General features: G+C 37.3%; 2 protein-coding genes and 1 long non-coding RNA gene across 4 annotated transcripts; 2 read left to right on the top strand and 1 right to left on the bottom strand.

The window, feature by feature from the left end:
• The first annotated feature begins 61,225 nt into the window (after nt 1-61,225).
• Nucleotides 61,226-412,360, top strand: LOC5576812 (pyrokinin-1 receptor). Of its 2 annotated transcripts, XM_021838769.1 has the most exons (7): nt 61,226-62,028; nt 156,140-156,197; nt 236,541-236,572; nt 314,264-315,316; nt 335,838-336,058; nt 401,695-401,815; nt 410,864-412,360. In XM_021838769.1, exons 4-7 carry the CDS (start codon nt 314,425-314,427, stop codon nt 411,676-411,678), a joined length of 2,049 nt encoding a protein of 682 aa, XP_021694461.1. In that variant the 5' UTR covers nt 61,226-62,028; nt 156,140-156,197; nt 236,541-236,572; nt 314,264-314,424; the 3' UTR covers nt 411,679-412,360. The 2 variants fall into 2 exon arrangements, with proteins under 2 accessions (XP_021694461.1, XP_021694462.1); XM_021838770.1 differs by lacking the exon at nt 236,541-236,572.
• A 21,716-nt stretch (nt 412,361-434,076) lies between these two features.
• On the bottom strand, nt 434,077-546,131 carry LOC23687468 (pyrokinin-1 receptor). Its single transcript, XM_021838768.1, has 7 exons — nt 545,284-546,131; nt 502,171-502,309; nt 489,891-490,002; nt 480,506-480,712; nt 456,013-456,340; nt 436,087-436,298; nt 434,077-435,823 (listed from the first exon to the last, which is right to left on the bottom strand). Exons 1-7 carry the CDS (start codon nt 545,693-545,695, stop codon nt 435,794-435,796), a joined length of 1,440 nt encoding a protein of 479 aa, XP_021694460.1. The 5' UTR covers nt 545,696-546,131; the 3' UTR covers nt 434,077-435,793.
• On the top strand, nt 444,916-445,267 carry LOC110674714. Its single transcript, XR_002499122.1, has 2 exons — nt 444,916-444,995; nt 445,063-445,267. It is a non-coding gene; the product is annotated as an uncharacterized LOC110674714 (long non-coding RNA).
• Nucleotides 546,132-546,930: the final 799 nt, after the last annotated feature.

Here is a 546,930-nt window from a genome sequence, read left to right as displayed (position 1 = left end):
GACACCAACAAGTCATGCTTACGTTTTAGAAACGCGGTGAAAACTACTGTTGACATATTGCATCCATAATTGGTACACCTACCCTAATTAGTTTTCTAAGGGTCGAGTGGTTTCTTTCTGATTATTGTCATGCTTACTGCAGAATTTTTTTAAATTATCATAATAACACGATATAGGTAAAGTTTTCAATACTGTACTTTAGTTGGCACTATGTGTTGCATGTTATCCCACACCAGGGGTAGCAATAAAAATGTACATTTTTCGTCTCTCCTGATCCCAGAAAACTAAATACTGGTAAAAATAATACCGCAAGATATTCTTTATGTGGCGATCAGGATACCAGATAATTTTTGTCTCATCTGAATCCTCAAATTTTACATCCATATAGCTTTGAAGTTGAAAATTGTTGCAAGTTACCCCGTTTGACGGTACATGGAAATTGATTTTCTATTGTTTTTAATATGGGATAATGGTTTCCACATGTTTCTGTTAATAGACGGACACTCTGTAGATTTTCCATAAAATTATGGGTCACTCTAATATTCTTGCAATGTAACATGAAATGAATATAGTTCATCCAGATGAACACATGCAACGTGTGCTGTGCGCAAAATCCTTGTTGGTTACATGTTTCGAAGCTTCCTTGTAATGACTTCCAGCTGAGAAATTTCAGTAGCCCGCCAAACGCGTGAACGTTTGGCTTGAATCAAGGACCACGCGTCTGGGTGACTGTTCGTTACCAATTGCAACCACTTTCAGACCGCATTTCCAGCATTACCAAGAACTGCAAAAACATTCAATCATACTGGTAATTGACAAAAGTCAAACCTTCCGAAGAAAGTTATCAATTACAACGGGAAACCACACACTTGCGTGGGCTGAACGAAGAGAAGAAAAAATTGGATCAACTCTTATCGTTTCTCCGGATCATCAATTAGTGAGCTTTTTTTTTTGGTTCGGGAAATTCGACGTGCGTGACCGAACGCATTGCAATCGAATGTGGGATTGATTTTTTCGCAGCAAGTCCCTTCCAACAAGCCCTGACGTTGAACAGAAGGTTCGCCTGTGCCTTCTTTACAACTTGATACTTTGGGTTAAGACACACATCACACAGAGCGGAGCATGACTTTCATTGAGAGTTTGAAAAATGTATTATCTGGGATTAGGTGTGGGATGTGCGGAAAATAGTTTGTGATAATACCGGCTAGTAACGGTATGATAAATGATTTCAACTATATGATATGGCTCAAAGTGTTCCTTCAGGCTAGTGGAAGAAAAAGGGGGCAATGTATTCATCTTCATTCACATTCCATTAATATGATGCTTTTTGACACTGTTTTATGAGGCATGATATGTGCTCTTTGAATTGAGTGTTTTTGTGCCGGATGCTTCTCTCTCTCGTAGCCATTTCCGTTTCTGTTTAAATATGTTCACAAATGGAAAGGAAATACTATGGATGTATTTTAGTTTAACATCGGATGTAGCATAGAACATCAAAAGCGAAAAAGGATTGATATTTGAGAAACCACCCGTCGCTGTTTTACATCCTCTTCTTAAAGGCTTTATAAAAACTCATTAGTAGAAAAAACCTAACGGCGATGGATTTTGGTTTCAAGGATTTGACATCCTCGAATTTTGTAGTGTGCATGAATTAGTAGTGATTGTAGTTTTTTTTTGTGCATTTCTACTACTACTTACACTACTCACAAATAGTTTTTACGGGTTATCTTCCAAGAATCACCATTCATGAATCGTACTAGATTTTGTTCCATTAAGGTGGAGATGAATCGAAGCCAAACCTTAAATTTTCAAGAGCACAAATCTGGAGAACCAAATATCCGCTTGAGCTGAAAACTTAATCGATTGGTCACTAGCTGATGGTGACCAATCGATTAAGTTTTCAGCTTTAACGGGTGTTCGGTTCTCCAGATTTGTGCTCTTGAAAATTTGAATTCTGACTTCGATTTATCTTCACCTTAGTTTCTTTAAGAAACCCTCAAAGAACTGCTTCAAAAATTCTTCCAAAAAAATCTTTTAAAATTTCTTTAGAAATGCTTTTAACCCTTTGGGGCCTGATTTTTTCCAAGAACTATTATACAGTTTTTTGAACGCCTTTCAAAAGTTTTGGTGCTCAAAATGCTAAAGATAACAAGAAATGATGACAAATATTTTTTTGGGAGGTGCTAGGTCTTTCAAACTGCTCTTGAATCTAACTTGTCGGGATGTTCAGTACAAAAGATCTACAACGCGATGAGAGTCAGGATTTAGTGGTAATAAATTAATAACCACGAAACGAAGCACTTCCGAAACATGGTGTATTGGACAAAGTTTCCAGTCATAATTGGCGACATCTATTGGAAAGCATCCATAAATTATGTCACGTAAAAATATACTATTTTCAACCCCCCTGCTTTTCACCTTTTGTTTGAGAACAATTTGTGAAAACGTCAGTAGAGTCTAAATGCGTAAACGAGTAGAAACACGTTTTGAATATATGTGTTTGTCGACGAATCGTCTTCTTTTTTCTTGGCATATCGTTCCCACTGGGAGGAAGCTGGCTTCTCAGCTTAGTGTTAGTTTAGCACTTCCACATTTATTACCTGAGATCTTTCTCAGCTAATGACCTTTTTGCATGGATATATCGTGTGGCAGGCATGCGCCCATACTCTGTGCCCAAGGAAGTCAAGATTCTTTCCTTTACGAAAAGATCCGGTAATCGTCATACAAATCTCGTGCTCTACTTCTTTTTTGCAATCGTGCAACACGACTATCCGTGTAGAGGCGTCACTACTGTACTGTCACAGACAAACAGACGTAACACTCTTGAGAAGCTCATGGTACATGCGTTTAACGATGAATTTGAATTCCATTTGACCGACGCGATCGTTCCACCAGAGGCGCTAGTGTTCGACCGCTTTGACTTTTGATAGTGTACACGTTGCTGAATGATGCGAACAAAACTTACAGGCAATTCGTGTAGTAGTGTGCGTGTTAGGTAAACGTCAACTAAAAATCCATCATGGCAGACAGTGCTTCGCGCGGTTCTTGCAACAGATGGCAGTGTGGACTATAAGACTATCCATGAGGACACTTCGCGATTGGGTTGACAGCTCAAAGTGCAAGCACAGTGAACACTAAACTTACCGAAATTTCGTTAAGCGTCATCAGTGCTTACCAATCTCCTTTGTTCCCCAAGCGATGATTGTCAAAAATTCATGGTAAACAAAAAAATTTAGCTGATCACAGCTGTCTCATGGATTGCATTATTGTCAGTTAAGCACTTGGTACACTCTTTGCCAAGGGTGCAAATTTTTCCACACGCATAAGCTAACACTTCAATGGAAGCTTGCGCAGTGACGACATTATTTATCTCCACCTCTTTCTCTCATTCGGCGTCGCTCCGTATAGCCGAGAGGCTTTAGAAGTTTCACGACACTCTCACCCAAATCTAGTTGAAAGTCTTGCATAGGGCACTTGGTGGCTTTGTTTAGGTGCTAAAAGGCTCCATTTTATTCGGCTGGAAAATGCATCGTAGTGCGTTTTTCGTTTCAAACCGTTTCCCAGCCGAATGAATTACAAGGCTTCAAGCAAATAAAACAAATGATTTAAAACGTGTAAAAAAACTTGGTTTTTTTATTACAAAACTCCAATACATATCAGAAGAGGAAGTGTGGTTTGGAAACGTTTCAGATGATTCGAGGTTGAGTGTGTGTTGTAGTTTTGAATAGCGTCAAAACTTGGAGGCACCAAAGGGCTAAAGAAGAACTATCCCTGAAGCATTCTCTGAAGGTGTTACTGAAAAATCCTTATAAACGAATCATTCTATTGAGATTTACTCCTCTTTATTGCTCCTCAGCTTAGTGTTCTTTGAGTACTTCCACAGTGTGGCAGGCACGAAGATAAAGGGTGTCCACGATGAAATTGCCACACACAAAATTGATTCGCAAAATTCGAGTTTTCATCCGATTGCTACAAATTTTCAGGGATTGAGAAATAACTATTAAACTTCATTTTACAATTTTACTCGTATTTTTTTAACAGTCCATACGGAAATGCCCGCACCTTGGCCTTAACCCCGGCCATGAGATTCTGCACAACCTGTGAATCAACCGTTTTTTGCATGTAAATAAAATACGAGTAAAATGATAAAATGAAGTTTAATAGTTATTTCTCAATCCCTGAAGTTTTGATGGCAATCGGATGAAAACTAGAATTTTGCGAATCAATTTTGTGTGGCAATTTCATCGTGGACACCCTTTACTCTATGCCCAAGGCAGTCAAGAATATTTTCATTACGAAAAGATCCTGGACCGACCGGGAATCGAACCCGGAACCCTCAGCATGGTCATGATGAATACCCGCATCTTTACAGCTTCGGCTATGGGGGCCCTATATAACCTGGTAGATTATATAACTGAACTCTATTTAGCGAAAAAAAACACTGCCACAAGGGCAGATTTGAAGTTCTGAGCTCCAGGATAGTTTGGAAAAGCTTTTGAGATTCTCAGATGTCAATAGATTCCGTTTGAGTTGAAAATATTATTATTTGCAGCGTTGCCAGATCTACGGAAATTTCCGTAGATCTACGGAATTGAGCACTTTCTACGGATCCGTAAGATGATTCTACGGAAAATGTATATTTTCTACAGAAAGCTACGGAAATTCTCATTATTCTACGGTAATTTACGGATTTTTCCAACGGAAATCTACGGAATTGCAATGCCGGGGATCTCTCCCCCCGCTTATCACTTTTCGTCTACGGAATGATTTCCAAAGAAATCTGGCATCGCTGATTATTTCTAGCGCAAGCAACTACTGCTATAAATTTCGAGAATTGAGCTTCGGGATAGTCTGAACGTCGTAGAATATCCCAGGACATGAAAAGGCATGTGAAGCAGCGTTTTTTCTTGACATAATAGGTATGTATTACCAAGTACGAACATTCAATTGTATTTACAAAAGGCATTTTAAGCTACTTTTATACTAATTATTCTATTTGTCAGACTTCTGCATGTTCAGGATGTTCTAGGTTGCCAAGTAGGACATTAAGGCATACACCTAAAATTTTTCCCTGACAGGGAAGTATATTTGCAAGGACTTTTCCGAAGACAGTAAATTTTATTCATTGGTTCTTTTTATACAGCCATTTTCCGACTGCGGTCATAAATGACCGTGCCGGCCCCAAAGGGAAAACTTTGATCATTTTAGCGAGAAAAGTTACTGGAACAAGGGTAGACCTGAAGTTCTGAACTCCAGGGTAAATTGGAAGGCCTGGAATATCACCAACGTTCCTTGAAGTAGCCAATTGGTCTGTGAGAAGGTTCAGTGAACATGGTAGATTATATAACTTCACTCAGTTTAGAAGGAAATATTACTGGAAAAACAGTAGACCTGAAGTTCTGAAGTCCTGGGGAAATTTTGAAGGATCTGCAATACCTCAATCGTTCCTTGAAACAGCATATTGATCCATGAGAAGGTTCAGTCAACATAGTAGATTATATAACTTCACTCCGTTTAGAAAGAAAAATTACTGGAACAAGGGAAGACCTGTAGTTCTGAACTCCAGGGTAATTTGGAGGGCCTGGAATACTCCAAACGTTCCTTGAAATATCTTTTTGATTCGTGAGAAAGCTCAGTGAACATTAAATAACTTCATCGTTTAGTAAGAAAAATTACTAGAACAATTGTAGATCTGAATTTCTGAACTCCGGGGTAATCTGGGTGGCTCGGAATACCCCAAACGTTCCTTGAAACAGCTAATTGATCCGTGAGAAAATTCAGTGAACATGTTAGATTTTATAACTTCACTCAGTTTAGCGAGATAAATTACTTGAACAAGTGCAGACCTGAAGTTCTGAACTCCAGAATAATTTGCAGGGCCTGGAATATCCCAAACGTTCCTTGAAAGAGCTTATTGATCCATGAGATGGTTTAGTGAGCATGTTAGATTATATAACATCGCTCAGTTTAGTGAGATAAATTACTGAAACAAATGTAAACCTGAAGTTACGAGCACAAGGGTAATTTGGAGTGCCTAGAATGTTGGGCAGAGGTGGACACACCACAACGCAGAACAGGGTCAACCGAAGCGGAACGCGGAACCAGGATTTCGGTAGGAAAGAAACAACTACAAATCAACTATACTGTACGCAAGAGAACTTTAATACACACGTCTGAACGGATCGAACATCACATTACGAATGAATGGCAAACTTTCCATTCTCCCTTTCTTCCTTCTATTTGACGCGCTCGCCGCCTGCCCTACCGGCGCATGCGTCATTCGCCATTCTCTACACATCAGTGTTGCCGCTTTGCTTACGAGGCACAACCATTGCATACTCCAACACTCCTCCTCAATGTTGTCCTCGTACTCGTCCGCATCCTCTCTGCCTTTCTTGCTGGGTCAAACTCCTCCTGCTTCAAGCATCGACAACGTAATCTACCAACCGGCCGGGTCGGACTCCTCGATTGCTCCTCCTGGATCGTCTAACTTCTCTCCAGTTATCAGCATCCGAATCTGATCCTCCACTTTGGGACTCCGCAACTTGCAACGGCTCCACTTCCTCGCTTGAAGTGTCCGCATCGAAGTATTCTTCTTCTTCACGTTCTTCGGCTCTATTCGGCTTCTTCTCCGAATACCAGCTCACCACACTGACTAGTGAACTTCTTCCCTTCGTTGTCTTCTTCTCGCCAATTATCGGCCGCTGGCCCTCCACTTTCTTCTCAACTTTCGCTAGCTTCAGCTGATACAACGGCCCCGACTTTTCACATACGACCACTCTCTTACCGGATGCATTGCAAATGTCGCAACCATCCTTCTTAAATTTCACCGAAAACGCTTTCGACGTCAGTCTGTCCACGGAAACCAGTCCACTCTTCAACGACGGAACGTACAACACGTTGGTAAGCTTCACCTCAACTCTGCTTCCATTTCCGTCCTCACCGTGCACTACACCTTCGCCACAACCAGCGGCGGTAACCACTTTACCGTTCGCCAACACTACACTTGGGCCTTTTTCTTCCTTCAGTGACTTGAAAAAGTTCCTGTCGCCCGTCATGTGCCGACTCGCTCCACTGTCAATGTACCAGCACTTTCGCTGATCCACTCCAGCCATAAAACACACACTGGCACCACAATTTTCGTTCTTCACTTGCTTCGCATTTTGATTCACACGCACTCTGTCGTTCGGCGTCTTCTTCTCTTCGCACTCACTTTCTAGCTCCTGCTTCGCTAGCAAAAACGAACGACAGTTGCGACGCAAATGACCGGGTTTATCACAAAAGTAGCATTTCCTCACTGGCGCTCTATTGCCGAGTCCACCCACGCTTTGCACTTCGTTTCGCACTACCACACTTTTCAACGCTTTCGTTTCACACATTTCACCGGAACGCTCTCTCCGACGTTCAAACTCATCGATCAGCTTCGATTTCACGAGCTGCATCGTTATATCCGCATCGGCACGACTCTCTAGGGCCGTCACCAATGTTCCGTAGGAGTCGGGCAAGCTACGCAGGATCATCGCAATCCGCAGCGACTCTTCCAGCGGTTGCCCCGCATTCGACAAACGATCGAATAAATCCTCCAACGCTACCAAATGGCACTCGAGATCACCACCTTCCACGAAATTTAAACTGCAAAGCTTCTTTAACAAAGACACACGAGACGTGACCGTGTTCTTCTCGTGGTAAGCTTTCAAACCATCCCAGAAAGCTTTCGCACTGTCCGCTTCTTTCACCAAACCGAACTGATTGTCTTCGATACACAATCCGATAGTGGCACGAGCTTTCCGATCGTCTTTCGTCCACTGATCGGTCACTACAGCCGGTCTCGCATCACCGACTACATACCACAGCTCCTCCCTGGTCAAGAGCATCTCCATCCGGAACTTCCATATTTGCCAGTTCTGATTGTTCAGTCTGGCAAACGCAAACTTATTCACATCCGCCATTTTGTCCACGCAAAATCACCACTGCGGAGAAACACACATACACTCACACACGGCGTGATCACTTTCGTTCTCTCGGAACCTTTTTCCTACGCAATCCGGAACTTTCCCTTCGGCACTGCTGGGCCAATAACCTGTTGGGCAGAGGTGGACACACCACAACGCAGAACAGGGTCAACCGAAGCGGAACGCGGAACCAGGATTTCGGTAGGAAAGAAACAACTACAAATCAACTATACTGTACGCAAGAGAACTTTAATACACACGTCTGAACGGATCGAACATCACATTACGAATGAATGGCAAACTTTCCATTCTCCCTTTCTTCCTTCTATTTGACGCGCTCGCCGCCTGCCCTACCGGCGCATGCGTCATTCGCCATTCTCTACACATCAGTGTTGCCGCTTTGCTTACGAGGCACAACCATTGCATACTCCAACATAGAATACCCCAAACGTTCCTTGAATTAGCCTATTGATCCGTGACAAGGTTCAGTAAACTTGGTAAGTTATATATCTTTACTCCGTTTAGCAAGAAAAAATACTGGAATAAGTGGAGGCCTGAAGTTCTGAACTCCAGGGTAATTTGGAGCACCTATAATATCCCAAACGTTCCTTGAAACAGCCTATTGATGCATGAGAAGGTTTAGTGAACAGGACAGATTTTATAAATTCACTCAGTTTAGCAAGATAAATTTCTGGAGTAAGTGTAGCCCTGAAGTTCTGAACTCCAGGGTAATTTGGAGGGCCCGGAATACTCCAAACGTTCTTTAAAACATCCTATTGATACGTGTGAAAGTTCAGTGAACATGGTAGATTATATAACTTCACCCAGTTTAGCAAGAAATACTACTGGAATAAATGTAGACATGAAATTCAGATTTCCAGGGGAATTTGGAGGGCCTGGAATACCTTAAACGTTTCTTGAAGTAGCCTTTTGATCCGTGACAAGGTTAAGTAAACATTGTAGATTATATAACTTCACTCAGTTTAGCGAGAATAACTACTGGAACAAGTGTAGACCTGAAGTTCTGAACTCCAGGGTAATTTGGAGAGCCTGGAATATCCCAAATGTTCCTTGAAATAGCTCTTGAGATTCTCAGAGGTTGGTAGATTCTATTTGAATTTGTAATGTTATTGTTTTTAACCCAAACAATTACTGTTACGGTTGTAGATTTCAAAGAGTGTGCTTCAGGACAGTTTGGACGTCCTAGAACATCCCAGGAGCAAAGCAAGTGAAATAGTGTTTTCGTTAGAAGAGTAATTCTGTATTATCTAGCCTGAACATCATTTATGTTCACAAACAGCATTTCACGCTTCGTATGTACTTATAGCTCAACTTCAGGATGTTCAGGATGTTCTTGGTTGTCAATTAGGTCATAAAGGCATATACTTCATATTTTTCTCTGATAAAAGAGTATATTTGGGACAACTTTGCCGAAGACAGTATATACATTTGTTCATTGGTTCTTTTTTTACAGCCTTTTTTGTACTGCGGTCATATATGACCGCGCCTGCCCCAAAGGGTTAAAACACAATATGCAATTGAAATAACTTTGCTAGCATTCATCTAATTGAAACCATCTTCTTCTTCTTGGCATTACAGATCCTGCTTCTCAACTTAGTGTTCGAGGAGCACTTTCACAGTTATTGAATAAGAGCTTTCTTTTCCAAAGTTACCATTTTCGCATTCATATATCGTGTGACAGGTACGATGATACTCTATGCCAGGGAAGTCAAGAAAATTTGCATCACGAAAAGATCCTGGACCGACCGGGAATCGAACCCAGAGGATTATAACCACTCGGCTAAGGAAGGCCCCCGGTTATGCTTTTATGCCGCTATATTCCGATTTTGATTCATGTCTGGACTCCAGACTCTAGAGCAAGTTGCATTTATATAAACTTCCAAATTGACGCAAAAATGTTCTGTGGAGCCTTTCTTTTTTTTTATTCGTGTCACATTAATCAATTATTATTTAATTGCAACAATAAATAAATCTAACTAAAAGTTACAGTCACTCTCCCTTACTTGATATTTCGAATCTCCATATCGAGTTAGAGAACCAAAGTAAAAGTTGGTTTCCATGGCTACCTCGATAGTCACTTGGATCGCAGTAGCACTGATTTTGTGTTCCTTAACTCGATATCTCCCTAATTCGATACTCCCTTCAATAGCGCGTTATGGAGAGTTGACTGTATACAATGAATACTACAACAAAATACCCAACGACTTGGCGCATGTAAAAATAGGATTGAAAATGTTGCGCTAATACGTTATCGAGGGTAAGAATCAACGACAGGTCCGGTGCAATCCTCTGAGACCAATAATCGTTAACAACCAGCTTAGGTTTCCTCTACACTCACTCGTACGGTAAATGCAAACTCTCGTTCGGTGTAGGAAATTGGCACTCGAATGCCTTCCAATAAACATTTGCTTTGCCATGGTTAAAGAACAAATTTCAACCCCCACAAGCACCTAATTATGGGTTCAATTTCAGCTGGCCCATGCTTCATTTCAAGAGAAAGCTCAACGGAGAACCCAGCTCTATGGGAACGATTGGAGAAATACAGGACTGAACCGAAGTTAACTGCTTTTCGGTAGTCGGCGAAAGCAATAAAATTTAATACGCACAACATATTGTGGTGAGGCGCCCGGGTTTTTCGAACATTTAGAAACAACTGCCAGACTAAGTTTCCGAAAATACAGTGAGAACCGTTTAACGTTTAACTTCCAAATTGGAACTTGTTCAAGAACTCTCCCATCCAACATCCCTTACAATTCCGTTCCTCTTGGAAAATTCTCGTCAAAGTTCAACAGCCACGATGAGGCATTTGTTGATTCGAAACAGGCAACGCTTGACGGTCCAAAGAAATAATAAATACACTAATCGAAATTTCATCTGCGTTTAAATTCTGCACACGAAGCTTGATTCCTTTCCCGCCTTTTTCTAATGGTTGACCCAAACTGAAAAGCTGCTTTCCAGCACTATACTGTGTATATGGTGGCTGGCCTTCCTGTGTGTCAACCATAGAAGGAAAAAGAATACGACGAAAAAATACTCTCACCATCCGGACCACTCTCGGGGAGTGTATCTCTACCGCAGGATTACACCGGTTCTAATCTTTTTCGCAAATTTATGGTTCCTCGCTTTGGTCCAAACCGGAGTATAAGAAGGATATGGCCTGTGACGATGGACGAGTCCACATCAGCTCCCTAAAGTGCTTTCAGCGGTGTTATACGCATTTCGGTTCATCCGCTGTTGCTTATCGAAAAGAAAAACTTTTCGAAAGTAAAGTCACGACATGGCTCGCCCGATCAAAACTCAAGTCGAACAGTTTAAATCATCCCATGGCGCAGATATATCAGGAAAAAAGGGCGTTGAAAAATGGTGTTGAAGATCTTTGGTACTTAATTACTGTCCATTTTTCTGTATCCTTAGTTTTGTTAAAAAAAAACATTTTCATATATTTATCCCTATATAAATTTTTGCGAAAATTTCATATGTTAGGCTAAAATTTATGTAAAACCATGAGTTGCACTGCAGCTCTCGTAACGCAACGCTGATATAATCCTATCAATAGCACAGAAGAAATTTTTCACAACTTTCAAACACCAACCAATAGCTATTTTTGTTTTTAAATAAAATCAAATCAAAAACGCAAAGTAAATGAGCTTCCGCGACAAGAAGCCATCGAAGCATGCTTTGATGTAACGGACCTTAAATGGTGCAAAAGGAAAATGGAACAGGAAAAAATGTCAGTCATATCATGGCACGCGCCTCGTTAACTCTTTCGGCTAAATTAACAATTCAGTATCTCGTTAATTACTGAGCGAATACCTTAGAGCCAAAAAAAAAAAACGCCCTGGTATGTCTTCCAAATTTAATTAGAATCCAACAGCGATAAGAAATTTTCTTCATACTTGAAACTTATACATTGGTAATTGGAGTAAAATGATTAATCCTTACCTGAATCATTTCAATCCTTAAATGAGGGGCTGTCCATTAACCACGTGATCTTTTTTTTTGGATTTCGGATTTTAATAGTTTACCATCTTATGGGGACTAGGGCAACGTTCCCTTAGTTGAGGTAGCTCCAATAGTGGAGATGGTGTGTTTTAACATGTTTTGCAGTAATAAATGTCTATGTGAAATTTTCCTATGGTGTACGATGTGCAGATGAAGCAAACAATCGAAAAATATCCATGGAATTTCATCTTAAAATTATTTAAAACAATTATTTTGCTTAACATTTCTGCTCTTTTGCACTTATACTGCCCTTAAAAGCATAACTGTCCCATATAGATTTTCGTACCACCACCTTTTTGCATCAAAACATTCATGATATAATGTATACTTTATTACCCATATAAAAAATACCACATTTTGTTGGAAAATGTTGTGAAAAAATATGAAGTTGGCGCAGTCCCATCACGGAGAAAAGTCTTGAGTGATTGACGTAGCTTTTCCGATAGTTATTTTAACATGCCTGGATATGATTGTTACAAGCATATTATCGGTACTTCTAAACAGACAGTATGGTTTGCCAAATCGCTTTTGCTTTTGTTTCTGTCTTCCATCACATGAATTTTTTAATAATATTATTGTTGAATTAGCTTTCTGCACATTATTACCTTGAAACGTTATGAGCTGTACCGCGAAAAACCGCAGTTTGCCAACAAGCGATGTTGCAGTAGATGTAAGTTAATGCGCTCTCAGTCTAAAGATAGTGGTTTGAATTCCTGCTCCCATATTTATTTACATTTTGTCGCATTTTTGCAATGTCGATAAACAAGATTCGTGCCGGTTTTGACAACACAACATCAACAATAATACCATTGTCATGATTGTATATTAATATTGTGTCAATCATATCTATGGTTGATTCAATTATTTTGTACAGTTCAACCAATCATACCAAATAGTTAAACCAAGCATAGATATTGTTGAATCAATTTTAATGTATGGTTGACTGAAATCAAATGTAAAATATGATTGATCTACCAGCAAATATGATTGACTGAACAATTCTTTTTTCTCCGTGTTTTGTGCATGAATTGATTTTTCGTTCGATTTTTGTCATTTTTTATGAAATGCGAAAATGTGTTTTAATCAGTTACGCGCTTTTTCCATGTTAGTCCAATGTTTGAGATCTGGGCTCACAGTGACAGTTCGTGACAGCGGAATCCCGGCTCACTGTGACGAACAAAAATTTTGTATTGGTTTCTCCCTCCCAGGCGAATACCATCTTTACAGGGTTGTTGTCCGGCATTCTTGCAACATGCCCTGCTCAGCGTATCCTTCCAGCTTTAGCTACCTTCACGATACTGGGTTCGCCGTAGAGTTGAGCGAGCTCATGGTTCATCCTTCGCCGTTCTCCTGTACGCCGCCGAAGAGCGTCCTTAGCACTCGGCGTTCGAAAACCCCAAGAGCTTGCAAGTCCTCCTCGAGCATAGTCCACGCCTCATGCCCATAGAGGACTACCGGTCTAAATGGAACCGAGGCGATAATTGACCGCGGAGTTCCAAAGTTTTTTTTTCGAAAATCACTGAAAAGAATTCTCGATTACTTTTTCAAATCGACGTAAGTAACTTTTATACAATTTTGAGAAACTTAAATAAGAAGAATCACAACCTTTCTTCTTAAACTGTTTTAAAATGAATCCCCTTTTTAACATTTTTTTACCGTTACATCGCTTTAATTTTGCATGCAATCAGCACTCGTTAAAACTCAAGGTAGCGGCGGAAGTAGCGGTTAGGTTGCGAAAGTGGAGAATCTTAGGCGGCATCCATAAATTACGTAACGCTCTAGAGGGAGGGGGGAGTAGGCTCAAGCGTTACGGCTCATACAAAAATTTGAAAATTTTCATACAAAAAGCGTTACGGAGGGGGGGGAGGTGTTCAAAAATTTTCAATTTTAGCGTTCCGTAATAAATGGACGCTGCCTTACTTTCGTCGTTTTGTAAATCCGAAAATTAGACGTTCTAAAAGTGAAAAATCGAGTTGGTTTAGAGCGGAACGTGTAGAATTTCGTCTGCGAAACACGTAGGATTGATAAAGTAAGTTTGTTAACTTTTCTGAATAAGTCTTCGAGAATTAGTGTTTTGCAAATAAAATTTTTAGTGGATTCTAGAAATGAGTCAAGGAGATTTTTTTCTTAAAATTTTGAAGAGATTACTAGCGTTTGAAAAAAAAAACTGAGCTAGAAGAGGATTTTTGGCGGATTCCTGAAGAAGTCTAGTTTGGATTACTAATCCGTGATCTATAACAAAGTACCTGTGATCCCTAATGAGATTTTGTATGAGTTACTGCAGATTTACAGTGAATTCTTCCTGCCATTCACCATCGTATTTCTTGTGAGACCCCTAATGAGTTCATGGAGAGCTTTTCGATGGATACATAGAAGGCAATGCGTTCCTGGAAAAATGTTGTTTTTTCGGGTCATCGTTTATGTCATAATGATCTTGGACTCAACGAAAATTGCACCATATCAAGAATTTGTCTAGTAACCAGCTATGGACCATTTCTATCGCATAATTTAAGCATTCTTCGTAGAGGATGGGTTGGCCGTTATAAACAATTATTGATTTATGGAACAATGATCTGAATTTATACACACAGTATAATTCCAAAATCCTTTAGAATTTCTTATGAATTTTATTATGTGCTAGTCATTCTCTGTATTTTGGCCTTTTAGATTGAAAATAAATACTATTAGGTTATTTCTACCACGTCCTTATTTCCTTCCGCGAATTCAAAAGCATAGTGCAATTTTTAAACATATAATCTGGATTGATACATAACAAATGATAACAAAAACATGGGGTAACATTACAACACTTTAAGTCCTGGCAATTCATGAAAATTTGTGTAAAACATCTTCATTGTTGGTATTTTAAGCTTTCAATAACTCTATAATATCTGTTTTTCCAAAACCTTTTCAAAATTCAAAACGTTTTTAATCCACTGTATTTTTTTTTTCTATTTTTTTACTTAGATAGTACCTACTTAAATACAGTCCTAAAAATTTGAACATTTATATGATGAATCAAAGAAACTTGCAAATGTTTCTTTATTAGGTACTTAATATTTGACATCCAAATGCAAACAGCTGGATAATCTACGAAATCCTTATATAAGTAAGTGATTAGATTCAAACAATCCTTTACTCAGTTAAATTGATTATTTATGGAACTGCACTAGTTTTGCCACTATTATCCAACATTTGACAATGTTAAATACCGAATAGATGAAAATGAATTTGTAACACTGTACCCTAGCTTAAACAAATCTCTAAATTCTACCTAACGGTAAAAAGTCTCGATTGTTCAGAAAAGAGAAAGCCAGATCGACCTTGAAATCTATAAATCTATTGTACCTTTTTATGTATTACTAATCTACGCCTAATTATCGTAATACTAATACTAACTCATATGCTACCCTATAAAAGTGAACCCCAATCCATGAAATACAGCCAGTCTTGTTAAACCTACCACCCAGTGTACAACGAATCTAGTGCGAATCCGAAAACCCGCGTGTGCTGAAGTCCCCAAGTCTCTGTGTCTGCCGTTTGTTCCAGTCCACCTTGAGCTTCGAAGGCCGGTCCGCAATTTTTTTTTTTTTTTTTTTTTTTTTTTTTTTTTTTTTTTTTTTTTTTTTTATATCTTTTATTCATTTCTTATATCTAGGTGTTCTGTGTTATTAGACAACACTATCATCCTAATTTGGTAAAATAAATTTAAGATTTAATTAACATTTTGTTAACAACATATTACATTTCATTTGCCGTAGCAGTTCAGTTTTTTTACAGGTGAGTTGATTTCACCTGCTTATAAGAGAAAAAAAACGTTTTTAATATACTTAACCTAACTTAACCTAAACATATAACGCATTAATCGTGGCAATAGAAGATTGTAACGATTTTTGCCTGAAATTATTTATTATTTTATTTGACATTTGTTCCAATGTTTCAACATTGGATATTCTATGTAACTCATTGGTACTATACCAGGGAGGAAGCCTCAGAATCATTTTCAAAATTTTATTTTGAATTCTCTGCAGAGCTTTCTTCCTGGTATTACAACAGCTAGTCCATATTGGTACAGCATACAACATGGCTGGCCTGAAAATTTGTTTGAATATCAAAAGCTTGTTCTTAAGACAAAGTTTTGATTTTCTATTAATAAGTGGATAGAGACATTTTACATATTTATTACATTTGGCTTGAATGCCCTCAATGTGATTTTTGAAAGTTAAATTCTTATCTAGCATGAGCCCTAGATACTTAACTTCATCTGATCAATTTATTGGAACCCCTCTCATTGTGACAACATGTCTACTTGAAGGTTTCAAATAAAGAGCTTTTGGTTTATGTGGGAATATTATTAGTTGAGTTTTGGAAGCATTAGGAGAAATCTTCCATTTTTGCAAGTATGAAGAAAAAATATCCAAACTTTTTTACAATCGACTACAGATGACACGCAAGCTTCGTCCTTTGGCGGAGAGGCCTGTGTCATCCGCAAACAAAGATTTTTGACATCCCTGAGGTAGCTCAGGTAAGTCAGATGTGAAAATATTGTATAATATTGGTCCCAAAATGCTGCCTTGAGGAACACCAGCTCTTACAGGAAGTCGTTCAGATCTGGAGTTCTGATAATTAACCTGAAGTGTACGATTTGACAGATAACTTTGAATTATTCTAACAATGTATGTTGGAAAATTAAAGTTTTTTAATTTTACAATCAAACCTTCATGCCAAACACTGTCGAATGCTTTTTCTATGTCTAGAAGAGCAAGACCAGTAGAATAGCCTTCAGATTTGTTGGAACGGATCAAATTTGTTACACGTAAAAGTTGATGAGTGGTCGAATGTCCATGGCGGAATCCGAACTGTTCATTGGCAAAAACTGAATTTTCGTTGATGTGGGCCATCATTCTGTTCAAAATAACATTTTCAAAAAGTTTACTGATGGAGGAAAGCAAACTGATTGGACGATAGCTAGAAGCTTCTGCAGGATTTTTGTCTGGTTTTAAAATTGGAACAACCTTAGCATTTTTCCATTTGTCAGGAAAATATGCTAATTGAAAACATTTGTTAAATATATCAACTAAAAATGATAAGCTACTTTCTGGAAGTTTCTTGATGAGGATGTAGAAAATTCCATCATCGCCAGGAGCTTTCATGTTTTTGATTTTTTTAATAATAGTTCTCACTTCTTCCAAATCAGTCTCCCAGGCATTTTCGAAACTGTTCTCTTGATTGAGAATATTTTCGAACTCCTGAGTAACTTCATTTTCAATTGGACTAGTAAGTCCTAAATTAAAATTGTGCGCACTTTCAAACTGCATAGCAAGTTTTTGAGCTTTTTCGCAATTAGTTAGTAATAATCTGTTTTCCTCTTTCAATGCCGGTATTGGCTTCTGAGGTTTTTTCAAGATTTTAGATAATTTCCAAAAGGGCTTAGAGCCAGGGTCCAATTGAGAAATTTTATTTTCAAAATTTTTGTTTCTTAATTGAGCAAAACGCTTTTTGATTTCTTTCTGCAAATTCTGCCATATAATTTTCATAGCAGGATCGCGAGTGCGTTGAAATTGCCTTCTCCTCACGTTTTTAAGACGGATCAAAAGTTTAAGATCATCGTCTATAATCACGGATTCAAATTTTACTTCACATTTTGGAATTGCAATGCTCCGGGCTTCAACAATGGAATTTGTTAAAGTTTCAAGAGCATTGTCAATATCAAGTTTAGTTTCTAAAGAAATGTTAACATCAAGATTAGAGTCAACATACGTTGTATATATATTCCAGTCAGCTCGTAAATAATTGAAAGTGGAGCTGATAGGATTGAGAATCGCTTCTTGGGATATTTGAAATGTAACAGGGACATGATCAGAATCAAAATCAGCATGAGTAATCAGTTGGCTACAAAGATGACTAGAGTCGGTTAAGACCAAATCAATCGTAGATGGATTTCTAGAAGAGGAAAAACATGTGGGGCTATCAGGGTATTGAATTGAGAAATATCCTGAAGAGCACTCATCAAATAAAATTCTGCCGTTGGAATTACTTTGAGAATTATTCCATGACCGATGTTTGGCATTAAAGTCACCAATGACAAAAAATTTTGACTTATTGCGAGTCAATTTTCGCAAGTCAGTTTGGAACAAATTAACTTGCTGTCCAGAGCATTGAAAAGGCAAATAGGCAGCTATGAAAGTATATTTACCAAACTGTGTTTCAACAGAAACACCCAAAGTTTCAAAAACTTTAGTTTCAAATGACGAAAACAGTTGATGTTTTATACGCCAATGAATGATGATTGCAACTCCCCCACATGCCCCATCAAGTCGATCATTACGATAAACAAAAAAGTTAGGATCTCTTTTGAGTTTAGATCCAGGTTTTAAATACGTTTCGGTAATAACTGCTATATGCACGTTATTAACCGTAAGAAAATTAAACATCTCGTCCTCTTTACCATTCAGAGAACGAGCATTCCAATTTAAAATATTTAAATTATTATTTGGATCCATTAGAAAAACGTAATCCAATAACAATTTGATTTGTAAATTTTACACCTACTTGGACTGCTTCAGTCATAGTGGTGGCTTTGAACATTGCATCAATCATTAGATTCAATTGTTCAGTTAGAAAATTAAAATCAGAGGCAGACATGTCATGTGATTTCCCATTGGAATTTCCGGTAGACGAAGAAGCGGAGTTACCTGTGGCGGTAGGGTTTTTTCCATTTGATTTGAAACAAGTATAATGGGTACTCATCGTACGAATAGGGGAGGAGTTCAAATTTCCTGCTACGATATCGGCAAAGGATTTTCCGTGGGTTTTTCAAAATTGAAAGATTCGAACGGCTATCCGACTGTGGCGTGTGTACTTTCGGAGAAGGCACTAGTCTCAACGGTGTCTGATGTAAGAATCTCTCGTATATTTCATTTCAAATGGTTTTTATAAAGTTACATAGTTTAGTTTGCTTCACCTATACATAGAAGTTTGCTTATATCTAGAATTTGTCAGAGAAGTTTGGAGCTTACATGGAACGAAGGAAAAGGTTTTGAAAACATGTACTAGGCGATGTTTTAACAACTCGCCGCTTCGGATTTCAATTGGTCATAAACATTAAACGTTGCGTCGTCTGTTACGCATATGGTGCGGAAGAGACATAGACGTAATGGTAATGTTTGTAAATTGAGTAAGGGTGAAAAGACACATTCAGCATTGTTCTACTTTTACCAGATGTGGGTCGAAGCAGAAGAATGTCAAGTGTGTTCTGTAATTTATTGTTTTGCTAGAAAGTAGGTTTCGTATTCTTGGCAAAGCAAAGAGTGCTTGCCCTGGAGGATTCATGTGTTGATATATTGATAGCAGAATGGGTGAATGAAGATGCAGAGATGCCACACCTTCCCCCTAAGAGAAAAATGATTGAGTATCGCGAGATCATTTTAGTTTTTTTAAAATTCAAGCTCCAAAAATCTTTGCATTTATAAAAGTTTTATAATGAATATAGTAATTGATTGGTATGTATTTAATAACTATAAATGTTGATTTAAAATTGAGTTTAGTAGTTGAAAATATACTATTCTATGCTTACTTAAGGAAAAAAATTGTTTTCTGTTTTATTTGAATTTAACTAATTTATTTTTGTGGATTGTGTAATATTGATTTTTGTTATCGTCAAATATCGTTACATTTGGATGATTTATCTCTGTTACTTTATATGGACCTTTATAAATTTTATCGAGTTTTGACCTATTCTCATTTTCTATCATAACATAATCTCCTTTTTTGATTGACGATGCTTTTGCAATATTTTCTTGGTTTTGTTGTCTTTTAAGTTTTGCTTTGTTAATTAATTCTTGTGTTCTCTGTGCTGCAGTTTTCATTTTGAATTTCAGTTCTGAGTAGTATTGTTCATAATTATATATTGGTTCAATTTCTTTAGGATTTTTTAGATTATTTGGTAGCGTTGCTGTTCTTCCAAATATAAGTTCAAATGGTGTATATGGAAAATCAGAGTGAGGAGTCGTGTTGTAACAAAATGCATAATAAGACAACCAATCATCCCAATCATTATGTGACTCATTGACAAATTGTCTTACAAACTCATTTAGACAACGATGATTTCTCTCTAGACTACCAATTGTTTCTGGATGATACGGAGTTGAAAAATTATGTGTAATTTGTAACATTTGATTGATATTATTGAAAACTTCGTTTTTATACTCAGTTCCTTGATCCGTTCGTATAATGGATGGAGAACCATAAATTAAAATGCAGTTTTCAATAAATGCTTTAGCTAATGTTTCAGCCTGTTTATCTGGAATCGGTTTGACTATAATATACTTTGAAAAGTCGCATTGAATAGTTAATGCGTATCTATTACCTGAGTTTGATTTAGTAAATGGACCGATAGTGTCCATAGCTATTATTGAAAACGGTTTCTGGGGAGTTGAAGTAATTTCAAATTTTTCATAAGTTTTGGAAGAATGTTTATTTTGTTTACATTTAATGCAATTATTAATGTAATTTTTAATTGTATTTTTCATGTTGGGCCAAATATAAAAATTTTCAGTTTTTTGTATAGTCTGTTTATACCAGTATGTCCACCAATTGCGGAATCATGATTTTCTTGTATAATTTTCGCGATTTCATTTTTGTTGTCAACCTCTTGCTGGGGTTCATATAGTAAAATTTGTATAAAACGAAGATGTTGGTTGCATGCTCTTTTAAATTCGTTTATACTCATCATTTTAAAAATTGTACTGGATAACGCTAGAGCTATCCGTGTAATTTTTAACTTGTGCGCTTTTTCATCAATTTTCGTTAAGAGTTTACCTAGGGTTTCCTTCATTTTGTTGATTTTCAGAGGAATAAATGGCGCTCGAGCCAACTCCTTATTGAATTTTTGTTCATAATTTTGCACATTATACCATGGTTTTTAATATTAGACGTCTTTTCGATGGTAAGTTTGGGTAATTCGTATATCTCGTTGATGTTAAGTGATTCAAAAATTTTGAGTTGATCAGGCTCATCATCTAGAATCACATTTGTTTGTTGTTCATTACTTAATTGTTGAACCTTTTGTTTTTTCTGTGCTCTCGTTTCGACTCTTAAAATTTGTAAATTTTTTAATGTTTCAGAATCTATATTGATTCTAGATAACGCGTCGGCACCTACGTTGGTTTTGCCTTGTACATACTGAACTTCGAAATCATATTCTTCGAGTTCTAAACGCATCCTGGTTAATTTTGACGATGGATTCCTCATAGAAAACAGATACACTAACGGTCTGTGATCCGTTTTAACGAGAAATTTTCTTCCATATAAATATGGTCTAAAATGTGTAATTGCCCAATGGATTGCAGTTAATTCCTGCTCAATAGTAGACTTGTTAGATTCACCTTTTGTAAACGCTTTGCTGGCGTATGCAATAGGTAAATCGACATCATCATACTTTTGTGCTAGTATTGCACCGCATGCCACTTTAGAGGCATCAGTTATTAAGATAAATTGTTTCTTGAAATTTGGAAACTGTAAAATTTGTGGTGATAAGAGTTGGGATTTAAGTGTTTCAAATGCTGTTTTACATTCAGTTGACCAGTTAAATTTTACATTTTTTCTTAATAATTTGTTTAAAGGATGTGCTATTTCAGCAAAGTTTTGAATAAATCGTCTATAATAATTGCAAAACGCTACGAAACGTCTTACATCATCAGTATTTGACGGTGTTGGATATTTTTCAATAGTAAAATATTTTGAAGGGTCAGGTGAAATACCTTTATCCGTAATATGATGTCCTAAATAAGTGACATCACTACTAAAAAAATGACATTTCGATGGGTTTAATTTCAAATTATACTGTCTAAGTTTTTCAAAAACCATAGTTAAATTTTTCAAATGATGATTTATTGAACATCCCACCACAATAATATCATCGATATATAGAAACGCACACTCTGGTGGTAAACCACTCAGAGCGATTGTCATCATTCGTTGGAAGCTATTGGGTGATATATTCAACCCAAAAGGTAAACGATTAAATTCGTAATGTCCTGAAGAACTAGAAAATGCGGTATATTTTTTTGAATTTTCATCTAGCTCAATTTGATGAAATCCTGACATAAGGTCAAGCGTTGTAAAATATTTCGCTCTGCCCAAATTGTCAAGAATTTCATCGATACGCGGAAGTGGAAATTTATCCGCAATTATTTTCTTGTTTAGTTGGCGAAAATCTATCACCAACCTCCATTTCTTTTCGTCAGAGTTAGATTTTTTCGGTACCAACAGAATTGGTGAATTGTATGGAGATACCGAAGGTTGTATAATTTTTTCATTAAGCATTTTATCAATCTGTTTGTCAACTTCAATTTTATGAGCCTCTGGTATGCGATAATTTTTTATGTAAACAGGGCTTTCATCTTCCATAGTTATTTTTTGTTTGTAAAAATTATTCGTACTTAGAGAATCATTCTCTAGAGCAAAAATATCGTTATAAGTTGTGCACAGTTTCACTAATTGTGGTTTAATATCATCTGATACTTGTGTTAGATTCAATTCTTCTTTCAATTTAACGACTCTGTTTTTATTACTTTTTCGGGTGATTTTATTATTAACTTTTTCAAATTCACTCGAATCTAAAATTTTGATATTTGATAATACATCATTCATTGAAATTTTTTCAGAACAATTATTGACGTTCATTATGTTTATATATTGAGTATCTTTATCTATTAATCCGTTAGAGTAAAATACTCCTGGTTTAATTTGCTTTGAAAGTACAACACTTTCTTTGGTGACATTTATTAAGTTTATTTGTTTAATAATTTGACATCGAGGGGGTATAATGAAATGGTCGTTGTATTTATCTTGAATTGGTATCTCGAATTTTTCATGATTATATTCAAATGTTAAAAGCCATGTTTTGAGACATATATTACATTCATAATTAATTAGAAAATCACGGCCAAGAATTCCATCAGCAAAAATAGGAAAGTCTTTAGTGACCGCTTGAAATGTATGTGGTATTTGAACGTTGTTTAAAAGAATATTCGTATATGTACATCCGATGGTCTCAAGTTTTCCATCCGTCACTCCATTAATAATACAATTCTGTTTTATATATATATTGGTAAGATGTTTCAATACGTTCTCCTTAATTAATGAAACATCAGCTCCGGTGTCAACAATTAATGTGACAGGTTTTTCACACATTTCTAATTTTAGTGTTACAAAATTTGAATAGTTAATATTGCAATTATATACATTCATTGGTTGTTTGTGCGTTGCACTTGCTGTATTGGATTTGTTGCTTGGTGTCGGGTTTCCCCTTGTTGGTTCATTGGCACGGCACAGCTGGCCTGGGGAGTTGCAGCTGGCCCGCGCCCGTTTTCCGTAGAGTAAACATTACGATCGTTGCGATCAGTGTTGCAGTTATGGTTGTTATTATTGTTGTTACTACGCCAGTGACCATTTGGTTGGTGGCTGTAGTGACCTTGCTGAGTATGGTTAAAATTCTGCCTTCTAGAAAAACTCTGTCGATCATCATTTCGACCTTCATATCTATGACCATACTGCTGATGTCGCGAACTTGACCTACCTTGGCTATTTGGATTGAAACGTTGGTTTGAGTACCTGTTGCCAAACCTTTTTTGGTTGTATGGTGCATTTCTGCTCATCCAAGTCTCATTAGACTGACTCGGTTTGTTTGCATTTCGGTTTGCTGCACATTACATTGGCTTCGCATGTGGGGTTCACTTCGTGTATTTTGTTTATTGCTTCGGCCAGCTGGTTGAATGTTCCAGCTTGTAAAATGAGAGCCGTCTTTTCATTTTTCAGGCCAGAAGCCATGTGTTTAATAGCTTCTTTTGTAGATAACTCTTTTGCTACGTCATTTGGAATCTTTTTTGAAATATAGGCGTTTTCAAGTTGAGTCGCAAGTGATTCAATTTCCGTTGTGAATGTTGCTAAATCAGTTTTTTGTTTAGTCGCGATCATTTTTGAAATTATTGTTTCGGGTGGTGTAACCGTTACCACTGCTTTAAGTTTGGTTTTTAACTCTTGTAAATCTGCTGGCTTCACAACAAATGTGTGTCGTGCTCTGCCACTTAATTTGGTTAAAATAACGTTTATAATGGTAGCTCGGTTTGCATCGGTTACCAAAGTTTCTATGACTTCTAAAGCATCAATTGTACTATCTAGTTTGTCCATTGATCCATCATAAGAAGGCATCAATGTACTCACCGTTTTGATTATTTCAACATTGGCCATCGTAAAAGTTTTCCTGAATCTCACTACACTAAATACAAGAATGGCATAAGTTTTAAATTTGCTAGATGTTGTGGAAGTTACTAACATCTGATGCAACTGCAAATAAATTGCGCTAGAAATTTCCTTTGCTTTCTTGTTAATTTTATTAAAGGTTTCGATATCCAAATCTGTCTCCAAAATTGTTAATATATCACTTATATTATCATGTGCTTCCTTAGTTTCTTTTAATTTATTCAAAATTGTGCTCCTTGTGTAAATTCTATTTTTCGGCTTTTTTAATAAATTATTTCTAATATTCTTTAGTATTGAGAATTCAAATTCTATCTGTTCCATTTATTTGTATGTATTCATGTTGTTCATATTCATCGACCTATTTTTCGCAAAACGAATTAAACACTTTAAATAATGATTTTGTACATTAAATGAAAATCCACACTTAGTTCAGAAACAAAAAAAAAATCATGTTCATTCATATCTCATGTATCAATAAAATCGTATTTAGTTTCACTTTTCTTCACTCCTTCCATGCGCTTCTTGGTCTCATCGCGCTTTGCGCTGGGTTTAATTTTCCTTTTATTTACCTTTTCGTCGCTGCTGCTGCTACTCAGTGTCGTTCATTTCTGGTGCTGCACACTGCATTCCGCCTCCGCTGCTATTCATGGATTGGTACTGCTGCTCGATTAATATTTTTAATTTTGGGTATTTTACCCTTTTTTATCACTGTTCAGCTTAAGCTGGAATGTTCAATGTTCACGGAATTGTTTTTCTTAAACCACCTCCATCACTTTTGGTTTACACTACCACCGAATTGTTCAATCTTACTTCTTTGCGAGTTGTTCGCTCTATCTTGGCTTTCATAAATTTGCCGTGGAGACGCAAAGCTCCGTATACTACGGCTAATGCCAATAAACCTACCGCTACACCAGCGATAACTTTGATCTCTACCGAGTTCATCGATTGTTGCACGTAGGTGTCCCCGAAAAGCCACGACATTTTGCAAGTGTATTTTTGAAGTTTATACTTTGCACTTTAACTTCGCACTTAAACTTCGCACTTTAACTTCGCGCTTTAACTTCGTACTTCGGTTTCAATCTAACGTGACTACTATCTTCTGAAATCTGACGTGACTGGATTTAAACTTAGATTCTACTAATTTACCATCAAGACTGTCGACGGTTCGCCATGTGGCGTGTGTACTTTCGGAGAAGGCACTAGTCTCAACGGTGTCTGATGTAAGAATCTCTCGTATATTTCATTTCAAATGGTTTTTATAAAGTTACATAGTTTAGTTTGCTTCACCTATACATAGAAGTTTGCTTATATCTAGAATTTGTCAGAGAAGTTTGGAGCTTACATGGAACGAAGGAAAAGGTTTTGAAAACATGTACTAGGCGATGTTTTAACAACTCGCCGCTTCGGATTTCAATTGGTCATAAACATTAAACGTTGCGTCGTCTGTTACGCATATGGTGCGGAAGAGACATAGACGTAATGGTAATGTTTGTAAATTGAGTAAGGGTGAAAAGACACATTCAGCATTGTTCTACTTTTACCAGATGTGGGTCGAAGCAGAAGAATGTCAAGTGTGTTCTGTAATTTATTGTTTTGCTAGAAAGTAGGTTTCGTATTCTTGGCAAAGCAAAGAGTGCTTGCCCTGGAGGATTCATGTGTTGATATATTGATAGCAGAATGGGTGAATGAAGATGCAGAGATGCCACACGACGGAATAAAATTAGTTTGTGAATGAGCATGATTATGATCTTCCTGATGGGTATGATTCCTAATCAAGCGATCGTTAACTGAAAAATGGGTATTGTTCGATACTCTACCAGGCAAATTCCGGAAACGACCGTTATCGTAACGGATATTATCTTTCATCTGCCTGGCATGAGCCTCAATGACTCTCTTGCGTGAAGGGCAATTCCAAAAAGTTGACTTATGATTAGCCCCGCAATTAGAGCATATGAACTTGGTGGTATCTTCCTTCACTGGACAGACGTCCTTGGCGTGAGAAGAACCTCCGCAAATAATGCATTTAGCATCCATGCGACAATTTTTTGTACCATGACCCCACTTTTGGCACCGACGGCACTGAGTGGGGTTCTGGTAATTTCCTCCAGGTTTCTGGAAATGTTCCCATGTCACACGGACATCAAACAAAAGTTTTGCTTTTTCTAAAGCTTTAATATTATTTAGTTCTTTTTTGTTAAAGTGAACTAAATAAAATTCTTGAGAAAGCCCTTTCCGAACAATGCCAGATTGGGTTATCTTTTTCATAATGATTACTTGGACTGGGGAAAATCCAAGTATATCATTTATTCCATTTTTGATCTCTTCAGGTGATTTATAGTCACTTGAGAGACCTTTCTAAAAGACCGGCGCAACACAAAACGAAACCAAGAAGGACAACTTTACCGAGGGCTCCGGACGAGAGAAAGGAAAACACGTTTGTACTCGTAGGTAGTCAAACTCGAAGTGAAGTATTTATTGTCAAAAGCGGAAATACAGAAACGCATAGAAATGAAGTGTTGCCAGAAGGGCTGCATGCATGGTGTAGTCGGTTGCGTTATTGAACACGGTTAACACCCCCCTTCAAGCCGATACACCTAGCAATTCACGTAATTTTTCAAATTGTACTCTAGTAAGACCTTTGGTCATAATGTCCGCCATTTGTTCTTCTGATGCTACATATTTCAAACGAACTGTTCTTCTCTGCACTTCATCTTGTACGAAACGGTAGCGCACGTCGATGTGCTTCAAGCGTTTCGTCATCTTGTCGTCTTCCGCCACGGTGATACAAGCTTGATTATCTTCGTGGATAACCGTAGGACCATCAACGTCTTGCTGGAAGTCCTTTAGCAGCATCCTCAACCAGATCGCCTCCTTTACCGCGCCGCTCAAAGAGATGAATTCGGCCTCAGCAGACGAAAGGGCCACTGTCTTCTGCTTTTGCGCTGTCCAAGATACGGTCGACTTGTAAACCTGGAACACGAATCCGGATTGGGATTTACGATCCCCTGTGTCGCCGGCCCAGTCCGAGTCGGCATATCCTTCTACCAATGCACTGCCTTCGTTGCGTCTGAAGACCAGTTTGTAATCGAGGGTTCCTTTTATGTACCGCAGTATACGCTTTGCATGGTTCCAATGCTCGTCACTGGCGCAGCTTTGAAAGGCACTGTAGTAGTTGACAGCTGCTGAGATATCGGGGCGTGACGTAACTGCTACATAACTCAGGCAGCCGATGAGTTCACGGTAGGGCTTGGTAGTGCACTTGCTTTGGTTGGTACATTTCTCCAGCTTCAAGTTAGCCTCCAATGGTGTCTGTTTCGGTTTACAATCGGCCATACCAAATCGGTCCAAAAGTCGCTGCAGGTATCGCCTCTGATCGATCTCCATGATGCCTTCATCCTGTCGCCGCACGATTGTCAATCCCAGAAACGTACGCACCTCCCCAATATCGGTCATTTCGAATTCGGCCTTCAACTTTCCCTTTAGCTTGGCGATTACGTTCAGTGAATGACAAGCGATAAGTATGTCGTCCACATAAATAATTAGGAATACCGATTGGCCAGCGATTGTTGCAATATACAGACAGTTGTCGATCTCGCTGCGCCGGAATCCAAAGGTCGTAATGAATTCATGGAATCGGGAATTCCAGGCTCGAGAGGCCTGTTTAAGCCCGTATAAAGACTTCTGTAACTTCGCTACCAGGCCGCCAGAATCGAATTCTTTCGGTAAGCGCATGTAGAGTTCTTGATCCAAGTGGCCATTTAAGAACGCAGTCTTTACATCAAGTTGATGCAGATGCATTCGCTCTTGATTTGCAATGGCCAGTAACACCCGCAGAGTTGTCAACCCAGCCACAGGGGAATAGGTGCTGTCATAATCAAATCCCTTGCGCTGGGAAAACCCTCGCGCAACTAATCGCGCTTTATAGCGATCGATTCCTCCTACATCGTTATGCTTGATCTTAAAGATCCATTTACTATCGATAAGATTCTTACCTGGTGGTAGCGAAGTCAGAATCCACGTCTTATTTTTGATTAGGGAGGCCATCTCGTCCGCGATGGCAGCTTGCCATTCCGGCCAATCGATCCGCTTGCGGAGCTCTTCCACAGAACTGGGGATATCCTCGACGAAGTTTTCGGCACACAACGCGGTTTCGGCTAATTCATAGCAGTCGAACCACGCCGGCTGTCGCCGAACTCGATCACTCCTCCTCACATCCGCTGGTTGTTGGTTTTCCTGTTCCGAATCCGAATCTTCTTCCAAACCAGCCGCATCCACTGGTTCCACCGTATTCCGGTTCACCAAATCGTCACAAACAAGTTCAACCACTTTAGGAACACTTTTCTTCTCTTCCAATTTCTTGTCACAGTACAGGGAGTCCTCATCAAACACTATGTCCCTTCCGACCACGATCTTCTTCTTCTCGGCATCCCAAAGGCGATAGCCATTCACAGTATATCCCACATGGTATAACTTTTTGCACTTCGGATCTAACTTTGCTCTTCGCTCTTTCGGAATGTGGAGATACGCTGTGCTTCCGAAAATCCTCAGCTTTGATACGTCCGGCTTGCGACCATTCCAGAGCTCGAACGGCGTTTTGTTTTCGACCACAGCTGACGTTGGGCAGCGGTTCGTTATGTACGTGGCGGTGTAGGTTGCTTCACCCCACATTTCTTTCCCAAAACCACTCTCCACCAGAAGCGCCCTGGCCCGTTCCATCAGCGTACGATTTAGGCGCTCCGCCACGCCATTCTGTTGCGGCGTGTACGGCACTGTCAGTTGCATTTCGATTCCTTTTTCCCGGCAAAACGCACGCATCTCTTCGTTAACGTATTCGCCGCCATTGTCCGTTCGGAGCTTCGCGATCTGCGTACCGAAATGCGACGTCACTAGCGCTTCGTATTCGCGAAAACGATCGATCACTTCATCTTTTGTTGCCATTAAGTAAATAACGGAAAAATGCGAGAAATCGTCTGTAAATGAGACAAAGAACCGTTTTCCGTTCCACGTATGAGGCGTAATCGGTCCACAAACGTCACTGTGGATCAGTTCTAAAACCCGCGACGAACGCCGTTCATCCACCGATCCAAACGGTAGCCTCTCGATTTTTCCGGACAAGCACGGTTCACACACCACCGCGTCCGCGTCGAATTTTGTCAGCGTCAATCCATTCACCATGTCGAAGCGCACTAGTTCGCGAAGGCTGTCGCAGCCTACGTGGCCGTATCGTTGATGCCATAACACAGCATTTCGCGACACTTTTCCCGTCACTAGAGCCGATCCCATTTCACTACGCTTACAGAAGATGTTTAACTCATACAGCTTGCCTTGCAACTGTCCATCAGCCACCACAGTGTCGTTTCGCAGAATCTCAGCCTTTTCACCATCAAAACACACTCGCAGTCCCGATTTTGCAATTCGTTTCACTGAAAATAAGTTGCAGCTCAGGCGGGGCAAGTACAAAACGTTCTTTGCCTCGCACTTTTTCACCATCTCGCCCACCACCGCGTACATCGTGACGTCACCACAATACTCGGCAGACACTTTCTGTCCATTCGCGACGACGATTTCGACCGGCGGGTCGAGCTTTCGCATCGATGAAAAGTATTTCGCATCACACAGCATGTGTTCGGTCGCGCCGGAGTCAAGAAACCAACCAACACGCACAAACTCATCGTTTTCGGCTGTCAGAAAAGCAATTTCGGGTTTGTCCTCTTCTTTTCCCACGTTCGCTTTTTGACTGTTCACATCTCTCTTCGCGTTCGGGTTGTTTTGGTGATTCGCTTTCGGCTGTACGTTCGCGCGATCGAGCTGACGACACTCGGCCTTTCGGTGGCCCACTTTCCCGCACTGGTAGCATTTCATTCTTTTCTTCTGTCCATGTTTGCTCGCCATCGCCACGCCGCTCTCACTACCACAAGCATCGTCCACTGCACACACATTTTTTCGCTTCATGTCGACATCTAACAGGCGCTTTTTCACAAAATCCATGGTGATGTCTCCCGGGAGCGTCTCGATGGCTGTGACGACGGAGTCAAATGACGCTGGCAGCGTTACCAGCAAATGGCATACCGCGTCCGCCTCCTCCACCGTAGCCCCGCTTCCCTTTAGTTCGCGAATTAACTTATCGAAGCGCAGCAAATGGTCCGCCATGCTCGTGCCTGCTCCCTCGACATATTTCAATGTCAGGAGCTGTTTGCGTAGAAATAATTGTCCGGCGACCCCGCGTCGTTCGAAGACGCTTCTCAACTTGTCCCAAATCAGTTTCGGCGTAGGGCAATCTTTTATTAGTTCTAACTGATTGTCACTGATTGCCTGAACAATTATTGACTTGCACTTCTTCTCTTTCACTCTCCACTCGGCGATTTTCCTTTCTTTTTCGGCACGCACCACCGCCGTATCGCTTGCCTCAACGCGAAACTCGTCGATTTCCGCCACTTCCCGCTGGAGACATTCGAGCAAATCGTGCATGTCCAAAACCGTCTCCAAGCGGAATTTCCAATTGTGGAAACCACTTCCGTCGAACGCGATAATCTTCGTCTTGTCATCCATTGCTGGGCCCATAACCTAAAAGACCGGCGCAACACAAAACGAAACCAAGAAGGACAACTTTACCGAGGGCTCCGGACGAGAGAAAGGAAAACACGTTTGTACTCGTAGGTAGTCAAACTCGAAGTGAAGTATTTATTGTCAAAAGCGGAAATACAGAAACGCATAGAAATGAAGTGTTGCCAGAAGGGCTGCATGCATGGTGTAGTCGGTTGCGTTATTGAACACGGTTAACACTTTCAAGACAACTTTGAACAAACGTTCAGTTTTGTCGTCATAAGTAAAAAATTTGTGCTTCTTCTCTTCAAGATGTTTGAGAAGAAGCTCACGATCTTTAAGAGTTTCCGGCAAAACGCGACAGTCTCCTTTCTTTGCGATTTGGAAGGAAACCTTGATTCCCCTAATGGAGTTCAAGATCTCCTGCCTAAATCCCCCAAATTCGGAACAACTGACCACGATAGGCGGCACTCTTTGCTTCCTCACTTGAATCAAAGAGCCTGGACTAGAGGCTGCTTCGATTTGGTGTTCGGAAAATTTGTCTAGAGCATCGAACTGATTGCTCATTTCGATACAATTATTCATTTCACCCTTGGAAGAAAGTTCGCATTTCGGGCAAAGCATTCGTCCTTTCTTCCATTCTTGCCACGTGTAGTGACAGTTTTAAAACCCACTTTTTTGGAAGGAAGTAGTGAATTCAGAGATTCACCCTTCCTTTTGTTTGTTGTTGATACCATGTTTAGTTAATAAACGAAAGAAGACGTGACCTTCAAGAGGTTTTTCCCCAAGACGGTATCCAAGAAGGATTACCACCGCTAGCTTTCGCCAACGGGTCCAACGAAAAATCGAAGGCACGGGTCCAAACAAGGATCGTAAAGGGATCAATAGTAGAAAAAATAGTACTGAAAAGTACTGTTTTAGTAGCACTGAAAAGTACCGTTTTTAATTTTAGCATTGAAAAGTACTGTTTTTGTAGCACTGAAAAGTACTGTTTTATTGCTTTAGGTAGTTTTTAAGAAAACTTCCAAGAGCAGAGAGAACTCGTGTACGCACAGCACGAAGGTACGATGCGCACTGAGATTTACAGTGAATTGTTCCTGCCATTCACCAGCGTATTTCTTGTGAGATTCTTAATGAGTTCATGGAGAACTTTTCGATGGATGAATAGAAGGCAAAGTCGTTTAAGTATTTTTGGGCAGATTTTGTTTATTTCTTGAAAATCTTCTTGGCAAAATCTTTGGTGCATTGCTGGAAAAATGCTTGTTTGGAGTAATGTCATTATTTTTTGCAAACAATAATTCTTTTTTTTCGGGTCATCGTTTATGTCATAATGATCTTGGACCCAACAAAAATTGCACCAGATCAAGAATTTGTCCAGGAAACATGCATGGACCATTTCTATCGCATAATTTAAGCATTCTTCGTAGAGGATGGGTTGACCGTTATAAACATTATTGATTTATGGAACAATGATCTGAATTTATACACACAGTATAATTCCAAAATCCTTCAGAATTGAATTTTATTGAATGCTAGTCATTCTCTGTATTTTGGCCTTTTAGATTAAAAATAAACACTATTAGATTAAACTGACACTTATATTGAGCTGTTCGGTAATCCAATCCGCATGGTTATTAAATTAATTAACTATTAGATTATTTCTACCACGTCCTTATTTCCTTCCGCGAATTCAAAAGCATAGTGCAATTTTCAAACATATAATCTGGATTGATACATAACGAATGATAACAAAAACATGGTCTAAGTCCTGAACACTTTAAGTCCTGACAATTCATGAAAAGTTGTGTATTTTATTGTTGGTCTTTTAAGCTTTTAATAACTCTATAATATCTGTTTTTCCATTTTTCAAAATTCAAAACATTTTTAACATACAGTATTTTTTATTATTTTACTTAGATAGTACCTACTTAAATACAGTCCTAAAAGTTTGAACATTTATATGATGGAACAAAAAATCTTGCAAATGTATCTGTATTATCGTTATCCGGGGGTAAATTGATCACAGAGGCGAATTTGATCAAGTCGGTACCAAAAACATTTCCTCCCAAGGATGCTGAAGGTTTCGTTGGCACCACAGACATTCCATGTTTTCTAGTTTACAGATGTCTAATGATGATTTTGAACTACCGTAAAACGGGGTAACTTTGATAGTTTTTTCGAAGAAAACTTCAATATTTATGCATTATGTTTCAAAGAATTACAATTTATATTTTTAAAACAAGTATTAACATCCTAGCTATCGATTGCACTTGATAGATTGCCAAAAAATTTATTCTGAATGGATCTATAACTTTACATATAATCGAAAGTCGGTTTTCTGTTTTGGGGTATTTTTGATAATGGAGTATAAATCGAACAAAATTGAATGAATTACGGAACATTTATAGGGCGTTGCATACCTCTAGGCGTTTAACGCTATATGTGAATTTCTGACTTAGATTACAAATATGGTCCCAGTTTGTAAAAATGGTTTTCGCTAAGAGATTTGAGATCGAATTCATGTTCTACTATAAATAGGCTGTCAAGGATAAGTGACGAACTTATTATGACTTCATCAAACAGTGATTCTAGAACAGATTGTTTGTAAGCGTTGCAAAAATGCTAAAATCTTATACATTTTCAATATTTGCATATAAATCCTCAAATACACTTGATTCCAACGAAAATAGCTTTGACATGAAGTGTCATACTAACACTGTTTACTTTTGCATTCGTTTTGATTAATTGATTAACAGCAACTTCGTGATTTTGTTTAATATGTTGTGGGTCTCGCAATATCAAAGTTACCCGCATTATCAAAGTTACCCCGTTTTACGGTATTCCATTTTTATTAGGATAAGTTTTGCATACAAATATTTACACTTTTTGAAGATGTATTAATACTGTTGAAATTGTCGGTACTAAACAAGCCGCTGGTGCTAAGCCTACATGTAGTCATTGTGTATATAAAATGTGGTATGTGGCATACTTGAGATGAACTACTGAACTCATTTTTGATATCATACAGCATACCATAATTTCGGGTGAAATTGATCATTATTTCCGGTTGCCCTTGTCTGTTTTCCAAAATGTTGATAATGCCGAACAACTAAGGACTGTTCATTTAAAAAGTGGACACCTAAATATTAGCATTTTGGTGTAAAAATTCCATAAAAACAAATAAAATTTTGTTTCAGTGTGATCTCAAGAGTTTGTTTTGACAGCAGACAAAAGTTGACATTAAAAAATTATAAATTCTAAACGATGGGTCGAATCAGGAGGGTGGCAAGAGCCAATAATTACCAACCCAACATCAATTCAACATGGCATCCAGTGTTCTTGTTTTGATTATTTTGGGATGGACAAAACAAAGTTTTTATGGGTAGGAGACATCAATGATACCTCACTGGTGCGTAAAACAATAAACAAAATTATGAACAAATGAAAAGCGTATTAATATACGACGATTTAATGCGATATGTTTAATTGCCAGAATCTAGCACTAGCCGCATACTCGAAAATCAGGAGCAAGGTTAGGGCAAACCGAACAGAAAGTGGGTACCAAAACGCGAAGTACCAAAACGATGTGAGGAAGAGCCGAAATGTATGCAGGATGAAAGTCGTGTCAGTCCCCTGGGTCGAATTGACATGGCGACTCCCAATTTTTTTCTGCACAAATGGTGTACAGAAAAACTGCCGTTCCGAGATTTGGCTTAAATCGCGAAGTGTCCAAATTGAATTTTTTCAAAGCTGTGGCTAAAACAGATATTCCTGACGACGTACGATACATCCCAACAGAAAAATTTGGGAAAAACAACCCCCTGAAAAAAGCTCTAGTTCTTGAAGCCTGCCACCTTTGTTGTGGCGCTAGTGATTTTTAAGCTCTGTTCATGTCACGCTGCTTGCGGAAGCGTCAAATTTCGCCTGACAAATTTAATGAAATCAATGTTTTGGTTAACAAAAAATGCAATGCAAAGGACAACTATACAAATTAATCTATATATTGCGCAATACTATACATACTGGCTCAGAAGCTTTGAAGCATAATGGAACTAAATAAGTAATTAAGCTAAGTATGCTGTTCCGCTCAAGAAAAGTAATAATTTCGATTACTTTTCTGTTGAAGTGCATACTTCGCTTAACAATGCTCATATATTTGAAAATAGAGACTGTCATCATACTAGCCAAGGTGTTTTTTTTTCTATAAATGGACCAATGGACCGATGCACGAGTTCACTATTTGACGTTTGAGCGGTGCCTCATTATTTACGTGACCATGGCAACTAGTGAATACGGCACCGCTCAAACGTCAAATTAGTGAATTCGTGCATCGGTCCATGCACGAGTTCATTAATTTGACGTTTGAGCGGTGCCGAATTCACTCGTTGCCATTGGCCAGGGGAAGTGGTTCACCCAGAGTGAATTTATAGCGGAGAAAAAGTAGATTTTGTATGAAAATTGACAGGAAAATGAATGACAAGTTCATTCACTTCTCCTGACCTATGGTTACGTAAATAACACGGCACCGCTCAAACGTCAGGTAGTTAGCTCGTGCATCGGTCCATTATGTTTCTTGTTTTTTGGGAAGGATCACGGAGTATGTAACAATCCATACACGGAGAAATCAGACTACCCAAAAAAAAATCTTTTTACTCAAATTTGGGTAAACTGCATTTAGTATTTCCCCACGGTTGGGTTGTTTTGCCTCTCTCTCAACAGCAATATAGTCAAAAACAGAGAGAGACGCACCGAACCAGCGTCGAAGTTCAATGGAATAAGCCAAATTTAGGTTCTTCCGAGTTTACCTAACGTTAAGTTGTTTTAACCCATCACGGAGACTTCGAAAGCTAACGCTGCGTAGATTTTTTTTGCACTGAGTTGTTTGTTTTGCCGCTGTTAAATGGAAACAATCTAAAGATAGGTATATATCAGTTTACCCAAATTTGGGTTATCCCACGGAAGAGCCGAATCAGGTCCGTCCCACTCGGGCTCAGATTGGGTACCACTTCAAGTACTGCATTTGATCCCTCGGTAGTGCAAAAGGTACCCAAGTTTGACAGATCGCAGTACACTTTTCACGGCATTCTAGATTACCTTATGAGCCATGAAATTTTGGGAGACTGCAAGGGACATGGAGGTCTTTAATGTGTCTTTGGCCGAATTGCGTCAAAAGAAGTCAAAGTTGGGTTGATTTGTGGCTCCATGTATAAGGCAATCTGACGTTCAATCTCTTTTCTCTTTCATGCACTCGCACGCTATGGATTGTTTTCATACGGAAACCGTTTCCGTATGAAAACAACAAACAAAAAATTCCATTTGATCTTAGTGCTGGAAAGTGAAGGGTGCGATAGCTTTTTAAAATCCGTACAAATCTTATGACAAAGTTGAAGGTTGAAAATTACTGATTTTTGCGCGACGTAATTAATGAACGTACCCAAACTTTCAAACAATTGCTAACAATAGAAATCTGTAAGAGGCCCAATAACCATACACACTTCAACGGTTTCGCCAAAAACCCAACAGCTGATATCTCGGTAAAAATTTGACGATTCTCGGTAAAACTTTTACCGAGATCTCGGTAAACGTTCACCGAATCTCGGTAACATTCGCCGAGATCTCGGCAAACAATTTGGATTGCCGAAATCTCGGTAAAATAAGTACCGAGATTCGGCGTTAAAAATTACCGAATTCTCAGCTGTTGGGTTCTCGGCGAAAAATTTTACTGAGGTCGGTGAAATAATTTAAGTGTGTAGTGGTGGACACGCAGCTAGATCCCGATAAAATTCAGAAAGAGGACTTCGCTCAATTTCCTCTTCTTTATCAACGAACTTAAGGTAACACACGATAGACTCATCTTGGCATCCATGAACAATCTATGTTCAAACTATCGTTGAAAAGAAAGATTTTCTGTTTTATATCATATCGGTCATTTGGTGATCTATCGGATCATATGCTTGCTAACAACAGGCATGTTGATACACTTTCAGTTCATCTCTGTCCGGTAGAACCGATATCACATCCCCAAAACTACAAAATTGATCATCATTTATGGATAGCAAACAGTTGCACCTTAAGCACCGCCAACACATTTTTAATCGGAAGGATTTTGGCGGGCTCGAACTGAATAATCCTCCACTGTGATGAAACTTCATCCGTCGACGTGATGTAGGACTGTTTTCAAAAACAGTCGAGATAAAAGCCGAGCCGGCAGAGCAATGACAGTTAGTTCGTTCAAAACTTCGCTTCGGAAGTCCGACCGGCGAAATCCAGATTGGTGTTGCGAAGTCAATATTAACTGTGCTGGTAGGAGTGATATTAGATAACGAAATTGGCGACACCTCTTAATAGAAACCTCAATATTACAACAATAGTAATACATTCTACTTCCTCTTCCTCTTGCATTACCATATACACTGCAGCGAATTAAAAAGAAAACCGATCTCATATCCAGGGATGCCAAGTCAATTTTTGAAAAATCTGGAAGATTTTGGAAATTTGTCTGGAAAAGTCTGGATCGTTTATGTCGTACATGCAGAACCTTACAAATTATTTACAAAACCTTACAAATTCATTTAAAATTTTATCTGGATCTTCCAGATTTTTGTAAAATGGGGCCTCAAAAATCTGGAATATTCCAGACAAATCTGGAAGGTTGGCAACGCTGCTCATATCATTCACAACTTCCTCGACCCTTCTAATATGTACTTAGACGCGTACGCTTCCGCAACGGATTTTGGGTTGTTTGCAGCTTAAAGCACCAGCTGTCAAATCAGCACCTTCTCCAGCACCAAATTTTTGGCTTCACTCCAATTGGGTCCTAAAATTTTTAATGAAATCTTGTTTTATTCAATAACACGAAAGAGCATCTCACTGCAACTACTTTAGCAATTTTTCCCGCTCAAATAACGGCTATATCATGTTTAAAATTTAATTTAAAAATTGGGTCCATAAATGAACCTTGACACTTAAGATCATGTTTGACGTTCGCTTAGTCGACAAAAACACCACAGGGGTTTTAGCTTTAACACTGGGGTTGTTCCTATCTGACATTTCGGAAGGGACACGGAAAACAAAATGCACCCAAAATTTGAGTTTAAACCAAGGGGTGTGACAAAATCTAAAAAAATGTTTTTTGGACTCAAATCAACGGAAAACATTAGAAAATTGAGTAAACATGTGTTATTGGCCTAAACTTAAGCGTTTGGCACTAAAATTGGGACAGGGCCTTAGGACCCTATTGTTCAGTCCTGCACGCTAAGATCAGTTTACCCATAAATAGGTAGTTGATTCACCCATTTATGTGTATCTCCACCGGATACGGTGGAGATACGTTCCTTGGGGCCCGCTAGATGGAATGAGGCGATAGTTGGATGTTCCCTAATTGGGATAAACTCCAACTAAAGAGCAAGCGTATGTCAATGTCGTTATGTTTAACTGTCCTTATAATTTTTAATAAAATGAGTACAGCATGTATTTATAATATTGTAACTAGTTTGTTCAATATCTTTATTATCGAAAATCAACAAATAAAAGAGAAATGAAGTACTCATATTTGGGTATTTTTGCCATAATTTCGCTCAAAATCAAATACCCATTTATGGGTTTAAAGAGTTTACTTATTTATGGGTAAAACCCACTTTACCCATAAAATGAGTGTGTGCACTTTTTGACGATTATGGGTAAACTTTACCCATATTTGGGTAGACTGATCTTAGCGTGTGTGGGGAAAAATGATTTGGTATGGCAAGCAATTTGCGCAAATTGCTCCTGCGGTATGAAAGTACTACATATTTCACGACGGGTTCAATCAACGGCGAAAATTACAGAACTGAATGCATTAAAAAATGGCTTCTGCCCATCTACTGAAGGCATACCATGCCTCCATTGTTTTTGCCAGACCTAGCATCGGCTCACTATGTTTCAGCTACTTTGGAGACGCTCAAGAAGGAATAAGTCGAATTTGTAGAAAAATGATCGAATCCATCAAATTGCTCAGAACTACGCCTCATTGAAATATATTGGGCAATAATCAAACGGCATCTTAAGAAGGATGGAAGAGAAGCAAGCTTCATCGATTTTTCAAGAAAATGTGGTCAGCAGTTCAAAAAGCAGTTCGAAAAGTTCCGAAAAAAGTTGTGCAGAATTTTATGGGAGGTATCAAAGAAAAGTAAGAGCATTCTCCAGCAATGCTCAATAAATGTTCAATTTTATGTGAATTTGATCGAAATTACGTTGATTTCCATGTATTTTAGGTAAACTCATGAATTTGTTAGAAAATAAACAGTTTACTGTAAAATGAAATACTTAAATGAACAGTCCTTAGGTATATGGAAACAAGTACGACGGTGAGATTCATTAGCTCGTGTACCGAAATTTTCTAACAAATGTGATTTTAGTGCGAAAAATCATCTCCACAATAAAAAATCGGTGGATTCCGTTTCGGGGTGAAATTGATCACTTGTTAATACGATTATTGTTAGTTTTTAAAACAACTCTATATACTGAAATTGAGTATTCTGAATCCGAATATGCTTGCCAAATTCTTAGCAATACAATGTTCTTAGAAATATTGAATGATTAAATTTGAACTGAATTATAAAACTTTTTATTCTCAGATTCATTTTTGATACTAATAAGAGAGTCATCGCGAGATGTATTTCTTTCCGTATTAGTCTACGTACGTACTTCACTAGCGATGCATAAACTATCAACTGAATTGCGCTAGGATGAATGAGCTTACGAATGAATGGATACAAAAGAAAAAGAATTAATGGTCTGCAATAGGACCACTCTGAAAGCTTCCTTGAGCGTTAGACGACTAAAAGCTCGTTCGTGCATTATAATGAAAGCTAGTCTACATTATATTTGAGATACCCGATTAAAAATGAATAATTAATTTTAACAATTGTACTAAATTGGGGGTTTCTCTTACTTATGGTTATTCTAGTTAATAATAAAACTCGATTCTATCAGCCCTAAATTTATAACCCTATCCATCCGCGAAATTGATTCCTACGTCAGAAATTCCAGCTTGTCGGAAAAAGTTCTTGAAAAGCTCATGGAGTGTCCCTTTAAAAGATAAAGGATAAGATTAATTACACATTTTTTGTACCCTTGACTACAAATTCCGGTCCAAGCTGAATCCTGTTTGATAGTCTGCCCAGCTGCCGAACGTGATAAAGTTACACACACGTATTCTCACCATCAAACTTTTTACTCTCTGTAAAACCTGTTATGCTGGCTGAAACGAACTAATGATTTATTCCTAGTGGGGTGTTTTAAAGGATGATGTCCGGAATTAAAAGCACAGTTTGATTCCAAAGTAGCTAATCCTAACCAGCACCCACCTGGCATGGTACATGAATTGCGACCCATTCACAACATTTTAGCCTGCCCACGCAATAAGCCTCAACACTGCCATTCATGGCGAGTATAAGATAACAAATCATTGCTGGAATAATCAACCCTTGGTACGACCCTCCCCCAGGATTGGCCCACATCTATTTCCAATTGGTCACGGTTCGTTTAAAAGGACGATATATTGCAACAACGGAAACGTGCGGGCGGGCGGAGGATTCGCACGCTGAGTTTGGGAAATTTTCTGAATTACAGCCCTGCTCTTTTGGGACTTTTCTTTGGAAGAGTCTAAAGTTTAAGTAAATTTACGGAAGGAATATAAACATCAATGCACAGGCCGGACTCGTTTCAGTGCTTTTCACTAGAAAAAAAGCTCTACGATCATTTTTAAAAGTGAGAAACCCTTCTCAGGACGTGTTTGAATTTGGGATAAATGATCTACTTCGTTCGTGCTTTGTACGACAAGCGTATTTTTGCTATTAACGTTGTTCTAATTAACATGAGCGTAGCGAGTGTGGTGTATTTCGCTACAAGAATTGATCTTTTGATTGAATTTTTCATTGAACCATCGCTGTTCTTTTGGGACTGTCCCAAATACATTTTTGGCCGCAGGGTGCTCTGTGGTCGATAAAAGTCTTTCGCTAGTGACTTGAAAATTCTCCTATTAAAATGGGCCACCTTACTGTGGCTAGTTAATCAAATTACGAACACTATTATCTGATTGACCATTTCCTATCTCAATGGTACTGATTATCAACTCAACGCCCAAACATAGAATGATTCGAGTGCGCCATCCGACACCATTGGGGTCATCTATGTAAATGCTTCGCAAAATAGTGTTTCCGTTAAATGCCTGTTACAATACCAAACCACGATAGCTCATAACTGTACACAATATTCCAATCGATGTCGATCAGAGCGGAGTAGGTATTTGAAGGAGGTTACACCTCGTCGGCTCTTTCGGATTCGAACTGTAGTGAATGGAATTAGGGTAACCAATATATTTTGGACCCCTCTTTATTTTGGACCCCCTGGCCTATTTTGCTGTAAATTTACCAGTTTAAATCGAAAGAACAACTCAATTCGCATGCCATTTGGAAAGATAAGACTATTCCGCACTTGCATCAACCGTTTGTACATAGAAAATGTGTTAATTTTATCTGAAATTATTTTAATTTATTCGGTTCATCCATGAAACCGTTACAACACGTTACACACATAAATTAAAGCCGTCAGAAATTTTTCAAATGTAAACAAAAACTTTTTTCAAATTTCTGAACTAAAGGCGTAGAATTTCTTCGGTTTTCCATTGTCAATCGATTGATTAGACTATGGGCAAGCATATTATACAACCAGTGTCATGAACTTTGTCGCCAAGCAATAAAAATAGCCGGGGGTCCAAAATATATACTTTGAGGGTCCAAAATGTATTGGTGTGTCCAAAATAATGAAAAACAGTGCTTCACAATTCAATTATTTTCGATGTTTTTTGGACCCTACATGACCGTTTGTGCATTTTTATCTCGTAGAGGAAGTTTTTCTCTTCATGTTGGCATGTTCTTTGACTTGGTAACGCTGTGCAATTAATTAATTGGGACAAAAAACTAAAATCACTTCCTTAGGGGGTCCAAAATACGACCGTTACCCTACTTTTCGTGTAAATATCTAGCGGTAAACAGACGGACGGTTCGACCCATGCACTGCACACATTAATAGATTTGTTGACGTCCGGTGTGCTGGGATGGCCACTCTGCTCGATTGAGTAACTTTATTTAATTGACACCAACGGCCATACGTTTGTGAAGTCATCCTTTGTAAACGGGAACCGTATTGTATGAGAGCGCAACCATTCGGCGTGTATCGAACTCCAGTTTCAGATGGAATCAGTTTGATGGGAAACGAAACAGCAAAAAGTGAAGCATAAAAAGACGTGGCATGACACATGGTCAATATTGTAATAATTGCATTCATTGTCAAAGGGAAATTTACAGGACAGAAACAGAAATCAGTTAGTTTTTTTAAATGAGTTTGATTTACAGGAGCTTTTTATGACCATTCATAATTAATTATGACAAAACGATTCAAAAAAGAAAAAAGGGGGTTAATTGTGGATGTCAAATTTATGAGCGATACACCATATTGAGGAGAGATTCATCCATTTTTTGTGGAATATATCTATAGTCGATATTTGCATTAACAATTGATGTTAATTATTCCCTTATTTAGTGTAAAAAAAGGCTTTTAAAATTGATTCTGCTTGTGTATCTGAAGGCTTATACTCTAAACATGACTCCAATGCATCGTTCGTTTCCAAACATTGGCTTTTGCAACCCTACTATATATAGCGAGCAGACGAAACGTAAAGGAGTCACAACCATTCCTCTTTAGTTCCCCTGTATATAGTCTGAGAATTCTTATGAAAAACTTGATAAATTTGAGAATTCTCTTCTCTTGGCTATTATCGCATAGAATACGTACGTAATGTTAATATTAGCTAATGAATGCTTTTCCTGAATATCAAATCATATGAAAATCCTGATAAAGTGGGACATTTGGGTGAAATGGACTTAATAACGACCCATGCGGTCAAGTCTATCTCCTGCGTTCACACCTTTATATTCCTATCGTCTAAAAACGTTATTTCAATACGATCACGATCAAAACGATCAATTGATGGAACATACACTTCGTAGCTGCTACTCCGTGATCAATCAGGATAGAGAGTTTTCATGCCCGGGAACATTTCCTGGGAATTGAGATTTCCCGGGAAACGATTTTCTGATCCCGGGATTCCAGTATTTCCTTTAGCTTTATAAAAAAAGAAATTACTATCTATTTTCAACCAAAAACCATCGCACAATTTACTTATCATATAATTTTAACTAATGAACTTACTACATCACTTGTTATAAATCTCTACGTCAAGCCAAGAGTCGGGCTAATGGTGAATGCGTCGAAAACAAAGTACATGCTGGTTGGCGGAACTGAGCGCGACAGGGCCCGCCTAGGAAGCAGTGTTACGATAGACGGGGATACCTTCGAGGTGGTGGACGAGTTCGTCTACCTCGGATCCTTGTTGACGGCTGACAACAATGTTAGTCGGGAAATACGAAGGCGCATCATCAGCGGAAGTCGTGCCTACTATGGGCTCCAGAAGGAACTGCGGTCAAGAAAGATTCACCCCCGCACCAAATGTACGATGTACAAAACGCTCATAAGACCGGTAGTTCTCTACGGGCATGAGGCGTGGACTATGCTCGAGGAGGACTTGCAAGCTCTTGGGGTTTTCGAACGCCGAGTGCTAAGGACGATCCTCGGCGGCGTACAGGAGAACGGCGTGTGGCGGCGAAGGATGAACCACGAGCTCGCTCAACTCTACGGCGAACCCAGTATCGTGAAGGTAGCTAAAGCTGGAAGGATACGCTGGGCAGGGCATGTTACAAGAATGCCGGACAACAACCCTGTAAAGATGGTGTTCGCTACGAATCCGGTCGGAACAAGAAGGCGTGGGGCGCAGCGAGCTAGGTGGATTGACAAGGTGCACCAGGACCTGGAGAGCGTGGGTCACAGTCGAGGATGGAGAGAAGCGGCCATGAACCGAGTGAATAGACCATTTCCGTCAGACCTTACCCCCTATTTTTATATTTTTCTTTGAAAGACGATTATTTTTAATGATTATTGACGCTTTCAGATCTAATTTATATGCACTCCTGATTTTATTGTAAATTTTTGAAAATTCGAGAATTTACCACATTTTGAGTAGTGCGGCACAGTTGTTTCAACCCTGTGGGTAAACAAAGTGGAGATTTTCCCACAACTTTCAAAACCCCTGCGCTGAGTGTTTGTAGATATGACGAAATGTCAATGTCAAATCAAGCACACGAGACGACACGACAAAATGGAGAAATCTGAGAGAAATCTGAGGTCCGATGGGCAAGCTTCGTTGTAAATGAAGCCCATCCTTTACTATTGTACTTATAACAAAAACTTTTACCGGAAGACGACTGCTAATAGACCGTTTTAAGCTTAGCAAGTGATGGAATTCTCCTTGGAAGCATTTCTGCAACGCTGCGGAAGGTTTTCTACAAGAGGGGCATATTGGCCGGTTTGTTTTGAAACGTCAAGAATTGGACCGTTTGCAGATTTTTCGGGGAGACCTACGAGAGTGGTAAAATGGGGAAGTATGTATAATCCATTGGTCATATGGTTCCGGAACAGCTTGACGACATAAGCAGCAGATATCAAACGGTAGGGTAAACAGGTATAGGCCCCCCTAAGGAAAAACTGCTCTATCGCAGTGGCAAATCCATTACTTATACAGTTTTTGGTGTCAAAGTGTTATTTACTTAGTTAATCATGCTTTGCATGCAACTTTCTCTTGCCAGGTAGCTTCTAAAGCGAGTACAAGACGTTATCTGCAAACGGTCCAATTCTTGACGTTTCAAAACAAACCGGCCAATATGCCCCTCTTGTAGAAAACCTTCCGCAGCGTTGCAGAAATGCTTCCAAGGAGAATTCCATCACTTGCTAAGCTTAAAACGGTCTATTAGCAGTCGTCTTCCGGTAAAAGTTTTTGTTATAAGTACAATAGTAAAGGATGGGCTTCATTTACAACGAAGCTTGCCCATCGGACCTCAGATTTCTCTCAGATTTCTCCATTTTGTCGTGTCGTCTCGTGTGCTTGATTTGACATTGACATTTCGTCATATCTACAAACACTCAGCGCAGGGGTTTTGAAAGTTGTGGGAAAATCTCCACTTTGTTTACCCACAGGGTTGAAACAACTGTGCCGCACTACTCAAAATGTGGTAAATTCTCGAATTTTCAAAAATTTACAATAAAATCAGGAGTGCATATAAATTAGATCTGAAAGCGTCAATAATCATTAAAAATAATCGTCTTTTGAAGAAAAATATAAAAATAGGGGGTAAGGTCTGACGGAAATGGTCTATTGGCGAATTATTGTTGGCGAGGCTAATTACGGAATGAACAGTGCAATCACAGGCTTGCAAAGAGTATTGAATAGGGTGGCAACTGATTTTGATTTTAATGTGTCCCGTGATTTGCTTCTCTATAGGTTTTCTAACTCTTTAAGGTAGACAGTAAGATTGTGTTTTTTTTTTATTGTTTTAATGTTAATGGAAACAATTAATACATCATTGGGGCTAGGAGCCTGTTGATGTCCAAATAAATAAATAAATAAAAAAATAAATAAATAAATAAGTAAATATTTCGATGCTGATTTTTTGTTTTTGTAATGAAATAGTTATTCATAAAATAGATATCGTTTTTGACGAATTTTGCTCTATAAAATAAAGGAATTTCAAGGGATCTTTTCTCTGAATTCAGTAGGCTTATAAAGTTTTCATGGATGCAACAGCCACAATTTTTAATATAAAGACTCTAGTTGGATTAAGAATAAACTCCACGAGGACTTTTGCTTAATGTTATAAACTTTGTTGTTTTGAAGTCTAGCGTTTGAAATGAAGCTATCATTTCATTATCAACGCCAGAAGCATGAATAAATTACTCACAAATAACCAACAAATTTACTGGTATAAAATACATATAGGGTCGATGAAGCCGCATGACTAAGAACAAGTATTCGAATAAAATCGAAAAATAAAGCCAGTGGCATTGTTTTTACGTCTGAAAGCTTTTTATCACGGTTTTATAAAAAAAAACACAAAAAATACGAAAACAATTTTTTTTTGTGTTTATTGTCGCTTGTGCTACTACAGCCTATAATACAAAACAAAATACAAATCAAAACCGTGTTTTAAAAAACTTTTACATTTTTGCTTTTAAAAGTGGATCAAAAGTGTAACCGTTCGGCGGAAATGCTCGAGGTGTTGTGACAACCGGTGGCTTTAGCGCCACTCTCGAATCCGAGAGACCACCGGCCGATTTTTATTTGCCCGACTACTGATGACCTTTAACCTCAGGGGTCCTCGAACGGTCGCTGGCTCAAACTCAAATTCAAAGCGCAAACCTAAGAAAGACTAGCTTTTCCCCCTACGGACAACAAACCCATTGAAACTCGTTCAACCCTCTGGTCTCAACAGAAAAACTAAAAATGAGAATGAAAATCGAAGTAATAACGGAACGTAAACTTAGAGCAATTGGAATGACTTTCTTGCACCTTAACGGAAACGGAATAAATAAAAACGTAAACTACTCGATTTTCGTAAAACATCACAATTAATTCATTAGTTTATTGACTTCGGGTTGGACTTTAGCTTGGGTTTAGACGGGATAGCAATTTACTAGATCATGGCCATGTCTAACTCCTACACATACCAGCGCAGGATTTTTCTTCGTCGACTTGTTGCTCGTTGCCAGGAACCTCGGCGATGGCGGCGGGAACGTTAGTAGCGATGGCGACGAGAACCTCCGTTGAAATGGCGGCGAAGGGGAACAATTCGCCGTCGCTGCCTGATTAGCTTGCAGCGGAGTCCGTGCTGGTATGGCCGAAATTAGAGTTGCGAAGTGGGTGGCGGCTGGACGGATGGCCTCCGATTTCTTCCGGAGAGCGATTCGCTACGACGGATGTCGTGCGGCCCGGGAATTGACCGTCTTCCTCCGGACAAAGGTTAACGTACCTTCGTGCGGCCTCGCGTATTGCGCTCTGACCGCCCGTGATGAAATGCACCCTTACCGTTGGATCTGGTCCGGAATCGTGGTGCGCAATTGGCGACGCAACGCACGATCCGCGCTCTCCAATACTGTGGTCCGTTGGAATTGACGTAAGGGGACCTCCGTCGATTGATTGGCGATCGACGGTCTTTCTTCGCTTCACTTTCTGGCGAAACACCACACTCCGTTTAGCTACCCTTAAGGGCGGGCCTTGACGGTTGCACGGACTCAAGAAACTCCACAAAATACTCTTCGTCGACTCCGGTCGACTCACGAACTCCAGCCCTACCCAAAAAGCGCTAAGCGCTGGAAAGTCCAACACGAAATTGACTTTAGTACACTAAATTTTAACAAAAATCGAGTATTTTAATAGAAATTACCTTTTTTGGGTGTAAACTGAAATAAAATTCCACAAGTCGCGAATGTCGGACGCACCGACTATAAACGAATCACTAAAGAACAAACAAATAATACAAAAAACGTTAAGTACAACAAAAAGAGACATCACTCCAATCACTTTAACTACCTTTACTTGAAAACGTTTGTACAAATGGTCACTAAAAGAAATTAAAAATTACAACTTGACCTAAACTCGCGAAAACTTCTGGAAACCAGCCGATTTGGAAGCGAAATGACCGAGTCTCAGTTTTTTAACAGACAAGAAACCTACTTACATAAAGAGCCTATTCTTTAATCTTTTTACGCCCAAATTAAATTTGAAATGGCGAGAGTTCGCGCCTTCGGTAAACGAACAAGCTAAACGAATAAAAACATTACAAAGGTTTCCACATCACTAAACATTAGGGTGCCAATGAAAATCGATTTTTCGAATTTCAAAAAATGGTAGTGCTCAAAAGTTTTGTCTCCTCGAAAAAAGTCCCCATGCAAAATTTGAGCTCATTCGGACTTCATTAAGTGGACCCCCAAAGCGGTCAAAGTTTGGCTTTTTTGACCCATGAAAAATCTCCAAAGGGGGGGTACATGAAATTTCCGAAATCGAATTTTTTTTTTGATGCCAGATGTCTTAGAAATGCATGAAACGTCGAGATCTGGTGTTATTTGGAAAAAAAATTTTTGAAAAAAATCGACCTTTTGGGACTTAGTAAATTTTTGAGTTGGGGGAGTGAATTGAAATTGAAATGAACGATTTGAATTCAATTGCTGAGAAATTCACGGCAATAGTATTGAAACATATCCTATATCATTGTTGGTCACTGAAAGCATATTATATGTCATATTTCATTAGGGTGGTTCATTTACTTTCCATTATGGTGGTCCTTTTTGTTAAAAAATAAAAAAATGGAATTTTAGTTGAATATTGAAGACAATAGTATTGGAACATCTCTCACATTATCGTAAGCCATTTTCTACATTTAATATGTGGTATTTTATTAGGGTGGTTCACTTAATTTCCATTAGGGTGGGCCTTTCTGTCGAAAAATCATAATTTGAATGGGATATTAAAAACAATAATATTTTATCACCTCTTTCATCATCGTAGGGCATTTCCTTCATTAGATTCGTGATATATTATTAGGGTGGCTCACTTATTTTCCATTGGTGTTTGCCGAAAATTAAAAAAAATCAAGAAATTTTGAATTTGATCCTTTTAGTATTTTAACACCTCTTTTATAATCGTAGGCCATTGTCTTCATTTTTGTTTAGAGAGGCTTTAAATTCCTCTGAATTCATGCGCCTCTAGTTCGATTTGATATGCGACATCATCGTAGGACACTGTTAACATATTTCATTAGGGAGTTTCTCTCATATTCCATTAGGGTGCATCATTTTTCGTACAGTTTGAAACCATGATTTCTCGCAAAAGTCTCGTCCACTTTCTCGTCCAAATTTCATGTACCCCCCCCCTTTGGAGATTTTTCATGGGTCAAAAAAGCCAAACTTTGACCGCTTTGGGGGTCCACTTAATGAAGTCCGAATGAGCTCAAATTTTGCATGGGGACTTTTTTCGAGGAGACAAAACTTTTGAGCACTACCATTTTTTGAAATTCGTTGGCAAAATTTTTCCCATACATTCCATTGGCACCCTACTACACATATCCCATACTGGGTGACGTCAATTTAGTACATTTAGTCAAGACACAAACCTTATCGATACTTTACGTAACACTGAGCTCAATCAAATTCAAATTCAAGTGATTTTGCTTAAAAAGATAAAAACGTCAAAAGTTCACAAACTTTTCACTATATTTTTTCAAGAAAAAACGTAAAACGTTACAAAAGCTTTTGATTGATATAAAAAAGGTTCTAATTGAATTAATCATTTTGTTTTTTGAAAAGTAGTTTTTCTTAGTAGTGCTACTATAGGAACAGTAGGTTTCCTATAGATGAAAGGGAGCTTAAATTATAAGCAAAACTATATTTCGATATTTTTTTGACAAAATCAAGTTGTATATCAATGGTACTTAGGTAAATGGTTCCTGAGCTTCATGTTAAAAATGTTTTGCAACAATTTGTAGTACAACGGCCGTAAAAAGCTACTAGTGCGACTATAGGGGACTGCCTACTAAGGGAACACCGACCGCACACGAAATACGAATAATTTGAAAAATAAAATTCCACCAAATTTGCTTTATTTTCACGTTTTTCAGAAATTCCCGCGAAATCAAATCCTGGGAAATTTGAAAACTACAGGATAGTGATATTGGACAGAGAACCACTCAGATGAAGCTTGGGTTTTAGCTTTTTTTTCAATCTTTAATGTACAATCACACTGCCCTTGATATTTCTCGATTGATAACGACGCCGGCCACGTCCTTATGTCCACCGGGGAGAGGAAGGAAGTCCGGAAATCCGGAGAATCTCTTGCATTTCCCACAGCTACCTTGGAAGTAGGAGTGTTTTGTTAGTGATGGATGAGGTATTCGACCGTATGGATACCACTGTGGTAAGCGGTTAAGTCGATATATTCAATTCTAGCGATACATAGAACTGATGATGTTTGCGCCATAATGACGCAGAGGGATAGAGAAAGACAGCTTTTAGGAGTGTCACAAATATGTGAAAGGGACGGGCCTGAGAATGAACCCACGATATTCTGCTTGCAAAACAGAAGCGATAGCCGTAAAACCACCAACCCCATAATCTAAAAACGTTATTTCAATAGCTCATAAATAGTTTCCCTGCATATAATATTAAAATGAGCTTGATACCGATCCGTGCCGTCAGTTTTAATGCATGCCCTTTTATAGACTTTTATAGCTTAGAGAAGGTCAATACTTGTCAATAGCTAATAAACGGTTTCCTTCCATATACTAGATTTATCATAGTATCATGTGAATAACCTGATAAAAATGTGGAAATTGGGTGAAATGGGCATGATAACGATCCGTGGTCACTTCCAACTCCTGCACTCACATCTTTATATTTCTATCGTAAAAAAAAACGTTATTTCAATAACGCATTCCCAGTAGGGTGCGGCTTATTTTCCAAAAGATCTTAAAACCGAACATTCGTGTGCTCTTCTGAATTCACATCACCTAAAAAGAGAAACTTCAAAATTTGAGCCAAAAATTTTAACATTTAGAGGTGACGCAAGCGACGTGAAGGTGAGTTTTCATGTTATAAAAATGACCTTCAGTGAAGCACACATAACTTGGTTGTTTTCCAACCAATTTTTAAACTTTCAGCATCATTCTCTTCAAATTAAACCAATTTTTTCAAAACCTTTTTTTTCAGAAAAATGTGTTGTATGACCAAACAAAAATTGCACCAAAAACATGTAAAAAGATTTGGAATTTGTTGAGTCCTTATGAAGCTATGGACAAACAAAGATGATTTTTTAAGTAAAATGAGGACACATTTGGAGAAAATTATTTTTAACTTAGACTAGTTTTTTTTTTCAAATTTGATGTTTTACAAAGCTATCATGAATTTAATCATAAAGATAATGGTAATAAAAATTTCAAAATATGTTACAAAATAACGAAGTTATGGTGACTACACTGAAGGCCATTTTAATAACTTAAAAATTCACCTTCAAGACGCTTGCGCCACCTCTAAATCTTAATATTTTTAGCTAAAACTTTGAGGTTTCTCTTTTTAATGTGATTTGAATTCATGAGAGCACACGAATTTTTGATTTTGAGAACTTTTGAAAAATAAGCCGCACCCCAATACCCAGTTTCCCAGCATATGAGGTGAGAAATCCTATCAAAAACCTAATAAAAATGGAAAATTTGAATAAAATCGACATGAAAACAATCCGTGTGGTCATCAGAACCACTTTGATTCAATTCCTTAGACAGTTTTACATAGGCTTCAGGTCTTTTCTCAAGGATTACGCGTTGCGTTCACATGATACAGAATTCTTCGTCGGTTTGGTACCTTTTTTGCCAGTGTGCACCGGTTTGGTCCAAATGTTTGGACTATGCTAAAAATTGGAGCTTGCACCGCTGTTGCTTGTTCCAATTTTATTTTATACGAGTTTTCTGGTCTATTGTTTTGGAACAGGCTTACTGCCTGGTGTATTTTTGGTCGGAATGCTGTTCCAAATCTGCTTTGACACACGTTTGTTCACCAGTTTGGATATTTTTCTTTGTAACAGCCACCATCTCTGGTTCCTACTCATTTGAGGCAACCATTTTCCATTGCTTTTAAAAACAATATTATTTATTCCTAGGGGAAACTTGGTAGTCTACGAAACTAATTACTCCTAAAGAAACAGGAGCTGTTTCAGGAATTCTACCGAAGTTCCTCCAATGTGTCTAACAGGATTTCCACCATAAATTCCGGGGATTTGCTGCAGGAATTCTTTCGGGGATTTCATTTTGAAATACCTCCAGGCATTTTCTCTAGAAATTCCTTCTGGGATTTTTTTCAGAGAATTCATCCCGGAATTTCCTCCAGGAATTTCTCTGGAGATTCACACTAGAGTTTCTCCGAGAATCGCTCCGGATGAAAAAACCGAATTTAGTACTATACCATTTAATTCCACTAGAGTTTGTATCCTTGCGTATTTCGACCTTAACTGTAGGGCCGTCTTCAGTGTCGTGTACTAGACTCGACATGAAGAAAACCATCGTATGCACACATTCCTCTGGAGATTTTTTCCAAAAATTTCTCTGAAGATTTCCTCCAAGAACTCCTCTGGAGATTTTATCCAGGAATGTTTCAGGAGATTTCCAAGAATTCCACCGGAGTTTTTATCCAGGAATTCCTTTGGAAATTTCGTCAAGGAATTCGTTACGAAATTCCTTCGTGGATTTTGTTCAGAAATTTAGAGATTTTTTAAATTTATGCCGAGATTTTCTACAGGAACTTCTCTGAGGATTTGCACCAACAATTTCTCAGGCGATTTCCTTCTGGAATTCCTCCAAGGATTCCCTCGGGTATTTCAAGAATTTCTGCGGGGATATCCCTCATGAACTCATCCGGTGATTTTCTCCAGGAATTCTTTCGGAATTCCTCTAGAAATTCCACCAGGAACTCTTTCAATTTTTTGCCGAGATTTCTCTCGGAGCTCCGCCGGGAATTCTTTCGGATTTCCTCCATGGATCGTCCAGAAATTCCTCGGAGTTCTTCCAGGAATGCCCTTGGAGATCCCTCAAAAAATTCTCAGAAGTGTCTTCGGAATTTTCTCCATAGTTTCTTCAGGAATTTCTCCGGTGCTTCTCAAGAAAAAAAAATCCACAGTTTCTCCAGAAAATCTTCGAGGGTTCCTCCAGGAATTCTTTTAGGAGATCCTCTTAGATTTTCTGAGAAGTTCCTCCAAAACTTTCATCTGACTTCCTTGAAGAATTCCTTAGTCTATCTCCTAAGTCGTTATCCTTCCGGAAATTTCTACGAAACGTTCCACTACGCAGAGATGACAAGGCAAGATGCCACGTATTCCTAAATCCGCTAGAAATTCCTCCATGAATTCATTCTTCTGTTTTGCCAGGAGCTCCTTCGTAAATTTCACGATATTTTTCAATGAGCATTCCGGTAGTTCTTACGTGAATTTCCACAGATACACCACAAAGATTATCTGTAGGGATTTGTCCAGAAACCTCCCCTGAGATTTTTTCTTCAATTTTTACAGAACATTGTATCGTGCCAATAAAATAAAACACCCATTCCCGATGGTAAGCAAGCAAAAAAAAATAATTTTATCATCGCTCTCTCTTGGAGGATCTCATTCGCTACTCTTATTTATCAAACTTGTTACAACATGCGATACATTGCTGATCATGGACTGCTACCGATGGGATGTTTTTTTCGCTTGCTTTGATCGTGCTTAAAACCTGATTGATAAAGAATTTTGCAATGCCTACTTGTCATACACAGCATTAGCGTGGTGGTATTCGATTTCGGTGAATCGCTTGACAACAGAAAGATTAACCATCCGGCTGTCGCTCGATTGGCTACCGCTAGAACCAGCCTGTCGTTGTGTGCGATAGACGCAATTTTTCGACATCTTCGTTGCAAATAAAAATGCCGTGGTATAAAAAAAGTTCCAAAAGTTCAAAGTTTTCCTTTGCAACTCCTGTACAAAATCACTGATTCTGTCAAATCTTATACTGAGATGTTTCGCTGAAAAATCTACTAGGAATACCTCCGTAAATTCCTTCAAATAGTTTATCCATAAACTTTATTTCAAATTCTTCCACGGAAGACTATAAACCATTCTATAAGCAGCGCTGTTAATTATCCTAAAATCATTCACCGCTTGAGAAAAGATTGTAAATAATCACTTATCTTTCGTTTATCTTTCGATACTTTCTTGAGTAACATTCTAGAGAAAAAAAAAGGTAAATTCTAGGAATTCTTGAAAAATTGAAGAATTCTTATACGTTTCTTATGATTTCTGAAATTTCATCAGGAACTCGTCCACAAATTTTCAAAGTAATGAAAAAAAAAAATTCTGTAAATCTTTGGCAATGTTAAAAAAAAACTGTCAATATTTTCGCGTTAATTTTCTACAGTTCCTATTACAATAATTAAAAATAGTTCCTTTAAAAAAAATTGTTGGAGTTTCTGCTAGTACGAAAAAAAAAATTTCTACGTCAATCTGTTCGTCATAGTATCATTAAATTTCGGAGTTCATGCAAAACTTTATATATGATAGAAACAAAACCCTTCAGTAAAATATTCCTTATAATGCCAATGACTATTAATTACAAAAGACTAAGAAAAAAGAACAAGATTTTTTGTTGTTTATTTTACAAAAACCACAAGTTTTTCCGTTAAGGTAATTTTTCAGAAAGTGTCTGAAATTCTACAGTGAACTCTTGATATTTCCGACGTGAATTTTTCGAATTCAGTTACGTCGAAATTATCAACCAAATTTGTTAAGAAGTTCTCCAATACTTTTTTTTTGTATGTTTTACTCTAGTAATTAGATATGGAGTGGAATTTTTCATGCAGTCCTTGAAGAGGTTCAGAGAGATTGTCTGAAAAATTTGTTAATGGGATCTGCCAATAAACTTCAGTAAAACCTTAACGGTACATTTAGAAAAAAAAAAACTGTTGGAGAACTTTTTGAAGAAGTGTTGGAAAGAATTCCTGCTTGGTAATTTGGAAGACAATTTCGGTAAGCAATCTTTAGTAATTCCAGAAAATCTTAAACAAATTATTGAGGAATAACTGGATGTTATATCAAACTAACAATTGGAATTTATATGTTCTGGTAAAAATTGATTTAATAATAACTACTTATCCCGTGAATGATTTCCGTGGGAATCCCAAGAGAAACTCAGTGAAAACTTGTGTAGCAGCGAAAAAGCGCTGAAAAAGTACGGAAACAATTCATGAAGAAATCACCGTAGGAATTTTCGCATATGGTTGAATACCTGAAAAGTTCGTATAGGAATCACATGGGACATTCCTCGTGAGTTGCTTGGAAGAAAAGTATTTTACTGGATTCAACAAAGTATGAATATATTCCGTAGTGAACATTGTGACATCGTGAATATTGCGTCCGATATTACTTCTGTAAAACAATAATTTGCTAGGCCCCTCTAAGCTCCTTTCAGCAAAAAAAAAGTAAGAGGTTGTTTTCAAGATACGACCGCCAAGTTGACGTTGGATAACGTTAGCCTCTTCTATTTCCTGGCTTGAGACCGTCAAGAACTTATGGAAGATTTCTACTGCTAAAAATCCAATTGATTCTCACACTATTTGTTGCATATCAATTCTGATTTATTATAGACATTGTGTGTTATTATTTTGTGTTAATACAAAATAATCACTTTACATGTATTCAAAAGCTTGGGCCATTATATTGAAGAATTGATTTTTCAGTGTATACTTAATCATTGTTAATTTGGAGCAATTAATTCAAAATAACTCTTTTCCATTGATTTTGGGTTACGTAATATTTGAATCATTCCTTAACAATAGAAAGTATAGAAAGAATGCGGTAAACACATTAGCAAATATTACACAAATAACTCTCTAGTACACATTTGTTGGCCCTGAAAAGGGCCGATTGAACTGTGAGAATCGAGTAACACGGACACATTTTGCCAGGGAACATGTTGAAATCCTCCTCGCCCGATGGGGTTTGCGGTGGGGATGACGATGGGCGCTTCAACAAGCGGCTTTGGTCGATTTTCTTCTGCTATCTCGTACTTGCCTTTGCGCCCCGATTCCTTCAGGGCCAATTCTGGAAGCGCGAGTCCATTCAGGAATCTTGAGCGATTTCACAATCCGGACGCTGGATTTGCCGCCGCTTGATGATCAACAGCTGGCCTTTGGTAGCGAGGAGCTGAGCAGGTTTGGAGGAGCTCTTACCAGCTCGAAAGCGAAAACAGAATGAAACTGAATTCAACGAATCGCCGCCGCAAATCAACCTTGCGTCTTCCTCTTCCGACGACACAAATTGAACTGTGACGCGGGTGCAAACGAAAAGCGAAAATGACTTGCCCGACCGTGTTCACAGTCCGAGCGCAAAAAGAAGACTGAGGGAAGAAGCAGGGTGCGGTGCGCTTTTATAGAGGGAAGCGGAATCCAAAAATGTGCTTGGACGTGATTGGTTAGATAAGAAAGGGGTCAACGTTTTACGATTTTTCAATAGTTTGTTGCTAATAATCAACATTGGCGTAGGAACAGGGGGGGGGGGCAGGGGGGGCAGGGGGGCCTGGCCCCCTCCAGAATGCTCTAGGCCCCCCCCAGACATTTTTTAGGATATCATATATGAAATAAAAAAAAATAATTCAAAGGAACGTGTTTAATATAGGCAGATATAACCATGTTGACCAACATGAAATGTATTTATGGTAACTTTATGTCACATTATGCTAAGAGGCGTGGCGAGACTCGAACCCACAATCCCCATGCATATTTCAAAGATATCTTACTAACCACAAACAAGTCATCGTTTATTTTCTGATTTAAGAACATCGCAAAAAACTACGGAAAATGCATCTTGGAATTCGATAGAACATTTGGAGTTCCTCAAGGAGAACAATAATCCTTTTAACTTTAATTTTCTATAATTTTGTAGCGGAATTTTTCGAAAATTGTTCTCTCGAATCTATTGAAGGGATGCTAAGGAATTTCTGATGGACATTCTATCATGAATCATATCACATTTTACTTCTAGGAATTCCACAAAGTACTGCTTAAATAATTGTACCGGATATATTTTGGAAAACTCTTCTTTGTATTGCTTTGAATATTATTCCAAATCCCACAAAGAATTCTTTCTCAAATATTATCAGAACGTCCACCAGAAAGTGTATCAGTGTAGTGTATTCCTAGGTTTCTACTAAATTCATTCAAGGATTTTCATCAAAAGCTCTAAAGATTTTCTTCTGAAAATTGTTCCAGAAACTTTACTACAAACTTAAGAGTTTTTTTCCACTTTTTATCTCAACAATAGATTTTGCTAAAAATCTCTAAAAAATCCTCTAGATACAACTTTATGATTTTCTCAGGTACAACGTTATAACTTCTTCCGAATACTTTTGTAAGAATAGTACATGTTAGAAGTTCAAATTTTTATTTAGAAAAATTATTATTCCAGGTTTTTTGCCGGACTATGAGAAATTTCTTAATTAATTATGACAAAAATAATGAAAAACAATTTATAATATGTTCATTAAAACAAAATTTATCAAAAACATTTTTTTCTTTTATATCGAAAGAATGTATCTATTAGTAACATTTAAATAACAATGTTTCTTAGAAAACTTATTGAAAATGTGATAAAAATTACCAGTAGATCCTTGTATATTTTTATCTTAAATGGTAATGGAATCTTCTTATCGGAACGTTTGGCAAAATAATTAAAGTAAATGGAGTTTCTACTAGAATTCACAGATATACTTATGAAGGCATTCAGAGAGAAATTTGTGAACATCTTCTTTGAGATGTTTAAGAATTTCTCACAGCGTTTCTTAGCAGAAACATAATAATAATCCAAGCATTTGGTTTAATGAGGTTCATTTAAAATTGACATGATAATAATCTGGGAATCATGTACAACATTTCTTCAGGCATTATACCAGGAATAACATAATTCTGTTGCAAATTACTTTTAATCATAATTCCTGTAGAAATCACAAAAATATTGTATTATTTCTTAATATAATACCTGAAATCAATCCAGAAAAAAGCTCTGTAGAAATATCGGGAATTATTAATAGAATGACTCTTAGATAAATTCCAGAAAAAAAAAATCATAGAATTTCTGTAGTACTAGAGTAGTGTTTCAAAGAACAACCGAATTAATTTATTTATTTAAAAAGGGGTGTATTCCTGATGAATTCCCAAAAGACATTGATGAAGGATCTCAAGAATAAATTGTTACTTTCTTGGAATCAAATGATCCATGTATTTATAGCAGAAACTCTAGGGAAAATTGTGCAAATATTCATAGTTCGGAAGATCAACCTAAACAACGCAGAATTTTTATCAAATGTTCATGGTAGAAGCAATACTGAAATCTACTTGAGATTTAATGTATTATTCACTTAATTAACTTAAGGAAATAAAGGAGTAATATATGACAAAATTTTCAGGATAATCTGTAGAAACATTTTAAGAAAATAAATGAATTCTCTTGGAAGATTCTTAGAACAAAATTCTGCAAGATTCCCTATAGAAATTTCTTAATAAATATCAGCAACAATTATTGGAGTATTCCTGCATGAATTCTAGGAAAGATTTCTACGAGCTGGTTCTGGAAAACCGTGTAACTCGTAAACTTTCAAAAAACCTACATCAGACCTAAAGAGGTTTTCCAGAAGATAATTTTTGAAGAACTACTAATTAAATTTCTGAACATTTCTAGTTTGCTACATGCTTAGAGGTATTCCAGAAATACATGAGAGAATTCCTAAAGAATATCTTGGAAAACGTTATGAATCAAACAAAACAAAGTAGGAAAGATACATTAAAGAAGTACCTAGCGGAATTTTCAAAAGACAAATAATCAGAGATAAAGGAACTGTTGGAAGAATACTCCGAAGGAAGTTAGTTGAGGAAACCAAGATCATTCAACTTAAATAAAAGTAACGTTGTCCATAATCATAACTCAAATTTATCAAGACCGCTAAATGTGCTCAGCGAATTGGAATACTTTTACATCCATTCAGATCATAAAAAAGAACAATTACTAAAAATCCATGGAAAATACGAGATTTTTTAAAACTATGATTATTGCGACGTATATAACATTTGTGACATCAGAACATGCTGGCCCCCCCCCCAAGGCCCCCTCCAGAAAAAAATCCTAGCTACGCCAATGATAATCAATAGTGTCCTCCATTTGAATCGACGCGTAGATAAATTTCCAATCGATTCATGGATGAATATTGAAAATCTATCGATAAATGACTGAGTTATTAGCGGTCAAATCCTGACCATTTTTCGTTACACACTCAATCTTTTTCTGTTCTCAATCTCAATTATCTGTTCGGTAATATTTTTTACGGTGTTGGCACTGTAAATTACAACAAAATACCTAACTTTCAGCTTTTTTATTCGGACTCACTGATGTTCAGCAAAATATTTATCACTTTACTGAATTCGGTAGCCAGTTTAGCTGATCGTTCAGTGATATTCTAAAAATATCGTACAAACTCAGTGAGTTTAAAAAGTCAGTAAAATCAAAGTACTGGATTTCAGTGATAATTATTTTTTACCGACTTTTTTCGTTAAAGTGCAAAGAAAACAAAATAGCGCGAGAGAGAATTTGACACAAAAACAATTATGGATAGATTCTGAATTAGAAGTTGGTATGTGCGAGACTGATGAGCTGCTTCCAAATGAAAAGCAGTTTTAGTTCCTGAATGCTGATTCCTGTGGGCCCGGTGCAAGGTAAGGAATTGATTATCGGCAGTATATTGTTATCTATTAAGATAATAGACACCGAGTATTCATTGAGGTAAGAAGCCGGGATGTTCCCGGCACAACCTATGACAAACAATTTGTTGCCGATTTTGAATTCCTTTCAGAAGTAACGAGTTTCTACATATAAAATCATGATGGAAATGGTTTGGATGTTCAGGGTGATGAATTGGGATTTTGACCAACAAAAATATGGAATGAAAAAGGGGACTCTGCTCAAAAGCTGAAAAAATCAGCAAATTATGGTAAACAAATAAATTTTATTTACCGAAAAATCCAATACATGGCTGCAGAAAGATTTACTGACTAAACCAGCATTTTTAATGACAGCTCGAGAATCTTGTCGATTTACGGAGTTTTCAGTTCTTATAGAAATTACCGAGAAAACTCTGCTGTTCAAAAACCCAGTAAAATTTTACCGACTTCGGTAATAAAATCTTAGTGTGTACATGCTCAATTTTTAGTTTTTCTGAATTGTACCACCATATGTTGCCAAAAGACGTTATCCAACGTAAAAAAAATCCAAGCTACGCCAATGACTACCTCGATGGCTTCTTGGATCGCATTTGGACTAGTTTTGTGTTCTACAGTCGACACTCCCTTACTCTATATTCTGTATATCGATATCGAGTTAGAGAACCATAGTAAAAGTTGTTTTTATGGATAACTCGATGATCCATTGGATTGCAGTTGCACTGGTTTTATGTTCTGAAACTCCCTACCTCCCGAACTCGATGGCCCTTCCAACATAGAATTATGGAGAATTTTCTGTTTTAAAACATTCTTGGTGAAACTGCTAAAATACTCTGTTTAACGGATTTTCACTCCATTACATGGCAGTAACCTGCGATTTCTCGACTTTTTGATGAATTCCTCGCATATGAATGACAGAAAAGCAATTTAGTAGTCTGGTTGCTGTTTTAATTATAGTCAACTCTCCATAACTCGATTTGAAGCCACCTGGAAGGGAGAAACCAGTACAAAATTTCTCTACGTCACAGTGAGCCGAGATTTTGCTGTCACGAACTGTCACTGTGAGCCTAGACCTTAAACAATGGACAAACATGATAAAAGCGCGTAATTCATCAAAACTTATTTTCGCATTTTATAGAATGTGACAAAAGTAATGCCACGGTAGCACTTTTTACTCTGATTGAATATAAAATATTCAAATACTCATAATTTTACTTTTTCCAATAAAAACGAAAATTAACTGCATAGAAAACTTTGGCCCTTTTTCCATATTTGTCCAGAAAGATCGAAGGTACACAACAAAAGAAAACTAGCGATTTTCATCAAGTCTGCCTTGATTGTCGTTGGCAAGTTGGAGTTTTCTTGCAGTTTGAAATAACTTTGTGTCATGTTTTGTGTGTAGTATCGGTGCCTCCCTCCCAGGAAGGGACCATAGAGTTGGTGAGGTAGTGAACCTTAGAACAAAAAACCAGTGGAACTGCGATCCAAGGGACCATCGAAATAACCATGAAAACCAACTTTTACTATGGTTCTCTAACTTGATATCGAAATACAAAATATCGAGTGAAGGACAGTTGACTGTAATTTACAATTTGTTACTATGCCAAGTTATGAGTTTATGAATCTTTTAGACTATTCTACTACTACTTGCCATACGAAATAGTAAATCACTGTTCCTCAATGGTCCATTAATACCGAGATTGGCATGCGTCGATCCGAATGTGGGAATAACGTTCGGGTAGTCCCATCCCATCGAGCTAGCGGTTAGTGCGTGTGAATTGATATATCACATGACAAATGCCGATTCATCGCTGAGGCAACCCTCCATTAATTACGCAGGGCGAGGGTAGGTTTACTGCCGTGGACAGCTCATTAGAATAGCAAGCCGTGTCGTGGGACAAATATGTTGCAGAGGGTAGTATGGGGGGGATTAAGGGGGGTCACGTATTTTTAGACTAGTTACAACGCATTTCTTCAAATGGCAAGCACGAGTAGGAATATTGTGATGGGGGGGTTTTTGGAAATATAATCTATTTGAGCCGTTTGGAGATGATCCGCATGTTCATGCAACATCCACTTGTTGCACGACTGCTTGGATGGCCTTCGAATGAACACCCGGCAAGAGCGTCTCGGTCGGTCACTTGTTTCGCGCCTGCTTCGATTGGCGGCGGCAGTAAACGTAACAAGCTACAAGCGGTTCCTTCGACCACCAGGAGCTAGCATTTTAGTGATACGTTGGCAATCTAGCGTTAAACAAGTTGTGTGTCTCTCGTATCCATTCGGCGTGCTCGATAGCAATGCGGCTGATATTGTTTGGGTTGGATCCAGTTAGTAGTCATTAGTCTTTCGCTGTCATCGTTGCGGTGTCGACGCTGAACAAGATTCCTCATCTAACGAAATTAGTGGCGCACGCTTTCTGCAGCAGATGCCTCTCGGCTCGACGTGTCCGTTCTTCGAATCGTGCGTTTGGTGTCGGCGTTGTGTTTGTTGCATTGACGAGTCAGTTATGGGCAATTAAATTATAATACGCCAATAAAAGTGGATCATCATTAGAAGAGTATGCAGTAGACAGTGGCTGACGGGACTGCCTATCCAATCTTCGCGCGCTTATTGGAAAACGTGTCACGGGTATTCATATGCGTGTTAGATTGATGTCCGGAGGAAGTGGCTTATGAATTCACGCTGAGTGGCAGTATTAATCATACTCAATTTGTAACAGCGAAGGGAGTAAGGAAGGATAAACGTGTCAGTTGTGAAACATGTGAAGGGAAGATTTTGATTTGAAACAAGTGGAAGTGTGACCTCTTAGAAACGAAATTCAACCACCCTCAAATCGACGCAACTGGATGGAATGAATTTTCGTAAATTGTGTGATGTAGTTAGGCATTCGTGGCTATATTAAATTAAGACTTCAAGGATTACTCTCTCACAACACAAGTGAATGACAAGATGAGATGGACCACTTTGTTTGGACAGCCGTTCTAAAGTAAGTATGGCCCATTTCGGTTTTGATCTTTTTTCCCATACCTGAGAGTCTTCATCATAAATCAATCATTGGACCGTGATTCCTTGCTGGATAAACAAACCAACGACGCCATTGGAAGAGTTGCATCGCATACACGGTCACCCATTCCACTTGAATTCAATTAGCAATGTCAAGTGCCGCGGCATTTGATGCATAACAGAGCTCCGCTTAAAGATGGACATTCGATAGCGGTGGTAATTTTAAACGAAAATTTGAATATGATTGGCAAGTCAATTGTCGTAGGAGTCCTAGAATGTTGTGCCTTCTTAGTAGTAGGCTAGAATTACGGCTCGCTAAAAATAAGTTGGTGATTTTTGAAATCGGTGGGAGACATGCGTTCGTCAATAACCCAATATTTTCAGAAGAGAGTGCCTACGCATATGGAAATGTAGTGGATAATGAACCGATTGTTTGTTTTTCTTTTCAAAAAATTGTACCAGTGAGATCATTAATAAGTGTTTTCAGAGACCAGATTTTTTCAAGAATATTGATAGTAATCTGCAAGATAGATGACTGCTCTTCTTAAGTCTCAAATATGAAGCTTTTGCTTATTGAATATTTTGAGTAGAAATCTGAGAAATTATCGTTTCGCATAATGCATTCTATACAGTGTATTCTGCGATTTTTTAAATTTGGCATCTATTGATCTATACTGATATATTTTCGTTGCCGTACTGTAATATACACACTTAATTTAGCCCAGTTTTTGTTCAGTGGTTGCGGTTATGAGAGATAAAAAAATCTTCAGCACGAAAGAATTGCATCAATAAACTATTATGTACTCATGTAAATAGCTCAAGTGGCGCTTATTTTAAAACCTTACTTAAGTAAGAGAAATTTCTCATGGATACATATATTGCCTTCTTCAAGAAAAATGAAATAATGAACGCATGTGTCATTCCATTTGTTGGCAGAGTTATGGTGAAATCTTTTCCATTCCGGTCTGGAACATCTACTGGAGTGCGTCATGTTTTCAATATTTTTCTATGGTAAAGCAGATGATGGATTTATGGCTTCTTCTTAAGATTCTCGATGGGGTCTGTGCATAATCCTTGGAAGAACACATTTCTGGAGCTTTCCCATCTAAACTCTTCTTAGATTTTTGGAGAATTACTTAAATGATTCTGATTGAAAGATTTCTTGAAAATATTGAAGAATTTTCTCAGAAATCTGACCATGATTTTGTTTTTAAAACCTGTCAAGGACTTTCACAAGTATTTTTCTTTTGAACATCCTTCAAGGATTTCTTAAGAAGTCTGTCAAAAATATCCTACATTTTTATAAGAACTTCGTCAAGGATTGTCATTATAATTCATCAACAAATGTCATCAATTCGTCAAAGATTTTTCAATGAATTTATTCAAAAAACCATTGAGGATTTTTTCAAGTATTAGTTAACTCATATTACCTTCGAAGATTTCCACAGAAATCCGTTATAATATTTTTAGCAACACCGTCAAAAGATTCTTCATAAATTCGTCCAGCATTTCCTAAGCAATCCATATCTTTCACAAATATGTCAATGATTTCCAAATTAATCCGTCATAGATTATCTCTGAATCGATGAAGGATTTCTTTAGACATTTTCAATGCATTCCTTTTGATTATCTTCAAGGGCTACTCCAGAAACCAATAAAGTGTTTCCACAGAAATCCTCCCAGTATTTCCTCAGGAATTTTTTTATGCAATTTTTAAGGAAATCTACCGAGGATATTTTCTTAAGTCCTTCGAAGTATTTATCGGATGTTTTTAAAAGACTTCTTCGAAACCCATCAACAATTTATTCAGATGGACAACTCTCATTTCTTCAGAAATCGTGAAGGATTTTCACAGAGATCCATACAAATCTGTTAAAGATTTCCACAACATTATTTCGTATATTTCTTCCGGAATCTGTCAATGATTTCCACAGAAATCAGTTGAAAAAAATTGTTTAGATTTGTTCCATCAAGGATTTTCCTAGAAACCCCTCTAATATTTCTTCAGTGTTTCGTCAAAAATTTCCACAGAAATCAGTCAAAAAGTTCTTCAGAAATCCGTTAAGGTTCTCCGAAGAATCTGTTACGAATGTTGCAGAAACTGGTCAAGTATTTTCATGGAATGATTCATCAATGGTATTCTCATAAATTCGACAGGAAATTTCTCAGAAATTTTATTAGGATAACCGTCAAGAATCTGGGGCCTTCCTTAGCCGAGTGGAAATTTCATCGAGAGTTCCAATGGCGATTTTTTTGTTTTGTAGCTTTACCAGCGATTTCCGTAGTGTTTGCTTTAAGCAATTCTCCAACGATTCTGCCAGAAATTGCTACACGAATTTTTCTTGGGGTTATTCTTAAAATTTGGAACTTTTCCGTGAATTAATGAATAATTTCAACCAGGGATTCCTTATGAAGTATGTTCAGTAATTTGATTCGATGCGCTCAACTGCCTGATGAACACTAACGAAGTCCTGCATTTCATTCAGGAATCACTCTTGCAGTATCTTCCAACGATTTCTCAGTAATTTCTCAAGTAAATTGTCCATGGATTCTACTGAAGCTCATTTTTAAAATTTCTCGAAGAATATTACCCAACCTACAGAAAATCCGCCGGATATTATCCAGGGTTTCATTGCAATTAGAGATGGGCAAATTGGTCCAATTTTAGGAGCGAACCGTAGGTGACTCACTCACAAAAGTGAATCGACTCTTTTGATCGATTTAGTGACAAAAAAAAAATGAAAAATGAATCATGAAAATAAAACTAACATAACATGACGATTTCTAACTGATTTATTTTTTATATACGAAGCTACTACAGATATTTATATATGGTTAGTGCATTTGATTATGATAATTATAGCTGAAAAATGTCATCCCTGGTGATTTTTAAACTCCATTCCAAAAATTACAGTGCTAGTGAATCGTGACTCTTTTGAAAAGAATCGTGATTCGTTCACTCATTTTTGAGAGTCGGCTCTTTTGAACGATTCGTAAGTGAGTTGCCCATCTCTAATTGCAATCATTGAATCATAAAATTCATTTCGAGAGTACTGAGGACTACTTACTGAAATTCCTGGAAGAGTCTTTAACAGTTGAGTTTTTAAAGGTATTCGAAAATTAATAAACCAGTGAATTTAGAATGACTCCGACATACTTTACTTGATCAGTCACATACATAAAGGTCGAATCCCAACGCGGGTTCGTCTTTCCGTAAAATGAACAATAGATGTTTTATTCAGATTTGGAAGCTGGAAAATCATCCACAAAAAGGATGATGCGATTCCCCCTTGGGGGCATCCGCTAACAATTTCCGAATCGCAGCTTGACGCAATGTCGATAATAGATGTCGGTTTTTGAGCATTTGGTAAATCCAATTGGTAATCAGTGTAGGCAACCCATGGCTTCGTTCAGTTTCCACTATGGCATCGAAAGACACGTTATCAAAGGCACCCTCAAGGTGCGGCATATTTTTCAAATGTCCTCAAAAAAAAAAAATAAAACAAATTTTTTATGAATATAAGAAGAGAAACCTCAAAGAACACCAAATTTGTCTAAAATCAAAACTAGTTTCAACTAAAAGTTTCACTCCAAATTTTTCTTCATACTTAAAAAATATCTTTGTTTGACCATAACTTCATGAATACTCAACCGATTCCAAATATTTTTGCATTGTTTTGAAAACTATTTAATTGTTTTCAAACATCTACATCACATTTCACTAAAAATTGTTTCGAACAAGTTATCCAACAAAAACTGCACAAAAACATGATTTTTTAGCTTAGCTTAGCTTAGCTTAGACTGACTACACATATCAATGGTTGCTATTCCGTGATTGACCGAAGTCAGTGAAAATGCACAAAGAATCAACTAGAAGTTCGGCTGGGATTGGCCATAATCTTCTTCAGTGTGCATAATTCAGTGCCTCTATTTATACAGGGTCAATAACGGCGCCGGCCACGTCCTTGCAGTCAGGTGGGATTGGGGGAAGGAATGTTAGTGTGTAACCTTTGCTTTTTGGAGACCGTGTTTGCCTCTGCATCTCCACAAAGGTTACTGGGAGGGATGTTTGTTAATGGGGAGGATCATTGGGTCATATGATTCACTTTGATAAGCGATTAGACCATGATAAACAATGATTTGTGAGATATATACATGCTTATACGTAAATATAATATTTTCATTTGATATGAACAATTTCTATGTAGAGGAAAATTATGCCGACACTTGAGGTGACGAACCATTCAAAGTTTGTTGAACAAATACCTAAATGTAATATTCCTACAGCTGTCAGGACGAAAGCATGTGTTATTATATTTTACTCATTTGAAAAGAAACAAAAAACTCGATTAGTTGGGACATCATAGAACACTCTTATTCTTATGCCGACACTTACAGTGGCGAATCATCCAAAGTTTGTTGAATAAAGTGAACCTTTCGCAAGTCTACACTTGTAGTGTCGAACCATTCAAAGTTTTTTTTAATTACAAAAATAAAGGTATATAAGAGGTGTTCTGAAAAAAAAAAATGTTAAACATAAATAAATCATGAATCAGAGTTTGTGTCGACAGTGACGAACCATCCATAGTTTGTTGAAAAATCATATTTACATCCCACCATTGTAACGATTGAATGTGCAGTCATACATATTTTATAGATTAGAAATAGTAGCATGAAACGAGCTCACCAATTGATCCGTTATCCTTGACTGAGCAGCCACAATCCACTTTCGGCTTCACTCGTTTGCTCGGCTATAAAAAAGCGCTCAGGAAAAAAAAATAAGCGCGCGACCCAAAAAGAATAAAAAAAAAACTGTTCGGGCTTTCTTGACGCACTGCCCAGGAGCAAGCGTCAAGGTCGAAGGATCAAACAGAACTAACCGATCGCGGCACTTTTTCAGTTACTCCAACCGAACTCACCGATCACGCCACTTTTTCACTTACTAGACCGACGCGCGACATGTTTGATCCTGCCCTCGTCGCTTGCCCCGGGAAAAGCAAGTGTCAAGGTCGAAAGATCAAACAGAACTCTGCACAAAAACATGATTTTTTAACGAAAAACGACAGTTTTTTTTTCTAAATTTTGTCAGTTAAACAAAATTTTTAAAGCTGAAGCTGGTTTTCCTCATTTGGCAAACCTTTGAAAAGGACTTTGCAACAATTTTTAAATAATCTTGAAACAAAAATGTCTTTGCTCATGTTAAAAAATATATGCACTATTCAACTCGTAATTAAAACAAGATGCTTTAAAGGTTAAAATTTTATAGGAAACATGTTATTTTCGGCGAAAAAACTTAAATAACCCAAAAAGTTGGATTTTCTTATTAAAACATATTTATTTTAGAATAGTTTTTGTTAAAAAAAACTAAGTCAAAACCATTTTTTAGAAAAACGTGTTGTATAAACAGTTTGGAAAGAACTAAGTTTGCTTAAAAAAAATGTCAAAAAAAAAAAAAAAAAATGAAAACGGGTGAGTATTTATGAAGTTATGGTCAAACAAATATGAATTTTTGAGTAAAATGAAGAAACAATTGGAGAAAACTTCTTTTAACTTAGACTAGTTTCGATGCTAGATAAATTTGATGTTGCACAAAGTTTTCATAAATTTATTTTTTAAGATAATGATGTTAAAAGTTTCAAAATTGCTTAGAAATTAACGAAAATATGGTGACTTCACTGAAGGCCATTTTTTATAACTTGAAAATTCACCTTCAAGACGCTTACGCCACCTCTAAATCTTAATATTTTTGGCTTCTTCGAAGTTTCTCTTCTTATGTGATTTAAATTCATAAGAGCACACGAATTTTTGGTTTTAAGAACTTTTGAAAAATAAGCCGCACCCCAATGCACAAGGTGACTTTATAAAATGGACAGTCCTAACTTACATTAGATTAATCTTTAAATTCTTCGAAGAAGAAATTGCTGAAGCTTTCCCAATGAGAACTCCTTGAACGACCTCGAGGGCAGAAATAACTTAGCCATATTTGTCCGATATCAAAACCCACCAGTAATCTGTGAAGATATTTTCAGGAATTCGTCAAAAGTTTTCCAAAAGATCTGCTAAGGATTTCGCAAAGAGTCCATTGTATATCTCCACAAAATATACAATGGTTATCCAGAATTCTTCAGAAATACGTTAAAAATTTGCTTGAAAGTCCGCCATGGAATACTTCAAAGAATTCATGTGAGATTTGTTTTGCAGAAATCCAAAAATGAGTTCCTCAGGAATTCATTCTACAGAACCCTTTCAAAGAATTCCTCAGATACCTGTCAAATGTTCCTTCACAAGTTTTTCAATTTTTGTCATAAATTGTTGTTTTTCTAATGGATGATTTCAGAAACCTGTCAAGAACTTTCTCAACAACTTCTCAAGCGTTTTTTTTTTTAATTCATAAAGGAATTTTCCAAAGATCTGTTAAATTTTATTTATTTTTTCTTAAGAATTCTGACAAAAACTTCCTCGTAAATTCAATTTTCTTTACCATTCACCAAGGGTTTCCTCAGAATTTTTGTTACAGATATCCGTCAATTTAAATTTAAAATTTCTAAGAATTTTTCAGGGATCCGTGAAATATTTCTTCAAAGTTTCATCAAAAATTTCTATTGAAATTAGTTTAGTATTTCCATAGAAATTTCAAAGATCCGTCAAGACACAATTCGAATTCAAGGAATTGTTGAAATTCTTCACAGTTTTGGAGGCATCATAAATCCATCAAACATTTTCCTAGAAAGATATTGAGCATTACCCAGAACATCCATCGAAGTTTTCCACAGTGGCCTCGAGTGTTTCCCCAGTAATCCGCCTTTCATTGTCACTCAAATCCTTAATGATTTTTTAAATGTTCATCAATTTTTTTCTTAGCAATTCTTTGAAGAATCTGTCTAGAATTTCCTCAGAAATACGTCATCTTTTTCCACAGGAATAAGTCAAACATATCCTTTAAAATCCCTATTTTTTTTTAAAGAATTTCTTTAGAATTTCCGTGATATTTTTTTCAGGTTACCGTCCAATATTTCTTCAGAATTTTGTTGAGCATTTGCTTACAAATAATTTTCTCATAGTTTTGCTACTTTTCCCCGAATGTCGTTTCCCCGAACGGCAGTTTCCCCTAATAGCCCATTTTCCCGAAATGTTTTTGGTAATCATAATAGTCATAACTATACGCATTTCAGGGGTTGGATGGTCCGGTCATATGATATGTGACATCTTTGGCAATAGGTGTTTGGTCGACAATGATCAAATATCTCCTTCTTTCACGGGTAGAAATCAGAATCCAAAAACAAGATTATGACTCATGATATCATGATTCCAGCGTGTTTTCGTCTTATGAAAATACACCATGATTTGGACTCATGATATCATGAGTCAGATTGCCGTAACGCAACACATGCGTTAGGTTTTTGTAGCTGATTGCTCGGAATCATGATTCAAATGCCAAAAATTTTGAGTCGCGCATCCGTTTATGATCGACAAAATAAAAAAAAAGTTAAAAATAGCAAACATTGAGATTCGAGCCAAGAACCTTCCGATTGTGAGCCACGTACTCTATCACTCAACTACTTCGTCATCTTGAATTCAGTGTGATCGATACGAATGAGATGAAGCAAAGTGCGCCGCTTAATGTTTTCACACTGGATGTTACGCTTATGAGGAATCATGATTATGACTCCAGGAACCATGATTTGTGATCCTGATATTATGACCTAACCAATTTATGAATTTCATGATTTGTAAATCATGGTGTGGGGATCAGATTTTTATCCGTGTTGAAGTGCTTATCGTTACATTGTCATTGTAGGCGACGTTTGCACATTTTTGAACTGCATCATTTTTCGAGGAATCAGGTCATTCGGAGAAACGGGTCATTCGGAGAAATGGCATTCGGGAAAAAGGGTCGTTTGAGGAACTGGCTTTCGGGGAAAGTGACACAATCTTTTCTCATAAATATGTCAAAGATCCACATTAATCCATCTCCGATTCTCTCAGAAGGAGCTTATAAAGATAATAGTCAACAATTTCCTTTAAAACCTGCCAAGAATTACCTTAGCAATCTGTTTAGCATTTATTTAGGGATTCATCAATTTTTTTTCAGATACTCTTCGAGGATTTTCTCATAAATTCGTCAAGTGTTTACTTCAAAGGCCATCGGCGAATTTCACAGAAATCAATCGAAAATCTGTTAAGGATTTGCTCAGAAATCTGTAGAATATTCGCTCACCAATCCACCAAGGGTTTCTTCAAGGATTTCTTCAGAAATTCGTAAAGGATTTCCTCAAGAACCCATCAAGGATTTCTTAAGAATTTCACAAATTCATTAGAGATTTCAACTGAGAACTATCAATCAAGGTGTTCCACAGGAATTCATCCACGATTTCCTCAAATATCTTTGCAAATAATCTTCAAGGTTTTCTTCAGCAATTCACAGGAAACCTGTCGCGGATTTTCTAAGAATTATCATTACAATTTATTCAATGATTTCCTCAGAAATTCGTTATTGATTTTTGATGGAATCCGTCAAGGATATTCCTAAATAAAATATCTAGGATTTTTTCGAAAATGTCTTCAATAGTCCATTAAAGATTAACTCAGAAAGCCTTTTGTTGATTTTTTTGTGAGAATCTTCAGAGGAATATATGGAAAACTTTATGCAGGAATGCTTAAAAAAAGCATGAGGTAGATGGTTCGTTTGAAAAAGAAAAAATACTCGTTAGAAAATGTTTCAGGATTTCGAGAAAACCTGGGAAAACCATCTGGAGAAATCCCTGAAGAGACATAAAGATAAACCCTTGGAGAAGTTTGAAATAAATTTTTAGATTCTATTGGCAAAATCACTGAAAGGGCTCCTTAAGAAAATTCCAGTGGGTTTCATAGGAGGATTACTTAATTAATAATTCTTCTTCTTTTCGGCGTAACCGGGATAGAGCATCTTTCTCAGCCTAGTGCTCTTTGAGCACTTCCACAGTAATTAACGGAAAGCTTCCTTAATTAATTGAAAATGTTTGCATTCGTACATCATGGCATGGCGGAAGATGCCATGATGTACGAATGTACGATGTACATCATGACGGCCTCAGAAAGCCAAGAAAATCTACAATCTGTAATAAATCTATTGTATAGAAAATTAAAAAATGCATAGGTATGAATGAATGTTGCGTTACAGTACAATACTTCCTAAAAAGTAGGAAGGTTCAAACTTCGAGAGTGAATCTACCCCAAAGTATAATATTTTTTTGTGTAAAAATGATTTGTTCGATGCGGCAAACTCTTGAATTCTATTGCTTTTTCAATTTTTTTCCAGGTTTTGAATATTCTTGTATTTTCTTAGTTACTTCCTATTGAACTTTCAAAATTTCGAAAATATTTATCTTTTGAATTTTTCCATATCTTATTTATTTATTATAATTTGAATTATTTTTGCTTAGCCATAGAAAGAGTTGAGAAAATGAAACTCTCTTCCCATGATCAAATCATAAATTTGATTAGAAAAGTTCGCGTATTCAGCTGGCATACAATTTCTGAACCGGCACAAGGGTTGCTGCTGTTGCGACTGCTGCATCCATGAGATTCATTCTGAATATGCTTCAGAACGCACTGATCCAGCTATTTCAGTGTTCATCCACCCACTCTGGGGAAAATCCCTTTTGCTTGGCATAAAACAGCTTTAAAGAAAAGAAGCATAAAATTGAGCATCGGGAAGGTTTACATTGATGTTGTTTTACCTTACCCGAAGCGAAGCACGGTGGTCTGAAAAGTTATGAAATCACTCAGAAACGATTCCTCGGCTGGGAATTGAATAAATGAATAAAAACATATTGATTCATTGACTTTTTATTTTGGGGCAATTCAGACCAAAGCTGATTCATCCCTGAACAATAAAAACATAGTTATTCGTCGCATTTGGTTAAAGGCAACAATTAATTATGGAGGCAGATAACTTCAAAATTACAACCTTATACATAATCGTAACAAGTTGCAAAATAAATATATTTCGTATTGGATACATACGATGAGTACTGAAACAAAAAAGAGCTTTGCAACTACGATAATTGTCTTTATAGTTGAAGTGTTTCAAGGAGCATCACTCCTATTTTTATTCAAAATCCTTCACCTGAGTACTATTTTTTCATCACCATTATGAAACAGTGCTGAAAAGTAGCCCTGTTGGTAGGAAAAGTAGGCCTATATGTTGTTTATGTTTATCTCTTGATAAAATATAGAGTGATATGTGACGGAATCGAGCAAAGTTTTTTTTTTTTTAATTTCGTTGCTTATAACCCTACTTTTCTTCAATAAATTGAACAACATAACGGCCTACATTCCCTATTATTATTACAGCTTTCCTTGGCTAAGAAAACGCGCAACTAGGAAACAATCTTAAAATGAAGGCCGCTGGATTAAAATTCAAATTCAATCTAGTCAGGATCTGTTTTAGTTGAAATTGACAACTTCCGAGTAACTTTTCTAAAAATTGAAATACAATGAATGTACTGTCAATTTCGGCTTAACTTTTCAAGTAGGCTGAGCTACGAAAATGGTTGCGAAAAGTCCTTACTTTGCGTCAAAAACGCAAGCAGCAATTCTTTAGTAAACACGTGTCTAAAGTTTGCAAACAGACAAGATAGCTCCATTTGCTCCATTGACAAGTGACGTCAGTAATTATCCTAAGAGAAGCGGTGTACCTACACGCAATCAAACTTTTTTACACGAGTGCTTGCCGTTGTTGATGTCATGGTCTGTCTCTTGGGAAACCGAAGAAATGAGCATCGAAGTAGGCACTCATCACTTAAAAAGTTTCACATCAGATTAAATCAGATCAATTACGGAAACATTTCCATCGAAACGTCTGAATTTAATGTGAGTTAGACTCATATTGAGGGATATTTTTTCAAGACGCTTTTTTTCTACGTTTCTCGATTTGCTTAATGCATGCCTTAAATGGTTAGCATTTGTTAGTGTATTTGTATCACAGAATGCTGAGAAGAAAGTTCTTTTTCAGTTTGCATGAAATACCAGGCAAGGAGAAAAGTAGACAACATACAAAAATATGTTGTAAGGTACATCTTCGTCCGCAAGCGAAGAGGCTGCTCATGCCTACTGAGTTGTTGCAATTGCAAAACATGGCTCATCAGGTGATTCTTTGAAAAGCCCCAAATTCGAGTAAATAGAGCGTCCTCCAGATACAACGCTCGACAAAACCCATTGAAAATAATTGCTACACAATTGCTCATACTTCAGTCAGAAGTATGAGCAAAAACCACCAACAATGTTATTTTTTCGGCTCATGGACGACACGGTTCTAGGAAACCGTGGCTCAAATAGCGATAGTAGCCAATGGTTTACGGAAGAAAGAGAATTACTTCCACTCACTTTGTGTGATTCCGCGGAAATAATTCCAGCTACCTCTCGAAAATTTCTCCCTCCCGAATTTTTTGGTGTTATTTTACTTTTTCTCTTCAGGCGCGGAGATAAGAAAAAAAAACACAAAACAAAACTTGAAAATGTTCTTGCAGCCTGCTATGATTAAAAAAAAAATTGCCACAGATGCGAAAATTTCCAGTTGGATTTCAGCCAATAACTGTAGAAGTACTCATATACTGTTGAGAAGCATGCTTTGATCCAGTTGGGACATAATGCCAGACATAATAGAAGAAGGACAACATAAAAAAAAAACTATACATAACCTTATTCTGGAAGCGTAACATATAGTCAAACCTACTAAGTTTTGTTCACAGCACATTGCGGAACATACCTCATTAGATAATTCTTTCAAAACTAGAGTAGATGAAGCGTCTACCATGCCACCGCTGACTCGAGTATGAGCAAAAAGCATTCACAATACTATTTTTCGGCTCATGGAGCGGATACAGTTCTAGGTAACAGTGGCCCACAGGAATGTTTGGCCGAAATGCGATAGTTTCCAGTGGTTTACAGAAGAAAGAGATTTGGTTTCGCGGAAGCAATTTCAGCACACAAAATTTAGCTCGGAATTCCATCTCCCTCCCTGATTAATTCTGTTTAATCTTTACCTCTTCTTACCAGGTGAATGGCAAAGGCTGATAAAATCTAGCATAATTACCTATTTAATTGTGTTGCTGTTGTAGAAAAAAAAATTGCTGAATCTAATGCTGTTTTCAGAAATATTCCAGCACGTTAAAATTTGATGCTACAGGTCGCCAAAGTTGTATAAAATACTGGTTTCAAAAGACAATTTACACCGTCTTTAGCACATAGGCTGCACAGACTGAACGATCACTAACATTAGGCAACGGACCACACGAAACACCCAGTAGTCCAGTGATGAATTTTTCGTTTAGACGAAAAGTTTCCACCGACTGGAGTGGGAATCGAACCCACACTTCGTGGCACAATACGCCTAGACGACTGACGCCGCTAACCGCAAGGCCACGAAGCCCATTTAATTTGAGTTTCAATGGGGCTCTGCACTGTTTTGATTTTGTATGGCATTTTGACGTTTACTGGCCTTGTTGTTTACTAATTTCATGGAAGAGTGAAAGAGATGGACTGATTTTTGTGCAGAGCCCCATTGTACGAAAAAATTTAGATTCAATCAACAATTTCAACCTGAGAGAGAGAAGACGAGAAAGGTCACTGACAGTTGGCATGTTTTCTTGCCTTCTTTGACTTCTTCCTTTAATTGTTGGGTTGTGCACAATGGTCAGATGAACTTATTTTGTTCAAAATTATTCACATCTTGTTGTTCACTATAAAAAACATGAGAATATAATAAAAATCGATAGCAGTTTGACAACACACAACCATATTTAGGTATTCAGTTTTTTTTAAATGTAAAATCGTAGAAACACCTAGATTCTTTTTTTACGTTGTAGCAGAGTATAGAAACAAACAGTTTATTTCGCAGTACTCATTTACAATGATTTATTATTCACCAATCTTCCTGTCACATCTCTCGGGCATGGCCTACTCTATCTCATGACACAACGCTATACTACATCTCTCCTTTTCTCTATAATTTGAAAACAATAGCAAAACGTAATAGATAACAATGGGAATAAGCTAGCTTCAATAGTCCTCAGTGATATTTTCTTCATAATGTACAAAAATCCGTAATAAATTGTGTTTGAAGATTTGTTGTTCGAATCACTGTTGATCTCCGCCAGAAACATCTTATTTTACCATCCTCATCTGTTTCCTTATATTTCCATCGTCTTTGATTTCTAAGGCGTACCTCAACACGGTTCATGTTTGTTTGATACCTAAATAAAAATATATTAAAATCTGTTTTTAAATAATATTTAAGTTATCAATAGCATACTTAGCTACATTCTGACATCTCGTTTTTCTTATAACATTCAATAGTGAAACATACTTTTTGTATTCACCACCAATATTACCAACCAAACCTTTCCTTTAATCGGTCTACGATTCTTTCTTGAGCTTTCGTCCATTATTCTTTCTTGAATGTTATGATATTCCTTTCAATTTAAGTTTAACATTTCAGGCTCCATTCAACTTCAGGAACTAAAGAAAAATAATTTAAAGATATAAATATGATGTTAAAAGACATAGTAGATGTGGCTGTAGTTCTACTACCATAGTATCACAAGGTTTTTTTTTTTTAATAAAAATTGCAAATGTAAGAGTTTCAATAATTTCGTGGTATACTGGACTTTCAAATGAACCAAGGCAAGCCACCTACAATTCTCGAAAACCTATTCTAACAGACTCAAGTCAAAAAAGTATATAAACTTACTTTATCGATTCTACGTGTTTCGCAGACGAAATTCTACACGTTGCGCTCTGAACCAACTCGATTTTTCACTTTTAAAACGTTTAATTTCCGGATTTACAAAACGACGAAAGTAAGATTCTCAACTTTCGCAACCTAACCACTACTTTCGCCGCCCCGCTGTATGGAGAGACAAAGTGACTTAACCACGAATCAAAACAAAACACTACTTGAGCCGATTTTACACTGGTAGAAAAACGTCGAAAGTAACTGAATAAATCGGCTTATCATTTTGTAATATTTTTTTTGTGGGAAATAACAGGAACTCCCTAGTTTTTGAACGCGAGCTTAATGTATGCAAAATTTAAGCGATGTACACGGCGAAAAAAAAATTAAAAAGTTGATTAATTTTAAAACAGTTTTAAAAGACAGGTTGTGATTCTTCTGAATTAATTTTCTCAAAACCATATGAAAGTTACTTACGTCGATTTGAAAAAGTAATCGAGAATTGGACTTTTCTATTGCATAATGAAACCTTTTGTTTTCATTGCACATCCCTTTACCGTAGATGGACCGAAGACATTCTTCCTTCATCTCATAGTAGACTGGATTGCCAAATGGACTGAGATGGATCTCCTACATCTGGTCTTTCATAGAACAGACTGAAACATTTTGTTTTCTTTGCATATCCGTCAGGATTTGAACCAATAATCTTTTGACTGAGAGCCACGTTCTCAACACACAATCGTGTTTTTCTAGAAACGGGCCGGATGATTCGTTTTATTCCTTCTGTCATCTTTTGAACAGGTCCGAATTTCTACGACATGGACCAGGATTTTTTTTATCCTCTTCATTTCTTATGGAGAAGTAGACCAGAATCATTTTTAATGTTCTCTTTACTCTCTACTTTTTTTTTCTAAGAGCGGACCGGACGATTTGTTTTACTCCTTCATTTCATTTCAGAAATGGGCCGAATATCCACAATCTCCCTTCGTTCTTGTTACAGAAACGGACCAGGTTTTCTATCCTCTTCGTTTCTTACGGAGAAGTAGACCGGAATTACTTGATGTATTCCCTTTACTCTCTACTTATCAACAAGGATTTGGAACTACGCTTATCTATCCAAAACATATGGATTTTACCAATTATTACATGCTGATTATTTTAGGTGTAGACTGTTCATTATATTCCTTCATTTCATTCTAGAAATGGACCGAATGTTCCTTTTTTTTTTACTCTGTCTTCATAGTTCCTTTGATCAACTTGAGATTTTTCATTTAAATCCGACTCATCTGCCGTGAATCGCTGTATTTTCTATTCAGATTTAATATTTAATTTTGTTTAACATATGTGTTTGCATAAATTCATTAGACTACAGTGTTTGTTCCGCTTGCACATCATTGAGTTTTTCTGCAACTATAGTTTAGTCTTTTGACAAACTTATAATTCAATTTGCTTTGAGCTATCAATACTCCTAATTGAAAGCTTTTTTTTATTAACATTATTAAATCTAGTTTAAACTTTAAACATTTACTCCACTTTCCTGAAAATTTATATTTTATAAGTCCAAAAACTACAGATACTTGAGGAAAACTAAACATAAAAACTGAAATGTTTAATTTAAGACAAATGATCTGTCCGTTGGACTACAAACTTTTAAATCCATGACATTTATAAATTATTATTATCATTATATCAAAACCATTTAATTTACTGTGTACTCTTATTTGTGATTCTGCATTCCCAATTAATTTTGACCTGTCTCTTCAACTTAATGACATTTATTTATTAAGTGCCGTGCTCTTTTTGTCTGCTATTGCATAAATATCTATAACGTATGACACGCACGATAATAAATAATGCCCAAAAAGTATAGACTTTTCATACACAACTTCTTGTGATGAATATACAATTTAGCATCCATTCAATCAATTTAAGATGTGGACCACTGGTTAAAAATTACTAATTAAATATCGTCAATGAAAATCTTGCTGGATAATAGACCATTTTTATCAAACCTTACGTCCATTTATTTTTCTTCAGCAGACGATTATTTTAAATAACTTTTGAAGCATTAAAATTTTATTTATATGCATTTCTGATTTTCTTACATTTTTTTTAAATAGTGATTTCACCACATTATGAGCTACACATCGTAGTACGGCACAGTAGTTTCCACCCTAAAGATAATATCAAATCAAATGAATACTTTTACTAAATAAAGAACATGTTGCTCCAGAAAGATAATAATAATTACATTTATTCAAAATGAAAACAATATAAAGTTTATATAAATATACAATTGTTATTAAATTTATCTGCAAGTTCGATCATTACAGCAATCAGATCACTATGTATGGATTTTTTTTCATATGCTTGTAATAAAAGGACAGTCAGACTAAAAATAGCTCCTTGCCAAAGGTAGTAAAATCAAGAATTTGAAGCACAGAAAACACTATAAACACACTATTCCTCTATACTTAAGAAATAAAATCATTACTATTCTGATTAGTTATCCTATTTTCAAGAAATTTGTGACTGAGCGTAGAGAGTTCAATCATTGGAATGCAAATTTCGATATCGCCGTTGGGCTCTAAGTGGTACAAGCTAAATATTAGAGAAGTTATTTTCTGTACTATTTTGTTGTTGTACTGTTGGTATTTCAGAATGATTTAAACAGTCAATACCTTATGGAAAATTCATTATGGCAAATATTGTTCCAGGAACATCTTTATGAAATACTTTTTTTTTAAAATTAGATCAAAGTAGCTCTGACTAACCCAGTACCCATCTATAAACACTGTATTTTCTTTACACATGCTGTCAAACAAAAAGTATCTAGCAAGTTTTGATAACATACAAATAACAAGTTTTAACGACACACAATCTACACAGTTAACTCATTGTCAGTTGGCTCCTCATACATCCTCACGATGTTTTTTTTTTAATTAAATTTGAATCGTGTTTCTGTATTTCGTACTGTCACGATTTTCTCTTCATATTGTATTGACATTATCTTACCAGAATCCTTACGCTTCTGTCCAACCAATCAAAACTGTAGATTCACTTGGTTCGATCTGTTGAACCATTCAAACCGGGATATAAAACTTAAACTCGATCATAGCTTGATCTTTCTTCTCCATAAAACCGTCCTCAAATTCAATCCTTCTTCTCCATAAAACCGTCCTCTTGATTGTTCTTTAAATTAGGATACATCTTCTCGTAGTACTGTATACACTTTTATCATCGTTTTCTGCACTTTTCGTCAACAATTATCGCATGAAAGTAAACCGAGGAACTCTTTTTTTTTTTAATCTTCGTCGCCAATGTAGCAGAGTATAGAAACAAACAGTTTATTTCGCAGTACTCATTTACAATGATTTATTATTCACCAATCTTCCTGTCACATCTCTCGGGCATGGCCTACTCTATCTCATGACACAACACTATACTACATACGTTTACTTGAATTTTGATGGCTTTGCAGGTTCTGCCCTTCGAATGTGCGGGTTTTCCAGTGACAGTAAGTGACAGGTTCCTGATTTTGCCCCATTACCCCGAATGCCATTTCCCCGAATGACATCACCCCGAATGCTATTTCCTCGAATTTACAATAACCTTGACATTATGACATTGATGACAATTCCTCATGGTATTTGGATGGTATTAATGGCATTCGGGGTAATGGTATTCAGGATAATGGGGTAGAATCCTCCATACATAATTCTTCGTATCTCATATACGGCGAAACGCAATACTTTGCTAAATCATCAAAAAATAACTTATAAGCATAGAGAGTAATATAAACATTGTTGATAAGTATGAATCGTTTAACACTTGAAGTTTGAATTCTATGACAAATTAAGTAAATAAATTGCCATACAAGCTTGTAAACTTGCATACAAGTTGGCTGAAATCGTCAAATTCTGCATTTTCAACAGCCAATATCTACAAAAACTAGGCATGCTATGATATTTTTGATAACGACAATAGATTCAGCAATCCTAAATTAAGTAAATAGCGAAATTTTAGTGCTTGAGACAAAATTTCGTCCCGTAGTGTCATTATGCACTTCATTAAAGTGGCTTTTACTTGTTCGGTGGTTCAGCTCTTAAAATTCAAAATATTATGATTCTCCATGAACTTGAAGAGACTTTAGGAAGAAAATGAAAAAAATACGGTGTTCTATTTTATTTTAGGATTTTTGCTCGCTGATAAAACATATTATTGAAATACAATAGGTTTAATTGTAGCAATACCATATTTACCATTTATGTACCGTCAAGCTACCATTCGCCGTGCATTTAAGAAAAATTTGCTGTTCAAAAAATTATATAACACTTCCAAATAATTTGAAGCGTACTAGAATCAGAGTTGCTTAATATCAATCATATCAGCTGATGGCTGATGGTCTAAAACTATCAATATCACTTGCGAGCTATCAATATCATTTTGATTTGACAACCAACAGCAGTGATGCGACATCGCACTCTAGATCAAAATCACTGCAGAATGAGTGATCACGTGGTCATTATCCATGCTATTAATGTTTTTCAGTGACCAACACATAGTTTCAATCTATCTGCAACACTTACGAAAATATCGTACTGATAAATTGCCATTTTATCTGCTTCATTTAAAGCTAAACTTAATCCATCAGTGATATCCATAGTCTATCGCCATCAATGTACTGGTGATGGAGTAGACAGCATGATGTTGATGTGATATGGAATGATCCGATTTGTATAGCAGTCGGCCTGTACAAATCAGCAAATTTTAAGCATTGATAGTGACATCGAGCAACTCTGACTAGAATACCACTACGTAGCGTGCAATTATATAATAATTCAGGGAAAAATCTAAAACTAGTGATGCATAACAAAAATTATGTTTGAAAATGTCATGTTAAGGTTTTTTGCGTCATGATTTCATTTTGTATCTCGAAGAAACGTTGTGGATGGAGCAACTATGTTGCTAGTAGTGTGCGCACTAATTTTTAAGAGTATTCAAATCTTCATTTACAATAAGACTAAAAAAAGTTTAAAAATTGGCTAGATAATTGTTTTTTCATTAAAATTGTTTTAGGAGGTTTGACTGTATTGTCCAACCAAACCATTCCATATTCACTCAAAAACTAAATATGAAGTAGTTTAATGATGACATAACAAAAAATCTAACATTACTGAATAATTTCATGCCTTTTACACTAATGTACGGTAATAGGAACCATATAAATTGAAAAAGTTCCATTCACCGTGCATTTGGGTTTCGACTGAAACACAAAAAAAATTCTAATTTGCATAAAATCTTAATGCTCATACGATGAAATGCATCTTACCAATAGTATCCACAGTGAAAACTTGTTGATATTTTGAAACCTTTCATACTCTATCGTTTAAATTAAATATGTGATTTTTTTGCGTTTTTACTAAGAGTGTAGAAAAATCTCATTATCAAACAGAATTCACATGATTCTGACTACATAAACTAGGTTTTTCTAAATGTTTTGTGACAAAAACTACTTCGTTTCATCAGTTTTATCTTATATTGCTGACAATAGAATAATTTGTGAAAGTTGTATGAATTTTCTGTAGGGATTTGTATATATGCACGGTGAATGGACGCCGCACGGTGACTGGTGACTTGTATTATGGATCTTTATGTATCTTTACAATAAATTTTTGGATAATTTTCGGTCCATACTTCAGTTCAAAACAATATCGAATAATATATAAATCTGCAATCTTCTTTACCTCATCTTCATCATCATGTTTCGGCAAAGATATTCAGCAGATTCATGGTTATCTTGAGGTAAAAAATATTATTGAAAATTTAACCGCTAGGTGACGATAGTGGCCAATTTTCTTGGATTGTCTGTATCTTAAGATCCTAATTAGCTAGAAAGTTAATGCTTTTAGCAAAGCTGTTAAGCAGAATTAGGGCTAAAAAGCCGTTTAGAGTCTGAATGAGAATCTATCCTATAGATGGCGCTAGTAATAAATTTTCTTCAATAGGGTCCTAAAATGTTTAACGAAATCTTGTTTTTATTTAATAACACAAAAGAGCATGTTACTGCAACGACTTTAGCATTTTTTCCCGCTCAAATAACGGCTATATCATATTTAAACTTTAGTTTAAAAATTGCGTCCATAAATGAACCTTGACACTTTTGATCATGTTAGTCGGCAAAAACACCACAGGTGTTTTAGTTTTAACACTGGGGTTGTTCCTATCTGACATTTTGGAAGGGACACGGAAAACAAAATACACCCAAATTTTGAGTTTAAGCCAAGGGGTGTGACAAAATCTTAAATAAATCTAAAACAATTTTGTTGGAGTTAACAAACGAAAAACATTTAAAAATTGAGTAAACATGTGTTTTTGGCTTAAACTTAAGCGTTTGGCGCTAAAATTGGGACAGGGCTTTAGGACCCTATTGTCTATATCTTAAGATCCTTTTTAGCTAGAAGGTTGGTGTCTTCGGCAAATCTTCTCGGCTATATTCAACTGTCTTCGGCCAAGTTGTTCAACAGATTAAGTGCTACTTGTGGTGGAGAGTCTGATTAGAAACACATCCACTAGGTAATACAATAATAGTAATACATTACAATACTGTAATACAATGCTAGTAATGCAAGTAATATATTTTCTTCAATCATATTGGTCTCAAGATTCTAAAACACACAGCTAAAATATGTTGTAAATTTCAATTTATTTTCATGCACATTTTTGGAGCATCAAAATAAACTGAAATGTCACCGACAAATCGCTTATTTTTCAATAGAGTGCACTTTAAGCTTACACGATCATGTAACATTCAAGCATCTTTAGTGGGCTTCGTGGCCGAGCGGTTAGTGTCGTCAGGCAGTGAGCGCATCGGGTCATGGGGTGTGGGTTTGATTCCCGCTTCAGCCATTGAAACTTTTCGTCAGAAATGTTTCGCGGCTGTGCCACTGGAGCATGCTTGTCCGTTGTCTAGTGTTAAGTTACAGTCTGTGCAGCTAAATGGCTGAAGACGGTGTCCGCGTCTTTTTTAATTAAACGTGATGCTGTAACAATAGATGAATTTGAATTACTTCTACTATACTCTTCTGGTTACGTTACATTGAAATCTAAATATTTTATCTGTGAGGGCTATCTGGCTATGAAAAGTTTGACTGAGAATTCAACCACTAGATAACGCTAGTAGCGAATTGAGGGATAAACCGAGAGATAGCGCTACAGTCATCTCTACAAAACTTTATATTCAGAACCTTTTTATGGAACCATATTGAAAGACGGTTTTCATGGCTTTCATTATAATCTCTTCAAGTGCAGTTGCATGGATTTTGTATATCTAACCCTCAATCTGATGAATATCATTCCCGAAGGAATCAATCTTCTAGCTGATAAAGTAAAGCGCCACTTAGCGGATGAATTTCCAATTCTTCATCGCTAGATAGCGCTTGATATGCTGAACAGCTTTGTCTAAGACACCAACCTTCTAGCTGAAAAGGATCTTTAGATACAGACAATTGAAGAAAATTTGTTACTAGCGCAATCTTTCGTATAAATTCACATTCAGACTCGTCACCGCCATATAGCCCTATAACTTCGACGAAGACACCAACCTTCTAGCTGATAAGGATTTTGAGGTGGTACAGAATGAAGATTTGGTTTACTAGTGCCACCTGGTGGAATATTTTCTTTGCCGAAGACATCAACATTCGAGCTGATAAGGGTCTTGAGATACAAACAATTAAACACCACCTAGCGGATAAATTCAATTCATTTCAATTTGATTTTTCATTTCCAGATAGGTAGTGCCAAATTTGCTGTACATCTTTGCCGTAGACACCAACCTGCAAGATGATAAGGATCTTGAGGTATAATAGATTATTTTTACTAGCGCCTCCTAGCGGATGAATATCCAATCAGACTCTTCATCGCAGATAGCTCTTGATATACTGAACAGCTTTGCCGAAGACACCAACCTGCTAGCTGATAAGAATCTTGAGATACAGACAATTGAAGAAAAAATGTTACTAATGCCACCTAGCGGGAAAATTCTCAATCAGGCCCTTCATCGCCAGACAGCCCTTGATTTGCTTAACAGTTTTGCCGAAGATACCATCCTTCTAGCTGGTAAGGATCTTGAGATAATCAAATTTGTCACTAGTGCCACCTAGCGGATGAATTCTCAATCAGATATCTCATAGCCCTTGATATGCTGAACAAGTTTGTTGAAAACACCAAACTTCTAGCTCCCAGGGATGTTGATATATCCGTTTGAAACCAATTCAGGACCCCTCGTGTCCACGCTTTTTCTGTTACCTAGACCTACCTAGGGTCGGGAGGAATGTCTCACCCAAGGATTGTGAGACCAAGTAACCACATTTAATGAATTCTGATAAGAATCTTAAAAGGGCTTCTAATGAAATCTCTTGAAGGTTTCCGATAAGAATCCTGGAAGGAATCTGTTCAGAAAGAATTCTGATGAAGATGAAGATTGTGAAGAGAATTCAGCAATATTCTAATCACAATGCTGGAAGGATTTCAGTAAGAATCCTGGAAGGGTTTTGATTAGAATTCTGGAAGGATTTCGATTAAAATCCTCGATGGATTCTGTTGCGAATACTGGACAGTTTTGGATAAGAATCCTTGAAGTATTCATTTGCGAATATTCAAAGGATTCCGATGAGAATCTTAGATTAATTCTGATAAGTATCTTGGAAGGATTCTGTTGAGAATTCTCAATGGACCCTGTAGAGATTGCTCGAAGCATTCTGTAGAGAATCCTCGAAGCATTCTGTAGAAAATCCTAGAAGGATTCTGAAGAAAATCTTGAAACAAGTGTGATTAGAATCCTCGGAAGAGTATTCTGAAGATAAATTTAGAACGGTGAGATGGGAATCCTGGAACGATTCTGATAAGATTCCTGTAACGATTCTGATAAGAATTCGGCATCGATGCTGATGAAATTCTGGATGGATTCTGATGAGAATCGTGAGAGGATATTGATGAGAGAATCCTGAAAATCATTAAAATCTTGAGAGGATTCTGATGAGAATCCTCGAAATTTCCCATCGAATCCAAAGATTATGGCTAAACAGTTTTGATGAAAATCTAGAGACGAGTCTGATGTGAGCAAACCTGGAAGGTATTTTTTTCTAATTTGCCAATAGCAAGACAAAATTGAGCATGAGCATGAGCATAGATAACCGTACAATTTGTAGTTGCTACTCCGTGATTGACCAGAGCAATCGAAGTTACACAGAGATTTAATGAATGGGGCCCGTCCTTACGGTCACACCTAACCGGATTCGCGATATTATTCGATTAACGCACTGTACGCCAAACCAGTGTTCGACACGGCCACCTAACGCGATCTGCGACACTATTATATAGTGCTACAGTGAGAGGCAAAATAAAGTGCCCACCTTACCAGTTTTCGAATTTCTCTCATTGATTTGGTTCAAATTAAAGTTAACACACCTAAATCTTTTGTGATATTTTATTTTTGATGTTCTTTTAAAGTTGCACTTACGAAATTTTGATAAAAAAAAGAATTTTACTTAAAGAAAAAGAAAATCAATTTGTATTGAAAAAAAAGTAGTGACAAAAATAAGTGCCCACTTCCTTCTTGGCCCCAGAAAAGATGATTTAAGAAAAATAAAAAGCAATTTAATAGTTAATGTGTCCTCCTTTGGCCTTAAGGACTTGCTGGAGGCTCTTCGGCATGCTTTTCACCAGGTTTTGTAGGTGTTGTGGATCTAGTTCTTCCCAGGCGCGCTCCAAGGCTTCAAAATAATTATTTTTGTTGGTAACACCAGTTTTTTCAACCCTGGCATCGAGAATCGCCCACAAATTCTCGATGGGGTTGAGGTCTGGGCTTTGTGGAGGCCATTCCAGCGGTTTAATCCGACAAGACCGGAAAAAAGACTTGGTCTTCTTTCCAGTATGCTTCGGGTCGTTGTTCTAGAGAAATATGAATTTCTCTTCAAGGCCCGTCTGGATCAGCGAAACCTCCAGATTTTCCAGCAAGATGTTAATGTAGGAATCTGCCATCATTATTCCGTCGATTTTCACGAGGTTTTCTACTCCACTCCATGAAAAACACCCCCAGACCATCACATTTCCTCCTCCATGCTTCACCGTTCCTTGGATGTGGTGCTCTGCATCACACACGAGCCCGCCGCTCTCGGTTAGACAGCTCGAGCTTCAGGAGCGCCACATCCAAGGAACGGTGACGCATGGAAGTGTGATGTGATGAAATGTGATGGTCTGGGGGTGTTTTTCATGGAGTGGAGTAGGAAGCGTCGTGAAAATCGACGGAATAATGACGGCAGATTCCTACATTAACATCTTGCTGGAAAATCTGGAGGTTTCGCTGATCCAGACGGGCCTTGAAGAGAAATTCATATTTCTCTAGAACAACGACCCGAAGCATACTGGAAAGAAGACCAAGTCTTTCTTCCGGTCTTGTCGGATTAAACCGCTGGAATGGCCTCCACAAAGCCCAGACCTCAACCCCATCGAGAATTTGTGGGCGATTCTCGATGCTAGGGTTGAAAAAACTGGTGTTACCAACAAAAATAATTATTTTGAAGCCTTGGAGCGCGCCTGGGAAGAACTAGATCCACAACACCTACAAAACCTGGTGAAAAGCATGCCGAAGAGCCTCCAGCAAGTCCTTAAGGCCAAAGGAGGACACATTAACTATTAAATTGCTTTTTATTTTTCTTAAATCATCTTTTCTGGGGCCAAGAAGGAAGTGGGCACTTATTTTTGTCACTACTTTTTTTTCAATACAAATTGATTTTCTTTTTCTTTAAGTAAAATTCTTTTTTTAATCAAAATTTCGTAAGTGCAACTTTAAAAGAACATCAAAAATAAAATATCACAAAAGATTTAGGTGTGTTAACTTTAATTTGAACCAAATCAATTAGAGAAATTCGAAAACTGGTAAGGTGGGCACTTTATTTTGCCTCTCACTGTACGTGAGCGATGCGCAACACGATTGATCCTGACCGCATCACCCGTCCCCGCAGGAGCAAGCGACACGGCCAAAGGATCACACACTGCTGCCAATAGCAAGACAAAATTGAAGTTTAATTGTATTTAAAATCAACAATGCATGTTGTGGAAAACAGCAGAAACATAATGGAATTTATTAATGCAACAACAATTTTGAATCGGGATACTGAATCCAAGCTCTTATACTCTGTTCACAAGGAAGGCCAACAACAATGGAGGGTGCGTTTACTTTCCACGAACCCATTCTCAACGGTTCCATTTCACCCTTTCCATCTTCCTGGAAATGAAACGATTGCTCGCGTTTCGATTCGTGTACATTTTATAAATTTTACACCATCACGCTTATTTATCAATGCGTAATTTGATTGCAGTGAAATATTTAATTATGATGTTCGACTTTACAATTTTCACCGTGGCAGTGAGCCTACAGATATCAGTGATAAAAATGCATTCGCAGAAATGTCCAGGTTGAAAAAGCACACGAATAGAACAAAATAGTGTTTGGTATTTTTGGACTTCTGAAATAACGTAAATAATATGAGCCTCTATAAGCAATGGTGACAGACAGATAGACGGGCATAATTGCTCTTCTAGACTACATTACACGTGAGCATTAGAAGACACTATTAAAGTGACAGACATTGAACTTGACAAGGATCCCAGAAGTCTCAATTATTGCCTCCATAATTCCCGAAAACAGGTATAAGAAATCAGTTTTAGCTTGAACGTAGGAGAGTCAAAAATGAATTAAAATAAGCCATGAAACGTTAAAACATGTTACTCTTCCGTTAGCATATCAAACCCTCAGCATTTAATCAGTTCGGATATGCGGTGTCCCATAAATAATGCATGGAATTTTTTTTGTGACGATAATTAATGCGAGCTAAAATTTCTGAATCAGTTTTGGGTACATTAGAGTAACGTTTTGGATAAAAAAATAGAAGCTTTGAAAGTAAATATTTTACAAAACAGTTCACGATGGTTCAAAAAGTGAAACAAGGAATCTAAATTTGAAGCTTCACCATTAATTTTTATATAAAAATTGATAACAGCTTTTTGCTTAGTCTTATTTTTAAATTAGAGTTTTCCACATTTTCATACTTGTTGAAATAAAAGTACGCTTTCTTTGGTTAACTTACACTACACATTATGTTAAGCTAATTCATCAAAATAAAGTTTTTAAAAACTTAATTTTCTGTGGCTCTTAAATTGACAGCTTTAGAACATTCCCATTATTAGTAGTATAGAGCGGTTCCACGCGAAATCGTCCATAAAATGCTGAAATCTGACATGTACCATTCCGATTTGGATGAAACTGCGCAGATGTATTAAGTATATGAGACGAAAATTATCTCATATAATTGGGGATCGTTTAGAATAGAGAGTAACTTCTGATAAGGGCGTATGTATTTTTGGCACCACCATTTAAAAAAAATGTACCTCGGAAACCGTTTGTTATAGAGAAATAGTGTCTGAGAAGAGATGGTAGACAATCAAATAGGCTTTGTAAAAAAAATATACACTGAAAAAAAAAAGTTATTTTCATGAAAAAATCGAAATTAAACCTTAAAACACAAATTGCAAAAAATAGGTATCTTCGATTTTTTTCAAATTTATTCTGTAAAATTTCAATGTAAAACCAGATGTTTTAGGCACAGTTTCAACATGGTGCAATCTAAAATAAAAAAGTTTTTCTAAGAGCAACTTTTGGTGCATTTCTGAAAATTCAATTTCTGGCCGTAGAAAAGACGTTTTGATGCTGTAATATGATTCTTCATCCAAAAACAATTCAAAATGCTAATAACAATGATCTTGCTAAAACTAGCCGTTTTCTAGATATTTAGGATTCAATTATACTTACTTACTTATTTGGCTTTACATCAATTATCTTGATAAAGCCTCGCCAACAATATTTCGCCAATTCCCTCGGTTCATGGCCGCTTCTCTCCATCCTCGCCTGTGACCCACGCTCTCCAGGTCCTGGTGTACCTGATCAATCCACCTAGCTCGCTGCGCCCCACGCCTTCTTGTTCCGACAGGATTCGTGGCGAACACCATCTTTACAGGGTTGTTGTCCGGCATTCTTGCAACATGCCCTGCCCAGCGTATCCTTCCAGCTTTAGCTACCTTCACGATACTGGGTTCGCCGTAGAGTTGAGCGAGCTCGTGGTTCATCCTTCGCCGCCACACGCCGTTCTCCTGCACGCCGCCGAAGATCGTCCTTAGCACTCGGCGTTCGAAAACCCCAAGAGCTTGCAAGTCCTCCTCGAGCATAGTCCACGCCTCATGCCCATAGAGGACTACCGGTCTTATGAGCGTTTTGTACATCGTGCATTTGGTGCGGGGGTGAATCTTTCTTGACCGCAGTTTCTTCTGGAGCCCATAGTAGGCACGACTTCCGCTGATGATGCGCCTTCGTATTTCCCGACTAACATTGTTGTCAGCCGTCAACAAGGATCCGAGGTAGACGAACTCGTCCACCACCTCGAAGGTATCCCCGTCTATCGTAACACTGCTTCCTAGGCGGGTCCTGTCGCGCTCAGTTCCGCCAACCAGCATGTACTTTGTTTTCGACGCATTCACCATTAGCCCGACTCTTGTTGATTCGCGTTTCAGGCGGGTGAACAAATCTGCCACCGTTTCAAATTTTCTCCCAATAATATCCATGTCGTCCGCGAAGCAAACAAATTGTCCGGATCTCGTGAAAATCGTACCTCGACTGTTAAGTCCGGCTCTCCACATGACACCTTCAAGCGCAATATTGAACAACAGGCACGAAAGTCCATCGCCTTGTCGTAGTCCCCGCCAAGACTCGAACGAACTGGAGTGTTCGCCCGAGATCTTCACGCAGTTTTGCACACCGTCCATCGTTGCTCTGATCAATCTTGTGAGCTTCCCGGGAAAGCTGTTCTCGTCCATGATTTTCCATAGCTCTATGCGGTCGATACTATCGTATGCCGCCTTGAAATCGATGAACAAATGGTGCGTAGGGACCTGGTACTCACGGCATTTCTGGAGGATTTGCCGCACGGAAAAGATCTGGTCCGTTGTCGAGCGGCCGTCGATGAAACCTGCCTGATAACTTCCCACGAACTCGTTTGCTATAGGTGATAGACGACGGAAGAGAATCTGGGATAGCACTTTATAGGCGGCGTTTAGGATGGTGATTGCACGATAATTTTCACACTCCAGTTTGTCGCCCTTTTTGTAGATAGGGCATATAACGCCTTGCTTCCACTCCTCCGGTAGCTGTTCCGTTTCCCAGATTCTGACTATCAGCCGATGCAGACAAGCGGCCAACCTGTCCGGGCCCATCTTGATGAGTTCGGCTCCGATACCATCCTTGCCAGCGGCTTTGTTGTTCTTGAGCTGTTGAATGGCATCCTTAACTTCCCCCATCGTGGGAGCTGGTTGATTTCCGCTATCCGCTGTGCTGACGTAGCCATCGCCTTCGCTGTTCTGACCTTCTGTGCCTGTGTTCTCTGCGCCATTCAGGTGTTCATCGTAGTGCTGCTTCCACCTTTCGATCACCTCGCGTCCGTCCGTCAAGATGCTCCCATCCTTATCCCGGCACATCTCAGCTCGCGGCACGAAGCCTTTGCGGGATGTGTTGAGCTTCTGATAGAACTTCCGCGTTTCTTGAGAACGGTACAGCAACTCCATCTCTTGGCACTCCACCTCTTCCAGGCGGCGCTTTTTGTCCCGGAATAGGCGGGTTTGCTGTTTCCGCTTCAGTCTGTATCGTTCCACGTTTTGCCGCGTACCATGCTGCAGCATTGCAGCCCGCGCTGCATTCTTCTCCTCTAAAACCTCTTGGCACTCCTCGTCGAACCAATCGTTTCTTGAGCTCCGTTCCACATATCCGACAACGCTTTCGGCAGCGTCGTTAATGGCTGCTTTGACTGTCCTCCAGCAGTCCTCAAGAGGGGCCCTATCGAGCTCGCCCTCATCCGGCAACGCTGCCTCAAGATGCTGCGCTTACGCATTGGCGACATTCGGTTGTTTCAGCCGCTCGAGATTGTACCGGGGCGGGCGTCGGTACCGTACATTGTTGATGACGGATAGTTTTGGGCGCAGTTTCACCATCACCAGGTAGTGGTCGGAGTCAATGTTGGCGCCACGATAGGTTCTGAGGTCGGTTATGTCGGAGAAGTGCCGTCCATCGATCAAAACGTGGTCGATTTGCGATTCTGTCTGCTGAGGTGATCTCCAGGTGTACCGATACGGGAGGCTGTGTTGGAAATAGGTGCTACGAATGGCCATGTTCTTGGAGGCGGCAAAATCTATCAGTCGTAGGCCGTTCTCGTTCGTCAGCCGGTGGGCGCTGAACTTTCCAATCGTCGGTCTGAACTCCTCCTCCTGGCCAACCTGAGCATTCAAATCTCCTATGATGATCTTGACGTCGTGGCTTGGGCAGCGGTCGTACTCGCGTTCGAGCTGCGCGTAAAATGCGTCCTTGTCATCATCAGTGCTTCCGGAGTGTGGGCTATGCACGTTGATTATGCTGAAGTTAAAGAATCGGCCTTTGATTCTTAACTTGCACATTCGTTCATTGATCGGCCACCACCCGATCACGCGCCTTTGCATATCACCCATCACTATAAAAGCTGTTCCCAGCTCGCGTGTGTTGCCGCAGCTCTGGTAGATGGTATGATTACCTCTAAACGTTCGCACCAATGCTCCTGTCCAGCATACCTCCTGCAGCGCTACGATGTCGAAACCGCGGGTCTTCAGTACATCGGAGAGTATGCGAGTACTTCCAATGAAGTTGAGAGATTTGCAGTTCCACGTACCGAGTTTCCAATCGCTAGTCCATTTTCGTCGCTGTGGTCTTTGCCGATTGTTCCGGTCCGTATTCTCTCGTTGACGTTCCTGTGCTGATGTGTTTTTACGGCTGGCTCGCAGGGCCTGACACCAACCCCCTAGATTTCCGGAGGACCATTCCCCCTAAATGTTCGGAGGGCCATAGTGCGCAGTTTAGCTTAGAGTCCTTCTCTGGTACTCGGACGATGATCAGCCGCCCCTGACATGGGGAACAGACGCTGTTGTGAGCCGCTCCTAACGTGGAGTACAGACGCTCCAGGTTTGCAAAAGCAAACCCCCCCTTCCCTGTCAGCATACGACCAAAGTTCCCACCGGGGGTTGGTTACCCGATCTTCCCCAAGGTTACTCGTACCCCGGCCAGTACCACGAGGAGGTGGGGATCTTCTTCTTCTTCTGTCGGGTGTGGGATCACTGCGTCCATTTTTTAGGACTATTGTGATATACCCTATTACTCTATGTACACAATGTTTTCCAGTAGCAAATGTGCCTCCGGAATACTTTGCGCATTTGACTGAACTTTGAACCATCTGCCATTGATGGGCAGAAGTCCTAGGTTGCAGTGTTGTAGTTCCCCCAATCTGGCGTGATCAGCCTAATAAAGCTAACCACCTCCCTGGGGGATGCGTTCCAAATATCAGCTGGCTGTAAGTAGTGCTTGCCAAATATTTTGAACCTACGATGGATGTGTGCACTGCAAGAGCAGAGAAGGTGTTGTGAGGTTTCGTCCGTCTCGTCACAGAAACGGCAATTTGTGTTTTGGACGACACCGATCTTGTATAAGTGGTATCTGCTTGGGCAGTGACCAGTTATTAGACCGATGTATGTTCTGAGATCCCTTTTGTTGAGACCTATAAGTTTTTGTGTTTGTGTCGTGTTTATTGTTACGAACCTTTTGGACTGATTCGCATTGGAAACTGTATTCCAATTTGATTGAATTTGACCGAACAACCAGTTGTTCAATTCCGTGTGTAGTGCAGAGTTTGAAATGCCAAGGAATGGCTCTGGACCAATGAACATATTGGTTGATCCATTCCTTGCTAGCTGATCGGCAATTGCATTCCCACACAAGTTTTGAGTTGCAAGTGAAAGCCTTCAAAGATTGAAGCGCTGCTTGACTATCAGAGAAAATACAGATGGTGGCATGTCTGTAATTTCTTTTCAGACACAGCTGCGCACATTCCTTGATTGCATAGACTTCTGCTTGAAATACTGTAGGCCACTGTCCAAGAGAGACAGAGATTTTGGTTTTCGGTCCGTATACTCCAGACCCTGTCAAATTATTCATTTTTGAACCATCTGTGTAGAATTTAATAGATCCCGGTGAAATGGTGGGTCCACCTCCTTCCCATTCCTCACGAGAAGGGGGGGATAGGAGTTGCTGGGCAAGAGGCTAAGGACCGCACAAAGGGGTCTATTTTATTCCTGCAGGTACGCGAGGTACCAATGGTACGCCATGCCCAGCCATTTACCGCGCCAGGATTCAATTATATTAATATCATAAAACTTAAGAAAATACGCCCGTTTCATAAGTTACTCCTAGGGGGGTCTGTAGCCTTGAGGTTACGCTTCCGCTTCATATGCGGAAGGTCATGGGTTCGATTCCCGTGTTTAAACGTCAAACGCGAACAAAAACGATGCGAGCGCTATGAGTGGTGGATTGGCCAACTACCATATTTTTGAATCGACCGTTAAAAAGGTGGTCGATGGACAATGATGAGAGTGTGACGTCTGTTTGTCTGTGATTGAATCCTAAATATCTTGAAAACGGGTAGTTCTAGGAAGATCATTGTTATTAGCATTTTGAATTGTTTTTGGGTGAAGAATCATATTACAGCATCAAAACGTCTTTTCTACGGCCAGAAATTGAAAAAAAAAGTTGCTCTTAGAAAAACATTTTTATTTTAGATTACACCATGTTGAAACTGTGCTTAAAACATCTGGTTTTACATTGAAATTTTACAGAAAAAAATTTAAAAAATCGAAGATACCTATTTTTTGCAATTTGTGTTTTAAGGTTTAATTTCGATTTTTTCATGAAAATAAAAGTATTTTTTTTTCAGTAAATATTTTTTTTACAAAGCTTATTTGATTGTCTACCATCTCTCCTCAGACACTATTTCTCTATAACAAACGGTTTCCGAGGTACATTTTTTTTAAATGGTGATGCTAAAAATACTTACGCCCTTATCAGAAGTTACTCTTGATTTTAAATGGTCTCTCCACCAATGGAAAAACCTTATCCAGCTTTTTAAAAGCGCTAATGGCTGCCGCCAATAGGCTCGCTTTCTGGTAGGGATTGGTCGATTTGACGTTTGGCTTAGGTCGTTTTATATTGAGCCTACCCAAGCCAAACGTCAAATCGACTAATCCCTACTAGAAAGTGAGCCTGTTGGCGGCAGCCATTAGCGCTCGTAAAAAGCTGGATTCTATTATTTCGAAACTATGTGCAAAATTCCATTTGAATCCAAGGTAGTCGAGTTTCATCGTTTACCGATTTGGCGTGGAACCGCTCTATAAATCTTAATTTTGACACCAATGGTCTTTTTTCTTTTGCACTATGGTCGATCAGGTGGCCCATAACCGAAAAATAATATTTATAATGGTTTTCGCGTTCGTTGTTCTCACAAGTGGCATATGTGTTATTAGTAACAAAACTTGTTAGTTCGCTAAAGGCCATATTCAAAAGTTGATTTCGAAAACTTCGAATGATAACGCAAATCAAATTTGTATGACAAAACTCATAAATATGAGATTAGAAGGACACAATATTTTTGGCCGCCAGTTTATATCGAAACTGCCCATAGTGTCTTGGACTACCTCCTCACTGGGACAGAGCTTGCTTCTCAGCTTAGTGTTCTAAGAGCACTTCCACAGTTATTAACTGAGAGCTTTCTTGGCCAAAGTTGCCATTTTGCATTTGTATATAGTGTGAAAGGTATGCGAAGTTATTCTATGCGCACAAGGAAGCTAAGAAAAAGGGTATTTTCGGCAGCACTAACATATCGTCCTTGTTAAAGTTTATCTACGGAACAAGAGTTACCTTCAATGTACTCAATATATTCCTTGAACTATAATCTTCCGTGTAAACCTCATCTTTCACAAAAATATGATATAACTTGGATTTTATCATTGAATGTAATAAATGCTTACGAAAGTATCGTCATTCGTGAGCTGCCGAATAAAACAACACAAGAACAGCTTAAGAAAAACTCACCACTTTGAAAGGTCCAATTCTCCGCTCCAATACCAATTTGTCACAAAAGCTACGCAACGATCACTCATGCACTATTCAACTTTTGATTTGTCTATATAGCACTCGAAAATACTGAATTTTTATGTTGCAAATTACAAATTAATATTATTGCACTTTGCTTTCCTCGGCAATCACTTTTTATTACGGGAATAGGTTGCCAGAAAACCATATTCAATTGCGGTGTATTTTTTATTCACACTTTAAATTCATTGAAAAAATCGAACACAACTAATAAATTCATTGGAATTAGGCTACAAAGCATGCATTGGTAATAATTGAGCCTTTCAATACTTTCCTTATCTGAAGATTGTAGCACATAAACTTCAATATACTGAGAAACATATAAAATATACGTCTTTCAATAGGTAAACTATTTTGGCAACACTCCTGTTGTTCTACAGGCAATCAGAGGATGATGTTTTTGTGTCAAGTCATAAGTGCATTGATTTGCAAAGGGCCTATTCTGATTTTCTCATACACTGAGAACAATATGAACGTAAAAAAAATGTAAAAATGGCTTGTGGAATTTTCAATTTCGCGTTACTTTTTCGCGATTTTTGCGCATATACAGTAGGGTGCGGCTTATTTTTCAAAAGTTCTCAAAACCAAAAATTCGTGTGCTCTTTTAAATTCAAATCAAGAGAATCCTCAAAGTTTGAGCCAAAAATATTAAGATTTATTTATTTATTTTATTTTTTTTTTACATGCAAAGATATTGACCGTGATAATTATATTTTGAATTTGTTTATCGGCATATCGGTCTATTTTGCTCGAAGTAAGAGGGAGCACCTTACGGTACCTATCCATCTAGTATTCATTGCTTTTTTCTCCATGCTCCCTCTTACTTCGAGCAAAATAGACCGATATGCCGATAAACAAATTCAAAAAAAAAAAAAAAAAAATATATATATATATATATATATATATATATATATATATATATTTATTTATTCACCGTCTTTGACTACAGGTCACACAGACTGAAAACTTAATATTATGTACTTTACTTAACCCTCTAATACCCAAATTTTTATTTTCGAACTAAATATCATTTTTCGTTATCTAAAATCGTTCTAAACACGTTTTGGGCAATGATTTATTTTTATTCGCAAATCTATGAATTTTGGTTTTTGATTTTTATAATTTTTATTTTTGAACATCCCTATTCTTTTATATTTTTTTCTTGAAGCCTCTCCTGAGCACTGATTTTTGGCAATAATAAAAAATCACATTTTTACGGTACTTTTGAAAATATTAATTTTTAATTTTTTTTTCGAAGCATGTTTTATTTTACGTGTAACTAACGGAAAAGCATATTTGAAATTATTTCAATACCATCAGGCTCTTCTTCTGTGATAGATTGATTGTAGAAAAATATTAGAGTTACGATTTTTTATATTACACGTTAAATTAACCCCAGGCATTTGTAGGTTATACAAGAATACAATTTTTCAAACATTTTTCAAAAATACAAAAAAGTTTCAAAAGTCATAAAGAACTTCCCTAATATGCGTGTTATGAACCAAGGTTTAAGTTAAAAATGAAATCATTTTTATTTTCGAGCTACAAAATAATACACAAATTTGCAAAGTGTACCCCGTCTAAAGGCGGGGTTGGGTATTAGAGGGTTAAATTCTATCTCTTATCCTATCAACAATTTAGGGTTGGCGCATGCGTCTTGTAGGTGAATTTTCATGTTATAAAAAATGGCCTTCAGTGAAGTCACCATAACTTCGGTTATTTATCACCAATTTCAAATCTTTTAGCATCATTATTTTCAAAATTAAATGTATGAAAACTTTGTAGAACATCAAATTTGTCATAAATCGAAATAAAAGTAGTTTTCTCGAAATTTTTCTTCATTTTACTGGAAAATTCATATTTGTTTGACCATAACTTCATAAATACTCAACCTATTTCAAATATTTGTACAGTCGAAGCTTGTTATAACGACATGGCAAAGGAGCGTCGTAATAGAGAAATATCGTTATAGAGAATAGTGATAACATTAAAATCTTTTTCAAGGGAACGAAAAATGTCGCTATAGGGAGTTATTGTCGCTATTAAAGTGATCGTTATACATGTTTTTGAAGCAAAAAATAGTTTGTTTTTCATACTGTTCATACAAAACATGTTTCTAAAAATGGTTTTGGCTTAGTTTTGTAACAAAAATTACCCTAAAACATGATTTTTTAAAGAATTTCTTTGGATTATTTATGTTTTTTTCACCAAAAATTACATTTTTCCTATAAAACTTGTGTTTATAAAGCATTTTGTTTTAATTACGAGTTGAATAGTGCATATATTGTTTTTAACATGAGCAAAAATATTATTGTTTCAAAATTATTTAAAAATTGTTGACAAGTCCTTTTCAAAGGTTTATCAAATGAGGAAAACCAGTTTCACCTGTAAAAATATTGTTAAACTGACAAAAATTTAAAAAAAAACTGACGTTTTTCGTTAGGAAATCATGGTTTTGTGCAGTTTTTGTTGAATAACTTGGTCAAATCTTTTTTTTAGTAAAATGTGTTGAATGAAAAGTATGAAATTAATTAAGTAAGCTTCTAAACCATGCAAAAAGATTTGGAATCGGTTGAGTATTCATGAAGTTATGGTCAAACAAAGATATTATTCTAGTAAAATGAGGAACCATTTGGAGTTAACTACTTTTTATTGAAACTAGTTTTGATTTACCACAAATTTGATATTCTACAAAGTTTTCATAAATTTAGTTTTTAAGATAATGGTGCTGAAAGTTTTAAAATTGGTTAAAAATTACCGAAGTTTTGGTGACTTCACTAAAGGCCATTTTTTTGTAATTTGAAAATTTACCTTCAAGACGCTTACCCCCTTCTAAATCTTAATATTTTTGGCCTAAACTTTGAGGTTTCTCTTCTAATATGATTCGAATTAATAAGAGTACAAGAATTGTTGGTTTTGAGAGGTTAAGAGAAAAAATAAGCCGCACCCCAATAAACAGTAGTGTGAGTAGCGAATAGGGGCATGCATGTAACCCATTCAAACGCAACTCTGAAATTCAAGTAATCCGATAATCGTGTTTCGTGGATTTTTCTTGCAGAGCACAATATTATGAATCAATTAACCATGACGTCACGCTGCAACTTGTAGGCTGGATTCAATTTTTACAGCCGAAATGCTGCCATAGTGAGATTGAATACAAAAAATATTCGATAAAATAAATTAAGACGAAATTAGGCAGCGTCCATTTATGACATAACGTTAAAATGTACAATTTACGACCTTTCCCCCTCCGCAACGGTCTTTGCATGAAAAAAATAAATTTTGTGTTTGAGCCGCAACGTTTGAGCCTACTCCCCTACCCCTAGAGTGTTACGTAGTTTGTGGACGGTGCATTAGTCTGCATAAATTTAGTGGCGTTGTGTATTCAATTTGACTCTCTGCTGTTCTATTTATTACTGCAATTCTGTTCTCAGTGTAGTCTGTATTTTTCTGCATTGGCCCTTTTAACGAGTAGAACATAATGAGTGACGTTTAATTTCAGGATTTGTCAACAAATACGAAATGTTACCAATACATAAACTAGTTTTTGCGCAGTTTTGGATTGCCGAAGTGAACATTTTTGTTGCCGACAATAGTAATTGCATTGCCGATAAAAGAACAAGTGCCTCGTGATTTTGGTGAGGAAAAATATAAGATAAAGAGAAAAAAATAGTGTTTTGTGTATAATAATTAACAAATGAAGAGTGCTCAAGTGTAGTTAAGGTGTCTGCTGCTAATTGTTGTGCTCTATTGTTGCGTAAAATTGCCCTCTTAAAAGTTCAGCTGCTTAGACTGCCGACAATACGTAAGTTCCCCTATCTCGATTTTTTTTTAAATAAAATTCAGATTCATTTCTGATACTTTTCTCCCTTCGAAGTGTCTTGAATAGGCAATGAAAATCTAAGAATGATTGAATTTACTCATCGTAGTTACTTACAATGATTGTCATAGGAATTAACCTAAGAAAACTCGTCGTTGATAACTGTGGAAGGTCTTATCAGAAAATGAAGTTGATATGCAGGCTCTGTACCAGTTGAATGTAACGCCAGAAAAAAAAATAGATAATCATTGCTACTAAAGACCGAATCCTCTGCATTTTTATAAGTGTGAAAGGAGAGGGATAGTTAGTTTGAAAATTATAATGTGGTAACCTGTATGTAATATCATGTTATAAAATCCATCACTTTTGGACGAACATTATTTGGGGTATTTTGCGTAAGATGACGTCGGTTATAAGATTTCATGTGGATTTCATATTGTATAAAAAGCATAAAAATGGTTCAATACGGTTGTTTTGCGCCACAGCATATTTGTCTTGAATTTGATGCTGCGGAGGACTTATATGTACGACTCGTTGTCTTGCTGAGCCGGTGCATCACATCGAAGAAGCCAGTACGGGGCACTAGCAATGATAGTTATTGCATTGCTTTCTTCGTGCTATCCTTTGTGAAAGACGACTCCTGCTATGGGAAACGGAAACAGGAGTACTAGACTGGCTCGGTTAAGTATGGGCGGAACATTGACACAGGGCTCATTTTTATATTATTTTTGGCGTTACGTTCCCACTGGGACGAAATCTGCTTCTCAGCTAAATGTTCTATGAGAACTTCCACATTTATTAACTAAGAGCGTATATTGCCCAGAAAAATCAAATAAATTTCCATTACAAAAAGATCCTGGACCGACCTACGAAAGGTCTAAAGGACAAAAGATCGAAAATGTTTTGCCTGATGGGAGATCATTATTTATTTGGATACAATTCTTCGACCTTTTGGTCCTTCTTTTTTGTCAAGAAATTATTGCTCGAATCTAAATACCTTGAGAAGTCCGCAGCTGATAAGTAGAGCCGATATCGTAACGTCGGTAACGCCTGCCGTGCAAATCAAATTGAGCTGTCACTTTTTCCGTGCGGAAAAATGTTCAGCTCAATTATTTCGCATGTAGGGGAATTCGGGGTAAAACCGACACCCTAAGCTTATTGATAAAATTTATGTACTTTCGCTTGTTAAATGAACCTAAAATTGTTCTAGAATAACATATTGGGTATAAATCTATCAATCCTTGCGATCGCTGGATGATATATTAAGGTTATATAGTGATTTAAATCAAATTGATATTTCATCATTTTTAGGTGAGACGATTGAGTGTGCGGGTAAGATCGACACCCTGTTGGGGTAAAACCGACACATGCACTTTGAGTAGAATTTATACGTTGTGAACATCACCATCACATGGCATATTAAAAAGCATGCTTTAAACATGACTTTCGACTTTTATGACCCCATTTTCTAAAGGATTATACACATATTACGTAAATTATTGAGGAGATGACAAAGATCTACTAAATATATGTGAAAATTTTAAAATGTTCCATGCTAAGATTATAAAGTTGGGGTGAATACATGGATATGATTAATTGGTGTTCATGGAATGTTTACGAAGATGAAGTTGTGGCGAATGATTGGTTTCAAAAATAAATACTGTTTTATTTTTACAAGACAGAAAAGTGTAATTATTTTTAGTTATTTAAAACTGTCGAACCTCATGGTTTGTAACAGTAAGATTAATTTATGTAAAAACATTTCAAATTCTATTAATTCTTTAATTTCAAATGAGAAAAATTTCTTCAAGCTTTATCTTGTAAGATTAAACGTGAAAAATAGAAATATTTCATTTAATACTTAATGATAGCTTGTGGCAAGTCATATAGTGCCATATTTTACTTGTTAGCAAGTTCGCCATCCATGAACTTCACTGGAATTCAAAAATAAAGACTCATATAAACTAAAGAGGAAGTCTTCCGACAAGAAAGATTTCCTGAAGTAAGATTATTAAGCGAAAAAAGGTGTCGATTTTACCCCAAATGAAAGTGTCGATCTTACCCCGAGTGGACATTTATTCTTCAATAACGTTTTCAGCTGTCGAAAACCCAAAAAACAAATTCTCCTTCATGTTGTATGAACGTAATAATAGTAAATGATGATGTAGACGCAGAACAAATAATGACATTTTAAAAATTTTACATCCGAAGTAGTTAAAGAATAACAGCGAAATATTGCAACTGCTGTTGCTTCTATGTTATCCAATATGATTTTGTTGTTTATTTTGGCAGTTTATTGGTAGCGTCAGTTTTAATGTCATCCAAAACACAACATCTTACAAGTAAAGATAGAGTGTGGTGGAAGCTGCATGAAAATCTGCTCAAAACATAGTAAATCAAAGGGTGTCGATCTTACCCACAGTGTCGGTTTTACCCTGATTTCCCCTATAAGTGACATTTCGCTCCTAGGAGATGAGCTGTCAGAATTACTTGGGTAATAATCAGATTTTTTTCTTGAGCGCTTTTCTTGTCTGCTGCGGGCTACGATTTTTGAAATAAATCGACCTTTAGTTCCTTCTTTTCTCCTAGTCGAAATTTTGTCCTTTCGACGTTTTGTTTTTCACACTTTTGTCATAGATTCCAGTGGAGACGTAATGCCATGAAGAAGAAAGTTCGATCGACTTTTCAAAAAGATAATCGGATAATAGGCAAAACAGCCTTTGCTTTTGACTATCTACAGCTCATTAATCTTGGGCATATATGAATAAATCAATGAAATTTTTCACCATTAACAAGTAGAAAGAAATTTGATAGCTCAACTATACCTGTGTTGAGTGTCAAAAAGGTCGGTTTGCAAAGACTCTTCCCCCTTTCCACATTATAGTCTAGAACTGTTTTCTTAACGTTGCGTGTTTTTACAATCTTGACTTTAAACAAAAAAAGGCAAAAAAATGATTTTATGTTTTTAACAAATTGTTATTCACGACATTCAAGTTTCGCATCATTGCCTTCTGCTTTAGGCATGATAATTTTTCTTTACATTGTATCCGTATCTGAAATGCAAAAATCGGTAATTGGGCTTGATTCTAATCTGTTGCTTTCTCCTTACCAGAGAGGAATTGGAAGCATACCTTCAAATTTTATCGCGCTGTCATCTAGTTCAATACATTTGTGATGAAAGTTTTTGAAACGTCAACGATGGGGTAAAGTTCTTAACAGAACTTGTCTCGAACATTCACCTTTGGGGATTTTTTTGAAAGGTCTCAGATTTTCATGAAACTTTTTCCACAGGCAGGGCTCATCAATATATGAATAAAAAAAATTGAGAAAAATTCAGGGTCGCCTATTTTCCGGAAAACTCAGTCGAAATTTTTTTGTTTTCTCCTGACACTACTTACTTTGAAAAATCATAACTCAAGAACGAAACATCGTAAAAACAAAGTTTTTTTTATGAAAATGAAAGCAAATTTTCTAAGAAATAGAAAAAAATGTTAACTGGAAAAAGTTTTCCACAAAATTTTCCACCGTTGAGAAAATTCGTAAAGAAAAGCCGGAAAAACTATGCTCCAACTCGTGGAAAATTTTCAAAAAATATTTTTGAGAAGGTAATTTCATAAGCTTTAATCGCTGAAATTTTTGAAATGGTATTTTTTTCGTTTTTGAGTTATGGCCAATTTTGTAAAAAATGTGCAAATGTGCCATTTTGAGCCTTTTCTTTAAAAAATCATAGCTCAAGAAGAAGCATTGCAGAAATAAAGTTTTTTTTATGAAAATGAAAGCAAATTTTCTAAGGAATAGAAAAAAACGTTAACTGGAAAAAGTTTTCCACAAAATTTTCCACCGTTGAGAAAATTCGTGAAGAAAGCTGAAAAACTACGCTCCAACTCGAGGAACATTTTCAAAAAAATATTTTTGAGAAGATAATTTCATAAGCTTTAATCGCTGAAATTCTTGAAATGGTATTATTTTTCGTTTTTGAGTTATGGTCAATTTTGTAAAAAATGTGCAAATGTGCCATTTTGAGCTTTTTCTTTGAAAAATCACAACTCAAGAAAGAAGCATCGTAGAAAAAAAGACTTTTTTTTATGAAAATGAAAGCAAATTTTCTCAGGAATAAAAAAAAAATATTAACTGGAAACAGTTTTCCACAAAATTTTCCACCGTTGAGAAAATTCGTAAGGAAAAGCCGGAAAAACTATGTTCCAATTAGTGGAAAACTTTCAAAAATATATTTTTGTGAAGGTAATTTCATAAGCCTTAATCGCTTAAATTTTTTTGAAAATTTTCCACGGGTTGGAGCATAGTTTTTCCGGTTTTTCTTTACGAATTTTCTCAACGGTGGAAAGTTTTGTGAAAAACTTTTTCCAGTTAACATTTTTTTTTTCTATTCCTTAGAAAATTTGCTTTCATTTTCATAAAAAAACTTTGTTTCTACGATGCTTCGTTCTTGAGTTATGATTTTTCAAAGTAAGTAGTGTCAGGGGAAAACAAAAAATTTCCAACTGAGTTTTCCGGGAAAATAGGCGACCCTGAATTTTCCTAAATTTTTTTTTATTCATATAATGATGAGCCCTGCCTGTGGAAAAAGTTTCATGAAAATCTGAGACCTTTCGGCCCAAACCCGTACGGAAATAAAAAAATCCCCATTAACACGGTACTTTTTCCACGGATTCCAGAATTAACACGATTTATTTTTACATAGTTTCCAGAATAAGCACGGTTTTTTTGCGCGGATTTTTTTTGCACGGCACGGGGGACCGTGTAAAAAAAGACCTTAGTGTGCATAAACTGATAGAGATCAATGAAGTACCGTAATCCGGGGTAACATTGATCATTTTTTTGAATATTTCTTAAACAATTCATTTGAAAATGCATATGTTGTAAGTTTTATATTTTTAAAACTAGTACGGACATCCATTGCTCGTGTCTATATACTGTGTTTTGTTTTCTGGATGTTAAAAGCAAATTAAAAAAAAAAAATGTTTTAAGTGATTTTGCAATTTAGTTGATATGGGGTAACATTGATCACCCATGATAACAACGTTCGGTAATACTGAAAATATCATTACTTACTGAAATCATGGTCCCTGAAGCCGAATACGAAGACCAAACACTTACAGGACATTTGCTTTTTGAGTTATTTCAAACTTAAAAACACCTTGAATTATGGAAAACGCCCAAATGTAGGCAATTTCCTGAGGAATTTCTGCATTCATCATAGTAGTTTGTGAATTATGCTTAACCGAACATATTTATGAAAGTTTGGACAATAGAATCGTTTTCAGCGATGTCATTTCCAATAAAAACTGCATTTCTCCTGATCATATCGTTTTCAGAACTCATGTGAAACATGATTGTTTGAATGTGTCAATCATAATCATGAAAATCATTGTTCCCAAAAGTATGAAAAATTTACGCATGAACACAACTCAATTTTCGCAAAAACCGTAACGTTTATTAGTTCATGAATAGAAGAAAGGGAATCACCATCCAGGCATTGAAAATATTTCATCGATTAATTTTGATTCGAACTTTTTACGAGGAGGGTCACTGCGATCAATGTTGCCCCGCTGATCAATGATACCCCGGTTTACGGTACTGATTTTACCGAAATAAATTTGACAATATTTGAATTTCAAGGATTAAAATTACAAAAAGTTGTGAGATAATGATCAATTTGCCCCCGGATTACGGTACCGTAAATTCGGGTGAAATTGATCACCGTGTTACGCGATTTTGTTTCTTACAAATAATGCACGAAATTTGTACAACCTATTGCAAATGAACATTGTTTGTCTCAAATATTGTCGAATTGTGTGTAGTTAAGTTTTTTTTTGTGTCAAAGAATGTTTATTTCTATGAAAATAATGTAAAATTGCAGAATCATGTTTGGTGTGATGTTGATAGACATCCATAAACTTCTAGTTCTGAACAAGAATTTGGACATGCTGTTAGTCTGAAAGTTTGTAAGGATGCCTAAAAAATATATATCCTTAAATCAGGTTTTACCCTAGAAAAATCGTACCAATTTGCTCATTTTGATGAAATAATTGAATTTCTGTTGACTGTTAGGAAAATCCTTTGGAAATTGCTTACATTTAGGCGTTATCCTCAGTATTCTTGAAATTTTATGATTGATTATTTACAAATATATAGCCTTGTTAAGAATTTGGCAAGCATATTTGATTCAGAAGGCCCAAATTTAGTATGTAGAGTTGATTTCAAAACTAACAATAATCTAATTGACAAGTGATCAATTTCACCCGGAAATGGGATCCCTCGATTTTTTATTTAAGAGATGATTTTTAGCACTAACATCAGATTTGTTAGAAAATTTAGGTACATGAGAAAATGATGTTCATCATCGTACTTGTTTTGCTGCATTTAGTTATATGGAATTGATATAACGATTTGTGGCAAAATATGAATTAGGTAAGTTTGGTATTGATTAATCGTCAGATGTGTGGTTATGAGAAATTATTATAATTGTTAGCTTTTTGCCCCCTTTCTGGATTTTTCGCCCCCCAAATTCTGTTTACCAATTTTTGCCCCCTTGAGCATGAAAATCGCCCCCAGGGAAGCAAATTCGCCCACTTTGGAAATCACTGATTTAAAGAATCAAACTTCTTCCTCAAAAATTTTTTATTTATATTATTATTTATTTATATCCACCTAAAAAAACAACCGGTAACTTCGATTAAGGTGTGGCCCATTTATAATTGGATCATACACTAATTTGGATATAAAAAAATGAATTCTGTTTCAACTCAAATGTTGCTTTTCATGTAAGCTTCGAAGGAAAACTAATAAAAAAATATTCATCCCCTTTCACAAGAAATTTCCGGAACACGATTAACTAATTGGCGCACAGTATTTTCATCATTTTTGACACGTTCATCCCATTTAGTTTACAGTTCGTCAATGTTTTGGTGATACTTCCATTCGCTCCATAATAGCCCAATATATCTAAATTGCGTATCAATTAGGTGAGTATCACCCATCATGAAAGACATTTTTGAATTCCGTCAGCACTTGATCAAACAGTTTCAAGGTATGGAATCTGGCCACACATTGCTCTAATTGTGTTCCCTATTTGATTGTCTGCAGACTTTGTATGATCGGAGGCCAAAAATCCGAAGTCGAATCCATTGTACGGTACTGCTTGCAGCACCAAACTTTTTGGCCAACATAGCGGTCCGACATGTTTGGATTTGATTCAATTGTCCTGATTTTAATCCGTAGCTGACGGTGGTTCCTGGTCATTTGGCCGAATGCCATTTGGCCGAATGCCGTTTGGCCGAACGCCATTTGGCCGAAAGGATCATTTGGCCGAATTCCGTTTGGCCGAAATAGGAAATAATAGTAAATTACTGCTCTCGAATCGTGTTAATTAAATTATTTCATAATTCTAGTAATTGCAAATTTTGGCTTCTTCTTTTCACAACGGAGAAACTGTAAGCATTTTCCACGTAATTGTTCACCGAATCAATCGGTTTACTGCTATGCGCAAGTAACGGTGCAGAGCTCAGTTCACACTTTGCAATATTAAAATTGGAGGAGAAACAGAAAGAACAGCCTATGATCAAAAGAAAGAAACATCTCTTATGAAAATTTAAGCAAATGCTATGCAAACAATTTCATATTAGTAACTACAAAGAACTGCGGATGATTTAAAGAAGGTAAAATACCCAATTAAAATATAAGCTGAATTATTAGTTACGAAACTCTAAAGAATAGCCTATGCTTAAAAGAAGGAAAAACTTCTAATGAAATCATTAAAAAGCTGGAACCCTATCATACCGTTGGTAGCCCCAGATGAAACAACCATGAGCTTTGAGTCTAGATGCAATGAATGGAGTTCACAACTTCGTCCTTAATTAACGGAATAATTGTATCGTTCTCTTGGAGTACTTATATAGTGACAAACATGACGTCCCGTCACATAATTAAAGTCAATTAATTAGCTGATCATTTATTGGGTAATACCTAAGAATCTTACACATAAGTGTTGCAGTAATTTGATTTTTTGTTCGTATTTTGGCCAAACGGCATTCGGCCAAACGATCCGTTCGTCCAAATGGCATTCGGCCAAATGGCGTTCGGCCAAACGGCATTCGGCCAAACGACCCGTTCGTCCAAATGGCATTCGGCCAAATGGCGTTCGGCCATACGGCATTCGGCCAAATGGCCGAACACCCTGACGGTGCACAGTAACTGCCAGACACTTGCTTTGTGCCTTGCGATCCGTCGGAATAGTTTCTTCGTACTTATTCAGTACAAGCCACACAGTTTTTCTTGAAAAACATAACATTTTGGTAATTTCTATTACTGATCAAGATGGGATTTCCAAATTTTTGTGCGCAATTATTTCCCTTCTCTCTTCTTACATGTTGAATTTCTTAGAAGTGCGTTTGAACTAAGCTGCGAAAAAAATCATGTGACGTTATTATTGTTATAGAGCACACATAGACGGTTCAGCTTCTAAATTCATCCACTAGAGTCTTTGTAAGAACCAAACGGGATTCAAAAAAAAAAAAAGAGTTTTTATATTATATAAAAAAATACAATGTATCACTACAAAAAATATTGGAAAGCATCACATTTTTATCAGAAAAATTTCAATAACCTTTGAACAAAAATGGAAATTATCCTAGACATCAACAATCTTTTTCCATGAAAGTTTACATATCATCAACCAAATGCTTTAAGTCATTTGATGCGATGGGTTTGAATTTTGCTGACCATAACATAATACAAGACATAACAAAATATATGATTACGTTTTGTTCCATATTAGGGAAAGCCATGATTATTGTCCTTCGAAATTCCAACTCGACAATCTACACTATTCTACGGATGCCTGTGAAGTTTCAACAAGTGAACAATTCGGTAGTCTGTATCAACGTAGCGCAGTTAATTTTCACAGGGTTCGTTAGTTCTGTTCCAAAATTACAGTGATTTAGTCTACTGAACTGTTCAACTGTTGATGATTGAACGGTGATGAGCTAGCTGTATGTGGTAAAAATCATACAAATAAATAAACAAAAGTTTAACTCTTCAGATGAAATGTAATGGATTTCGTAAAATGAGGTAATTTAATCAGACTTTTTCCTTCTCATCTCACAATTCAAAAATTAAATTTTGGTGTGATTTGCGTGAATTGCTGAGCAGGGTGTTCTGCGAGGGTCTAAACAATCGAGTGTGTTTAACGCGCGTCTTCGAAGTGTTGAAATTGATTTGTGAGTGCTTAGTCAATAATGCATTAGCAGTTAGTGAGCTCGTTTCATTTTTTTTTTCAAATGAGTGGAGTATAATAACACATGTTATTAGTGTGGGTTAGTAAAATAACTAAATGTAATAAATTTATTCGATAGCATCCAAGTTTCATGGGCAAATTGAAATGCTGACTATAGACAGTATATAATGAATTGAAATTGCCTCTCCCGTCCGTTACCTGAAGAAAGAGATTTGAGAATAATTTCTGGTGTTTAAACAAAATATATGCAGTCTTCAATATTCGAGAATCGTGATTTATGCTGGTCACTTATTGAGACAGGTGGGTAGTAGGAAAACTTGATTTGTTAAATATATTTTAGACAGTTGCAAATACCTCTAAATATTTTTGAAGATATCGGGGAACATTTAAAATAGCTAAATATTTTATATGAGAAATGATCTTGGGATTGAACTTATCATATTATCTTAGTAATCACAAGTAGCAGCCATTGGATTAGAGATCCTGGTTACATTTGTAATATTATCTACAAACAAAATTTGATTTTGAAAAGATAAACTGAAAATTATTACTGAAACTAGTCTTTAAACATGCTTTTAAGCGATCAAAGGATTCTGAGAAAAGCGAATTGCGATCTGCCAAGCTTTGGTATCGTTTGAGCGAAAGTACTAGAAAATGTACTTAGTTTGAACCCGACTACTACGTCTTCTTATCGTCTTTGCGCATATCCCATACAAAATTTGAAGTTTAATGCACCTGATAACAGAGCAACACGAATGAGTTGCAACTTTGAAAGAATTTTAGTTTTACCTCAAGGCATATATCTATGAAGTTCACCGTTGAGTTTTACAACGCTTTTGTTTGTTTTCAAACCAGTCTATCGGGCATATAACAAACATATTTGCATATTGCCACATGTAAATAGAATATTATGGTTGATGCCGGGGGTTGGAATTAGCAATTTACATAGTTTTAGTGTTGTGTCAGAACCGTGGCTCTAAGCCAGAACGTCGTCGTCCTGTTTTGTGGCACTGACCGCGGGTCCTCCGATCCGGCCAAATGTAAATTAGTTTAGCTCTATTATTCGGCCAGATTTACCCAGATGGATTCGCTTTAACACCAGCGGGAATTAATTTTCCGGCAAAGTCAGGCACGTGCCAATCCCATACATCATATTATGTACTTGTTTGCTCATTTGGCCAATCATCGCTGCATGGTTTATAGTCTAGCGTCCCGAGGAGGAAAGAATAACTCGAAATAATTTATGCATACCATATTTTGGTATCATACCATAATTAGGTATTGTTCAGTTGTCAATACCTCATTTTGGTATTATAATGGTATTTGAAAAATATGTTTAAAATACTTCATTTTGGTATTCGATAGGTATTGAGGACTGCTAGAGGTATTGAACTATTATTGAAAAAACATCACTTTTATATGAAAATCCATCACGTATGGTAATACAACACCTGATCTAATTATCAGCTTGGTATTTGTAGAAGGTATGCAGAAGGTATTATTTGAGGTATTTTACCTCTTATACAGTGCTCATTCATACCTGATTCAGGTTGTAAGTATTGGAAATTATCTGGTATGGAATACCTCAATTCGGTATTCAGTAGTTATTTTCTTCTGCTCGGGGTGGGACAACAAGGATTCAGGGGCACGTTCGACGCCACGATGGAATGCAGAAACGTGTCCCCATTATTTCAATAATCTGCAGAAAATTGTGTTGAGTTAGCGGTATTTGGAGTAATCTTCAAAGGAGTGGTTGAACAATGAACTGATACTAATTCGAACACGCACGAAACCAAACATTTACACGAGTTTTTGTCGGATGAAATACTGCATACATGAACGAACCACATTAATCGTGACCAACAGGAGCATCTCAATGCGACGGTTTGCAGAGATTTCATTTACACAGGAATGAATCATATTTTTCAGAAAAATCTTCACGGTCCTATAGTTTACATCCTAACATGCCCTTGGAAATAAATTTTAGCTTGGGACTAAAAAGTATGAAAAATGTGAAGTTTCGATAAAAAATCGAATATATTTTGTTCAGTTTAGTTCTTACATTTACCCGAATTAAAGTACGATTTTGTTTTCCATTCTAATTTTTAAGTAAGCTGTTACAATTCTGGTTTATTCCATGCAACGTATACCTTGTGTTTGCACTGTATTCTTTATTTTTCTCAAAAACGCTAACTTTGGCATTATCATCAATGAAACTACAAAATATCTTGGTCTGGTAGTACAGGAATATCTTGATATAAGTGTTTGCTACTGTTCTACACCTGCTGATTTTTTTTTGCAATTCCGTTGTATGTTAGCCTATTTTTTTATCTAAAGAATGAAGAACATAACGGCATACTTTTCCCACCAACAAAACAGTACTGAAAAGTGTAACTTTACAGCACTATTTTGAAACGTTGCATACTTCAAGTCTGTAAGGGCATCTCCAAAGTCAGTTGATAATTGTTTTCATGATTAATGATTGATTTCTAATTGCCTAATGATCAAATGTCCGAAAGTATGCACTAGATACAGATAAACATTATCAACGCTAAAATCTTTTGACTCTACTATAACTTCGTTTTAGCAAATTAAGCACAAATCGACATAAAATTTATGATCAATCAATAACGCCCTGGCGTTCCAATGAACACTCTGATAATTTTAATGAAATTGATGTCTGACAGTCGCTTGGATGCTTGTTGATTCTGTTTCTTGGGTTGAAGTTTGTGCTTGATTATGTATGTTCGTGAGCAGTATGCTCTTGCTAGCGCATATGGAGTTTCATAGATTATGGGAAAATTATTTTCCGGTCATGTTTGTCTGTGTGTGTTTACATTGGGTGGTTACATTCCTTCACGAGGTTTTCAATTACCGGAACGTTAATGGCATCGTCTCTACATCATATGGTGTTTTCACACGCTGTTGCAATAGTTTCGTGAGCGAGGGTTACTATAAAAGGATTTCACGTTTTTTATACTAGTATCGAAAAAAAAAAGTCATATTATCCTGAGACGAAACTCGCGGAGAAGGTCTCCTTTATCTATGATTGCTGAGTTTTTTCTTATTCCACTCTGTGTTTTCATGCGCAAGCCGTTCAAACTCTCACATGAACATCGCAGCAAAAAAATATTGCGTTTGCATCACACCGAAGCATAAACAGCCTTTTGAGTGATTAGAAATAACTAATCTTGTGATTACATTTATCAGCATCTTTAGAAAAACTGCTCCGCTGACTGAGCATTTGAATAACAGTTTATTTTGAATACAATACTTTTCACTTTTTCAGCCTTAAAAACGACGGGCTGCATTTGACGTTTCGTGACAGCGAAATCTGGGCTGCATATGATGTTGATATTTTTCCTCTTCGCGAGTCTCTTTCAGATATTATCTATTGGTAGGTACATACAACGCTCTGATCACAAATCAATTGCCAATCTCAACAATTACCAATAAGTATGACCGTTGACATCGATATATATTCTAATTGAAGAGACCGCATAGCACAGCACTGCTGTGGGGTTTCCCTCTTCCCGTCATCATCCGCCGTATATTTTCCACATCGACAATTAACATTAATGAACCTGACGATTGAAGCGCTTTACCGGCTTGTAGGTAATTGTTTAGATTCCATTACATGGCGCAGCGTACGCGTGCTACAGCATGCTGTTGCTGTAGGGTTGTAATCAGCCTGCTGTGATTAAGACCGGCCGTAGACAGTGGGGAACGTATGCTGTTCACATGTGTGGAGATTTAGAGCTTATCCGAGATTGTTTAATTACCGTTTGTGAATGCAGATTTCAAACCTGTTTGTTCATAAATCAATTAGTGGCGAGGAGTATCTGCGATGAGAAGGATACAAACAAATAACAAAGTTAGGGGCCTTTTGTGGAAACCGATATTGTCTATAGTCAGTGTCGAACACGGTAGGCTGATACAGTCCATATTTCCATACATCGTGCTCTCCATAAGTCGATATTTCTATAACTCGATACCTCCACTAGTCGATGTCACGTGAGAGGTAAATTTCTCTCCATAACTCGATATCTATTTCAAAATCCTTCTTATTTTGGGAAATTTGGTCTAATTCTTGTTTTGAGGTGAATAAATACTTGAAAGTTGTAATAAAAGTTGAAAAACATGAAAATAAAAACAAAATATTGGCGGTAAATATAACGTGATTTTTCTAGCATTTAGAAAAAAGTTTTCAAATAATATTTTATGAAATATTATCAACAAAATAATATTGCTTTTTCACAAAAGCGGTGATATATGTATTAGAAATACAAGAATTTGTTCCTTCGATTTTCCGATTTTTTGTGCCGGTATATTCTATAACTCGATAATTCTATAAGTCGATGATCCCTTGAATATCGAATTATGGAGAGTCGACTGTATATTTCAGAAGGCTTCGCAGTCGACTCCTCATGGAGCCTCTGTACGTGCCATAAATTCTTTTGTTCTTTTGACTTTTACTGTGCGCCGTGTGTTGGTGCTGTCTCGCTCTCTCTGACGGGCAACTTGAACACAGAGCGCACAGTAAAAGTCAAACGTTTTATAGCGTGCATAGGCTCATAGGTATTCAGTTACACTGAGTGACAATATGACTAAAAGAGTCCTGTTGAGCAAATCTCTGGTCGACAGTTGTTTTTGATGAGTTACTTTGATCCATTCGACCCTTAAAAAGCTATGAACTGTCCTTTGTTCGTTCTGATAAATGTCTAGTTTATTTTTATGCAACACTTTACATTAGATCCAGCGATACATTGGTGTATCTAGTATTTTTAACGTATATCAATCAATTTGAATCTCTACATTGATTGTCAGAAGATTTGTTCTAGCATAAACATCTGTTATCTGTGCTTAAACTATTCATTCATAGCCATCGCTAGCACCAGAAACGGACAAGGAACCGTTTCTCTACGCCACCATTCTTCCATAATTATAGCACACCTTTCCTGACGCCTACACTGAAACGAATTTGATTGTAGAAACTACTAAATGCATGGTAAAATTAAGAACTGCACCAACGATTTTCAACCGACTACATTAATCTGTTAACTCTACCAATACATAGTCAACATTACTACATAAGAAAATATATTCTGTTTATTTAACCAGAGTTGTAGTATTTATGACTAGAAACCAGTGGCGCGGGAAGTGGGTAGGACAGGTAGGACATGTACTACGCACGAAAATACCGTAAAATCGGGTGTAATTGATCAGAAGGGTGAAATTGATCATCGTATCACACGATTTTATTTATTCGTAATGGAGCACAAATATCAATGTAAGCTGCAGTAAATGAACGTTGCTTGTCGTAACTATTGTTGAAATGTGTGTTGTGAAGTTTTTTGCGTTAAAGAATGTTTATTAGTATGAAAATAACGTAAAATTTCAAAATCATGCACGGTGCAGTATTGACAAACACCTATGAACTTCTTTTTATAAGCAAGGATTTGAACATGGTATTAACCTGAAAGTTTGTGAGGATGCTTGAGATATATCCCCAAACCAAATTTCATTACCAAAACTTGTACCAATTAGCTCATATGGTTGAAATAATTGAATTTCTGTTAGATATAATTGAATTCCTTAGGAAATTGCATACATTTAGGCGTTTTCCACGTAATTCTTGAAATTTGACTTTTCGTTATTTATATAAATATTGCATTGTTAAGAATTTGACAAGCATATTCGGACTCAGGGAGCTCAAATTTATCATATAGAGTTGTTTCGGAAACTAACAATAATGACATTGACAAGTGATCAATTTCACCCCGAAATGAGATCCTCTGATTTTTTTTATTTTAGAGGTATTTGTTAACACTAAAATGACATTTGTTAGAAAATATCGGTACTTGAGTCGATGAGGTTCACCTTCGTACTTGTTTTCCTGCATTTAGTTGTTTGGCATTGTTAACATCATAGAAAACATACTAGAAAAATCGTGAAAAATGATCAATTTCACCCGATATTACGGTACCTGGGTAGGACAGTCAAAGGATTGTCCTACTTACGATTTTACAAAAAAAATTAGATCAGTGGAAAGCTTGAAAAATAAATTAAATCATTTATCATCTGATTTTTCAAGCATATTAAGTTTGTCCAGAAAAATTTTGCGATTACCCAGGATATTTTCAGTGCATAGAAAAAAGAAACTACACTAACTCATAGAATTTTTGCTGTTTATCCATTTGTTATCTGGAAATAGATACAGACATTAGAACAACCTCAGCGGTTGTAAAGGCAAGCTTTTGACATAGTTTTGTGGCATTTGTTTAATAAAGTTGTATTAAAAATGATATACATATAAAGAATATGAAAGAATGTTTTTTTAATGGATGATAACGAAAGTTAGGTTTCATTGTAGACAGTTGGTCTCTTTTTCAATGCAAGGCACGAAAAAGTCTCTATTTTTCAATGGAAGGTTTCTAAAGTATCTATTTTAACCAAAATGGTCTGTAAAGTCTCTGTTTCCTTATTCTGAATCCTGATGTTAAATTGTACAGGCTCCAAAAACATTCGGAGATTATAACGGGTTCAACAGGAATTTTGTCTCAGATTCCCCGAAGAAAAGCAGCAGGAATTGTCATAGTGATTTTATTAAGTATACTTTCAAGGTCTCTTACAGGGATCTATCAAGAAATACTTTTTGAAATTTTGCTACTGATTCTCCCAGTGATTTTTCAAAGGATGCTTAGAAAAATATCTCTAGAATTTGATCCAGAAAATCCATGAGAACTTCAAAGCTCTTACCTCCAGTATCTTTCTAAGGTATTAGTTTTTTTTTTGCAAAACTATCCTAGAAGTTCCACCAGACATTGCTCACTAATCCTTCAACCGAATTCTCCAATTGTTACTCTAGGAGATTGTCCTCAAGATATCTACAGAATTTCTTTTAAGAAAATTCATAAAGGTTTAGTCCAGAGTATTTGAAAATAAAATATCAAGGGCTTTTTACACAAGAAACCCTGCAAGAAATCATTTTGTGGATTCTTTCAAGAATTCATCTACGTTTTCTCTCAGAAATCGGAAATTCATTCGAACAGCAAGTTTTGCCAAGCATGTATCAAAAATTTTCTCAAAAAATCCCATGTCCAATGTTTTTCTAGAAATTTCTTTAGAAGATTCTGAGAAATGCTATCCCGAGATTCGATTGATTTTTTTCGATTATCTTTTCAAATTATCTAGGAAAACTTCTAAAACTCAAGAGCCCAGGAGTTATTTCAGAAAACCTAGTCCATTAAAGGAAACTTTGAAGCTTACCCAAGTTTCATCGGATTTATTTTCCAGAAAAAAATCCTATGCATTTCCCTGGATACATTCCTTGAGAAAATCTGGAAGGATTTCTGTAGAAATCTTAGCTGAAATCTCTGGAGCAATTGTTGAAATGCCTATTTGAAGATTTGTATAAATCCTGAAAAACAATTTTAACGGAAATCCCTAGAAATGTCTTGTGTGTTTCTTGAATATTGGAGGATGTCCCAGGGAAATCGATAAAATCATGGAGGAGTTAGGTCCTTCTTCAAAAAATTTGGAGGAATTCAGATGGATCCTGAAATAATCTTTGGAGAATTTAAGTTTCTATGGTTCTCCTTGAAAAAATCCATGTTATATTATTGAGTTATCCTAAATATAATTCTTGGATAAATATCCTACAACAATTCGTGGAGATATTCCTTGGAAAATAATCACTAGATGAACTACTTTATTAGTTTCCGGAGTAATATCTGAATATTTGGGAAAATATCTGAAACAAATTTTGATGAATTTCTATAGTAATACTTGTCGTAATGTCACGAGGAATTCTCAAAAAAAAAAGTATTAGATCTTAAACAAATACCTGCTCTGATGCTATGAAGAATTAAACTCTTATCTACTGGCTTCTATTAGTTTTGTTTTGTTTTTTTTTTGGTTACTGTTTGGTCCCTTCTCGGCCTCTTTTTGGTTCTTTTATGATCTCTTATTTTCCGTCAAGAGGTCTTCAACTTCCTATTTTTAACGCACTCAGTCGCTACCAGCCCTGCCAAACGAGCTTTCGAAATCAAGCCAGTCTTCTAAGAATTATATTGTTACTTCTGTTTAGCGAAAAACTCATCTGAAAATATCGTTAGAACGCTTGCAAACAGTAGAATTTTCTCAACTCAACCCAAAACCGACCATAATGTCACTTATACCCTTTGCGTTTGAGCCCCTCAAAATTTAATATAGTAATTTTCAACTTCCAGTTCAGTTATTTTTATTTTGTTTCACAGTATTTGCTAACGTATGTCCTACCCATGATTTTGAACGTGGACGCGCCTCTGTAGAAACATTCTAGATTTAAGTAGATGAAAAAAACGAATTTAGTACTATACCATTTAATTCCACTAGAGTCTGTATCCTTTGACAGATACGCGTATTTCGACCTCAACTGTAAGGCCGTCTTCAGTGTCGTGTACTTGACTCAACTTCTAGTACACGACACTGAAGACGGCCTTACAGTTGAGGTCGAAATACGCGTATCTGTCAAAGGATACAAACTCTAGTGGAATTAAATGGTATAGTACTAAATTCGTTTTTTTCATCTACTTATAGGTATTCTACTAAACAGCTCGAAGATTTATTATCATCATTCTAGATTTGTCAACTTTGGCATTATACTTTTGACCACACTGTGTTGTACGGTGGGATTGAAATACAATGCTTTGTATTGGATGCTACTATACTATGCACATAGTCACATTTACTGCACTGCTCAGTAATTTTTTACCAGATTATAGTAAACTTAACAGATTTTTGTAGTCGGTTGAAAATCGTTGATGCAGTTCTTAATTGTACCATGGATTCGGTAGATTGTACAACAAAATTTGTTTGCGTTTAATACATGAGCCTGTGTATGCTATAAAACTTTCGACTTTTACTGTGCGCCCTGTTTTCAAGTTCCCCGTGAGAGAGAGCGAGATAACACCAACACACGGCGCACAGTAAAAGTCAAAAGAAGAAAATAATTTATGGCACGTACAGAGGCTCATAAGCAATCTGATAGCCAAAAGCAAACCTCTCTGCCATGCCTTAACCCCGCCCTTTACACTTTCGCATGAGCTGGCTTATATTCAGTCGGACTCCACGGTCTACACCGTGTTGATTCGAATTGCTCGGACGCTTTGAATCCCGGACACCAGTCTAAATTCACCAAAAAAATACTCATTAAGGTTACTTCTAGGAATGCAGAATGTAGAAGACGTCATAATGATGGACCCCGAAAAAACGAAATTTGGTCCGGAAATACAGAAATTACTACACCACAGACAAAAAGACGTAACACTGACAAAATTTCCATCGCCCACTCATTTAACAATCATTTCAAATTCGCTTTGTTACAAATCTCATAACCAGAGGCGCGCGCATAGTTTTTCCTCGCGTTTGACGTTTCACACTACCGCTATCTGCCGGTCTTGTTGCACGAAACACCTTTTCGTGCAGTTTGTTCACCAAATGATGATGATGTAAACAGGGCGATGGATATTGAAGAATTTGTAGGCGGGGCTATAAATGTCAACGCGAAAATGTATGTATATATACAGTTTGACACTTATGTACCCAGCATATTTCTGAGAGAGACCAGTGACATTCGTCTTCTATAGTTTTGTATCTCTTTTCTTTGGTCAAAATGTTTTTCGTGTTTCATTAGATTTGGTTATATTTAAATTCACGAATATTCAGATTGAGCCATTAAGGGTGCAAGTCGTTAGGCCCTGAGAGAGACTCGCGAAGAGGAAAAATATCAACGTCATATGCAGCCCAGATTCCCCTCTCACGAAACGTCAAATGCAGCACACCGTTTTTATGGCTGAAAAAGTGAAAAGTATTGTGTTCAAAGTAAATTGTTATTGAAAACCTCAGTCAGCGGAGCAGTTTTTTCCAAAGTTGCTGATAAATCTAAGCAGAAGATTAATTATTTCTAATGTCTGCTACGTTTGCTGGCATGCAATTTCACTCAAACGGCTATTTATGATTCTATGTTATGCAAACTCAATCATTTTTTGCTGAGAGGTTCATGTGAGGATTTGAACAGCTTGCGCATAATCGGTATAAACACAAAGTGGAATAATAAAAAAACTCAGCAATCACAGAAAAAGAACACCGTCTTCGCGAGTCTCGTCTCAGGTTAGGCCTAAAGGGTCGTTAGACCGAAATAACATTTGACCATTTAGTACTTTTTCCAACGGCCAACATATTCATCAGTGTTTTTTTCCTTCTTTTAATCAAAGGCTGTTCTTATTAGTTATATATATCACAAAGGTTATTGAACTATCGCCCATTTTCAGCCTAATGACCCTTTCGGCCTAACGGCGTTAGGCCTAATGGCCTTCTGCTTTTAACGGCATTCGGCCTAACGACATTCGGCCTAACGGGATAGAGCTATCGATACAGGTCGGACTCGATTATCCGGAGACTCGATTATCCGGTGACTCGATTATCCGGGATTCGATTATCCGGAATTTGGTTTTTTGATGTTCTTGTTTTCCCTTTTTTTGAATAAATCTGAGATAATTTGATATTGCAATATAAAATATGAATGGATTTGCAGTTTTCAACGTTTACGTTTTTGAGAAAAGGGGGGTTTGAAAAAATGGTTTTCTGTGTATGCTCAATGTATTTTTTTCTTGTGAAGACCCCTACTGTTCCTAGAAATAATTTCTGGCTACGCTACCGCATCATATAAATAAAACAACAAAGAATGATAATATTTAAGTTCTGTTATCGAGGATTTTATTTTTTTTCTTAGTGATTCGATTATCCGGAGGATTCTATTATCCGGAGTGAAAAAAAATCAATACTCCGAATAATCGAGTCCGACCTGTACTTCTAATAAGAATCTATTCATAGGTATTTTTTGTAATAAATACGAAAAAACAAATAATAAGAAAGTAGAGTAAAGTGAGTCGAAAGTTGTTTTTTTTTTTCAAAAAAATTTTACCTCAGTTCAATACAAATTTTATGGTGTAATGGTGATTAAATCACCATTACTCCATAAAATTTGTATGCTATTCAAGTAAGGAACTTTCATTCAAGTATTATAGAAATCATTTGAGATTTGGAAAAGTTATAGCGATTTGTTTTCTGACGTGAAAGTTGTAATTTTTCGGTCAAATGGAAATTATGAAAACAACAATATGAAAATAAATTAATATTATATTATTTTTATGTAAGAGCTTTCTGAAAATCTCCTCAATAAAGCTATAATAATAATAATAATGTAAGAGCTTAGCTAAGTCTATCTTAAGAATGCTTTGCGATGTATTAGTTTTTGCATAAAGGTTTGGCAACCAATTTTGGCCCATAGTGGGGCAAATTTCGACCCTTATATTATCTCCCGAAAACAAACCTAGTACTGTAAAACGGGGTAACTTTGGTAATGCGGGTAACTTTGATAGTGCGAGACCCACAACATATTGAACGAAATAACGAAGTTTCTGTTAATCAGTTAAGCAAAACGAATGCAAAAATAAAGAGTGTTAGTATGACACTTCATGTTAAAGCTATTTTCGTTGGAATCAAGTGCATTTGAGGATTTATATGCAAATATTGAAAATTTACAAGATTTTAGCATTTTTGCAACGCTTACAAACAATCTGTTCTACGACCACTATTTAATAAAGTCATAATGTGTTCGTCACTTATCCTTGACAGCCTTGTTATAGTAAAACATGAATTTGGTCTCAAATCTCTTAGCGAAACCCATTTTCACAAACTGGGACCATTTTTGTAGTACAAGTCAGAAATTTCCATGTAGCGTTAAACGCCTAGAGGTATGCAACGCCCTTTAAATGTTCCGTAATGCATTCAATTTTGTTCGATTTATACTCCATTATCAAAGTTACCCCAAAACAGAAAACCGACATTCGATTATATGAATTCAGAATTAATCTTTTGGCAATCTATCAACTGCAATCGGTAGCTAGGATGTCAGTACTTGTCTTAAAAATATAAATTGTAATTCTTTGAAACAAAATGCATAAATATTGAAGTTTTCTTCGAAAAAACTATCAAAGTTACCCCGTTTTACCCCTTTAAATTTAGCGAAATATTTGGCAGTGTGAAAAAAGTCACCAATATTTAACATTTTAAAACAATTTTATAACTAAAAATCAGCAAAGATTTTGACACAATTTTGTTCAGCAACATTGTAGCAAATATGGCGAAGGTAATTCTACTTTTACCATTTAAGTTTTAGATTTTATTCTGATGAAAAATGATTATACTACCAAGGTCGGGCTGTTGCCCCACCTTACTCTAAGTATGTCTTAATATTATGTAAAATAGTGTAAAGTTTGTCGACATTTGTTGTGTCTAATCGTCCATAGTTTGTTCAATAAATACATAAGGCTTATAAGCTTCGAGAAGGGCAGCAAGCGGGTTCAGTTTTCGATACGCCGGAGTAAAAGTTTGTTTTTTTTTCGATTTTCGGGCAGTGTGCTTCGAGAAAGCCAGTAAACGGACTCGGTTTTTGCTTCGTCGGAGCGGAATTTTCTTGGTTTTTGGGTTTTCGCGCTTCGAGAAGGCCAGCAAGTGGGTTCAGTTTTCGCTTCGCCAGAGTGGAAGATTCTTTTTTTTGGTTTTCGGACAGTGTGCTTCGAGAGACTAGCAAGCGAACTCGGTTTTCGCTTCGCCGGAGTGAAAGATTGATTTTTTTCGGCTTTCGAGCAGTGCGCTTCGAGAGGTCAACAAGCGAACTCGATTTTCGCTTCGCCAGAGTGATTTTTTTTCGGTTTTCGGACAGTGCGCTTCGAGGGGCCAGCAAGCGAACTCGGTTTTCGCTTCGCCGGAGTGAAAGATAGTTTTTTTTTCGGTATCCGAGCAGTGCGCTTCGACAGATCAGCAAGCGTACTTGATTTTCGCTTCGCCAGAGTGATTTTTTTTTCGGTTTCGCCGGAGTGAAAGTTTGTTTTTTTTCTCGGTTTTCGGGCAGTGCGCTTCGAGAAGACCAGAACGCGAATTTGGCTTTCGCTTCGCCGGAGTGAAACTTTGATTTTTTTTCGCTTTTTGGGTAGTACGTTTCGAGAAGACCAGCAAGAGGGTTCAATTTTCGCTTCGCCAGAGTGGAAGATTCTTTTTTTTCGGTTTTCGGGCAGTGCGCTTCGTGAAGGCCAGCAAGCGGATTCGGTTTTCGCTTCGCCGGAGTTAAGTTTTGTTTTTTTATCGGTTTTCGGGCAGCGCTTCGGCGTCTATTCATGTTTTTGTTTTGTGCCATTAGAGCGATTTTTTGCATGAAAAGCAAACGTGTATTTTTTTCCGTCTTCAGTTTGATTTCTTTCTCAGTTAATCTGTATGCTGTAAGTGAAGATAAAAATGGATTGTGGCTGCTCAGTCAGGTAAGGAGGATCAATTGATGAGCTCGTACCATGATTTAATTTCAAATCTTTAAATATATATTACAGCACATTTGATCGCTACAACAGTGGGACGTAAACATGAATTTTCAACGAACTTTGAATGATTCGTTACTGTGAGTATCAGCATAAACTCTTATTCATGAATTATGTTTGTTTTAATTTTTTTTCAAAACATCCTATACTTGCAAAAGGTTATCTTTATTTAACAAACTTTGAATGGTTCATCACTGGAAGTCAGTGCTGGATTTGGGCTTCGGGGGCCTGGGTCAGATCTCATGAAGGGGGCCCCTTTATACAAAATTCAGCACGTTTTGGGATTCCACAAACTAACGCATTGAATTTGAATTTTGAACGAGATGGTCGGTCCAAACATATGAGGGGCCCAAATTCAAAGTAGTGTTAGTCACAATTTCGTTTGTTAGCTATATACATTGATAAACTCGACTGGTTTTAAGCTTTCCAATAATGTTTTGATGTGATTTTTGCGTCCAAAGGGAAAAATATAACAATTACTAGGAGATTGGCTTCTATATAATTTGTTTGGAGTTAATTATATCTTAACATCTTCAAAGCCGTTTTTTCCAAAGCTCCTTTTGTTTCTAATCAGAACAAGTTTCCAGTTTTTCTCTGGTTGCCGCATTCTCTGAAAAAAAAAAAAGTATTGACAGTAGGGGAAAAGCACCAATTTTCGGCCCATTCATACGATTTTGACCTACTTCGAATGAAAGTCCGAAATTTGGCACAGATATCCTGTAGGTCGAAAATTAGTGATTTTCCGCTACTAGCAAAAGTAAGGTATCGAGTTACAGACAGTGCTGGGAATGGTAATAGTAGTAGGCTTGAATTTTTGCGAAAATCACGTGGCTCTCCAGTACAGTAGTTCCAAAAACGTGAATCTCATCAAGTAGCCTATGTTGGGTGCACGAATTTTCTAAATCATGAGTGTCATTGAAGGCTCCAAATGCGGGAAATGCAGCGGGAAATAGAACATTTTTCTACAGTAATTCAGGGTTGCCCTTAGCAACGGGTGTTTTGCTATTTTCAAGGCTTTTTGCCTACAGCAGCGATGGGCGTGAGTTTCACTAGCTTCGCTGACTGTGATTGGCTTTGCTTGGCTACTGTAGAGTGAATTTCAAGATTTTTCCCAACCCTGGTTACAGAACACATAACCAGTGCAACTGCAATCCAAAGGACCATCAAGTTAGCCATGAAAAACAACTTTTACTATGGTTCTCTAACTCGATATCGAGATACGGAATGTCGAGTAAGGCAGAGTTAACTGTAGCTTCAAATTAGATTTGTAAATTAATTCTCAAATACTATGCAAATAGGGTAGGTGTACCAGTTATGGACATAGTGGTTCCCTATTCCGCCATACGTAATTACTTCAATGTTTTCAAATTTTGAAAATTTTTGTGTTTTGTTGTAGTTAGATTTAAGATATATCTTGATGTTAAATCATTCAAAAAATTTAAAATGTGAAAGTTTTCTAAATTTTACATATGGCCAAATAGGGAACCGCTATGGCCATAACTGGTTCACTTTCCCTATGTCTAAATACTTAAACTCCACCCATTTTGAAAAAAAATGTCAAAATTTTGATACTTTGATATTTTGTAAACAGAAAAAATATTGAAATTTGAAAATTTTGTCATTTTTTCAAAATAATTTATTTTTATTAGCTTCCAAACTCTTGAAAATAAATTCATAAATTTTCTATAAATCAAATTTCAAGTTATTTATGAGACGTAGTGCACGTTAGAAGCTGTCATACAGTTCACTAAACTTGACCATTTTTGTATGAAAATATTAATTATATTCAAATTTTACTGTAAGCCTTTACTGAATTCGAAGAAAACTTCATCAACTACGGAATAAAAAAAAAAGTATTTAAAATAAGAATTTTCCTAACGCTTCAAGTTTCTGATAGAAATGCAAATATGTTTAAATTTTATAGTTCTGATAGGAACCAGATAAACTCTTTGAATTAAGCAGTGCTTTCCAGGTTTAGCCGTATTTCTTCTGACCCTGCAAAAACGTTAAGCGCATTTTCAATTCAAATATTTTTTGAAAACTAATTAGAGTAGAATTTAGAAGATTTTGGCCTAATATTCATATTTTGTGTAATATATTGAAGCATGATAATTGACCAAACCATGCTGTGAGATTAGGTAAAGAAAAAAAAAATTACTCAAGTATTGGAAAGTTAACTTTACGTTAGAATAATATGTCCAAACGACAAAAGAGAAATCATTGTAAGGTGTTTCAAAATGTTTTTTGTTCTTAATTTTGATTCCTCGGGGGGCCCCCTTCATGGGGGGGGCCCGGGGCATTTGCCCCCTTGGCACCCCCCTCAATTCCGGGCCTGCTGGAAGTGTCGGCATGAGAGTGTTCTGTGATAGTCCAGCCAATCACGTTTTTTCATATGAGTTAAATTTGTTAAGACATGCTTTTTTCCTGACAGCTATACCAATGTTGCGTTTAACTATTTGTTCAACAAATTTTGAATGGCGCCGTTATTGACCTTGTTAAAATAGATGCACTGAATTATGCACACTGAAGAAGATTATGGTCCAATCCCAGCCGAAATCCTAGCTGATTCTTTGTGCATCCCCGACTAGCATATCAAAATCGTATCAAAATTGAGATATAATTATCTGCCGTTAATGACAATTAGATATGTTGTATTATTTTTCCAATGATTCATAACATGATTATATCAGAACGTGTTACAATTCATTTTTTTCCTATTTCTCATCTCAATAGGCTGTTTTTCATCACGCTAATCTGCCATGAAACGGCCTTCTTTCCTGCATTGAGTTATGCAGTGCGGTAATAGTAATTACGCAAATAAAACCAGTTGCGCGATGAATGTTACGCAATCCCTTTTCATTACACAACTGTTTTGAGTTGCGTAATGAATCATTACATAACAATTTCCAGTAATTGCAAAATAATGGTGAATGTAGCCTCAAGTGGTGGTCTTCTACGAAAGTACAAAAAGTGTTGTACAATGTTTTACAGCATTCGTTGTAAATATCCAACTCGGCGAGCCTCGTTTCAAAGCACTGGATCCGTCATCGTTATCATCGAAACTTCAAGAGCAGTATTTTTGTTCGATACTAAAAATTATTCGATGAATATGTGGTCACGCAGTGAATACCTTTTCGCGTAAATTTTATTGATTCTGATCGAAAAAAAATGCTTTTGAAAATTCCGAAATCAATGACGGATTCTGCCTCCTTAAGGTTTTGTAGACATACAAATGTAGAAAAACCTAATCAGCTCCCATAAAGAGTAGCCAATGATGTAAAAGCACAGAGTACACTGCCTAATACACATAAGGTAGTACTTCCCAAACTGTGCGCCGCGGCAACCTGGTGCGCCATAGCACTTCAGATAAAATAAAATGGTAAGGCTTGTTTAAAGAAACCGGTCTTCGACGAATTTGAAGCAGATTCTAGTCGTTTTCATCGACTATCATTTGAACTTCAACTCGTTTTAAGAATTCGAGGCCGTGCGGAGTGTCGTCAAGCATTATGCTGAGGAGTGTTACTTCGATTCCTACTTCAGTCCGGAAAACTTTTTGTGAGGAACTTTTTCTGATTGTGTCACAGGGAGTTGTGTTTGATCCTTCGACCTTGACGCTTGCTCCTGCGTGGGCCGGCGATGAGGGCAGGATCAAACATGTCGCGCGTCGGTCGAGTGAAAGTGAAAAAGTGGCGTGATCGCTTAGTTGTGTTTGATCCTTCGACCTTGACGCTTGCTCCTGCGGGGGCCGGCGATGAGGGCAGGATCAAACATGTCGAGTAAAGTGAAAAAGTGCCGCGTTCGATAAGTTCTTTTTGATCTTTCGACGTTGACGCTTGCTCCTTGGCAGTGCGTCAAGAAAGCCCGAATAGTCGTCAGTTGTTTTCCCTCTCGGGTCGCGCGCCTATTTTCTCTGTGTGTTTTTATATAGCCGAGCAAACGAGTGAAGCTGAAAGTGGATTGTTGCTGCTCAAGGATGACGGATCAATTGGTGAGCTCGTTTCATGCTACTATATCTAATCTATAAAATATGTATGATTGCACCTTTAATTTTCAACAAACTATGAAAGGTTCGTCACTGTGAGTGTCGACATAAACTCTGATTCAAAAATTATTTACGTCCAATTTTTTTTTTCTCAAAACATCTTTTTCCTTTTACTTTTATTTTTGTAATTAGAAAAAAACTTTGAATGGTTCGACACTACGAGTGTAGACTTGCGAAAGGTTCACTTTATTCAACAAACTTTGATAAGTTCGTCACCTCAAGTGTCGGCATAATTTTTCCCTACATAGATATTGTTCACACCAAATGAAAATATTTTATTTACATATAAGCATATTTATAGCTCACAAATAATTATTTATCATGGTCTAATCACTTATCAAAGTGAATCCTGTGACCCAACGATCCTTCCCATTAACAAACATCCCTCCCAGTAACCTTTGTGGAGATGCAGAGGCAAACACGGTCTCCAAATAGCAAAGGTTACACACTAACATTCCTTCCCCCAATCCCACCTGACTGCAAGGACGTGGCCGGCGCCGTTATTGACCATGTATAAAAAGAGGCACTGAATTATGCACACTGAAGAAGATTATGGCCAATCCCAGCCGATCTTCTAGTTGATTCTTTGTGCATTTTCACTGACCTCGGTCAATCACGGAATAGCAACCATTGATATGTGTAGTCAGTCTAAGCTAAGCTAAGCTAGGCTAAGGAACTTTTTCTGATTGTGTCACAGGGCGTTGCATGCTGGTCCGTTGTCTAAAATGGTGCTTTTTTCAAGGGATAAAATCGTCCACTGAAAGCGTTAAAGTGTTGGTGTCTTTAAAAGATGCAAATATAATTACTGCATTTATTTGATTGACTCAAAATATAGCCTTCGAGACTATTTTTGCTCCGATTGCTTGTTTGAAAAATATAAAATGTAAAATTGTTTTTGCTACAAAGAAATTAAAAACAGAGGTAATAACTGCAGATTTACAAGACATTTTATTAGAGTTACAAAAATAACACATCTGTAATTTTTTGATATAATATACAATTTTATTTTGTCTTCTGAATGCCGTCAAAAGATATTTTTTGCAATTCCGTTGCAAATCAATCAACTTTTCATTGAGAAGTTGGTCAACATAACGGCCTACTTTTCCTACTGAAAAAACAGTGCTGAAAAGTGCTACTTTTCAGCACTCTTTTCGGTGCTGAAAAGTAGCACTTTTCAGTACTGTTTTGGTAGGCATCAACCGAACGTCCCAGTCCCTTCATGCCATTTGTGCTTATTTGCGCGGCGTGAGAGTCGAGACGAGTCGTTCTTACCTCGGGTGATGTGAGGCGACTAATGGGAGCGAGTCGACAATTGTCCCTCTTTCGACTCGTCTCGCCTCACATGCCGCGCAGAATAAGCATAATTGCATCTGATTCTAGATCCGTTGTGCGATCTCATTCCGACAGGGGCAATGGACAGCCACGTGTTCAGTTTTTTGGGATTCCAGGCCACCCCCCTCCCCCTCGCGATCATTTGTTAATACACAAAATTATAAAATTTGTATGAACCGTGATCATTGGCCAGACCTTCCCTCTTCCAGTGAATGACCACGTGATTTATGGCTGGCGATTCTGATTTGGAATCGAATAGTCAAACAATTGTAGTCAGCTGCTGTTTGTGCTGTCTTACCTGACATCGATGGGAGCGTGAAAACTTGTGACATTCATGGGTAGGTACTACTGTATCACAGCCTACGTGATTGAAGAATATTGAATTGATACTACGCATGGATGTGTGCCCATGTAGGTTCTCTTGAAATGATTGTTTGTGCTTTTACAGTTCATCCAGCTGAAATGGCATTTTTCGAAATAGCAAAAAATGTTGTAGGCAACTCGTTGCAAAACTCGATTTTTTCAAATAACTATTTTATGTTTACCCCAATCAGAGATATTCACAATCAAAGTAGGCATGTTTTTTTTAGAGAAAAACAACAATAATTCCCAAACAGAAGGAGATAGCGAGTTCCTTCACTCACCAAATTACGCATTTTTCAAAGCTCCAAAAGTGTTTCATAGACTACTTTGATGAGAAATTTGAATTGAAAACTCTAGAGCCAGAAAACCAGTTTTGTTCGGACCACTCTTTGTCACCGTAGGAAAATAGCTCTAAATCGGTCAATTTAAGAGATACAAATAAACTTTTTTCGGTAAAGCTTGAAATTGAATGGTCTACAACTTTGCTGAAGCATGTATAATATAATTTCTACAAATAAAAAGTAAGAGGTTGTTTCCGAGATACGACCGCCAAGTTGACGTTGGATAACGTTAGCTTCTTCTATTTCCTGATTTAGGACCGTCACGAACTTATGAAAGATTTACCTAGAAATCTAAAAATCTAATCAATTTCCAAACTATTTGTTGCATGTCAATTCTGATCTATTATGGATATTGAGTGTTATTATTTGGTTGGTTCGGTTAACACTTCAACACCGATAGAACCGGTCGATGGAAGAAGAAGCATGGGCGGTAACTTTTGCTCTCCAAATAAACAGAGAAAGAGTTTTGGGTGATCTGTTTGTTGTATGAAAATGATGTCCGTAATAGGGAATGCATCACCAAACTCGCAACTAATCAATGATCATGACTGCGATAATTGACAAGAAAATTATGAATGAAATGGATCACTTGGGAAATGCGACCGTTCCTTATGAATAATCCCAGAGATAATCATATTCTTTAGTCCTTACATTTAATAGATGGAAATAATATCCTTAGGGGTCATCCATTTATTACATAAAGGTTCATGGGGGGAGGGGGTTTCAGATTTCTCACGCGCTATGCAATTTATATTTTAATTTATTTTTATTTCTATACAAAAATCAAAGGGGGCTGTGTACAAGACCCGATTGCATGACGTTAACTACGCTGCGTCCTCGGAAACAGCCTCAAATAGCCGTATTGTCAATTATTCGTAATTAATCAATTATTGTATGATGGAATGAGATGAATTAAGAGATTATAGCAAGTATGTGGTAAACACATTAGGGAATATTATACAAATAACTCTTTAAAACACATTTGTTGGCTCTGAAAAGGGCCGATTGAATTGTTGAATTTGCGTAACACGGACACATTTTGACGGCGCACTGGTTTCAATCCTCCTCGCCCGATGAGATTTGCGGTGCGGATGACGATGTGCGCTTCAACAAGCGGCTTTGGTCGATTTTCTTCTGCCATCTCGTACAACAACTTGCCTCTGGTGGCGAGGAGCTGAGCAGGTTTGGAGGAGCTCTTACCAGCTCGAAAGCGAAAACAGAATGAAACCAGATTCAACGAGGGAGGGATGTTTTATACCCTTAGAATAGCAGATGATGCTCCTCCTTTCATATTCTTCGTTTTCTTATCTGGGAAATAGGCTATATGAAACTGATGTCTGGGTAAGGGATGTACAGATTAGCATTATGCTGTTATTGCAACCCGACGGCACTGCAGCAGCATCCTCGGAAACAGCTTCAAATTGCCATATTGTCAATTATTCGTAATAAATCAATTATTGTATGATGCTATGAGATGAATTAAGAGATTATAGCAAGTATGTGGTAAACACATTAGGGAATATTATACAAATAACTCTTTAAAACACATTTGTTGGCTCTCAAAAGGGCCGATTGAGTTGTTGAATTTGCGTAACACGGGCACATTTTGACGGCGCACTGGTTTCAATCCTCCTCGCCTGATGAGATTTGCGGTGCGGATGACGATGTGCGCTTCAACAAGCGGCTTTCGTCGATTTTATTCAGCCATCTCGAACAAATTAGGGAATATTACACAATCAACTCTTTAAAACACATTTGTTGGCTCTGAAAAGGGCCGATTGAATTGTTGAATTTGCGTAACACGGACACATTTTGACGGCGCACTGGTTTCAATCCTTCTCGCCCGATGAGATTTGCGGTGCGGATGACGATGTGCGCTTCAACAAGCGGCTTTGGTCGATTTTCTTCTGCCATCTTGTACAACAGCTTGCCTCTGGTGGCGAGGAGCTGAGCAGGTTTGGAGGAGCTCTTACCAGCTCGAAAGCGAAAACAGAATGAAACCAGATTCAACGAGGGAGAGATGTTTTATACCCTTAGAATAGCAGATGATGCTCCTCCTTTCATATTCTTCGTTTTCTTATCTGAGAAATAGGCTATATGAAACTGATGTCTGGGTAAGGGATGTACAGATTAGCATTATGCTGTTATTGCAACCCGACGGCACTGCAGCAGTATCCTCGGAAACAGCTTCAAATTGCCGTATTGTCAATTATTCGTAATAAATCAATTATTTTATGATGCTATGAGATGAATTAAGAGATTATAGCAAGTATGTGGTAAACACATTAGGGAATATTGTACAAATAACTCTTTAAAACACATTTGTTGGCTCCGGAAAGGGCCGATTGAATTGTTGAATTTGCGTAACACGGACACATTTTGGCGGCTTTGGTCGATTTTCTTCAGCCATCTCGAACAAATTAAAGAATATTACACAATCAACTCTTTAAAACACATTTGTTGGCTCTGAAAAGTGCCGATTGAATTGTTGAATTTGCGTAACACAGACACACTTTGACGGCGCACTGGTTGCAATCCTCCTCGCCCGATGAGATTTGCGGTGCGGATGACGATGTGCGCTTCAACAAGCGGCTTTGGTCGATTTTCTTCAGCCATCTCGTTCAAATTAGGGAATATTACACGGACGGTGACGGCTGTGCCGCTCGATCTAATGAACCAGAATGACCGCGCTAGCCTCCCGCATGGCAATGACAGCGGAGCACTGGCTGGTAGCGACGATTTCTGGCCGAAAACGATTATGCTGGCTGGTGCACTCAAATGAGCGGCTTCAGTTGCTGCGGCTCCGAAATGCGTGGTTCTTCGGTTCTAATGCGTGTTGTATTCGCGTCCTATTGAAAACTGAACTGAGGAAGCGAATGACTCTCGAAATTTGCTTGCCGACCGTGTTCACAGTCTGACGGCAAAAAGAAGAATGAGGGAAGAAGCAGGGTGCGGTGCGCTTTTATAGTGGGAAGCGGAACCGAAAAATGTGCTTGAACGTGATTGGTTAGATAAGAAAGGGGTCAACGTTTTACGATATTTCAATAGTTTGTTGCTAATAATCAATAGTGTCCTCCATTTGGATCGACGCGTAGATAAATTTCCAATCGATTCATGGATAAATATTGAAAATCTATCGATAAATGACTGAGTTATTAGCGGTCAAAACCTGACCATTTTTCGTTACATGCTAAATTTTTCGTTTTTCTGAATTGTACCCCCATATGTTGCCGTAAGACGTTATCCAACGTCAAAAAGTTAGAAAGAAATTTCTATGAAAATGTGGTCCATTGTAGTGCATTGGTAATACTTGGATATTTTTTAAGGTGAGCAAAAAAAAAATTGATTCAACATTTTCAGTTCAGAAAACACTCATTTTTGATGACACATTTTCCAATGTCAAATCCTACTTTTTATTTATGTTTCGAAAACGGAAGCTTCTCTTTTAATATTTTTTTCTTATCTAATTCCTCTCCTCGCATCGATATTGATAAGATTCAAAAATCTAAGTACAGTTTAAAAAATTGTATGAGTATTAATGAACAAAAAAAAATTATCAAAAAAATGGAGTGTGCAGGATACTTTCAAGAAACTTATCAATCGTTCACAACAAAAGAAACAGGAGAGTTCGGCGTTTGTGCATTCGTAGTAATTTTTTTTTAGTGAAAATTATTTTTTTTATCGCCAGTGAGTGTTGAAGTAGAATACTCATTTATTAGAAAAGAAGTTCTTATATTTGTGTGAGTCGTAGAAGAAGCATATTTGTGTGAGTAGATTTTCACTCTATAATGTTAGCGTTTTGGCTGATATTAGGCTGAATATTGTGCCATTTAAAAGTGACTTGGTTTTTCAGTTTTGTTAAAGAAGCATTTGTTGTTATCATATAAAAAGTTTGTATAGATAGTGAAACGTCTTTACAGTGTATCTGCAGAGAAAAAGATCAACTATCCGAAGAAACTAAAACTGAGCAAAGAAAAAGTGTTTCTCATCGGTCAAGATTTGTGAAATCGAAGCCTTCGCACGATAAAGAAGAGCAGCATTCGAGTAAGGCTTCTTTTACATTTCACTAGCTGAAAAAGGGTAGCTCCGGCAGCTACAATGGATGAACTTTCCATGAAGACATGCTCTGACATTCGGTGAGAACTTTCCTTTTATCATTCTACTTTATAGCATTTGAAAGTGTTAGTTGTATCGTTAGCAAAACCATTTATTTTTATTATTCCGCATTTCAGTTCGTTTCATGCTTGTGATAACATAAATTTGTATCATGGCAATGTTTCATTTATTTAATCACTAAACAAACTATGGATGGTTCGTCATTGTAAGTGTCGACATAAGGCCTTATTCCTGTTTTAAAAATTTTGAGCTACACGAGCATATCCAGCTTTTTACGAGCGCTAATGGCCGCCACAAATAAGCTCGCTTTCTGGTAGGGCCTAGGCGATCTGACATGTGGCTTGGGTCGTTTGATAGCAAATCGAAATGATCGATCAAAAACTTATCGATTAGTTGTCAAACGACCCAACCCAAATATCAGATCGCTTCGGATCCGAGGAAAACAGCAGAAACCTGTCAGGGAAGTGTTGGTGGGCCTTGATATTGAATATATGAATATTATCTAACTGTTTTTGAAGCGTATCAATATCCGAGTTTGATTGTCGTTCGTTCAACGTCTTTCTTTTCCCCCTTCAAATTGTCCTTTTCTCGTCGTGTCTTCCACAAACCGTTTTTGTTTAGATTCGTTACAGATCTGGACATCCTGTCCCTTCAAGCTTCATCAGATTAGTAGTTTAAGTAGCTTAAGAAATCCCAAAAAATCCTTTCCTTTCATGTTGTACAAATGTATTCCCTGACCTTAAAACTTCCTCAAACTAACATAGTTTTTAAAATAAAATTTGGAAATGTAAACAATGTAAAAAAAGAAAAGATTTCGGCTCTGTTATGCCCTACGGCGCCCGAGCCTGCCAAATAAACGAGATAAGTAAAAAAAAGTATTTTGGACAGGCCGTTACGCGTATTTAATTTGGCCATTTACGGCTAAATCAAATGGAAGTGGCTGCATTATATACGTGTAACGCTCTGTCCAAAATACATGAAAGACCCTCATAATCCCAAAGTCATTTTAGTGTTGTTGTGTCCATATAATGCTTTCATTCTTCTGCTAATGAAGTAAGGAAAGTACAAAAAAATCTTATACATAAGAAAGTCCTCTCTCTTCAGTTTATTGTGCCGGTGCGCCGCGTTATTCCCAAAACATTGCAGAAAGTTTGGGAACCTCTGAAAGTTTGGGAAACCAAACCTCAAATTTCTAAGAGCACAAATCTAAATAACTTGACAACCATTGGCGCTGAAAGTTTGATCGATTGGTTACCACCAGCGAGTGACCAGTGAATTGAAATTTGAGCGTAAACGTTTATCTGGTTCTCTACATTTGTGCACTTGAAAGTTAGAAGTTTGACTTCGATGCATCTTCACCACAATTCGAAACCATTGTGATAATTGAAGTAAATAACCCACTCTCGTTTAGCCTCATTCTTGTTACTGCAGAAGGCATCGAAAGAAGGGCATATTACTGTGGGAGGTATTCACTCCCCAGGTTCTGTTTCCATTAATTCCAATCATTCATCACACCATTAATTAGGGGTCACCTCTGTGGTGAAGTATTACCATCGGAACAGACGATCTGTAGTGTTATTCTTAGCCTATTGATACAACCGCTAAGAACAATACACAGCTGTCTATGTGTAGCTAACTTTGATGAATAACTTCCTGTGTGTCCAAACAGGCGCTTGAATGTGGACAGTTTTCTGGAAGTAATGATAAGACGGATAGCTTACTAAATTAAGCACATTTCTTCGAAAAAGTTTCAGCTCTACTACACACATGCAAGGAAGTGTATAAACAGCATGACAAAGTTTAGCACTTTATATGGAAATCAACTGACACTGCAATTATTTTGGAAACAACAGGAAACAACCACACTTCAGTTGGCGAAATAAACTGTTAACTATTCCATGTGTAGAGGTGATGTGGTCTCAATTAAGATAGATTGACTATGGTAAGCATCTTTCCGTTCCGTTCATTTTGCTTACCAAGCCTTCTGTCGTCCTCCTTTTTTTATGTTCAACAGTACGAGTACCTATTCGATTTTATAGCATCCCAGTCTCATTGGCAAAGTTTCGATGATAGAAAAGGGGTGGAAAGTTGGAGAGCTTGGGACCGAGTTTATTTAGAAGTTAAATTTTCCGTTCAAACGAATCACTCGGGTCATTGTCATCCTTTTGCTTCCTGGTCATTATACTTCAATTTTAGGGTGACGTGATATTTAATTGACATCTCCATTATACTTGTTTTGTGTTCTATCCCTGGCAATGATATGTCCAGAGCAGGAATGAACCCAAAATCCAGGGGACCCACTACAGGGCACTTCACCGCGGTGGCACGTTTTCCCATTATTTACATCTTAAGCCCTGGGACCGGCAAGAAAGCGATAAGTGTCCACATCGAAAAAGAAACGGTGATCAGTTGTAGAAAAATGGATTCTTTTTTTGCTCCGTCCAGTGGACGTAAATTGAATGCGAGATCCATTGGATTATGTTTTTCTCGCAGCAGCAGAAAGCGAAGCTTTGGACTGAACAAACAGAAATACAAAAATATGCAAGTTCTAAGAATGGGACGATAGGGCGAGATGAGGTTTACCGTAGAAGTCGGGCGGAGTTAATGGGACAAGTGCTAAATCGTGGGGAAAGAAATGCTCTCTGGTACCATATAGTTCGGATTGCTTCATCGTTGCTCATGGCTTTTGAATCCCAGCATAGAGTTCGCATCCGTCTCGGACTAATTGATGTTACTCAGCACATCCAAACTTACTAACTGGAAGCTGTCAGCTGAATGGGATACTTTGCATAAATTTTTTTGCACTTCTTATATTTTCATCCTCAGAACAATTTGTTGGAATTTAAATTGAATTGGATGGTCTTTTGAAATATCTTTGTTGGACGTTCTCCCGTAACGGTGATTGGGGTATTATCTTGCTGCAATATGTCTCAATTGTAACCAGAGACTTGCTTCAATGAGCACAAATAGCTATTGAGTGGATTTTACATTTTGTGAAAACAGCTCGTTCTGTTCTGTCTTCGGTTTTGCACACTTGGGTGGTGGGATGTAATGAAGCACCTTAGCAGCAGATTATGCCGTCTCTACCTGAGCAACGGATTTGATTTCATGGGCTGCGCATGTGCTTTTCTTCTGAGCTTCCAAGGAAACGCAATGTCCATTTTTATTATTCACACACGACTGGTCTCTGTGATCCGACGACACCCTTCGACACCACACCAGCAGTTATCCGCTTTACTCTAATCTATCCTTAATTGATAGCCCACAGAGTGGCCGCTTCGTCGCTTCCCAGCGCCTTAATGGGAACACCAGACTGAGTTGTTTGACCTTCGGCGAGTAGATTATCCGGGCATCAACAGTTAATCATCAGCTTGAGGAGCATCGTTTGATTTCAATTTGCAGACGATCGTCTTACAAGGAAAACAGGCGACTTGTTTGGAAAACATTTTTCTCATTTGCATAATTTAATCGTAACGGGCGTCCATGAGAGGCAAGCACTTTACCCCGGAGCTGGGCGTTATCGTCCGGTTAACACATTTTCTTGCGGAGACACTGGGGCAAACTGGAATGCTTCATGTGGTTGCTGAAATATCTAATTTTTTATGAGGAATTGTGTTGAATCTAATATGTAAGAGGAATCGTTTCGGAGAACATAATGCAGAGTTACATAAAAAATCGAACTTCTTAAATTTGATAATCTTCGTCTAATTTTTATAACTATACGTTTCCATAGAAACGTATTAACCCGTATATGCCTAAGTGAAAGAAAGTATACTAATACTCACACCACTCAGTAAAAATTTAACGGATTTCAACTATGTTTTGTTAGTACACTCGTATACATATATATAGTTTCTAGAAGTGGTTAAAGGAACTCGGGAATGTTCCTGTGGCCGTAGTTATTCCGGTGGGTCGCTGGGTCAGGTCGGGTGAGAAGGGTACTGTGCTTCTGCGCCTTGTGGGTAGTCAAATTTCAAGGCACAGATAATTTTCGGAATCAGTTATAATGTGGTCACTAGGGTAAAAGCACCGGTTTTGGCAAGCCTCAGAGAAAATGTCAATAAAAATTAAATGGGTAGCCGTTTTTACATTACAAATATGTCAAATGCAAGCTTTCAATCCATACTATGTGTGTAAAATATCAAAACTGAGCTAAAACCATATTTTCGCTTTGAAAATCCTGTTGTTCAATACAGGCCGACGGAACCAGTTTCGGCCAGAGTTTTAACTTCGGTTCCTAAATTGGCTAATCGCATTGATTTCTCATGAGAGTGGCCAAATTAGGAGTGTCCTGGCCAAATTAGGTGTATGGGAGTTAAAATTATAAGGAAAATTGATTGTTTTTCTTATGTTTTGAATCAATTTGGACTAGTAAATGAATGTAGCTCTATCATATGAATGTGATCTACTGAGCACAAAAGGTTTAATGCTGATTGGCTATGTAAAACGGTGTATAACCCACTATGGCTACAACTGGCGTATGGAAAAAAACCGGTGCTTCTACCCTATGTCGTGGAATTTTAAGGTGAAGGTTTATTGAGCACGTAAACATAATGTTGCCACCCACTCGAGCCACCCGCTAAACCACCCTCTCGAGCCACCCAACACGGCGGAGCACAATGTTATGTGCGTCGGCCAAAAATAAATCATCATGTTCCATGTATACCTCCACCTACAGAATTATGTAAGCAGTATTACTTGCACACGTATCATACAAATGTCGATATGAATTCTTCAACAACTTCCTTAAAGCTCAAAATCACAATTTATTTCATTTGGTAGTGGAAACATGTTTTTTGACTAAAATTATAAGCATTTTTCACACCATGCGTGTGTTGTTTACTTTTTTTGGCAGTTCAGTTTTCTCCTCTCTTCTCTCGCTTCTCACGGACGGAGAAAGTTGACATCAGTATGCATTTGAATTCTACAGTCAATTGTACTGTATAATATCTAATATTCATTTTTGCTGATAAATTGCGTCGTACATTATTTTTCTCTTGCTTAAACATGTTTTGCAACACTTGTGATATTGTACACCTTCTGAGTGTTATGAAATTGTAAAATTCGTGGTTGTAGCAAGTGTATGAATATCCAAACAATTTTAAATCCAAACATAAAAACTGACATCACTTCCAATCAGTGAGAGCTGCGCATCCGATTCATAAACAATGTTGGCCCAGTGAATTTGTATTCCGGTGTTATTTTTCGAGCACAAATCAGTGAACTTAAGTGTTTTATTGCTCCCAGAAGCATTACGCTAGAAAACAGGCAACAGTGGTGCTCCTGGCGGGTAGAATAGATCAAAGTAATCCAGGCTACTATGTTCTACAGCATAACAGCAGTGTTGCTCTGAAAGTAATTAAATGATCATCTCAGCATGATTTAGACTTTGTTATCAATAATAGCAAATTATCCTTACGTCCAATCAATATGTAGTCTTCGGCAAAGATGTAGCTGGGAAGATTTCACATGAGTAGAGTTTGTTCACTTTTCCATAAATTATTATTACGAGCAGTTAGAGGACTGAACACAAAAGGTTTGTCTTTTCCATAGTAATTTCCATAGAAACTTCAAATGGCCTGTGCACAACCAATTTTTTTCCAAATAACTTCAAATTTCAGGAGAATGATTTTCATCATAATTGACACCGTTTAAGCATAGGGGAGCAAAAACTTCAAAATTTGCATCAGTCTAGTATTACATGCATCGCATCAGATTTTTGAATTGTCACGGTGAGTAGAAATACCATGAAAAGTGAATTTTAGAACGGGCACCGAAAAGACTTCAAACAACAACACGGTGCGTGAAGAAGAAGTGATTCGATAGTGCGTGATAACACAAATCACAGCAATAACTACTTGTTTGCATTTAAAAACAGGTAATTTGTGTAAAACACATTAAAGAATACTTTCAGTTAAGAAACCACCGCTCTACAATAAGGTTAGTAACTTCAAATAATCATTTTTTGTGATCGCTCTCCAAAACACTGTGACAAGCGTGGGAGGAGGGAGTGGAAAGTGAAGGGGGAAGTAAGGTGTCATATTAGAGGCCATTTTGGTACCCAAGGAGATATGTCCTTAAGAAAAACGCATCAGCGTAACCCTTTTGAGAAATCATTGAATTGGATTGCCATGTGTCCTGCATTTAAATGATCCTACAAATTACCATTTTCTGGTCCTCGGGACGCCTTAAATTTACGATAAAGTGATCAATTTATATCTAAACATCTGTGCCAAGCTTATTGGAACGCATTTTGGTGAACTATTATGGTTGATCTCTAGTTTTCGAGTATTGAAAACGTTTAATGTCCCTCAAAACTTTAGCTGGTTCTTCATAGTATAGCATAGCATAGACTGACTGTACATGTCAATGGTTGCTACTCCGTGATTGATCGGAACTGGTAAGAATTGCACTTTGATCCAAATGAATAAACGATGGGAGGGTCCGCTTATTATCGAAGTACAATTTTAGCAGATCTAATATTATTAATCAATAATGGCGCCGGCCAAGTCCTTTGTTTGGAGATGTTTTTGGTGGAAAATTTAAAAAATACGTCAACATCCATAATGCCGAACTATTCAAAATATGTTTTTAGTAATGTTAAGTAATGTTAAGATTCCAAAGTTACTTTTATAGATCACTATAATACAATTATCAACAAGGCAAACAAGATGTTAGCATTTATAAAACGATTTAGCTATTATTTTCACGATCCATACACTATAAAAACATTATACATAACCTATGTGCGTTCAATTTTAGAATACTGTAGCAAAGTTTGGTCACCATTTTCATCAACCCATGAAAATCGTATAGAATCAGTTCAAAAACAATTTCTGTTGTTCGCACTTCGAAAATTAGGTTGGACAAGGTTACCCCTACCATCTTATGAAGTACGATGCATGCTAATTAATATTCACACATTGAAGAAACGTCGCGAATTTGCAATGGTCTCGTTCGTAAACGATATAGTTTCGCATCGTATTGACTCGATGACACTTTTGTCAAAATTAAATTTTTATGCTCCTTCAAGACAACTGCGAAGCCGTAGTATTTTTTATACAAACCATCACCGCACAAATCATGCCAAATTTGAGCCTTTAAATCAAATAATGTCTGTTTACAATAAACATTGCGAAACCATTGACTTTACTATGACGAAATCGGAACTAAAACAAAAATTTATGTCATATCAAAATTCGAACTAGATTAAGAAAATAACGTTCTCAAACTATATAATATTAAGTTTAAAATTGTAACAAAATGGTCTACTTCTGATTGACGACATGAAATAAATAAAGAGACAATATATGTATATTGAAATTAGGGGAAATGGTGGAAAGATGAATAGGGGTGGTAAAATGAACACCGTGCGTTTTATCGAGAAAAAACAAATTTGATTGAATTTTTATCACGCACGGACGATTAAGAGCATAAATCGGAGTATTCGGGTTGATACGGAGGTCAATTGAAATAAAAATGTCAACGAAAACTTAAATTTTAGAAAACCACGTTTGAAAATTAGAACTGACGTAATTTTTAGCTCGGGAGTCTTGAGGTTTTTCAGTGAGGTCAATGTCGTTATGATATGATGTCAAATCTGATACCGTCGGACGGGGCTTTTGATTCCAGGGGCTACTTTGGACACTCACCTTTTGTATTTATTAGCAGCGTAAATATTAATCTGAGCAATTTTGTGTCTTCAGCACTTTTATTGATCAATGTATGCTCTACCATTAGGCATGATTTTTTCTTGGAACAACATCAACAATAACAGGATAAACAAGAAAACATTTCAAAAAAGCCCGAATAAATATTCACAAGGTAAGGGTAAGGGTGACTATACAAACATTGTTTGAATTTCACCCATGTCGTGGAAACTTATTGGGAGCATCACAAAACTATCAAATCCTCATGTTTCATGAAAATCTTGTGATTTGTTTTGCTTAAAATTGTTGTTTTATTAAAATAATTGATCAAAGGTCTTATTTTTGCGACTTTTATTTTATTATAATGTTTTGGTTTGTGTTATTTACCACATAAAAAAAAAAAATAAATGTTTGTAAAAGTTATTAGACATAAAACACACAAATTTCAATACGTACCAATGTCAAATTCACAACATAATCTCTAAAAAACTATGTTTCGTCATATTTTACATGAATTTGTAGTACAAAACAGTTGCATCCTTCAAATGCTTAAATTAACCTACTCTTAAGCCAGCTCTAAGCTACTAAGAAGCTTAAAGCATATTACAAAAGCAAACTTAATTCTTTACGATTTTGCTAAACTTTACTTCATAGATTGCGTTTTTAATGAAAATTACTTACTGGTAATAAATTAGTTACCGGTATTAATGTGATCATTCAACATATTGTTCACATAACAGTAAGAAAAGAAAAAATAAAGAGTTTTTGTACATAACTCATTTATCATCGCAGTACCTAGTAGTTACGTCGTTCGTTTATGTCAACTTGAAAATCGAGCATTCGTAAATGATAGTTCCATTTAAGTGGAAGATGAAAATTTAAGTTTCTTACTGCAAACTGAGAATAGTGAATGGCATGTTTCGTTGAAATTTGTTATATATGTGTAATTGATTCTAGCTTTGCAATTTTCTACATTAAGTTTATCAATGAACAACTTTCCATAACATCACAGTGGACGACAATCTATTGAATCAGTTTGAAAGTTATAAGGAAAAATCATTTCATTAGCAAATTGTGAAAATTTTTTTGTCTTGAAGGACACACTTTTTTCGCTATTCAAGCATTTTTGTTATTTCTTGATCGATTGGCCTCATATTTTGCACATTTGTTACGTACATATACAACTTAAATATAGGCAAAAATTATCAACATCTATCCATAATTCTAAGAGTTACAAATCCTCAAAGTTAAAGAATGTGGAAATAGTGTCAAAAGAAGCCCCGTTTGACGGTACCTGTAGATTTCTTTTTGAATGGGTAACAATCATTAACGGATATATTTTCGGCAATGCAACGAAAATTTTCAAAAATATTTGTTTTTCTCACGTTTTCTGCATGATGTTCATTTTACCACCAACAGCTGTTCATTTCCTTCCTTAGCCGGGTGGTTAGAGTCCGCGGCTACTAAGCAAAGCCATGCTGAAGGTGTCTGGGTTCGATTCTCGGTCGGTCCAGGATCTTTTCGTAATGGAAATTTCCTTGACTTCCCTGGGCATAGAGTATCATCGTACCTTCCACACGATACACGAATGCGAAAATGGCAACTTTGGCAAAGAAAGCTCTCAGTTAATAACTGTTAAAGTGCTGATTGAACACTAAGCTGAGAAGCAGCTTTATCTCAGTGAGGACGTAATGCCAAGAAAAAGAAGAAGCTGATCATTTTACCCACATCTGGCGATGAAAAATCTTATTGAGAATTCATCCGCTAGGTGGCAGTAGTGACAAATTTGATTCATTCATCTGTATCTCAATATCCTTATTAGCTAGAAGGTTGGCGTTTTCGGCAAAGCTGTTCAGCAATTCATGGACAATCTGGCGGAAAAGAGTCTTATTGAGGATTTTCTCGCTAGGTGGCGCTAGTGACAAATTTTCTCGAATTGTCTGTATCTCAAGATTCTTAACAGATAGAATGTTGGTGTCTTCGGCAAAGCTATTGAGCAGTTCAAGGGCTATCTAGTAGTGAAAAGTCTGAGAAAAGCAGTTTTTCTCGGCCGAATTGTCTGAAATATTGCAATAAAAAACACTTCAATACGACGCACATTGTGGTCAAATATGAGCTCAGTACAATCACACGACGCGACGCGAGACAGGACACAACACTTATGGTTCTTACAAACGTTAAAAGGACATATAAATTACCTTTTTTTAAATGTTAAAAAAAAGGTAATTTATATGTCCTTTTAACGTTTGTAAGAACCATAAGTGTTGTGTCCTGTCTCGCGTCGCGTGGTGTGATTGTGATATAGTTCTTACGTTGCACAAAACCCAAAATAATGGATGAGCTCAGTAGCTTTCAAAAAACCCCACTGCCGAAGTGAATCAAAACGCTTTCCAGCTGATCTTGCTTCCTTGTAACTCTCTCTGTTCAGCCTATAAAAACACTATAAAATATATTCTTAAATCGTAAGTTTGGTAAAATGGATTCGTGCATTTTTTTTCATTCAAAGCATTAAAGCTCTGTTAATTCGTACCGTTTGAACAAATGATTGGTACATTGTGTTTCAATGTTAGTTCTCAATACGGAATAAATGAATTTCGATTAGAAAATGTTTGAATAGTACAATATAATACATGTTCGTTTTAATTTAGAGACTGAATTTCATGACATACACGTTATGAAACTGTTTGCAGGAAACAACGAATTATTTCCTAGTTTACAGTGGAGAAAAGATTCTTAACCAGAACGAATTTTGACCCTGCTTTACAGCTGTACGCAAAATAGACACAAGGTTGAAATATGATAGATTGTGAATTAATTTAATATAGTTTAGGGTTAAAGTCACGGGAGCATCTTGACAGACGAACGTGAGTAGAACGGTAATAATCAGTGAGTCAAGAACTAGTCAGGTTCGAGAAAAAATTGGGTCATGAGAATGATTTGAAAATTAATCAAATGAGTAATAAATGTGGCTGTGGGTGATTCAAAAGAGAGACAAAGGTTAGTCGAAAGTGTGTAGATTAGTGCGAAACAAGTGATTTGGATATAAGTCGAATGTTAGCTAAAAAAGAGCTTTAGCTTCTAAAATTTATAAAAATAGTGATCAAAACCGTCAGCACGTAAAACACGTAGAATCTAGAAGCTGATATAAAAACGGTATGTTATTTCATCTATCTAACCCCTCGCTCATCTAGAACAATTCCCTACTCTGTTCGTTCTGGCTTGGGGGAAAGCTTGCTGCGATCAGCAGGGCTGGTAGGTCATGCGGATGGAAAGAATACATTTGAATGCTTATCGGGCTGCGATAGGAACGACCAATTAGTTGGCTCATTTATTAGCCGCACAGCACATGCATGACCCAGCGAAGGAGAAATTGATTCTGTCGGTGACCCCGACCATTGAGTACAGGCAATGAAGATTGTTTTGCGAGGTACAGCGAGTAAAAGTACTGCAAGAATCTTGCTAGGTTATGGCCTCGTTCCTTTTATAGGCGTGTATGTTGTAAAAAGTTGCGATCTCCCCCTGGTTGCCTAGAAAAGTTTCGTGACAGTAAAACTGCGTGTCAACCGGTTCGAAAAGTTTGCCAACAACAAACACAGTAGGCGGACCCTGTTGGAGGTCGAGTTAAAACGGTACGATGAGCTAAATTTTCAAGTCGGAGGAAGCTGCTCCGTATTTACACAGTTGGCTTTGGCAATGTTCTTGTTCCGCTACGATAAAGTTTGTTAGCTTTCTCTTTGAATTGTGTTTTGAGAAGGTAATCTAGATAAGTTTCGCCTAATCAAATTCTAGCTTTACTGGTGCGTGATGAATGATACTGAATCACAAACGATTCTTGCATTTAATGCGATATACTGAAATACTAACTTGTTCTTTATTGCAATATAATGATCCTAATGTAGTTTTCAAACCTGTACTTGTTCTGTCATGTGATGAAAGTTTTGGATGTAGAAAGGTTCTTTTTGGGTTAGTAATAACTTCAAGAACGATATTTTATCCCAGGTTTAGGACGTGAGCAGCATGTGTTCTATCTACTAACCCAACGTTATTAACTGAGACGTAAAATGAGGTGTCATGGAATGAGTGAAAAGTTCAAACTGAATTTCATGGATGCTCTGCTGAATAAATAATTAAACAGCAGGCAGTCTGACCTTTCTTCTGATAGCTTCATTGAAATGCCAACAGCAAATGTTGACGATTCGATGGAGGAGTTTTTGAGATACATGATAATGGAAATGGGCGATACCGATTAAAAAGAACGATGCAACAGAAACAAAAAGAGAAATGGATGTTTAGTTTAGTCCTAAGTCTAAAAAAAATCGATGCTTCAAGATATAAGTATATTTGAATCACTTTGGATCGCGTTCCGCGTATCTGCCAAATTTCAAATTACTTAAATTCTTTAGAATTGGATTTCCACTTCTCGATATAGAATCATAATAAGAAAGCTCTGTTCGTATCTCTGTCACTGACTTCATCTGTATATTTAAAACTCTTTAGCTCTATATTCCTATATTTCTATATCTATATATCTCTATATCTCTATATTTCTATACTTTAATATCTCCTTATATCTACTTATATCCATTAAAGGTACTTTATTTCTTCACTTTACCTAATTAAGTATCCTTTGCAAAATCAGAATTTGCAGAATCGCTCTATAATTATACTTGCTGCAAAAATTAAGTATGTCGAGCGCTTGGAAAGCAGCAAAACTCTTAACGAAAAAAAAAACTCTATAGTTTCTACTTTCTTGGCAGCTTCATTTGCTCAACCCCTGGTGAAAACGTTTCCATTATTGGGTGAGTAGAGCAATTTAATTTGGGGCGTCCAAATGAACGAAAAAAAAGTGCGCAAAAACAACTAGTTTGCTTTACTTCAGACAATATTCTGGTCATGTTCCTCCATATGATGATGATGCCCATCCGAGTTTGCCGAACCTTGCGATTCAAATTTCCACAAGATTGGTCCCCACCACGTGTACAAATGCATTTTTGTGTTCCATGATAGGTATACTAAAAGGAACGATTTCATTGAATCAAATTTCAAAAGCTTTCCTCCAGCAGTTGTTGATCAATCATCAAAGTGTTGCTTTTTATCGTCAACCCAAGCTCCGGCACAGTTTGGTGCTGGGTAAAGTAATTCGATTTTGCCTTTCTCATCCACTCATGCACGTGCCGGTGATGGGTATTTCCTCATATGAGAGCTGAATTCTCGGTGGAATCAGGCCGGCGGCAAGTGTGATGTAGGAGTTCTATATTTCCCTAATAGCAAACAAATTGGAGCGAAGGGTCCTAGACACAATTGAATAAAAACAAAACTGTGGGGAGGGTTGATAAATGATTGTGAAGCCGGTATATTCCAAGTAGCTTTTTGTGATTTCTTGAATTTCATTTTCCGTCTCAATGGACTTTGATTTTTGATTTGAGATTGTTTGAAACCCAGCAGTACTATGAAATCTCTCAGTCTGTTTCTCTGGAAGCCTTCTTCAGCCGAAATTATAGCCATCAGACAAATTACAGAATTACGACTCACACAGCAGTCGCCTACTTCAAGTGAACAGTTGGAAATCTGACATAAGTTGAATCGATACGAATTTTCCACCCGTCTGTTATTCATATGTGTTCAAATGAGGAGAAAGAGGTAGTTTTGTTTCAAATTCTAGTGTTGGTTATTGCTGAATGATGAACCGTTTTCTCTTTTTGGGCACAGTCTCTAAGATATACCGCTTTCATTTGTATTTTTTATCCTTTACGTTCCACAATATTCCATTTCACTTTGCTCTGTTTCATGAGTTCAGGACGTTCGAACCATTTTAAATTCAAAGATCTGCATTTCAGCGATGTGCAACCGGTTCGCGTTGCTCTAAAGCAACTATTCGTTTTCAGACGAGGATGGATTACCAACTGGTGAGCTCGTTCCATGCTTATGTTAACACGTTTTATCGTTGCAACGTTACGTTTATGTTATGTTCAAAATAACTTTGAATGGTTAGTCACTACAAGTGGCAACATAAACTTTCATTCCTGTTTCATATAATGTAAAATCGTAATCGGTGCCTTCCTTAGCCGAGTGGTTAGAGTCCGCGGCTACAAAGCAAAGCCATGCTGAAGGTGTCTGGGTTCGATTCCCGGTCGGTCCAGGATCTTTTCGTAATGGAAATTTCCTTGACTTTCCTGGGCGTAGAGTATAATCGTACCTGCCACACGATATACAAATGCGAAAATGGCAACTCTGGCAAAGAAAGTTTTCAGTTAATAACTGTGGAAGTGCTCATGAGAACACTAAGCTGAGAAGCAGGTTCTGTCCCAGTAAGGACGTTAATGCCAAGAAGAAGAAGATAATTTAAATACACACATACCTTTCTGTTCTTATCGTTGCTAAAAATAACATTTGAAAAGTTGGACATTATGAATCTCAATGTGCTTTTTTAATTTTCTATCAACGTATCTTCCTCAAAAGACAACATCGCAAAGCTAGTTTTTAGTAAGAGCCGCATTTTTCCTCCTTATCCATGGGGACTGGGCTTTGGACTGGACTTTGGACTGGACTTTGGACTGGACTTTGGACTGGACTTTGGACTGGACTTTGGACTGGACTTTGGACTGGACTTTGGACTGGACTTTGGACTGGACTTGGACTGGACTTTGGACTGGGTTTTGGACCGGACTTTAGACTGGACTTTGAATTGGATTTTGGACTGGAATTTGGCCTTAGATTTGGACTAGAATTAAGACTAGACTTTGGACTGGACTTTGGACTGCACTTTAAACTGGACTTTGAATTGGAATTTGGACTGTAATTTGGCCTAAGATTTGGACTAGACTTAAGACTAGACTTTGGACTGGACATTGGACTGGACTTTGAATTGGACCTTGGACTAGAATTTGGCCTTAGATTTGAACTGGACTTAAGACTAGACTTTGGACTGGACTTTGGACTGGGTTTTGGACCGGACTTTAGACTGGACTTCAGACTGAGATTTTGACTAGACTTTCGACTGGACGTTATACAGCATTTTGCATTGGACTTTGAACTGCAAATTTCGACTTAACTTTGGACAGGAATTTGGACTGAACTTTAGACCAAACTTAGGCTAGACTTCGGACTGGACTTCAGATTGGGAATTTGACTGGACTTTAGACAGGATTTGGACTTTGGACTGGAATTTGGCCTTGACTTTAGACTAGAATTTGAACAGAACTTTTGACCGAAATTAGGCTGAACTTCGAACTGAGATTTTGACTAGACTTAAGACTTGACTTTTTATTAGACTTTGGCTGGACTTTGGACTGAAGTTTGTATTGGACTTCGGACTGGACTTTCGACTGGACTTTAGGCTGGATTTTGGACTGGACTTTAGACCAATCTTAGGCTAGATTTCGGACTGGACTTCATACTGAGATTTTGACTGCACTTTAGACATGATTTGGATTGGACTTTGAACTGGAATTTGGCCTTGACTCAAGACTAGAATTTGAACAGAACTTTAGACCGAACTTAGGCTGGACTTTGGACTGGACTTAGGATTGGACTTTGAGCTGAGTTTTGGATTGGACTTTGGATTGGACTTTGGACTAGATTTTGGACTGGACTTTGGACTGGATTTTGGATCATACTTTGGACTGGACTTTGGACTGAACATTGGACTGGACTTTGGACTGGCCTTTGGACTGGACTTTGGACTGGACTTTTGAATGGACTTTTGACTGGACTTTTGATTGGACTTTGTACTGGACTTTGAACTGGACTTTTGACTGGACTTTGGACTTGACTTTAGACTGGTCTTTGAACTGTACTTCAAATTGGAATTTGGACTGGTTTTTATCGTTACTAAAAATAACCTTTGAAAACAGAGGCGCGTCCACGTTCGCAACCATGGGTAGGACAAACGTTGGCAAATATTTTTGCATAGTGAAGCAAAGAAAAATGTTAACCCCGAACTGGAAATTGAAAGTTACATTTTGGTCGACTTTGAGTTGAGTTAAGGAAATTGTACTGTTTTCCAGCGTTTTAATGATATTATCATGCGATTTTTTCGCTCAACAGAAAAAAAAACACATAAATCTTAGAAGACTGCCTAGTTTTTTTTAAACAAAATCTAATGAAAGAATAAGAATTTGATTATTCATAGCAAGTATGTATTTTCTTATGATTTTCTCTAGCAATTTCATCAGAAATTTATTCATGTATTTGCCCAAACATTCAGATCTCCGGAAATTTAAAAAAAATATATATTTAGTGATTATTTTCTAATGATTTTTTTCACGAATTTTCCCATGGAATTTCTCCAAGAATTATATGAAAGATACTTTAAAAATTCAACATGGATTTTCCAAGAGAAACTACAGAAATTGAAATTCTTCGAAGATTATTTCAAAAATCATCTGAATTCCTCCAAAATTCATTTGCTATATTTTTAAAGAAAGTCCTAACTCCTCCAAGATTTTATTCATCGATTTCCCTGGGACATCTTCTAATATTCCCGGTCAAACATCTTCTAAATTTCAATCAATAGCGTCACCAGAAATTTCTATGAATTTCCTTTAAAATTGTTTTTTTTTAGGATTTACATAAGATTTCTCTAAAGATATCTTCAGCATTTGCTCCAGAGATTCCATCTAAGATTTGTAAATAAATTTATCCAGTAATTCGTTGAGATTTTCTTAAGTAAAGGCTGGTTTGCTGATGACAAGAAAAGTAATCGTTTATTTCAATGCGTGGAAAATTTACTTCCAAATATGTTCAAGAAAATCACATTTCTTTGATCGCTATATGCAGTTTAGAAGAAATGTCATTTCAAATAGGCCTCTCAGTAGGAAATTTCTTGACCCATCCAGTCAAAGGATTTCTTTACTATTCTTGAGCAAAACAGCATACTTAGCTACTTCTTGAAAGTTTTTTTTTCAAGAATTTTTTCAGGAATGTTTCTAGGGAAATGCCTAGGATTTTTTTCTGGAAAATAAATCCGTGTGTTATTTTTTAAAGTAAGTCCTAGAATAACCTCTGTTGAAACTGGGATAAGTTTTAAAGTCACCTTTAATGAACAAGGTTCTCTGAAATAACTTCTGGGGAAGATCAGAAAGATTTCCTAAATAATTTGCCAAGATAATCGAATAAAAATTGAATATCGGGATGCCCGATATTTTCAAAAGAAATTTTTCGAAAAACAGACAGAATCTCTATAGAAATGTATGTAGGAATAATCGAAAGAAATATTGAGAAATTTGCTGCAGTATTAACTGGTGGGAAAATTTAAACAAACTTTTGAAGATTGCATTGAAATTTCATGAGAAACTTTTTAATAAATGCTTGGTAAAATTGGTGGTTTTAAGAACCCGTCAAGGAATTTTCGATTTCTGAGAGAAAACGTGGATGAATTTTTAAAATAATCTATATGAACAGGCGAAGGAGTTCTTGCAAAGTTTTTTGAAAAAAAAAAAAAAAAACCCTTGAGCTATTGTTTGTAAACCCTGTGGACTAAACTTTTATTATTGTCCTCGAAAGAAATTCTGTAGAAATCTATGGAAGATCAACTGGCGAATTCGGTTGAAGGATTAGTGAAAAAGTATCTGGAGAGAATTCTAGAATAGTTTTGGAAAAAAATCATAGTAATTCCCGAGGAAATTACTGGATATAGTAGTTATGGAGTTCTTATGGATTTCCTGGATCAAATTCTAGAGAAATTCTTTTTAGCATCTGTGGTAACCGATACTCGCCGGCTCAATTTCGGGAGTATGTTTTTTCGCGGGTGTTCGTCGCAAAATCCATTAACAAACTGAACCTCCAGCCGAACATTATTCAACCTCACAACAGCTTCGAAAAAGACACACATACATACTCATCCCGCACCAACCATCAGCGCTGTTTCATTCGCAGCCATAGATCGTTGCACGCTTGACCTAACCTCGAAACTCCATATAAAAAAAATGTCAACAATTCCAGCAGTGAATGTCAACTCCATATAAAAAAAATCTAAACAATTCCAGCAGTGAGTGTCAAAGAGCAGGACAGTCAATTGAGCGTGATGAAAGAGGGACAGAGAAGGAGAATTTTTCGTGACGTCACCATGCACTCTTCTATCTGCCGAACATCTTTCATTTTCTCTCACTTTATCATTCACGGCTATGCATACAGGTACAGCGTTTGACTGAACACGCAGCTCATTCTCGTTTTTACCAATACAAACGAAGGCTACGTCGATTCAAATCGAAAAGCTTTTGCCAGATGCAAAGCTCATCATGAGCTATTAACATTTGAAAACACTGAAACAAACAAGACTATCATTTTTACCTTTTCAGAAATGTACGAGAAAATACGATTTATCCAAATCTCGTAACGCAGACTCTGTACACCACAATCGCTCCCTTCTCTACTCTCAAAATGAAGCAAATTGTAAATGCAATCGAATTTGAAACTTGTTTTTATTCCATATTAGATCCAAATGAAATAATTATTCTATTTCAAAGCCCATTCAAATTCAATGAAAAGTTGAACAAAATATTATTTTATCCAAATTAATTATGATTTCAGTCCAAATTCAATTTGTTTTGGATAAACCTTATTCAAACCATATTCTATCAAATCCAATAAGTATTCAACGCTACCCAAATTTAATCAAAATTTATTCCATTCGAATCTATTCAAAAACATCTATATCATATCTAAATGCAATCAAAATCTGATTTCTATCTTATTGATATCTAGCCCACATACAAATATAAATCAAAGTGTAAATCCAATCCATACCAAGCTAATCTAATAAAAATTCCAGCCATATCCAATCTCAATTCAAATCTATTCCAAATCCAGTCCTCATTCAATCCAAATTTAATCAAAGGAATTTGATTCTATCAATATCTTATCTATGATGATGATGATGATGATGATTATTTAGCCACCATCAGCGCAAGGATTACCTATCAATATCTTATCTATATCCATATTCCATTTGCATATAAGCCAAAACGAATCTAAATCCCAAAGCAATGCATATCTAATGCACATTCAATATTAATCCAATTTGACTCTCATTCTACGCCAATTAAAATATAATTTTATGTAAATCCAATCCAAATCTAACTCAATAAAGTTAAATTTCTTTAAAAAGTAACCTGATTCCAATCTACACCCAATCCTACTCCAAAAACAATCCCAAACCGAATCTCACTTTAATCCAATCCTTCAACCAAAATCCAATCAAATTCAAAACAACAAAATGTTATTCAATCCGAATTGTATCTTAATTCAATTCGAATCGCAATCCATTTCAAATTTAATATCAATTCAATAAAATATTCATTACAAATCATATTCACATCCAACATGAATTCATTGATATCTGAGTCTTATCCAAATGATGTCCCAAATCCATATTAAAATCCAATTCACATCTATCCCAAATGCAATCGTAATCCAAATTATATTATAAACAATTATCCAATTCAAAGCTAAATCCCATCATCAAAAAATAAATCCATTCCAACCAAATATTTTTTAAATAAAAACGAAGTCAGAAACTTATACCCATTTGAGCAAATTCAATGCAAATCTAATCCTAAACAATCCAAGCCGAATCGCATCCAAATCCAAATATACTTATGTCATTATCTAATAACATAATAGTAATACAATTCAATCCGATCCAAATATAAGCAAAATTTAATTCATATTTTTCCAAACCCATCACAAACTCTATCAAATCCAAATTGACACAATCCAAATTATATTCATATCCAAGTCGAATCTGTAACCAAATCCAATCCGGATGCATTCAAATAAAATCCTATACATATTCAAAGGTAATCCAAATCCGATTCAAAATCAAATTCATCCATGTTCAAATCTAAATCTAACCCAAACCAATACAGTCCAACACAACCAATCCAATCCGATGCAAATTCAATTCAACATCAATGGAAATCCTATTTGAAACAAATACAAATCGAATTCATATTAGAACCTTTTTCAATCTAAATTCAAGCAAATGTATTCTATCCGATTCACACCCAATCGATTCAAATTGAAATCGAATCTTATTTAAATCTTATCAAAATCCTACCAATTATCTATCTATGCTTCCCAAAATGGCCGTTTAGGTTATTTAAAATATCAATTCAATCAAATCTGAGTCTTTTTGAAATAAATTTCAAATGGAATCCAAATCAAATCTAACCCATATCGTATTCAATTAAAATAAAATCCATATCGGAATCCAACCCACATCTAATTTCAATTCTAATTTAATCCAATCTACACTCAATTCCAATAAAATTGTATACAATCCATAAGCTAATTTAATTTGAACTCGATATTATCCAATGCAAATTCGATCAAAATCCAATCCAAATCAAGCTCAAATCCAAAGAATTATCAATCCGAATCTAATCCAAATCATGTCATTATCCAAATCATGTCATTATCCAAATCATGTCATTATCCAAATCAAGTACCGTCTAATCCAAATCAAATCCAATCCACATCTGATCCAAATGCAATATAATCCAATTCGAATCCAATCCAATGTAAATCCAATCAAAATTGAAACCAATCCTTATTTTAATTCCATCCATATTAAAATCCAATCTATATTCCAACAGTCAAAATCCGAATTCCAAATCAAATCCAAATTTATTTATTATCCAACGAAATGCAATCCAATGTGAATTCAATCTAACTTCAATCAAAATCAAATCTGAACCTTATTGAATGTGAATCCAAACCATATTAGAATCTTACCAATTCGAATCAATTCTAAGGCAATCTAAAACCAATGCAAATCCAAATCTAAACCTTTTTGAATCCAAATCCAATCAGAATTATCAATACTATCTGAATTATTTCGAATCGAATTTTAATACAATCTTATCCAAATAATATCAGAATCCAATCATACAATCCGAATTCAATCTAAATCCAGTTCAATTTCAAATTCAAGTTTATCCAAATTTTGCCCAGTTTGGGGACGGACCTGGTGTAGTGGTTAGAACACACGCCTCTCACGCCGAGGACCTGGGATCGAATCCCATCCCCGAGATAGTCACCTAAAATTTCAGTGACGACTTCCTTCGGAAGGGAAGTAAAGCCGTTGGTCCCGAGATGAACTAGCCCTGGGCTAAAAATCTCGTTAATAAAGATAGAAAAAAAAAAAAATTGCCCAGTTTAATGCAAATTTAATCCAATAGAGATCTAATCCATATCGAGATCCAATCTACATCTACTTCAAATACAACGTAATCCAATCAAAATTCAACCTGTCCAAACCCGAATACAAACAAAATTAAAGTTTATTAGAATTCAATCCAATAGAATCAATTACGATACGAATTTTATTTCTAATTTGAGCCTTATTCGATCTGAATCCAATTAAAATTATCAATACTTTCCAAATCCTTTTGAATCAATCTATAAACGAATATGATTCAAATCATATCAGAATCCTACCAATTCGAATACAATACGAATCAAATCTAAATCCAGTGCAAAATCAAATCCCAGCTAATTTAAATTTAGTCCAATCTAATGCAAATTGAATCCAATCCAGATCTAATCCATATAGAAATCAAACCATATAAGAATCTTACCAATTCGAATCAATTCCAATGCAATCTAAAACCAATGCAAATCCAAATCTGAACCTTTTTGAATCCAAATCCAATCAGAACTATCAATACGATTTAAATCCTTTCGAACGAAATTATAATACAATCTTATCCAAATAAAATCAGAATCCAATCATGCAACCTGAATTTAATCTAAATCCAGTTCAAAATCAAATTCAAGCTAATCCAAATTTAGTCAAGTTCAATGCAAATTGAGTCCGAGATCTAAATACAAATCGAAATCCAATCCACATCTACTCCAAATACAACGTAATCCAATCAAAATTCAACCTGTCCAAATCCGAATACAATCAAAATTAAAGTTCATTAGAATCCAATCTAATAGAATCAATTACGAAGTGAATTTCATTTCTAATCCGAGCCTTATTCGATTTAAATCCAATCAGAATTATCAATACGATCCAAATCCTTCAAAATCAATGCTTATTCAATCCAACTTAATCAAAATCCAATCTTAATTCAGGAACATCAATCTATATTCGATTCTCAATCAATCAAACTATAATCATAACTTATCCAAATCACACATGATTTCGATCAAAATCCATTCCAATCCAAATCTAAATCCAATCCGATTCCAATTCAGAACAAAAACCCGATTCAAATCCAATTCAAATCAACTTTCAAACTAATTTCCACTTGGAATCCCAGTTCAGTTTTCAAATAACAATCGCTCCAAAAATTACACTCCGTTGCTTTAGTATAAAATATAGTTGTCAGAAAATTGTTCACGCTGCATTCATACAACGTCCCGTTCCATTCAGATATAAATAACGATATCTAATCGTCTGTTAGAATTTTAACAGGAGACCTGTCGCTCCGAAAAAATTTAACGTCTCGAAGACCTGTCGCTTCGGAACATCATACCTCGGAGACCTGTCGCTCCGGATAATACTTACACGAAGACCTGTCGCTTCGGAATTTTGCATTCGAGACCTGTCGCTCCGGAGAAAATAACATCGAAGACCTGTCGCTTCGGAAAATTTATTGTTGGAGACCTGTCGCTCCAGAAAAATCAACACCGGAAACCTGTCGTTCCGGGAAAGATTATTTGGAAATCCGTGGTTCCAAATAAGTTGAATTTGGGAGTCCTGCCGCTCCACATAAAGTGCCATTTTTATCACAAAATACCTACCGATTTACGCCATTGTGGTAACCGATACTCGCCGGCTCAATTTCGGGAGTATGTTTTTTCGCGGGTGTTCGTCGCAGAATCCGTTAACAAACTGAACCTCCAGCCGAACATTATTCAACCTCACAACAGCTTCGAAAAAGACACACATACATACTCATCCCGCACCAACCATCAGCGCTGTTTCATTCGCAGCCATAGATCGTTGCACGCTTGACCTAACCTCGAAACTCCATATAAAAAAATGTCAACAATTCCAGCAGTGAATGTCAAAGAGCAGGACAGTCAATTGAGCGTGATGAAAGAGGGACAGAGAAGGAGAATTTTTCGTGACGTCACCATGCACTCTTCTATCTGCCGAACATCTTTCATTTTCTCTCACTTTATCATTCACGGCTATGCATACAGGTACAGCGTTTGACTGAACACGCAGCTCATTCTCGTTTTTACCAATACAAACGAAAGCTACGTCGATTCAAATCGAAAAGCTTTTGCCAGATGCAAAGCTCATCATGAGCTATTAACATTTGAAAACACTGAAACAAACAAGACTATCATTTTTACCTTTTCAGAAATGTACGAGAAAATACGATTTATCCAAATCTCGTAACGCAGACTCTGTACACCACAGCATCCTTTGAAAAATCGCATGAAGAATTTCTGGGAGATTCGATGGAAAAATTTCTAGAAGTATTTCTCAAGAGATCCCTGTAGGAAACCCTGAAAGTATACTAAAAAGTATACTATGATAAATCCTACCGCTTTTCTTCGGGGAATCTAAGACGCAATTCTTGAAGAGTCTGTTAAACCTGTTATAGTCTCCGAAGGTTTCTTGGTGCCTGTGCAATTTTTCATAAGGATTCAATACAAGCAGAATAAGAAAAAAGATACTTTAGAGACTATTTTCGATTGAATAGATACTTTAGAGATCTTCCTTTAAAAATACACAGACTTTTTAGAGATTTGCAATAAAACAGAGACCAAGTCTCTAAAAAGAAACCTCATTCCAGTGCTGCCTTTGGCATTACTCATTAGATCAACTTTTGTTATCGTTCATTGAAAAATATGAATATCCTTTTTATATATATCCTTTTTAAAACCCTTATTTAATAAAATAATATAACAAAAAATAGGCCAAATTGCTTGCCTTTGCAACCTGTGAGGTTTCTAATTTCCTCATCTATTTCTAGATCATAAATGGATGAACAGCAAAAATTCAGTGAATTTGTGTAGTTTTTTTTTGTTTACGTCGAAAGTGCAAAGCTGGCTAATCGCAAAAGTTTTCAGGAGAAACTAAAGATGTTTGAAAAATGTTTCATATTGCAGATATTCCATTAAATACCTTATCGTATCTTACGACGTTGGTTGAGTTTTATGTATATTGGCGCGGTTCGCCACCGTCAGAACCACAACGATCCTGTTGTGAGTGAAAAGTGAGCTTTTTTCACCAGTGTTGTACAAAATACAACAGCGCGACGATTGAAGTGTTAAGTTAATTTCAATCTTTCTGCTGAACTTGTTTATTTTAATCGTGGGTAGGACAATCCTTTGACTGTCCTACCCAGGTGTTATCGTGCGTAGGACATGTCCTACCTGTCCTACCCACTTCCCGCGCCACTGTTTGAAAAGTTGGACATTATGAATGTCAATGAGTTTTTTTAATTTTTTATCAACGTATCTTCCTCGCAACAACAACGCAAAGCTAGTTTTTTTTTTTGTAAAAGCCGTATTTTTCCTCCATATCCATGGATCGCATCACCGACCAAAGGTGACTCCCAGAACATTCCGCTCCCTCACTAACATCCTTTCCGTGGCGATTGTGGAGATGCAGAGGTATTAGCGGTCTCTAGAAGCAACAATCATTACACCCTAACATTCCTTTCCCATCCCAACGGACTGTAAGGATTTGGTCAGCGCCGTTACTGATCAAAAATATGAGATCTGCTTAAATGTGCACTTCGAGAATAAGCGGAAAGTTCTATCTTTTATTCATTTGGATCGAAGTGCAATTCTTACCAGTTCAAATCAATCAAGGAGTAGAATCGATTGTCATGTAGTCTATGCTATGCTTTAGGCTTAGGGGGTTAAATCCAAAGAGAGATCTGTGTAATTTTGCTTAGTAGCAAAGTTGTGTACTTTCACAATTATAAATGCACTCTAATTATATAAGTTTTTTTTCTTTTTCAGATGGATTGTTTATCATCACTTGGACGTTCTAATTCTGTTGTATTGACGTTGTATTGAGGTTTGTATAACATTCTTAAAAACTAGACATCTCAAAAAGAACAACCATTCATACATATTTATAGGAATTCTAGCTTTCTTCAGGGAACAACATTAACTTTACTTTGTGATATCTCGTGAAATTTCATAATGATTATTATTTTATATTTTTTGGCTTTGCCGACTGGCTTGCTCATCCCCCTTTCGATCGCTGCTCTCTAGTCAATTCCAGCATTGATAGTGCGTGTTTCCTATCAGGCGAACGGCCAGGCAACTGACTTCAAACGCTTTTCGTGGTCAATTAGATTGCTGTGACTTGCAGCTGAATTACGTGAAGCTTTTAGGCACCATCAGGAAAGTCCTTGAAGGCTTGACGTCAGTTTGAGAACGCTGCACTAACACACTCAAGAGGACTTCAGAAACCGACTATTCTCGGCTCTAATAATGGCAAACTGTATTGGGTGGCCTCCAGTATATTTGTATCGCATTATCATATGACTACAAGATTAATCGTCTCCATGTCTGCAAACATTAACATCAACATCCCATACAGACCATCTGGGACAACCTCCCACAAACTTATTCGTTTTCCAAGAGCATATAGGCGTGTGAGGTAAGATGTCTTCGGGAGATTATAAAACTAATCTTTATCATCAGTAACAGTACGTATCATATTAGCACTTAAATTTTAAAACTTTTGATTCGATTTTATAGAAGGTTCACTTTCAACAATATTTTTTTTTCGAGTAACTGAAGCTTATCGAATTCCACACCATCACACACAAAATGTAAACACAATTTTGACTTCTGAAAGACCGACCTGTTTAGTGGTCTTTCTGACAGCTAGATGAGTTTAATTAATGGTTTCACGGTGTCTCTGGTAGAAAACATTAATATAAAAAAATCAGTATCGCTGAAACACCCACCAAATGAAAGCTTAGGCTTTCCCCTTTCATTTGAGACCGGTTTGGAAATGTTCTATCGGGGGGTCCTGAACATTTTTTTTTATTTTAGTAAGAGATACGTACCATAGGTGATCTTCTTCCACCAATAGTATGATACAATGAATCGCTTGTACCATATGATGACAACTCAATCGAACCGTAGAAGGCCATGACAAATATTTCTGGACAAACATTTGAAAAGGGCTGGAGAGGTCTTGAGCCTTTTTTTTTTCAGAAACGTTGCTGTTGATCCCTTTTTAGCTCGCCCATGCAAACTAACACCACTATCAGAAAGATTAGTGTTAGTTCTTCCTGATACTAGTATTAGTGAACGTGATCGAGTTGAATTGGGCTCAACAGCATCTTACAAAGCCATTGTTCACCAATGTCGATGTGCCATTTTTAAATGTTTGTCCAGATTTCCATAAACAAGCTTGTTTTTGTGGCAGTGTTGCTGTTCAGTTGATTATAAATTTAGTAAATAGTAAAATTGTATATTTTTAATCAAAATTAATTTATTTATATAAAACTAAAATGGTTGTAAATAGTATTTAAAATTTTCAATAAAAAAAATGTTTAGAGATTTAAAAGATTTTCAATAAATAACCCTTATTTAGATTCAGTTGTATGCTACCGTCTTAAAATTCAAAAATATTTCCATAAGTGGCGGCGTGGCATTGAATGAATCAAATTGTTGTTGTTCGTGAGAGACTTTAACCCGAAGGTCATTCGTCTCTTCTTCAAATGAATAAAAACAAAGCACAGCTGATGCCTGCGATTATCACACCGCAACAAAATGAGCAGTTCAACTTGAATGTTGAAGCAGTTCAACGCACAAATACAAAATGAAATAAAACATGATTGTTGTGTGCTCAAATCAAAATATCCGATGTTACTATAACTGAAACAAAATGACAGAAATGAATGTCCAATGTAACAATTGTTGAAACAGAACGACCTATGTGATTTATCCTATGTACATTTATTTGGTCAAAACGTCCTATCTGATGTTTTTATAGTTTTCAGTGTAATTTCCAAATAAATTGACAAAATTTCATTTCATACGTTGAACTCTATTACACTGCTTCCCTCTACAAGCAACACAGTGGGGAAAAATTGTTTCATTTTGATACAGTTTCAAAATATATTTTCACAACCTTCAAGCTCGATTTACTCGAAATGTGTGAATTGTTAGATAGGCCGTTTTGAAAAGTTACGCGAGAATTCATTGTTTTGGGTCAACATTTTGGTTTGCTGATTAGAGGTATGCCTGTCAATAATTACAATACCGTCGTTGGGGGTGACAATGGGTCAAAAAGGGATATGTGCTATTTATTTTTTGAATAACTATCGCAATTTCACTCCAATAAACTTCAAATTTGGTGTGTATGTACTTTGATGGTACAATAACAACTGTTCAAAAAATTAAAGAAAAATATTTATTCACAGCGGCACAACAAGTGAATGAAAAATGACCCAATCTCACCCCATAGAGGGGGTGACATTGGGTCACTGCAATTGAAATAACTTGTTTTTGAGAATATGATTTCAAAACCATTCACAACTGAAAAATATTGACAAAAACGATGCAAACAAGACAAAAAAATATCTAAGATGTTTCACAAGTATGATAAACCCACTTAAAAGAAAGATTATACTGAAAATTGAAGAGCTATGAGAAAAAATATGTAAACCCAACATTTATCGTCAAGTTTACATAAATTTTCTTGGGTTTTCCCTTAAACTGTCTTCAAAGTCTCATCCCCATTGCTATAAAGCCCATCCAGTTTCCCCAAAGGTGTACTGAAACAGTGATTATTTTAAACCTTCGCAAATAGTTAAATTTCGGTGCGACATTCCACGATCAATAAATTTCAGGCAGAAGTTGACGTCATAATCCCAGTATTTCAGCGTTCCAACTCATTTGTACTTCCGTGAGATGTTTCTATAATATGAAAACACTGATAAATAATCAAATATAAAAAAAAACACCCTTTTGATAAAAATTTACGATGTTGCTGCGCATGAAACACAGTTGCTGGTTTGAGAAGTTGTCAAAATGCGTTGTATTGTTATTCAATGCACGGAATACCCAAGTAGACTTGTTTGATGTTTCAGAGATGCTGTATTTAGAAGGAATTAACACATCTTAATGAAAAAAGAGAACACCCGGCACCGTTAAATGTCAAAAAAGTGGACTTGGAATTTCATTTACTATCGTTCTTGCTTGACCCAATCTCACCCCCATTTTCAATGTTTAAGACATCGTACCGAAAAAAAATATTTTTTTGTGGGAAAATCAAACAGATTCCGGAAAATACCTGTGATGTGTAATGAAAAGACTTTCAACATTCTACTAATACAACGATAGAGGCTAGAGTACATGCGTGATACTTTGTACAGGAGAAATTTAATGTTGTAAATTTGATCTAGTTTCAACATGCAAGTTTATTGATGTAGCACACAAAAACTACTATTTCTAAAAATGTTTATTGTTATGAATTATGTGTTATAATATGTTCCCTAACATATGTATTATTTATTTTAGTAATATCAGCGTTATTAGCTGAAATATTTCACAAAACATATTTTTCCGTTTTGACCCAATCTCACCCCCTAGACCCATTGTCACCCCCATCGACGGTAAATATATCCCAATTTCACACCTATTAATAAATATATATTTAAGCTTCACTCTGTAAGGAGACCTGAAATATGAAACCAAAAAGCCACGTGTTTGTTCTCAACAAGTTCCCAACCAGATCTTTATAGATTCGCGCCGAATCCACCTGATCTAGTACTGAATTTGAGTGCTAGACTATTGTAGTAGTGCTATAATTGAGTAGCATATAATTTAATTTTCATACGTTGTAGTAGCTGGCTAGGTTTCGTAAAATTAAGATTTGTAGAATAAAATCATTCCAAGTTTAGCTTCCAAACCAAAAGGTATTCCTAAATTGTATCCAAATTAAGTTAAAAGTGAATAAAGTGAAATTCCAAGTGTGAATAGTTCCAAATCCAGCTTTAAAAGAAGTCCAGAAAAGTTGTAGTTCCAAAGTTATTTGCCCAATAAAATTTAGTTCAAAGTGTTGGAAATTTGATAAGTGAAGAGAAAGAAGACGCCTAGTGGCTGTTAGCGACACCTCCGTGAGCTTTGTGCTAGTGCTTTCGCCGGTATTACCGTTTCCCGCCGAGCATATTGGCTACTTGACAGCAAGTGGCCGTTTTTCTCTACCGTTCCAATTCCAACGGAAATCGCGAACCTGCCCCAACACCACGAATACAATCGTTCGAAGATTTGCGTATTGTGTTTAAAGAATATGTTGCAACCGTTATCAGCAATAGTGATTGATATTTTTGAACAGCAAATTTTTCACGACATCAGGATTAAAGTTTGGTATTGTCCTACAAAAATATATCGAGCTTGCACGTTTATTCGTTCAGTAACCAATTCAAACTTTTGAATATAGCATTGTATAAATATAAATACAATTTAAAATCTACCACTCGAAGCATGTAATGATGTGAGAACAACAATCTCACCAAAACTAAAGGCAAAACTTGGTAGACACAGTAGTGTAAAAAGTAAGTGCCAATGAGCCATTTTACGAGACGTTTCGGAACAGCTGATCGCCGCAACGGCGTCAATTGACAGGAGACCTGGGATTAAATCCAGCGTGATTTTCAACAACGCCTCATCTTACCAAACGTAGACATGGAGAAAATGACAAAAATGAGATCCAAAAATGTTCGTTACTGCAACATTACACCTAGTTATTGTATCAGCTACCTCTTTGTTACCCATATTGCACATAAAAAATCACTTTTGTGATCAGAAATATTTTAATAATTTTTCTCCATTTAAGTTTTCGCCTGGATGAAAAGCTACGCTAGAGATGCGCACAGTCATCAACCATCATCATCGCGAAAACTGACGACGATGATTGAAAAATCCCAGGTCTCCTGTCATTTGACCAGGCTTCGTAAAATGGCTTATTGAATTGGTTGGTTGTCAAATCTACATGGTTTACCACCCAATGTACAGCATAAAAAAAACCATTTGTTCGCTGATGACTTGTTTTTGATTTAAAAAAAATTTGATTTGAGCACCAGATGAACGTTGCAGTTGAGCAGCTGTCGATAATGCAGAAACTGAATTAAAACCTGTTTTGGAAGTAAAATGGGATCCAAGTTTGCTTGCAATTGAAATTTATCATACTATTCTGTAAATTATCAATTTTCAATGAAAAAATGCATTTCAGGCGCTTGATCATTTTGATCAGGTACATAAAAGTTGTTTTCAAAGGAGTCTGGATTGATTGTGTAGTTCTTGATTTTGCAGAAAAGGTTGAGAACTTTTTAAAAACGTGGATTGCTCTCCCAATAGCTGGAAGTACCACATTGGCGCTATCATATCCCGGAGTTTTGTAAAATCACAGGAAGTGGTTTGAGCAAATACGGAAAACAAGCCAGTGAAACCGTGCATTTCGATCTTCAAGTTGCATGGAATCATGTTAAGGTTCCGGAGAACTCCGAAGCATGTGATCGACAGCATCTTTGAGCTTTAGTAATGTACAATAGTGAACATTTGTAGGCCGTATTAACCGTATTTACTGTATCGATATGTCGTGTTTATAATTGGTTTAAATAGAATGGTATAATGGTAAATCCTTTTTATTAATTGGTTGACTATTCGTAGTAAATTTTCTCCTGGCTACTTAGATAAGCATGCAAGAAAATGACTATGTGAATCATAATTTAGAAATCAGTACTGAAAAAAACGACATTCTACTATTTTGAAAAAAATGTTCAGGACCCCCCGATAGATAATTTCCAAACAGGTCTCAAATTAAAGGGAAAAGCCTAAGCTTTCATTTGGTGGATGTTTTAGCGATACTGATTTTTTTTTATATTAATTTTGTTCTACCAGAGACACCGTGGTTTCACTTTTCTAATCGGCTGTCCGGAATTAAAAACAATGTGTCTGGAATTTGAAGCAAAACGGAGGTAATGTCCCGAATAAGAATCACGAATAGGCCAGACATTTTTCTTTATTTAAGATTATTGTAGTTGTGGAATCTACACCCAACATTCGTAAGTTTAAATATTGCGTAGCTTGTTAACGCTAAGGTATCATACAGAATAATTGAACGCTGCCATTTTTTTTAAAGCTGATATCTTGCATTGAAATGCATAAATTGGATGCAGAATTCGTTATTACTGAAGTGTCAATATGACCAAAACAATAAGAAGGAACATATTTCAAGGCTATCAAAATGTGCAGCAAAGTTACTGGAGGTGATTATGAGCATATTTTTGTGGAAGATAGTCATGCCAAAACGGTTTATGGACAAAAGGTCGAACAAATTCGTTCAGAATTGCTCAAGTGGTGAACAGTGCATCGACATGACCCTTGGACTCAGACCCTTATCTACCCGGAACCACCTTACAGTAGCAGAAGTAGCCTAGGCAAACTGCTTCTCCTAGCCGACTTAAACAATGTTTCAAGGGACCAGCCTCGGCAGGGATAAACCTCTACAGCAAGGCTGCCCAACGTACGGCCCGCGGGCCGCATCCGGCCCGCGACCTCATTTTGTGCGGCCCGCGGAGGGTTCGAAGATTCTTCCCGTTGGCCCGTTGAATATTCTACCATCCCGAAATTAGAACATACTAAACCTTTTAATTTTCAATTTAGTTTCAACCTAAACTTTTGGTACAGTAATTATTTAAATTGTTTTGTTATTAAACCTTCTTAGATACTAAATTTATTCAAATTCTAAATCTAAAATTATGGGTGTTAAACAATGTTTCTACCTGGCTTCTTTCGACATTCATTATTTGACATTCATCCTTGACGGGATTATAAGAAAGGCAGGATTTTTTGAGAATTCTGGACACGACTTTCACGGATAACATTGACAAGATTCTCACAGAATGTTTACCAGGATTCCATAACCAGAATTTTCAACGAATTTAGGGGTCTATTTTGTAAATCGAATAGAATCATGTGACTCATCTGTAGTCACTGTCGATCAAAGCAAGCATGCATATTTCAGATGTCACCCGTCGACTTCCAGTCACATTGAGTGACAACAGTCGAAAAACTCGAATGACAGAGTTGAGTTGAGCGAATATTTCGGTCGACAGTGACTCCAGTCGAGTCATTTTGATCGACTCGACTTATAAAATAGGGCCCTTAATACATAGGTTTGCAAAATCCTGGGCACGATTGCAACATAAAGTATGTAACATTTTGCCAGAAAACTAAACGAATTTACAATTAATTTATAAGCAGGTTAATTTTGAAATAATTTTAGGCATTTTCAAATATTTCTAGATAGCATTTCAAAATGATTATTGAGTAAGATTCTGAAGGAAACCTAGGCACGAAAGTTGTAAAATCTTGGACATTCTGATCAAAAATTTCGTAAAAGTTTAATCAGAATTTTAGCACATTTCTGCTTATGCTAATAATATTAGGTCTGACAGAATTTGGAGTACGATTCTAAAAAACAATCCTAGATATTACTTCCACAGGATCCAAAATTTCTGGGCTAGATTCTTCAAAATATTCTGTACTAGATTATTATATAATTTTGAAAGGGACTCTCACAATGTCCAGCAGCAATTATCTTTTTATCGATTGCTTCAAATGAAATTTACTCCATTCACTGAATTTCGTCGGGTTTTATGACCTTAATTTACTGGCTTCTGTTGGACTGCATGGGAATATTTGTGCGTTTAAAAATGTGGCCCGCGACACAAACTTATTCTTGCGATTTGGCCCGCGGTTTAAAAAGGTTGGGCAGGCCTGCTCTACAGCCACCTCTTGGGCGGTGCGCCATATGTGCTGCAATTCTAGCATTATGTTAGTGATAGCTGTAGTTACTACATTCCAGCACTCGGCATCCGTACACATTCTCTCTATTATATTCTCGGGGAACATAGCCCCTCCACATGTAGTGAGCATGCGATCTCTCACAACAATGAAACGCGGGCAATCGAACACGACATGCTCCGTGGTTTCATCCACACCAACACATGCAGGAGATTCTGAGTACCCGAACCTAGGTACTGTCTACAGCAACCATGTCCTGACAGAAACTGCGTCAGGTGGAAGTTCACTTCCCCATGGTTTTTTATAAACCAATCTTACACATTTGGTATTAGCCGATGGGTCTATCTACCTTTAGTAGAATCCCATTCGTGCTGCTAACCTCTGAGCATTGCCTCTTTACATGCGCTGCTGACTCCTCTGGTACCTCTTTGGTTGATGCATTCAACATCTTCCTTGATGATGAGCATGATGGGCATCATCCCGGCTATGATGCACACGGCTTCTTTAGAAACCGTTCGGTATGCGCTTGCTACCGTTAAGCACATGATCCTATAAGTGCTTTCAAACAGCTTTAGGTTTCTGCTCGTCCTAAGCGCCTTTGACCAGATTGGTCATCCGTACTCCATTATGAATAGTGCCACGCCTGCCAGGAGCTTGCGTTTGCTGGCAATTACAGCAGAGATGTTAGACATCATCCTCGATAGCGCCGCTATAGCCGTAGATGCCCTTTCACAGGCTTATACAACGTGGCTAGCGAAGCTGAGCTTGTCATCGATCATTACCCCAAGATGCCTTGGGGATCGCTTGGACTCTATGGTGCCGCCACTTACCGAGATAAGCGCCCATTGCTCGGACGTGCGGTTGTTGACCACCACCACCTCAGACTTGTAACGGGCCAATTCTAGTTTCCTAGACTTCATCCATTTCTCAACTATGGACATAGAGTGCGCTGCTGTGAACTCTAGTTCCTCCATCGCTTCGCCATAGACCACTAAGGTGATGTCGTCGACGAAGCCAACAATCTTAACACCTGTTGGAAAGGGCAGCCTCAGTACATCATCGTACATCGCATTCCATAACAGCGGGCCCAGGATTAAACCTTGAGGTAGTCCGGCGGTAATTCGAACCCTTTTCTGCCCCTCCTCTGTGTCATACAGTACAATCCTATCCTCAAAATAGCTTTCTAGAAGCTTACACAACTGCACCGGTACCTTGAGGCGGTGAAGTGCGTGGGCTATCACTTTCCAGCTTGCGCTGCTGAATGCATTCTTCACATCCAGAGTGACAAGCGCGCATTAGCGGATGTCTCTGCTTTTATGCTCGATTGCCACCTCAGCTGCCTGAACGACCAACATGGTAGAGTAGGGTGGGGCTTATTTCCAAAAATCTTTCGTAGTCAGGATTTAAAATGTGGAAAATGATCATCGGTCCCAAAATAACATCCTGTGAAAAAATGAGAATTTTTGGTGAAGGTTTAGAGGTGGCGCAAAGGGCGTATGTGCAGTTTTCCCATTTTAGTGAACTCTGAAAAATTTTGGTATGCTTTTCAGCTTGTTTTGGTGATTTTAGGACCCTTAAGGGCAAAAACTCACCACAAAATTGCGATATCTCCACTCCTTTAGATGATATTTGACGGAATAAATTTTATGCATGCGATTTTTGGCCCTTGAATAGGTTACAATGACTGATTACTATGAACCCGAATGAGAACAGCTGGGGAGGATTCCTATCCTTGTAGAATGGAACAAAGAGCAAAGAAGAATGATAGAAAGAACAAAGAACACAGAAGAATATAAGGTGGGGTGGGTTAAACAGGGGGGAGGGTATAACTGATGATATTATATTAGAATCAACTATAGAGCCGTGAAAATATCTCGGTTGGATGTATGAGATGTGATTATATGCAAGTTTTACACTTATTTAGTATTTTAGAATGTGCGTTTGATATAACTCCAGCAATTGCTTTTATAATCTGAAAGAAATTACAGAGGGGCCCAAATCCATACAGGTTCAAAATCCGGACAAACGAAAATGCAGATGAAGTTCAATACATTGTTCTACATCTGTATTTGAAATCGATGTGTATAAACAACAGCAGAAGGAAAAAAAAATCGGCAGTCAAAATTCAAATTAGTGCACGAGCTTCTATAGGGTGCAGAGATAAAGCACTTCAGGTTGAAAACCTCTCAAATAAAACCAAAATTAAGTCGTCACAGTTCTGAAACATATTTTTTAGGACAGAGCTATGAAGGAATTTTCACAGGATTTCCTATGTATATATAAATAATTATATAAATTAGGCTGATACAAATATTAATTTTCTTTTATGTCCGAGACCACTTGGAAGGTACGAGGGGGGGGGGGGGGATAAAAATAAATAAGGAACAAAAAAATAAAAATGAAAAAAAAGTTATTTTTTCTAATTTTTATTTTTAACGATAGTTGTTAAACTTTTTCGAATCGTCATCTGGATCATTATTTTACCTGATTTTTACTCTAAAATTTAAAAACACCTAACTGATGTCAAAAAAATGATGAATCTTTTTTTTTCTCCCCTTCAAAATTTTCGGATTTTTGAAGGGGGAGGGGGGGGGGTTGACATAAAAGAAAATTAATATTTGTATCAGCCTTAGTTATGAATGTAATAGATACTGCGTGAGGCTGAATTTCCAGGATGTAAATTTTGCAACGGTCCCTTTCGATGTATTGCTATCATCATTCAGAAAAAAAAACAACCAAACAATTATTGAACTAAAGCAGTAAAGTGACGTGAATTTATCTATATCTACCAGGAGAATAATGATGAAACTTCGCATGGAATTAAGGACATTTTAGCCGTTATTGAAATTTTTCCATAAAGTCCAATAAAGTTGCAATAAGTTCCAATAAAATCGTTTACATAGGTCAAAAACTAGATATGGTTAAAAAATTGGTGCTCTTCCCCTACTTGAAGAAAAATTGTTCGAAATATTTCTGAAGTAGGTAATATTAAATAGAAGTCAAGGGGTCGGACCTGGTGTAGTGGTTAAAACACACACCTTTCACGCTCAGGATCTGGGATCGAATCCCATCCCCGAGAAAAAAAAAATGAAAAAAATGAGGTCAATAAATATAATCATCGTTTTCTAGATTCCTCAGTTACGCTCAAGACATCACTAGTTTCACCCTCCCACCTGTTTAACCCACCCCACCTTATATTCTTCTGTGTTCTTTGTTCTTTCTCTCATTCTTCTTTGCTCATTGTTCCATTCTACTAGCATAGGAATTCTCCCCAGCTATTCATATGCTAATTCGGGTTCATATTAATCAGCCAGCGTAACCTATTCAAGGGCCAAAAATCGCATGCATAAAATTTATTCCGTCAAATATCATCTAAAGGAGTGGAGATATCGCAATTTTGAGGTGATTTTTTGCCCTTAAGGGTCTTAAAATCACCAAAACAAGCTGAAAAGCATACCAAATTTTTTCAGAGTTCACTAAAATGGGAAAACTGCACTTACGCCCTTTGCGCCACCTTTAAACCTTCACCAAAAATTCTCATTTTTTCACAGGATGTTGTTTTGGGACCGATGATCATTTTCCACTTTGTAAATCCTGACTACGGAAGATTTTTGGAAATAAGCCCCACCCTAATGGTAGAGTCCAGAGTAGATTCACCTTTCCTGAATCCAAATTGGTTGTTGGACAGGCCGTCTGCACCTTTCGTATACGGTACTAGCCTGTTGAGGATCAACCTCTCCAATAACTTGCCCGTCGTATCTAGTAGACAGATAGGTCTATACGCCGGTCAGTCACCTGGTGGTTTCTCCACCTTTGATAATAGCATCAAATTCTGTCGGTTCCATACATCTGGGAGGATTTTTTGATCTATGCTGCGTTGCATCGTGATTCTGAACATGTCCGGAACCGCATTCACTGCCGCTTTTAAGGCAGCATTCGGGATACCAGTGGGTCCCGATGCCTTATTTGACGCGAATGGTTTCACGACTTCTGCTAGCTCATAACCCTCGCCACTGCTTCTCTTTTATCTTCCGCATACTCCTTTATCTTCCGCATCGATCGCAGCAACTCGGGTGACTTCTCTTTGGGGCTCTATTGCACCTTTAGTCTTAGCCATTACCACTGCGTGACTCCACGGACTCGAGTTGGCACTCTGGCATTGACTATCAAAGCATTCCCATTTTCGACTCTCGATTTCCTTTTTGAGACCTAACTTTGCCACTCTGAATGCTGCACCACGTTCTTCTCTTTGTGCTTCTGTGCGTGCGCGTTGCATTCTTCGTCTAGTCCGAAGGCAGATTGCTCGAAGATTTGCAATTGATTCACACCACCAGTACACCGGCGGACTGTTCTCTCTAGAAGATTCCTTTCTCGGCATGGAAGCATCACAGAGTGTCCAGAGTGTTCCATTCGCGCCTCAAGGCTTCAGTGAATACTTCGCCGTCGAAGCGCTCTGTTTCGGGGTAATGGTACACTCGGGATAATGGGGTAGAATCATGAGTATAACCTTCATCAACGCGACAGTTCATGGTAAGGCATGAAAGGCAAAATTAGCTTGTGAATTGGGATCCTGGCACGTGAACTACGGAATATCGACATGATTAGCACTGCTCAATGACATAGGAGAAACGATTGATTCGATGAAAAGAATCAAAAAGTGACAGAAGGGAGCAGCCTCCAGTCTTGGGAACTGTGACCACAATTCACCACAGTTCATCGATTCTGCCATTCCACCAAAACACAAAGCAGCAGCAGCATCAATACCATCAGGCGTTGCGCTGCCAACGGTTCACACACTGCTTGACTGTTTTTGTCTCTCCACTATGACCATTTTCGGGCAGCCATTCCAAGCTGAATGATTGAAAAAAGTGTTAAATCATTCAATCGCTAATATTTCGCTTGTGTTTTCAACTAATTGAAATCTATTAGCTCTAACAGAAAGACCACAATCATTCCGTTACGATACATATAAACAAGTTCAATTTCATACTGCCTTTATCGAGCAAAAATGCAAAACCCCGAAAACCGCAAAAATCGTGTCACCACTGTGCTCGAGTCATTTCGCATTCGGGGTTGAAAAACGTTAGGAAGAAGAAGATTACATTTTTGAAGAGCCGTGACATTTTTTTGTTTTGAACCGTCATGGTTTGCTTTGGATTCTGATGGTCGTGTAGAAAGATGTAAATGTAGAGGCGGTAAATGTTTGCTCCAGTACTTTTCTCATCCCTGGCCTATGCATTAGGTACTTCTGATAGTATGAAAGGGCGAAAACATGCCAACAGGTTATTGACTGGCTTCATACGAGCAAATGGGATACATTTAATTTCATTTGCTGTTCACTCTCGAAATTTAATCGTTGTATCATTTGAGACGCAAATTTGATGTGAATAAGGTTTCGATCATAAAATACGTAACGCTTTTATAAGGACATGAAATTAGAATACAATGTCCATCACTCTCAAAATTAGTTGTTTTAAATGAAAAAAAAAAATGAAATACGTAAACTTCATTTATGGTTTTACACAATTTTGGCATTTTGGCAAATATCAAAATTATTTTTATGATATAAAAATACTTAATTTACGCTTCTTTGGATCATTACGCAACAAATGAATAATCCCTGTGACCATATCTATTGTTTGAATGGTTAAATACTAGTCAGTAAACAATTTTTTTTCATCTTTATTAACGTGTTTTTTAACAGTAGTAAGAAAACTTAATCTAATCTAATCTAATCTAATCTAAGCGCTTGCACAGCCAATATGAAAAGCATCCTGGAAATACCTAAAATTATTCAGATATTTTCTTGTCAGTATTAATATTTGCAGAATATCAGCGATATGATACAAATATTAAAATGGCCAGGCCCACTGTGCAGACTTTGGGGTTGAAGACAATCGAAACAATCATGACAATTAGGTTATCCACGCTTGAATAAACTAATAGACAAAAAAAATTTCAATTCAGGAAAAGAAGAAACGGGGACAACCGTACCAACCGTTTCAATTCAGGGTTAATGTTAATATCGTTGGGAGGGGCGTTGCTAAGAAAGTTAATGCACACTCCATTGTTGTTCTCCTGGGTTGGGACATAGGCATTTCCTTCCAGGACATGGGCTCAAGAGCCTTGGTTAAAGCGCCTTTGCTCGCTCTCTGAAACTAGGTTAAAACTTATGTTGTCCCTTTCCCGCAATAAAGGAACCAAATATAAATCTTGATTCATCTGACCAAATATGAGACCATGTGTGCAATTTGAACAAAAGTTGAGTATTAAAAACGATCTCACCAAATTTCAGTAGTACAGTCAGGTTTCCTATTAGACACATGGTTGGGGGGCGTAATAGGAATCTGCGTTATAGGAGACCCAGGGCTTATGGGATTTCATCACTTTGGGGGTGTTGTTGAATATCTCATATGCCAAAAGAGATAGCACAGTACTGTCTTCGGCGAAGTTTCAGTGCTAAGTACGATCTACCTTTAGGAGTTGAGGATCTTTTAGTTGAGTACTTGGCCGGTAGGGGCGATTTTTCTGATTTGCACTATATGAACCATGAGGGATAAGAATGCACAATTTTGTAATATATGATATCTCTAGATCCTGATGTTTTGGAAGGTTGGTGTCTTCGGAAGAGTTGTTCAGTAGCTCAAGGGCTGACATGCGGTGGTCATTCTGATACGGAATTACGCCACCAGGTGGCGCTAGTGAGCATGGAATTTTTGTTTTGCGCATAGCTCAGTTGCCTCACCACTAGAGAGATGGCGTCTTCGGCAAAGTTGCTCAGTATCACAAGGGCTAACATTATCAGAGCCGAAAGTTCTGAAATGTTGCCAGTAGGCGGCGCTAATGGGCATGGAAATTTTGTTTCGCGCATAGCTCAGTAGCCTGAACACTTAGAAAGATGGCGTCTTCGGCAAAGTTGCTAAGTATCACAAGGGCTAACATTATTTGAGCAGAAAGTTTCGAAATTTTGCCACAAGGCGGCGCTACTGAGCAAAGAATTTTTGTTTCACGGATAGCTCAGTAGCCTGACCACTTGGAGAGATGGCGTCTTCGGCAAAGCTGATCAGTATCACAAGGGCTAACATTATTTGAGCCGAAAGTTCCGAAATTTTGCCACTGAGCGGCGCTAGTGAGCAAAACATTTTTGATTCTCGGATAGCTCAGTTGCCTGAACACTTAGAAAGATGGCGCCTTCGGCAAAATTGCTCAGTATCACAAGGGCTAACATTATTTGAGCCGAAAGTTTCGAAATTTTGCCACTAGACGGCACTAGTGAGCAAAGAATTTTTGTTTCGCGGATAGCTCAGTAGCCTGACCACTTAGAAAGATGGCGTCTTAGGTAAAGTTGCTCAGTATCACAAGGGCTAACATTATTTGAGCAGAAAGTTTCGAAATTTTGCCACTAGGCGGTGCTAGTGAGCAAAGAATTTTTGTTTCACGGATAGCTCAGTGTATTGGCGGTTTCAACACACACAATACAGATAGAGTTGCAAGAATCGGCTAGAAATTACACTGAAGAGTCATTAAAAGATAACAAATTTAAAACAAGAGGTCAAAATAGTGATGAGGATAAAGTTTTGAGTGAACTACGGGATAAGTCGGTATACTATGTAAAAGCGGACAAGGGCAATGCAGTGGTTATTTTGGATAAAGATGATTATGATAATCAAATGAACGAAAAAATAACCACTGGTCCCTATAGGCATTTTAGAGTCGATCCACTTCCCACAATGGTGAGACATGTAGAAAAAACTTTAAAAGAATGTAAGCCACTTCTTGGAGATAACACTAGTCGCCTCAAAGTTTCTAATCCAGTTCTACCAAGAATTAAAGGATTGTCAAAAATTCACAAACCAGGCAATGAAATGAGAGAAATTATATCAGCAGAAGGGTCTCCTACACATAAACTTGCAAAGTGGCTGGTTAAGGAATTCCAATCCATGCCCAAACCTTTTGAAAGCCGTTCAGTTAACAATACTCAGGAGTTTGCAAGCCAACTTCAGGCTTCTGGCTATATTCAAGATGATGAAATTATGGTTTCTTTTGATGTTAAAGCATTATTTCCTAGTGTGACAGTTAAAGAAGCCATAAACCTTTTGGAAGAATGGCTACTTAACCAACACAATGAGTCAAATTGGAAAAACAAAGTTCGGTATTACATCAAATTAACCCGACTTTGTATGGAAGAAAACTATTTTAGCTTCCGTGGTAATTTTTATAAACAGACAAAAGGTGCACCTATGGGTAATCCATTGTCTCCGTTTTTGAGCGAGTTGTTTATGGCCAATTTTGAAAGCATATCAAAAAGGATTATTTGCCAAAAATTTTAGAAGCAATTAACAGTATCCACAAAGATATAAAATTTACCCATGAAGAGGAAAAGGATAATAAACTACCTTTTTTGGATTTGCTAATTACTAGGGAATCGTCTCACTTTGAATTTGAAATTTACCGGAAACCAACTAATACTATGCGAGTTATTCCGAGTACTTCCAACCACACTTATCAACATAAAATAGTGGCTTTTCATCATATGATACATAGAATGCAAACCCTTCCTTTAAGTAAAATTGGAAAATCAAAAGAACTGGATTATATTTTTGAGACGGCTACGCTTAACGGATATAGGAATAGTACAATACAAGCAGTAGTAGATAAGAGGGCATGGGATAAATATAGGAAAAGTATGACAACACTTACTGCCGAAAAAGAGGATTTAAAAAGAGTAGCGGTGAATTTTGATACCAAGATTACACAGCCTTTGGCTAAGAAATTTCGAAAGCTTAAATCTAGATTAGGATCAACAAAGGATAAAATTAATAAACTGAATAGAACAGGAGTCTATAAAATTGCATGCCCCCATTGTAATAAAATCTATATAGGACAAACAAAACGAACTCTAGAAATAAGATTCAAAGAACATATTGCTGAGGTAAAAAAAGCGGGCAAGGAATTAGAAAAGGGATTAGCGTATGATTTTAAATCAAAAGTGGCTGAACATGTTTTCCAGGATTGACATCAAATGACAAGCGATAACATAGACATCGTACGAAGCGTATCTTCATCTTGGAAACTAGACGTCGCTGAAAGTTTAGAAATTTACAAACAAAAGCCTTCACTACTTCTTAATAGGGATCAAGGAAACGGACAGTCAAGGCTGTTTAAGTTTGTACCTAAGAAATATAAACGAGCTTGAATCCATAGGTAGATAGTTAGGGATTTGTATAGTTATTATTATCCCCCCTTTTCAATTTTTGACCAAGACATGACAGGTATACTCCTGTAAAAAATTTTCGTAGGGAGATTGATTGTGTAGGTACTTATCTGGTGTTAGTATTTAAGGTAGAGAGATGCGACGATTTCTTCAGTGGATACGAGTAACTGACACTGAAGAAGACTGCAAGTGGTAGTCGAAATACGCGTATCTGTCATTTAGGAGCGGAATTAACACGGTACTCCATCTACTTTTAAGTTTATCTATTTGAGATTCTGCTCAGAGGATTCGAACATTCATTAAAGAGATTCGCCTCTAATAAATCCCTGATACTGCCGGTAGAGCCACAACTCTTCTGAAACGATTCGTGGGCAATAGCCTTATTGCGAAAGATAATTACTTTGCAAGTGCTCACAGTAAACTAAGCTGATCTGAGAAGCTGGCTCCAAAAGGACATAACGCCATCGAGAAGAATATAACATTCTGTGATATGGTTGATGCAAAACATCGATATCAGATTTCACGAGTAAATTTAAGCTTGCTTGAGCGCCATGGTGAAATAAATGCTCCTAATTGGATGTTTTCGGAAAGAAAATGCCATTTTCCATTAGGATAATAAATTGAATGCAAATACACATTTTGAACGGGAGCAGCAACACAAGCTCGTCTCCTTCTTGGTATTACATCCCCACTAGAACAGATCCTGCTTCTCAGCTGAGTGTTTAGGATTACTTCCACAGTTATTAGATCAGAGCTTTCTTTGCCAAAGTTGTCATTTTCGCATTGCTATATGTTCAGGGCTGTCAAGGAAATTTCCATTACTAAAAGATCCTGGACTGACCGGGAATCGAACCCAGACTTCTTCCAGCATGGCTTTTCTTTGTAGCCACGAACATTACCACTAGGCTAAGGAAGGCCCCAACACAAGCTCGCCCTAAGCGTCGAATTAAATTTGTTTTTGCGTGATTGCATCCATTACACAGCGCAACAAAAATGACATTTTTGCGCCCCTCAAGGATCAAATTAAGTGTCTCTGATTGATTTGGGGTTGCTGAATCTGATGCCGTTCTCAAGAATTTCCCAGCACGTCACAATTTTTAGCTATAGGTCGCTAAAGTTGTATAATATATTGGTTTTATTGATGTTTACTTAAAATTTGAAGTATATTTTATCAAACTTTTTTATGATCTTATCCACCAAGCATGCAAAAGAGGACTTAAACTTTCGTTTTAGATATATTTTGGTTGAAATTTCACTATTCAATTTAGATTAAACCGGTTTTTTTCAACATGCTTGCAGTCTCCATACTAAATTCTTCGTTTCTCTTATATGGCAAAATACAAAACTTTTCTAAACCATCGAAATTCGCATCAAAAGTATTATAAACTTTGATGATAGGTATTGTGGAGATTCAGTATTTAACCGGAGAAGGAATCACCCTCCACGTGATGCTCACACAACTTACCCAGACAAGTGACAGTTCGCAAGTGCCAGAGAGAATATGGTTAATGGACCAGAACGCTTGCTGCGATCAATTATATTGCCACTTCCCAACACAGTGCAATCTATGCCTCACATTCTCCCTCTGCTGCAAAGAAATTAATGTTAGTTTTCGATTAATGATAAACAAAAAAAATGTTACAAACAATGACAATCTGCTTTTTAGAACTGGTTATCCCTAATCACTGTACACTATGTAAACTTGTCTAGCGTTGCACATTTTTGGCAAGCTGTAGCTCAATAACACCGTGAATCGTCCCACGTAACTCGTAAATGCCCTAATTATTTTATTCATAGGCAATTATGTTGAATTTTTATTTTGTTCTGCAATTTTCTTCTTAGAGTTTTTTTTATATATTTATTTATTTTTTAAGCATCGAAATTTTACTTATCAAGATCCGCTTTGGATTAATAGCTCTATTTATTGCTCCATGTTCTGTCCTACAGGCTGGCTATACTTCCATGTTTACTGTTTTGTAATCTGTTTATTACGTGACGTAATGCATTTACAATCAAGTCGTCGAATTTTATTCAATGTGTACAAATAATATTACAGACTTGTCTAGGAAACAGGATATATAAAATCTCTGATACCGTCAGTGGGCAATATTTTTTGCATAACAGAGTGTAATCGGCATGTAACAAAATAAAACAAACTACTACAATAGCTTATTTTGCTTCACATATTTTAAAAACATTACATATTTACATTATATTCCAATTTGACAGTTACACACAGTGACGCGAAATGATAATCTTTGTTTCATTTTCCTTTCCCGGATTTTGCCGGGATTCATCTTTCTCTATGGCGAGCAGAAACAACAATATTTTGTCAATACAGTATTTGCTCAAAGCAAAATGACAAAAATGTAAAATTCTGACATTTATTCAGTGCGATGTTTCCGAAGCTCATCTTTTTTCCACGACACAAACCGAAATATTCGAAAATTATCATTTCTCGCTAGCGGAAATCAGAGCTCATTTTTACTAAAGGCAATACCAAGCTGTACTGTACAGAATCTGATATTTATTTTTTTTTGTTAACGGATATTTTCGGGACATGGTTTTGTGTGACACTGAATTAACACCGTTATGGCACTTGGTTCCTTGTACTCTCATGATAGTCATTAACCGACAGAATATATGAAAGTGACATCCGATTGCATATTAAACATCTAAGTAGGCATGCTAAAACTTCAACGCCTCACTCATCCAGTAACGTAAGACCAGAATGGGAAGTTTATCGTGGAACTTTCACTTGCCAGCAATGATTGTTCTCAATTTGTTACCTTGCTGGGGCTGTGCATCCCCCAGAACGAACAACATACTGCACGCTTCCGTACTGTCATTTGCATATAGTAAAACAACAGATTTGTCCATTCTCGCTTCTCGTCAGCGGACATTGCCAGGGTTCGTCTTCTCCTCTGCTAGCAAACAACACACTATGACTTTCTTTCTGACATTTGCGCTAAGCAAAACAACAGAATCGCCAATTTTTGCTTATCGTTAGCGGACATTGCCAGAGCTTCTCATTCCTACTGGCAAACAACACGCTGCAAGCTATTTTTCTGATATTTGCATTGAGCAAATCAACAGAGTCTACAATTTTAGCTTCTCGTCAGTGGACATTTCCAGTGCTCTGACAAACAACACACTGTCAGCTATCGTTCTGACATTTGCTAGAGCAAAACAACAGAATCGACTGGAATTGTTTTTTTTTCATGCTGCTGTTTTCTCCGTTACGTTCTTTATACCAACTCCTGCACTGTAGATTCTCCGCTCGGCTTCCACACAAGAACGCCAATATTCTTCTTTCCACGAACATCAATCAGCTGCAGATACTATCAGCTATCACTTTCATCGAGCACCAAGACGTAGCTTCCAGATTCACCAGTATGGGCTTCTTTAAAAAAAAAAAAATATTTCTTGCATACACGCTGCAGTGATTCGTCCTGTAAAAAAAATAATGTCAGGTAACTTTTCCGCAAAATCGTGGAAATCTGGCTGGATCGCCAATATGGAGATTCAGTATTTAACCGGAGAAGGAATCACCCTCCACGTGATGCTCACACAACTTACCCAGACAAGTGACAGTTCGCAAGTGCCAGAGAGAATATGGTTAATGCACCAGAACGCTTGCTGCGATCAATTATATTGCCACTTCCCAACACAGTGCAATCTATGCCTCACAAGTATTGTTATACACATAAAGTTTGAATTCTGTGGCAAATCAAGCAAATAAATTGCCTTACAAGCTGGCAAACTTGCATGCAAGTTGGCTGAAATAGTCAATTTTTGCATTTACAACAACCAATATCTCAAAAACTAGACGACCTATGATATTTTTGTAAACGGCAATGGATTCAGCAACTCTTAATTAAGTAAATAGAGATATTTTGATGCTGGAGACAAAAACGTGTTCCGCAATGTTATGGTTTTCAATAGTTTTCAAAAATTGCTTTCAATCTTAAAGAATACTCTAGTCAGTTTATAAACCAGGGTAGTCTGTTGATCAATTGAACCATAACATGTGTTGATTTTGCTGTACAATGAATGACATTTCCAAGCTTAATAGTTGTGGAAACATATAACTGCCTTTCCTTCATATGTTAAGACATATTTAACCTACATTTAAACAAGACGTGCAAGCTCCATTGAATAACTGTACTTTGTTTCTCATCACACAGCTATTTCATTTATCTTGCAGCTTATGTTACACGTGCCCTGCACGTTCTTGTTCGGAAAATTGTTTTGTATAGCCTATGCAATACAAAAAGCAAGCACGTGCATTGCCATATGCCAGATGAACTCACTTTCATTAAAAATAACAAGAATCGAGTAAAAATCTCGGTAATCCTGCCAAACACTTGAAAGTAGTAATGGGCAAAACATCGAATCGTTACCAACGATAAACTTATTAAGGCAAGAAAATTCCATGGAAATAAAAGCAACGCCATACGCATATAATTTTTTTTTTTTCGATATAAAAAGCTTATCAGATCAGAAGGAAAACCGTGCGTCGCGTCGGTATGCTAATGCCGCCCAGTTCTACGGATGAAAACCGTTTGGCACCGTAAAAGACCCCGCGACGAAGGCAACACCACGGAACGAAATCAATTTTTACTCCCTGAGGCCTTTTTCTCGTCAACGTCGTCGTTACGTTTCGTTTGCGACTCGACTCACGAAAAACTTCGAACCTTTTGAGCAGTAAAGCACACACACAAAGCAAAAACAGGAAACAAGAAACTTCAAAACAAAATTAAATGTCACAACATTTGTCAGCACGCGAATTCGGCGCTAAGACTTTTTATTCGCAGAACCCACGGTAACAGAAACCAGACGCCCCGGAGAAGACAAGTGGCAGATTGGAGTTGTTTGTCGTTGATGAACTTGGCGCTCGCTCGGTTCCACTAGGGAGGTGGGAATTCCAATCAATAGGCAATAGGGAATGAAATAAAGTTCCTAATCTGAAATACCGGTCTCAATTAGAGAAAGTGAAGTAAGTGAATAAACATCAACGACATTACCGAGAATTTGATATCGATATCGTCACTAAATGTTTCTCAGCCATCATCGTCTATGCGAAGGAAATGAAATTCGCACGTTCTACTCATGGGGAGGAACAAACTTTCAGTATACGGATAAATATCATTTGCAGACGATTGACTGACGAATATTTGCACAGGTTTCCTAGAATCAGATCTTATTGGGTTTTCTTAGAATAATAAATGTCACGTAGCTTTTAAACTATTTTAAAAAAGAATTTTATTAGTGCATTTATTTTAGACATAGACGATATTTTGTAGAAATAAATACGTAAATAAATAAATAAATAAATAAATACGCTCGAAATAAATACGCAATACTATAAGGGCAACCATGTGAATAATAAATAGGTTTGTTTATTTCAAGTGAAACAGCTCGGAATCCAACTTCAAAGGAAGAAATCTCCCGAAAGAAGCAACAACGGTTTTACTTTTTTTTTATTCAAGCTTTGTGCACTAGCAAAAAGCTTAAAATAAGAAGATCGTGTTCGTCAGTTTACTGTTTCTTCACTTGGCTTGAGTGGAAGTATAATTGGGCTTTTGTGCAGTAAGCATGTTTTACTGCATTTCAAATTAAACCATCAACAATTCCACTAAGTACTTCAATGGACGTTCATTCAAGAATAACTTATGAAATTCTTCTCAGAATTCTATTAAGACTTTGAAATAGATTCCTACTAGAAAACTGTGAGAAAGTCATTCGCAACATTTCCGACTATATGACATTTGCATTTCCAAAAATGGTGATTTTCTGATATTTTTCCAGTTAATTTTCCAGATGGGCGAGATATCATTTCACCCCCCTCAATAATTTTCTATATAAGATCTAAAGATCTAAAGATTACAGTTGAGATTGAACCCTCTACCAGCAACATCGTTTTTACTACAACATATATTTAAATCGCAATATTTTTTCTGTTTTCAATATTTTTCACAAGTTCTCAAAAAAACTATTTCGATATGTCGATATTGATCATTGTTCATCTGTAAATAGATTACAGGTAACAGAACTTTTCTCATAATCGGTTTTCAAGAGTCTGTTGTGAAAAAATGAAGCCAATTGGACCGTTTCGGGTAATGAACATGCTTGTTTCTGGTATTACTCTGGCCATATTAAAAATCCTTAAAACTTCAAAAACATAATTTTCCCACTCGTTAAAAGTTCGAATGGTGCTTCTGCTTATTACATTTATAAGCTAATGCAAATTTAGGTTTTCGCGGAAATTGCGTTTCGTTCATGCGTAAATTTTGCAACTTTTTGAATTAATGGATTATTTCATTATAGATGACTACCGAAGATTCATGTCTCACACAATATCTGCAAATGGTATGTGCAAGGAAAATACGATTGTTACTAAAATAGCATCGCTGAAAACGATTCCGTTGTCAAATCTTTCATATGTTTATTCAATTAGGCAACATTAACGAACTACTTTTAAGAATGCAGAATTTCCTTAGGAAATTGCCTAAATTTAGGCGTTTTGCGCGGATCAAAGTGATTTTACTTTTGAAATAACTCATAAGGTAAATGACTTGTAAAAGCTTGGTCTTCATATTCGGCTTCAGGGGCCGTGATTTAAGTAAGCAACAACATTTTCAATATTACCCAACGTTGTTTACATAGGTGGTCAATGTTACCTCATATCAGCTAAATAAAAAAAATCACCTAAAACATTTATTTAAACATACTTAAACCATTTGAAAACCAAACTACAGTAGTTACGAGCGGTGAGTGTCAGTACTTGTTTTGAAAATATAAAACATGCGGCATTTGCATTTTCAAATAAAAAAAAAGTAAATATCCCAAAAACTGAATATTGTTACCCCGGATTACGGTATTTAAAAATAGAAGAGGAATTCATGTAAAATTTAACCCTCACTTTCCAAAGTTAGCCTCGAAGCTTAATACTTTAAATGAACTCGAGAAAAACTGAATTAGGTGATTATTGTGCCATAGTAATTAGAGAAAGAGTTTATACGTATTACAATAATTTAGATATTACTCAGCATTCGAAGTTTCCAAAACAATCGTATCACCAAAAACCAGGGTTGGGAAGCCTACTACTATTACCATTCCCAGCACTGCTAAAAACTAACAATAACCATTTATTTTAAATGTATTTTTTTTTTTATTTGGAATAGAAATAATCGATTGATATCGTAGAGATAAAAGGGTTCAAGCGTAGTCCGCGAATGAATGTCTGACGCATTTGATAAAATTTCTAGAAAGACTCTTGACACTCCATTTCCTAATTATTTTCTGAACTAGTTTCTTGGTTTCTGTAGGCATAACTCCTGAGGAAGTTTCTGACAAATTTGATAAATAATTTTTGGTTGAAATTTCAGAGAAGTTTTAACCTACTTTCATGAGGAGTTTTAGGCTACTTTTTATTAAGCTACCTCCAAAATATAAGTCAAAGATCCATTCCGACTATTCTCTGTTAAGAAAATGGAAACCAAATTTAGCACTTAACAATTTGATTCCACAAACTTTAGTGGAATTAAATGCCATCCCGACTAAGGGTACATAACAAAATTATATCAGCATATGTTATTATGTTATAAGTTTTTTTTCGAACATAGGTTGTTACAAACTTGATGCAGGATGTTGTTAAAATAACTAAAATTATAAAAAAGTGTATGAATAGTAACATAAACATAACAAAATGTGTTTTGATTCCATCAAAAACATATCAAACCAAGTTATAATGTTTGATACAAAGTATCAAAATTATAATACTGTTTGATATACGATAATATTGTATATTATTGAAATGCATAACTATCTATTTATTTTGTTATAAAGTTGTTAAAAATGAAGAGAAAAATATCTTATAGGGAAATAAAACACATTATGTTATATTTCTGTTTTATTATGTTCTATGGATAACGGAGCCTAACAAAATTATATCATAATATGATATGCATATCATATTCTGATAAAATTTTATTATATTTTTGTTACAAGCCTCTAGTCGGGATAGTACTGAACATGTTTTTTTTTCTTGTAGGTATTCTAAGATACATTATTCATCGTTTATTTTTGCAGAAATTTCTTCGAAATAAGCTCAGGAATTATGCCGATATTTCAAGTTCAAACCTTCACCAGAACTTTTAAGAACTTTTAAAAGGTATCTATCTGTGTCAATGTCAAACCATTCAAAGGTTATTTTTATTAATTGCAATAAAATTAATAAAAAAACAGATACGTGTACACTCCCGTGCAAAAGTTTGGGTTCACTCCCTCAAAAACATACAAAAGTGTTCTGTCCATATCTCTGTGATTACACGTCCAATTGAAACTCTTTAAGCCGCATTTGAAAGGCAAAGAGTTATTTTTACTTCGTATGTATTTTTCCAAAAACATTTTTTGATTTTTTTTATATTAAATTTGATTTTTTATACTAATTTATACTTGAAGTTGTGACATTTTTCAAAAAACACACTGAAAAATCATATCTAATTTCCTCAGCATTGGATCAACCAAAATTTTAAATCAAAGTATCATTAGAATCGTAATCTTATATTCTTTGAAGAGACCCCGCGAAATTTTGGCGGAAAAATCAGGAAAGTATTCAAAATCAATTAAACAGTCAGTCAAGTCATCGCGCAAAAGTTTGGGTTCACCCCTCAGTATGATGCAAATCGTGCAAACGTTTGGGTTCACCTGAGCCGCACGCACATCATTTTTGTCAATATCTCTCTGCCATTTTTCAACCGATTTTAATAGTTTAAAGCTTTTTGGAGCGCAAATAATAGCGCGTACATGATTGGTTTGAGATTTCACAGATTTAAGTTAGTTCAGGTGAACCCAAACTTTTGCACGATACACCATACTGAGGGGCGAACCCAAACTTTTGCACGATGACTTGACTGACTGTTTCATTGATTTTGAATACTTTTCAGATTTTTTCGCAAAAATTTCGTGAGTGCACTTCAAAGAACATAAGATAACGATTCTAATAACACCTTGCTTTAAAATTTTGGTCGATTCAATGCTGAGGAAATTAGCTATGTTTTTTTCAATGTGTTTTTGGAAAAATGTCACAACTTTAAATAAAAATTTAGTATACAAAATTCAAAAAATGTTTTTGGAAAAATACATACGAGGTAAGAATAACTCTTTGCCTTTCGAATGCGGCTCAGAGAGCTTCATTTGGACGTGTAGTCATACAGATTTGACTGAACACTTTTGTATGTTTTTGAGGGGGTGAACCCAAACTTTTGTACGGGAGTGTACCTATACGTCAAGAAAAACTTCCCAATTCAACGATTTTTCTAACATCAAACTCCATGAGTTCATGAAGGTCGCTAATCACTTACGCTCCTCGTTTAACAAATCATGCACTTTCAAGACAGATATTCTCCGAGCACTTCCAGGAAAATTGACGACACAGGGTTGCCTGTAAGGCAAAACAGTTCAATGATAGGAACCGTTCCCATGAGTACACGGCCAAATCGGAGCACCGAAAATAAATCGTAATCAAAAACGAGAAGGCCCAGGTTCCCATTTCACCGGCTCATGGCAAAAACTTTGAGTATAAAATTTCCTTTGATGAGAAATCCGTCAACCAGTGTGATAAGTTGGTGAAATTGGGTACACGGCGTAGGTAGAATTTCCTCGCCTACCTTCTTGATGGGGTTACGTGCAGATTTCTTCTCTGAAATGGTTGTTTCGCGATGGAAAAATGTCTAAATTCTGTGAAATTTATGAGCGGTGCCTAAGTAGATCATTTTTTACTCCAACATGAGCTACGCTACTTGTTTTCTTGGAAGTACAAGCGACAATTTCATAAGGCGATAGCGTAAATTTTCGCAATTAACTAAAATTTTTTGAGTTAATGTCAACCATTCTATGATCTGATTAACACTGGTGTCGCGTAAAAAAGAGCTTATTTTGATTGGAAAATTAAAACTGGCTCATCGTTCAATCATCCCACTCCGTCTGTGAATATTCTCTGACACAAACCTACAAAACGAACAAAGTTTCATTTCCGTTCATCTCTCTCGCAGATTGTCTGTATAGAAAAAAGGCTGATAAATAAAATTACATTGAATAAAAGATGGATATCGCCGATGACTCATTAATCCTAATTTATCGGCTTGTCGGAGTGAGCGTTCTTGCCAGTGCAAATGCCACTCTCGAACAGTAATTTAAATGCCATGAATAATAAATCGACGGGAAAATAATCGCTATTGTTTCGGAAGCTGCAAGAAAAAGGGTGGAGATAGTCAGGGCAAATACAGATTTATCCTTTTTTATCTCGCGCGTAATCCGTGAGACCGTTCCGGTTAGTACACAATCGGACAGTACAAAGCAGGAGAAAGTGGGAAAAATCATAAAATTGAAGTCTGTGTGCGAAGCCGAAACAAATCACAGGCTGCAAATTATAAGGGGTTCCTTAGATGAAAGTTCAAGTTAATGTTAAGAAAAAAAGTTATTCCACTATTAACAAGGGGATGTCCATCATTAAAGATTGTTTTCACTACACGCTCGGAATTTCCACTTATTTTCACTTAGTGCGAGCTCAGTTTTTTTTTCTCACTCATTACCAAGCCTCACAATATAATCCACTTTAAGGGTGGTAGTAATTAGTGAAAGAACAAAATAATTAGTTCCCTCTGAATGAAAAAAGTAAATTCATTGATTATATGTTTTCGAGCGTGTACATATAAAAATCACGAAAAAGAGTGTCTGTTTGTCTGCGGTGGAATCAAACTCAACAAAAAGTTGTGATCAGCAAACATTTTGTTGCATTAGAATTTCGGAATGCTTTAAATGGGGTTAACATTTCTATGGCAATTTGGAGAGCTCTTACCCAGCTTACACGTGAGAAATGCAATAACGTGTTACCGCCTCGTGAGCTTATGATTTCTTCGAACGGAGCGTAACAATTATGAGCTTATGCTATCATGATTGTTTTCCACCGACGCCGCAATCCGATATTAATTCAATCTACAGCGATGGCCTCGGGGGGAAGCTGTCGTTATCATTCTCATTTCCATATTTCCCGAGGGTGGTGTACTTCACAAACAGTTATGCTGCAGTTTAATTGGGGAATTCGAGGAATGCTTTTATTTCATTGTTTACTCTTGTGTCTGAAAATATGCCAGACTATTTTGTTACGGGAGGACTAACAAATTTGAGGTAGGAATTGAAAATCTTGTAAAGAGTTATGCAGAGATCTCTCCATTTCTCTTTACTGTAAGGATCAACGTGTGGAGCAGGAGTTAGCGTGATAAAGTTTGAAAATTAATAAAAAGTATCGACTTAATATAAAGTAAGTCGAATCGTCATAATCAATCTGATTACAAGAACATGCGCACCTATATAATAGGGCTTATTTCAATATTATAATTCCCTTTTCAAGTGATTGAGACATTAAGAGTGTTAATTAATTGTAGACCTATTGTTCCTATACTAGCAATACTAAGAGAAATATTTTTTTATTATACAAAAAAATTAAAGAATTAACAATCACAAGCTATTGATCCATAATTTAAAGAAAATATATAATTTTAACAATATACAACTGTATGTATGTAAACATACGATTTTGATATGTGATTTAAGTATGAAGCTAGAAACAGAAATAAAAAATAGTGCTATGTGATCCTGAAGTGGCACAAGCTATATTGTATACGAATATTTGTTCTTAGCTATGCGCCTATTGGTTCACCGCTCCTAAATGCAATCAAGTTTCATAACTTGTTCTCCCAGTGCCGTTATTTATTTCACACTGTTGCATTGTTAATTATAGGAACCCATCATCGCTGATTTCCCTGTCAATATTTTCGTAACGATTGATTCTCAGAATTTCTGAAAAGCACCATGGACCGAGGGAATTGAAGGTCTTCCCTGGCAGGTGTAGCTTAATGCTATTACCGCGTAGAAGCAATAAATAAGATGCGTTTATCAGAGCATCGTGCAATTTTGATGGCGTCGAGAGTTGCAGGCTTGCCCCCAGAATTTGCGGAGCGCGTGGAGCTTCGATATATATATGTACATATTTCAACAACGAATCCGGTGGTACTTGGAGCATATAGGAAAAGTTGAGTCTGTTTCGGGAAACGGAAATTAGTAATCTAAGCGTAACTCGTATGTTAGCTGGGGTTCCGTTGAAACATTTGCTTTTCTGTTCAACAATTTGGGGAACAGGAACCAAAATAAACAAAGTTCATTTATTTTCATTGCCTGTATATTAGGCAGTAGCTTGAGAAATTCTCGCTTCAATTCATTTTTTAGATTTCGATTGAGTTCCATAGCGATTCTGCACAAAAATTATCTCGATCACTGCAAGTGTAGTAAAACATACCATACTTTCAAAGTTAATATGAGATTTTGTTTGGTAAAACTTACCTTTGCAAAATAAAAATCGCCAGAGGTCACCAATTACACAGCGCAACAAAAAAAAAAAAGCTTTACTAATGCACTATTATAGTCGAAATAGAGCAAGAATGGAGAGAATCTCTCATTGTTACATAATTCTTTTAGAAATGTTACGGGAAAATTCTGCCTTGCGAAACTATCGGTTATTTAAACAAAGCGATATTTTTGAAACGTTATCATATAGTGGATTTTCCCCATTATCGTGAGAGTGAGTTAAAATTCAGAATCTTGGTCTCCCCTGATAGCACCAATATAAAATCGTCAACGTATGGCTAGTGTAATGATTCGAGTGGAAACATTAAAAAACCACAGAAGGGAAATGCCAAAGAACTCATCTTTTTTTTAAGATTTCACCAACAGTGCTCTAGTAATAATAGAGCATTTCTCAAAAATTTTAAAGCAGTTTTCTTCCAATTCGTCAACAAATCACGATAAACACGAACGTCCTTTTATCGTTATTAACAAAATGAAGAAACGGATGTTGTTATTTCTCTAGATTGTTGTCCATTCGAACGAAAACTGCCTTTTTTGTTTTTGCGAATGCAGGATTCTTAATAAAAGCTTTAAACTTTGAAGGTATATTAATGTCAATTATCGAAATTCGATGATTCTGGTAAGTTGATAGTTATTATTATTGGGAAACGCTGATTTAAGGTGCTAAAAATTGAATGAATATTTCGGGTGAACACTCCAGTTCGTTCGAATTTCGCTGGGGTCTTCGACAGAGAGATGAATTTTTGGGGCTGCTGTTCAACATTGTGCTTGAGAGGGTCATGCGGAGAACTGGGTTCAAAAACTGAGGTACAATTTTTACAAGATTCATTCAATTTGTTTGCATCACATATTCGACAGATATCAGTGTTCATAATATCTTCCAACGATCTTTCAGCTGCACTAATGTGACAACATGTGATAGAGTATGGAAGTTTTTCCTTCTATCCAGGTGCTCGTACGCATAACTTTGTTTGATACGTTATCGGTGTCTTCGTTTAGCTTTGGGATCTATGAGTTCTTCTCATACTAAAAGTTCTAGCGAGCGTTCCTTTTTTAACGATTAGGTTCTATAAGATTGGGAATTGGTTTTAATTTGCAAAGAAATAATGAATCCTCTTATTATTATAAACTTTGAAAAACTTTTATGATTAATGTTACAGTCCAGACGAATGCGATGTAATCAATTTTTACAGGTCGATATGTATTTTCATCAGTTTAACAATGATAATGATTCATATGACATTTCCATGAAACAAGAAATAAATAAATAATTATTAGGGTTATTTTTAGACTAATGTCAAATCATTAGAGTAAAGTGGAGCAAAAGTTCGACCTTAGTGGTATAATCAAAGTTTGCGGAAAAACAAAAGCAATTAAAACAAAATAAATACCATACAGTGAACTTTCAACATATTGATTATGATTTTGTTGAACAAACTTATATCAAAATATTTACCAATTTTAAGTTATAACAGTTTCAAAATTGATTGTCTTAAACGAACTGCTGGCCCACCGGTGGGGAATGAGTTCGAACCTAGTTCGAACGCCTGGGCATTTGAACTGGTTATGTAGCTGTAGCCAGCAAGGTCGACGGAGGAGTGATCCTCTAGCCAAGTCTCACTCAGTGCAAGGAATTCTACACTGGTCAGAATTTGGTCTGTAGAAATATCCATTGCATGAGCATTTATGCTCTGTACTTTGATACTCATCAATGTGCAGGTAGGGCCGCTATGATCCAGTATTTCACGCAGTTCGTCTCCAAGCGTCCGTAATCGATGATTGCCCAAGCGCTGCAGCTCGTTCCTCAAGTCAACCATCTTGGGAGAATTGCTGCTTGAGGCGTGATGGAACTTGAAAGAATTGGTAGAGTTTGTCAAAAATAGTCCTTGCAGTGAAGTAACCCGCGACAAATCAACATATACTAATTGCTGATCCTGCCTTTTGTCATAGTCGTACACGACCTCGGGGAAAGTTCCACCTTGCGACTTATTAATAGTAAAAGTGCCCGTGCTAACTACCGGAAACTGTATGCGTTTGCATTTGATTATGCCGCTCAGTTTGATACTAAAATAATAATTCTCTATACAGAAGTGAAATTGGAATTTCAAAACCAAGAGGCGTTACGTTGGCATGAAATATTTTAAACTCTTATAACTTTTTGCTGGCTTATCGAATTTCAAAACACAAGGCATAAAAGGGCCATGTCGTTTACTTACTGAATCCCACATACCTGCCCAAATAGTTTAATAACTGTTTTAAAAAAGAACGTTGAATTCAAGCAAATCTATAAGTAGGGGTGCTAGAGAAAATTGTTGTTGTTGTTTGAGAGGGACTTTAACCCGAAGGTCATTCGCCCCTTTGCTAGAGAAAAGTTGACGTCATTTGCTTTTCACTCTCCGCTTGGATCGCATCTCAGCAGGGCGTGCTTCTCAGGCACAGACATCGACAGCGATGGACCCCCCGTTTGTCATGGTTCGCTCAAATCAAACTGTTGAGCGACCGAGAGAAGATGCCGTCCGAAGCCAAAGCCAACACCACTGCCGCCGCCAAGAAGAAGAGGAAGCAGTCCACAGAAGAATGAGATGGTTGTGGCCGCCATCGCAGTCCTAAACAGAGACTGTGGCTGGTATCCACGAGAAAAGAGGAGAAAAAGAAGGCAGTTCCTCAGCAAAACCTCACCAAGTTTCAAAGACCACCGTGACCCCGAAGAAGCCGCCACCGCAAACCTCATCGGGCGAGGAGGATTTCAACCAGTGCGCCGTCAAAATGTGTCCGTGTGACTCGAATTCAACATTTCAATCGGCCCTTTTCAGAGCCAACAAATGTGTTCTAAAGAGTTATTCGTGCAATATTTCCTAATATGTTTACCACATACTTGCTATAATCTCTTAATTCATCTCGTAGCATCATACAATATCTGATTTATTACGAATAATTGACAATACGACAATTTGAGGATGTGCAGTGCCGTCGGGATGCAATAACAGCATAATGCTCATCTTGTAGATCCCTTGCCAAGACATCAATTTTATATAGCCTATTTCCTATTTAGCTTATTTCTTCGCTTCCTGATCTGGAAAATAGGCTATATGACAACCACAGGGATTAAGTCGAAATCTGGAAACGTAGCTCAATTTTGAGCAAACAAAATCGAAGATTGGCAGCATTTCAGATCAGCCGATCATGAAGCTTCTTGTAGTGATGCCTAACGGGATTGTATCTTGTCTTTTCAAAAGGATTCTAAATATGTCGCAATTTTATAACATGTGATAATTTTTCTAATCAAAGTGTTACCATAAAATATGGAACATCAAAGACGCTGTTGGAAATGCCGCTCTATTTTATAATCGTTGCGAAATGTTGAGCTCTCAACCCGACGGCACTGCAGCAGCGTCCGCGAATACAGTCTCAAATTGTAGAGTCATAAATTATTCATAACAAATGAAATTTTGTATGAAGCCGTGAAATTGATTTAGGAATATAAGAAGTCATGAATATCTTTCTTTTAACTCTTTTCCACAAATGTTATGACTCTGAAAAGAATCGATGGCTTTGTTAGCTTCGATGTTGTTACAGATAAATAACACTGCTCGGACCAGCAAAACTCAGGGGGTTTCTGGTATTTGTTCCTAACGGGATAGCTTCTTGACCACCAATGATGATTTCATCACGAGTCGAAATTTTGAAGCGCGGGTCAACAGCTCCTCGGCCGATGAAATTTGCGGCGGCGATGACGATGGTTGGGTGAACGCAAACAAGCGGTGAACCACAAAGCGAGAATGACTCGTCCGACCGTGTTCACAATTCGACCCCAAATTCACCTGTAGACTGCTTTCTCTTCTTCTTCTTGGCGGCGACAGTGGACGGCATCTTCTCTCGCTCGCTTGACAGTTTGATTTGAGCGAAGCAAGACAAACGGGGGCGTCCTTCGCTATCGATGTCTGTGCCTGAGAAGCACGCCTGGTCAGAGCAAGCCGATCTGTCGCTTGCTGAGATGCGAACCAATCGGAGAGTGAAAAGCAAATGACGTCAAATTTTCTCTAGCCACCCTTATTTATAGATTTGCTTGAAATCAACGTTCTCTTTAAAAACAGTTAATTAACTATTTGAACAGGTATGTGGGATTCAGTAAGTAAACGACATGAACCTTTGATGTCTTGTCTTTCGATTGAGGTGCTTATCAAGAAATTTCGTTAAGCCAGCGAAAAGTTATAAACGTTTAAAATATTTCATGCCAACGTAACGCTCTTGGTTTTGAAATTCCAATTTCACTCCTGTATAGAGAAGAAAGACGTAGTTCTTCGTCAAAATCATACAGTGAAACCTCCATGAGTCGATATTGAAGGGACCCTCGACTCATGGAAATATCAAGTCATGGAACAGCAATCCTTTGGAAAGCTGTTTGAAGGGACCATCATAGTAACCATGAAATTTTGTTTCCAGTATGGTTCCATGAGTCGATATCGAGTCATGGAACATCGACTCATGGAGGGATCACTGTATTTAATTTCCGCAGCATTGGATCGACCAAAATTTTAAATCAAAGTGTCATTAGAATCGTAATCTTATATTCTTTGAAGAGCACTCACGAAATTTTGGCGGAAAAATCTGACAAATATTCAAAATCAATGAAACAGTCATTCAAGTCATCGTGCAAAAGTATGGGTTCACCCCTCAGTATGGTGTATCGTGGGAGGATCAAAGTGTGCCGTGCTGAAAGTTGGACGCGAAAATTTTTCGCAGCCGTCAAAAATTATTATTTTGTCCTTGATTTGCATATCTTCAATTTAATAGTATAATTATATGCTATTGTTAATTTCATTAAAGTTATAGTGGAAAGAAGTGAAATAGTGACTTGAGTGTCGTGCACCGGGATTCAGCTGCATTTTGACTACCGTAGTCTATACGACGATTCATATTTTTCCGTCCGGAAGCCACTGACGGCACATTCACGGGTAGAAATCAGAATCCAAAAACAAGATTATGACTGATGATATAATGATTCCAGCGTGTTTTCGTCTTATGAAAATACACCATGATTTGGACTCATGATATCATGAGTCAGATTGCCGTAACGCAACACACGCGTTAGGTTTTTGTAGCTGATTGCTCGGAATCATGATTTAAATGCCAGCATTTAGTCGCGCATCCGTTTATGATCGACAAAATAAAAAAAAAGTTAAAAATAGCATGCATTAAGATTCGACTCAAGAACCTTCCGATTGTGAGCCACGTACTCTACCACTCAACCGCTTCGTCATCTTGAATTAAGAGTGATCGATACGAATGTGATGAAGCCAGGCTTCTGGCACCACAATACCACACCATGGGAAAAAAACGAGCCACCATCTTCGGTTCCCACTAGGAAGTGGTTCCCCAAGACAGTGCAATGTTAGTAAACAAATAGTCGTTTCGGGACAAACAATCTAGAATGGCGAAAAAGAAGTGTGGGGAAAATGTATTTAATACTACTTTATGGTGGTTTAAACAGACACAAACGCTTGAAATATTTGATTCTGAACAAAAACGTTTTTTTATGATGAGCCTCGAAAACAGTTTGGTGAAATGGAAAATTATTATTGATACGATTTGGCCGAAGTGAGTAATTACTCTTGAGTTTGATGCTCACTACAAAACCATGGCTACTTAGCAGTGGGCTGGATGAAGCAAAGTGCGCCGCTTAATGTTTTCACACTGGATGTTACGCTTATGAGGAATCATGATTATGACTCCAGCAACCATGATTTGTGATCCTGATATTATGACCTAACCAATTTATGAATTTCATGATTTGTAAATCATGGTATGGGGATCAGATTTTTATCCGTGTTATTTCAACAAATCCGGTGAGTTTGTTCCATATTTGTATGAATTTTGCATTATTATAGAAATAGGGTCGATATGCGAACGTTAAACGTTTAGTTTTCACAGAACTGAATATGTGTTGTAGTCTCGCGATCGGTTTTATTTAATTTGTTTTCTCTTTTTTCGCTCATTTGCGGAGATCAGATTTTTTAGGTAAGGACGCATTATCGGATAATTGTTATTATACTAGTATTTTGTCCGCGGATTCAAAACGCGTTGTTTTTTTTTATTATAATTATTTTGCTTATTTCTATGACACGATGACCCTAGAGGGATCGGTTCTGCTTGCATTCACTTCTGAGCAGAAAGAATGTAAAATCTAATAATCATTATAAATCATTAAACATATGTTTTGTCTCTTGATTGCCAGCATTCAAAAGATTAATTCTACAACACTTAAACCACAAATGCCCTGGATCCATCGCTAGCTTTATAGGCGAATCCAATGACCTTTTACCCCTCCCAACCTCCACCTCCGTAGCACTTATGAGGGTGTCGCTGAGTCGGTGGCCTCTCATTAAGTAAGTGCTACATGAACAACCGTCAGCAACTAGACGAGCAGTTGGGAAGAATCAACGTTGCTGGAGACGTCGACAGCCTGTGGGACCCTATCCACGAAGCTGTGATAACAACGGCGCGGGAAGTGATCGGCACTGGTCAACGACGAAGACGAAACGGCTGGTTCGATGAAGAGTGCCAGAGGGTGACAGACATGAAGAATGTCGCCAGAAGCCGTATGCTCGTGGCCGGTACCCGACAGAACAGAGAGCGGTACAGGGCAGCGAGAACCGAAGAAAAGTAAACCGGAATGGTATGCGGAGATTCTATGCAACGGTCAATGGTGCGCGGCACAATACCGTACCAGTGCCCGCCATGTGCAATGATCGAGAAGGAAATTTGCTGACCGATAAAACGGCGGTGGCTGCCAGGTGGAAGGAGCACTTTCAGCAATTGTTGAACGGTGAGAATGGAAATGTAGCGAGGAACAGGATGAACATAGATGATGACGATCAAGCTGTGGACCCACCAACCATAGGAGAGGTTAAAAAGGCTATCAGCGAGCGGAAGAACTATAAGGCTGCTGGGAAGGACGAGATCCCGGTCGAACTTCTCAAGCACGGAAGCGAGCAGCTTTACCACTCGATCCACCGAGTACTTCTGAAAGTATGGGAGGACGAAGAATTGCCCACCGGCTGGTTGGATGGCCTCATCCGCCCAATCTACAAGAAAGGGCACAGACCGGAGTGGGTCAATTACAGAGGAATTACCCTGCTGAATTCGGCGTACAAAATTCTGTCGCGCATCCTGTTTAACAGACTGAGACCGCTCGAAGAGTCCTTCGTCGGCGAATACCAAGCTGGTTTTCGTGAGGGCCGTTCGACAACGGACCAGATGTTTAGCTTGCGAATGATCCTAGACAAATTCCAGGAGTATAACTTACAGACTCACCATCTGTTTATTGATTTCAAGGCGGCGTACGACTCAGTGAAAAGAAATGAGCTTTGGCAGATAATGTCTGAAAATGGTTTTCCGGCGAAACTAATTAGGCTGACACGTGCTACGCTGGATGGTTCAAAATCAAGTGTTCGGATCGCAGAAGAGGTGTCAACCTCGTTCGTGACGTTAGACGGATTGAAGCAGGGAGACGCACTTTCGAATTTACTGTTCAACATTGCCCTCGAGGGTGCTATTAGGAGATCTGGCGTGCAGAGAAATGGCACTATTGTCACAAGGTCGCACATGCTCCTTGGATTTGCGGACTATATAGATCTAATTGGAATCGATCGCAGGTCAGTGGAAGAGGCCTTCGTGCCTTTGAAGAGGGAGACAGCGAGGATAGGCCTGACCATTAATTCTACCAAAACGAAGTACATGGTTGCAGGTAGAGATAGAGTCAGGCATGGTGGTGTAGGTGCTGAGGTAGTGTTTGATGGGGATGTGTTTGAAATTGTTGAAGAATTTGTTTACCTTGGAACACTTGTGACATGTGACAACGACGTTTCTCGCGAAGTGAAAAGACGTGTTACGGCTGCGAATAGGGCCTTTTACGGACTACGTAACCAGCTTAGGTCCCGCAGCTTACAAACGGAAACAAAATTCGCCCTGTATAAAACAATGATTCTCCCGGTGGCTCTCTACGGGCACGAAGCGTGGACGCTGAAAGAGTCAGACCGGAAAGCTCTCGGTGTTTTCGAGCGTAAAGTACTGCGGACAATACTCGATGGGAAACTCGAAAATGGTGTGTGGCGCATACGCATGAATCACGAGTTGTATCAAGTGTACAAAGATGCGAATATTATCAAGCGTGTAAAATACGGCAGACTTCAGTGGGCTGGTCACTTAGTGCGAATGTCGGAAGAAAGAATTGCGAAAATAATATTCAGCAAGGAACCAGGTAGAGGTCGGCGGCTTCGGGGAAGACCACTGATACGCTGGCACTACGCAGTGGAAGAGGACCTGGCGACCCTAAACGTTCGGGGCAACTGGAGAAGTTTTGCCCAAGACCGACGAAGATGGAGCTCTACAATACGCCCGGCAACGGCGTGACGCTACGCTGTAGCCATCAAGGTATCAAGGTAGGTACATGAACTCCTTCCCCAATCACAAGTTACGGTAAAGATGGGCGTGGCCAGGAATAGCAATATCCATGCTTTTGGTAATATTGTTCATGATTGGACCAAGGTTTACTCCCCAGCCTTGTTCCTGAAAGCAGTCTGGATGAGATTATCAAATGAAACATGAATGTTGCTAGTATCCAGTCTACGAAGTATACCGTAACTACGCTAACCCCTCAGTATGGTGTATCGTGCAAAAGTTTGGTTACACCTGAACTTACTTAAAACACGAAAAATCTATGAAATCTCAAACCAATCATGTACGCGCCATTATTTGCGCTCGAAAAAGCTTTAAACTATTAAAATCGGTTTAAAAATGGCAGAGTTAATGACAAACATGATGTGCGTACGGCTCAGGTGAACCCAAACTTTTGCACGATGACTTGAATGACTGTTTCATTGATTTTGAATACTTTTCATATTTTTCCGCCAAAATTTCGTGAGTGCTCTTCAAAGAATATAAGATTACGATTCTAATGACACTTTGATTGAAAATTTTGGTCGATCCAATGCTGAGGAAATTAAATATGATTTTTCAGTGTGTTTTTTTTTGAAAAATGTCACAACTTTAAGTAAAAATTTAAAATACAAAATTCAAAAATTTGTTTTGGAAAAATACATACGAAGTAAGAATAACTCTTTGCCTTTCGAATGCGGCTTAGAGAGCTTTAATTGGACGTGTAGTTACAGAGATTGGACTGAACACTTGTGTATGTTTTTGAGGGGGTGAACCCAAACTTTTGCACGGGAGTGTAAGTTGAGTTATTTTTCTAATACACGTTTCTGATCGGAAGGCTACTCTAAAACTAAAAATTGATTTAATACAAAATTTTCTGTTTTTTTTTCGATGATAAATCTTTCAACGGCAATCGATGATTGAGATATCAGAGATTATAAATTTCCGAGCTGTTTATCAGTACAATTTCAAAAAATATAAAAAGAGAAGTAGAGTCAAGTTAAAAAAATGTTTTGATTTTTCTCTGATCATAACAGTATTTACAATCTTAGCCGAAGCTTATAGTAATTCACAAAAAACGCACTTTACACTCCAAGGTGAATAAATCAGTTATTAGCCGGACGTCAAGAATCATACTTCAGTATGATCACTATTCTATTTTTAGCTACAACAACGATTGAAAGCAATCCTCTTATACTCTCAATGGCAGCCAATGCTACCGTGAACTCTGGGCTGGACCAGCGCAGACCGATATGTTTTTTTTTTCTTAGCATTGTTTGTCTTCGGACACTTTGCATAATGAGGTGGCTCATTGCAGACGTTGAGATAGTTGTACCTCCCATTACCAAATCGACGTGTAGAGGGTAGTTTGATTGGAGATTTCCGACATTGGTCAGCGATACCGGTCGATGTGGCCCCTAGTATTATGGTAAAAAATTAGAAAACTTTTGCACGCGACTCAAATTTTGAACACCGACTGAAAACAGCAGTAGCTGACCCGGCGTAAAGTGGCTGTGTTAGCCCGTTTCGTAGGGTAGGGCGGGGTAAGATGATTATATTGTTTATGATCACGGAATCGAATTTTACTTTATATATTGGTAGTTAAATGTCCCTTGCTTCAACAACGAAATTAGTTAACGTTTCTAGAGCATTGTCAACATCAAGTTACGTTTGCAAAGAAATTTTAACATCAAGATTACAATCGATGTATGATCCATATGTATTCCAGTCGGCTCGTAAATAATTGAAAGTGGAGCTGATAGGATTGAGAATCGCTCAATGGGATATTTGAAATGTAACAGGGACATGGTCAGAACCGAAATCAGCCTGAGTAACCAGTTGGCTACGAAGATGAGTTTAGTCGGTTAAGGTGAAGATAAGTCGAAGCAAAACCTCAAATTTTCGAGGGCACAAATCTGGAGAACCAAACATCCTTTTAAGCTGAAAACTTAATCGATTGGTCACTAGCTGCTGGTGATCAATCGATTCAGTTTTCAGCTCAAACGGGTGTTCGGTTCTCCAGATTTGTGCTCTTGGAAATTTGAGGTTTGGCTTCGATTCATCTTCACCTTAAGACGAAACCAATCGTAGAACGGTTTCTAGAAGATGAGGAACAAGTAGGGCTATCAGGGTATTGAATTAAGAAATATTCTGAGGAGCACTCATCAAAGAAAATTCTGCCGTTTGAATTGCTTTATGAATTGTGCCATGACCGATGTTTTCCATTAAAGTCATCAATGACAAAAAAATGTGAATTTTTGCGAGTCAATTTCCGTAATTTGAATTTGAATTTGCTGCCCAATGCATTACCCAGACAACCAAAATGTACGTATAACCAAATCACCTTTTGCTTTATGCGATGCTTATATGTGCAAAGTTTCACGTATAAGATGTCGCGAAAAGGCCTTATGCGTACAAAAGTGGAGGCGATTTACGTACATATTTTATATGATGAAACATAACATGCAATGCGAGTGTGTAGATTTTCTTGCGAATTGGTCTATACTCTTATGCGACTTTATTTATGATAACAAAGTTTATTTGACAGCTGCTACGGATTGATCCGACTTACTTTGTAAAACTATGCGGAACAAAACGAAATGTACATATGAACTCATAAAATAGCGTTTTATGCGAGGAAACTCATCGATCAAACGATTTCACCCATCATTTAGTGCGGGAGTGATGCAGATTGTACAAATAAATGACTTTAGTCGTATACTGCTATGCGACTTCTGGTTGTCTGGGTAACCTTTCAGGCGTCGCGCGGTTCGCGGTGTTGTTGTGAATGAAAAACGAGCTTTTTTCACTAGTGTTGTACAAAATACAACAGCGCGACGACTGAAGTGTTAAGAAGCCAAAAAGTCAGCTATGAAAGTATATTTATAAGTAGTTTAAGCTGTGTTTCAACAAAAACACCCAAAGATTCAAAAACTTTGGTTTCAAATGACGAAAAAAGTTGACGTTCCACAATATTTATCCAATCAGTGGCAAAACTAAGGGGTGGCCATCTTGCCCCGTCGTACTCTAAGTGCTCCCAAGTCCGGAGTCCATTTATGCTGTACACACATTGTTGCTTTCGTGGCTGGTGCTAAAACAGAAAATTACCCTCTTACCTATGCGGGTGCGGAGCAGATTTCTCGATTACCAGCGTCAATGTTTGACTGCTCAGAAGTCGTCTGTAGGCGGTTGGTTGGTTGGTAGGTAGGTAATGGCAAATCTCGATGGGACGCCGCGTCGTCGGGACTGCTGACCGGTGGAATCCATCCATATACGTTCTTTCTCAAAGACAGGGTGGAAAAACATTTCAATAAACATAAAAATAAAATTGGCGTGGGGCTTTGTGACAGTAACGACAGAATTTCCTCCGGGCCCGACTCGTGTTACTCACGTTGGTTGGGATGATTCAACTATTGCGTGCTAGAATGGTTTGCGTATAAATAGACTTGACGTGGAAATATTAGCCCTTTCATGACTTTTGGTCTGGTTGTTCGACTGTTGGCAGTGTTGATCCTGATGTCAAAACATGGAAACGGAACATTAGTTTGATGTACTGATGGACGTTTTGATGTTACAGAATAACGATAGGTGATACGAGCCATTCCGAAGAAGAGAGGGAGGACAAAACCACATAGCTTTATTGCATTTGTGAAAAGTACACACGTGGAATATTATCTGGAAGTAATTTTTATGAAATCGATTTTAGACCGGCAAGAGTACAAGGTTTTGAGTTCAAGAATGGGATAGCGTTGTTAAGGGTGCTTTTACAAGTAAGATGTAACTCTGTGATCCGATATCATGTCTAAATTTCGGAATATCTCTGTTGATTTGGAATAAAGTAATAATAATAATAATAATAGTTCATTTATGTATCTTATGATAATTTACAAGTTTACAAATTCATACATTCTTCATCTTATACTAAAACTATTTTTCACCCATTCAGAACATTTTCTTCTAAATTCTTGAATCGATCTTGCGTTTTTTACATCCAATGGTAGCTGATTATAAATTCGTATTCCGTTATAGTATATCGATTTTTGGTTCGTAGACATTGTGAAGGGTACAACACGCAAATCATAAATTCGTCTCGTTCTATGTTGGTGTATATTTCTTCCTCTTACAATAATATCATTGAGGTAGTTTGGTAACTTATTGTTCGTCAATTTGTAAATGAGCAAAAAAACCATAAAATATTATACGCTGCTTAATAGATTGCCACTGTAGTGTATCTAACATTGTTTGGATTGGAGTATATCTATCACAGTTAAGAATTAATCGCATAAATTTATTTTGAAGTTTCTGTAGTCTCCTCAGATGTATATCACTCGCCAGAAAAAGAACAGATGAACAGTAATCTATATGAGGCGCAATTAAAGACTTATACAAAAACAATTTACTCCAAAATGTAAGCTGACTTTTCAGACGTACTAACATACCATATTTTCTTGCCACTTTTTTCACTACATTATCAATATGTTCTTTGAAGGTTAGTCTATCGTCAATATAAACACCTAGATACTTGAATACATTTACTCTTTCTATTTCCAATCCGTCGATTTCTAATTTTGTTTCGTCAAGTTCTATTTGCTTTTTATTCGTTATAATCATCAATTTGGTTTTTTGCACATTTAATTTCAATTTTTTAAATTTTAGCCAGTTGGTCAATGTTAAAAAATCCGCTCTTAGTTTTCTAACTGCTGATAAAGGATCCTTGTCACCAATGAATAAAACAGTGTCGTCTGCAAACAGGTTAATATCACAATACTTGACAGCCTTTTTCATGTCATTTATATACAGAATGAATAATAATGGTCCAAGGACACTACCTTGTGGTACTCCTAAAGGAACTACTCTGGGCAATGAATTTGATCCGTTATATTGGCATATTTGTGTCCGACTCGATAAATATGGTTCAAACCAACTTAGGACTTTTCCTGCAACACCATATCTACGCAAAGTGTTTAACATGATAGGTCGTGAAATTGTTTCGAATGCTCGTTTAAGATCCAGAAACAACACAATTATTAACTTTTTTTCTTCGATCATCCTTTTCCATTTGTACAAAAGTAAATTAGCAGCTGATTCGCAAGAGTGGTTTTGTCTAAACCCAGATTGTTCTTCAATTAATATCTTTTGACTTTTCAAATAATCCAACAACTGATTTTTTACGATGACTTCCAACACTTTTTCATAGATGGGTAGCATATTAATTGGTCTATATTCTTCCGCATTAGTTGTTCCAGGTATTTTCGGAATTGATGCAACAACTGATTGTTTCCAATTTTGTGGGCATTTGCCAATTTCGAGACTTTCATTAACAATGTTTAGTAAATATTCGCCAGTTACCTCAAACGAGTCCTTCAGTACTTGAAGATTCACGTTTTCAACACCAGATGAGTTACCTATGCTATATACTACTTTTCTGAGATCAACCAGAGAAATCTGTCGAAATACACTCAATTGATCTGATAAATGTTCATTTTGATCATTATAGGTATCAGGAACGTTTATTGCAAATTTCATTACCATCTTCTACGCTTGACCCATTGAAACTTATACAATTAGCTGAATTCTCTTTATTTTTCCATAATTTTTTAAGCGTCTTCCATAGCTGTTTACTATTGCCTCTATTTTAATTTATCTGTTTTTGAGTGTATTCTGCCTTCGCCTTTCTAAGAGAATTAGAATATTCATTCCTCAGTATAGTATAATTTTGCCATTCAACATCATCCCAACTTTGGCTTGCTATTTTATAAGCTACATCTCTTGAATGTTTCAGTTTTTTTAGTTCTATTGTATACCATTTCTTTCGGGATCGACATTTAATCTTTCTCACTATAACAAGTTCGTTCACGCTTTCCTTAAGAACAGTAGCTAAAACGTCAGCTTTTTCATCTAACAATCTTGCACTTTCATGAGACATTTTTTTTCTCAGCAATGCTAGTAATGCATCTTTAGAATAATTTCTCCAGCATTTTATTGTCAAAACATCTTCAACACATCCATCATTCTGACCAAGATCAATTCGCAATGTTTCATGATCAGATATTTTGCTGTTTTCTTCAATTGAAACTTTAACATCGTCATTATTACAAAAAACTAAATCTATCATCGTTTCGGACTGTCTTGTACGTCTTGTTGCATCTTCTACTCTCTGATTCAAATTGAAACACTGTGTAATGTTGCGCAGGCTCTCACTGTCATTTGGGTCCTTCCAATTTATATTGAAGTCTCTCGCAATCAAGTTCATCTGATTATCGTCTAGAGTATTTTCTAACCAATTTAGTTCCAAATATTCTAAAAATTCATTTATATTGCCATTTGGGGAACGATAGAGCAAACCATATACTCCTACTTTTAGTCCTTTGACTATCTTAACTGCTAAGAACCAATTCATTCCTTTCACCAAATTATTGATTTCATGAAATTTTATAGAGTCATGAATATACATCATAACTCCACCAGTGTGTCTCGAAATTGAATAACAGCAACAAATTTTGTAATTTCTTATGCTAAATGCCGCAATATCTATATCAGTTGTCAAGTGTGTTTCAGTAAGCATAACCAATTTTGGTTTCTTGGAATCTACAAGAAGTTCCAATTCGTCAAAATGTAACTACACATTCCAGCAATATTCAACAAAATAATGTCCGCTACATCCTTTGATTGCTATTTATTATAATCAATATACTGTTTTGATAGTCTTAAGCTTCTCAAGTAAATTGGACACTCAGAGCTCCATGCAGTATGATTAACATCTAGTCTTGTTTTCCTGTCCTTATTTGAAACTGCGCAGTTTATACATTTTTCTTGTTCAGATGAACACTCTTTTATATCATGATTCCCGGCACACCTTGTGCAATGTAAACCATTTTTACAATCTTGTGATTTGTGAGCGTAACCACAACATTTGAAACAACGAAATATATCAACACTTTCTGTGACTCTGCAACTATCAAAATCGATGTAAAGTCTTCCTTTACGCATAATTTGCTCAAAAGTACTTGAGTCAGATTCACAAATAAGCGTGAATTCCGTATAAACACCCTTGCTTCAGTATCTTCAAAATTTTCAAAAATTGAACATTTTCAATGTTGTTCTGATTTTTTAAAATATTTCTCAGCTCATCAGAATCATATTCGTCTTCAACACCAATAATTTTAAACCTTGGTCTTTTTGGTTGCTCAATTGCTGCCATATAGTTTTCTCCCAGTTCATTTCTTACTTTGTCTAATAGCCCTTCGGCTTCATTTTTTGTTCCACATTCAACCACAATTGATCCATTCATGCCATTTCGCACACTCTTGATACCCATTTGGGACGGATTAATTTTATTTCTTACCTCTTTTTTTGTTTGCTGATTAGTTTGCTGTACCGCCGGTTTAATTCGCACCATACAGTCCAGTGTTTTTTGGGAACTTTTTCCTCTTGCGTCACTTTGAACGTTTTCCGCATTATTCATTTGCTCATGACCTTTGCCACCAGTTTTGGGGGTTGAAATATCATTTCTCTGTCGAACACGACCTGAACGTAGTACAGATTCATTCGCACTTATTCGTCTATTCCTTTTCGCTAGCGATGCATAACTAATTAATGACGTTCCTCTACTACCAGCTAGGCCTTCGCCCGGAGTGGTAACATCAGAAATTATAACATCTTGATTTTCGGCTCTAAGACATTTATCTTCCGAGCTCACTAAATTAGTAAATTGTACTCTAATATTTTCTTGTATGAACACTTTTAAGCTTTCCTCGCTCTTTTTTATTGCGTCACAAACATTGTTTCTTTCGCAATCTGATTCAATTCTTTCCACACGGATCTTAATCTCATTGATTGCCCGCAGTATTTCTTCACATTTCCCCGACATTGTATTGAGGCACACTTGTTTTTTTCTACAGTCGTGGCACATATACTTCAAGGAAACATTTTCACGTAAAGAAGTTGCTTGCACATTAGTTAAATCCGCACATTTCGCGTGTAGTACTTGACCGCATCCACCAAAACAGAAAACTCGATCATTCACTGCATTTATCACTTTCGCACAAACAGTACACTGGATAGACATTTTTGATGCGTGCTCTCTGTATTGTATTGTTGCACGGCCAACGGCCGCTTTGTTCTGTAGGCACTTTCAGTTGAAAGCGAATCGTAATTTCACTACCGCGATGAAATTAAATTGATGATAATTCACTTCACTTTGCGTGTACTCCGACGTAATGTACACCATTCAACTGGATTTTGCTCACAACGTCTTATGATGTATGATTTATTACGCATTGATTAATATTTCACAGGTTTAGATTAAGGTTTATTCGGCTGATAATTTCACGTCTGCACACTGCGATAGTAGTAGAACGAAGTGATAAAGTACAATATTGACCTACATTAATCCTGGGATGGCCTGTGCTTTAAAATTTGTTAATTGTTTCCTACCGTATCCACTTGTCATTGATGTGGTTTGAGAGGTGTACAATAATCCTCAACTAAGCAGGATTGTTGTGACACGATGTTAACAATGAAAATTTTTCTCAGCGCACATCGTACCCTCGTGCTGTGCGTACTCAATTATTGTCTGCTCTAGGAAATCTTTTAAAATTACATAAAGCAATAAAACAATACTTCTCAGTGCTACAAAAACCGTACTTTTCGTTTCTATTTTTCCTATTGATCCCTTTTAGATCCTTGTTCGGACCCTTGAAACGGGCGTCTGATCGTCGTTTCATAGATATCCCTAAATTTCAAATAATTTCGCGCCTATTAGGTAGGCAACCAAGTGTACGTGCTCGAATCAGGGTCTCGTGAAAATGTTTCATAGCCGAAATTATTCAGCCGATCAATAGGAAGAAAATCGGAAATAAAAACAACATTTTCAAGAAGGTTTTGGACCGGAATTAAAAAGAAATTTCTGAAAATCAGAGGTCTGAAGGTCTGGACAAGATCTTTACCAGTTCTGTCCAGTTCAGACCGCAGAAGAATAAAGTTATAAAGTGAATTTATTTCAAGTGTTTAAAACCTATTTAGTATATTGCTAGTAATGTTAGATTGAAAAGCAACAAGGAAAAGTTTATAAATTTAATTTATTTTAAAAGCTATTTACAGAAATAAGTTGAGGGTTAAAACCAGTTCATCTAAAATCGTGAGTGAAGTTGTTCGGAAAAATTATTGATTTTAAGCACATTAAAAAAGGAAACCGAATTACAAATATGAAAGCTAATTAATAATTTCTGTAGGAAAAGTACGTGAGTGTGAACCTTCAAAACTATTAAAGAAAACTAGCTGAAAAGTGAAAAGCAGTAACGTGAGGTAAATTCAGGAAAAATCATTTGGTGTGTTGGGGGTTATTAGTGTTTATTTCATAGTCACCGCATGTAACCGCCCCAGACAACCAAAAGTCGCATGAAAGTTCACGCAATAACTCGTTTATTTATACAAAATACATCAAACCTGCAAAAACCGGTAGAAAAAATCGTCAGATTGATGAGTTTCCTCGCATGAAACGCTTTTTTTCTGAGTTCAATTGTACATTTTGTTTTGTCTCGCACACTCGCACACAAAGTAAGTCGAATCAATCCGTAGCAGCTGTCAAATCGACATTTGTTATCATAGTTTAAGTCGCATAAGATCACATGCTAGTTCGGTGGAATATTTATACACTTGCATTGAATGATATTATTCTTCACATAATATATGTACGTATATCGCCTCCACTTTTGTATGTAGAAAGCCTTTTCGCGACATCTTATAAGTGAAATTTTGCACATGCAAAGCCTCCAGGTGATGTCGTTATACGTACGTTTTGGTTGTCTGGGGCGTAGAGCATTGGGGATGTGGATTAGCCTCGGAGCTTTGGAGAGGAGGAGAGCTGCCAAACAACCTCGCCTAGTGCACGAGCAGTTCTTGCACATGACGTTCTCAGTATTGGTTTTATTGTTGATTTAATTCATCTGACAGCAACAGTCTACATCATTCCTAGTCGTGCACTCGCCGAGTAAACCCGCTTTAGTTTTTGCTCCGTAACGCGATTTGAAGCATTTTTTCCCACACCGTTGTGGTTTTTTTGCTGGAAGAAAAGTGTCGTTACCTAACGTGCACCGCAGGAAGAAGCCATCCTCAGCATAGTTCTGTGGATGGACTTTTCATCTAGTGCGAGTTGGAACCAAATTTGCCAAATTACCAAAATTGGCAATCACTTTGGTACACACGGGTCGCTGTTACCTTCAGTCATCGCAGTTCAACGAGACATCGGTACACAAGCGAGATCGAAGGTCATCACCGTCATCGTCATCATCATCACCATTGCACATTGGTCCCAAAGCCATATCTAGGAAGACAAAAATGATTGCGCCTAAATCGTCAATTTTAGATATATGGTGTCTTCGGCAAAGTTTCTCCATATTTTTCAGACATTTTTTTCAAAAATGACTAGTAGATTCACTGAGTAGAAATAAGTGGCGACAATCTTATTTTAATATGGTTTTTACATTGCCATAATAAGAAATACCTCTTTTGTAACAGCGGTATAAATAATCTAATTCCAGCTTCATTTTCGCAAAATTTACAAGTAGAAAGTAGGCGTTGTGAAGCATTGCATTTGCCACCGAAAAGTGAATCATGTAGGAGACTGTAATAGAAGCCTAAGGTAACTTTACTTTTCAATATTCACTATAAAATGACTGTGGAAAGTAAGACGCTGAGATCGATCATTAGGGTACACTTGCTTGTTTCGAAAAATTGTTGAACAGACAAGGAAAGCGACTTTTTTCTTCAAGGATATATGAACGTAATGACCAATAAATACTTTTAACAACAACAAATTAAATTAACTAGAACTACTACTAAACAGCCTAATTTTGTTAAAACTTGACGACAATTGACATTTAAGACTCTAATCTAACGTAAAAGACAGGAGTAATCAGAATAGCACTTGAATGACAAATTATTCAAAACCATTTCGACTAAACAGTATTAGTAATGACACTACTACACTACTATTTCAAACAAATTCTGATGGAGCTGCTGATTTTCACAATGCTTCCTTTTCTCAGAAGCAAGGGAATATGGGTACTTTTCAAAAACTACCACGTCACAATACTAATAAAAAAGCAGTGTTCATGTGGGCGCCATTGCCTAGTCCGTCTGAGTATTGGTCCTGGTAGAGGGGAAACTTGGCAAAAGCCAGACCGAGGGTTCAGCCTTGACAAGTTAAGCTGTCAGGCAGCTCCAACTAAATACCACAAAAAAAAAAATGATTGATGCAATGTTCTAAACCACCACTATGACTGGAAAAAAATCAAGTTGGTGTAAAATTTACTAATTTATTTATTTATTTATTTATTTATTTGTTTCTAACCTTCATCGGACGTAAAGTCCTTATGAAGCCTGGCAGGGAAAAGCCTATTTGAGCTGGCCACATCGTTTGACTTGCTCAAATAGGCATAAAAACCCCACATCTTTTAAAGAGAAAAAATACAACATAAAACTAAGAACAAATAACTTACAGTACAACAAACAAATAGTTCTTAAATTCTAACAATAATCAGTTTTGTGCTATAAAAAGAATAAAAACATTGTAATTTGATTAATTTTTCGGTGTTTCGTTAACGGTTCATTTCCCGAAGCCTTCGTTTGAAACGTTCAGCAGAAGCGTTGAAGTCGAACAACTCGTACACTCCGTTAAACGTTGCTGCCATAAATCTTATAGGATCATGTGAGCCATAGCCTGTGTTTCTGGATTCCAACATTAGGAAACCACGTTGTCGTAGCACCCGCGTTGGAGCATGTATATTAATGCGGTTCAGTATTTCAGGAGAGTCCAACTCTCCTAACAAGATTTTTGCAATGAATACAGCCTGTGAATTATTCCTTCTTTGCTCAAGCGTCTCGATACCTAGCAATCTGCAGCGGTCTTCGTACCTTGGCAGATTCGTAGGATCATGCCATGGAAGGCTACGTAGGGCGTATCTCACAAACTTTCGTTGAACAGCTTCGATCCTAGAGATCCATGTTGATTGATACGGGCACCATACAATAACATTCGATTCCAGAATAGACCGAACAAGTGCACAATACAGAGATCGTGAACACAGAGGGTCGTGAAACTCGTCAGCTATTTTAAACATAAACCCGAGCTGCCGATTAGCTCTGGAGATCACATCGTTATAATGCACCCGAAATGTTAAGGCAGTATCTAATGTTACGCCTAAGTCACGAACCTCGGTTACACGTGTTAGAGGTTGATCAGCGATGGAATAGTCAAAAGTGATGGGCGTTCGCTTACGATGGAACGATATAACATGACATTTTTGTAGACTCACTGTTAACAAGCTACTGTTGCACCAGTCGACGAAGTGATTAATGGACTGTTGAAGATGAAGACAGTCTTGGAGACAGTTGATAATCATGTATAACTTCACATCATCTGCATAGAACAAACGGCATCCGGGTGGTAGCACACTAGAAAGCTCGTTGATGAATATGGAGAACAGCAGAGGACCCAAGTTGCTCCCTTGTGGCACTCCGGACAAATTGGAAAACGGTTCGGATGAGTCTAATCCAATTTTAACTGTGAGTTGACGATCCGTGAGGTATGATTTGAACCAGTGAACGAGATCACGTGAGACGCCAAGTTTCTCAAGTCGAGCGAGTAGTATCCCATGGTCCACACGATCGAAGGCGGATTTCAGGTCCGTATATACTGCATCTATTTGCGACCCAGAGTCCAAGTTACATAGGCAGAATGAAACAAACTGGACAAGATTTGTGGCAGTTGATCTTTTAGGAAAAAACCCATGTTGATCTGGGGTGATGTAGTTTTTGCAAGAAGCAAACAACATGTCATTCATGATAATCTCGAAAATCTTGGAGCAGGCACACAGTGATGTTATACCGCGGTAATTTTCAACATTGCGCTTGTCATCCTTTTTGTGCACTGGAAACATTTCAGACGACTTCCAACTGGTAGGAAATTTGCCCTGCCGCAATGAGGCATTGAATATCGATGTCAACGGTTGGATCAAGGCATCGCTGCACTTCTTGAAAATGCACGACGGAATTCCGTCTGGGCTGACATAAGAGAGCTTAAGCTTCAAGATTGCAGTCTGCACATGTTCGGTCGTTATTTGGAACCGTTCCATTTGAAAAGCATTTTCCGGTGTATCTCTGCATGCCATTTCAATCTGTGAGGCGGAAGATACGAAATTGTTGAACGCACTTTTGAAATGGGACGCAAACAGGTTACATTTTTCCCTTGCAGAGCTTCCTACTTCGGTTTTCAAATGCATCTCAACGGGTAGGCCTTTTTCTTTGCGTTTTGAGTTGACAAACTTCCAAAATTGCTTAGGATTTCTTCGCAGATTTTGTTGTGTTCGTTGAGTATATCGCTTGTAGAGGAACCGACTGTAAATTCGATACTGATAGCTAGCTCGGTTGAACAACTGTTTACTAACGGGGCACTGATTCCTACGGTACCTGCGTTGTAATTTTGATCTAACCTGCTTCAATCGTCGCAAGTGAGAATTCCCCCATGGAGGTTTTAAGGATGGTCTACGTAAAGGAATGTGTTCAGCCATGGCGCTGCGTAATTCGCGGGAAAAAATCTGGACCGCTTCATCGACTACTGTATCAAAGTCAACGGCCGCCCAATTAATTGACGCTAGTGCTTCAGCTAAACCTGAATAGTTTGCTCTGAGAAAGTCCAAGCTAGGAGGATCCAGCGAATCGTCAAATTCAGGTTTCGTTAGACCTAGTTCTATTACAAACGGGGGGTGATCTGCATCCAACGTGGAAAGAGGATCGGCGATTTCGGATAAGGTGCAATTTCCTAGTGATGTCTCATTCACTAGGGCAAGATCCAAAAGGCGGTTGTTCCTATTAAATATTGTGTTGATTTGTGTCAACCCGTGGAGATTGAAGCCATCAAGAAGCGAAGCGCATGCTGGAGAAATGTGCGACCGCAATACGTCAACTTTAGGAGGATCGTCGGTGTGTAAATCCCAAACAAGGCCCGATTGATTATAGTCACCGAGCAGAATAGCGTGATCGTTGGTTTGACAGTGAGACAGAAGGGCTCCAATAGATTCAACATGATTGTCAACACTGTCCAAGTCTGATTTGCGATCTGGTGGCAAGTATATAACCCCCACACTCATTGAAAAATTCGTGAATTTTAGCTTGACCCAAAGTTGCTCGAGAGAATCAACAATTGGCGTTGAGTCAGCAGCGCTATTAATGTGACGTGCAACAGCAATTAAAACTCCTCCACCACGAGATTTACGACTGTTTCGTGCATTACGATCGTTTCGAAATACAGTATATGCATCCCCGAAGATCTGCGTCGAAAGAATCGGGTCGGAAAGCCACGTTTCAGTTAAAACGATTACATCGTAATTGGTTGCGGAGATGGCTACAAATACATCGTCGATTTTCGTGCGCAAGCCTCGTACGTTCTGGTAGTACACGGTTAATTTCGCATTATCGTAGATTGTTCGACTGCTCGAAGAAATATTTGCTGATCCCGACGTCGAAACAGAATGAGTGCAGGTTTCTGTATTCTGGGCAGTGCATTCCGGAAAAATTGCAGTAGATGAGGAGCGCGGACAATGGCCTAGGGTTGTTGAGGAGCGATGCGTAGATGTATAGACGATTCGGTTCGGACTAGCATTAGGATCTTGTACCATTGATGTGCTGGAATTCGGAAGGCTTTCAAGCAGTGGACGTTCCGTATGAAATGTGTACTTGCCTGTGATTAACGGTTGGAAGACCCCGACACCATCCTCGACCACAGGGCCAGAACGACTACGATGGCTGGAACAATCAGGAAGCGCGACTGTGTCGGGAGGACTAGGGGCTTCCATGATGCTACAGGCAGTGCGTTCTGGGATGACAGCAGTAGATGAAGGTGATGTTGAATGGTTTGGTGATTTCAAATGCTGTAGTAACGCTTGTAAGACCGGATCAGAGATTGCGATTGCATCTTGGGCCAACGGTGTACTAGAAGTCGAAAGGCTATCACGCGGTGGAAATTCATTGCAAATAGAATACTTGCCTGTGATAAACGGTTGGAAGACCCCGACACCTTCCTCAACCACAGGGCCAGAACGACTACGATGGCAGGAACAATCTAGCAGCGCGACTGGGTCGGGAGGACTAGGGGCTTCCATGATGCTACAGGCAGTGCGTTCTGGGTTGAAAACGGAAGCAGGTACATGTGGATCTAGGGATGACATTATCGACCTCCCCCGCCGGATTGGCTGTTGCTCGCAGTAATTCGTAACACACGGCGATTGCTGTTTAAAGAATTGTCGAATTCCCGGAAGAAGATGTTGTCAGGCCACGTGTCCATAGATAAAGCAATTTCCTTAAGCGCCTTGCTCACACCCACTTTGAAGGTAACATAAGATAATGTTGCTGGATCCTTGTCCTTCGGAACAAGTCTTACAACTTTCGGTTGTGCGTCAGTGCCCATATCCATACATTCTCTCACGAGGTTGACGATGTCATTTTCGGAAGTGCTCGGATGGAAGGCCGAAAGATAAATCCACAGCAGAACCTCGGGGGGTGCAACCGTCTTAACAAGTTCGGATGCAGTTTTAGTTCCACGGATATTACATGGCTTTGCATTAGGCTGATTCATTGGTCCATCGTCGCGTATTCGTTTTGGCGTATTCGGAACCGGTAATGTGTCAGCAATCCATCGCCGAGGTGCACGCAAGGACGGAGTGAGCGATTTGGATTCAAATTTGGTCGTAAGTGCATTAACGACTTCTTTCAGACCACAAATATCATCCTTAAGTGATTGAAGAGTAACGTTGTCATGTGCAATATCGTGATTACAGTGATGAGCAAATCTTTTTTGAATGCCGTCATTAGACAACGTATCGGCACATCCGTCGCAAAACCAGAATAGGTTTTTCCTGTGAGCTTCCAATGCTTCATGCGAAAGATCCAACCTAACACATAGCATATGATAAGAGTTCCCACAGAAACCACGGCAGGTAACTCCGTCATCATCTGAAATGACTTTTTGGCAAATGTTGCAGGCCATATTCCGAACCAACGTAATGACTATTACGGCAACAGAAATGTTCGAAGGATCTTCACTGTACGATGGAAAAATGAAAACGCCTTTGGATATGCAGCAAGTTGAACTCAGGCACAGTCGAAGCTTTTAAGCACGGGATGGATCGATGAAATTTTGCATACGAGTCGTTGTAATAAAGCAACACCGATGCAGTCAATACTAGTTGACTTTGTTGACACCACAATAAATTATTTTAAAACTACTTTTAAGCAGCAAACACACTATTATCACTATGAACTCCAATAAATCGTCAAAGAAAACTCACGAAACAATTGATCGATCAACAAAAAAACAATTTAAAATCAATCTAAAACTGATAAAAAACGCTTGCGTTTTACATTTACCAAGTCGTGCTCATGCATAAACAAGCCACACGGAAAAAAAAAAATTAAAAGAAAAAAAATAATATAAAAATAATAAAATTTGTTCCAATGGATAGGTGATGTGAAGAGATCACGAAAGCTCAGCTAATCATCGATATCATGGGACTCCCTGTTGAAACGCTATAATAATAGCAAGCAGCTGAGGAAGCGGCAGGTGCAGGATATCTTCAAGCTACTAACTCTATCCAAGGAATCTGGAGCTGACCTACGCATCCTAGTGGAAGATTTCGGAAGCATCGTGCAGACTCTTGGTCAGGTCGTGTAACCGAACGAATACAAGGATCTGATATTTGTCAACATGCTCACAGCACTATTGGACCGGGTCACACGAAGGGGGTGGGAGGAAGTGTCATCTTCGAAAGAGCAGGACACTCTCGAGGATTTATTCGAAATTTTACGACGTCGAATCCAGGTTTTGAGTCTTCCACGAAAATCCACCGACACTAGGGGAGTCACGTCGAAGTCACGTACTCAACTCATGAAGGCTAGCTACAGCTCATCCTAAGCATCTAGGGGACGCTCACAGTGCTTCGTCCCTTAGACAAAAGTAATAAAATCAACTTTCATATTCGTACGAAACAAGTTGGCCATGATGGCCATACGATAGCTTGAAGATTAAGGTTTTGCAGGGTCAGGGCATTGAAGACCAGAAATATTCAAATATGCGTTCAGCCAGAGTGGACCAAGTGAAAATCTAGAGTACCGACCAAAATATACTGGTCCAATAAGCGGGTTCTAGCACATTCCATACATACACCATAGAACTACCATAAACTTCTATCGGACTCTGAAATTGACTCAAAAAATGCAATAATCAATCAGTTCATTGCTTTTCAACACTTGGTCCGCTCTGTCTGCACAGAAATTGTTGCAATTTCTGACCACCCATCCAAATATGGTAAATGGTCAAAAATCAAATTCAAATGCATCGAACTAAGTAAAATTTATAAATTTCTATTGATGGATAAGTAGAAGAATCATTCGATGTCGAGAAATCTGACAAATCCCTTGAAATGTTTTTCATTTCCTCGCTTTCCTCAGCGCGCTGATCATTTTCGATGATATGGTTATAAGCACTTGGTCCACTCTGACTGCATACTTTTATCGATTTTTATTGATCATCCAAAGTAAATTTGTTACATATCTCTCGCAGTTTACAGCATTTTTGAAATCTGATCAAAGTGAAACGGATGTAAGGTAATTTCGCATCTAATGTGAGAATAGTCCAATTTTCTCAAATTTTGTACTTGGTCCCCTCTGACTTAACGCCGACCAATTGATACCTGTTATCTATCTCTCTGATGGCATACAGCCTGCAGAACCAGCCTAATAGCAATTTGATTCAGTTTTTTGTCAATTTAATTGCCTTATTGTTCGTGGTCTCTATGTGTCACAATTCAAGCATACAATTGATTTTGGACATAGAGGTCATGCACAAATTACGTCACGCTCCAAGGGGGGGGGGGGGTCAAGCCAAGCGTGACAAGCCTTACAAATTTTTCAGAGGGCTCATACAAAAAACGTTACATAGGAGGGGGTGGGGGGGTGTTGTCAAAAAAAGTTGAAATTTAGCGTGACATAATTTGTGTACCGTCCCATATATGTAAGCTCCATCCTATGACACATCCAACGGTAAATATGAGCGCCTACATTGTTTACAAGAATCACGCTTGAGTAAATCCGGGCTTGAAAATAAACGAAGAACTGCATTTATTTGCGCTGTTCATACTGGGAACAGAATGGTATCGCCTAACGTTTGTACTCGATAGAATTTCTAGAAACAAGGTTTTTAAACCTTTGTTTTCCTATGTATTCAAAGAAGGAAAACTGCCTATTTGAGATTCACTTGTGCCTCGACATAAAGAAAATTCAAATCAAAATCAATTAAACAACTCCAAACATCTGGTACATGACGAATCGGACTAGAATGATGATATCTTCCTTCGGTAGTGCTTCTTAAATGATTAAACTGATTGAAGCCCATTTATGCAAACAGATACAATTCTACACACATATGGACTGACGGTTCACTACAGAATGTGGGTCAAAATGGAAGCAAACAGCCGACTGGGGATTGGTTCCTATCACATAATCTCATCTGGAGATAGAAACTGAGTAAGCTATCGTCATCGGAGGAAATCCAAATCCTGGGAATGGCATTCCGTTCTGCATTCCAACCTTGTCGATAGATATGGAACCCTTTGGGCGGCATATTACTGCCCCTGAGGGCGCACAGAAGGCAATCGGGGTCCGATTATAAACTATGTAACGAAAAATTCTGTGATTGCATGCTCGTTCTACACTAGGAAGTAGAAATCATGAGTGGTCAATGAGTGAGAAAATCTTTATTGATATTGAATAAATTCAGACCATTCTGCAATCTGAAATTTATTACTTCAATACGTGGTTTATGAACATCACACAACTGGAATTGCTTTGCACTCTTGATTCTGATTGGGATTCATCTGAGAAATGAGCTCCTAATCTTGATAAGAGTGTTTTTACGATGCTGGTGTCACTCGCTCGCATTCAAAGGGCGGCAAATAGTGAAAGACCATAAGTAAATTCGAAAAAAAGAGAAATATCTCCATGTCGGCTGCAGGGGTTTTATGTCGAGATATAATTTGCGTTGAATTTCTTTGCCTTGATGTTGTTCATTTTATTGACACCCGTTGAAGTGATGGCGCCCCGGTTGGCATAAAACGTTAGCCTTACGGAAATTCGTCATGTGTGTGTATGATTGACATTAAAAAAAAGCTTCCGAACAAGAACCGGAAGCTATCGGAAGAGAGCTATTTTTATTAGTAAGCAAAGGCATCAACTGTGGCTTTGACTTTGCTGCCAGAGGCAAATGGGTTCGAAGCGAGGTTTTTAAAGCGAATTCTCGACTTCCATCACACTCAAATTCGGAAATCGACCTCGGTAAACGGATCGCTGAGAATCCGGAAGCTGATTAAAATAAATTGCCTGAATCTCGGTAAACACCGAATCTCGATCACATTCGCATACAGATCTCGAAAAATAATTCCCGGTTACGCAGGTCTAGGACGAATCTAGGTCGGTATTGAAAATTACCTAATGCTGAGCTGTTGGGTTCTTTGGCGGTACGTTTTCTGAGATCGTTGCGACCCCAGACAACCAGAAATCGCATGAAAGTTCACTTTATAACTCGTTTATTCATACTAATTACATGAAACCCGCAAAACACCGTGGATAAACTCGTCAGATTGATTAGTTTCCTCGCATAAAACACTTCTTTTCTGAGTTCATTTGTACATTTCGTTTCATCTCGTACACTCGTACAAAGTAAGTCGAATCAATCCGTAGCAGCTGTCAAATCAACATTTGTTATCATAAGTTAAGTCGCAGAAGATCACAGGTTAGTTCGGTAGAATATTTATACACTCGCATTGTATGTTATTATTCATCACATAATATATGCACGCATATCGCCTCCACTTTTGTACGTAGAAGGTCTTTTCGCGACATCTTATAAGTGAAATTTTGCACATATAAAGCCTCCAGGTGATTTCGTTATACGTACATTTTGGTTGTCTGGGACAATTTTACAATAAACTGTGCCCTCCGTAATGATCTTTTTAAGCTTAGGGATTTCTTGAAGCATAGGTCAAAACTGTAGAATGGTATGAAATATTTTACATTTAGAAACTCAATTGTGGTTCTAAATGGGTCCGCTATGCACTTTCGGAGATTTATAAACGTTTCCTATCAGCTATAAATAAGATTAAAGAGGTTTCTAATAATTTTAAAATATTTCATAAAGGCTTATCATATGTTCCCAAAAGTTTTCAAGATTTTCATTGGATTTTTAAGAGTGCCTATCAAGGTTTTCATTGGATTTTGAAGGGAAGAAGTATTTGAAAGATTTTTGAGGGTTACTAAGGGGCTTCTGGTGGTTCTCAAACGGTTTGAAGAGGTTAGCAGAGGTACCCTGATGTTCCAAAGTGTTTCCATATTTCCAGGCATAACCCAGTACTATAAATCTTCCTGATGATACTTAATAAGTTTTAGATGATTTTGAAAAGTTTCAAAAAGTTACAAGCAGTGCATAGCCCCGAGAGACATTATAAGGGAAATTTGATTTCATGGAAAATGCTTTTTAATTTCCTGAAGTTCCCAAATTTTATTTGAAGTTGTGTTTCTATGAAGAATTGACCAACCATTTGCAAACAGTAGCCATCGCATAACTTGCTTTTGCTGATACATGAACCAGAGACCTTGCTAGATTTTAAAATATCACACAAATGACCTTGAAGTTTGTATGGAGAAATTTGATTTACTTTGCATGAGTTTACTGGTCGAAACCAAATGTGCGAATGAAAGTAACGTTTCATCTAATCTAATCTAATCTAATCTAAGCGCTTGCACAGCCAATATTAAAAAGTATCCTGGAAATATCTTAACTAATTAAGATATTTTCTTGTCAGTATTAATATTTGCAGAATATCGGCAATATGATACAAATATTAAAATGGCCAGGCCCACTGTGCAGACTTTGGGGTTGAAGGCAAATGAAAAAAAATATGACTATTAGGTTATTCACGCATGAATAAACCGATAGGCAAAACAATTTCAATTCATGAAAGGAAGAAACGGGGACAACCGTACCAACCGTTTCGATTCAGGGTTATAGGTAAAATCGTTGGAAGTGGCGTTGCTAAGAAAGTTAATGCACACTCCATTGTTGAAATCCTCGGGTCCTGGCTCTAGAGCCTTGGTTTAAGCGCCTTTGCTCGCTCTCTGAAACGAGATGAATATTTATTTTGCCCCTTACCCCTTTTAAGAAACCGCTATACAGGAGTTGTTTCCCATGAATTCATGTGTGCAATTTGACCCAAAATTATAATATTGAGTATTCAAAACGATGTCATCAGATTTCATGTGCCGACGTTAGTTGTTTTTACTCCTGGATCGTGCATCCCGCTGTAATCGCCAATGCTTGCTAGTTGCGCTTTAACAATCAACGGTGGTGGTCAGCAAATGCATCATTTTTCGTTTCTGGTCGCCTTGGGTTTTTGGTGCATTGTCCCGTCATCTATAGATTATATATATTTATATATCCGGACGCCAAGACCGACACTAAACTTTACTTCTTGATGGTCCACCGCAAGCCAAAGTCACTTCCTCCAACTGAACTCAGGCACATTATTGGAAGTTCACCCTTTTTTTTAATTTCAGCAATATCGCTTGGAAAATCTTCTCAGCAAGAACACTACTGCTTGATGCACACACACTAATGAACGTAAAACATGCAGTAATTACTTATTATAAAATAACTGTAAATTCTTGAATTTGACGCACGGATTTTTTCACGCCCTTCGTTTACCATAGCACACTTCGATCTCCGCGAATGAAAGTAACGTTTCATGCGAGAAAACTTATCAATTAAAAGATTTCTGCCACCATGATGTACGGTTGTGATGCAAATTGTGAAATTAAACGACTTTTACGTAAAATCTTATACGACTTCTTTTTCGTTAAGAAACATTAAAGTTATATATATTGTTCAGCATGTACCTTCTTGTTTTTCGATAACTTGTTTGATGTTTCAAAAAGAGTCCACTTAGTTTTAAATTCGAAAAATATGAACAATTCAAACGGAAACAGATTGGAGGAAGTTCGAAAATTTGACCAGTAATTTTATCCTATTAGCATATTATATAACAAGTTCATATAGTTCCTCAAAAGATTCCTAAGTTAGATTCCTCCAACACTTCTTCCACAAATAAATCACATACAAAGATAAATTCGTCAGACAGCCCCCATGTAAAATTACACATCAGTCTTCTCCCGTTTTCTCGGATATCCCGAAGACTTTCCCAAACTTTTTCATCGCACTATCAACGCACATCCTTGTCGAGTACAACTGTGAAAAAGTTACGTCAATCCGTTAATCCACTTTCAAGCCATTTCGTGACATACAAACACCATTCCATTTTTATTTATATAGATTCATCCAGGATTTGTTTTTAGTTTTTCCTCCTTTTTAGTTTTTAGATTATGTATTCTATGGTGCTGTAGTATGTCAGGCCGAAGTATTTTAGGCCGAAGTTTGTTAGGCTGAAGTACGTTAGGCCGGATGAGTGATATGTCAATTGGCATAAAGTCGTTTAGCATAGAGCCGTTTGGCATAAAGTTGTTTGGCATTAAACCTTTGGCATAATGGTCGTTTAGCACAATAATCATTTGGCATAATGAGTCTGAAACCAAGGATTTCTTAAGATGACATTCGTTTTAAAGTTTCTATTGAATCCCTCTGAAGACATCAGGCTTATTGTGATTCAAAATGGTGCTTTTTTCAACAGTCATATGCTCTTGAATAAACTGAAGCATTTTCGGAAAGTTATTGCCAATAGTATTTTATCATTCATCTAGAGATTACCCTTCTTTTGAGTTTCGGAATTGGAATCATTTTTGCACTGAAGATTTTGCTATGTTTAGCACAAATTTACCCTTCTTTCAAATGTTTTTGTGGATGTTCTTTCTAAATATGATGTAACTATAATAATAGGTATAGAAACAGTTGATTTTAAATAAAAGTGAATTTCAGTAGATGAAAAAAAACGAATTTAGTACTATACCATTTAATTCCACTAGAGTTTGTATCCTTTGACAGATACGCGTATTTCGACCTCAACTGTAAGGCCGTCTTCAGTGTCGTGTACTAGACTCGACCCTAATACACGACACTGAAGACGGCCTTACAGTTGAGGTCGAAATACGCGTATCTGTCAAAGGATACAAACTCTAGTGGAATTAAATGGTATAGTACTAAATTCGGTTTTTTCATCTACTTATAGGTATTCTACTAAACAGCTCGAAGATTTATTATCAGTGAATTTCACCTTTCTTCAAACATAAGCTGTTCTTTGGAGCTATATATTTCAGATTTTTATTTGTTTCCAGCTGATATAAGGGCGGCAGTTGAAAATATCTTAATAGCTTAAGTTATCATCGTAACGAGAAATCGATTACTGTAGTTACTTCGATGATTCTGAATGCAACTTTTTATGTCTTTTCGTTTTACGATGCCGCAATAATTTTTGGCGCCCAATCTCCTATTGTTTAAATCACAAATTTTGACTGTTCTTTATATTAATACTGTTATAAGATAAAATTTAGTAAAGCCAAATGTTAATCATTTTTATATTTTGCTGTTTTTTCAATAATTGCAAGCCGTGTTAGAATGATCATTACTTTAGAACCTGATAATTTTTCTACATATTATAAAAGCAAACATCATGATCTTGATAATTTAGAGATATGCTGGAAAATATTATTTCAATCACAAATTTTCCCTTCTTTCGATGGTTCCGGGTCATTTGGCTGAACGCCGTTTGGCCGAACGCCATTTGACCGAAAACCATTTGGCCGAATGCCGTTTGGCCGAAGATGAAAACAATTATCAACTACAGTTGGCGTGCATTTATGATGAACTTCAAAATTGAATTTTAAAGAACAGCTTATTCATAAAGAAGAATATATCATCATTGTCATAAAAAACTAACCTCTTCAGTGTTAGTTCAAGAAACAGTCAGAGCTGGAAGAAGATTATCCTCAATGTGTGCAACTATTCACATATCTACTAGCAGCTGGCAGAAGAGGGTTTTCTCATTGCATTTGTTATTAACTTTCTACAGGAACTAAGACAGTTTACGACTTATTCGTCTTTCTGCAGGATCGGTTTGCTTCGACTCCTCAATTATTGTACTTAGTAAGTTATGTCATAGTTACAGTCAACTTTCCATAATTCGATATTCAAGGGACCATTGACTTATAGAATTATCGAGTTATGGAATATACCGACACAAAGCAAGTGAAAAGTTTATCGTTTTGAACAATAAATTCAAAAACTAACAGTTATATTCACAATTTCTATTACCTTTAACATTTGTTAAGGCGTCTCAATGAACAATAATATAAGTAACATGTAAGCAAAGAAAATTTTATTCTTGTTACTCGAATTTTCTTCTGTTTAGTTATGTTTGTTGAAATGATTCGACAACATTATAACTGTAACATTTCCAATGTTAGTTCTTACATCATGGGACAGCAATTGCGTTTCTGCTCTGTAGAATTTACACCGCTCGTTATTTGTCAAGAAAATCGGATATGACGTCGAATAACTCTTCGGGAGAAATCAAACGGAATACTTCAATAAAGTATTTAAAATTTTTTTATGTGGATACGCCTATATACCATTTTTATATTTTAAACTAGCTTTACATAGACATTCCACGAGATTTACGTGCGTTTTCTTATATTGGAAGTTTTCAATCAATGTCTTCCTGTTAATCGGCTGTCCAAAGTAAACATATTGATATCGTTATATTTGGCAACCTTTTTTAGAGAAGTTCCATGATAATAGCTTTTAACACTTTGAGTATAGTGTTTCTTGAATTATCAGCACGCTATGATAATTGTGCTATGATAATTGCGAACCTTGTATCCTTGTAGTTACCTAAGGAGAAAACACAAATTCAATCTTAAATAAGAAACTTTTCACTTGCCCCACGTGATTGGAAAATTGACGGTGTTTCAATTTAGTTATTTTTAGTTCTATGTCGAAATAATTCTGAACCTTTTTTATTGCAGTTTGAAACTGTCAGAGGGGACAACTTAAAAGTGGTACAGAAAATTATTTTCCGCAACTTTTTTCCGCTGAAAATATTAAAATAAGATTGCACGCCGCCAACTTGTTACGGAGTTATATTTAACAGGTTAACCATCTTTCGCTCTATTATGCAATAATGGTTAAAAAATCTCAGGAATCTCTTACCTATCGTAATGTTCTGAATGGCCTCGAAGGTTTACACATGAGTTTAAAACGTTAATTCACATATTTAGTAAAATATGCAAATTATTTTCACTTACCCCATTTACCCACTTGCCCCGCGGTATCTTATAGAAATATCGATTTATGGAGAGCGCGATGTATGGGAATGTGAAGAGATCGAAAAATCCATCGAGTTATAGAGTATATCGAATTAAAGAACATCGAGTTGTGGAGAGTCAACTGTATTTTTTTTCTTAGCAATTAAATTAACCACATAATACGAAATTTTGGTTTATTCTTATCACAATGGATAAACAGTGAGCTTAGTAGAGTGTTAACTGTTTCACGCAAGCAAGCCTTAATTCCAACAATTGTGATCATTTGTCTTGAAAGATCAGTATTTGGTCAAAAAAAAGGGAAAATTCCCTATGAAAATATAAGCAAGAGTAATGCAAATAATCGTCATATTGGTGTTACTACAAAGAACTGCCGATGGTTTAAAGTAGGTATAATTCCCATTTAATATATAAGCAAAATTGCCAATAGTTATGATATCAGTAGAACTCGAAATAATAGCCTATGTTATTACGGTTGTTAAGAAAATTTTCCGTTTTGCGGTAGCCGCCGAGTTCTACCGCAGCTGTCAAAGTTCTACCGCAGGCTTCGAAATCATTCTGTCATTGAAGCAAACAATTCAATCATAGTATGCTTGAAAGAGAAAGTGCTATGAAAAACACCAACAAACAACAATCATCAAAACGGTATCCAAGGTATCATTGAAGCCTACTGATGATTTACCAGTGCAAATCAGTCATGTGACAGCTGCGGTAGCTTTCCGTTGAACCGTAAAACGGAAAGTTTTCTCTGAAATTGCAATAAACAGAAGGAAAAATTTTGCATGAAATCATTGACAATCACTTTAAATTTCAGCACACCACATAACGTATAGACGAACCTATCATCTGCCTAGAATCTTGACGCGATGTGTGGAGTTCACAACTTTACCTGAATTAACAAGTCGATCAACAAACATGACGTCCCATCCCATCACAGTTATTGGGTCGCTCTAATTAGATATTTCTTTGGTTTGTAATTCGACCAAACGGCATTCGGCCAAACGACCCGTTCGGCCAGATGGCATTCGGCCAAATGGCGTTCAAAACTCTTTCTGACATACAGTCCAGGATTCTTTCAAAATCAACACCAACAACTGCTCCAAGAATCAAGTATTACCTTTAGATCATCAAAATTTCTCCAGAGGTTCATATAAGAGCTTATCTGTAAATTTCTTTAGAAACTGCAAGAAGTTATTTTTTTGGGAGGTCACCTTAGAATTCCTTTGACCATAACATGGAAGATTTCTTCGGAATTTTCTCAAGGATTTCCGAAAAATCTATCCAAAAGTTTCTTCAGAAAATTCTTTTCAAAATGCAACAGAAATTCTTTCACGAAGTAGGTCATGGATCAGTTCAGGGTTTTTTCTAAGATTGTCTCTTGCAAAAACTTATGGAAGACCAGAAAAAAATGATATTTGGAAGTGTTCTTCGAAATATTCATAGATCAATTATAATTATAAAAATAAAACTCGAAGAGTGCAAAAGCTGCAGTCCTGAAAAAAATATCAATTTTTGTTTCAATTATTTTAGAAAAACTTCGTTTTCTTCTTTGTTACTTCTGATTGAATTCTTGAAGCTCTCGGATGTTTTAAAATATCGGATATCTCTATATGAATTAAGAATTTTCCAGGAACTTTTCCGTGAAATCCTTGAAATACGTCTAGGGAGAATTTTTTTTATGAAATTCTTGGATATATGTTTGATGGAATCACAGAGGAATATCTGGAAAAATGATTACAGGAATTGTTATATGATGTTATATATGTGACACCTGGAGTGATTTCTAAAAAAAATTCTAGAGTAAATTCTTGGAGAATCCCTGTCTGGAGATGTTCTCAGTGAAATTTCTGGTTTGGTGTGAATTGTTTTAACATCCCTTTTTGCATTGCTGGATGAAATTCTTAAAGATTTCTGGGAGAAGTCCTCTAAGGTTTTTCTGAATAAACTTTTGAATTGTCGCAGGTTGCATTTCATCGAGGATTTCCAGAGAAAATTTTAGAGGAAATGCATAAAGAAATTTCTTAAACAACATGTAGAAGAATCACACAAGGTCGTATCTTAGACTTATATATGAGGGAATCTCTCCATACTTCTTAATATGTACTTTGCTAAAATTACTTAAATTATTTATTATGCCGTATAAAAAAAAGTTTTGTCGAAAAATTAACAAACAAAGAAATTTTTGTTTATATTTCATAGAATTTTTCGGATAAAATCAAGGGTAAACTTCTTGAAAAAAATTTTCACCACCCTCTACGGTATATGACTTAGCAATTTATTATTGTAACAGGAATACGAAGAATATGGATTTTGGGCATTTATACAAATCAATGTTAGGCCAGGGCTGATCCAATCGGCATTATAATTCAGGTTTTAAATACTTCCCTTAAGGGGGCAGGATTCGTCATTGATTTCGGAATTTTCAAAAGCAGTTTTCTTGTTCAAAATTCAGACAATTTACAGGAAAATGTGTTCACTGTATTCTATTCTTCAACCGAAACACAGTGAACATATTTTCATCGAATTAGTTTTGTTTTCGCAGATTCGATGATGACGATGATTACGATGTGGGAGCGTTGAACGTTAAAAGAATAATCCATTAAATTATAAATCAAAGCTATGAACGTCAATCACACTCGTGTGGGACACATCGTTCGGAACGACCCATATCGATTGTCCAAGTGCACTTTAACGATGATTCAAGTACTGTCGATAACAATTCGGTCACTTACTGCATTCTAAACCCACACTGGAAATGGGTTTCACATCAAAGTTAAGAACCAATCATAGTTTTATCGTGATGTGTGCCGAGGCAACGATGGTCTCCCAACTTCCAACAAAGCGTGCATTTCAATTCTCGACCGATAAGAAAAACAGTAGAAAATCATTACCACGTTTTGCAAGTTGGTACCGTGAGACGGGCGTGGAAAATGGTAAACCGAAGAAGGATTTTTTTCTCCTTTCTTTTGCCTACCGAGTCCGAGGGTGGGTGTTTGACATTTTAGATGAGTTGTTGTTTTCCCGATATTGTTATTACGGTTATGTCGTAAAACGTTATGTAAGGATTCAAGCGCGGCAATATAAACTGGGAGGGTGTTCCGATGTGCACTGAAAAGGCAGCGATAATTTCGCACACTGGGGGGTGGAGCCGCTATAAGACGCAGAATGAACCATGGTCAACATGGAAAACGTACATTGTAAAACACACATCACTCACAGTAAACTTATCTGAATAACAAGTGAGTAAGAGCAGCGGTTACTTTCCTTCACTTAGTTTAGTGGAGAAAGCTGGCATTGAACAATGAAAAACGTCAAAGTTTGATGGGGAAAACTTCAGTTTGTAACGGTCGTTTAGCTGGACAAGAAGTGAGGGTAAGGAGAATGGATGGACGGACAGGTGTCTTCAATACAGTTGTTCTCAGGAGTGAGGTCGACGTTTTTGGGAAATGAAGCCACATTCGGTGCTTTGGAGATATCAGCATAAACGTTTTATGGGTCGATCTCGGAGAATGAGACTTTAGTAATGTGTTTTTAGTGTTGATGGTCGTCGTTTTTACTTTGATTGGTACAGTCCAGCAGCTTAAAATTCGGTTTATGGAAATCGAATTGAATCGTTATTTATACGTATAGAAGCTGTGAAAAAGTATCTGGTATCTTATAGGACACTTGACTGTAATTCACCAAGCCAAGCGGCTATGTTGTAATTATCGAAAGTTTATTAAAATACATATGCTATAAAAATCATTAAAGTTTATCTTTATAGCTTCCAGTATCTAAAAATGCTTCAAAATCGTATTAGAAAAATGTTGCATATGACCGTCTTTTTACTAAAAATAACACACACTTAGAAAATATCACCGACTCCGGTAATTTTTTTACCGAAATATAAATCGCTGAGCGCTCGGTAATGCTTTCGGTAAAGTTAAGATTAATAAATAATATGTAACTTCAATCGACACACAGCTGTCAAAAATTTACAGCATGTTCAGAATTTTCAAATTATCATTTGTTCGGTAAAGCATTGAGCTTATTGAACCGAAATACGGTAAAAACTTACAGTCTACGGCGAATCTAAACTATTTACAGTTTTTTTTTGTAATAAAGCGACGATTTCGGTAAAAGTGGAGGAATATTGTTTTGATTTTTTTTTTATTCATTTAAGTTTCTAGTCTAAATCTAGTCTGCATTACCGAAACCTCAGTTGAATATTTATTTACAGTATGGTTTCGGTAAGAAAATTTACCTAACAACGAGAAAAATCTAAGTGTGTATGACATATTTTCTGGAAATGTTTCGAAGAGAAAAATTAGTGAGAAAAATTACACCAAATACAAATAATTAATTTGTCTACTGTCAATCATTATATCAAGCCACAGATCACGAGGTTCTAGATCACTTCCAGTTATTACTTACACTCTCGTGCAAAAGTTTGAAGTCATTACCCTCATGTACAGTGCACTATATATCTCATTCAAATTATTAAATTTTTTAATGCATTCATCAGCTGCAGGCTAAGAAATTGATTAGCCAAAGTACGAAAATCAAATTTTCAGCTTGGCAAATTGGATGAAAATTATATTTTTGTCTAGATTTTCACTCTTTGATCAACTTATGTTCTAATAAAATTCAAATGTGCTGCTCCATTTTAAGTGGTAGAATTTATCAAACTCAACTCTAATACAAAGCATTTTTTATTTCGACCTCTATACTATCATCAGATACTTCGGTGGGGGGCAAGTTTCGTACTGTTTTTGGGAAAGCCCGTTATCATGTCGGCTGCTGAAAGTTATATTTCTTGTACACATTTGTGCGTTCTGCAACAAATATCCTATTTTTAAATTAAATTGTCTTTAATGATTTTATACACACGTTCGTGTTCTTATCTTGGCGCTATCAATTGGAACACATTTTTTACAATCAAGAACATTTTATGCCGTGACGAAAACTAAAAAACTGCTCCAGTTGAACGACATTTCTGCGCGAGGCAAGTGATTTTCGTAATATAGCATCGATGAACGCACAAACAACGTTTAGTTGACGAAAACATATAAAAAATTATACTATTCATGTAGTGATTTAAGTTTAGTTAGGCAGACACAAGGAGTGAACCAACGTTTAAAATAGTCAAAAGATCAAGGGAAAGAGGCTGTCCGAGAAAAATTTAACTAGTAAAGTGATTGCTGCAGCTCAAACCACAGACATCTTAAATCAGATAACAAAACTACAAACTTTGCTAACATTCAAATGTTATATTCATCACAGAACACGCATGTGTTTCTAAAAGCATGATAAATAAAGTTGATTTGAAAGTTTTGCATTTTTTCTTTCATTAATTGCATGTTTTGCCACCTGCTCGGGAGATTCATGAGTGTCCGGATTTAAGGACAAGACAAGCTTCATTGTTTATTTTATTTTTTATGGTAAAATCTTAAATTTTATTTTATAAAAAGACGTTCATTAATTCTGAATGAAACCTATTTAAAGCGTATTCTAAACATTTGTATAGGTTGGCGCGGGTCTATGAACCATTGCACGAGTTCACTAATTTGAAATTTGAGCGGTGCCGTATTCACTCGTTGTCATGGTCACATAAATAATACGGCTCCGCTCAAACGTCAAATAATGAACTCGTGCTTTGGTCCATTCGGTTTGCGCGTTATTTGATTCATGCAAGCAAGAGTTTGAACTATGTGCACTGAAATCTACCCATATTTTAAACAAAAACCGGTGAGATCTTTACATGATTATATGTCTATTATTCTAAGTATTTTGGGTTTGGCTGGGACCACCAGGGCACCCGAATGAAGCGATTTTGACAAGGGGATTGAGACTGGTTCCTCTCTGTTGTTAACATTTCGTGGTTTGAGGGTGGGCTCTTCGACCCCATTAATTGGGAATATTTTGCCAATCGAGGGCTTGATTTTATAGTTGTTCGTTGGAGATTCTCTCTTCCTGACGCGGGTGTCGTGCAAATGTCTCTGCTTATCCATTTTTGGCATACAGGAGACTGACTGCTTACAAACAACAGTACAATCTTGATCAAATCGCTTTTCACATTATTCCAGTGCAGATGCCTTGCTACAATAGATGTAGAACCAAATCATCATCATAATCATCATATTGAACAGATAATTAATAGTCCAATTGAAATTTTTAAGCTTTTTGCTGAGCTTCGTTTTTTTCTTGAATCATGGGTAGGGGATGATTCAAATATTACGTAACGCAATAATTGTCTATTTTTGACCTCTTCCCTCCTCCACGTAATAGCTTTTGTATGGAAAATTTAAAATTTTTGAATGGACCGTAACACTACGGAAGACCCCTTCCCTCCCTCTATTGCGTTACGTAATATTTGAACGATACCTAGGACAACCCTGTGACTGTCCGACCAAAACGTCGGCAAATCATGGACATATGGTATGAGAACGTTTGAATGGACCAATAATGCATCTCTGCGAAAAAATGCCAATAAATTTTAAAGAATAAAAGAAGGGAAAATACTTATTGAAATATTATCAGCTCAGTGCAAATAATTATTGGAACAGTATTACTTAAAAGAATAATGCCCTATAAATGTTCGTAATTCATTAAATTTTGTTTGAATTATGCTCCATTATCAGAGTTACCCCAAAACAGATAACCGACTTTCGATTATACGAAAAATTATATACACTCCCGTGCATTAGTTTGGGTTCACCCCCTAAAAAACATGCAAAAGTATTCAGTCCATATCTCTGTGATTACACGTCCAATTGAAACTCTTTAAGCCGCATTCGAAAGGCAAACAATTATTCTTACTTCGTATGTATTTTTCAAAAAACATTCTTCAAACTTTGTATACTAAATTTGTACTTAAAATTGTGACGCTCAATAGTGTTGGACCCGTTGAATCTGTTGCATGCTCCTTGTGGGCGAGCGGTGGAATCCGGATCCATTGTGTCCGATTTGCGTTTCGCGGAAGAAAAAAAACGAAGTGTGCCGGTGGGAGAGTAAGTGAAAAGTGCCGCGATCGGTTAGGGATGGTACACAAATTATGTCACGCTAAATTTCAGCTTTTTTGACCCCCCCCCCCTTTGTCACGTTTTTGTATGAGTCCTCCGACATTTTTGTAAGGCTTGTTACGCTTGGCTTGGCCCCCTCCCCCCCCCTCCCTCGGAGCGTGACGTAATTTGTGCATGATCCCTTAGTTCTGTTTGATCTTTCGACCTTGACGCTTGCTCCTACGGGGGCCAGCGACGAGGGCAGGATCAAACATATCGCGCGTCGGTCTAGTAAGTGAAAAAGTGGCGTGATCGGTTAGTTCTTTTTGATCCTTTGACCTTGACGCTTGCTGCTGGGCAGTGCGTCAAGAAAGCTAAGTTTTTTTTTCCTTTTCGGGTCGCGCGCCTTTTTTTTTCTGAGTGCTTTTATATAGCCGAGCAAACGGCTGAGAGTGGATTGTGGCTGCACAGTGAAGGATAAAGGATCAATTGGTGAGCTCGTTTCATGCTACTATTTCTAATCTATAAAATATGTATGACTGCACATTTAATCGTTACAATTGTGGGACGTAAATATGAATTTTCAACAAACTATGAATTGTTCGTCACTGTGAGTGTCGACACAAACTCTGATTCATGAATTATTTATGTTTCACATTTTTTTTTTATTTTCAGAAAACCCCTTTTTACCTTTATTTTTGTAATTAAAAAAAAACTTTGAATGGTTCGACACTACAAGTGTAGACTTGCGAAAAGTTCACTTTATTCAACAAACTTTGGATGGTTCGCCACTGTATGTGTCGGCATAAGAATAAGAGTGTTCTATGATGTTCCAACCAATCAAGTTTTTTGTTTCTTTTCAAATAAGTAAAATATAATAACACATGCTTTCGTCCTGACAGCTGTAGGAATGTTACATTTAGGTATTTGTTCAACAAACTTTGAATGGTTCGTCACCTAAAGTATCGGCATAATTTTCCACTACATAGAAATTGTTCATATCAAATGAAAATATTATATTTACAAATAAGCATGTATATATCTCACAAATCATTATTTATTATGGTCTAATCGCTTATCAAAGTGAATCCTGTGACCCAACGATCCTTCCCATTAACAAACATCCCTCCCAGTAACTTTTGTGGAGATGCAGAGGCAAACACGGTCTCCAAATAGTAAAGGTTACACACTAACATTCCATCCCCCAATCCCACCTGACTGCAAGGACGTGGCCGGCGCCGTTATTGACCCTGTATAAATAGAGGCACTGAATTATGCACATTGAAGAAGATTACGGCCAATCCCAGCCAAACTTCTAGTTGATTCTTTGTGCATTTTCACTGACTTCGGTCAATCACGGAATAGCAACCATTGATATGTGTAGTCAGTCTAAGCTAAGCTAAGCTAAGCTAAGCTAAGCTAAATTTGTACTTAAAATTGTGACATTTTTCAAAAAAACACACTGAAAAAACATTACTGATTTCCTCAACATTGGATCGACCAAAATTTTAAATCAAAGTGTCATTAAACGATTTTAATGACACTTTGGTTTAAAATTTTAGTCGACCCAATGCTGAGGAAATTAGATGTTTTTGGAAAAATACATACGAAGTAAAAAAAAACTCTTTGCTTTTCGAATGCGGCCTAAAGAGTTTCAATTAGACGTGTAATCACAGAGATATGGACAGAGCACTTTTGTATGTTTTTGAGGAGGTGAACCTAAACTTTTGCACGGGAGTGTATCCATTCAAAATAAATCTGTCGACAACCTATCAACTGTAATCAATATCTATGATGCCAGTACTTCTAATCTAAGCGCTTACACAGCCAATATTGAAAAGCATCATGGAAATACTGGAAATGGATCATTGATGGTAGTTTTTGCAAGTGCTCAGCGCATCAAAACAAAGGCGCCACTGTATATGGGATTTATCATTGTGACAGCATTGCTGTTCTGTCAAATACACAAGGCTACGGTGGCGCTATCTATGCTTTTCATAGCGGCCGTTTTGGTTATTTTAATGATCCATTATTTCAGTATTTAATTGTCAGCATTAATATTTGCAGCATATCGTCAATATGTTACAAATATTAAAATGGCCAGGCCCACTGTGCAGACTTCAACATTTGTAAAAAAATTTACGCAGCTAGTTAAATTAACTTCAATGATAGTTTCAAACTATGTCGGAAGGATCTCACTCATTATACTAATACTTCCCAATACGTTCGGTAGACGTTCTGGCCGACAAATGGTTAGTATTTACGCATTCTTATTTTGCGCTGCTGATCAGAACAAACTCACCAAATCCCTTTTTCGAAAATCCTCTGCAATCTGTCGCTCCTCTAATAATAAACAATAGCGTGAGTCGTAACTTAGCACTGCCCATCAAAATGCACGCACTGCAGTTCGTAATCCATGCTGAACCGAGTATCCACAAACCAAAAAAAAAATTAATTTTCAAATCAACACGCACGGGAGATAAAAAAAAACGAGTCGTGCGAAACGAATTCAATTGATGGTGCCATCAAAGAGCACTCTCGAGTAAAACGCAAGCAAATCAAAGAAAAAACTTCACAAAACATCTTCAGATATAATCTCCAAAAAACAAAAAAAAAAAACATCTATCACTTTGAAACAAATTTTTCCATTGAACATATGCACGCGGTGTAGCACTGCCGAATATAATTTTCCCCAGTGGAACGGAAAAAAAAACGCGGAAGAAATAACGTGACACAAAATTCTATCTAGGATGCCAGTACTTGTTTTAAAAATAAAAATTCTTTGAAACAGCATGCATAAATATTCAAGTTTTCTTGGCAAAAACTTCGAGTCATGAATATATTTCAGTATGTAGCATACATTACGATTTTTTTTTCGGGGAAATAGTATATTCTCGGGGAAATTAAATTCGGAAAAATGGTTTTCGGGAAAATGTCGGACAATCGCATCAACATACAGCCATTCCATGAAAACCCGAACTAGTGGGTCACCGAATTTGCTATTTTGTTCCTTATCCGAAATAAGGATACACGTGTTTTTGGATTGTTTGATTAGGGCAACCCCCCGCGAAGTGACAGATAACGCAATTTTCACGTACCTACTTTCAACTTAAACAATGGGGCCATCCACCGCTGCCGGCACAATTTTTCACTATGGCAGATCGAAATTTTGTTTCGTTGTTGACGGGTGCAAAACAACGAATGGAATGAAATGAAATAAGGGCGAGTCTGATTTTCGTCTGCCAAAGGCAATAAATTTAATAAAATCATCAAGTTTAAGCACCAAATGAACTTAAGAGCGTACCAATTCGTTCGATGAAAAGATTAAATGACGTGTTAGTGCTTTGTTTTATGGAAAAGTAATCTATAAGAAATTACTTACAATACAGCCTAACTGATTTGTGGATCGCTTTTATGCCCTTAAAAGAAAGCGCTGGCCGTAACATAAATAAAATACAATATTGTGGGCCTCGTGGCCGTGCGGTTAGTGTCGTTAGGCATTTAAACGCATCGTGTCATTGGGTGTGGGTTCGATTTCCGCTTCAGCCATTGAAACTTTTCGTCAGGAATGTTTCTTGACTGTGCCACTGGAGCATCCTTATCCATTGTCAAGTGTTAAGTTCCATTCCGTACAGCTAAATGGCTGAAGACGGTGTCCTTATCTTTTTATTTGAGATCGAATCAAGTCGAAAAGTGATATTTTTTTATTTGCAGTTTTTTTCTATGCGGATTAGAACACTTTTTCTCATACTCACCACCAGAGGTCTAAGTTTCAATCAAATAAGCCTATGAACTAATATACGATGACGTCACGCTGCAACTTTCAGCGTGAAGAAAACCTTTACTGCGTGCGATGTATACATAAAAATAAACGATTTCGTTGCACATTCATCCACGCATTGTTCATCCGGTGAACATTCGTGTTGGCGTGTATGTCATTTTAGGTAAACATATTTAGATCGGAAAAAAACAACATGAAAAGAAGACCGTGGATAAATCCATTGGATGAACTATCCAGCTTTTTAAAAACGGTAATAGCCACCAAAAGTTAGCTTACTTTCTGGTAGCGATCCAACATACAGTATGGCCCATAAAAAAATGCGAAAATCGTCATATCATGTGTTATGGTAGTTTTTACATAGAAAATGTGAATGAAACAAAAAAAATATTCATTACTTGTATTGTTTAATCTATTTAGACTCAGCTTTTTGCTTTGGACAAGATTTTTATCTATTACATTCACCTTACCAGAGAGGAATTGGAAGCATACCTTCAAATTTTATCATGCGGACGTCGAGTTCAATATCTGTGTGATGAAAGCTTCTAAAGCATCAACGATGACGTGAGATTCTTCACAGGCCTTGTCTCCAGCAAACGCCCATATCATATGATAGAATTGGTTCATAACTGGGTACTTGGAGACTTAAACATATTTTCGAAAAAACGGCTCATTTCGGAGAGCTTTGATTGAATCTTCATATAAGTGTGATAAGCGGCTCCGTTTTGCTCAAAACCTATGAGCTAGTATTGATATACGTTGTCTCTAATCGAAGGAACAATTTTCATCCTCAAAAATCTGTTATAGGCCTCCGTATTTATTTTTCATTCAACCTTAACAAAAAATAAAGGCATATCAAACCTATAAGACGCAACTGCCCTCAAAACTACGACCCTGGCAAAATATTTTATTGTGATCATGAAAAACACGTTCTCTAAGAACTCCTCTATCCTCTGATACCAAACAAACTAAAATTTTCAACAATAAAGTGTGATTTTTGGAGGTGGAAAGTTTATCACCAGAGTATACGACAATCAGACGCTGTTTCTAGCTTTGGGTGGACAAAACCTTTTAATCTATTTGCTTTATTGCATTATTTAGGACAGTATGAAAAATATGACAAAAATTGTCCTGGATAGCGAAGTTGTGTCAGAACATACTACAATAATCAGAAATTACATTCACTATTAGAAACAATGAAAATATCGCTTGTGGATACTATACTCACATTCGAACAATTTTCGCATTTTTTTATGGGCCATACTGTATTGACGTTTGGCTTTGGTCCGGTCAATTGACTTATCCACCGGTGTGAAAAATTCACTCGGTTAACCCGTATAGGCCTGAGTGAAAGAAAAATTACTAAAACTCTCACCGCTCAGCGAATACTAAACGGATTTCAATTATGTTTTGGCAGTATACTCGTACACATATCTAGTTTAAAAAGGTGGTCAAAGAATCTCGGGAATGTTCCTGTGGCTGGAATTATTGCGGTGAATCTCTGGGTCAGGTCAGGTGACAAGGGTTTTGTGCTTCTGTGCCCCTGGAGGAAGGCAAATTTCAAGTCACAGATAATTTCTAGAATCGGCTATAATGTGGCCACTATATCAAGAAGTTTTAAGTAAAACGCATCAGCGTAAACCTTCTGATAATCGATTTAATTTAATAATTATGTCAACTGCATTTAATTGATCCTACAAATGACCATTTTCGGGTCCTCGGGATGCCTAAAATTTATGATAAAGTGCACAACTTGTATCTTAACATCTGTGTCAAACTTATGGGAATGCATTTTAGTGAACTGTTATGTTCGATCTATTCTTTTAGAGATTTGAAACGGTTTAATACCTAACAAATCTAGAGCCGGTTCTTCAGGACATTAAGCCCGAGTGGCCGCATCTGGTTCACTCTAAATGGTGCAAAACTATTAATTTATTATGCTGAATATCAGATCTTAATGATTTATGCAAAATAAAATAAATGTAATTGGAAATAAATAATGATTATTTAGAATGTCCCAAAAAATCGCCTTTTTCTACCCGACTTGACCCAGTGACCCACCGCAATAACTCCGGCTACAGGAGTATTCTCGAGTTTCTCCGGCCATTTCTAGAATTTAGATATGTGGGCCAGTATACTTACAAAAAAATATTTAAATCCGTTAAGTATTCGCTGAGTTTTAAGGGTTTTAGTATTTTTGCTTTCACTCAGGCCTATACGGGTTAAAGAATTTTGACACTTTAACGGGTCACGTAGATGGTTTCCACGTGTTTCGGTCAAGTGTCAAAATTCTTGGACTGAGTAAATTTAGTGCACCGGTGGATAAGTCCATATCAAGCGACCCAAGTCAAACGTCAGATCACTAGATCCCTTTTTGTAAAAGTGGGCTAATTATTGGTGATATTAGCGTTCGTAAAAGCGGGATACTTCATCCAATAAGCTTATCTGATTGAAACTTAGACATCTGGCGGTGAGTATGAGAAAAAAAGTGTCCATATCCGCAAAAGAAAATGTACTGCGAGTTGATATGATCTCAGATTGGTTTCAAGCTTATAACTACAGTCAATTTCCCATAAATTGATGATTATCGTAAATATCTAAGAGATGATTCAAATATTACGTAACGAAGAAATTTGCCAATTTAAACCCCCTTCCTCCCTGAAGTAACAGGTTTTATATGGAAAATTTCAATTTATTGTATGGACCGAAACACTACAAAATATCCCTAACCTCCCCTTGTTGTGTTACGTAATATTTGAACGATCCCTAATAAGTTTGTCTTGCTTTGAATTGACAAGTGGTCAAAAAATAATTTCGTAAACAAAAGAACGGTTACTATAAGCACCTTCAGCATGCGGACCACATCACACCACTATTCAAAACTCGCTCGTGGGCCATACAAAATCTTCCCGATGACCATACAAATCCTTTTAGAGAATCGCTGTTTGGTGATCACTCGTTTATAATGATGTTACAAATGCCAAACAAAAAATGTAAAACTATTTGTATGTACATCAAGCATAATTCTAGTTTACGTCCTATTTTGAGCACACTCCATGATTTCATTGAGTTTGACAGTACCACGGACCAAAATTTTTCGGTACATTGACGTTGTACTGCAGCTGTCATGATGCTCCCGGGTTGGATTAGGGTGACCATTTCCGAAATAGGGTGACCATTTCCGAAATACGGTGACCAGAAAAATCGCCAATTTGCACAATTATTATTTGAAAAAAAAAAACCATAACTTTTGAACCGCTTGACATATTTTCAATTTTATTGGACGAAATGAAAGCCGAGGGTTTTTGACTTTTCATGAAAAATATAAAATTTCACAGAAATTCTTTTTTACGTTACAAAATATAACAAAAATATTCGTTTTTCTGTGTTTTGAAGGCCACTGGACAAAAAGGGCTATTGCTGTTCTCATTTTTTCTTGAAAGTTCAGAAAATGGTACGTTTACTGTCAAATTTTCAACGATGTACGTATTTTAGTTTTTGAGATATTTTTTTTTTGAAAATAAAAAATCAGTCATTTTGTATTGGCACACACTGTAGGTCTCAGCGCATTAGATTTTTTTTTATTTTTTAAAAATCATTACTTTTGAACAGTTTAACCGATTTCCAATCTTTTTTATGGAATGAAAGCATTTCAACTTTTCAGAAGAAATATAAAACTCGGAAATTTTTTTACAAGAAAAAAATATAAAAATTTCTAGTTTTCTTTATTTTTTTCATGTAAAAAAGTAATTCGGTTTCACTTGGTACATATCGGTGTACTGTTCGAACTGTTTCTGAACAATCAGTTCAATAACCACCCATCCTTGACACCTTCTATGCTATCGTTAAAAGATTTCTTTCGTAGATTGATGGAATTTAGAAAGCGTGATTCTTTGAGCTTTTTACAAGGTCTATACCCAGCCCAATAGGGTCGGTGTTCCCTTAGTGGACAGTCCCCTATAGTCGCACTAGTGGCTTTTTACGGCCCTTTTGCTATAAATCTTTTCAAAACATTTTTTGACATGAAGGTCAGAAACTATTTATCGAAGTACCATTGACACACTGCTTGATTTTCTTCAAAAAATGATCGAAATTATTAGTTTTGCTTAAAATTTTAGCTCCCTTGCGCCTATAGTAAACCTATAGTAGGCTTACTGAGAGAAGCTATTTTTTATTATACAAAATAATTGATGAATTAAGATCTTTTTTGCATCAAACGAAAGCTTTTGATCCACACTTTGTAGGATAAATATAAAAGTTGTATAAAAATACGGTTTTGATAAGTATTTTGTCAACGCCGTGATGCTAGTGCTACTATAGGAACAAAAATGAGAAATAGTGCTACTATAGGCACATGTATTCCTATAGCGGCAGACGCGCTAATAAATACAAACATTTAAGTTTTCGCAGGTTTCATATTTTTTCCACAATACCAAGATAAAAAGCTTTCAGATGATGTAAAAATAATAACGTAATATTTTTCGATTTTATACGAAGTTTTGTTCTTAGCTATGCGGTTATTGGCACATCGACCCAACATCTAGTAATATCATACAATTCGCTTCCTTTTGTTTCTGAGCTCTATGTACGGAATCAACTTTTCGCGATGTTTTCGATTCTACGCGATAAGCGGTAATCAAACGAGAAACACCTCTTCCAACAAAGTCTATTGAAAATTAATAAGATGCTTTGTGCCTTACTCCATTCCATTCTACTTCATGCCTACACTATGGGCGATCAGGTGGCGAAAAATCGAAAAAAAATGACTTGTTTTGATAAGTTTTTCTTGTAAACTTCTATTAAGATATTCCTGGAATATCAGGGCAAGATATTATATAGTTTTATTGTATGTTAAAGTTCGAGTTTTCAAGAAAAATAAAGAATTCAGTGCAAATATAAGGTATACATTGAATAGAATATACTGCATAATCGTAATATTTTATGCAGATCTTTATACACTGTGTGAAAGCTTATTCAAAAGGCTATCTTAGAAAAATAAAATGAAATAAAAAATCGTACTTTAGGTCGGATAAATGCGGGGAGTGCACTGTAAAAATATATTTGATTTTTTGTTGAAATTTTAAAAAATCCATACTTTTTTGTCCCAAGTTGTCCCAGGCTAAAATTAATTTCCAAGGATACTTTGAGATGTAAACTAAAGGATCGTGAAGAATTAAGCTGCACAAATTCGCACTTTTTTAATTTAGGGCTTCTTGAATTTTTCCAATATTTTTGACCATTTTCTTTAAAAAACAGCTACAAAATAATTCAATATGGCTAAATCATTCATCTAATTATTTATATGTAAGTTCTTATATTTATAATGGTTTGCACAACGTTAATCGCATAAATGGCTTATACGCATCATTAATAACAAAACTCATTATTTCGCTATGAGCCATTTTCAAAAGTTAGTCATGAAAACATGTTTTTGAAAATAAAACATCAAATTTGTATCACAAAACTCATAAATACGACATGAGATGGAAAAAATATTTTTGGCCGCCTGTCTGTATGGAAACTGCCCATAGTGGCCTATTAGCTTTCTCAAAAGATGTGGCCCTCACCCGTGTCGTTTCAGCTATTTAGCCTTCGCTGATTAAAGCTTCATCTCCGCAGCGTATTGTTGGAGTGTGCTGCGATATGGGACTGAATTGTAAAGTGAACAGCCCAATCGACATTTTGGCGTCGCGTCATTCAATACCATTCATTAACCGGGTTATCGAACGCTTTCGATATAGATTTCAGTGCACGAATTTGACCTTGTTTGGGCGAAGCTGATCGTATGCATATGTGAATGACAGATTGCTCATGCAATTAATTTGAATCGTTACTGGGCAACTTATTATATCTCATTTATTTTTAGTACTTGCAATCATGAGGAAAAAAACAGGTCTTGCAGGTTTTTTCGTTTCTCAGCATTGTGTGCCGCTATGGCGGGAGAAATCACCATTTAATTGGTATACCTACCCGTCCGAACAATTACCGGATGCTTTGCGCGCCAATCTGAGAGATAAATGTTGTCAGGTATCTGAGGGACGTTTATGAGAAGTGGTCTTCGTTGAGATGAGATGGGAATCACACTTCGGCCGGCGGCGGTTTAATCCACAGAATTATTGAAAAATGTGAAGTGTTATGAATTTCATTGTAATTCAAAACAACAAGTGAATTCGTCTGCGATAGTTTTCATGAGCAATTTTATTTATTACAAAAAACGAGTGATTTTAATCACTCACAACGTTTAATTGATGTGTTTTTTTTTTCTATTTGAACTACGTCCATTTATTTAGTTGTCAGACTTGCACGTTTGATTTCAAATCTCAAACTATGGCGATCAATATTTAATGCTTTTTTATTCTTCCATTTCAGGTCAAATAAATGTTTTGGCAGATGGTCATTAGGTAATTAGAAAAAAAAAACTTTCTTCAAATATTCAACAAAGAACTGCTATCACAAATCTAAAGAGGGATTCCACGGAGGCATGCAAGTCGATTCTGATCGACCATTTCAAAAATATCTGAAACTTTGCACAGTTTTTCAGTTCCATCTAAATCGTCATTTTCCGATATCGAATCTTCAAGTTGAGTCACGACTAACTTTTCAAAATTCGTTCGATTGTTAGACACCTAAAGAAACAAAGTTAGACAACTAAATAAAGATTCCAAAAAAAATACACACAGTAAAAAAAAATTTTTTGCATTAAAAAACATCATTTTTGTCACAAAAACTCACAAAAACAAATATCTCAAAACCCTATCGGAATACCAACGTAATTTTTTGAGGGAAAACGGTCCATTATATTAGCTATCTACCATAAAAATTTGGTGATGGTAAGCCAATAAACAAAAAAGTTATGACATTTCAAATATTTCACAAATTTGACACTTAGTGAATTTTTTTTTCATTGTTAATTTTTTTTAGGACCGCAGTTTGTTGCTGAATTTTTTGTTAAGGGTACCACATGAGGTTAACAAGTTGTTTTCATGATATTTTATTTAATTATTCATAACTATTATAGCATCTATTAGAAAGTTAGACGCGATCCAGTGTTGTGATCTAAAGTCTTGATAGTGTCATATTTTTTATTGTACGTAACTGAAGAAAAATTCTCTCAATAGTGTTGAAACCTTTTGATAAAAGAAACCTATAAGAAATCTAATATTGAATACAAAAGCTACAAAAAAAAAATTTCTATACAGGTGTACGACTAGTTTACCTGCAAAAAGTTTACCTGCAAAAAGTTTACCTCGTGGTCTATTCAAGACGCCATTGATGAGTTCAAAACCAATAGAAATACAGCAAAAGAGGCAAAACAATTCAAAAATAACTCTCTTGCAACCAAAAATGCTAGGTCGAGTACTTCATTAACAGATGAGACAAAAGAAAAAATAATTCAATATTTTGAAGACGATGAAGTAAGTAGAGCTATGCCTGGCCAAAAAGATTATGTATCTGTAAAAAAAGATGTAAAGCGTCAAGCAATCCAAAAACGATTAATGATGACTACTTTGAAAGAAGCGTATACGCGCTTCAAGGAAATTAACGAAAATATTAAGGTAGGTTTTTCCTCATTTGCAAGCCTTCGTCCAAGGCAATGCAAGCTTCTATCCAATTCAGGAATACATAATGTTTGTGTGTGCACAACACACGAAAATATTAACCTAATCTTACATAGTTTGAAAAGAATCAATTTATCAAAGGATATTAAAATGTTAACTGATAGTCTTTTGTGTGAAAATACAACATCAAATTGCTATCTACGATCTTGTTCGGATTGTCCAGATTCTTTATCATTGGAAAATACTTTATTCGCTGAGTTTGAAGAAAATTAAATTGATCAGTTATCATTTGAGCAATGGGTGACCACGGATAGGTGTGACCTAGAAACTATTGTAAAACCTGTAGATGAGTTTGTGTCATTTTTTTGCTTGAAATTAGAAAGTTTAATTCCTCACGACTTTATTAAAACAGAGCAATCCCGCTTTTTAAAAAAATACGAAAAATACATTACAAGATGGTGAATTTTTAGTCATTTGTGATTTTTCTGAAAACTATAGCTTTGTATTGCAAGATGAAGTGCAGTCCCATCACTGGAACGTACAACAAGCTACAATTCATCCATTAGTTATTTATTTCAATGGAAGTACGCAAATTGAACATTTTAGTTTTATTGTAATTTCCGAAGATTTAAGACACGACTCAGTATCTGTAAATTTGTTCATTGCCAAAATGATTAACTTTTTACGCGTTGATAAGGATAAATAAATCAGAAAGATATATTTCATGTCTGATGGAGCAGCATCGCAGTACAAAAACCGTAAGAATTTTTCGAGCCTATGTCAATTTAAATCAAAGTACGGAATTGATGCAGAATGGCATTTCTTTGCTACGTCACATGGCAAAGGTCCTTGTGATGCTATTGGAGGAACCATAAAGCGCATGGCCACAACAGCAAGTTTAGCCAAAGAACGTGAGCATCCAATTAAAACTGCAAAAGAACTATTTGATTTGGCGAATCGCAGAAAAGAAGAAGATTTAACAAAATTATCATTTTGTTTTACTACTACTGAAGAGTACGAATTAACGGCATCAGAGCTCAGCGAGCAATATAATAACGCGAAAACGATCCAAGGAACCCAAAAATTTCACTGTTTCATTCCATTGTCAGAAAATAAAATTAAAGCAAAACTATACTCGAACTGTACTGATAATGATGCAAAAGTGTTCGATATTGTAAAAAAAATTGAATAACAATAAATAAATAAATAAGTATTAATAAAATGTTTTCATGATCTCATAACGCATACCCAAATCCAAAACTTTTAAAGTTTTTATATAACATTTAGAAACTCATCGATCATACTCTAAGAAAAAATTTCCTGGTAAAAAAAATCTATTTTCGTGTAACCTGTTAATTCATTTTAATTTATACATATATACATATACATATAATATTTATACATATACATAATATTTATACATATAATATACATAATACTAATGAATACATGAAATCGACTTGTTTAATTCACGCAAGGCCCTTAACAATAAAATCAGCAACAAACTGCGGTTCCCGTAATAATTTACACCGAAAAAAAAAAATGTTTTTTCTACTAAATGTGAAAATTGTGACATGTTTGAAATGTCATAACTTTTTTGTTTATTGGTTTACCATCACCAAATTTTTATGGTAGATAGCTAATATAATGGACCGTTTTCCTCCAAAAAATTACGTTGGTATTCCGATAGAGTTTTGAGATATTTGAGTTTTTGTGTCAAAAATTATGTTTTTTAATGCAAAAAAAATTTTTTTTTACTTTGTGTATTTTTTTTGGAATCTTTATTTAGTTGTCTAACTTTGTTTCTTTAGTTGTCTAACAATCGAACGAACCGTTTTTGCTGTGCAGCTTTTTGAATATTTTTGAAACATTTTCACATACACCCTTTTGAAAAGTTAGTCGTGACTCAACTTGAAGATTTGATATTGGAAAATGACCATTTAGATGGAACTGGAAAACTGTGCAAAGTTTCAGCTCAATAGAAAAAAATGAATTAAAAAATTTACCAAATTTTGGTACTGTTGCTTGGAATCACTCTAAATGCAAATTTATATAAATATGTAATTCAAAATTTTCATTCCAAACGTAGCACAAAAGCACACAAGTTCTGAATTTGATTACAATGGCTTCATTGAAAGTCATTGGTGAAAGCTTATCCAACGAACATTGAAGTAAGGTAACTGTAAATTACACCTTTGTATCAAAGTATTCTGCATTTGGAAGAATCAACAAACGAAGTTATAGTTTTTTTAAGAACACAAGAAAGCTCAACAATCTGCTAGGGCGTTTCATAAGAAAAGATGAAAACTAAACCCTTAGTCAAAGAGTAGGTGATAATAAACGTCTTTCATGTCCAGTTGAGAAAACCTTTTCCTCATTTAGTTTCCAACGAGTTCTGCTCGATAGGGGCTTTCCTTTGCCGAGTGGTTAGAGTAAGCGGCCACAAAGCAAAGTCATGCTGAAGATGTCTGGGTTCGATTCCCGGTCGGTCCAAGATCTTTTCGTAATGAAAATTTCCTTGAATTCCCTGGGCATAGAGTACACGATATACGATTGTGAAAATGGTAACTTTGGCAAAGAAAGCTCTCTGTTAATAACTGTGGAAGTGCTCATTGAACACTAAGCTGAGAAGCAGGCTCTGTCCTATTAAAGATATAAGACCAGGAAGAAGAAGACGAGTTCTTCTCGGTCACAGGTAGTGGGGTTGTTTCACGAAGTATTGCTCTGTTGAAACAGTTGAGAGTTCAACTTCAATATTGTGTGTGAGTACAATTCATCGCCCACTAAACCGGCAGTGTTTTTATGGAAAATCTTATTTCCAACTATTCATTATTGTTAAGTTGCAAATAATTTTAGCCCTAGAAATGGAAGATTGATAGCTCTATTGTCCAGACAGCGACCATTTCTTGGATGCTTGTTCACACTTATATCCCGAGGACAAGTTGAGCATTTAATTTCAATATTGTACCAAATCTTCAAAGTCATTAATGAAAGCATTATTATTATGTTGCAAACTTGCAACAAACACAAAAAGAAGATCGGGCATGCAGGTTTACTATTTCTACGGACTACTAGTTTTTAAATCATGATCAAGGCATGAGTCTGAAACTGTTATGACATCTTCAGATTCCGGGTCGTGTGGCTTATAGGCTATAATAAACGACGAATATGCACTTTACTCACTTGGAAACTGTTTCTTCAAATTATGTATGGAAATACAAACTTTAACTTTTACTACCTTTTACAAGTAAATGGTCGATAGAAATCGAAGATATCAGATCAGTAAGAAATATAAAAAAATCTGAGAAGTTACTTCTGAAAGAGGTTACAGATTATTTTGAACAAACATTTGACTTGTGGGATTCGAACCCACGACCTTCAGCTTGATCTTGCTGAACAGCTAATTCAATTGGATCAAAAATCTAAAAAAAAAAATCTAAAAGGGGTTCAAAATTTATTATCGTTTTTGTTGTAGTTGGTTTAAAATATATGTCGTAGTGCTCAATGAAACATTTTTGTGAAACATTTCAAAGCGTTACTGACAGCGAACTTTGTGATTTTATATTATGATAACAAATATGGATATAAATACATAAATCTAATACAATTGAGTTAGTTTTCTGTTATGTCTTACTGAGCGGGATGGTTAGGGAATCTTACTACCAACGCACCTCGTTGTTTCTCAGTTTGCTTTGAATTAACCAGAAATGTGCGTTAGCGTAGATAACTTTGAATTATTCAAACAGCGCAGCGGTAATTGGAAAATCAAAGTTTTTTAATTTAACAATCATACTGCCATGTCCAACACTGTAGAGCGTATTCTCCATATCAGAAGAGCAAGACCAAACTTATTCGATCGAATCCATTTTATTACACGCCAAAGTTGGTGAGTGGTCCAGTGCCCTCGTCACAATCTAAACTGTTCATTGGCAAAAATTGAATTTTAATTGGCGTGAACTATCATTCTATTTAACTTGGGTGATTAAAATACGGTTATATACAGGGGAAACAACATTGAAAACGGTATCCGATAAAGTTTTCGCTGACAAGTGCATCTAAAAGTATCTGCATAATACTAAGCCTGAAGGGCACATGTGCAAAAACTATATGACCAATAGAATGAGTTATTTCGTTTTCCGATAGGAAACCCACCTCCAGAAGTGATTTGAATATTCAATGGAAAACGAGTTTGTGAACTTCTTAGACGTTTTTTTTATCACATATGAGACTAACTTGCGATTTACAGCAGTTCTCGTCGCCTTTTCGGTCGCCTATGGTATCTAAAATGTGTTTTGCGTGATCATTCAAAGCGCAAGATGAATTCGATTGTAGTGTTGATTCATTCAGTGATACTACCCAGAACTCCGTACAGGAATTTCTTCAGTCCGGGATTCCTAGAGGGTTTTCTTATTGTAATTCTTAAAGGAATTCAGAGTTTCCGAACATTAAATCGAAGCAGTCTCTAGACGGGGTTGGTGGTCAAATGGCTACCGCTTCTGCATCATAAGCAGAAGGTCATGGGTTCAATCCCAGGCCCGTCTCTTTTCGCGTATTTTGTAGTTGTACCTTCCATTTGCTTCTATCTACCACTCTTAAAAAATCACAGTTTTTATCCCGTCTTTTCTAGGCAACATGAATAGCGCCGCTCTGGTGAGTCAAAAGCCAACTAATATGCAACGTTCTCCTAGTGACCACCAGATGTTGAGGTATTAATTTATGACATTCACGCTTGAAAAAGGTACACAGCTCAAACGGGGATGTTCGATATTGCCAATCATCTCTAAGTGGCATAAAATGTGAGAAAAAGGATAAAAAACCAGCACATGAACATTTTTTAGTATGTATAAAATTTACTCAAATTTTGTGTTGTCGAGCTCACTTCTGTGTAACAATTTTTAAGAGTGGTTGTTTTGATTTCTTCAGCTTTTCGTTTTTTGATTGCACGATGAGTTAAATTTAGCTGAATATAATGTTTACGCGCTTTTGACTCAACAGATGGCAGTAGTGTTACTTGGATAACGTGTCGTCGGCAAAATATATGGCAAAATAAAGAGTCGATCATCTTTTTCTTCTTAACCATCTTTGATTTGCTAGAACCCGAGACGGACAGAAATAAACCGTTTCCTTACGCTTCCATTCTTTCATCATTATAGCACGCCTTTCCTTACGCCTGATACATAGGCAGTCTGCTAACTAAACCAGCAAGCCTCTCTGCCATAAAAAATACCCTACCCCTTCACCCTTCCCACATGAACTGGCGTAGACGCAATGGCATATACGGTCTACCGTAGGAGCCAGTTGAATGCATCATCAATTCCTTCCCCTTCCCCTCATTGGTCTGCATTCTGACGTGGCAGGCACCATTATCGCCTTAAAATAGAAGACCACCAGCACTTGGAAAATTATTGATGTTTTTAAAACTCTTCCTTCAGTAGAAGAGTAAAGGATACCAACACACAAGTTGTTCATAAAAAATAGGTTTTTTCATGCGAAAAATAATGCTTAACTTTGACGAATAGTTTTTCTTTTGAGTTTTTGGAACAACTATTTAGTTCTTCATCCAAAAGTGTAAGTTTTTATATTTTCATAACATTGTAGAATACTAGTTGAACGATGCACAGAAAACCGATTACGATATTATCAAAAATTAATAAAGATATAGCATAAACAAAGTGTCCACTTTTTAAAATGAACAGTCCTTATGTAGGTGTTCATTCAACCATTCCTCCCCATTCCCAGTATTCGCAAGGACGTGGCCAGAACGGCCCTCGACTATTGGAGAATGCGTCATTCTTGCCTAAGAAGCAGGGATTAGTCCCAAATCTCTGGCTTTGGTAACGGACGAGAAGCAGGCAACCCTCATACAACAACGATCTAGGACTGTACCACCTCGGAAATAGTGCGAATTGCTCAATGCTCATGCTAACTCTTAAAGATCGCGAACTTCTTCTCAAACATCTTGAAGAGAAGAAGCACATTTTTTACTTATGACGACAAAACTGAACGTTTGTTCAAAGTTATTTTGAAAGGTCTCTCAAGCGACGAAAATGGAATGAATGATTTACTTGGATTTTCCCCAGTCCACGTAATCATTATGAAAAAGAGAGGGTGGTTACTCTACACCAGGCCTGCCCAACATTTTTGGCTCTTTTTCAACATAACAGATTGGTGCGATTGGTGTCACAAGAATAGACCGATATGAACAAAATAAGTTGTGCCTTCAGAACGCAACGGTGCGCCAAGTGCGCCAGGCTTGCTTTAATTGTGCATACTATGAAAACTCAATAAACTTAATGAAAACGGTCTCAGCAAACACTGACATTGGAATTTTCTTTTTGTTGGTCTCCGGTTTTAAACTTTGAGCTACTATACTGCCGTGAATCGCAAGTCAGTCCCATCTGTAAAAAGTAGGCACTGAGAAAATGGGCTGTAATGTTTCTGAACTCGTTTTCCATACGAATATTCAAAAGTTTCTAGAAAATTGGAACGTGTTCAAATCTCAATGAAAATTTCACAATTTGATTATCACTACGATATCTTTCCGAGAAAAATAAAAAGATGCTCAAAAAACGCTTCATTTTTGGGATACACGGTGCAAAAATCTGGTGGGACTGATATGCGATTACTTTTCATGATGGGACAATTTGACTTGGTGTTTTTCGTAATTTTTCCGAGCAAAACATAGGGTATTGTCGGCAGCCTAAGCAGCTGAACTTTTAAGAGGGCAATTTTACGCAACAATAGAGCACAACAATTAGCAGGAGGCACCTGAATTACACTTGAGCACTCTTCATTTATTGTCAGCAATAAAAATGTTCACTTCGGCAATCCAAAACTGCGCAAAAACTAGTTTATGTATTGGTAACATTTCGTATTTGTTGACAAATCCTGAAATTAAACGTCACTTATTATGTTCTACTCGTTGAAAGGGCCAATGCAAAAAAATACAGACTACACTGAGAACAGAATTGCAGTTATAAATAGAATAGCAGAGAGTCAAATTGAATACACAACGTCACTAAATTTATGCAGACCAAATTACGTAACGCTCTAGGGGGAGGGGGCGTTGGCTCAAACGTTGCGGCTTGAACACAAAATTGTTTTTTTTGTTTTTCATGTAAAGACCGTTGCGGAGAGGGGAATGGTCGAAAATTGTACATTTTAACGTTATGTCATAAATGGACGCTGCCGAATTTGGTTTTTATTAATTTTATCGAATATTGAGTACAACTCAATCTCACTTTGGCAGCATTCCGGTTGTAAAACTTGCCATGTCATGGTTATAAACTTGCAACAAGTGTGAATCCAACCTAGAAGTTGCAGCGTGACGTCATGGTTAATTGATTCATAATATTGTGCTCTGCAAGAAAAATCCTCGGAACACGATTATCGGATTACTTGAATTTCAGAGTTGCGTTTGAATGGGTTACATTCTTCTTCTTCTTGGCATTTAGTCCTACACACAGCCTGCTTCTCAGCTTAGTGTTCTTCACTTCCACAGTTTTTAATTGAGACCTTTTTTTGCCTAAGTTGCCATTCGTATGTCGTGTGGCAGGTACGAAGAATACTCTATGAAATTTCCATTACGAAAAGATCCTGGACCGACCGGGAATCGAACCCAGACGTTTTCAGCATGGCTTTGCTTTGTAGCCGGGGACTCTATCCACTCGGCTAAGAAAGGCCCCGCACATGCATGCCCCTATTCACTACTCACACTACTAGGGGCGGCTTATTTTTCAAAAGCTCTCAAAACCAGAATTGCATGTGCTCTTATGAATTTGAATCATATTAAAAAAGAAACCTCAAAGTTTGAGCCAAAAATATTAAGATTTAGAGAGGACGCAAGTGCCTTGAAAGTTAATTTTCAAGTTATAAAAAATGGCCTTCAGTAAAGTCACCAAAACTTCGGTAATTTCTAACCAATTTTGAATCTTTTAGCACCATTATCTTAAAAATTAAATTAAAAGTTTTCATAAACTTTGTAGAACATCAAATTTGTATAAAATCAAAACTAGTTTCAATAAAAAGTAGTTTACTCCAAATGTTTCCTCATTTTACTAAAAAATATCTTTGTTTGACCATAACTTCATGAATACTTAATCGCTTCCAAATCTTTGTGCATGGTTTAGAAGCTTACTTAATTGTTTTCAAACTTTTCATACGCCACATATCACTAAAAAAATTTTTTGACCAAGTTTAAAAGACAGACATCGACAGACATGCTTCCAGAGGACGATTTGCCCTTTGAAGGAAGCACCACACTAGGCAACGGACTAGCATGCAACGCCCAGTGGCACAGTCGAAAAACTCTCCTGACGAAAAGTTTTCCGGACTGAAGCGGGAATCGAACCCGCACCCCTTGACTCGATGCGGCCAAATGCTTGGTAACACTAACCGCACGGCCACGAAGCCCACTAAGTTATTCAACAAAAACTGCACAAAAACATGTTTTTTTTAACGAAAAACGCCAGTTTTTTTTTAAATTTTTGTCAGTTAAAAAATATTTTAAAGCTGAAACTGGTTTTCCTCATTTGTTAAACCTTTGAAAAGGACTTGTCAGCAATTTTAAAATAATTTTGAAACAATAATAGTTTTGCTCATGTTAAAAAATATATGCACTTTTCAACTCGTAATTAAAACAAAATGCTTCATAAACACAACTTTTATAGGAAAAATGTAATTTTTGGCGAAAAACCTAAATAATCCAAAGAAACTGGATTTTTTCTTTTAACAAATCATGTTTTTGGGTAGTTTTTGTTACAAAACTATGCCAAAACCATTTCTTAGAAAAATGTGTTGTATGAACAGTATGGAACTATTTTTTGCTTCAAAAACATGTATGTACAAATCTTTGAAATCGGTTGAGTATTTATGAAGTTATGGTCAAACATAGGGTAGGTGTACCAGTTATGGCCATAGTGGTTCCCTATTTCGCCATACATGATATCTTGAATGCCTTCACATTTTGAAAAATCTTTTGTGTTTTAGCAGTAAGATAAAGGATAAATCTTGATGTTAAAACATTCAGAAAGATAAAAAATGTAAAAGTTATCCATATTTTGCATATGGCCAAATAGGGAACCACTATGGCCATAACTGGTATACTTTCCCTATATGAATTTTTCAGTAAAATGAAGACAAATTTCGAGAAAATTACTTTTGACAAAGACTTGTTTCGATTTAAGACAAATTTGATGTTCTACAAAGTTTTCATAAATTTAATTGTGAAAATAATGATGCTAAAAGTATCAAAATCGGTTAGAAATAACCGAAGTTATGGTGACTTCACTTAAGGCCATTTTTTATAATTTGAAAATTCACCTTCAAGGCGCTTGCACCACCCCTAAATCTTAATATTTTTGGCTCAAACGTTGAGATTTCTCTTCTAATATGAATTGAATTCATAATAGCACATGAAATTTTGGGTTTGAGAACTTTTGAAAAATAAGCGGCACCCTAGCGTCTATGCGCAAAAAATCGCTAAAAGGTAACGCGAAATTGAAAATTGTACAGACTTCAGAGAAAGCCTCAGAAACTAGAACAAGACTATTCAACAGGGTCATCGATAATTCGCCTCAGATTTCCAGGCTTCCGAATTCTAACTCACTCTCACGATAATGGATTTATCCCTCACAGCAATTTTCAGCGATTAGCTGCCTTGCGATTTTATCCGTCCACAAAACAAAGCGAAAATAGATAATTGCACATTTCCGCAGCTGTGAGAAGTTTGTTTTCTCTTTCTCCGATCGATGGAGAACTTTTCCTGTATGCATCGCCACAAGTAGCAGTCCTTTCGTCAAGTTGGTGTGGTAGCATGGTTAGCGTGCACGCATCGCGGTTGTTTTTAGCAATGTTCTAGGTTCGAATCCCGTCACCGGCACTAGTTTTTGTTTATCCACATAGTGATAATTCTCGGGAGCAGTTGGTGAGCGAAAATATGATGGAGTGAAAAATATATTATCCCCGGAGTGGAGTGATTTTCGATTATCCACCATCGTAGCTCCAGGGAAAATTAGTGTGAGCGATAAAAGATGTTCTCGTGAGGAAGCGAAAAAAGCATTCTCCTTAAGTGCGAAAAATCGTAGATTTCGCATCATTAATACGAAAATTCAGAACCCTGCAGATTTCTAGAAAAGACCTTCATAAATTATCCTAATTGGAACACTTTCAAGAACTCCTACAGGGATCTTTTAAGAAATTCATCTAAAAGATGTTTCAAAGGGCGCTTAGAGGGATTGGGGAAATTGGGAAAATAAATCTTTAAGACTCACGTGCTTGTTTTTGTATTGTATTTATTATCCGGGTAACACTCTCCGAAAATGGTTCGAGTATAGTCCTAGACACTGAGGAATCAGCCATCACGCCTAGACTTACACGAGCTCCGAAATTGGCACCGTTGCTTACTGCAAATGCTGACGGGATCTTTGTAGTCGAGCGCGCGGAGTTGACTGTCAACATGGTTGACAGAAGGGATTGCAGTGCCGGGTCGGATGAATGTACATAATCTGATGGACGTGATCAACAGTGCTGCCAACTACCACACAGTTCGATCAGCTAATTCGGATCGAAATCCAAACATTGCCAGTTTTTTTTACGTTAATATTATTCTCAGTGTATGAGAAAATCAGAATAGGCCCTTTGCAAATCAATTCCCTTTTGATTTGACACAAAAACATCATCCTCTGATTGCCTGTAAAACAACAGGAGTGTTGCCAAAATAGTTAACCTATTGAAAGACGTATATTTTATATGTTTCTCAGTATATTGAAGTTTATGCGGTACAATCTTCAGATAAGGAAAGAATTGAAAGGCTCAATTATTACCCGTGCATGTTTTGTTGCCTAATTCCAATGAATTAATTAGTTGTGTTCGATTTTTCAATGAATTTAAATTGTGAATAAAAAAACACACCGCAATTGAATATGGTTTCCTGACAACCTATTTCCATAATAAAAAGTGATTGCCGAGGAAAGCAAAGTGCATTAATTTTAATTTGTGATTTAAAGCATAAAAATTCAGTATTTTCGAGTGTTTATAGACAACTCAAATGTTTAATAGTGCATGAGTGATCGGTGCGTAGCTTTTGTGACAAATTGGTATTGGATCGGAGAATTGAACCTTTCAAAGTGGTGAGTTTTTCTTAAGCTGTTCTTGTGTTGTTTTATTCGGCAGCTCACGAATGACAATAATTTCGTAAGCATTTATTTCATTCAATGATAAAACCCATGCTATATAATATTTTTGTGAAAGATGAGGTTTACATGGAGAATTATAGTTCAAGGAATACATTGAGTACATTGAAGGTAACTCTTGTTCCGTAGGTAAATTTTAACAAGGACGATAAGTTAGTGCTGCCGAAAATGCCCTCAGGGTGCCGAAGCCATTATTTACCCTATTATCTCATTAGTGCAGCTGAAAGAGCATTGGAAGATATGCTGAAAATTGAAAACTGAACTCAACTCAATTTTGACGAAAATGCAGATGGCATTAACTAGCGATTCACGGCAGTATAGGAGTTGAATTTGTAAAATTTTTGGCTTTTAGTTAACCTTATTGTTTTTTATATGTAACCTCAATAATTTTTAGGAATCAAAAACAAATCGTTTTGCATTTGTCGTCAAAGTCTTGTGTGATTAACGATATTAAAGTGAGACTGCAATTCGAAATGGATGATGAAAAAATCAGTTTAAATTATGTGGGCTATTTCTGATGTTGCTTTTTTTTATTTACTAAATAGTTTATTAGGCTCATTGGAAGACCTTAACGGAGCCGATTTTTCATGTTAGTTGTTTACAATCTATTTACACATAGTATTTTTGTTAGTTCTTTGCACAAAATGAACAAAAATGTTGTATTATTATTATAAGAACAGTTTACAGTTGAATTTTTGACTTTTTAATGAAGTTATTAATGATTTGCATATAGATGGTATCCATATTTCCCAAAACATCTCTGATGGGTTGTGGAGCTCGATTTTCTCGTTCCAATTGTTGTAACAGGGATGGTCTTGTCTCTTCGAATTTCTCACATTGCCAAATAGTGTGATCAATGTATTCATAGCTCTGGGAACAATCGCAAAGGTTGGAGTTGACTATGTTTACTCTGAAAAGAGATGCTTTTAAAGTATAATGGTTCGATACTAGGCGAGACATATTTTTTACGAACAGTCTATTGCACTGTAATGTTGAAAACCAAGAAGAAAGACTAACTTTGGGTAGAATACTGTAACAGTATCTACCTAGTTCACTATTAGACCAACTATCTTGCCAAGACGACAAAGCTGTCTGTCTTATGATTGCATAAAAATCGCGAGCTTCTGGGCAATGTTGATACACATCACCATTTCGGGCTCCTTGCTTTGCAAGAGCATCAGCAAATTCATTGCCCTCAATCCCGCAATGTGACGGAACCCACATAAATGTGATCGTATATTGGCATTTGGCAAGCCATGCCACGGTTTCCTTTATGTACAATGCAATTAGACTTGTTTTCGTAGTTACTCGAATATTTTTTAGGATTTCTATTGAGCTTAAGCTATCGGAGCAAATGAGGTATTTTTTGGGTGGAAGATATTTGATATAATCTACTGTAAATTTTATGGCTAACATTTCCGCTTTATAGATTGAACACGGCAACTCTAACTGAAAGCTTGCTTCGAAGTTACAATTGTAGACTCCGAATCCACAGTTATCAACTCCTAAAGAGCCATCCGTGAAAAACATCTCCTCTGCGTTAATGTTTGATAAATTCTCAAGGTATGCTTGTTTAGCTTGACATGGTAGTAACGGTTTCGGCAAATCCGCCAGATTTTGGACTAACGACGTATTGACGTCGATTTAAAGGGGCGAACTGGCAGGCACTTCATAATCATAAAAATTGTCCGAGCTAGGGGAAGTTGGCAACACAAGACATTCTCGGTACGATCGAAGGAAATTTGGCTGTGGGTGTATTCTGAACAGTTCATCTAATTGGATCATCACTCTAGAAGATGTTATGAGACGATTGGCTAAATACCTGCAATTCAATTCTAGAAACCGAATGCGGAAGGACACCAGCTATCACTTCAACCGACTGAGTATGAGTAGAATTCAGCAAACCCAAGCATATCCTCAGGGACTTGAACTGAATCCGTTCGAGTTTGATGAAATGGGATTTGGCAAAAATAAAAGAGCCGTATTCAATTACTGATAGGATAGTCGTTTTGTTCAATTTTATCATATCCGACGGGTGAGCTCCCCACCATGTCCCTGCTATGGTACGTAGAAAGTTTATTCTTCGTTGACATTTTCGAACAACATATTAGACATGAATTCTCCAATCGATGAATCGAACCATAAACCGAGATATTTATAACAGAGGCGTTGGGTTATTCGAAGGTCATACAGATGTAACTGTAGTGGCGACAATGTTCGTTTATTGGAGAATTCCACGATTTCCGTTTTTGAAGCAGAAAATTCCAATCCGAGGTTTTGTGCCTATATTGCGAGGTTATTTAAAGAGGTCTGAAGAATTCCTTCCGAAAATTTTACATCTTTAGCAGTAGCCCATAAACATGCATCATCAGCGTATTGTACTAAAACACATCCGCTTTCAATGCTGCTATCTATATCACTAGTGTAGAGATTGTAAAGCAGAGGGCTTAGAGAAGATCCTTGTGTTAATCCTAGACATGAGTTGCGGACATGTTTAACTTGAGAGTTCAGAGTTAGAAATGCATGACTTTCAGCGACAAGAGGTTGAACAAAAAATCAGCTGACTGAACTGGAACTCCAAGTTTGCATAGCTTGTGACATAGAATGTCAATTAGCACTGAATCGTACGCCATCAAGGAAAACTGCAGTCAATGCTTGTTTGGATCGAAATGCTATTTGAATTTCAGTAGCTAATAATGCTTGGCAATCTCTAGTACTTTTTGCGTGGCGAAAACCATATTGCGTCGGAGAAAGTAGTTGATTTTTTTCAGCCCAAACTTCTAGTCGAACGGGGATCATTTTTTCGAGAATTTTACGAGTGCAGGATAGCAAACCTATTGGACGATACGACTGTGATATAGCGGGGTCTTAACCAGCTTTGAGTATAGCAACAACCTTAATATTCCTCCAGGCTACTGGAATGGATTTGTTTTTGAAGATCCAGTTGTATGAACAAAGGAGGAGCTCTTTAGCAGGAGTAGGTAGATTTTTCAATAGAGAGAATTTGATTCTATCCATGCCAGGTGCAGAATTATTACACGATACAAGAGCGTTTTCTAAATCTGTGATGCTTAAATCCTCTACTAGATCCATTGAAACCGTATCATTTTCAATGAATAACGGCGGTTGAGTAGACACAAAACAAGGGCTAACGTTTTCAGCAAACCGATCAGCAAACGATCCAACTCAAATCAAATTCTCGAATATCCGAAGGACTTGGATTAAAGTTCCTCAGCCTACGCGCTGTTTGCCATAAAATAGGCATGGCAGTATCTTTGGTCAGAGATTCTACGAACTGCTTCCAAAAATTACGTTTCTTATTTTTGAAAATCATTTTACTTTTGGCCTCTAACTTTTTATAATTCAAGAAATCTTGCATCAATCCAAACTTTCGGAACATTTTGAAGGCATCTGACCTCTGCTTGACAATATCAGTACACTCTTGGTCCCACCAAATTGTGGGAGCCTTAGTTTTGGAAATTGACGAACGGATTGGCTTAGTTTGCGAGTTTTCGGCTGCCATTAAAATCAAGTTTGTTAGAAATCCGTGCAAATCCGGTTCCTGTACTGAAACGTTTTCAATTTCTGTTAAAATTATCGAGGAGTATTTGGACCAATCAATATGTTTTGTCAGGTCATACGGAACCACTTGTTCCCTTTTAGATTTTGTACTAAATGATATGTGGATCAGCAGATGGTCGCTACCAGCAGGATCATCAACAACATCCCAGACACAACTTAACCCTCTAATACCCAAATTTTTATTTTCGATTTAAATATTATTTTTCGTTATCTAAAATCATTCTAAACACGTTTTGGGCATTTATTTAATTTTATTCGCAAATTTTTAAATTTTGGTTTTTGGTTGGTTGGTTGGTTTGACTTTATTAACGAGATTTTTAGCCCTAGGCTAGTTCATCTCGGGACCAACGGCTTTACTTCCCTTCCGAAGGAAGTCGTCACTATAACTTTTTACGTCATAAGTGACTATGTCGGGGATGGGATTCGATCCCAAGTCCTCGGCGTGAGAGGCGAGTGTTCTAACCACTACACCAGGTCCGTCCCCAAATTTTTTTTTTTTTTTTTTTTTTGGTTTTTGATTTTTATAATTTTTATTTTTTTTTTTTTGAACATCCCTAGCTTTTTTCATTTTTTCTTGAAGCCTTTTCTAGTTGTTGATTTTTGGCAATAATAAAAATTTTAATTGTTACGGTATTTTGAAAAATATTAAATTTTTAATTTTTTTTCGGAGCATATTTTATTTTCCGTGTAACTAACGGAAAAACAGGTTTGAAATAATTTTAACACCACCAGGCTCTTCGTTTGTGATAGGATAATCGTAGAAAAATATAAAAGGTACGATTTTTTATATTACACGTTAAATGAAGCCCAGGCATTTGTAGGTTATATAAGAATGCAATTTTTCAAACACTTTCTAAAAATACAAAAAAGTTTCAAAAGTCATAAAAAACTATTCCTATATGCGTGTTATGAGTCAAGGTATAAGCCAAAAATAAAATCATTTTGATTTCCGAGCTACGAAAAAATACACAAAATTCCAAAGTGTACCCCGTCTAAAGGCGGGGTTGGGTATTAGAGGGTTAAAGACAAATTCGATGAGCACAGTGAAAGGTCGACTCTACTGTTACAAGATGGAGAACAGGCTATCCGAGTTACTTTCCCTGTGTTTAACACTGATAGGCGAAATTCGTCTAATATGTCGTAGATCATATTAGCTCTACTGTCATCTCTATCCTCCCCCCACGCACAACCATGGGAGTTAAAATCTCCGAGTAGAAATACAGGATGAGAAAGTTTGCTGACTAACGTTCTTAAGACACTAGGTATCAGTCTAGCTGATGGAGGAATATACAGGGAAGCGATTGAAAACACCATATTGTCAATCTCAATTTCAGCCGCAACCACTTCGATTGGATTAACATTTGGTAGATCTATACGACGAAATGAATAACAGTTCTTTATACCCAACATAACACCTCCAGCTCAGATATCTCGATCGTTCCGAAGAATATTGTAGTTCTGTAGATAAAAATTCAAATCCGGAGTAAGCAACATTTAGCTTAAGTAAGAAACACCTTAGATTTGCTATTTTTGACAGAATACTTCTGCAATTCCACTGGAATACGGAAAAATTTTGGTTTAGAAGTGAGTTAGCCATCGATAGATACTAACAGTCCAAGGAGTGGCCACGATGAAATCAGTTTTTTTCAGAAGGATGTTCAATGTGGAGCTGGCCACTCCAGGGAGGTTAGGAAAATCAGATTCTTTGTATTGAAACTCAGGAGGTTTCCGGGAGGGTTGTGACAGACGAGAGGTGGATGGAAAATCAAGAAACGGTGGGTGCGAGCTAACGGATTGATGTTGTTGTCGCGAAGCCAACGGTGCTACACATGGTTGATGATTGGAAGATTTGCTAGTTGGAACATTCATTACATTTTGAGACGACAGAATGGAATCTGGCTGATGATCGGAGGGTTTGATTCTCTTTGATTTTTTTGTTCGGGTTAACTTTTTGCGTTTCAAGGATTCCGAACGGCTACCTACTGACTCATTTTCATCAATGTCTGACAGTTCACTGAGCGACGCATACGGGTTGTCATGACAGAAGTCGGAGTTAGGCAAATTACCGACTGTTTCAGCATAACTGAGTTTGGATTTTTGTCAGATTCGTGCTGTGGTAAATTGGGCACGTTTTTTGTAAGCAGAGCAATCGCGGTTCGATTCATGGCTCTTTTTACAATGGAGGCAGATGTTTTCTTGGATTGGACATGTGACATCGTGATTAGATTTTCCACAATTCCCACAACGTGCTTTGTTCGCACAGAGTGGTTCCGTGTGGCCATACCGTTTGCATTTGTTGCAAAGCATAGGCTTCGGAGAATAGATTCGAACGGGGATCAAGACATTTCTGATTTCGAGAAAGTCCGGCAAGATTGTTCCTTCGAACGTCACCCGGATAGAATAGGAGGGCTTGAACAATTTTCCTTTTTCATCATCAGATGCAATGGCTAGCTGATTGCATTCCAAAACTGGAACCGAAGGGATACGAGGGTCTTTGAATTTGCCAACACCTTCATCCTTAAGGTACGACAGATCCATATCAGCCTGCTGAATCACGCCATCGATCTCCACTAAATTGCATGGAACATTAGAGTGCAAATTGCAAATTTTTAAATTTTGGCTCCCCTATGCTTAAACGATTTCAATTATGGTAAATAGCATCCTACCAAAATTTGAAGTGATTCTGAAGAAATTTGACTGAGCACACGCCATTTTAAGTTTATATGGAGATTACTATGGAAAACGTCAACCTTTTGTGTTCAGCCCCCTATCTGGCCGTCATAATATTTTATGGAAAAGTGAACAAACTCTACTCATACGAAATTCTTTCAGCTACAACTTTGCCGAAGACCACATTTCGATTGGACGTCAGGATAAATTGCTATTCATAATCATAAAGTGGGTTTGCATTTTGCGTGCTTAACCAACTGCTCTGCAGGCAACAGTGGTGCTCCTGGCGGGTAGAATAGATCAAAGTAATCCAGGCTACTATGTTCTACAGCAAAAAAGCAGTGTTGCTCTGTAAGTAATTGAACGATCATCTCAGCATGATTAAGACTTTGTTATCAAGAATAACAAATTATCCTTACGTCCCATCGAAATGTGGTGTTCGGCAAAGTTGTAGCTGGGAAGATTCCACATAAGATGAGTGTGTTCACTTTTCCATAGATTATCATGACGAGCAGTTAGAGGACTGAACACAAAAGGTTTGCCTTTTCCATAGTTATTTCCATATAAACTTCAAATAGCGTGTGCACAACCAAATTTCTTCCGAATCACTTCAAATTTTGGGAGGATCATTTTCATCATAATTGACATCGTTTAGGCATAGGGGAGCAAACATTTCAAAATTTGCATCAGTCTAATGGAACATATACTCGATAGAGGCGAGACAAACGTTCATTAAGAGCAACATTATTTGCTTCTTCACGATTGGTCAGCACAACGCGGACCTTGCTGAAACCAATCTTTCGGACTTCCTTTACAGTCTTGAAATTACTGTAAAGCTATGCAGAAATCAACAACACGTTAAGCGGTTTATCTTTTTGCCGGAGGAACACTTCATATGGACCTTTTGCTGATGCTGGATAGCAAGGATGGCGGGAAGCAGTAGGCTGAGGATCTGTGCCAATCAGTTGAGAATCGGCTACTGATGGATGATCGGAAGACATTTCTTCGATGATTGGTGGCATCTGAGAGGAAGACTCCTCATTTCCAACCATATTTTGCTACCGAAACCAATAACACCGCACGGAGTTCGAAAGCAGAATAAAGGCTAAACACAACCGATTCGATCGAGAGTTGAAGAGCGACTGCTGATGTTGCTTTTGTCAATGCATCGATTATTTTGATTTTCCCAATTTTCCAATGATTTAACAAAAAAAGTACAATTGTTATTGCGTATTTATTTGTGATCATAATTTATTTGTAATAATTTTACTATAAAAAAAATCATGGCTTCCACATTTCACGGTTTCATCCAAGAAATAAAAAAAGTTCCATCGTTTTTCGAAATCCTCCTCAAAATCAACTTTGCAAAAATCTCAAATTCTCATTTTTATGCTAGAGTTTTTTGACGGCATGAATGTGAGCGAGTGATTTTGCATCAAAACCTCATATGTGCGTTTGACAAAGCAGATCTCAAATAAGTTTGCTCTCGTGTGAGAACTGAGATTTGAGTGTGAGTCTACCAAAACTGCTAAAGAAAGGCTCATTAGTCTACCAAACCAACACTGCTCATAATAGGCTCATAATTAAAAAGCGTTTCCATCAATATCATAGATAATTTGTAGCCAAGATAGTTTGACAATACGATCCAGAAAACATATAAGAGTTTGAAGAATAGTACAAACTGAATTAAGAAAAAGGGATTTCGATTTTATTTCATAAATCATGTTTCACTTATGCTAGCTCTGAGTTTCGCACTGAATTAAGCTGCCGTGAAAACATGGAACTTTTCATTGCTGTTTATCGTACGTTGAAGATATGGCCCAAAAACTGTTATTAGGTCCGAATTGGACCATGCTCTCCTACGAAATCAACACTTCCCTCTTTTTACGTTGATTGAGGAAACATTTGGGAACCATGCTATGGAATGGAAATAGAAAAAAGTTATTGTTGAATGGAAAACTATGCCTACCCTCAGGCTATTTTTGTGGCGCTTCCAGCGTCACTATCGGCTGTCCATTCAGATTTTTGCACGGTCGGCTGTTCTACGCCATGCTGACTATCCAAAAAGCATGTGTAACTGAAAATTATCGCAACATCAATCCACCCGGTGTTGCGTGACAGCGAAATGTTTTACAGCATGCCGAATGTCGTATCTCCTCCGGAAGCGAATGAACTCGTGAATCTGTGTGAGACGCTGCATAACTGACCGGGTCAAGGGTAGCTAGAGAAGACGACGCCGCGCCGTGCGTGATGCTTGTTTGGTGTCGCGTGGACCATTGAGCACTTCGCCGTCACTGAACTATGCCTACATGGGTATTACATATTTATAGATGCTGGTTTGGCTGTTAGGTTTTTTTTTTGTTGCCACAGTATCGGGCGCGAAACGAACGATATATTGGAACAGTGTCGCTTCATGTTGCGAAAGCAGACGACCGCAGCGGAGGTGTATTAGCAAATGAATTTAGCAATTTAATCAAGTGAGAGAATTGAAACCAATCGTCTGTTTATAGTAGAACAGATCACAATGGTCATCAAAATTATTAGCAAGTAGGTTATTAATTGACCAAATGGACTGATTTGTTCTTAAGCTTTGGTTTGCTTAGTTAGTTTTGGAACTCGGCCTTGAGAGTTTGATATGGAATTTCAAAACTACAAATCTGAAAGACAAGTTTTGTTATGGAAACGGGAGATTTAAACGGATTTGATACACCATGGAGCCTTCTAACGTAGAAATAAAATTTACTTGTTTCCGTTTATATTCAACTAATTAGTAGACTGATTTCAAATCTGACGCTGCTGCACTAATAGCCTTATCTAGTAATCTGTATACAATCGCAAACTACAGTTGCAACTTTAGTTTGCGAGTGCAAGTTTCCCTTTGGTGGTGCTAATGTGAACTCAACCATTTCATGGTACGATGTTCAGCTGATGGCTTAGGAGTGATAAAATTTAATACACACCGCAAAACTTGCACTGCAAAATGGTACAAGACAAAGCAATGCAATGTGTTTGTCCTCCGCGATGTGATGACAAATGACTGCGGGAGATGATGAAACGCTAACATGGATGGCTGGTTTTATAGTACAAGTTACATACATACAATCGACGGTTGTGTCGCTTAGAAATAAGTTTTAAACAGTCGTCAAATAAATTGACCGTTTTTAATTCAAACTCAACGCGCAAAAGTCAAGAAACTGATGATTTCTCATCTTTACCGAATCCTTTTTACCCGCGACATACAGTATCGAACAATAAAAAAAATGCACCAAAGCCGTTACCATAACAAAGTGGCTTACTTCGGGAATAGCCATCATTCATCATTTCTGAACCGATTCATTTCGTTTATTCTGAAAGCATAAACCAGTGAAAAATTTTTGTGCGCTAGATGCTGATTCGGAAATTGAAGATACGCGTTGAACTTTGACGATAAAAAAGGTACCAAGCCGCAAGTCACAAAACATATAACCAAGTAAGCCATGGAAGGTGGCTTCCAGTGTTTTATCAACGGAGGAGAAACTTTTGGGCATAGTAAGCGTAGAGTTGTAGCATCGCATACTTCGATTCCGCTCTCTATGGAAATTCATTATACGTTTTTGTGGCTTGAACAATTGAATCTTGGGCGATGCTGAAAGTTTGAAAGAGGCCAATCTGGGTGGCAATAATGTTTTATATTCTGTTTATTTTATCATTTAATTCAATAGTTTTCCTATAAGTGTTTTCAAATTTTCAAATGATTTGTTATTTCTCATAGCAAAATAAAATGAATAGGTCAAGAAACGACGGAGATACTTAATCGTACGTCAACATAATTTTGAGTTGATGGAGAAGAAGATGTCTTCATTTGCAGCCATTGCAAAAATGCCTACTGTAGCCATGGCTAAGTTCTTTTCGCTCAACACTCACACATCTTTCAGATGGTACTGTACCATATCGAATTGATATGAAGTTTTTACAGCATTTCGAATACGCTGCCGGTTGAACTTCCAGCAAAATCATATTAGTTTTTAAATGTCAGATCATTTAAGAGTTTAATTTGAATTCAGCACGGTACCTTCAAGCTCGTCAATCACATATACATGAACCGTGGCCAACATGATTTTGACATTTTTGGAAATCTGACAATTTTGGGTTGTGCGCGTTAACTTACAACTACTCATTAACGTGGGTTTAAGCTGGGTAAGGCGCATAATAACGAAATTTATTTTAGTGTGCTATTGCTAAAAAAATACACGATTTCTAGAAATACGCAAGTAAATGAGTAAACAATTGTGTAAGCCACTAAATGAAAGGAGAAATTATCTTTAACGTGTTTTTGTTGTGAGCTACGGCGAAATCGTCTTTTGATTCCTCCTGGAATTCAGACATAAAAACAATAGAAGATTAGATGACAACGAAGGCCAACTATGATGTTCCCTGCAGAGTGCTTAAACCAAGTCGCTATATTTGGGCCAAGTTTACGTCCAGGTTATATTGTATGTTACACCGACGCTTTAAATATGGACTACAAGACTGGATCTAGAGTTTTCGGCCAAGGTATCAGCAAGGTAATCGCTATGAGGCACAGTCCAACTGTATTCATATTCTTTCTCTGAAACAAATTTCCAGTAGGAACGAAGTTACATTGAACTGGATGCTCGGCCATTGTGGTATTGAGATTGTTGTTCTTTTATGACAATTTTGTTGTTCTTCTATGACAAAACATTTCCTAAGAATCGAGATAGGCGATTACTTTTCTTTTCAGGTACATAAACCCCATCAGGATGAAACTGAACAATTGGGAAATGTCCATGGTAGAATCCAATTGAAATGCCACAGAAACAACCAAGCAAGCGAAAAGATTCATAATACCCAGTCTAGCAAAGCCTCTGCTATTCTAAATCCTAATATAAGAAATCTTACGGTAATACCGTGTTGATTCATATTACGGGCACTTCAAGCCTCAGTGAGGTATAACTCGTCGAGAAGCATACGGAATAAATCATTCTGTATCGTTTTTAAGTATTGTTAAGCATTCAAAAGTTTCAAATGGTGAGTGAAGATTTTGATACCGCATCATGAGTAATCTTCCATATAAATAAAAATGGAATGGAGTTTATATGTCATTAAGTGGCTTGAGAACGGGGAAACGAATTTAAATAATTCCTTCACTGTTGCATTGTTCAAGGGCGATGTGTTTGTAAAGAATATTTTTTGTGGAAATCCACCGAGAAAGCTGCATGAAAGAGTAATTGAAATAGTATTCGAATAGTAAATAATTTAAAACAGCCGAACTATAGAATCAAAAGAGTTGTCGAATTTGTACGTTTTGTAAGAGGATTTTTGCATAGTCTGCTGCAAAGCCTACTGTGCAGTGCAACGTTTGCCGGGTCAACTATTTTGGTATAAATACAAATGTGTGGCCTTTTCATGATTCTTATTCTGGATGTACCCTTTTTTTTTGGCTCAAATGATTGATACTTTGATTTGAATTCAGGTCTGCTCATGTAAATCGTAAACTAGAAAAAAAAAAAATCAAATCATTGACTTAAATCACCAAGCCATTGGAAAGACGTTCAAGGCAGTTGGGCTATCTAATTTTTTATAGATTTCTATGGAAAGTGTTTTGAAGGGGGACTTTTGACCAGCAAATGTTGAAACATTTCGTTTGAAATATTTCCCATACAAAGTAGGGTCTACGGAATTTGAATCAGAGCGGTTTCTGGGCTGATGATCGGTCACTGCCCAACGATTCCGGGTTCTTTGGCCGAATGCTTTTCAGCCGAAAGGGTCATTTGGACGAATGCCATTTGGGAAACTTTGAATAGCATCCCAGAAATAAGATGTGAAGCTAATATATCGTCAAGGGTGGTACGAGCCGTACGTTATGATTGAAACTGTGTAGCGTGCGACTGTGAGTCTTCTGGGAGAACTACACCCCTGCCTAATTTAACATTACTACCGACCAGTTTAGGCAGATCAGTGTATAATGCTTATGATTATTCTAACATCATCAATTGAAAGAATAACCAATTCTTAAAGAAGGTAAAATCTCTTGTGAAAAGACTTGAATTCATAATGCCAACAATCCTGTCACAGTTTTGATCATAATATAAGCTTATGATAAAAAAAAATAAAAAATATCTAAAAAAATAATAAAATAAATATCTATCTTACTGTATATCCTTTACAAACCACCGGTGTTTATTTTTATTATAATAAATATTATAAATAATCAGTAATCACTTTAATTTTTAATCCATTTTGGAAGACTTGGCCACATACTGGCTTGTCCCAAATACCCGGTTCCCTGATGGAAATAGCCATTATATTGGCGATTTTGAAACGTACCTTGCTACATATCAATCTTCATGAATTTGCAAATCAAGTTTAAAGATGGTTCAAACATCTTTGGATGAATTGACCGCATGTTGGATTGTTCAAGATAGCCAGTTCCCTGAGGGAAATGCCCACTGAATTGGCGATTCTGAAACCTAACTGATAAAGTATCTAATTTCATGACTTCCTAAATCAAGGCTAAAGAAGTATGATTCATACGTTTTCGGATGACTTGTTCACATGCCAGATTGTTTTGGATACCCTGATCCTCAGAGGAAGTGGCCATTATATTGGTGGTTCTGAGACTTATCTTGCGAAAAATCCACCTTCATAAATTTGCAAATCAAGTATGAACAAGAATATTTCTTTAAGTTCAGGATGACCTGACCACATACTGGGTTAATCCGGATAACTAGTTTGCGACCAAATCCAAAGAAAGGTAAGATAATGTGAAGATATGTGTCGTAAATTCGGAGTTAAATATTTGCTCCACAGAACAACCTTGAAATGGCAGATGAGTTTGTGACAAGCCTGCAGCTAGAAGTGTCGATATAGCAATTAATCACCTTTACTAAATCTTAATAACTCTCTAACTTACTCATCTACTTTTTCTTTCTTTAACTCATACATTTTCTCATTATCTCACGTACAGAATATTTGGCTTTCCATTCCAAAGTATAAAATCATATTTCCTCACTTGTCTACATGTGGCTCCGTTTGACTTATGTCACTTGAGTCGTCATCATGTACCTCAACATAGTCTAGAGGATATAAATCCTCTACATTCGGTACCATGTATACGTAAAAATGGTCATCAGTACCCTTAGTACATAATAGATCACTACTATTTGTGGGACTGTTGTGCGTAGAAATTAATCCAAAACCCCGTTTTTTTTGGCATAACAGTCCTACTTTGAATTTCGTTGCAAAATTTACTTTTTCCCATAATACACACTCTTGATTCTAGTGAACACGCTATACTTCATACTATTGCATAAATTTCTTTAAGATTTATCACAAACTTGGCCAATACGACACATTAATGTGCTATAATCTTATCTCGGTTGCATTTTGGAACGTGGGACAATTATGCGTATAACGGCAGTACACTTTTCGACCCTTATGAAGATTTATGGAAAGGAATAAAAAAGTTTCACGAGAATAGAGTGAGTATGGACTGTAGTAGATTTGGTAGATCAAAAGGACCTGAACTCCAGGACGATTTGGATGACTTCCAATATCCAGTATCTTCTCAAAATTTGTGGACACGTCTGCCAAGGCTAAATGAGTGCTGTAAACCAGAAAACGTAGACATCACTGTCTATACACTTTTTTTTTAATGAAAACATTTCGTTTTCAAATGATAAATGAGTTCTAAAAGGAAGTTCATGTGATTATCACTCTATCTGACCCAGAGATGTTCTGGAATAACTTTGTCAACAGTACTCCGAAAATATACTGTCCTTTTATTCATGAAATTACATCTAATAGTGAAGTAATCCTCAAATAACGTCACAACTTTAAACTACAATCGTTAAGCTCCCATCCATAATTATACTTTTAGTGAGAAATTCTTGAAGCATTTATGGAACAATCAGATTTTGTTGAAGCATAAAAGGTATTATTTCGTCAGGAAATGCGTGTTTTTTCTCGAAATATAATGAAAGTTAAAATCATATTTCACTGATGGATTAGATCGCCAAAAAGTTTGATAAATCATACTCTAAATTTCATGTAAACATCAATAAAAACAGTGTTTTTCACAACTTTGGCAACCTGTAGCTAAAAACTGTGGTGCGCAGGAACATTTCTGAGAGCGGCATCGGATACAGAAACTCCAAATCTACTGCACGGAGAAAACGGAAAACCCATATTTGAGTATTTTGTAACTTATTTTTGAGTTATTTTCTCTCCCCATTTTTTTCGCTCCTTCTATTGTTGCCAGAGAGTGAAGAGCAAAACAACCCAAAAACCGAACCTTTGTGCGTTACCTCAAATTTGAGTAAGTGGCATAGTACTGGAAGTTGAGTTATTTGATCTGCAGGTTGAGTGAAAAGAACTTAGCCAGTAGGGATTTTTTTGCATGGCTGCAAATGAAAACAACTTCTACCCCATCAACTCAAAATAAGGTTAACGCACGAACCCCTGCACTCAGGCAAAAATACTATGAATATTCATTATTTTCCCTTATGTTTATTAGCCACAAGAAATCGGTAAGTATTTCATTGATTTACCTTATGAATTGATCTGAATTATGCCAATGTGGTGTCTTGATTATTTCATTAAACAGCATTATGAGCATTCCTTCTATCAGTAATATAAACTACATTACTTTTTTCTGTCACAAATTATTATTTCATTATTCGTTTTTATATTTAGTCGACAATAAATCTCATTCAGAGTATTAACAGAAATGTCAATGCTTTTATCTACTTATTATTAGACAAAATTTACTTTAACGATCAGCTAACGTGTGGAAATCGAATTTTAAAATGTTTTGCCGTGTTGCGAGCATCAGCAAACTACTATTGCACTTCAAGCTGCGACGCTACGAGGAATGAAAATCCAATTTTACACGTTGGTTAAGCCTAATACAAAAAAGATATTGAATAAATTGGCAATGGAATTATTCGTACTACAACCATTACTCTCCGTTTATTAAAATCTACATTTCCATTTTTTTTTTTGGATTGCCGCGTTTGTACATTGCCGAACTTCCTCAACGGTGGCGGTGATTTCATGCTACAAATTTTCATAATAACAACCTTATGAGTTTTTCACATTAGTGACAGCCATGTGAATCGTAAGGCTGCCTTATGAAATGGATCAATGGTAATGAAGTGGAACATGCTTCGCAATTATGGTTTTCATCGAACTAATATGAAATCCATAATAGCCTTATGAAATATGGTATCATTAAGAAAATGACTAATGACGGCAATGGAAATCATAAGGCGTGCAATGATATTTGTAAAAGTTTATTATATTTAACTATTTTCTCAATTATGATTATCATTTCAACGGTATGAAATCCATATAAGCCTTCTAAAATAGGTTTTTATAGATGTTTCAATGCTTCATAAGGGAACATTAACCCTCTAATACCCAACCCCGCCTTTAGACGGGGTACACTTTGGAATTTTGTGTATTTTTTCGTAGCTCGGAAATCAAAATTATTTTATTTTTGGCTTAAACCTTGACTCATAACACGCATATAAGAAAAGTTTAAAGATGACTTTTGAAACTTTGTTGTATTTTTGAAAATTGTTTGAAAAATTGTATTCTTATATAACCTATAAATGCCCGAGGTTAATTTAACGTGTAATATAGAAAATCATACTTTTTATACTTTTCTACGATCGACCTATCACAAAAGAGCCTGGTGGTATCAAAATAATTTCAAACCTTTTTTTCCGTTAGTTACACGGAAAATAAAATACGCTCCGAAAAAAAAAAAATTAAATTTAATATTTTTAAAAGCACCGCAAAATTTTAAATTTTTATTATTGCCAAAAATAAACAACCAGAAAAGGCTTCAAGAAAAAATGAAAAAAACTAGGGATGTTCAAAAATAAAAATTATAAAAATCAAAAACAAAAATTCAAAAATTCACGAATAAAAATAAATAATTACCCAGAACGTGTTTAGAACAATTTTAGATAACGAAAACTAATATTTAAATCGAAAATAAAAATTTGGGTATTAGAGGGTTAATGAAATTTGTTATTTAATTTGTCTGAGTGTGGAATTGAGTGGAATAAACTTACTTTTGAGAACTTCATTTTCTCCGTGTAGAGATACATAATTTGATCCTTGAGACACGCAAACATGTCTTTTTTGTTACGCTGTGTTATTTGATTGACTGCTTATATTTTTAATGTTTGATTTGATTTCGTTTGTCAAATTAATCATGTCCACCACACAGTGTGGACTATTCCGTACCCATTAGCCACGTGGTATATGAACGGCCACAATGTTGTTCAAGTATATCTAATGACACATTCCAGCGTAACGCGACACCACGAGGAACCGACTTTCATTAACAAATGAGGCCTGTTCTCTGAAATATGCCTTGTGACCATGTGATTAAACAGGTATTATATTATGCATATTAAATGTACTTGATGTTGTGACATTCATTTTGAAACTTTACACTGTATATATCTTCTATATAAATAAAAATGGAGTGGTGTTTGTATGTCACGAAATGGCTTCCGAACGGGTCAACCGATTTGAATGATTATTTTTTCGTTTTGTTCGTCAAGTGTTCCGACGTGTTTGTGTGCATAAAAATCCCAGGATATTCACCGGGAAAGTCGAAAAAACGAGCGTGAACGGAACTGTCATTTTGTATGGGACGATCCATAGCGTTTTTCAACAGCCTACTTGATGGCAAGACGAAGTTTGCCGGGACCACTAGTGGTAAATAAAAGCAGTTGCTTTTCGTAACGCGACATCATCGCTGAAATGCACTTTTTCAAACATCACTCTGTAATCGCCTATATCTACTCTGCTATAATTTTTACAATCCGGGTTTGTTCTAGGCAATCCTTCTATGTATTGATAAGAACCAGAGTGTGACTTCAAACTGCAAGGAAATATTGAATAATTACAGAATCTCATTGATTTCATTTTATGTGCGCCGCGTTACGTTCACCATCCAACAGGGTTCTGCAAATGGTGTCGCGCAAAAATCATTTTTTATTTTTATTGAACAAATCGGTCATGTTGTATTCTGGTTTCGAAAAAAATTATATGTAGTATTGTTTTTTGTTTAATACATCCGATATTTTGCCTCACAGTGGAGTAATCTGATCCGAAACTGGACAAAATTAATTAACTGTTTCCGTGAAAAATGTTGTGCTTAAAAGCGTAGATGGCGCTTGAGGTTACCATAGAAATGTGATTTAATTCTTTGCAATAATATTTCGATGTGTCTGTTAAGTATTTTGAGAATGTTTCCGGTGCAGTACCTTCGGATGGCGGAGCAATAATCTTTAATTTTGGCACATGGTAGAGTGATTGAATTTGACTGTGAAATAAAATGAGTAAACCTTCCAACAATGTACTTCGAAAAGTATACTTTCGGACAAGGCGACAGGCAGACGCTTATGGTTGTCAGAACTAGCCGAAATTCAATATCACAGTGGAGTTAATGGATCTGAAAAATGGGCAAAATTATTCAAAAGTTTCAATAAAGTATTTTAAGAATATTGTTTCAAAAATTAGTAGAATACCATACTGCCGTTATACGCATAATTGTCCCATGTTACTTTTTGTGCATTTTGAGTTTTTGTCATCAAACAAAAATTAACTTTGTTCGGAAACTCAATGAAAAACAAGCCAAGTCAATTTGTCCCATTGTTGAATTTCCACGCATAACTGTCCCACTACTGTATTTCTACGCATAACTGTCACACTATACAATTCTCTGCGCTGAACTCGAGCAAAATATTCTGTCGACAGTTTTGAATGAGATGGTGTTTGAGAAAATCGTTTTGAACATCTTCTTACGTTGGCTTTACATCCCATGTGGAACAAAACCCGTTTTATGTGTTTGTATTATCGGGATGCATTCATCATTCATGCGAGCTTGACGTCAAATTTGATTGAAATTTTCAATATCAAAATATTATTTCCCATTCGTTTTTCAATGAATTTCAGTGTTGATCACAAAATTCTTCTAGTTTATGGAACCGCGGTCATCGATTAGAAATTTACCGTAATTTTGGATACTTCACGGGAAGTACTGAAATAATCCCATTTGAAGAATCAGTAATCACTTTAATTTCGAGTCCATGGCTTGCGACAAATCAAATTCATGATTTAGCATACCAAGTCTAAATAAAAATAGTTCGACCGTTATTGGATGACTTGGCCGCATGCTGGGTTGTTCCGGATACCGGTTCACTGGTGGAAGTAGCCATCATATTGGCGAATCTGAAACCTGGCTTGCGACATATCAATTCATGCATTTGCAAATCAAGTCTAAAGGTGGTTCAAATGTATTTGAATGACTTGACCATATGTCGGATTGTTCCGAATTCCCAGTTCCCTGGGGGAATAGCCACTAAACTGTCGGTTCTGAAACCTAGCGGACAACATTAAACTTCATAAATTCTCAAATCAAGGCTAAAGAAGTGTAAATCAAACGTTCTTGGATGACTTGATAACATGCCAGGTTGGATACCTTGTTCTCCAGAAGAAGTGGCCTTTATATTGGCGGTTCTGAGACTTGCGACATATCAAACATGATGAATTTGCAAATGCAAAGAGGTTTTGGATGACCTAGCCACATACTGGGTTATTCCGGACAACTGAATCTTCGGTGAAAGTGGCAAATATGTTGGCGGTTCTAAAACTTAGTTTGCGATGTATCAAATATCATAATTTTGCAAACCAAGTCCAAAGATATGTCAAATCGTGTGAAGATTTGTGTCGTGAATTTTGAGTTAATTTTTTATTCCAAATAATAACCTTGAACTCGCAGATGAGTTTCTGTCAAGCCTGCAGCTGGAAGAGTCGATGTATGAATTTATTACATCTTATAAACTCTTTAACTTACTCATCCACTCTTTCTTTCACTAAGTCATACATTTTCTCATTATCACACATGCAGAAACCTTTGCTTCCCATCCCATACTATGAAATCATATTTCTTCACTTCCGCACACAAGGCTCCGTATGGCACATGTCACTTGAGCCTTCATAAGGGGCCTTAACGTAGTCTTGAGGATATACGTCCTCTACATTTGGTACAATCTATACGTAAGAACGGTCATCTACAGCAGTATGCTTAGCATATAATTGGTCACTATCAGTGGGACTGTTATGCGTAGAAATTCACCAAAAACCTCGTATTTCTAGGCATAACAGTCCCACTTTGAATTTCGTAGCTAAATTTACTTTATTCCAATAAGTCAAACTCTTGACTCTAAAGAACACGCTATTATTTATACTATTGTAAAGATTTTTTGTTCATTTACCACACACCTGGTCAATAAGAGGCCTAAATGTGTTAAAATCTTTAAATGCGTTTTTTTCGAATGCATATTTTAGAACATGGGACAATTATGCGTATAACGGCAGCATAATAGCTTCCAAATGGTGGATGAAAAATCTGTAGAGCTGTTATACAGTGGGGTAATTGCATTTAGTTTTTGGGTTAAATTTAGTAACCATCCATTTGATAATTTTTGAAGATGATGTTCCCGACTACATTATAGAGGACATTTAGAGTGTAGGTGTTAAGGATTCACTAATTTTGCCGCACAGGGGTGTAACTGAATCTGATATTTGGCCAATCATATTTCAACGTATCTATATAGTATTTTGATGATCATGTTTTTAGTGTGGACGTTTATGATCTCAAAAAAGTAGTCTGAATATCATGGAATTCTGTCGCACAGAAGAGTTAGTAGACCAGATTATTAGGCGAAATTGTGAATATATTTTAACTTATAATATGTCAGGACGATCTAACAATTTCCAAAATGCTCGTTTCCATCAATTATCGAACCAATTGTTTTAGCTTTTATTGAATGAAAATAGTTGTACTAGCTTTAGGTATTGGCGCATTTCGTCTGAAACCTTGCACGTTTTTGTGAGATGCAATTATGTATTTTCTATGTTTTTTTTTTGTAAAAGGCTGATCAAAAAGCTCTGGTTTTTTGTATAATTTTTAGAAGCAACCAAAAATTCATCAGAAAGGTGTCGGTCGGAGAATAAACATATCCTATAGCCTGTATCTATAGCTATAGCCTCACACATGTTAGGGACTACTTGGCTTCAATGGTAAACAATCTCATTCACTGGAAAATCCAAAATATCCATAAACATTATCAATTCTTGAAAATCGTCCTGAATTGCTGCAGTTTTTTGCGAACTTATCAGAATTCCTTATTATATACCCAGTGAACCACGTATCGTATAAGAATGTGCATCCAAAATCACATATTCATGCGTCGAAAATCAGAATTGCACAAGATGCCATATTAAGCGTTATCAATGTCAATATAAGTTGTATATAAATCCCCAATACGATTCATAAACAACAATCTGTGTTGACAACAAAACATGTCGTAAATAGTGCAATATAGAATCACGTTATGTTATATAAACTGACAGATCATATATCAATCCAGTATGCATCGTATGAAATCGCAATAACTTAGCAAAAATTGCCACCCAAACTTTGTCTATCTGCTGACGATGGGCCTCAAAGGACAACAAAGTATGTGTCGCTTGTACATGAAACATGTATTAAAATTGGCAAATAATCACTCTTCGGACAAGTAACCCTTGATGGTACAGTGGTAAGGTGCACGATTCCTGATCCAGAGGTCCCGTGTTCGAGATTCGCTGGAATTTTTTTTTTTATTTTCATCCAAATTTTGTGGCATCGTATATCTGTTCGCAGAAAGTCCGAAAAAGTCGTGCCAAGTACGCATATAGCCTCCACTTTGGTAGGTATATAGCCTTTTCGTGCATTCTATACGACTGAATTGATTCGTATAGAATGATGTATAGCAAAAGTTATACCAACTAAAATGTTGACTGGGTAACGTAATAGATTACCGGAACTGTCCATCGACATAATCCGCAATATTGATCGAAATAATCATCCTAGACTACAGCGCGTTTTTTCAAAAACGTCAAAAATCATAATTATAGAACATCAAGACCACCTTGATTACCAAAATTCATTATTATACAACATAAACGATGGTTTTGACATTCGTAGACAAATGTTAAGACAAAACAACATATATCTAGGTTGATTTTTATGAGATGATCATTTGTACGGATGTTCCGGATCTTTCAGATGCCGTTATTGTGATCACCTAGATCCACGAACAACTCAAACAATCTATTACGTTCTATAATAAGGAATTCTGACGAATTTGCAAATAAAAAACCGCAGCTGTTTTGGATTATTGTCGTGAATTAAACGTTTTTACGGATGTTCCTGATTATCCACCGGAGAACCACGATGTTTACCATCGGAGTCAAATATTCCCCAACATGTAAGAGAGTATCCCTTCACAGCCTGTCTGATAAGATTTGGGTCACTAGCCAACGAGTTCATTAAAAAACCAGAGCTATTTGATCAGCTTTCAGTGAAAATTAAGACAAAATCAGACATACTCACATCTTACAAAAACGGGGAGGGTTCCAGCGGGGTGGAACCAATGCTTTACGCTAGTACAACTATTTCCTTCAAATAAAAGCCAAAAATTTCGAAAATCGGTTGAAGCATGGCTGAGAACGAGCATTTTGAAAATTGTAGTTTTGTATTGGAAATTTACGGTTAAAATTAACGTAACGTGACACCAAAACTTTGCACCTAATGTAACTTTTTGAAGAATGGGTCGATTTTAGATCTTTTTTTTATGGAAACACGTATCTTAACGAGTAGGAAGAGAATCCAAAATATGAGAGTTCTACAAGAAGTATTTATTTTACTATGTCAAAAAAATAGGCGATTTTCGTAACGCGACACCATATCAATGTGACTATTTGAAAAAATACGTTTAAAAAAAAACAATAAATTATTCAAAACAATTAAACCCGCACATAACAATGTCATCAAATACCCTCCTAGTTAACGTATAAGAGAATCATATGACACCTGATAAACTGTGATACAGTACTTTTATAAAAATGTTGTTAAATATCTCAATTTTTCACCAATAGATTATATCAAGTTTATATAACTTGTCAGGTAGGTTCTTCATTGTATTTTCAATCGAATTTATGTTTTTTATATAATTCAACATATTGTCTTTCATTTTCTGCATAGCTTTGGAATTATTTCAGAGTTTGAAATTTTGATATATTGGCGTGGAATGTGTCTAATATGTAAGACACTGTGTATATAGTGAGGATATTTGACTAGTAACTGCTCCATATCCACTTGGTGGTAACTGATAGGGTTTTGCGAATTAGCTCATTGCTCGTTTCGGTATCTAATTTCGTGCATCCAGTCCGTACAATAATAATATTATGATTGGTTACGTTATGTGATGCAAATTGAAGAAGGACACGGTGGAATGAAGCATTGTAGCCTTGGTAAAGTAAACATCAAATACTGGGAATAGTTGTTGGATTGTTAGCCATCTCTTGGAAACATTATGGCATTTGCATTAAAAGCAGAGTTGCTCGCTGTCATTTTCAGCGATAGAAATTTAACAATCTCTTCCAGTCATCACCAGTGGTGTTGAAGTGATATCTTGTAAGTATATCACTGATTTACTATAAACTGATACAGTTGATTGTAAATGGGCATAGTCTGTAAGTTTGTATTTACAGATTCTAGATTCTAGATTTTACAGAAGACCTACAGCGTGACTATTTTTTGCTGTTGTTTGTCTTTTCGAACCGATATTGATAGTTTGTAAGTAATATTGAAATACATAACATCGCTCATACCAGCTGATATGACTGATATTCTACAGTACTGATGGTCATGGTGTTTCGTAGAACTATGAAATGTGTGCTTCAACGCAATTTGTATCTATATATCCACAGTTCTATAGGAAAAGCATACATGCTATTTTCTAGGAAATGAAACGTCAATTCAATTTGAATGAAATTCGAATGGAATTATGTGCTGGGAAGGTGTTGGTGAGTTTCATATATGTTCATATGAGATTGAATGTTCACGCACATACGCACAGAAAGTACACCACGATTCGTCGAATTGATTCCAAATTGGGTATGGAAATCGCCCCTCCGAGCTTTCCATAAGTTGTTTCCTAGATTCCATCAAGCCCCCTCTTCGGCACAGTGCATATTGATGTACGAGAAGGCAAAAAGCATCCGCACCTAAATTCAAGCTGATGAATGCTTTCCTGCATTCATCCTGCTAGCTCATGGGAGATCGTTAGAAAAACGTGAAAACTCACGGGAGTATTCTTCCATAGAACTGTGACAGATGATGGTGAATGCTACCGTAACGTTAGTCGAAATCGATCACTTCTATAGTTCTGACCATTTTCAGACATAGTTTCTGATTAATACGTTTCTAGCGAAATGGAAAACAGGCACAATGCTAGAAAGGATCTCTGGAGAGTGCTTCGTGGAAGTCCAAGCAATCGTATTTTTTCCGTTTCATCGTGGCGTCTGTTTTGCGAGTGCGAAAAGATATTCGTGTTCATCCGAGAGTAGATTACCAACCAGTTAGCTCGTTTCATTTGTGTAATTTTCAAACAAACTATGGACGGTTCGTCATTTCAAATATCGGCGTTAACCCTTATTCTTGTTTTATAAAATTTCATTATACATAGCTTTCTTTTCCTGTCATAACTTAAAAAAACCTTTACATAGTTCTAAATTTTGAATGTCGACGTATATTCTCAATCTTCTACCAATATCTATTGATCGCGAGACAAAAATGCAAAACTAGTTTTAAGTAAAAGTTATATTTTTCCTTCTTGTCCCCGACCAAAGATGACTCCAAGATCTTTTTTCTTTCTTACTAATAAACATCGTTCCCGTGGTGGTTGTAGAAATCCAGAGGTAATCTCGGTCTCTAAAAGCAATAATCATTACACACTAACATTCCTTTCCAATCCTAACTGGATGTAAGGACTTGGCCGGCGCCGTTAAGGCGAAGATGAATCGAAGCCAAACCTCAAATTTTCAAGAGCATGGTTCTGGGGAACCGAACACCCATTTGAGCTGAAAACTTAATCGATTGGTCACCACCAGTGAGTGACCAATCGATTAAGTTTTAAGCTTAAACGGATGTTTGGTTCTCCAGATACGTGCTCTTGAAAATTTGAGGTTTGGCTTCGATTCATCGTCACCTTAAGCGGAAAGTCTCATCCCTTATTCATTTGATCGAAGTGCAATTTTTACCAGTTTCGATAAATCACGCAGTAGCTATGCTTCTAATGATCTGGGGATGAAATTGATCACTCGTTAATATGTTGTTTTTCAAAAAATCGCAAAATTTAGGGAATAATCTTGTCAAGCAATTAGTTCAATAGTTATAGACATATCAAATAATATAACTTATAGAAAAATCACGGAAAACTAGTAACAAGCAACATGTTGCTCAATTCCACCCAAATGCACGGTACCTTGTTCGAGAAGGGAAACCGGAAGTTGCAACATTTCGATCCAATTAAAATTCAAAGATAGATAGTTGAAAAACCTCCAAAAGTTGATTGACGTCCTTTTGCTGATATTGTTCCCCTATTACGCTCGATATTCAGCAGTTCGGTTGAATTCTGGTGCGTTTGTGTCATTCATGGCTATTCACTTCACTTTCAGGTATTATTGCCGTCGTGGCGAGCATTTATTTTAATTGATTTAATGAAAAACTGAAATTGAAACAAAAAAAAAAAAACACTTTATCCTTCATCGCAATATTCGTCATCAATTTGAAGTAGCCGGCGGGAGTAAAATACGAACGGATTCAATTCTATCGCATAATGCTGTATTTGAGTTTCTTCGAATGCCTTTATGTGGGGGTGCATGGTAACTACCGAAACTGCTGATGGGTTGTTTTTTGGTTGATGGATCGTTTTCATCGTCACGGGGTGTATGTTAATACGTAATCAAGTTGAGTGTTGGTTGAGGCTGAACGCTCCAATCCCAGAGCTGGAGAACTGGTGTTGTGGTTGTTTGAAGCAACTAACCGAAGTTCACCCCTTGCACGATGTAATTAGGCTAACTATATTCATGTGCTGCTAATTTAGGAAATTGATTCATTCGTGTGATAACGTTCGATGATGGATGATGATAGGTAACATATAAATGCCAATCATTACTTGTTGAATATGGCGATGATATCACTATTATTCGTCCTTTCCGGCGTTAGTTTTCTATGAACATTTGATTGGGATCATTAAAGCGGCATTTCTACCGAGTCACTTAGAATAGAACATTATTGTCAAACCTGGTCACCTCAATAAGACCTTGATGGTTCCTCTACAAGTAAATAAGCTGGCGAGATACGTTTGTTTGCTTGTGAAGGAAATATCATGATATTAAAATAATATATTTTTTGGTCATTATTCGAGAGGCTTTAAACCTGGTGCCGGTTTACCGTAACATAATTTCTATTCCGAGTAATTCAGTTGAAATCCCGCTTTGATGATCTCAATAAGCTACTCAAAATGCTTTAAGAATTGATTGATTGACTCTTTTTTTTTAAGGCACTCTGTGCTCGTGGCCACTACTGTGTCGGAATCAGTTTATCTGTATCTTCCTTACCGATACAGTTCTATTTTTAACTAATCTATATTTACATCTGTTTTCACTCTCTTCCGCTCTCTTGCTCTCACACCGAGCAGGTAGGAGAGTGCTCTGCTGTTGGTCCAATCGATTTCCATAAGCCATAGTCCATTGCTCTTGCGGTGGTTCGTTTTGCCGTGTTCCTGAGTCGTTTGAGGCTACCTGCCTGCGAAGTGGGTCAGTTTGTCTCAGTCACCATCTGATACAGACGGAGGATGGATGTGTTCCCCTAAGCACGGTCCTCCGTGCGGCGTCTTCTGGTGGCTGGACGGGTTATTTTTTTGGAGGGGCTGGGAATTGAATCCATGACCTTCCGCTTATGAAGCGAAAGCGTAACCTCAAGGCTACGGACCCCCCTGATTGACTCTTTATTAAGGGGAAATTCAGCCCGAGGCTGGTTCATCCCCGTATATAAAGGATGGGGGGGGGGGGTTGATTTGCAGGGATGGAGGAGGAGAGGGAGTTACATTGTATAATTAACAGTGTATGTTGCGGTGTTCTTTGTTTCACTGGTGTCCCAGTAAACACACCATCGTATATAATAGGATATAAGAGTACCCATGTGGAGGCGATATACGTACATATTGCATACAGCCTTATGGCGCATGTACGTATATCGCCACCACATTTGTACTCTTATGCGCTATCGTATACGAGTTTGTGTTTACTGGGGTTGTCGAATGATGTGGAAGTTCCGTATCGAGTTCAAGGTCATAGCAGGGATCGTAACGGTAGGGGATGTGGTGATTTCGTATTCGTTTTCAGGTCCAGGGTCTTAGCAGCGGTCATATTAAGGTGAAGAGTCCAGCCTCTTTCAAAAAGATTATCAGCTGTCGTTCCTTTACCGCGTCATTTTGGAGGGTGCTGTCGATACCGGTGATCTCGTGGATTATTCTTAGGTGCTCCAGGGTAGGACAGTTTATCAGAAAATGATCGACAGTATTTTGTGTCCTGCATGTCTCGCACTGGCGGTGGAAACTGCCCCCTGTGCTATCCATGTCGTGTGTCAGCCGTGTATGTCCCGTACGCAGCCGAGAGAGGACGACCTGCTCCCGGCGAGCAGGTTGGTCTTGCCATGTTGTCGTGGTGTTTTTAATTTTGCGAAGGAATAACCCTCTGTTCCGGTGCCATTCTACGGACCAGGTGACTGACGCTACTTCAACCAGGATTTTACGTCATCACGGGGGATCTTTCTGGATAGTAATGGGCTGTTACGGCCGATGCCAGCGAGTGTGCCGGAGATGCCGCAGTGACCGGGGACCCACATGAATGTGGCTCTAGTAAATGGGCTATCCAAGGCTGCCTGGATATTCTGTATGTAAGGGTGTCCATTGTTCGGGTTAGCAATTGCAGACAGGGCACTGTCGGAGTCGCTGACGACCAGCACCGGATAGTCGCAGGGCGTCGTGATGGCTACAAGTATGGCCGCATCTTCAGCAGAGAAAACGGAGCACTGACCAGGAAGGCAGTGATAGATTTCTGTAGTGCGACTATGAATGCCGAGACCGACCCGCTCCGCTAGTTTGGAGCCGTCGGTGTATCGGACCTCGTGCCAATTGAATTTTCTGTGTAGTACCTCTCTGAAAGCAGTCTGTACTTCCGTGGGGTTGCACTGTCTCCGGATCTGGGGTCTCTTGGCTGACCAGCTTCTGGGTCTGATTCGGTGGAGCCCGGCCACCGGAGGAAGCTGGATGTTGGCCACAGCGTTAAGAGCAGAGTTCGCATTCTCTTCTAGGATGCAAGTCTGCCCATCTTCCTTGGTCCTTTCCAGATAGCAGACGGTGCGGTTTCCGAGGGTCAAAGCGGCTTTATACCGGAAGGTAGCACACCGGCTTCTGCGCAAGCTGAGTCAGCAGGAGTGGAAGGTAGTAGTCCAGAGATCGCACGGATGGTGTTGTAGGTTGGCGCCAGTGTTTTCACTAGATTGTCCTGTGCGCGGCTGGTAATCTCGATTCCGTAGAAGAGGCGACTACAAATTACGGCGTCGGCCACCAGGTGTCGCGTGGCGCGGTCGCTGCGCGTCCGTTTGGATGATATGCTACGGATCAAGTTAACACGGTTTGTACAACTCTCCTTGACCCCGAGAACGTGACTGTGGAAAGAAAGTTTTCGATCAAGCGTCACTCCCAGCACTTTAAGTGTTTTCTTCAAGGCGACCGTCTTTCCGTTGGCCGTTATAGGTGTTTTTGGTGGGCGGTGATTTGAGTTGCAGATGTGAAGTCTTGAGCTCTTTTCGGGCGCGATGTCAAAGCCCGTGTTGCCAGCCCATTTGATGACTGCCGCTTGCATCTTCCGGCGGATTGACCGGGGATGTTTTCCTGTGACCAGGAGCAAGATGTCGTCCGCGTATACCAATATATATACTCCTTTCGGTAGCACCAGAAAGAGCCCACTCATGGCTACGAGGAAGAGTGTAACCGAAATCGCAGAGCCTTGAGGCACTCCGGTCTCCTCCCTCGTGACTTTCGATCGGTGATTTCCTATCAGGACCTCGAAGGTTCGGTTTGTGAGGAAATTCTTTATGAAATTCAATAGGTTTCCGGATACTCCCCATTCTACTAGTTGCTTAAGGATGCTAGGGGCCCAGGCTCGGTTGTATGCCTTGGAAAGGTCGAGGGATACGATTTCCACGTGTTCCTGCGCCTTCATTGCGTCTTCTAGGATACTTCCGAGATTAGTTAGGTAAGTCCCGATACCATACCCTGGGCGAAATGCATGTTGGCGGTACCCTAGTAGGCCATTGGACTCAAGATGCTCCATCAGCCGACGATTTGCCATCCGTTCTGCAATTTTGCATGCACAGCTGGTGAGTGCTATCGGGCGGTAGCTGGTGGTACTGTTAGCCGGTCCGGAACTCTTGGGTATGGGGACTACAAGGCTGTGCTTCCACTCTTCTGGTAGCATGCCCTCAGTCCATTCCTGATTTATTAATTCTAACAGCTTGTTTTTCCACTGTAACTAAGGTGTTTTAGCATTGGGTAACCTAGTTCGTCTGATCCTGCTGACTTGCCCTTGACCCTGCCCATGACGTAATTGAGCTCTGTCATGGAGAAGGGTTGGTTGAAAAGTTGCCCTTGGTCAGGGGGAGTCGGGAAATTTATCACACTTAATTGTGGGTTGGGATAATGCTTTAAAAATGTTGGCGTGTATTTATCGATGGCGGATATCCCATGAAAGTATACCGCGAGGGCATCCGCGATCGTCTGTGGGTCCCGGGTGGTTACTCCGTCGATCTTGAGGGAAAAACCTTTCACTCGGCGTTTGCCCTGAATGCTGTTGATTTTCCTCCATAGCTCCGAAGATGACTGGTCCTCATTTATTGTGTCGAGGAAGTCGGTCCAGGATTTCTCCTTGGCTTCCCTGATGATTTGCCGGCATTCGTTCCGGGCGGCTTGGTAGCATTTTTTGGCTGTCACAAGGTCGGTGTGCTCAGCGGGCAGGTTCTGCTTAGACCTTTTGAAGGCGCGCAGGGCTCTTCTGCGAGTTTTCGTAGCCGTCTTCGTTTCGGGAGACCACCAGTGGAGAGCCCTTCTCCCGAGTTTGGGCTAGTCTTCGGTATGGACTTTTCTGCCGATCCAGTAACTAAGGTTAGGTTAGGTCCGTGATTGAAGTTGGGGGGGTTTGTTCAATACCAGAGTCGATGTCATATTGGAACTGGGCCCAGTCGGCCCGGTCATAGATCCAGCGAGGTCGCCGTGAGGTTTGCGGGCTGATTGATTTGTCGAGTCTAAGCGTAATCGGGTAGTGATCACTTCCTCGGGTATTCGTGTCCACAGACCAAAGGAGGCGACTAGTGATGAAGGTAGAGACAAGAGAAACGTCTATGGCCGTCTCTGTCTGTCCGCGGATGAATGTAGGGGTTCCATCATTCAGAATCGCCAAGTTGTTGCTGCATGCGATGTCGACGACACATTTTCCCCTAGCATTATCGGTTCGACTGCCCCATGCTCGGTGGTGCCCATTGACGTCACCAAGTATCACCATGGGGCTGGGGATCTTGAGTAGGATTGCTTCCAGTTGGTTCCTTAGATCCGGAAGCTTTCCATTCGGGAGGTAGACGGAGACAACCGAAACGGGAAAGGGCCACGGGAGCCGGACCGCGACAATTGGGAGGTCGGTATCGAGATCAATCTCTTCAGTCGTAATGTCCGTAGACACGCCCACTTTACCGGCCTGGTATCTTACCGGTTTGTTTCGAGTTCTGGGGGGGTTTCTACGAAGCGTACATGGATGTTGTGGTATGTGGGACAGTTCCGGTGGAAGTGAATCAGCCACACTACCGTGGCCCCGGCTGATCGTAGTGGTTTCTTTTTCAGTGGTTGTTATCTTGCTATTGATGGAGTTGGTTGAATCCGACGATGTTGTACTCGTTGAAGTTGAACACGAAGATGTTGGACACGAAGAAGTTAAACTCGTAGACAGCATGCAAGTTGTACTCGACGTCAGCTTACCGATTCCATTTCCTTCAATATCCTTAGGGGGACGGGTTTTTACACCCTTGTGCGTCCCTCTTCCAGACCGGTGGGGATGACAAGGGTAGTCCGTCGATTCCGGTACAGAAATGGCTTCCGGTCTATAGGGCCACCGATGTGCTTTTCGACTGACAGACGGAGGAGGAAGAGGTCGGTCAGAATTTGGCCGGAGGTTCCGGACAGCTTCAGGTAGTGAATTTTCCCATAAAGTACCTTCGGGGTCCATAAAGGAGGGTACTAATGTCCCTGTATACTCTCCGTTTCTTTGATTCGTGATTCCGCTGCCGCCACCACCGGGGCCCCATGAGTCCCCTGAGCGGAGGTGGACATGACGCCGCCGGGCCGGAACTAAGATGATCTAAGGATCTCCCAGTCGACCGGCTTGCAGATTCACAGGGAAGATATGTTAGTCGGGAGTACACACTGCGATGACGAAACTTTTCGATAGAGTGCCAAAAAAGGAGTTTGTTCACTGTTTGATATTTTCACACACTCGGGTTATGCAGCCACACACAGTCGTGGGCTTCAATGAATACCACTATGCCTGCGCCAACAACACAATGCGGGAACAATGGGTGATTACCGTGAGATCCCACGCGGGTTTAGCTCTTCCACTGCAGTTTTTGCACTAAATTGCACCGATTTCAACCGGATTTTTAGTGAAATCACTCGTGGGCACTTTTCGCTAAATAAATACAGCGAAAAAGATATCTATTAACGCAAAACACCACTAAAAATTGATGAAGAATACCGAGCGCGTACGCGGTTGTTAGCGGTAACAACAGTATCCCGAACTCGATGAGCTTTAAGAATACAAAAGAAAAAAAAAAACTCATACAGTGCTTCTAATCCATATCCACATTTCAAGCTTCGATGTGGATAGGATGGCTGAGTCATTTTTGCATTTTTTGAGTGGCGTCTACCAAAAAATGTGTGTAAAACATAAACCTAAGTACCGAACAACACAATACTAGAAAACAATTAAATCCTCAATTTGTTTGCTTCTTTGCACCAGCAAAAAGTTGGTGCGTTCTAACATTAATTGTGTGTGTTGGCGCGTTAACCGTGGCCAACTCCGGTCGGGTCGTAGTGGACTGTATTTTTCGGAATGAAAGGAACAACACCACTGATTCTGCTAGTCCACAGTACACTTTATTGCACTACACTACACTACACTGTTCACTAGTTACACTACTGTTCACTATGCTTTCACTTTACTTCACTTGGATCGGTCTAAACTTCGCGGCGGTAGAAACAAGACTGGTTCGACAACGCGAAGGGATCGCGTATTTATAGCACCGCGCCAAGTGATCTAGAAGCACGAGGAAGCTTCTAGAATCACGTGGAATAGTCGCGATGCACGTAGCTCGGTCACTCACTCGTGGAAGGGAACTCACGAGATCATTCGGTAACTCACGGAGTTCATTCGCTCACTGTGGGAACTCTCGACCACAGAGGCGTCGGCAGGGTGGGTCGTGTAAGGGGCTGCACTCGGATGTATTTTAAATCGCACATGTTTACGGCACGTTCCGTACGGAACATACTCCCCCCGGTTGACACGAAGGTTCAACAGTATGGTTTCGGGTTTGTGGTTCTCCATGGTCATTCTCTTCGGCGGGCGGAATCTGGGTCGGATGAGTCGAAATTCTGTCGCATCGCTCTTACTAGGAGAATATTGGACGGGATTCGATGAGCAAAATTTGTTGTTGTCATCCTGTCGACTGGGTATGGTTTCCTTGGAGTCGGTCGGTATTTTCCTTATGGTATGCTGCTCAATCGTTGGAGAGGTCGAACGATCTATAGTGGAGTGCGATGTGTCGGGAACTTGATGGCTCGATGTTGGTGCATATTCCTGTCGGTCGTATTGGTAGAAGTCTAACTCGTTACTCTGGAATTGTCGCTGCTCTGGACTGTTGTTACTCGGTGACTGCAGTGTGTTAGCCGAATTCGCTGTCTGTCGGATGTTCGATCTATGTCCAGTGCGTTGGTCGTTTGGATCGGTTTGAGTATCGTGCTTTCCCTTAACTGATGGACTCGAATCTTGAGTCTGGTACTGTCGTTGGCGGTTGAAATCCTCTAATGTTGTTTTGAAGTGCTTCGGGTGTGGATCGGATGACTTTCGAATTGTGTGCTCAATCAAATGGCTCCTCGGTTGTACGTGATTCGCTACTTCGTGGTTGTCCTGCGGGTTTTCACAATTCATCTTCTTTGGCTTCTCCTGTACTACGGGCGCTAGGTAGTAAAGCTTCGTCCAGTCGGCGCGATATTCATCGACAGCACGGATCGGGTCGTTGAACGGTTGTTGTTGTGGATTCGGACCTCTGGCGGGACTTTTTCCTTGGGCGACTGTCAGGTCTTCGATCGTCGTGCGTACAACATTGTATCGGTCTTCGAAATCGGCGAATACTTCCTCCTGGCGTTGTAGAGCGGTGTCTGGAACGGTCGTTATCACCTTGCTATGTACGGCGCAGAACTCGGCGTAGGCGTCCTCAATGTTTTTCAAATACGTCCTGAGTCGCGGTAGGCTCACCGGATCTTTGGCGGCAGCAAGTGCGCTTTGCACTCGCTCTAGCTTCAGGCTCACGTGAGTTTGGAGGCGTGATAGCGACGAAAACTCCTTCAATGTGTTCGGATCAACGGTTGCCTTCCAATCGGCGTTTGGGTCGATCAAAGCGGCGTCCTGGTTGCTCGGCTTAGTGGATCTCATTTTCGGCGTTAAACTCTGCTGCATAGCGCCTTCTGTTGGAATTCGAAACTCCATTGCGTTGAGATTCATGTCGTGTCGAAATAGTCACTCTGCGCTGGTATTCTTCGGTGTTTGGCGGGTGTCGAACAAACTCACTTTGACGGATACACGTCCTGGTCGAAGCACCACGCAGTCGTGTCGAATAGTCGGGTGATGGTTCGTCCCAGTTACAAGCTTTGGGAAAGTGCCACAAAACGTGTCGGTGATTTGTGTTGGGCAGCGGAACGAATGTCTTCCTCTTGGTGATACACGCCACGATATGGAAATCGGGCAGACGTGTCGGATTATTGGCGGCTGTGAAAACGGATCTACTCTCCTCGGCGAAACACGTCCCGGTATGGGTACCGCGCAAACGTGTCGGATAAATGGGCGGCTTGATTGAATAGCTGGCTCCTCTTGCAGTACACGTTGTGGTCAGAGTACCACGGGAACGTGTCGGATTGGGCGGCAATAGTGAACAACCAACTCCTCTCGAAAATACACGTTTGGGCGCACAGCCAGGCAAACGTGCCGGAAATTCTCGCGATGAGCGGCGGCGTTGGTGGTTGATCACTTCCTCGGGCGGGTGGTACACGTCTTGGTGAGGGCACCAAGCAGACGTGTCGGCTAAACGGTCGGATCCAGTGAACAGCTGGAACACGGTGTGGTACAGGCACCACGGAGCCGTGCGAATAGGGCGGCGATAGTGATCCTCTCCTCTCGGAATGCACGTTTGGGTTCACAACCAGGCAAATGTGCCGGAACTACTCGCGGTGAGTGGCGGTGTTGGTAGATGATCACTTCCTTGGGTCGGTGGTACACGTCTTGGTAAGACCACCAGGCAGACGTGTCGGCGGCGATGACTAGCAGAATCCTCCTTGGAATACACGCTCTGGTCTGGGTCACCACGCAAGCGTGCCGGAATTCTCTCGACGAGCGGCGAATGTGTCGATTCCTTTCCTAAGGGCGGGGGCGGCACTGGATCCGGCTTGAAGGACCACTATGTTGGCGCGTTAACCGTGGCCAACTCCGGTCGGGTCGTAGTGGACTGTATTTTTCGGAATGAAAGGAACAACACCACTGATTCTGCTAGTCCACAGTACACTTTATTGCACTACACTACACTACACTGTTCACTAGTTACACTACTGTTCACTATACTTTCACTTTACTTCACTTGGATCGGTCTAAACTTCGCGGCGGTAGAAACAAGACTGGTTCGACAACGCGAAGGGATCGCGTATTTATAGCACCGCGCCAAGTGATCTAGAAGCACGAGGAAGCTTCTAGAATCACGTGGAATAGTCGCGATGCACGTAGCTCGGTCACTCACTCGTGGAAGGGAACTCACGAGATCATTCGGTAACTCACGGAGTTCATTCGCTCACTGTGGGAACTCTCGACCACAGAGGCGTCGGCAGGGTGGGTCGTGTAAGGGGCTGCACTCGGATGTATTTTAAATCGCACATGTTTACGGCACGTTCCGTACGGAACAGTGTGTTTTATGGGAAATAATGTAAACCACTATTATAATATCCTTTTTCCCCTCTAAGGTTATCATTATGGTTATTTGAAAGGTACAGACGTTATAGTGTTTACTCCTTTCATCGATGACAGTCTTAGAATTACAGTTAAGCCGTAATAAACATCATAGCCCTAGTTATGTAAACTATTGTTATTTCTACCGTACCTACCTTGATATCTTGATGGCTACAGCGTTTTTTTTTCAGGAATTCCTCCAGGAATCCCTCCAGAAGTTCCTTCAGTAATACCTCCAGGAGTTCCTCAAGGAATTTATCCGGGAGTTCCTCAAGGAATTTATCCGGGAGTTCCTACAGGAATTCCTTCAAAAGACCCTTCAGGAAGATCCTCCAAGAATTCCTAGCTCCAATAATTCCTCCAGAAGTGCTTCCTCCAGTAATACCTCCAGGAATCCTTTTAGGAATTTCTCTAGGAACTCCGTCAGAATTTCCCCCAGGAGTTCTTTAAGGAATCCCTCCAGGAGTTTCTTCGGGAATTCATCCAGGAGTTCTCCCAGGTATTCCTCCCAATATTACTCCATATATTCCTCCAGGTGTTCCTCCATGGATTCTTCCTACAGTTCTTCCAGAAATTCCCATGGAATTCCTATAGAAATTTATTCAGAAACTTCTGGAAGCATATTTTGAGTAATATTTGGAGGAACTGATGGAGGAAATCCAGAAGAAAATTCAAGAGGAATTTCGGAAAGAACTCTTGAAGGAATACCTGAAGGAACTCCTAGAGAAATTCCTTGAGGAACTTCTGGAGGTATTTCTGAAGGAACTCTCGGAGGAATTCCTAAAAGAACTCTTGGAAGAATTCCTGAAGGAATTTCTGAAGAGGAATTATTTAAGGAATTTTTGCAGGTATTAATGAAAAAACTCCTGGAAAACCCCTGGATACTGGAGGAATTTCTGAAGGAACTCTAGGAAGAATACCTGAAGAATCTTCTGGAGAAATTTCTAAGGCAACTCTTTTACTTCCTGTGAAAAATCCGGGAGGAATTCCCAAAAAAACTCCTGTTGGAATTTCTGAAGGAACTCCAAGAGAAATTTCTGAAAAGATTCCTGGAGGTATTACCAATGAAACTCTGGTCGAATTATTCGAGATGCTTCTGAAAAACTCTTAGAGGAACTCTTGCAGAAAATCCTGTACGAACGCCTAGAGGAATTCCTTGAGAAACCCCTGGAGGTATTACTAATGGAACTCCTGGAGGGATTCCTGGAGCCACTCCTGGAGGAAGTCATGAAAGAACTCCTGAAGGAATTCCTGTTGGGACTCCTGGATGAATTCTTTAAAGAACTCTTGATGGTATTACTGAAGAAACTCTCGGAGGAATCCCTGAAGGAATTTTTGGAGGGAATGCTGAAGGAATTCCTGGAAGAATTTCTGAACGAACTTCTGGAAGAATTTTTGAAGAAACTCTTGGCGGAATTTTTGAACGAGTCCTGGAGGAAGTCCTGCAGGTATTCCTGAAGGAAGTCCTGAAGGAACTCGTGGAAGAATTTTGAAGAAATCCTGGAGAATTTTCTGAATGAACTCCTGTAGGACTTCCTGAAACAACTTCTAGAGAAATATATGGAGGAATTCCTGAAGAAATACCTGGAGGACTCCTAGAGTAATACCAGGAGAAACTCTTACAGGAATTCTCGGAGAAACTCCTGGAGGTATTACTGAAGAAACTCCTGGATGAATCCCTGGAGGAACTCCTGGAGGTATTACTGAAGGAACTCCTAGATGAATTCCTAGGGGTACTCACGGAATGATTCCTGTAGGAACTCCTGGAAGAATTCCTAAAGGAACTTTTCATGGAATTCTTTAAGGAACTCCTGAAGGTATTACTCAAGGAACTGTCGGAGTAACTCCTGAAAATACTCCTGGAGTTCTCTGGGTTCCTATGAAAATGTTTCCAAATTCTCTTAAAATTATTCATACCAGAACTTCAAAATTAGTATCAATTATAGATTTGAACATAAACATGATCATCTGACAGTTGCGTCGTAGTGTGCGTACTATCTCGTAAATTGCAAAAGTTGTTCTTTTTTTCTTAAAAGACAATCATTATACATATATGATGCCTCCTGTTGATTGCCATTTTCTTACACCAAAATATTAAACTCGTTTCCATTTTTTTTAATTCAATTTTCAATGTCAGTGCCTCTAGGTAAAATTGAAAATTGATATGTGTGCGTGTGCCCAATCTCTTTCTCGTCGCATTCGATATCATAGTCAGATTGGCCTCGTGCTAGCGGAGTTTGTTTTTGTTCGTTTTCGTGCAGATCGGGAATCATTCGGCTGATTTTTTACGACACTGGCTTTAGCTACCACACTTTCTTCATGCTACCTTTTCTTTTTGCGGTGGATTTGCTTTTCTTTGGCCCTCGCTGCGTTGTAACGCTTTCTGTTCTGTTAGATACCGACCACAAGCAACGGCTTCTGTCGACATTCTTCATGTCTGTCACACTCTGGCGCATTTCATCGAACCAGTCGTTTCGTCTTCTGGATTTTGTTTAAAATACGAAGAAATGTTTTCAGTGTATGCTGGAGCACCAAGTGCTCCGCGGAGCACGATCTGAAAACTGCTGCCCTATCCGATAGGCTTAGGTACTTATATCTCAGATATATTATATTAATCAAAGGATGATAACCATAATATATTTCGGACAAACGCCTACAGCCATCGTTAACACCTCCGTGATTGTGCTTTTGGAAAATATCAAACGTGACATGTGTTGTAAAAAATGTAACAGCCGTGGGCTACAATTTATATTTTTGGAATGTGGGTACCGTAAACTGGGATGAAGTTGATCACTTTAGAGCGATTCTGTTCTGTAACTCCTAGAAGAATTCATGTATTATCTTCCAAATATTTTTAATACATGTACTGGTTGGATATCTATCGAATTATACAAACGAAATTTCGACGAACTGTTCTCTTCATAACAAAAACATATTTTAAAAATCAAAAAGTTTGATTTTTGATTCCGGGGTGAAGTTGATCAATTATTGTGATAAGTTTCCTAAGATAAAGAGATATGCTATTCACTAAATTTGGGGTCACTGAATCGGGATCAAGTCTCAAAAATCTTACAACCTAATGATATATCGGTCAATTTTAAATTTGAATGTTGTAAATTGCAGAATACACCACATTAAACGCCTTAAAGTATGCAATTTTCTTTGAAATTAGCAGCTCACGCACAAAAATAAATACATTTTTTTTACTCAGAAAATGATTGTTTATACACAATGCAAATTCATCTTACTCGGTAAGTAGGCCTTGACCTGGCTAAAAGGTTTTTTTCTTCGCTTGTCAATTTTTTTCCCGTTTCAGATTCGAATTTTACGAGGCTTCGATTTATGATTTTGACGAGTTGGTTTGTGGATTTTCCCAGTGTGGTTGCTTGAAGAGTTGCTGTTCAAGTTATTTGAATTCAAGTTTCCACCTTTTTTCCGTCCCTGGAGTTTGGCTCACTGGAAAACCTTGAGTATAATTTTATTTTATTAATTTCTTTCTCTTTTTTTGTTTTCTTTTGTTCATCTCACATTTGATCTTGTTGTAATATTGATCTTTTTGTTTCCGTTATGGAAACTGATGGGGATGAGGGGGGATCAAAAGAGAATTCTGTGCATTCTGCCACCACTTCAATGACCAAATCTTTTCGAGTGAAGGTTTACCCTTCTAGTTTCTCTGGACCCTTTGTTGTCTATTTCAGGAAAAAAAGAGAAACCTATAAATGTGTTGCTTATTTCCTCAGAGATTTATAAAAAGTATAAATCTGTGAAGGAAATTAAAAAAATTTCTCTGGACAAATTAAGAGTAGTTTTTGGATCACGCGATGATGCGAATGCTCTTTTAGAATCCAGATTATTTTTCAATTCCTATCGTGTGTACGCACCTTGTGATGCATGCGAAATAAACGGAATTATTTATGACGAGTTTTTGAACTGTGATGACATAAGAAATCATGGTTCAGGCTTATTTAAGAACAAATCCATTTCTCCGGTTAAGATTTTGAATTGTGTTCGTTTATCTAAATTATTCATTGATGGAAACAATTCAAAATATGTACATTCTAATCGTATCAAGATTACGTTTTCTGGATCTGTACTTCCAGATTATGTAATGGTTGATAATGTTATTTTTCACGTGCGGCTTTATTATCCAAAGCTTATGCACTGTGATCGATGCCTTCTGTTCGGTCACACTTCTAATTTTTGTTCAAACAAGCAAAAATGTTTGAAATGTGGAGAACTTCACGATTCTTCCACTTGAAAAAATCAATCTGAAGTTTGTATTTATTGTAAACATAAACATAATTCTTTAAATGAATGTGTCGTTTATATTGAGAATCAGTCGAAATTTAATCAAAAAATTAAAAACAAAAACGTTATGTCTTATGCTGAAGCTATGAAATCTTCGGATAACATTGCTTCTTTTAACACTTTTGAAATTTTATCAGATGATGATAGTGATGAATGTCAGGAAAATGTTGATAATTATATTTACAAACCTCCTAGTAAGAGAAAAAGAACCACCAATAAAAAGTTCAATAAGCAGAATCATATTTTTGAGCGTCAACCATCTACCTCGTTTGATTTAAATTTCCCCCCTTTGAATAACTCAGCTTCAACTAAAAACATTCCTGGATTTCGTAAAATAGAAGTTGACACATCCAATAATAATAGCCAAAAATCAAACAATTCGCCGAATGAAAGACCTAAGGAAAATTCTGATAATTCAATTCTAGGCATTTTAGAAGAAATAGTTGATTTTTTAGGATTAAATGATTTTTGGAAAAAGTTAATCAAATTGTTTTTACCCATTTTGGCTTCCTTTTTAAATAAGTTGAATTCATTTGGACCCCTCATTTCGTCATTGTTTTCATCGTAATGGCTTCTATAACCATAAATAGCATGAATATTTTACAATGGAATTGCCGTAGTATCATTCCCAAAATTGATAGATTACAAGTGCTTATTAACCGTCATAATATAGATTTGTTTTGTTTAAATGAAACATGGCTAACTCCATCCAAATTCTTTCGCATTCCAAAATTTAATATAATTCGAAGAGATAGGGATTCTTCATATGGAGGAGTACTCATTGGAATTCACGATGATATTGAATTCAAATATTTAGACTTAGCATTGCATTCGCAAATTGAATACGTTGCTATTTCTATAACAAAAAAAATTGCGAGTTTTCTATTATTTGTTTTTATATCCCTCCGAATGCAAGTTTTTCTTTGTCACAAATTAAAAGTATTTTAAATGAAATTCCTCCTCCATTTTACATATTAGGTGATATCAATGCTCATAATTTTGCTTGGGGTAGCGAAAAAACAGATGGTAGAGGTTCATTAATTATGGATTTAATTGATGATTTAAACTTACATATTCTTAATGATGGATCTTTTACTAGGATTGTTGTACCGCCAAATCATCATTCTTGTATTGATTTATCTCTTTGTTCTAATAGTTTGTCAATGAAATCTTCTTGGAAAACTATTGATGATCCTAATGGTAGCGATCATTTACCAATTTTAATTGAAATCCAAAATTCAGGTCGCGGTAATTTATTACATAATTCTCATGTTCCTGACCTTTGCCAAAATGTTAATTGGACAAAATTTTCTGATCTTGTTTCCTTTTCCTTAATTAATATAAATAATCTGGCTTCTCCTATTGAAAATTACAATCATTTTTCAAAATTACTAATTGATTGTTTGCACAAGTCTCAAAATAAAAAAATAATGAATCATAACAAAAAAAAAGCGTCCTTGTGGGATAATGAATGTTCCATAGCTCTAAAAACAAAATCTGATGCTTTTAAAAAATTTCGCAGATCAGGCTCCAGGCATCATTATTTTTTATATTGCAAAGCTGAAGCATTGTTCATAAGACTAACTAAATCCAAGAAGAGAAATTATTGGAAAAATTTTGTTCAAAATCTAGATCAAGAAACATCATTATCTACTTTGTGGTCAGTTGCAAGAAATTTAAGAAACTATGATTCGACTGTTTCTACTGTTTTGGAATATTCTGAAAAATGGATAGACGAGTTTGCATCTAAAATTTGTCCTGATTTTGTTCCCAAATCCATTAAGTTTAAAAATAGAAGTCAAGATCATTTTCCTGAACTTTGTAGTCCGCTTACATTAGCTGAATTTAATTTAGCATTGTCAATTACTAAAAATACTTCTCCAGGAATTGATAATATTAAATTTATTGTTTTGAAAAATTTACCTGATGATGGAAAGCTTCATTTACTTTCAATATATAATGATTTCTTATCTCAAAATATAATTCCCTATGAATGGCGTTTCATCAAAGTCATCAGTATTCTTAAACCTGGTAGAGATCCATCATTAGCTGATAGTAGGAGACCCATTAGTTTGTTATCATGTCTGCGCAAAATTTTAGAAAGAATGGTACTGAATCGTCTAGAATTGTGGGCAGAGAACAATAAATTTTTTTCATCTTCTCAATTTGGATTTAGAAGAGGTCGTGGTACTCGTGACTGTGTTTCACTTTTGGCTTCCCAAATTTAACTTTCGTTTAATAAAAAACAGGATGTAGTTTCCACTTTTCTTGATGTTTCTGGAGCCTATGATTCTGTACTTATTGAATTACTGTTCGAAAAAATGAATTATCTAAATCTACCACATTTAATCTCCAATTTCATTTATAATTTATTTTCTTTTAAAATTATGAATTTTTTTCATAATGGATCCTCAAAATTATCAAGATATAGTTATTTTGGACTTCCGCAAGGATCTTCTTTGAGTCCATTTTTATATAACTTGTTCACCAGGGATATTGCATCAATTATTCCAAATGGTTGTTATTTGCTTCAGTTTGCCGATGATAATGTTATTTCTATTAGCGGCAAAAATAGAGAAGTCATTAGACATTTTATGCAATGTGCTCTGGATAAAATTGATTCATGAGCTCATGAGAATGGATTTTCATTTTCCGTTCAAAAAACTAAATATGTCATATTTTCAAGAAAACATTCAAACATAACCATTGATTTGTACCTCAATGGAATTGAAATTGAACAAGTTGATGAGTATAAATATCTTGGTATATGGTTTGATTCTAAATTGACTGGGAACATTCATATCAAACAAATTCAAAAAACATGTTCGAAAAGAATTAATTTTCTTCGCACAATCACGGGTACTTGGTGGGGTGCAAATCCATCTGATTTAATAACGCTTTATAAAACTACTATCCGTTCAGTTATGGAATATGGTTGCTTTACTTTTGGAAGTGCTGCTCAAACATATTATGTTAAACTTGAAAAAAATCAATTTCGTTGTTTAAGAATTTGTTTGAGACTTATGAATTCAACTCATACTCAATCAACAGAAGTTCTTACTGGTGTTGCTCCACTCAAAATTCGTTTTCAAGAACTAAATTGTAAATTTTTAATGAATTGTTTCTCAACTAATCATCCAATTATCAATATTTTGAAGTCACTATTTGAAATAAACCCGACGAGCAAAATATTGGAACCTTATATTCATTGCTCCACTGAAAATATTGTACCAGTTCCATTGAATGGTTTTTACAATTGTAAAATTGATGTTCATACTTATCAACCATTGATTGACTTGTCTTTGTTTCATGAATTAAAACAATTTCCAAAACATTTACATCCTTATTTTGCCAATATCTTATTTGAGCGTAAATTTGATGGAATCACCCCTGCACAATTTTATTTTACAGATGGTTCGTAAATTCAAGATACCGCGGGTTTCGGAGTATATAATGAATTTTCGGCTCACTTTTTTAAATTGCAAGCTCCTTGTTCTATTTTCTTAGCAGAATTAATCGCTTTATACTTCGCTTGCACCTTAATAAAGGAGTGTCCACCAAATATTTACATTGTTTGTTCTGATAGCTTTAGTTGTCTTCATGCTTTGAACACCATTTCTTTCAATTTAAAAACTCATTATATATTGTTTATGTTGAAAAAACTTTCATTTGAATTACACTCTCAGGGATTTATCATAAAAATAATATGGATCCCTTACCATTGTAAAATTTACGGTAATGAGCAGGCTGATTCATTGGCTAAACTTGGTGTTGCTCGAGGGCTAATTTATAACCGTAACATTTTTCCTTCTGAATATTATCCCAAATTAAAACAATATTCCATTAATAAATGGCAAATGTGTTGGAATTCAAGTGATAAAGGAAGATGGTGTTATTCAATTTGTCCAAAGGTCAGCCTTTTCCGTGGTTTCAGAATATATCAGGTAGTAGAAATTTTATTTGCTCTTTTTCATGACTGATATCGAATCATTATTCATGTAACAGTCATTTATATCGCATCAATATTAAGGATTTGTGTGAGTGTGGAATCTATTATGAAGATATTGATCATATTGTACTTCAATGTTCAAGATACGTTTTACCGAGAAAAAAATTCATTTAACAATATAATCAATTTTGGTCATCCAATTCCTGTTTCAATTCGGGATATATTGGGTTCAAAGCACTACCCTATACTTAAACTTTTATTCCAATTTTTAGTCGATATTTCTTATATTGTTTGATACTCGCTTTTTTTGTATTTTTTTTTATTTTCAGATATAAAGATAGCGTTTGGATGCCTAGATGATGCTTAGAACCCCCCTCCCCCTCATCCCTTTTTTTTTCAAGATATCAATGGTCACTCAAGTCTTGATTATACTGCAGTTTTCGGCTCTGTTATGGTTCTTTTTTGCCGTATGAGCCTATAGTTTAAGTTTTTTTTTTGTTGTTTTGTAACGTTATAAGAAAAGATAAAGAGGTTTTGTGCCTTTTTTTGAAAGATTTCGAAAGGAAATCACTCAAAGGGGCTTTTCCCTCTTTCAAAATTATCAGTAAAAATAAATAAATAAATAATGCAAATTCAAAACTGGATTCACATATCTGGAATGTATTGAACAGTTTATTTAAATGGTGTCTTTATATAGCCTTGTCAATAGTCGATTGTTTGGAGGGGAACGCTTCAACAGTTCATCAAACATTTCCTAACAAGTCTGTTTTTCCATGGTTAATTATCTTGATTGTCAAACCGAATTTAGGATCATCAAGAACAGCCATCAGGTAATACGACGCCACATAAATTATGCTAATTGAAATTGAATTGTAGCTCTCTTGACAGTTTATACATGTGGGTACGTGGATGATCAACTTCTCCCCACTGATCAACTACACCCCGTATTACGGTACTTGACTTTTTCATAATGTGCGGCAATACCCATTTCATCCTACACGCATCCGGAGCCTTAAGCCCAAAGTCATACATCACAAAAATTATGCCTTTTAATTGGTTCATACAATAGATGAGGAACGAGAGCATCAATCTTAAATTCACATTGAATCCACTGACGTAGGAACGGATTAAACGCCGGTACATTATAATCTGTTTATCTGTGTTTGCCAACAATGTTCAATGAATTATATTCTTTCCATGAGTGAATAGACCAGCCCACTCATAGACACTTGCTTTAAAATAAATCATGCAGGCATAATTGCACTGCGAACAGGAACAAATGTTGCAAATAATAGAAAGAAAATCGACCAGTGCATCAACCACCTAATGATACTACTAAGGAGAAGATCTGAACCTGTATCTCAACCGGCTTGTTGAAATGCTAATATGCAAACACGTCTAGACAGATAGGTAGCTTTTTGCTTCAAACTCTCGGTAATGACAATGACATATACACAAACACAAGCCGAACATTGAACGTTCGAACAAGTGGAAGCGACGGTGATTAAGCAAATCTTATCGAAAATATGAGCTTCGGTATTCGTCGGTTAAAGCGCTAATTACCATAAGATCCCTTATAGGAACATCACGCCTATTGCGGCGTGATACTGCATTCCATAGTGTCAAGTGCTCGCTGTTCATTTGCCACGGTTTGATGCTTGCGGAGCCACCCGCAGATCAGCTTTTATTCGAGAATTTGTTTATTATCTTGTAGTCGAATGCCGACAGGACTTCTCTATCAAATTATCCCTCAGTGCTTGTCACACAAGCCATACCTGTGTAGAAGTTTACAATTGCCTTGTTACAGCTAGCAGCGAACAGGTTTCGTTCTAGTTGTGATGTAATGCCAATGAGTAGTGAAATATTCGCCCACGGTTCAAAACAAGTACTCAGATCCGGATAGCGGCTCAACCAACAATTTTTTTGTACAAGCCGGATTCTTCAGATAATTTGAGTGTGCCTCTTCAGTTTTACCACAGTTGAGCGGTCTCAAAATACATACCTACTCATAAGCGAATTAAAACTATTTGTTATTGATTATTCTCGTCCCAGTCAGGTGCGGCGGTGACCATGACGGGTCAAAATGAACAATCGTTCTCGTTATTCACATTCTTCCTGGGATGGCCTTTGGCGATAAAAAGTAGTTACTCTTTGTGAAAAGTCCACACTAGAAGAGGCTTAAAAATATGACGTAACTACTAGGTATAGGATGGCATGATCAGTGTTTTTCAATTTTGTCCCTTCCCCATTTGTACTCACTAGGTGATGAATGAATGTATGCCGTCATTGGATCAACTAGGATTACTGAAAAGATTTATTCCCATTATGTACGAAACAGGGAAATGGATATATTCAACTCTCTGTTCATATATTGACCCACCGGCTTTATTTCGTTATTTGAGCAGGAGGATAAATTCAGTTCTTCGCCAAACAAACGTATGTATGGTTAAAACTCAAATATATGCTTCTTAATTGAAATTCAATAATTTCTAGTTGCTTTTTTTTCTAGTGGATTGTGCTCAAAGCGAGCTAACAATTTATCATTATATATAAAAAAAAACAGAAAACTAGCACTATGCATAAAGAAAAACCACCCATCTTTATCTTGAGGAAATAAACTTCGAAAAAATTTTCGGATTCTCATACAAAAACGATTGGAACCATATGAATAGGTCATTTGTGTAATATTTAATGATGTTGATGAAATTTATCAGAAAAAGACATTTACATTTAATAGGCCTCAACGCAAATAAGGAAAATTTATCCAATGATGATCTCTCGATTTTATCTAAAAATTCCCAATCAACATTAACCTTTACAGTACATGGTGCCGACATAAAAGTTTCTTTATCTGAGCGGTTCCACGGGAAATGACGACTTTTTTTTTCCTAAATTTCATTTTTTTTTTTTATTTGGATGAAATTTTGCACATGCTTTCTTTATGCCCAAAAATGCCTTTTTGCATCATCGGTTCGCCATTTTGACTCTAGCCTTATTTTCGAGAAGAGCCTAAGAAAAGCTATAAGGGTACATCCCTATGAGGTTGTACGAGCTGGTGACGTAGGAACACGTAACAATAAAAAATATATTGCATCCCAACGGCACAGCAGCAGCGTCCTCGGAAACATCCTCAAATTGCAGTATTGTCAATAATTCGTAATAAATCAATTATTGTATGCTGCTATGAGATGAATTAAGAAATTATAGCAAGTACGTGGTAAACACATTAGGGAATATTACACAATTAACTCTTTAAAACACATTTGTTGGCTCTGGAAAGGGCCGATTGAATTGTTGAATTTGCGTAACACGGACACACTTTGACGGCGCACTGGTTGCAATCCTCCTCGCCCGATGAGATTTGCGGTGCGGATGACGATGTACGCTTCAACAAGCGGCTTTGGTTAATTTTCTTCAGCCATCTCGTACAAACAGCTGGCCTCTGGTAGCGTGGAGCTGAGCAGTTTTGGAGGAGCTCTTACCAGCTCGAAAGCGAAAACAGAATGAAACCGAATTCAACGAAGGAGGGATGCTTTATACCCTTAGAATAGCAGGTGATGCTCCTCATTTCAAATTCTTCGTTTCCTTATCTGGGAAATAGGCTATATGAAACTGATGTCTGGGTAAGGGATGTACAAGATTAGCATTATGCTGTTATTGCATCCCGACGGCACTGCAGCAGCGTCCTCGGAAACATCCTCAAATTGCCGTATTGTCAATTATTTGTAATAAATCAATTACTGTATGATGCTATGAGATGAATTAAGAGATTGTAGCAAGTATGTGGTAAACACATTAGGGAATATTACACAAACAACTCTTTAATTTCTTTTCAAAAGCATTCTAAACATGTCGCAATTTTGTTACATGTGATCATTTTCGTAATCGAAGTGTTCTCATAAAATATGGCAAATCAAAGACACTGTCGGAAATTCCACTCTAGTTTACAATCGTTGTGAAATGTTGAGCACTCACCCCGACGGCACTGCAGCAGCGTCCACGAATAGTCAATTATTCATAACAAATTAAATTTTGTATGAAGCTGCGAGATTGATTGAGAAATATAAAATCTAATAAGGTCGGAAATATTATTCCTTCAACTATTTTCCACAAATATGATGGTCCTGACAAGGTCCGATGGCAGATAAATAGCACTACGGGAAGTTATCACTTGAATGCAATGGTCAAACGGGAAAACCTCAACGCAAACAGCAACAGCAACGGGTAGTGGATCCCCGGGCACAAGTCGAAATCTGGAAACGATGCTCACTCTTGGAATCTCGAGCGATTCCGACGCTCGATTAGCAGCAACTCCTCGGATCAGCAACTCAGGCGGCTTCTGGTAATTGGCTCCTAACGGGCTTGCTTCTTGACCGCCGATGCTGAATTTATCACGGGTTGAAATCTGGGAGCGTGGATAAATTTGCGGCGGCGACGACGATGGCTTGGACGCTTCTCCGAGCAGCAGTAGTTTGCCGCTCGGAGAAGCGCCCAAGCCATCGTCATCGCCGCCGCAAATCAATCTTGCGTCTTCCTCTTCCGACGACACAAATTGGACTGTGACGCGGGTGCAAAAGCAAAGCGAGAATGACTCGCCCGACCGTGTTCACAGTCCGACCGCAAAAAGAAGACTGAGGGAAGAAGCAGGGAGCCGTTTGCTTTTATAGTGGGAAACGACACCGTCGAAAAGTGCTCGAACGTGATTGGTTGGATAAGAAAGGGGTCCACTTTTATCAAATTTTCAATAGTTTAACAACAAAATTCACTTATCGGATATATTACTAACGATGCGTAGATACATTTCTGATCGAATGATACTAAAACCGTAATAATTGGTTCATAAACAACTGAGTTATTAACGTTCAAAATCTCCCCTAATTTCGTTACATGTCTCATTTTCCATACTTTTAAAGTGCACCCCAATATAGAAAACAAAGACGTAGTCCTACGTCAAAAATTCCTTAATAATTTTCAAAAAATTATAACTTAGAAACGATTTGTCCGATCAGTTTGGTGTCTTTCGCAAAATTTTAGGTTATTGTTGGGACTATCTGAAAAAAAAAAATATACACTGTATAACATATGTTGTATTTGTTATATTTCGAAAATAAAGCTTAAAAATCAATTTTCTCAAAAATCGTAATTTTGATTTTTTTTTTATGTGTTAAAGTAGACAAAAAATGAAGTCTTTTGCACAGTGGGTCAAGATGGAGAAATCATGGACAAAAAAGTTATGATTTTTTTAACAAAGGTAAATTTTTGAAAATGGTCGTAATAAACTTTTTAAATGTTTTCCAACTCGATTTTATGAAAGTACGCAAAATTCACAACAAAAAAGGTTAACGGGAAAATCAGGCTTACTTTTACCGTTTTAAAGATACAGCTATTTTAATACAAAATTATGATATAATTTTCAATTTTCGGTCATTTTCGAATGTTTTTCGAGGCTCATAAGCCTAGAAATTTGTTCATTGTCTGAAAGAGCAGATAATTTTGACTAAAATGTTTGAAAAAATATTGATTTGATAATTTTTCATGGTATGAGGCGAAATAAAAAATGTGCCCTGTAAAAATGATTTATTTATTTTTTTTAACGAAACACAACTTCAACATTCAACATTGTGATATTTCGATGTGTAATTATCAAGAAAATATGGAACAAAATGTTAAAAGTTAAAATATAACAAAAAAACGAATATAAAGCAATCAATACGTGAAATGCATTTATATCGATTTAAGATAATGAAATATTTCCATTCGAAAACAAAAGCTTTATGAGTAGAGGAGTAACGTGCCCAGTTATCTCACACAAATATACCAGATGTTTTCTTAAAGTTATAACGGGAATTGAACACTGAAATACAAATTGGATTTTCATCCTTTGCTAAACTTCGGTCTAAAAACTGTAAACTCTTAACTAGCTCGGGAACTCACAACGTTTGTTTATGTACCATTCACAAAAATGTGAATCTCATAACCCACAGCTTAAAAAAATACGGTTTATCTAATGAATTAAAAGTGTTTACAGATAGTTTGACATGTGAAAATGCAACAGTAGATTGTTTTTTACGCCGATGTGAAAATTGCATTGACACAACTTCCTTAGAAAAAAAGTTATTAGAAGAAATGGATGAAAAATTTGTTGATGAAATTATTTTTGAACAATGGGGCACAACTGATAGATGCGATATAGAGACGTTCACAAAACAGAAGGAGGAGTTTGTTTCCTTTTTCATTCAAAAGGTAGAAAAAGATACCACATGATTTTATTAAAAAAGAGCAGTCTACATTTTTGAAAAATAAAAAAAAATAACTTGCAGGAAAGAGAATTTGTAGCTATATGTGACTTTTCAGAAAATTACACTGTTGTACTTCAGGGTGAAGATCAAAGTCATCACTGGAATGCGCAGCAAGCAACTATTTATCCATTTGCGATTTATTTTAAGGAAAATGGCATGCTCAATCATTTAAGCTTTGTAGTAATTTCCGAAGATTTGCGGCATGATTCTATATTCGTTAACTTATTTATCTCAAAAATGATTAATTTTATACGCCAAGAAATGCACTTAAATTTGAACAAAATTTATTTCATGTCCGATGGAGCTGCATCACAATATAAAAATAGAAAGAACTTTTCTAGTCTTTGCCAATTTAAGAAAAACTATAGATGTTGAATGGCATTTTTTCGCAACATCGCATGGCAAAGGGCCCTGCGATGCATTAGGGGGAATAATAAAACGCATGGCTACAAGGGCTAGTCTAGCTAAAGAACGTGAACATCCCATCAAAAATGCCAATGAATTATATGATTGGGCTCAAAAGAGAAAGGAGGAGCAACTAACACAAATTTTATTTTCTTATGCAACTACAACAGAGTATGAACATATCAAGGAGCAGCTTAATGAACAATATTCGAAAGCAATAACTATTCAGGGAACACAAAAATACCATTCATTATTTCCAGTTTCCGTAGATAAAATAGAAGTTAGGCAATTTTCAATCTGTAATGAAAGTAAAAAATTGTAAACATTATGAAAAAGTAATAAATTTGAATCAAAATAGGACGCTCCATCATTGTATAAGAACATGAAACAAAATGCTTTCAGAAAAAATCTTTATTTTATCAACACGAAAAACATCCGAAAACAACCAAAAGTTGTGAATTTTCAGTAAATTTAAAATTTAAAATCGCTGTATCTCGGAAACGGTAGCAATAAGCAAAATTTTCACATATAGGGTCAGTGTTCCCTTAGTGGACAGTCCCCTATAGTCGCACTAGTGGCTTTTTACGGCCGTTTGGCTATAAATCTTTTCAAAATATTTTTTGACATGAAAATCAGGAGCTATTCATCTAAGTACCATACACAGCTTGATTTTGTTCAAAAAATGATCGAAATAATTAGTTTTGCTTAAAATTTGAGCTCCCTTGCGCCTATAGTTAACCTATTGTTCCTATAGTAGCACTACTGAGAGAAACCATTTTTTATTATACGAAATAATGAATGAATTAAGTAATTTTTTTACATTAAACGAAAGCTTTTGATCCACACTTTGAAGGAAAAATATAAAAGCTTTGTAAAAATACGGTTTTGATTAGTATTTTGCCAACGCCGTGATGCTAGTGCTACTATAGGAACAGAAATTAGAAACAGTGCTACTATAGGCACATGTATTCCTATAGTGGCACAAGCGATAATAAATGCAAACATATGAGTTTTCGCAGTTTTCATATTTTTCTCACAAAACCAAGATAAAAAGCTTTCAGATGATGTAAAAATAATGACGCTAGCGTTATTTTTAGATTTTATACGAATATTTGTTCTTAGCTATGCGGCTATTGGTACATCGACCCTACCTTTTTTGTTGCAAGTTTTGCGTACTTTCATAAAATTGGGTCGAAAAGCATTCAAAAAGTTTATTTAGACCATATTGAAAAATCAACCTTTTTTATAAAAAAATAATCATAACTTTTTGTCCATGATTTCTCCATTTTGACCCACTGTGCAAAAGACTTTATTTTTGTCTACTTTAAAATGTAAAAAAATAAAAAAAAACGATTTTTGAGAAAATGGATTTTTAAGCATTGTTTTCGAAATAAAAAAAAATATTAAAACATTTTTTTGCAGTGTATATTTTCCAGATAGTTCCAACCTGAGACGAGACTCGCGAAGACGGTCTTCTTTTTCTGTGTTTGCTGAGTTTTTTTCTTATTCCACTTTGTGCATAACAATTATGCGCATGCGCATACTAATTATGCGCATGCGCATACTAATTATGCGCATGCGCATACCAATTATGCGCATGCTGTTCAAATCCTCACATGAACCTCTCAGCAAAAAATGATTAAGTTTGCATCACATCGAATCATAAATAGCCATTTGAGTGAAATTTCATGCCAGCAAACGTAGCAGACATTAGAAATAATTAATCTTCTGCTTAGATTTATCAGCAACTTTGGAAAAAACTGCTCCGCCGACCGAGGTTTTTAATAACAGTTTACTTTAAACACAATACTTTTCACTTTTGCAGCCATAAAAACGGTGGGCTGCATTTGACGTTTCGTGAGAGGGGAATCTGGGCTGCATATGACGTTGATATTTTTCCTCTTCGCGAGTCTCTCTCAGGTTCCAACAATAACCTAAAACTTTGCGGAAGACACCAAACCAATCAGACAAATAGTTTCTAAGTTATAATTTTTTGAAAATTGTTAAGGCTTTTTTTCTTAGGCCCTTCTCAAAAGTAACGCTAGGGTAAAAATGGCAAACCGATGATGCAAATATGCATTTTTGGGTATAAAGAAAGCATATGCCAAATTTCAGCCAAATCAAAAAATACAAAAGTAAACCGACATTCGAATTCAAATGGAACCGCTCAATAGGAATATCTGCTTGTCATTAGAATATTTGTGAACAACTTCCATCTAATTAACAAACCAAAAATGTTTAAAATATTTGTAGAAGAACAATTTTAATATTGAAAACTACTATTTTTCGAAAGATTTTGCAAAGTATCTCACTTTCCCACAGGAAATATATTTATAATTACAATATTGAATATATTTGTAGTTCCGTGGAAAAAATTCTGCTTCGATACTTGAAACGGAGATCAATTCCACCGAACATGACGAATTTTTTTTTAAATTTAATTTTTGTATTTTTTGAATCGCCTGAAAATTTGCATACAGATTCTTTATGACCAAAAATGCCATTCTGCATCTTCAGACCGCCATTTTGAACCTCGCCTTATTTTTGAGAAGGGCGTATCGGAAAATGCATGGCAAATCTTTAAAAAACTGTAACTCGAAAACGGTTTGTCCGATCGATTTGAGATCTTCTACAAAGTTGTAGGTATTGCTTAGGACTATATGAAGAAAAATATGCACGGTAAAAAAAGTTACAGATTATTTTTTATTTCAAAAACAAAATTTTAAAATCGATTTTCTTCAGAAACTAGCTTTGATTTTTTTTATCCTTGGATATGTTTTAGGGGACAACTTATGTGATTTATTGCACAATGTTTCAAAATGGAAGAATTATGGACAAAAAAGTTATGATTTTTTTTTTAAATTCCAGATTTTGAAAAAAATTGAAATAGAGGAAAACAATATTTTTTTATGTGATTATTTGAAAGTACAGAAAAATTGCAATCGAAAAGTACTCAGGTAAATTTTTTCTGGGTCGCATCAATTTCGAGATATACTCATATTTATATAAAATTTTCAAATAAAACAAGTAAAATAGGCCCTTTTCAAACATATTTCGTGTTTCTCCACTCCAGAAATATTTTATTTCGATTGAGTGAATCATAGCTGAATTGTTTATTGTTTGATCAAAACCTATATACTAAAGTATTTAAAAAAGTATGCACGGTAAAAAATATATACGAAATTTTCAAATGAAAATTTGAAGTTCATTGTTCTTAAAAATCGCAAAATAGATGTTTTTAATTTTTGGATATGATTTGCAGCATATTGTTTGTAATTTCTTGCACAATGCCTCAAAACGGAAATATTATGGATAAAAAATAAATTATTTAAAAAAATAAATAAAACGAATTTATGTAAAACGATATTTTTGGTGCGTTTTTTTCGAGTACAGAAAAATAACTATATATTTTTAAATACGAAAAATTTCTATTGAAAAATACTCAAGTAAAATTTAGCTGAGATGCATTACTTCCGAGATATACACGGTAAATCTAAACGTGGCATTAAAAATGTGATTCTATCACAACGGTGTAGCTTTGGTCCCCAGGGCTAAGCCCGGCTAATGGGTAAAGCCCTCTCATCGCGGCAAGATCGTACAACCATAGAGAAGAAGTTTGTTTTTTTTTTGTTTTTTTTTATATATATATATATATATACTGCAATTTTATTTCTTAATTATATCAACTACTTTCTTGTTATCGTCACAGCTCGAAAATTGTCTAACTTCAATTTGTGTTTCAGAGATAGGGATGAACGAGTGATATTTCTGAGTGCCTTGAACTGTGTTTGAAAATAGTTGGTTAAGTTCTTGTGCAATGAAATCATACTCCTCAGTAGTTGAATAACAAAAGAAGATTTGTGTAAGCTGCTCTTCTTTCCGATTTTGAGCCCAATCATATAGTTCCTTAGCATTTTTTATCGGATGTTCACGTTCTTTGGCAAGACTGGCTCTGGTAGCCATACGTTTTAGTGTCCCTCCTATGGCATCGCATGGCCCTTTTCCATGTGATGTTGCAAAAAAATGCTATTCAACTTCTATATCATATTTGATATTAAATTGCCCAAGTGTTGAAAAGTTCTTCCTATTTTTATACTGTGATGCAGCTCCGCCAGACATAAAACATATCTTGTTGACAGTTAATTTGTGATCCAATCGCAAAAAAATCTTTCATTTTAGATATGAATAAGTTGACAGATACAGAATCATGGCGCAAATCTTCTGAAATTACAACAAAACTTAAATGATTGTCCTTGCCATCTTGACGATAATATATTACAAACGGATGCAAAGTAGCTTGCTGAGCATTCCAATGATGGCTTTGAACTTCATCTTGAAGAATAAATGTGTAGTTTTCCAAAAAATCACAAATTACCACAGGTGCTCTTCCAATGCATTTTCTGTACTATCAAATAATCACATAAAAAAATATTGTTTTCCTTTATTTCGATTTTTTTTTCAAAATTTGTAATATTTTATAAAATTATAACTTTGTTGTCCATATTTTTTCCATTATGAAACATTGTGCAATAAATCACATAAGTTGTCCCCTAAAACATGTCCAAAAATGATAAAAATCACAGATGTATTTTCATAGAAAATCGATTTTAATTTTTTTTATTAAAAAAATCTGTCATTATTTTTAACCGTGCATATTTTTTTCCAAATAGTCCTAAACAATACGTACAACAACCGCAAAATATATCAAAAAATTAAAAACATCAATGTTGCGGTTTTTTAAAAACTATAAGCTTCAAATTTTCATTTGGAAATATCGTTTATATTTTTTACCGTGCACTCTTTTTTCAATACTTAAGCATAAATGTTTTGATCAAACGATAAACGATTTAGCTACGATTCGCTCAATTAAAATAATTTTTTTCTGGAATGGAGAAACACGAAATATGCTTGAAAAGGGCCTATTTTTCTTTTTTTATTTGAAAATTTTATATAAATATGAGTATATCTCGAAATTGATGCGACCTAGAAAAAAATTATGGTAGTACTTTTCGATTGCAATTTTTCTGTACTTTCAAATAATCACATAAAAAATTATTGTTTTCCTCTATTTCGATTTTTTTCAAAATCTATAATATTTTAAAAAATCATAACTTTTTTGTCCATAATTCTTCCATTTTGAAACATTGTGCAATAAATCACATAAGTTGTCCCCTAAAGCATATCCAAGAATAAAAAAAATCAAAACTGCGTTTCTGGAGAAAATCGATTTTAAAATTTTGTTTTTGAAATAAAAAATAATCTGTAACTTTTTTTTACCGTGCATATTTTTCTTCATATAGTCCTAAGCAATACCTACAACTTTGTAGAAGATCTCAAATCGATCGGACAAACCGTTTTCGAGTTACAGTTTTTTAAAGATTTGCCATGCATTTTCCGATACGCCCTTCTGAAAAATAAGGCGAGGTTCAAAATGGCGGTCTGAAAGTGCATAATGGCATTTTTGGTCATAAAGAATCTATATGCAAATTTTCAGGCGATTCAAAAAATACAAAAATAATCGGGTTTGCGAAACGGCGTGGAACCGCTCCGGAACAAAACTATACCATGCCAAGGTTGAGCATTTTGTATGAAAATTGACATGCACTGCTATCAGAACTAGAGATGGGCAAAAAGAATCGGAGCCGTTAAAAAGATCCGGATCACTAAAAAGAACGAGTGATCCGTGGCTCATTTTTTGCGAGAGTCGGTTGGTTTGATCAGCACGGATCAGATAAAAGTGACCCGAAAAAAGAACGATCTATTCGAGTCGTTCGTTTCTCGGCTTTAATAATAAAGCCTATAATAAATAAGTATTATAACACTTGACACGTGCCTTGCTTTACGCGTCACGCCGCATCGTGCTCTTTGCGCTCTCAACATAGACAGACAAATTTACCCCGCCCACTTGCACACAGGAAGATGTAAGATAGAGAGAAACAGTGCCCACTTGAATGGCAAGCACATTTTTTGCTTCTTCCTTTTGGTTCGGGTAGAGGAAATCGGAAATGTACGAAGAATAAGAGAGAGAAAGAAAGATACGTAAGGAACGCATGTCACGCAACAGGGATTGAACCGCTATTTTTTGTTCGCTCGGTTCAGTTCGCTCTTTTTTGCGAGCCGTTGAGCCACTGAACCGTTCAAAAGATTTGGTTCACTAAAATGAGTAATTCGGATCGGATCCGTTCATTAAAATGGTCCGTTTTGCCCATCTCTAATCAGAACAGCACATTGCAACGGACAGGTTGTTCTTAAACAAGGACCATTTATCATTCATATACCATCAACTATCTTTTTAGTTTAAGATTAAAAATAATCTGTGCATAAATTGAAAGAACATCTTTATTATGAAAGAAGGCGAAATCTCCGATATCATTGTTATCATATATTACGTCAGCAAATGTTCACTTTAAAGACAGAAGATAAATGGAAAAATATGTTTTAAAGAATACTCTTTATGAACGTGTTGTAAGCTTCAATGTCAATAATTATGAGAGAAATAAGTTTTGGAAAAAAACACGATCAAATAAAGGAAAAATCTCTTTATGAAAATGTAAGCAAGTGCAATACTAATAATTGTTATATCAGTATAAATACAACGAGCTGTAAATTACTTAAAAAGGTAATATTACCAATTAAAATATGAGCGAATTTTTTTCCAATAGTAATAACATTAGCAAAACTCGAAAGAATAGCCTGTGTCCTGATCCTGATAAAATCGTTACAAAATTAAGTTTAGCACACCGTTTGTAATCCACAAAAATGAATTAGCATCTGGATAATTTTTAGTATTTTTAGTCTGCCAAATGGCTTTATTACCTTGAAACAATGACGGTTTACTTAGCCTTGATTGTGTTTGTTTTATGATGCTCTTGCACAAGTTCTTAAGTATTTTTAATAATGCAATTTATTTAAAATTGATTCAATTTATAATCGCCGAAATGCTACGTAAGAATTTTTCCGGGTATATAGCCTTATAGGTTTTCGGAACGTTCTGAAGCGTCTTTGTTGGCGAAAATTATTAACATCGTAACACATTTTACCTGGAGTACTTGGAACCCGAACATCTTATACTTCTTCTTCTTCTTGGTATTAACGTCCACACTAGGACAGAGCCTGCTTCTCAGCTTAGTGTTCTTATTAGCACTTCCACAGTTATTAACTGAGAGCTTTTTTTACCAAAGTTTCCATTTTCGCATTCGTATATCGTGTGGGCAGGTACGATTATACTCGCTGTGCCCAGGGAAATCAAGGAAATTTTTTTTACGAAAAGATTGTGAATCGACCGGGAATCGAACCCAGACACCTTCGGCCGCGGACTCTAACCACTCGGCTAAGGAAGTCCCCAACATATTATACTTGAAACCCTATTCTGAACGCTGAAGAACTTTTTGAACGCAAGACCTTCTAAAGCTGTGCCTGTAGTTGTACAATATTTTGACATTGTTGCTTTAAAAAAATGACTTAATCGATGTCTCTTCACTGTCTCTTCAAAATCTGGTAGACGATATTGTGCAGAAAAGTTAGTAGATCCAAATTTCGGTAATAGCGAATGAATAATGCAACATAGAAAAATTTATAACTAGGGTAAAAGCACCGGTTTTGGCCAGCCTAAGAGAAAATGTCAAAAAAAAAATGCAATGGGAAGCCGTATTTATACTACCAATATGTCAAATGCAAGCTTCCAATCCATATTATGTGTGTAAAATATCAAAACTGAGCTAAAACCATTTTTTTGCCATGAAAATCACGTTGGTCAATATTGGCCAACTGAACCAGTTTCGGCCAGAGATTTAACTTTGATTCCTAAATTGGCCAATCGCATTGATTTCTCATGAGAGTGGCTAAATTAGGAGTGCCCTGGCCAAATTAGGTGCATGGGAGTTAAAATTATAAGGAAAATTAATTGTTTTTCTTGTGTTTTCAATCAATTTGGATGAGTAGATGAATGTAGCTCTATCATATAAATGTGATCTACTGAACACAAAAGGTTTTATGCTGATTGGCTATGTAAAACGGTGTATAATCCACTATGGCTACAATTGGCGTATGGCCAAAACCGGTGCTTCTACCCTACCGCAAAACAAAACATTACATATACTTTGCCATTGGATTAAATGGACAAATTGATGTGGAACTGGCGAAAATCACGTCTTTTCAGTGAGAATCCAACTCATGACTCCCTGTTTACCAGGGTTTATGGACAAAAGGTCGAAAGGACAAAAGGTCGAAAACGATTTGATTGGTGGGAAATTTATTCTACTTTCACGGTGCTCCAATTACCGTTATTATCAAATAAAATATACCATTCAAACGGCAGTCAGCAGTTGATTCCTGATGTTGTTCTGTACCTCTGGGCCGATTTTGAAAAAAATCCTTAGTCAGAATTTTCAGTAACGCCCTTTTGAAGAAATCACATAAAATATGCCATTTTTACTTGTTTAAACAAAGAGATTATACAAAAATAAGTAGTTTTGATTTTTTATCTGGTTTTAGATATTGAAAAACACATTTTCCAAAATCTAGGACACATTTGAAAAGGGTCAATGCTATGTTTAGTTATTACTTATCAACCAATACACGAACAATTATGTCTAACAATCTAACGCCTGATAGTGATTTTAGGAAATTGTCCAAAGCATTTTAATATGAATGAATCATTCTTGGACAGGATATGCTGATACGCCCTTTTGAAGTGTATGGAAAGAATATTGCATGGTGAATTCCGTTTCATCTATAATCAACGGTTAGGTGCATACTTAATCATTACTTCTGTGCGGTTGTTCTTATTTCATTAAATTTAGCAAGTTGCATAAAATTCACACGTACACATATTGTCTAAATTGACATTAGAAAAGGGCCAAAGTATATATGAAATATTTACACATCAATATAGCTGAACAACATTCGAACATAACATATCTGTATCTACATAATTCTATATTCTATTCAATTTTTTTTATTTCTGTTCTATTATAATCTGTTCTATTCTATTCAATTCTACTCTGCTTTAATTTATTCTATTCTGATCCACCCTACTTGTTTTTATACATATTTTTACAAATGCCAATATTCTAATCAACAACTGCGCGCAAAAGAATTGAACGGTACACTTACGATGTTTGTTCGACTTTATAGCGCTAACAGGTCTGTGAAACAGCGCTATGCACAGACTCCGACACCAGCTCATTATGTCAGCCTAGTCCTCGACCAGTCGCATTGCAGAAGCCTTTTACATGAAACTTGGTGATACGATATTTCTAAGATTTTGTCATACTCTGCTCTTCCCAGCTCTCGACAAACTTGTTCAAATTACCTTTAAAACAAGGATCCAGCTCAAATGAAATGCATTTAATACAAAATGCTTCAGTTTCTTAAACTACATAAAAACTATCATATATAAGTTGAAACCCTTATTTGGACTTACTGTGAAATAATAATTCAAATCTTCATTAGGAGTCAGAATCTGTGCAGAGCAATTGTTTACAGAGCAGGGAGCGCTAAAAAGCCGTACAAATATCGAAAGTGTATCATTCAAATCTTTTGCTCGCAGTTGTTAATTAATACAGTGTCCATTTGTAAAAATATGTATAAGAACAAGAAGGGTGGATCAGAGTAGAATAAATTTAAGTAGAGTATAATTGAATAGAATAGAATAGATTAAAACAGAAAAGAATTAAATAGAATGGAATAGAATACAGACGTATAATATAGGTACAGATAAGTGATGTTCGAGAATGTTTCGGTCAACTTTGATACAGTCATTGTTCAGCTATATTGAAAAAAGTATATTTTCATTATATTTTGGTCCTTTTTCAATGTCAGTATAGACAATATGTGTACGTGTAAATTTGGAATCGTTCAAATATTACGTAACGAGGGGGTTCGGTAGTGTTACGATTCATACATTTTCCATACAAAAGCTGTAGCGTGGGGGAGGAAAGGAGGTCTCAAATTGGAAAATTCTGCGTTACATTATATTTTTTCTGTGCAACTTGCTAAATTGAATGAAATAAGAATAACCGCGGCGCGGTAAATGGCTGGGCATGGCGTACCATTGGTACCTCGCGTACCTGCAGGAATAAAATAGACCCCTTTGTGCGGTCCTTAGCCTCTTGCCCAGCAACTCCTATCCCTACCTCCTCGTGGTACTGGCCGGGGTACGAGTAACCTTGGGGAAGATCGGGTAACCAACCCCCGGTGGGAACTTTGGTCGTATGCTGACAGGGAAGGGGGGGGTTTGCTTTTGCAAACCTGGAGCGTCTGTACTCCACGTTAGGAGCGGCTCACAACAGCGTCTGTTCCCCATGTCAGGGGCGGCTGATCATCGTCCGAGTGCCAGAGAAGGACTCTAAGCTAAACTGCGCACTATGGCCCTCCGAAAATTTAGGGGGAATGGTCCTCCGGAAATCTAGGGGGTTGGTGTCAGGCCCTACAAGCCAACCGTAAAAACACATCAGCACAGGAACGTCAACGAGAGAATACGGACCGGAACAATCGGCAAAGACCACAGCGACGAAAATGGACTAGCGATTGGAAACTCGGTACGTGGAACTGCAAATCTCTCAACTTCATTGGAAGTACTCGCATACTCTCCGATGTACTGAAGACCCGCGGTTTCGACATCGTAGCGCTGCAGGAGGTGTGCTGGACAGGAGCATTGGTGCGAACGTTTAGAGGTAATCATACCATCTACCAGAGCTGCGGCAACACACGCGAGCTGGGAACAGCTTTCATAGTGATGGGTGATATGCAAAGGCGCGTGATCGGGTGGTGGCCGATCAATGAACGAATGTGCAAGTTAAGAATCAAAGGCCGATTCTTTAACTTCAGCATAATCAACGTGCATAGCCCACACTCCGGAAGCACTGATGATGACAAGGACGCATTTTACGCGCAGCTCGAACGCGAGTACGACCGCTGCCCAAACCACGACGTCAAGATCATCATAGGAGATTTGAACGCTCAGGTTGGCCAGGAGGAGGAGTTCAGACCGACGATTGGAAAGTTCAGCGCCCACCGGCTGACGAACGAGAACGGCCTACGACTGATAGATTTTGCCGCCTCCAAGAACATGGCCATTCGTAGCACCTATTTCCAGCACAGCCTCCCGTATCGGTACACCTGGAGATCACCTCAGCAGACAGAATCGCAAATCGACCACGTTTTGATCGATGGACGGCACTTCTCCGACATAACCGACGTCAGAACCTATCGTGGCGCCAACATTGACTCCGACCACTACCTGGTGATGGTGAAACTGCGCCCAAAACTATCCGTCATCAACAATGTACGGTACCGACGCCCGCCCCGGTACAATCTCGAGCGGCTGAAACAACCGGATGTCGCCAATGCGTACGCGCAGCATCTTGAGGCAGCGTTGCCGGATGAGGGCGAGCTCGATAGGGCCCCTCTTGAGGACTGCTGGAGGACAGTCAAAGCAGCCATTAACGACGCTGCCGAAAACGTTGTCGGATATGTGGAACGGAGCTCAAGAAACGTTTGGTTCGACGAGGAGTGCCAGGAGGTTTTAGAGGAGAAGAATGCAGCGCGGGCTGCAATGCTGCAGCATGGTACGCGGCAAAACGTGGAACGATACAGACTGAAGCGGAAACAGCAAACCCGCCTATTCCGAGACAAAAAGCGCCGCCTGGAAGAGGTGGAATGCCAAGAGATGGAGTTGCTGTACCGTTCTCAAGAAACGCGGAAGTTCTATCAGAAGCTCAACACATCCCGCAAAGGCTTCGTGCCGCGAGCTGAGATGTGCCGGGATAAGGATGGGAGCATCTTGACGGACGGACGCGAGGTGATCGAAAGGTGGAAGCAGCACTACGATGAACACCTGAATGGCGCAGAGAACACAGGCACAGAAGGTCAGGACAGCGAAGGCGATGGCTACGTCAGCACAGCGGACAGCGGAAATCAACCAGCTCCCACGATGGGGGATGTTAAGGATGCCATTCAACAGCTCAAGAACAACAAAGCCGCTGGCAAGGATGGTATCAGAGCCAAACTCATCAAGATGGGCCCGGACAGGTTGGCCGCTTGTCTGCATCGGCTGATTATCAGAATCTGGGAAACGGAACAGCTACCGGAGGAGTGGAAGCAAGGCGTTATATGCCCTATCTACAAAAAGGGCGACTAACTGGAGTGTTAAAATTATCGTGCAATCACCATCCTAAACGCCGCCTATAAAGTGCTATCCCAGATTCTCTTCCGTCGTCTATCACCTATAGCAAACGAGTTCGTGGGAAGTTATCAAGCAGGTTTCATCGACGGCCGCTCGACAATCCTCCAGAAATGCCGTGAGTACCAGGTCCCTACGCACCATTTGTTCATCGATTTCAAGGCGGCATACGATAGTATCGACCGCATAGAGCTATGGAAAATCATGGACGAGAACAGCTTCCCCGGGAAGCTCACAAGATTGATCAGAGCAACGATGGACGGTGTGCAAAACTGCGTGAAGATCTCTGGCGAACACTCCAGTTCGTTCGAGTCTCGGCGGGGACTACGACAGGGCGACGGACTTTCGTGCCTGTTGTTCAATATTGCGCTTGAAGGTGTCATGCGGAGAGCCGGACTTAACAGTCGAGGCACGATTTTCACGAGATCCGGACAATTTGTTTGCTTCGCGGACGACATGGATATTATTGGGAGAAAATTTGAAACGGTGGCAGATTTGTTCACCCGCCTGAAACGCGAAGCAACAAGAGTCGGGCTAATGGTGAATGCGTCGAAAACAAAGTACATGCTGGTTGGCGGAACTGAGCGCGACAGGGCCCGCCTAGGAAGCAGTGTTACGATAGACGGGGATACCTTCGAGGTGATGGACGAGTTCGTCTACCTCGGATCCTTGTTGACGGCTGACAACAATGTTAGTCGGGAAATACGAAGGCGCATCATCAGCGGAAGTCGTGCCTACTATGGGCTCCAGAAGAAACTGCGGTCAAGAAAGATTCACCCCCGCACCAAATGCACGATGTACAAAACGCTCATAAGACCGGTAGTCCTCTATGGGCATGAGGCGTGGACTATGCTCGAGGAGGACTTGCAAGCTCTTGGGGTTTTCGAACGCCGAGTGCTAAGGACGATCTTCGGCGGCGTGCAGGAGAACGGCGTGTGGCGGCGAAGGATGAACCACGAGCTCGCTCAACTCTACGGCGAACCCAGTATCATGAAGGTAGCTAAAGCTGGAAGGATACGATGGGCAGGGCATGTTGCAAGAATGCCGGACAACAACCCTGTAAAGATGGTGTTCGCCACGAATCCGGTCGGAACAAGAAGGCGTGGGGCGCAGCGAGCTAGGTGGATTGACCAGGTACACCAGGACCTGGAGAGCGTGGGTTACAGTCGAGGATGGAGAGAAGCGGCCATGAACCGAGGGAATTGGCGAAATATTGTTGGCGAGGCTTTATCAAGATAATTGATGTAAAGCCAAATAAGTAATAAGTAAGTAAGTAAGAATAACCGCAAAAGTGTAATGATTATGTATGCACCTAGCTAACCGTTGATTATAGATGGAGCAGAATCCACCATATTGCATATTCCATATTCTTTCCATACATTACAAAAGGGCGTAGCTGCATATCCTGCCCAAGAATTTTTCATACAAATTTGAATGCTTTGGACAATTTCCGAAAATCACTACCAGGCGTTAATTTGGTAGATATCATTTTTCGTGTATTAGCTTATTAGTAATAATTAGACATAGCATTGGCCCTTTTCAAATGTCGGTCGAGAAAAAATTAATTTGTTTTTTAATGTATTGAACCATATAAAAAAATAACACTACAAAATGTTATTAAAATCTCTTTGTTTAAATAAGTTAAAGTGGCATATTTCGTGTGAGTTTTATCATATAAACTTCAAAAGGGCGTAACTCAAAATTCTGACTAACGATTTTTTTCAAATTCGGCCCAGAGGTGCAGAACAACGTCAGTAATCAACTGCCGACTGCCGTTTGGATGGTATATTTTATTTGATAATAACGGTAATTGGAGCACCGTGACTTTGAAAATAGATGTTCGACCTTTTGTCCCTTCTTTTTTTGCTTTTCGACCCTTTGTCCTTTCGAACTTTTGTCCTTCGACCTTCTGTTCTTTCGTTTATTTTTCTTTCGACCTTTTGTCATAGATTCGTTCACTAGATAGGGCGCGTTACCTCTACACCATGAGAGGAGACATGGACGCAAAAGTTAATCTGAATTCGATTTCAGCTCAATAATCAAGTTGTTCCTTTTTCATAATTTTTACATCTCAATCTGTCCAAATTGACTCTTGTGTGCACGAGCTTCAGTTTTTTTTTTCAAGTAACTGCTACAATTAAGCCAAAGGAAAGGACTCAGATAATTACTGTTGACATGCTAATTCTTCTCAAAGCTGAGAAACGTGTTCTGTACGGCTTGGTACGTAGCACCAGAATGAAGTAGAATAAGTAGTAGAACACGCACGTTTTTTCATGAATTGTTGGATTAATTTGTTTTAACGATTTCCAATTGAATGTTATACTCTACCAGTTCAAAACGATAGTATATGCCGTCTATGTTATAGGCTTCGTGGTTGTACGTGTAGTACCGTTATTCGCTTGAGCGATGTGTGGGCATGAGTTCGATTCTTGCTGTATTTGGAGGAAACTTCATGTAAAACAAATACAAATCTAAACTCTATGACAAATCTCCAATTTGTATTTCCTCGTATGATCCGATAACTGGGATAAAAGAGTTATATGAAGACGAATGAAAAAGGGAACTGGTTCATACGGGATAATGGGCCATTGGGTGTAATGGAATTTGGGGTAATGCAATTCGAGATAATGGGTCATTCGGGGTAATATACTTCAGGGTTATGTCTTTCGGAGAAATTAATTGCAGAAAAATGTTCTTGTATCGAAATCTGCACTGGACAACTGGGTGTTCTGTGTATTGTCCGTTATTGAAATGTAAGTGATCGTTCAGTTGGTTAATTCTCTGAATGAATACGGTGTATAGGCTTTCATCTGCCAGGGGGTGTCCATAAATTATTTCACGCAAAATTTGGCCCTTCTCCCTGATTATGCTACTTTTCCCCGAACGCCAGTTCCCAGAATGAACCATTTTCCCGAATACCAGTTGCACGGGTTCACTATTTGACGTTTTAGCGGTGCCGTGTTATTCATGTGACCATGGAAATTAGTGAATTCGGCAACGCTCAAACGTCATATTAATTAACTTGTGCATCGGTCCATGGACAAATGCACGAGTTCACTAATTTGACGTTTCCATGAGCACATAAATAACACGGCTAAAACGTCAAATAGTGAACACGTGCATCGGTTCATAGGGTGATGAACCAGAAAGAACGATAAGCAATCAAAAGAAGATGATATTGGTCATTCTCGACTAAACACTCATTTACAAAAATGCCGAGGTCGGTAAAACTCGAAAAAACCGTCAAGCGAATGAAGAATATCGCATATCAGGTTCGCTGATCACTTTGAAATTAATAAAGCTATGGCAATTTTGAGTGCCAAATGCTTTTCGGAGAAATGGACTATTCGATATTCGGGGAACTGGCGTTTGGGGAAATGACATCAGGTGAACTGAAATTCTGGGAAAAGTAGCACAACCCTCCTCTCTAAGTTTTACGTTTTACCTGCTCTCCTTTAAAAACATGACATAATTTATGGACGACCACATACTACCGTTTCGATCTTCTGCCTGTCTTTCCGCGAAACGTTATAGTGTGAAAATTAACTCTCCTTTAACTTTCCTAGTACAAGGTTCATTATATGTAATACATTTTAATTAAATGCTGTCTTAATTAATAAATTGTCATACATTTCTCTTTTTTTACAGCTAACATGATTTAATGACCGTTGCGTTTCGAATGATTCGTGAAATGTAAATACCGTTGCTTAACAGAGTTTTGTGGTTGTGAATTGGTGGTTCATCGAAATTCAATACCGGTAGCAAAGAACGGCGATGACGTTGTAAAATATACAAAATCGAATTACAAAATGTTCAGTACAAACCTAACCAATGCAGTGAAACCAACGACAATGCAACGAGTGAATGAATCCTTCCTGTCTGTGATAATTAATAGCACCAGTTTGTTAGACTACCCGAGCACACCTGTAGATAGTGCATCGTTCAATTTCAGTGAAACAGAATGGCCCATGGACAACTCGTCGTTCTTCTACGGACCCAAACGGGATCCACTGTATGTAGTGATACCCATGACTATAATATACGTCCTAATTTTCATTACTGGAGTTATCGGTAACATCAGCACATGCATCGTCATATCGAAAAACAAGTCCATGCACACAGCCACCAACTACTACTTGTTCAGTCTTGCGATTTCCGACTTTCTACTGCTAATATCCGGGGTGCCACAGGAAATTTACTTTATCTGGAGCAAGTACCCTTATATATTTGGCGAATTGTTTTGTGTAGCCAGAGGAATCGCAGCGGAAACATCGGCAAATGCCACTGTGCTGACAATTACGGCGTTCACAATCGAGCGATACGTGGCCATATGTCATCCGTTCCTTTCGCACACCATGTCGAAACTTTCCCGGGCCATCCGGTTCATATTTGCCATTTGGCTGGTGGCCATCGTTTCCGCCGTCCCCCAGGCGTTACAGTTCGGCGTAACCAATCAGTCCGGGGTGGACCAGTGTGTGGTGAAGCGAATAATTATTCAGCATTCTTTCGAGCTATCGACGTTTCTATTTTTCTTCGCTCCGATGACGCTGATTACGGTGCTGTACGCTCTGATTGGCCTGAAATTGCGATCTTCCACGTTGATGCAACGCGACGGGACGCTGCAGAGGCGGAGTAACGCATGCCCCAATACCCGGCAGCAAGGAACTAGCCAAGGAACGCGACGGGTCCTGAAAATGCTCGGTACGTAAATAGACTAAGCTTACTAGGTATTAGGGTGGCTCAAATAATCGTTTATGCTCCACACCGCTCTTTTGATTCAAGATTAGATTCTAAGGTCCTTTTAAAATAAGAAATCATTAAAATGAAAATCGAGACAAGACTATAAGTTTCTATGGGTATACTTTCAATCGATTATAGGTTTTGCTCATATGGTCTTGAGGATTACCGTTGTGATAATACTGTCAGATGACTTATTTTTAGCTACAACTGTTTGAACGCCTCTTTTGCCTCCCAACTGCATAGCAAGTTTTTGGGCTTTTCGCTGTTGTGTTATAATATTTGATTTTCCACTCTCAACGCAGGAATAGGAATTTGGGGCGCTTCAATTTTTTTTCAATAAAATACAAAAAGGCAGAGAGTCATTTGGACGGAAGACATTTGGTCGAATGACATTTGGTCGAATGACATTTAGTCAAATGACATTTGTTCGAAAGTACATCTGGACGAAAGGACATTCCGTCGAATGTACATTTGATCGGATATATTTAATTGCCAAAAAAAGCTTATTGAAATTTCGTGGCAAAGAGTCGAGAATAGCATTTTGTCGGTAATACACAAAGTGATTGAATAATTGAAACAAGCATCAGCCATTTTACCAACAATTTATATGCAGTTAGTAAAATGTTGTTATTTAATTTGTTGGACCCTACTTTCCCAACATATTGATCAACCTCTTGCGTTTTTGACGTTTAATGCTGCTTTTTCATTCAGGCTTGTTCTGCGAGTCAAGATAAACTAGTCTTAAATGGAAGCAAGCTGATTTTTATCGCCTTAGTCACGTATTCCCATACTCGATACATGGAATAAGAATAATTTTCTCGTTAAATTATTTATGATCAAACTATTTCGCGGTGTTCTCATCGTAACCATTCAAAGCTACCGCAGAGTTTGCGGTAAAACTCTGTTATTCAGGTCATCGACACCAGCAAAGCCATACATTTGCTTGAAGAGTGTTGTTAAGCTGGAAGTTAGAATAAGCCAATTGGCAATAAATAGAATAATTTATCTTGTTACTGAAACTTAACATTCACTTCGCAATAAAGTTTTTCCTTAAAGCATTTTTTCTGCTTTTCTGACTTATTCTGATTACCATATTCTAAAATCTTACCCACGTCCGTGGGCTGCAAGACCCGGAATTCAAAGAAAGATTTCGAGGGCTCTCTCCGAATGCTATTATCAGATGAAGATCCGCTGTTCGTTACGAATAGCCACGACATTTCAAAAAAGCACTAAACTCAAAAAATCATTTTTTTTTATTAGTATCATTCCAAACATTACATTCATTATTTATTATATCTAGGTGTTCTGTGTTATTAGACAGCACTATCATCCTATTTTGGTAAAACAAATCTAAGATTTTATTAACATTTTGTTAACAACATAATACATTTCATTTGCCGTAGCAGTTCAGATTTTTTACATGTGAGTTGATTTCACCTGCTTATAAGAGAAAAAAAAACGCTTTGAATATACTTAACCTAACTTAACCTAAACATATAACGCATTAATCGTGGCAATAGAAGATTGTAACGATTTTTGCCTGAAATTATTGATTATTTTATTTGACATTTGTTCCAATGTTTCAACATGGGATATTCTATGTAACTCATTGGTACTATACCAGGGAGGAAGCCTCAGAATCATTTTCAAAATTTTATTTTGAATTCTCTGCAGAGCTTTCTTTCTGGTATTACAACAGCTAGTCCATATTGGTACAGCATACAACATGGCTGGCCTGAAAATTTGTTTGAATATCAAAAGCTTGTTCTTAAGACAAAGTTTTGAATTTCTATTAATAAGGGAATAGAGACATTTTACACATTTATTACATTTGGCTTGAATGCCCTCAATGTGATTTTTGAAAGTTAAATTCTTATCTAGCATGAGCCCTAGATACTTAACTTCATCTGACCAATTTATTGGAACCCCTCTCATCGTGACAACATGTCTACTTGAAGGTTTCAAATAAAGAGCTTTTGGTTTATGTGGGAATACTATTAGTTGAGTTTTGGAAGCATTAGGAGAAATCTTCCATTTTTGCAAGTATGAAGAAAAAATATCCAAACTTTTTTGCAATCGACTACAGATGACACGCAGGCTTCGTCCTTTGGCGGAGAGGCCTGTGTCATCCACAAACAAAGATTTTTGACATCCCTGAGGTAGCTCAGGTAAGTCAGATGTGAAAATATTGGTCCCAAAATGCTGCCTTGGGGAACACCAGCTCTTACAGGAAGTCTTTCAGATCTGGAGTTCTGATAATTAACCTGAAGTGTACGATTTGACAGATAACTTTCAATTATTCTAACAATGTGTGTTGGAAAATTAAAGTTTTTCAATTTTACAATCAAACCTTCATGCCAAACACTGTCGAATGCTTTTTCTATGTCTAGAAGAGCAAGACCAGTAGAGTAGCCTTCAGATTTGTTGGAACGGATCAAATTTGTTACACGTAAAAGTTGATGAGTGGTCGAATGTCCATGGCAAAAATTGAATTTTCGTTGATGTGGGCCACCATTCTGTTCAAAATAACCTTTTCAAAAAGTTTACTGATGGAGGAAAGCAAACTGATTGGACGATAGCTAGAAGCTTCTGCAGGATTTTTGTCTGGTTTTAAAATTGGAACAACCTTAGCATTTTTCCATTTGTCAGGAAAATATGCTAATTGAAAACATTTGTTAAATATATCAACTATAAATGATAAGCTACTTTCTGGAAGTTTCTTGATGAGGATGTAGAAAATTCCATCATCGCCAGGAGCTTTCATATTTTTGAATTTTTTAATAATATTTCTCACTTCTTCCAAATTAGTCTCCCAGTCATTTTCGAAAACGTTCTCTTGATTGAGAATATTTTCGAACTCCTGAGTAACTTCATTTTCAATTGGACTAGTAAGTCCTAAATTAAAATTGTGCGCACTTTCAAACTGCATAGCAAGTTTTTGAGCTTTTTCGCAATTAGTTAGTAATAATTTGCTTTCCTCTTTCAATGCCGGTATTGGCTTCTGAGGTTTTTTCAAGATTTTAGATAATTTCCAAAAGGGCTTAGAGCCGGGGTCCAATTGAGAAATTTTATTTTCAAAATTTTTGTTTCTTAAATCTGCAAAACGTTTCTTGATTTCTTTCTGCAAATCCTGCCATATAATTTTCATAGCAGGATCACGAGTGCGTTGAAATTGCCTTCTCCTCACGTTTTTAAGACGGATCAAGAGTTTAAGATCATCGTCTATAATCACGGATTCAAATTTTACTTCACATTTTGGAATTGCAATGTTCCTGGCTTCAACAATGGAATTTGTTAAAGTTTCAAGAGCATTGTCAATATCAATTTTAGTTTCTAAAGAAATGTTAACATCAAGATTAGAGTCAACATACGTTTCATATATATTCCAGTCGGCTCGTAAATAATTGAAAGTGGAGCTGATAGGATTGAGAATCGCTTCATGCGATATTTGAAATGTAACAGGGACATGATCAGAATCAAAATCAGCATGAGTAACTAATTGGCTACAAAGATGACTAGAGTCGGTTAAGATCAAGTCAATCGTAGATGGATTTCTAGAAGAGGAAAAACATGTAGGGCTATCAGGGTATTGAATTGAGAAATATCCTGAAGAGCACTCATCAAATAAAATTCTGCCGTTGGAATTACTTTGAGAATTATTCCATGACCGATGTTTGGCATTAAAGTCACCAATGACAAAAAATTTTGACTTATTGCGAGTCAATTTTCGCAAGTCAGTTTGGAGCAAATTAACTTGCTGTCCAGAGCATTGAAAAGGCAAATAGGCAGCTATGAAAGTATATTTACCAAACTGTGTTTCAACAGAAACACCTAAAGTTTCAAAAACTTTAGTTTCAAATGACGAAAACAGTTGATGTTTTATACGCCTATGAATGATGATTGCAATTCCTCCACATGCCCCATCAAGTCGATCATTACGATAAACAAAAAAGTTAGGATCTTTTTTTAGTTTGGATCCAGGTTTTAAATACGTTTCGGTAATAACTGCTATATGCACGTTATTAGCTGTAAGAAAATTAAACAGCTCGTCCTCTTTACCATTCAGAGAACGAGCATTCCAATTTAAAATATTTAAATTATTATTTGGATCCATTAGAAAAACGTAATCAAATAACAATTTGATTTGTAAATTTTACGCCTACTTGGACTGCTTCAGTCATAGTGGTGGCTTTGAACATTGCATCAATCATTAGATTCAATTGTTCAGTTAGAAAATTAAAATCAGAGGCAGATATATCATCTGATGATTTCCCATTGGTAGACGAAGAAGCGGGGTAGGAGTTACCTGTGGCGGTAGGGTTTTTTCCATTTGATTTGAAACAAGTAGAATGGGTACTCATGGAACGAATAGGGGAAGAGTTCAAATTACCTGCTACGATATCGGCAAAGGATTTACCGTGGGTAGATACATTCGAAATTGAAAGATTCGAACGGCTACCCGACGGATTAAAATTTGTTTGTGAATGAGCATGATTATGATCTTCCTGGTGGGTATGATTCCTAATCAAGCGATCGTTAACTGAAAAATGAGCATTGTTCGATACTCTACCAGGCAAATTCCGGAAACGACCGTTATCGTAACGGATATTATCCTTCATCTGCTTGGCACGAGCCTCAACGACTCTTTTGCGTGAAATGCATTCCCAAAAGTTAGCTTTATGAGGGCCCTTGCAATTGGCGCATTGAAATTTTCTGGTATCTTCTTTCACAGGACAGTCGTCCTTAGCGTGAGAAGAACCTCCGCAAATCATGCATTTAGCATCCATGCGACAATTTTTTGTACCATGACCCCACTTTTGGCACCGACGGCACTGAGTGGGGTTCTGGTAATTTCCTCCAGGTTTCTGGAAATGTTCCCACGTCACACGGACATCGAACATAAGTCTTGCTTTTTTTCTAAAGCTTTAATATTATTTAGTTTTTTTTTGTTAAAGTGAACTAAATAATATTCTTGAGAAAGCCCTTTCCGAACAATGCCAGATTGGGTTCTCTTTTTCATAATGATTACTTGGACTGGGGAAAATCCAAGTAAATCATTTATTCCATTTTTGATCTCTTCAGGTGACTTATAGTCACTTGAGAGACCTTTCAAGACGACTTTGAACAAACGTTCAGTTTTGTCGTCATAAGTAAAAAAAAATGTGCTTCTTCTCTTCAAGATATCTGAGAAGAAGTTCGCGATCTTTAAGAGTTTCCGGCAAAACGCGACAGTCTCCTTTCTTTGCGATTTGGAAGGAAACCTTGATTCCCCTAATGGAGTTCAAGATCTCCTGCCTAAATCCCCCAAATTCGGAACAACTGACCACGATAGGCGGCACTCTTTGCTTCCTCACGTGAATCAAAGAGCCTGGGCTAGAGGCTGCTTCTATTTGGTGTTCGGAAAATTTGTCTAGGGCATCGAACTGATTGCTCATTTCGATACAATTATTCATTTCACCCTTGGAAGAAACTTCGCTTTCCGGGGAAGCGTCCTTTCTTCCATTCTTGCCACGTGTAGTCACAGTTTTAAAACCCACTTTTTTGGAAGAAAGTAGTGAATTCAGAGATTCACCCTTCCTTTTGTTAGTTGTTGATACCATGTTTAGTTAATAAACGAGAAAGACGTGACCTTCGAGAGGTTTTTTCCCTAGACGGTGTCCAAGAAGGATTACCACCGCTAGCTTTCGCCAACGGGTCCAACGAAAAATCGAAGGCACGGGTCCAAACAAGGATCGTAAAGGGATCAAAAGTAGAAAAAATAGTAATGAAAAGTACTGTTTAAGTAGCACTGAAAAGTACCGTTTTTAATTTTAGCACTGAAAAGTACTGTTTGTGTAGCACTGAAAAGTACTGTTTTATTGCTTTGGGTAGTTTTTAAGAAAACTTCCAAGAGCAGAGAGAATTCGTGTACGCACAGCACGAAGGTACGATGCGCACTGGACTCAAAAAATCATCCAAAAGGAGTCTTTGATAGTATTTACACGGAAGTTCTTGAAGAAATCGCTGAAACACTTTCAATTTCGAGAGCTATTCCAGAAACGAATTATGCTGAAAGAATGCATTAAATAATTACTGTGATACATACAGTAGCTGGAAGAATTCTTGAAGATATTTCTGGAAAATTTTCTTAATGTAGAAGAAATCCCCTAAGTATTTGCCTGAACTATTTTAGGTTAATTTTGTAGGAATCCTTGGGGTAACCACTGAAGGAATCCTAATGGGAAATTCTGAAGGAATTTTGGATGGAATTCATCCAGGAATCCGATTGGGGAATTCCTCAAGTAATCCAAATGTAAATTACTGAATGAATCTCTGGGGAAATTCGAGAATTTCTTGAGAGGAATTTTAGATGGAATTCTTACGAAATATGGTGCGGGGGTAAATTTTTCTCGATCGCAGCTTTTTCTGAAGTCCATAGTAGGAAAACCTACGCTGATGAAGCGTCTCCGTAAGGACTGTTGATTTTATAAAGTGAACACTTTTTAACGCTATATCTGTTATTGATAAAATCGTAATCATTTTTCGGTGCATCGTTCAACTATTATTCTACAATGTTATGAAAATATAAGATCTTAAAAAAGGATTTTGGTCGATTCTCCACAACTCGATATTTTATAACTCGATATACTTTATAACTCGATCGATTGTTCGGCTCCTTTAAATTTCCATTCATCGTGCTCTCTGTAAGTCGAAATTTCTATAACTCGTTATAACTCTATAGAGCATTTCCACCGAACATGACGATTTTTTTTTAAATTGAACTTTTGTATTTTTTGAATCACCTGAAAATTTTCATACAGATTCTTTATGACCAAAAATGCCATTTTGCACCTTCAGGCCGCCATTTTGAACCTCGCCTTATTTTTGAGAAGGGCGTATCGGAAGATGCATAGCAAATCTTTAAAAAACTGTAACTCGAAAACGGTTTGTCAGATCGATTTGAGATCTTCTACAAAGTTATAGGTATTGCTTAGGACTATATGGAGAAAAATATGCACGGTAAAAAAAAGTTACAGATTATTTTCCATTTCAAAAACAAAATTTTAAAATCAATTTTCTCCAGAAACGCAGTTTAGATTTTTTTTTATTTTTGGATATGTTTTAGGGGACACTTATGTGATTTATTGCACAATGTTTCAAAATGGAAGAATTATGGACAAAAAAGTTATGATTTTTTAAAAAAATACAGATTTTGAAAAAAAAAATTGAAATAGAGGAAAACAATAATTTTTTATGTGATTACAGGTATGTTCCGTTTTTATCACGTTCCGATTTTGTCACGCTCCGATTTTGTCACGTTCCGATTTCGTCAACAAATTATTCCGTTTTTATCAACACAAAAAAATTGATTTTTTTAAATTCTCAAAATGTTTCGAATATAAACTAAATACTTATTTTGAAGCAAATGAAATGCTTTTATTAGCCACAGAGTTGAATTTTCGTTATTTTGTTAATATTGAGCATCTACGATACATGGTAGATGTCAAGTCATATAGATTTAAAAAGGTTTGACTTCTTCTTATGCAATTATTCAATTTGAGTTTTCAAACGTAGCATGTTCTGTTGGATAAGATTGGCCCATCTTTCAACAATCGAGAGTTGCTCTGACCACGTCCTAGCAACAACGTACTTAAAAGTGTTGCAGAGACCTCTCCATTTTCTTATATAATATGGCTTCAAAGAATTTTCTATGTAAATTTGATAGACATATATACTCCACCTATGGTATGAATTTTTGTATGAAAATAATAATAATTTGTATGGCACTTAAGACACCTCAAATCCTCCGCCTTCCCCCAATTACCGCTTACATGATTAATGGACGATCCCATATATGTTCAGCTCTTTCTGATAAGGGATGCACTTGGGAATTAACTCAATGTTGTGTACAACGGCAAGAGATATGATCAAGTTTATTTTATTCTTAATAAGACTGTCGACCTTGTCATAGTTTGGACATTAACTTCTATCTCTCAAACTCGATAGCATTGCACAAATTATAGTAAACAGCAATTGATTAGATCCTTTTCCAAGGGGTAGAGGAAGAGGTCCAGAAAAACTAAGCAATTTGTAGAATACTTGTTTTGATTAATTATGATTCGTAGTTTACGGCTGATGAGCCGAGTGGAAGTTTGACAACTACCGAAAAACTAAACATTACATATGCATACCAGTATTCTTCCAATGCATTTTCTGTACTAAACACATAAAAAAATATTGTTTTCCTTTATTTCGATTTTTTTTCAAAATTTGTAATATTTTATAAAATTATAACTTTTTTGTCCATAATTCTACTATTATGAAACATTGTGCAATAAATCACATAAGTTGTCCCCTAAAACATGTCCAAACATAATAAAAATCACAGATGCATTTTCATAGAAAATCGATTTTAATTTTTTTTATTAAAAAAAATCTGTCATTATTTTTTACCGTGCATATTTTTTCCAAATAGTCCCAAACAATACCTACAACAACCGCAAAACATATCCAAAAATTTAAAACATCAATTTTGCGGTTTTGAGGAACTACTAGCTTCAAATTTTCATTTGAAAATATCGTTTATTTTTTTTCCGAGCACTCATTTTTCAATACTTAAGCATAAATGTTTTGATCAAACGATAAACAATTTAGCTACGATTCGCTCAATCAAAATAATTTTTTTCTGGAATGGAGAAACACGAAATATGCTTGAAAAGGGCCTATTTTTCTTTTTTTATTTATAATTTTATATAAATATGGGTATATCTCGAAATTGATGCAACCTAGAAAAAGTTTACCTAAGTACTTTTCGATTGCAGTTTCACATAAAAATTATTGTTTTCCTCTATTTCGATTTTTTTTTTCAAAATCTGTAATTTTTAAAAAATCATAACTTTTTTGTCCATAATTCTTCCATTTTGAAACATTGTGCAATAAATCACATAAGTTGTCCCCTAAAACATATCCAAAAATAAAAAAAATCGAAACTGCGTTTCTGGAGAAAATCGATTTTAAAATTTTGTTTCTGAAATAAAAAATAATCTGTAACTTTTTTCACCGTGCATATTTTTCTCCATATAGTCCTAAGCAATACCTACAACTTTGTAGAAGATCTCAAATCGATCGGACAAACCGTTTTCGAGTTACAGTTTTTTAAAGATTTGCCATACATTTTCCGATACGCCCTTCTCAAAAATAAGGCGAGGTTCAAAATGGCGGTCTGAAAGTGCATAATGGCATTTTTGGTCATAAAGAATCTGTATGCAAATTTTCAGGCGATTCAAAAAATAATCGGGTTTGCGAAACGGCGTGGAACCGCTCTATAACGATATTTCTCTCAATAACTCGATGTCTATTTCAAAATCATTCTTCTTCGAGGAATCTTGGTCTAAATCTTGTTCGACGGTGAATGAATAAACTGTGCGAGTTGTATAGAAAGTTGATAAACATGAAAAAAAAGTCAGTAAAACTAAAGTGATTTTTCAAGCATTACGCAAAAAGTTTCCATATAATAGTTTTTAAAATATTATCTACAAAATAATATTGCTTTCTTACAGAAGTGATCATATAAGTATTGGAAAAACAGATTTTTTTCCTTCGATTTTTTTATTTTTTTGTGTCGGTATATTCTATAACATGATAATTCTATTAGTCCATCGACTCCCTTGAATATCGAGTTATGGAGAGTCGACTGGAAATAGCTTTTCCAAAAACTCCTAAGAAATGCTGTTCGTCAAAGTTAAACTTCTTTTTTGTCTAACAAAAACAAATATTTTTATTAACAATCGTTTTATACTCTACAAAAGGTAAAGCTTTAAAAAAAATCAATGATATTCCACCATTTGCTGACACAACATCCTTTTACTTCCAGCAAAAATAAAAGTAAAAAGCGTGGCCAAAATTAGTTTAGATTACTAAATAAACAATATTTGTATAACAGAGAGCGAAATCGTGAGTTTCTTAAGTTTAAATTTTACTCTTGAAGGTAGTTTTACTGAAAAGTATCATTAAGTCTGTTTATTTTACACTAGTGGTCCCGGCAAACTTCGTCTTGCCATCAAGTAGGCTGTTGAAAAATGTCATGGTACCTCCCATACAAAATAGCATATAAGTACTCCCCCGTTTTACCAAATTTTCCGAAAACTTCCCTAAACTTTTTCGTCACACGAACACGTCGGAACCCTTCAAGAAGACAGCAGTGAAAGAATTGTGCAAATTGGTTGTCCCGTTCTCAAGCCATTTCGTGACATACAAACACCGCTCCATTTTTATTTATATAGATATAGATTACACGCTCTCAAGTCATTACTTTTAAAATCAAGTACGCATATTTATCGATCTACAGCAAATTGTAAACATTTTGCTCGTAACATTTCAATCGGATATCTCAGAATAGCATATTATGAAAATAATATGTGGAAAATAAAATCGATTTCATTACAGCAGTGAATTTTGATAATTGTCATTGTGCTTTGAGAGGTCTTCTTAAAATAAAGCATTTGTTTTTATATTATGCTTTAAATGTGACTTGGGCACTTAATAAGCAACACTAAATAAGGCGTAGGTTATTACTTTATTATTAGTACTTCTGTCAGGACGTACTTTAAACCAAGAAAATTTCACTCTTATCAGTTCCCTTTAAAATAAAAATATTTTTCTCTAGAAGAAAAGGTGAAAAATGATTATATGATGTCTTGAAAATTTTTGTTCAAGAAGTAACTTGATATTATTTAGCAGGCTTCTGATGGATAATGCTTTCCAGGAACAGGTCGTTTTTGAAAATAAAAATATTGATTGTCGAATTTTCAAGCCAATTTCATAAGCCAGGGACGCAAACTGGTGGGACACTGGCATTTCCGGCATTTAGCGTCTTCGACAAAGTTTTTGTACAGTCACCCCACAGTTATGGATAGCACACAGATCAGTAGGAAATAAAATGGCAATCGTATTCCCACACTGAACAGAGGAATCATGTAAGATTTATCTGAAATCATACATAGTTTTTTTCCATGTAGTTTTTCACATAACGTTCATCATAATATCACATAGACTTTGGCGAGTTGATTTTGATTAAAATCATCAGTTAAAGCATGTAAATTTGATGTGAAAAACATATATGAATCATAAAACTTTGTCGATGAATTGTATGTGAAACTCAGGTGATAAACAATTGATTTTTTAATGATTTTTATATAAGATTATGATAGATTTTAGGTGAGTTTAGATATGGGGTTTGCTTTAGTAAAACTGAATGAAACAATAATTGTAATTAAAATCCTTTATTGAACAAATAATCTGTATTAATCCTTAAAAGCTAATTACATTCAATCGAATTAAAATTATGCTTTAAACGAAAATATAAATGTTCTTCTATTCTATGTACCGTAATTGGTGGACTACTGAATGCATCGATTGGTATTATTTCAACTAGAGGTAAAGCTTCGTATGCTACATAAGCCATGTAATGGTCGTCAAAAATTCCAGATTTCCACATTCTAGCAACAAAATAATATTGTTCATTTTCCTGCATAATGTCTACTATTTGGAACAAACATAAAATATTACTGACAAACAAAGTTAAAAAATTTCCGCTTCTGTAAGTTGTACCTTTGTAAATTATTTTGTTTGAGATGGCAACATCAAAAGTATTTTTAACGACCATAGGTTTACAAATATTATCATAGTAGCTAATTAGTCGAATATCACTGACAAAGAAATCTCCATAAACTTCATCCTTCATAAAAATACCATTAAGCAAATGATAGGCAAATTGCAAAGAAGCTTTCACACATAAAGTATAACATATATTTTTGCGAGACGACATAATATGTGCATATTGCTTAAAATTTTTGTGCATTGCTTCGTTTCTGAAACACATCATCTTTTCTATTGGTCCAGAACTTCGAATCAAACTTGGGTAATGCACGACAAAATGATGCTTAGGTTTCAAGTCCTTGTTGAACAACCGTTTGTACATTTCATGGTGTATTGCTATAGCTTCTTTAAGATTGTCTATTTCTGCTTCGGTAAAAGATCGTTTGAGACACATATCAACTAGCTTAATTATTGCTTTGCAATAATTCCAAATTTCATCTCCCCTTGGTACAAAGCAGCCAAAAATCAAAGGAAAGTAATGAATTAATAATCGCATCTCACTGGATGTTACTTTAAACGAAACTGACCTTTTTTTCTCTTTGCTATTGTAAATACTAGTTATATCGGGCATCCTTTGTAGCTCGCTATCAGAGCAATGTTTACTAAATATTTTTCTTTGGTGGTTGAATTGTTGAACAGTGAAAAAATGTTTTTCGTGAATGCAATAATCCAAAATTTCTACCAATCCATACTTGCATATCCCACCGCTAAAAAGATCATGCATTGCATCTACACTTCTATTTTCCGTTACATGGAATGATGGTAAGTCGTTAAAAATTGAATTACCTGCTATACCTGTTTCACTCTGGTTATTCAGTTCTAAGTCTTCGTCGTAATCATGTTTTCTGCGCATGCAATCTGCATGTTCCTTGACATCAACTTGAAGCAAGTCCATTGGTCTCCGACAGAAACGACAGTAAAACGTGGCGTTGAAACCACTGGAAAATTGCAACATTGTATGCAACCCCAAGTTATCTCCCTGCAGCAAGCACAGAATAATTCGTACATTTACAGACTTTCCTTTAACGTTCAATTTGATTCCATTTTCTTCCATAGACTTGAATTTGTCAATCATTACAGCTAATAGCTTATTGATGCCAGTAACTTTCATATCCACTTTTTTGATCATTCCTGCCACAAATATATGAGAAAGCTTCGAGCGGAACTGGTCAGGTACGGTTGGGAAATTATAGTAGATACCACAAATCGAGTGTCTGTTAGAATGTGAACTTTGCGAGTCGTTTATCTCGAATTCGTCAGAATACAGCCAAACTGGAACAATAATGTCCCCTTCATACTTTTGACAAATTTGTTTCCATTTGGAGCCATTCACGAAATTCAAAAAGCTGTCTGATTCTTGAAGTTTTGTAGTGTGGTCCAATATTGTGTCCAATGTATTATTTAATTCCAGAAAAGTTGAAATTTGAAATTCAATCGGCATCATTATCATATAACTTTTGTTGTTTTCGATTTCTTTTTCTTCTTCAATACATATTTCTCTTTTCAAAAGATCTTCAGTCTTATCAATACATATTATGGATGGCAATTGCAACCCTTGCTTTTGCTTCAAGTGATTGAACAGTTTATGATCGGAGCTAACGGATTTGAAAATGTTTTTCATTTTTGAGATGTAGCTTTCATAACAAAAAAACAAATCTGGATTAGGTGCTATCATTTGAAGATCTTGTAACTGATTAGCTATCTCTGTGAACATTGAATCTATTCCTCTTTGAATATCATATACATCTTTCCTGCTAACATTCATTTTAACATGTAAACTAAGAGTAAATGCTGTAGTTGATCTCTCGATTTCATTCATTTTGTCGGAAAATCCCCCTTCGCTCTCGCTACTGAGTTCCATGCTGATTCTCTGACGTTTTGTATTATGATCTATACTCTCAGCCACAGTTCGATCATCCAAATCTGTTGTATTACTTTGCGGGACATTCGTTCTGTGAACGCTTTCTGAGCTGCTGTGTCCGATAATGTGCTTCTTGAACGGATATAGTTTAGAAAAAATTTGGTTGCATACGGTGCATCTATAGCGGTAGTTTACTGGAACTCTATGATGGTTTTTCAGATGATCGAGATATACAACAGCGCTCTCAAAATCAGACTTACAGTGTTCAAACATGCAGTTCATCATGATTCACTGTTAAAGGACCTTCCGCTTGAGTCAGGAAATTGTGGAGACGATTTACACTTGCGTACGACTCACGTTGCTCAATGCCATAGATAGAGTTGCTGATGAAATGCCAAACAAGCTTGGATATCTTCGAGTAGGGTAAACCGAACAGATGTGTGAGTTTGACCAGCACGTCGATTGCCCTTGCAAATGATGTAAACTCATAGCACAAGTCCGTGTAACTCACATAGTAACGGCCGGTTAAGTTTTCCGGACCTGTTCCTACGGCGACTAGTTTTGGTGAAATAGGTAGCTTTCGATCAACATACGACGCGTAAATCGATTGTACTTTCTCAACGATTTGCTCGCATGAATCGACAAATACAACCGTATCCTCTTGAGCCACACAAATGGTTGGTTTGAACTTTACACTAGCGACGATTGGTGGAAGCACCGTATTCAATCCAAGTAGCAGTGCGCACAGCTTGGTATCTAGAAACATAAAATATGAGAGTTAAATGAATTGCTAGTGTTTCTTTTTTGATGTGCAAACCTTGACTAACATTACTGCTGGTTAAATATTTCAACAACTTCACAGCTGAGGGATCGGTGGCTTTTTTAGCGATGAACGTAGTTATTGCAACTGCTGCCGATTCAAGCTTAAGCAGTCCTTCTGAGCAACCAATATTCAGGAATTTGAAGTCGACATCCACCTTTTGATAAAAGAATTATAAATGAAAAATGACAATTGAAATAAGATTACCGTCAGACGTGGCTACTTTGAACAGCCACATTTTGGATTTATTTGCAGCATAAATATTAATCTGAGCAATTTTGTGTCTTCAACGCTTTTATTATCCCACATAGGGTGCAGAACCACTTGGGCACTTCCATGATTCACTTTGGCATGGGGGGTTTTTCTCGGCCGAATTGTCTGAAACTTTGCAATATGGAGCACTTCAATACAACGCATATTGTGGTCAAATATGAGCTTTGTAGCTTTCAAAAAAAAAAACCCACTGCCGAAGGCAATCAAAAGTGCCAAGAATTGGGTCCGGCTCCCTATGCTCTACAAAACGACATGCAAATTTATTGTAATAATATCAACAATAACAGGATACACTAGTCAATATTTTTCAAAAAAGTCTGAGTAAGCTACAAAACATTTGCTAGGGAGCCGAATCCTGTTCTTGGCACTTTAGAATAACTTCGGCAATGTTTTTTTTTGGAAGTTATCGAACTCATATTTGGCCACAATATGCATCGCATTAATAAGCATCTTATTGCAAAGTTTCAGGTCAATTCGGTTGGGAATACCCCCATGCCAAAGTGAATCTTGAAAGTGCCCAAGTAGTTCTTTTCTGCCCATATTCGCATGACAGTCCCATGTAGATAGGAAATACAATAGCATGTGAGACTGTTATGCGAATATGGACAGTTTACCCTATGTAAAAGGTATATCACAAATGTTTCATCAACATTTGTAATAGTTTGAAATATCAACATTTGTAAAGTTGAAATATGTCGCAATAGTGTGGAAAAGCCCCATCTTACGGTATTTTTCAAACTATTTATGTATAAAGCTATTACTTACTAGTTGAAATCCATGAGCAGTCTTGAAGTGTGAGTACTTGGACAACAGCATAGGCAGTGAATCTCGATTTTGAAGATATTTTCTTCTAATCGGGAAACTGGATTTCCACTTCTCCAGTACAACAGACCAAGGTTCCTGGTTCAAGGTTAACCATTCTGTGGCTTCGACAGAAGAAGGATCAGCAGATGTCTCGGGCCTTGCTGTTAGTTTGGCTTGCTTGCAGTGTTGTTCTTCTTTCAGATCTGTTTTACGTTTCTTTTGCTTCAGATTAGAAATTTTGTTGGCGATCTTACCACCGTGGTTCCGTCGTTAGCCGCTTCTGCAGATGAAGTAATTTTCCTACAAACAAATCAACATGTAAACATTACAATTTTCCTCAATTCCCGTTTCTGTTGCTTACCTTCCGCTCAAACTTGAAAAGACTTTTTATAGCCAACCAATAACTTTCCAGATCTTCCGTGAGTAATTTACGTCTGTGGTTCAGGTGGAATCGAGCGATGGTTCCGGCAAGTACATGCTGATTACTATCGGATAGTTCACAAATTTTTGCCTTCTCAATCAAACTTTTTCCCTCTTCGTTGCCATTCAAAAGAGACAGAAGCAGACCAGCTGTAAGCGTGATGGCCTTTTCCGAAATATGTTCCTCCTCAGAATAGGAGTGTTTCTCGTTGTTTGGTGTTCCCGCATCTACTGCTGATGTCCCATCTGGCTCGGCCACTGTCTTGGGCGTGGACTCTTGCTGATCAGAATCAACCGTTCTTGTTGTCTCGGAGCCTCCCTTCACCTGTTCCACTGGATTGGCGTTTGTATCCGCACCTCCGGCCGCTTCTTGATAATGCTCTGGATTGTCTGGTGTTTCTTCCGGCTGTTTTCCGTCGTCTTTAGCTTGCACCGGATTGGCGTTTGACTCCGCACCGCTGGCCACTTTTTGATACTGCACTGGATTGTCTGGTGTTTGTTCCGGTTGTTTTCCGTCGTCTTCCGCTTGCACCGGTCCTCCCTGAACGTTTTCCTGTTTTACCAGTAAGTCAGGTGCTAGGACTTTGAGAATCGCTGCTTTCTGTAAACATTGACAATAGATTTACTTTTAATATTTGTTTGAAAACATTTAACTTACATTTCGTTTCCGCCAGGCATTTACGTATTCGAACACTTTGTGGTAATTCCAATTAATATCGCTCTGACTCAAGCTAGTCTTAAAATCTTCCACTGAATAAGTAATTAACTCATAAAAACGAATACCGCAGACTAAAAAAAAAAAATTTAATATGTTTATGCTTTTAAGTAATTTTAAGGAACATACGTTGAAAAACTTGCAGTGAATCCGCCGAGAATCCTAAATCCGCCAGAAGTTCGTCAACCAGATTCGCCATCTTGAAAAAACTGCTATAAAGCGACTAAATTTTCACATCAGCAAATCACATAGCATTTATCTGACAGCATACATGACTTTTGTTCATGTACAATCCAGAGGATTGGTAAATGAATATTATGAGGTTTCATAACGATTTTTATTGGTTTCGTACATGGATGTTATTAGGTACACATAAAATGAATAGGAATTCGATTAACGGAGAAGTATGTGACGTTTTTAATACTTTTCATGATATTTCTTGGTTCAGTGCAGAAGCGTTGATTCATAACTGTGGGGCATTGAAACCCATACCACAGTTATGAATCAAAGATAAGACGATTCCGAAAGAAACGCCGAAACGTATGCTTTAACTAACACACCATTGTTTAGCTCGCAGATAAATTGCTGTTATAGTGTTTTGATCCATAATATGAGTGGATTTGATCCATATTATCTCCTACTGATCCACATCTGTAGGGTGGACATCATTTGTAACTTCTATTGAAATCAACAGTTTTTGGTAAATAACAGCGAATTTTGGGCTGTATTCTCAAGAGCAACTATATTCTGCAGGGTCAGGAAGGTTATTTTAGTTTGTAAAGCGACACCATGTTTTTTAATCACATTTTGTTCTCAATAATGACCCTTAGCTAATCCATAACTATGGGGTGACTGTAGCAGCGAGATCCATCTACTGACATAAACGAATAGTTCGGAAATTGTCCGCATAGGTGGCGCAACAGTCTAACTTTTTACTTTGACGTTCTAGAGACTTGGCATGTTCAACAAAGTTGTTTATTTTGATAAAATAAACAACTCTCTCGACGACGTCAAAATTCCATAGCCTACTGTTTTCGAATTACTGGCGAAATAAGACCAAATTAGTGAAAAATGTTTTTTTACCGAGTTTGATATTTTTCTTAAGAACCATGTCATATAATATTTTTGCTGATAAAAATATAACAAACACAAACTCTGGTGGACAAAAGAAAATAATACGACGCATAAAAATTGAGAAGTAATTTTTAAACCCTAATATCTCCAAAAGCGCAAAAAATCGCATGCTCAAGTTTTCAGGCAACATTGAACAATAATTGATGATATTATGTCAGAATTCCAGAAAGGTATATTTTGGTCTTTTTGAGTTTTTTTTTCATTTTTCTATGGCTTTCTTTTCATTACGCGCTTAATATTTTCGTGACAAATATTCAAGTGTAATTTATCATTAGAGGAAAAAACTATAATTTATTATTTCACGAAATTATTCTGCCTACAGTACAAGCTGGCTTTGGATTTCATCCGGAATTCGTCTATTACAGTTTTTGGAATCTTTCCATTTAAGCAAATTATCGGAATTTAAACACATACTTAAGCTTAAAAAAAACTAACAGTTCTTATAGTCGAAAGAATCTCCAAATTGATACCTTTGATCTGAATCCTCTATTTCAAAACATCCACGGATCAACGTTCTTCCCGCTTCAAAACAAATCTACAAGCTCATAACAAAAGATAGTGCGCTCTGAAATTTGAGTATTTAGAGATATCGACAGGAACATGCTTTATAATTTCATTTTCGTGTTAAAAGTAACACATTCACAAAATAAATTACTCGCCTTGGGCCATGAAGATAACAATTAACTGAAACATGATCACATTTCTCATGGCATACTATATCATTTGAATCATTGAAGAAAAACATACATGTGCGTACCCAGTTTTAAGAGGAAAATAACCATCATCGTTTTTCAAATTTTCAAAACCATTTATTTTGCTCAAAACTGAAGTAATGTTCAAGAAAATCTATCATTACATTGCACTTGCTATATGTAATGCAATGATAGATTTTCTTGCGGGTTTCTTCAAATGTAAATAATAAAACTGGTTTTTTATTTTTGATGATTGCTGATGATTGGATGATGGATTATTGAGCCTTAATCTACACTTTAATCTACATTACTCGATATCAACTCTAGGAACTGCTCTATAACTGAATTTCTTGGGTACTTTGATGACTTATTTAATCAGTTTTCTGAAAGTTTTTGTTCCATGAAATAACGAGTTACTTCTAAAAGTCGATCGTTCCTCCAGATCAACTCATGGAAATGTAACTATATTGGACCTGGGGGGTGCGGTCGCGAACATTTTGGTCATTCAATTTGAACACAAACTTTTCCACCAGTGCTAACCGTTGGTTGTTTTTTCGTCTCGCAGGAAACCATTTTCAAGGTGCACACTTAAAACACTTCACACAAAGCTTTTACAGTTTGGTGCAGGCAATAAGTCCAATAAATCAGCTGAATCGGATATTTACTAAGCGTATTTTAGTTCAAAATTTATTTCACAAAAAAAAAAATCTGAAAAGCTTACGCATCAATAAGACCAAGTAGAACGTAAAAGTAGATTTTTGAAAGGGGGGAGGGGGGTTGTGACATAAAAGAAAATTAATATTTGTATCAGCCTTATTTTGAAGGCTTTTTCATTACCACAACATTGTACAATATTAGTCGAACGATGTACAGAAAGCCGATTGCGATTTCATAGACAAATCAAAAAGATACAGCATACACATGGTGCCCACTTTATAGATTGAATTATCACTCTTGTTCGAGTTTGACGTTTGCTCACTACCGCCACCTAGTTTGCGGTTGACCAAATGAAGTATTTTTACTACTTGAGCTTCGCTGATAAAATTATCAAATTTTGGCCTTATTTTTACTTTTCTCTCTTGATATCCCTGGATTGAATTGTTCTCGTCAGCAACTTTTGTATAAGGGTTTGAAGAATGAGTTTTAACTTTGCGTTGATTAGTTTGTACTTCTATTGCAGAACTAACGTGTTTGTAATATTTTTCGAAATTTCTTCATAGACAAATTATTTAAAATTGTACCGTATTTGGGTCACCTTTCAACCGTTTCCTGAAATGCAAATTCCACCGAACACATTTTTTGTCGTAATGAAGATATTTATGGAAAATTTGATTTTCAATCTAATTTGCATTTTGAATCACCCTAACCTACACGTTATAGCTTGCAGTGCACGATTTTGTCCTTTGAAGGAAGCGCCACAATAGACAACGGTCCCATTTGAAAACGGTCTCCAACAAAGTTGTAGCTGATAAGGGACCGTCCATTAATAACGTAAGGGTTTATGGGGGAAGGGGGGGGTTAGAGATTTCTTACGCGCCAAACAAATTATTTTTTATTTTCATACAAAAAATCTTACCATGGGGGGTCTAAAAACTGCCAAAATTGTCTTACGTAATTAATGGACCGCCCCTAAGAGTATATAACAGTATCATAACAGTCCTCTAGTACACTTGAACAAAAACCATGAATGATTGAATGCATTACTTAGTTTTCCCATTCAAGAAAAACGTCTTTTCGAACCACCCTAATAGGTTTAATGCGGCGTTTGATTTGGTGTTTGCTTTCAGCTCTCTGTTGGACGTTATTTCTCATGAAGCATAATCATATATCTAACAGCTGAACGATATGATAATCCTTTAATAACAAGCTTCAGCTACGCTCATAAACAAAGCAAGAATAGATATATGGCTATCTAGAAATTTAATTTGAATATTTATGACACGTAGATAATAGAATAAAACAAACTCCCGGGAAGTTGTGTCAGCTCGAAAGTTGCTGATGCAATTAATATCATAGCATTTACTCACCTAACACATTTGTAGCATCAAGAAAAGAAAACTTTCGCCTGCCCTGCAGAAGATGAATTTTCTCATGAAGCTCTCTGTTGAATGCTTTTACCGTTACAGTTGCAGTTGTTGTTGCATTTTTCATCTGTTGGGCGCCGTTCCACGCACAACGCCTGGTATACATTTACGGTGTCGACAAGGACCATCAGCCGAACGATCCATTAGTGCTGAAGTTATTCGTGATTACCACCTACATCTCCGGCATCCTGTACTACCTTTCCACCTGCATCAACCCACTGCTGTACAACATCATGAGCAACAAATTTCGTCAAGCTTTCAAGGTACGTCATTAAACACCTGTATCATTGGTCGCCAAAACTCACAAGTATTTTCACTGCATCTGTTGCCGCTGGTGTTCTTCGTCCTTTTGGGTCACCGCTTCTAATCATTTTCTGTAGCACTTCTGCCACTGCTTATATTTTCCAACTACACTTTCGTTAATGAAGTTTCTTGCAATTATCGTTTTATGTTCTCTCAAAACTGCTCGGTTGATATTAATTTGTTTTACCAAACCGTACATTGCTCATGGGCAAACACTCGTAAGCGACTGTTTCAATCTCTTCATTTTGAAATGTACTGTCCCAAATCGTAAGGAGTATACTGCACGCAATTTCGTAGTTTGTCTTCCAGTCCAACGAAGAAAATACCTAGTTTCTTATCGTCTTTTGGGGCCGTGTATTTTGAAGTTATTGCAATCGTAAATTGGGTTGTGGAATGCATTAGCACAAAACCATCTGATTTTGATTGCACAGCGCAACACTTTTTTTGACACAAGTAATAATATATAATCCGTTAGGGTTATGGAATCCATTGGCGTATCTGAGAACTGATTCAGTTACCACGAATGAATCAACTGGAATTGGATTCAGCAACCACGAATAGATTACAGTCACATAAATTGGTCTTTAGGGCAAGCGGAAATGTTAATTTTGTTCAGCTGATTTGTTATAAACTCATTCTATATATGATTATATTTATGTGATTTTAAAACTAAACTGATTTAAGCTATTTCTGATTGTTATGTAATTTTTCCGTAAATATTTGGGAAATTATCTTTTCATTTAAAAATAATTTGCACAACATTTTGTTGTGAGGATAAACATTTTTACGCCCTGTACACAATGTCTACTGAAAGCATTGCAGCAGGCTATACTTAAAGGATGCGTCGTTTTTCATTTCGCATTTTACCTGGATTCCTACGTTAGTTTTCAACCAGCTCTGCCAACTATTTATAGAGAATGTTTTGTGAAATAATATTCAATAGTGGATGTTATATATAATGCCATAATTTAAATGCATGCGAAAGTTGACTGTGAGTTGGCCACGATCGGTTGGGTTTTGTGTAGTCTGCCCATTAGATTGGTTTTAGAATTTCTACATTTCGCGGTTTTGACTGAAATTTCACTGGTAGTTCACCACCTGGATTGAAGCCTTAAACTAATTACGGTGTTCAGGCATTTTAATTCACGGTTAGAGCCGTGCCACGTTTGATGTCTGTTTTAATTGGATGTTCATGCTTTTCTGTGTCTTCTTCCTGGAAATAAACATTTTTGGCGATTCCGCCGGTGGTCCATCCAAAGAGAAACTAGTTGTAATGAATGTGGTTATACCGTCTTGCAATATAGTGCGATTCATGCGGTGTGCTTTTGAAGTTAGCAATTTTGTTAAAGATAAAGTGTGTTCACATCTAACGTAGAAGTTCAACCTTAATGAAATAGTCATTATTATGAAAAAAAAAACACAACTGGAAAGACATAAACATATCATCAATATTATTGGTAAATTTAAGCAACAGTTTCGCTGAGAGGTGTCAGATTGTTTTCCCATTTTTAGTTACAAAAGTTTTAAAAATGGATATCAAATTGATAGGACTAAATTAAGAATAATTAAGACAATAGACATGTAAATTCATAAGAATATAGGCAAAAATTAATCCTAATGAAAATATTTTCTTTTTATTTTCTCCAAGGGCAAATCCTGTTCTTACTGCTTATTAGAAGCATTTTTTTTTTGGTTTTAAAAATTCAAATCTTTTAAGATCTATATTACGAATGCAAAAATGGCGAATTTGACAAGAAAGCTCTCAGTTAATAACTGTGGAAGTGCCCATAAGAACACTAAGCTGAGAAGCAGGCTCTGTTCCAGTGAGGACGTTAATGCCAAGAAAAAGAAGATCCATAAAAAACTGATATGCTGTGTAATTTTCTTTTTATTTAAAATCAAACGAGTGTCTGGTGTTCAAAATTTTTGAAATTGGATGATTATTAGATGATCCTTTTCTTAACCCTTTGGGGCCTGATTTTTTCCAAGAACTATTATACAGTTTTTTGAACGCCTTTCAATAGTTTTGGTGCTCAAAATGCTAAACATAACAAGAAATGATGACAAATATTTTTTTGGGAGGTGCTAGGTCTTCCAAACTGCTCTTGAGTTCATAACTTGAAGTCTATGCTTGTAACAACAACCTTGTTCATCATGCAAGGTGATGAACTGTAATCTACCGTATATTCTGAACCTTCTGAGTATTCAGCAAATATTATCAGATCATTTCGAATGTTCTAGATTATCTTACTTGTAGGGATGTTCAGTACATAAGATCTACAACGCGATGAGAGTCAGGATTTAGTGGTAATAAATTAATAACCACGAAACGAAGCACTTCCGAAACATGGTGTATTCGACAAAGTTTCCAGTCATAGTTAGCGACATCTATTGGGAAGCATCCATAAATTATGTCACGTAAAAATATACTATTTTCAAACCCCCTGCTTTTCACCTTTTGTTTGAGAACAATTTATGAAAATGTCAGTAGAGTCTAAATGCGTAAACGAGTAGAAACACGTTTTGAATATATGTGTTTGTCGACGAATCTTCTTCTTTTTTCTTGGCATATCGTTCCCACTGGGAGGAAGCTGGCTTCTCAGCTTAGTGTTAGTTTAGCACTTCCACATTTATTACCTGAGCTCTCAGCTAATGACCTTTTTGCATGGATATATCGTGTGGCAGGCATGCGCCCATACTCTGTGCCCAAGGAAGTCAAGACTCTTTCCTTTACGAAAAGATCCGGTAATCGTCATACAAATCTCGAGCTCTACTTCTTTTTTGCAATCGTGCAACACGACTATCCGTGTAGAGGCGTCACTACTGTACTGTCCCAGACAAACAGACATAACACTCTTGAGAAGCTCATGGTACATTCGACCGGGAATCGAACCCGGAACCCTCAGCATGGTCATGATGAATACCCGCGTCTTTACAGCTTCGGCTATGAGGGCCCTATATAACCTGGTAGATTATATAACTGAACTCTATTTAGCGAAAAAAAAAAACACTGCCACAAGGGCAGATTTGAAGTTCTGAGCTCCAGGATAGTTTGGAAAAGCTTTTGAGATTATCAGAGGTCAATAGATTCCGTTTGAGTTGAAAATATTATTATTTGCAGCGTTGCCTGATCTACGGAAATTTCCGAAGATCTACGGAATTGAGCACTTTCTACGGATCTGTAAGATAATTCTACGGAAAATGTATATTTTCTACAGAAAGCTACGGAAACTCATTATTCTACGGTAATTTACGGATTTTTCCAACGGAAATCTACGGAATTGCAATGCCTGGGATCTCTCCCCCCGTTTATCACTTTTCGTCCACGGAATGATTTACAAAGAAATCTGGCATCGCTGATTATTTCTAGCGCAAGCAACTACTGCTGTAAATTTCGAGAATTGAGCTTCAGGATAGTCTGAACGTCGTAGAATATCCCAGGACATGAAAAGGCATGTGAAGCAGCGTTTTTCTTGACATAATAGGTATGTATTACCAAGTACGAACATCAATTGTATTTACAAAAGGCATTTTAAGCTACTTTTATACTAATTATTCTATTTGTCAGACTTCTGCATGTTCAGGATGTTCTAGGTTGCCAAGTAGGACATTAAGGCATACACCTAAAATTTTTCCCTGACAGGGAAGTATATTTGCAAGGACTTTTCCTAAGACAGTAAATTTTATTCATTGTTTTTTTTTATACAGCCATTTTCCGACTGCGGTCATAAATGACCGTGCCGGCCCCAAAGGGAAAACTTTGATCATTTTAGCGAGAAAAGTTACTGGAACAAGGGTAGACCTGAAGTTCAGGGTAAATTGGAGGGCCTGGAATATCACCAACGTTCCTTGAAATAGCCAATTGGTCTGTGAGAAGGTTCAGCGAACATGGTAGATTATATAACTTCACTCAGTTTAGAAGGAAATATTACTGGAAAAATAGTAGACCTGAAGTTCTGAAGTCCTGGGAAAATTTTGAAGTATCTGCAATACCTCAATCGTTCATTGAAACAGCATATTGATCCATGAGAAGGTTCAGTAACATAGTACATTATATAACTTCACTCAGTTTAGAAAGAAAAATTACTGGAACAAGGGAAGACCTGTAGTTCTGAACACCAGGGTAATTTGGAGGGCCTGGAATACTCCAAACGTTCCTTGAAATATCTTTTTGATTCGTGAGAAAGCTCAGTGAACATTAAATAACTTCATCGTTTAGTAAGAAAAATTACTAGAACAATTGTAGATCTGAATTTCTGAACTCCGGGGTAATCTGGGTGGCTCGGAATACCCCAAACGTTCCTTGAAAGAGCTTATTGATCCATGAGATGGTTTAGTGATCATGTTAGATTATATAACTTCACTCAGTTTAATGAGATAAATTACTGAAACAGATGTAAACCTGAAGTTACGAACACTAGGGTAATTTGGAGGGCCCAGAATTCCCCAAACGTTCCTTGAATTAGCCTATTGATCCGTGACAAGGTTCAGTAAACTTGGTAAGTAATATATCTTTACTCAGTTTAGCAAGAAAAAATACTGGAATAAGTGTAGACCTGAAGTTCTCCAAGGTAAATTGGAGCACCTATAATATCCCAAACGTTTCTTGAAACAGCCTATTGATGCATGAGAAGGTTTAGTGAACAGGAAAGATTTTATAAATTCACTCAGTTTAGCGAGATAAATTTCTGGAATAAGTGTAGCCCTGAAGTTCTGAACTCCAGGGTAATTTGGAGGGCCCGGAATACTCCAAACGTTCTTTAAAACATCCTATTAATACGTGCGAAAGTTCAGTGAACATGGTAGATTATATAACTTCACCCAGTTTAGCAAGAAATACTACTGGAATAAATGTAGACATGAAATTCAGATTTCCAGGGTAATTTGAAGGGCCTGGAATACCTCAAACGTTTCTTGAAGTAGCCTTTTGATCCGTGACAAGGTTCAGTAAACATTGTAGATTATATATATTTCACTCAGTTTAGCGAGAATAACTACTGGAACAAGTGTAGACCTGAAGTTCTGAACTCCAGGGTAATTTGGAGGGCCTGGAATATCCCAAACGTTCCTTGAAATAGCTCTTGATATTCTCAGAGGTTAGTAGATTCTATTTGAATTTGTAATGTTATTGTTTTTATCCCAAACAATTACTGTTACGTTTGTAGATTTCAAAGAGTGTGCTTCAGGACAGTTTGGACGTCCTAGAACATCCCAGGACATAGCAAAGCAAGGGAAATAGTGTTTTCGTTAAAAGAATAATTCTGTATTATCTAGCCTGAACATCATTTATGTTCACAAACAGCATTTCACGCTTCGTATGTACTTATAGTTCAATTTTCCAAACTTCAGGATGTTCAGGATGTTCTAGGTTGTCAATTAGGTCATAAAGGCATATACTTCATATTTTTCTCTTATAAAAGAGTATATTTGGGACAACTTTGCCGAAGACAATATATACATTTGTTCATTGGTTCTTTTTTTACAGCCCTTTTTGTATTGCGGTCATATATGACCGCGCCGGCCCCAAAGGGTTAAGACAGAGAAGTCAGCAAGGCCTTAATTTTATTTAAAATTAAATTTGAAATTTGTCAATTTCTTCGCGAGAGTGACCTTGTCAATATGGCGTTCCATTATTGTTGTTGGCAATAGTTTCTAGAGGTTAACTACCAAGAATCGCACGGTCAGGCCCATCTGTATTGTCGACATAATTAGGTTGATAACAGTTTTCAACATATCTTCCTATTATCTTTCAGCTGAACTAACTACACAACACATTTTGTTTGCTTTAATCAGGAAAAAAAAAATACCAACTCGGATTGTCCATTCGTCTACTGTTCTCATGCAAATTTGGGTAACGTTCAATTTTATGAAATTCACCTGCATTGGTTTCCGAGATAACATTGATAGCTTTTGCAGCTTAAAGACTGTTTATATAGCCTCTTTTAAGCTGTATAAACTGTTATTCAGCTATCAGTATTACCTGAGTTTTCTTGTATGCATACATTGCAATTGTCCTTAAGGCTAAGTAGCCTGTCATTCGTTTTGGCTGCCATGTTGATTTTGAAGCTTGCAATTTCAAAGGGAAAAAACTCAGTCATCATTACTTCAGATTGATTCAGAAAAGTATTACTACTTGCGCATGCATGTAGAAAGTATCCTGATACTTTTTCAGCTATGTTAGTGCAAAAACGAGTGATTTTCTTCAAATTGCAATCGTGACACGAACTAGCCGCAATAATCGATGCCCAGTACAAATTTCAATGCCGGTCTACTTCGCCTTAAATTGATTTTTTTTTCTGTCAACAACTCGTTCGTTGACATGCAAGTGGATCATCAAGGACTCCTGAGTTTCTACGAAACAATTAAGAGCTATCTATAAAGCACGTTATTTAAGGCGAAGTAGGCCGTAATTGAAATTTGTACTGGGCATCGATTATTGTGGCTAATTCGTGTCACGATTGCAAAGTGAAGAAAATCACTTTTTTTTTTTTTTTTTTTTTTTTTTTTTTTTTTTTTTTTTTTTTTTTTTTTTTTTTTTTTTTTAATTTCTTTATTAGTATCATTCCAAACATTACATTCATTTTTTATATCTAGGTGTTCTGTGTTGACAACACTATCATCCTAATTTGGTAAAACAAATTTAAGATTTAATTAACATTTTGTTAACAACATATTACATTTCATTTGCCGTAGCAGTTCAGTTTTTTTACAGGTGAGTTGATTTCACCTGCTTATAAGAGAAAAAAAAATGTTTTTAATATACTTAACCTAACTTAACCTAAACATATAACGCATTAATCGTGGCAATAGAAGATTGTAACGATTTTTGCCTGAAATTATTAATGATTGTATTTGACATTTGTTCCAATGTTTCAACATTGGATATTCTATGTAACTCATTGGTACTATACCAGGGAGGAAGCCTCAGAATCATTTTCAAAATTTTATTTTGAATTCTCTGCAGAGCTTTCTTCCTGGTATTACAACAGCTAGTCCATATTGGTACAGCATACAACATGGCTGGCCTGAAAATTTGTTTGAATATCAACAGCTTGTTCTTAAGACAAAGTTTTGATTTTCTATTAATAAGGGGATAGAGACATTTTACATATTTATTACATTTGGCTTGAATGCCCTCAATGTGATTTTTGAAAGTTAAATTCTTATCTAGCATGAGCCCTAGATACTTAACTTCATCTGACCAATTTATTGGAACCCCTCTCATCGTGACAACATGTCTACTTGAAGGTTTCAAATAAAGAGCTTTTGGTTTATGTGGGAATATTATTAGTTGAGTTTTGGAAGCATTAGGAGAAATCTTCCATTTTTGCAAGTATGAAGAAAAAATATCCAAACTTTTTTGCAATCGACTACAGATGACACGCAGGCTTCGTCCTTTGGCGGAGAGGCCTGTGTCATCCGCAAACAAAGATTTTTGACATCCCTGAGGTAGCTCAGGTAAGTCAGATGTGAAAATATTGTATAATATTGGTCCCAAAATGCTGCCTTGAGGAACACCAGCTCTTACAGGAAGTCTTTCAGATCTGGAGTTCTGATAATTAACCTGAAGTGTACGATTTGACAGATAACTTTGAATTATTCTAACAATGTATGTTGGAAAATTAAAGTTTTTTAATTTTACAATCAAACCTTCATGCCAAACACTGTCGAATGCTTTTTCTATGTCTAGAAGAGCAAGACCAGTAGAATAGCCTTCAGATTTGTTGGAACGGATCAAATTTGTTACACGTAAAAGTTGATGAGTGGTCGAATGTCCATGGCGGAATCCGAACTGTTCATTGGCAAAAATTGAATTTTCGTTGATGTGGGCCATCATTCTGTTCAAAATAACCTTTTCAAAAAGTTTACTGATGGAGGAAAGCAAACTGATTGGACGATAGCTAGAAGCTTCTGCAGGATTTTTGTCTGGTTTTAAAATTGGAACAACCTTAGCATTTTTCCATTTGTCAGGAAAATATGCTAATTGAAAACATTTGTTAAATATATCAACTAAAAATGATAAGCTACTTTCTGGAAGTTTCTTGATGAGGATGTAGAAAATTCCATCATCGCCAGGAGCTTTCATGTTTTTTAATTTTTTAATAATAGTTCTCACTTCTTCCAAATCAGTCTCCCAGGCATTTTCGAAAACGTTCTCTTGATTGAGAATATTTTCGAACTCCTGAGTAACTTCATTTTCAATTGGACTAGTAAGTCCTAAATTAAAATTGTGCGCACTTTCAAACTGCATAGCAAGTTTTTGAGCTTTTTCGCAATTAGTTAGTAATAATTTGTTTTCCTCTTTCAATGCCGGTATTGGCTTCTGAGGTTTTTTCAAGATTTTAGATAATTTCCAAAAGGGCTTAGAGCCAGGGTCCAATTGAGAAATTTTATTTTCAAAATTTTTGTTTCTTAACTGAGCAAAACGTTTCTTGATTTCTTTCTGCAAATCCTGCCATATAATTTTCATAGCAGGATCGCGAGTGCGTTGAAATTGCCTTCTCCTCACGTTTTTAAGACGGATCAAGAGTTTAAGATCATCGTCTATAATCACGGATTCAAATTTTACTTCACATTTTGGAATTGCAATGCTCCGGGCTTCAACAATGGAATTTGTTAAAGTTTCAAGAGCATTGTCAATATCAAGTTTAGTTTCTAAAGAAATGTTAACATCAAGATTGGAGTCAACATACGTTTTATATATATTCCAGTCGGCTCGTAAATAATTGAAAGTGGAGCTGATAGGATTGAGAATCGCTTCTTGGGATATTTGAAATGTAACAGGGACATGATCAGAATCAAAATCAGCATGAGTAATCAGTTGGCTACAAAGATGACTAGAGTCGGTTAAGACCAAATCAATCGTAGATGGATTTCTAGAAGAGGAAAAACATGTGGGGCTATCAGGGTATTGAATTGAGAAATATCCTGAAGAGCACTCATCAAATAAAATTCTGCCGTTGGAATTACTTTGAGAATTATTCCATGACCGATGTTTGGCATTAAAGTCACCAATGACAAAAAATTTTGACTTATTGCGAGTCAATTTACGCAAGTCAGTTTGGAGCAAATTAACTTGCTGCCCAGAGCATTGAAAAGGCAAATAGGCAGCTATGAAAGTATATTTACCAAACTGTGTTTCAACAGAAACACCTAAAGTTTCAAAAACTTTAGTTTCAAATGATGAAAACAGTTGATGTTTTATACGCCTATGAATGATGATTGCAACTCCCCCACATGCCCCATCAAGTCGATCATTACGATAAACAAAAAAGTTAGGATCTCTTTTGAGTTTAGATCCAGGTTTTAAATACGTTTCGGTAATAACTGCTATATGCACGTTATTAACCGTAAGAAAATTAAACAGCTCGTCCTCTTTACCATTCAGAGAACGAGCATTCCAATTTAAAATATTTAAATTATTATTTGGATCCATTAGAAAAACGTAATCCAATAACAATTTGATTTGCAAATTTTACACCTACTTGGACTGCTTCAGTCATAGTGGTGGCTTTGAACATTGCATCAATCATTAGATTCAATTGTTCAGTTAGAAAATTAAAATCAGAGGCAGACATGTCATGTGATTTCCCATTGGAATTTCCGGTAGACGAAGAAGCGGAGTTACCTGTGGCGGTAGGGTTTTTTCCATTTGATTTGAAACAAGTGGAATGGGTACCCATGGATCGAACAGGGGAGGAGTTCGAATTTCCTGCTACGATATCGGCAAAGGATTTACCGTGGGTAGATACATTCGAAATTGAAAGATTCGAACGGCTACCCGACGGATTAAAATTAGTTTGTGAATGAGCATGATTATGATCTTCCTGATGGGTATGATTCATGATCAAGCGATCGTTAACTGAAAAATGAGCATTGTTCGATACTCTACCAGGCAAATTCCGGAAACGACCGTTATCGTAACGGATATTATCCTTCATCTGCTTGGCACGAGCCTCAACGACTCTTTTGCGTGAAATGCATTCCCAAAAGTTAGCTTTGTGAGGGCCCTTGCAATTGGCGCATTGAAACTTTCTGGTATCTTCTTTCACAGGACAGTCGTCCTTAGCGTGAGAAGAACCTCCGCAAATCATGCATTTAGCATCCATGCGACAATTTTTTGTACCATGACCCCACTTTTGGCACCGACGGCACTGAGTGGGGTTCTGGTAATTTCCTCCAGGATTCTGGAAATGTTCCCATGTCACACGGACATCAAACAAAAGTTTTGCTTTTTCTAAAGCTTTAATATTATTTAGTTCTTTTTTGTTAAAGTGAACTAAATAAAATTCTTGAGAAAGCCCTTTCCGAACAATGCCAGATTGGGTTCTCTTTTTCATAATGATTACTTGGACTGGGGAAAATCCAAGTAAATCATTTATTCCATTTTTGATCTCTTCAGGTGATTTATAGTCACTTGAGAGACCTTTCAAGACAACTTTGAACAAACGTTCAGTTTTGTCGTCATAAGTAAAAAATTTGTGCTTCTTCTCTTCAAGATGTTTGAGAAGAAGCTCACGATCTTTAAGAGTTTCCGGCAAAACGCGACAGTCTCCTTTCTTTGCGATTTGGAAGGAAACCTTGATTCCCCTAATGGAGTTCAAGATCTCCTGCCTAAATCCCCCAAATTCGGAACAACTGACCACGATAGGCGGCACTCTTTGCTTCCTCACTTGAATCAAAGAGCCTGGGCTAGAGGCTGCTTCGATTTGGTGTTCGGAAAATTTGTCTAGAACATCGAACTGATTGCTCATTTCGATACAATTATTCATTTCACCCTTGGAAGAAAGTTCGCATTCCGGAGAAACGTCCTTTTTTCCATTCTTGCCACGTGTAGTGACAGTTTTAAAACCCACTTTTTTGGAAGGAAGTAGTGAATTCAGAGATTCACCCTTCCTTTTGTTTGTTGTTGATACCATGTTTAATTAATAAACGAAAGAAGACGTGACCTTCGAAAGGTTTTTTCCCAAGACGGTGTCCAAGAAGGATTACCACCGCTAGCTTTCGCCAACGGGTCCAACGAAAAATCGAAGGCACGGGTCCAAACAAGGATCGTAAAGGGATCAATAGTAGAAAAATAGTACTGAAAAGTACTGTTTTAGTAGCACTGAAAAGTACCGTTTTTAATTTTAGCACTGAAAAGTACTGTTTTTGTAGCACTGAAAAGTACTGTTTTATTGCTTTAGGTAGTTTTTAAGAAAACTTCCAAGAGCAGAGAGAATTCGTGTACGCACAGCACGAAGGTACGATGCGCACTGAAGAAAATCACTCGTGTTTGCATTAACATAGCTGAAAAAGTTCATACTCGGTAAGTAGGCCTTGACCAGGCAACACGGTTTTTTTTCTTCGCTTGTCATTTTTTCTCCAATTTCAGATTCGAGATTTTCCGAGGATTTCAATTTTGGACGTTGATGTTAGTTACGTTGTTTCCTGTTTTCAACTTACTTTCAAGAGTTTATGTTCAGATATTGGGTTTCAGAAACTTCAAGAATTTGTCGATTTGTGGAATTATTCATCGGAGGACCGTCTTCAAAATTCTAAGTATCATTTGAGATTTTCCAAGGATTTCAATTTGGGACGTTGATGTTGGATACGTTTTTTCCTGTTTTCAACTTACTTTCAAGAGTTGGTGTTCAGAAACCGGGATTCAAAAATTTCAAGAATTTGTTTATTTGTGGAATTATTCATCGGAGTGCCGTCTTTAAAAATCTAAGTATCGTTTGTATTTGTTTTGTTCCTTACGTTATTTCTTATTCTATTCTGTTCATTACTGTTTACATTTAGTTTATATAATGGAAACTGACGGAGGGGAAGGAGATTCGAATGATAATTCTCATTCTAAAGAGTCTCCTCCTTCAAAACCTTTTCAAATAAAAATTTATCTTTCTACTTTCTCGGGTCCATTAGTTGTTAACTTTCGTAAAAAAAGAAAGACCCATTAATGTTTTATTGATTTCTTCAGAGGTTTATAAAATATATAAATCTGTGAAAGAAATCAAAAAAAAATTCTTTAGATATATTAAGAGTTGTTTTTGGATCTAGAAAGGATGTCAATGCCCTCTTAGAATCTAAATTGTTTGTAAATTCATATCGTGTATATGCTCCATGTGATTCTTGTGAAATCAATGGAGTTATATACGATGAAGATTTAAATTGTGATGACATTAAAAATCACGGTTTAGGTATTTTCAGAAACAAATCCATTGCACCAGATCAGATTTTGGAATGCAATCGACTATCCAAATTATTTTTAGTGGTAGTGAATCTAAATATATTTATTCAAATTGCATAAAAATTACATTTTCTGGTTTTGTGTTACCAGATTATTTAATGATTGATAATGTAATTTTTCATGTCAGGTTTTACTATCCAAAGATAATGCACTGTGAGCGTTTTCTCCTATTTGGTCATACTGCTAGTTTTTGTTCAAACAAATTAAAATGTTCTAAATGCGGAGATGGGCATACGACCTCAGATTGTAAAGAAAATTTTGGTGTTTGCGTTCATTGTAGAAAAAAACATATTTCTTTTGCACAATGTACCGTGATGCATCAATACCCGGACACTTAAGCAAGGCCAAATGTTCAAACACTATTTTCATTAGGTTTTATTCAGATTTAGTTGAAGTTTAATTATGCTACTAACAGTTTCACGTCAGATCTTGGGAGTAATGATAAATGTCATGGTGAAATCTACTATAATGTAATGAAATTCGTTTAAACAATGTTGTATGCCTTGTTCATAAATCCGGACATCTGAAGCAAGCTTTGGCTTTGAATCCGGACACTACTGAATCAAAATCCGGACAGCTGCATTTTACCACTTGAAACTCATGAATTAATTCGTAAAACATGTATCAATTCAGTAGAATATAACAGTCATAAGAATTTCAATCATGCATGACCTCTAGAATATTTTATAGAGCTATATTTAAGCGAATTTATGTCGTAATTACCTCTCATGAAACTGACGGTATTCGATTGAGGGTAGCTTGTTCAAACTGCAACCACAAAACTACATTCACGTAACTACCGAAAAGCTAAACATTACATATAATTTGCAATTGGATTAGATGGACAAATTGATGTGAAGATTTGCGAAAAAGTTACACGTCTTCTCAGTGAGAATCGAACTCACGACTCCCCGATCTCTAGTTGGGGCGCGTTAACCACTACGCCATGAGAGGACTCATGAACGCAGAAGTTAACCTGAATTCGATTTCAGCTCAATAATCACGTGGTCCTCTTTCGCAAAGTGCACCTCTTTCGGAAGAATTAGATGCCCATCCAAACACAACGCTTTCTATATATATCCAATGCCTAGCCCGAGAGCGCATTGTTTTTTAGATATAGGAATAGCACACTACACTAGCTAGCAACTGCGCTGGCTGAGGTTTCTATTGTGTGGGCTTCCAATGGGTCGCGACGTTCTCAAACGACCGGTTACGGAACATGAGTCCGTTGCTCGATAAATACTTGTTTTAATTATGAATCGTGGTTTACGGCCAACCAGCCGAGTGGAAGTTTAACAACTACCGAAAAGCTAAACATTACATATAATTTGCAATTGGATTAGATGGACAAATTGATGTGAAGATTTGCGAAAAAGTTACACGTCTTCTCAGTGAGAATCGAACTCACGACTCCCCGATCTCTAGTTGGGGCGCGTTAACCACTACGCCATGAGAGGACTCATGAACGCAGAAGTTAACCTGAATTCGATTTCAGCTCAATAATCACGTGGTCCTCTTTCGCAAAGTGCACCTCTTTCGGAAGAATTAGATGCCCATCCAAACACAACGCTTTCTATATATATCCAATGCCTAGCCCGAGAGCGCATTGTTTTTTAGATATAGGAATAGCACACTACACTAGCTAGCAACTGCGCTGGCTGAGGTTTCTATTGTGTGGGCTTCCAATGGGTCGCGACGTTCTCAAACGACCGGTTACGGAACATGAGTCCGTTGCTCGATAAATACTTGTTTTAATTATGAATCGTGGTTTACGGCCAACCAGCCGAGTGGAAGTTTAACAACTACCGAAAAGCTAAACATTACATATAATTTGCAATTGGATTAGATGGACAAATTGATGTGAAGATTTGCGAAAAAGTTACACGTCTTCTCAGTGAGAATCGAACTCACGACTCCCCGATCTCTAGTTGGGGCGCGTTAACCACTACGCCATGAGAGGACTCATGAACGCAGAAGTTAACCTGAATTCGATTTCAGCTCAATAATCACGTGGTCCTCTTTCGCAAAGTGCACCTCTTTCGGAAGAATTAGATGCCCATCCAAACACAACGCTTTCTATATATATCCAATGCCTAGCCCGAGAGCGCATTGTTTTTTAGGTATAGGAATAGCACACTACACTAATGTTGTAATGTTTAGCTTTTCGGTAGTTGTTAAACTTCCACTCGGCTGGTTGGCCGTAAACCACGATTCATAATTAAAACAAGTACATTCACGTAGTTTATTTCAGCGTTAAACAGAGTTATGATAATTCATGACACTTTTAATAACTATTTTTAAAGTTTCCACATTGATATATTTTACACATATTCACACACGCAGGCAGAACACAGGGTTTTAGTACGATGTCCGGATTTGAAGTCACTTGCACGTAATTCCGAACAGCAGTTTTTAACGTCAATTAATGTATATTCACACAATTTTTCACGGCACTTGTGTTGTCAGATTGTTAAATTATCACTTCTTTCATTTTTATGATGGAAAAGTTGCCAAAAATATAGGGGAAGTGGTGGTAAAATGAACACCGTGCCTTTTACCGAGAAAAAAACAAATTTCGATGAATTTTTATCACGCACGGACGATTTAGAGCATAAATCTGAGTGTTCGGGTTGATACGTAGCTCAATTGAAGTGAACATATCAACGAAAACTTAGATTTTGGAAAACCACGTTTGAAAATTCGAACTGACGTAACTTTTAGCTCGGTAGACTTGAGGTTTTTCAGTGAGGTGAATATCGTTATGATATGATGTCAAATCTGATACCGTTAGAATTATTTTTGAATGGGTTACAATCATTAATGGATGTATTTTCGGTGGGGTAATGAAAATTTACAGAAATATTTATTTTGCTCACGTTTTTGCGTGGTGTTCATTTTACCACCAACCGCTGTTCGTTTTACCCACATAGTGCAGGTAAAATGAATATTTGCATCGCTTTTTGATAGCGATGAAAATATGTGAAAATTTAGATATTTTAGTCTGAATCCATGTCGCTGCTATAGATTACATCCCTATTTTTGATGTTGTGCGATAGAACTACACAAATTCCTCGTTTTTATATCATAAACAAGATGATTTCCTTAAGGTGTTCATTTTACCACCCCTTCCCGTACTTTAAACTAGTTATCATCAATTACACGTTATGGTACTTTCGCGCGATTGAAAAGAATACAAACTTGCACTGTAGAAGAATGACGTTCAACTGCAGGAACATTTTTGTTTTCTATTATTTCATTTGCAATGGTAACTAGATGGTAGATTATAAATGATTGTAAAATGATCACCATTATAATAAGTTGAAATTATGAATATATTCAAGCAGTTCAATATTCAATTATGCCTTTAATTAATGAATAATATTCGAGTGTCCGGATATTGGTACCGTCCGGATTTTGATTCACCACGGTACAGTTCATATTGACAACCAATCCAAATTAAATCAAAAAATTAAAAACAAAAATCTCTTATCATATGCAGATATTATGAAATCATCAGACAATATTAATTCTCCAAATAATTATGAAATATGTTTTTTGGGAAACAACAGAATTTCACTTACACACGGTGTCTCTGGTAGAAGACATTAATATAAAAAATCAGTATCGCTGAAACACCCACCAAATGAAAGCTTAGGCTTTCCCCTTTCATTTGAGACCGGTTTGGAAATGTTCTATCGGGGGGTCCTGAACATTTTTTTTTTATTTTAGTAAGAGATACGTACCATAGGTGATCTTCTTCCACCAATAGTCTGATACAATGAATCGCTTGTACCATATGATGAAAACTCAATCGAACCGTAGAAGGCCATGACAAATATTTCTGGACAAACATTTGAAAAAGGCTAGAGATCCCTTTTTAGCTCGCCCATGCAAACTAGCACCACTATCAGAAAGATTAGTGTTAGTTCTTCCTGATACTAATATTGGTGAACGTGATCGAGTTGAATTGGGCTCAACAGCATCCTACAAAGCCATTGTTCACCAATGTCGATGTGCCCTTTTCAAATGTTTGTCCAGATTTCCATAAAACAAGCTTGTTTTTGTTTGGGCAGTGTTGCTGTTCAGTTGATTATAAATTCAGTAAATAGTAAAATTGTATATTTTCAATCAAAATTTATTTATATATACAAAACTAAAATGGTTGTAAATAGTTTTTAAAATTTTAAATAAAAAAAAATGTTTAGAGATTTAAAAGATTTTCAATAAATAACCCTTATTTAGATTCAGTTGTATGCTACCGTCTTAAAATTCGAATAGCTATATTTTCAAAAGCAATATTTTTACGATAAGTAATAAACAAAGCGTTTGAGAAAACATTTACTCATGGATCATTACATTACAAATGGTTTCACAGATTGCACAAACAACTAAATTGGCATCAATAGTAGGGAAATCGGCGCTGCATTGCTTAAGTTGTCGCGTTCTAAGGTGGTATAGCGAAAAATTGATGATTGTGTCGCGTGATGAGTTTATAAATTCATTGTTTTGGGTCAACATTTTGGTTTGCTGATTAGAGGTATGCCTGTTAATAATTACAATAAATATATCCCAATTTCACAGATATTAATAAATATATATTCACGCTTCACTCTGTCAGGAGACCTGAAACATGAAACCAAATGCCACGAATACAATCGTTCAAAGATTTGCGTATTGTGTTTAAAGAATATGTGTCTGCAACCGTTATCAGAAATAGTGGTTGATATTATTGAACAGCACATTTTTCACGACATCAGGATTGAAGTCTGCTATTGTCCTACAAAAATATGTCGAGCTTGCACGTTTATTCGTTCAGTAATCAATTTAAACTTTTTAATATAGCACTGTATAAATATAAATACAATTTAAAATCTACCATTCGGAGCATGTAATGATGTAAGAACAACAATCTCACCAAAACTAAAGGCAAAACGTGGTAGACACAGTAATGCAAAAAGTAAGTGCCAATTGCCCATATGTTCGCTGATGACTTGTTTTTGATTGAAAAAAAATGTGATTTGAGCACCAGATGAACGTTGCAGTTGAGCAGCTGTCTAAGGAGTTTGGATATTGCAATCGCCCCAAACATCGCCTTCAAAATCAGCAGACTTAACCAATCAGTTTAGGGGTTTTTAGAGGTATCACATCTGCACATTGATTTGAACGATAATGCAGAAACTGTATTAAAACCTGTAATATACTGTAATAACGTTCAGGGGTTAGTTGATTATGTGACGTCCAAACAGGGGGGTTGGTCTGGGCAGTTCAATCTGCAAGCGATGGAGAAGGGTCCTTAAAGTTTACCCTTTCGATTATCGAGCATAATTCCGACGTCATCGGGACTCAAGGCCGTTGTAAGGATACTGGCGTAAAAATAATGTTGCTGCTTGCTGTTGCTTCTGGCGTTGCAGATAAATATGGCAATATTGAGAAAATTTGGAAGACACTGTTGCTTTTGAATAATTTTAGGTGCTTCATTGCTGGAGATTTTAAAATCGTCAATCTGTTTTGCGTAATAGTGGGAGAAAGTTCAATATTTCCTTGCCCATACTGTACCACACAAAAAAATATCTATACAATGTACAGTGCCCGAAATTCCTATAAGCGCATGACCATTTTTCACCGGCACATGTAGTATGAAAGTCCAATACTTCAATAAATCATCTCTGCTTTTAGGTATTCGGATAATATGATATTTCTACCAACTACTAAGACTTTTCTTTCAAACAGTTTGGAATGAAGAGGAAAAAACGGGATTTGAGTATGGAAATTCTTATAAGCGCACCTTTATTTTCAGATCATAAAAAATCATATCACAAGAACACAACAACTTTAGTACTTGGTTTGTTTACCATTTTTCAGAATTGTTTCATAAATTCGTTTCGGCATTGAATCGACGAGGTTCTGCAGCATTGTCAAAGGAATTTTACGCCACTCCTCTCTAACAGCTGCTTCCAGCTCTCGAACTGATCCGAACTGCCGTCCTCCACTGTAAACCCGTCTTTCGAGGATTCCCCAAAGATTTTCGATTGGGTTTAGGTCCGGACTCCGCGCTGGCCAATCCATAACTGGGATGTCCCGCTCCAAAAACCATTGTTTGGAGGCCTTGCTGACATGGATCGCAGCGTTATCTTGTTGAAAAACAAATTCGTTTTCCATCACATCCTCCGTAAATGGGATCAAAACACTGTCCAGAAGCTCAACATAGTTTTCGGACTTCATTCTGGTAGTAATTGTTGCAATCGGGGTTTTACCTCTACGTGAAAATGCAGCCCAGACCATCAAACTTCCTCCACCGAAATTTCTGCTCAGCTTCACTTGCGGATCCTTCCGAAGATCGTGCCAATAATACACGCAGCAGTCAGGACCATCAAGATTAAACTTCTTCTCGTCGGAAAAAATCACGTTGTTCCATTCCCGCTTACAAGACATATGGTTTCTGGCAAAATCCAGTCTTGCCTGAACATGCCTCGGAGTAAGGTTGGGTTTTTTGGCCTTTTTCGTGTACACCATGTGTCCAGATCCACGTAGTATTTGAGATACTCGCCTTGTTGTGATGGAAAGACCCAATTCCTTCTTAATACCGGATGAATCCAGCTCCCCGGCTTCACCAAGCTGGATAATTCGGTTCCTCTCACGGTTGGTGATCTTGGAGTTGCCCTTGTTTTTCTTCCGGATGCCGTAATTCTCACCTTTCTTCAGGAAATTTCGCACGACCGTCTCTCCTCTACCGATCCTCTTGGCGATTGCACGGTTACTTTGGCCAACATCCTTCAATTCAAGGATTAATCTTCGCTCCGTTTCGTCTAAGAACTTTCCTTTCGCATCTTGAAAACTGTCAACAAACAACACTGTGCACGAATCGCAAAACTTTCCGCACGCATCCGTTTACATCGGCAGCAAAAGAAAATGACAAGTTTTTGTAGTGTGAGAGAAGCAAACACAAATGGCGTTAGCTTGGACACTGTGCGCTTATAGGAATTTCCTGGCCAAAAAATGATATTTTTATTTCACAAAATCGAAAAATTATTAATTTTGACTGTCTTTCATACAACCAAGTGGAAATATAGTAAATATCATTTTAGTAACAGATCGTCAATGTTTTATGTAATAACTAGTCGCAAATGTTGAAAAATGCGTGTGCGCTTATAGGAATTTCGGCCACTGTAGCTGCTCATCCACGAATACTTGGTTACATACGCGTCCGCGAAATGGAAAAGTCTCGGCTCGGATCATAAACTGGAGGAGCTCCCCGACGAATAAATTGCCTGCCACCTTCCTTGCATATTTCACTAGGTGTTGTCAATCCAATCGACAAAAAAGTATAATACATTGATGCAAATAATGTCGAGGAATCGGTAAGCATCGGCAGTTTGATTGTTTGATTCTTTTATTACAGGTGAGGATCATCAGTTGCCTAAGCCACAGCAAATGTGGATTCACCAGCTGAAACTGTCAGAAGCTTTTGAAAAATCGGCATGTTTTGGAAGTAAAATGGGATCCAAGTTTGCTAGCAATTGGAATTTATCGTACTGTTCTGTAAACTATCAATTTTCAATGAAAAAATGTATTTCAGGCGCTTGATCATTTTGATCAGGTACATAAAAGTTGTTTTCAAAGGAGTCTGGATGATGATTTTGCAGAAAAGGTTGAGAACTTTTCAAAAACGTGGATTGCTCACCCAATAGCTGGAAGTTCCACATTGGCGCTATCATATCCCGGAGTTTTGTAAAAGTAAGTGGTTTGAGGAAATACGGGAAACAAGCCAGTGAAACCGTACATTTCGATCTTCAAGTTGCATGGAATCATGTTAAGGTTCCGGAGAACTCCGAAGCATGTGATCGACAGCATCTTTGAGCTGTAGTAATGTACAATAGTGCGCATTTGTAGGCCGTATTAACCGTATTTACTTTATCGATATGTCGTGTTTGTAATTGGTTTAAATAGAATGGTATAATGGTAAATCCTTTTTATTAATTGGTTAACTATTCGTAATAAATTTTCCCATGGCTACCTAGATAAGGGTGAAAGAAAATGACTATGTGAACCATAATTTAGAAATCAGTACTGAAAAAAACAGCATTGTACTGTTTTGAAAAAAATGTTCAGGACCCCCCGATAGAACATTTCCAAACAGGTCTCAAATGAAAGGGAAAAGCCTAAGCTTTCATTTGGTGGATGTTTTAGCGATACTGATTTTTTTATATTAATGTTGTTCTACCAGAGACACCGTGACAATCCTCCCATTAAAAGAAAAAGAACATATAATAATGCATCAAAAACTAATTCTTTTAGTTTTGAACCTCAACCATCATCTTAACACAAATTTTCCTGTACTTAAAAATTGTAGTCAGCAAAAAAATATTCCTGGTTTAAAAAAAAAAAATATTTCTTTTGATGAACAATTTAAACAAACCGATAAGATCAACGATAATGAAAATTCTGACAATTCAATTTTGAAAATATTAGAAGAATTAGTTGATTTTTTGGAACTTAGTGAATTCTGGAAAAAAATAATTCTACCTTTCTTGGCTTCTATTTTGAATAAACTGAATGCAGTTGGACCCATCATTTCATCTCTTTTTTCATTGTAATGGCTTCGAAGCATTCAAAAATTTTGAAAATATTACAGTGGAATTGTCGCAGCATAATTAAAAAAATTGACAGACTTAAAGTATTGATAACAAACTTCAATATTGATATATTTTGTTTAAATAAAACTTGGTTGGAAAGAATCAAACTTTTCAGAATTCCACAATTCAAAATTATACGTAAAGATAGAACAGTTTCATATGGAGGTGTTTTAATTGGTATTCGAGACAATATTGAATTTAAATATTTAGATTTACCGGTGGAATCCCAAATTGAATATGTAGCTGTTTCAATTACAAAAAATGGTTTTACTTTTTGTATAATTTGTTTCTATATTCCTCCTAATGCTTCTTTTTCAGTATCCCAAATTAAAAACATTTAAGATTCGATTCCTTCTCCTTTCTATATTTTGGGAGATTTTAATGCTCTTAATATAGCATGTAGTCACAAATCTGATGGTAGAGGTTCATTGATAATGGATTTGATTGATGAATTAAACTTGAATATTTTGAATGATGGATCTTTCACTAGAATTGCAGTTCCTCCTAATAATCCTTCATGTATTGACTTATCCCTTTGTTCAAATAGTTTATCCTTGATGTCTTCTTGGAAAACTATTAATGATCCAAATAATAGTGATCATTTACCTATTTTGATTGAATTCCAAAATACACGATGTGACAAATTTACACAAGAGACTTTTGTATTTGATCTATGTAAAAATGTAGACTGGACTAAATTGGCGAATTTGATGTCAATTTCAAATATAAGGAGTGATACTTCTCTTTCTGCAATTGAAAAATATAATCTTTTTTCAAAATTATTGTTTGAATGCTTACATAAATCTCAGAAAAAGAAGGTTATTACAGGAAACTTAAAGAAAAATCGGCCTTCTTTCTGGTGGGATGATGACTGTTCAAATGCTTAAAAAAAAACTGTTGCATTTAAATTATTTCGTAGATCAGGTCGAAGAGAATATAATTTTTTGTATTGTAAAGCTGAAGCTTTATTTACTAATTCTTGTAAATTTAAGAAAATAAATTTTTGGAGACATTTTGTTGAATGTCTTGATAAAGAAACTTCTTTAGCTAAATTATGGTCTGTGGCAAGAAATTTGAACAATTATGATTCTTCAGATCCGAATGTATTGGAATACTCTGAAGCTTGGATTGAACAATTTGCATCTAAAATATGTCCTGATTTTGTTCCTACGCTTGTTAGTTTAAAAAATCAAATTGTAATTATTTTCCTGAGCTTTGTGTTCCTTTTTCTTTAGAGGAAATACATTTGGCTTTATCACTCACTAAAATTACTGCCCCAGGTATTGATAATATTAAATTCAGAGTTCTTAAAAAATTACCAGAGAATTGTAAGGAATTTTTACTTTCAATATATAATTTATTCCTTTCTCAAAATATTATTCCTTTTGAATGGCGTTTCGTGAAAGTAGTAAGTATTCTTAATCCTGGTAAAGATCCTTCATTAGATGAATTTAACGCCAATTTCTTCACCTGGATTCCAAAATTACAATATTAATATTCATACTTTTCGACCCCTTATTGATTTATCTTTATATGAAGAATTGAAACAAATTCCAAAAATTGAACATCCGCGTTTTGCAAATTATTTATTTAAACGTGAATTTGAAGGTATCAGTCGTGATCAATTTTATTTCACTGATGGATCTTTAATTCAGAATGTTGCTGGATTTGGAGTATTTAATAATTTTTTTGGCTCACTTTTTTAAATTACAAAATCCTTGTTCTATATTCATAGCTTAGATAACTGCTTTATATTTTGCATGTAACTTGATTAGACTTATTACTCCAAACTTATTTATAATATGTTCTGATAGTTTGAGTTCTCTTCATGCTTTGAATTCCATAAACTTTAATTCAAAAACTCATCACATTCTTTTGGATTTTAAAAATCTTTTGTATGATTTATATACTGAAGGGTTTTAATTAAATGCTAAGAGAATATCATTCAAAACTTAATAAATATTGTATGGATAATAGGCAACATTTTTGGAATTCGAGTGATAAAGGACGTTGATGTCATTCCATTTGTCCGTTTGTTGATAAATTCCCATGGTTTAAAAACATGTCTGTAAATAGAAATTTTATTTGCACTTTTTCACGAATAATATCGAATCATTACATATGCAACAGTTATTTATATCGCTTTGATATGAAGGATTCAAATTTATGCGATTGTAGGGAATTTTATGAAGATATGGATCATATTGTGTTTGTATGCACCAAATGTATGATACCTAGAAATAAATTCATTAAAAATTTGAAAATCTTATACCAAACTCCTCCTACATCTGTTCGTGATATACTTGGAAGTAAATTGTATCCCACTTTGAAAATATTATATAATTATCTAAATGAGATATCAAATCTTGTTTGATTTGTATCTGCCTTAATTTTCTTTTTTTTCAGGATTGAAATATGAAACACCTACCAAGAGAGATTATTTGCCTTTTTTCTGATTGAACGTTTCAGAAGATCAAGAATCTGGCTCTGTTATGGTTCTATCCCAGTTAGCCTTTAGTTTATAAAATATTTATTATAACGTTTTAAAAAAGATGAAGAGGTTTTGTGCCTTTTTGAGAAGATCTTACACTTACACTCAAAAGGGTTTTTCCTTCTTTCAAAATTTTAGTTAAAATAAATAAATAAATAAATAGCTGAAAAAGTATCAGGATACTTTCTACCCCAGTAAACACGAACTCGTATACGATAGCGCATAAGAGTACAAAAGTGGAGGCGATATACGTACATGCGCCATAAGGCTGCATTCAAGATGCACGTATATCGCCTCTACTTTTGTACTGTTATGTACCATCATATACGATGGTGTGTTTACTGGGACCACGGCATAAAAATTAACAAGGCAGGCTCTTTACTGATGTAAATATCAAGTTTTATTGTAAATATGTGACGTCACTCCTATCGTGCCATATACTTTCCGGATCACTAGATCATTTTTTTTCTCAAATTTGTTCTATGTGGATAGGAATGACGTCGTCAAGTAGCTGTCAGTTTTCGGAATATATCACCATCTCAATATGGTACACCGTGACTGGGACATGTATGCGCAAGTAGTAATACTTTTCTGAATCAATATTATCTGAGATGACTTAGTTTTATCCCTTTGAAATTGCAAGTTTTAAAATCAACATGGCTGCCTAAACGAATGACGGGCTACTTAGCTTTAATGTTTGAGTTTAATTCCTCCATCCTTCCATATCGTCCATATGTTACCATTTTGGTTCTTTGCCCTATATAGCCTAGCACAGCAAGGAGAGTGAGTGGCAATACTACTCACCATACTACTGTTCATGATGAGTGATAAAGCTTTGCCTGCGAATTTATAGCACAAACAAGTATATCGTTTTTGTTCAACTTCTCTGTGTCCCTTATAACTATTGAACATAATTTCCAATTAGAATATTTGTACTTCATTCATAAGCTAACTAATAAGATTGCAATAAAACCCATTAAGTATTTGAGGTGTTAGGAGATTGTTATGACTCCATATAAGAACGGTCATTTTGAATCCTAGGGAATAAGATTGTTAAAACACTCACATGCACACTTTACACGAAAAATGCTGAACCAAAGGAATGGATTCTGCAGTGCCTGGATATATATGAGATATAGTTATATAGGTCTGAATGGGAGGTAGGAAGGGCTTCACGAATCCTATCAGCGTTCTTTTCCACTCAAGTGCTCGAAGGAGTAACATCAGCTTAAGCCTAGAAAAGTGAACACCAAGTGCCTTTGATTAAAAATTTCCAAGTGGAAAATAAGAACAACTCTTAGTGGGATTTAGTGGAGAATCAGGTATGTTACCCTGCCTAGGAGCCATTCTCGTGACCCTATTCTAAGCCCAGTTTATACGGCTTAACAGGACCCATTAGGTGTTGACCAAGCAAGTGCGGAGCGGCGTGTTCCCCGGTTAGTCATCCGCCGTTGTGAGACTCTCAAGCGCTTCCTCCAGTGACCAGAAGCGACTATTGAGCCACGACCTGGCCGTTTGGTTTAGGGTAGGCAACCTGTAAAACCACCAGCGTTCCTCAAAGCCGCCACACGTGACGAGCACGTGTCCATCCATTGGTCCAGCTAAGCCGGCCGGCCAACGATCATCGCGCCTTAACCCACACACACACACATCACACATTCATAGCGTAAGTAAAATTTAAATAAAAAGTGATTGAAAGTATAGGACCGAAAGAGTTGGTTTTGTGTTCTGATCCGCCCCGTTCCATCCGTTGTCTAGCCGACCCTGTGTAAAGAGGCGGGTGTAGCCCACCCCAGACGACTCCCGTGGCTTGACCAGGAGTCAGGGGATTGCTAGGTCAGGACCCTTCAGGTCTTGACATTCTGTCCAGGAATTGTTCCCGAGTAACACATATGTCCATACATGTCTTTCAACTTATATAACTCGTCGCGATATTAGACCCCATTAAAGTCCAAGTGGTTTTATCTGTAGATTTCTCTAGATTTCAATTTAGCCAGAAATTTCCTCAATAATAACGAATAATAAGTAATCAGTAGACAAACCCCGGAAAACAATTTTCAAGGATAGGAAATTTTCTTCCGTTACTCAATAACCTCTTAATCCATTCAAGCTGAGAAATGGGGAAGAATATCTACAAACTCCAATTTTATTTTATCACGTTATGAATGTAAAAGCTTTTTGTATAAGATACGAAATTTTGAAATTTGAAATGAATTTGCTTATATCCGTATAGGCCTGAGAAAAGCAAGAAAATCAAAATGTTCACCGTTCAGCGAATACTTAACAGATTTCAATATATTTTTTGTCAGTACACTCGTACACAGGGCGTTAAAATGACATGGTTTACGTGAGACAACTACACCAGGACATTGATATATCTTGACAATTGATGTCATACAGGACGTTAAGATGTACCTGATATTAAAAGGATAAGGAAAATTTACTCCAGGGCGTTGATACAGCTTGGAATTTGCAATGTATGTCCTAAAGGGCATTAAGACGCATCTGATCCACGTGAGAGTAGTTCGATTTACTCCAGGGCGTTGATACATCTTGACAAGTGGATACAGTGTGACAATTTCTTTCGATGTTATACAGGGCGTTAAAGTTACCTGGTCTTAAAAGGATAAGGTCTTATTACTTCAGGGCGTCACAATCCTTTATCCCAAGTTTTGTGTTTTGGAATACAGGGAGCAACATTGTTGCAACCTCATTATTCATTAAGAATCAGAACGATTCCACAGTAAAAGACCACTGGATGAATCTTGAATATAACTCATGGAATATTGATAACAAATTCCTCAAAACATATTAGTAGTAGTGACTAAAGAAAGACTAAAGACAACTTGTGAATATCTGATATTTTAAAAACCAAATCAAATTGATTTTGTGGTTCTTATCAAATCAAATTCTAATAAAAATTAAAGATTTGATTATGATGTGGGATAACAGTGCATGATCAAACTCTTCTAAACAAGCTTTAAACGTGGTGATACTGTGGCTATCAGATGTTCGGATTTTTTAACATATCAGTAAAATAAAACACCTTACCCCAATGGTATATAAGCGATAAAAATGGGGTTTATCATCGCTCTCTCTTTGGGGCTCTCATTTGCTGCTGTCATTTATCAAATTTGTTACAACTTACGAAGTATTGCCGATCATGGATCGATACAGATGGGACGTTTTTCTTTGCTTACTTTGATCGTGCTTCGAAATCAAATGAATTCTGCAATTCCCGGTAGTAATGTTTACCAACATGACGAATCCCAAGCAGCACATATTGTTACAAGTAGCTTACAGCAACGGCTACTTCACATATTCAATAGTTACAATATGATAGATTTGCAACATGGAAAAATACTCCTATGTAACCGAAAAAGTCAAGCCCTATGTAACTTGTTTGTTCGTTACATAAGAAGTTTACAAGCGACTGATATGTAATTTGTTGATTACGCATGGGTTTTCCTGCGACAAAATAAATGAAACGGCGTTGAAGTTGTTGTTACTTTCTGACAGTTTTCAAACCGAACAACCATTTTAGAATTGAATGTCAATAAAAGTAATACGTATGATTTTCGAACGCGTAATTATTCACAAGTACATAATAGATTTAACATGCCGATTTGAATTTGTGGTGAAATCAATAATTTAACTTGCTCAAAATTGACGCGCTCATAAAATAGATAGTAATTTTATATTGAATAACACATAATACCTGCATCGTTGAGACACTATTCCATTAGAACTGACGCAAAAAAAAAATGGAAATTGACACTGTTACTCAAATCAGCAGTGTTTTTGATTTTATTTTAATTGTTTGTGAATATTGTGATTCCAAAATCACGTTGTTTCGTGTCCCGCAGTTGATTTTCTGGGTTGCCTATCATAAATCGCCATTTAATTTCATCTTGCTGCAGATACACTTCCGAATAACTGTTTGAGGACAGCCAATCTAAAATGATGACATCTATTGAAAAGCTGTTAGAGAGGCTGCAAATTGTAAATTCAATAATTTTAATTAATCACTGGAAAAATAACTATGAAAACAATAACTAGTCATAAAATAGTAAAGTTCTTATATCAAAATTAACAATACGTATGAAAACTTTTGACATGTAGTGTTAACCACTGTCAGCAAGTTACTCGTTTGTTACACATTAGTTACCCAGAAATCTTATGTTATTTTGAAACTGATGTGTAACTATACTGAAACTGCCAATAAATTACACTGCTGTCAATAGGGGAAGGGGTATTAAAATGAACACCTAAACGATATCGTCTTGCTTTAATGGGAAAAACGACGAATTTGTTATAAATCATCAAATAATGTGCAAAAATCCCTTAAGCTAATTGACTGGAACCTTACAAAAGTATGAAAATTAAATGCTCCGTCCAAGAAAGCACATGGTTTGTGACGTGCTCAAATGGCTCAAATAGCTCGAAAGAAGGCAAATTCAAGCGTGTGCTACAATAAGGGCGCAAGTCGCATGATCGATTTCTCTCCATCGATCCTCTCTTCTGTGAATGAAGGTGACAAGATGCGGGTTTGTTAACATGTTTTCACTAAAAGACGTTAGGAAGTAATGCAATCTTGCGTCCTGAGGTGAAACAACGAATTGAATTTAGGAATTGATCAATTTGTGCCAATATTAGGGACTGAGGGTAATATATGGCCATGATTAGGAAAATAGCGGTTTAGATGTGAAAAACATGCTTTTTTATTATAATCGGATATACATTATCATTGTTCTTTATCAAATAGTAGAAACAACATCCATCCATTTGAGTATTTCTAGGGTTAATAAATCAATTAAAAAAATGCGTGCTTATGGGTCATCCATGAACAACGTAGTCGTTTATTGGGGGAAGGGAGAGATTCTGCCCAATGACCACGGTCCATACAAATTGTAAATTTTATGTGTGGACAAATGACTACTAGGGGGAAGGTGGGTCTAAAATTGGGAAAAAATAACCGCGTTGTTAATGGTAGCCCCTTGTGCATTTCTGTGCTGTCACTTCAATAGGGCCTAACTAACATGAGTGATTTCTCTTCATCGATTCCGCATATATGAAGCATACCTACAGGCGTTTGTTCTGATGTTATTGTTCAATAATAGATAGGGTCTGTCCATTTATTACGTAAGACATTTTTCGGGGTTTTTCAACCCCCCCTCCCCCCATGGTAAGATTTTTTGTATGAAAATTAAAAATAATTTGTATGGCACGTAAGAAATCTCAGACCCCCCCCTCCCCCCATAAACCCTTACGTTATTAATGGACCGCCCCATACATGCTGATGCGAAAGATTTACATTTGTAAGGTTCTAATTTGCGCGTTACTTCAGCGTGGCATTACGTTTGGTAGAATTTGAATTCAACAGCTGTTTTGGTGCTATGAAATAGGGGGGTGGGGTTTTGCCCCCACGAGTTGATTAAAGTTTAGGTCCTTCGATAAGTTTTTCAAGGACAAATTTAACATATTTATTGCACGTAATACTATGACAGTGCATAAGTGGACCCTGTGGGATTTGTAATCCCAGAACAAATTTCAACAACGAAGACAGCCACTGACTGCTTTCGTCTTAAAGTATTTAAGCTTAACAGAACACAATCATTTACGGGATTGACTGTTTAACGAGAAACTTGCGACGATCGACGCACCACAATAATTCGTGGACGGAGGGTATTAGAACTAAGTTGGAGATGTTAATTTCGAAATTTTGAAGTAAACATCACCTCCAAACACTAGCGATTTTCCGGTGGAATGTTGACGTTTGATTACAAATTGTCTAGAGGACCTAAACACTTAAACGTTCAAGGATCCGTCATCGTTATCATCAAAACTACAACAGCCATTTTTCTGTTCAAAACTGACATTCGAAAATGTGTTCACTGTGTTTTGGTTGGAGAATAAAATACAGTGAACACATGAATACATTCATGATTTTGAATGAAAAAACTGCTTTTGAAAATGATTGAGTTGATGACGGATCCTACCCCCTTAAACGTATTCTCGTCATGCCGTGTCATCGGCTCAAAGATTGGCGCTCCCCACAAAAGTGGTAAAGAGAACATAACAAATGTAACACTATGTTCTGTGATATGTCTACTCGCAGAAATTGTACCTCATATATTAATTTGTTTATTAATTATAACTAGTTCTATCGCACAACATCGAAAATAGAGATTTTAATTAATGCAGCGACACGAATAGGCGAGGGGAAGTGGTTCACCCTGAGTGAATTTATAGCAGAGAAAAAGTAGATTTTGTATGAAAATAGACAGGAAAATGAATGACATGTTCATCCACTTCTCCTGGCCTATTGAGACTAAGCCAGCTAAATTTTCACATACTTTCATCGTCGTTTAAATATTATGGAAATGTTCATTTTATGTTGGTGGTAAAACACACGAGCAAAACAAACATTTTTGATTTTTTGTTTATCACAGTCTTAAAAAAACATCTATGAATGATTACAATCCCTTCGAAAATAGTTCTAAAGGTTTCTGCTTCGACATCATATCATTACGATATTGACCTCATTGAAAAACCTCATCCGTGCCTAAAATTACATCAGTTTTAATTACTGAACGTGGTTCTGACTTCTATTTATCTCCGTATCAACAAAAACACTCTTTTTTATTCTCTAAATCATCCGTGCGTAATAAAAATTATTGAAATTTGTTGTTCATGTGTAACAAGTTCGGTGTTCATTTTACCATTCTGTTCATTTGTTCACCCCTTCCCCTATGACAAATGGTAAACAAACTTCATGCTGTTACACACATGTGACTTAGCAATCTGTATGTAACCTAGCGTGTTATTTGTTTCTTTGCAACCACAGATTCATTTTCAATGTAACTTATTCATTTTGACAGCTCTAGGTTAAGTTACATGCAAGTAAAAATGCAACACCTATGTAATGTAAACAAAGCGTAAGTTACAATGTAATAGTTTAGTAACCAAAATTGAAAATCATCAATAAGATATGCTACAAATTATCTAAAATGCATCGGCAATGTAATTTGTTTTATTTTTCTAAAATATTGCATTTGTTACCAGTGCTACTTGGGAAAGTTCTTGAAAATGAAGAGCTCGACAAATCGCCATGCAAGCATTGAGCGACCATTGTCATATTCTGTTATTGTTTTGATAAACTGCTGTCGTAGAATGATAATGTTGCAACAAGAATATGAAATGACAATTGTTTGTTGCTTTGTTGCTGCGTGCTTGTTGGGAATTAGTCCACTGGTCGGAAAAAATCAATGACGGCCTACTTCGTTCTAAGATTGTTTCGTTTTTGTCCTTTATTTTTCATGATTTTAACCTAATTAAATATATTAGGTAAATTCTCCAAAGATCACTGCAAAAAAAAGGAGAAGAATTTCACCAATAGGATTTTTGATTGAAATATTTCTTGCAGTAATTTGAACAATCCGCTGAGAAGTAATATTTTCGGAAATTTATTTGAATTCCATAGACTATTTTTATGTTGTTTTAACCCTCTAATACCCAACCCCGCCTTTAGACGGGGTACACTTTGGAATTTTGTGTATTTTTTCGTAGCTCGGAAATTAAAATGATTTTATTTTTGGCTTAAACCTTGACTCATAACACGCATATAAGAAAAGTTTTTTATGATTTTTGAAACTTTTTTGTATTATTGAAAATTGTTTGAAAAAGTGTATTCTTATATAACCTACAAATGCCTGGGATTCATTTAACGTGTATTATAAAAAATCGTACCTTTTATATTTTTCTACGATCAACCTATCACAGAAGAAGAGCCTGATGGTATTGAAATGATTTCAAATCTGTTTTTCCGTTAGTTACACGGGAAATAAAAAATGTTCCAGAAAAAAAATGAAAAATTCATATTTTCAAAAGTATAGTAAAAACTCAAATTTTTATTATTGTCAAAAATCAGTAACCAGAAGAGGCTTCAAGAAAAAATTGAAAAGGATAGGGATGTTCAAAAATAAAAATAATAAAAATCAAAAACCAAAATTCATAAATTTGCGAAGAAAAATAAATCATTGCCCAAACCGTGTTTAGAATGATTTTAGATAACGAAAAATAATATTTAGATCGAAAACAAAAATTTGGGTATTAGAGGGTTAATATTTAAAGTAATCGCTGGATTAAATACATTTTTCTTGCATGCGACATGTTTACATACAATTTGCAATAATTCGTAATTCGAGATGATACATGGTGAACTTCTAATCAAATTTTCCGACGAATCCCTTGAAACTTCAAACATCTCTGTAAATTCCTACAGTGTTACGTAGAATACGTAGATTAATATTTTGAAACATCTTCAATGGATTCGTAGAGAATAGCTTGTGGAAATTCGTGTAATAATCACTGTTCGATTTATTTTGTATAATGCCTGAATGAAATTTCTAGTATGATCCGAAAAGTAATGCTTAGAAAATGGAATGTTATATGGATATTCGTTAAAAATCAAGTTAACTGAGATGTATAGCACAGCGTACTCTCTTGAAGCAGCTGGAGACAATCTTTGAAAAATTCAAATAAAAAATCGATTCCTGTAGAGACATTTTTTCCATCGGCCAGGAGAAGCATTTATTACAGTAATTTGGATAAACATCAAATGCAAATTCAGCATCACCTTCAGCTCGTCATAACTTTCCGATTCAACTGCAATTGTAAATCACAGAGATGATTACTCCTCTGTACACTTGAACAGATACAATTTGAGCAGTTAATCTGGAATGAGGTCTCTGAATCTTAAAACATCTCGATTCCTCAGACGACCAATCTCGATTACGTTTGCTATGCTCAACGATATAAATTGATGCAGGTTTCTCTGGTTTTATGACTCATTACTGCGTCTTACGTAATCCCAAGAAATCATCGCACATAAGCTGACTACACAACTTATTTGCGGGTGTGCCAAAGGATTTCGAAACTAAACTTCCAAAGATATGGCTGGCGAAAGCATTCATAAATTTTAGGGCAATGCTGTTCGGTGCCAGATGGCAACACAAAATAAAGGATATGTCCTCTCATCAATAACCGAAAGCAGCCAATTTGGCTATAAATGTGTGACATTTCGAAGATACAGAAAGCAGACTGAGTGTCTTTGGTTTAATTGTTCCGACGGTGCTCATAAATAATCGAAACAATGTCGGTTCAGCGTTATTCTCGAGTGCGTCAAGAAATTTGTCCCATGATGGTGCCTGAGCTTGATTTGACTAGTAAAGTGGGAATAAATTCGCTGTGAAATTGGCAACTCTTTATAATGGATTTGCTTCTTGCCTTAACCTGTACTTCATGGTTGTGATTTCATCGTACGTTGATATGGTGATCCCTGCAGTATAAGTATTAGGATTATAAAGGACTTGTTCTTAGCGGCAGACACTTTTCTTCGGCTAGGAGAAATATGTGGGCTTTGCTCACTTGGGAATTTACGATCGCCAAAGGCGACGACGTAATAAAAGGAACGTCGTCGGAACGTTAATGTTTGATATCATTCGCCCCCTTGTTTTCACTTTCGTTCATAAAGTCCGATGAACTTTTACTGGTAGCAAACTCCCTGATAAGAGCGCGATTGGTGTAGGGGAATCAGGGGTAAAATGCGCCGGCGGGGTGAAACGCGCTACTTAAATATCTCCAAGATCAAAGGTTATTTAGTCAGTATCGATCCTTTCATACGATGCCATCAATTTCATCGCCTCTCACAGAAAAACATCAAAATATCGAAACTATTAAAAATAAATCAGGATCGATTTTAACTACCTTGAGAACAAATATTGTTGGCAAAATGCACCATACTTAATGATTGCTTAATCAAATGACAGTTAGTAAATGTGAGCTTATTTATACGTCTTTCCTGTAAACCCAATTAGAATGACAAAACGGTGAATGGTTAAATTTGAGTTTTTCCTTAGGGGCGCATATTACCCCGTCCTCCTTTATAGGATTGCGATGGGGTCGGAGTGGAGGATAGAGCGTAGGAAAGTTTTTCAGCCATCCACCGGGAGGGTGGATTGCAGCAAATGTGGCGTGGAAATTGTCAACTTCTTGATCCTCCCTCGGGTGCCAACAAGCGTGAAATAATTAGGGGAAGTGGATGGAACTCATCGACTAGCCCCACGTTTGTGGTTTGGGGTGCAGATTCACGAACAGAAAATAGAAGTGAGTAAAAATTCATAACTACTATGAGGGAGCAGTATTACTTATGAAAAGTTTATTATGGAATTCTGAGGAGGTGCATTTTCTTTTTCATGATTGGAATATTTTTAAAACGGGAGCTTTTCTCGGGGGACCGTACATGGTATATTTCTCCTACTTGTCTCCGACAATGGCTAGATGGTGGAAAAGTGTCGTGCTCGCCAGCGATAGGCAATGTACTGAGGGCACTGCAGCAATAAATAGAAGCGTTGGGCCTATCGTTAGATCATAATGAATGTCTAATAAGAGAGTTTATTCCACTGTTAATTAACTTCTGCTCGTTTTTATTAGTGCGTTTCGTTCTCTAATGTACCGAAAGAATGAGAAAAGAAACAGAGAAGAAATAATTGAAAATTATTGTACATCAAACGAAAACTTATGAATGAATATAATCGTAGTTATGTACGTCTGCAAACTATAACTGCAGGGTGTCCATCCATCCGGGAAATCCGGGAAAACCGGGAAAAACACGGGAATTACAAATGACCGTGGAAAAATACGGGAAATACCCGGGAATTTGGTGAACACCCCGGGAAAACATGTATTTCAAACATAAGACCACCGGTTTATTTAAATTTTAAGTACTATGGGGTAAAACTAAAATTTTTAACAAGAGGTGCACTACCGTCTGTAATTCGTACTTCGCATCATGATTATTTTTTGGTGAGATAATAGAGAGATACTTAACGATTAGGATCTTTGAAACAATTCTAGCGGGGTACTTAAGGATTTCTGACAATGTTCTTGGCGAGATGCTTGTTCGATTTCCATTTGAAATCATGGCAAATTTTGTATGAAATCTTTGCTGGAATACTAACGAAAATCGAACCGATATTCGACCAGTATTTAAAAATTCTTTCTGAGAGATCACTGAAATGGTTATTAGCAGATTGCTAATAAGATTTTCTGTAGATTCTTGAAAAAGTCCTTGGATGTTTTTGCTTTAAATTCTTAGAAGTTAATGTCCCTCTGACATTTAGATAAAAATATATTTTTTTAATATTATCCGTTAAATTTTTTTCTTACAGCTCTTTTTACTCAAAATTTCAATCACAAACCACATAGTAAATGTTCATCCAAACAGCATAAATGATACATATTTTTTAAATAGCAGTGAGAAAAATCATATTAATTCAATGTGAATTTAAGAAAAAAACAGACGAATTTATATGATTTAAAATTGTTTTATTGAAAATTTACACTAAGATAATTTTTTGAGGAATGAAAATGTCGTAGGGATGAACAATCGGTGAAATTTTTGAAATTCAAAATTCTTCACTTATTGCAGCCAAATCCTTGGCGCAACTCGCATACAGTTTTTTGGGAAGATTTTATTATTTTAAGGTTATCTTACTAGCTTTTCTGAAAATTCCAGGCGAAATTCATCCCACGGTATACAATGGGCTATGAAACTTATTAGAAAGTGTCTTGAAATATTCACAGAAGCCGCCAAAGTTGATGCTTGCTATACTGCCCATACTCGCATAACAGTCCCATGTGGATTTTAACCATTTTTTAGTTGACTTCCTGAATGGTGTTTATTTCTAGTGTACTTTATGAAATCATTCTTAAAATTGAATTTTTGTATGGACAAAATGCGAAAAAATACCAAATCATGTGCGTCCCATATTGAAAGTAGGGGAACTTACGTATTGTCGGCAGCCTAAGCAGCTGAACTTTGAAGAAGGCAATTTTACGCAACAATGGAGCACAACAATTAGCAGGAGACACCTGAACTACACTTGAGCACTATTCGTTTATTGATAGTTATACATAAAACACTATTTTGTTCTCTTAATCTTCTATTTTTTCTCACCAAAGTCACGAGGCACTTGTTCTTTTATCGGCAATGCAATTACTATTGTCGGCAACAAAAATGTTCACTTCGGCAATCAAAAACTGCGCAAAAACTAGTTAATGTATTGGTAACATTTCGTATTTGTTGACAATTCCTGAAATTAAACGTCACTCATTATGTTCTACTCGTTGAAAGGGCCAATGCAGAAAATACAGACTACACTGAGAAAAGAATTGCAGTTAGAAATAAAATAGCGGAGATTCAAATTGAATACACAACGCCACTAAATTTATGCAGACTAAGGCGCCGTCCACATATTACGTAACGCTCTAGGGGGAGGGGGAGTAGGCTCAAACGTTGCGGCTCAAACACATTTTTTTTTTTCATGCAAAGACCATTGCGGAGAGGGAATGGTCGAAAATTGTACATTTTAACGTTATGTCATAAATGGACACTGCCTAATTTCATTTTCATTTATTTTATCGAATAAATTTTGTATTCAATCTCACTATGGCAGCATTTTGGCTTTAAAAATTGCCATGTCATGGTAATAAACTTCCAACCTAGAAGTTGCAGCGTGACGTGATGGTTAATTGATTCATAATATTGTGCTCTGCAAGAAAAATCCACTGAACGCGATTATCGGATTATTTGAATTTCAGAGTTGCGTTTGAACGAGTTACATGCATGCTCCTATTTGGTACTCGCACATGCGCTACAGTCTATTTAGGGTGCGGCTTATTTTTCAAAAGTTCTCAAAACCAAAAATTCGTGTACTCTTCTGAATTCGAATCATATTAGTAGAGAAACCTCGAAGTTTGAGCCAAAAATATTTAAATTTAGAGGTGCAAGCGTTTTGGAGGTGAATTTTCAAGTTATAAAAAATGGCTTTCAGTGAAGTCACCATAACTTCGGTAATTTCAGCACCATTACCTTAAAAATTATTTTTTTTTGAAAACTTTGTAGAACATCAAATTTGTGTAAAATCAAAACTAGTTTCAATAAAAAGTAGTTTAGTCCAATTTTTTTTTATTTTACTGAAAAAATATCTTTGTTTGACCATAACTTCATGAATACTCAACCGATTCCAAATCTTTTTGCATGGTTTTGAAACTTATTTAATTGTGTTCAAACTTTGCACACACCGCATTTTACTGTTTTGACCAAATTATTCAACATTTTAATTTTTATCAGTTAAACAATATTCTTAAAGCTGAAACTGGTTTTCCTTATTTGTTAAACCTTTGAAAAGGACTTGGCAACATTTTTCAAATAATTTTGAAACAATGATATATTTGCACATGTTAAAAAAATACACTATTCAACTTGTAATTCAAACAAAATGCTTTAGAAACATAAGTTTTATATGAAACATGTAATATTCGCAAAAAACTTAAACAATCCAAAATTCGATTTTTTCTTTAAAAAATCATGTTTTTGGGTAGTTTTTGTTACAAAACTAAGCAAGGTCCTTGGTTCGATTCCAGGTTGCCGCGAAAACTATTTTTGTTTTCAAATTTCGGTTCAATGACGTAAATTAATGAATTTCAATCCAATTTCTTGTAGCGAATTTCCATATGGGATTCCTATGTTTATCGATAGTTCGTTTTCCTGAGTGTAGTTTGTTTGGCCCAATGTCACCTTCTCGAAGGGGTGAGTTTGGGCCAATTTTCAAATGATTCCTATTTAAAGGAAAATAATCAGATTTCAATTATTTGTTCAGCATTTGCAACGTATTCTCATATTTAACCGAACATATCAAGTCAAACTGCGAAAGTTATTTAAAAATAAATGAGAGCTTACGCATTTTTGGCCAAATCTCACCCCGAACGATGGTACTTGCATAGTTGTTTTCATTTTTTTTAATGTCAAGTATTTCACCGTGACTTGAACTATTCACTGACAAGCTGAATGGCTCGATATGGTTTTAGTCTGTAAAGGTTGCTGCTCTTGAACGCTCTATCACCAAGTTATTACCGAGAGAATGAATGGTATTACAGTCCAACCTCTTTTTACGACCGTTTTTTTTTACCGACGGTTCGTTTTACGACCACTTTTTAACGATTGAAATTCAGATTAACGACCGTTTTTATAAATGACCAATATCTTACAAAGTATTCAAAATAGAGGATCATGATGTTCAGCAAAATTGTTCAGTAGTTCAAGGGCTAGCACCACCATCACTGAATTGCGGAATTCTACCACTAGGTGATGCTAGTGTGCATGAAACATTTGTTTTGCGGTTATCTTAGGATCCTGGCCACTTAGAAATATGGCGCCTTCTGCAAAGTTGTTCAGTAGCTCAAGGACTATCATTATAAAAGCTATGAGATTCAAAATTTTGCCACCAGGCGGCGCTAGTGAGCATCAAACTTTTGTTTTGCGGATATATCAGGATCCTGGCCACTCAGAAAGATGGCGCCTTCGGCAAAGTTGTTCATTAGCTCAAGGACTATCATTATAAAAGCTATGAGATTCAAAATTTTGCCCCCAGGCGGCACAAGTGAGCATGAAACTTTTGTTTTGCGGATATATAAGGATCCTGACTACCTAGAAAGATGGCGTCTTCGATAAACTTGCTGAGAAGCTCAACTTTGCCCAAGACGCCATGTCTATGTAGTCAGGATCCCGCAAAACAAAAGTTTCATGCTCACTAGCACCGCCAGGAGGCAAAATTTTGAATCGCATAGCTTTTATTATGATAGCGCTTGAGCTTCTGAATAACTTTGCCGAAGGCGCCATCTTTCTAAGTGGCCAGGATCCTGAGACATCCGCAAAACAAAAAATATCGTGCTTACTAGCGCTGCCTGGTGGGAAAAACCTTATATCTTTTGACAAAATTAATAATAGCCCTTGGCAAAATTTTGAATCGCGTAGCTTTTATAATGATAGCACTTGAGCTTCTGAACGACTTCGCCGAAGGCGTTATTTTTCTAAGTGGTCAGGATCCTGAGATGTCCGCAAAACAAAAATTCTACGCTCACTAGCGCCGCCTGGTGGCAAAATCTCGAATCTCTTGGCCAGAATAATGATAGTCCTTGAGCTACTGAATAACTATGCCGAAGACGCCATCTTTCTAAGTGGTCAGGATCCTGAGATATTCGCAAAACAAAAGTTGCATGCACACTTGTACTGCCGGTGACGCAATTTCACTTAAGCAGTGTTGCCAGCTACGACAAAATTTTGAACCCTTCATGAAAAACTGGATTACAGTTGAAGAGTATTGCTATGTTGCTAAGCATTCTATTTTTCTGTTGCGCTCAAGTTTTATGGTTTTGATCTTTTCTTTATTCTTCTTGAACAGTGCTGCCAGCCACATGAACATTTGTGATTCGGTCGACTGTATAGCACGCAACACTTCCTTCAACTTTGGTGAATATTCGGTATCTTTATCTTTACATTTTTTTGGTATTTGCATATCACACCCCCATAAAATTGGCTCTTTTGATAACAATCGAGCAGTGTTGCCATCTATTACCAAAATATGAAAACTTGAACGGCCATTTTGGAAAGTTCTCAACCCATGCTTCAACTTTGCCGAATATCCCGAATCAGTATTTCCGCATATAGACGTTGCATTTTTCAAAAACATAATTATTACCCAGATTTTTTTTACGACCCCCCGATAACGGTCGTAAAAAGAGGTTGGGGTGTATTAAAAAAAATCCGATTGCGATGTCCCAGGATTTAATTTTTTTATTGTTTTTGAATATCACTCTCCGAATATGATTCGATCAGCTAATCCAAACCTTGCCAGTAATTTTTAAGGTTCATATTCTTCTCAGTGTATGAGACAATCAGAATAGACCCTTTTCAAATCTACTCACTTTTGATTTGACACAACTACATCATCCACTGATTGCCTGTAAAACAACAGGAGTGTTGCCAAAATAGTTAACCTATTAAAAGACGTATATTTTATATGTTTCTCAGTATTTTGAAGTTTATGCGCTACAATCTTCATATAAGGAAGGCATTGAAAGACTCAATTATTACCCATGCATGCTTTATTGCATAATTCCAATAAATTAATTAGTTGTGTTCGATCTTTTCTGTGAATTTAAATCGTAAATAATAATTACACCGCAATTGAATATGGTTTTCTGGCCACCGGGTGCAGTAATAAAAAGTGATTGCCGAGGAAAACAAAGTTCATTAATTTTTACTTGTGATTTGAAGCATAAAAATTAAGTATGTTCGAGTGCTTTATAGACCAATCAAAAGTTTAATTGTGCATAAGTGATCGGTGCGTCGATTTTGTGAAAAAATTGGCATTGGAGCGGAGAATTGGACCTTTCGAAGTGATGAGTTTTTCCTAAGCTGTTCTTGTGTTGTTCTGTTCGGCAGCTCACGAATGACGATGATTTCGTAAGCATTTATTTCATTTAATAATAAAACCCATGTTATATAATATTTTCGTCAAGAATGTGATTTAAATGGAAAATTATAGTTCAAGGAACATGTTGAGTACATTGAAGGTAACCCTTGTTCCGTAGATAAATTCTAACAAGGAAGATAATTTAGTGTTGCCGAAAATACCCTCAGGGTGCCGAAGCCATCATTTACCCTACCCGCATAATAGTCTCATTAGTGAAATACAAAGAAGTTGAAGCAAACCTGACCCTGTTATAAGTTTTGTAATCTTGCATCGAATTGTTTTTTTTTTATTAAAAGGAGAAATAACAAATTTCAATGACTCAAACCACGTTTATTCATGTTAAGTATCTATTCTTACGTAGTATTAAAGTTTTCCCAGAATGACTTCTGTTGCGATGTGCTAGGAGCACAACTCAAAATGTGTGCTTGCGAACCTCTAGTCAAAATAGTTTCCCTTTAAGTAAATGCTGGTGCTCTCACTACTATTGAACTCCGGCCAACGATCACCGAACTCTCCGGTAGGTTTTACTTGTTATGGCTTGAAATTGGGTTGATTTTTTTGGACAGCCAGAGCTTCCACAGTCGCCCCTAAGTAGGTACATGCGACTTCTAAAACCAAGAAGAAAGGTGGTTCAAGGCATACAGCAGGACAATTCACATATATCTAAGGAATCTTCAATAGCTTTGCCGTCTTCATGCTGGCCGAAAATTGCTTTGTTGCATTGTTTGAAATCAACATCCCCGTGGTGGATTTAATTAACTTTCTAGATTGGCCGACCGGAACATGTTCTGCAGTTAAATAAAATTCAGGAGAGTCTTCAACATGATCACTGTTACCACCGAATAGTACAATTACTTTGAAGGACATTTTTAAATCAAATTTATTAGTACTAACAGTTGCAGTTGGAAAATTCCTTGGGATCTAGTGTGAGATCCAAGGTATCTATAAGGGAGGTAATTCAATGTGTCATTTAAAGCAATCCGCCATATTGGCGAAACATTTGACAGCTGGCAAGTTTGTGTTACTCCATCAGATCAGCAAGCCTTGAAATCCTAGCAACTTTTCCCCTCACTTTTTATTTTGTTTCGTAAACGTCATTTAACAACCAAGAAGAAAACTTGATGTTTTCTATTGATTTTATTCAAATGAAGAACCTAAATGATATTGAACCAGTTGACGCGTTAAATAAAACAAAGAAATAATAGATTACGGTGACAACATGATAATTACGCTGGAAAAAGTGGCTAGAAAGTCACATTCTTTCAGCTGTCTTTTTGTCATTCATACCGCTAAAAAGGACGTAAAGGAAGCAAGGATCTTTTATCAACCCCTTGCTTTCAAAGAAAATGTAGTAATGGAGATCTCTTTCACACAATTCTGATAACTTCAAATTTCTTTCCGATCATATTTTTTTATTCGTAAACTTTAAACACAATTCATGACTATCACTGGAATTTCACGGACGTACCCTAATCCTACATGATACCAAATGTTATGCAAAAGTATCTGAAATTGATAAATTCATTTAGTTTTGTGTAGTACATAATGAACTCCATAATTGAAACTGTCCTCGAGACCAAAAGGAAGGCACCACGGTCTTGAGTTGCGCTACACAATCGTCTGTATCACCATCACTTTAGGATTTCGTTTTATTTCGAATATTTTCTCCCATTGTGGAACAACAGCATCCTGAAACAGAACAACTGATAATAAAGACTCAATCTAAAAATATGTACATTTATTTTGTACCAGTATCCTGAAAGTGTCGTTTGTATCAGCAGAAAATTTTCCTTTTCATTTTTCAATCCGTAATAATAAACATTACGGCCCCATGGATACGATAGCAACCATTGGAGGGGAAAAATGCATCAACAAACTGGCCAGCTTGCCGACTCGTCAGCTGTCATTTTCCTACCCTCGCTGTTCAGCACTCCCCGTATCCACTGACTGCTTAGATTGCTGTACCTTTCTTCAATATACCTTGGTGAGATCTACTGTAAACTTGAAAACGATTGTGTCAAGGTGCGTAAAACATAGTAAGCCAGTCCCCCGAACTGGGACTGGTATGCGGGTATATTTGTGTATGAAAAGAAAAATACTCGGATAACGAGTCCCATTGGATTGAATCTTAGATTAAGATATGGAAATCAACCACTTTAATCAACCACTTAATATTGTAGTTCTTGAAGGTTTTATAATACTACAATGATAATGTGTTGAGTAATGCCACCACAATTTACTGCTGTCAGCAACGGTGAAACGAAAATGTTATGTATTATGTTTAGAAGCGTTTTTCTTGACATGATGATTTTCCTAATGGGCCTGTATTGCGAATATGGGCAGTATATTCCTTGCAATATCTTCGAAAAATTGCCTGACAAAAATATCTTCACGGGAACCTTTCAAGACGATTTTTGGGGAAATCTTTAACGCTAATCCCTGGCCATCAAATTGATCGTGAGATTATTTGTTAGAGTTTTCGCAAGAGCTTATACTGCAAGAATTTTGTAGAATTTGAGCAATATTCTTTAGAGATGTTTCTTAGATACTAGTTTCTTATTAGTTTCACTGTAGATCCATACAGAAGCCCACAGAAGATATTATACATGGAACGCAGACGTGATCTCTGTGAGACCCTGTCAAGGATATCTATTGATAAATGTATAATTTTTCGAAGGTTTTCCCTAAACCGCTAATTAGGTTCCTTGCCAAGGTGGAAATCACGAAGCATCTTACGCGTGTAAACCAACGCAAAACAAACACGACTGACTCGCGAACAAACTTGATGACAGTAGGTTTGCACCCGCCCGCTCGGGAGAACATACCAGAACAAATATTAAAATGTTCGTGAACATTTACTCGCGTGCAACTAAACAAGGTGAGATTTATTATGGTTTTGACAGACAAATCAAGTGTACATCCATCAAATCGACAGTAAACTACAAGTTTGTAATAAAAATCCCCTGAAGTCTAGAAAACCCAAAGGCCTTTTTTACCAAAAGCCCAATTGACTTCGAACGTACACGAAAAGATTTATCATCGACAGATTACAACACTCTTATACTCGCGAGTATTTTGCTTGTTTTTGTTCTGGTTCCACGTCTGCTGACCACTCACCACCTTCATCACTGGTTCATCGACATTTTTTTTTCAATGTCATTGATCATAGAAAAATCCTTTGTGGATCTATTAAGATATGCTGGGTAAAACGAGAAAGAATATGTTTTTGTAATTGTAGTGAATTGAATCTGATCCTTTTTCTGATCTGCATTTAATTTACCTTATACTAAAAACCAATCAAATCTTTTTCATTTATTTAACAACAAAAAACGATTTCTACAATTTTTGTTTGCAGGGGTCCGCGGGATATTTGTAGAACTTGAAAGAGGCCACAGTTTCAAAAAGTTTGGGAACCACTGGCCTAGATGGTTCTTATGGAGGCCTCTGACGAGATTAGGTGTAGATTTCCGCAGATTGACAGCGAATTATTTTAATAATCCAAAACAAATGTCATGGCTAGTTCTTTGATGAATAAATAAATAAATAAAGATGTCCTTTAGGTATACTTGGTAAGATTTTTGTAAAGTATTTAACTAGATTATTGATATGTTCATTAAATATTCTGAAGATTACTTGGAAGATGCAATCTTGGATTCATGTCAAAAGTTTTAGCCAGCTTCACAGGAGAACAATAACATGTATTTGGAAACATTGTTTCTGTTAAAAGATCTTTTCTTGGATCCAATATGAGTTTCATCACAGATCAATCATTTCTCGCGGAACATTACTAAAGGACCTATCTAACATTGAGAGGCTCTCTTTGTTTACTTTCTCTTTCATTAATAACTGAGTCACATTAACCTCTTCTGTTGCGTTTTTTTGTATGAAACGCTAGTGAAGGAAATTGACTTTCGATCTATAGTGAAAAACTTCCCAAAATCTTTAGTATTTCACTGTTATAATCGAAAGAGAACGAGAGAGGAGAGAATCTCTCATTTGTACATAGGTCCTTTAGTAATGTTCCGCGAGATTTCTCCATAAACCAGGCATTAGCCATAATAATTCTTAAGGCATTCTTAGATATTACCTTCCTGGCTATTGAACTTTGCCTGGAAGTTTAGATGCACAAAGCAGGCATCCCAAGTAACCATTTTAGTTTTACGAATTACTTCCAGGGTGCTATAAATAAACGCTCATAAAACCACGATCAAGGCACTGTTGCCTTAATCGCATCCCCCAAAACCTCTTGTAGATTAGAACGTGACTAGTTGGCCCACTCTGAAAGAGGCTATGAAGAGTATAATTATGTCACACGAATAAAGCAAAATAGCATTTATGGTAGCTATTTTGAGACCATCTTTTCTCGATGAATGTCGGTTCATCTTGAAAATGATTTTATCATAACGTCGATCTTGCCGAATTTATTCCAACGTAAACAAAACAAAATAAGATTGAAAATACGTCTGCGATAATTTATTTCTCAGTGCTTTTTATTTGAAGTGATTTTTTTTGGATAGAGTGCTCGAATCTTTAGTGCCGAGTGAGATTTATTGTGTAATGTGATGAGAAAGAAGTGAATTTGCCTGTGCCCCCTCTGAAAGTGGCATATTTCTAGTTATTTAGCATTTGCTAAAATAAACCGCCAGGTGAAAATTCAACAATTCTTGGTTTGATTGGGCAGTGAATGTGCTCTAAATTATATTCAATCAGTTATGTCATCACACCAAAGCGTCTTATGAGCGAATTCATGGAGATAGTATGATTTAAAAAAGTGAAATTGTCGCAACCGGAGTGAAATTAATATGGCGGAACCATGATTGATGGATTGCCATCGACAAATGCTGTTTTGTTATCATAAATACATAAATAAGGGCACACTGTTATGATTCGGCATTTGTCGATGTAAAATTGCCTTAATAAATGCTGATTGAAGATGATTCAGCTTTTTTTCGCTTTTTATGTAACTAAGCAGCATTTGCCATAGTTTGACAGTTCGGGTGTGCTATTTTGAAGAAAATACGCAAAAAAAAAAAAATGAAAACGCATATCAATTTTGCATTTTACCACTAGGAATAAGTGTTCCATGGTAATAATGTAAGTGACTTTATATTGTGTGGTAAGTATTAAAATTTCAATGTGAATACAGTTTTCGCATCTTATAGGTTCCAACACTGATTTGGGAGGTATAAATAATGTAAGTCATCAGAAACCAAGTGGAAGTCATGCAGCTAAAAAGCAGCTTTTATGACAACAAGCTGTATTATATGAGTCTTTTATCATAGCCGTAACAAATAAGAGTCGTTCAGCCACGGCAAGCAGTTGAAATAAGGTTTTGTATGCTGCAATAAATCAGGTTTTGTAGCCACAAAATTTCGACTTTATGTTTTGGCTCTAAAAGGTTTTGAAAACAGCCAAGAGCCGAATTACAAAATATCATCTTTTGGCAACTTTAAATGTCGCCTCTAAGTATTATAGCAATCACTTAACTGTCATAAAACATTAATAAATCCTCACGAAAGCCAAGTTGCTGTGGAATTGTTACTTGGGATCTATATTATTCCATAATTTCTCTGAACTTCCTACGAATTCCAGGGGGTAACGCTGTTTTAGATATTCCAGCAAATCAGCATTGTTTTTTTTTTCATAAGGGTCTATCTGCATTCATAGATTTCTCTTCATCGTTGTTCTCTTTGCGCTATTGTAGAAAACTGATTCTGTTGTCGTAGAATGAAGAGTCACTATATCTTCTTCATTAATAAGAAATATTGCAGATTTATCTTACTTAGCAAAGTTATTAGCGGAAGAGAGAATCGATGAAGATGTGCGGAAATATTTTAAATCTTTTTGTCCACCCTTTTAAAATGTAAACCGTTTTTTTAATTGTATTAAAAATAATTCATCAATAAATTAGATCATGTCCTCCAAATTTGTCCATATCGTATAAAAAAAGAAAAACAAAAATTTTAAAACGTAGGATTTTTTTGCTATCTGTTTTTTAAATTTCTTGGACACCCGGGAAAAATCCGGGAATTGGAAAACTGATTTTGAATGGACACCCTGTATAACGTTTGTCGAAGAAAAATAGGGGAAACTTTTAGGTACTTCAAAAGGATAAATAAACTGCATCCTAAAATCTATAGACTTAGGAAATTTGTAGAAAAGATGACCCAATTGGCATTTTGCATAATATGAATTTTATGTCTTATTTAAAATGTAACCTACGTTATGCGAAACAAAATGGGCCATCCCATGCCCAAGTACAGCGAAGCGACTCTTTGAATTTGTGGTGCATGAAGCAAGAGCTATGTCTGGACAAGAAATGGAAGTAGAATGGCCTGAACATCCTTGTTACAAAACACTCATCTGATACAACGCAGTTCAGATGGTAGATTGAGGCAACTAAGTTCAGATATAATAATTAAATAGAGATTCCACGAATCGAAAATTAACCTCCAGAGCTGGTTCATAGGAATTTTCGCCTGTTGTAATGAACACCAACGCGTTTTTTAGTCCAATGCAAATTTGTAAGTCCCCGCTCCTCAATGCTGATCCATCATCCTCCTGTTTTTTGTGTTGACTCTGCGTTTGTATTGATATACTATTAGAATAGCATCAGAACCACTCAGAAACATTGGTTTTGTATTGAAAACTGGGATGGTGAATGCTGGATTACATGCATCAGTATTCGCCATGTTTTTAATTTCGTTTCCCAAACTCGTATTTTGATGTTGGTGGTGTCTGTTGGTACGAATGGCCCAATATTAATTATTTTATGCCTTTATTTTGTATTCATAGACAGCACCGAATCGCCAATTTTTCCAGCTAATAACTCTATAAACCATTATCCAGCATCAATTTCTCCCATCCCCATACTGTAGGGAAATGGCCATATTCATCACGCCAAGAGCTGGAAGAGGAAAATCTATTCGCGTGGTTTTTCCAGATCTCATTCCTCGGCGAGGCGCACACTAGCTAATTTATTTTCCTTACGTTTCCGCAAACGGCCCCGTATTCGATTACTTACCTCGGCTCCGGTTTAAGATTCCGACTGACTAGCAGAATGGCGCCCTAGTCATAGTCCTTTTTCACGGCGTACAGTTAATGAGTCCACCGTCTTCCATGAAAAAATGGCTCATCTTGAGACGGCCGTTAGCGTTTTTAGAGAACAATCTCTTTTCCGGTATATGAACGGTTATGGTGTCGTTGGTTTATATCGAATTGTGCTGTTCGATGATTTTGAGAACCTGAGTTGGAGATCGAGGGACTTTCTCAGAGATAGCTTCCACAGCACAAAATGAAGACATGCACTCCCGTGCAAAAGTTTGTTTTATTTTTATTATTCAACCACTTTTATTACTTGAAATTCAATAAATTGATAAAAAATATTGTAATAACGTTGCTATCGTTGATTCTGAGCCTGTGCTGGGAGTTTTACTGAAGTCAGAACTATCAACGTATTCTTCCGTGATGCTGAGGTTATTGTTTAAACCACCAAGAGCATCAGTTATATAGCGACAGTAATGTCTCGAAAATGCTGTTTATCGTCTATTGTCGTCAACGAATAAATAGAACAATTTCAATGAAATGCAGGAGACTTTACATTCAGCGATGCACCAAACAAAAAATCGAGACTGCATTGCTAGGATCAAATTTAAAACCTCATGAAAAAATTAAGAGCAAAGTTGTTTTTTGCCTACAATTTTAAACAGGAAAAACAAAATTTACAAAATGGTAGCTTTAAGGAATGTAGAAAATATCAAAATGAAAAACTTATATGGTGCCATATCACGCTATGTTTGGTAGATTGTAAAAAATCGAGTAATTAAGCATTTGTTTTTAATTTTGTAATTTGCAATTTCTACTTGGTGTACTTCTTGAACTGGACTATTTGTAAGCATCGCTTATGTCTCAAATGATAGAAATATAATCCTTTTATGTTTTGTTATGATTCTGAATGTAGATTGCAGTAAGGGGACCAGAAATTGCATTTCATAGACCTAATCTTTTAAAGTACCTTAAGGTAGTGCTACATTGGGCCGGTTCAAATCACAAGAAAGTTCGAAAATCCTCTTAACCATATCATCCCTTCAATCCTTATGATAACAATAGTGTTGTGAAATTTCGATTTTCGAAAGACACAACTGACGCTCGCGGCACTTATAAGTACAAGCTAACCATTTCAAAGTAATAACTTATTTTTCAAATCATAAGGAAGAAAGTTTCCGAAGACAGCAATTCAATCTAATGAATCTAATGAAAAGATATCCATGTGTTTCTTGTCCTGTGAACTTCTGCAGCAGCCGTAAACAAAATTATCTCAAAAATGATTTGATTCTTCATTACATATTGAATAATGAAGTTCAATAATTTTTACTAGCAACAACTTGATTCCCAAGTAACAATTCAGATTCTAACTGGCTTTATTTATTTTTATGATAGTTTTATCGTAGATTTGCATATTCTTCTAGATTTTATAGTGATTTTCACCCAGTAGAAATGATCTTGAACCGTTTTTGGTTTAAATACTTCTTCAAGAACACTTCGGATGCACCACATAAAACTTCATTTTCAATAAGAACAAGTGACCTTGTTTATGAAACTTTCGTACTTATCAGTAAGAACGCGCTCGAGCGAGAGTAATAACTCTTGGCCGAGAACATCATAAATTTCTCCCCATCAATCAACGCACTAATAGGATGTACATTGTTGATTGTAGTATTATGAATCCTATCGTTAACAGGGACACAGTGGGACGAAACTGAAAATTAACGGTCAAAACCGTTTTAGCCCATAGCACAGTGGTTCGATCTAGAACAAATGACGGTCAAAACCTCAAACTCTCTTTAAAATAGCTGAAATCATATATTTGACATATTCTATGCCATATTTAAGTATTATGGACTTTTATTTTCAAATGTTTCTAGTTTTGGACTGATAATTAGAATATACAGGTTTGAACAATATATTTGAAACTTTTTCAATCTTCCATACAAAATGGTCAACTCGGGCAAGCTAGTTCAGTTATTTACTGACGGATTTCAATAAAATTTTCACAGCGTGTCAGGCATAAGTTGTATTTCAACATATATTTTTCAATATTTTTTTCCATACACAACTCCATTAGCTAAAACATCAAAGTGAATTTTTTGACAAAACCTCATATACGATTAATCCAAAAATCTGGAAGCTCTACACAAAAACCATCATAAGCATATTTGTTCATTTCGTCTAAATTTACAATTTTATCTTTTTAATATGCTAATTATTCAAATTTGTAAAACAAATCACTACGGTGAACTCTTGATTTGAAAAATTACTCAAAATATATGTTGCAATTCATGTGATGACCAAAAAACTGTGGACATTTCATGCAAATTTATCCATAAATATCTTAGATTTAACCCTGCCTCAATGCAAGTTTCATAATTTCATCAGTTTAAGCATGATTGTCATGTCTATAGCTTAAGTCTGTTTTCATACTTACTTTGCTTTTGCTACAAATCCACGTAAGGAATGATTTTTCCAATTTGTTCAATATTATTTGGAGGCTGCATTCGAAGAAAGTAGTTTCGTTCGACCATGTTAATAAGCCGAGATAATTTGTGTTATTTAATTTGTTAAATATATTATTGAGTACCAATTCAAATTTAATTTCAAAGCACTTCAATACTATAATAATACTAAATAAAGTGTGAACAATATTCAATTAAGCTATAATTCCAAAATATCATAGGGGCGCAGAGAGCCGTAGCAGTAAACGCGCAGCTATTCAGCAAGACCAAGCTCACGTGGGTTCGAATGCCACCGGTCGAGGATCTTTTTGTAAAGTAAATTATTTCGACTACCCAGTTCATAAAGTGTTATCATACCTGCCACACAATATACATATGCAAAAATGGTTAAACGGAAAAAAAAGTTCTCAGTTAATAACTGCGGAAGTGCTCATATGGAATGAGCTGAGAAGCAGGCTTTGTCCCAGTTGGGACGTAACGCCAAAAAGAAGATAAAGAAAAAGATAGGTGCGAGTCAGTGGCGCAACCAAGGGGGGGGGTTTGGGGGTTAAATCCCCCCCCCCAGAGCCAGAAAAAAATATAATTATTACCAAATATATTTTTGAAATTCAACACTACACATCGTACAACTAAGAACAACGAAGTAGTAATTAAGTTTGGTTTCCATTAAAATTGTGAAATTCAATGGTTTTCAGTTATATTCTCCTAAAGTGTTTTCATTTTATTTGTTGACCCCTGTAAAATTTCAAAATTACATGCGAAGTTAATGAAATTTTGTTGCCTTTTATGGAAAACAAACTAAGGGCTTTATGTGAGAAGTTTGATAAACATTCAGATATATGGGGACCTTTTTAACAGAAAATTGATGCAGTTCCCGAAGCATCAAAAACCCTTTGTCAAATTTTGCGACTTTCAAAGCATAAGAATTCCCGAAGAAGCTATTCTTCGGTTTTTATAGATTAAAATCTCAGAATGCATTAAGCATCTGGTGGAAGCATCTCTGCCTTATTGAGCGTTCTAACATTTTCGATATTTTGCAGGTGTTGATAATGAATTACATTGAATTTTTAGGAAAAAGGATGCATGAAAATTGAGTCTTTTTCAGTGAAATTGTTGGTAAAATGTGATTCCGACTTGTCCCATTTAGATAGGACGAATAAGCGTCCCACTATAGTAGTTGTTCAGTCTGGTTACAGAGTCATCCTAAAACAAACGTGCGGTAAAATTCAACTCAGCGTTTTATTTACCCTGCTGGAAGATCGGTGATTCTGCCTTGTTTTCAACACTACAAAGATATTCGAAGTTCAACCCGAAGCGGAACAATACTCACGTCATCATCCTATAAGTAGGAGACCTCAATCAAATGTTTAGTTTGGGCGAAGAATGGTTATCAGACGTGCGCAACTAATGATCGATTCATCATAATAACGCGACCTGTGGAAACTGGACGACGCGATACTAGAGCAGCGTACCGTTTACACGCCAATCAACTTGCAACGTAAGGTCGTTCGTAAACTAGTTATAATGCATGTCCCACAAGTTTCTGCTGAGAGCACCATGTCGATGGATTAGATTGTTTTCGTGTAGCCGTTAACCAACAATTCTCACGCAAGCTCATCTATTCTAAACGATGAGAAGAGGTAAAACTTCGATGACTTTGGGCACGAAGTGTTACGGGGGGGAGTGTAACGTGAGAATACAGCTTGCGAACCCCTGAGCATATGTCGGAGTTAGTTTTCATGAATGTATTGTTTACCATAAGTGTCCAGCAAAATGTCAACTATGTCACAAGTAGTGAAAACAAGCGACAGAATGGCTGAGGCAAAAATATTTTATTCTAACGTGTAGAAATCACCGAATATGTAAGTTATTTGTATGTATTATGTAATACGTTTAATAAAATATTGTTTCTAGCTTTGTAGCATGCGGTAAACGAATTTTTTAAATTGTTGGTGACAGCACGCCAGTAATAAGAACGTCCAAGTTTTTAATGACAAATAATATGTAATTAAAAAATTCCTGTAAAACAAGTACAATTTGAGTGAGTTGAACTTATGTTTGTACATATTCATAGCTTACGTTAGTGTTCTTATTTCTGTTTAAGTTTTCTGTTCACCCTATGTACTTTGGAGTTTAGCTTCTGTAATTGGATTTCCGTTTCAAAATAGATTATCGTTTAGGAGAAGCAATTAGAATTACCGGACGAGATCCTAGCTACAGCGTTAACGTATTACGCTACTATTACGTGTTTTCAGCGAGCGGGTTCAACCTGTTTAGACATATTGTATTAGGACAAATAATGAAACCTAGTTCAAGCTATCTTACCGACGGCGATTGAATCTCTAGCTAAGAGTAATACGCAAAAGAAAGGCTGCAGAGCTGTCTTGTCCCACGGACGAAGTTTTAGGGTTATCTTAAGGAAAAGTATTTAGTTTAGGCAAATTCATCGATTATTTTTTATAAATTCAATTATACCCTTGTGCAATTCACTTGGCGACTATTCCTCGACACTATAGAACAATAAACTCTAAAGAAATCCTACGAAAATGTTGAAAATAGTTGGCAAATAGTTATGTTGACGAACTTCTAGCATGAATCAACGTTTTATTTTCCTCCGCTCTCTTCTATTATTTCGCCGAACAGCGTAGATTCAGTGACAGGCCGCCTGTCACAATGAAGTTTGTAGTTACCACAGCTGACCATCTCCAGTGTAGTGAGAAGCGCCGACCGAGGGGTCGTTACAGCCCTCCCCAGGTACGCCAGTGTCCTGGCTTACCTGTAAGTCGCGTCGAACGTCCAGAACGGCCAGCTTCGTAGCTGGGCGCTCGTAGATACCGTTCTTGGTCTGCACCGTAGCTGTTCTGACCTGTTCGTCCTTGCCCTTCTTGACCGAGATTATGCGTCCTAAAGGCCAACAGTTCCTGGGTAGTCCTGGGTCAACCACAACTACAATGTCATCGATGGTAATAGGTTTGACCTTTTCAAACCATTTTGAGCGTTTAGTCAGTTCAGGCAAGTAGGAACGCACCCATCGTTGCCAAAAAAGGTTCGCCTCGACTTGTGACGCTCGCCATGCTCGCCTCAAGCTACGTCCGCTGTCATCTAAGGGTGCTGCTGGTTTCAACCCGTTGGACGACCCCAAGAGAAAATGGTTCGGAGTCAATACTGAAGCATCGGGGTCATCAACGGATACAAACGTCAACGGTCGTGAATTAATGATATTTTCGATTTCAGTTAGCGTGTTGCGTAGAGATTCATCCGAGTGGTTCCGTTGTGGTTTCATCTTCTGTAGGTTTACCTTTACCGAACGGACAAGACGCTCCCAGCAGCCGCCCATGTGCGGAAATGCTGGTGGCAGAAATTCCCACTCCGTGTCAGGGCTCACGATCTCATGTATCACTTTGTCCTGATCCATCTCTCTTAAAGCAGCTTCGAGTTCTTTGCTAGATGCCACAAAATTTGTGCCACGATCACTAAAGATTCGTATCGGTACGCCTCGTCTAGCCATGAAGTTACGCAAAGCCATGATGCATGAATCAGCGTTGAGTGAGTGTGCAATTTCAACGTGAATGACACGTACGGTTAAGCATGTTACAAGTACGCCCCACCTTTTCTCTAGTCGTCTTCCAACTGTCACGTACAATGGCCCGAAATAGTCCACACCGATGAACGAAAATGGCCTAGTGAACGCTGCTAATCTAGCAAAAGGTAGATCTCCCATCAGTGGAGGATTTGGTTTGGCTTTTTCGTTCTTACACACTTGGCAGCTCGATTTGACACTTTTGTATAGCACCCTGAGCCTTGGAATACGGTACTTTTGTCGCAGCTCGTTCACAACCGTCTCATGATTGCCATGCTGATACCGTACGTGGTAGTCCAGCACGATCAGCCTAGTTACATGGTGATCCTTTGGAAGTATAATAGGATTCTTCACATCCATTGTTGCAAATTCACAGTTTCCTATTCGCCCCCGCATTCGTAGTATTCCATGTTCATCCAAAAATGGTGTAAAGGAGTATATTGGACTGGATTTTGGTAGACGGGGCTTGTTGGAGTTTGTAAGTAGGTTTATTTCCTCGTAATACACCTCTCGTTGTATATGCTTGTAGATGTAAAACGAGGCAGACTGTAGCTCTGACTTTAACAACGGGCCACCTGTTCGATCCTGCTTAGTCGCTGTTTTACGAAGGTTACCCATATATCTAAGAAGCATAGCAGTCACGCGTAGTAGACGCACCCAGGAATCAAAGTAGTTGAAATCAACAGCGGATACTGAAGTGTTTCCTTGGTGAAGCAGATGTGCGCGTAGTTCTTCTATCGTATTTCCATTATGTACTGGTTCCTTTGGCCAGTATAAGGAGTCCTGGTGAAGAAAATCTGGTCCGTTGAACCATCTGCTACTGTTTTCCAGATTCGGTTGTTGTTGCTTCGTTGCTTCGTCAGCGACGTTGTCTTTGAAACCTACCCAATTCCAGCTGGAAATCGTTGTCGTTTCAAGAAGTTCACTCACTCGGAATCCAACAAACTGTGAGTATCGTCTATGATCTGATCGTATCCAACAAAGAACGTCTGATCGTATCCAACAAAGAAAATTTTGAAATATTACACATTTTTGTTCATAAAATCTTTACAATGAAAGCAAAACACCTTTCTGACCCTCAACTCAATTTTTTGGATTTACAAGTCAAGTTCTCCAATGCTGATTTACTTCTGACCTACTGAAAGAATCGTGGCAATGAGTTCTATTGTAAATTGCTGCAGTCATTGTAGAAAAACTTGAAAACATATTTAAGCAGTAATACAGATGAAGAGTGATTGAATCGTATGATGCAAATATATTGTTATATTGTTCAATCTATTTTTGATATATGTGTTAAAAAGGTTTAATATACATGAATTTCCCGACTATTTTTTAAACATAACTACGATTTCAAAAATAAACCTTAAAGTTTACAAAACCCCCCCTAGAACCAAATCCTGGTTGCGCTACTGGTGCGAGTAAATCGTTCCTTCTCGGAATGCCATTCATGGCTACTACGATTGCAATACACATACTAGCGTACCACAGGATTCTTATTATTCAACTAGAATTGCACTCCGTACACCTTCAAACGCATTGAAAGTGATCTATCGCAAGTTTTCGCAAAATAATTTGTACCTTACTTGAAAGCTCTTGGTTTTAGCTTTCGAATGAACTTATTCTCATCGCGGGCATTTGCGGGCTACTAATGTCTTAGGGTACTTTTATGAAAAATAATATGTTTTCTGAAGAATTTTTTGCCTAAATTTACTTTGTATAAACACAATTAAAAATATTATTCTATTCAGATAAACTTTATGTATCTACAAATAATTTCTCTGAAGATACCATGGCGGTTTGAGCTGTCTTTAAATTCATAAATAGCTGGTGAATTATAGATCGCAATTATTAATTTTCTTGGAAAATCATGTCCACGGTTCACTCAAAGAGTTGTATAAAATTCAAAATTCAATGAATCTGCTTCAAACTTTGGATTTAAACCACCAATATGTTAATGAAGTCGGGAAAAATATTACGGTTCGGAGAAAACCACTTTGATTTTTGAGGTTTTGACCGCCTTCGAACCATAGTGCATAGGTGTCTTCGGGATATTGTTTTGATTTAGCATCCCGTGTAATAATGAAAAATATTTTTTAAATTATACTGAATAGGGCACCCGTGAAAAAAAATATTTTTTTGAAGGATTTATTTTAGGGCAAAGATCTTTTTATTTTCAACAACTTAGCTGAGCATACTTGATATTTTTGACTTCGTTTTTACGGTGATATTTCTTAATATAACCAATTTTACCATAAATATCAGTTTTTTTACCATTGCTATAATTAATGTGCAATTTACGAACACAACATGTTCTGCAACATTTTATATATTACAAATATACACAACTTTGCCGAATATACCAAAGCTCTTCACATCGGAAGATATAATGAAATTATGGCAAAATTATATATTATTGACCACTTTTTTCTAGGCAAGTTTCTCTTGAATCGGCATTTTTCGGCAGCCATATGTAGTATGCTTTGATGCCTTATTATATCAGTTAAAGCCCCATGGCAATAGAATGATCGGGTCTCACAGGGCACATTGATTTCAACCATTTTTTTACGAGCTTGGAATTTCGAGCTCAAATAGTTATTTGACCTTTGTATGCTAACAGAGCAATTAATAAACTTAAAATTCTCTATATTTATTATAAAGCAAAACAACATTTTGAAGCAACATGTTTGTCACACTAAAACTTCTCAATTTTAGCACCAAATCGTAGCAGCCGTAGGTAATTCGGCTTCGGTCACATTGCGTGAAAAAATTAAGAATAAATTATAATATGTATTTACGATGAAAAGCAAATAATAAAAGAAAGTAAAATAAAATTTCGCCTGTTAAGCCAAAATTCTTCTTATTTTTCAACCATTAGGTTAATGTGCCAGCAAAAGTGAAGTTATGTCCGATCTTGCTGATACAAGAGAAACCTACCTAGTTAATTCTCAAAAATAGTATTTATTTTAATAAAAATATTTTTTATGCACTACTTTTACAGCTTGTAAACTTATACAGATGTCTTTAACTATGTTTTGTGATATAAAAATAACAGTTTATCCCAAGTTTATTGATTGCACTGTGAGTACACAGAAGGTCAAAAAACTATTTGATGTCAAAATATTAATCCATGCTTGTCAAAAAATGGTTGAAACCAATGTGCCCTGTGAGACCCGATCATTCTTTTGCCATGGGGCTTTAACTGATATAATAAGGCATCAAAGCATACTAAATATGGCTGCCGAAAAGTGCCGATTCAAGAGAAACTTGCCTAGAAAAATGGTCAAAAATTATACAAATTTTACCATAATTTTATTATATCTTCCGATGTGATGATTTCACAGCTTTGGTATATTCGGCAAAGTTGTGTATTTTTGTAATATATAAAATATTGTAGATCATGTCATGTTCATAAAATGCACATTAATTATAGAAATGGTCAAAAAATGATATTTATGGAAAAATTTGTTAAATTAAAAAATATCATCGTGAAAACGAAGTCAAAAATATCAAGCAAAGTTGTTGAAAACAAAAAGATCTAAAACTTTGCTGAAACAATGACCAACCTAAAACAAATTGAAAAAAAAAAAAATATTTTTTTCACGGGTGCCCTTTTCAGTATAATTTAAAAAATATTTTTCATTATTACTCGCGATGCTAATTTAAAACAATGTCCCTAAGACACCTATGTGCTAAAATGCCTCTAAGAGGTTTTGACCGTCAATTTTCAGTTTCGTCCCACTGTGGGGCGCCTTGCATGGATTTTCGATCTATCTTCACGGAAGTCAATTTTGAACTCACGGCGCACAACTTACTACAGTGATCCCTCCATGAGTCGATGTTCCATGACTTGATATCGACTCATGGAACCATACTGGAAACAAAATTTCATGGTTGCTATGATGGTCCCTTCAAACAGCTTTCCAAAGGATTGCTGTTCCATGACTCGATATTTCCATGAGTCGATGGACCCTTCAATATCGACTCATGGGGGTTTCACTGTAATAACGTAAACAACCAGTTCCAGTGATTTTTCTCCCCTTGGTCATGATATAGGAGCGGAACTGGACCACTGGACACCTCCTTGCAAGGTGGACTTGTGGATGTGGTTAAATGTCCGATAGCTTTCCCTGCTCAACATCTATGCCTTATTAAGAAGTTATCCACAGCTGGAAATACTTACCTTTAGTCGTTTTGTAGCTTCAAATTTCATGCTGTAAGAAAATCTAGCATAAACGCATTTCTCCAAAAACGAAAAGTGTAAGTAAACAAACGTCAAAATGTGCTTCTCTTAAATTAAAGGAACGAATCTTATCACGTATTTCAAGAACATCAATTTATCTTCATTAAGATCGCCTCAAACATAAGAACTCTCAAGTGATATTTGTTACGCTTGCCCGAGTTCAGCAAAATTTATCATGGTTCTATGATGGTGTTGAGTAAAACTACTGCCATGACTGTAATTATCGATGCTTTGGCAAGGGAGCCATGATGGGAGAATCCATGTATGCTGGAATGTTCGACATTTTCGGGCATCAAATTGATGATATTGTTCTTCAGAAAATGCAATATTGTCGAGGCGCATTGTGCGTCTTGGATGTTTCATGCATGATATTCACGATGTAATAAGCGTGACAACCGAAAACACAGGTAAGGTATCGAAAAAAACGGAAAGTTATTATCACAGATGTTTCAATTTGCATTTTGTTTTATTACTGATTGATAATGTTATGGAGAAGTATTTATAAATTCGTTAGCCAAACCAACATGATGAACATATTGTGAGTTTTACTTGTCTTGAGAACTACTTGTGGAAGGTTTATTGAAGTGTTGAGGATTGTCATAAGTGCATGATTACAAATTTTAATAGATACTTGACAGTTGCACTCCAACACCGTCTCTAGTATGGGTCACTTTAGTCTTATGAGAGGTTTGTCATTGGGTTAGTGTAGGTTTGTAGAATTACTGGTTTTATTTCTAGTTCTATAAAACTATTGGTGTAAGAGAATACTTTAGGAATAGCATAAAATTAACTTTGTTACTTGGGTTGTGACATCTCGAAAAAAAAATACATCCAACTCCAGTAAAGGATGTATTTTTTTTTCGAGATTTATATGTTTTTTTTTAGACACTGCATGTTAATGCTTCCAGTGGGCAAATCGCCCTTTGAAGGAAGCACAGGAATTGACATTTAAAATATACTTTATGTATTGTATAATAATGATCCTTGATTAAAATTGAACTTAAATTTGCCGTCAAATTGTCTAAAATAAAAGAAAAAAATGATAATAAAATAAAGAACGCAATTCATATTTTATGAATGCAATATATGCACTATCTGAAAGCTTATGATTCAACGATTTTATCATGAGAATTGAAAAATATTTTATTCAAGTTTCTGTACTACTCAATGTAATACTTCGGTAATTTTGATGACTTTGAACGTGTCGTGTCATGTCACCGCCATTTAGAAAAGTGCATATCAGAAAGCATCACAAATTTCCTGATTTTTAAGTTAGAGCTTCTAGAATAAATAAATATTTTACATAAATTTTGAAGATGTATTTCAAAGTCGTTTAAAATAAATTTATCCACTCTTCATATACATTTTAATAAAACTCGGTCAACTACAAACATATTTTGTGCTTCCAGCCTAATTTGATTGCATTCTATTAAAAAAATACTTTCAAGAATACGGTTTCAAAAAGTTACGTAATATGTGAATAGTTCCTTCTAAAAAAAAATAAATAAAAAACATCAAACAACATATTAAGATAAGATATTTCATAAATTAAGACAATCTAACTAGTTTTGGCCAGATTTCATTTTTTTCTGATCATTTTGCATGGATACGATGTTTTTCTTTGCTTGCTTTTTTGGGGATAATAGAATATTTGATTTTTTTGCTGTAATTTAAGGATAAGTATAGGAAAGATAAGTATCAGAATACTCCATGTATTTGGCATATATTTGCAAGGCAAACATATCATGTAGTCCAGTCTGTCTGAACTCCAGGGATTGTTCCGAGAAACAGTAATTACTCCAGAAATCTATAATACAATACTTTCTAGAATATTTAAAAAAAATCCCACAAGTATTTTGGCATAAATTCCTCTAGAGATTTCTGCTGGGAATCCTCGTGATTCCAAATTATTCAGGGATTCCCCGAGAAGTTTATTTACAGTTTCAATGCTTTAAGAATGTCATAAGCTATTCTCCCAGTAATTCTTACCTTATTTTTACAGGAATTGCAAAAGGGATTTTGCCACAACTTTGTTTGAATGCCTTGAAGAAGTTGCCGGGGGATTCTTTTCGTTTTTCGTATCTCATATCAATAATAATTTAAGTAATTTTTGAAGGACTTCTAAGAGTTTATCCAAAAATTCTAGCGGATGGCAGGAATTTTTTAACTTTTTACTACAGGGTGTCCGCAAATTATCCGTACAAACTTTGAAGACATGGCTCTATACAATCAAGCATAATAAATTCAATATTTTTGCATGGTTTTAAACATTGGATTATTTTATTCTTAAGAAGTAAGTTTGACACATTTCCGATTTTAAATAATTGCAAATCCAACCCAAATGTATTGAGGTGTCTTAAAGAGAGCTATTTTCCGAGCTTTACGACGGAAGAGAAATATCCATAGAACTCACTGGATTTGAACCGTACAATTTTCTATTTCCAGTCTAACTTGAAGCCACTAACCTGTAGATTACTTCAAATCATAATAGGACATTTGGATTCATCTCTTTTTGGTTTTAGGGATAACCAAGGGGGTGGTCACTCTACGCAGTGTGCCTTGCACAGCTATGGCACATTTCGGCGCACTGACTGAAGTGCGTAGAGTGACCACCCCCTTGGGGATAACACATCTCCAGTATAGAGTTACATATATCTCAGGAGCACATAAATGTACTGACGAGCCTCCAACCAAATCGTCTCTCAGCTCATCGGAATCCTAGTGTGCTGCGCTAGACGGAGGCTCACGAAAATTCTAAAAGCGCGCGCTAGGTGATGTGCTCTCGGGGAGACTCGTCTCATGCGCTGCTCGGCGCTATGGCTCGCCATCGGTATCCAAGTCGTGAAACAACTGCTTTGTAACGAAGAACCTCTACAACTATCTTCTCCTCGTTATGCAGGTGTCTAGATGGCCTACATGATATGGTCGAAGACTCGCGATCCAAGGGTTACAATTTAAATCCTTCCCAATTTGAAGATGATTTTTATAAACATTTTACATAGCAATCCATGAAAATTTACAATGTTCAACTAGTTTTGACGTCTTTCTAACGGTGTAGTGCGTTTAATTAATGATTCGACTATTCGGATTGTTTTTCAAGAGCTGTCCGGAATTCGAATCAAAGTGTCCGGAATATAAAGCAAAAGTGTGGTTGTGTCCGGAATAAAAATCATGAAGAGGCCTAACAATTTTATTGATTAAAGTGAATTAAAGATGTGGAATCCAAATCTTCATCCTCCATTCGAAATTTAAGAGTTTTCAAGGCCTGATTAGGCTAAAGTTTTGTACAGAACGATTCAATTTATATGTGTAGTGATTAGTTGTACTTCGCTGAAGCCTTAAGTGTCCGTAATATGAATCAAAACGGTAGATGTATTATAAAAGGTATATGGACATTGATTTTTCATTGTTTTCAATGCGAGATCATCTTTCCAATATTTTGCTGTTCGGATAATTTGCGGACACCCTGTATGGTGAATTTAATCCCAATGAAATATGACAAAGAAATCAAACAAAAAATCTTATGTTCCTACAAGAATTCCTGTATAACACTGCTGAAGAAATCGATGTCAGAACGTCAATTTTCCTGGAATATATATTTTCCATTCAATCAAGACTTTCAGAAGTTTTTTCAAAGATCATTGCTGGGAACTTGTTAACAATTTCTAAAGGAATTCTTTCCGATATTCCTTAAGAGAATGCTTTTAAAGTAACTATCAGGATTTCTTCAGTAATTCCTTCGGCATTACTTCAGGAGTTCTACCAGAAAATCTTTCCAGGAATTTTCCAATAATTTATTAGGAAATTCCTCCATTACATATCCAAGAAATATTCCAGAAAGCTTTCATGAGCTTGCCATGATGAATTTCACCACATTGAAGTATGAGTCCTACGCTCCATTTTTTCATCAGAAATATCTCACGAAAATCCTGTATGAATCTCCCTAGGAATTCTTCCAAAAACTTTTGAGGATTTCCGATTTTTGAGGATTCTTTCAGAAATTCTCAAGAAAATAGAGCAGGATTTAAAAAAAAATTGGCGTCCTGATAGTTACTTTAAATTAAATGATGTATTACCAACTAAATAAATAAATTTTAAAAAATCGAGAGATTTTGAGAGGATTTTTTACAGGAAAGAGTTAAGATTTCAATCCGAATGAGCTGATAGAGAGTGTAACAGTTCAAGGCACATCGCATTATTCTCGAAGTGCACATTTTATCAGAACTCATTTTATTGATCAATAACGGCGCCGGTCAAGTCCTTACAGTCAGTTGGGATAAGGAAGGAATGTGTTTAATGATTGTTACTTTTACAGACCGAGAATACCTCTGTATCTTCACTATCATCATGGGAAGGGTGTTGATCAGGGAGGGAGCCATCTTTGGTCGGTGATGCGATCCATACAAAAGGGGGAAAAATACGACTCTTACTTAAAACTGGTTTTAAATTGTTATATCGCTGTGAGAATGGTAGATAATAGTCGAAGATAAAAAAAAGTACGTCGACATTCATAATGTAGAACCATGCAAAGGTTACTTTTAGCGATGAAGAAAATAAAAGGCATGTATATACAAAAACTATATGAAACAGGAATAAGGATGATTTATGTCGACACTTGTAGTGACGTTTGTTTGAAAATTACATAAGCGTAAGGTTGTCAGGATGAAAAAAGTGTGATCACGAGTATTTATTTATTTGATGGTGTATTCATCGGACAATACTGTGTGTCTTAATGAATCTATGGTTAGAGTATAAACGTCAATATTAAATAAAATCTATGTTAGTGTGGAGTCGTCGGGGTAAGCGAAAGAAATCATTGGAGCGTGTAGCAGATAAAGGTTATTTGATAAATGCAAGAAAAGTATTGAGTCTGAAATATCAATAGTAAATTGTTAATAAGTTTAATTTCAAATAAAAAAATACTTTTATGTCCAGAAAAATATTGGCATGACAAAAGCATGGTGAAAAAGTTGATAAATATTCCAATGCAGTTAAACAAAACACACAACCTGAGTAGTTAGTTTTCAGCGTGTCTGGTATATATGTTATACGAAAGGAAATCGGCAAACGAAAGAAATCGCGTTGTGTGTGAGTGACCCTCTTTAGGGCCATCTCTGCAGAGTGCGCAGAGAGCATTATTGGCTAAGAAGTTGCGGGTTGCGAACGACAAGATGGTGGTGGATGAAGGATTCGGGTTGATACTAGAGCAGAAGGAAACACGACAGAAAAACGAAGTAACTGATCTTTTTCGTCTGGTCACGATAGCGGCTATGAGGAGAGGTCGTCAATCTGTTGGAATATGTTATCACGATAGGACGTTTTCTCGGTCGATGTTAATTCGCGGCGGTTTTTACACAACGTGTCGGCAGCAAAATTTCATTCTTTTCCGAAATTCTTTTGGAAAAGTGCTGAGGGCTACAGAGCGGAGGGTATATTCTGGCAGGTTTATATCGAACGATCCCAGTAAGTTAGGAGCATCAAGTTTCCCAGTCAGGACGTTCGAGATGAACACAGCCTTGGCATTTTCTGGGTAGTTGTAATGATTCGATTTGCAGAAGCTGGCATCTAGCTTCGTACGGAGGCAGGTTCACAGGATCATTCCAAGGGAGCAATCGTAAAGCGAATCTTAAGAATTAGCGCTGCACAGCTTCAATTCTGTCAATCATTGTTGAATGATAGGGATCCCACACAATAGAGGATGATTCCAGTATAGGACGGACCAGACCTACATACAATGATATAAGAGTGGTCGCGAAATTCCTTTGTAATTTTGGACATAAATCCTAGTTGACGACGAGATTTTTTCACGATCTCCTCGTAATGAGACTTAAAGGTCAAGAATAACGCCCAGGTCTCATATAAAGTCCACCCGTGAAAAAAAAATTCATCACCGAACGCATGCCTGAACAAGATCGGTTGATAGAGCATTTAGGAACACTGAGTGTCATTTTGTTTTCCCCACACCATTCAATAAGCCGGTCAAGAAGCGATTGTAACTCGGAACAGTCAGAAATGTCCTCAATAATCTTGTAAATCTTCATAAGATCGGCGTTAAGTATGCAGAAGTCTTCACCGAGAAATAAGACGACATCATTGATGAAAAGGGAAAACAAGTATGAAACGAGCTCACCAGTTGAGCAATCCATCCTCGACTAATAACGAATATCTTTTTGCACTCGTACAACGCAACCCGAATACGATTAGTCTTGATTACGTTGCTCATTCACAGGAGCATGCAATGGAATCTAAAGCCAAACTCTATTGACACGATTCTCTTCTTCTGCGGATAAGTGACGAGAGAGCGTTCAAGAGCATTAACTGTCATAGACGATAACGATATCGAGCCATTCGGGAGATTTATGATTTGCCTTAAACAGGTACCAAATTCTTTGTTTTCTGGTAATGCAACCCAACTTAATTATAATTATATATAATCTATTAGCATATAACTGTAACACCTCTTTGGTCACAAATTGGGTATAGAAAATTGATCATATTCGCTTATGTTTCTTGATCAGATTGAGAGAGTCAGCGAATTGTGTATCATTATCATCCACGAACGATGAAATTCATGCGTGTTATGTGGATGCAAGCACAAGCAAGGGATAAAATTATGGCTCGTGTGAAATAATTGTTATATTTTCCAAAGTCTGCTACAGGAATTCAATTGAAAAAATATCCAAAGACTGTGCAGTAGACTGATGCAAATTTTGATCCTCCCAAAATTTGAAGTGATTCGGAAGAAATTTGACTGTGCACACGTTTATATGGAGTTATATGGAGATTACTATGGAAAACGCCAATCTTTCGTGTTCAGCCCTCTATCTCTTCGTCATAATATTTTATGGAAAAGTGAGCACACTCATCTCATGTGAAAACTTCCCAGCTAGAACTTTGCTGAAGACCACATTTTGATGGGACGTAAGGATAATTTGTTATTATTGATAACAAAGTCTATATCATGCTGAGATGATCATTCAATTACTTCAAAAGCAACACTGCTTTTGTGCTGTAGAACATAGTAGCCTGGATTACTTTGATCTATTCTTCCCGCCAGGAGCACCACTGTTGCCTGCCGAACAGTTGGTGAAGCATGCTACATGCAAACCAACTTTATGATGATGAATAACAATTTATCCTGACGTCCAATCAAAAAGTGGTCTTCGGCAAAGTTGTAGCTGGGAAGTTTTCACATGAGATGAGTGTGTTCACTTTTCCATAAAATATTATGACGAAGAGATAAAGGGCTGAACACAAAATTGGCGTTTTCCATAGTAATCTCCATATAAACTTCAAATGGCGTGTGCACAGTCAAATTTCTTCCGAATCACTTCAAACTTCAGGAGGATGCTATTCACTATAATTAAAATCGTTTAAGCATAGGGGAGCTAAAATTTCAAAATTTGCATCACTTTACTGTTCAGGGACTTTAACAATTCATGCGGTTATGTCTGCTGAAGTTTCTTTAGTAATTTTTCAACTCTTTCTTAAATGCTCATTGGCATTTCCCCCAAGGATATATTACATCCCAGACAACCAGAATTCGTATGAAAATTCACGTTATTACTCGTTGATTCACACAAATTACATAAAACCCGCAAAACACGGTGGATACAATCGTCAGATTGATGAGCTTCCTCGCATAAAACGTTTTTTCCATTTGTACATTTTGTTTTGTCCCGTATACTCGTACAAAGTAAGTCGAATCAATCCGTAGCAGCTGTCAAATCAACATTTGTTATCATAAGTTAAGTCGCATAAGATCACAGGTTAGTTCGGACGATAATTCACACACTCACATTGTATGTTTTTATTCATCACATAATATATGCACGTATATCGCCTCCACTTTCATACGTAGAAGGCCTTTTCGCGACATTTTATAAGTGAAATTTTGCACATACAAAGCCTCCAGGCGATTTCGTTATATGTACGTACATTTTGGTTGTCTGGGATGTATTATACCAGCAATACTTGCAGTGATTTAATAACTTTTCAAATAATGATAGGAATTTCTCCTGAGATTGGTCCAGAGTCCAGAGACTTAGTGAATTATTCTTGTGTTCCTCCAGAAATTCCCTTTACTAATTTGGGAAAAAAATACTTCCGTAATTCCTGAAGAAATCTTTTAACATGAGAATAACTTGGGAAACAATAAGAGGAACTCGTAGAGTTAATACTGAGAGAATTTTTGGAGGTTTTCATTACGAGATCCTCGTATAAAAAAAACTGTAAATGACAGTGTAAATATATTATTATTTTCCTGTATAGTATTCAAAATAAAATAGTTTTCCAAAAGTTTTAGCTTATTACTTTTTTCCTTTTAACTTTTAACGTGTTCCAAAAATGGGTTTATCTTTTAACTATGCTTATTTCTGCCTAAATGTTTCCATCATAGTAACATTGCTTACAACACATGCTTCACTCCATACATTATCATATTATTCCACATTGCCCGTCGATTTCCACCACTTTTTCACTACTTGATCAATGGTCATTTAAGATTCATTTACAGTCTATATTGTTTAGGAGACGCTGGCCCGTGGCTGTCAAATATCGCGCAAATCACGTGGTAAAGAGCGATCATACCGAATACTGTCCCGAAGGGAGCGACGTCCAACTTCAAACAAGGAGTCTTCTGAATTCTCAGGTACGGTATCATCATCATCATCGCCATTATAGTCGTTATGATTATTATTACTATTACACATAAATATGCGATTGGGGTTGTTGTTTTCGACGAAATAGTTGTTACGTGAATCGAGCCAGGTCGGGAGTGTTATCGATAAATGGAAGATAGAAGAGTATGTTGTGGCAATAACGGTTGAGTTAAGTGTCATTTCAACCTTGGCTGCCCGTATTCTTGCACCCCTTTGGAGCAGATTCTATTTTTCGAGGCCATGGACATTTACGTAAGAGTGATACATCTTGAGAAAACTCTCAGCGGGGAGTCGTTACGTGCGTATTTTCAATAATTCATGAGCCACACGTTTTTATGGAAATTGTTCAATGTACCATTCTGACATGGGCAAAGCAGTGAGAAGTTGGCAAAATTGAAAGCAGTCCTTCAAAAAGGCAATCTTGACGAAGCGGAATAGGGCGTAAATAATTAAACCATCATAACTCAGACCGCGGTACCTTCACTTAAATTTAAAGGGAAAATTAACGTGAGTGCTCGCGCTCGGTTTGTCAGGACGTTTTTTGCTTTCGAGGAAAAAAGAGAGAAACGAACTAAACTGGTGGTAAAATGGGACCAAATGTATTACACAGGTGAAAGCCATGTGGTTGTCATATGGTGATCAAAGAATAGTCTTCAAAAAATATTCCATATTGAATTAATAATTACCCAAGCGCATACAAAATCAGAGAATTACCAAAAAAGAGTGAGCTTCTTGCTATGAGCGTTGAAAATTCAAATGATATCTATCAATCACAATTTCATTCCGTCAAGCTTCAATCATTTTTTCCGAATAACTTCCGCAAAGTTTAACCCCACAGTGGTGACTTACCGCTCCAAGCGATTTATCGTTCAGTCGTAGTGCTATTCATAATCGAATGAAAACATTTCGTGGTGTTGCAACGCGATGTGAAATTGGAGTTAAGTTTAATCTATTATGCAGTCCAAATGCCCCAGAGCTGGCGTTGGAAATTGATTTTAAAATGCGGAAAATATAAGTTAGCACATTTATCGCTGTGAATTCTTTATCGTGGGCTTTTCCATGCTCATCAGAATAAAAATATTTGAAGCTAAAATCAACTTTTTGTTGGTTAACAACAGACTTACGTTAACGTAGTGGTTTCTTGCAAATTGTTTGCTATGGGCGTGTAGAAATCATTCATTCATTTATTTAGTTAACATCTAAACAGATAACACTGAATCAACAATTTCACGCCACAATACTCGGTTCGTGGCCGCATCTCTCCATCCTCGGTTCTGCCCCACGCTCGCCAATTCGATATGCACTTGATCCGCCCACCTAGCTCGCTGCGCCTTCTTGTAACAACCGGATCCGAAGCGAACACCATCTTTGCAGGGTTGCTGTCCAGCATTCTTGCAACATGCCCTGCCCATCGTATCCATCCAGCTTTGGCCACCTTCTGGATACTGGGTTCGCCGTAGAGTTGGGCGAGCTCGTGGTTCATCCTTCACCGCCACACACCGTTCTCCTGCACACCGCCAAAGATCGTCCTAAGCACCCGACGCATAGTGCTTCGAACGTATGACACTTGGGGACAAAAGTCATAACAGGTTGTTTTATGCGGTTTTGCACAACGCTGTTGAGGAGGAAGGCGTTATACACAAAAAACATCATTATTGGCATGACTGACACATGTTGCATCAGTAATAGCATAAGTGGCTTATACGTCAAGTTTTACATATGACACCATAGAACAGTGCTCGCTTTAGAATAAATGTTATAAAAAGCATGAAAAGTACTTTAGTTGTTTGCATAAATGATGTATATGGCATGCGTAACCATAAAAGTGTTTCAATAACCAACTTGTTGTATAAATATTGAAGTACTGATTATTCCAACGAATAAAATGAAACCCAATAAAAAAGGTTACATAAAATTTATTTTTATTGGCAACACAATTCATTTACGAGCTATTAATCATCCGAGAACAGATCAATCGAATCATTATCTTCTTTATCTACAAATAGAGTTGATATGTCGTGGATTTCTGTTTGATGATTTTTAGAAACATTTTTTCTCTTTTCGGATATTGATGGGTCTGTGCAGAGGAACATATAATTCATCAACTCCTTGTTACTGTTTATTCTTGATGACTTTCTGGTATGTTTCAACCGAGTTTCCCTTAACAACTTATGGGTTGCTTCCAACTTTAATTTTCAGAACAGCTCCAGTACCTTCTTTGATAAACATCAACCTGTATAGTCTGCAGTTAAAAGTCGATCCTGATAGAGGATTTGACCAGAGGGTTTGATTTCCTTTTGTTTCGATCATTATCAACGGAACCATCGCGACTGCTGACCATTGGAAACTTTCATCCGGTTTTCCCGCTTCCAAAAATGTTTGTTTTTACATGCTATGTCCTGATCTTCCATCGAAGCCCCACTTGTTTCTGATGCAGAAATCGGTTTCGGAATATTTTTTTTTGTTTCTCTTGCCTCAGCGCATAAAGGCTAGGAAGCAAGTTCGGATGTAATTCGTTCAAAGTGTTGCTAAGCAAAGTGTACCTCACTCCGATAGATTTAAATCAATGTACAAAGCTAACGCCTGTACAGAAGTCATGACCTGTACTTGATCCCCACTCGAAGAATTTGATACATACAGTCGGAGTTTTGCTTCACGAAAATTTTGTATGATCTTCCACATTTAGCACACTTTTGGTTTATATTGCAGCAATAAAATTTTCAAAACGTCTTTAGCTCGTTCTCAAATATCTCGGAGAATCAGTGCCATAACAACTGTACATGACATTCAGAACATGATTTTTTTAATCGGATGGAACGGCAGTAATCCACAGCTCGAAACAAACTTTATTGATGATTGTGGCAGCATAATATAAAAATCATAAGATGACATACAATCGGCAAACATATGCAGCTGGAATCACTTACAGAATTTAAAAAATACTTCAAATTTTATTTGAAAGTGGATTTTAGAAAGGTACTTTGATGTACTTTTTTGTATGGGCAAAAAGAAGATTTAGTGTTTTGATTTTCTTCTGTATTAAAGAGCTTATAGCTCAGAAGCATCTTTTTCTACAACTGTAAGAATATATCCCAGAAAATTAAATGGAATGACTCCTACTTACTTGTTTCAACATGGTCCATAACGGATTTTACTTTAAAAAAAATAATTAGAATGGGAATAAAGCGAATTGAAGAAGGATTAGATTGACACGAAAACAATGAATAATATATAATGATGAAACAACGTGTTGACACGTGGTGTTTTGGTTTGTTTTGAAAAGCGCACGAACTTTCTAGTATCTGTACTACACGCTCAAAACACGTGTTAACATCATGGCCTACTTGATTCGGTCGAATATAAAAGTTGAATTTTTGACTTTTGTCCAAGGCACGAAGCACTGTGCGACGTTCGAAGACTTCAAGTGCTTGCAGGTCCTCCTCGAGTATCGTCCACGTTTCATGCCCGTAGAGGACTACCGGCCTTATGAGCGTATTGTACATGGTACATTTGGTGCGGGTGTGGGTGTGGTGTAAAAAATTGTGTGAAGGTTTCAGGCGAACACTCCAGTTTGTTCGGATCCCACCGGGGACTACGACAAGGTGATGGACTTTCGTGCCTGTTGTTCAATATTGCGCTAGAAGGAGAGCCGGGCTTAACAGCCGAGGAACGATTTTTACGAGATCCAGTCAATTTGTTTGCTTCGCGGATGACATGGACATTGTCGGCCGAACATTTGAAAAGGTTGCAGACCTGTAGACCCGCCTGATACGCGAGGCAGCAAAAGTTGGACTGGTGGAGAATGCGACCGACACAATGTATATGCTAGATGGTGTGGCCGAGCGCGACAGGGCTCGTCTAGGTAGCAGTGTTACGATAGACGGGAATAAGTTCGAGGTGATCGACAAATTCGTTTACCTTGGATCCTTGCTGACGGCTGACAATAACGTTAGCCGTGAAATACGGAGGCGCATCATCAGTGGAAGTCGGGCCTACTATAGCCTCCACTAGAAGTTGCGGTCAATAAAGATATACACCCGTACCAAATATATCATGTACAAAACGCTCATAAGGCCGATAGTCCTCTACGGGCATGAAACGTGGACGATGCTCGAGAAGGATTTGCAAACACTTAGAGTCTTCGAACGTCGGGTGCTTAGGACGATCTTCGGCGGTGTGCATGAGAACGGTGTGTGACGGCGAAGGTTGAATCACGAGCTCGTCCAACTCTACGGCGAACCCAGTATCCAGAAGGTGGCCAAAGCTGGGAGGATACGATAGGCAGGGCATGTTGCAAGAATGCCAGACAGCAACCCTGCAAAGCTGGTGTTCGCTTCGGATCCAGCTGGTACAAAAAGACGTGGAGCGCAGCGAGTTAGGTGGGCAGATCAAGTGCGTTTCGATTTGGCGAACGTGGGGCAGAACCGAGGATGAAGAGCTGCGGCCATGAACCGAGTATTGTGGCGTGAAATTGCTGATTCAGTGTTATCTGTTTAGATGTTAACTAAATAAATGAAAATGAAATATTTGAAAATGTGATTCTTCTATTACATCAAATGTCAAATGATGACTCTATCACTTGTCCTATTCCATGATTTTTTCGAAATATTCGTTTAGCGAGTCCACAGCTAATTCTTATAATTTGAAATTTCGATATCTTGCCATATTTTCTTGTAAAAAAAACTACTTTATGAGAATGCTGTATGTTCTTGTATGAAACTATAGTTTCATAGATGTAAATAAAGTATACTTTATTTCATACATTCATAAAATGGGTCACCCCGCAAATGAGAGCCCCAATGAAAGCGTAGATAAAACCTTTTTTCATTATTCTACCGTAAAATCGGCTGTAATTGATCAGAAGGGTGAAATTGATCATCGTATCACACGATTCTATTTACTCGTAATGGAGCACAAATGGTGATGTAAGCTGCAGTAAATGAACGATGCTTGTCGTAATTATTGTCGAATTGTGTGTTGTGAAGTTTTTTTGCGTTAAAGAATGTTTATTACTATGAATATAACGTAAAATTTCAAAATCATGCACGGTGCAGTATTGACAAACACCTATGAACTTCTATTTATAAGCAAGGATGTAAACATGGTATAAACCTGAAAGTTTGTGAGGATGCTTGAGATATATCCCCAAACCAGATTTCATCACCAAAACTCGTACCAATTAGCTCATATGGTTGAAATAATTGAATTTCTGTTAGATATCATTGAATTCCTTAGGAAATTGCATACATTTAGGCGCTTTCAGCGTATTTCTTGAAATTTAACTATTCGTTATTTATATAAATATTGCATTGTTAAGAATTTTACAAGCATATTCGGATTCAGGGTGCTCAAATTTATCATATAGAGTTGTTTTGGAAACTAACAATAATGGCATTGACAAGTGATCAATTTCACCCTGAAATGAGATCCTCTGATTTTTTATTTTAGAGGTATTTGTTAAAACTAAAATGACATTTGTTAGAAAATTTCGGTACGTAAGTCGATGAGGCTCACCTTCGTACTTGTTTTCCTGCATTTAGTTGTTTGGGATTGTTAACATTATAGAAAACAGACTAGAAAAACCGTGAAAAATGATCAATTTCACCCGAAATTACGGTACTACGTTTAAGGGTTTCATTTAAGTATGAGATCTGGAACCACGAGTGAATGCAGTAGTGTAACTTCATTGTTATTCTCCTGCTCATCAGTACCATGGTACATGCAATAACTTACCACGTGGGGTGGTAGGTCATTTGGCAAAAAGTCGTTTGGCATAAAGCCGTTTGGCATAAAGAGTCTGAAACCAAAAATTTCTCAATTTTTCATTTTTACGTTTCTATTGAATCTTTATAATGACATCAGGCTTGTTTTGAAGTCAATTAATTCGAAATTACACTTTACTCAACAATCATTCGCTCTTGAATAAATTAAAGCATATTAGGAAAGTTATTGCCAAAAGTATTTTATTATTTATCCATAAATTACCCTTCTTTCAAATATTAATTCTTCTTTTGAGTTTCGCTATTGAAACAAATTTTTGCACTGAAGACTTTTGTATATTTAGCACAAATTTACCCTTCTCTTGATTGTTCTGTTGAATTAAAATTTCAATAAATTTCTCCTTCTTTTATGCATAGACTGTTCCTTGAAGCTATTTTTTTTTGTTTCCAACTGACACAAGGGCGGCAATCGATAACATTGATCTGCTCAAATTATCAGCGAAAAGAGAAATCGATTACTGCAGTTACTTTGATAGGTTGTGCTACTTTTCCCCGAATGTCGGTTCCCCGAATGCCAGTTCCCCAAATATCCCGTTTCCCCTACTAGACCACTTCCCTGAAAAGTTTTTAGCACTCATAATTGTCGTAACTTTATACATTTCGGAGTGGTGAATGAACTGACCATCTAATATGCACCCTTCTTTATTTAATTAGCGGTTCTTTCGAGTTTTACCGTCCCCAGCATTTTTGCCAACATGTGTATTAGACAGTTTCACAAAAATCAAAATTTCTGGGATTCAACCAGTCACCCCCTAGTCCTAGTTGCAATACTAAAACAAACAACCAGACAAATATTCATCCAATTTGGAGAAGATTAGGAGGTGCCTCAAGTCGAATTTGTGCCAATATGCAACATATACTTTTTTTTTTTGGACAAACGCGCTGGAAAAATATTATTTCAATCACAAATTTTCCATTATATCGATAATAGACGGTGTTTTTGATGTACACTCTAAAATTTGAATTTATACTGAACCGTTGAAAAGTTTTGTCTAAAATATTTTCTTTTAAAGATGTGTTGTTCATTTGAGCTATACTGTGAAAAGATTTTTTGCGCTAGAGCTTTAAACATTTTGAACGAAAAATAATCTGCTCTTGTATATAGGTTATTTTTTCATTAAGTCGCATTGATAAATCCTTGGATTAGAGCTTTTGCAAAAAAAAAATCCATCCTTTTATCAAGTAATTTTCATCAAGTATTACGTCCAAACTGGGACAGAGCTTGATCTGCAGCGAAATATTCTATGAGCGTTCCCTTGATAAAAAACTGCGAACTTTCTTTGCCAATTTACTGTTTTCAAATATGTACAGTAAGCACCCGATTTTGTCAGCCCTTCGATGAATTTTAGGCTGACAAAATGGGGAACCTGACAAAATCGGGTCATTTCATTTTGTTCCTGTTTTTCAAATTTTGACGTGTTACATGGTTACATGGACTTTTAAGAGGGCAATGGACATGGGCGTAGCCAGTTTTTTCTTGTCAGGGGCTCCCTTCTCCCTTATGTTGTTCACATCGATTTTTTTCACTTTTAATAAAATGCATTGCCATTGCCTCCTCTGGCTACGCCCATGCGTGCATGACATCAAACATCATCATAAACATTAATGTGAACGTGGTAAAACATGACGATTACAACTTTTTGACAAATTTAAAATAGGCTGACAAAATCGGGTCAAAAAGCTGACAAAATCGGGGGTAGACAAAATCGGGGGCAGACAAAATCGGGGGCTGACAAAATCGGGTCAGTACTGTATATTGCAACAAGCTCAAAGGTATTCTATGTTCTGAGATGTAGAGACACGTCAGGAGTTTTATTTAGGCTCGGTGGCATTGATTCCGGTAAAAGCTAAAAAAAATCCAATATTTATTTTAAGTCAATCATTATGCCAAACGGCCATTATGCCAAATGACCATTATGCCAAACGGACATTATGCCAAACAACCATTATGCCAAACGACTTTATGCCAAACAACCATTATGCCAAACGACTTTATGCCAAACGACTTTATGCCAATCACCACGTGGTGTATCTGTAAAAACAGATTTTGGTTTTATAGCCCCATTGTTGGTAGACTCCAAAAGGCAAAACATCGTTTCACAAACTAAACTCCCTCGTTTTACTAACTGGGTCAATTTACGAGCCAATTCAAGTTACGAACCCCCGATCTAGTTCATAAATTTAGATTTCAGTGTAATCGTGAATGTTGTATGTTACAAATGATCTGAAATGTAATAGCATTTTAAGCTTTTTTTATTTTTCTTCAATATTGCATAAATTCCAAGTGCTACTGGGGATATCTTCAACAATTGCTGCAAAGATTTCTAGGGGAAGTGGTGGAAAAATGAACAGGGGAGGTAAAATGAACACCGTGCCTTTTACCGGCAAAAAAAAAATTGATTGAATTTTTATCACGCACGGACGATTTAGAGCATAATTCGAAGTGTTCGGGTTGATACGGAGGTCAATTGAAGTAAAAATGTCAACCAAAACTATGATTTTAGAAAACCACGTTTGAAAACTAGAACTGACGTAAGTTTTAGCTCGGGAGTCTTGAGGTTTTTCAGTGAGGTCAATATCGTTATGGTATGATGCAAAATCTGATACCTTTAGATTTCTCTTTGAATGGGTTACAATCATTAATGGATGTATTTTCGGGAATGCAATGAAAATTTTCAAAAATATTTGTTTTGCTCACGTTTTTTGCATGGTGTTCATTTTACCCACATAGTGCAGGTAAAATGAACATTTGCATTGTTTTTTGCTACCGATAAATATATGTGAAAACTTTACTATTTCAGTCTGAATTCGTGTTGTTGCTATAGATAACATCCCTAGTTTTGATGTTGTGCGATAGAATTATACAATTTCTTCATTTTTCTATCAGAAACAGGATGATATCCTTAAGGTGTTCATTTTACCACCCCTTCCCCTACACAAATTCCACAAGCAATTCCTATTTACAGGTTGCTCCCAAAATATCTATAGAAAAGATGACCGGCATTTTGTAAGGAACTTCTTCAATGATTTAAGGATGGTCTTCAAAAATTTCTCCAACAGTCAATTCAAGGCATCATTTGAAAGTACTAGAGACTAACTAATCCGTATTGTTTAACCTTTGCCTTATCAGCAAGATTTCAAATGTACTGTTATTCAGGGATGCCTTACATATTTCTCAGCGGCTCATCAACATTATCAATCAACTCAATTCCAGCTTCATCATTCAGAGATGTTAATGAACTGTTACTCTACTTGCAGGCAATTCCATCAAGGATGACAGCCTATACTCGTCCTCTACTCAAAAACAGTCAATCGATTCCGTAGCACTATCACGAGGCCATTCTGTGAAGCGTTTCAACTCGGACCGAGCCGCGGCGGAATGTGCCCCAAAAATGTTCACTTCGAAAGTGATGATGACGTCGTCGGCCCACTTGAATCTGTACACCCAGGAGCAGGAGTTGTGCCTCAACATCTATCCTTCGAAAGATACCCTGTCGCGGTCCACGGAAAATTTGTCCCGCATTAGCATACAATTGAATCGATTATCCTCGGAAGAGACGCTTCCGCACAGCCTCCAACGAAGCCACATATGTGCCACGTCAATTTCATCCTCGTCAACGTCGACCCAACCCAACAGACAAGGAGCAAACTTTGCAGGCGTATCGTTGGACGAGAAACTCAATCAGTCCAATTCGCGCGCTCAATTGCCAGGCGATGTCACCAATCTGGATCTAATCTGCAGCCAGCAGGGGGAAATAAAAATATTTATTAAACGTAAAAATCGGCACAAGGATAATCGGTTGAAGCTGTGGCGCTATCTTCACCGCATGGCACCTTTGAAGGGTAAACAGAGTCGCCATAATCAACACCCAACGGCAGTTCATTTTTACAGCCCCGTAATGTACGGCCAAAGAGAAAGTTCAGAAGTCGAGCATAACTCGAAAATGTCATCAGCAGCAAACGTGTATCCGATAGATTTTGGCATGCCGGCTTCGGAGGGCCGAGAAGATGACCTCGAGGCATACATGAAAGAGATAAAGTTGAGAGAAAGCCATAGCAGTTCGGCACCCTGAGCCATATGAATGCCAATTTTCGGATAATAAAAAAAACTTTTAAGGTGATGCAAGTACGTACCTTTCTGACTGACAGGGTTTGGGATTTGTGGGGTTTGCTACGCTTCTCCCACCGATGAGATGTTCCCATGAAAGGTGAACTGTGGAGTTGTTCGGTACCCTAATCCAGCTCGTGGACAGCTTGTTGTTTCTGATGTGTACGTGGATAAAATTTCCTCGAATTTGTTACATACCGCACCAGAAGATTATCGTTTGAAATGAGAATTTACTTACCTTTAAGAACACGTTTAAAAGGTTTCTAAGCACGGCGATGAACGGCAAGTGTACAAAGTTGTCAATCATAATTCATAATTTATAACAATGTGTGATTGTTGAAAGCGTAGGCCCTGCCACGCTTTTTGTCAGATCTGCTGTAGAAACAATCCAACGGTTATCAGCTTTAATGTACTTCATATTGAAGAAAGGATGATTGATGATAATACGGTACGCGTGGGGTGCTAAATTGAATTGGTCGCCATTATGTAATTTGTAAATATTTGGAAACTCGGACGAAATTTGCGAAATTCAACAGAAACGGCTGTGTATAGATTTATTTTCGAATTCATATGTATCGCCTGGACAAAACCTGAAATGTGTTAATGTTAAGTCTTAAATGTATGAAGTAAACTTTCGGTATTGATTGCATAGTTTATTTTATTTGTATCCGAAATGTCTTTTTTTCACGCGGCAACAATTGATAAAATTGGTTGATAACATAATTGATACATTCCATTTCGTTGTACTCCTTGTAAGTTATCGTTCTTTGTCACATCATCAGGTACTCTAAACGTCATAACGCATTACAATAGACGCTACTGTTGGCATGATTCAACTCGATTAGCATTGTGCATTGTGGACCCCAGGTAGCCGTAGCGGTAAACGCGCAGATATTCAGCAAGACCATACTTAAGATCGTAGGTTCGAATCCCACCGGATGAAGATCTTTTGGGAAAGAATTGTTTTTCCGACTGCCCAGAGAGATAATATTTGTGCTTGCCACACGATATAACACATAAAATGATCAATTGGTAAAAAAGCTTCCAGTTGATAACTGAGAAAGTGCTCATAAGAACTCCAAGCTGAGAAGCAGGCTTTGTCCCAGTACAGACATAACGCCGGAAAGAAGTAAGCACTATGAAAAAAAAAATCAACCTAGTTAAAACCTGGGAGGGTGGAGACAGCTGGCTTAGATTGCAAGCTCTCAAAAGTCAAGGGAACCTGTCATCATCTGTCTGTCTTCTGTCATCAACTGGAAAACCGTAAATTCGAAGGACATAGTGTGAAAAACCGTCAAAATTCAAGTGAACGTAATTATAATTTCTGAGTGATTTTCGATGATTTCACATTTTTAAAAGGTCAATACCTAAACATAGTTGTGAGAAAGAAAACTGATTTGCTTTTATTATATTCAAATTCTTTTTCATAGTGAACAACAAAAAGTGAATATGATTTTGACCAAAATATTGAGGATTTTGCCCTCTAATAGACTCACACCTAAATAATTTTGTCACACCAAAATATTCTCCCACCATGTTTGCCATATATTGGATGGCGTCGTGGCTAACAAAACCAACAAGTAACGCACATGTAACGCATTATGTTTGATTGTACATTGAATGCAAGGTGCGTACTTCTATGAAAGTGCTATATAAACTGACGTGTGAGTATTTATTTTTCTACGTTGAAAATGTGCACGAGAATCTATTCCTCAACTAAACGAACAATAAGTTCATCTGACTGTTGTGCACAACCCAAGAATCAAAGAAAGAAGTCAAAGAAGGCAAGAAAACTTGCCAACTGCCAGTGAGCTGTCTCCTCTCTCTCTCTCTCAGGTCAAAACCTGAGAGAGACTCGCGAAGAGGAAAAATATCAACGTCATATTGAGGATTTTGCCCTCTAATAGACTCACACCTAAATAATTTTGTCACACCAAAATATTCTCCCACCATGTTTGCCATATATTGGATGGCGTCGTGGCTAACAAAACCAACAAGTAACGCACATGTAACGCATTATGTTGGATTGTACATTGAATGCAAGGTGCGTACTTCTATGAAAGTGCTATATAAACTGACGTGTGAGTATTTATTTTTCTACGTTGAAAATGTGCACGAGAATCTATTCCTCAACTAAACGAACAATATGCAGCTCAGATTCCCCTCTCACGAAACGTCAAATGCAGCCAGAGCCGTAGCGTGGCCTCACAGCGCCCTTGGCAAACCTCCCGTTGGGCACCCCTATGATGCAATTTTGTATGTGATTGAAGTTTTCGTTGAACATCCCAAGTAACCATGCGGCTCAAGCTATCATTCATGAATATATTGTTCGTTTAGTTGAGGAATAGATTCTCGTGCACATTTTCAACGTAGAAAAATAAATACTCACACGTCAGTTTATATAGCACTTTCATAGAAGTACGCACCTTGCATTCAATGTACAATCAAACATAATGCGTTACATGTGCGTTACTTGTTGGTTTTGTTAGCCACGACGCCATCCAATATATGGCAAACATGGTGGGAGAATATTTTGGTGTGACAAAATTATTTAGGTGTGAGTCTATTAGAGGGCAAAATCCTCAATATATGGTGTACATATAGCTAGCATCTACTGTATAGCTACTTTAAGGTGTCAAAAGGCTTCACAAAGGTCGAATAAAATATAACACAAAAATGCCTGTAGAGGGGCCCTTTTCCACTTTAAATAAACTTTAATTGTAGTTATACAGTATTGCTAGCTTAACGTATACCGTTATGCATATATTGCTGTTTTTGCTTGGGATACTAGACAATTTCCATAAAGATCCTTTTTAAAATACTAGGACAACTCTTAAATGAATGCATATATTAAATTGCGACTCAAGCATTCACTAATTGTGTAAATTCACAAACTGTGTAAGATTTTATAAAATATGTTTTGAAGATATTTGTAAGAAATCTACTGTTCATGAGGCACTTCTGCGGAAACAATTGAGCATAGCATTGAAGAAACTCTTCTTAAAATCAATAGTTTTTTATTTAGTTTAATTTCTTAAATGCATTTTTTTATTTCTTGACATTGTTAATTATATTTTCATTTGTTAAAAAATGCAAAGGCTTTCAAATATTTTGTAATGATTTTGCCTAACAAATCCTTAAGAAAACATTTTTTTAGTTGTTTTCACAAGAGTCTTCCAATAAGTGGAAGCAAATTCGTCAAATTCTTAGAATAAAATGCAATAAAAAACTTTTTATCAATTTTTTAGTGGAATCAGAGGAAATAATAAGATAATATGTGTTTCGTTATACCATTTAGAAGTTTAATTCCTAAATAGTAACATGGAAAAATATGAATTTGTTTTATTAGTTAATTAAAAGTTCATGGAATTTGCAACGAATTTATAAGCATCCCTTACTCAATAGCCTTGTTTCTGTGATACTCGTGTTAGTAATTTACTTAAAGAAAATTACAACTGTTCTAGAATCTCCAACACTTCCCCTTCTTGGTTGAATTTCAGAAATGGTATTTAATGTGATCTAAAATTTATTAATGCTAAATCATCTCCAGCGAATCAAAAATTAAAAAAAAAACTATAGTCAGTCAGCGTGGAATATGTTCATACTAGGGAAAAAATAAATTAAATCTTTTTAACTCATGTTTGCTCTCTGAAAATGTTGTTCAGGATTCTGTAAGAGTTCCTCCCACGTGTAGAAATTTTTGAATATTCTGCCCAGCTGCACAGTGATGTCAAGGCGGGGAAAAGTTAAAAATAACTTTCACTAACAATTCTGAAAGTATTTTTGTATTTCTCTTCTAAATTCAAACCCAGAATTTTTTGAAGTTTAAATAAAAACTGATTTTTTTTACATTTCCTCAAAGAACGTTATCAAAATTCTTGTGTTTGTGCTCCCTAGTAAAATTTATGGGGAATTATAATAAACTTCGACTAAATTTTCAAATGTGAGCACACACTCGAATACATGCTCCGCTTAAACTATACATTTTTATACCAACCTTCAGAAAATCAAAGGTTCATCTTGAGCAAACTTGCACACCATAATTTTCAATTGGTTGAAGAATTTAGGTGCTATAAATCTGTATGGCCAAAATGTTTAAATGGATCCAATGAACATTCTTGTTTAAATCTTGAAACAACATTTACAAATCATTTGAAAAATTCTAATGCAAATAAGTTGAAGGTCTTTGTATCATGTTTTGTTGTTGCTTGGCTGATGCGTCATATAACTTGACAGATATAATGATCATGATGATGATGAGGTTATCATGGTCAAAGAAGAGTCTATCATGCGATGAAGATAAATAGTTTCAGACGGCAATTATCTGGTCATTCATAGTAAGTAAGGGATCTTCATTTGGGCATGAACAATCCATTTTAAGACTTTCTATACCATTTGTATGGAGATAAATCACTGTGAGCTGTAATGAAAGGCCTGTTCAAGATTATCTGTCATAATGATCTACCGTATTCTGAGAACCCTGTTCAAGATGCTCTTAGGCTTTCAAAAAGACTGTTTAATTCTTATCAAGTTAATTTGAATATTTTTTTTTTATTTCCAATAGAACCTCTAAATAAATACCACAAACTTGATTTTTGCTCAAACCAGTTTTAATAGCTATTAAAAACCATTAGAGATTAAGCAAGTAACCATAATGTTAAAATTTGAAATAAATATATGGGAATCATCCAAAATACTGAAAAGTATTTGAAAGCGATTCAGGAATTGTTCAAATTTTCCATTATTATGTTAAAAAAATTCTGTTGGAAATTTGTTTTAAGAGGCGCCCTTATTTAATAAATGCCTTTCAAAATTAACAAAATACTTTACGCATTTTGGCGCCCCCCAATGGCTGGCGCCCTTGGCGGGTGCCAACCTGGCCAACCGCACGCTACGGCACTGAATGCAGCCAACCGTTTTTATGGCTGAAAAAGTGAAAAGTATTGTGTTCAAAGTAAACTGTTATTAAAAACCTTAGGCGGCGGAGCAGTTTTTTCCAAAGTTGCTGATAAATCTAAGCAGAAGATTAATTATTTCTAATGTCTGCTATGTTTGCTGGCATGAAATTTCACTCAAACGGCTATTTATGATTCGATGTGATGCAAACTCAATCATTTTTTTCTGAGAGGTTCATGTGAGGATTTGAACAGCATGCACATAATTGGTATAAACACAAAGTGGAAGAAGAAAAAAAACTCAGCAATCACAGAAAAAGAAGACCGTCTTCGCGAGTCTCGTCTCAGGTCAAAACTACAGCACTTCCAGAAACAAATCGTATCCAGCTTTTTACACTCGCCATAAAAACAATATGCTATAAAATATTTGACAGATGCTGACTATCGGCACTGAACTGAAGCTTGGAAATATATCCTCAGCATGCCTTGACAAATCGTCAAATTTAATTGTTTTTCTTTCTGTCAATCAAATGAAAATTGTGTTTGAATTTGCGGAAATAATCTTATTCGTTATTGTTATATTTTCTTAATTACTCTTTATTTGATTTTAGGCTTAATTGGCTCCCAACAACTTGAAGGAGACATATTTAAAAGACCCGGCTTAGCTCTTTGATTTTCGCAAGACCAAGGCTTACAAATTTGCGAAAAAAATAAATAAAAATGGATCAAACATTTCACGGTAAATGGCTAGGCATGGCGTACCTGCAAGAATAAAATAGACCGTTTTGTGTGGTCCTTTTGCCTTTTGTCCAGCAACTCCTATCCCTACCTCCTCGTGGTACTGGCCGGGGTACGAGTAACCTTGAGGAAGATCGGGTAACCAACCCCGGAAGGAACTCTGGCGTATGCTGACAGGGAAGGGGGGTTTGCTTTTGCTTCTGTAAACCTGGACATCATTGTCACAGATTTCATGGAAAGAATTTTCTTTGAATCCAGAGCTGGAGCCTGCATGACTCTATGGCGTAATATTGAGCACAATTTTAACTCTGGTTGATATTACCTCTGGGAAATGGTTTCATAAAACCTTGTTGAAATTGTACAGTAGCAGAGATCTTAATTTTCCAGACAACAATCCCTTGATTGATTTTTAACCGATTTACGGAAATGTTTTTCCGCACTATATTGTTTCAATGATTTAACCTGCAGCTCAAAAAGGCATTGCGGCCATGATCTAAATGAAACATACAAAAAACAAAAGAGAATGATTATTCAGCGATTAAAGCATTATCAATGCAAATCGGAATTAAATTTTAGTTTGAATGACAGAAAAGCAACGAAAACTATTTCAGTGAAATATGGGTTACTAAGGATTTATTTTCGAGTTTCAGTTCAGTGGTGATAGTCAGCTTCTGTCAAAGATTTTATAGCATGGCTAGCGTAAAAAGCTGGATTAATATATGTGTTTGGCATGATACGCACACCATTTTCTTCTTCTTCTTGTCATTAACGTCCACACTGGGACGAGCCTGCTTCTCAGCTTAGTGTTCTTTTGAGCATTTCCACAGTTATTAACTGAGAGCTTTCTTTGCCATTTTCGCATTCGTATATCGTGTGACAGGTACGATTATACTCTATGCCCAGGGAAGTCAAGGAAATTTCCATTACGAAAAGATCCTGGACCGACCGTGAATCGAACCCAGACACCTTCAGCATGGCTTTGCTTTGTAGCCGCGGACTCTAACCACTCGGCTAAGGAAGGCCCGCACACTATGTAACGCCAAAAATAATACATTTTCATTAAATTTGCTCTTCACTGCGCGTTACACTATTTAAACTTAATCAATATTTTTGCACATTTCCATTGATTAGTTCTGGGCTATTCCAGCCTTAGGAACCATAAAGTTCTAAATTCTTCTTGATGTTCTCGTGACCCTTAAAACGGGGTGGCAATGATATAATAGTTATTTTTGGAAGAAAATTGTTTTTGTTTGAATTCGGCTGCCTCGCCCCTTCCTTGTCGATGGAAATTTTTTGCAACGGAAATTAAACTTGTGTCTGAATTTCTTAAAATTGTCTCAAGCATTTATATTATAATTACGTTTTGAATGATATTGCATGAGCATGAGCATGATTGACCGCCCGCAGTTGCTACTCCGTAGTTGCAAGAACAGTTGTACTTACACAGAGAATCAACAGACACTACTCGGGATCAGTAGCATCCTCAATGTGTAAGTACTGGTGCTCTCATTATTATAATAAACAATACCGGCGCCGGCTGCGTCCGGATGCAGGTCAATTTGGGAATGGGAGGGAAATGTTGACGTGTTACTTGCTTTACAGAAGCCGAGGAGTCCTCTGCACTTCCACAAGAAAACACTGGGAGTTTGGATATGGGAAAGGGTTCGTTTTGGTAAGCGATAAATATATAATTCAAAATGAATACGTGAGCATATATACGGATGACCGACACTGATACTGATACACAAACCGGACACGACACAGATTTCTTTGCTCGCTAGAGAGGAGCATACAACAGGTTCAACGTATCTAACACTACTGACGCGTTTTTTTTTTTGTTTTTCACCGGCTCATTTAGTTTTTTCTTCCGCGCAACGCGAACCGGACACAATTGATCCGGATTCCGTCGCTCGTCCACAAAGAGCATGCAACAGATTCAACGGATCCAACACTACTCAATTACGTTCTAAATGATATTATCGAAAAAGTTTTGGAGTTTACCAAAGTCTAATTTTCTCCCAAAGATCTTACCAAAAATTATTCGAAGGGTCGAATCAAGGGTTCATCAAGGGTCCGCAATATATTTTTGGAGAAATTCTCCAAATATATTATGCTCAAGAGGCCAAAAAGATTTATTTAATTTAATTTAATAAAAAATTTAATTTTACAGACGTTTAAGCAAACCTAATTTTATATGATCAATATGTATGAGTATCATTAAAACTGCTAAGAGTGTCAAAAATTTCCTACAAGAATTATTCTTGGATTTCAAGTGTTTTACTAACAATTTTATTTATGCCATAGGCACCCGAGGAGGAAAGAATAACTCGCCAATAACTTATGCATACCATATTTTGGTATCATACCATAATTAGGTATTGTTCAGTTATCAATACCTCATTTTTGTATTATAATGGTATTTGAAAAACATGTTTAAAACAATTAAAAATACTTATTTTTGGTATTCGATAGGTATTGAGGACTGCTGGAGGTATTGAACTATTATTGAAAAAAATCACTTTTATATGAAAATACATCACGTATTATTGAGGTATTACAATACCTGATCTAGTTATCAGCTTGGTATTTGTAGAATATGCAGAAGGTATTATTTGAGGTATTTTACCTCTTATGCAGGGCTCATTCATACCTCATTCAGGTTGTAAGTATTGAAAATTATCTGGTATGGAATACCTCATTTTGGTATTCAGTAGTTATTTTCTTCTGCTCGGGCAGGGTTTCCAAGAAATTTCTGCAGGATTTTTTAAACTAGTTAAGGTGTTGCATACCTAAATAATCCTATAGCATGCAAAAAATACCGTAGGCAATTCTAAGGGGGTTCCGTGGAAGATTTTCCCGAGAATCAATCTACGATGTTTACGAATATGTAGAAATTTCTGCTACTAGGGTTCCCAATCAGTGGATTACAACAGAGTTGTAACAGATTTTGTTACTCAGTTAAGCCATTTTTACAATAAAATGTAAAACAATTTCCTCCACACTAAACAAAATTGTAACAAAATTTGTTATAATCTAAACAAAATTGTAACTTATTATATTTGAAGTCAAACAAAAGTATAACTGATTTTGTTTTTTTCTATAATAGAAGTATAACAAAAATTGTTATAAGTAATTGTTCTCATTTTTTTTTACAAGTTATGTTATTAATATGTTTTGAATTGAAACAAATTTGAAACAGCCTTTGTTATTATAAGTGATTTTGTTTTAAAAACGTTATAATTTCCTCCATCAACTCAAATTGCTTCTTACAAAAATGAAACAAAATTTGTTATTTGTAACAAATCTTGATATAATTGTACTATAGTTTTGTTGTAATCCACTGGTCGGGTTGTCATGACCATTACGGCCGACGGTGTTTTGAAAAAAAGCTGAAGTTCGTAGCCACAAAAGTCAATTTGGACAAATTGAGATGTAAAATTGTGAAAAATAATGTAATCGTTCTGGTGGGCTTCAATCCCACGACTCCCAATACGCTAGACTGGGCGCGTTAACCAACTACGCCACAGAACGCTAAAGGGGTCGGTTCGTCGAGATCCGACCAAGTCGAAAGCCAGACCCAAGATTTCTTGAAAATTCGATAATCGCATCCCGACTAGAGGTACATAACAAAATTATATCAGCACATGTAATTATGTTATAAGGTTTTTTCGAACATAGGTTGTTATAAACTTGATACAGAAAAAATAACTAAAATTATAACAAAAAGTGTATGAATAGTAACATAAACATAACAAAATGTGTTTCAATGATATCAAAAACATATCAAATCAAGTTATAATGTTTGATACAAAGTATCAAAATTATAATACTGTTCGATATACGATAATATTGTATATTATTGAAGTGCATAAGTATCTATTTAATTTTGTTATAAAGTTGTTAAAATTGAACAAAAAATATCTTGAAAGTAAATAGAACACACTATGTTATATTTTTGTTGTTATATGTTCTGTGGATAACGGAGCCTAACAAAATAATATCATAATATGATATGCATATCATATTCTGATAAAATTTTATTATATTTTTGTTACAAGCCTCTAGTCGGGATTGTACGCCGAACAAGTGTTTGTCACTCGCCCATGCAAGAGCAAGTGACGCGATCAATAGATCAAACACTACTAACGAACCGCGGCGTTTTTTTTATTTCACTGATCGAATGACGCGCGACATGTTTGATTCTGCCCTCATCGCCCGCCTCCGCATGTGCAAGGTCAAAGGCTCAAGGTCGAAGTCTCAAACACTAGGATGATGTGCTAGTATCCATCGTATTTAGCATTGATCAGTGAGAACTGCAATTTTTCCAGTGTTGCAGTGAATGATGCTGATACAAGCTGATGCTAAACAATTCTTTCTCAAAACGGCTTTACCATTGTACAATAAGATTTTGATAAATCTTGATCTCTTTTTGGAAATAATGCAAAAAAAATGCATCTTGCCGTATTCTCAATCCGTCGTATCGTTTTTATTTCTGTCGCAATAAGTTTTCAGATCCGTCTCACAACTTTTGGCTTACTGTGATGTATTTAGTGGTCAAAACACAACATATCAACGCTATAATATTTTTTTTTACTAGAATATATAGATCTACGGGCATCTTCCTCCATCAGTGATGCATTTGAACGCGTGCAGTTCGAGTTCCAGTTCAATTTTTTTAGCGGAGTGATCAAGTAGGCTTACTCATTGTTTAGTTCAAAAATTTGAACGATAGAGAGCAGAAAACTGAACGCAGATGGGTTTGACAGATTTCACGACATCTGAACGTGCCAAAGTTGTTTTGAAGCTGCTCAAAGCTAGAAATGCTATGTTTATTATAATTAAATTTAACTTATCATCGGTTTATGAAATATTTTCCAGGTATAAACCTAAACCCATGCTTTGATTACCGTTGTAATGCATTGCGTTCTGAACGGGCCGTTCGAGAGCAACGACAGGCTCTGGCTCGAGAGTTCAATGTTTACTGCGTTCTCGTTCAAAATTTGAACGCGCTCCGTTCATTTTTGGCTCGCGTTCAGTTCAAAATGCATCACTGCCCTCGATTCCTTCAGCATGATGGAATATACTAATTTTCTTTAAAATTCATTTTTCGTCATCAACATTCAGCCCAAACATATGAACACAATTCCTTTTGACCGTACAATTATGGCATTTGCTCACAGTGCAACGAAAACAACACAATGAGCCATTTTACGAGACGTTTCGGAACAGCTGATCGCCGCAACGGCGTCAATTGACAAAAGACCTGGGATTAAATCCAGCGTGATTTTCAATAACGCCTCATCTTACCAAACGAGGACATGGAGAAAATGACAAAAAAGAGATCCAAAAATGTTCGTTACTGCAACATTACACCTAGTTATTGTATCAGCTACCTCTTTGTTACCCATATTGCACATAAAAAAGCACTTTTGTGATCAGAAATATTTTAATATTTTTTCTCCATTTAAGTTTTCGCCTGGATGAAAAGCTACCCGACTAATGGTACATAACAAAATTATATCAGCATATGTTATTATGTTATATGTTTTTTTTCGAACAAAGATTGTTACAAACTTGATGCAGGATGTTGTTAAAATAACTAAAATTATAACAAAAAGTGTATGAATAGTAACATAAACATAACAAAATGTGTTTTAATTCTATCAAAAACATATCAAACCTAGTTATAATGTTTGATACAAAGTATCAAAATTATAATACTTTTCGATATACGATAATATTGTATGTTATTGAAATGCATAACTTTCTTTTTATTTTGTTTTTAAGTTGTTAAAAATGAACAAAAAAATATCTTAAAGGGAAATAAAACACATTATGTTATATTTCTGTTTTATTATGTTTTATGGATAACGGCGCCTAACAAAATTATGTCATAATATGATATGCATATCATATTCTGATGAAATTTTATTATATTTTTGTTACAAGCCTCTAGTCGGGTACGCTAGAAATGCGCTTATGAGCCATTTTACGAAGCAGGTCAAATGACAGGAGACCTGGGATTTTTCAATCATCGTCGTCAGTTATGGCGATGATGATGGTTGATGACTGTGCGCATTTCTAGCGTAGCTTTTCATACAGGCGAAAACTTAAATGGAGAAAAAATATTAAAATATTTCTGATCACAAAAATGCCTTTTTATGTGAAATATAGGTGAAAAAGAGGTAGCTGATACAATAACTAGGTATAAAGTTGCAGTAACAAACATTTTTGGATCTCTTTTTTGTCATTTTCTTCATGTCCTCGTTTGGTAAGATGAGGCTTTGTTAAAAATCACGCTGGATTTTATCCCAGGTCTCCTGTCAATTGACGCCGTTGCGGCGATCAGCTGTTCCGAAACGTCTCGTAAAATGGCTTATCAAAGGAACCGTATTTTTACGTCGAGCATTGCGCACACATTGATGCGCACAAGCTTTTTTTTCTCAGTGCGACGGATTGAACTTTGTTTACATTCTCGTTTTCACGCGGTCGTTGAGGAAATTTTATAAAATTTCATGAATTATAGAACTTCTACGGCATGTGATTGGAATGAAATCCTTCAGTAAAGAAGTACGAGGGTTCCATAGTGAAAATAGGTGCCTGGCGAAGTAAGTCACACGGGGGGGCGGGAAAAAACTTGTATTATAAAGTTTTGTGACTGGTGCCGATCGCTAAGCATTTCTCTCAAATCGTGTTCGTCCATGCGATTTCGATGAACTGAAGTTATTTATCGAAATAAGGTACCGTGGGGCAAGTGGGTAATGGAATTCGCATAGTTGAGATTCTTCAAATTCTAGAGACTTTAAATTGAAACAAATGAGGTCGTGTATATTTTTTAGCTTGACTCCCACCAAATATAAGCAGCATGCTAAAATTGATTTTTATGAAAAATTGAAGAAAAAAATACAGAAAAAGTTTTTGAAAAATGTCTCCTTACTTTTCACTTGCCCCAAAAGTGGGGCAAGTGAAAAGTTTACCGTTTTAAACAATAAATTCAAAAACAAACAGTTTTATCCACGATTTATATAAGCTTTAACATTTGTTAAGGCTTCCCAATGAACAATAACATAAGTAATATGTAAACAAAGAAAATGTTATTCTTTTCATTTGAATTTTCTTCTGTTCAGTTATGTTAGTTGAAATGATTCGACAACATTATAACTGCATCATTTCCAATGTTAGTTCTTACATTATAGAACAGCAATTGCATTTCTGCTCTGTATAATTCCCACCGCTCGTAATTTGTTTTTGAGAAAGTCGGATATGACGTCGGATAACTCTTCGGGAGAAATCAAACGGAATCCTTCAATAACGTATTTAGAATCTTTTTTATGTGGATAGACCTATATCCCATTTTTATGTTTTGAACTAGCTTTACATAGACAGTCCACGACATTTCCGTGTGTTCTCTAATATTGCAACTTTTCAGTCAACGTCTTCCTTTTAATTGGCTGCCCGAAGTAGACATATTAATATTGTAATGTTTGGCAACATCTTTTAGAGAAGTTCCACGATTTCTAATAGCTTTTAACGCTTGAGTATAGTGTTTTTTGAATTATCAGCACGTTATGTTTTTCTATGATAATTGCGAACCATGGTTACTTATGGTTACTTAAAGAGAAAACACAAATTCAATCTCTAATGATAAACTTTTCACTTGCCCCACCTTATAAAAAAATTGACGGTGTTTAAATTTAGTTATTTTTAGGTCTACGTCGAATTAATTCTAAAACTTTTTTATTGCAGTTTGAAACTGTCACAGGGGACTACTAAGAAGTGGTACAGGAAATTATTTTCCGCAACTTTTTTCCACTGAAAATATTAAAATAAGATTGTACGCTGCCAACTTGTTACGGAGTAACAGTTGACAGGTTAACAATTTTTCGCTCTATTATGCAATAATGGCTGAAAAATCTCAGAAATATCTTACCTATCGTAATGTTCTCAATGGCCTCAAAGGTTTACGCATGAGTTCAAAACGTTATTTCACATATTCAGTGAAATATATCAATTGTTTTCACTTACCCCATTTACCCACTTGCCCCGCGGTACCTTACAGTAGTTTTATTGCATTTTTGGTGTATACATGTACAAACAATGACAGCTTTCAGAAAAATACACTTGGAAAGTGAATCTATGTTGCAGATAAGTTGGAATATCCGCCGTAGTGGAACATTTTAAGTTTGATATGACGAATAATAGTGCCTACGACGAAGTAGAACGAAACCCTACCTAATTCAGCAATAATTGGTCTTGTAGATTGTTAAGTTAAAAGACTTGGAGGCCACCCAAGGCTAAACTTGACACAAGTGATAAAAATGGGTAAAGGATCTGTGAATGTACTACAGTCGACTCTCCACATCTCGAAGCTCTACATCTCGATATCTCTCCTTATGTCGATGATTGCTTCGGTCCCTTGATTCTGCATACGATTTCTCTCTCCATATCTCGATGTTCTCCTTATCTCGATATCTCCATGTCTTAATGTGTTCCTGTTGATTTTTTGTTCCCAATTTTCTCTCCATATGTCGATATAAACATTATCAAAGGTTACTAGACCAGATTTAAGTGAATCAGTATAATTCGGAAACTCGAAATAAAGTTTGCTTGTTTAATATTTTCCTAGCAACGGAGGATTTTAAATCTAGTGTTCATTAAATTAATGTACTTTGTCTCGATCTCTCCCTATCTCGATGATCCCTTCGATATCGAGATGTCGAGAGGCGACTGTAAATCTTCAAAGATTGGCCATTGCCAGTATTCAATGAACATGCGTGAATCCTTGGTACTGAACGAATCTTCTGGTTTTGAAGGCTTTTGTTGGTAATGAAAAGCCCCGGTGGTTTCGAAGTCTGATGGGACAATAGGGCGCAGGCAGCAAACAATAGCGTGCCCAACGGCCCCCTTTGATTTTGCCGGATAACGGTCTGAAACGGAAAACAGAGTTTTGCGTCGTCCGATAAATTTGGCTCACGGTTTCGCGCATGTTTTCGTCGCCGGAGATTTTTTTTTTTTTTCCTGTTTTCAAGTGTCTTGCTGGGTAGTGCTTCGTGAAGCCCAAGCAGGACAGTTCGGTTTTGCGTCGTCCGATAGATTTGGCTCACGGTTTCGCGCGTGTTTTCGGTTCCTAAGATTTTTTTTTTTCTGTTTTGGAGCGTCTTGCTGGGTAGGTATTTGGAAGGCACAAGCAAGACGGTTTGTTTTCGGGACGCCAAGAAGTTTTGCTGTCAGTATCAGTTTTGTGTTCAGTCGAGGATGGATTACCAACTGGTGAGTTCGTTTCATTCTTGTGATAACACATATTTTCTTGAAAGCGTAACTTTTAAGTAATTTTAAAACAAACTTTGTATGGTTCGTCACTATAAGTGTCGGCATTATGTTTTTTTTCTTATACAATTTCAATATACATATATTTGTCTCTTTTATACGTTATTAAAAATTATCTTTTGAATTGTTCGACATTGTGAATGTTGACGTATTTTTTAAAACTTGTACCATATCGAGACAAAATGCACAGTAATACTCATATGTAATTTTCAAACAAACTATGTATAGTTCGTCACTACAAGTGTCGGCATTATTCCTGTTTCATATAATTTAAAATATATACATGTAATTTTCAGTTTTCGTCATTAATAAAAACATCTTTTGAATAGAGTAGTGTTTGATCCTTCGACCTTGACGCTGGCTCCTGCGGGAGCGGGTGATGAGGGCAGGATCAAACTTGTCGCGCGTCGTTCGCTCAGAGAAATGAAAAAGCGCCGCGGATCGCTAGTAGTGTTTGATCTATTGATCGCGTCGCTTGCTCTTGCGTGGGCGAGTGACGAACACTTGTTCGGCGTTTAATGCGATCATCGAATTATTTCGCGAATCCGGTTAGGCGTGATTATATCATGGCTCGCATCACCAAACATTGGTGACTCCCAGATCTTTACCTTATCCCACTAACCCAATATCCTCTCCATGACAACCGTGGAGATGCAGAGGTGATCTCGGTCTCTAGTAACAACGGTAGTCACACTAACATTCCTTCCCTTCCCCGATGACCGTAAGGACGTGGCCGGCGCCGTTATTGACTTTTAAATTTGAGCTCTCGATTTGTGCACATTGAAGAATGGTAAGCTAATCCCAAGCCCCATTCATTAATTCCCTGTGCAACTTCGATTGTTCTGGTCAATCACGGAGTAGCAACTACGAATTGTACGGTCATCTATGCTTATGCTTATGCTTATGCTTATAACGGTCTGAAACGGAAAACACGTTACAAAACGTTTCCCGGCAAAATCAAATGGGTCCGTTGGGCACACTAAACAAAGGCTGCAGGTGCCCTATTTAACAGCACGCGTAGATGGGATTAGGTTTCTGTTGTGGTGGAATTATAAGTGAAACTGGCAACCTGGAGAGAGGCTGAAATAGTGAGTGGAAAGTAATGAGGAAGTTTCCAACAGTTTCCGATACATTTCCAAATATCAGTACTAATTTTCTGTTCCTCTCATAAAATGAACCCGAAAATGATTCATAAGGGGTGCGTCTTCTTTTTAAAAGCAATGTATGCAATTCTATTTTGCTTCTTCTTCTTCCTCTTCTTGGCATTAACGTCCCATCTGGGACAGAGCATGCTCCTCAGCTTAGTGTTCTTATGAGCACTTCCACAGTTATTAACTGAGAGCTTTCTATGCCAAAGTTGCCATTTTCGCATTTGTATATCGTGTAGCAGGTACGATTATACTCTATGCCCTGGGAAGTTAAGGAAATTTCCATTACGAAAAGATCCTGGATCGACCGGGAAATGAACCCAGCGCCTTCAGCATGACTTTGCTTTGTAGCCGAGTGGCCAGGCTAAGGAAGGCCCCTTAATTCTATCCTGCTATTTTATCAAGTTTAATAAAACAAACAAGTATAAAGAAAATCATATTTTAGTACAATATTCAAGCAGATGAAAATTCAAATTTAGTACTATACCATTCAATTCCACTAGAGTTTGTATCCTTCGACAGATACGCGTATTTCGACCTCAACTGTAAGGCCGTCTTCAGTGTTATGTACTATATACATTAATTTTCTTATGAGTGAAATTCAAGTTATATCTGACCGGCACACAGTGGAGCACCTAGAACAAATTCGTGGCCATAATTTCGATTTTAAAAAAATGAGATTTTTCACCCCGCTCTATTTTTTAAACATAGCTAATAGTATGCCGCATGTTGTGGCTACATTGAATATACATCAAATAACTTTGAAAAAATGTTAAAAGAGTTCAAAAAAGCAGGTTTTTAATCGTGTTTTAATTTTTTCATATAATATAATCAGAATTATTGTTTCCATGTGAACATTTTTGCCAAAATAATCATATTTTTTTACTGAACGTTTTGTTCATGAATATAAGAAGAGCTTCTGCATAAAATTTTCAAAAAAACATTTTGTATTTGTTTATTTTCAAGGCAATTTTGAACAACAAAGTTTTAGTCATTTTTCGTATACTTTAGTATTGAAAAAGTTACCTTATACGGCAATATCCGGCAATGTTTCGACCACAGTATGAAACTTACATATGTTATCTATCAGTTACATCATAAAACTCTTCCGCATATTTCTGCACTTGAAATTTTAAGCCTTTTGAAAATATCAGTTTTTATCATTTTTTTTTTAATATTTTTAGCCCGCTTTTCAATAACCTACTATCTGTAATTATTTCCGGGATTGTTAATTTTATAAATAACGTAAATAAATAAATTTATCACAGTTTTTACACATGACATCGCCAAATCAGATTTTGCAAATTTTTAAAATAAACAGAAATGCTTTGTAAGAGACACAATGGTGCCATGGTTTAAATCTCCATGTCCTTTGAACTCTTTCTTTTCCTTCTTCTTCTTCTTTTTGAAATTACGTCTCCACTAGGATAGAACTTTCCTCTCAGCTTACTGTTCAATGAATACTTCCACAGTTATTAACTGAGAGCTTTCTTTGCCTAAGTTGCCATTTTCGCATTCGTATATCGTGTGGCAGGTATGATGATACTCTATGTCCAGGGAAATTAAGGAAATTTCCATTACGAAAAGATCCTAGACCGACCGGGAATCGAACTCACACAGTTTTTGAAATTACTCTACATACTGAATTCCGGTTCCCTGAATACGAATATGCTTTTCAAATTTGAAAAAGAAAACTATATTTCTAGAAATAATCAAAAATTTCGCGGAAAACTTGAGGCGTTTGTAAAAAGGAGTTTCCTGATGTCTAACAGATACTAAATTATTTCAACAAAATGAGCTCATTGGTACGAGTTGTGTTGGTGAAATCTGGTTTGGAGATGTAATTTAGGCATCCTAACAAACTTTCAGGCTGTTTTAGAATATGTGTCAATATCGTACCGTACATGATTCTTGAATTTAATATTATTTTCATAGAAATAAATATTCTTCAACGCAAAAAAAAAACTTCTAAACACTCGATCCAACAATAGTCAACAACGTTCGTTCACGCCATTGTTTAAAAAAAAACCGGCTGTTTTATATGCATAAAAGTCCATTTCATCGCGTTTTATGGTCCTAAATTTCAGAAATGACGGGTTTCTCAATGGACTTGAAAGTTGTGTGTGAAAATTGGATGAATTACCCAATACATAACATGATTTTATATTCATGAGAATAGGAGTCCAGCTGTAAAATTTTAATCTAATTATGCTGTAAAATATTAACATAATTATGAAGGAATTCTTATGAAAAGTCGTCTACTTTTTCATTAAAATTTTAAGACTGATGTGCTTAGGCTGACTCCTCATTTTGTTGATACGATTCATATTTACAAAATATCGAGAGTCAAAATAATCCGTTCGTGATATCTTGAAATTTTTGGATGAGATTTTTTGTACAAATGATGCATACATATTTTTTTGCAAAAGGCATGGAGAAAGCGTTTCAGATAAAACATACTAGTCAATTTTATTATTCCTTTAGGAGGAAATTTGATTTTCTGAATGAATTCCAAATGCAATATTGCATTGTATTCTTTTGGAGGAAAAAAAAATATCTGAAAATGAATTTCTGAGCATACCTACATAAAATGTTTGAGCTGGAATATCCAATAACTGTTAAAATTCTAATTATTCATCGATTGCTTACCCTCTTGACGAGCTAGAGGCGCATCAACTTATGCCGTACAAATCTATTTTCCATCTGTTGCTAGAATATTCGAACGATTGGTCACGAAAAATGAACTCAAAAATTGTTTGTCTTCAACGGCATTTCTTTTTCGATACGTATACTAACTGATGTGTGGATAATTGTCCAGAAACGGTTCGAAATTAATCCTAATTAAGTTATAAAAGTTTTTTAGTCAATATTAAAGTATGAGCAGATCATTTAGAGGAAAAACTAATTTTGGCCATGATTTAGTCAAATTACTCCTGTGTGCGGCAGTGAAAATTTCAGGTCAATCGGAGCACTAGAATCTGAGAAGCAGTCCTCAAAACGGCTAATGCGTGTTTAATTATGTCCGGTATTGCATCTCTGGATATTTTTTTTGTAAATCATTAGATGCATTTACTGAATAATGAATTATTCAAGAAAGGAAAAGAATTCAGGAAAGGAAAAATTCAGGAAAAGAACATTCCTAACTGTAAATCCTAAAAAAAAAACATAAACAAATTTTTTGTGTTTTTAAAATTTTTTAATTTCTTGGGAAACCTCTACAGGATTCTTGAGATAAAGTCCTGTGGAATTCTTGACAGATATATTGGAGGAATCCATTGAAGAGCTTTCTGCAAGATGCCTACCGAAATTTCGAAGACAAGGCGAAGTAGACCGTAATTGACATTTGTACGCGTTTGATGATGATTGTTGCAATTTCAACCTACGATTTCGAAGTAATGAAAATCAGATGGCTGTGTGCTAACGAATCTATGACAAAAGGTCGAAAGACAAAAGGTCGAAAGGACAAAAGGTCGAAGAGCAAAAAAGGAAGGACAAAAGGTCGAAAATCTATTTTCAAAGAAGGATAAATTTCCCACCAAGCAAATCGTTTTCGACCTTTTGTCCTTTCGACCTTTTGTCCATAAACCGTACTAACTTAGCTGAAAAAGTATCAGCATACTTTTAGCACGTAAGCGCATAAAGTAATTCTTTTTCGATTCAATGTTCAGCACGAGTACTGCGTTTAATTAGTTTGAAACCGCGAGCAGCAAAGTGAACATGGCTGCCAAAGGAAATGACGGACTACCGAGCCTTAATACTAAAAAAAAAACACTGGAGGCATATTTCCTGGAATTTTTCTTACGCTGTTTCTGTACCTCTAAATAGTTGTCCAGAGTAAAAGTTACAAACAATGTGGCCACTACCAATCAAATCGTCAAACTTTTTAAGCATAAGCATAAGCATAAGCATTGATGACCGTACAATTCGTAGTTGCTACTCCGTGATTGACCAGAATAATCGAAGTTGCACAAGGAACCAACAGATGTAGTTTGGGAATAGCTTTCCATCTTCAATGTACACTTTCGAGAACTCCAAACATTATAAAGTCAATAACGGCGCCGGCCACGTCCTTACGGTCATCGGGGAAAGGTGGGATTATGAGTGTGACATCCATTGTTACTAGAGACCGAGATCACCTCTGCATCTCCATGGTTGTCACAGGGAGGAATTTGTTAGTGGGGAGGGTTCAAAAGCTACATAATCAGGATTCACCTTGGTAAGTGATGCGATCCATGCAGCCTTAGTTCAAACAGTCACCTATTAGTCACTACAGACAACGTGTTCCTAAAGTAAGTCTACACTTTCAGTGTCGAACCGTTCCAAACGATTTCTGTAATGAAAAATGTTGGATAAGAGGTAAGGTATGTTGTTTTGAATACTTTTTAAACAATAACAAGAGTCTTTGCCGACACTTATTGTGAAAAAAAAACATTCATGTTTTGTTATAAAAAAATATACATAAAAGTGACTTTTCTATCGTTGTCATGATTAAAAAGTGTTTCACAATAAAATATACATTAAAAATGAAAGCATGAAACGAGCTCACCAAATTGATTCTTCATCCCTGACTAAGCAGCCATAAGCAACTTTATCAGCATACTTGATATACATACGGCGACGCAAAAACCGAACTAGCTTGCTTGGGCCTTCAAATGCACTGCCCAGCAAACGAAACGCGTGGCAGAAAAATAGACGTCTCACCGGCGACGCGAAAACCGAACTAGCTTCATTCTTGAACAACAAGAACTAAAAACAAAGTCCAGATAATCGAGTCTAAAATTCCGGATAATTGAATCCCGGATAATCGAGTCCGATCTGTAGTTTCAGAGATATGTCAGGTAGGTCAAAGGTCCCTTCAGGCTATTCTCAGTTGGTTTATCCAGAAAATCATCTAAATAATAAGCGCAGCAGGTCTGTCGGAAATTAATATTAATTAGGGCGGAATCAAAATGTGCAATACTCAAATCTTTTTTGATTTTCTTTTGATACGTAAAAGAGTTCGAAATTTCACAGAACCCAACAAATAAATTCGAGATATTAGAAATTTATGTGCAATATTCATTTGAATTCTTCCACAAAGTTAGCAAGGAATCCTTACCTCTCTAGACACTTTTTAGCTTAGCTTAGCTTAGCTTAGCTTAGACTGACTACACATATCAATGGTTGCTACTCCGTGATTGACCGAAGTCAGTGAAAATGCACAAAGAATCAACTAGAAGTTCGGCTGGGATTGGCCATAATCTTCTTCAGTGTGCATAATTCAGTGCCTCTATTTATACAGGGTCAATAACGGCGCCGACCACGTCCTTGCAGTCAGGTGGGATTGGGGGAAGGAATGTTAGTGTGTAACTTTTGCTTTTTGGAGACCGTGTTTGCCTCTGCATCTCCACAAAGGTTACTGGGAGGGATGTTTGTTAATGGGGAGGATCGTTGGGTCATAGGATTCACTTTGATAAGCGATTAGACCATGATAAACAATGATTTGTGAGATATATACATGCTTATACGTAAATATAATATTTTCATTTGATATGATCAATTTCTATGTAGAGGAAAATTATGCCGACACTTGAGGTGACGAACCATTCAAAGTTTGTTGAACAAATACCTAAATGTAACATTCCTACAGCTGTCAGGACGAAAGCCTGTGTTATTATATTTTACTCATTTGAAAAGAAACAAAAAACTCGATTGGTTGGGACATCATAGAACACTCTTATTCTTATGCCGACACTTACAGTGGCGAACCATCCAAAGTTTGTTGAATAAAGTGAACCTTTCGCAAGTCTACACTTGTAGTGTCGAACCATTCAAAGTTTTTTTAATTACAAAAATAAAAGTATATAAGGGGTGTTCTGAAAAAAAAAAATGTTAAACATAAATAAATCATGAATCAGAGTTTGTGTCGACACTCACAGTGACGAACCATCCATAGTTTGTTGAAAAATCATATTTACATCCCACCATTGTAACGATTGAATGTGCAGTCATACATATTTTATAGATTAGAAATAGTAGCATGAAACGAGCTCACCAATTGATCCGTTATCCTTGACTGAGCAGCCACAATCCACTTTCGGCTTCACTCGTTTGCTCGGCGATCGCGGCACTTTTTCAGTTACTCCAACCGAACTCACCGATCACGCCACTTTTTCACTTACTAGACCAACGCGCGACATGTTTGATCCTGCCCTCGTCGCTCGCCCCGGCAAAAGCAAGTGTCAAGGTCGAAAGATCAAACAGAACTGCAATCAAATCGTCAAACTTTTTAACCCGTCAAAGTCCTCCAAGTGCAACCGATACTTTATCGAGAAACTGGACTCCAATTTACTCACTGTACTTGAATGAGGAAGGGTTTATGTCCTGCATAGTGTTTGTAAAAGTTCAGAGTAATCACAAAAAGAGAATTTGAAAGATTTCAAAACTTTTAGTCATGCTTTCAGTTCTGGAAAAAAATGTGAATAATGTCTGAGATCGTTTTCCACACACTGATAAAAACCACGGATACTCTCTTGGATTGTTTGATTTTTCAAAAGCCATACAGAAAGTAGCGTGAATTTGTTTCCTACTTCATTTATAACTCCCTATATTAAAAAAATCGTTATGCTCCATTGCTTTATCACAAAATTTTAATTTTTCTGAAGAGCGTTGTCACGTTAAATCACTTAAGATACTATACGTACTATTGTGCTTCCACACCCCAACAGTAGCGTCCTTCATGCCAAGCCCTTATCCCTACCGTTCCTTTTTTTTTTTGACTAGGCGCTATACTTTTGTATTTAACATTTGTGTGTTTGTTTTGCATTTCGCAACATGGTACAATATGTACTAACACTTATTTCTCTTACAAAATAGGGGTCAATAAAAATAAAAATTAACTATGATCCTTATCTACGATCGCCTGTGTAGTTTTTGTAACGATAACGAAGCTCTTTTGGCATTCCGTGCGGTCCAACTGTAATTATTGTCTAGTTGATAAACTGACGATAAACTGTGGGATTTACTGGCGGAAGCTTTTAGCGCTTTGCATTGCTGGGTGACTGCTGTGGGATAATTTTCTTTGGAGTGCTTTTGCAGCCGAGCTTTTCCAAGTCGTTTACTATCCTCATCGCGGGCGAAGCTTTTGGTTGGTAGTTGGACGATGATAAGCTTTTCATCGAGCATTTTCGACAGCATGGGAAGCTTTTCGCTGGTTGTATCGTCTTGTAGGGAGAGCTTTAAGGATGGAGCAGCTTCCGTTTCGTCGTCAACGTGAGGTACGGGTTCGGCAAGGTCCGACTCAGACGAGAGACAGACATTCCGCAAATCAGGGTACAGGTCATATTTGCAGTACAGTCGATTGGGGGAGTGCTGATAAATCAAAGGTCTTCTAGGAAGCTGAGATTGCCTGAGCTGACATTCGGCACAGAGCTCATCTTCAATAGTTGGTGCGATACTTTCCGGAGGGGAGTATTTGCTCTCGGTGAAATATTTTATTGGACACCATCTGTGCTTGTTGAAGCGTATCGGACGGAAGCTATTTCCATGTCGAACCCAACTCGAAGGGCTCTGAATAGAGTCGTTTTCAGATGCCGATTTGCTTCGATACGTTTGAGTGTGGTTTGGTAATGTCTTATGAATATAGCACTGTTTTCGACATGACAACGAATCAGCATCAGAAGTAGTTCTTAGTTTGGTGGTGTGTTGCTCATTCGGATGGAAAAATTGTCGATGAGTGTTGCACCCATGGGTACTGATTTGGCGTGCCTCAGACGAAGAGTTTGCTACCATTGGTGGTATTTTCCGGAACGATACGACCAGAGGACGTTTCAATCTTGCTAGATCTGTCTCTCGGTAACGGATCTGATTTTGGTTTGAGCAAGCTTCAAGTGATGCAGCAGCGATTGTGGTTGTCTCATTGAACGCACTAGTTTGATGCAGCGGATGAGTGACTGTACAACATACTGATGAGCACGTGTTTAACGATTGCGAGTTAATGGAACTTGAGCGCTGTGAGACATTCCTAAAAAACATACGCTGTCTTAGTGGTTGACCAGAACGGCGGTATAAATAATTCGCTAATGTTTCCTACAGCGTTACCGTACCGGGAAAAAGAAAAGAAAGACACATAAGATAGATTTTGACCCCAACCAATTGGCAAATGTACAAACAACACTCGGAAACTTAATTTTGACCATAAATAGTTCAAAATTAAATTTTGGAATGACGGCAAACGGTAAACGACAGAAGAACAAACAAAACAGCAAAAATTGGATACTTACTCACCTTGAACGCCTCGCGAAACTTGTGACTCATGATGTTGTACAGGACGGGATTGATGCATGTCGATACAAAGTAGAGAATTCCCGAGATGTGGGTGACAATCACGAATGCCGTACGTATTGCTTCATTGTGATTCTGATCTCCGCCATAGACCGCAAAAAGTCGCTGGGCGTGAAATGGGGCCCAGCAGAGGAAGAACGCTATCACCACGGCCACTGGAAGAGAGAAGAACAGAGTCGTGAATGAATGGCTCAACTTTACGATTGCAGATAGTGAATTATTTGATAAATCAACCGGCCGGTATTAATATTGTATGGGCTCATCAGACGGAGAGCGTTCTTTCAAAGAACATCGACAGAAGTATGAATTTATAATGACAATAATGGAGCAACGATGGAAAAAGGTTGTCTGATGCTGAGCAAAGAAGGGATATCTTTTCGAATTGTCGTGAACATAAATATATTAATATGCAGAGTTGTAGCTCTTAAACCGCTTTCAATCGAGGATGTTTGCATTTTATTGAGTCTAGAAGCTTTCACTATTTATTATTTGATGTTCTGATTGAAAGCAAGTCAATATCAATAAACCTATTTCTCATTGTTTGTATATTTCTTCGAAATAAAGCTATTGGCAATGATAATATTTTGGGCGATCAGGTATTCAATAATCGTCAAAATATTTTTTCTGACAAGTTTGTCTAGTACATCATTTAATAGTTTACACTTCTATTGAGATATGTATTTCTGAAAGAGCAAGACCTTTTGTAGTTTCATTGATACATAATCTCCATTGGCGTAGCTAGGATTTTTGTCTGGAGGGGGCCTAGGGGGTGCCTAGCACATACCTGTTTTTACAAATGTATTATTATTATTATCTCTATTAGGGAGATTCTCAGCCCACGGCTGGTTCATCTCCAATTTACAAATGTAATGTCGGTCGCAATAATCACGATTTTCACAAATTTCGTATTTTTAAAAGATTTGTATTGATTTTAATAATTTGTGATTTTGTCTCATTTCGCGGCACATCAGTTTCATTTGTAGTTTAAATGTACAAATTCATTCTTTTTGTAATCCTTCAAGATTTCTAGCGAAAAAATGACAAGGAATGTCCTTTGTGATTCTTCCACAATTTTTTCAAGGATTTCATCATGTTCTTTGAAAAAATTCCTCGTAGAATTCCTAAGGAAATTTCGTTATGAATTATTTTCATAATTTTCAGTGCTTTCATCAAGAACTCTTTTACCACTATTCACGAAGTTCATCCTAGGCTTTCCACAGAAAATCATACCCAGACTTTCTGATCTCACCAGAAAAATTCTCGAAGAATTTGTATCGAATTACTTAAACAATCTCTTGAAGAATTCGACCAGAAAATGTATAAGAAATTCTTTTAATCGTTTCTTTTGGAAGGTCCTCTACGTACTTATTATATATAAACTTTTAATTTAAAGTGTCCTTCAGTTGCTCATTAATAATTTGTTTAGGATTTTAATCAGAAAAAAACACCAAAAATGTCTTCAAGCTCGCCAAGCATGGATTCATTTCACGAATTCCTCAGTTATTTAACAGTTTGCTTTTGAAACCCTACAGTGCTGTTTGAGAATAATCACAACAAAAATTATCCCGACTTCCCGCAAAAAAATCTTCTGGGTGCTACTCTAAATGTTCCTCGTAATATTCCACAAACATAGTATGATCAATTAGACAGAATTCAATTGGGAAATTGTTATTCTCATGATTTCTCAAAGAAGTTCTCCGCCAGATAGATAGAAAGAAGAACAGTTAAAATTGAGTCTCTGAAGAAGGTCCCAAACGGACTGAAACGTTGGACAAAATAAAATAACAGTTTTTTAATTTTGTCAAGACTGAAAAGCCAATCTTTCATCAACGCAGATCTTCCTGCATTGTTTATATTTCTCTAAAATCAAGGAGCAACATCCCCCATTCCTTCAAAACTTCCTCGGATTTTTTGTTTTATTTTCTTTGCTTTTCTTAACTAAGAAATGTTTAAAAATTTTAACATATTTTTAAAGTTCCTAGCGGAAACCATTAAACTGTTCTTTCAAAAACTCTCCCACGAAAATACTCAAAGATTTCCAGAGTAATTTTCTCAGGGATGTCTTAGAGAATTAAATTATTGTTTCCCTAAGATTCTCGTGAACAAAATACCAGAGATTCATCTAAGTAAGTCCAGAGATTTTTTTTCTTCAAACCGCACTAACAAAATTCCCAAAAGAAAATCCTCCAAAAAATTCCGAAAGAATTTTATTGAAAAAATTTTTCATCGATTTACTAAGATTCTGCAATTCATTCTTGAACTTCTCAAAAAAATCTCCAGAAATTATTATTTCAAGGTTCTAGAAATCATTCCATTTTTTTATTGGTAATCTCATGATTCTTTCATTAATAACATTTAAAAATTTATCCACTGTCCACTACTTTGGTTCAAAAACTACTATTTGAATATCTCAATACTTTTAGGAATTGCTTTACAAATTCCTTTACGAATCACTCCATATCAGATTTCTAGAGAAACACTTACAAAAAAGGATTGAAAGAATTTTGTAGGTAATTTCTTAATAATTGCAGCTGACATTTAATTCGGAAAAATTCACTACATTCCTGTCGTAAAATTCATAATAGTCCTTTATAATAAAAAAATATAGGTGTTAAAACGCAGTTTTACTGAAAGTAAAATAAAATCAAAATATTGGATAATATTGCTGTGTGCGTTTGAAATGCAAATATCAAATGCGGGAACACCAAATGCGGTAAGATTTTCCATAAGCAACCCGATGTCAAAGATATATTTTCTTTGCTAGGTTGACGCTGATATGGGTACCGTTTTGACTCATATTCCGAACACTTAAGGCCAGCAGTGACTTCAAATGCATCTGATAGGCATAAATTAGCTGATATTTGTGAAAATTTTAATTTATCCGCAAATTCTAACTGTTAGCTGTTGGTTGTTTTTATTTAAAAGTGTTGAACAACATGTTGTTTCAAATGCCGAACACTGTGTTCATTCTGTCTCAAATTCCGAACAGCACGAATAAATCGTATTCAAATGATTAATTTCGCAAATAAATTTATCTGAGCTGGTTATACTGGTCTCGGACTAGAGAGTCATTACTACTCTCGAGGTGTAAAATAGATTAGAAGACGTTAAAATTTAATTACAATTGACTGCTATTTTCTTGTAATTTGATGACATATTTCAATGAAACATTTCAACCAAACCGCCATACAAAAACTGAGTGTTCGGAATATGAGCCTGTTCGGAATTTGAGACAAAATGGTAATCGTTGCTAGGTGTCCTTTGATTGTTTTGTCTTACCGCATTTGGAGCTCATTTAGTTGAGATTTGCACCTCAAATGCAAACAACAATATTTTGTATGAACTCTGAAGTGTCATGATATATTGTGAACATATTGATGTAGTAAAAACCATTTTTTCCTACCTTTAGAAATATCAAACAAACTAACTTGAATAGTCTATTATCGATTATTTTGTAGTACAGTAGAAGTTAAACGCTGAAATATTGCTGGTATTTCTTAAGAACATTACCAAAGATGTATTGTACATTACTTTGAAAATTTGTTGATGAACTTTCAGAAATCAAGAACCATACGTTTAAAAAATCTGAATTTTTTCAAAACTCCTAAAATTTACCTTTTTTAAGATTCCATCTGAATCATCTTTAGAAATTATTCTTGAAATCTATCCTTCTTTGACTTCTGGTTTTCTAGGATTCTGCCAGAAAGCCTTTAGAAATTCCGGCCAAAAATATAGGAATTTGGAATCAGACAATAATTGGTAAAATTATTTCTAAGGAAGTGTTTTAGGAAAGATCAATAAAAATTTCTTTATGAGTATCTTAAAATATCCTTCCCCCTTCCCAGTTATTTTATTACATGTTTCTCTACAAATTCCTTTTCCGCTGTGCTAACTTTGGAAGCTGAAATTTTCCAGGGGTATTTCAACAAATTTCTTTTGAAGATTCGAAGGCAAGAGATGTTTCAAAAACAATTTTCTTTCCAATTCATGAATCAACCGGAGATTTGAAGCAAAATTTCTAGAAAAAAAGCAAAGAAGAATTTGACGCAACTTGTGACGTATTTTGGAAACATTTCTAAAGAACCATTAATGAGCGACGCAAAAGAATTTGTAATTAAATTTTTGTGAAATATTGAAAGAAATTCACAGAATAATTTCTAGTAGAACTTTCAGTGAAATATCCCAGAATTAGATTTGACAGAAGTAACATTTTTTGACAAATCCGGGAACGTATTCCGGAATCAACTTGCTAATAAAAAGTAGACATAGAAGGAATGGATGTCCACCAGGAAGAATTCGCTTTAAAAGTATGAACAATATTATTTGATTAGGTTCCATGAGATTTGCAAAAGTTCTGAAGCTACCCTTCAGTATTCCTTGAGGAATTTGATAATAATAATATTCTATGAATAATATCGAAAAGTTATTTGAAAATAATTTGCTACAAATCTGTTGGAATTAATCAAATAATTTATGAAATAATAAGTTCTCTTGAAATAATATAGTTAAAGCAATAAATTTATTTATGCGAATATTTAAAACATTGAATCAAAATCAAAGAGAGAATTTATTGCTGGAATAACACTATGGCCGATTTTGTTACATTGTTTTAGCCATTAATCTGATAAAAAGTTTCCCATGCCGAAATTCCTTGAAAGTTAAACCTTGATTTTCGTAGTAGTATTTTTAGTATGTCTGTTTTTCCAATTATTATATATTTTTAGTGAATTCTCATATGGGAAATCAATCGGATGGTTAAGCTTTCGATTGTCGCACGATTCACCGAAGGCAGAACAGCCGCGCTGATGCTGTGTAACGTAAACGAGGTTTTCTCAATATAGTTGTACAGCATTACATAACGTAACTAAGGACTGTTCATTTTATAAAGTGGACACTAGACTGATGCAAATTTTGAAGTTTTTGCTCCCCTATGCTTAAACGATGTCAATTATGATTAAAATGATCCACCCAAAATTTGAAGAGATTCGGATGAAATTTGGTTGTGCACAAGCTATTTGAAGTTTATATGGAAATTACTATGGAAAAGGCAAACCTTTTGTGTTCAGTCATCTAACTGCTTGTCATAATAATCTATGGAAAAGTGAACACACTCATCTCATGTGAAAACTTCCCAGCTACAACTTTGCCGAAGACTACATTTCGATGGGACTTAAGGATAATTTGTTATTATTGATAACAATGTCTGAATCATGCTGAGATGATTAATCAATTACTTTCAGAGCAACACTGCTTTTTTGCTGTAGAACATAGTAGCCTGGATTACTTTGATCTATTCTTCCCGCCAGGAGCACCACTGTTGCCTGCCGAACAGTTGGTGAAGCATGCTACATGCAAACCAACTTTATAATGATGAATAACAATTTATCCTGACGTTCAATCAAAAAGTGGTCTTCGGCAAAGTTGTAGCTGGGAGGATTTCACATTAGAAGAATTTGTTCACTTTTCCATAAAATTTTATGACGAAGAGATAGAGGGCTGAACACTAAAGATTGACGTTTTCCATAGTAATCTCCATATAAACTTCAAATGGCGTATGCACAGTCAAATTTCTTCCGAATTACTTCAAATTTTGGGAGGATGCTATTTTTCATAAAGAAAATCGTTTAAGCATAGGGGAGCTAAAATTTCAAAATTTGCATCACTCTAGTGGACACCTTGTTTATGCTATATCTTTTTTATTTATTGATGAAATCGTAAACGGTTTTCTGTGTATCGTTCAACTATTATTCTACAATGTTATGAAAAAAAAGAAACTAACAAAATGCTTTTGGTTGAAGAACTAAATAGTTTTTGCAAAAACTCCTAAGAAAAACTGTTCGTCAAGTTTAAGCATTATTTTTCGCATGAAAAAAATCCTCAATTTAATGAACAAATTGTATGTTGGTATCCTCTACTATTCAACTTAAGGTAGAGCTTTTTAAAATATTCAATAATATTCCATCAGTTCCTGACGCTGAGTCACTTTAGTGATCTATTCCTTATGGTCAAATTTGCTGATACACCATCTTTTTACTACCAGCAAAAAAGTAAAGTAATAAGCGTGTTCAAAACTGGTTTAGATTACTAAAAAAACTATATATGTATAAAAAAAAAGCAAAATCTTCAGTTTTAACCGCATTCTTGGGTACCAAATTTACTCTTTATGGTCGTTTTATTGAAAAATCCCATACTTTTAAAATTATATACGCATGTTTATCGATTTAGAGCAAACTGTAAGCGTTTTTCTCAAAATATTTTGATAGGTAGTCTCAGAATAACACATTCTGAAAATAATACATGCAAAATAAATTTGATTTAATTCAAGCAGTGTTCCCAATCTTGATGATTGTCATTGTGCTTTGAGTGGTCTTCTGAAAATAAATTATTTGTTTTTCTATTGTGCTTAAAATATGACGTGGGGACTAAATCAGCAACTCTATGAAGGCGTAAGTTATTTTTATTATAAATACTACACTCTTAAAAATAATGAAAATTACTCTGGACGTAATTCTGGTTATGACTGAATGACACATGATGTAAGTGATGGAATGACACAAAAACGTGTCCTTGAAGATGTATTGAACAAAAAATGTAATTTTACATGTTGAAGGACACGAAAACGATGGAACTGTGATCGACATTTCCCGAATCAGACACTAACGTATTTGGAATTGGACACAAATTTACGTCATTTGGCTCGCTTCTTTTATGTGCATCCCAAAAGACGTAAATCACATTATTTTTTGGTACTGTGTATATTATTACTTCCGTCTGGACGTACTTTAAACCTTAAAATTCTACTCATATCAGTTCCATTTAAATTTAAGATATTTTTCTTTAAAAAAAATTGATAAAAAATGATTTTATGATATCTGCAAAATTGCTTCTTCAAAAATAACTTGATATTTTTTAGCAAGCTTCCAATTGATTATGCTTTCTAAGTACAACCATTTTTTGAAAATAAAAAATATAAATTGTCGAATTTTCCTGCCGATTTTTAATAATCCTTGATTTTGATAACCTCCAAAAATCGACCGTTCTAAACGTTGTGCCTTATAAGTGTGAAATCATATTATTTTGGTAACTTTTTTATTACCACAGCATTGTACAATATTAGTCGAACGATGTACAGAAAACCGATTTCGATTTCATTGATAAATTAAAAAGATATTGCATGTCCAAAGTGTCCACTTTATAAAATGAACAGTCCTTACTGAAGCGATTATTTTGTTAATAACCAGAGTCATGTACATAATTCCAGAAGAATTTGCGTCATCTTTATTCGGTTTGGTTTTTTTGTTTATTGTCATCAAAAATTCTGGGGGGGGGGTGGCTGGATGATTCTGGAGGGGTCCAGGCCCCCCTGCCCCCCCTCCCTGTTCCTACGCCAATGATAATCTCAAGGTTATGTTTTAAAGAAACATAAAGAATTCAGTGCAAGCACAAAGTATAGATTAAATGAAATACATTGCATAAATAGTTTAATCAGACCCAAAACCTCCAAGCTAGCAAGTTTTATTCAATAGCCATATAATGCAAATAAAGTCTTATTGAATTGGTCATATAGTCAAAATTTAGGCTATGCACTTGATTTTTTTCACAAATTGACAATTTGCTTATTAATGAAGCACGGTTTACTGATTGATACTCAGCTTGAGATCTCATGGAATACGTTTACCGTCTACCATTTTGGCTCACATTTCGAACACTTAAGGCTTACTTACTTACTTGACGGGCAACAATTCCTTGCTATTGCGTTGAATCTACGCCGAATGAAGTAGCCCCTTTCATTAGACCCGGGCCTAGGCCAATCGCTTCCAGTCGCCCTGAACGTTAAGCAACCTTAAATCCTCCTCAACTGCAAAAAGTTATCTGGCTTTCCATGGAGGCAACGGCCTCTCCCTGGTTCTCAGCTGAATATTAGTTTAGCTTGACGTTCCTTCGACATGCGAGCTACATGCCCAGCCCACCCCAGCCTGCCATGTTTTATTCGCTTAACAATATCCATTTCTTTGTACACTTGGTATATTACGGTTGTAAAGAAAATTTTCCGGTTTACGGTAGCCGCAGAGTTCTACCGCAGCTGTCAAAGTTCTACTGCAGGTTTTAAAATCATTCTATCATTGAAATAAACAATTCAATCATAGTATGCTTGAAAGAGAAAACGCTATGAAAAAAGCAACAAACAACAATCATCACGACGGTATCCAAGGTATCATTGAAGCCTACTGATGATTTATCAGTACAAATCAGCAAAGTGACAGCTGCGGTAGCATTTCGTTGAATCGTAAAACGGAAAGTTTTCCCTAAAATTGCAATAACTCGTGATTCATGCAACGCCGCCAGATGCCATTGTCTAATTTGGGTGCATGACGTTAGGCATAAATACGTTAGGCATAAGGACGTTAGGCATAAGTACGATAGGCATCAATACGATAGGCATAATGGATGTTTGGCATAATGGACATTAGGCATAAAGGACGATTGGCATAATTTCCAAAATTAAAAAAATGCAATTGTTTTTGTGAAAAGTGAGCTGACTTTTTTGATAATTGTGGAGGGCTTCAAAGATCAAAAGTGTGTCCTTTAAAATACGATTGCCCTGCAGTCGTCCCATAGTTGTGAATCTTTTGAGGTAAATTTATAGGACAATACCAAGGGATGGTCACTCTACGCAGTGTGCCTTGCACAGCTATGGCACATTTCGGCGCACTGACTGGCACACCTTACCAAAGTGGGTTGCTATAATAATCACTGTGAACTGAAATTTCCGTCTCAGCAATCGTTGAGTTTTCTGAGTTGTTTGCTAACTGTCAAACACAAATTTCACAAAATTTTCGCGTTGGCTTCGGGTTAAGAACGAACCTACTAACACTATTTGGTATAGTGGTTTTACATTTTTATTTTCTTTTATTTCAGAACGAACCTTTAGAGAAGCACCAAATTATCAGATCCCATCGAACTGATCTGAAAGTGATGGATTCGGCTTTGGCTCAAGTCATAAAGTTTATTCGAATATTTCATAAGGCAGATGGGGATGGGTAGATGACAAAAATGGCCTTATTGGCGTTATGGATTTCATGGATGTACGAAACTTACAATGAATAATAAATTAAATTAAAAACTAGATTGAAAGATAGGAAAAAGGGACAGTTTCATCAACTTCCAAAGACGGGGAAATGAGTACAAAATGTAGCATGTCTTTGGAGATATTATCGTCAGTGTATTCAAATGAATAAAAAGAACCACAGATGACACACGTCTTACTGCATTGCAATCGTTCCATCCAAGGCGGGTTCTACAGGCTACAGGCTCTGGCTACAGAGTACAATGAACCAGCCTTGGTTTTATCGTAATGTTCTCCTGACTCTTCGTATCCTTCTCCCTTCCACCACTATACCGTCCATAACCGTTGACGCTCCGTGTTGTAGTTCCCTAAACCTTCCAAATTAAGTCTAACATATACTTGACCTGACTTTCTCGTTAGTTTCCTCTGCGATAATGTAAGTACAATAGAATAGTAATGGAGTAAGGAAACTACCGCCCCATAAAAAAAAAACATGGTGGGGAAATAATGCCAAATTTGAGAGGTAAACCAGTAGTAAAATAAAAATGTCAATGCTTAACCATAAAGTTCATTTAATTTGTAATATTCAATGACTCGGGTGATTCCAAAAACATAAATCCTCATAACCGACTTGTTCCGTATAGCAAATGACTGAATAAGAGAAAAAAAAATCTGTGAGGCCGGTTTGCTACTGACAAGAAAAGGAATCGCCTATCTCGATGCGTGGAAAATTTCTCCCAAGAAATGGTCAAGAAAATCACTTTTTTCTGATCCTAGTACGCAGTTGAGAAGAAATGTCACTTCAAAGGGGGCTCTCTGTAGGAAATTTCTTGACCCTTTCAGTCAAGGAATTTCTTTACTTTTCTTGAGCGAAACAGCATACTTAGCTTTACACTGTAAATTTTGGCCACGTGGCACTCTTCCAAGTAGTTTTTAAATGTCTTCGGTATCAGATAGCTAAAACTAACAATCAGGGTAAATACTGAAGATTGACGAGTTTTCGGCAGCCTGTCGCAAATGATGTGAAACTATTTCAACACAAATTTAAGGGGGCAGAATCCATCATTGATTTCGGAATTTTCAAAAACAGTTTTTCCGTTCAAAATCAAGAAAATGTGTTCAAGGTATTCTATTTTCCTACCAAAACACAGTGAACACATTTTCATCGAATAATTTTAAGTTTTGAACAGAAAAGCTGCTTTTGAAGTTTCTATGGTGACGATGATTACGATGACGGACTGTTGAACGTTAACGTTCTTTTCAAGGATTGAATAATGTATAAAAAAATGATCGCAAGAACGTTGGGCTGAGCCATTAGAATTATACTATTAAAATAATTATTGGCTCTAAACTGATCATATTTCAAATATAATTTTCCCTTCTTTCAATGAAACGCTGTTACTTATAGGGTAGAAGCACCGGTTTTGGCCATACGCCAGTTGTAGCCATAGTGGATAATACACCGTTTTACATAGCCAATCAGCATGAAATCTTTGGTGTTTTGAGTTTCCGTCATGGAAACTGATGATGGAGAGGGGTCAAAAGAAAACGTTGTTTCTAGTGATTCCTCTTCATCGAATAAATCCTTTCGAGTAAAAGTTTATCCGTCTAGTTTTCCTGGACCTTTTGTAGTTTACTTTCGTAAGAAAGAGAAACCAATCAATGTTTTATTGATCTCTTCTGAGATATATAAATTATACACGTCCGTTAAAGAAATTAAAAAAATTTCTCTGGACAAATTGCGTGTAGTTTTTGGATCAAGAGATGATGCTAACGCTCTTCTTGAATCCAAATTATTTTTTGATTCCTATCGCGTTTATGCTCCTTCTAATGCATGCGAAATTAATGGAATTATATATGATGAATCTTTGGATTGTGAAGATATTAAAATTCATGGTTCAGGCATTTTTAAGAACAAATCCATTTCTCCTGTTAAGGTTTTGGATTGTGTTCGTTTATCGAAATTATTCTTTGCTGGTAATGATTCAAAATATATGCATTCAAATTGTATAAAAATAACGTTCTCCGGATCAGTTCTTCCGGATTACGTTATGATTGATAATGTAAAATTTAGCGTGAGACTTTATTATCCAAAGCTCATGCATTGCGATAAATATCTTCTTTTTGGACACACTTCAAAGTTTTGTTCAAACAAACAGAAGTGTTCTAAATGTGGAGAATCTCATCAGTCATCCGAATGTAATAAAATCTCGGATGTATGTTTTTATTGTAAACAAAAGCACAATTCTTTGAACGAATGTGCTGTTTACATTGACAATCAATCTAAATTCAATCAAAAAATTAGAAATAAAAATTTATTGTCCTACGCTGAAATAACAAAATCCACTGATAGTTTTTCATCTCCCAATTCATTTGATATTTTGCATGATGATGTTGAGAATGAACCATCACAAAATTTGAATAGTTATGTTTATAAACCTCCTAGTAAGAGGAAACGAATTTCTAATAAATCTTTAAACAATAATTTGTTTTTTGAACCTCAACCATCAACTTCTTTCGATACGAATTTTCCTCCCCTTAGTGCATCCGTTCCCTTCAATAATATTCCTGGATTTCAAAGAATTGATTCTACCCATTCAATTAACAAAAATGATCAAAATTCGAACAATATTTCCAGTGACAAAAGCAATGAAAACTCTAATCAATCAATTTTGAATATTTTGGAAGAAATTGTAGATTTCTTGGGATTGAGTGATTTTTGGAAAAAAATAATCAAATTGATTTTACCATTATTGGCCTCTCTTTTAGATAAATTGAATTCATTTGTTCCCCTTATTTCTTCTCTATTTTCGTCCTAATGGCTTCAATCAATTCCAAGAAATTACACATTTTACAATGGAATTGTCGTAGTATTATTCCTAAAATTGATAAATTAAAAGTTTTATTGAGTAATTTCGATGTAGATGTGTTTTGTTTAAATGAAACGTGGTTAGGTACAGCTAGATTTTTCCGTATCCCTAATTTTAATATTATTCGAAAAGATAGAGATACATCATTTGGCGGAGTTTTAATTGGAATTCGTAATAATATTGAATTTAAATACTTAAATGTATCCTTCCAAACACAAATAGAATATGTGGCTGTTACGATTAGAAATGGGAAAAATGAGTTTTCAATTATATGTTTTTACATACCTCCAAATGCAAGTTTTAGTTTGTCAGAAATTAAAAGCGTCTTAAATGAAATCCCATCACCATTTTATATACTAGGAGATTTCAATGCACATAATTTCGCCTGGGGTAGTGAAAAAACTGATGGTAGAGGTTCATTAATTATGGATTTGATTGATGATTTGAATTTGAATATTCTTAATGATGGATCGATTACTAGGATTGCTGTGCCTCCTAATAATCATTCCTGTGTTGATTTATCTTTATGTTCAAATAATTTATCAATGCAATCATCTTGGAAAACTATTCATGATCCGTGATCATTTACCAATTTTGATTAATATGCAAACTTCTGAAGACAATGAAGTGGTTTATGAAGTTTTTACTCCCGATATTTGTAAAAATGTTAATTGGAGTAAATTTTCTGATCTTGTTTCCATTTCATTAATCAATATTGTCAATTCAGATACTCCAATTGATAGTTACAATACTTTTTCAAAATTGTTAGTAGATTGCTTGCAAAAATCTCAACGTAATAAACCATCTTTAAAAAGTACAAAAAAAATCGTCCTTCGTTTTGGTGGGATAATGAGTGTTCCATTTCTTTAAGAAATAAATCTAAAGCCTTCAAATTATTTCGCAGATCAGGCTCCAGAAATGATTATTTTCTATATTGCAAAGCTGAAGCACAGTTTACTAGACTTACTAAATTTAAAAAGAGAAATTATTGGAAAAATTTTGTTGAAAATTTGGACAGAGAGACTTCATTGTCAACTTTGTGGTCCGTAGCACGTAATTTAAGAAATTATAATTCTTCTCCATCCACTATTTTAGAATATTCAGAACAATGGATGGATGATTTTTCTTCGAAAATTTGTCCTGATTTTGTTCCTCCGTCCATTGATTACAAAACTAATTCAATTAATTACTTTCCTGAACTTTGTAATCCATTTTCAATAGCTGAATTTGACATGGCTTTATCAATAACCAAAAATACTGCTCCAGGTATTGACAACATTAAATTTATTGTACTAAATAATTTACCATACGAAGGAAAACTTCATCTACTTTCGATATATAATGCTTTCTTTTGTCAAAATATTATTCCTTTTGAATGGCGTTTCATTAAAGTTATAAATATTATCAAACCTGGTAGAGATCCAACATTTGCTGATAGTAGAAGACCTATTAGTTTATTGTCATGTTTGCGAAAATTATTAGAACGTATGATTCTAAATCGCCTTGAATTATGGGCTGAGGACAATAATATTTTTTCATCTTCTCAATTCGGATTTAGAAGAGGTCGAGGTACTCGTGATTGTATTGCACTTTTAGCTTCACAAATCCAGCTTTCATTCAATAAAAAGCAGGATGTTTCTGGAGCTTATGATTCTGTTTTAATTGATTTATTATACAAGAAAATGCATAATTTGAAAATTCCAAATCTAATATCAAATTTTATTTGCAATTTATTTTCTTTCAAAATCATGAATTTTTATCATAATGGTAAATCGAAAATAATTCGTTATAGTTATTTCGGTCTACCACAGGGATCTTGTTTAAGTCCTTTTTTGTATAATTTATTCACAAGTGATATTGCTTCAATTATTCCTAATGGATGTTATTTATTACAATTTGCTGATGATAATGTCATTTCTATCAGTGGCAAAAATAGAGAAATTATAAGACATTTTATGCAATGTGCTCTGAACAATATTGATACGTGGGCTCATGAAAATGGTTTTTCTTTTTCTGTTCAAAAAACAAAATATATAATATTTTCGAGAAAATATGCAACTTCTTCAATAGAATTATATTTGAATGGTATTGAAATTGAACAAGTTGATGAATATAAATATCTTGGAATATGGTTTGATTTTAAACTGAACTGGAATGCTCATATAAAATATATTCAAAAAGTTTGTTCAAAAAGAATTAACTTTCTTCGTACAATTACAGGGACTTGGTGGGGCGCAAATCCTTCTGATTTAATTACACTTTACAAAACTACTATTCGTTCAGTAATGGAATATGGTTGTTTTACATTCGGGAGCGCTGAACGTACATATTTTGTCAAACTTGAAAAAATTCAATTTCGCTGCTTGAGAATTTGCTTGAAACTTATGAATTCAACACATACTCAATCAGTAGAAGTTCTTGCTGGTATAGTACCATTGAAAGTTCGTTTTCAAGAATTGAATTGCAAATTTGTGATGAATTGTTTTTCAAACAATCATCCTCTTATTGATTTTTTGAAATCTTTGTTTGATATTAATCCTACGAGCAAAATGTTGGATTCATTCATTCATTGCTCTACAGAAAATATTGAACCGATTCCTTCGTATACCTTTTATAATTCAAAAATATCCATTCATTCATACAAACCATTAATTGACTTGTCTCTATTCCATGAAATGAAACAAATTCCAAAATTTCATCATTCTCATTTTGCTAACATTTTATTCGAGCGCAAATTCAATGGAATTACTCCCGCACAATTTTTTTATACTGATGGTTCATTGATTGATGGTATTGCAGGTTTTGGTGTCTATAATTTATTTTCTGGTCATTTTTTTAAATTGCAATCTCCTTGTTCTGTTTTTTCAGCAGAATTAATTGCTCTTTACTTTGCGTGCAATTTGATTAAAGATTGTGCGCCAAATATTTATATTGTTTGTTCGGATAGTTTGAGTTGTCTCCAGGCTTTAAATACAATTAATTTCAACTTTAAAATTCATCATATTATATTAATTATGAAAAGATTATTACTTGAACTTAGTTCTCGAGGATTTATCATTAAGTTTGTTTGGATTCCTGCTCATTGTAAAATTTATGGGAATGAACAGGCAGATACGTTAGCTAAATTTGGTGTTCATCATGGAATAATTTTCAGCCGTAACATATTTCCTTCTGAATATTATCCAAAATTGAAAGTAAAATCTCTTTTGGATTGGCAAACGTGTTGGAATTCGAGCGACAAAGGACGTTGGTGTCATTCTATTTGTCCTAAAGTCAATTATTTTCCATGGTTCAAAAATATACCAGCAAGTAGAAATTTTATTTGCTCTTTTTCGAGATTGATGTCAAACCATTATATTTGTAACAGCCATTTGTATCGCATCAACATAAAAGATTCCAATTTATGTGATTGTGGGGAATTTTATGAAGACATCGATCATATAGTATTTCAGTGTGACAAATTCATTACTCCTAGAAATAAATTAATGAACAATATAGTAAATTTGGGTCAACCTATTCCTGTATCTGTACGTGATATACTTGGTACAAAATTGTATTCTGTAATGAAACTTTTATTTCAGTTTTTAAATGAAATCTCATATTAGGTTCGATACTCTTTGTGTTTTTTTTACTTTTATTTTCAGATGTCACGTTGGATTCGATTTCGATTCTCTCCCTCACTGGCTTTCGATGACACTCCTTACTCAACGCCGATTGTAATGTTCCAAGATTACGGCTCTGTTATGGTTTAGTACCGTGTGAGCCTTTAGTTTTAAGTTTGATTTGTAACGTTTTTCGAAAAGATAAAGAGGTTTTGTGCCTCTTGGAGAAAGATTTTCAATTAAAATCGCTCAAAGGGGTTTTTCCCTCTTTCAAAATTTTAGTTAAAAATAAATAATAATAATAATAATAAGAAATCTTTGGTGTTCAGTAGATCACATTCTTAAGATAGAGCTACATTCATTTACTCGTCCAAATTGATTCAAAACATAAGAAAAACAATTCATTTTCCTTATAATTTTAACTCCCATACACCTAATTTGGCCAGGGCACTCCTAATTTGGCCACTCTCATGAGAAATCAATGCAATTGGCCAATTTAGGAACCGAAGTTAAATCTCTGGCCGAAACTGGTTTCGTTGGCCTATATTGACCAACGGGATTTTCAAAGCGAAAAAATGGTTTTAGCACAGTTTTGATATTTTACATAATATGGATTGAAAGCTTGCATTTGACATATTTGTAGTATAAATACGGCTTCCCATTTAATTTGTATTGACATTTTCTCTTAGGCTGGCCAAAACCGGTGCTTTTACCCTAGTTGTTTTGTGACGTTTCGCAATGATACACTATTCAGTAACATATCCATTTGACTATACTAATTCGTGCCAAATATCTCACCTTTTTTTTTTGGTCAGCTATATAGCAAAAAAATAGTAGTTTTACGTCAATTCCGCCATAAACTCAGAAAATTCTGTAGCCTTAAATTTTCCATAAATTTGTCGATTAATTTATATTAAGGTTGAGTATGAATTTCAAAAAAAAAAATAATTCTGGGAAATGGTTTTCTGGCAAATGGTCCATTCTGGGGAATAGCTTTCTGGCGAATGGCACATTCTGGGGAATGGTTTTCTGGCAAAAATCATTCTGGCGAATGTCATACAATCGTGGCAATAAGGACAGTGTGCTGCATCTGATTTTAATCTAATCAAAATTTGTGTACTGTCGTCTAAAGAGCTTCGAAGTTGAAACGTGTTGTGAGTTACCCCGTTTGACGGTACCGTTAAATGGGGTAACATTGATCGCAATGTCTCGCTTAGTAAGATGTTCGAATTAATATTATCTATAGAATAGGTTGATTGCATGAATTGTGCTTCTCTTTCTTATACCTATAAGCTAACAATAAATAAGGTTTTTGTGAAAATATAGTTTTGTTCATGAGTTAATTTATTAACTTTTTGAAACAATGATTTCCATGAGTATGAATGACACTACTAAGGATTAATGTCTCACATAAGTTCTGCAAATGATATAAGGGAAATATGCTATAAACTGAAAATGTCATCGCCGAGTCAACATTTGCTAAAATATTTTCAATTTAACTCTAAAAGTTAATCACTTGGAAGAGTTTGGCCTTCATATTCGTCTTCTGAGGCCATGATTCGGGCCATGAATAGTATTTTAAATATTACCGATCATTGTTTGCATGGGTGATCAATGTCATCCCATATCCGCTAGAAGAAAAAAAAACATACAGTCATCTCTCCCTTACTCGATATTGAAGGGACCATCTAGTTAGGAAGGTATCGAGTTACAGAGCACAAAAGCAGTGCAACTGCGTTCCAAGGGACCATCGAGTTAGCCATGAAAACCAACTTTTACTATGGTTCTCTAACTCGATATCGAGATACGGAATATCGAGTAAGGGAGAGTTAACTGTATAAAACATTGTTTTAAACATTCTTAAAACTTACGGAAAACAAAATGCATTTTCAACTGACAATTTTAACATACAATCGACTCTCCACATCTCGGTGTTCTATATCTCGATATCTCTTCCTATGTCGATGATTGCTTCGGTCCCTTCATTCTGCATACGATTTCTCTCTCCATATCTCGATATCCTCCTTTTATCGATATCTCCACTCCATTTCTCGATGTGTTCCTGTTGATTTTTTGTTCCCAATTTTCTCTCCATATGTCGATATGAACATTATCAAAGGTTACTAGACCAGATTTAAGTGATTAAGAACGATTTGGAAACTCGAAATGAAGTTTGTTTTTCAGGGGACGGACCTGGTGTAGTGGTTAGAACACACGCTTCTCACACCGCTTCTCTCACGCTTCTCACTTATGACATAGAAGTTATAGTGACGACTTCCTTCGGAAGGGAAGTAAAGCCGTTGGTCCTGAGATGAACTAGCCCAGGGCTAAAAATCTCGTTAATAAAGACAAAAAAAAAAGTTTGTTTGTTTATTATTTTCCTAGTAACAGAGTGATTTTCAATCAAGTGTTCATTAAATAAATGTTCTTTGTCTCGATCTCTCCTTATCTCGATTGTTCCTTACGATATCGAGATGTGGAGAGGCGACTGTACATCCAAAAAACTTATCAATGTTACCCCGGATTGCGGTAATTTTATAAATCTAAAGACCTATCCAAGAATTCGTGAGTTCAAGAAGACACACAAGTTTCGGGCTCAAAAAAAAAAATTCATAAGTATTCTTTTTAGTCCCAAATGCATATGGATTTCACTACGAAATTACGTAAATGGAAGTTTTTGTGAACTAATATCTGATGTGTATATGCATGAAATGGAAATGAGAACATAATTTGGAAAACTAGAAGTGTCAACATTTCCTTCAAGTGATGTGACTTTTTCGATGAATGACGTGAAAATTGATTGATGTCATTTCCAATGCCCTTGACCATCATAAGCAAGACAGCTTCCAGCATAGTGGGTGAGAGTCGACACTGATTTGCTTTGGTAAGCAAGAACCACGTGATTCATTAATCGCTATGCAAATTTTATACTAATTAATGCAAATGTCAGTGAAATTTCCTAAATATTGATTACGTTATTACGCATTTGCCACAATTCAAAGGCGGCCAAAAGCTGATCCGTCGATATTAATTCGTGCCTCAGAGATTTCTGACCAATAGCAGTTAACACTCTGCATCTTGGTATTGAATGGATGATTCTATCCCATTACTCCGAATGCCATGAATCCGAATCCTATTTCCCCGAATGTACCATTGTTTCAAATTCCATTGGATCAGAGTGATGACATGCGGGTTAATTGTGCATTCGGGAAAGGTAAAGTAGAAATCGGGATAATCAGGTATCAAAAAGTCGACTCCAGAGGCACGTTCTCCGCTTGACCTTCTGCAGAGTATGCAGGAAGTCTTTAGTTTACGGACCGTCAACTTTTATATATACCGTAAAACGGGGTAACTTTGATAGTTTTTTCGAAGAAAACTTCAATATCTATGCATGCTGTTTCAAAGAATTACAATTTATATTTTTAAAACAAGTACTGTCATCCTAGCTATCGATTGCACTTGATAGATTGCCAAAAGATCGATTCTAAATGGATGTATTATTTTTCATATAATCGCAAGTTGGTTTTCTGTTTTGGGGTAACTTTGATAATGGAGTACAAACCGAACAAAATTGAATGAATTACGGAACATTTGTAAGGCGTTGCATACCTCTAGGCGTTTAACGCTATATGGAAATTTCTGACTTAGATTACAAAAATGGTCCCAGTTTGTAAAAATGGTTTTCGCTAAGAGTTTTGAGACCGAATTCATGTTCTACTATAATCAACCTTTCAAGGGTAAGTGACGAACTCATTATGAATTTATCAAATAGTGATCGTAGAACAGATTGTTTGTAAGCGTTGCAAAAATACTAAAATCTTGTAAATTTTCAATATTTGCGAATAAATCCTAAAATACACTTGATTCCAACGAAAATAGTTTTGACATGAAGTGTCATACTAATATTCTTTACTTTTGCATTCGTTTTGGATAACTGATTAACAGAAACTTCGTTATTTCGTTTAATATGTTGTGGGTCTCGCACTATCAAAGTTACCCGCATTATCAAAGTTACCCCGTTTTACGGTACTTGTGCAACCTCTACTAAATTTCGCCCTAGCTAAAGAACACACAATGCTCTTAATTCATCACATTAGAGATCCTTCTTATCTCGGACGATAAAAGACTACCTAAAAAGCTGAAGGTTGATGGGTTAAGAACTCTTCGGGACCGGTCGAAAAAAAAAGATATTACGGACTATTTTCATTACCTTGTTAAATAGTTTCTTGTTTTCCGAGGAGCGCTTTTCAATTTACTGTGAAGCATAAAGTTTTTTCCTCCGGTCGCATTTCAGAGGCTGCCGCACGGTGGAAACTTTGTTCAAACTTACCTAGCATTTTGACCACATGCCGGGTACTGTGGTACTGCACCCGGTTCGAGTAATTGATTCGCCCGTCCTCGGAAGTAAGTGAGTTGGTTTGTTCCACCAACAGATGTGCGTTGTGTGCCAAAAGGCTGCGTTCGACTGGAAGCGTCCCGGAATCGTTGCCTCCAAGATTGCTGACGTTATTTCCGCTTCCATTGATGCTTCCTGGCAAGGAGATTCGAGCCTGCTGCTGTTGCTGCATGAGCATACTTTCACTATAGTGCTGGGGAGAATCGTTTTGATAGTTGATGGAAACAATCGTTCGATGGGAGTTTTTCTTGAAAATTGTGTGCTGTAGAGAAGGATGAATCAAGGGAAAAATAAAATCAGACAATCAGTTATGGAATCAAATACACATGGCTCCTTCTGCAATCGAGAAGAGCCGGAAGATCGGTGCCGATGAAAAGTCACGTTCTGTGTGTTCATTTTAAAAGCTAATGGAAAAATTCTAACATGTCCTCGAAAGCAAGCACGTGTTTAGTGTAATGAAGCAAGATGAATTATTGATATAGGACTGCGAGATCTGCAAAAAATATATTACCATGACAGAAAGAACAACATCAAGCGTAACACTTGGAATATCAATCGTTTCAATCATCAAACATCTCATCGTTCCGCATTGAAGGTTCCAAATCAGTATTTTTTCGGTCCAAAGTTTCCCTCCCAAAAGAAAACCGCATCGTATTATAGGATTCTCATCATAGCTTCCCCGTGTTTATTGAGGGGCTGTTGAGTTTGAATATGCCGAGGAAGTTTTTCCCGCCGGTAATGGGTTTGAACAATGCTTCTCCGTGAACTCAGATTGGCGCTAATACACGTGACCGGCTGTTCAGCTCTTATCGGTTGATGATATTTTTCGCTTTCGCTTTCATTTTGCGCCGTTTTGCTTCTTTTTTTAGAGTTTAGGGTGGTAAACTATCTTGTGGCTGCCACGCTGATAGGATCAATATTTAAAGTGAATAGGTCAATATCTTTCAATGCCGTAGTCTGCTTTCAAAGAGGAGAATGTATTACCCTTCTATAATGTTATGAACTTCATTACTGCCGGCAACTTATAAGTGCAGAATCTTTAATAGAAGTGCGGCATTACATCGGATCAGGTTAGTGACTTCACAGCAAATATTCGTCACATCATGCCGAATCAGTGTGGTCAAGACATCATAAACCGATCCTACGTAATCTCGCACTTTTACTCACAATCCCCCACTTTATAATGCAAGCAATGCGCTATATAATATGATTCCCAACTGGAGGTCCCGGACCCCGAAGTGTCCCCCCCGAAGTACAGTTCGCACAAAATCAAGGTCTTCGGACCAAAAAATGTTTCGCAAAGTAAGCATGTGCAGTGAAATTTTAGAATATGAAACAAACATTTATTTTTCAGCATGCACAAATGAGTTGGTCCCTCGTTTTAGAGAGTTGCTACATCTTCTCTGTAGCTTGCGGAAATATTATAGACACTGATAAAATCATTGATGGCTTTCTAACTGAATTCACAGTGAAATCTTAGTAAGAATTTTGGCCGATTTTTGAAATCTGTATATCATATGCGATGCAGCTTTACCTGTCGATCCAACAAAAACTTCTGAAGGTATGGGAGGACGAATAAATGTCAACCGGCTCACGGCCATCCAGTGCCGTGCATACGCCCAATCTACAAAAAAGGGCACATACTGGAGTCTGCCAATTACAGAGAGATGATCCTGATGAATTCGGCATACTGTCGCGCATCCTGTTTAACAAACTGAGACTGCTCGAGGAGTCCTTTGTTGGTGAATAGCAAGCTGGTTTTCGAGGCGCTCGACAACGTACCAGATGTTTAACTTGCGAATGATCCTAGATAAATTCCGGGAGTAGGTATAACTCGCAGATTCACCATTAAGATTACTTACGTGTCACACAATTTATTTTTCTTTTCATATTAAAATTTTACCATGGGGTGAAAGGTGGTCAAAAACCTCGAAATTTACCTTACATAGTTAATGAACAGCCTCCAAGATCAAAATACATGTATGTTCCGTTTTTATCAACACGATCGGCAATTTTCAGTTGAAAAGGAAATTGTAGTTTTTACAGGAAAATACAATTTTTTTTTATCATACACAATATTCATGCTCAGGGGCTGTAAGGAACTGTAACGATTGTCTTCGTTACATGAGTTGAATTTGTGTGACAAATGTAAACACAGTTTATATGTTACAAATAAGTATATATGTATGTCATATTAATATCGTTAAATCGGACAAGACGATGCATACCGTCCTTAATTATGTGGCCATATGTTGAACTTGTCGTTCAATGTAAATAGGTGCCCTGCCTGTAAGTTCGAGAACTATCACTCAAACGATTGCAGACTGCATACTAGAGTGGTTCAAAAAATCGTTTTTGCTCCACACCGCTCATTCGATTCTAGATCAAATTATGAGTGTCCTTCCAAAATTTGAGCTCATTTGGATGAAAACTGAGACTGCACAAGCTCTTTAAAGTTTATATGGGAATTACTATGAGAAAAGCAACCAATTCATTCAATTGGTCATAGTATATTTGCCCATGGCCGTTATCAGAGTCATGGACTAGACTCGAAAATTAAGTTAATTTTATAGAGACACCCTCCAACCTCTTTCACTCACTTTACCTAACATGTACACTATCACTATTGAAATCACATACCCAAGTACCCAAGTACCCAAGTAACCATAAGCACTAATAATAAGCCCTTAATCAGCATCGTAGATGCATGCAAGCATTATAATAGCACTACAAAAGCTTACAAGCATAATAACAGCACTTCTACTGCATAGAAACCCTATTACTGCATCATTAACGCTTCTAAGCCTGATGCATACAGGCATTAAATAAGCACTATATTGGCTCTATATTCGCATATTTTTTTGTTTTTTTCCTTCTAAGCAATGGGGGGATAATCTGGTATCTGGTCCGGGAGTGTGGGGTTGGGGACCATTTACTACATGCAAGCAGTAAACAGGACTACACCCCCGACCCACTAAACCATTTCCATTGCCGCCAAACCCTTCGTCTCTCCGGGACCACCAAGAAGGCATTGCTTCGGAGAGGGGCTATTGCACATCGCATCCTCCAGGTTAGCTGCGTAGCCATGCAGCAACGAACATCGATGACACGCTTTGGGGGGTCCACCAAGGTAGCATGCTGGCGCTTTTCCAGCTTCCCAGGTGGTTCTCACGTCCCATTGTCCGCTGAAGGCGGGCAGGGTCGACCACTACGCCCGCGCCCAGCTGCACCGCAGGTATCAAGAACTGATACTGCGGGCTTTGCAATTTGACCTACTGAAGACTCAGGCCCTATCAGCTAGCACCAGCTGGGATTGCTGACGAAGGGGCCTCCACCTACCCCGAACAACCAGAGGCTCGTATCTAACCCAGTAGGCCGGCGCCACGACAGCAGCGCTACCAGGATGTTCTTCCCGCGGCCACTTAATCGCTGTAAGGGTCGATTTCGACCGTTGGGCACCGGTATGACCTACGTAGCCGACTGTGAAAACTTGGACCACCTGTTGTTTAGCGTCTGCACTAGTCACTCCTCGAGTCCACTCGCCACCTCCTTTGGAGTTCCAAGACGATGAAACGGCATTCCAGCCAAACTCGTCTTCACACATCCTCTGGACCAAATTGTCCGGAGTCGTGTCCCGACCGCATGTGGCAAACATGCGGTCACGCATTGTGCGGAAACGCGGGCACACGAACAAAACGTGTTCCGCCGTTTCCTCTAAACCTACACAAACTGGACATTCCGGAGAACCCGCATGACCGAAACGGTATAGATACTGTCTAAAGCAACCATGGCCCGAAAGGACCTGTGTCAGGTGGAATGTTAGTTCCCCATGGCGCCTATTGACCCAGATATCTAACCTCGGAATCAACCTGTGAGTCCACACTCCCTTGGTGGAACTGTCCCACGCACGCTGCCATTTGACCATGGAGGCCAGTCTGGCAGTCCTGCGTATGCCTCTTGTGCCGCGCCTTTCGAAACACTCTATGTCTTCCATGATAAGGATACCAATAGGCATCATATCGGTGATGACACAGAGTGCATCGTGTCACACGGTACGGTACGCGCTCGCAACCCTCAGTACTCTCTAGCTTGCTACGGTAGCTATCGGTACTCAAAGCCGTGCCCCAAGCCACCATACCTCAGTATGGACGAGGCGACACTGGCCAGAAGCTTACGCTTACTGGCGTACACCGCAGAGCTATTAGACATCATCCGGAACAGTGCCACAATAGCTGTGGAGGCTCTCTTGCAGGCATAATCGACATGGCTACCGAAGGTAAGCTTGTCGTCGATCATCACCCCCAAGTGTTTGACGGAGCGCTTTGAAGTGATCGTGCAGTCGCCTACAGTGATCACCGCTTGCTGCACCGACTTTCGGTTGTTGACAACAACAGCCTCAGTTTTGTGGTGAGCCAATTCCAGTTTTCTGGAGCTCATCCACTCCTCCACAATTGCGATCGAGTGGGCTGCAGTCAATTCCACTTCTTCGATCGATTCACCGTAGACCTCCAGCGTAATATCGTCGGCAAAGCCAACGATGACCACACCCGCCGGGAATTTTAATCTCAACACCTCGTCGTGCATGACATTCCATAACACCGGACCCAGGATGGAACCTTGCGGGACTCCTGAGGTTATGTGAAAGCACTTCCGACCCACCTCTGTGTCATAGACTAATACCCGATTCTGGAAGTAACTTCCAAGAATCTTGTACAGGTACTCGGGTATCCCCAGACGCAGGAGCGCATCAGCAATAGCCGCCCAACTGGCACTATTAAATGCGTTCCTTACATCCAGAGTCACTACTGCGCAGTAGCGAATACCCCTCCTGTTACGCTGGAGTGCTATCTCAGCGGTTTTCTTAACCGTCAGAATAGCGTCTACGGTGGACCACCCTTCCCGGAAGCCGAACTGGTTGCTTGAGAGACCATTTACACCCTCGGTGTACCTCAACAGTCTGTTGAGGATGATCTTCTCGAGCACCTTCCCCACCGTGTCAATCAAGCATATTGGTCTATACGCCGACGGGTCACCGGGTGGTTTCCCCGCCTTTGGCAATACAGTAATTTCTCGATTATATCACGGACTCAAATTTTTTTGGCGTGATATAGCGAAGCGTGATAAAATAAAAATGGATTTTTCTGCTATATGATTTGCATCGAAATTTGAGATTTATGTTGCAGAAATAAAGTGAATGAAATGAAAAACATTTTGGGGATGGGTTAGATAGATATATATTAGACTGGCCCTTAAACAAAAAAGTTGTAAAATTCAACGGGGCACCCCCTAGATATGTGCCATAGGGTAAGAAAGAAGCTCTCTCAAAATTTCAACTCATTTGGTTGTTCCCCCAGCTGGCGCATTCAATTCAAAGTTTGTATGGAATATTCGTCTCAAATATATTGAAAATTGACCCTATGTCACTGTTTCGTATCGTACACTAGTTAATTACGTTCAATTGAGCCCAGAATGACAAATTCACTAGTTGATACGCTAATGAACATAGTTGCTGAAGGTTGTATCTGGATTTAAGCTCATTATTATTAAGCTATCAGTTGTTGAAAGTTAGGCTTAGATCAGCACTCCCGTACAGTCACTTATATGCATGTGACATGTGCCTCAGCTCGCCCAGCGTCATAGGTGGCTATGATGCGCTTAGTGGCTACCTCCAAGCTATGTTGAAGAAATACAAGCAGTATTGCATGATATACTTCTGATTGTTAAAACACCAACTTTATTAATTTTGATCATGGTACAATCTTCTACAATATTCTTCGCTATTACATCAAGTAGTGTTTTTGACATTCTGGGTTCAATTGAACGCGTACAACAATTTTCCTGACTCAAACAGGAGATGATGTGCTGTTTTCTATATGTTGGAGCTGAAAATCCCATATTAACTTCAATTCAATTGCGCCAGCTCATGGAATGACCAAATGAGCTGAAACTTTCAGGAAGTCTTCCTCTAACCCTAAAGAATAATCCTGGCGGGTGCCCCGTGGAATTATACAACTTTATTTTTCTCCCATACTAAGGTGGGCCAGTCTAATATATATTGATTGCTAAAAGTCATTTTTCAATGTAAAATGTGTGAATTTCATGCTATTATTGAAGTGTGATAAAATCGAACAGAAAACCGTGCTAAAATCGAAAGTGATATATTGAAGCGATATTAAAACGAGCAGTGATAAAATCGAGAAACTACTGTAGTACCAGGCTCTGCCTCTTCCACACATCTGGAAATACTCCCTCGTCCAGGCATATCTGCATAGCAGATCTGAACATACCGGGAGCCTCCAAGATTGCGACTTTGAGGGCCAGGTTTGGAACTCCGTCCGGACCTGGTGCCTTCCCCTTGCTTAGGGATTTTGCAATCCCTACAAGTTCCTCATTGGTTGCTCTCGGTCCCCAATCCCCGGCTGTCCTACAAAAGGAGGCCATGGGCTAGGGTTGTGGCGCGGAAAGAGCCCCTCGATGATCCTCTCCAGCATCTGTGGAGATTGCTCCGTAGGAGCAATTGCACCTCTTGTCTTCGCCATAACGATCCTGTAGGCATCACCCCACGGGTTCGCGTTGGCACTCTGGCAGAGTCCCTCAAAGCAGGCCTTTTTGCTTGCCCTTATCTCGGACTAAAGCGCGACTTTGGCAGCGGTGAACATCGCCCGCCGTTCTTCACGCTCCTGCTCGGTACGTGCTCGCTGCATATGCCTCCTGGCCCGTAGGCAAGCACGGCGCAGGTTCGCAATTGCTTGAGTCCACCAGTACGTCGGTGGTCTTCCATTTTGTAACCGGTTGGTTACAAAATTGTTGATTTTTGTTTTGTATTTATGTTGAATGTCGGACCCTTCACGTTTCTTGTGTAAGAACAGTAGAATTACCACAGTAGTGATAGGGTCCAGTGCCGCTGTAAATGTCATCGTCCGCTACCAATTATTAATCATGGCGGGACGATGATACATATATGAAGCGAGATGGCATGTAATCAGATAAAATATGATGGATGTGGGAAATCTTTAAAAGGACGGCCATTGTCCAATTTCAGCCTCTTTTAATATCAGGCGTCCGTGTGCTGTGGATAAGTGTTCAGTGCAGTGTAGTTAAAACGTGTACGAACCCCCAAACCCCCCCCCCCTCCCCCTTGTCCCTTAGCAGGAGCTAAGTGGATGCTTGGGTGATAATTAAGCTCAGGTAATAAAATATTCCTGCACTATTCAAAGGAAATAGTTTGTAACTTGTCTGTGTCCTTTAGGACCTCTTGTACCTGTTTATTGGTTCCGTCCAGCACACGGTTCGGCCCGCGAAGCCTTCAAGCTTCCGTGCCTAATTGTTTAGGATATTCGCCGTCCATTATTGGACGAATCCTCAGGCCATAGGCCTTAATCGCTAAGGAGGATTTCCCCTCTCGGCTTTCCAATGTGGTTATGCCACGGCCCACAGTGGTTTAAAACCCAAAAAACACGATCATCAGCTTTTTTAGTATCAAAGAGTGAAAATATTGCCATACTATATTCGGCAAAGTTACTGCATATGTTAAGCAGCAACTTTTGACATTCATAAATTTTTGATGAATTCACTCATAAGTGATATAAAATTTTTATTTTCTCTGTTTGTCGTTAAAAGCAATTGTTGTCTTCGACAAAGTTATTTGAATTGTTAAATGAAGAAAAGTTGTCGAAGACACTTTAACTCTATCTATTAAAATAAAGGATTTATAGCAATTTTTATATAAAAACCACTTCAAAAGTACAAATACTCACTTAACTTTTTTCGCAGTGATTTTAATGGCTTACGATGTTCTAGGACTATGTATATATTTTCAAAATACAAAGCTTTGCTGAACATACCAAGACAATATCTTCATTTTTTCTATGAGTTATACGCATTTTATTGTGGAAAATTGACCTTTTTACACTAAAATATCTCGAAAAGTTGCAAAAAGTTGCAAACAAAATTACATGCAATAGAAAGACCAACATCTCTACTATGTTTTCCAGGTGGACTCATCCGTGTCTTCGTGTGTCTTTGCCTTTTTTCTGCCAGTTGAAAAATTGAATATTTTTACTTATAAGTATGATTATGCGTATCTGAGAACTATTTAAAATTACGCATAATTGAGGTAACTATCATTGAAAGCTTTATGTTTGAAGTTTTCGAACGAAAAGTCATTATTTTGTTCATCTTAATACTTTTTTTGTTATATATGTACACTGGAAAAAAAATCTTTGGTAAATATTACTATCATACACGCAAATAAAATGTGTGGTAAAAACTATCATTTTAGGGGGTTAACTTAAGCGCTCGCACCGGAAATTTTCAGCTTACCAGAAATGCTCTTGATTTTACCATGTCTGTTGTCGAAATCAGATTGTTGTAAATTATTTCTGTCAAATGGATCAGTAATGGTGTGGGATGTAAACATAGTAAATTGGTCTGAAATTTCATGGTAGTTTCAAGAATGGGCGTAGTCAGCTAAAATAGTAATTTTTACCATAGATATTTTTTCCCGTGTAGCTGACTATGCCCATTCCTTAAACTACCATGATATTTCAGAACAATTTACTACGTTTTTAGTGAACTGGTACATTTGACAGAAATAAATTTCATCAATCTCATTTCGACTACATACATGGTAAAATCAAGCGTATTTCTGGTCTGATGAAAATTGCCGGTGCGAGCGCTCAAGTGATCTCCCTAAAATGGTAGTTTTTACCCCACAATTTTTTTACGTGTATATGTGTACTATAAGGCTATCGCACCCTTCTCTTTCGAGCAACAAGATCAAATGGGATTTTTTATTTGTTGTTTTCATACGGAAACGGTTTCCGTATGAAAACAATCCATAAGCGTGCGTGTGCTGCAAAGAGAAAGGCGATTAAACGTCAGATTGCCTTATACAATGGGCGAAACAAATTCATTTCATTCAGTTAATTATTCTTATCTCAAGTGTACTAAATAAAAACATCCAAATTTGATTGACTTAGTTCCCTCCGCACCTGAATAACAAGTTTCTGCATGTACGCTTTATTCGATACTAATAGCTGAGAAAGCTTCAATGTCACTTTTCTTAAGCTTGTCACCACTAGATCCGACGACTCTAGTATGCGATTAAGAAGATAAACTCTCGCATTTCCAACTATTTGTCTGTTTTTCACATAACAGGGTTTTAGAATTGTAAACGACCATGTACGCTATGCCAATTCTTTCAAAATTCTAAATTGAAGGAAGTATGGATTGAACGGAGTATGTGTTTTGCAAAATTAGTGAGCATTGTAGTAGCACACTTCAGAGAAGTTTACGTGTTTGATTTTTCTATTGCAGCCTTTTAAATTTTGACCGTCTGATTGATGTCTTATATGAGCATTAAAGAACAGTTCAGTGGCTCTGAAATACGTCATTTTGTAATATCAAAAACCTGATCAAAGGATATTAATTGCGTCGCTTAAATCTTGCTGCGGTATAAATTGTATCATTTTTAAAAAGTAGGAGGGCAAATAAGCGGACTTGTTAATTGAAAAAGCTGTTAGTGGAACAACTCCAAAGAAACTAAACGGTGAAGATAGTTCCATATCGTAACAAAATACTAATAGACAGTAGATAACTTTTTTTTTTAATTTCTGGTATTTCAGAATTAAGATCATCTCAATTATGCGTAGTTATAAATAGTTATAAATAGTGCTCAGATACGCATAATCAAATTGAAAAATATTCAATTTTTCAACTGGCAGAAAAGTGGCAAAGACACACGAAGACACGGATGAGTTCACCTGGAAAACATAGTAGAAATGTTGGTCTTTCTATTGCATGTAATTTTGTTTGCAACTTTTTGCAACTTTTCGAGATATTTTAGTGTAAAAAGGTCAATTTTCCACAATAAAATGCGTATAACTCATAGAAAAAATGAAGATATTGTCTTGGCATGTTCAGCAAAGTTTTGTATTTTGAGAATATATACTTAGTCCTAGAACATCGTAAGCCATTAAAATCACTGCGAAAAAAGTTAAGTGAGTATTTGTACTTTTGAAGTGGTTTTTATATAAAAAAATGCTATAAATCCTTTATTTTAATAGATAGAGTTAAAGTGTCTTCGACAACTTTTCTTCATTTAACAATTCCAACAACTTTGTCGAAGACACCAATTGCTTCTAACGACAAACAGAGAAAATAAAAATTTGATATCACTTATTAGTAAATTCATCAAAAATTTATGAATGTCAAAAGTTGTTGCTTAACATATGCAGTAACTTTGCCGAATATAGTATGGCAATATTTTCACTCTTTGACACTGAAAAAGCTGATGATCGTGTTTTTTGGGTTTTAAACCACTGTGGCGGCCGGCCGATTACGTCCATGAGGGAAGACGCCTGTGAACCCCACCGTCCAGCAACGCCTGCTGGACCGTCAACGGACTGAAGAACCGTCCGTACATCCGCCCGCTTCGCCATTCCGGCGAGAGTTCCGGCCGCACAGCAGGATTGAGTCGCTGTGTCGGCCATTCATCATCCACCAACCAACGGTAGCGGTATGTACCGGAACAAGTATTAGAACTAGGTCACACTTAACAAATTAACACTGAAAATGAAAACACAGAACAACACGCACACGACACAAATAGGAATTTTATAATAAATTCATAAGAAAAGTGAAAGTTCCGTTTTGTTAGTTTTTGTATTCGCGAAAAGCCCTTGATTACCCAGTAGCTAGCCGACCCTGGGATTGCCGGAGAGTCTCTTGTGTCCTGAGTTGGCCTGGCACTGTATGATTTACCGATTAGTTTCAATTTATAGGGTGGACTTTCCTAGACATGGTCGCACCGCATGCACGCGAAAGCACCGCTACCAGTTCGTCCCCGCTTAGGCCGAGTAGGTTACGCTCACGACGGAGCGCCTCCCTAAGTACTTCGTCATTGAAGTACGATGTCTTCCACCTACGAGGGCTTGGCCTTGACCTAGCCGCTTCCTCTACGCGCTGCTTGCTGTTGTTGTAGTCGATACTGTAGCGAACCGCCAGGTGGTCGCTGTGAGTGTAGGCATTGTCTACCCTCCAGTTCGAATTACTCGTTAGGCCAGGACTGCAAAAAGTAATGTCGATAATCGACTCCGCTCCATTTCGGCTGAAGGTACTTTTGGTACCAACATTAGCCAGATCGACATCTAGCACGGCCAGTGCCTCTAGCAGGATTTGACCTCGCTGGTTCGTGATACGGCTTCCCAATTCCACGGCCCAGGCATTGAAGTCACCCGCTATTACTACAGGCCTTCGCCCTGTCAGCACGGTCGTCATACAGTCCATCATCTGCGTGAACCGCTCGGTCGACCAACTCGGAGGCGCATAGCAGCTACAGAAGAGGACCCCGTTTACCTTGGCGATCATGAAGCCCTCGTAGGTAGTAGACACCAACTCCTGGACGGGGTATTCACCCGTCGTCCATATCGCCGCCTAGCTTAAGCTCTAGGATCATTTCACCTGTACGAGTGCGTCTGACACTGCGTACGTCGGCTCCTAGATCTGCGAGCTTCGCGTCACTGCGCATCGCCTTCAGGACTTCCGAGTACATGAACTCTTCTGTCTTGATGATGATCGCATCACCCTTTTCGCGCTTGGCACCTACCCTCCTACCTTTCTTAGGCCTGGTGTCCCTGCGCTCCTGCACTTCCTGCTTCTTTTTCTTCTTTTTTCTCACTGCGGTTGTCCAGGGGGCGTCCCCCCCCCCCTGATCCGCCCTAACCTGTGGTAATTGAGGATCTCTCAAAGGTCGCAACCCCATGTTCCCATCACTCCGTGAGGGGCCAGCCTTTTCGGGCCCACCCTTCCCAAACTACACGGCAAATATTCGCATATAGGGCATGTTTAAATGTCCTCCAGTGTTTTGACAGATATATCACGTGTTTTGTGTTTGCACATAGTGGTAAGAGGGAGTCAAAAATGAATCTTCTCACTACTACTATCGCAGGTTTTATGACGAGGTGAAGTGATGGTTTAAATTGGTCACTTTTCTTCCCAATAATATTCATCTTATGTGGCCGAAGGAGCAAAGGAGGAGGGCTTCAACAACTCAACAATACGGGTGACGCAGGTTCGAGACGCAAAATGAGGAATTTTCATCATCATAAAACAAAGATCAAAATGTGGCAATGACAAACCCTCAAAAGCATAAAAACCACAAAAATGAATAATTCGGATACAGAGAAGTACTATCTGTATCATTTTATTATATTTTTGCGTACTATTCGAGGTATCCATTTTCATGCATTCATTTATTTACCTCGTGTACCAGCTGCTTGGCCGCATACGCGAAAGCTCTCTGGCTGCGTACGCGAAAGCACAAGATATCCGCCCTAAAAACCTGGCAAAAACAACTGACGTTTCTCACGTGGTCTTATATTAGCATAAGTGGTGCAGAGTAGCACGGTTAGATCTTTGCATTATATTGGCACGCTACTTCGCCTGTTCTGCCATTATAACAGCATTATATGCGTATATAAAACTGACATGCATCAAATGATTACCCTATATGCGCATATAATGCTGTTACCGTGCCGCATTATCGTGCTTACTGGGTTGTTACTGCATTCTGGGGGACGTGTCCCCTCCGCATGCGACCATTCATAACAATGAAACGGGGGCAATCGAACACGACATGCTCCGCTGTTTCCTCCACACCAGAACAATTGGGACACGCAGGAGATTCCAAGTGCCCGAACCTATGCAGGTACTGCCTATAGCAAACATGTCCTGACAGAAACTACATCAGGTGGACGTTCACTTCCGCATGGTTTCTTTTATAGCAATCTGAAACATTTGGTATCAGCCGATAGGTCCATCTACCTTTAGTGGAGTTATCCCATTCCTGCTACTAACCTCTGGGCGTTGCCTCTTTACACGCGTTGCGAACTTCTCTGGTACCTCTTTGGCTGATGCATTGTACATCTTCATCAATGATGAGCCCGATGGGCTTCATCCAGGCTATGATGCACACAGCCTCTTAAAATATCGTTCGGTATGCGCTGGCTACTCTTAAGGTGATTATAGAACGAAACTAAACACTAAAAACACAATTGGGTCCTAAATTTTTTGAAATCTTGTTTTTATTTAATAACACGAAAAAGCATGTTACTGTAACTACTTTAGCAATTTTTCCCGCTCAAATAATGGCTATATCATGTTTAAACTTTAATTTAAAAATTTGGTCCACAAATGTACCTTGACACTTTTGATCATGTTTGACGTTCGCTTAGTCGACAAAAACACCACAGGGGTTTTAGATCGACCACTGGGGTTGTTCCTATCTGACATTTCATAAGGGACACGGAAAACAAAATACACCCAAAATTTGAGTTTAAGCCAAAGGATGTGACAAAATCTAAAAAAATGTTTTTTGGGCTTAAACCAACGGAAAACATTAGAAAATTGAGTAAACATGTGTTTTTGGCCTAAACTTAAGTGTTTGGCGGTTAGGAATTCTGATTGGTATAATGTGGGTAGCAGGGTCTGGTAGAATACTGTACTGAATATGCATATGTATTTTATAACGATTATTCATGTTATTACGGTCTAACATCACTATGTAATGTTTTCATCTCTGAATCAAAGTCCTAATTCACTTCTTTAAAACATAGAGCTTTTAATCATCCTATAGGTGCAAAAAAAATATATGTTTTCATTTTTAATCGATAAAAAATAAAGCAAAAAATACAATAACATACATAGAAAATCTATCTTAAACTATGCGGAATAAATTTTTTCTTCCACGACTCCATGCCAAATTTTTCTTATCTCACTTAGATATTTCAAATGACATAGGGTAACGGTCGTATTTTGGACCCCCTAAGGAAGTGATTTCAGTTTTTTGTCCCAATTAATTAATTGCACACCATAAGGGGCGGTCCATTAATTACGTAAGGGGTTATGGGGGGAGGGTGGGTTTGAGATTTCTTACGCGCCATACAAATTATTTGTAATTTTCATACAAAAAAGCTTACCATGGGGGGGGGGGGGGTCTAAAAACCGCCAAAATTGTCTTACGTAATTAATGGACCGCCCCTAACCAAGTCAAAGAGCATGCCAGAATGCAGAGAAAAACTTTCTCTTCTTCTTCTTCTTTCTGGCGTTACGTCCCAATTGGGACAAAGCCTGCTTCTCAGATTAGTGTTCTTATGAGCACTTCCACAGTTATTAACTGAGAGCTTTCTTTGCCGATGGACCATTTTTGCATATGTATATCGTGTGGCAGGTACGAAGATACTTCTATGCCCTGGGAATCGAGAAAATTTCCTTTACGAAAACATCCTCGACCAGTGGGATTCGAACCCACGACCCTCAGCATGGTCATGCTGAATAGCTGCGCGTTTACCGCTACGGCTATCTGGGCCCTTCCTCTACGAGATAAAAATGCCCAAACGGTCATGTAGGATCCAAGAACCGTCGAAAATAATTGAATTGTGAAGCACAGTTTTTCACTATTTTGGACACACCAATACATTTTGGACCCTCAAGGTATATATTTTGGACCCCCGGCATTATTTATCGTTTGGCGACAATGTCCATGACACTGCACATTGGGGAAATCCGAACCCAAAAGGTGAAAAAAATTGATAACTTTCACAATAGAGAGATAAAATATAAGTTTTATAGCTTGTTCGAAAGGAAATTTTCTCAGGAATCGATTGGTGATGAATGTGGGACCGCTCTGGGATAAGCTATGGTGCCCGTTTTACCCCGATTCCTTGAAAATTTTTGATTTTCATGTTGTTTTGTGTAAAATTGTTTTATTATGGTGAATATTTCCGTTGAATTCCATCATCCCTTATTCATTCAACATTTTTTTATAGATAACCTTATAAAAAATAAAAATTTAGGGGATTATGGGGCCACATGAACAATGAAATATTTTTTAAGAGGATTTATTGTTTTTCATTTTTTCAACGTGTTTTTTTATTGAAATAAATACAAAAATAGTAAAATAACCATAAATGTAGCCTGCAGAAATAAGTTGTAGTGAAATTTATAAGAAAAGTATGATAATTAATTATGCTCTATGCACAATATTGTGAATAATTAACCTTCTTATATCACAAATTCAAAACATTTCCAAACGATATGCAATAGTTTGTGTACACGATATTGATCTAAATGATCGATTGCCGTTAGCCTCATTGATAGCAGGTAGTGGGAGCATATAGCTTTTTGGCTATTTTTGCCCCAATTCCCCAAAAAACGATTTAGTTCAGAATTAATTGAACAGATATCTCAAAATTAAATTTATTATGTACTGATTTGTTTATTCTGTATCTAATACAATATTTAAAGCATAAAACGTAGGAGATTATGGGGATCTTTTACAAACAAATAAAAAAATAACCAAATAAAAATACAAAAATGAATCCACCAAGAAACCATCTGTCGTTTTCTTCTGATTGAAACAAATTACATATCAGGTTAGTTACACAATCACTACTGTAGTAATTTCATGAAAGTTAAATTGCATTTTACAAGAAATTATTCGGGAATAATTTTGTCTTTTTACGGATATTTGGTATTACAATATTAAAATTGCCATCATACACTAGAGAAAAAGTGACAATAAAAGTGAAAATGCAGTTGCTAACCATGCTCCATTCTAGATTTTTTTCCAAAATCGATCATTCATTCAATTAGTATAATATATACTACTATGTTTGTTATGTTTCCGCCTTCTACAAACAGATTGCTTGTTAGTTGACATTTATGTCCCTCTTGGTGAATCATACTGTGTTAATATTGTAAACAGTCATTATGGTTACAGTCACCAGATAGCATGCATTTATGTATCTTAGTTTGTTTTTATTTCGTTGAATAAGCAGGTCACATAACAAACAAAACATAAATTATACTAATGAAATGGATAAATGAGTTTGAAAAATATTAAGAATTGAGCATTGCAACTACTACATCTTATACAATACAAATGTGCCATATTTAAATATATGGAAGACTTTGTTTGTTAACTTTTATGACCACTATTTCTGTAGTAGGGTGTGGAGGTACATAGGCACTTCCATGATTCACTTTGGCAAGGAGGATTTTTTCAGTTAAATTGTCTGAAACTTTGCTATAAGAAACACTTTAATACGATGCATACTCTGACCAAATATGAGCTTTGTAGTTCTTAAAAACCCCACTGCCGAATATTATTATTAATCTCCTATGTTTTATTATTGAAATACTGTATCATCCACTGAATAAACAATTTAGTAAATAATAAATTTAATTCTGAGATATCTGTTCAATTAATTATGAAACAAATCGTTTTTAGGGGAATCGGGGCAAAAATAGCCAAAAAAGTATATGCTCCCACTATCTGCTATCAATGCACTATGGTCCAGGAATCAGTTTTACGCGGAAAGATGCATTCTGAGCTTCAGAATGAAACATTAGACAAAAACGGTCTTCTACGAAGTTGTTTGTATTAGTTGAGCCCTTTGTTTGGTTTTATTGAAAATTAGGGTGGACCACATTTTCATAGAAATGATTAAACTAACTTTCTTATTTGTAGAAATTATATTATACATGCTTCAGCAAAGTTGTAGACCATTCAATTTCAAGCAACTTTGCCAAAAAAGTTTTTTTGTATCTCTTAAATTGACCGATTTAGAGCTTTTTTCCTGCAGTGACATAGGGTGGTCCAAACAAATCTGGTTTTCTGGCTCTAGAGTTTTCAATTCAAGTTTCTCATCAAAGTAGTCTATGAAACACTTTTAGAGCTTTGAAAAATGCGTAATTTGGTGAGTGAAGAAACTCGCTATATCCTTCCGTTTAGAAGTTATTATTGTTTTTCTTCCAAAAACATGCCTACTTTGATTGTGAATATCTCTGATTGGGGCAAACATAAAAATTATCTTTTGACGGCGTTCAAAAGACAAAATAAAATTGTATATTATATCAAAAAATTACAGATGTGTTATTTTTGTAACTCTAATAAAACGTCTTGAAAGTCAAACATTTTTTATCACAAAAACTTTAATAACTTTTGAACTAAAATAGATATTAACAATCTTTTTGCATGAAAATTTGCGTTTTGTTAAGTTCTAAAAGTCGTTCATAGACGACTTTGACGAGAAAATAATATTAAAAAAACTAGAGTTAAAAAACTTATTTTTGTTGGACCACCCTGCGATGATTAGGAAAAAATGCTCTAGATTGGTCAAATTTTGAGCTACAGAAAAACTTTTTTTGGCAAAGTTGATCAAAATTTCAAGTTCTACCGCTTTGCCTAAGAGCATATACCAGTATTTTTGCAAATAGAAAAGTTGATTATATGATATGTGTGATATTGTGGACCACCCTAGTTTCAAAGGACACAGTATGAAAGCTTACATTTTTAGAAACAATTTTGTAGAAGATCATTTTTGTCTAAAATTTCATTTTCATGCTCAAAATGTAAAATAATAAAGAAATACATACCATGAAAATCTTCAAAATAGTTTTAAAGCCCTATCTTTCTTATTTCAGATTTCTCGTCAAAGCGGTCTATGAATGACTTTAAGAACTTAACAAAACGCAAATTTTCATGCAAAAATATTCATGATATCTATTTTAATTCAAAAGTTATTAAAGTTTTTCTGCTTAAAAACCTATGTTTTTAAAGGCATTTTCTTAGAGTTACAAAAATAACACATTTTTATTTTTTTGATATAATATACAATTTTATTTTGTCTTTTGAATGCCGTCAAAAGATATTTTTTATGTTTGCCCCAATCAGAGATATTCACAGTCAAAGTAGGCATGTTTTTGAGAGAAAAACAACAATTACTCGTAAACGAAAGGAGATAGCGAGTTTCTTCACTCACCAAATTACGCATTTTTTAAAGCTCTAAAAGTGTTTCATAGACTACTTTGATGAGAAATTTGAATTGAAAACTCTAGAGCCAGAAAACCAGTTTTGTTAGGACCACCCTATGTCACTGCAGGAAAAAAGCTCTAAATCGGTCAATTTAAGAGATACAAAAAAACTTTTTTGGCAAAGTTGCTTGAAATTGAATGGTCTATAACTTTGCTGAAGCATGTATAATATAATTTCTACAAATAAGAAAGTTAGTTACACAATTTCTATGAAAATGTGGTCCACCCTAATTTTCAATAACACCAAACAAAGGGCGTAGCTAAAACAAACAACTTTGTAGAAGACCATTTTTGTCTAATGTTTCATTCTAAAGCTCAAAATGCATCTTTCCGCGTAAAACTGATTCCTGGACCACTGTGCAATGAGGCTAATGGCAATCGATCATTTAGATCAATATCGTGTACCCAAACTATCGCATATCGTTTGGAAATGTTTGCAATTTGTGATATAAGAAGGAAAATTATTCACAATACTGTGCAAAGAGCATAATTAATTATCATATATTTTCTATAAATTTCACTACAACTTTTTTCAGCAAGCTATATTTATGATTATTTTACTATTTTTGTATTTATTTCAATTAAAAAACACGTTGGAAAAATTAAAAACAAAAAATCCTCTTCAAAAATATGTTACTGTACATTTGGCCCCATAATTTCCTAAATTTCCATATTTTTATAACGTTCTCTGTTGAACATTGTTGAATGGACTAGAAATGACGGAGTTCATCGGAAATAATCTCCATAATAAAACAATTTTACACAAAACAACATGAAAATCAAAAATTTTCAAGGAATCAGGGCAAAACGGGCACCATTGCTTATCCCAGAGCGATCACACGTTTATGAAACCATCACCAATTGATTCCTGAGAAAATTTCCTTTCGAACAAGCTATAAAACTTATTTTTAGCCTTTCTATTGTGAAAGTTATCAATTTTTTCCACCTTTGGGTTCGGATATCCCCAATGTGCACTGGTTGTATAATATGCTTGCCCATAGTCTAATCAATCGATTGACAATGGAAAACCGATGAAATTGTACGCGCTTAGTCCAGAAATTTGAAAAAAGTTTTTGTTTACATTTGAAAAATTTCTGACGGCTTCAATTTCTGTGTGTAACGTGCTGTAACGGTTGCATGGATGAAACGATTAAATTAAATTAATTTCAGACAAAATAAACACATTTTCTTTGTACAAGCGATTGATGCAAGAGCGAAATAATCGTATCTTTCCAAATGGCATGCGAATTGAGTTAGTCTTTCGATTTAAACCAGGAAATTTGTAGGGAAATGGCCCAGGGGGTCCAAAATATAAAGGGGTCCAAAATATATTGGTTACCCTATGAGTCACCGGGCCCAGATTTGCCCAATCTACAATGTTCCACAGACGCGCAATTAGCAGCACACACAAAAGCCCCCTTTCCAACATCTTTAGGCCAGTGTTGTTAGCAATCACGGTAATCTACACGTTTTCGCTAATATTCGATGACGCTTCCCTTAAACGTTCAAACGAATGTCGGTCGACGAAAATAAAAATGTCAAATGAATGCTTCTGACCACGATAGTTTCGCCAAAAACACGTTACATGTTTGTTTGTTTCTATCATTCTTTGTAATAGGCGCTGCTTTCACTGTATGTGTGTCACATTCGACATAAAAAAGGAAGATTAAACTAGTCATGTTGTTTGGATCCGATACGTCTGAATTCTATTCAAAACTTATGATTTATGCAAATGTCATCGTGTCAGATGACATTCAATTGTCAGTTTTTCGTGTTTCTCGACGTTCATTGTACCGCTCGTACTGTGCGCGAGAGATGATGGTAGCGGATGAATGCAGCAAAATAAAATAACTGCTGACCATGGCAACGAAACGCGTAAAGTGTCGAATGTTTGAAGCACTGCTTTAGGCAAAACACATCACTACCGCTAGAAGTATGACTGATTCATTTCTATTGACCTTGCATCATTCAGACGTGCAGTGAAATTCAAGAGTAGAAACATAACTGGAAGAACATTTTGGTCAAAGATGTTGAGGTAGGGGAATTCGGGGTAAAACCGACACCCTAAGCTTCTTGATAAAATTTGTGCACTTTCGCTTGTTAAACGAACCTAAAATTGTTGTAGAATCACATATTGGTTATAATTCTATCAATCCTTGCGATCGCCGTAAAGTTATATAGTGATTTAAATCAAATTGATATTTCATCATTTTTAGGTGAGACAATTGAGAGTGCGGGTAAGATCGACACCCTGTTGGGGTAAAACCGATACATGCACTTTGAGTACAATTTATACGTTGTGAACATCATGGCATATTAAAACAAATGCTTTAAAAATAACTTTAGACTTCAATGACCCCTTCCTCTAAAGGATTATACACATATTACGTAAATTATTGAGGAGAGGCCGAAGATTCACTAAATATATGTGAAAATATCAAATCTCTAAGACTTATTCAAACAGACTCAAGTCAGAAAAGTTAACAAACTTACTTTATCAATCCTACATATTTCGCAGACGAAATTCTACACGTTCCGCACTAAACCAACTCGACTTTTTTTTTACTTTTAGAACGTTTAATTTCCGGATTTACAAAACGACGAAAGTAAGATTCTGCACTTTCGCAAACAAACCGCTACTTTCGCCGCTCCGTTGTATGGGAGAAAAGTGACTTAACCAAAACGAACCAAAACAAAACACTACTTGAGTCGATTTTACACTGAAACGGCTTATCAATTTGTCATCCAATTTTTGTGAGAAATGATAGGAACTACCTAGTGTTTGAACGTGAGCTGAATGCATGCATAATTTAAGCGATGTACACGGTAAAAAAAATGTTAAAAAGGGGATTCATTTTAAAACAATTTTAGAAGCAAGGTTGTGATTCTTCTCAATTAACTTTCTCAAAACAGTCTAAAAGTTACTTACGTCGATTTGAAAAAGTAATCGAGAAATGTTACGTGCTCAGATTATAAAGTTGGGGTGAATACACATGGATATGATTAATTTGTGTTCATGGAATGTTTACGAAGATGAAGTTGTGGCGAATGATTAGTTTTAAAAATAAATGCTGTTTATTTTAACAAGACAGAAAAGTGTAATTATTTTCTGTTATTGAAAACTGTCGAACCTCATGGTTTGTAAATAAACAATAAGATTAATTTATGTGAAAACATTTCAAATTCTATTTATTCTTCAATTTCAAATGATAAAAATTTTCTTCAAGCTTTATTAAATAAGTTCAAACGTGAAATATGGAAATATATTTTTTAACACTTAATGATAGCTTGTGACAAGTCATATTGTGTCATATTTTACATGTCAACAAGTTCACCATCCATGAACTTCACTGGAAATCGGAAATAAAGACTCACATAAACTACAGAGGAAGTCTTCCGACGAGAAAGATTTCCAGAAGCTGGATTATGAAGCAAAGAGAGGTGTCGATTTTACCCCAAATGAAAGTGTCGATCTTACCCCGAGTGGACATTTATTTTTTAATAGCATTTTCAGCTGTCGAAAAACCAAAAAATAAATTCTCCTTCATGTTGGATGAGCGTAATAATTGTAAATGATGATGTAGACGCAGAACAAATAATGATATTTTAAAAATTTAACATGCGAAATAGTTAAAGAATAACAGCGAAATATTGCAACTGCTGTTGCTTCTATGTTATCCAATATGATTTTGTTGATTATTTTGGCAGTTTATTGGTAGAGTCAGTTGTAATGTCATCCGAAACACAACATTTCACAAGTAAAGTGGTGGAAACTGCATAAAAATCTGCTCAAAACATGAAAAATCGAAGGGTGTCGATCTTACCCACAGTGTCGGTTTTACCCTGATTTCCCCTACCTACTTTCCAAACTCCTATACCCCGTCGTTTTATGGTAGGAGCGAGTTTTCAAGCTTATGCTGAAAACATAGCCCGTCACCCCCATGAACATCAATAAAATAAAAAAAGCCCAATGCGTATTCATTTTGTCCAGTACTGAAGAAGACAGAAAAAAACAGGAGTCTCTATAACACTTTTAGGCACGTATTCAACTAATCACAATCACCAGATGTTGCTAGGACGTGGCCAGTGCAACGGTTTAACAACCCAAGTTAAGTTTGAAAACTCTGGATAGCGAACAAGAAGGAGGCAACCCACTTTGTATATTCTAAGCATTCAAAAACTTAAACTTTTTTTTGTGTTTATAATAACGGAATAATTTGTTGAAGAAATCGGAACGTGACAAAAACGGAACATACCTGTAGTTATATCAAAAAGTAATCAAAACTTCTCTAGTTCTCTACGAAAAAAAAATCATTTCAATATTTTGTCAATAAATGTTGGGAAATTTTGGTTATGTCCAATCAATTTAATTCTGACATTGAGTTTACTCGATTTAATGATATTATTTTGCGCGTGTCCAACATTTTCTTGAATTTTCTATAAAGCTTTCAAATATTATTTGTCACATCTTTCTAGGAGCCGCGGGACATTTGCTGAAACTCAAAAGGATTCGTGACTCCGAAAAGATTGGGAACCATTGAGCTATACATTTAGAGTCGAATCCATTGCTCTGCATATTATTTGGAAGTACAAATGTTAATTTGTACAATCGTCTGTGCTGTATTTTCCTATTGTAACTTTTCACGCTCAGAAGTCAACATAATGTCGAAGCCTAATACATTCATTAAATCGCCATATCTGTTTTCGTTTTCAGGTACTTTCAACACCATGTTCCAAACGGCTCAAAAAAACCTTTGAAATCAAAGATGACCCGATATTCGCAACGGCTGATTTCAACAGTTACTCACGATTTCAAGTCGCTTATTTCAATAAATTGTAAGAAAACAAACATGATTGCCATATTAAAGACCTGCATTCAATTAAAATATACATAACGTTTTTTTTAATTTTTGGTTAAATAAAAAAATGGATTCTAAGCTGTTTTACCTTAAAAGTTGATTGCATGTTGAAAACAAATTAGCTGATTCGAAATTTGTCAATTGCATGCAGATTTCTTTTTTCAGCAGCTCCCATTTGAATAGACATTTCTTTCCAAGCTCTGTTCTTTCTTGAATTCTCTCACACATCTCGAGTTTTTTTTATTGAAAACGGCTGATGATGCCGTGTCATATGTCAAATTGAGCAGTACTCTTTTCCAAAATTGTTCGTGTTTAGAATTGTATGTTAATGTTCGAGTTCTAGTTTCGTCGGATTTTCAATTTGATCTGTAGTATATTCAATCAGAGTACAGTAACCATTCGTTTATTGCAACATGTTCATATTTCAATAAGCGAATGTCATTCGTTAAGTGCAATGCACATGCAACGCTAAAAAGACATCCAAGTGCATTCAAGTGCATTTGACGGTGGAAATTGACAGTTATTTCGATTTAATTGCATAATTTGCAATAAACGGACGTTCTAATCTAATCTAATCTAATCTAAGATTAGATTAGATTAGAACGTTCGTTTTTTATTTATTTGCAATAAACGGACGTTCAATTAAAAAGTACCGTAAATTTGGGTGAAATTGATCGCTGAGTCACGAGAATTTATTTCTTACTAAGGCTGATACAAATATTAATTCTCTTTAATGTCCGAGACTACTTGGAAGGTACGAGGGGGAGGGGCTATTGAAAATAAGTAAGGAACAAATGAAATGGAAAGAAAAGAGTTAATTTGTGGAGTTTTTATATTTAACGTTCATGTTAGCACTATTTTCAATCGTCTTCTGACCAGCCCTTTTACCTGTATTTTACTTCAAAAACTTAAAATACCTATCAGAGGTCATCTTTTGGATCTATTTTTCAAATTCAAAATTTTCAACTTTTCGAAAGGAGGAAGGGTGACATAAAACAAAATTGATATTTGTATCAGCCTAATAGAGCACCAATATCGATATAACCTGTCATAAATGAACATTGTTTGCCTTGATGTTTGTTGAATTGCGTGTTTTGAAGAATTTATTTCTTTGAAAATTACGTTGAATATTAGGTTAAATTTCATAATGTTCGATTTGGTAATGATATACCTTCATAAACGTCGAAGATTTATTATATAAACTTCTAGTTTGTCAGTTTGTTCCTAGTTTGGTGTCAGTCTGAAAGTTTGTCAGTATGCTTAAAGTGTATATCCAAAACAGATTTTGTCACCAAAATTCGTATCAAACTGCTCATTGCATGAGCCAATTTTTCGTCAAACTTGTTCTCTTGCATACAGTTGTTTGACACGGACAGCATTATATAAGATTGACCTGACAAACCGTGGAAATTGTTCAAATGCACCTGAAATTACGGTAATTGTCTGGATCCTACAGTAAATGCGTTTGTGATGTGATATACGTGATATAAAATTGAATTGAATTTTGATCAAAAGCACAGCACCTAATTCTGTGGGTTCAATAAAGCCACAGTTATTCCAAAAGGGTTCCTTGTTTGAAAACTGCTACCCCTTCGGAATATATGTTGCTAATATCGACCGATCAACTACAAAGTACGATATTGGGCACCGTTTGCTAACTTAATATTTCGACAAACACATATATTACCCACCTTCAGCCGTATGCTGCTGCCCAGTTGGATTCCTCTTTTCATTACCTTCGACCGGCGGAGTTGCAGTCCTATTAGGATGTACAGTATGGTCAGAACACACATCGGGAACACGAAAACAATCACCGTCGAAATGGTAAACACGTGCCGCTGTTGGTCCCGCCGGATAGTGCACATACTGTATTGTTCGTCAATTTCGAGTGCCAAAGCCTGAAATTAAATTTGAATTTACAATCAATTTGAATGCCGATCGTCAGTGGCTTTCGTATTTTTTTTTTAAGGATAGACGACAAATAAACCAGGTTTGTGGTATTATATGGAATTAATGCTTTTGCAATATGATAATACATGATAAGTTGAAAAACTAGATAACAACAAATTGGATTACTAGAATAAATTTTGAACCTCGTGCGTTAAAATACACTCAAATAAAGATATAAAAAAAAAAAAAAAATAAATTTTGAACCGGACTTGTGTTTGAACTGAACCACCTCTAGCATGGTTCAAAGTCTATAAATGAAAAGTTGCGTGAAGAGTGATACCAAATCATTCAATATCCTTCAATAGTCGCTGAACTCAGAACTTGATAAGCCTAACTTTATGAACCTGTGTGGATATTATGCCAAATTGCAAGGTTCTGAATGGTCATTTGTTGAACTTATAGATCCGATGACCTGTACACAAGTAGTTCTTGGATAACTTTAAACAGTCGTTGAACTCTAAACTTCATAAAAAAACATATAAGCTCGTAGATGTATCAATCTTGTTCTCATTCTCCGAAAGGTCACTGGTGACGCTATTGCGTAGATTTGAAGAAGCTCTTGTATAACCTTGAACGGTTGTTGAACTTAAAACTTTCATGAGACTATATGTAACCGTCGGTTCCAAATTTTTTAGTTTGTAGGCTCCTCCTCAAACATCCCACTACATTAAACCCGCCTGCCAGTGGGTTCCCAATTCCCATTCCAAATCATAGTTTCAAATATTGAAATGACAGCCTCACTGGCGGGACCTTTTGCTGTCATTGCAGAGCTAAAGGCGTTATTATAGTAACACACGTTACGTTGTCTCGAAACTTGCGTCATTTATTGGCAGCGGTTTGAGTTACCTAAATATAGTCGGCCTAACATGATCCCTGCGCGGAAATGTTGCCAACCTAAATCTGAGTGGCCTCACTTCGGGTGAGTTGCCAAACTTCGGATGTTTTCTGCTGATTAATGTCCAAGCAAAGAATTCCCGGGGAAATGTATTTCATTCTGTTCGTGACTATCACAGATAATAGTAGTGCGCGCCGTGTATTCTTAAAAACGTAAAAAAATGTAATGTGTAAAATTGTGGTGTATAAAATTAATTTGTGGTTTTTCTTTTAGATCTTAAAAGCTAGGTAAAACTTAAAGCTAATAGTACGGCAAGTGTTAAGAAGTACGATAAATAGTTAAAAGTACGGTTAGTTACAAAAATGTATTATGTGATTGTAATTACAAATGTGTCGTTGTTATAGCTAAAACAATAGAACCATCAAACAAAAGGTTAAATTAATTCCTATAGTTGAATAGGACTTCAAAAGAAAAGGTAATTCTTTTGTTACTATTGTAATCAAATAGTTTGGTGAAGGAAGAGAGAGACATTTTAAGGTGTGCTAATTTCCCGGAATAGGTCCACTTCTGGGCCTTTTCTTTTTGACCTTCGGGTTCCCAAACCGGAGGACTTCTTTTTGTGCATCCACAGAAATTCCCAAGGCCTTTTGACCGGTCTAAACCAGCCATTACTACAATACCCGGACCCAAGCCACCGTCATCTGAAGGATTACGGAATTGCGGACGGAAGATCTTCTTGGAAGACCATTCCCCACCATCTCCATTTTGGGAATCGGCAGTCCTGTAAGCCGGATTGTGGATAGAGTCGGTCATCGCAGAGGTTTCCAACGCTTTGTCTGCGTCCGTGTTCTCTATCAACCAGTTTCGCCGAAGATTTTATTGCTGCATCCGTGTATGCCACCAACCCCACCATTCTTCGCAGAGGTTCCCAACGCATTCTCTGCGGCAGCGTTCAGCCTTCGCCAAAAACCCAATTCAGTCAAGCCACCAGTTACCGCCGTGAAAGCTACCCCTCCGATGCATGCATGCCACCGCCCACAGCACCAACCACCATCATCCAAAAGCGCAAGTACACCTTATCAATGATGTCTCTCTCTTTAGGGCCCAAAGAGGCAAAACAAATGTAGGCATGTAAGTTAGAAACTTTGGTGGTTATTTTTCTATTTGAAAACCCCACAATTGGTTTATATACACCCTTTTGATATTTTGCTCTCTTTCCCGTGCGCCTCGATCTGGGTAGTCCGCTGGAGAAATACGATTTTCACCTTGAATTCTAAGGGTATGCGAAATACCGAATGATTCCGTCAAATACGCTTCGAAACTAAATTCCGCGGAATTCCACGGAATTTATACAGGCGAAATTTGTATTTTGCTATTTCGTTTCGTTTCGCCAAATTGTTAAAAAAATTTCCACGGAAATTTGAAAACAAACGGAATAAAACGGAATTTCGCGAAATTTCGAGTTCAATTTCGAACAAAACCGCCAAAGCGCACGCTTCTACTCTTATGTACAGTCACCCCACAGTTCAGTTATAGATCAACTAAGAGCAACTTTAACGGTGCGCGACTAAACTAAATTACATTGCGCAGCATCATTACGCTGATCCGTACCGGGCGCTGCTAACCGGGGTAGCAAAAAGACAGCGCTGCTTTCGGGAAGCATCGGGTGAGCAAATTTAGTTGCGCGATAGTAGCGCTGCTATTCGATTTAAATTTAAGCATACAGTGGGAGTTCTGAGATTCTGGTGGGAAGTTTGAAAATATGATGCGCATAAAGTGGAAATTATGAAATTTTGGGAATTCTAGTAAAATTTCAAGAATTTGATAAGAATACTAGGAATCTGATTTAATTATTGGAAATCCGGGAGAAATTTTTGAAATATTTGATTTCTCGAAAGAATTTGTCTTTCATTTGAATTTCACCTCGAATCTTTGGGATTTCAACCGGAATCCTTGAGCACAGACAAACAGACGTAACACTTAGAACAAATCGCTATAAAAATCATAGTCACGAGGACATGTACGCCCAATGCTAAAATCTGTGTGTTTGGCCGATGGACCAACAGATGGCGGTAGTGTGTAAACGTCAAACGCGAACAAAAACGATGCGAGCGCTGCGGGTGGTGGAATCCTCGGGATTCCGACTGGAATCCTCGGGATGGTTTCCAGTCGGAATCCCATGGATTCCAGTCGGAATCCCAAGGATTCCAGTCGGAATCCCAAGGATTCCAGTCGGAATCCCAAGGATTCCAGTCGGAATCCCAAGGATTCCAGTCGGAATCCCAAGGATTCCAGTCGGAATCCCAAGGATTCCAGTCGGAATCCCAAGGATTCCAGTCGGAATCCCAAGGATTCCAGTCGGAATCCCAAGGATTCCAGTCGGAATCCCAAGGATTGTAGTCAGATTCACAAGTATTTCCGATTGAATTATTATGATTCCGCACCACAATATAATAGATATTCCAGTAGAGTTCCAAAAATTCCCAACCTGTAATGATCACCATTATTTTCACAACCCAATATGTTGACCCAAAAGGCAACGACCGGTACAGAAATGAGTTACTAAATATAGTAGCAACCGGTGTGAGAATGAGTGACTAAACTAAAATGACAGCTCTGTGGGTGATCATTTTACTCACCGGAATAGTCGCCCCCGTTAAAGATGCTCTAAGGTTCATTTCTTAGAACAAAAAATAATAAAAAATCATGGTGACGCTGAAAAAAATAAAATTCTCTCTCGGGCACTGTACACTATAGTTGTTTTTGGGAATACACCTTGAAATTTGCTATTATTTACCAAGAAGTGTCGACTTTTATAGAAATTTCAAACGTTGTCCATCACGCAGATGTGGATCATTGAGAGAGGAGGGTCTGTATTATGGATCAAATCCACTCATATCATGGAACAGAACACTATAACAGCAAATTATCTGCGAAACAAACGAATGATGTGGTAATGAAAGCATAAGTATTGACGTTTCTTTAGGAATCGTCTTATCTTTGATTCATAACTGTGGTATGGGTTTCAATGCCCCATAGATATGAATCAACGCTTTTAGGCATATGTATGACATTTTATTTCCTACGATCGGAACAAATGTGTTTAAGCATGTTATTGTTGATTGCGATGCTGTGTATATTTATGGTTCACGTAGGTAAAATGGGTTGCGTAATAGGGTAACGACTGTTTATTTCGTTCTTAAACGCTAACAGTTGGCGCCAGCGGCAAATAGTACAGGCAACAACCTTTCGAACATTCAGTTTCTTTCACTGACCGCCGAGCGACGACACTGTTGTTTGATCGCTCAAACCAGGCAATGGACATGCCCTACATCAACTGCAGCGATTTGCGGTAGACAGGATGTCCCGGGCTCGATCTATCTGACAAGCCAATCGAGCCCTCTGTCACCATAGAAGATGGTGTCTCCATCATGTCGATAGCCTGGCTCAAACTTTCAACACGAGCGCTTGGAAGAATGGTAGTCGGAGAACTGTCAAAACGTATGGAAAATAATGAAAAACGTAAATTACTAGCAATTAGGAACCTGGATCAAAAAAGTAATGATAAGAAATCAAGTGTAAAGTGAATACATAACTTTTTGTGTTTAGTTCAGCTTTCGTGGTGCTTTCTTTGCTTCAGGATTTCGTTTTTACTACCATTGAAAAAAGCCATCTATTGCCTTTTCAGTTTTGAATATCGCCCTATTGCAACTCTATTAAATGAGATATTCATCGTTCCAACTTTGATCCATATCTGTGTGCTTTCCATAAAGGCCCAAACGCAATGATAGCGGAACGGCACAACACCGCATGGCTGTTGTAAAGTTTCCAGAAACGCCCATGAAAGGAACAACTGCGTTTGATGAACTAACGCAATGTTATCTTTCATAAGAATGAAGCAAAAAGAGAGCAAAACCACGGTTGTTCGTTTCCTCCGGGGAACATCGCGTGTTCTTTTGAGCAAATTCGTTAATATATCGCCAAAATTGTCTGTACACAAATGTAAAAAAAAGCCGCGTAGCCGGAGTCCCTGATCTTCTGGATTTGTTCAGGTGGTGCAGATTATTGATACGCGCATTAGTTCTCTCTTACTTTCCCGCTTTGACGTCACTTTTAATTCTGCATTTTCAATCGAAAGGGAAGCTTGAGTCAGTCAGTTGGGGACTGAAAATGCTTTCAATAAATTGAAAATGGACGGCCCTGCCTCAGAATTTCAAGAGCACAAATCTAACGAGCCCGACAGCGGTTCAAGCTGAACACTTGATCGATTGGCCAACGAGTAACCAATCGATAGAGTTTTCAGCTTGAATGTACGTACGTTTATTTAGATTTGTGCTCTTGAAGATTTGAGTTGTGGCTTTAGATCACTTTCGGGTTTTCGTTAAAACAGTTATTTCTAAAAAACATAACACAAATCACCCAGAATCTTAACCGCGATCTCCGAGCGCACCGGCGCAGCGCTTCACTTACACTATTTGCCTTTGATCAATGTTCTGGATTTAAGGCTCCCCAAATCAACGCGACAGCGCAAACAATCGCTGTGATTTCGCTGCTGCATGTACAGTTTTATGAGCGTGTCTAAACCACAGCGACACGATTGCGCAGCGGTTTTCGTCGCGTCAATCTTGATGGGTCCATATAAGAGTGCTTGCAGCGACACAACAACGAAATGGTGGCGATTTTTCGTCGCCGTCGCTGAATAAATCGCGTTGATTTGGGGGAGCCTTTACTCATGCGACGCGAATAATTGATGCCTGCTAGTAGTTTTCTCTTCTATTCTCCCGCTACTGTTTCGTTTCAATCCGACAAAAATTTCCTTTCATCGCAGCAAGCGTAGTCTTTCATTTCTTTCGTGCTGCCTGTGCGTCGCGCGTCATATATTAGAGCCTCACCGCAGCGAGCAGGTCTTTCAATCGGTAGTCTCTAACTTTAGGAGCAGATTGATTCAAATGAACGACGTGGTGGTCCGCATACTTTCTCTATCGTAATTTATTACCTAACAAGTTATATACATTACTATTGCAAAAATTAGGTAAAATCCAATTTGAAACATTTTAACAGATTTCAATGAAATCAAATGAAACGAAGTTCTTACTCTTTCATTTCACCTTTTTTGTTCGCTGCTTTCAATCAGGTAACGAAACGAATGAGTGGTGAAAGAAGAACGAAACGACGCAGTTGCTCGTCACCATCGAGACGACGCAACCAAACCTTCGTGTTTCACAAAATGCTTTCGAAAATGCACAGCCCTGTTCTGAGGTATGCCTTCGATTTATATTCACCTTAAACAAGGAAGATGCGTACATTATTTTCGAAAAATGAATCTAGTCTAGATCTGGGTTATCTAGGTTTATTCACACTGTGCTACACCATCAACTCCTCTTTCCTCTTATAACGTGACATAATTTCCTTACGACCCCCAATTTGAAAAAAAAAAAAAAATTCGGATTGTTTAATATTGATAAGGCAAAGGTCTTAACCTTTTCAATAGCGACATCAAAGTTTCAAAATTCTCTAGTTACGCCATCTTTCAATCGATTTTGATGATTAATTTTTAGGAAAAATCTCAAATCAGCTATAAATTTGATTCCTGCATTGTATGCACCATCGAAATAGGTTCCGGATTTAGATCCAAGTTTGGTGGGGTACCTAGGGTATTTCACAATGGAAAAGCGCAACATTTTTTTTAGATTTTCGCGCATCTAAATCTCGAGAAACCATAAACCATAAATAAGCGAAACATTAAATTTAGCTATTTGAAAGCCGGATTGTCTGAATGAATATAGGTGAACTTGTCAATCTTATGTGCGGTTCCTCTATGCTATATTGTCCAAGTTGAAAACTTTTTTTTTCGGAATTTTCAAATATTTTATGAGATATTCTCGAGGCTCAAATTTAGTGAAAATGTGATTTTGTAGTCAGTTTTAAACAAAGAATCTGAAAATGAAATAATATCAACAATCCTCAAAAACTCAATTCTTCCAGAAATCGTTTAGAAATTCCTTCATAGATTTTGGAATAGAATCATTTCTCCAGTATTTGCTCTACAAAATAATAGAAATACCTTCAGTATTTTTTACAAGGTTTACTCTAAAAGTTTGCATTCATCGAGGTTTGATTCTCCATAGTGATCCCTCCAAGAATTAATTCACAGTTTATGCAAAGCTTTTCCATTAGGAACTTCTAAATAAACTCCAACAGGCGATCCTGGTTAAGTTGCTGCCGCAATATCTCTTGGAATTTATTATTCTTGCAGTTCTTTTAAATTTATCTTGATTGATTACTTAGGTATGTGTTTATGAATTGTTTAAAATTTTATTTAATTCAATACTCCAGCAAATACTGAAGCAAATATTCCTATGATTCCTCCGTTCTACTTATTTTTCTTCTTCTTTCTGGCATTATTTTCCAATTGGGACAAAGTCTGCTTCTCAGTTTAGTGTTATAATGGTTTCTTATCAACTTGTGTCCCCAATCATACAGTACAGCAAAAAAAAAATGAAAATCATTATTCCATGTTTATGGTAGGTATTGACATAACATCACAACTACATGATTTAAAAAAATGTAAGGCATTTCTAAAAATTTAATTAATTTTGGACTCCACTCAATATGTTTGAGATTGTTTTAAATGTTTGTGACAGCTTTTCGATTCACTTTTTAGTTGTAACATTTTAATTTAATCCACTCATTCCCTCGTGTGAATGTCAAATATGTTGAAATGAAATCTTATAAAGTTATTAAGAAGATTTCAAACAAACAAAAAAGAGTCTTACCAAAACATGTAAGGATTCCACTGAGCAACACTAAGGTTTAATTTTATAAAACAAGCCATATGGTAGTGAATTTAAGAGGACGTTTTTCATGCCTTTCGTCAACTTTCCGGCTTTTGATAAGACAAAAAAATTAAACTTGTATTCCGCGGAACAAACTCAAAAATTTCGTTTCGTTTCGAAAAATTCCGTGTGATATTTGATTTCGTATCGAGTTACACGAAACATTTTTAAATTTCGTTTCGTTTCGTCACTATCAGCGCAAGATATTTCGCGTATCGTTTCGTTTCGTATCGACATGGAAAAAATTCATATCGCATATCCTTATTGAATTCTACTGACTTTGGTCCAGAAAATAGTTGGTTTCCTTCCCCTCGTACGGAACTGACAGCTGGCGGTTAGAATCCAGCTCCTGCTAAAGGTGAGTGACCTGTTTAGTCAGCGTAACGGTGCTATTAAGAATAAGCGACCCTGTGCTCAGCATTTCCCAACCCACAAATCCCCTATTGAGCAGCCTAGGAGCTACATATATGAATAAATGTTGTGCATAAACCTTCGAGAGATCACTATCTTTGCTTGAAATTCCGAAAGCTTGGTCCCCGTGGATTCATAGCTGACCTTGATCACCAATATGCCTTGCATATAGCTGACATAGTTTAACACAGGCTTGTTTGTAGTCTATTTGATTTTTATATCCAAAGTTTCATACTAAATGAATTTCGCAGACTTGAATTCCATCTACATTGCAGAACGATATGTTTCAAAGAATATATTAAGATGCATTCACCATTATTTTGCAATTCCGAGTTGCATTATGAATCATTACACAACAAATTTCAGAAATTGCAATATAATGGTTAATGCATCCTAGTGATTTCTCATAGTGGTTTTCAACAAATTGCAAAAAATGTTGTATGTAACTTGTTACAGAATTAGATTTTTACAGCACAAGCCTCGTTGACTATTTCTGTAAAAACCATTCATTCTGTAACTTGTTGCGTAAACTTCTATTTAAGTACCCCCGAACTATTACGTATAAAGAGGTTCAGGAGTATTCGACTAGACTTGAAAACTCCACTAGGCATCTTTGAAACTTTTTTGAATGTTTTATTTATCCAAACACAACCTAAGTTCAACTGTACATTGTTCCGTTTTTTCCTTTTTTCCGTCTCCCTCGTCAATATGCCAAAGATTTTGGTTGCCAGCGAAAGACGAACGAAATTTTCGCTTTGAAAGAAGGTAGGTAGCTTGTTTGATCTTCCTCCCGGAAAACGTCCGTTCCATTGTGCATGGATGCAGTGATTCGTTTAATGGAAAATGTAATGTAATGGAGAAATTCATGACTGCCATCGTCAGAATCAAACGAAGGATTTTTCCGTTACGAACGCACAAGCATGAGAATATTCAAACATCATTCACGTTGGCCCGACTTCCGACTGACATAATTGTAGCTGAAACTGCATGACTTAATAGCTACTTTACTTACCATTAAATTTATGAATCTGACAAAGCACTAACCTGCGGTACTGCCAAGCACATCGCTATCATCCAGATGGCCAATATATACCGGACGGCCCGTGACAGCTTCGATGTGGTATGCGATCGGAATGGTTTACAGATGGCGACGTACCTATGGAAGCAGAACAGGTCAGAAAATAAGTATTTATCGCTTTTTGAGACTAATAATGAAACATGATATACGCAGGTGAATGATGACATTAATCGTGGACCGGGCAATCGCATGGAACACATTTTATTCCCGCAAGATAGCACTATGACAGCTTGCGAAGGAATTACTCTGCGAGGATACTTTTGGGAAGCATGGAGAAGTTTTTTTTTCTGGGAAGGATTACATTCTACATTTTCATGAACTTTGTATACGCATCCCGTTTTTGGCGAGATGATGATTGTCTTCCAGAGACGAGACAATGCAGCATTAGAAATTGTTGATGCCTGACGACAAACAATGTTCCATCTGCCATTCATACAGTGCAATTTGTAGAAGGTTCATTACTGCGTGGATATAAGATGTTTCATGTACTACAAAGTTAAATGACGGATACGAGTGAGATGGTAGAAACATTGTAAATATGTTGGCAACTTTTGGCTTTCTAGCATTTCGTCTGTACTGATACAGAGCCAGCTGCTCAACACGAGTGAAGCCAGAAATTTTGGGATACACATTTCGCATTTTTTCGGGATATCAAATTACAGATTACTTCTCAAAAAATTTTCAATGAGATCTGAATAGAAGCTTTTCGAATAATGCTTAGTGAGATTCATAATACAATTTTTTATATATTCTCTGTGAGACATTTGAAGACAAACTTTTTTCGCAAGATCTTTACCGAATATCTGGCTGTTGCTAATAAGGGTTTTGATAGATGCTATAAACAATTAGAGTGGTTCAAAAAATTGTTTTTGCTCCACACCGCTCATTCGATTCTAGATCAAATTCTGAGTGTCCTCCCAAAATTTGAGCTCATTTGGATGAAAACTGAGACTGCACAAGTCCTTTAAAGTTTATATGGGAATTACTATGGGAAGAGCAAGCAATTCATTCAATCGGTCATAGTGTTTTCCCATGTGCTCTTGGGGATTAGAGCTACGTTGATACTGTGAGATACATTCATCAGCTACAACTTTGCCGAAGACCGTTTTTAAATCGGACGCCCCGGTAATTAGTTATTGATTTTTGTATAAGTTGTAAAACTTTGGCTATAATAGTTGGGCAATTCTGCAGGCATCACTGGATGTATGCAGTAAAACATAGTAGCCATTATTTGTGCGTGCTATCTTTCGCGCCAAGTGCAGCAATGTTGCCTGTTCAGAAGTTAAATGAGCACTGCCGAAGAATTTGTGACTGGATATAAATCAATAACTAATTACTGAGGAGTCCGATTTAAAAACGGTCTTCGGCAAAGTTGGGAAAACACTATGACCGATTGAATGAATTGCTTGCTTTTCCCATAGCAATTCCCATATAAATTTTGAAGGGCTTGTGCAGTCTCAATTTTCATCCAAATGAGCTCAAATTTTGGGAGGACACTCAGAATTTGATTTAGAATCGAATGAGCGGTGTGAAGCAAAAACGATTTTTTGAACCACTCTAATAAACAACCTGTAGTTATTTCGACACTTTTAGAAGATTTATTTCAAAATCTGTAGCAGATACTAAGCAGATTTCTCTGAACATCTGTTATCATGGGGTCCAAGACATGATTATCTAATTCTAGTCTAATTTTGTAGCATGGGGATGTAGGAACTAGTGTTCATTAATCATTCTGGAGAACGCATACCGGAGACTGCCTAATATTTCATGTTTGATAATTCGATATGTGATGAAAATTGAAATGGCGCTTACGTCACTTTGTCAGATATCGGTAGAGCAGAAAGTTGCTGGAGAGATATTTCGGAGATAGAACATATTGGGAGATCTTAGTGTAGTGCAGACCTTCATAACATAACTTTGTCTTTTATTAACCTATTTTTAATCTTTCACAACCATTATCTTCAAAACTAAATTTATGAAAGGATTGTAGAATATAAAATTTGTCTAAAAGTATAACCAGTACTAGTTTAAAGTATCTATTAATTATTTATTTATTTCGTTTAACATCAAATTACATAAGTTCAAAGTAGTTTCCTCTAAATGTTTCCTCATTTTGATAAAAAAAAAAACTAACTTTGTTCGGCCATAACTTCTTGAATACTCAACGGATCCAAAGCCGCATATCTGCAATGATCGATTTCTTTTTTTCTTCTCGATAAAGAGAAATCATACACTGCAGATATGCCGTTGTAATGCTAAACGCTAGGTTTGATTGTTTTCAAACATTATCAATGGAACATGTTGCTAAGAAATAGATTTGACTTAGTTATTCAACCAAATTACCCAAAAACACGTATATTTTTCGAAAAATGTTATATTTTCTAAAATGTGGTAGGGTTAACATTATTATTCAGAACAAAACTGATTTTTGTAATGGAAAATATGAACACTATTCAACTCGTACATATTAAATGCTTCAAACAGTTCAATTCAATTGAAATCTATTAGAATTAGTTTAACATTATATATCCGAATAGATATAGTATGACCAGTGGCGCGGGAAGTCGGTAGGACATGTACTTTGCACAAAAATACCTGGGTAGGACAGCCTATGGATTGTCCTACCCACGATTCAACAAAAACAAAAACAAGATCAGCAGAATGTTTAAAAAGTAAATTAAACTATTTATCTTTTGTTCAATATATCAACATCGTACTTATTCTCATGGAGATTGGAAGACACTATATGGTTTTTCATTGTTTTCTCATGCTTAGTGAAGCGTGACATGGCTTGTGCATGATCCCCGAAAAGTGCTGACTCGTGTGAAGAAAGTTTGTGAATATCTATAGTAAGAATCTTGGGAGCTAACTGTAGGAATTGTTACAAGAAATTTCTTTAACCATTAGAAAATATGATGGAGCAATCCTCTCCGGCATTTCTGAAACAATCAATGAATGGTTTCCCAAAAAAAAAATTGACGCCCATCCCTGTATATGCTCTGGGACAAATTGCCGTCAGAATTCCTGGAAAAAAATCTTGAGAAGTTTCTGGAACATCCATAGAGAATTATCAAAAGATTCTAGAATATTTGGAAGAAGTAATGAATTAAACTAAGATCAGTCGCAGTGATGGTGTTAGCGATTTCTAAACGGGCTATCACTCTTGATATAATCTCTTCAAAAATTCCGTCTCGGATTTCCCGAAGAAAAGCTTCAGGAATTATCATAGTGATTTTATTTAAAATATTTTCAGGGTCTTTTAGAGGAATCCCTTCCAAAATTCTTTTAGAGATTTCTCTACCAATCATTCCAGAAATACTACCAGCGGTTTTTCAAAGGATGCTTAGAAGAATTTCTCTAGAAATTGTTCCAGGAAATCCATGAGAATTCCAAAACTACTATTTCCAGTAATTTCCTCAGGTATTATTTTGATTTTTTTCCCAAAACTATCCTAGAATTTCCTCCAGATATTTTTTCACTATTCTTTCAACCTAATTCTACAGTTGTTACTCTAGGAGATCTTCCATAGATTTCTACAGAATTTCCTCCGAGGAAATCCACAGAGGTTTATTTCAAAAATTTTGAAGAAAAAAATAGCTCAAGGGATTTTTCAACAAATTTTGCAAGAATTCCTCCGCCTGTTCATGTGGATTCCTTCAAGTATTCATCCACATTTCCTCCTAGAAATCCAAAACTCCTTGAGGAGTTCTTCGAACAAATCGATTTTTTCTAGGAATTTCTCCAGCATTTCATCCAAGTACTTTTGCAGCTTTTCCAAAAATTTCTTAAACATTTTAAATAAAATCTCATGCAATCTTCAGAAGTTTTTTTTAAGTTTTTACACCAGATAATATTACAGATTTTTTGTCCAATAGTCCCTCCAGTCATTCCTGACCAAACTTCGTCTGCCCAATCGTTTAAGAAAAAATCCTTTTGAAAATCCTGTGGAATAACCCGAGATTTGATGGATTTTATCCATGGAAGATTTAAGGATTTTACTTATGAAATCTACTAAAACTTTGTTATAACTTCAGTAGTTCTTTCAAAGATTCTTGTTCAATAAGGATGACTTTAAAACATACACAGGTTTTATCAGAGGTTACTTTAGGATTTTCTTTAGAAATTCTCTACGGATTTATATTTCTGAACGATTTTTTTAGCATTTCCCTGGAGACATTCCTTGAAGAATTCCTTTGAAATAAACTTTTAAAACTTACTTACTTTTAGAAAATCTTACTGTAGACGAAATCTCTAGAGCAATTTCAGACGGCATCTTGTTGAGTTCAAATCATAGGAATTCCCTTGAAATTCCTGAAGGCGTTTCCAGAGAAGTTAAATATTGATCGTTCTGATTTAACGGCTACGCAGTCCAGTGATGCATTTTGAACTGAACGCGAGCCAAAAGTGAACTGAACGCGTTCTAATTTTGCACGAGAACCTAGTAAGCATTGAACTCTCGTGCAAGATTCTGCACCTGCTCACTTCAAAATGCACAATGAAGCTGAAAACTCGAAAAACACTACCGTGCGGGATCGAAATCCGTACACCTAAGAAATGAATCTAAATCCGTCCACTCCATATAAAACGCCTACTATTTGTATGAAGTGTACGGATTTTGAGCCTGTACGGATTTCGGTCCCTCACTGTACATCATAACATATTGAATTCCAATCGTTACAAATATATGGCACCTTAAATGTTTCCTAACATCTTTGCAAAACTTTGCAACATTGAAATAAGTCGTGTGTCTGCCATGACGACAGTTTTCATTCCGCGTTCAATTTTCAGCTCGCATGGGTTCAAATTTTTGAACTGCTCAATGTTCAAGCCTACTTGATCCCTCGTTCTAAAGTTAGAACTGGAACGCAAACTGAACGCGTGCAAATGCAACACTGACGCAGTCTGTAAGGGACTAAGGCGAGGTTTATTACTTGCCCAAAGTTTCGACACCGGGTTGGTGTCTTCTTCAGGGGGAAACGTTGGGCAAGTATCAAACCTCGTTTTACTCCCTCGAAGACTGCGTAGCCGCTAAATCAGAACGATTAAGAGTTACAGTCGAACTTCCGCCAGGTTAAATATTGATTGAATTTTAGAAGATGTTTGCCCAGGAATCTTCGAATGTCTCAGGGGAAACGATAAATCACTGGATAAAATCTTGCAGAGTAAGGAATCTTAAAAAAAAAATCTTAAAGAATTTAATTTCAGGGGAAATTCTTTTTCTGTGATACTCCTTGGGAAAATCCAAGTTGAATTCTTGAGGTATCCCAAAACGAAATTCTTGGAGAAATTCCTTGTGAAATAATTACGGAGTAATGTCTGAACATACTTGAAATAATTTCTGATAAAATTCTTAGAGAAGATCATAAAATAACACATACAAAACACGAGCAGTAATACATGTAGTAATGTAACGAGGAATTCTTAAAAAAATAGTCTTAGATCTCAGATAAATATGTGTTCTGATGGTATGAAGAATCAAACTCTTATCTCCTGGCTCCTAATAGGTTTCGTTTTGTTTTCTTGATTCCTGTTCGGTCTTTTTCCGGCCTCTATTTGATTCTTATTAGGTCTCTTTTTTTCAGACAAAATGTCTATAATTTCCTATTTTTAAGGTCCTCAATAGCTACCAGACCAGTAAAGATGAAAAACTTTCTTCGTCTTAAAGTAATGACTGGCACTATTTGCGTTCGAGTCCCTAAATATAGTAGTTTTCAATTTCCAGCCTAAGATTCCATAGTGTGAAGCTCTGAATCGATGTTGGCAAGCGGGAGCCCCACGAAAAACCTTTCATTCCATTCTGACGTTACTATAGGAGTGATGCGTCAAAGTTGTGCCATGCCTACTAGATCGTTTGATGTTCGATCCGCTGCTACATTCTCGGATATCTTTCAACAGGCTTTTGATTGTCAGCCATCATAACAGGGTAGGAAGACAAGATGATAATATTTATTCAGTACCACACATCCTCCCTCTTCTCAGGAAAAAAAAAAGTTTTAAATGATGAGTTTTCACATCGTTTTCGTCATCACGAAAGCTTTTAGGAATTCAGGATATATCTTTCACATCGCTAAGAACTTCCCCGATGTATACTGTCTCATATCTCAACTGTTCACTTGTACATGCGACTTGGAAACATTTTTCCGCTGAAGGATACGGTGTTGAACTTATTGATCGGTTGAATGTCGTTCCATTCATTAGAAACGGCAAGCTAATTCTATGCAATGACATCTCTAAGACGAACTAAATTTGGACAAAACATTGCTATTAATAAACTGACATATGTATGTTGAACAGAGTAGCATCAGCGTTTGACTCTCATCTTGTTGTACATTTAAACCACCGTACTTTCACGGAAATACTCACAACAAGTATACGACCACCAGTCGAGTTAACAACATTAATAGCAGTTACTAAGAACAATTATGCGACCACAGGTCGCGATAGCAAGTGTACACCACCATTGCTTAGAGCAAATATACGACCACTAGTCGAGCTTACAACATCAATAATACTTGCTAAGAACAAGCACATGACCACCAGTCGAGTTAACAACATTAATAGCAGTTACTAAGAACAATTATGCGACCACCAGTCGCGGTAGCAAGTGTACAGCACCATTGCTTAGAACAAATATACGACCACCAGTCAAGTTAACAACATCAATAGCAGTTATAAAGAACAAATACGCGACCACCAGTCGCGGTAGCAAGTGTACACCACAATGGAACAAGTATGCGACCACCAGTCGAGTTAACAACATCAATAATATTGATTGATAGGAACAAGTTTGCGACCAACAGTCGCGTTAAGGACATATTTTGCAACCATTTGTGGCGTTAGACATTACTTTTATATTGCAACCACCAGTCGCTTTTAGGGACATTTTTTTATTGCAAATTCCAATCGCGGCAAGAATATTTATTTTTATTGCAACCACCTGTCACGTTAAGGACATTTTTTTTTTTGCATTGACAACACCAGTTGTGTTAAGGACATTTTTTCCATTGCAACTACCAGTCGCGTTAAGGACATTTTTTTGCATTCATACATGTTTTTTTTATCATGGCATTTATTTAGAAATAATTAAGAAATGAGCAGATTTGAATAGTTTGGATCTCACCGATTATCGACACAAAATTCACAAAAAATTACCGATTCAGTATGCTTCACACTTAACTTGTAAACATTACTGGATACACAATGTACTGAAGCAAATAGGAAAGAAAACAATCATGTGCACTATTGGGCAAATTTGACCAAAACATCAATAATACTGAATCGATTCAAATTCGATACGTCGAATCGTTTCGTTTATTCAATCGAATCCTTTGTATCCATTTTTTTTAAATCGATTCGATGTTTCCAATCGTAAGCAAATTTACAAGAACAACGGCTCAAATAAAGACCAAATCCCTTGAATTAGGATTTCATGTAGTGCCAACATCGATCGATTAATTGGAACGAAAAATCTACTTTTGGTACATCAATTCAAAATCGCCCATGGCTAGGAAAATTTGCACACACTAACATTCATTTTTCACTCTATCTTACTTGATTAAAACTATTTTATTTTCATTTGAAAGCAGGAGAGATAAAATATAGAAATGTGCGTATTATCACAGAAGAAACGATAAAATGATCACATACAAACAAAGCGAAATTTTATTATTGTTTATATAGAAATTTGCAGAGTTGATGAATGTTACGGGCGTTTTTTTTTTTTTTGTACGATTGATATAACTAAATGATAAGTTATACAAATTGATTAACATTCAAGAAAACCACTAATACCACTTCACTTCTCTTTTGCATTATTATATTGCTGTTTTCATTTGAGATGCAAATCTTGTCTAAACGTCCTCCAAATGCGGCAACACAAAACAATCAAAGGACACCTAGCAACGATTACATAAATCACCGCCGCCCTAGCAAGGAAAATCCATCTTTGACATCGCATTACTTGTGGAAAATCTTACCGCATTTGGTGTTCCCGCATTTGATATTTGCATTTCAAACGCACACAGCAATACAAATTATACTTATTATACATATTATTATACATTTTGCACGGATATGTTCAACTGACTTCTGAAAAAAAAATAGTTCAGTTCCTAACGTTATTCTTCTTCCGTTCAACTTATGCAGAAAATAAGTCCTTGATAAAAGCAGAATGCACGCTTCATAACTTAGATGAATCAGCTCGAAATAAAATAATCTTTGAATCGGACAAAACAGATGAAACACTTTCTCCATTTTTTTTTACATTCAAATATTTTCATCGAAGTAATCTTTTTGAATTCAAAAGCAAAATAAAATATTCACTTCAAAGCCTGCATCGCGCAACTCAAATAATTGAAACAGGCTTCCGAATTCTCACTCACTCTCACGATAATGGATTTATCCCTCACAGCAATTTTCAGCGATTAGCTGCCTTGCGATTTTTATCCGTCCACAAAACAAAGCGAAAATAGATAATTTCAAAATTCCGCAGCTGTGAGAAGTTTGTTTTCTCTTTCTCCGATCCATGGAGAACTTTTCCTGTATGCATCGCCACAAGCAGCAGTTGCTTTTATGCACCAAATTAACCACTCCATTCGTCAAGTTGGTGTGGTAGCATGGTTAGCGTGCACGCATCGCGGTTGTTTTTAGCAATGTTCTAGGTTCGAATCCCGTCGCCGGCACTAGTTTTTGTTTATCCACATAGTAATAATTCTCGGGAGCAGTTGGTGCCCGAGGAGGAAAGAATAACTCGCCAATAACTTATGCATACCATATTTTGGTATCATACCACAATTAGGTATTGCTCAGTTATCAATACCTCATTTTGGTATTATAATGGTATTTGAAAAAACTGTTAAAAACAATTAAAAATACTTCATTTTGGTATTCGACAGCTATTGAGGACTGCTGGAGGTATTGAACTATTTAGGTTTCGAAATACCTGATCTAATTATCAGCTTGATATTTGTAGAATATGCAGAAGGTATTATTTGAGGTATTTTACCTCTTATGCAGGGCTCATTCATACCTCATTCAGGTTGTAAGTATTGGACATTATCTGGTATGGAATACCTTAATTTGGTATTCAGTATGCTCGGGTGAGCAAAAATATGATGGAGTGAAAAATATATTATCCCCGGAGTGGAGTGATTTTCGGTTATCCTCCATCGTAGCTCCAGGGAAAATTAGTGTGAGCGATAAAAGATGTTCACGTGAGGAAGCGAAAAAAGCATTCTCCTTACGTGCGAAAAATCGTAGATTTCGCATCATTGATACGAAAAATCAGAACCCTGAGTTGAGGTGATGCTGGTGTTCAATAAGTACAACAACAAGCACAGAGAGAAACATTGCTGCTTCAACGAGTAGTGAAGCGGCTAATACATATTCATGTCATATTTCCTCTTCAATCAGTTTTCTCTTGTTCATAGATATACGCCTTTTTTATCCGATTCAAACTTCACTCCACAATCACTCTGAACACATATTTTCACACGCGGTTTAAGAAGCACTCGACACAAACACATTTTCTAGTGGACACTCCCGCTTGTTAACGAATCCAGGCTCTCCAGGAACACGAAATATTATTTAAAATTCTGGCAGGTTCGCCAAATGTGAAGCTCTGAATCGATCGCGGGAGCCCCACGAAAAACCTTTCATTCCATTCTGGCGTTACTATAGGAGTGATGCGTCAAAGTTGTGCCATGCCTACTAGATCGTTTGATGTTCGCTCCGCTGCTACATTCTCGGATATCTTTCAACAGGCTTTTGATTGTCAGCCATCATAACAGGGTTGGAAGACAAGATCTATGATAATGTTCATTCAGTACCACACACATAGGATTAACATTTTGTATTGCTTCAATATGCACACAATATTTGTTAACGTTTCTCCTACCCATGGTTTAGAACGTGGACGCTTCTCTGCGTATGACACACATGTTTAGATTTTGAAATCAACATAAATAATTCGTTTCTGGAAGATAAATTAGAATATTTCAAACCTGGGAGGGAGGCACAGATACTACACACATAATTTGATACAATTTTTTTCAAAACTGCAAGATAACTCCAGTTTGCCAACGACAATCAAGGCAGGCTTGGTAAAAATCGCTAGTTTTCATTTGTTGTGTACCTTCGATCTTTCTGGACAAACATTGAAAAAGGGCCACAGTTTACTATGCGTTTAATTTTCAATTTTATTGAAAACAGTAAAAAGAGCCTCATTCCAATACGTTTTATTCAATTAGAATGAACGGTGCTCTCGTGACGTTACTTTTGAATGTGCATGAATTGATTCTAATTCGATTTTTGCTACTTTTGATGAAATGCAAAAATATGCTTTGGCTAATTAGGCGCTTTTATCATGTTTGTCTATTGTTTAAGATCCGGGCTCACAGCGACAGTTCGTGACAGTAAAATCTCGGCTCACTGTGACGTAGAGAAATTTTGTATTGGTTTCTTCCTCCCAGTTTCAAACCACAACGAATGAATAACGCCGATCATGGACCAATAATGGACCAATGCACGAGTTCACTAATATGACGTTTGAGCGGTGCCGAATTCACTCGTTGCCATGGTCAAGTAAATAACACGGTACCGCTCAAACGTCAAATAGTAAACTCGTGCATAGGTTTATATAGATGCGATATTTTTCTTCGCTTGCTTTGATCGTGCTTCAGAGAGCGAATTCTGCAATACCTGATCACGGATTAGCAACTACGAATTGTCGGTCATCTATGTTCATGCTCATTTCAATGATCTACATAAATTCAATTTTGAAGTGTTTTTTAATATAATTTTGAAGAGTATGGCTACTGCCAAGATTCAAAATTGATTGAAAAATAACAAAGCTATATGAATTTCACCGAGCGTCATATTTTATAACTTGACAATTCATCTTCTAGTTGCTTGTGTTGCCTCTAAACATTAATATTTTTGGCTCATTATATATGGTTTATCTATTTATGTGATTCGGATTCAGAATAAATCACGAATATTTGTGTTCCAACAACTTTCGTAGGTTGTGCTACTTTTCCGCGAATACTACTTCCCCGAAAAGTTTTTGGCACTCATATTTGTTATAGCTTCATACATTTCAAGGTGATTATTCGACCGGTCATCTGATATCCACCCGTCTTGATTAGATTGATGGATCGCGCGATTTTCTCCACCCTCAGCATTTTTGGCAATGTGTTTAGTTGAGAGTGGCAAAGTATTTCCTTATTTTGATTGATTATCGCTTTTTGTAGTTACTGTCGTGTCACTGAAGAATGTTCTTGCTTATTTTACAACTACATCACTATTCGAGGAAACGGGTCATTTAGGAAAATGGCATTCGGGGAGAAGGGATACTGGCGTTCGGGAAAATGGCATTCTGAGAAACGACATTCAGGGGAAAGTAGAACAATCTTTTCGAAAAAATAAGCTGATAAACTTTTGACAAATTGTTACAGTGTTTGACAGGAGATTTTCCATTGATTCATGATTAGTTTATCCTTTATCCTTTGTGCCAAACGCTTATTGATTTTTTCAAAATACTCATTAAGTTTCATAGTGACATATTCGTTTTTTTTTGCACCAAAATTATATGGGTATCAATGACATTATTTATGTAACAGAAATCAGTCGTAAATTACTTCAAAATTCTAGCAAAATCATGCTTAAGTTAACCAAGATTTCTCAATACATTCTCTTTTGCAAGACGATCATTTATTTACCTCGTATCAAACACATATATACTTTTTTTCGTCTCAACTGGGTCAGAGCCTGCTTCTCAGTGTAGTGTTCTTATGAGAAATTCCACAGTGATAAACTAGCGCTTTCTTTATCAGTTGACCATTTTTGCATTTGCATATCGTGTGGCAAGAACGAAGATACTCTATGCCCAGGGAAGTCGAGAAAATTTCTTTTACTTTTTCTATGATCCTCGGCCGCTGGTTTTCAACACGACCACAACTCTCAGCTTGGTATTGCTGAATAGCATAGATACTCTATCCTCTATGAACACGAGATTATTTCTAATCCAAAAACACTCGACCGAACCGAGATTAGAACCAGATATTTTCAGCATGGTTTTGTTTAGCTTTAAGCTATACTTTTATGGCTAAAGCCCTGCTTAAGCCTATTTACAGCAGCTTATAAACTGTATTATTCCAAAGCTGGTTCCATAGCATTCGTTTCCATCACAATGCAGATGTCAAATGTATATGTATTTTTACATTATGTTCCAATTTACAAAAAACTTACCTCTCCACTGTGAAGGCTGTTATCGTTAGCACAGTAGCATTGGCAGATGTTTCAGCTGCAAAGCCTTGCAGTACGCAAATGTTGTTATCAAAAGGGTACGGGTACCTGAACCAGAGCAGGTACAATTCCTGAGGTACACCTGAAAAATTAAGGAACATATTCAGATGAATTAGCGATTAATATTTTTTACCGTGTTTAAGCATGATTGTTTATTAGTGGTCAAATTGAACTAAATAAATGGAATAGTACTATGTCATTTTTCATCTCTTTAATTTTTAAGAGATTTGGTAAGGGTGTCTAGGGTACTGAAAGAATTATCGGGGTGCAAAGGTTCTCCATGAGATCTCAATGAGTTATAGGATGTTTCTGGTGCATCCGATTTCCAGCTGTGCCCAAACTGTTAACAGTGAATTTCGAAGATTCTAATGAGGTTTCACAAGATATTAGAGGTTCCCAAGCGCTTCACAGAGATCAAAGACGTCCCCAAAGGCTTACAATGGGCTCATAAACAGATATTGAAGGCAAAGACCACTCATGTTTATATAACCTTTCATATGTTAACAAAGTTTTTAAGAGTTTTTGAGCAGTTGCCAGGTTCTCATGGGCTTATTAATCAATTTCCAAGGATTTTGTATGGGCCTTTTGAGAGTTCATACCCCAGCAGCAAACATGTTACAATTGAACCTTAGCCTCTATGCTTTCAGCTCAAACGGATGTTCCGATCTCCAGATTTGTGCTCTTGCAAATTTGAGATTTGGCTGCGATTCATTATCACCTTAATTTAACTTGTAAATTAGGATCATCCAATCTTTGTTCGCAACGTATCTTAAAATCAGAAAAAAAAATTGTCGAAACAAACTCGTTAGCGTCAAACTACGAGTGGCTATCCTGACGGTTCGGCGGGTTCCCAACGCTTGTAAATTTCGAAAGTAGTTAATTAAAATTTCGTTGTCTGATGGACACCCAAATGCAAATTATGGTGAAAATTTTTACTCTTCATGTTATCACGAGCGAAATCGGCTATATCGTGTACGATGCAGCACGGTGTTCTTACTCTTCTGTAGCACCGTAAACACGGTGGGCACTATTCGCCAAACTAAACGCGGATGTAATCCACTTCAAAGTTGTTGCACGGCAAACGCAGTAAAGTTGTATTGATGAGAGCAGAACTTTCAATTTATTATGAATTGAATTGCGATCCGAATCTTCATTACCTACCATCAAACCGTAAATTAATGTGCGAGATTATGGCGCGAATCGTTCTGATGCTCTCGCCGCACTTATTTTTCATACTATGTCGAATAAGTGCAGGGAAGCCTTTAGATCGTTGAGATGTAATGCCGTTCTTCTACCACGTTTATATTATGCGCAATGTATTACTCCGTGGCAGAACATCATATCTTGAATTCGTCAAAATTTAATCTCATATCTCAATATGATGTAAGGAAAATCCTCAAAATTTTAATAAATCTCACAGTGAATCTTAAAATATATACACAAGATCCAAATTAGTTCATTTAAATGAGACAAAACACATTTATCCTCAAAATAGCGCAATTGAAGCGTGTGACCCAAGGACAATCTCTAAGACAAAAAGTAGACCAATAATGCAAAGAACTCGATGCTGTTATTTTCTTCATTATTCAGCTGAAATGCATAGCCTAATAATTGGCATCACTGTTTTTGAATTTGACAAATTGAATTGTTGACTAATCACTTAACTTACCAGATATTAAGTCAACTTGGTAATATCTTAGCGAGATATTGTTCAATATTTAACTATGCTATTTTTTTTTTAAATTATACCTGATCCTTTATCTCTTATCTCCAACAAACCAATAATCATAATGATCGTCTGTTATTCACTTTAGAACATCAATTTATGATCTTGTTCAGCTTTTTCCGCATGCTCGAGATTCTTGGCACAATGCCGCCACGCAAAGTTCGTGGTCGCTAAAAATGATGGAAAATTGCGCATATAACTGAAGGTGAAGCGGCGCGTAACTCAAAGGATCATTAGAATCATCATTGATGTAATAGTAGTAGTGTAGCCTTTCCATGTACATTTTCAAAACAAACAAACAAAAAATATAACATTTGTGTTAAGCATACTTTTATGTAAACACAAAGGAAATTCAGTAGATTCACGAGTATTGGAAATCAAAATGTACTCTTTAATCGTACCTACCAAAAGAAAACATTGTGATTTAATGAAAATCAAAGGAACTTCTCTATTTTATGTTGGATGTATCGCATATTTTTGTTATGCACCAGCACTGTTTGCTTCGTTTGTATGCTTGCAAGAGATGACGGTGTTGCCAGGTGGTAAGTGACGGATTTTTCTACCAATGGACCTATGCATGGGTTCATTATTTGACGTTTTAGCGGTGCCGTGTTTTTTATGTAACCATGGAAACCAGTGAATTCGGCACCGCTCAAACGTCAAATTAGTGAACTCGTGCATTGATCCATTGTAATAGGGAGCGGGATCTAATTCTTGGCACTTTTGATTCACTTGGGCAGTAGAGTTTTTTGAAAGCTCCAGAGCTCATATTTGGCCACAATATGCATCATACTGAAACGCTTTTTATTGCAACGTTTCAGAAAATTCGGCCAAGAAAAACCCCCATGCCAAAGTGAATCATGGAAGTGCCCAAGTGGTTCTGCACCCTATGTTTGTTTTCGGAACATTTGCTGCATATTATAAAATTTAACATTCTGCAAAAAGTTTATCATCACAAGATCACTGATTTAATGAAATTTAAATGATTTTTTATGATCAATTCACATTAAATGCTATGATTTTACGGATAGCAACCCTGACATCACTGCGCTCAACGATCGCGATGATTGTGCACACACGGTAGAGGCGTCGCGACGCATGCACTGTGGAGCTTGTCATTATTTTGTGTGGTCCAAATTACTAAATTCTTGGTATGATTTTATGCTTCGATTCTGTAATATCACATAATTGCAAAACAAATAAACGTATGAGTTCCAAGTTTCCATGCTCGTCCAACCTCTTTGAGCTGAAAATTACCAAAGCAGAAAAAATCTTGGAAATTTTGGACTATAAACACAGGCATGTCTCAGTGTGCCAATTTTAATATGCAATATTTTAATCCAAAACCCAAATGTTTGCTCCAGAATTACAATGAAAAAGGTAAGCACCTTCAATGTACAAGCGTAGTTGTGTGAGGCAATGAAATGCGGCGTAAGATCAGAGATTTTTTTTTGGGAATATAAATCTCATCTATGAAACTCGTGCATAATAAAAATGCTGCTGCTAAAATATGTTCCTTCCAACTTCTGTTTTTATTCTTCTTCGCACAACTAGCGCAACATATTTTTACACGGCACATTCACACTCTTCACAAAACATTCACTAACAAAAATATATTCACTTGAATCGTGGATTTATCAATTTTCCGTAACTACAGTTAAACTCACTGTTTAAGCTAAGTATGCTGTTCCCCTCAAGAAATGGTTAAGAAATTTTCTACAGTGAGCTCCATTTGAATTGACATTTCTTTTCAACTGCGTACTGCGATCAAAGAAAAATGCTTTTCTTGAGCATTTCTTGCAAGGAATTTCCCACGCATCGAAATAGGCGATTACTTTTCTGTTGAAGTGCATACTTTGCTTTAAGGCTGGTTTGCTACTGACAAGAAAAGGAATCGCCTATCTCGATGCGTGGAAAATTTCTTCCAAGAAATGGTCAAGAAAATCACATTTTTCTGATCGCAGAACGCAGTTGAGAAGAAATGTCACTTCAAAGGGGGCTCTCTGTAGGAAATTTCTTGACCAATTCAGTCAAGGAATTTCTTTACTTTTCTTGAGCGAAACAGCATACTTAGCTTTAATGTTTAAAACCACGAGGAAGTGCTTAAATATTTTCGCTTCCAATTTTACTCCTACGAAATGTAAACAATCACGACGGCAACCATTAGCTATCGTGTTGTTTTGTAGTATTGGTGGCATCTTTAGTAGCGACAGTTTGGTTTTACGATTGTATTTATGATATGTTTTCTCCCTCACAAACACTATCACTGTTTGAAAAAAGTGGTAGTTTAACAAATACTGATGCAGTATTTTATATGGCTTCCTTTTATAATGTCCTTAAATATTGGAATAACACCTGAAGCATTTTCTTCGAATAAAATATCCATGAGATCAGGCTGTCATTTTCATCGATGCTGCAAATACCAATACCATCATAACATAACATTCATGATTTTAAAATAAGCCATTTTGTGATGACGCACTAAAAGGCCTTTTTTGTTTTTTTTTTTGTTTTTTACAAGGGGGAAATCTGCAAACAGATCCCCTGAGAAGATAACTCAGGGAATGCGGGGATGACGCACCAACGACGACCCGCTAAAACCAGCCTATGCACTGTGCATGAGCAATTCATTTAGAATTGCTCAAGTGGTGAACAGTGCATCGACATGACCCTTGGACTCAGACCCTCATCTCCCCGGAACCACCTTACGGTATTTCTTCGGGAAGGGACCAGTGCATATAGCACAACACGTGTAGCAGAAGTAGCCTAGGCAAACTGCTTCTCCTAGCCGACTTAAACAATGTTACAAGGGACCAGCCTCGGCAGGGCTAATTCTCTGCAGCCAACTCTTGGTCGGCGCGCCATAGACGCTGCAATTCTAACATAATGTGAGTGACAGCCGTAGTTACTGCATTCCAGCACTCGGCATCCGCACACATTCTCTCTATAATATTGTCGGGGGACGTGTCCCCTCCGCATGTAGTGAGCATGCGACCTCTCACAACAATGAAACGGGGGCAATCGAACACGACATGCTCCGCTGTTTCCTCTACACCAGCACAATTGGGGCACGCAGGAGATTCTGAGTGCCCGAACCTATGCAGGTACTGTCTATAGCAACCATGTCCTGACAGAAACTGCGTCAGGTGGAAGTTCACTTCCCCATGGCTTCTACCATACCAATCTGACACATTTGGTATTAGTCGATGGGTCCATCTACCCTTAGTGGAGTTATCCCATTCCTGCTGCCAGCTTCTGAGCGTTTCCTCTTTACACGTGTCGCGGACTCCTCTGGTACCCCTTTGGTTGAAGCATTGAACATCTTCCTTGATGATGAGCCCGATGGGTGTCATCCCGGCTATGATGCACACGGCCTCTTTAGATACCGTCCGGTATGCACTTGCTACTCTTAAGCACATTATCCTGTACGTGCTTTCCAATCGCTTTAGGTTTCTGTTCGTTCTAAGCGCTTTTGACCAGACTGGTCCTCCATACCTTAGTATGGATAGCGCCACGCTTGCCAGCAGCTTGCGTTTGCTGGCAATTACAGCAGAGCTGTTAGACATCATCCTCGAAAGCGCCGCTATAGCCGTAGATGCCCTTTTACAGGCATATTCAACGTGGCTAGCGAAGCTCAGCTTGTCATCGATCATTACCCCAAGATGCCTAAGGGATCGCTTGGACTCTATGGTGCAATCACCTACCGAGATAAGCGCCCGTTGCTCGGACTTGCGGTTGTTGACCACCACCACCTCAGTCTTGTGACGGGCCGGTCCTAGTTTCCTAGACTTCATCCATTCCTCAACCAGGGAAATAGAGTGCGCTGCTGTCAACTCTACTTCCTCCATCGATTCACCATAGACCACTAGGGTGATATCGTCGGCGAAGCCAACAATCTTAACACCCGTCGGAAGGGGCAGCCTCAGTACGTCATCGTACATCGCATTCCATAACAGCGGGCCCAGGATTGAACCTTGAGGTACTCCCACGGTAATTCGAACGCTTTTCTGCCCCTCCTCTGTGTCATACAGTAGAATCCTACCATCAAAATAGCTTTCTAGAAGCTTACACAACTGCACCGGTACCTTGAGGCGGTGAAGCGCGTGTGCTATTGCTTCCCAGCTTGCGCTGTTGAACGCATTCTTCACATCCAGAGTGACAACCGCGCAGTAACGGATGCCGCTCCTTTTATGCTCGATTGCCACCTCAGCTGTTTGAACGACCGACTGGATGGCGTCCAGAGTAGATTTACCTTTTCTGAATCCAAACTGGTTGTTGGACAGGCCGTCCGCACTCTCCGTATACGGTACTAGTCTGTTGAGAATCAACCTCTCCAATAACTTGCCCGTCGTATCTAGTAGACAGATAGGTCTATACGCCGACGGGTCACCTGGTGGTTTCCCCGCCTTTGGTAGTAGCACCAATTTCTGTCGCTTCCATACATCCGGGAAGATTCCTTGATCAATGCAGCGTTGCATCGTGGTTCTGAACATGTCCGGATCCGTGTTCACTGCCGCTTTTAAGGCAACATTCGGGATACCATCGGGTCCCGGTGCCTTGTTTGACGCGAATGATTTCACGACTTCTGCCAGCTCTTCGTTCGTCACTCTCGCCACTTCTTCTCCTTCATCTGCCGCATACGGCGCTGGGGGCCATGGGCTTATGGGATGGTGCGGGAAGAGTACATCGATTATCGATCGCAGCAACTCGAGCGATTTCTCTTGGGGCGCTATGGCTCCTTTGGTCTTAGCCATTACCACTCTGTAGGCGTCACCCCATGGACTAGAATTGGCACTCTCGCATAGACTTTCAAAGCATGCCCGTTTTCGACTCTTGATTTCCTTTTTGAGAGCCAACTTTGCCTCTCTGAATGCTGCACCGCGTTCCTCTCTTTGTGCTTCTGTGCGTGCACGTTGCATTCTTCGTCTAGCCCGAAGGCAGATTGCTCGAAGATTTGCAATTGATTCGCACCACCAATACACTGGCGGCCTGTTCTCTCTAGGAGGGGCTTTTCTCGGCATGGAAGCATCACACGCTCGTGATATCATAGCAACTAGCTCTTCACCGTTTAGGTCCAGAGTGTTTCGTTCGCGCCTCAGGGCTTCAGTGAATACTTCGCCGTCGAAGCGCGCTGTTTTCCATCCTCGGGCTTGGGTCGAGTTACATCGCGCTGCCTTCTGCCCGCCTGGTATTATACTATAGCGAATCGATTGATGATCGCTATGAGTATAACCGTCATCAACGCGCCAGTTCATGGTACCTAAAAGGTTAGGACTACAAAACGTCACGTCGATGATCGATTATGCACCATTTCTGCGGAAGGTACTCACTGTACCCACATTTGCCAGCTCTACATTTAATGCGGCCAGGGATTCCAACAATAGCTGGCCTCTTTGATTGGTGCAGCGGCTACCCCACTCCACTGCCCATGCATTAAAGTCGCCAGCTATCACTACTGGCTGCCGATTAGCTAGTTCGGCCATCATCCTGTCAACCATGTGGGAAAATTCCTCAATCGACCATCTTGGGGGCGCGTAACAACTGCAATAGAACACGCCGTTGATTTTTGCTATCGCAAAACCGTCATTTGAGCTAGAGACTACTTCTTGGATTGGGTATCGTCCTGTCGTCCCTATAGCTGCTAGCTGTTGAGACCTATCCGCCACCCAGTTCCCGTTGTTGACTGGTATGCGGTATGGGTCCGATAATAACACCACGTCAGTCTTGGTTTCCGAGACTGACTGCCAAAGCAGCTGCTGGGCTGCATCACAGTGGTTTAAATTTAACTGTGTTACTTCCGTTTTGGCTGCTTTGATACTCCGCTTGTGCCCGGACATTTGGGTCCGCCCGTTAAGTGTCCGTTGTCTGCTCTGTCGACACATATTAGGCACTTAGCGATTTGCTTACAATCGCTTGCCCTATGGCCTTCAGCGCCGCATTTTCTGCACATCTTACTTCTGTCGGGACCATTGCAATTCCACGACTTATGGCCCTTCCCGAAACACTTGAAGCAAACTTCAGGAGGCTGTTGTATGCTCAGCCGGCAAACCGACCAGCCTACCTTGAGTATGCCCAAGTTCTTCGCTTTGTTGGCCTCTGCGACCGGCAGCCTGATCGCCGCCACCTGGGTGCCCTGCGGGCCCTTTCTAAGGTGGATGGCCTTACTGGCTACGTCGATGTCACACTGCTCTTTGAGGGCAGCCGAGACCTCCGCTGCATCGGTGACCTCATCCAGATTTTTACACTGGAGAGTCGCTTCAGCAGTAAGGGATCTTACATCAACCTCGTCACCAAGTACTTCTTGTGCCAGTTGCTTATAGACTGCACCCTTTTCCTTGGCGTCCTTCTTTAAGACTAGGATCATTTCACCAATCCTAGTTCGCCTTATGCTTCGCACGTCTGTGCCCAATGGCGATAGCTTCTCTGTGCTTCGCATCGCCTTCAGAACCTCGGCGTATTTTGCTTCCTCCGTTTTGATAACGAGGGCTTCGCCTAAATTCCTACGTTTCGCTGTTTTCGGTTTAGCGCTCTCCTTGGGCTCCGTTTTCGGTTTCCTCTGTTTTTTCTTATTTCCAACTCGTATCCACGGGTTGCTGTTGCCTTGCGCCCGTGGTTCCTGTGGATGCACTGCCTGGTTCCGGTTAACCCGTGGCTCCTTTTTCTTGGCTTTCTTGGCCTTAGGATTGGTGTTGGCCTCACCTTTGTTGCCATGTCCTCTTGATCGCGGGGCTTGGCTCGTGCCAGCTTTTCCGCTTTGGAGGACGGCCGCGTAGGTCACTTTTCCCTTAGCAACCATACGTCTTTTCGCCACGTATTCATCCCCGGAAGCTTCCCTCTTCCGCATCGCATATCGAATAATATCATCAGATATATTCGCGTTGCCTGTGAAGGAAAACACTTCGGTCTGACACGACCTAGTGTCTTTTTGGCCTTCTACCTTGCCAAGTTGTTCCTTGGCTTTCTCGTAGTCCTTTCGAATTTAATTCCTCAAGATAGTTTCCTTTCTCTGATACTTATGCGTATTCGCGACTACGAAGCTGCTGATGTTTTCTTCGGTTTTATGCTTAGCTTAGCTTAGCTTAGACTGACTACACATATCAATGGTTGCTATTCCGTGATTGACCGAAGTCAGTGAAAATGCACAAAGAATCAACTAGAAGTTCGGCTGGGATTGGCCATAATCTTCTTCAGTGTGCATAATTCAGTGCCTCTATTTATACAGGGTCAATAACGGCGCCGGCCACGTCCTTGCAGTCAGGTGGGATTGGGGGAAGGAATGTTAGTGTGTAACCTTTGCTTTTTGGAGACCGTGTTTGCCTCTGCATCTCCACAAAGGCTACTGGGAGGGATGTTTGCTAATGGGGAGGATCGTTGGGTCATAGGATTCACTTTGATAAGCGATTAGACCATGATAAACAATGATTTGTGAGATATATACATGCTTATACGTAAATATAATATTTTCATTTGATATGAACAATTTCTATGTAGAGGAAAATTATGCCGACACTTGAGGTGACGAACCATTCAAAGTTTGTTGAACAAATACCTAAATGTAACATTCCTACAGCTGTCAGGACGAAAGCATGTGTTATTATATTTTACTCATTTGAAAAGAAACAAAAAACTCGATTGGTTGGGACATCATAGAACACTCTTATTATTATGCCGACACTTACAGTGGCGAACCATCCAAAGTTTGTTGAATAAAGTGAACCTTTCGCAAGTCTACACTTGTAGTGTAGAACCATTCAAAGTTTTTTTTAATTACAAAAATAAAGGTATATAAGAGGTGTTCAGAAAAAAAAAATGTTAAACATAAATAAATCATGAATCAGAGTTTGTGTCGACACTCACAGTGACGAACCATCCATAGTTTGTTGATAAATCATATATTTTATAGATTAGAAATAGTAGCATGAAACGAGCTCACCAATTGATCCGTTATCCTTGACTGAGCAGCCACAATCCACTTTCGGCTTCACTCGTTTGCTCGGCTATAAAAAAGCACTCAGGAAAAAAAAATAAGCGCGCGACCCAAAATGAATAAAAAAAAAAATGTTCGGGCTTTCTTGACGCACTGCCCAGGAGCAAGCGTCAAGGTCGAAGGATCAAACAGAACTAACCGATCGCGGCACTTTTTCACTTTCTTCAACCGAACTCACCGATCACGCCACTTTTTCACTTACGAGACCGACGCGCGACATGTTTGATCCTGCCCTCGTCGCTTGCCCCGGGAAAAGCAAGTGTCAAGGTCGAAAGATCAAACAGAACTCACTGATGTTTTCTTCGGTTTTATGTGAGAAAAACAAGGAGAGAGATATTTTTTACTTTTTTTTCACGCTCACGATGACAGTTCCTTACGAGATTTTCCGTTGGTGCGAGTGCTTTGTGGAATCTCTTTTTGCTTCGTAGTCGCGAATACCATACAAAAATGCGTGAAAGCAGGTGTGTGAAGGCAGATCGTGCACAGCTAAAAATATGTTGTAAATATCAGTTTATTTTCATGCACAAATTTGTAGCATCAAAATAAAATGAAATGTCAACGAAAAATCGCTTATTTTTCAATCGAATGCACTTGAAATTTACACGATCATGTATCATTCAAGCATCTATAGTTGAAAATCAAACGTGATGCTGTAACAATAAATCAATTAAGTTTACTTTTCACATACTCTTCTGTTTACGCTACAATGAAATTTAAATATTTTTATGCGTGTGTAATTCACCTGGAATTTGTTATCGATCTGGATCGGTTCCTTTGGTGCTATTATTCATTTATTTGCACTCTTAAAAATAATGAAAATTACTGTGGACGTAATTCTGGTTATGACTGAATGATACATGATGTAAGTGATGGAACGACACAAAAACGTGTCCTTGAAGATATGTTGAACAAAAAATGTAATTTTACATGTTAGAGGACACGAAAACAATGGGACTGTTATCGATATTTCCCGAATCAGACACTAATGTAATTTCAATCCGACACAAATTTACGTCATTTGGCTCGCTTCTTTTATGTGCATCCAAAAAGACGTAAATCACAACATTTTTTGGTACTGTGTGTATTACTCCGGTGCGCATTAATAATCTTGTTTTATGCTGGGCGAAAAAAATAGAAAAACGAATTTTATTGAAGTTTCGTTGCTCGATTGATATTCCCCGGTCGTTGTAAATTGACAATGCCGAGTAAGGCAGTTACACTTGGATGTTTCGCATACGGGAACCGGCTTCAATATATTTCCCGCCATGGTAGAAGTTTTACGCAATCATAAAAATTCAAAATTCATGAGAAAATCAGTAGAAACTACCAATGTGATAAATGGCAATGATAGGATTTTCGTGTCCAGTACGTAATCAAATTTAGATGCCCCCAAATTTAGAGATGTGCTCTGGTACACTATGGTTAAATCCAGGTGTGGCTGTTCTAATAATCTATAAAAAAACAGAACGGATACTGCAAGATTCAAAACAAACGATTGTGTTTGTCCGAATGTTATTTCTCCAAATCCCAATGACATTTCTGAAAACAGTCCCCAGAATACCTCTTTTCTCGAATACCATTTCGGTAAATGACCCGTTTTCTCGAAAAGCAATGAAGTTTAAAAAGGTGCAGAATAGATAGAACGCTATCTTTATTTGTGACATTTGCTCTCCGAGGCTGGCTCATTTCTTAAGATGCACGAACTCTTGGTAAACATGTAGCAAAAAACACGGAGAGCAAGCAAAATAAGGAGAATTTAGTCTTTCTCATTTATACTTAGTTACTATGTTACATGTTCTTCTCGTTTATTCCGATAGTCATGTAGGGAAAGTGTATCAGTTATGGCCATAGTGGTTCCCTATTTGGCCATACGTGAAATTTCGATAACCTTCACATTTTAAATCTGTTTGAATGTTTAAACATCAAGATATATCTTAAATCTTACTACTACAACACACAAAATCTTTAGGGGCCCAGATAGCCGTAGCGGTAAACGCGCAGCTATTCAGCAAGACCAAGCTGAGGGTCGTGGGTTCGAATCCCACCGGTCGAGGATCTTTTCGGGTTGGAAATTTTCTCGACTTCCCAGGGCATAGAGTATCATCGTACCTGCCACACGATATACGCATGCAAAAATGGTTATTGGCATAGTAAGCTCTCAGTGAATAACTGTGGAAGTGGTCACAAGAACACTAAGCTGTGAAGCAGGCTCTGTCCCAGTGGGGACGTAATGCCAGAAAGAAGAAGACACAAAATCTTTCATAATGTGAAAACATTCAAGTAATCCCGTATGGCGTAATAGGGAACCATTATGCCCATAACTGGTACACCTACCATATACATATATCCTGGGAGGGAGAAACCGATACGGAATTTATGTACGTCAAGGTGAACCGAGATTCTGCTGTCACGAACTGTCACTGTGAGCCCAGATATTAAACAATGGACAAACTTTATAAAAGCGCGTGATCAAAACATATTTTTGCATTTCATAAAATATGACAAAAAATCACTTGAAAAACTATTCATGTGTATTCACAAGTAATGTCACGATAGCACCTTTCATTTTGATCGAATATAAAGTATTCAAATACGCATCATTTTACTTTTTCCAATAAAAACGAAAATTTAATGCATAGAAAACTTTAGCCCTTTTTCCAAGTTTGTCCCAAACGATCGAAAGAAAACTAGCGATTTTCATCAAGTCTGCCTGGCAAGCTTGATTTTTTTTGCAGTTCGAAATAAATTTGTGTCATATTTTGTGTGTAGTATAGGTGCCTCCATTCCAGCATATATCCATACTTTGATAGATATTCCTTTTTCAGAGAGTTACTAATTCTTCCAATTATCTTTTACTCTTTGACTTAGCAAAACATTTTCAATAGAATAGAGCTTCTTATCTGATCGGCGGTTAGTCAGACTTAGAGCTTGTTTCCCGGACTCGGAAAAATCCCGGGATTCGGGATTTTATTTTTTTCAAATCCCGGGATAAAAATTAAATGCTTCCAAAACGACTATGTTAAGTCGAATTAAAATATGCAAAAACAATGTTCTCTTAGAATTAGTTCATCAATATTTCAACTATCTGCAGTTGAAATCAGTGGGCATTCATTAAAGTTAATTTGAAACCTAATTCAAACGTGATGCATAATATATAGGTATGGGTGATATCAATCACTCTCAAATTTAACCAAAATTATTTACATTTTTGTGTCATGCGGAATATTCCTGCTTTTAAATTATTAGCATAACATCCACAAACATGTTAGTCCTGGAAAAACTAAAACGGTTATGGTAAAATAAAATGGCATCGATAAAATTTTAAAATAATGAAAAATTTAACCACCAAAGCATTTTTTGACAAACGGAACAAACTTTAGAAAAACCTACTACAGTTTATTGAAAATTACATTACTAACATAACACAAAAAGTATAAGCATAAGTGGCCTTAAACCTCAATAAAAACGCTTATTGAGTAAGCTAAATACAATGTCTAACATACATTCTTGGATCAACAGTCACCAGAAAAACATGCAGCTTGTTTTGTGCCAGTATAAGAGAATTATACAACAGTATTTTCTAGTTCAATATACAATTTCGGGAAATCCCGTGATTTTCGAAAATATCCCGGGATTCGGGATTCCCAGGACAAGACGAGGAGAAAAGAATAACTCGCAATAACTCATGCATACCATATTTTGCTAACATACCACATGTACACCACAGTAATCTTTTCCCGGCCTCGAATTCACTCGATGAAATTCGCGGACCGACCTTCGACGCTCAAGGTGGACTGGGACTGGCGGCAGACACAGACACTGGGGGACTTCAGCACACGCGGGTTTTCGGATTCGCACTAGATTCGTTGTACACTGGGTGGTAGGTTTAACAAGACTGACTGTATTTCATGGATTGGGGTTCACTTTTATAGGGTAGCATATGAGTTAGTATTAGTATTACGATAATTAGGCGTAGATTAGTAATACATAAAAAGGTACAATAGATTTATAGATTTCAAGGTCGATCTGGCTTTCTCTTTTCTGAACAATCGAGACTTTTTACCGTTAGGTTGAATTTAAAGATTTGTTTAAGCTAGGGTACAGTGTTACAAATTCATTTTTTATTCAGTATTTAACACCACAATTGAGTAATTCCAAGCAACAGCACCAAAATTTGGTAAGTTTTTTAATTCATTTTTTTTCTGTTGAGCTGAAACTTTGCACAGTTTTCCAGTTCCATCTAAATCGTCATTTTCCGATATCAAATCTTCAAGTTGAGTCACGACTAACTTTTCAAAAGGGTGTATGTGAAAATGGTTCAAAAATATTCAAAAAGCTGCACAGCAAAAACGGTTCGTTCGATCGTTAGACAACTAAAGAAACAAAGTTAGACAACTAAATAAAGATTCCAAAAAAAATATACACAGTAATTTTTTTTTTTTTGCATTAAAAAACATAATTTTTGACACTATCTCAAAACCCTATCGGAATACCAACGTAATTTTTTGAGGGAAAACGGTCCATTATATTAACTATCTACCATAAAAATTTGATGATGATAAAAGTTATGACATTTCAAACATGTCACAATTTTCACATTTAGTAGAAAAAAAAATTTTTTTTTTTCGGTGTAAATTATTACGGGAACCGCAGTTTGTTGCTGATTTTATTGTTAAGGGCCTTGCGTGAATTAAACAAGTCGTTTTCATGTATTCATTAGTATTATGTATATTATATGTATAAATATTATGTATATGTATAAATATTATATGTATATGTATATGTATAAATCAAAATGAATTAACAGATTACAGATTACAGAGTATGATCGATGAGTTTCTAAATGTTATATATAAACTTTAAAAGTTTTGGATTTGGGTATGCGTTATGAGATCATGAAAACATTTTATTAATACTTATTTATTTATTTATTGTTATTCAATTTTTTTACAATATCGAACACTTTTGCATCATTATCAGTACAGTTCGAGTATAGTTTTGCTTTAATTTTATTTTCTGACAATGGAATGAAACAGTGAAATTTTTGGGTTCCTTGGATCGTTTTCGCGTTATTATATTGCTCGCTGAGCTTTGATGCCGTTAATTCGTACTCTTCAGTAGTAGTAAAACAAAATGATAATTTTGTTAAATCTTCTTCTTTTCTGCGATTCACCCAATCAAATAGTTCTTTTGCAGTTTTAATTGGATGCTCACGTTCTTTGGCTAAACTTGCTCTTGTGGCCATGCGCTTTATGGTTCCTCCAATAGCATCACAAGGACCTTTGCCATGCGACGTAGCAAAGAAATGCCATTCTGCATCAATTCCGTACTTTGATTTAAATTGACATAGGCTCGAAAAATTCTTACGGTTTTTGTACTGCGATGCTGCTCCATCAGACATGAAATATATCTTTCTGATTTCTTTATCCTTATCAACGCGTAAAAAGTTAATCATTTTGACAATGAACAAATTTACAGATACTGAGTCGTGTCTTAAATCTTCGGAAATTACAATAAAACTAAAATGTTCAATTTGCTTACTTCCATTGAAATAAATAACGAATGGATGAATTGTAGCTTGTTGTACGTTCCAGTGATGGGACTGCACTTCATCTTGCAATACAAAGCTATAGTTTTCAGAAAAATCACAAATGACTAAAAATTCACCATCTTGTAATGTATTTTTCGTATTTTTTAAAAAGCGGGATTGCTCTGTTTTAATAAAGTCGTGAGGAATTAAACTTTCTAATTTCAAGCAAAAAAATGACACAAACTCATCTACAGGTTTTACAATAGTTTCTAGGTCACACCTATCCGTGGTCACCCATTGCTCAAATGATAACTGATCAATATAATTTTCTTCAAACTCAGCGAATAAAATATTTTCCAATGATGAAGAATCTGGACAATCCGAACAAGATCGTAGATAGCAATTTGATGTTGTATTTTCACACAAAAGACTACCAGTTAACATTTTAATATCCTTTGATAAATTGATTCTTTTCAAACTATGTAAGATTAGGTTAATATTTTCGTGTGTTGTGCACACACAAACATTATGTGTTCCTGAATTGGATAGAAGCTTGCATTGCCTTGGACGAAGGCTTGCAAATGAGGAAAAACCTACCTTAATATTTTCGTTAATTTCCTTGAAGCGTGTATACGCTTCTTTCAAAGTAGTCATCATTAATCGTTTTTGGATTGCTTGACGCTTTCCATCTTTTTTTACAGATACATAATCTTTTTGGCCAGGCATAGCTCTACTTACTTCATCGTCTTCAAAATATTGAATTATTTTTTCTTTTGTCTCATCTGTTAATGAAGTACTCGACCTAGCATTTTTGGTTGCAAGACAGTTATTTTTGAATTGTTTTGCCTCTTTTGCTGTCTTTCTATTGGTTTTGAACTCATCAATGGCGTCTTGAATAGACCACGAGCTTGGCAGTATCGACAAAATCAATAATTTTTCTTTCTTTGTCGTGGCTAGATTCGAGAACCTTTTCTTCATATTCATAATTGCCTCATCGTAGTCTGTATTTTCCACATCCTCAGGTCCTAATTTGAAGAGGTTTCTTCGTACAGCTTCGATGATTTCACGGTATTTTTTCTCGGGATAATTGACGTAACCCATCTTCGTCCATTTAATCGGAGTCACTTTTATTCCAGCTATCCCTTCGTTGAAGCGTTCGATGTTGACCTTCTGGATGCACTCATCTTCTGATTGATTTGTGGAAACAGATGTCGCTGATGGTACCGTGGCAAGACTATCTGCACTTGGTACTTCTGGTAACTCCTCAGTTGTTGTCGGTGCATCTAGTAATTCCTCAGTTGTTGTTGTTTTCGAACTTCCTGCAACCTGATCCACCGATGATGTACAGATTGCCCGTTTTTTTTTTTGTTTTTTACAAGGGGGAAATCTGCAAACAGATCCCCTGAGAAGATAACTCAGGGAATGCGGGGATGACGCACCAACGACGACCCGCTAAAACCAGCCTATGCACTGTGCTTGAGCAATTCATTTAGAATTGCTCAAGTGGTGAACAGTGCATCGACATGACCCTTGGACTCAGACCCTCATCTCCCCGGAACCACCTTACGGTATTTCTTCGGGAAGGGACCAGTGCATATAGCACAACACGTGTAGCAGAAGTAGCCTAGGCAAACTGCTTCTCCTAGCCGTCTTAAACAATGTTACAAGGGACCAGCCTCGGCAGGGCTAATCCTCTGCAGCCAACTCTTGGTCGGCGCGCCATAGACGCTGCAATTCTAACATAATGTGAGTGACAGCCGTAGTTACTGCATTCCAGCACTCGGCATCCGCACACATTCTCTCTATAATATTGTCGGGGGACGTGTCCCCTCCGCATGTAGTGAGCATGCGACCTCTCACAACAATGAAACGGGGGCAATCGAACACGACATGCTCCGCTGTTTCCTCTACACCAGCACAATTGGGGCACGCAGGAGATTCTGAGTGCCCGAACCTATGCAGGTACTGTCTATAGCAACCATGTCCTGACAGAAACTGCGTCAGGTGGAAGTTCACTTCCCCATGGCTTCTACCATACCAATCTGACACATTTGGTATTAGCCGATGGGTCCATCTACCCTTAGTGGAGTTATCCCATTCCTGCTGCCAGCTTCTGAGCGTTTCCTCTTTACACGTGTCGCGGACTCCTCTGGTACCCCTTTGGTTGAAGCATTGAGCATCTTCCTTGATGATGAGCCCGATGGGCGTCATCCCGGCTATGATGCACACGGCCTCTTTAGATACCGTCCGGTATGCACTTGCTACTCTTAAGCACATTATCCTGTACGTGCTTTCCAACCGCTTTAGGTTTCTTCTCGTTATAAGCGCTTTTGACCAGATTGGTCCTCCATACCTTAGTATGGATAGCGCCACGCTTGCCAGCAGCTTGCGTTTGCTGGCAATTACAGCAGAGCTGTTAGACATCATCCTCGAAAGCGCCGCTATAGCCGTAGATGCCCTTTTACAGGCATATTCAACGTGGCTAGCGAAGCTCAGCTTGTCATCGATCATTACCCCAAGATGCCTAAGGGATCGCTTGGACTCTATGGTGCAATCACCTACCGAGATAAGCGCCCGTTGCTCGGACTTGCGGTTGTTGACCACCACCACCTCAGTCTTGTGACGGGCCAGTCCTAGTTTCCTAGACTTCATCCATTCCTCAACCAGGGAAATAGAGTGCGCTGCTGTCAACTCTACTTCCTCCATCGATTCACCATAGACCACTAGGGTGATATCGTCGGCGAAGCCAACAATCTTAACACCCGTCGGAAGGGGCAGCCTCAGTACGTCATCGTACATCGCATTCCATAACAGCGGGCCCAGGATTGAACCTTGAGGTACTCCCGCGGTAATTCGAACGCTTTTCTGCCCCTCCTCTGTGTCATACAGTAGAATCCTACCATCAAAATAGCTTTCTAGAAGCTTACACAACTGCACCGGTACCTTGAGGCGGTGAAGCGCGTGTGCTATTGCTTCCCAGCTTGCGCTGTTGAACGCATTCTTCACATCCAGAGTGACAACCGCGCAGTAACGGATGCCGCTCCTTTTATGCTCGATTGCCACCTCAGCTGTTTGAACGACCGACTGGATGGCGTCCAGAGTAGATTTACCTTTTCTGAATCCAAACTGGTTGTTGGACAGGCCGTCCGCACTCTCCGTATACGGTACTAGTCTGTTGAGAATCAACCTCTCCAATAACTTGCCCGTCGTATCTAGTAGACAGATAGGTCTATACGCCGACGGGTCACCTGGTGGTTTCCCCGCCTTTGGTAGTAGCACCAATTTCTGTCGCTTCCATACATCCGGGAAGATTCCTTGATCAATGCAGCGTTGCATCGTGGTTCTGAACATGTCCGGATCCGTGTTCACTGCCGCTTTTAAGGCAACATTCGGGATACCATCGGGTCCCGGTGCCTTGTTTGACGCGAATGATTTCACGACTTCTGCCAGCTCTTCGTTCGTCACTCTCGCCACTTCTTCTTCTTCATCTGCCGCATACGGCGCTGGGGGCCATGGGCTTATGGGATGGTGCGGGAAAAGTACATCGATTATCGATCGCAGCAACTCGGGCGATTTCTCTTGGGGCGCTATGGCTCCTTTGGTCTTAGCCATTACCACTCTGTAGGCGTCACCCCATGGACTAGAATTGGCACTCTCGCATAGGCTTTCAAAGCATGCCCGTTTCCGACTCTTGATTTCCTTTTTGAGAGCCAACTTTGCCTCTCTGAATGCTGCACCGCGTTCCTCTCTTTGTGCTTCTGTGCGTGCGCGTTGCATTCTTCGTCTAGCCCGAAGGCAGATTGCTCGAAGATTTGCAATTGATTCGCACCACCAATACACCGGCGGCCTGTTCTCTCTAGGAGGGGCTTTTCTCGGCATGGAAGCATCACACGCTCGTGATATCACAGCAACTAGCTCTTCACCGTTTAGGTCCAGAGTGTTCCGTTCGCGCCTCAGGGCTTCAGTGAATACTTCGCCGTCGAAGCGCGCTGTTTTCCATCCTCGGGCTTGGGTCGAGTTACATCGCGCTGCCTTCCGCCCGCCTGGTATTATACTATAGCGAATCGATTGATGATCGCTATGAGTATAACCGTCATCAACGCGCCAGTTCATGGTACCTAAAAGGTTAGGACTACAAAACGTCACGTCGATAATCGATTCTGCACCATTTCTGCGGAAGGTACTCACTGTACCCACATTTGCCAGCTCTACATTTAAAGCGGCCAGGGATTCCAGCAATAGTTGGCCTCTTTGATTGGTGCAGCGGCTACCCCACTCCACTGCCCATGCATTAAAGTCGCCAGCTATCACTACTGGCTGCCGATTAGCTAGTTCGGCTATCATCCTGTCGACCATGTGGGAAAATTCCTCAATCGACCACCTTGGGGGCGCGTAACAACTGCAATAGAACACGCCGTTGATTTTTGCTATCGCAAAACCGTCATTTGAGCTAGAGACTACTTCTTGGATTGGGTATCGTCCTGTCGTCCCTATAGCTGCTAACTGTTGAGACCTATCCGCCACCCAGTTCCCGTTGTTGGCTGGTATGCGGTATGGGTCCGATAGTAACACCACGTCAGTCTTGGTTTCCGAGACTGACTGCCAAAGCAGCTGCTGGGCTGCATCACAGTGGTTTAAATTTAACTGTGTTACTTCCGTTTTGGCTGCTTTGATACTCCGCTTGTGCCCGGACATTTGGGTCCGCCCGTTAAGTGTCCGTTGTCTGCTCTGTCGACACATATTAGGCACTTAGCGATTTGCTTACAATCGCTTGCCCTATGGCCTTCAGCGCCGCATTTTCTGCACATCTTACTTCTGTCGGGACCATTGCAATTCCACGACTTATGGCCCTTCCCGAAACACTTGAAGCAAACTTCAGGAGGCTGTTGTATGCTCAGCCGGCAAACCGACCAGCCTACCTTGAGTATGCCCAAGTTCTTCGCTTTGTTGGCCTCTGCGACCGGCAGCCTGATCGCCGCCACCTGGGTGCCCTGCGGGCCCTTTCTAAGGTGGATGGCCTTACTGGCTATGTCGATGTCACACTGCTCTTTGAGGGCAGCCGAGACCTCCGCTGCATCGGTGACCTCATCCAGATTTTTACACTGGAGAGTCACTTCAGCAGTAAGGGATCTTACATCAACCTCGTCACCAAGTACTTCTTGTGCCAGTTGCTTATAGACTGCACCCTTTTCCTTGGCGTCCTTCTTTAAGACTAGGATCATTTCACCAATCCTAGTTCGCCTTATGCTTCGCACGTCTGCGCCCAATGGCGATAGCTTCTCTGTGCTTCGCATCGCCTTCAGAACCTCGGCGTATTTTGCTTCCTCCGTTTTGATAACGAGGGCTTCGCCTAAATTCCTACGTTTCGCTGTTTTCGGTTTAGCGCTCTCCTTGGGCTCCGTTTTCGGTTTCCTCTGTTTTTTCTTATTTCCAACTCGTATCCACGGGTTGCTGTTGCCTTGCGCCCGTGGTTCCTGTGGATGCACTGCCTGGTTCCGGTTAACCCGTGGCTCCTTTTTCTTGGCTTTCTTGGCCTTAGGCTTGGTGTTGGCCTCTCCTTTGTTGCCATGTCCTCTTGATCGCGGTGCTTGGCTCGTGCCAGCTTTTCCGCTCTGGAGGACGGCCGCGTAGGTCACTTTTCCCTTAGCAACCATACGTCTTTTCGCCACGTATTCATCCCCGGAAGCTTCCCTCTTCCGCATCGCATATCGAATAATATCATCAGATATATTCGCGTTGCCTGTGAAGGAAAACACTTCGGTCTGACACGATCTAGTGTCTTTTTGGCCTTCTACCTTGCCAAGTTGTTCCTTGGCTTTCTCGTAGTCCTGCTTTGCAGCTAGGACTGATTGTCGCAATTTCAGTAGACTTGTTTTCAAGTCTTTGCTGATATTTGTTTTGCTCTTAACATACTCGATGATGACATCAAGTTGCTCAGCAGCTACCTGCATTTTAGGGAGGTACTCCCTATTGCGATCCATGGCCTCGATTAGTCCCGGGCCATCGGTCACCACACATGTTGCACTGGAGCGGCCAGTGCCTGCCGTCGTCACAGTATCTAGGCTTTTGCCCACACTGTTTTCAATAAAGTTGGTCGCCTCCTTCCTTGGCGGGAACCTTAGCCGGTTACTGATAGGTCCAGAAGCCTCTCCTTCACATTCCGCTGGTTGTTTGTTTTGCTTGATCATCTCTTATGGGTCCCCCTAAGAGCCGCTATCCATCTCCGCTGGAATAGTCGCCTTTATGATCCCATGGTTATCTATGCAAGCAGGGAGGCCATGCTAGGGTTGACATAGTCCTTTATGAGGTACTATGTTCAGAGCCAGATCGGCGCAGGTCAGGTAATGGCATCTGAGCCTACTCCCGCCCAGTTGGAACAACCAGGCGACGGATTTGGAACGTACTCTAAGGCCTGCCACGGTTTTACGGGACGGGGGCAGCCTGCGCCATTAACCCACTCGCCGTTTCGGGCCAGTGTCACCCGACCCTACTAAGGGAGTAGAATGTCGCCGCTGTCAGCCTCAAAGCATATTATCCAGTACATATACCGTTACTTGTCCTTTATCGTGCGCTGCCAGTATACATAATTGGGGCCGTACTGGCGTTGGTCCCAATGTGCTCGAAGCACTCCTACTCGTAATTCCATGCCTTGTCCGTTTGTATCGCGACCAGTATGCCATAATCAGGATCTCACTGGCATCAATCCTGATGTGCCGGTTGGCACTCCTGTTAGTTTGGGCTAGGGTACTTTAAGCGGCACCGGTCGCTGTGACAGAGTTGCATTCGGATTTTTGTGGTTTTTATGAAGGTTCATCAGAGCCCACTGCGAACTTCACCACATCCTGGGCAACTCCCCAACTCGCAGAGGTCCTGGGGGGGGTCCGTTAAGCCCCTGGACTGTGGTCCCTGCTGCCCCAACAAAAAAAAAACGCATAATGCGAAGCCATAAGGGTGAAAAATTTAAACTAATTTACAACATCCTTATAATCCCACCCTTATTTAGCCTCAGGTTTGAGACTGAAGAAGAGAAGCCGATTGTCTCGGAGAAGCACAAGGTCACCTGCACCATTGCTCCGGGTAGCACAGGAAGGGCACAATACTGTAGAGGGCGCCCTGGTACTCCACAGGCTCCGTTTGCGGTTAGGTTTTTTTTTTAGACCCCCCTAACCATTCATTCTTAGGCACGGTAAGCTTAAAGCGACATGAATTAGGGGTCACCTGTGAGATGGACTTTTACCACCGGAACAGGCAGTCCGTAGTGTTAATTCTTAGCCAATTGAAACAACCGCTACCGACACTACACGGCTATCTAGGCTGTTCGGGAAAAGGAAGTTAACATTGATGATTAACTCCTGACGTGCCCAAACAGCCTGAAGATTGCCCGTTTGTCAACGTTTAAACGGCAGGACGTACAAATGCGTAAATTTGTATTCAATGTAGACATTGGAGCATAACCAGCCGCTTTCAGTTTATCTATGGTGCTTTCGGTGAGATTTCGTAGCTCTTTCGAACACTTTTTTTCTGCAAACGGCCTGCAACAGTTGAGAAAGCGACTACTCATGTTGCTCGTTAGATTTTAATAAACAAAATCACTTTTAAGTTTTCACTGACTAGTTTGGTGTCGTTTGCTTGACTGAAGAAAAATTTTACAATTAAATCTTTTATAACCATAGTGGTAGTATATTTTTAGCTTTTTCGTGAGTATGTTCATGGTATGTACCTATCATGTTTTTGATGTTGTTGAAGTTACTCGCTTTCTCCCAAATATGATTAACAAAGTCTATTCTCTACCAAGGCGGGTCTATACCCAGGTGTAATCAGATTTTAACTTTGTGGAGAAAACCAGCGCCGAGAAAACCGACCTGCTTTACGTATACTAGATCGCCTGGGTATAGACCCGCCTTGTTCTCTACGAGGTAAACTTTTTGCAGGTAAACTAGTCGTATACCTGTATAGAAAACTTTTTTTGTAGCTTTTGTCTTCAATATTAGATTTCTTATAGGTTTCTTTTATCAAAAGGTTTCAACACTATTGAGAGAATTTTTCTTCAGTTACGTACAATAAAAAATATGACACTATCAAGACTTTAGATCACAACACTGGATCGTGTCTAACTTTCTAATAGATGCTATAATAGTTATGAATAATTAAATAAAATATCATGAAAACAACTTGTTAACCTCATGTGGTACCCTTAACAAAAAAATCAGCAACAAACTGCGATCCTAAAAAAAATTAACAATGAAAAAAAAAAAATTTCACTAAGTGTCAAATTTGTGAAATATTTGAAATGTCATAACTTTTTTGTTTATTGGCTTACCATCACCATATTTTTATGGTAGATAGTTAATATAATGGACCGTTTTCCCTCCCTGGTATTCCGATAGGGTTTTGAGATATTTGAGTTTTTGTGACAAAAATGATGTTTTTTAATGCAAAAAAATTTTTTTTTTACTGTGTGTATTTTTTTTGGAATCTTTATTTAGTTGTCTAACTTTGTTTCTTTAGTTGTCTATCAATCGAACGAACCGTTTTTGCTGTGCAGCTTTTTGAATATTTTTGAACCATTTTCACATACATCCTTTTGAAAAGTTAGTCGTGACTCAACTTGAAGATTTGATATCGGAAAATGACGATTTAGATGGAACTGAAAAACTGTGCAAAGTTTCAGATATTTTTGAAATGGTCGATCAGAATCGACTTGCATGCCTCCGTGGAATCCCTCAATTGGGTTTTGTTCAATTGTCAATACTTCAATTTGGTATTGCAATGGTATTTGAAAAAAAATGTTTAAAACAATCAAAATTACTTCATTTTGGTATTCGATAGGTATTGAAGATTGCTGCAGGTATTGAAATTCTTCTTCTTCTTGGCATTAACGTCCCAACTGGGACAGAGCCGGCTTTCTCAGCTTAGTGTTTTAAGAGCACTTCCACAGTTATTAGCTGAGAGCTTTCTTTGCCAAATTGAGGTATTGAACTATTATGGAAAAAAATCACTTTTATATGTAAATCCATCACGTATTATTTAGGTATTACCATACTTACTTACTTATTTGGCTTTACATCAATTATCTTGATAAAGCCTCGCCAACAATATTTCGCCAATTCCCTCGGTTCATGGCCGCTTCTCTCCATCCTCGACTGTGACCCACGCTCTCCAGGTCCTGGTGTACCTGATCAATCCACCTAGCTCGCTGCGCCCCACGCCTTCTTGTTCCGACCGGATTCGTGGCGAACACCATCTTTACAGGGTTGTTGTCCGGCATTCTTGCAACATGCCCTGCCCAGCGTATCCTTCCAGCTTTAGCTACCTTCACGATACTGGGTTCGCCGTAGAGTTGAGCGAGCTCGTGGTTCATCCTTCGCCGCCACACGCCGTTCTCCTGCACGCCGCCGAAGATCGTCCTTAGCACTCGGCGTTCGAAAACCCCAAGAGCTTGCAAGTCCTCCTCGAGCATAGTCCACGCCTCATGCCCATAGAGGACTACCGGTCTTATGAGCGTTTTGTACATCGTGCATTTGGTGCGGGGGTGAATCTTTCTTGACCGCAGTTTCTTCTGGAGCCCATAGTAGGCACGACTTCCGCTGATGATGCGCCTTCGTATTTCCCGACTAACATTGTTGTCAGCCGTCAACAAGGATCCGAGGTAGACGAACTCGTCCACCACCTCGAAGGTATCCTCGTCTATCGTAACACTGCTTCCTAGGCGGGTCCTGTCGCGCTCAGTTCCGCCAACCAGCATGTACTTTGTTTTCGACGCATTCACCATTAGCCCGACTCTTGTTGCTTCGCGTTTCAGGCGGGTGAACAAATCTGCCACCGTTTCAAATTTTCTCCCAATAATATCCATGTCGTCCGCGAAGCAAACAAATTGTCCGGATCTCGTGAAAATCGTGCCTCGACTGTTAAGTCCGGCTCTCCGCATGACACCTTCAAGCGCAATATTGAACAACAGGCACGAAAGTCCATCGCCCTGTCGTAGTCCCCGCCGAGACTCGAACGAACTGGAGTGTTCGCCCGAGATCTTCACGCAGTTTTGCACACCGTCCATCGTTGCTCTGATCAATCTTGTGAGCTTCCCGGGAAAGCTGTTCTCGTCCATGATTTTCCATAGCTCTATGCGGTCGATACTATCGTATGCCGCCTTGAAATCGATGAACAAATGGTGCGTAGGGACCTGGTACTCACGGCATTTCTGGAGGATTTGCCGCACGGAAAAGATCTGGTCCGTTGTCGAGCGGCCGTCGATGAAACCTGCTTGATAACTTCCCACGAACTCGTTTGCTATAGGTGATAGACGACGGAAGAGAATCTGGGATAGCACTTTATAGGCGGCGTTTAGGATGGTGATTGCGCGATAATTTTCACACTCCAGTTTGTCGCCCTTTTTGTAGATAGGGCATATAACGCCTTGCTTCCACTCCTCCGGTAGCTGTTCCGTTTCCCAGATTCTGACTATCAGCCGATGCAGACAAGCGGCCAACCTGTCCGGGCCCATCTTGATGAGTTCGGCTCCGATACCATCCTTGCCAGCGGCTTTGTTGTTCTTGAGCTGTTGAATGGCATCCTTAACTTCCCCCATCGTGGGAGCTGGTTGATTTCCGCTATCCGCTGTGCTGACGTAGCCATCGCCTTCGCTGTCCTGACCTTCTGTGCCTGTGTTCTCTGCGCCATTCAGGTGTTCATCGTAGTGCTGCTTCCACCTTTCGATCACCTCGCGTCCGTCCGTCAAGATGCTCCCATCCTTATCCCGGCACATCTCAGCTCGCGGCACGAAGCCTTTGCGGGATGTGTTGAGCTTCTGATAGAACTTCCGCGTTTCTTGAGAACGGTACAGCAACTCCATCTCTTGGCATTCCACTTCTTCCAGGCGGCGCTTTTTGTCCCGGAATAGGCAGGTTTGCTGTTTCCGCTTCAGTCTGTATCGTTCCACGTTTTGCCGCGTACCATGCTGCAGCATTGCAGCCCGCGCTGCATTCTTCTCCTCTAAAACCTCTTGGCACTCCTCGTCGAACCAATCGTTTCTTGAGCTCCGTTCCACATATCCGACAACGCTTTCGGCAGCGTCGTTAATGGCTGCTTTGACTGTCCTCCAGCAGTCCTCAAGAGGGGCCCTATCGAGCTCGCCCTCATCCGGCAACGCTGCCTCAAGATGCTGCGCGTACGCATTGGCAACATCCGGTTGTTTCAGCCGCTCGAGATTGTACCGGGGCGGGCGTCGGTACCGTACATTGTTGATGACGGATAGTTTTGGGCGCAGTTTCACCATCACCAGGTAGTGGTCGGAGTCAATGTTGGCGCCACGATAGGTTCTGACGTCGGTTATGTCGGAGAAGTGCCGTCCATCGATCAAAACGTGGTCGATTTGCGATTCTGTCTGCTGATGTGATCTCCAGGTGTACCGATACGGGAGGCTGTGCTGGAAATAGGTGCTACGAATGGCCATGTTCTTGGAGGCGGCAAAATCTATCAGTCGTAGGCCGTTCTCGTTCGTCAGCCGGTGGGCGCTGAACTTTCCAATCGTCGGTCTGAACTCCTCCTCCTGGCCAACCTGAGCATTCAAATCTCCTATGATGATCTTGACGTCGTGGCTTGGGCAGCGGTCGTACTCGCGTTCGAGCTGCGCGTAAAATGCGTCCTTGTCATCATCAGTGCTTCCGGAGTGTGGGCTATGCACGTTGATTATGCTGAAGTTAAAGAATCGGCCTTTGATTCTTAACTTGCACATTCGTTCATTGATCGGCCACCACCCGATCACGCGCCTTTGCATATCACCCATCACTATAAAAGCTGTTCCCAGCTCGCGTGTGTTGCCGCAGCTCTGGTAGATGGTATGATTACCTCTAAACGTTCGCACCAATGCTCCTGTCCAGCACACCTCCTGCAGCGCTACGATGTCGAAACCGCGGGTCTTCAGTACATCGGAGAGTATGCGAGTACTTCCAATGAAGTTGAGAGATTTGCAGTTCCACGTACCGAGTTTCCAATCGCTAGTCCATTTTCGTCGCTGTGGTCTTTGCCGATTGTTCCGGTCCGTATTCTCTCGTTGACGTTCCTGTGCTGATGTGTTTTTACGGCTGGCTCGCAGGGCCTGACACCAACCCCCTAGATTTCCGGAGGACCATTCCCCCTAAATGTTCGGAGGGCCATAGTGCGCAGTTTAGCTTAGAGTCCTTCTCTGGCACTCGGACGATGATCAGCCGCCCCTGACATGGGGAACAGACGCTGTTGTGAGCCGCTCCTAACGTGGAGTACAGACGCTCCAGGCTTGCAAAAGCAAACCCCCCCTTCCCTGTCAGCATACGACCAAAGTTCCCACCGGGGGTTGGTTACCCGATCTTCCCCAAGGTTACTCGTATCCCGGCCAGTACCACGAGGAGGTAGGGATAGGAGTTGCTGGGCAAGAGGCTAAGGACCGCACAAAGGGGTCTATTTTATTCCTGCAGGTACGCGAGGTACCAATGGTACGCCATGCCCAGCCATTTACCGCGCCAGGTATTACCATACCTGATCTAATTATCAGCTTGGTATTTGTAGAATATGCAGAAGATATTATTTGAGGTATTTTACCTCTTATGCAGGGCTCATTCATACCTCATTCAGGATGTAAGTATTGAAAATTACCTGGTATGGAATACCTCAATTTGGTATTCAGTAGTTATTTTTTTCTGCTCGAGTATTCAGACTAGACCAAGCGTTTTGTAATGGTATCAGAAAAAAGTTCTGCAAGCTTTTGAAATGACGAATTATATTTATTAGTTTATTTTGATATCGGAACTTATCGATTTGATAAAACAACTAGATCAAAATACTATCAAATAAAAAAAACACCCAGACACTATACCAGGGTTTGATTGATGAACAATTGAACTCCTTCGCTGTTTCTATTCAAACCGCGTAATTGGCTCGAATCTATCTCAAGGTTTTTTGTCAAATTTTCGGCTGATTTTTGTAAAAGTAATCATTGGTAAATTTCAACTATCTACTTGACAATTTTATATAGAATTTGAAACATTAGCTACTCGACCACAACTCAGCAGCGGGAGACTCGAGCACAGTCACATGGTCCGGGCTTCGTGGATTAAAAAGACGCTCATCTATGCATATAATCGTACACAATAATCCCAATTTTGTTGCAACTTCTTCACGCCATGTTTTTACGACCGTAACATGTAGCTACGTCGAACTGCCTAATGATTTTGACTGCATATGCTATTTGAATATTTGAATATTCTATCACATGGTGCAATTTAAAAAAGTTGAAATCCTTGTAACAACGGTAATGGGCTGAAAATCTCCTTGATAAAGCTAATAATAATAATTCTTGGAGAAATTTTCAAAGGATTCATCCTACGGCCAATAAGTTGCTTCTGAGAAGCCGATCAGCGAGGTCTTCTGGATTTCTGATTTTGAGCAAATCTTTCAAATCTTGTGAAACTAACGGGTATGCATTGAAAAAATGAAAATGATTCCAACACCTCTCTGTAATTAATGTAAAGAGCGTAATTTTTTTCGCTCCAATAGAATTGCTCTCTGGACTTCCGAAAAACGGGTAACATGTTCCTTTTCTCTCGGGTGCTGTTAGTTCAATAGAAAATGGCGTCGAAACAGCAAGCGAACGTGTTGTACGGTTTTACGAAATGCCGTACGTGCCGAATGAAAGGAACCCGACCAACTTACCCCAGTGCCATCACATTGAGGATTTTCTAGGCTCCCTCAGTGCCCTAGTGTACAAACAATATTGATGGGCCAAGGATACGAAGCAGTTGACCACGAAAATCCGGAATTGTATCCGGAAGATGAACGTCAGTGCCGTCCAGCGCTCTTGTGAGTGCATCGCGACTAAGTTACGTCGTACTGATCAGGGCCCCTTCTCCAATATCAATTGCCTTTTTTTTTGGAGCATAAACATTGTTTTTAATGAAAAAATACTAAATACGTTGTTTTATTTTACTGTATGACTTAAAAATCATTTTTTATTGAACAATCTTGTGAAACTCGAGACAATGAACTGCTGAGTTTCAGACAATTTGGCCGAGAAAACTCCTAATGTCAGAACAAATTATGAAAGTACCTAAGTAATTCTTTATCTTCTATACCCCGCATAATTTTTTATCATAAAGGATTTTTGGTAGACTATTGATTAAAATCTTACTGGACTACTCCAAATGATCACAACAAATCTTTAGATTATGTGTAGTGATATAAAAACGTTATTTTTGGTACGCCTGCCAAGTTTCGAGTACCTAGATATTTCTGATAAATCATTCTGAGTTCTTTGGTAGGTTTACACGAAAATTGATTTCAAAAGCATCCATTTTTGGGGGTCTGCGGGTTGTTTGTACAACTTTTAAAAGAACTGTAGCTTCAAAAAAGCTGAGAACCACGCCTTAAGAGTATCAACGAAACCAAGAAGATTTTCCAAGTACTGTTTATACCAGACACCTTACCACTCTACGTACGGATGTAGGGAACCGGTGGACGTTATTACATTATGTTGTTTCCATTATCAAATAAAATTTGTTTTTGGCATTATTGATATTGTTTAGCATTACATTTATTGCTTTTCAATGAAATGATTATTCATTCCGGTAATCCCAGGTTTCTAAAATATTAAATCCCAGAAAACGGAAAATCCGAAATTTTGTTAGATACCTAAATATTTTGTGCCACGATAGATACTCTAGTAATACTCTTGATAAGATCCTTAGCCAATACTTTGCGGTACGTAAACAAATCCGACGCAAGATCTGTTCTTCTTTTTGTAGCTAGTAAAATAGGTTTATGGAAAAAAGGGTATCAGGTATCAGGTATCAGAAGGCCGGCTCCAGAGGCACATATTTGAGCCTATTTCATCATCTACCCGATGGGAGAGGAAAGGGAAGGGAAAGATGGTAGGAAATAGGAGTGGGGTCCCTGGAAGAGGGAAAATCGCATAAGCGAATTGAGAGCATGTAGCTCCATACCACAATGGGTTCGAACAGCGCCCTTAAAAGGACACTGCAAAACGCATGAGCGTAAAGAGAGCCTATAGCTCATTACCACAGCGGGTTAAGAATAACAGAATGTCCTGAAGATTCAGGTTTCTGAAATCAGTTTCACTTAATAAGTGTTAACCAAGTACCATCAGTGCACCAGTATCCGCTCATGTTCCAGTAGCCCGCTCACGAGTTTTAAAAGTAAGGTAATTTGAGTAAATACGCAAAAGATTGTCCACAGTATAATTCAATTTGTCGATTTAAATCGTCTAGTGGCTATACTGCCCATAACTGCATATTTGTAACATTCGACAAAAGTAGGCATTGAGTAAATGGAATACCAAGTGTGCATTTTACGGCAGTATGGGAGGAAAATAAAATTTCTAAAAATTACCAGGAATTCAAAAGTGCTTATTTCAGGCTGATATTTTGTACAACTCATATCACATACTAGGTGAATTGTCAGAAAATAATTCATGTACATGAGCGGATACTGGTGCACTGATGGTAATTGGAATCGCAATTACGCGAAGATTGGATAGTTACATATCAGGTGATAATGCGGGCCAATTCATAAGCCAATTTATTCCCAGCAATGGAAGAATAGCAAGGACCCATATAAGTTTTACAGAGTTCACTGAATTCAGTTCCTCAAATTGAGTTCGACGTGCGATAACAAGCTTAGACCTTGAGTTGGCCGAAGCAAGAGCTTTAAAAGCAGCCTGACTATCTTACATATTCCTTTACAAATAGCCAGACGTCAACTCGTCCCGCGAAGGGAGTTGTGAGGAACAAAGTGACAAGCAATTGTGGGATTCACTTGAAGCAAGGTCACAACCAATTCCCAGTTTGTGGAGTATAACAAATGCAAAGTCTGCGAATTTACATTCATACACGGAAAAAAATCCGTTGCCGGATTCATGAACAAAAAGTCATGATTTCATAAAATTTTATGTTTCATGATATCATGACTAAAAGTCATGAAATCGTGATTATTATGCGAGAATTCGTATGCTCAGGGCGTTACACAAATCTAACTGTCACTTTCTTTACCTTAGTCAACGTGTCTCGTGGCGATCGGTGATCTTAGCTAGTGAAATTATAAAAGAAAATTGTTTTGAAAAAGTTTAAATTCTTCGGAACCTTGTCATCATATCGATGAAATTCTTGGTGAAATTCTCGTGAGTTCCAACATTGTTTCACGACACAATCAATGTACTTACTTAATCTTGACTTTGCAGAACCGGGCAATGTTCCACTTTGAGCGAAGATTTTGCTTGACAAGCTCATCGGCGATTTTACTGTTCGGAAGTGATGCATACCCCACGTCCTATAACAGAGCAGGTCACAAAAGGCCTTCGGCAGCTGGATGATCCAGTTCCACTTTCCACATCCGAAGAGTTGTTAAGAAGTGTTCCATGACTCATGCAATCCACCAGCCCAGGGACCATTTACCAATTCAATTGATGCTCGAAACAACATTTTGCGTACAAACCAAACCACCGAATGTTCGCGTTCCTGCTAAAGATGTCACACTCGTTAGGTTGACTTTTGTGGAATGTTTTCACGGTTTATTACGAAACTATCGGCACAAAAGCAGTAAAACTTTGTTTTATTTGTTTACCAATGGCAAATATAAACTGGGATCTAAATTGACGTATAATGTATCGTTTTCATGAACTGAGTTCATGATTCAGGGATCCTGCTTCATGATTTCATGACTCAAGTTGCCACTTTTCAGCACCAAAATTGGGATCATAAATGACAGGCATCTGAATACATGAAAAGTGCTTATGTTTTCATGACCTGTGTTCATGATATTAGATCCTGCTTCATGATTTCATGACCGAAATTGCCACTTTTCGTATCAAAAATAGGAATCATAAATGACAGATGACAAAATCCATGAATTTTATTCATGGTTCCAGCATACATGCTTCATTATTTGAGAATTTTAATTGCCATTTTTCTTCGCTAAAAATTGAAAACGTAACGTACAGCCGGCGTTACGGTAAAATGCTTCATGATTTCATGACTTTTGGTCATGGTGTATTTTCATAACATGAAAACACACTTTCCTCCCGAAATCATGACTCTTTCTCCTGTTTTAGAGTGCCGCATTTTTACCCGTGTATGTTCATATAGAGATGTAGCGATGATCAGATAATGATTCAAAATCTGATACATGCCAATTCGTCAACTCGTGACTGACACTTCTTCTCTAACACTTCTTCTCTAGCAGATACCATGAAGATTGGACGATTCCCTGAAATAAGTAATCCAAGATTTGAACTACTTAAGCATTCCATCAGACTGGAGCTTCTCAAATTGATATTTGAGCTGCTCCAGATGATGTGATGAGTATTAGCATCACTGCCCACAATCAGCAGACGACCTTTTCATAGGCAGTGAACAACAACTCGTTTGAAATCATCCATTGGGGATGGTTCATCATGTGGTAAATACATCACAAAACGAAAGACGTATTTCCTATTGAGGTCACCAACAGAAATATCAATTGTGACAGCACATACATCTCTGGTTGTTAACTCAGAAATGAGTGTAGCAACGTCAGCGCTATTTACGAGCACGCATGCACGAGGTATTACGCGAGTTTGCCATTTCATGTTTCTGAAAGTAACAAAAACTGGGTCCACAAGGTTACCTAGAATAAAAGTTCACAAAACTAAAGCCCTCAGTACACTCTTTGCCAAGTGTGCAAATTTTTCCACACGCATAAACTAACACTTCAATATCCACTTGACACTTCAGATGTTTTGTCATTGTTGAGACCGATGTTTGCATGTTGGTTTATGCGTGCGGAAAAATTTGCACACTTGACAAACAGTGTACTGAGGGCTTAAGGTTTTTGCGCCATTTGAACTGTACCATTTGCATGAGTCTACAAAGATTGATCGTTGCTGATATTCTATGCTGAAGATTGGTTTAACTAAGCTATCCTAACCGTAGCCACTACCCAAACTAGGCAGGATTAAGCTTTTCGCAATCTCAGAACGAAAAAGACCAGCAGCGAAAAAACCAGATCGGTATCTCTTAAAAGTCGCCAAAGGCGAAAAGCACAGACTACACTGTGTACAGTCGGGTCTCCTATTAAACGCATTCCTATAACGTGCACTCCTATTACGCTCACTCCTATAAGACACACCAGGACGTTATAGGAGACCCAGGGCTTATGGGATTTCATCACTTTGGGGGTGTCGTTGAATATCTCGTATGCCAAAAGAGATAGTACAGTACTGTCTTCGGCGAAGTTTCAGTGCTAAGTAGTTGAGAACTTGGCCGGTAGGGGCGCTTTTTCTGATTTGCACTATATGAACCATGAGGGATAAGAATGCAAAATTGTGTAACATATGATATCTCTGGATCCTGATGTTTTGGAAGGTTGGTATCTTCGGAAGAGTTGTTCAGTAGCTCAAGGGCTGACATGCGGTGGTCATTCTGATACGGAATTACGCCACCAGGCGGCGCTAGTGGGCATGAAATTTTTGTTTTGCGCATAGCTCAGTAGCCTGACCACTTAGAAAGATGGCGTCTTCGGCAAAGTTGCTCAGTATCACAAGGGCTAACATTATTTGAGCCAAAAAAATCGAAATTTTGCCACTAGGCGGCGCTAATGAGCAAATAATTTTTGTTTCGTGGATAGCTCAGTAGCCTGACCACTTAGAAAGATGGCGTCTTCGACAAAGTTGCTCAGTATCACAAGGGCTAACATTATTTGAGCCGAAAGTTTCGAAATTTTGCCACTAGGCGGTGCTAGTGAGCCAAGAATTTTTGTTTTGCGCGTAGCTCTGTTGCCAGACCACTTAGAACGATGGCGTCTTCAGCAAAGTTGCTTAGTATCACAAGGGCTAACATTATTTGAGCCGAATTTTTCGAAATTTTGCCACTAGGCGGCGCTAGTGAGCCAAGAATTTTTGTTTTGCGCATAGCTTAGTAGCCTGACCACTTAAAACGATGGCGTCTTCGGCAAAGTTGCTCTGTATCACAAGGGCTAACATTATTTATGACGAACATTTCGACATTTTGCCACTTGGCGGCGCTAGTGAGCAAATAATTTTTGTTTTGCGCATAGCTCAGTAGCCTGACCACTTACAAAGATGGCGTCTTCGGTAAAGTTGCTCAGTATCACAAGGGCTAACATTGTGGCAAAATTTTGAAACTTTCGGCACAAATAATGTTAGCTCTTGTAATACAGAGCAACTCTGCCGAAGACGCCATCTTTCTAAGTGGTCAGGCTGCTGAGCTATGCACAAACAAAAATGCTCACTAGCGCCGCCTGGTGGCGTAATTCCGTATCAGAATGACCGTCGCATGTCAGCCCTTGAACTACTGAACAACTCTTCCGAAGACACCAACCTTCGAAAACATCAGGATCTAGAGATATCATATGTTACAAAATTTTGCATTCTTATCCCTCATGGTTCACATAGTGCAAATCAGAAAAAGCGCCCCTACCGGCCAAGTTCTCAACTAAAAGGATGATCCTCAACTCCTAAAGGTAGATCATACTTAGTATTGAAACTTCGCCGAAGACAGTACTGTGTTATCTCTTTTGGCATACGAGATATTCAACAACACCCCCAAAGTGATGAAATCCCATAAGCCCTGGGTCTCCTATAACGTAGATTCCTATTACGCCCCCCAACCATGTGTCTAATAGGAGACCTGACTGTAATACACATAATGCGAAACCATAGAGGTGAAAATTTAAACTAAATTACAACGTATTAATAATCCCACCCTTATTTAGCCTCAGGCTTGAGACTGAAGAAGGGCAGCCGATTATCTCGGAGTAACACAAGGTCACCTGCACCATTGCTCCGGATAGCACAGGAAGGGCATAATACTGTAGAGGGCGCCCTGGTACTCCACAGGCTCCGTTTGCAATTAGGTTTTATTTAGACCCCCCTAACCATTCATTCTTAGGCACGGTAAGCTTAAAGCCACATGAATAAGGGGTCACCTGTTAGGTGGACTTTTACCACCGGAACAGGCAGTCCGTAGTGTTAGGGCAAACGCTCCCTTAGTGGAGGTAGCTCCAATAGTGGAGGTAGTGTGTTTTGGCATGTTTCGCGCTAATAAATGATTATGTGATATTTTTGTATTATGTACGATGCGAAAATGATACAAGTAATCGAATAATATTCATGAAATTTAACCGTTAAACTATTTAAAACAATTATTTTGCCTAAGTTTTTTGCTCCTTTGCACCTATAGTGGTGCATCAGTACCCATAGTGGAGGGTCCCATAAGAAATCAATGGTTTGCGCCACTAAAGGAACCATCCTTAAAATATACCTCCACTAAAGGAACAGTGTTCCTATTATTGGTGCAAGGCTTTTTGCAGGGAAATTTCAAATGAATCGTGATTTTTATACATTTGAGTGATAGAAGGATTTGAGATCTATCGAATGATACGTTAAAATCATATATTTCATGATCTTAACACAGTGTTTTAGCAGTTTTCCCTTAGGTGCACCACTAATGGTACACTTGCCCTAATTCTTAGCCAATTGAAACAACCGCTACCGACACTACACGGCTATCTAGGCTGATCGGGAAAAGGAAGTAAACATTGATGATTAACTCCTGACGTGCCCAAACAGCCCAATAAGCAATAACGCAAGATCTGCTCACAGACAAACAGACGTCACACTCTCATCATTGTCCATCGACCACCTTTTTAACGGTCGATTCAAAAATATGGTAGGTGGCCAATCCGCCACCCGCAGCGCTCGCATCGTTTTTGTTCGCGTTTGACGTTTGTACACTACCGCCATCTGTTGGCCCGTCGGCCAAATACAATAATTTTAGCATTGGGCGCACATGTCCTCGTTACTATGATTTTGATCGAGATTTGTTCTAAGTGTTACGTCTGTTTGTCTGTGATCTGCTCTTCTTTTTGTAGCTAGTAAAATAGGTTTATGGACAAATGGTCGAAAACGATTTGCTTGGTGGGAATTTTTTCCTCCTTGGAAAAAAAAATCGACCTTTTGTCCCTCCTTTTTTGTTTTTCGACCTTTTGTCCTTTCGACCTTTTGTCTTTCGACCTTCTGTCCTTTCGACCTTTTGTCCCTCGGCCTTTTGTCATAGTTTCCGTAAAATAACAACTTTACCTATTCATGCTCTTTAACACCAACAGTTAGGGGGGTCCGTAGCCTTGAGGTAACGCTTTCGCTTCATAAGCGGAAGGCCATGGATTCAATTCCCAGCCCCTCCAAAAAAAAAAAAAACCCGTCCAGCCACCAGAAGACGCCGCACGGAGGACCGTGCTTAGTGGAACACATCCATCCTCCGTCAGTATCAGATGGTGACTGAGACAAACTGACCCACTTCGCAGGCAGCTAGCCTCAAACGACTCAGGAACACGGCAAAAACGAACCACCGCAAGAGCAATTGACTATGGCTTATGGAAATCGATTGGACCAACAGCAGTGCACTCTCCTACCTGCTCGATGTGAGAGCAAAAGAGCAGAAGAGAGTGAAAGCAGATGTAAATATAGATTAGCTAAAAATAGAACTGTATCGGTAAGGAAGTTACAGATAAACTGATTCCGGCACAGTAGTGGCCACGAGCACGGAGTGCCTTTAAAAAAAAAAAAAAAACACCAACAGTTGATCCATACATACAGTTTATCAAATCGACAAGACTTACTCACTGACATTCGTCAAGAAGAACACATAGCCATTTTACCCGGCAATCCAAGCACCTACAGAGTCCAAGAGTGAGGACAAACTACGGAAAACGAAGTTTTGGTTACCTAGGACCTTTTTGTTCAACAGATTATAATCATCCTCCTTCAAGAAGCTAAAAGCTCACTTGGAGCTCCAATTCACTGTAAATTGTCAATCGGCTGAAAGCTGAGTTGTCATGTCAATTATGTGTAAAATTTAAGTGTTATTAAACATAAAAAAAACCTTCATGGATTGTGGCAAAATTTTTGCTGGATTGATGGAGATTCTTGACGGACTCATGTTCGAAGAATTGACATTTTGTGCTAGGGGCCGCGAAACATTTGTGAAATCCTAAAAGAGGATTTAACTCTGGAAAGGTTGTGAACCACTGTTATATTTGTTACGCCTGTTTTATACGTGTAACATTATGAACGTTTGGCTATCTTATGTTTTTTTAAAGCCATCTAGTCTTCTATGGAACTACTCTTCGAGAAACATCCATTACGTGAATGTTCCTAATGAGGCACGTCTTTATTAGAAATGGGTCATGCCAAACCTCAATATATAGAACCATCTGTATTTACATATACAGGTATGTTCCGTTTTTATCACGTTCCGATTTTGTCACGCTCCGATTTTGCAACGTTCCGATTTTGTCACGTTCCGATTTCGTCAACAAATTATTCCGTTTTTATCAACACAAAAAATGTTTTTTTTCTTATTTTTTTAAAATGCTTGGAATATAAACTCAAAACTTATTTGAAGCTATTTAAATGTTTTTCATTAGCCTCAGGGTTGAATTTTCGACATTATGTTGGCGTTGATCACCTATGATCAGGGTTCTTAATTTTCGTATCAATGATGCGAAATCTACGATTTTTCGCACGTAAGGAGAATGCTTTTTTCGCTTCCTCGCGTGAACATCTTTTATCGCTCACACTAATTTTCCCTGGAGCTACGATGGTGGATAACCGAAAATCACTCCACTCTGTGGATAATTTGATTTTCACTCCATCATATTTTCGCTCACCAACTGCTCCGGAGAATTATCACTATGTGAATAAACAAAAACTAGCGCCGGCGATGGGATTCGAACCTAGAACATTGCTAAAAACAACCGCGATGCGTGCACGCTAACCATGCTACCATACCAACTTGACGAAAGGAGTGGTTAATTTGGTGCATAAAAGCAACTGCTGCTCGTGGCGATGGATACAGGAAAAATTCTCCTTGGATCGGAGAAAGAGAAAACAAACTTCTCGCAGCTGCGGAAATGTGCAATTATCTATTTTCGCTTTGTTTTGTGGACGGATAAAATCCCAAGGCAGCTGATCGCTGAAAATTGCTGTGAGGGATAAATCCATTATCGTGAGAGTGAGTGAGAATTCGGAAGCCTGCCTATGATACATGGTAGGTGTCAAGTCATATAAGATTCAATAAGGTTTGATTCCTTCCTATCCGCTAATTAATTGAAGTTTTCAAATTTAGCATGGGCTGATGGACAAGATTGATGCATCTTTCAACATTCGAGAGTTTCTCTGGCCACGTCCTAGCAACCAGGCTTGACAGAACTCCTCTACGATGCAAAAATGAGGCGATTTTGATGTTTTATTGAGGATTTAAAATTGGACTCAACATTTTCAACACAGATCCTCAAACGATTCGAATGAGAGTGCAAAAAAGTATGAAGATTTTTTTCTGATTCTCTTTCTCTCTTGCTGCTAAGGTCACATTTACCCACACTTTGAAAGAACTCTTGAGTGTCCCGCCCGAACAAAACAGCACTCGCGGAGTTGTTATGGCACTTTTGTTATTGAATTTTGCTCTGTTCTGCATTTTCCTCGCTGATTTTTCGATGCCTCTCTGCTTAGTATTTTTCACGGAAAAAGGTAACGGGAGCACGCTGCTCTAGAGTATGTTACTGAACTCTGATGATGTACAGGAGTATAATCAAGCCTGCTAGCATCGTCTGGAATTCGTGTTGCAGAGACCTCTCCTTATTGTTATATACATGGCATCATATAATTTTCTATGTCAATGTGATAGGCGTATATTAATGAGAATGAACTCAACAATATTTAAGCAATGGCATGGAACCAGGGCTGTCCATTTTCAATTCATTGAAAGTATTTTCAGTCCCCAACTGACTGACTCAAGCTTCCCTTTCGATTGAAACTCTACTGTTTCGTTTCAATCCGACAAACATTTCCTTTCATCGCAGCAAGCGTAGTCTTTCATTTCTTTCGTGCTGCCTGTGCGTCGCGCGTCATTTATCAGAGCCTCACCGCAGCAAGCTAGTCTTTCAATCGGTAGTCTTTAGTTTTAGGAGCTGATAAATTCAAATGAACGACGTGGTGGCATACTTTATCTAACTTAATTTATTACAAAAAATGTAAAATCCAATTTGAAACATTTTGATAGATTTCAATGAAATCAAATGAAACGAAATTCTTACTCTTTCATTTCGCTGCTTTCAATAAGGTAACGAAACGAATGAGTGGCGAAAGAAGAACGAAGCGACGCAGTTGTTCGTCACCATCGAGACGACGCAGCCAAGCCTTCGTGTTTCACAAAATGCTTTCGAAAATGCACAGCCCTGAATCGAGCTCATTTTATTTTTGATAAGACTGTCGATCCCGTCATATTTTTTACATTATCTTCCATCTCTCAAACTCGATAACATTACACAGATTATAGCATTAGCCATTGATTAGGTCCTGTTTCAAGGGTGGGGGAAGAGGTCCAGCAAAACTAAACATTCTATTGAAATATTTGGAATCTTCATACAATAAGTTTGCATCAGGGAAGATAGAAAAGGGTTAATGGCTAACAGTTTGAGAAACTGTTGATACTGAATCGTCTCACGTCACGCACGTTTCCATCTCAAATTTGTTGGGATCTTGATTTTTGGGCGGACACGCACCTCTTCGTGGAGACCAAAAGTTTAATAAAGAGCTTATACCCTACCTTACGCTTATTCATAAACCTTAGCATAGCAAATCAGATTCTAACCAAAAAGTTCTATTTTGGTTATGCTTGTTCTGGGGTTTGTATACTTTGTGTTCTTGATAAATGTATTCAACATCGTTTTACCAAACAATATAGTAGGATTTTTATTTAGGTTAGTGCTAGCCAATTCGTGATTCAACGGCAAACAGTAAAGGTGGCGCTGTTCTAGAATGTCGATTAGTGCATCCCAGTCGAAGTAGTGAAGAAAAATTGCCCAATCATTCTACAGAATAGATTTTGACAATTAAAGTTACAGGACACCGTAAATATTCATTTAAGGTTGCAAAACTATCGCAACATATCACCAATCGGATGTGTGCAAAATGTACCTTAGCAAAATAAAAAAAAATCTCTCAGTTGATAACTGCGGAAGTGTTTATAAGAACAGTAAGCCAAGAAAAAGGCTCTTCCACAGTTGGGATGTAATGTCTGTAAGGCAGAGGCGCGTCCACGTTCGGAACCATGGGTAGGACAAACGAAATGAAATCTCATAGGAGCCAGGAGATAAGAGTTTGACTCTTCAAATATTTCAGAAATCATCTGAATTCCTAAAAAAAAAAAATCGAGGGTTTTTCAGGAAAGTCATAACTTTTCCAACATTTTATATCAGTGATTCATCCATCGATTGCCCTGGGACATCCTCCAAGGTTCTTGGTCAAAACGAAAGTTCATTCAAATGAATTCTTTCAGAAATGTCTCCAGGGAAACGCCAAGGAAATTTTTCTGAGAGATAAATTTGTGAGGTATTAAAAAAAAACTTATATAGTAACCTCTAAAAAACATGGGTAAATTTTGAAGTCACCCTTAATGCACATAAATAACTGAACTGAAATAACTCCTAGACTCTTAAAGAAATTTTGAAACTCATGAACAAGTGGAGAAATTCTTGCATGATTTCTTGAAGACTAACAAGTGGATAAATCGGTTGAAGGATTAGTGAAAAATATGTGAAGGATATTCTAGGACAGTTTTGGAAAAAAAAGTCAAACTAATACCTGAGGAAATTACTGGAGGTAGTAGCTTTGGAGTTCTCAAGGATTTCCTGGAGCAAATTCTCAAGAAATTCTTCTAAGTATCCTTTGAAAAATCGCTGAAATAATTTCTGGGAGAAATGGTAGAAAAACTTCTGAAGGGAACCTTGTGGAAGACGAAAACTCTTTCTCGGAAAATCTGAGAAGAAATTCTCGAAGAGCCTGTTGAACTCGTTATAGTCTCTGAAAATTTCTTCGGATCCTGTACAATTCTGCATCGGGATTCAATGCAAGCAGAATAAGGAAAATGAGAGACTTTAGAGACCATTTTGGTTGAAATAGATACTCTAAAGACCTTCCGATAAATGTAGAGATTTATTAGCATTACTACCAGCGTGGTTGGTCTGATTTTCTCGTTTATTTTTAAGTAACAAATGGATGAACAGCAGAAATTCTGTGAATTTGAGTAGTTTTTTTCTTTGCGCCGAAGAGACCCGGCAATTCGCAAATTTTTTAAGAAGAAACTGAAGATGCTTGTAAAATGCTTCCTCGAGCAGATACTTTCTATGAATGATGTCACAAAATATCAGCAGGGATTTGATCAAATATGTTTTAAGGAATTAACTAAGAATTACTTCCAGAAATTTCTGGATCAACCGGGAATTTCTAGACAATGTGCTGTGGGAGTTCAATAAAATTGTTTCTGAAAATCGTCAAGAGATTTAGCAATGCTTTAATAGATTATATCAAGAGAGATCGCACTTTCAGAAATCGCTAACACCATCACACTCGTGCTGTTTATAACTTAATGCGACCGGTATTAGATTAACCCATTACCAAGGATTTTTCAACAATCTTCTGATAATAATCTAGGTATGTTCCAGAAACTTCTAAATAATTATTTCCAGGAATGCTCACGGCCATTTGTCCCAGAACATATAAACGGTTGGCCGTAAATATATTTAAGAAATCATTTATTGATTAATTTATTAATTCAGAAATGCTATAGAGGATTGCTCTACCGTACACCCCTTTTAATTTGAACGATACCTCATGCAAACCATCAGGGTTCATTTTGAATTTGAACATCTGGTCACCCTAGAAACGTGTTTCTGGTCATCTCTTTCAAACAATGAAAGATTCTGCGTGCCGTTCCACAGCGGTCCATCCCACTTTCACTCAACCAACAGGGGTACCCGGTAGTTTTCTAATGGTTAAAGAAGTTTCTCGTAGCAATTATTACAGTTAGTTTCCCATGATTTTCATTACAGATATTCTCAATTATTGTTCTCACGAGCCAGAACTTTTGGAAGTCATGCACAGACTATGTCATATTTACTTTACTTGGCATGAGAATACAATTCAAAACCTTACGACGTTGATAGTGTTTCTGCTGATCTATAGTGTTTTGTTTTGTTGAATCATGGGTAGGACAATCTTTTGACTGTCCTACCCAGGTGTTTTCGTGCGTAGTACATGTCCTACCTGTCCTACCCACTGCCCGCGCCACTGCTGTATGGCATTACATCTCAACTGAGGAAAGGCTTTTTTTTTCAGATTACTGTTCTTATAAAAAGCAAAAGGATAAGCATGGATAGAAGAAAAAGAAATTAATTCGTGTTAAATCTTTCTTGAAAAAAGACAATTATCAGCTTGACCCACTTCCTTGTAGTTATTTTTACAAATATGACGCATCTCATTATGTAAAGCACATTTATGTGATTATCGGTTTCATATTCCATGTTAAATACAATGAATATCTAACCAACAAAACTTAAACTATTAAAGATCTATCGCATTAAATAATCATATTGATTGATTACAGACCCAATATCGTAAACTGATTATACGATGATTATTATAATATTATACGAATCAACAATCTTAATACCAACCACAGCTCCAAAACATCAATACTGTGCATTTATATGATGAAATTGTGTATTATCCTGGCAAAACTGCAATTTTGTTTTAAAATTTGTAAAATATTTTGTCTAAGAAAATTATTCCGTTTTTGTCACGGTTCCGTTTTTATCAACTGAAAATTGCCGATCGTGTTGATAAAAACGGAACATACCTGTATTACTCATTAGACATCAATTACAATCATTATGAATCAATGAAACAACAATCAGTACAATACAATTACTAATTACCTGTCAAAAGCAACAGCAAATCCGAAATGGCCAAGCTGAATAGGTAGTAGTTGGTGGCCGTGTGCATAGATTTGTTCTTGGAAATAACGAAGCATGTTATCACATTTCCCAAGACCCCAATCACGAAGATGGTTGAATATATAATGCTGATCGGAATCACAATCCACAACGCGTCACGAACATCATCCGGCTCGGTTGGAATGTTGTGGTTGGCGACACTTCCGTTCACATAGAAAATGCCATTCGTCGCAAAACCGTTGTTGGGCAAAACCGAGACATCCGAGGTGTGATCCGTGATGTTGTCGCTTGAATTGCTCGACGAAAGCGATGTGATGTTAGTGAACAGCAAATTGAGCTCGACGGCGGTGAAGGTGAATCGTTCGTAGTAAAGCCTACTACTTTCTTGAACCATTTTAATGTTTGGCACTTTTCTGGTTCAACACTTTCCTGGAAACTCCACTCGGGCTGGTTTCAAACACTGCGGTCACAAAGCAACACTTTCAGTCATCTGAATCAAAGTAAATTTCTTCGATTCTCCGAATCAGTATGCACAACATCGCCAGCAAGCCCTACGTGTTTTATGATTTGAATCGAGCAATCAAACTGGTACAGCTTCTACTTCACTTGTTATAAATTATTGCTCAGTTCACATGTTCTCTGGTCAAAAACACTAATTAAATCAAGTGTCTTTTCGGTATGACTGTTTAATTTGTAACAAAATTGTAGCAATATCAAACAGTCGGTCACGTGGGTAACCAACTGTAATGTGGTGAGTTACAAAGTACAATCTGCTGAACCGAACGCAAACAATGATCCTTTTTCAGTCTAGAATGATGCGCTTTGATAATATAAGAATTTTATTCTTCTTTCGATGGAAATTCCTAGGAACTAAACGTGGTTAAATTTTTGCTGTGTACAATTTGATTTTCATAACTAAAGCATTGTTATTCGTTATGAAATTTTTACAAAATATTATACCGAGTTATTTAGCAGTATCTGTGATTTGACTATCAATATTTCAAGGACTGCCCCGTTACGTTGTTTTACCATTAGTTCTTTAAAAAGTTTTCGAAACATACATAGGAGAAGGTATCGACCGTCATTGTTATACAGGGTGTTTGGTTCCGGACTTTAAGAATTTTGAGGGTAGATAGATCTTCACGAGTTATGAAAAAGTGCCCAAGGAACATAGGGTCGCAAGTGACTGCTAAGTAAATTAATCACAATTTAAAGTTTTTAAATTTTCTCATCTTTGACGCTCCATATCTAAATAACTATTAGTCGTACATTCAATCTCTGCGCACGAATCGAAAGCTTATGACCTCATCTTTCTTAGCTTCTTCGACATGAATTTTGTAGAAAATGGTTAACATGCATAAATAATGAAAAGTTTACAAAAAGTGACGAAAAAATCAGCATTTTTTCAGGTATTTTCATGAAATTTAATATGATAATGAAAGTTCCTTTAAAAAAGTTCTTCTACAAAATACGCATTACCTTGTTAGCTGCCAAAGTTGCTTTGAGAGCAACATTGTATGTTTTGTAGATTCGTCATAATATCACTTTGAATGTTGTGCACCAAACAGTAATAAATCAATCAAATAATTGCTGGTAACCCTATTCGTTCGTGTGTTCGTTGATTGCTGC

This window comes from Aedes aegypti, chromosome 1 (assembly GCF_002204515.2).
Source record: "Aedes aegypti strain LVP_AGWG chromosome 1, AaegL5.0 Primary Assembly, whole genome shotgun sequence".
NCBI lineage: Eukaryota > Metazoa > Arthropoda > Insecta > Diptera > Culicidae > Aedes > Aedes aegypti.
Note: the sequence above shows the minus strand (reverse complement) of the source record. Positions and strands in the feature narration are given on the sequence as shown.

Excerpts from the sequence above, each read along its gene's own strand:
- LOC23687468 (XM_021838768.1), bottom strand. The coding sequence starts at position 545,695 with ATGGTTCAAGAAAGTAGTAGGCTTTACTACGAACGATTCACCTTCACC. Across the intron at positions 490,003-502,170 it reads ACAGCCTTCACAGTGGAGAG|GTACGTCGCCATCTGTAAAC; the intron begins GTAAGTTTTTTG and ends CTGCTTCCATAG. Across the intron at positions 435,824-436,086 it reads AGTTTCGCGAGGCGTTCAAG|GAATGTCTCACAGCGCTCAA; the intron begins GTGAGTAAGTAT and ends TATGTTTTTTAG.
- LOC5576812 (XM_021838770.1), top strand. The coding sequence starts at position 314,425 with ATGTTCAGTACAAACCTAACCAATGCAGTGAAACCAACGACAATGCAA. Across the intron at positions 336,059-401,694 it reads AATTTCGTCAAGCTTTCAAG|GAGACGCTGGCCCGTGGCTG; the intron begins GTACGTCATTAA and ends TATATTGTTTAG. Across the intron at positions 401,816-410,863 it reads GGAGTCTTCTGAATTCTCAG|GCAATTCCATCAAGGATGAC; the intron begins GTACGGTATCAT and ends CTCTACTTGCAG.